The 414,948-nt window shown below is 43.8% G+C and overlaps 3 protein-coding genes and 2 long non-coding RNA genes across 11 annotated transcripts; 3 read left to right on the plus strand and 2 right to left on the minus strand.

The window, feature by feature from the left end:
- The first annotated feature begins 95,589 nt into the window (after positions 1–95,589).
- Positions 95,590–197,226, plus strand: PTPN1 (protein tyrosine phosphatase non-receptor type 1). The gene is made up of 9 exons (XM_084854148.1): positions 95,590–98,449; positions 166,097–166,187; positions 169,765–169,865; positions 172,991–173,089; positions 178,467–178,604; positions 183,760–183,969; positions 185,964–186,125; positions 186,704–186,930; positions 189,047–197,226. Exons 1-9 carry the CDS (start codon positions 98,279–98,281, stop codon positions 189,234–189,236), a joined length of 1,389 nt encoding a protein of 462 aa, XP_084710274.1. The 5' UTR covers positions 95,590–98,278; the 3' UTR covers positions 189,237–197,226.
- On the minus strand, positions 195,173–334,202 carry RIPOR3 (RIPOR family member 3). Of its 4 annotated transcripts, XM_084854143.1 has the most exons (24): positions 333,837–334,201; positions 287,837–287,943; positions 286,616–286,762; positions 266,972–267,099; positions 256,354–256,500; positions 250,790–250,868; positions 248,776–248,799; positions 247,855–247,908; positions 244,152–244,301; positions 242,854–242,917; positions 240,163–240,206; positions 237,893–238,018; positions 233,287–233,432; positions 221,957–222,086; positions 220,291–220,908; positions 216,845–216,984; positions 215,945–216,083; positions 210,881–211,016; positions 209,568–209,729; positions 206,360–206,518; positions 205,616–205,818; positions 200,963–201,046; positions 200,032–200,122; positions 195,173–197,259 (listed from the first exon to the last, which is right to left on the minus strand). In XM_084854143.1, the coding sequence occupies exons 4-24, from the start codon at positions 267,070–267,072 to the stop codon at positions 197,159–197,161; spliced, it is 2,898 nt and encodes a 965-aa protein (XP_084710269.1). In that variant the 5' UTR covers positions 267,073–267,099; positions 286,616–286,762; positions 287,837–287,943; positions 333,837–334,201; the 3' UTR covers positions 195,173–197,158. The 4 variants fall into 4 exon arrangements, with proteins under 4 accessions (XP_084710269.1, XP_084710270.1, XP_084710268.1 ...); XM_084854144.1 differs by lacking the exon at positions 286,616–286,762 and having other exon boundaries at positions 220,297–220,908; positions 333,837–334,200; XM_084854142.1 differs by lacking the exon at positions 286,616–286,762 and having other exon boundaries at positions 333,837–334,200.
- LOC146348843 (uncharacterized) lies at positions 333,992–353,833 on the plus strand. Of its 4 annotated transcripts, none has more exons than XR_014790732.1 (2): positions 333,992–342,721; positions 347,905–353,833. It is a non-coding gene; the product is annotated as an uncharacterized LOC146348843 (long non-coding RNA). The 4 variants fall into 4 exon arrangements; XR_014790734.1 differs by having other exon boundaries at positions 348,138–353,833; XR_014790733.1 differs by having other exon boundaries at positions 333,992–342,704.
- LOC146348844 (uncharacterized) lies at positions 338,795–359,053 on the minus strand. Its single transcript, XR_014790736.1, has 2 exons — positions 353,239–359,053; positions 338,795–348,257 (listed from the first exon to the last, which is right to left on the minus strand). It is a non-coding gene; the product is annotated as an uncharacterized LOC146348844 (long non-coding RNA).
- Positions 359,054–359,250: 197 nt separating this feature from the next.
- On the plus strand, positions 359,251–391,921 carry PARD6B (par-6 family cell polarity regulator beta). Its single transcript, XM_084854150.1, has 3 exons — positions 359,251–359,409; positions 371,623–371,845; positions 387,447–391,921. Exons 1-3 carry the CDS (start codon positions 359,338–359,340, stop codon positions 388,277–388,279), a joined length of 1,128 nt encoding a protein of 375 aa, XP_084710276.1. The 5' UTR covers positions 359,251–359,337; the 3' UTR covers positions 388,280–391,921.
- Positions 391,922–414,948: the final 23,027 nt, after the last annotated feature.

Here is a 414,948-nt window from a genome sequence, read left to right on the forward strand (position 1 = left end):
AAACAGGAAGTATTTTATAGTGCTTCCTGTCCAGGTGGGCCCAATGGCCAGCCTGGATGGGTGGGGCCAGACCGGAGCCTGAGAGAACTTCAATGCCAGGAGGATGCTCTAAGCTGCAGTTCTGATAGCTCACCACATGGGGCATCAGCACACAGAATCATACATTCTCAAGTCTACCAAGGAACATAGAAAGCTGCCTTATAGTACCTGCCCTAAACTGGGGACAGGGCGGGTGCAAGCATACACACCCCGCCCCCAAGCATCTTATGAGCCCAGCTAGCTCAGAGACCTTCATGCACTGAGCATGAAGGTCTACAAATGGACCCATAAGCACATTTGGCCGAATGCACTTACACAGTTCCCATGCTCAGGAACTCTGGTAAAGCTTGCAGAGCATTGGTCCATCTAGCCCAGTATTGTCGTCACTGACTGACAGGGGCTCTCCAGGGTTCCAGGCAGGATTCTTCCCTAGCCCTATCTGGAAATGTCAGGGATTGAACCGAGGACCTTCTACATCCAAAGCAGGTGCTCTACCACTGAGCTATGGTCCCTTCCCTACCCTGGCAGTTCCTGACGCTGATGAAATAGTAATGCATCAAGAGGGAGTAGCATAGGGAATGCCTTGGGTTTTCTGAAAGCACCATTCACATTTTTTTAAATCTATTCTACAGTCTGCTGTGTTACTGGCTTCTATAGCTTGCACCAACTTTCGCCAACCTGGCACCTTTCCAGATGTGTTGGACTATAGCTCTTATCATCCTCAGCCAGCACGGGGTGACACAACTATGACAAATATAACTGGAAGTTGTGTTTCTGGCTTTGAACTCAGCTCAGCTTTGCCAGTTTTGTCAAGGACACTGGGCTTTACTAGGTCTGATTTCCTTGGAGAGTTTGAAAGGTTTAACTGGTTAGGAAACTTGCACATGGTGTTAGCCAACAATTTGCCCTTTGCCATTATGGCATCACTCTGGAGAATGGCTCAGCAAGGCAGCAGGGTTTAAACAAACTTCACCTCTTGCACAATGCAGGACACCCAAAGGTGACAAAGCCTTCTGCAAATTGATATGGGAGGACAACTGGGAAAGCGGTTGGTGGAGCTGAGCCTTCAGTTGCATGGCTTTCCTATCACTTCATCACCCTTCTTTTGGGTATTGATTTTACTGCTTTGTATATTGGGTCGAAACACCCAAGAAAGCAAGATGCATCAGGCTATACTCTTTTCTCAGTCCATATTGGCCCATGTTAATTACTTAGTCAGCTGATACAGAGATCTCTTTGAGACCAGAGGCTAAGAAGAAAACAGTATGCCTATTTGGATAGATCTCCAGGTTGACACAACAGTTCCATTGGCTCTGCTGAAAGACTTGCTCCCCTGAGTGCCTCTGTATACCAGTCTATCATTTGGCAGCCATTATTCCACCAGGCTGCAGCAGAGAGAAGAATGGGAAGCAGGGCTACATCATCAGTTCTGCTAAGAGACCAGCTCCATCTGGCACCTTCTTTCTCTGAACTGTTTCTGTCCAGCCGGCCATTATAAGAACTGCTATGTAACTCTAAGAATGGGTGCCTGAGTCTGCTTGTTTTCGTCTTCTCTCCTCATCCCTTTTTCCTTCTGTGTCATGTTTTTAGATTGTAAACCTGCAGGAAGGGAGCGTCCTGTTTTTATTGATCTTATGTCAACTGCTCCACGAGCTTTTTAGAGCAGGGTAAAAATGCTTAAAACAACCGAACACAAAAAAGAGCCACTTGTACATAAAATTTTCTGCGTGAATATATAGCTGAAGATCAAGCTAGTGATATATATCACTATATATATATAGCCGAAGATCAAGCCTGGAACCAAAGGGTGTCCAAGATGAGTCTTATTAGTTGGCAATGGAGAACCCTCTAGTGCAGTTGCTGTTTTTCAGTTAAGAATGCATTATGAAAACTGACATAACTTGTAGAGAGCACGATTAGGTCCAGGACTGGTACATTAATCCGTCCTTCTGTGTGTCTAAGATTCCAACAGTTCTTGGTTCTAAAATGGCAAGCTGCCCTGCAGTTATCACTAATAGAGAGAACTTCCATCACAACATCTGAACTGCGCAACAGCTGAACCCCACACTGCAGTGTTTTAAGCTGAGCCTGGCAAACTCTGAGTAATTTGACACAACTGTGACCATTGTTTTTCTTTCTGTTCATAAGCATCCATATGGGATCTGTTAACCGCACAGCAGTCACACACTCTACTAAATAATATGAAGAGGTTGCTCTCACAAAGTTTCCTGTGCAGCTGAGTATTTTCAGCTGTTTGCTGCTGGTATTGAATGAGACACAACAATGACAAAAAAAGGAAGAGTCTGTGAGGACACTGACTGATGTGAGGAGAATCATCTGAGAATGGGGACGCAACACGAGGCAATCCAGGGCACACAGCATACACTGCCCGGGCTGGCCCTACCATCAGGCAGAGTGAGGCAGATCTTGGGAATTCAATGCTCTAAAAGGTGCTCTAAAAGCAACTCACCTATGAGGAAAAATTACAATTCTGGGGCTTAGAAAAAAGACAAGTAAGGGGGGACATGATAGAGGTATATACAAGTATACATGGTGTGGTGATACTAGAACCTGGGCTCACCCAGTGAAGCTGAAGGGTGGGAGATTCAGGACAGAAGGAAATACTTCTTCACACAGCTCACAGTTAGATGGGATTCACTACCACAAAATGTAGTGATGGTCACCAACTTGGACAGCTTTAATGTGGGATTAGACAAATTCATTGAGGAGAAGGCTGTCACTCAGTGACAATTAGTCATGATGGCTACATATTACCTCCAGTATCAGAGGCAGTATGCCTCTGTACACCAGTTGCTGGGGAAAACAAGCAAGAGGGTGCTGTTGCATTCATGTTCTACTTGTGGGCTTTCCAGGGGCATCTGGTTGGCCACTGTGGGAACAGAATGTTGGACTACATAGGGCCTTGGTCTGATTCAGCATGATAGAGCCTTTCTTATGTTCTAATGTATATTACTACAACTAAAAGTGGTTATACGCCACATATCTTAAGATACAATGTGTGTGTCTCTGCTCTGTGTCTCTGCTCCTTCTCTCCTTTGTTGTAATGTCTAAAACAGTGGTGGGGAACGTGTGACCCTACGAATACTGTTGGACTGCAACTCCCATCAGCCTAATCAGCATTGTCAGTGGTAAGGAATGATGGGAGTTGCAGTCAAACAGCAACATGTTCCCCATCGCTGGTCTAAAACAGGCAACATGGGACAAGACATGACATCATTGTTCCTTTTCAGAAGATCCCATGTTCACATGATTTTTGTTCATGTTCAAGGTCTGACCAAGGCCTTACATTAAAGAAAAAACCCACAGTCCTCCCATTGTGGAGCCTTTCCACATTTACAGCAGGTTCCCAGACGACCACATGACTGCTGAGAGGAGAAGGTTTTAATTTTCAATGTTCCATAGAACTCAATGAAACAGCACCATCTACTGACAGTTTTAATAGTGCAACAATCCAACTTAATTTGATACTTCATTATTTCCAGACCTTTTAAACATGGAATAACAAGGAAATACCTCTGGATGTGCCCTGGAGGTTGACAATGTCAGGAAAAGGACCTACAGACTTCTATGAGTGAGCAATCTCAATGTGTGAAGAAGCCCCAAATGTCAACGCTGGAATTAAGAAAGAATTTTCTGCAGATTAAAGAAACTAGCAAACGTATGGTGATATTGCCTTCCTTTGAATCTTGGCTTGTTTGCTTAATGCCACCTGGAATGGTTGTACTATAGATAATTTTCTCTGATGTAAGTGCTCTCTGATCATTCCACTATTAACTATATTGAGGGTTGGATGTTGGGACTGTCCCAGACTGTGCATATGGAGCAAGGACTGTCCCAGATAGCTTTTTGATCCTTTTGATCCATTGCACTTCTGTGATTCCATGTGTTTTTGCAGTGTTTAAAGAGTGAGGAGAGGAACTACACACTTGGCACTAACACTTGAATCCAGATGTTTTTGTTGGACACAATACTCCATTTTTCATACTGTTTGATCAGGATGTTGCTTGTTGCCTTGGAATTCAAACAGATGTAACTATTCTGGAAAAAAGAAAGCCTTAAGCATTTTCACCTTGTTCTTTGCCATATACGTTTTCTTCATCTCAGCATCATAATAGGTCCAAGTCTGCCAGCATTTCCATTTTGAGGGCTCGAAAAAAAATCAAGTGACAAAATTCATTCTTGGCTTCTGAGGCCTGAGCCCATTGGAAAGCTTTTATCCACGCTTCCCTTTACCCCCCTTCCAAGTTAATTTTGGCTCCATGTAAATGCTTATAAAATGTATCAATTTAAAATAAATGCAGATTTTCAAATTACATTAACACAGGATTCAAGTTGGGCTTGTATAGATTTCCCATTTCCAAAACCTTTAAAAGGTTATACTAGAAATCTAGGCATTGGACTAAAAATATAAAGATAAGGGAATGTGAAACTGCTTTATATCAAAGTAGAGTTGAAATGAAACTTTAGAAATATGAAGTTCTACAAATGCTCAAAAGATGGCTTTTGGTGGCAGATTTTATTGTGAAATTTATTGTGAAATTCTGATTTTGGGGAACTGAAATTGGTTGGCAGATTCCAAACCTTTAAAAATGAAAGGAAAATCAAGGTGGGTGAATAAATGAGTTTTAGTTCTAAAGTGAATCAGAATCAAAGCACGGGTAACTAAGGGAGCAATCCTATGGCCGCTAGACAGCAGCTAGATGGCTCAGAGCCTGCGCTCCAAGGTCCGTTCCCAGAGAACTGAACTCCCCCCACTTCTGCGCTGCCTCGGAGGCAGCGCGGAACAGCCCCATCCTCCACGCTTGCAAGAGGAGCACAGAGCGACCAAAAAGGGGCATGTCTGGGGGCGTTCCAGGGTGGGGACGGCGGAACTGTCTGTACAACACATCCAATGTGTCATCTGGCAGCCTCTTCCCCCGCTCGCTCCCCCTCTATGGTTAGACAGCCAAAATCAGCTGTCTGGCTGAAAATGCAGGGCAGGAGAAGCGTGGAGGGAACAATCTCCTCCATTCTTCTCCTGCCCTGCATTGGATAGGCAGTAATCTCTGAGTTCGGAGGTGGCTGCCTCTCTGGATAGGATTGCACCTTTAACTATTTAAGGGAAGACAGGTCCCAAAAGGCCCAAGGAAGCTAAGGAATGGGAGCCCTACAGGTGAGAAATAGAACAGCTTGAGCAGCGGTCCCCATCCTGGTGCCCTCAAGATGTGTTGTACTACAACCCTCCCTCATTCCCATTGGCCATGCTGGCTGGGGATGATGGGACTTATATGGCAGTATCCATCTGCGTCATTCCAGTAGCGCTAATGCCATTGCACCAGCAGAAACTAGGTTCCAAACTATGTGCAAGAAGAAAATCCAACTAAAGTTACATTTGCACAAGCACTTGCTCAACCCACACTAAACACCATTGCCTATAAGTATTCAAAACTAAATACCACTGACCATCAACTATCAAATATTGTCAAAGCAATAAAGGAATAAAATATCATTGGATTTAAAATAATTATAGCAAATATATTTTGACTATTGAACAAATATCCAGTGAAGCTTTGGCATCAAAATTAATTTTGGAAAGGAAAATTTAAAGAAGAACTTTTGAGAACAAATGTGCCTTAGTTCTCCTGTAGTTGGTAATCTGTTAGATAGAAACCATTCTCTTCTGTGCAGGGTCTATCCCACAGCTGTTCCTGAATGCATCTAGAAGTAATAAAATGGGCAATCTTAACATTCAGTTCCTGAAGGCCTCCCGGCTCAATGCAGTACGTGCCTGGAAAAGTAAGGAACACAATATAGCCAGCCAGAGTCGATTCCAACATGTCCCATGATTGAATGATTTTTGTAGCACTCGCTGAGGATGTTGACAATGTTCAAGAACCATTCATCTTACTTTTACTAGCGTGGTGTGCTCATTCACTGGGCTGAATTCCTGCAAAGTAATTATATTACATGCATAGCAGACTCTTTGGAAGAGCAGATTTATTATTCCACGGTTTCTCTTTTTGACCAAACAGTTCCTAAGTGTACTCTTGTGGTGGTACAATCCAGACAGTAAGAAGTCAGTTTACCCCCTCTGTTGTTCGTATTCTTCCTAATGGACCATCAGCTAATGATCTTTGGCTGGTTCATAAAAAGAGACCATTTCTATCTTCTGTACTTTAGACTGACCACATGGTGCATAGTATACAATAATATAGGAAAGAAAATTAGTTGTAATATATTTGTCTTTAATAATAAAATACTGCAAGTACATTTGGAGCATGGTGGGGAGGTGGGGGGAGTTGGCTTTGTTTTTTCTTGGCCAAGTTCTCTTTCAGAAGAAAAGGCAAATATTACCCCCCAAAAAGTCCATCTGGTTAAACCGGTGACTAACACTGTCCCTGGTAATAGCAGTGTCTGGATCGAGGGGCAGATCTAACCCCCTCTCAACTGTGGTTGCTTCCACAGTAGCCCTTTTCTCTGGAATTACATAGCATCCACATGACAGCATTGTAAGTGTGTTGCATTCCAGTATTTTCTGAATAATCATCACATTTTCTTTCAGACCAGATTTGTGACAATTTGCCCAGGGGCAGGGGGTGGGGGGGGGATGCACAAATGCAGCACCAACCTGTTCAGTGTGGGCAGGCAAAGTGCCATTGAGATTTTTCAGGGCTCTTGTGTCTTTAAATGGAACCCTTCTCCTTTACAAGTTCAACCTGTTAATCCCCCCCCCCAGCCCAAATCAAAAAGAAGTAATGATACAGGCTGAAGGTGCAAACAGGACAGAGGCTTTCAATTAACATTAGCAAGGACTTTTCCTGAACAGAAGTTACTTACAAGTAGTAGACAGACATTATAGAAGGAACCCAGTCATAGATGAGGGCACTGATGGATAATATAGCAATATATTAAAATATTGGAACTTCTGTTTTAATTCCACTTCCAGCTAATTTTGTTTTTTATGTATTTTATTGCTGTAAGACGGTTTGGGATGGCTTCTGCCCTGAAAGGTGGCCAAGAAACGTTATTAATTAATTAATTAATTAATTAATTAATTGCAGAAAAGCAGTGCTCAGTTGTGCTAAAGGGCTGCAACATGGAACCAAAGTGTGTCTCAAATTGCAGCCCATTTACTTTGTGCCATAGATTTTAATGGGAGCTATTGAGAAGTGAGCCTTCTCCTTAACTCTTCAAATAGATAACTATCCTCTGTAAAGTAGGACACATGAACATTCTAGCCATGGGAGCTAGGAAGCTGCTAGGAAGCTCACCAGGGAGGCCCACTGATATGGTGGCTATGTGCCTTACTTTACAGAGAGCAATCCTCTGTTTGAAGGCATCCTCTTTGAAGAGCTGACCAGCCCAAGTCTGGTTTAAATGTAAGGGACCATATGAAGCGACAGTACAGGCCCCGACAGTACAGTACATGGCTGGGGCATGCTAGGAGTTGTAGGCCTTTTCTCTGTCTAAACATGCACAGGATTGTGCCCTAAATTATACTTATTATTTCTAAATGTGCATCTACACCTATAAGTTAGCATATGCAAATGTTATCCAAAAGGATATTGTTTTTTGTCTTCTTTTGGGGGGGGGGGTGATGCATTTTCTCTTTTTTTGGTAATGCATAAGTGGCCACCTTACGCCACTTTACCATATGGGGGCCCTTACGCCTGCAGCTGGCCCTGTCTCACCTCTTGGGTGCTGTATCAGGCTTACTAAAAAATATGTAGCTACCAAGAAGGCTTGGTGGAACAGTTTATGCCCCATATATGCCAAAAACAATCATTTTTTTATTTTTCTTTTAAATCAACTGTTGTACTTATTCCAAAATTATGCTGTGCCCTGCTAAATTCATTGAGTGAAGAAGATAATAATTTTGGATGAGAAGTTGGATTCTTTCTTCATCCTCCCAAATGGAAATGTTGAGATAAGGGAACGGCTTTGATTTTATTCAGAAACATTGCTTCCCCTTTCGCGTTCATTTATGAGCTGTGGAGGAGACGTTCCTGTCCAGGCATTGTATGATAATTTAATTGCCATTTCCTCCATACGGCTATAAATTATGCCCCAAATGTTAATGCAGAGGCTCTCAATATGCAGAGGCTCCGGCTATGTATCCAGCTGTAGCATGACCTGTTTCTCCAGCAGGATTGCCAAATATGCTCTATGGAGTTCACAACAGAATGCTAAATTAGCTTTGCTTGAAATTAGACTAAACAGAAAAGAACAGAAAAAGCCAATCTAATTTTCCTGTACTCTTGATCAGGGGTATAGCAGTGGGAAGGTTTCCAGATGTCTTAAAGATGTCTTTGGTTTTTATTTACCAATTATGTTTTTATTCCACCCTTCCTCCAAGGAGATCAGGGCTGTGTACATGGTTCAACCTCCTGTGAGGTAGGTGAAAGATAATGACTGAACCTCATGGGTGAATGAGGATTTGAACCAGAGTGTTCCCAGTCAAAGGCAAAGACTCTCTAACCCCTATACCACACTGGCTTTTTGCACATGGCAAATGCAAAAAAACTAATTTGGACCTAGCATGCTTCCAGACTGAGGGCTCCTAGAACTACCAATCCAAAGGCATTGTGCAGCTATTCCATATTTTATTCCATAGCTTGGGGGGGGGGGGTATTTCTGGTTAAAAAAGGAAGACGCAATGGGAAAACATAGGAAAGTTAGAAACTGAAGATGGTATCATCTGGATCCATTGTAAAATTCCATGAATGAGACAAGGCAATTGAACAATAAAAGCCTCACCTAGAAGCACCGAAAATGCCAGATGTTACGGTTTCTGAACAAATGTTTTGAGGCTTTTGCCTCAGGGTCTTTCAAACTGTCAGGGTAAGGAGCCAGAAACCAGTAGGCAAGCTAGTTTTCATAGGGATCTTCAACTTTCTTCCAGTTCTTAACAGCTGCTGCAGAGAGACCATTTACAGAGGTGAAGGGAGTCATGGAAAGAACTGAGGGTTTCAGTTGTGGGTGGCAAGATGTTGTCTGGACACCAGTGCTACCCAATGAGAAACAACAGAGGGGTAGACCTGGTATACAAATTTCTCAGAGGCTCAGTCTACCTATCTTGGTAGACCTGGTGCCCAGGCCTTATCACTGCGCAGTCACCAGATCGATCAGAAACGTTAGGCCTGTTCCCTGATGCTATTAGGGCTTTTTAAAATGTGCAACCATACACAAAATGTACAGTTTAAGGAAAAGCGTGTAATTCCAAAAGCACTTTGCTGTAGTTCAAAATTCAAGCCATGCAAAAGTTGTATTGCGAGCTGATGTAAAAAGTGGCCAATAACAATGTAAAAAGTAAAGTGCTCCTCTAGAACCCTAACAGCTGGGCAAGCAGACTCATTTCTTTTCCCACTGCTACAGACTCCACTGCTACTCTCTCAAGCTGCCTTCCCCAACCTGGTGCCCTTCGGATGTTTTGGACTTCAACTCCAATCAGCCCCGATCAGCATGGCCAATGGTCTGGAATGCTGGGAATTGTAGTGCAAAACATCTGGAGAGCACAAGATTGGGGAAGACTGTTCTAGAGAGTGTTCACCAATGTTTCCAAGATGAAGGAAATCATTTTAGGATGAGTTGTATGAAGCTGTCAGTGTTATGATAAGGCCAGGGATGCCGTAAAATATACCTTATGATATTCTTAAGACAGCTGTACTGTGTGCATCTGGCGGGTTTTCCCCTCTTGTACCTATGTGTGTGTGTGTCGGGGGGGGCGTTATGTCTCACTCCAAATAAAGTTTTGTTGGCGTTCATGATCTTCTTGAATATAACAGTCTTCTGCGTTAGTGCTGTTCAGTTCCTAGGATCTTCTACTACTCCGTGTAGGCTTCCAAATGTCATGGAATGTGATGCTAAGTAAAAAAAGAGCAGACACGAGGAAAGTGCACAGGTGTGTTGTAGCAGCGCATGCTATAAAGGTGAATTACAACTACAAATTGCTGTGAAGCTTGCTTCCCCCACCCCGCCCTCGGAAAATTCCAGCAGTACCCATAGATGGGGAGGGTGGAGTCCTGGGACCAGCAAAGATGCCCCACGTTGTCCTGGTCCTGTATTGCCTTATGAAGCATCTGAGCATTACTCTATTGTGACAGAAAGGAGGCCAACCTAGCCTCCCTCAGCAGGAAGTTCCAGAGCCTGGCAGCGGCCACAAAGAAGGCACCCATGATGCACCACGCAAGCCCCCTGCTCCGTACCTGGACCCTCAGGATGCGTGCCATCCGCCTCTTCAAGGGAGTCACCATTTTGGCAACTTCCTCTATTTCTGGAAATTGAATCCTATGCAAATGGCATCTGGAAGGCCATCATGTACGCAGCACTACAGGCGTTTATGCTTGTAACACTGCTAGCACGACGGCCTTCTGGCCGCCACTTGCACAGGACTCAATTTCTGGAAATAGAGGAAGTCACAGTGGCGACTCCCTTGAAGAGGCCGATGGCTGCTGGCACGCGTCTCACAGGTCCAGGTATGGAGCACGGGGCTCATGTGGCTGGGGGGCAAGCAGCTGGGTGGCTGGGCTTCCAGAACGTGCCAAAGTTCACTGAAGCACCTTGAAGCAACCCGGCTTGCTTCGGGTTGCTTTGGGCCGATCCCAACCCACTTCGGCTCCCGCTTCACCTCAGAATTCACAGCTCTACTTGATAGTCCCTGCCCTCAGGCTTACAAACTTAATTTAAGACATGACACACAAGGAATAAGGGAGAGGGAGGGAGGGAGGGAGGGAGGGAGGGAGGGAGGGAGGGAGGATATATTTAAACATTGCTTTTAAAAGCCTATTTGAAGAAAATGTTACATATATGATTGCATAAATGCGCATAGGGTATAGTGAAAGGGCGTAGTGAATATTCATAAGTTCAGCTGCCTGATTAGTCACTACCCATGTCAAAGCCACATGTATTAGTGCTAAGGACACTGGTGTGCATGGAACATACTGTGACGATGATGAATTTGCAGATGACACAAAATTGGGCGGGATAGCTAATACTTTGGAAGAGAGAAACAAAATTCAAAGTGATCTTGATAGGCTGGAGCGCTGGGCAGAAAACAGAATGAAATTTAATAGGGATAAATGCCAAGTTCTGCACCTAGGAAAAAGAAACCAAATGCACAGTTACAAGATGGGGGATACGTGGCTCAACAACACTACAAGCGAGGAGGATCTTGGCATTGTTGTAGATCTCAAGCTGAATACGAGCCAATGATATGATATGGCTACAAAAACAGCAAATGCTCTTTTGGGCTGCATTAATAGAAATCCCAGGACGTACTAGTTCCCCTCTACTCAGCACTGGTTAGGCCTCATCTGGAATACTGTGTCCAGTTCTGGGCACCGCACTTGACTTTAAAAAGGATGCAGACAAGCTGGAGAGGGTTCAGAGGAGGGCAACAAAGATGATCAAGTGACTGGAAACAAACAAAGCCCTATGAAGAGAGACTAAAAGAACTGGGCATGTTTAGCCTTGAGAAGAGAAGACTGAGGGGAGATATGATAGCTTCGGCTATTGGGCGGTATAGAAATGAAATAAATAAATAAATAAATAAATAAATAAATAAATGATAGCACTCTTCAAGTACTTGAAAGGTTGTCACAGAGAGGAAGGCCAGGATCTCTTCTCGATCATCCCAGAGTACAGGACATGGAGTAATGGGCTCAAGTCACAGGAAGCCAGATTCCAGCTGAACATCAGGAGAAGCTTCCTGATAGAGCAATACAACAATGGAACCAATTACCTAGGGAGGCGGTGGGCTCTCCCACACTGGAGGCATTCAAGACGAGGCTGGACAGCCATCTGTCGAGGATGCTCTGACCTGGATTCCTGCATTGGGCAGGGGGTTGGACTCAATGGTCTTGTAGGCCCCTTCCAACCCTACTATTCTATGATTCTATGATACTATGATTCTATGATTCTATGTACACACTGAAATGCACAATACCCTCCAATAGTGTGGAAAATCAATTGCAACAGTTGGACTTCAGCGCTAATGGGCCTCTGTGTATTTGCGCTATTCTGCTATACCAACTATGCCCTTATCTGGACAGAGATAGCCCAGCCACAGTTATCCATGCTCTGATAGCCTCTCATCTGGATTACTGCAATGCGTCATACATGGGACTGCCTTTGAAAACAGCCTGGAAACTTCAGCTGGTCCAAAACAAGGCAGCAAGATTGTTAACAAGGACTGGCCAACGAGATCATATTAGGCCAGTACTTTTCAGCTGCACTGACTGCCTGTCCATTTGCGGACCCGATTGAAAGTGGTATTAATATTTAAAGCCCTAAACAGCTTGGGGCAGGGTATCTGAAAGATCATCTCCTCCCATATGTACCTGCCTGGACCCTAAGATCATCTGCAAGGGTCCTTCTCCGGGACCCCTGCCAAAGGAAGTGAAGTGGGTGGCTACCAGGAAGAAGGTAGTTGTGGCACCCTGGTTGTGGGATGAGCTCCTTACAGAGGCTCGCTTGATGCTTTCATTGTTCTCTTTCCAGCGCCAGGGGAAGACCTTTTTATTTCCCCAGTCTTAGCCTTCCAGTCTTTTAGCTCTGCTGTTTTTAATTTGTTACTGTATCTTAAATCTCTGCATTGCTGCTAGGTTTTATGCTAGTTGTACTTTTATACTGTAGTTTTAATGCTTTCATATTTTATATTGTTTTTATGCTGCACTTGCGGTTTTAATTTTTGTGAACCGCCCAGAGAGCTTCAGCTATTGGGCAGTATAGAAAAGTGAAAAGCTCTTCATGTGGTGCCCAGATTTCAATTCTTCAATAAAACTGAAGGTAGATACAGAGGGTTAACAGCCTATTAACAGCCTCATGTAGAAAAACTCTGAAAGAGGGCAGGTAAACAGGTAGCAACAGCAGGAGAAGCAGGAACAGGATGCTCTGGAGGCTGGGAGGGAGCCCCTTGTGGAGGTGTGGACCTCAGCAGGTGGCCAATGATGTTGACCTCTGATGACAGCTCTAAACTAGGGGTGGGCAAACTCACCCTAGTCCAGGTCACGCATCGGTCTCTGGACCCCCACTGGCTGGCTGCCTCTGCTTGCACGATCCCCAATCGGCCTTTTTCGTAAAGGCCCATTTCTGCAAATGGCGGCCATAAAGCAGCCATTCACGCAAAATTACAGGCATAAACGCTCCATTTACACCTGTAATCTTGCATAAATGGCCGCTTTCCGGCCGCCATTTGTGCACATGGGCACACATTTATGAAAAATGGCGGCTCAGCAAGGGATTGGGGATCCCTGCGGTTGCCTGACTCAGCAGACTGGAGTTCGGGGGCTGAGTGGAGAGATGTCTGCTGGACTCCACCCCCTTCCTGGACTCCTGCGACAACCCTACTCTAAACATGGTCTCAAAATAGATAGCTTGCTTTTTAAAAAAATCTTTTTTAAAAAATTTAAAAACTTTTTGGGAACTTGACAATGTGAAGAGTACAGCTGCTTCTGCTCTGGGGTTTCCCCTCCATCACTCTTCATGATGTTTGTACTGGGAAAATGCTGCAGACTCAATAATGGTTTCAATATAACAATTCTACTTCCTTTCATTAGAGATACAATCTAAGCAACACTTCACTCGACAGTTCCAACAGAAGGGAAAATTAGTCTACCCTTATCAAATGACTAACAGTAATCTCACAGTAAACATTATCAGGTACTTTTTGTCCAGATCTTTTGTTCCAGGTTCTCAGAGGGCTTTGTATCTGACAGATAACTCATTTCACCTTTGTGTAATTATTTTTAATCGAACAGGTAAGGCATAAACAGGAACTGTGCTAACATATTAAAAAAAATGCAAATTGCTGCCACAATGCCAAGTGATAGCCTCCGGAACAAATAACTTCTTTTTAGGCTTTGCAGCAAGCCTGCTGCACTGCACAGATGCTCTGAGTTTTCCCCATGAATACAGTTCATACACTTGCAATTAACCATGTTTGGTGTTAGATCCAGAATCTCCCTTCTATGAAAGGGAGGTACCTTCCGTGAGAGTAGGGGCTCTGTTCGCAAAATGTTCTTCCACCAGATTTTTGAGGATCTTTCCTCCTCCCCACACCAAAGCTCACCCCATTCAGCGGGGTCTCTTGATTCTCTGGGGGACATTTTCAGGGGGCTGGAGGGGCTGCTGTGGGAAGGAGGGGGCAAGGAAGTCCACTTCTGTTAGTGCAATTGATCCAAAGTAAATCTGGATTCAACTCCAGCAAAGAAAGTAATATACTTAATAGAAAATAATGATTCATGTCACCCTAAAATATTTTATTTCTGTACTTAGACATAGATTAGAGTGAGATAAAGAGCTTTTCTACAAAGGCTTTTATTGCACACTCATGATTCCTTACTCACAGTTTTTTACAGGTTCTTTAGACAACGATGCTTCTGTTTTTTCAACGCCCTTTCCCGAGGGTGGGGGTGTTGAACAGGGAAAAGGTGGTGTTTTGGAAAGCGCTGCTTTTCCTTGTGTGTTTGCACTATTCCACTGTAGCACAGCCCCACCTAGAGGTTATGTACTGGAAAAGCAGGAAAGGAAAAGTACTTTGTGTAGAACTCGTGTCTCCATTCTGCAAAAAAAACCCAAAAGTAAATACAGCGATTAACAGCCTCGTGTAGAAAAGCTCAGAGAGACAGAGAGAGAGACAGACAGATACCATTGCAGGGCCACAGATGAGGGATGGATAAATGGTGGAGGAATTCTGGATGGTATTAGTTTGGGACCAGTATAGGCAGGCTATGGAAGAGGTAGTATATTAAGGATAAGAATCCGGCTTCTCTTTTCACCAAACATTGCTCTCTGTTTGGGAAGCACTCACACTTCTGTAGCAATAGGAGAGCAAAGTTCAGCGGCCAGCCACCTCCCCATCATGGTTGGATACAGCTCCAGCAGAGAACCCCCTCCCTCCTGCTACCAACTGTTGCTGCTGAGGCCATCAGAGGGAGAGGAAGCAGCAGCCCTTCCCTTGTGTCCCTGACCTGCGGAACTTTGCAACTAAGAATCAGGTGCCTGAATTTGCTTTTTTCCTCCTTCCTTCCAATCCCCTTTCCTTTTGTGTCGTGCCCGTTAGACTGTAAGCCAGCAGGCAGGGACAGTCTTATTTCTTATCTTTGTAAGCTGCCTTGTCGGTCTTTTTTGCCTGAAGGGTTGGGATGAAAATGCTACAAAGAAATAAATTGGAAAACAAATAATTCATCTCAAATTTCCAGCATCTCTGGGTAAAAGATCCAAAACAACATGAGAGGTTAATTTCATGACTGCAATTGACAGGCATAGAATCATAGAATAGTAGGGTTGGAAGGGGCCTACAAGACCATCGAGTCCAGCCCCCTGCTCAGTGCAGGAAGCCTAATTCACAAGCAGTCTCCCATCCAAGTACTAGCCAGGGCTGACCCTGCTTAGCTTCATGTTTTTGTTAAGTAAATAGCAGCTGCAGGGGAGCCTGAGCAGTACTGGGGCCAGGGTGAGTGGAGAGGGAGGATTTCAGACTTTCCTCCATTCCACGGGTGCAATACAAAAACAAAAAAACATGTGCCTGAAGCTGCTATTTGAACTGGGAGAGAAGCCTCCATTGATGCCAGTGGAGACCTCTCCTGCTGCAAAGAGCAGCTGGGAAGACTATTTTCATCAGGACCACAGCAGAGAAGGAAAGGTTACCCTCCCACTCTGCACCTCCTGTGACCCCAGCTGCTATTTTCATAACAAAAACAGGTACATGTTAACAGGTGCACTCGCACAATGAATGTCCCCTCTAGCTTGTCCCTCAGGTTGCATGGCTGAGGAAAGCCTTTGTCTGGGACCCTGGAGAACTGCTTCCAGACAGAGCAGACTATAGTTCAGGGAAGGACAACCTCCAGCCTGCAGACCTAATCCAGCCCACAGTTGGGCACCCTCCACAGGCCCTGCCCCCTCGCTCCCCACTCCTTTCCCCCTGGCCTGGGGAGAGGAATCCCCTTGTTCTCTCTGATCAGAGATAGCAAAGGGGAATCCCTTTGTTATCCCCAGTCAGAGACTGGAGATAACATGAGGATGCGTGGCACTTGCAGGAGCAACATTTCCACATTTGTGGAAATAGCGCACAAAAAGGCCAATATTAAGGGAAAGCGCTTGCAGGAAAGGCTTATATTAGGGGAAATTGCATATAAAAATGCACAATTTGGGGGGTAGACTTTAAAAAAAAATTACACCTTGTAGAAACAGGACCTTCCTGCCCTGCTCATGACTCAGCTGAGACGTGAGCAGGGCAGGAAGGAGCCGCTCGACTTGGCCAGTGCTTCCAGAAGCCGGCTCCTGCAAGCACTAGCCAAGTCGCTCTCTGTGCAGAGAAAGGCACAGAGCTCCTTGCCTCTTTCTGTATGGGGAAAAGAGTGGGTGTGGTGCCACCGATGATGTCACAGGAGGGGGAGAGGCTTTGTGGTGGGGCCCCACCCCCTTGACATCATCCAGCCTGCAGAGCTTGGTCTGAGGGGCAATCTGGACCACGGACCAAAAGAGGTCACCCCCACCGCTGTAGTTGATGGGCCAATAATAAGGTGGTTTCTTATACGAAGGAAAGAAGTATCCAGATTTGGCCATAAGTAGGGATGGACGAAAGTCCCTTGCCTGGTCCCGCAGCTTGCTTCACGGTGGGGGAGAGGCGCTCTGTTTCTCCCCCCAAAATTCTTGGTGGGTGGGGAGGTGCCCCATCCCTCCCCGCCAAAATTCTGGCCGGGGGGGAGCGCCCTGCCTCTCCGGCCGCGAAAGTTCTTCTGCCGGGAAGGTAAAAAAAAAAAAAAAGTGATAGGCTACGTAAAGATTTACGTAGCCTATCACGGCTAGATTTTCAAAAAACACCGTGATAGGCTACGTAAATGTTTACGTAGCCTATCACGGCTGACTTTGAAAAAAAACAAAAAAAGCGCATACGCAACGCTATTTGCATTTCCCTTATTTTCGCCGTAGTCTACGTAAATCTTTACGTAGACTACCCGTGCCAAAATAAGGAACGCAAATGGCGGTGCCCATGGGCGTCGCCATTTGCGTACGCGCTTTTTTTTTTTTCCAAAGTCAGCTGTGATAGGCTACGTAAACATTTACGTAGCCTATCATGGTGTTTTTTGAAAATCTAGCCTTGATAGGCTAACGTAAATCTTTACGTAGCCTATCACGTTTTTTTTTTTTTACTTGGAAATGGTGGCGGCGGCAGCCAGTCGGAAGACCAGCCGCCGAGCCGCCACCAGGACCTGCCGCCGCGAGGGACATTCGCATGAGGTAAGTCCCATCCCGGGGCGGGGGGTGTCGGAGAATTTCTCCACCAATTCTGGGGGGCCGAATGCGTTGGCATTCAGCCTCCCGGAGATTCGTGGAGAAATTCTCCGACATCCCTAGCCATAAGCAGATGCAATATAGTGGACCTTGTGTATAGGGATAGAGGTGAAATTCATTTGGTTCACATTTTAAGACAAACTGACCTAAAGTGCACTTCCCAAGCTAATATGCCAACTGGAACGGAATTATCCTTTGGGTTTCGCACTTCTCTGAATTTTGCAGTGAAGTTCTCCGCTCAATGCATACATTTGTGGAAATAGCACACAAAAGGGCCTATATTAGGGGAAAGTGTTTGCAGGAAAAAGCTTATATTAGGGGAAATTGCATATAAAAATGCACATGATTTTTTTAGTAGACTTTAAAAGAAAAATCACACCCTGATGTGGAAACAGGGCTAAACAAATTTGTGCTTGATAAAATGAAAATGTTACAGAAAGTGAAACTGGCAGATTTGTCCATCTCTCCTGGTGCAGAGGGTGCAATCAGGGTTTATTTTAGCAATTAAGTACAGGTCATAGTGTGTGTGTGTGTGTGTGTATGTGGGTGAGTATCCCTGAATCCCTGCCCTGTCATATCATAACTTCTTTGCTGCTAAATTGGGGGTGGAGGTTGGCTCAATATTTAAGCATATTTGTGTTGATAAGGCAACTCCTGGTGGCAGGAGTAATATTACAGATTAATTTTTGTTACACAAAATAACCCCATGGCAATTGACGAATGGGATTACTATCCTCCTTGGAAACATCTTTTGCTTGTTGTTCATTCACAGATCTACCTACTCCAAAAAGTTAGGCTCATTATCATCCCTTCTGGTTAAACATTTTCTCTCCTGCCTCCAAATTCTTCCTCTCCCCCACCATTTTTCTTCCTTCCAAGCCACTGACCACACACTTGCAGAGTAGACCGAGGTAAACAGGCAGCGTTAGCATGTCAGGAGAGTCTAGAGTACAGAATGTACGGCATCTTCCAGACTGGTCTGTGCAAGGTAGTTCTTCAACTGCACATGCCTGCTGATTAAAGCAACAACAAAAGCACTATGTCCTGAACAATTCTTGGTCTCATCGTGAAGCACCTGGCTGGAATGACTCGTCTCGTCATAATTCTATAGGTCCCATCTATAGGCCTAAAACTAGTGGAGGCCGGTGGCTCCGATTTCAGTGGGGCTGTACATCCATTCTGGGTTTTAGTCAGAACCAGCTTGAACTCTAAAGGAGTTCTCCAAGGTGCCACACCAAAATCAGAGTCACCAGTCTTCACCACCTAAAACTACTCAGCAGCAGCTTCTATGATGCATTCGGTAACAAATGTCCAATAGTCCTACAGTGGAGATATCTGTGGTTGAGACCACCCATAGAAACATAGAAAGCTGCCTTATCGAAGGGACCTTATAGAACCTAGAAGGGACCTTATAGAACCTAGAGCCTTATAGAACCTAGAACCTTACAGAAACTTATAGAACCTAGAACCTTACAGAACCTAAAAGGGACCTTATAGAAGGGATATCTGGGATTGGGACCACCCATAGAAACATAGAAAGCTGCCTTATACTGAGCCAGACCATAGTGAAATATTGTCCTAGTCCAGCCCTCTGGGATGCCCCAAAGGGCCATGCCTCTTTAATAAAACCCATATATAACTAGCCAAGAGCAATGATGTCTTTGTGCTATGGCTATTGTGAAATATCTAATCTAATTTAGGGAGCAATCCTATGCATGTTTAGACAGGAAAAAAGTCCTACAAGTCCCAGCATCCCTCCAGACAACCATGCTTTGGAATCCACAGATTAAAGTCACAGACATCCAAACTCATTTGAATCCATTGCAGATTTCTCCAACATCCCTACACTAGGCTACATGATTGGAAGCTGCCATGAGTTCAACTGCAGAACGGCAGTCTAGAGAGACTGTAAAATAAAATGAGGGTGCAATCCTATGTATGTTTAGATAGAAAAACAAAGTCCTACAATTCCCAGTCTGCCCAGCCAGCATGGCTGACTGGAGGGATGCTGGGAGCTGTAGGATTTTTTCTGTCTAAACAGGCATAAGATTGTGCCCTAGATTAACTAATTGCACTGAACAGCCCTAAATTGGCAGGAGGCAGAGAGGAAGGAAGAATCAGATTTGAGTGGGAAGCTTACCCACTCTGCACCACCAGTGTCTCACCCCATCCTATGACCTCTCCACCTCCCCACCAACCAGTGGAGGCTGGTGGCTCTGATTTAGGTGCGGCTGTGATTCCGTTCTGGGTTTTGGTCAGAACCAGCCAGGATTTTAGTCAGGACCAGCCAGAACTCTAAAGGAGCTATCCAAGGTACAGAACCCATTTTGGGGATAGGTTTCAGACCTCTGATAGCTCCTTTAGAGTTCTGGCAGGTTCTAGCTGAAACCCAGAAAAGCATCACTGCCCCACCGAAATTGGAGCCACCAGGCTCCACTGGCACCAACCAATTTTCTCCTAGCTGGGTGCTGGAGACTGGAAATGAGCCCATCTGGGACTTACTCTCTAGTAGGGATGTGTGAGCACACCCCAGCTTGGGTTCTCCAGGCGCCTGCTGAAGCACCTCCCCCATTCATCCCCCACCCCCCCAACCTGCGCTCACACCCACTCGTACCCTCCCGGACTCACTGTGATCCTGTTCAACGAGTGCTCACCATTTTCGCGCCTTATTTTTCTGCACAAAAAAGGGGGTTTTGAAAATGCGCAGGTTTAAATATGCGCAGTTTGGGGGCTGGGAAAGCTTAATAGGTGCGATATTAGAGGCATTATCTGCACGTTTTCAAAACTCCTTTTTTTGCACAGGAAAAAAGGAAAATGGTGGGCGCTCACCGGACAGGATCGCGGTGAGTCTGGGAGGGCATGTGCCAGAGCAAGCGGGTGCAAGTGAGGGGCCAGAGAGGACAGCAGCTCAGCGGGGGCAATCCAGGGGTTGCGGGCGGGGGATGATGGCCTCCCGGACCCAGTCAGGTGCCCACAACATCCCTACTCCCTAGCAAGTAGGCGTAAGATTGTGTAGCATTGCCCAGAGTAAAATTTGTGGTAAGGGCCCACTCAAGTAGTTCAGTTCAGAATCTGCTGTTTGCTTATTTTGCTGAATGTGTTGCAGGTGGGGGAACCAAACCCACACGTGTGATTGCAAATGCAAATTCCTCTAGGCCGAAGTGACCAACCAGGAGAGAGATCTTGGGGTTGTGGTAGACAGCTCAATGAAGATGTCAACCCAGTGTGCGGCCGCTGTAGAAAAGGCAAACTCCATGCTAGGCATAATTAGAAAAGGAATAGAGAATAAAACTGCCGATATCAAACTGCCCTTATACAAATCTACGGTGCAGCCACACTTGGAGTACTGTGTACGGTTCTGGTCACCACACCTAAAAAACGGTATTGTAGAGCTGGAAAATGTGCAGAAAAGGGCAACTAAAATGATCAAGGGGCTGGAGCATCTCCCCTTTGAGAGAAGGTTACAACAGCTGGGAATGTTTACCTTGGAAAAAGGGAGGGTAAGGGGAGACATGCTAGAAATCTACAAAATTATGCATGACTGTGGAGAATGTGGATAGGGAGACGTTTTTCTCCCACTCTCAAAATACTAGAATCTGGGGTCATATGAAGCTGATTGGTGGGAGATTCAGGACAGATAAAAGGAAGGACTCTTCACACAGTTCATAGTTAAACTATGGAACTTGCTACCACAGGATGTAGTGATGGCCACCTATTTGGATGGCTTTCAAAGGGGGGCACCACAGTTCAAAAGCATCTATATATGTTGACTATTTAGTTTTGTAGTGTTTTCCTGTGCCTGTCTGCTGTATTCCATTCCCCTCCTTTTGGTTTTATTTTGTAATTTTATTAGAATGTACACCTTCGTGGCAGGGATTTCCTGTTTTATTGTTTTATTCTGTACAGTGTCATGTGCATTGATGGCACTATATGAAATAATAATAATAATAATAATAATGTAGATTTCCAGTACTTCTAGGTATAGATTCCATCAATGTGTCCATTTCTGCTATAGCCAAACATTTAATCAGCCACTCATGAGTTGAAGGTGATACTTCATTCTTCCAGTGTGTGGACCATACAATTTTGGCTGCTTGTTGTTGTTCAGTCGTTCAGTCGTGTCTGACTCTTCATGACCCCATGGACCATACCACACCAGGCCTTCCTGTCCTAATTTTGGCTGCAGTTGATCAGTAATTTATGTGTATAAGCAATATACAAATCAGTAAAGTTAAATAATACCAACAAAGGAGATTGTTTGTACCAACAACCTCAGAAATAATACAAAGAATGTTCTACCAATAATTCCAGGCAAAGTGACAATCCCACCACATTTGATAAAGATCAGCACGTAATGCCTTGCATTTCCAACCTATTCTCAGAATATATCCCATTCAATGTTACTGGTGTTAAGTACCATTGGAAGAGTAGTTTATACTCTATTTCTCTGATAGCCTCAGTGGCGGCTGGTGGCTCCTATTTCAGTGGGGCAGTGAATCCACTCTGGGTTTCAGTCAGAACTCTAAAGGGACTATTCAAAGTGTTGACCCCATCCCCAAAATGGGTTCAGCACCTTGGGCAACTCCTTTAGAGTTCTGAAGGGTTCTGACTGAAACCCAGAATGGATTTACCACTCCACTGAAATAGGAGCCACCAGCCTCCTCTGGATAGGCTTAAAGAGACTGACTTTATAAGTTGGATAATGTAATGTCCAGTTAATCTTCAGTTAATACCATCCCCAGTCTTCTGTTTGAAGGGATCTTCTATTTGAGGGCTGTGCAGTCCACGTTCGGTTTTATGATAGTGAGAGGAGCAGAGCAATTGTTTTGCACGCAGGAGATCCCAGGTTCAATCCCCAGCAGTGCCAGGTAGTGCTGGAAAAGAACCCTGCCTGAAACCCTGGAGAGCCGCAGCCAGTCAGTGTTGGCAATACTGGGCTAGATGGACCAAAGGTCTGACTCAGTCTAAGGCAGCTTCCTATCTTCCTAACGGTAAGACGGGAGAACAGGGGCCACGAAGTTGGACAGCAGACTGAGCAGGCACCCAGGTTGCCTGGTAACCATCTTCCCACTGTGGTGAAATGTGTTTCTATTTAAATTAGAGTGATTATTTCTAATTGTGCATCTACACCTATAAACTGATCTATGCAAATCTGTGTCCTCTTTTGTCCTGTGTTGTGGTGATGCATTTTCTCTCTTTTGGTGATGCATCAGTGGCCACCCTAAATGGAATGGATCACAAGCAACATTTCAGACAGCCAAGCTTTTTTGTGGCTGACAAAGCCCAGGGCTAGCTGTTGGCATTTGACCATCCTAGGCAGAACACACACCCCCTTTTTTTTTTCTTTCTTCACTGTACATTCCCTCTCTTCCTCCCTCTTTCCCTGACAGTGGGGAACCAGGGACAGAATGTACAGGCTCAGTTTCCTTTGGAGACATATAGTGTCTGCTTAATAATCTGTTTATTTACAAGAGCACAGGCTGGGCTCAGAAACCAGCATTCCAGCAGGCAGCGCTAGTCCCATGAGCAACATCAGCACCCTGGAATCCCAAAACCACTTTTTTTAATTTCCTACTTAGAAATGCTTTTTACTTCCAGACCCTGGCCTCAGACCCTTAAGCATATACATGCACAACTACAGACACATTCCCCATTGCACATAATCACACAGACTCTTCCCTCTAAACACACTTTTGCCACATCACATGTAAAGCAGAAGGTGAGGTGTGATTTAACAAGACACAAGAGTGGGCAGGCAGGGTGCAGGAACCCGCACCACTCTTACCTTGTAGTCCTTTCTCCTACTCATTCTTCCTAGCCAGGCTGTGATAGCAAAAGTGAGCCCAGCTTAGAGAAAACTAACCAGTGGGAGAGGGCAACGAAGATGATCAGGGGACTGGAAACAATGCCCTATGAGGAGACTGGAAGAACTGGGCATGTTTAACCTTGAGAAGAGAAGACTGCGGGGAGATTTATTTTATTTATTTATTATTAAATTTATTAATCGCCCATCTGGCCGGTCACCCAGCCACTCTGGGTGATGTACAACATACAATAAAAACAGTTTATAACAATAAAATTCTACAATAAAAACATTTTCTAAAATACCCTAACCCACCCCAAATGCCTGCCTGAACAACAACGTTTTTAATGCATGACGGAAGCTCATTAAAGAGGGGGCATGACGGAGTTCCCTAGGGAGGGAGTTTCACAGAGTGGGGGCCACCACAGAAAAGGCCCTCTCCCTCGTCCCCACCAGTCTAGCTGTCCTGGCTGATGGGACAGAGAGAAGGCCATCCGAGGCTGATCTTGTTAAGCGGTCTGTCTGGTGCTGCTGGAGGCGCTCCTTAAGATAGGCTGGGCCGGAAACATATAGGGTTTTAAAGGTCAAAACCAACACCTTGAATTTGGCCCGGAAAACAACTGGTAACCAGTGCAACTCCTTCAGCACTGGAGTGATGTGATCTCGCCAGCGGCTGCCTTTAATCAGGTGAGCCGCCACGTTCTGTACCAGCTGCAGTTTCCGAACCGTCTTCAAGGGTAACCCCATGTAGAGCGCATTACAGTAGTCTAAATGAGAGGAGACCAGGGCATGCACTACTGATGGGAGCAGATGGTCGGGAAGGAAGGGGTGCAGCCGCCATATCAGATGGAGTTGATACAGCGCTGTCCGGCTCACAGCTGATACCTGAGCCTCCATGGACAGCTGGGAGTCCAAAATGACCCCCAGGCTACAGACCTGGTCTTTCAAGGGTAGCCGTACCCCATTCAACACCAGGTCAACATCCCCCAGCCTCCTCTTGTCTCCCACCAAAAGTACCTCGGTCTTGTCAGGGTTCAGCTTCAGCCTATTCCTCCCCATCCAGCCACTCACCGTCTCCAGACATTTGGAGAGGGATTCTACGGCCAACCTTGGTGAAGATTTAAACGAGAGGTAGAGCTGTGTGTCATCCGCATATTGATGACACTGCACCCCAAACCTCCTGATGATAGCCCCCAGCGGCTTCACATAGATGTTAAATATCATCGGGAGAGGATGGAACCCTGTGGCACCCCACAAGTAAGTGGCCACGGGTCCGAAACCTCCTCTTCCAGTGCTATCCTCTGGTACCTGCCGGAGAGGAAGGACCGGAACCACCGCAATACGGTGTCCCCAATGCCCAACCCCTCCAGGCGGTCCAGGAGGATACCGTGGTCAACGGTATCGAAAGCCGCTGAGAGGTCGAGGAGAACAAGGAAGGAGCATTCACCCCTATCCAGAGCCCTCCTCATATCATCTACCAAGGCGACCAAGGCCGTTTCTGTCCCATGCCCAGGCCTGAAGCCCGACTGAAATGGGTCTTCCTAGCCAGATATGATAGTGCTCTTCAAGTACTTGAAAGTAGGGATGTACGAAAGTCACTTACCTTTTCGAAGGGTGACATTCGTGGGGGGGGAGGCGCTCCATCCCTCCCCCCGAAATTCTGGCCGGGGGGGGGGAGGCGCTCCATCCCTCCCCCCCGAATCCTGGCAGGCCAGCTCCGCTCTGCAGGGATTCTGCGGAGCCGCCAGCCGGCTCCGCCAGTGGCCGGACATCCGGCCGCTGGCTAGCAGGGACGCAAATGGCGGTGGCCATAGCCACCGCCGTTTGCGTCCCTGCAGTCAGCCATGATAGGCTACATAAATGTTTACGTAGCCTATCACGGCTGATTTAAAAGGAAAAAAACCCGCGCGTACGCAAATGGCGGCGCCCATGGGCACCGCCATTTGCGTTCCTTATTTTGGCACGTCTTAGTCTACGTAAACATTTACGTAGACTAAAACGGTGAAAATAAGGGGAATGCAAATAGTGTAGACACTACACTATTTGCGTTCCCCTTATTTTCGCCGTCTTAGTCTACGTAAATGTTTACGTAGACTAAGACGTGCCAAAATAAGGAATGCAAATGGCGGCGCCCATGGGCGCCGCCATTTGCATACGCGCGTTTGTTTGTTTTTTCTTTTAAATCAGCGGTGATAGGCTACATAAACATTTACGTAGCCTATCATGGTGTTTTTTAAAAATCTAGCCATGATAGGCTACGTAAATCTTTACGTAGCCTATCACTTTTTTTGTTTTTTGTTTTTTTTTTAACTGGAAATGGCGGCGGCGGCAGCCGGTCGGAAGACCGGCAGCTGCTGCCACCAAACCGCCGGCAGAGCCGCCGCCAGGAAGATCCGCCCAAGGTAAGTCCCATCCTGGGGGAGGGGCAGACCGTTCCGCCACCGATTTCAGGGGGCCGAATGCGCTGGCATTCGGCCTCCCCGAGATCCGTGGCGGAATTCTCTGACATCCCTACTTGAAAGGCTGTCGCAGAGAGGGAGGCCAAGATCTCTTCTCAATCATCCCACAGTGCAGGACACAGAACACTGGGCTCAAGTTACAGGAAGCCAGATTCCGGCTGAAGATCAGAAAAAACTTCCTGACTGTTAGAGCAATGCGACAATGGAACCAATTACCTAGGGAGGTAGTGGGCTGTCCCACACTGGAGGCATTCAAGATGAGGCTAGACAGCCATCTGTCAGGGATGCTTTGACTTGGATTCTTGCACTGAGCAGGGGGTTGGACTCAATGGTCTTATAGGCCCCTTCCGACCCTATTATTCTATGATTCTATATGTGCCCATTAAAGATGTGGATCTGCAGACATCACATGTAGTTAGGACTCAGGCTAGGTAGAAGTTTCCAGGAATCATAGAGTTCCAGAATTGTGAGATACCTTTGAGATCATTTAGGGCAAGCATGGGGAAACTATATTCAAAGTGAGAGGCACGCTGCATTTGCTGCAGTGGGAAAGCAGATAGTGGGGCTCTCCAGAGCGGCAGCACAGGGCCCTCCCATGGGGGACATAATTCACCACCCCTCCTGCTCTGCCACCTGAGGTGGAGGATTTGCCTCACCTCACCTCATGGCAGGGCCATCCCTGCACCAGTCATGATGGCTATATGTCACCTCTAGTTTCTGAGGCAGTATACAGTGAGTTCTGAATTACCCATTGCTCAGGAACTCCTGGTGATGGCAAAAGGCCAGTCTGTGGACTTTCCACTGTGTGAAACAGGATGCTGGATTAGATAGGCCTTTGGTCTGATCCAGCAGGGCTCTTCTTGTATTCAAATATGTAAAAGCAAATTTGGCAAATGCACAAGTGGCATGCATACCTGCATATTGAGCTTCCAGTACAATACCCGAAAAGGAAAGTCTGGAACTTTTCCCTTCAGCGTGGGTGTAAGTAAACATTACATGCCAACATGTTTAATAAAAGCCTGACATCCTATTTCATTGCCAAGCTATATGGCAAGGGGGCAGATGGAAGCTGAAAAGCAACCAAAAGTGCTTAACCTGAGGGATGAGCTGAAATGTGTGTGTGTGTGTGGGGGGGGGGATTTCATGAAAAACCTTGCCCACTTGAAACACCCCCTTCATTTCACTGACCATTCAAAGAGCCTGCAGAACAGGGGAAAGCAATGTAAGGAAGCATTGCTTTCACTCTGATTTGGCTCATGGCATCATGCAGTCAACTCTTGACTAGCTACATGCCAAGTAAGGTACATGGTCACCCTGTGCCACTTTAATGGCATCATGCTCTCTAGCTGGATCCTTCTTCTTCTTTTAAAAATGCCTAGAAGGAAAGTCAGCGAGAGTGAACCAGGGCATAAAGCTCAGATTTGGAAAGACTTTTAGAGAGGATTTGGGGAGGCCCCAACGTCCTTGTTTTTGTGCCAAAAAATGTTCAGCCACAAAAATTCAGCTCAGTTCTACTTAACCCTTCCCCCTCCTGCTGCTTTTCCTCTCCACTCTCTGCCAGGTCTCCAACCTTGTTGGCAAGAGAGTGGCTGGAAGGGAAGGTGAAAGAGACAGGAGCAGGCAGGGAGAAGGTACCACCCTCCCCTCCCCGGCATCACCTCCCTATTCTAAATCACTGCCTCCCACAGTAATTTGCATCAAAGCAGCAGAAAGCAAAAAGAGGAGGCAACCCTAAAATCTTCATCTGGGGCAACAACCCTAAATTCTTCTGTGGGAAAAAAAGGGTACTTCCAAAGTATTTAAGTTAACACATGTCTTACAAAGAAAGAAATCGTCAGGTTTTATTATTATACACATTTGTGTGTAAAGTTCAGTTAGATCCTGAGATGTGTGGGCTGTATCGGCCCTTTTGCCCATGTCTTTCATCATGGGGAGATTTACATATTCCCCAATGAATGTGAGTGAGGCTGGAAGGGTTGCCTAAGTCACTAGCACATCCATGTTTGCCTAGAGTGGTGATGTGTCCTGCTTTACAGAGGACAGTACTCTACTTGAAGAGCTGTCAGAGGACAGTTCTCTGTTTGAAAGGCTGTCTGGTCCAAGCCCAGTTTAAAGGTAAAGAAAGAACCCTAAGAGCTTTTCTACACAAGGCTGTAAATTGGCTGTTAATCTGCTATATCTACTTTCAATTTTATCACAATTTTATTGAAATCCAAGCACTACACAAAGAGCATTCCTTTCCTGCTTTTCTGCCATATAACCTCTAGGTGGCACTGTGGTTTAGTGGAATAGCACAAATACACACGTGCACAAGAGGAAATCTCACTTTCCTTTGCGTTCAAAATTAAATGCCCCATTTTCCCTGCTTAAAAAAAAAACTCGCCAAAAGTGCTGGTTAGACACAGAAGTGAAACTGGAGTGTCACGACATCATCTACAGAAGCCGTAAACAACTGTGAGCAGGGAATGATGAATGCAATTCCTCATGTAGAAAAGCCCTAAGAAGGGAGAGCAGGGGCCCTGAAATTGCCCATCAACACTTAATACCTGGACAGAAGACTGAGCAACCACACATAGGATCACATGGTCACAGTCTTCCCCCACTATGGTATGTATTGTATTTCTATAGGGCCGCGGTGGCTTAGTGGTTAAGACGCTGAACTGCAGACCGGAAGGTCAGCAGGACAGCAGTTCGAGACCCGAGTGCTGCGTGACGGAGTGAGCTCCCGTCTTCAGTCCCAGCTTCTGCCAACCTAGCAGTTCAAAAGCAAGAAATTGCAAGTAGATAAATAGGTACCGCCTCGGCAGGAAAGGTAACAGCGTTCCGTGCACCTCGGTGTTCAGTCATGCCGGCCACATGACCACAGAAGGGTCTTCAGACAGCGCTGGCTCTTCGGCTTAGAAACAGGGATGAGCACCGCACCCTAGAGTCGGACACGACTGGTTGGGGACACCTTTACCTTTACCTTTTTTATTGTATTTCTAATTAAATTATAATAATTATTTATTAATTTGCATCTATACATATAAATTAGCCTATGCAAATCTCTGTCCTCTTTTGGCAATGTATTTTCTCTTTTTTGGTGACGCATAAGTGACCACCTTACAGTAGCTATGCTTTCTGAAGCCTTATTAGCAATTACAAGGAGAAAGCCTTTCTCAGTTGTTGAACTCATCATGGGAAACTCCTACCCTATGAGACGTGGTGTAAGTTTAACTTCTTTGCATTTTAGAAGGATACCAAATACCTTTTCATTCCACAGAACACTTGGAGGTGGTTAGTTTATGATTAACTGGGCTGTCAGGCCTCTCTTTTCTAAGTGTCTTATTTCACATCTTTTCACATACAAGGGTGTCCTCCCCTGATGATATCATCTATCTCTCTTTCTGAACAAGAGGACCTTTTCTACTACTGTTAAGGACTGTCAGTAGATTTTATCTGTTGCTCTTGGTATTATTACTGCTACTTCTTGGCAGCTGCTTATATCACTGATGTTTTTGTGTTTTGTTTTTCTTAGGGTGGAGTTGGTTTTAATAGTTTTTCTCATATTTATTTTGTGAAAAGGGTAATATCTAACAGGGGCACGACGTGCCTCTTCCGGAAACAAGCATTTTCGCACGTGTCGGTGCTTGCCCCCGCAAGCGTGACATCATGGCCATGCACAGCCTGAGCTGGCAGAGTTGTGTGCATGGGGACCAGGGACCAGCAGGCCTGGGCACATGCACACAGCCCCTATTGGATACTACCCAAGAAGTCCTACTAAAGCAGAAATGTGGTAATTCAATGAAAAATATATACACAGCATTTACAAATTCTGTATGTGCAATGTCTAAAAGTGTTCATATTTCCCCCACAGAAAGGTGAAAAATGATATGGTAGGTGAGAGCAAACAGAGAACAAAAGAGTATATTTACTGCCTGGATACACACAGAGTATGTGAAGATACACAATTTGTTCTGGAGTAGAATTTTGACATTTCTTTTTCTTTAGCAGCCCTCTTTGCTTCAAGACAGTAAATAAGACAAAGAAAAAAGCCTTTTCATGCAAATGTTTTGCAGTGCTGGAGGCTATGTACATTGGATGCTGCCTGCAGCTGGTTTCACTTAGAAATGAGCGGAGCTGAACCGAGAGCTGCTCTCTGAACCATTGCCCACAAAAAACAAAACACACACACACACACAACACAACAGGACACAACAGAGGAACCTTTAGGGAGGTCCATTTAATTTCTTCCATTATCTTCTTCCCACTCTACATATCTAAAGTCCTGGCACCAGCTAAAAGAAAACATGCCAGAGGGACAAAGCTCTCATGATACGTTCCTTGCTTAGCTTTGCAGATTGCAGACTTGGGGTAACCCAAATCCCTTCTTCCCTAGTTCAAATATTATTTGGCTGTTCTAAGGGAGAGCTCCAAAGCTGTGATGTGGAAGTGGGCCCTGCAGCATGGAAGCAACACAACTGGCAGGTGATTCTGAGGGTCAGGAGGAATTGACCACTGGCATTGGGACCCAGGGGAAGCCAGCTGAATGATGCGCCTTTGGCACACCTGGGGATAGGAAGCAGGAGATTAAACAGGGCCAAACGCAATGGGAGGGAATAGGCAAAGGGACAACAGGGATGCTGGAGAAATTCAAGATGGACTAAAATGAACTCAGATTTCTAAGAATCCAACCTGTGGAATCTGCTGTGGGCCACCTTCTTCAGGCTGCATGGGGTCCGTGGACTTTCAGATTTTTTTTTAACTTTCCTGAAATTTAAGCAAATTTATTCGTAGGAAAATATGCAAGTTTCTCCTGAGACTGGCAAATATATGCAGGAAAAAGTTGAATAGAATGGAGGACAATACACTAAATGTAATGTACTAACATAAATTATGTAAATTGTTGTGAACCCTCTTACAGAATTATTTGTGTATTTTTCCACATAACGGGGGGAGGGGTGTGTAGAAAGATCGAGAGGCCTTCCTTGAGTGACCAGCCATGGTTTATCAAATTCGGCCTTATTGGAACTTGCTTTTTAAAAATGTTTAAACTGTTTTAACATGGTGTTTTATTCTTTGATCTTTGCTGTTCACTGCTCCAAAATCTTTTGATGTGGAGTGGTATATAAATATTGTAAATAAATAAATAAATAAATAAATAAAATCTGTCTGTGAACAGACCCCAGAATGAATGACACCGCATAATCCATGAAACACAGATGGGACAGATTTCACAAAATCCAGACATGCCTAAGAGGCAGTGATGCGAGTAAGGAAAGAAGTCAGGAGAAGGGCCAAGAATGAGAAGGACACTCTCTTTGCTAGCTGTCAGGAGTGGTCAATGTTAAACGGCCCTCGGCTCATGTTTTGCATGCAAAAGGTCCCAGGTTCAATCCCCGGCTGGGAAAGACTCCTGTTTGCTACCCCGGAAAGTTACCACCAGTAGTTGTACTGAGCTAAATGGACCAATGATCTGACTCAGTATAAGGCAGCTTTTGATGTTTCTAAAGGAAGTTAAAAAGGTGCTATGTACTTGCCTCTGGAAAGCTCCCCCCCCACCTGTTGCTTGCTTCTGGAAAGCTCCCCCCACCATTGTTGTGTCTGCTTGACCTGCATAGGGTGCTTCCAGTGGGGGGGGGGGTAGTTGTAGCACTAACAATCACAAGGCATTGTGCAGCTATTCCATCTTTTCTCCCTTAACAGATTTTTTTTTTCTGGTAAGAAGAAAGATGGAAGAAGTGGTGGGAATACATGGGAGGGCTAAGAATGGAAGATGGCAATCTCTAGGACATCACCACCCCCATTCAATTATACTAGGGAAGGCTGCACACAGGTGACCTGTGACACTCAGGTGACCTGAGTCACTCAAGTAATCTGTGACACCTGCTCAGTCTGCTGTCCAGTGCTAACTGTTGATGGGAAACCTCAAGGCACACAGGTCACCTGAGTGCAGCCTTCCCATCTTATGGTTCTTGATCTTTGGACTGGACAGCTCTTCAAATAGAGGACTGTTCTAAGTCACTGAGTGCCCTCTCTGGAAAAGTGTACACACGCTTAGGAATACCCATTGAGGGATCTTTTAACATTGGCAGGAGCACATCTTGGCAAAAGTAACCCAATGATACAGACAGAGAGATTTCTTTGAAAATGGGGTGGCAGGGAAGGGATTTTATTAAGCACACAAGAATAAAACATATATACACAATGATTTCTCTGGGGGAATTAGCCGGTTGGCAAAAGGGACTTATATAAACTCTAAGATGGAATCAATTAGTTCCTAGATTACAAACAAAAATAGGCAGAACAAGCAAATGTACAAAAATATGAACTGGGGAGTGTAAATATCCATGCACCAGGTTCGAATGGTGGGGAAATTAGCTTTAGAAAAAGAAAGGTTTGGGGACAAGACTGTGAGAATGGGGAAGAGAAAAGAATTTAAGGAGCCTTGTCTTTGGCAGCAGCTGGTGGGCCAAGGCTATTCCTTTGGCACAGTCACTGTGACAAAAGGGGAGGGTAGGACTGGGATTATCTATACCTAATTCACACACTCATTCCAATTTCTGGTGTCTTGTGTGCAGTTCCTCGTTTCTTCTTTCAGCTCTTTATCAGGAGGCACTGGACACAATATTATATTCATTCATTCATTCATTCTATTTCTATACCATCCCATAGCCGAAGCTCTCTGGGTGGTTCACAAAATAATGCATCTTCAAAGAAACTAGCTTGGATGACAATGAAATGAAGACGGAACCAGGGAGGCACTCAGATTAAGAAACCTGGCCATGACTCTTCCTACTAGATGACCTGGGCCAGGCTCCACTAAAGCAGCTGGTTCCAAAAATAGATTGAATTATAATGCATTCATACACACACATTCATATTTTGTTCTATTCAAAGTCACTCTCTTCTGGATTTTGTGGTGCTAAGATTAGGGCCTAACAAGACATTATGGGAGATGCATGCTTCAGGCAACAACCCACATTTCATTGATAACATGTAGTAAAGGAGATACATGACATGTCATGCTATGTTCAGTTTTCACATGCACCTGTGTCATGGTCAAAGTAGAGATGCCTGTCACTGTGAAATCCAGCCCTTTTTGAGCTCAGTAGACTCCTGCTGCCCACCCAACTCAGTTCGCATTTGTGAGCCAAGCCACAGTTTTTCCCTGAAATCTGGGATCTTTTTCCACATGTTTTTATTTGCCCAGAGATTTGTATACATTACAGCTGCGATTTGCATAATTTGCGCAAATCTCTATTTGCGCAAATAAAGAAAAATACGGAAAATCTGCTAGCTGACCCAACTCACTGCAGACCAAGTCAGACCAGCTAGCAGAAGATGCATCAAAGTCTGGAGGGCCAAGCCAACAAAAGCTCGGCAAGCTCCACCCCCAAACCGGATTTCTACAACATCCCTAGGACAAGGACCCTGAACCCCTTGTCATCAGAGGAAGAGGCTCCAGAGTTAATGATTCAGGGAGAGGACTTGGCTACAGAAAGATGTCATGAAGCTTCCATCTCCCCATGACCCAAAAAGACCCCGGGACTAGCTGCCCTGCATCCAGAGGAAGTTGCATTACCATTCCCAAACTCTGAGGACTCAGGCTGTGAGGAAGCTAGCATGCCACAGCTACTCCTACATCATCATAGACTGAGATTGCTAAACCAGGCCAGGCCTCTTTAAGAGACAAAGTCTCAGTCAGCACAGAGGTGGGGCCAACCAGCTAATCCCAGAAACACTTCTGTTTAAACCTCAGTCTTGCTCTGATCTCTGTTGGAGCAACGTAGAGACAACCCTTCTAGATTGGAGGCTTGTGTGGCGCTGACTGCCTTTTGTCTTGCTTCCTGAGAAACCTGACCCCTGCTCTAGATTTGATCCATAGCAGAACTCTGCAACCCAAGCCATATCTCACAGCATCATCAGAACCCACAGCCTGAAAATGGTAAATCCTGCAAGCCAATGGCAGCCAATAAATTTGATCCAGGGCAAGTAGGGAAACACTGAACACAATGAAATAACATCACACATTTCTTTACGAGACAGCGTCAGAGAGATTTGTAGGGGAGTCATGACTTGGAAGCAGTCACTGTACACCATAGTTTATTGTCTAGTCATTTATTTAGAAGATTTTATACCACCCTTGATCAAAAGATCTCAGGGCAGTTTATAATAATTAAAACAATAAAATAAAATACATGATCAAAATAAATACAGGCCCAAATCTTCACACCCCCTTGGATTTCTTGGGGCCAAACCAGATGTGATACTAAAAGCATAATCCTATGCATGTTAAGGCAGAAAAAAGTCCAACAACTCTTGGACTTTTTTCTGTCTAAACATGCATAGGATTGTACCCACTTCACCCCTAAATGTGGCACTTGTTGCTGCATCTTTTTAAAAATAACTTATTTAGCAGGCGTGTGGAAGGGGAGTGATTTTCATTTGGATTTTGGCACACAGAAGGAGTTTAAACTTTCCCTCCCCAGCATGGTCCCAACTCCCCTTGCTGTGGCTGCTATTACCCCAGAGGGAAACTCCCACTGGCACAAATTAGAGTGTCCCTTCCAGGGCTAATAGCAGCTGTGTGGGAGGGAGGATTTTCTTCAGGACCACAGTGGAGATGAAAGGGTTAACCCCCCCCCCATACACTGTGGTCCAGATGGAAATTAGAGGACACACAACTACTATTAATATTTTTTTATTTTAAAAGAGTCGGCAACAAGTGATGCATTTAGCATCACTTCTAGTTTGGCCTTTAGAGCTAATCTGAACAGAATGTGCTACTGTAACATGCAGGTGAAACCTGCAACAAAATGTTGCCATGTACCCTCCCCCCTAAAAGGAATACTCCTGTTCAGGTCAGTCAGTCAGTCATTCCTTCGAAACAGGGCATTCTACTTCTCCTACCACTATGCTCCAGATTGTCACTCTGTGACTACTGAGCATGCTCAGTGCTCATTGGGCTGTTTTGAACTATTGCCACCTTAGTTTTTTTAAAAGATTTTTTTGTATGTATGCAAGCCATGCCTCCCATCCTTCCAGGCATGCCTATACCCCCATCTTGTTTCTCAGTGACATCATTTTGACTCCAATCTTATTGGCACTCACTACCTGAGTTTGATATTAGGAGTGATACTGCTTTAAATGTGTACATTCCTTTCCACTTCACCCAAAAACTATTCAACTAGGACGTATCGCCCATTGATTTCAACAGAGTTTGCTTAGACTAGTATGAGGAGGTCCTTTTCATTAGTAGCACACATCTTCTGGAATTCCCTGCTAAAGGATATCCATTTTCCTCCTACACTGGGTATCTTCTGCTGCAAGCTGAAAACTTCAGGCCTTTGTGTTGGTGCGGATTGTTGACTCCTCTTGTTTTCAAAGACAATACTGCTATTCTTAATTTTGTTTTCTATGTACAGTCTGTGCCTTGTCATTTTAATTGTGGGCTTTGTATGCCGCATTGAGTATTTTTGCCATACAAATGTGACTCCCGAATTTTATAAACAGAATAAATGAATAAAATGCCTTCTTTTAACCAGGCCACACTTGAGCTGTGGATTTTCAAAACTGATAGCTCAGCTCTTTCAGCAAGACAGCCGGTTATCTTAAAGGCAACGGATAAAGTATCATTTTTCAAGCAGTTTATTTCCCAACTTCTGCTAGAGCCAATTTAAGGAAACTTACCAGGAGTACTCTAGCGTTTCATACGTGCATGTCAATGTGCCAGGTCATCTTAGGTTTTGTACAGCAAATCCTGAACATGAATCACATTTAGTACAGAGTAGTACCTGAGAAAACCATTTTTCCTGGAAAATCCCCACACCCACCCCTCATCACCTGGCTTGAACCACTTCTTAATCCCTGGCAGGTGAAATAAGGTAAATGGGAGACCGAGCTTCAGTCCTTGGTGCTAGACCAGGAATCAGTCACCTAAACTTGCTTGGCCCTTACTCCTAACCCTCCATTGGTGCCAATGGGAGGGATTTTTCAACTTTAATTTCCATAGAAGGGGATGATTTCTGGGGGAATTGCAGTGAGGGAAGGTCTGTGTTTTTTGCAGCATTTGTGTTTTTTCAAGACAGGGTCATTTCTGTCTCTTCTCTACGCATACCAAGGGTGACCACTTACAAATCACCAAAAAGGGAGGAAATGCATCGCTAAGAGAGAGAACAAAATAGGTCACGAGTTTGCAAAAAATGAGCATGTGCTAATTGATATGTATAGATACACATTTAGAAATAATAACCATAATTTTAATAAAAATACAATTCATCTCACCATGGTGGGAAAGACTGACCAGGTAACCAGCATGCCTGCTCAGTCTGCTGTCCAGAGGCCAAGTGTTGATGGGCAAGTCCAAAGCTCCTGCTTCCCCATCTTACAGTTCTTTATCTTCAAGCCGGACTTGGACTGGACAGCCCTTCAAAGAGATGATGCCTTCAGACAGAGCGCACTCTGACAGTCCTTCAAACAGAGGACTGCCCTCTGGAAAGTAGGACACATGGCTATCCTAGATACAGTATTCATAATTTTTGAAGTCTCTATTTCTCTGTCAATTCTTTTCTTTTCCTAAAGCAAAAAATAAATTCCTACTTCTTAATAGGGCTGTGCAGGGACCCCCCGATCCAACTTGGAAGCCACAAAGCGGCTTCCGAGACGGGCCTGATCCAGCTCAGGCAGTTTCGGGGGGGCCCTGGCCTGCCTCAGCCCCTCACCTGAAGTGGAAGAAAAGAAATGGAGGAAAGAAATGGTGGTTCAGCTATTAAATAAGGATGGCAAAATGATAACAGATGACAACGAAAAGGCAGAGGTGCTCAGTTCCTACTTTGGCTCAGTCTTCTCCCAAAAGAGGGTCTATGACCCCCCTGGCAAAGGCGAAGTACAGGCTGAAGGGGCGGGATTGCAGCTTGAGATCGACAGGCATATGGTCAAGGAACACCAAATTATTTTGAATGAGTTCAAATCTCCAGGGCCAGATGAACTGCATCCTAGAGTCATAAAGGAACTGGCAGAAGAACTCTCAGAACCGCTGTCTATTCTCTTTGAGAAATCATGGAGGACCGGGGAAGTGCCAGATGACTGGAGGAGGGCTAATCTTACCCTATCTTCAAAAAGGGTAAGAAGGAGGAACCTGGGAACTACAGACCAGTCAGTCTGACATCAATCCCTGGGAAAATTCTGGAGCAGATGATAAAGCAATCAGTCTGTAAGCACCTTGAAAATAATGCAGTGATTACTCAAAGCCAACATGGATTTATCAAGAACAAGTCCTGCCAGACAAATCTGACCTCATTTTTTGATCAGGTCACCTCCTTTGTGGACTGTGGGAATGCTGTGGACATAATATACCTCGACTTCAGCAAAGCTTTTGACAAAGTGCCCCATGATATCCTGATGAGTAAACTAGCTCAAAGTGGGCTACATGAAACAATGATCCGGTGGATCCACAGTTGGCTACAGAATCGGAATCAAAGAGTGCTTATCAATGGGATTCCCCTTTGCATCCCCTTCTCAAACTGGGGAGAGGTAACGAGTGGGTACCGCAGGGCTCAGTCCTGGGCCCAGTGCTCTTCAACATTTTTATTAATGACTTGGAGGAGGAGGTGCAGGGAATGCTGATCAGATTTGCAGATGACACAACATTGGGCAGGATAGCTAATGCCTTGGAAGACTGAAACAAAATTCAAAGTGATCTTGATAGACTGGAGTGCTGGGCAGAAAACAACAGACTGACATTTAATAGGGATAAATGCCAAGTTCTGCACCTAGGAAAAAGAAACCAAATGCACAGTTACAAGATGGGCGATACTTGGCTCAACAACACTACAAGCGAGAAGGATCTTGGAATTGTTGTCGATCACAAGCTGAATAGGAGCCAACAATGTGATGTGGCTGCAAAAAAGGCCAATGCTCTTTTGGGCTGCATTCATAGAAGCATCGCTTCCAAATCCCGGGAAGTACTCATTCCCCTCTACTCAGCACTGGTTAGGCCTCATCTGGAGTACTGTGTCCAGTTCTGTGCATCGCACTTTAAGAAGGATGCAGACAAGCTGGAGAGGGTTCAGAGGAGGGCAACAAAGATGATCAGGGGACTGGAAACAAAGCCCTATGAGGAGAGACTGAAAGAACTGGGCATGTTTAGCCTTGAGAAGACAAGACTGAGGGGAGATATGATAGCTCTCTTCAAGTACTTGAAAGGTTGTCACAGAGAGGAAGGCCAGGATCTCTTCTCGATCATCCCAGAGTGTAAGACATGGAATAATGGGCTCAAGTGACAGGAAGCCAGATTCTGGCTGAACATCGGGGAAAACTTCCTGACTCTTAGAGCAATACAACAATGGAACCAATGACCTAGGGAGGTGGTGGGCTCTCCCACACTGGAGGCATTCAAGACGAAGCTGGACAGCCACCTGTCAGGGATGCTCTGACTTGGATTCCTGCATTGAGCAGGGGGTTGGACTCGATGGTCTTATAGGCCCCTCCTATAAGGGCAGACCCCCTTACCTTGCCACCACCGCCTCCTCCACTGTTGTCGTCCTTGCTGCCACTGCCGCCCTCACTGCCATCCTTACCGCTATCACCACCATCCTCGCCGCTGCCAACTGCTGAGGCCTGAACGCGCGTGGTGACTCTTCCTGGAACTTTGTGGAGGTTGCCATTTTAAAAATGGCGACTCCCTGGAGTAAGAATTGCCACGCGCGTCCAGTCCTCAGCAGTTGGCAGCAGCAGAGAAGGCGGCGAAGACAGCAGTGGCGCAGTGGTGAGGAGGACAGCGGCGGCGGTGGTGAGGGCAGTGGCAGTGGATGCAGCTCAGGTAAGGACCTGGAGGCACCAGGGGAGCTGGGCCACGGGGGATGAAGCTCCGAAGCGCACCAAGTGCTTCGGAGAGCCCCTGACCTGCTCCGGGTCGCTTTTTGCCCCCTCCACTTTGCCTTGGAAGGGGCACAAAGTGACGTGAAGCAGCCCGCTTCAACTTGGGTTTCAGGCCTTGGTCCGAAGCAGTGCACAGCCCTACTTCTTAAGCCTTAGCTACACTTGAGGCAGCTTAAAGTTATTTAAAAAAATTAATTAATAGATGCTCCACCACAGGTTGCATCATGGCCTTGCTTGTTCAGCTGAGAGCATTGCTTTTGACTTTTCCGCTCTTCATTCACAGCCTTCAAGAGAGCGTCCACTCTTATATGCTGTTATTAGATTAACCATCGCCATGGAACACAATTCAAACCCCAATCCCCAGTTGGCTGAATATTTAAAAGATGAAGATGCTCTGGCTCATGAAAGAGTATGCTAGCATCTGAACTAAAAATCTTATTCATTCATGCTTTCTTTCGCAGAAACATTCCTTGGCTGGGAGCCAGATACCATTTGACGTCACAGCACTAACCAAGAACATAATGTACTGGTGCTGGGACAAGGTTTTACTTTGGGGCAGGGGGAGGCATAGCAACAAGTTGAAACATATCGAAGAAATTAATAGAGAGGTGGCAGAGGAAGGAAAGGGGATGCTAGAGGAGCAAACTGAAAATGCTATGAATAGAATTTGCTGTGAAGCATAAAAACCTGTTTCTATTTTGCTCTGCTTTCACTTTGAACACTTAGGAAATCCATACATGCTCAAAAGCCATTGTACTTTTGATTGAGTACTAGGACTGTAATACAAGAACAAACAGACACAACAATACCATTGCTTACTTAAAGGCCTTTTGCTAGTTCCTTTTTCCAGTATTTATTACGTTTAGCTATTAAGAAACCTCTTTAAATCTAACACACACACACACAAAAGCAAATATGTCATGAAGGTTCTTTGCCAGTTGCTGTCCTTTGAACAGTGTAGTATTTGAATAGTGTAATAATGGTCCGTCTCAGTGGTTAAATATTGAATGATCTCATAAAAGGTAACTTGAAAATCCAGTATTAGAATGAAATGTGAGTGTTCCAGGCCTTAGTCAAGCCATTCTTTGCAGCCTAGGAATCCTAGGTCTGTGGGTTGTGGGAATCTTGTGGGTTTGGCAAGACTGGCAAGAGTGGGCATATTAGTGTACTACAAATGGCTAAGATGCAATGGGTGACTACACACTTTATAAGCCTTTCTACATGAGACATTGTGCACTCAGGATTCCTCATTCACGGTAGTTTGTGGGTGCTTTACATGATGTCATCCTCCTCCAAGGCCTCTCCTCTGCTTTGCAACCATTGTAGCGTGTGTCTGTTTTTTTCTAATGAGGAAAGTCTGGTATTTCTGTGAATCGTGGCATGAAACCCTGGTGTATTTGTGCAATTCTGCTCTGCATCACCTAGTGGTTGTGTAATGGAACATGCAGAAAGGCAGAGAGAGAGAAAAACGGGAAAAAAGGAGCCCATCTTAAACCCACAAGAAGCTGGAAGCAGAAGCCACGGCAAAGTGGCAGGTTAAAACCTTCATGTAGAAAAGCCCACTGTGTGTTCCACGCTTTACTCTACAAACGCTACAGTCATATTTGCTCCGTTTACACCAGTAGTTCCCATGACAAACATGTGACAGATGTGCAACTTTAAACACCTCCATACCTTCATGTGTATGTGCATCGGAGCACCATTTGGACTGGGATCCAAAGCACATATTCAAGGGTGTTTAAGGAAGCATGTCTGCTCACACATCACATCTTTACTGTGGGAAACACCAGAGAATCCATGGCAAACATGACTAATTCATGTGTAGCTGCCATTATGTGTGTTCGTGTGTAACTTTAACTTAGTAACAGCACTGACGACTGTTGTTTCCCAACTGAGATACTATCCTCAGTCCTAGCTTATCTTAGGGGAGGGTGCAAAAACTCAGGCGCAGGGGCCAAATCCAGCTCTCCAGGAGTTCTGATTCAGCCCTTCAGGGTTCCCCAGAAGGCCAGACTCCTTTTCCTGGCCCCACCCCTTTCCCCCCAACCACCTAGCGTTTAGTGTTTTCACGGTGTTTGTGCACTGTTTTCCCCATTCTAAAAGGTTGAAATGGTTGGGATAATAGGAACAACTCCACATGTTTCCAGACCCTATGGGGCGACAGAGAATGTTCTGTAGCTTAATCAGTTCCTATTTCCTGCTCCCTCCCCATCCTCTTCCTTCTTCCTCTGCCTCTGCAAAGAGCAGCAAGTGCCATGCTGCTCTCTCCAGAAAGGAAGCAAGTAACCCTATCTCCTGCCTTCGCTCACTAACGCTCACACAGCTTTAGGGGGTGCTTGTAGTTAAGTAGTGTTAGATGACAATGTGTGTAAAAGCACTCTGACAACATGTATAAAAGAACTAATAAAGAACGGGCAGAATCCTGTTGCGATAGTCAGCAGCCTCTGAAGTCGGAGGCTGCCAAGTGCCCGGTGCAGGGCAGCCGTAGAACGGAGGCGATCCTCGCCTCCGTGTTCCAGCCGCCCTGCATTTCTGGCTAGATGGCCGATTTTGTCTGTCAAGCCCCTTCACGGAAGGGGAGTGAAGGAAGCTGTGTGGCGCATAGGAAGCTGTGTAAAGCGGCTTCCACTGTGTCCTGCCTTCCCCATCCCCAGGACTGCCCCTTTTCCCCGTCTCCACACTCCATTTCCGAGTGCGGAGATGTAACCCACGCAGAGAGAACTGCCCCGGCCATGAAGGGCCAGGGGAGGGGGGAGGGAAGCACAGTTTCTGGGAACTGCATTCAGAGCCCTGGCTCTGATCTCCGTTCTCAGAAACCGAAAAATCCTATGGCCCTCTAGACAGTGTCTAGTGGCCATAGGATTGCTCCCTAAGTTGATCCAGACTTCTTCTAAACTGGCTGTATCCTGCATTTTTTGCTTCTTATACTAAGTGGTGTGTTGCCACACTTTCTCTGTATAAAGCAAATCTGCTGTAAGTCACACCAGACTTTCCAACAGAAATGCCTTTCTAAAGGCTTAGTTACTGCCAGTAAGAGTTTTAAGCTAAAACATGCTGGTATTTTTGGTGTGTTGGCCCTGTCCCCAACAGGCCTGCCCACCACTGGAATGCAGCTCCCAAGAGCTTCTCTCAAATGGGATTAGGCTCTTTGGCTGAAAGATGTTTTGCACTCAGACCTTAGGGCAAAGGCTGACTGTATCTGAAAAGAGAACTCAAAACACATCCCTATGCTGCAGAACCAGCATTGTTTCCACCTGGTTTCACAACTTCAAATGACAGACATATATACTTTGGTCCAGCTGCCAGTTTTGCCCCTCTCCACTTCAAGCTTTTAAAAATGCTGCATTAAACGTTCATTTGTTCATTAATAAAATGTATTGTATTCATTCAGTCATTTATCACTTGATTCATTTTTAAAGGTAAAGGGGTTGTTGTTTTTAATTGCATAGCTGATCTGCAGACTGAGGGGCAAGTACTTTGGTGACATCATGGAGAGCCAGCCAATCAGCACACTGCACTGGAAGCTTCTTTTCTCAAACTTGCACAACCCCGTCTCTTCTGAGTTTGGAGGTATGTTTAGACTGAACACAGTGAGGGCCCTTCCAAACCAGGACCGATGTCATGGCTCTAAAACCATTTTGTCTGTCTTCACCCATACTCTGCACAATTGTCATGAACAGCATGTTGTAATCTTGACTTTCATGGTTTCATATCCAAGAAAAGTGTATTCCAACATTCCATCCCAATTGGAACATTCTTCCCATGGAGCTATAAATTCAGAGAGCTGAAGCATGAAGGGGTTAAGCCAAAGGTGGATTTTAAAGAGAGACAGAGTTGGAGTTCATTATATGGATTGCCAAGTGGATGATACTGATCCGCTGGGTGGTGAATCATACCTGCTCCAGGTATAACAGGTAGAAAATACATGAGCAATGCTCCTGTTAATGGTAAGTATACCTCTGTGTTATGGCCAGGGCTGGAATAATTTGCCTCAGGGAGACCATTTTTGAAGGCCTCCCCATGGCAACCCATAATGTTTTTGTGATCCAGCATTTAATCAAGCTTTTTAATAAAGTGAGTGTGGATTGTTCCTTTCTCCCACATCTCCACTGTGACCTCTAACAGAAAAGCAGCCTCACACACACATACAACTACTGTGGAAGGGGTTTTACCCTTGAAAGGAGGCCATGTTGGGGAAGGCCACTCTAAAGTCTCTCTGAGGTTATTCTCACTCACACCAGGGCCTGTCCTAGCCTATAAATCCCAGGGATGCTTTCTGAAACAAGAAGTTTGTTTGTTTGTTTGTTTGTTTGTTTTATTTACAGATTTACAGCGCATATTTGGGAGGGGGGATTCTCATGAGGTTTCCAACTTCGTATTTTCCTCATAGCGCTACTGTGGGGTGGGGCACTGGCAGGGACAAATTGGCAGGTGAGCAAGACTGCTTAATCCTTCCTTCGCTTGCCAACTCATCTTCCGCAAGCTGTTTTTTCAAACTAGCTCTAAGACCGGAATTAAACCTGGCTGGGGGAACAAAAGGCCTGCAGGTAGAAGTTGGATGGGGAAATGGGCAGATCGGGAAAGGCTTAAACAACCCCTTCCTGCCTGCTCATGCCCTTTTGCAAATGCTTCCTGCCTCCCATATTACCATTAATTGGCAAACCCGCGTTTGTCTGAACTTGTAACATGCAGTTCCGCACTTTTCTGTTGCCTTCAGTGATGAACAATTATGGCATGGCCAGGTGACCTATTTTACAGAGAGCGGTCCTCTATTTTTGAGAGCTGTCAGAGGACAATCCTCTATTTGATGGGCTGTCCAGTCCAAGTCTGGTTCAAAGTCAAAAGTCAAAGAACCATAAGGAGGTTGCTGGCAGGGGCCTTGAAGTTGCTGAGCAGCAGATATAGGTCAGCTGGTCAGTCTTCTTGACTATGGTGAGATGTTTTGGTTTTGTAATTATAGTGTGCATAAACAAATGCAAATTGGTATCCTCTTGCTTCTTCTTTTTGGAGGTGAAATTCCTCTTTTTTAGCAATGTGAAAGTGGCCATGCTATAATTAAATGCTTACACTTCAACCCTTGATCATCCATGAATACATGGCAAAGACCAATGCATGGACATATATAGGGCCAACCAGAGGTTTATAGGGCCTGGATAGGTGTGTGGGCCCTTGTCACAGCATCTACCCTACAAGGGCCCATGTGTGTGTGCAAAGCTGGAGGACCACATATGAGAATTATAGCATGCAGCTCCTCCTTGCCCTGCCGGGGAGAAGCAGACAAGGAGAGCTAAGCAGGGAGAGTTTTCTTCAAACAAAATGCCATGGGTTGGATCCAGATTTATGCTGAACCAACTGCCCTGGTAAAAGCAGCACTCCCTGCCTCCTCCCTGCACAGCAGCCCCTCCAACCCCCTGAAAATACTACACAGAGAGTCAGGAACCTGCTGAATGGGGTGAGGTGTGATGTAGGGGAAAGGAGGGATCCCCCAAACTTGGGCAGGGGGATCTTCCGTGAGCAGAGCCCTTCCTCTCATGGAAGGCAGATCCTGGATCCAACCCCGTGAATTCTGGTGAGCAAAATGTGGCAGGTCTGGGGCAAGAGCTGAGGCAGAGGGCCCCATGATTTGCAGGGGCCTGGGACAAAATACCCCAGGTGGCCCCACCCAGGGCAGCTCTGGGCATACGGTGACTGTGTGTACTACTTTATAGATGACAGCCCTCTATGTGTCCTGTATTTAAAGGGCTGTCTGGTCCAAGTCCTGTTTATAGATAAAGAATCATAAAAAGCCAGGAGAGCAGGATCCTTGAAGTTGTCCATCAACAAGTAAGAACATAAGAACATAAGAAGAGCCCTGCTGGGTCAGACCAAGGGTCCATCTAGTCCAGCATTCTGTTCACACAGTGGCCAACCAGCTGTCGACCAGGGACCCACAAGTGGACATGCGCACAACAGCACCCTCCCACCCATGTTCCCCAGCAACTGGTGTACACAGGCTCACTGCCTCTGGTTCTGGAGGTAGCAGCTAACCACCAAGACTAGTAACCACCTGGACTGGTGCAGACTGAGCAGAGACACAGGTCATCCAGTCATGATATTCCCCACTATTGTGAACAATATTATATTTATATTTGCAATAAGTTATAGCAATTATTTCTAAATTTGTGCCTATTCATATCAATTGGCATATGTCCTCTTTTGTCCTCTTTTTTTGGAGATGCATATGTGGCGACACTAGCAAGTAGTGCAGGGGTAGGCAATGTGGGGCCCACTGGCACCAAAGATGAGCACAAGGCAGAGGTGGGGGTTGAGCCCCAGCACACTAAACAACTCCTTTGAACCCACAGTTTTCAGCACCAATGGAAACCTATTTCACAGCAATCCCAGCGGCTGGTAAGAAAATGAATAATAATAATAATAATAATAATAATAATAATAATAATAATAAAAACAGTGAGGAGAGGGCACCTTGGTGGGTGCCAAGAAAGCTGTCTTTCTTGGCACCCACCAAGGTGCCCTCTCCTCACTGTTTTTATTATTATTATTATTATTATTATACATTTTCTTACCAGCCGCTGGGATTGCTGTGAAATAGGTTTCCATTGGTGCTGAAAACTGTGGGTTCAAAGGAGTTGTTTAGTGTGTTGGGGCTCAACCCCCACCTCTGCCTTGTGCTCATCTTTTGGTTAGGTTACTTTGCCACAGCTGCCACTTTGTGGTGGTGCCCAGAGCACTATCTCAAATTGCCAATGTCCCCATAGTCCAAAATGTTTGCTTAGTGTGTTCCAAAGCAATTGGCCACCACTGAGAAGACCCTCTCCCGTGTGCCCACCAGCTTAGTTGTTCTCAGGAACAGGCACATGAATAGGGCCTCAGCAGATTACCTCAGTATGAGCAGGCTGATAAAATCCACATAGAGATTTTATTATATTAAGTGGTATATAAGTATGACTCATACATACATACATACATACATACATACATACATACATACGGGTGAAGGCAGTCCTTCAAGTTACTTGGTCCCAGACCATTTTAGGCTAAGTTAATTAGGCTGTGCCTAATTAATCCTGAGCCTGAGCCTGAGAAGATCCATCATTTTGGTTAGGATTTCACCCAAAGTTCCAAGAATTGTTTTTAAATCATACATTTGAAAGTGAGTTGAGTGGTATATTTTTAAATCATTTATCTTTTCCCATTCTATATTTAAAGGATTTTCCTTCACACCCAGGGGAAAAAACCCAGCCTTCATTTGTATCTGAGGTTCCTGGTATTTTTCACAGTACATTTTTCTACATTTGGGTGTGTGCAGCCTCACCTGTTCGAACCAGTTTTATAATGTCAAGATGTCACAACATCCCATGATATTGACAACAACTCACAATTTCAGCAAGATACAGTTGGAATGCATTGTGGGGTGGGACTGGGCAGCACTAAGCATTAGGTTAGCCATTTATACATCAGCAAAAAGGAAGACAAACTAGGGCATCAATTTGCATAAAAATTGCATTTGCTAGCTGAGATGTATAGACACAACTTTAGAAAGAATTACTCTAATTTCAATCTCTGGCTCTGCTCCTCCCAAACTGCATTTTGGCTAGACAGGCTTTTTTGCCCATCTAGCTGTGACTCTGCGGATTGAGAGGGAAGGAGGCCTGGGGATATATTGTAAGCCGGCCTCCCCAGTCCCCTCCATTCCATGCCCACCAGCACACACTCTTTTCCTCCTCTCCATGGTTGTTTTTGCGAGCTCGGAGAGGCAGCCAGTGTGATTCTCTCCATGCTGGCTGCAAGGGGGAGAGGGAGGGGAGTTTGAATTCCTGGCTCCGAGGTCGGAGCGCTGACTCCAACCTCAGAGCCAGGAATCCGAACTATCCTACGGTCCCCCAGACTCTGTCTAGGCACCAGAGGATTGCTCCCTTAAATATATTTCTTGATAGTGGGGAAGACTGTGACCAGGTGACCTGTGTGATGGGCAACTTCAAGCCCCCTACTCTCCCTTCTTATAGTTCTGTATTTTTAACTGGCCTTGGACTTGATGGCTCTTCAAACAGAGGACACCTTCAAATACAGAACTGTCTTCCGATAGCCTTCAAATACAGGGCTGTCTTCTGTAAAGTAGGACACATGGCTACCCTACCAAGCAGGGAACACCAGGGCCAACCCAAACCATTTTGCTGCATGAGCTGGACAAGATGCCTCCCTGCACTCCACCTGCAGAAGCCAACTGAGCTGTCATTTGAACCATTCCACAACACTGGGCACAGGAAAGTGTCCTCCAATGCACCTCGGGGTAGTAGGATAGTTTAGGGAGTGCAGGATAGGCCACATGGCATACACAAGCCTTCCGCAGCCTGGTGCCTTCCAGATGGGTTGGACTACAACTCCAAGAATCCCCCAGCCAGCTACTGGCTGGAGGATTCTGGAAGTTGTAGTCCAACCCATCTGGAGGGCACCAGGTTGAAGAAGGCTGGCATACACAACTTTGTCTTCCAACAGAGGGGAGCAGCTGGGGGGTTCAAAAAGAACAGCCAGAAGGCTGCCACCGAAGGCTGTCACCTCACATTGCCTAATGGTAGAGCTGGCCCTGGCACAGGATGTTTGGCCTCAGGCAAAGGAAAGGGAGTTAAACAGCCCCCAGCTAGGGAAGTTAGAGAATTCCTCCATGGATCCCAGGGGGCCGAATTCCAGTGAATTCGGCCCCCTGGAATCCATGGCGGAACAGAGCCCCCCGCCCCTCCACCCCGCGAAAGCCCCACGAAACGGAGCCTACCTGGCTGCGGCTCCGGCTGCGGCTCCGCCGGCGGCAGCACTGGCTCTGACTGTTACCGGGCTGCTGCGGACGCAAATGGCGTCCTGAGTAGGGGATGCCATTTGCGTCCCTATGGTAGCCCGTGATAGGTTACGTAAATATTTACGTATCCCCTGCGCCATTTGCCTTCCCGTTTTCTCCGTGATAGGCTACGTAAATATTTACATAGCCTATGACGGCTAAAGCGGGGACGCAAATGGCGTAGGGGACGCCATTTGTGTCCCTGCTTTAGCCGTGATAGGCTACATAAATATTTACGTAGCCTATCACGGGCTACCATAGGGACGCAAATGGCATCCCCTACTCAGGACGCCATTTGCATCCGCAGCAGCCCAGCAGCAGCTGGAGACCCCGCTGCGGGTTGGCCTGGCCGGCGGCTCCGCAGCCTGGCCGCAGAGTGGAGCCGGCCAGGCAGGATTCCGGTGGGGAGGAACGGATCACCTCCCCCCCCCGTTGAGGATTTCGGGGGGAGGGATGGAGCGCCTCCCCCCCACCGCAGATGTCCCTAGGGATGGCAGAGAATTTCTCCACGAATCTCCGGGAGGCCGAATGCCAACGCATTCAGCCCCCCGAAATTGGTGGGGAAATTCTCCAACACCCCCTCGCCCCTCCCAGGATGGGACTTACCTCGTGCGAATGTCCCTCTCGGCGGTGGGTCCCGGCGGCGTTTTGGCAGCATTTCGGCGGGGGCGGGGGCGGCGGCCAGTGTTCCGACCGGCTGCCGCCGCCATTTCCCCGTAAAAAAAAAAAAATGTGATAGGCTATGTAAAGATTTACGTAGCCTATCACGGCTGACTTTGGGGGAAAAAAAGCGTGTATGCAAATGGCGACGCCCATGGGCGCCGCCATTTGCGTTCCTTATTTTGGCACGGGTAGTCTACATAAAGATTTACGTAGACTATGGCAAAAATAAGGGCAACGCAAATAGCGTTGCCCTTATTTTCGCCGTAGTCTATGTAAATCTTTACATAGACTACCTGTGCCCAAATACCCGTGCCCATGGGCGCCGCCATTTGCGTACGCGCTTTTTTTTTTTCCCAAAGTCAGCCGTGATAGGCTATGTAAATCGTTACGTAGCCTATCACTTTTTTTTTCCCAATTTACTTTTTTATTTCGCGGCCGGGGAGACGAGGCGCTCCCCCCCAGCTAGAATTTTGGCGGGGAGGGATGGGGCACCTCCCCCCCAGCCTGAATTTCGGCTGGGAGGGGCGGGGCGCCTCTCCCCCCGCCAAGAATTTTTGGGGGAGAAACGGAGCGCCTCCCCCCCCACCGAAAACAGCTGCAGGACCAGGTAAGGGACTTTCGTCCATCCTTAGATGTCCCTGGACGAAACCAGGTAAGTGTTTCATACATCCCTACCCCCAGCTTTCCTTCTCCATCTCCTGATCTCAACTTCCAGGCACCCAGCCAAACTCTGAAGGGATCCTCTCCTGGCTGGCTATCTCTAGCCCTAAAATGCTAGACCACACACACAGTTAGGGTGGCCAGGTGTCCTACTTTACAGAGGACAGTCCTCTACTTGAAGAACTGTCAGAAGATTGTCCTTTCTTTGGAGGTGTCTTCTATTTGAAGCGCTGCCTGGTCCGGGTTAAAGATAGAGAACTAAGAAAGGAGAACAGGGGCCTCAAATGTGCCCATCAGCAGTTACCTAGGGTGGCCATATGTCCTGCTTACAGAGGACAGCCCTCTACTTGAAGGGCTGTCTACCCCTAATGTTGCCCTTGAGTCACAGAGTTCGAGGGTTTAAGTGGCTTAAGTAATGGAACATTACATTTGCCATCTCCTTATTGTACTAGTAAACACATTTGTAAGATACAGGACATAAACAGGTCTGCACTTCTAATGCAGTCTGGAGCCTCAGAAATCAATTTGGTTTAATCCCTTGAAGTCCATGAAACAGTGCCAGTTTTTCTCAGCCAGAGTAACCAATTTGATCCTGTAATGCCACGGCATTGCACAAGTTTCTCTCAATGAGAAGTTAGGTGTCTCAAATCTGACAACAGTCTTTGTCTTACCCTAGGGGTGGGCTGAAGGTAGGTCTCCAGATGTTTGGGCCTTCAACTCTCAGAAGCCCCTGCAATCATGACCAATAGTTAGGAATGCTGGGAGTTGAAGTCCCAAACGTCTGGCGATCCACTTTCTACCCACCCCGTCTTACACCACTATGTAGAATGAGTTCTGTGACATCTTAAGATCATAATGTATAAACGTCCAAATGGGGTTTTGGCTTAGATTAGTCATAAAATGTAATGTCAGCACCAGTTAGCCTTCTTTGGGGAGGGTATTCCAGAATTGGGGCACCACCACAGATGTGGACCTCTCCTTAGTGGATACATCATGCACCTCTATAGAGGAAGGCTCATGGAGAACAGCCTCAAATGAAGATCCCACGGCAGGGGTGGGCAACTGCAGGTGCTCTGGGGCCATTCCCTGCCCCCCATGGTCCACATTCCCCCTTTCCCTGCAGGTCTCTAAAAAAAATAATGGCATCTGTAAGGGATACGGAGCACCAAAAGGGTCAAAATGAGCTTGTTTGCAATCTAATTTTGACCCTTTTGCTGCTCTGTAGCCACTACTGATGCCATTCTTTTAATGGGAATTTCTTTTAAGGATTTTGGGTGCAGTAGGGGCTGCATGTGGTCCATAGGCCATGTGTTGTCCACCCCTGTCCAAAGGAAGTGTATTTTGGTCCCAAACCATTAGGGAAAGGGTAGACAACCTGGTTCCATCCAGATTTATTTTAGACTACAACTCCCATAATCCCCCACAAATAGCCACACTGGCTGGGGCTTCTGGGAGTTGTAGTCCAAAACCCCTGGAGGCCACCCAGTTGCCTACCCCTGCATTAGGGCTTTGAAGTGCCAGCTCTAAAGAACGCCTCATCTGTTACTGAGTCAGGAAGTGGGTAGATGCAATGACAACGTGCAGGTCAATGTAATGTAGCAGCTGGAACATGAAATGTTTACAACAGGACCTGACATGCAGAAAAACCACAAATGGTAGATAATTAACGGATAGCTTCTTTTTGTATGACAGACTTGCTGGTTCTTCATTAACAGATTTCTATATTTGGCACTGGAAGCCAGCCCAAGAATTATCTATTGTAGAGGTGGGGTTTGCATTCTTTGCCCTTAAACAAGAGACATTTCAGTTGTCTCAGTAACCTACCCTTGTTGAAGACAAGCCTATTAGATGTTAAATTTCTTGAGCTGGCAACAATTTAGGTAGACACATTACACTCTACAGAGTGTGACAGGCAACACCACACCAACAACAGATATGTGTACAGTTGCAGACAGTCCTGAGACTTTTACCACAAAAGGCCTGAAATCCAGATCACCTTTATGTCCCTCATTCAAAAATCAGCAAACCTCAAAAACCGCACACATTCAGACATCATCCCAAACCCTGGTTTGTAAAGCATTACGTCTTAATCTATGTCAGCTTACAAACCATGGTTTACAAAGGGCTGCCAAATCAGGGTGTCAAACCATAGTTTGAAGCTGGTTTGCAAACCACAGTTACTGCTAATGATGGATTGCTGTTATGTTTGAATTCAAACCAACACCACTGCTCCTCAAGACGCTGAAGCACCACAAAGACCGGAGTGAACTTATTATGAAGCTGAGTGCTGAGCAGCCAGGAAATTAAAGCAAAGAAGCAGTTGTAAACCATGATTTGCCTGCTATACACCTGCAAACTCAAACCATGGTATGGGTTCTTAACAATGATTACAGCCATCCAATGCAGAATTGGAGGAGCAGTGGAGGCGAACTTCTCCACAGCATTCGTCCTGCTTTGAATTGCAGCTAGATGGGCTTTTTCGCCCATCTAGCTGGGGCTCTGTAGAGCAGGAGGGAAAGAGGCTGAGGAGGCATGGGGATACTGCATAAGCCGGCTTCCCCAGTCCCCTCCCTGCCCCCCAGCATGCCCCTTTTCCCTCCACCCCAAGGTCACTTTTGCAACCTTGGAGAGGCAGCCAGCATGGTTCTCTCTGCACCAGCTGCAAGTGGCTGGGGAGCTTAGATTCCAGACTTCGAGGTCAGAACGCTGTCGCCAAACTTGGATCCAGGAATCTGAACTCTCCTATAATGCCTGCCCCCCCCCACTCTGTCTAGGTGCCATAGGATTGCTCCCCCACTAACATACCAATGCCTAGGTATGTGACTGGCATTGTCCATAACTAGGAATGGGTGAGAATTGCATTTGGTTCATTTTTTGCTAAGAACTGAACAAAATTTGCAAATTGCTTCATGAAGAGGATGAAAAAAACTTGAGATTTTTTTTAAAAAAATCAAATGTGGGATTGATACATTCATGCATCGAGGCAGAGGGCTTTGAGTCTGTATCACTTAAAGGTCAGTGTTTGAATTCAGCCACGTTTGTGGTGCTACGTTAGGGTTGTTGTCACCTCCTTTTCTAACAGGCTTCTAATTTTTAACAGTTCATGGCAGGCAGATACAACAAAGTTTTCTCCATGCTGGGAATAGGGATGTCGGAGAAATCTGCTATGGAATCAAATGAGTTTGGGTTTCTATGAATCTGACCCATGGATTCTTCAGCAGGCCAGCTTTTCCCAGGTCACATGGATTCTGCAGACTTGTGGACTGTTTTTTTCTTTTAACTTTCTGGAATTTTATGCAAATTTAGTCGTAGAAAAATACGTAAAATAAAAAACACTGGCCGAAAATGTGCATTTCCCCATAGGCTAAGGCATGAAAATGTCCATGGCGGTGGGGGGGGGGGTCACAAGTGTGAATTTGTGCAAGTGAGAATTTGCACAAATTTGGGAAATTAGAAAAAAAAACTGATCTGCCAATGAGCAGACAATGGAACGAAAGGCACCTGATAATCCACAAAACACAGATGTAACAGATTTTACAAAATCCATACATCCTTAGCTGGGAATAGCTGTACCTATTGAATTTGGCTAGTACAGGTGGGTCAGAATTCCTTTGCGGGGGGGGGGGGTTAATAAGAATTTGCAAATTCCTTCACAAATGGGACAAAAAGAACTTGAGATCTGAAAAATTGGAATGTGTGAAAAAGCAAAACTGACAGATTTGTCCATCCCTATGTGTAACCATGTGATCTACCCAAACCACATGGAAGGAAGGAAGTTGCAAACATTATTGGGAAGCACCAGAAGGTGGTGACAGTCATACCATGGAGGGTAATGTAAGAAGCAGAAATAGAAGTGGCTTGTTTCCACATTGGCCGGGTGCAACAAACATACGCGCAAGTTCAAAAACAAAGCAGTAGAGCAGGAATGTTGAACCTCTTTCTACCCAACGGCCAAATTCCATTTTGGAGAAACTCTCGGGGGCTGCATTCCACTTTGCCTTTGGGGACCAAAGGCAAAAGGGTCAGAGTTGAAATACCAGTGTATTTTTCCATTAAAGCTCTCACTGCCAGTAACTAAGCCTTTTAGAATGGGAAAAAACCTGCACAAAAGCTGGGAAAGCACCAAAGGATAAGTAGTCTAGGGAAAGGGGGTGTGGCCACCTGGGCAACCCCAGAGGCAAGATTGGGACTCCAGGCAGGCTAGATTTGGCTCCCAAGCCAGATGTTCTGCACCCCACCAGCAGAGGCTAAAATATGTATTCTTAATGCCATCTGACAGTAAGTTTCCTCACATGAGCAAAGGCTTCTCAAGTTTTTTTTTTAAGGTGCACATGCTAACTGACTGTTCATTTTAACTGTCATGCAGCCCAGCTCTTTAAAAGGTCATTCTGACTTGCACAACAGTTTTCATTCTACTAGGAATGAACCGTCCTGGCATTTTGTCAGGAATTTTGTTTGGAACATGTAACGTTTTTAGCAGTCCAAGCAGATCTATATAACTAAATTGCCTCCCACTTTATCTAGCCATTGCTATTTCCACTGCGGACCTCCAATATTAATTTTGGTTCTTTCTTTCTTCTCTTGTAATGTTATGCCCTACCTGCATTCCTATAATCCCTCTGTGCTAGGGCCAGTCCTCATTTCATCCCACCTGCCCCCGGTAAATAACTATCACTACTTTGTTCCTTTTTTCCTCTGGGGAAGATCTTACAGGGCTAGTGCTCCCTGCTTCATTCCTGTTTTTCTATGGGGAAGTTCTTACTGGGCTGGCCCTACCAGAGTGGCCCTACCAGGTCAGCAGATGCTGGGGGCAGGAAGCAACTGCAAAGTGTTAGATGACAGAGCTGGGTGGCCGCTTAAACATTGCCAAGAAAGAGGACAAAAGAGCACAGAGACTGGCATATGCTAATAGATAGGTATAGGTGCAAATTTAGAAAGAATTATTATACTTAAATAGAAATGCAATAAATAGTGGGTGATTTGGGGTTTGATGAAAAGCCAGCAAATTTTTAGTTATTTAGGGCACAATCCTACACTTGTTTAGACAGAAAAAAGTCCTACAGCTCCCAGCATTCCTCAGCCAGCAGTGGGGAATGCTAGGAATTGTAGGATATATATTTTTCTGCCTAAACACGAATAGGATTATGCCTTTAATGTATTATTATTGCTGTGTTTTTACTTCCAAGGAGAGGTGCCTGTGGGATTTTCTAGCCTTAGCTGCCCAGATAACTTGGCCAGTACTGGGTACTGTGCACCTTGATGGGGAGGTATGGTGGCAGGGGGAGAGATTTGCTATTCTCCCTCAGACAGTGAAAAGTTTTGGACCAGCGCTTCCTGAGAGCAAAACGAATGCCTGGGTAACCAATTGCCTATCCCTGCAAGATGGAGACAGTTGCCAAATCCAGTGGCGAGGGGGCTAGTACAGTAAACAGAAGAAAAAAAATAACTTAGAAACTCAAACCCTTAGGGCGCAATCCTATGCATGCTTAGACAGAGAAAAGGCCTACAACTCCCAGCATGCCCCAGCCAGCATGCTGGCTGGGGCATGCTGGGAGTTTTAGGCCTTTTCTCTGTCTAAACATGCATAGAATTGCGCTCTTAGTCTCATATTTGTGTCACATCAGTGCCAGCTCCAGGTTTCTAAGGGCCCTTCCATGGGCCTCCTCACTCAGTGACTCTATCATCTCACCACCAGTCACCAAATCCTATTGCTCCTCATCCTCTTCCTCATCATTGCTACCACGTGCTCGCTTGACAGGCAGAGAGCCAGTGAGCAAGTAGGCAGCGGCATCTACTGCTCTTCCTTCTCAGCACCACCACTGGGCCAGAGCGAGAGGCAGGTGAACAAACAGGTTGCGAGCGTGTAGAGGAGGAGCAACTCCAGGGGGCACTTGTCAGTGGGCCCCTGCTGGGGTCTGGGTCCTTGGCAGGTGCCCGACCATGCCTATGCTTGACGCCAGACCTGGATTACATGGTCTGAACTTTGCACAGATCTTACGTCTGAGACTGCCCTTGTGAGACAGAAGGGAAACAAACAGATAAGGTGGTATCTTTTATTAGACAAACTTCCCAGCAAGTAGGACAGAGTCTGCTGGCTTCTGAGTTGCAGAGGACTCTTTCGTCAGGCAGAACAAACCCGTCACACAATACGCAACAGCAACCATCTGTATCCTGTATACTTGAAGGGGAAAAACACACACATCGTTAAAACAGCTTTTCCAACCACAACAAAAAGCTAAACATGATCAGAAAGTAGGAAACAAAGGCACATCATTCAAAGAAGGAAGAAGCACTATTTTTATGTGCAAAGGGATGCTCTGTCCCAAGCTAATGTCTAGCAACCTCTGGGAATATAGCAAAGGACCACAAGCCTGCCTCTTGCCCAGCCCCACACTTCTCTTTTCAGTGCTAGATTCTCAAGTTGTTGTCGTTGTTTAAAAAAAAACACATACATACAGGAGGGGTGCCAGCGTCAGCACCTGTGTGCCCCATTGTGCTGGTTCCTGACACTAGGCCTGTCAGAGTAGAGGGCTAAACTCCTAGAGCGGCCAGGTAGCCTACTTTACAGAGGACACTGACTCCTCTATTTGAAGAACTGTCAAGAGTCCCAGCATGAACCTATCCATACATAACACTCATCATCTAAGGTCCCTCTTCCTTAGAGGGAGGCTCGGAAGGTGGCAACAAGGCAGAGAGCCTTCTTGGTGGTGGCCCCCGATTATGGAACCATTTCCCCAGCAAGGCCTGCCTGGGCCAAAATTGTTACCTTTTCAGTGCCAGGTTAAGACATTTCTCTGTTCTCAGGCATTTGGCAGCATATGATAAGGTTTTTAATCAGGCGATGGGATATCTATTGTTTATTGTTAACATTGTTTGAATATATGTGTGTGTTGTGTGTGCGTGTGTGCGCGCGCACTGTCTGTTTATATGTTTGTAGGTTTTTATAGTATGTATATATTGTATTATTATGGTTTTTAATCTTTGTAAACCATCCAGAGAGCTTTAGCTATTGGGTGGTATAGAATGTAATAAATGAAATTATCATCATCATCATCTTTTATATACCGCGTTATCTGCTAAAAAGCCATCACAGCAGTGTACAACAGTTTAAAACAATAAAACTCTGCAACTGTTGTTGCAGGTTTAAAGGTTTAAAAATATAGAACCACAAGAACTGTTGTCCATCAACAGTTAGCACGTGGGCAGCAGACTCGGGTGATCTGGTCACTGTCTTCCGCAGTATGGTGAGATATTCTGTATTTCTATTTAAATTATTATTATCATCATCATCAGAACTGATGCCCATCAACACTTAGCAACTTGGCAGCAGATTGAACAAGCAGGCACACAGGTCACTTGATCACAGTCTTCCACAGTATGACATATTCTGTATTTCTATTTAAATCATTGTTGTTGTTATTTCTGAATTTGCATCTACACATATGAATTAGCATATGCACATTTTATGCAAATTGTTGTCCTCTTTTTTGGTGATGCATTTCCTCTTTGGGGGCAATGCGTAAGTGGCCACCTTATAAACTCCACCGCAGTGTCCCCAAATGCAGTGTGTTTTCCAATAGCAGCCATTTGGCAGAAAGTAAAAGGGTGCCCTCAGAAACGTCATTGGAGTGATAGCTAAACTTAGGGCCAAATTAGAGGAGTTTAATGGTTCCCTTCCCTGCCATGGTCTTGATGAAATCCTCCCCACACCCCCATGGAAGCTGCTATTAGTCCTTGGTGGGAAGGTGCCGTTGGTTCTTACTTCCTGCACTGCCCCTGGTGAATGCTGGATCTCTGTTGCGTAGCATGTATAATTGCCAGGACAGAAACTCACTGTAGTGCTTAATTTGCCCAGGGAATCGCCAGGGCTCAGCCCTTGAACCCGCCAAATATCAGCCCTGGAACAAATGGAACAACAAGTGCCCCCCTGAGCATGTGTGAAGTGGCTTTCTACCAAGGAAACACAACTGGTCTCCAAGAAGGAACAATATCCTAGATCAGACGGTGTAACTTTCAGGCGGATTTGAGTACCATCTGTTTTAGAGATGCAGCACTTGACAAATTCCTTCCTAACCCAGCCAACACCCAGTGGGTTTTTGTTCGTGGCCTGACTGGGGGCCAATCTACACTTACTTTTTTTCTGCTTCCAATAAGGTTTCACCCTGGTCTTTTACACTACGCAGGACCTGCCTCGAATTGGGACCGGAATTTCCCACTCCTGTGCTTCCATTTTCAATACCCTGATATCCCGGTATTTCCCCTAATGTGCTCTGCTCTTCTGTGTTCATTGCCTTATAAGGTCGTAGTCCCCTCCCACGCCTGTCCATATACGGCGGTGTTTGTATTTCCCTCCTGTCCAATAACAGCTCTAGATTCCCCCATCTGGTCTTCCAGCTACTGATAGCATAGGTTCCTTAGCAGAGGAGATTTTATCACCAACCAGCAGAGGGTCTGATCTGGGAAGCTCAGCTGGGTCAGCCCTGGTCAGAATTTTGGATGGGAGGCCTCAAGGAAATCAGGCTTCAGGGGGTTGTTCTCTCCCTTCAATGACACTAACTTTTACCTCCTTCTATCCCCTGCTTTGGCTTTAAAAAAAAAATTAAGGATCACAATTGAGTGCCTTTACACACCCTTCCCCACCCACCACCATTCTAGCTTAACTGGTGCTGTAATGTTTTCTTGCGGCCCCAAACCTGGCCACTCACCTACTCGGCAGTAAGCCACATTGAACTCAATGGAACTTACTACTGAGTAGACATAAGATCACCCTGTAAGTGATCTTTCTTTTCTTGTTTTTAATTAAGGCATTAACTTTGAATTTTCAAATCTTCAGATCTTCAAATCTTCAAAGAATAGGCCTTCTCCAGCCTGATTTCCCCGCACACAAGCATAAATTTCTTCACTGAGCAGTCTTCGAAGATGCAAGCAGCCCCCCCCCCCAACCTGAGCGTCTCCTGCCTCTGCATTTCTCAATCGGAGGGAGCAGAGGGTAAAATACCTCCCTGCAATTAAGGGAGACACCTCTGATCCCCCACCCCACCAAGCTCAGAAGCAATGTCTTTTTTTGTTCCAGAGCACCCTATGGGGCTCAATGGGGCTTACTCGAGGCTTGCAGACTTACAGGGCGATCTTATGTCTACTCAGTAGTAAGTTCCACTGAGTTCAATGTGGCTCACTCCTGATTAAGTAAGTACCCAGGATTGGGGCCACAAGAAAACATTACAGCACCAGTTAAGCTAGAATGGGGGGAAGGGTGTGTGCAGGCACTCAGTTGTGATCCTTAATTAAAAAAAAAAAAGCCAAAGCAGAGGATAGAAGGAGGTTAAAGTTAGCATAATTTGAAGGGAGAGAACAACCCCCTGCTCGGTGCAGGAAGCCTGATTCCCTTGCTGTCTTTCATCCAAAATTCTGACCAGAGCCGACCCTGCTGAGCTTCACAGACCAGACAACAGCAGGCGCCTCCAGCCATTTCCTTGCTTTGAGTACTGAGGAACCTATGCAATGTCATCTCACAGTCTTCGAAGCTTTGAAGAGGCTAGCAGCCCCCCCAAAATGTGAGTGCTGGGTGCCATCGCCACTGCCCCTCTTCCTCGCACTGGTTGTAAAGGGCTGGTGTGGGGAAAAGAGCATCAGCAGACATCCCCCAGCCTCTCACCCTGGCCTCTACAGCGGCAACAGCAAGGGACAAGCTCTCACCAGGAAACCCCAACAGGATGCTCGCACCATCCCTACACACACACACAGGGATAGAGGAAGAGAGGGATAGTGGATGGGGAATCAACAGAAACAGGGAGAGTTTCTTCTCCTCCAAAGAGAGACGCCATCTTTAAGAGCAGGAAAACAGCACAGCTCTCGAGTGTGAACCAAGTAGGGATGTACGAATCCCTTAACCTGCCATCCGCAGGGGGTCCGCGGGGGTGGGCGATCCATTCCTCCCCCTGGAATCCTCAATGAGGGGGAGGCGATCCATTCCTCACCCCCAGAATCCGTCCAGGCCAGCTTTGTGTCGAACCTGCAGAGCCGGCCGCCAGCTCCGCAGGGCTGGAGAAAGTCGATACGGCCAGCAGCCATTGCCATGCCGTAACTCTGTCTAAGCCAGTCTCCCGGATGCCATGGCATAGTGGGTGCCATTTGCGGCCATAAAGCTGGTCAATTAGCCTAAATGCTGCCGTAAATGGAATCCGGCCTCATTAGAGTCCGTGGCGGAATTCTCCGCCTTCACTAGAACTGAGCTCACGCATTCGATCAAGAACCACAATGGGGAAAATGGATGAGTGTGGATAATCACGTTTTAATGCAAGTGCATTTAACCCGACAGGACCCCGACTTTGTTGCAATGGCGGGTGCAATTTAGATCGGCCCTGGGTGAGAGGGTGTTACAACAACTTACATTCCTGGCCAGATATATACATATGGATTATATGGATAGTGTTGGGAGCCAATGAAGTAATGTTTTATTTGTAATTTTCTTTCTGATATATGTGATTGATCCTTTGATGTCATCTATCAGTGTGATCACCTTTCAGTATCACAAAAGCATTTTGCCTGTTGGGCCCAAATTCTTCCTCTTTCATTTCTAATGTCATCACCTTGGGTTGTTTAATTATCAGCTGATGACTCCAGTACTGCTTTGAAGTCCATGGAGCATCAAGACACTCCTCCTGTCCACTGGCAAATAATACCCACTCCCTCAAGGACAGCACCCCTTCCTCCCACCCATGACTCCTCCCTTCTGCCTTTGAGAGTTTTTTTAAATTATTATTTAAATGCCTTGAGCGGAAATTACTTTGGCTTCTTTGACAGGCCTCTGAATAAAGTAACCGAGGTCATAACAGCAAGGATGACTAACTGTTAGGTGTAGCACATTATCATAGTGTGTGGGATGTGACAATCAATGGAGGAGTCAAGTGAGGCCTGTGATGTCCTTGCCCTTCAGTTCCTTTTCTCTCAGGGCTTTTCTACATGAGGCTTTTAACTAACACCTTTACTGAGGCTTCTGCTTCTGGATTCTTTGTGGGATTAAGCTCGGCTCCTTTACATGTCATTTTTCCAGGGGGTTTCTTTCTCTGCTTTTCTGAATGTTCCATTACACAGCCACTAGGTGGTGCTGTGGTATAGGGGAATTGTGCAACTACACCAGGGGTTCATGCCACCATTCAGAGATATACCAGACTTTTCTTGTTAGAAAAAAAACACAAAACCCTAAAATGGTGGCAAAGCACTGGAGAGGCCCTGTAGGATGACAACAGTGTGTAAAGGACCTGCAAGCATTACCCTACGCCAAACTATGCATGATGTTAAGTCCACTTTTTAGAAAGTGTGATTAACACTGGTGCTTTCTGGTTCAGGAAAAAAGCAGCCATGCAAGACTACAACCCAGATTGTGAGAGGAAAGATTTCACTCTTTCCTGGCTGATATTTTCCCATTAAGGTGCCATTTATTATCTGCACAAACTCCAGTACGGTGAGAAAAAGAGATCTGAAAATCCCAGGGCACAGTCTGAAGGCACACTATGAAGCCATCTTCCGGAAGTTAAGCAGGTTTGGGTCTGGTCAGTGCCTGGATAGGGGAACCCCCTGGGAACTCCATGAAAGGTAGGCTATAATGTACTAAACAATAAAACAAATAAAATAGAGGTTCATTTTGCATGGGCCTCCTAGGGTTGCCACTTACTCATTGCCAAAAAAGAGGTCAGAAGAGGACACAGATTTCTATACAATTTGCATATGGTAATCTGTAAGTATAGATGCAAATTTGGAAAATTAATATAATTTAAATAGAAATACATTTCACCATAATGGGAAAGGTTATGACCAGTTAACCTGTGTGCTTGCTCGGTTTGCTGTTGTTACTAAGTGTGAGTGGGAAACTACAAGGCGCCTGCTGCTCTCCTTTTGTATGATTTTTGGAGCATTTCTACACTAAGCTAAAATCCTGCAACTTTACTGCGGCTTCTGCTTCCAGATTCCCTGCGAGATTATGATCAGCTCCTTTCCACATGGTTTTTCCCTTCCCTCCCTCTTTCTTAGCAAGTTCATTATAAAGCCACTAGATGGCTTTGTAGTATTATTTGCGATAAAGCGCCATTTTATCAGTACACCATAGATTTACCAAGGTTCACAGCAGGAGGAGGGAAAATGCCAGACTTTCGTTGTCATGAAAAACAACACGATAAAGGTTGCAAAGAGCGGGAGATACCCTGGAGGATGACGTCGTGTATAGGACCTAAGAACCTCCGTGATTGACCAATCACGAGTGCGTGATAAATGTCTTGTGTAGAAACAGCCTTGATCTTTTAAACCAGACTTGCACTGGACAGCCTTTCAAAAAGAGGGCACCTCTAAATAGAGGACTGCCTTCTGAAAAGTAGGTCACATGGCCACCCTATGGTCCACATGCTTGCCCAGCCTGGCCTTATGAACCTCATGGTGTCTGTGATGTGAAGTAGACACCCATCCACCCCTACACACATACTTTTACGACAGGCATAAAGTTGAAGTGTGATTCAGGTGTTCCACATGGAGGCTCTCTGTGGGTGTCGCTTCCCCCGCAAAAAAAGGGGGGAAAGATGCTGGAAAATCAGGCCTCTGAGTAGAATGATTGTATCAGGGGCCAATTCAAAACCGTATCTGCTCCACAAATCCTTTTCTCATTTTTGGAGGAACAGGCAGACATGCCCTCTCCACATGCTGATGCTAGGTTGAATGGAGCCCTGGGCAAAGTGCCCTGGCACTCCCCTGCACACAAACACCCTCCCCTTACAGCTCCCCCAGCTGTAACCATATTGGCTAGTGCTGGGGTAGCTCACAGCAAAACTCACTGGGAGTTGCAGTGGCCTGCAGTAGCAATTAAAAAAACACTTTAGGGTCTGGTGATAAAAAGAGAAGTGCTAGTCCAGATGGCTGCAGCACCATCTTTATTCCTGCCAATTTGAACATGCCTCTGGGTCCTAAAGTAGCTTTGCTGCATTGAAGGTGGGCCCAGTAGTATAAGGGGAAATAGATACTGGTTGCATAAGTTATAACATATACACTCAGAGACACACAGAGATGATGCTAGCATCAGCACCAGCAGACATGCTGGGGTGTGTGGACCCCAGCATTTTCCCACACTCTATAGGGTGGCCATGTGTCCTCTTATACAGAGGACAGTCCGCTATTTGGAGAGCTTCCTGAGGACTGTCATCTATTTTGAAGGTGTCCTCTTTTGGAAGGGCTGTCCAGTCCAAGTCCACTTTTAAGATAAAGGGCTTCTCCACATGGGGCTTACATCGTGTGATCAAGATTGGTTATTCATGGAAGTTTGCGGGTCCGTTACACAATGCCGTCAACTTCCAGGGCCCCTCTTGAGGTTCATGACCATTATCCCGCCATTGTGAAACACAGGGAAGGCCCTATTTTTCTCTAGAAAGTGCTATGAAAGCGCTTTACTTTCTGGGTGTACGTCTGTAATGGCACCATCTAGTGGCTGTAAAATGAAACATATAGAATTTGCTGACAAATTAAAACAGCATGTATCAGCCTATGTAAAGGAGCCAATCTTAATCCCACAAAGAATCCAGAAGCAGAAGCCCCAGTAAGTATATGGGATTTTAGCCTCATGTGGTGAAGCCCAAAGAGCCAAGAGAAGAGAGAGGAGGACCCTGAAGTTGCCCATCAACTGCAGACTGACCAAGGCACACAAGTCACCCGGGCACAGTCTTCCACACTATGGTGAGATGTACTGTATTTCTATTTCAGTTATAATAATCAATTATAAATGGGCAACTCTACATATAAATTAGTATATGCAAATTTCATGCAAACCAGCATCCCCTTTTGTTCTTTTTTTATGCATTTCCTCTTTTTTTGGTGATTCATAAGTGGGTGTTTAACCCACCATGCCAGGTGCTGGGTGCCAGGCCAGCCCCTCTACCATGAACATAATGTAGCATGTAACGTGGACACTGTGTAGAGGCTCGTATAGACATTGGCCTAATTTGCATGATCTCCCCACCACCAGCCCCAGGCACTCCATCCTCCCCATCTAGATCTAGGCCTAAAAGACCCAGGAAAAGTGTGGGTGCATGGTGGGTAAGTTGTTGTTGTTGTTGTTCAGTTGTTCAGTCGTGTCCGACTCTTCGTGACCCCATGGACCATAGCACGCCAGGCCTTCCTGTCCTGCGCACTCTTCCAGAGCGTGCTCAAGTTCATATTCATTGCATCGGTGATGCTATCTAGCCATCTCATCCTCTGCCGTCCCCTTCTCCTTTTGCCTTCAGTCTTTCCCAGCATCAGGGTCTTTTCCAGAGAGTTTTCTCTTCGCATTAGGTGGCCAAAATATTGGAGCTTCAGCTTCAGTATCTGTCCTTCCAATGAGCACTCAGGGTTGATTTCCTTTAGGATTGACTGATTTGACCTCCTTGCAGTCCAGGGGACTCGTAAGAGTCTTCTCCAGCACCACAGTTCAAAAGCATCAATTCTTCGGCGCTCAGCCTTCCTTATAGTCCAGCTCTCACAGCCATACATTACTACTGGGAAAACCATAGCTTTGATTAGACGGACCTTTGTTGGCAAGGTGATGTCTCTGCTTCTTACTATGCTGTCTAGGTTTGCCATAGCTTTCCTCCCAAGGAGCAAGCGTCTTTTAATTTCATGGCTACAGTCACCATCTGCGGTGATCTTGGAGCCCAAGAAAGTAAAATCTGTCACTGCTTCCATTTCTTCCCCTTCTATATGCCAGGAAGTGATAGGGCCAGATGCCATGATCTTCGTTTTTTGAATGTTGAGTTTCAAACCAGCTTTTGCACTCTCCTCTTTCACCCTCAACAAGAGGCTCTTTAGATCCTCTTCGCTTTCTGCCATTAGGGTGGTATCATCTGCATATCGGAGGTTGTTGATCATTCTCCCAGCAATCTTAATTCCGACCTGTGATTCATCCAACCCAGCATTTCTCATGATGTACTCTGCATATAAGTTAAATAAGCAGGGTGACAATATGCAGCCTTGTCGTACTCCTTTCCCAATTTTGAACCACTCGGTTGTTCCATGTCTGGTTCTTACTGTTGCTTCTTGACCCTCGTACAGGTTTCTCCGGAGACAGGTAAGGTGGTCTGGTACTCCCATCACTTTAAGAATTTGCCACAGTTTGTTGTGATCCACACAATCAAAGGCTTTAGCGTAGTCAATGAAGCAGAAATAGACATTTTTCTGGAATTCTCTTACTTTCTCCATGATGCAGCGAATGTTGGCGATTTGATCTCTAGTTCCTCTGCCTCTTCGAAACCCAGCTTGTACTTCCGGTAGTTCTTGGTTCGCATACTGCTGAAGCCTAGCTTGTAGGATTTTGAGCATCACCTTGCTGGCATGTGAAATGAGCGCAATTGTGCGGTAGTTTGAACACTCTTTGGCGTTGCCCTTCTTTGGAATTGGAATGTAAACTGACCTTTTCCAGTCTTGCGGCCATTGTTGAGTGTTCCAAATTTGTTGGCATATTGAGTGCAGCACTTTAACAGCATCATCTTTTAGGATTTTCAATAGCTCAGCTGGAATACTGTCATCTCCGCTAGCTTTGTTGTTACTAATGCTTCCTACGGCCCACTTGACTTCACTCTCTAGGATGTCCAGCTCAAGTTCAGTGACCGCACTAACATGGCTATCAAGGACATTACTATCATGGCTATCAAGGACATTCAGATCTTTCCTGTATAGTTCTTCTGTGTATTCTTGCCACCTCTTCTTAGTCTCATCTGCTTCTGTGAGGTCCCTGCCTTCTTCGTCCTTTATCATGCCCATCTTTGCACAAAACGTTCCCTTGAGATCTCCGATTTTCTTGAAGAGATCTCTAGTCTTTCCCATTCTGTTGTTTTCCTCGATTTCCTTGCATTGTTCATTTAAGAAGGCCTTCTTGTCTCTCCTTGCTATTCTCTGGAACTCTGCATTCAGTTGGATATATCTTCCCCTTTTTCCCTTGCTTTTCACTTCCCTTCTTTTGTCAGCTACTTGTAAAGCCTCATCAGACAGCCACTTGGCTTTCTTGCATTTCTTTTTCTTTGGGATGGATTTCGTTGCTGCCTCCTGAACAACGTTATGGACCTCCGTCCATAGTTCCTCAGGCACTCTGTCTATCAGGTCTAATCCCTGAAATCTATTCCTCACCTCCACTGTATATTCATAAGGGATATGATTTAGGTCATACCTGAATAGTTTAGTGGTTTTCCCTGAGTTCTTCAATTTAAGCCGAAATTTTGCAAGAAGCAGCTCATGATCTGAGCCACAGTCAGCTCCAGGTCTTGTTTTTACTGACTGTATGGAGCTTCTCCATCTTTGGCTGCAAAGGATATAATCAATCTGATTTCGATATTGACCATCTGGTGATGTCCATGTGTAGAGTCGTCTCTTGTGCTGTTGGAAAAGAGTGTTTGCTATGATCAGCATGTTCTCTTGGCAAAACTCTATTAGCCTTTGTCCTGCTTCATTTTGTACACCAAGGCCATGCCTACCTGTTATCCCGGTGATTTCTTGACTTCCTACTTTAGCATTCCAGTCCCCTATGATGAAGAGGACATCTTTTTTTGGTGTTAGTTCTAGAAGGTGTTGTAGGTCTTCATAGAACCGATCAACCTCAGCTTCTTTGGCATCAGTGGTTGGGGCATAGACTTGAATTACTGTGATGTTGAATGGTTTGCTTTGGATTCGTACTGAGATCATTCTATCATTTTTAAGATTGTACCCCAGTACTGCTTTTCCCACCCTTTTGTTGACTATGAGTGCTACTCCATTTCTTCTCAGGGATTCTTGCCCACAATAGTAGATATGATGGTCACCTGAATTAAATTCGCCCATGCCTGTCCATTTGAGTTCGCTGATTCCCAAGATGTCGATGTTCAATCTTGCCATCTCATGTTTGACCACCTCCAGCTTACCTTGATTCATTGATCTGACATTCCAGGTTCCTAAACAATATTGTTCTTTACAGCATCGGATTTTCTTTTCACCACCAGACACATCCACAGCTGAGTGTCCTTTCGGCTTTGGCCCAGCCGCTTCACTCTTTCTGGCGCTACTTGGAAATACCCTCTGCTCTTCCCCAGTAGTATATTGGACACCTTCCGACCTGAGGGGCTCATCTTCCGGCGTCATCTCTTTTAGCCTTGTGATACGTTCCATGGGGTTTTCTTGGCAAGAATACTGGAGTGGGTTGCCATTTCCTTCTCCAATGGACCACATTTTGTCAGAACTCTCTGCCATGACCTGTCCGTCTTGGGTGGCCCTGCACGGCATAGCTTATGGCTTCACTGAGTTACGCAAGCCCCTTCGCCACAACAAGGCAGTGATCCATGAAGGGGTAAGTTGTAAGCAAGCACAATTTGTGCCACTGCACATCATCATCACTGATCATGGGGCATGTCTGTTAAGGCTGAGGGTTATAGTTTCCTACAGTTCCTGCCTTAGGTTCCAGTTTCCTTGCTTTGTGGGGCTTGAGCCAACATGAGATAGTTTTAACTTTGGTCTTAAACTGGCAGGTTTTTAATCACTGAATTTCCCTGCATTTTTTTTAAAGGAAATGTTATCATTACCAAGTTCTGGGAGGCTGACCACACACAAAATGTGTGAAATGAATAGATATATCCCTCTATGTTCTGAAAGGCTTACTTCTGAGTAGGCCTGCACAGGATTTCAGAATACCTTTTTTGTTTCAGAATACCTTTTCCACCCCTCTTTTCATCAGTGATCTGTCTGTGAGGCAGAATTGCTTTCTCAGCCCTCAAAATTACCTCACTCTCACTCTTGTCTCAATTGACAGTCTCCTGCTACCCCTTTCCCACTGTCTGAAGACTTCTAACAGGAGAATAGCACTGGGTATACTTGACTTATGTGATAAGAAGATCCCATTGACTTTGATCGACTGGGCCACTTAATTAAAAAAAATTGCATTAATTTCAATGAAATTTAGCCTATTTACTGGCTCTTCACAAAATACAATTTATCTAACCATTCCCAGCTCTCTAACCTCTCTTCTAACCCCTAGACCACAGAAGAAGAAGAAGAAGAAGAAGAAGAAGAAGAAGAAGAAGAAGAAGAAGAAGAAGAAGCAGCAGCTTAGTATTTACAAGGGAAAAAACTCCTACACCAGTAGAAGGTGTAATTGGCTGACTCTCTAGCTATGTACACACAAACTGATTTTACCGGCTCCCTGTCAGAACACTGGGGAACTTCACAAGGCGTGCTCAACTTACAGAAGTACTTATGAACAAGTAATTATAAGCAAGGGATGAAAACAAATGCACCAAGTATCCACACATGAAATCATTAAAAATTACATTTTTATCCCACCTTTCTTCCTTAAGGAAACTACTCATGATTCTCATCTTCATCCTGTTTATCTTCACAACAACCCAGTAGAAACAGAGAGGATGAGAGAACAGTTTGACAACAACATGTGGAAGGTACCAGGTTGGAAAAGGCTGTCATACACCATTGTAGAAATGCCACCAATATCTTGGCACAGGGTAACCCATAGCTGGAATGCAAAATCTTTACGTAGCCTATCACTTTTTTTTTTTTTTTTACCTTCCCGGCAGAAGAACTTTCACGGCCGGAGAGGCAGGGCGCTCCCCCCAGGCCAGAGTTTCAGCAGGGAGGGATGGGGCACCTCCCCACCCGCCAAGAATTTCGGGGGGAGAAACAGAGCGCCTCCCCCCCACCGCGAAGCAAGCTGCGGGACCAGGTAAGGGACTTTCGTCCATCCCTACAAAAAGCAGGACAAATGTTTGGGGCAGCACTGTGTTTAAATCTCTCTGTTCCCAAAACAGACTGGGAGTCCATTTGATGCCCTTATGTAATAGGGAGACCCTAAATCTACGCCCCATAGCTAACAGTTGGTTGTGGAGGATTTTATAGAATTAATTAGGGCTCAATCCTAAAGAGATAGATGGGCACCTCTGACCTCCGCTGAAGTCGGAGAGGATTCCTTCCGTGCTGCAGCCACCCTGCACTTTGCCTTAGACACGTTTTCACACATCTAAGTGTGGCTTCAAGGAGCAGGCAGGAACGGGGCTGGAGACCACATAGGAAGCTGTCCAAAACAGCTTCCATGGTCTCCTCCCATCCCCGCCCCGCAGGAACACCCCGGTTTCACCCCTCCGTAGTCCGTGTTATGAGCATGGAGACGGCGGGGGTGCGGTTCTTTCTGCTCAAGCTACGAGGGGGAGGGAAGCATGGTTTCCTGGCTGGGAGCTGGGAAACCGAAAAATCCTATCTAGGACATAGGATTGCTCTCTAAAAGGTTTTCAATATGTAAAATTAAAGGCCTGGCCTGGCCTGCCCATACCCCAGAATACGTTTTCTTCCAGCTTTTTACTGATGAGCCCAATCACACCACGTGAGTATTTTCCCCCCATGTGATATAGGTTGCTTCCAAATGAGGCTTTTATTGTGAAATTGCCCTATCTCATTCATGGAATTTTACGCAGGTCCAGACATTGGCATCTTCCATTTGTAACTCTCCACTTGTAGCTTTCCCACTGCTTCTTCTGTCTTTATACTTTCCTCTAAAATTTTGTGAAGGGCGGAATAGTGGCCCCATGTCTTTTGAGTGGTACTGCTAGGAGCTGTCTGTCTGAAGCACTCATCATCTCAGGCTAGTAATAAAAGCCTTTAGGGGAGTAAAAGCCTTCAGCTTGTTCTAGGGATGGGAGAACCAGGGATATCTGAGCTTGCCAAATACTCCGAACCTCACTTCAAAGCTTGGTTCAGCTCATTCCTGTTTTCGTTTGCAACATGTTTTTCAGGGGGGGGGGGGTTAGCAAGAAAAGTGTGCATTTTTGTGCACATTTTTCAAAAGTGCACACACACACACACACACACACACACCTTAACTATAGTGTGGAAATGGTTTTTTTAAGTGCATTTCAAAAAAATGTGATTGCAAGTTTGGGAATGTACACTTTTTTTTTTTTAAGTGCTCCTGTTTGCATTTGGGGTTGCGAGCAGGGCAAGTCTGGATACTTGTGAACTGAACTGAAATTCTCCTACATTCCTAGATATAGTAATGTGGACTGTAGTGTCACCTACTGGCACAATATTGTTTTGCACCTCTGCTTTCCCCCAGAAATACTAGACTGTCAGCTACAATCTAATTAAGAATACATCTGCCTAGCCGATTTTCAGGGAACATCTAGGGGTGCCATTTAGGAATGGCAAAGGGACTAGACACCCCCTTCCTTGTTCTTCAGATGACATAAGTACTCCATAGGTGCTTATATTTCTTGACAAGTCATTGGCTCTAGACATTTAGGGCCAAACCAGACAGTGCCTAGTTAACCTATGGAATTTAGTATGTCTTCTCCAATTGTCAGGTAAGCTTCAATATGAGGCCATGCATTCTTTTTAGGAACAGGGCATTTTAAAAAAGAGATCAGATGCACTCATTTAGACCATGCTGATCCCCTGACTGTTTATACTGTAGATCAGGGTTGGGCAGATTTCAGGCTTCTATGATCTACTTTGTTTTTTTACTAGAACCCCAAAATCCACCAACCAGAGCCAGGTGCAAAAGATATCACTTAGATTTAAAGAACGGAATGCATTTGAACACATCCTGGGTTTGTTTTCAGTACCAGAACTGAAGTGAGCTCACAGTCCCTTCACACAAAAGTTCACTCCTGGTTATCCCAGGCTCTCTTCATTTCAACAGCCTAATTTAGGTGGGAAAAGTCATTTTGTTGTTGCTATTATTAAATAATTGGGAATTTTAAGAAGAGGCACAATGAGGAGGAACAAACAAATGAACAGGCCAAAGCATGTGAGGTAAGAACATAAGAAGAGTCCTGCTGGATCAGACCCAGGGTCCATCTGGTCCAGCATTCTGTTCACACAGTGGCCAACCAGCTTGCCCACGGCCACAGAAAACCCACAAACAGGATATGAGGGCAACAGCTCAAGTTCCCCAGCAACTGGTATACATAAGCATACTGCCTCTGATACTGGGGCAAGCATACAGAACGTCTCCACATGGAGGCCTTATGTCCCACGATTTTACCAGGGCCTTGGCTTCCAGGATAAAGATAAGCCCTTCACCCTCCCTTTCCCTCCTTTATCCTCAAGTTTTATATGTTTCATTTCTACAGCCACTAGATGGAGCTGTGGCCTAGTTCCTCTTCTTGCAGGATTTCCTCTTTATCTGTAGAAATGGAAAACGGAGCTATTTGTTACTAGTAAATTTCCATTTCAAATTAATCTGCAGAAATGCTTGGAAAACACAAGAGGGGTGCTGGTGGTTGAGGACATTGTGTAATTGACCTACTAATTTCCATGAGTGGTCAGTCACGAGCGTGCAGTAAATCGCTCATGTAAAGACCCCCACACTCATCATAATTAGTAGCCATTGATAGCCTGATCCTCCATGAATTTGTTTTATGCTTCTGCTTTGCTTTGAAATGCTGTTATGAACTAGTAACTATAAGCTGACTTGTTTTATGATTGGTTTCTTTGATCTTATGCTTAGTTATGTTTTGATGAATGACTATGTAAAATTTTGCTATTTATGTACTTTCTTAGGAATTGTACTGAAATATTATAGCCTAATTGTTTCCATGTTTTTATTATTGATGTGCTTTTACCAGTTTCATATAAACTGCTTTGAAAGTAATTCATGGCATTGACATTGTTGTGTTATTAATACAATCAAACTTGACGGGGGCAGTCTTTTGATTTAAAAATTAATCTATGCATACTAGTGTATACTGATGGGATTTAGGCTATAACTTTACAACAGATCACAGGAAATAAAATGAATAATCACATGTAGTTCTAATATTGTATTCCAGTATTAGAAATTATCAATTCACCTAGACTGTAATGACGAACTTCCCTAATTCCAACCAGCAGTGGAGGAGGCAGAAGGGCCCAATTCCCCTAGATTGTAATGCACTAAGGCTGCAATCCTATACACACTTTGGGAGTAAGTCTCATTGATTTCAACAGGGCTTATGGCTGAGTAAGCCTTCATAGGACTGGAGGGTTAGTGACTCGAAGGTGCTGATGAGGCCTTTGGCAATGATTGGTTGAATATCCCTAATGTCAACCAGTGGCAGTGGAGGCAGAAGGATCTTGGTTTGCCATTGGCTAGGGACAAATTACACATAGCATTAATCATATGGTTTTAGAATGGCCAACTACACATCACCAAAACAGAAGACAAAAGAGGGCTCTGATTTGCATAAAAATTTCATTTGCTAATTTACATGTATACAGGCAAATTTGGAAATAATTTAAATAGAAATAGAACACATCTTACCATATTGGGGAAGACTATGACCAGGGGGGAATCTTCACAGAAATGCACTGAGAATTGCTTTCAGCTTTTCTCTGCTTTTTCTTGAAATCGACTTTGGTCCATCAGCAGCACACTAAGCCGTAAAAAGCAGACTATATCCCTCCCAAACCAATGGCTTTCACAAATCACGCTGCACTGTACTGCATCTTACTTTGGGGTGGGGTGAGCGGAGTCAACCATGTATGAGAGGCTTGGTCCCCGCCCCCCTCTTTCCCCTGCTCAGGGACAGGAAATGTATTAGATGTCGGGCATCCAGAGAAAAGGCACAGAGCCTTTTCTCTGGAAGTTTCCCTACATCCCACCAACAAGTGTGCTTGCCAGAAACAAGAGTCCCATATCGCTAAAGCGTTAAACCCTTAAAGAGTTCAAGCAGTGAATCTTTAACATATCCCAATGCTGGATGAGAGTCTCTGTAAAGGCCTCCTCCTGTGCATGTTTACTCAGAAGTAAGAAATCTTCCTTTTCCGCAGTGAATCTTTTTAACGTATCCCAATGCTGGATGAGAGTCTCTATGAAGCCCCGCCCTTTTCCCACCCTGCCCTTCTGTGCATGTTTACTCAGAAGTAAGAAATAAAACTTGCTCCCCTGCAGTGAATCTTTAACATATCCTAATGCATGTGGAGCCATGGTATACCTCTAAAGCGTTAAAAGGTTAAAGCACTGAAGCACTTAGCTCTTAAAATGTTTCAGCACTTCAACCCTTTAATGTGAAGATTGGCCCCCAGGTAAGCTGTGTGCCTGCTCAGTCTGCTGTCCAGGTGCTGGTAACTCTTGATGGGCAACTTCAAGGCCTCCCCTGCTCTCCCTTCTTCTTATGGTTCTTTATTTTTAAGCCAGATAGGACAGCCCTTCAAATAGAGGATGCCTTCAAACAGGGGACTGCCCTCTGTAAAGGAGGACACCTGGACAGCCTAGGACCAGGAAAAGAAGCAGCATAGAAGACCAAAGGCGGACTATATCCCGCCCAAAAACAGTGGGGAAGCAGTGGGGAAGAAAGAAGGCTGGAAACAGGAATAATCCAAAGGATTAGGAGACGTTCCCTGGAAAGGAAAAATGGGGAAAATGGGCAGACAGGAGATGTGCAAGAGCTACAGAGGTAAGGAAGGCTGCAGTTCATATATAGATCTGAAACAAAACTTTAACTGGAAGCCTCTAGTAGGACTGTATTATGATCATCCAAACTGACTTTCTCCTCAACAAAAGGAAGTAATGTTTATTGCACTGCTTTCAACGTTTTCAAAGAGTGACATCAAGTGATTAAATCTAGCATTGCCTTTTTCTGCTCTGCACTGTCCAACTGTATCTATCCATTACTAATACTATATATATATATATATATATATATCCCCTTCATGGATCACTGCCTTGTTGTGGCGAAGGGGCTTGCGTAACTCAGTGAAGCCATAAGCTATGCCGTGCAGGGCCACCCATGACGGACAGGTCATGGCAGAGAGTTCTGACAAAATGTGGTCCATTGGAGAAGGAAATGGCAACCCACTCCAGTATTCTTGCCAAGAAAACCCCATGGAACATATCACAAGACTAAAAGATATGACACCGGAAGATGAGACCCTCAGGTCGGAAGGTGTCCAATATACTACTGGGGAAGAGCAGAGGGTATTTCCAAGTAGCGCCAGAAAGAGTGAAGCGGCTGGGCCAAAGCTGAAAGGACACTCAGCTGTGGATGTGTCTGGTGGTGAAAAGAAAATCCGATGCTGTAAAGAACAATATTGTTTAGGAACCTGGAATGTCAGATCAATGAATCAAGGTAAGCTGGAGGTGGTCAAACATGAGATGGCAAGATTGAACATCGACATCTTGGGAATCAGCGAACTCAAATGGACAGGCATGGGCGAATTTAATTCAGGTGACCATCATATCTACTATTGTGGGCAAGAATCCCTGAGAAGAAATGGAGTAGCACTCATAGTCAACAAAAGGGTGGGAAAAGCAGTACTGGGGTACAATCTCAAAAATGATAGAATGATCTCAGTATGAATCCAAGGCAAACCATTCAGCATCACAGTAATTCAAGTCTATGCCCCAACCACTGATGCCAAAGAAGCTGAGGTTGATCGGTTCTATGAAGACCTACAACACCTTCTAGAACTAACACCAAAAAAAGATGTCCTCTTCATCATAGGGGATTGGAACGCTAAAGTAGGAAGTCAAGAAATCACCGGGATAACAGGCAGGCATGGCCTTGGTGTATAAAATGAAGCAGGACAAAGGCTAATAGAGTTTTGCCAAGAGAACATGCTGATCATAGCAAACACTCTTTTCCAACAGCACAAGAGACGACTCTACACATGGACATCACCGGATGGTCAATATCGAAATCAGATTGGTTATGTCCTTTGCAGCCAAAGATGGAGAAGCTCCATACAGTCAGTAAAAACAAGACCTGGAGCTGACTGTGGCTCAGATCATGAGCTGCTTCTTGCAAAATTTCGGCTTAAATTGAAGAACGTAGGGAAAGCCACTAAACCATTCAGGTATGACCTAAATCATATCCCTGATGAATATACAGTGGAGGTGAGGAATAGATTTCAGGGATTAGACCTGATAGACAGAGTGCCTGAGGAACTATGGACGGAGGTCCATAACGTTGTTCAGGAGGCAGCAACGAAATCCATCCCAAAGAAAAAGAAATGCAAGAAAGCCAAGTGGCTGTCTGATGAGGCTTTACAAGTAGCTGACAAAAGAAGGGAAGTGAAAAGCAAGGGAAAAAGGGGAAGATATATCCAACTGAATGCAGAGTTCCAGAGAATAGCAAGGAGAGACAAGAAGGCCTTCTTAAATGAACAATGCAAAGAAATTGAGGAAAACAACAGAATGGGAAAGACTAGAGATCTCTTCAAGAAAATCGGAGATCTCAAGGGAACGTTTTGTGCAAAGACGGGCATGATAAAGGACAAAGAAGGCAGGGACCTAACAGAAGCAGATGAGATTAAGAAGAGGTGGCAAGAATACACAGAAGAACTATACAGGAAAGATCTGAATGTCCCTGATAGCCATGATAGTGCGGTCACTGAACTTGAGCTGGACATCCTAGAGAGTGAAGTCAAGTGGGCCTTAGGAAGCATTACTAACAACAAAGCTAGCGGAGATGACAGTATTCCAGCTGAGCTATTGAAAATCCTAAAAGATGATGCTGTTAAAGTGCTGCACTCAATATGCCAACAAATTTGGAACACTCAACAATGGCCGCAAGACTGGAAAAGGTCAGTTTACGTTCCAATTCCAAAGAAGGGCAATGCCAAAGAGTGTTCAAACTACCGCACAATTGCGCTCATTTCACATGCCAGCAAGGTGATGCTCAAAATCCTACAAGCTAGGCTTCAGCAGTATGTGAACCGAGAACTACCGGAAGTACAAGCTGGGTTTCGAAGAGGCAGAGGAACTAGAGATCAAATCACCAACATTCGCTGCATCATGGAGAAAGTAAGAGAATTCCAGAAAAACGTCTATTTCTGCTTCATTGACTACGCTAAAGCCTTTGATTGTGTGGATCACAACAAACTGTGGCAAATTCTTAAAGTGATGGGAGTACCAGACCACCTTACCTGTCTCCTGAGAAACCTGTACGAGGGTCAAGAAGCAACAGTCAGAACCAGACATGGAACAACCGAGTGGTTCAAAATTGGGAAAGGAGCACGACAAGGCTGCATATCGTCACCCTGCTTATTTAACTTATATGCAGAGTACATCATGAGAAATGCTGGGTTGGATGAATCAGAGGTCGGAATTAAGATTGCTGGGAGAATTATCAACAACCTCCGATATGCAGACGATACCACCCTAATGGCAGAAAGCGAAGAGGATCTAAAGAGCCTCTTGTTGAGGGTGAAAGAGGAGAGTGCAAAAGCTGGTTTGAAACTCAACATTCAAAAAACGAAGATCATGGCATCTGGCCCTATCACTTCCTGGCATATAGAAGGGGAAGAAATGGAAGCAGTGACAGATTTTACTTTCTTGGGCTCCAAGATCACTGCAGACGGTGACTGTAGCTATGAAATTAAAAGACGCTTGCTCCTTGGGAGGAAAGCTATGGCAAACCTAGACAGCATAGTAAGAAGCAGAGACATCACCTTGCCGGCAAAGGTCTGTCTAATCAAAGCTATGGTTTTCCCAGTAGTAATGTATGGCTGTGGACTATAAGGAAGGCTGAGCACCGAAGAATTGATGCTTTCGAACTGTGGTGCTGGAGAAGACTCTTACGAGTCCCCTGGACTGCAAGAAGGTCAAATCAGTCCATCCTAAAGGAAATCAACCCTGAGTGCTCATTGGAAGGACAGATACTAAAGCTGAAGCTCAAATATTTTGGTCACCTAATGCGAAGAGAAAACTCTCTGGAAAAGACCCTGATGCTGGGAAAGACTGAAGGCAAAAGGAGAAGGGGACGGCAGAGGATGAGATGGCTAGATAGCCTGGCAGTCTGCCTGGCAGACTGCCAGTCCCTGCCGGACCAGGCCCCCAGGTACCGAGCCAGCTGTGCTGCTCCACCTCCCCCTCCCTGGAGGGGCTACATAAGCTGGCTGGCTGAGGTGGCCTGGGAGAGCCAGGGCCTGCAGGGGAAGCCACCACCACCGGGGAAGAGGCGCGCCTGCTGCTGCTGCCGCCACCGCCACCACCACCAGGCCTTCCCTGTGGACTTCTGCCTGGCAGACTGCCAGTCCCTGCCGGACCAGGCCCACAGGTACCGAGCCAGCTGTGCTGCTCCACCTGCCCCTCCCTGGAGGGGCTACATAAGCTGGCTGGCTGAGGTGGCCTGGGAGAGCCAGGGCCTGCAGGAGAAGCCACCACCACCACCACCACCGGGGAAGAGGCGCGCCTGCTGCTGCTGCTGCTGCTGCTGCTGCTGCCGCCGCCGCTGCCGCCGCCGCCGCCACCACCACCACCACCACCACCACCAGGCCTTCCCTGTGGACTCCAGCCTGGCATTATTTTTAAGGGGATTTTAATTTTTTTTTGGTGTGTGTGTGTGTGTTTCTGGGGGATTTTGTTGTGTTTTTAGGGGTGGGTAGCCTGCCTGATAGCGGGAGCGAGGGGGCATGTGTCCACCTGATGGAGGCAGTGGGGGGAGTGTTGGGGGCCAGAAGATACCGAGGCTGGGCGGCAGGTGCTGGCGGAGCGCTAGGGGCAGGCCATGCCAGGTAAGGGGAACAAGGGAGAGATGTGTAGTATCTGTCCCCTGCTCCGGGCCTGTCCAGAGCCAAAGGATGGCTGGGGGAGGCGTGACCCCATCTTCTGGCCTTCGTTTGCTGCTCTGCAATGCCAGGTCTGTTACCCAGAACACCTCCCTCATCCATGACATGATCCTGGATGAGGGTGCAGACCTGGCATGTATTACGGAGACCTGGCTGGCCGAGGCTGCTGCTCCAACCCTTGCAGCCATGTGTCCAGCCGGATTTTCGTATGCACAGCAGCCAAGGGCTGGGGATCGGGGAGGGGGAGTGGCTGTTATCTAACAAGAGTCCTTGGTCTTCACCAGACCCCCTCTCCGGGAGACCAAGGTTGCTGAGTGCATGTACTGGAGGTTGGGCCTGAAGGGCAGTCTGGGGATTCTGCTCGTGTACCGTCCACCCCGCTGCACGACTGACTCCCTGGCCGAGGTGCTTGAGGTGGTCTCTGATGTGCGTGTACAGTCCCCTAACTTACTGGTGTTGGGGGACTTCAACGTACGTTCGGAGGCCATCCTCACAGGAGCACCTCGGGACTTCATGGAGACCATGGCCTCCTGGGAGCTGCACCATATTCTAACTGGGCCCACCCATGTAGCCGGTCATACACTAGACCTTGTGTTTGTTTCTGGAGAAGTGGGGAGTGATCTGGAAGTCAGGGGTATATCCACCCCCCCCTTGTCATGGTCAGATCACTATCTGGTGACGTTGGACTTCTCGGTTCCACAACCCCTCCGCAGGGGTGGAGGGCCCATTAAAATGGTCCGCCCCAGGCGTCTTATGGATCCAAATGGATTCCTGAACGCGCTTGGGGATTCTCTGGGGCATGCCAACAGCCACTCGGTCGAGACCCTGGTGGGTGGCTGGAATGCCGCAATCACTGGGGCGTTAGATCAGGTGGCTCCGAAACGCCCTCTCCCCCTGAACAGGGCTCGGACTGCACCATGGTTCAATCCACGGTTACGAGCTCTGAAACAGGAGGTGAGACGGCTAGAGCGCCGGTGGCGGACGTCTCGCTCCAAAGACGATCAGACACGGGCTAGAGCTGTATCTTCAGCCTATCACGTGGCTGTGAAGGCAGCAAAAAAGGAATATTATGCTGCCTCCATCGCATCTGCAGAGTGCTGTCCCAGGAGGCTGTTCCAAGTGGTCCGGAGCCTGGTCGGTCCTGTGGCTCCGGAACCACTGGAGCATTCTAAGGCCTCCTTTGAGGCCTTGGCAAGGCACTTTACAGATAAAATTGTTCAGATTAGGTGTGTTACTCTACACACTGTGGATACAGTTAGTGAGCAAGAGGCGGGCTGTGGCAAACCGGTTTTGTGGGATCGGTTCCAGCTTCTTCCTCCTGATGAAGTGGACAAGGTGTTTTCATCTGTACGGCCGACCACCTGCTTACTTGATCCTTGCCCATCTTGGCTCATTATGAGCTGCAGAGAGAGACTGGGTGAGGGGATCAAGGCGGTGGTGAACGCCTCCCTTGAGGAGGGAGTGATGCCATCAGCCCTCAAGGAGGCAGTGATAAGACCGCTCTTAAAGAAGCCCTCCTTGGATCCTCAAGTTCTGAACAACTTTCGCCCAGTCTCAAATCTGCCATTTTTGGGCAAGGTGATTGAGCGGGTGGTGGCGGTGCAGTTGAAGGCACACTTGGAAGAAACTGATTATCTAGACCCATTTCAGTTGGGCTTCAGGCCTGGCCATGGGACAGAAACGGCCTTGGTAGATATGAGGAGGGCTCTGGATAGGGGTGAATGCTCCTTCCTTGTTCTCCTCGACCTCTCAGCAGCTTTCGATACCGTTGACCACGGTATCCTCCCGGACCGCCTGGAGGGGTTGGGCATTGGGGACACTGTATTGCGGTGGTTCCGGTCCTTCCTCTCCGGCAGGTACCAGAGGGTAGCACTGGGAGAGGAGGTTTCGGACCCGTGGCCACTTACTTGTGGGGTGCCACAGGGTTCCATCCTCTCCCCGATGCTATTTAACATCTATGTGAAGCCGCTGGGGGCTATCATCAGGAGGTTTGGGGTGCAGTGTCATCAATATGCGGATGACACGCAGCTCTACCTCTCGTTCAAATCTTCACCAAGGTTGGCCGTAGAATCCCTGTCCAAATGTCTGGAGACGGTGAGTGGCTGGATGGGGAGGAATAAGCTGAAGCTGAACCCTGACAAGACCGAGGTACTTTTGGTGGGAGACAAGAGGAGGCTGGGGGATGTTGACCTGGTGTTGAATGGGGTACGGCTACCCTTGAAAGACCAGGTCCGCAGCCTGGGGGTCATTTTGGACTCCCAGCTGTCCATGGAGGCTCAGGTGTCAGCTGTGAGCCGGACAGCGCTGTATCAACTCCATCTGATACGGCAGCTGTGCCCCTTCCTTCCCGACCATCTGCTCCCATTGGTAGTGCATGCCCTGGTCTCCTCTCATTTAGACTACTGGAATGCGCTCTACGTGGGGTTACCCTTGAAGACGGTTCGGAAACTGCAGCTGGTACAGAACTTGGCGGCTCGCCTGATTAAAGGCAGCCACCGGCGAGATCACATCACTCCAGTGCTGAAGGAGTTGCACTGGTTACCAGTTGTTTTCCGGGCCAAATTCAAGGTGTTGGTTTTGACCTTTAAAACCCTATATGTTTCCGGCCCAGCCTATCTTAAGGAGTGCCTCCAGCAGCACCAGATGGGCCGCTTAACAAGATCAGCCTCGGATGGCCTTCTCTCTGTCCCATCAGCCAGGACAGCTAGACTGGTGGGGACGAGGGAGAGGGCCTTTTCTGTGGTGGCCCCCACTCTGTGGAACTCCCTCCCTAGGGAACTCCGTCATGCCCCCTCTTTAATGAGCTTCCGTCATGCATTAAAAACGTGGTTGTTCAGGCAGGCATTTGGGGTGGGTTAGGGTATTTTAGGAAATGTTTTTATTGTAGAATTTTATTGTTTTAAACTGTTTTATTGTATGTTGTACATCACCCAGAGTGGCTGGGTGACCAGCCAGATGGGCGATTAATAAATTTAATAATAAATAAATAAATAAATAGCATCACCAATGCAATGAATATGAACTTGAGCACGCTCCGGGAGAGAGCGCAGGACAGGAAGGCCTGGCGTGCTATGGTCCATGGGGTCACGAAGAGTCGGACACGACTAAGCGACTGAACAACAACATATATATATATATATATATATATATATATATATATATATACACACACACACACACACACACACACACACACCCCAAGTTGAATTGCTAGGTTCTGAAAAGTGGTTAAAATAGTACCATAATTTAGGAAGAGCCAGGAAGCACTTATAGACTATCAAGCTTAATATCCACTTTTTGGACGCAAAACATTCAGAGTCACTTTGTGGTATTCCAGAGTCGTGCTTCTGAACCCCAGATCTTCATTAGGTGCCGAAATGATCCATGGACACCGACTGCACTGTAACCACACAAGCATCAGTTAAACCACAACCATATGGCAGCAGCAATACAATTTTAACTCCAAAATTGTGCGTGTCAACTAACGTGATTTACTTACCCTTTCAGTTCAAAAGACTGGGCGAAATATTTGCAACCAAATTCTCTTTTGCAAGTAATTCTACTTTTTCCAGTGGGGGAGTACAGTTTAATTTTTCATTTCTTTCGTTGCATACACTGCGATCCTATACATGTTTATTCAGAAGTAAGCCCAATTGAGTTTAGTGGGACTTACTTCCAGGTCAGTATGTATAAAATAGCAGTCGTAAAGTGTTTTTTTTTTTTATGTGAATGTTCTCTTTGCCCTTCATTCATAATAGGACTGGTGTGTTCACATGAATGTTCACACAGCAAACAGTATTAGCACTGCACTGATTTTTAAATTTTTTTTGCATACATTTAACTTTTAACTGAATTGCCATAGACTACGTATAGGCAGACTTCAGGTCTGCTGGATCTGCTTTGCTTTTTACTAAAACCCCAAGATCTATCAACTGGAGTCTGGTGCAAAATACATACTGTATGTTTAGAATTAAAGACCAGGAACTTGTTTTTTTCTACATATATTTTCATTTAATTTTCAAAATATATACATACAGCAAGAACAGAAAACTTGTAACATATAACAAAAAAAATTCACTGCCTATTGGATGTGCATCCTAGAAAAGTCAAAGATAAGCTGTTATACTATTGCTATGCCAAAAGGATTATGCACTTGGAGATGTGGCATGAAATGTTAATGTGTCTTTCCAGAGCAACACTTGAGTTATGGGTTGTCTAGGATTCAAGCAGCTTTACTGATGAGAGAAATGAATGAGCACCACAGGACTAGAGGCCCAACTTGCTTGGTTATCTCTAGGTAACAAACTTTCCTGCAGGAGCATCCCACACAAAAATCCATGTTTGATTACCCTTTCTTCATTTCAGCAGTATAATTTAGAATGTGTGTATGTGGGGGGGGGGGTGCATTTTGTTGCTGCTATTGTAAAATAACTGAAAATCAGAAATGCTTGCCAATCTACCACAAATCACTCAGAAATCTATCAGTAGACCCAGATTAACCTTCTGCCCACCCGTGCCATAGGGCGTTTTCTACACAAGGCATTTATTGTGCTCTCATCATTCCCTATTCCTTGTTTTGTTAACATTCCTTGTTTACGGGTTCTTTAGACAACATGACCCTCCAGTTGCACTTCTGTGTCTAACTAGCACTTTCAGCAAGGTTTTCTGGGTTTTTTTCTAAAGCAGGGAAAGTGCGGCATAGTGAAAGAGAAAGAAAGCAGGTTTTTTTCTTGGTATTTGCACTATTCCCTTATACCACAATGCCACCTAGAGGTTATGTAGTGGAAAAGCAGGAAAGGAAATGCTCCTCATGTAGTGCTTGGGTCTGAATTCTATGACAAAATCTAAAGGAGATACAGTGGATTAACAGCCAATTAACAGTCTCATGCAGAAAAGCTCATAGATTATAAATCCATGAAAGTTTATGCCATAATCAATTTGTTATTCTTTAAGTTGCCTCAAAACTCTTTATTGTTTAAGCTGCAATAGGCATTTCTGTACTGGGTTATCCAGAAGAGTGTGCCTTACTTCTTTAAGGTTCATACAATCCTTAAGAAAGGGATATATAACATTGTTTCCTGCAGGAGAATTGCTGGGAAAGTTCCATATGATTTCACCAACCACGGATGATCATTGTCAATGAAGTCATATGAAACTATCCCAGCAATTCCTCTCATTTCTTGCCCTGCAAAACATTCTGGCAAGGGAGGAATTGGGCCTTGTTCCTGTAATGTTTATATGACCAAACAATGCAGGAGTCCATATGTCAATGTTACACAGAAGCATAGGAAGGAACCTTATACTTCATCAAGACCATAGGTCCTTCTAGCCCAGTATTGTCAAGACTGACTGGAAGCAGCTCTGCAGGGTTTCAGGTAGGATTTTTTCCTAGTCCTACCTGGAGAAGCCAAGAATTGACTTTCTGAATGCAAAGCAGGTGCTCTACCACTGAGGTGCAGGCCCTCAATTATGTCCATGCAGTCGTCACCAAGTATGCCTTGTTTCAGGAGAACGTCTCATATAACATGGGTTCTCTGTGCCACTGGTTGTGTGTATCCCTGTAGAATGGGAACTGGACACAGGAGACCACAATGTAAATCTTGCAGATTTAAATAATATAGTTTGGAGACAAAAAGCTGAACTTTTGCTGTTACTGAGTATAAGGTGCGGGGGGACAGATCTTGAACCAGGGCCCCCAGATCCTTAACTCCTGTGCCACCAGTGTGCTGGTCCCTCAGCCATCTGTCCAGACTAGGCGTGGTCGATCAAGGGTGCCCTCTAAGCTTCAGTACTGATCTGAGTGTCATCACCTGAAGACAAGTCACAAACTGATGGAGACATGCCAGACTTAACCTCCAGGTCCTCCATGACTATTTGTCCTGCCTCTGACCCTAGGCCTTTCTTTGCCTGACCCACAGGCCATCTGTGACCATAGCTCCTGCTATTGGCCCATATGACCATTGCCTGTCTTCCACAAAGCTAGGCTCCAGGCCTAACAGTATACTCTGTGTATAAACACCACCAGCCTTGTCTCTGTTGGAGCCTCCAGAATGAGAGACAGGAGCATGGTGAGTTCTGCCTTGGGGAAATTGAAAACACCTGGTTTCCAGAGTGGCTGAGGTCTGCCTGGTGACAACACTGACATCTTTTTGGTGCCAGGTTAAAACTGTCCTCTATTCCCAGGCATTTGATAGCATATGATGGGGCATTTATGTCAGCTGTTTCCTAATTGTAAATGTTGTAGCTGTTGAAATTGTTTTAAAGATTGTATGTTAGAGATTTTATATTATGTTTTTAACTGTGATGTGTATTTTTTGTGAACCACCCAGAGAGCTTTGGCTATTGGGCAGTATAGAAATGAAAATAATAATAATAATAATAATAATAATAATAATAATAATAATAATATAATAATAATAATAGCAGGCACCACGAGTCCTCCAGAAGTAGCAGAGTCAAATACCACCACTACTACCCTTCTCTCTGTTGGAGCTTTAAGAACTGCACCAGAATGAGAGAATGGAGCATGGGAGAGATCAGCTGTTGAAGGCTGTAAGAAATCTGGTTACTATTTTCTGCACTTAGTACTCCTGGGGTAGCTGTTTGCAGGTTGTATTGTTTGTTAATTCATCAGTGCATTGGAAAGGTTTGGCTTATTTGGCTGTGGCTTACATTCTACTGATAAATAATTGATGTTGTGTTGTAATGGTTGATACTGCCTATTTTGAAATTAATTCGAAATATTATAATATTAGTATTAGTGAAATGAACTGTTTGGGTTGCTTATTATTCTAATAGTGTACTATTGCAGTTGATGTATGGGTATGCATTCTTGTTTTTGTATTGTTGTGTTGTGAGCTGCTTTGGACACATTTTGTAGGAAAGCGGCATACAAATATGATGATGATTATATTAGAACTCTCATTTGGCTGGGGCCAAATTTAGCTTAGCAGTTATAGATATTTATATTAGGAACTAAGTGGTGATGACTGGACAAACGGTTACCTTCTGCCTTTTCAACAACATGCTTTGTTAAATCCCCCCACCTCCAATTTTGCCAGCCATCCTGACCTTTGTCTCCAAGAATTTGGTCATATCAGGCGAAACAACATGATCCCTCTTTCGTCAGGTTGTGTACCTGCATATTTATTGAATGATTGCATTTATATCCTGCCTTTTTTCCTCTTGCAAGGAACTCAAGGCGGCTTACATAATCCTCCTCCTCTCCATTTTATCCTCACAACAATAAACCTGTGAGGTAAGTTGGGCTGAGAGTCTATGACTGGCCCAAAGTCACCCAGCGAGCTTCTATGGCTGAGTGGGGACTAGAACCTGGATCTCCCAGCTCCCAGTCCAACACTCGAACCACTACACTACACCAGCTTTTTTGCCGAGTTCTGAGTTTTGCTGATCGATCTTTGTTGATTCATTGTTTGCTTTCTGAATAAGATTTGTGCTTGCGTGTGTGCGTTAACAGTTTATTTTAGAGTTCTGTCCTCTTCCTGGTATGTGATTGTTTATCTTTCTTTTCCTCAGGAAGAGCAAAGACAGCACACAGCTTGGATGAAAAAGGAAATAGATTTTCTACAGCACATGCGTGATGAACAAGTTTCTACTACAACAAAAAGTGTATAATAAATAGTTTGGAACAGATTAGTTTGGAAGGGATTCTTTAAAAAAATGAATTAAAGCAGCCTTCTCCAACCTCCAATGGCCTTCAGCCAATGACCATGCTGATTGGGGCTGACAGGAGTTGTAGTCCAACACATCTGGAGGGCACCGGGGTTGGGAAAGGCTGAATTAAAGTATACCAGAGTATCGTATTTGTATATTTAAAGTTTTCTTTACAAAAAATTCTAAGTCATTTTAAACAAGTGATATGATGTGATCAGTCCTCCAGGGAACAAGAGCTGGGGGGCAAGGGTCTACATCCTCACTAGTACAGTATATCCATGTTGCTTTTAATGACCGGGGGAATGTCCAAAGGATTTAATTAATTACATGTATGGATCACCAGAAGTTTAAAATGGCAGTACATTGACACGAACACACGAATTCAAATGATTTGGAGATCTGGCTGAGGTTAAGAACATAGGAAGAGAAGCCCAGCCAGATCAGACCAAAGATCCGTCTACTTCAGCATTCTGTTCCCAAGAATGGCCATCTAGATGCATCTAGGAAGCCAACAAGCAGGTCATAAAGGAAATAGCCCCTCCTCAGTTATCATACACACCCCCCTGCCTCTGAACATGGAGGTACCATTTACATTTATCTATCATGGCTAATAACCCTTGATCATATCTCTCCATGAATTAATCCAAATTATGGAGCCACCACTTTGCCTTTGATTTCTGCCCACACCCTACCCAAAGTGAACCACACTGTTCTGAAGAATTCTGGCAAGCTATAACTTGGCCATAGAGTGGCCAGGTGTCCCACTTCACAGAGGACAGTTTGAAGGGCTGTCTGAAGCCCGTCCTCTGTTTGAAAGTGCTTTCTATTTGAAGGGCTGTCTGGTCCAAGTCAAATTTAAAGATAAGGAATGACAAGAATAGAAAACAGGGGCCTAGAAGGCACCCATCAACAGTTAGTACCTGGGCAGCAGACTGAGCAGGCACACAGGTCACCTGGCAACAGCTTTCCTCCCTATGGTGAGATGAATTCTATTTCTATTATAGTAATGATTTCTAAATGTTCATCTAGGCATATGAATTAGCATATGCAAATGTTGTGCAAATTTGTGTCCTCTTTTGGGGATGGGTGATGCATGTCCTCTTTTTTGACAATGAGTACATAGCCACCCTAGTAATTTCCAAACTGGTGCTGGAATTCTAGTATGTGACAAGGCAGATATTAATTAAATCATCAGAGGTTCCTGCAAGCCTAAAATAGCCAACAACAGAGTACACAGTGCCTGCTGTATGTCTCCATTAATCCATGCTCTCTGGGCCTTTGCCAGGGAGTGTAATGTTGGCACATCTTGCTTCAGGTATGATTGGATAGTTCAAGGGCTTTTAGTATGGAAACAGAATAAAATTACCTGCTCTCATACACATTGAGAACAATTACTTGCAGAAACGTAATGGGGGGGGGGCTCCTAAATCTTTTGGTGTGGACGAGTAGAACACACTTTCAGCTTTAATTTATTTACAGCATCCTTCCCCAACCTGGTGTCCTACAGACATTTTGGGCTGCAACTCCCATCACCCCCAGCCAGCATGGCCACTGCTGGGGGTGACAGGAGTTGTAGTCCAAAAACCCTGGAAGGCACCAGGCTAGGGAAAGCTGAATTGTAGATTGTACCTTAAATTTGGGAAATTCAGGCCTGGCTGGCCCTTATTTTAATACTTTGGCCATAAAAGCTTTCTTGGAAATGCTAGTGTAGATGAATGAATGACTGAATCATGTTGGCTCTGAAAGCTTAAATTACCATCAACAGCAAGACAGAAAATAAGGAACATGCTTGCGGCTCTCAGTACTGTAAGGACATTCCAAGAGCTGCCAGCAAGTATCAGCCTTGTTTAATAGAAGACTATCTTCCCGTTAAATAAAACAGAGATGTTAATGTGGAATAATGGAGCAATTATGTACAATCTGATAGCAAGAAGCATGCTGAATGGGAATGACAACCTTGCCATTTGTAAATGGAGACCCTCCGGTCTGCTGCTGGAACTGTTGCTTGTTAGTCGAATGTAATTATAGTGTTGCATTCACAATATCAGAGAGCAGGAACATTGTGGATCCCATTTACAGACATATTTACACACATTTAACATGCTAATAACTAGGTCAGCATCTTCAAACCTGGAATACACCAACCACAGGTGAAATACTGTTTAGTTGAAAATGAATCTCTTGGTAAGAACCCTGCAGAACCTCATTACGTGGATTTCAAAATGACAAAAAATATTACTATTATTCTTATTACTTTATTTTATTTTCATTTCTATACCGCCCCATAGGTGAAGCTGTCTGGACAGTTTACAACAAAATAGATCTGTATAGTTATTGTATTTTACAATTTGCACATATGTGTTCTGTTTTGGTTTTGACTTCTAAACCTAGAACAAAACCGGGGTGTTTTTTTTTTGCAGGAAATCAGTACTCTAGATACAGTTAATACACATGCTATTGGAAGGTTGTGCACTGGCTAGAGTGTTTGACTTAGATATTGAAATCTTGGATTCAAATTCCCATTCACCTATGAAACTCAGGACTGCTTCACATGTTTTTAGGTGTACCCGTAAGATGTTTTAAATATATACACTTTAAAAAATTAAGTTTTTTAAATTGATAAATAAGCATCTGCAAATAGATGTATCACACAAGTAACACCCATCAGGGGAGCAGTGATTAGCTGTGGTTCCCTGTTGAACGAATACTCAGTGGCAAACCTGGTGGGCAACTTGTCGCCCTCCAGATGTTTTGGCCTACAGTTCCCATCAGCCCCAGCACCCTAGCCAAAGGTGTGGGATGATGGAAGTTGTAGGCTACAAGTTGCCCACCAGAGCCGGCTCCAGGTTTTTGAGCCCCCTCCCTCAGTGAGTCTATTTTGTCACCGGCTCCTGTTGCTCCTGATGCTCTTTCTCATCATTGCCACCGCTTGCTTGCCAGGCAGAGAGCCAGTGAACAGGTAAGCACTGGCATCAACTGCTCCTCCTCCTCCTCACCATCACTATTGTCTGGTCTGCAGCATGAGGCAGGTTGCAATGGTGAAGAGAAGCAGCTCTAGTTAGCGGGCCCTTGCTGGGGTGTGGATCCTCAGCAGTAGGTTCTCAACTAGGGATGTACGAAACACTTAACTGGTTCCGCTGGGGCCATCTGCGGTGGCGGGGGATTCCCCCACGGAATCCTCCCCAGTCGGCTCCGCAGCAACTCTACGGAGCCGCTGGCCAGGGCTGGCTGCAGCCAGAATTCCGGCCACTGTCGGGCTGCTGCGGCCGCAGATGGCGGCTGCTAGGCCAGCAGCCATTTGTGTGGCTGCGTTTTTTGTGATTGGCTACGTAAATACTTATGTAGCCCATCAGGGCAAAGAGCAGGGGTGCAAATGGCATAGAGGCCGCCATTTGCGCCCCTGCTCTTTGCCATGATAGGTTATGTAAGTATTTACGTAGCCTATCACGCTAAAGCAGCTACGCAAGTGGCGGCCGCTATGACAGCCGCCATTTGCAGCCACAGCAGCCTGGCAGTGGCCGGGAGACCAACCGGAGGAGCCGGAGTCACCGGAGCCGCATCTGCCGCCAGGTAAGCTCCATCCCGGGGGGATTCCGCGGGGTGGCGGTGGGGAGGCCATTCCGCCACAGATTCCGGGGGAGGGCAGATTCTAAAGAATCCAGCCTCACTGGAGTCGGTGGCGGAATTCTCTGACATCCCTATTCTCAACCATGCCTACCCTTGACACCAGCCCTGTTGTCCACCCGCGGCATAATGGAACAATGCTCAGGCTCATTTACACAAAAGCAAACCCAGGGTTGCTATCAAATTTACACTCAACAGAGAGCAGCTGCCAACCATAGCTTCACTTCCTGACAAGTGTACATGTATGATACATGTGTTTACAAACATCTTTTTGGCACATGTTCGGGTTAAACGTAAAACTACTTAGGTATGTTCTTGGAAATGTGACACATGGATTTACCATCACCAGGAGACCTAAGGGGAGCAGGTTACTGTCACTCAGTTTCTTACCTACCTCACAGAGTTAAGAGGCTAAGGGTACAATCCTATGCATGTTTAGACAGAAAAAAGTCCTACAACTCCTAGCATTCCCCAGCTAGCATGGGGAATGCTGGGAGTTGTAGGACTTTTTTCTGTCTAAACATGCATAGGATTGGTCCCGAAAATACTGTTCTGAGCAACTTGGGTGAAGACAAATGTAACACCTCATAGAGGAAATATGCACATGCTGAAGACCTCGTTCCATGTGGTTCCCTTCCATTTCCGGAGTTCTATCAGCTGGCGTCTATACACTGCTGTACCAGCCAAGTAGCACATGGGATTAAAGCGCTGGGGTTTTGATACAATGCCATTGTTATGACACAAGCACACAGAAGGGAGGGGTTGTTGAGTCATAGTAGGTTTCCCAGAAGGGTGGTTGTTGGGGAGCCAGAAGCAGATTAAATGCAACTATGGATTCAGCAAGGGGTGGGTTGGAGCAAGATGGTCAATTGAAACAGCACCTGAAAATAATATGTAGGTCTTCATCTCAGTCTGTGTATTACTGTGGGGAAGAAGAAGAAAGGTGACTGGAACCAGAGCTGCTTGGGACAATGCTAAGTAGGCAGCAACTGAACAAGGAATATAGAGCCAGCAACATAAAACACTGAAGAAAGCAGACAGGGGAACCGCTCTGTTGTTCAGGCAAGGCCTGATTGCATATCCAACAGCACTTATTCTGGGCTTGTCTGCTGCAGGTTTCCTTTAATACAGGGGTGGGCACTTTGTGGCTCTCCAGATGGAGAGCCAGGGCCTGCAGGAGAGGCCACCACCACCACCACCGGGGAAGAGGCGGGCCTGCTGCTGCTGGGCCTGCTGCTGCCGCCGCTGCCACCACCACCAGGCCTTCCCTGGAGACTTCTGCCTGGCAGACCGCCAGTCCCTGCAGGACCAGGCCCCCAGGTACCGAGCCAGCTGTGCTGCTCCACCTGCCCTCCCTAGAGGGGCTACATAAGCTGGCTGGCTGAAGTGGCCTGGGAGAGCCAGGGCCTGCAGGAGAGGCCACCACCATCACCAGGGAAGAGGCGCGCCTGCTGCTGCTGCTGCTGCCGCCGCCGCCGCCGCCGCCGCCGCCGCCACCACCACCTGGCCTTCCCTGTGGACTTCAGCCTGGCATTATTTTTAAGGGGATTTTTAATTGTTTTGTGTGTGTGTGTTTTCTTTTTCCTGGGGGATTTTGTTGTGGTTTTAGGGGTGGGTAGCCTGCCTGATAGGCGGGAGCGAGGGGGCATGTGTCCACCTGATGGAGGCAGTGGGGGGAGTGTTGGGGGCCAGAAGATACCGAGGCTGGGCGGCAGGTGCTGGCAGAGCGCTAGGGGCAGGCCATGCCAGGTAAGGGGAACAAGGGAGAGATGTGTAGTATCTGTCCCCTGCTCCGGGCCTGTCCAGAGCCAAAGGATGGCTGGGGGAGGCGTGACCCCATCTTCTGGCCTTCGTTTGCTGCTCTGCAATGCCAGGTCTGTTACCCAGAACACCTCCCTCATCCATGACATGATCCTGGATGAGGGTACAGACCTGGCATGTATTACGGAGACCTGGCTGGCCGAGGCTGCTGCTCCAACCCTTGCAGCCATGTGTCCAGCTGGATTTTCGTATGCACAACAGCCGAGGGCTGGGGATCGGGGAGGGGGAGTGGCTGTTATCTACCAAGAGTCCTTGGTCTTCACCAGACCCCCTCTCCGGGAGACCAAGGTTGCTGAGTGCATGTACTGGAGGTTGGGCCTGAAGGGCAGTCTGGGGATTCTGCTCGTGTACCGTCCACCCCGCTGCACGACTGACTCCCTGGCCGAGGTGCTTGAGGTGGTCTCTGATGTGCGTGTACAGTCCCCTAACTTACTGGTGTTGGGGGACTTCAACGTACATTCGGAGGCCATCCTCACAGGAGCACCTCGGGACTTCATGGAGACCATGGCCTCCTGGGAGCTGCACCATATTCTAACTGGGCCCACCCATGTAGCCGGTCATACACTAGACCTTGTGTTTGTTTCTGGAGAAGTGGGGAGTGATCTGGAAGTCGGGGGTATATCCACCCCCCCCCTTGTCATGGTCAGATCACTATCTGGTGACGTTGGACTTCTCGGTTCCACAACCCCTCCGCAGGGGTGGAGGGCCCATTAAAATGGTCCGCCCCAGGCGTCTTATGGATCCAAATGAATTCCTGAACGCGTTTGGGGATTCTCTGGGGCATGCCAACGGCCACTCGGTCGAGACCCTGGTGGGTGGCTGGAATGCCGCAATCACTGGGGCATTAGATCAGGTGGCTCCGAAACACCCTCTCCCCCTGAACAGGGCTCGGACTGCACCATGGTTCAATCCGCGGTTACGAGCTCTGAAACAGGAGGTGAGACGGCTAGAGAGCCGGTGGCGGACGTCTCGCTCCAAAGACGATCAGACATGGGCTAGAGCTGTATCTTCAGCCTATCACGTGGTGGTGAAGGCAGCAAAAAAGGAATATTATGCTGCCTCCATCGCGTCTGCAGAGTGCTGTCCCAGGAGGCTGTTCCAAGTGGTCCGAAGCCTGGTCGGTCCTGTGGCTCCGGAACCACTGGAGCATTCTAAGCCCTCCTGTGAGGCCTTGGCAAGGCACTTTGCAGATAAAATTGATCAGATTAGGTGTGTTACTCTGCACACTGTGGATACAGTTAGTGAGCAAGAGGCAGGCTGTGGCAAACCGGTTTTGTGGGATCGGTTCCAGCTTCTTCCTCCTGATGAAGTGGACAAGGTGCTCTCATCTGTACGGCCGACCACCTGCTTACTTGATCCTTGCCCATCTTGGCTCATTATGAGCTGCAGAGAGAGACTGGGTGAGGGGATCAAGGCAGTGGTGAACGCCTCCCTTGAGGAGGGAGTGATGCCATCAGCCCTCAAGGAGGCAGTGATAAGACCGCTCTTAAAGAAGCCCTCCTTGGATCCTCAAGTTCTGAACAACTTTCGCCCAGTCTCAAATCTGCCATTTTTGGGCAAGGTGATTGAGCGGGTGGTGGCGGTGCAGTTGAAGGCACACTTGGAAGAAACTGATTATCTAGACCCATTTCAGTCGGGCTTCAGGCCTGGCCATGGGACAGAAACGGCCTTGGTCGCCTTGGTAGATATGAGGAGGGCTCTGGATAGGGGTGAATGCTCCTTCCTTGTTCTCCTCGACCTCTCAGCGGCTTTTGATACCGTTGACCACGGTATCCTCCTGGACCGCCTGGAGGGGTTGGGCATTGGGGACACCGTATTGCGGTGGTTCCGGTCCTTCCTCTCTGGCAGGTACCAGAGGGTAGCACTGGGAGAGGAGGTTTCGGACCCGTGGCCACTTACTTGTGGGGTACCACAGGGTTCCATCCTCTCCCCGATGCTATTTAACATCTATGTGAAGCCGCTGGGGGCTATCATAAGGAGGTTTGGGGTGCAGTGTCATCAATATGCGGATGACACGCAGCTCTACCTCTCGTTTAAATCTTCACCAAGGTTGGCCGTAGAATCCCTGTCCAAATGACTGGAGATGGTGAGTGGCTGGATGGGGAGGAACAGGCTGAAGCTGAACCCTGACAAGACCGAGGTACTTTTGGTGGGAGACAAAGAGGAGGCTGGGGGATGTTGACCTGGTGTTGAATGGGGTACGGCTACCCTTGAAAGACCAGGTCTGCAGCCTGGGGGTCATTTTGGACTCCCAGCTGTCCATGGAGGCTCAGGTGTCAGCTGTGAGCCGGACAGCGCTGTATCAACTCCATCTGATATGGCGGCTGCGCCCCTTCCTTCCCGACCATCTGCTCCCATCGGTAGTACATGCCCTGGTCTCCTCTCGTTTAGACTACTGTAATGCGCTCTACGTGGGGTTACCCTTGAAGATGGTTCGGAAACTGCAGCTGGTACAGAATGCGGCGGCTCGCCTGATTAAAGGCAGCCGCCGGCGAGATCACATCACTCCAGTGCTGAAGGAATTGCACTGGTTACCAGTTGTTTTCCGGGCCAAATTCAAGGTGTTGGTTTTGACCTTTAAAACCCTATATGGTTCCGGCCCAGCCTATCTTAAGGAGCGCCTCCAGCAGCACCAGACAGGCCGCTTAACAAGATCAGCCTCGGATGGCCTTCTCTCTGTCCCATCAGCCAGGACAGCTAGACTGGTGGGGACGAGGGAGAGGGCCTTTTCTGTGGTGGCCCCCACTCTGTGGAACTCCCTCCCTAGGGAACTCCGTCATGCCCCCTCTTTAATGAGCTTCCGTCATGCATTAAAAACGTTGTTGTTCAGGCAGGCATTTGGGGTGGGTTAGGGTATTTTAGAAAATGTTTTTATTATAGAATTTTATTGCTTTAAACTGTTTTTATTGTATGTTGTACATCGCCCAGAGTGGCTGGGTGACCAGCCAGATGGGCGATTAATAAATTTAATAATAAATAAATAAATAAATGTGCTGACCTACAACTCCCATCAGCCCTCACCATTGGCTATGATAGCTAGGGCTGATGGGAGTTTTAGGCCAAAAATCTGGAGGGCCACAAGTTTCCTACCCCTACTCCTTTATTACCTTGAGGTCCTCAGATCCTGACAGTCAAACCTTGGAGCACTACACATGGACTGGAATGTGACACCACTCTCCTCAGTCTATGCCAGTGGCTGCTGCCTATAAATGGCTCCTTTATGTAGTTTCTTATGGGCCTTTTGAACCTCCTGCAGTGCTCAACCAAGTGCAATCCTAAATCGGCTTCAGGATATACTAAATACTTTCGGAGAAAGAACTAAGAAATAACATCCAGAACAGCACATGCAGGATTCAGTAGTATCATACCGTAAATTTTAGGAACACCCCTGAAAATATTTTTCATGTCCATTTCGATGAACTTTTATACTCCTACTCTTCAACAGTTTTTCCTAGGCCTAAATTTAGGTTACACCATTATCCTCACTTGCTATCACTTGTAATATAAAACCCTCTTAGCCATGTTGTAAACAGCAGTTCCTGGAAATAGGGGGAAAACAATTTAGATGGTTCCCTGATTAGAATGTGTTTTGAATATATTTTTCAGGCCAGCCCAGGTGGCATAACTACATAAATTTGCATGGTTATGATTATCTTTATTATGAAGAGATACCAGTAAATTCCCTGGGTGTGGGCAACTTATGGATCTCCAGGTATTTTGACTTCTGACTCCCCTCACCATTGGCTGAGCTGACTAGACTTGATGGGATTTGTAGGCCAAAATGTCTGGAGGGCCACAAGTGGACCATCCGTGCCCTAGAGTCATATAATACAGGTAATTTCTAGGTTCCTTCTGTCTGTTGTAGAGTTTAGTAGGAAGATGTGATGGATTTCCTTTTCAGAACTTATCTATCAGTTCAGAGGGGGAGAGTTTAGCTTTCCTTCCATTCCTGCCTTTGCTAAGATCTGAGGGGATCTAGAATCTCTGGGCAGTAACCAATGGTAGTCCTATGTAAACTAGGTCCATTCATTTCAGTGGGTCTACTCTGTGTAGGAGTACTTTTAGATACTGCCCTATATGTTCCCAGAGCTGAAATCAGTGCTCCCTCTAATAGCAAACACAGGTAATGAGTGCCAAGAGAAAGACAGCCAAAATAGGGGGATTGAGAAACAAGAGGGTGGTATTAGCATGCCTGGAGGAATTCCAGGCTTTGCAGAAGCACAAAAAATATTCAGCCCTTAAAGCATCAAATTGCCTGGGTCCAGGAGACCTTAGAAAGTACCTTCTTCTGTATGTACTACACACTCCAATGCCATGACTTAAATTCAACAAATGAGAACCATCTGGGTGTCCCCACCATCATAAGCATATACCAGGAACAGAGATTTGTTTATTTGTTTCTCCTTTCTGTGGAACTCTCTCCCCAACTCATTTCACCAGAATTATGAAACCAGCAAAACACCTTTCAAGGGAGGACGTGTGGCTCAGTAGCAGAACATCCCTGGCATCTCCAGATAGGGCAGGAAAAACTCCTGCCTGAAACCCTGGAGAGCCATTGCTGGAACTCAGTGTCAACGATACTGGGCTAGATGGACGAATGGTTTGACTTAGTATAAGGTAGCTTCCTATGTTTTCCATTAGCCTTTTGAAAGTTTAGAAACCAGTTAAGTGTCTTATAGGATTGGCCAGTTTAATCCTTCTGTTCTTAGTTGTGTTCAAATTAATGCTTTAAATGTGCCACTGTAATTCTTTAAAATTATGTCTTTTTTTATTGTTATATTACCACAGAAGCCACACTGGAAATCCCTAGCAGGCTGAAGGGTGTAGTATAGATTTCCAAATAAAGACACAACTGTTGTATCCTCTCCCCCGCTGTGGCCCCCAAACTCTATATCTGCCTTTCTCAACTTGGTGCCCTCCAGATCTGTTGGGCCACAACTTGCAGGTAGGTAGCTACAAGAGAGATGGCCTTCTCAATGGTGGCACCTAGCTTACAGAATAAAAATTCCCCAAAGAGGTTCGCCTGGCACCTACGTTGTTATCTTTTCAGTGCCAGGCAAAGACCTTTATTTTCTCCCAGGCATTTTAGAGACCTAGTTCTAGATTCTTATGGCTGTTTTATTGATTCCTGTGCTGTTTCTTGTTTTGCATTATATTCTATTTTATTCTTTTAAATATTTGTATTGTATTTTATATTTTTAACCATTTGTGGTGTTTTAATTTTTTAACTGTTTGTAATCCATCCAGAGAACATTAGTTATTGGGCAGATTAGAAATGTAATAAATAAATAAAACTCCCAGCATCCCCCAGCCACTATGGTGGTGCTACATTATAGTCCAACACAACTGGAGGGACCAGGTTGGAGAAGGCTGCTTTATATCATGTCTGTATGCTGGTTCTGAAATGGCTGATGTCAAAATCATGCTTCTTTGCCTACCTTAATCAAGGTTTCCAGTTGTCCTCCTTTTTAAATCTGGTATAGCATAATGGCCAAGTTATGAATCGGGCATCAAATCTTGCCTATGCCATGCGCACAGTAAGGGTGTAATCCTATGCCTGTTTAGACAGAAAAAAGTCCTACAACTCCCAGCATTCCCCAGGCAGCATGGCTGATTGCGGAATGCTGGGAGTTGTAGGGCTTTTTCTGTCTAAACATGCATAGGATTACACTCTAAGCATCTTAGCCCTTCCTCAAGCACAGCATTTCACAGGAAGTCCAGATACCATTTGTAAACCTCCCAGAATCATCCCAGAATGCAGGGCATGGAATAATGGGCTCAAGTTACAGGAAGCTAGATTCCAGCTGAACATCAGGAAAAACTTCCTGACTCTTAGAGCAATACGACAGTGGAACCAATGACCTAGGGAGGTAGTGGGCTCTCCCACACTGGAGGTATTCAAGATGAGGCTGGACAGCCATCTGTCAGGGATGCTCTGACTTGGAATCCTGTATTGAGCAGGGGGTTGGACTCGATGGTCTTATAGGCCCCTTCCAACTATTCTATGATTCTATGTTTTTCCATTATTTCTTCTGTTATTTTCTTACCACAAAAAAAGAAGAAAAATCCATTAAGGAGGGAAAGACAAAAGAGCTCCACAATGCCTTTTGACTGGTAAGTGCTAGGAGCTGTCCATCTGGAAGCACCCTCTCTCTCCATCTCCATCCTCCCATCTAAAATATATGAGATGACTTACTTTACACAGGGTTATTGTAAGGGTTACACATAGATAATGCATGTGAAGTGTTTTGAACACTTGAAGCACTATACAAATGTTAAATATCAATAGTAGTATTAGTAGTAATTATTGTTGGTAGTGACTTGTTCCTTATTCAAATGCATTACTGGTTTATTGTAAAAAAAAACAACCATACGTATGAATGTGAAGAGAGGCAAATAATACCTGACATACAGACCCTCTCAGTTTTCAGGACTAACTCAACTGGGCAGCAAATCAATATTTACCCCTAATATTCTGGGTGCCATGAAAGGGCAGCAAATGGTCAGTTTGTTTTTTACAACCAAGTGTTAGAAAGTGATTTTTATTTATGTGCCATATTGCGCTGTGTTCTGCAAAGTGTAACAATGTTTAGTTGCAAGACTGATTTCTGTGATGTGAAGGTCAGGTGATGGAAAGAGAGCAGAGAGCATAAACAAATGATTACCAATTTGCTTTCTCAGCAACATATGGACTTCTGTGCACCTAGTTGTGATTGCATTTGACATGGGAGGGAGCATTTCGACTGGGCACTCAGGTGCCAAAATGACTTGGCCCAGCCCTGCCTAGTCTTGTCCCTGTTTACTCATAATGTTTCAGCCTTTGTGCAGTGTCAGTTGCTCAGTTTTCCTTTTCCTTCCAGGAATAGGACCCTGTTCCTAAATCCCCCTGACCTCAGCCAGCTTACCTTGAGATGTAAGTTTGTTATATCTCCAGTAAGTCTGTTCCTAACCCACCACTCGAGTGTGTTTTGACTACATCTGTGACTACTGACGGGGGGCTGATTCAGACTTTAGTTTATTCCCCTAGTGAGTGTAGTTATGCTTATAGCCTTGTCAGGCAATTCTACTTCTCTATTCAGAAGTAAGCACCATTATGTTCAATGGGATTTACTCCCAAATAAGTGTGTATAGGATTGCAGCCTTAAAGGAGTTATGGGTCACCAAGGACTAAGTTCTATTTATTTTAAGGGGGCATTACTTCACTGGTTGCAATGGCTCTTCATAAATAATAATAATAATAATATAGTTTATGTTGCTTGAATTAAAAAGGACTAACCTTTTTAGTCCACACTGGAGGCATTCAAGATGAAACTGAACAGCCATTTGTCAGGGATGCTTTGACTTGGATTCCTGCATTGAGCAGGGGTTTGGACTCGATGGTCTTATAGGCCCCTTCCAACCCTACTATTCTATGATTCTCAAACAAGCTCTCAAGCTGAAAGAAACCATGCCTCAGTTTCCACACCCACTTTCCTAACAAACTAGGCATCTGTCCCTTCCCTGTCTCACAGAAAACATATGAAGTAAAACAAACATCTCCCACCTCTGCAAATGGAAGTCCTAGCACAGGAGTGCAGAACCGCGAGCCTGGGGTCTCAGTGTGGCCCACCTGAGGTTCCAATCTAGCCCTCTGGGGTTCACACTTTCTCTCAACCACAGATCATCTGGTGGTTTCCTGGCTTTTGTGCAGTTTTTCCCCCTGTACTAAAATGCTGAAATGCCCCTCTTAAAGCTTAATTACTGACAGTTAAGAGCTTTAAGATAACATGTGCTGGTATTCTTGCCCCTGCCCCTGAATTCCCCCCAACCAGGTTCTAGGAAATGGAAGTCAGAGAGGTTCTGCACCCGTATCCTAGCAGCTCCATGCTGGGGTGGGCACCAGTTGCCCACGCAGACACGAAGAGAGAAGCTGATCGGTCATGTGAAGGTTCAGAGAGAAAGGCCCGTTTCTCGGCAGGAAGAGGAAGCGACTGCTTTCTTTCCCCGCATTTAAATTCTAAAGCCAGCAACACCGCCCTCGACAGCCAGTCCTCGTAATCCGAGGGATTAGGCCAGGAGCGGGCAACTTCTGGCCCTCCAGATGTTTTGGCCTACAGCTCCCATGATGCCTCACCATTGGCTATGCTGGCTAAGCCTGCGGGGAGTTGTTGTTGTTATTGTTGTTCAGTCGTGTCCGACTCTTCGTGACCCCATGGACTATAGCACGCCAGGCCTTCCTGTCCTGCGCACTCTCCCGGAGCGTGCTCAAGTTCATATTCATTGCATCGGTGATGCTATCTAGCCATCTCATCCTCCGCCGTCCCCTTCTCCTTTTGCCTTCAGTCTTTCCCAGCATCAGGGTCTTTTCCAGAGAGTTTTCTCTTCGCATTAGGTGGCAGGAATATTGGAGCTTCAGCTTCAGTACCTGCCCTTCCAATGCGCACTCAGGGTTGATTTCCTTTAGGATGGACTGATTTGACCTCCTTGCAGTCCAGGGGACTCGTAAGAGTCTTCTCCAGCACCACAGTTTGAAAGCATCAATTCTTCGGCGCTCAGCCTTCCTTATAGTCCAGCTCTCACAGCCACACGTTACTACTGGGAAAACCATAGCTTTGATTAGACGGAACTGGAGGGCCACAAATTGCCCAACCCTGCGACGTGGAAAAACTGTGTTGCCGTTACCGGGACCACGTGGGGGGGGAGGGAGGGGGGGAGAGAGAGAGAGACTCTGCACATGCCCAGAGGCGCTCTCGTAATTCCTACGTTGCTTGCCCGCCCACGCCTATCGGCTGCGCATCGCCACTGAGCGCAGGGCGCGCGCTACTTTTCCGGGGAGAACCCCGCTTCCAACTGAGCCCTGCCCTCAGCCCTTCCTCCTCCGCCGCCTCCTGTTACGGAGGCTGGGCTTCCCTTCGCCGCCGCCTCTGCTCGGGGAGGGCCGTCCCGGAAGGCTCGTGGGCCTGGCCGCTTGCGTAGTTCCCGCGGGCTGGGGAAGGAGAGAGACGGAAGGGGCAAGGCAAAGGGGAAGGGGAGGTGCTGCCCATGCAGAGCAGGCTGCAAGAGCCGCGGCAGCGGCGGCGCTCCGGGGAGCAGCAACAGCCGGAGGAGGAGGAGGAGGAAGGGACCGTCCAGGCCTGGGCCCCCCGCAGCATGGAGATAGAGAAGGAGTTCCACCAGCTCGACCAGGCCGACAGCTGGGCGGCCATCTACCAGGTGAGCCGGGGCTGCGGGGCAAAGCTAGGCGAAGCGGCGGGCCCTGCACTGCCCCTCGAGGCGCGGGGCCCAGGAGTGCAAGCGGGCGAGCGTCGGTCCTCCTCCTGCGTCGCCCCATTGTCCGCGCGTTGTCCCCTTCTGCTGCCCTCCCTGCACACTCGCCCCTGGCCTCGGGCTCCTCGGGCAGAGCTTTCCTCGCCTCTCCTCATAACCTGGATTTTGCTGGGGTGAGAGGCAGGCCTGACCTTGGCTCTCCCTTCCTCCCCTTGTTTCCACTTATTCCTCAGCCTCAAATTTGGTGTGTGTATGGAGTCACCCCCCCCCCCAATACGCACCCTTTAAGCAAGGTTGGTTCCCCCCTTGCCTGTATCTAAGGTTGCCTGGCAAGCATAGATGATGTTGCCTTGTACACGGCCGTAGACGTGTAGAAGGTTCCTTATTATTTCTCTTAAGAGGGAGGAGTATTTCAAGGATGGTGGGAGAAGCCTGTGAAGTCTGTAATACTAAAGATGTATTTGTTTTCTGAGCAGTCCTGTGTGCCACCCCGCTGGGCAGCAAGAGAGAAGCTATTATTATTATTATTATTATTATTATTATTATTAAATGTATTAATTATTATTATTAAATTTATTAATCGCCCATCTGGCTGGTCACCCAGCCAGTCTGGGCGATGTACAACATACAATAAAACAGTTTAAAACAATAAAATTCTACAATAAAAGCATTTTCTAAAATACCCGAACCCACCCCCTCTGCAGTTTCATTTTTCTCTAAGCAATTCCCCCCCCCGTCCTCCAGAATTGCCCCCCTCCCTGTACAGCGTTCCCAGGCGCAAATGACTCTTGCACATATACTTATGTGCAATATGCTTGGGGTAGCTCCTTCACCGTTGGTGTGTCCCTAATTAACAGCTTTCTGTACAGTGCCCTGGAGCAGATATATTAATGGTCAATATAGTCATCTCCTTGCTCTGCTGTGGGAAAAAATAACCTTAGTAATCCCTTTCTCTACCCCACCCCCTTGTCAAGAAGAGTGTGGTCTCCAATTGTCCTCCAGTTCTCCTAGATTTAGGGTAAAATTACTCTTTCTGTGTCTGATTCTTCATCCTTCCATAACTGCTAAGGCAATCTGTGCATTTGGGGTAGCTTGTTTCTGAGCATTTGAATTCCACTAACATCTTTTTGCTTTATCTTCATACGTTGATATATATTCTTGTGCCATTTGTCTAGGGCAGCCTTCCCCAAACGGGTGCCCTCCAGATATTTGGGTTTACAACCCCCAGCATTTCTGACCATTGGCCATGCTGGTTCGGGCTCATGGGAGTTGTAGTTCAGAACATCTGGGAGGCACCAGGTTGGGGGAAACTGGTTTAAGGGGTTTGGAAACTGCAACCTACCTGGCACCGGAATAATCTTAATATTTTGGAAAATAGTATTTTGTGATATGTTTGTATATCATCTTGAGATTGTTTTTTTTATTTTTGGTAGTGCTTTTGTCAGTCTTTGTAACGTTGACATTAATTTTGAAAACCTTACGCAAAGATGTAAATCACGTAGTGTTGGTCTGAAGCTTGGAAAGGGTGAAGTTTTGCTGGTGCTTTTAATTAATTTCTCAAACGGTGGTCTTGAACATGTGAATAAGTTGCATGTGGTAGCAGATAGTGTGTAAGAATACTCCAGTTCACACATGTATCTTCTGTTATGCACTGAGATTAGGTAGCATTATTATAAGAAATAATTTTATATCTTTTTCATATTAGAATTCTGGCTTGTACCAATATTTTGCTGCTTCGGAGTTTTTGGTGAATAGAGAGTGGGGTGGGATTCTTCCCAGTCCTCTAACGGGTATCTCTTCTTGGCTTAAGAGTTTTGTAAGATCCGTTTTAATGGATACTGATGGTGTTTTAGTTCATATGCTGCCAGGCCAAATCAATATGTGAGATTGGGCTTTGCTACTATTCTTTCTGTAGGGGAATCTTGCCATGGGGATTTTGCAGAGTGCAAAAGTTGTGAAATCAATTTCTTCCCCTCCAGTCATGTTATGAAAGGTTGAAGAAAAGATCTTTTGCAAAATGTGATGAAACAAGGATGTTTACATCATCAAAATTACAACTGCAGCCCTGTTTAGAGCTAGGCCTGTTGATTTCAATGGGTTTTGATACACCTAACTCAAATTGGGATCAGGCTATGCAAGTAGAGATTTGACACTTCGTGTGTCTTTTGTGGTGTGTGTGTGTGTGGGGGGCTCTTGTGTGACTTTCACTTTCTTCAGTATGTTACGCATTGTTGTATATCAGAATAATAGGTTTGTTAATTCCCCCACCACCACCACCACTAATCTGTACTTGAAGTGCTAGTTATTGTGCAGACACAGTACTTGGAAAGTGACTTTGCAAAATATATTAGACTGGTGTAGCTGTTACTCTTGCTTTAATTTAATTTTGCCCTCTCAACATAGCTGTACTAAATCGTAGTGTTTGGATAGTGAATTATGCCAGCAAAAGTAAGGAAATTAGGTCAAGGTGGCTGTTCCGCTCTTGGTATTCTTACACCATGTGCTTTGCATAATATCACTCCTTAATATGCTAACACTCTACAACATTTGTGAACAGTTTGCTACTAAAAGCACAGTAGGACTACGTAGGAAAATGTTGTAGAATTTACTAATCTTTCAAAATGTGTATATTTGTTTCACAGTTGCAGACTGGAGTTCAGTTCAGGTCAATAGGTGTCTTTTGGCCTTGGAGAAGTACGTCTAGATATTTTATCTCTGTAGTGCACTTGTCACTGAAGAACACTTTAATTCTCACCTGTGCCAGGCTCAGTAGAGCTGTCAAGTACTAAGTGTACCATGGAGCTAAACTGTTTTGACTCTCAATGTAATCTTTTCTCTCCCCCCAGCCCACACCCCCTGGTATCTCACCCAGAGTTATGCAGTTTTTGGATAAACATCACAGAAAGCTGAAATATTTAGATTCAGTTGAGCTGTGGGAAGGTTGCACTTATATTGATATTTAGTTACAAAGCTACTATGCTTGAGATCTCTGCCCCCCCCCCATTTCTTCCATCAAGCCAAAACTCTTCCCCGTTAAATTGTTTCTTAAGAACTGCTTCTTTTGCCAAGCCACCCTCATCTTTTCTGCATCCTTTGCTACAATAGCATTCTCATTTTTTATCAAGCCATATCCTCTCCCTTCATCGTTACACTGCCTGTCTTAGGGTGCTTCCAGATTGACATTTCTGAGTATTCCGTGAACTGTCTTACTTGTTTGACATCTATAGAACAGGGCTGTGCTCCCTAAGGGCACAATCCTATCCGGATGCCTGACAGCTTCCGAACTCAGAGGCTGACGGGCATCCTATGCAGAGCAGGAAGAGCGCAGAGGCAACTGTTACCTCTTTGTCGCATTTTTTCTAGATGGGCATTTGTGCCCATCTAGCTTGGGCTCTGCGGAGGGGGAGGGCTGAGGATTACTCGTATCCCTTCTTCCCCAGAATTCACTACCACAGGATGTAGTGAGGGCCACCAAGTTGGATGGCTTTTAAAGGGGGTTGGCCAAATTCATGGAGGAGAAGGCTATCGATGGCTACTAGTCCTGAAGGCTATGTGCTACCTCCAGAACCAGAGGCAGTGAGCCTATTTACACCGGTTGCTGGGGAACATGGGTGGAAGGGTCTGTTGCGCTCATGCCCTGTTTGTGGGTTCCTGATTGACAGCTGGTTGGCCAGTGGGTGAACAGAATGCTGGACTAGATGGACCCTTGGTTTGATCCAGCATGGCTCTTCTCACATTCTTATGTTCTTTCCGTCCTCCCCAAGGTTGCTTTTGCGAGCTCGGAGAGGCAGCTGGCATGGTTCTCTCTGCACCAGCTGGGAGGGGAACTTGGACTCCTTGGTCCAGGGTTGGATTGCTGGGTCTGGGGTTGGATCCAGGAATCCGAACTATCATATCCTCCCCCCCCCCCCCGATGCTGTCTAGGGGCCATAGGATTGCTCTCTAAGTGGCAGAGTAGAACCAGCAGGACTGACAGAAGTCAGCTACTTTTCCAGAATCCTGCATTGATAGTTGGTACCTCTTTCTCTCCATTTCTGGTTTATCAATAAAACACAAAACCAGCTCTGGAAGTAGCTGCTGTTTCAACAAGATTTTTTTTGCCCAACCAGTAAACCCTCTTGCCAGGTATTGGTTGTTTTTTGTACAGAATCTAGCTTGCTCTTCACACTACCTAAATGAATAAACTCATTTTCTAGTATAACTTACGTGAAGATCAACAGGTTGTTGTTGGTACAGCTTTTCTTTCCATAGTCGTAAGAGTAGATTAAAGTAATATTTATTTCTTTATTATTTTTAATCCACCCAACAAGATGTGCTCTCTGGGCAGATTACAAAAAGCTAAAGGAATAAAAAATACAATACAAAACAGCAAAGGAATAAATACCTTAAAGCCATAAAACCTAAACTCAACTCTAAATATGCCATCATTGAACAGCGCCTTGCCTTTATATACATACAATTTTAATCAAAACCTGCTCTATCCTTAGAGCTATGTAGACTACTTGGAATTCCAGATTACATGTAAAATGTTATTTTTCTGATATTTTATTCTCCCAGTTGCAAACAATTAAAGAATTATCACTGGTTTCCAGGGTCTAAGAGTAATAAAAATAATTGTTGCATAGCTGTCATGGAGTTGTTACCATTTTGCAGTATCTTTAATTGAGCTTTGCCATGGTTTGCTAATGGAGTCATTGGTGAAGGTACAACAGCACAAACTGTTTCATGTAAAAGAATAGTTGTGAGCACTTGTGAGTAAGCCCACAAACATTTCAAGCCCACAAAAAGCTTTACTTGCCCACTTTTCCACACATACCTGTGTGACTATTAGTTATTTGTGTGTGTGAGTCCAGTGGGGGGATGGCGAGGGCAGAGCTGGAAAAAGAAAAAAATAACAAATTGTCTTCTAGTTCACAAAAGCTTCTCTGCCTGTTGGTGATTCTTATTTGCCTCAAATACCAGCTGAGTGACTATTTATGAGCCAGCAGTAAATGCAGGTTGTAATCATCTGTGGAGGTGTCTGGCATGCCCACTTCCTTATTTTTGGTTTGCAAATGTAAAGCTGGGTTTCTTTTCTTTACACATTAAAAAGATTGCATCCAGTGCAGCATGAACACAAGGACTTTCTTATACAAGTGGCATTCCCAGTCCCCTGAATCCTTTGAAATCCTCTCCTAAGGGTTGGGGACCCTCGGGCAAGGCCTAGGGTGTGAAGAGGGGACTGCACCAGGAAGTTGGGAGCCAGGGAAAATTGGGTGGAGGCAGCTTGTTTGATGACTTATTGGAAGTACTTGATTGAATTGTTTTTCCTAATCAGACATTGCAGTTCAACTACTTTGGGCTACTGGGAAAAACTTTGGAGAGATTTATATAGCATGAAAAATTGATATGACATACTTTCTTAGCTTACTAAGTATAAGTCTAATAGGCATACTAATATCCCAGTCTATTTAGGGCATTGGGAATCTTTCCAGATTTTTTTTTTCAAATCCAAAAACTTTGGGAAAATCCACATCACTGCCAATAAGTCACCCCTGCAAAGCCACATTATAACTTGATGTCAAAAAGAACTTAAAGATGGGGCTAGGTAGGCTTCTTGTGGCGGTCATTCCATAATTTTGGTGCCATAACTGAAAAGGCCATGCCCCATGTACTCTCACCCACCACATCTCTCATTGGGAGAATACAGAGGACCTCTGATGTTGAATGGGGAATGCAGTAGGGGAACACATAGAGCTAATCCTGAAGACATCATGCTCCTACCTAGAGATGTATGTTCTGGCAGAGATGACACAACATTCAATGCAATAACATACAATTGTATTTATTTACTATATCTATATTCCACCTCTTCTTTTTTTGTCCTTATCATGTGATAGTTGGAGCCATGTAATAATTTTTGAGGTTTTATCCATTCCTCTTCCTGAGCAGGGTGAGCTGCTTCACTGAGACCATGGTAATCCAATGAAAATTTTGAGGAACGATTTTTTTAAAAAGAGAGGGAGAGAGACTTTTTTTCTAAAAAGAATAAAATATTAATTATGTGTTCGCATTTCATTGTGACAAGAATGAATATGACATAGAGTTCTCAGTGGAAGTACTTTGGCATTTGGGTGCCAGATGGTTTGCCACAAATTCTTCAGGGCATAAGAGTTTGGGAAGGATGCCCAGGACAAAGGCAAAGAATCCAATCTGTTTTTCAGTCTGGACCAGTGTCTCAGAAAATAGTCAGAAGAGCTCACCACTGCTGTGGAAGCATTTAGGTCTGGTTCTCAGAAGCAGCAGATGATGTAATAAACCTGTGTCTCGACCGTACTGCTTCAAACTGCAGATGATGCAGTCCCTAGGTAGGAGCTTGATGTTTTCAGGATTAGCTCTCGAGATGAAATGCTCCCTGATTTTGGGGTGGTGGTGGTGATTCTTTAAATAGAAAACTGGCATGCCAGGGAGATGGTGAAGCTAGAACCATCTTCCCTGACATCTAGCTTTCTGTATCAGGGATTCTTTGTAGGAAGGAAGGAACATTCCATCATGTCAGATCTGATGTACACCTGCAGTAGAATGAGATGGTAGAACGGACTTCAAGTTTACTTCAGAGTTCAAGTGGTGAAATATATTTATGTATTCTGTTTATAAGACTCCTATAAAACAACTTCTCTAGGTGTCGCACAATTAAAGATAAAACAGTAATACAGTACAAAGATCCAAAAACGCAACAGTGAACCCGACATGAGAAAAATACAGAAGCAAATACAAAAGCTGATGTGATTAAAAAAAACACAAAAACAACAACAACCCAAAAAGCTAGTCGCATTTCATTTGGATGCTCCCTATTTTAAAAACTCCCTGTAAGAGGAAAACTAGCTAAAGAAGGAAGAGTTGATCTAGAGCCTTTCTCCCTGTTGTGCAGGTGTTTGATGTGCAGGGAATGTTTCTTACATATGGAAGCATTCAGAAGTGATATCTCCTACTTGCAGTCTGAAGTAGCACACCCCATTCTACCATCTCATCCTCCTGCATTTGGCCTGGTCCATGAATGCAAGCAATATGAGTGTTTTAAAAAATGTAAATAGCCACAAAAGAGCCTGAGCAGTAAAAGGATTGCAGAAGATGTGGAGGGAAAGTCCACCCCCCACCCCCGAAGCTGGTGGCCCTGAAAAGAATCACCCCCAAACTGCTATTTGCATGGGGGGGGGGAGTTTCCAACTGATGCTCTTCTAAGAGCCGGGGGGTTATTTTAATCGGGACTGGGCATGAAGAGTTAAACATCCCCTCTCCAACCTCTGCAGTCTAGGTGCTGCTCAGACTCCAGTAAGTCTGCTATTTACACAACAAAAACATACAAATTAATTGCATTCACACAGTTAACATCACATCTACTTTGGTCTGGAGTCTCCACCTTAAGTAGCACACATTTATCACCTCATTTCCTGTTTGATGGCTGTGCAAGGCCTACTTCTCCCAATCTGTCAAGTTGTACAAATGTGACTTAGGGTTTAATTCTATGTGTGTTTAGACAGAAAAAAATGCATGGGGTTGGAGCATGCATCAAAAAAAGACTTAGCTGTAAGGGTGAACAGCAAATTAAATGGGAGGTCTGGCATGTCATGTTCTTGCAAACAAAGGTAATGGTATGGAATATAGACATCTCAGCGGTGGGCAAATGATGCATTCAGCACATAAATATCTCTGGTGTATCAATGGGAATTAAGAGAATTCACTCTCAAGGTGGAGGGATATTGAGCCATAGCTGGCAGCTAGGGAAAGCAAATTTTGGACAAATCTTCGGAAGCAGGATGGTATATGAAGAGAATTCCCAGCGGTAGAGGCAATTATTACTGATGTTCCTAAGAATAGGAATTATATGGATATAATGTATAAAGGGGGCCGCGATGGCTTAGTGGTTAAGACACTGAACAGCAGACTGGAAGGTCGGCAGGACAGCAGTTCGAGACCTGAGTGCTGCGTGACGGAGTGAGCTCCCATCTTCAGTCCCAGCTTCTGCCAACCTAGCAGTTCGAAAGCAAGAAATTGCAAGTAGATAAATAGGGACCGCTTCGGCCGGAAAGGTAACAGCGCTCCGTGCACCTCGGTGTTCAGTCATGCCATCCACATGACCACGGAAGCGTCTTCAGACAGCGCTGGCTCTTTGGCTTAGAAATGGAGATGAGCACCACACCCTAGAGTCGGACACGACTGGTTGGGGACACCTTTACCTTTTTTTAATGTATAAAGGCAGTCAACTTGTGGGCTCTCTGTGTTATAACCTGCAAGGTGCTTTGTTTACAGCCTGTGGGCTCTTAAAATCTTGAGCATCTGAGCAACATTTTGCCATCTGTAAGTTCTTAAGCCTCATGGTTGCAAAGGCGGTTTTGAATAAAACAAACAAAAAAGGCTTTTAAAAAAGTGTAATGAGTTTCCTAGCAAATAGGAGTTTACAAATATTGTCTGGTATAATCAAAGCCAAAAATTTTTTTTTTAAAAAATAAACTGTACAAGATGTAATCTAAGGTAGTGCTCAGACGTAAAAAGCAAGCCTGCCAACACTAAATGTGCCAGACATAATTAAGATTTTTAAAAAATGCTGACGGATTCTGTTCTAACTAGTTCTTGATGCCAGTGATCTAATATACCAAACCTCATTAAAGTTTTGGATAAAACATTCTAATGAGAAGGATGTTGAATCTTATACTATGGATGTAGTTTTGGGCATTCCTGCATGAGTTACAAATTCACAGAAAGATATTTAATGGTAGGCACTGGCCTTTTTTGAAAAGAAGCTTGGATTCTGCAGAAGATTAAAGACCTACAAATTGTACTACTGTAATTTTGTTTCTCATGGTCAGAATTTTTTACTGGTCTTGTTGGGTACTGGAATGGATGTATTTTTCAATTGGAAGCCAGCATTTTATGGAATGTGTTCTTTGGAAACTTTCATTATTTCAAAATCTTAGTGAGAATCTAGTGAAGGAAAGGGAGGTTTGGGACCTATTAATTTTGAAAGCAACCCTTTAATCTGCCTGTAACTTTTCCAGTGTGTTAATTTTAATAGGTTCTTATTTTTAAAATGAATTCAACATTTTTGCTCAAAGCTAGGGTGATTCATCCTCTCCAGACTGAAATGCCACATGCAAATTTGTTCCTAAATATTACAAAATGTGGATAAGTGTATAAACCCTGTATTATGGCCAATTCTTTTGGGGATGACAGAAATTCTTCCAGACCTACATAAAAATGGTGGCTGTGTTCATGACTGGGATCACCGACAGTCACTATAGGATAGAATAGACACTTTAGAACACCAGGTACATTTTGTCTAGATTGTCTTCTATTAAATATTGTAATTCAAATCCAGATTTGGATTCTTTAATCAAGCTTGTGAAATGCTCAGCCTTAACTCCTCTATTTAGGCTGTATTTAAATCAAATAATCAAGTAAAAGAGCAGGAATTCCTGTTCATTATCATTCAAGCTGATAGGGGCCTCTAATGTGATGGCCCTGTATCATTTAAAAATATATAAAAGCCTTTCTAGATCACACCAAAGGTCCATTTAGTCCCACATTCTGTTTAGAACTATGGCAACTGAATACATCTGGGTAGCTTACAAGGAGAGCATAATAGCAAGAACTGTCCCAAGTTGTCTCTCCCCAGCCTCTAGTATTTAGAGGTGTACAAGTGGGACCTACAACAAAAAGTTGCATTGTATCCTCCTCTCTCCTAAAAGAAGTGCACCTATTCAGGGTTCCAGCCAAGCAGGGTTCCCCCTCTACTCCCCATGTTTGTTTGTTTTTCTTTTCTAACCATCCTTCTACCTACCATGACTATTGAGCATGCTAGAGTCTTGTTGGGCAGTTTGGGGGTGTGGGGAGGGTTGCACCATAGTTTTTCTTTAAAAATAAAATTAAAAAATCTTCTAACATCCCAGGGTTCTTCTAAGCAGCTGACACCTCCTTCTTGTTTCTCAGTGGATCTGTTTTGACTCCGGTTGGTACTCACCTCTTGAGTTTCTACCTGGGAGGAGGAATAAACTAGGATTCCATTTCACTTCACTTTGCTTGTTGTGAACCAGGAATTGTAATTTAAAATAAAGTTAGTTTGTTAAACAAGCTACCAAAACAATCAAGGGTTTGCAGTTGGCTTGTTTAATAATTGACTAAAGTTTATTTTAAACCATGATTCCTGGTTCACATGTAACCACAAGGCAGGAATCTGTTAAAGTGAAACTGAATCCTGGTTGCCTCTCTGCCCAGCCACATGGGAGGGGAGCCCATGAATCTTGCACATTACTCAGGTTCCTTTGTGCTTGTACACATAGGGCTAAAATATGGTGTATTGTTACATGCAAACGTTACCAGTAACTGGCTTGGGATTTTAACCTGAGTCTCTCTTGTCCTGCTCTAACATTCTACCAATTACATTGGATGGGCTTGTGAACTTGACTACTGCAGTATGTATATGTTCAGGTGCACATTCCTTGCTGTTTGCCTTGGCTCTTTTTGCAGTATCTTTTTTATGTGTATTTATTTTTATCCAAGGCTTACTGTAATTAGCACTGAATAAGCTGAAGGTTGCTGTTTATTATCAAGTTAATTTCATCGCAAATGGTCCAATATGGTAGGAAGCAGCATCACAGGTCTTCTTGCATTAGTTGACCTCAGCCTGGACTGGGGAGGAGAAGGAGAGAAGTTCTTCTGGTCCATCAAATCTTTACTTCTAGTAGAATATGCTACTCAGTCGCAGAGCTCATTCCATCTTTGGGACTGCCACCGTCTCCTGTGATGAATTGTAGATGTTTCGTGGCCTTGTTGAATGCTAAGATTCTATTACTATTTTCTGCACTGGTTCTACTTTTTACAATATACTCAAATATACCCTATTAGTTGCAAAGGAAACTCCTAGGTAGCCAGGCCCTTCAGCCCAGGAATACTTCAAAAGATACATAACTAATAATGCCATTAGCATGCAGCAAGTGGTGGGGATTTCAACCAGAAGCAGAACTACAGTCTATAAGCTATTGCTATCTACGTGAAAAGGTTACCCATTCCCATGACATAAATAGCTGCCCATGATTAGATTGTACATTGCAAACGGAATCCGGTTCATTGACATGACTAAATGCTGCTGGTGATAATCCCTTATCTCCTGTGGTATTGGATGGCTTGTGCAGGGCCTTAAGAGTTGTCACTACAAATGGTTGTGATAATGTTGGTATGACATGATACTTAATTTTGAGAGGGAAACTAATTTATGTGTGTGTTCCAAGGTAGCCATAATCGGGCAATAATTTGATGTAGTTGCCCACCTTTTAAAAAGCATTTCTAGTGCAGAAATCCTTTCCGTCCGAAGGCCAAGTTCCATTTTGAAGAAGCTATTGGGGGCTGTATTCCCGTGTTGGGCGGGGCCAAAAATACCAGCATTTTTTTTTTTTTACGTAAAGCTCTTACTTCTAGTAACTAGCCTTTAGGAGGGGCATTTCAACTTTATAGAATGGGGGCAAAGCTTCACGAAAGCCAGAGAACCACCAAACAATCAGTGCTTGCTGGAAAGAGGGTGGAGCATGGGGCCATGTGGGGAAACTGGGAGGGCTGGATTTGGCCCCAGGGAGAGCTGGATTTGGCCTCAGGAAGGGCTGGATTTGGCTCCAAGGAGGGCTGGATTTGCGGGACTGCCCCCCTGTTCAGGTGGCTACATTCAGGCTGAATTTTTTCTGCCCTTTTGCCATGCAAGCATAGGATCTTGTATGGGTGACAGAAGTTAGTATCCTGAAAAATCATAGTTTTTTTTTTCCCTGTCAAAAAGCAAGTTTTAGATCCTAGGCTGCAAAGATGTGTCTTCAAGTGTGTGGGCGATGCTTGATTAAAATCTCAGAAATGGGGGTGTCTCTGAGCAGGATGTCAAGTCGGTATCGAGTGAGGCTTTGATGTTATGCGTAGCAGCTTTCCCTTCTCTATGGTTAGCAGTATGGAACCAATGTGATATAATGAATCAAATGTCAAACTTGGAACAGGGAGACCTGGACTTAACCTCAACTTAACTTCCTCCCCCAGCTGTGGCGCTCTCTGGATAACTTTCAGTCAGTCACACTCTCAGATTAGCCTGTATCACAGGGTTCTTGTGAGAATGATATAAGTGTAAAAGTTAATTATTACACTGCTATAGACCTCCTGATAATTTTACGCAAAATATATGCAGATTGAATAAATGAGCATGAACTCTACATGTCAATGGACTTCACCTTCTCTAGGCACAAATTTGGAGTACCAGCGCAGAATTTTGATGGGTTTTTCCTTTTAGCACACAGACTACATAGCTGTGGCTATGTCAAGCCTTTAAGTTGTATTGAGCTATATTCTTTGTCCCATCAGCCTCCTGTTTTAAAACAGTTGTCCAGCATTTGTGGCTGTAATTAAAATACACAGGGATTTAGCAGTAGGATATACACAACAGGTGCATAGTAATACGTATTAAAATAAGGAAAATAGATTCCCCCCCTTAGAGATGCACAAAGCTACATTGCTGCAAACGATCTGATTTGCTTTTTAAAAAATACTGAGACATTTCAAATCTTGTTTGGTTTTTCTCTCTGTTGGCTTAGTAGACTTTCATTTAGGATTTCCTATTATTCGTATTTCATTTTGGTCCTTACTTTTAGGATGCCATAAGGACTTACATCCAGTGGAGAAACTGACTCTGCAAAAGAGCCCCATACTAAAACTGTGCTCAAAGAAATATTGTATGCCATTCAGTTGTAGGAACTCCTGGTGTGCAGTAATAAGACTGCATTTGCATGCAATAAAGCTATGCTCCTCTCCTTATTCAGTGTAGCCACAAGTTTGGAAGCTTTCACTTTCAACTAACCGTGGTTACTTATATCCAAACCTGGACAAATTACTTAGTGTGAAATATAGTTTAATGAAACAAGCCAATTTTCAACCAGGGTTAATCCTGGCTTGTTTCATTAAACCATAATTAACACTATCTACAGTTCCTGGTTCATAGATAATAACTGTGGTTAGTTGAAAACCTAAGCAAAAACTTACAATCTCCTCCTTGTGGCCCCACTGGAGGAGGCGAGCATGGAGTGTGCAAACCTGAAACTCACGCACATAACACTAACTATAATTTAGTGTTAGATGTGAATCAGGCCATAGGGAAAATTTAGTCCTGACATCTGTGTTGGTGTGTATGTTTTCCTAGGTTGCTCTCAAAGACATAAGTGAAGCATACCAGTTCTCAATTTTGAGCTGAAATCTTAAACTTTCCGGGGAGTAAGTGTCATTGAACTCAGTGGGATTTACAGTGGGACTTACTTCTGAGCAGACATGCATAGGATTGTACTGTTAAACTCATAGGCATTTAAAAAGAAAATATGAATGTTAATATAGCTCTAGAATGGAATCTGTAGGTAGGCTCCAGATCACTCCTGCCATGTTAATTGACACTAGGGGCAATAGGCAAAGAGTAATTCATGTGGCTTTCTGCTTGTTTAGAGAACTTGTTGAAGTTCATAGAACTAGTGGCTCTATCCTCTGCTTTGTATACTTCTGAAATGGGGATTATAGTCAACAATTAGTTTTATGGTGATTATAATGTAAATGATGATATGGAGGCCTAGTGATATTTATTTTTTTCCCATGCAAGGGATTAAAGTAATATTTTGCTAGACTTTCTGGGAAAATACATTGATTGTTGTTGTTGTTGTTGTTTATTCGTTCAATCACTTCCGACTCTTCGTGACTTCATGGACCAGCCCACGCCAGAGCTTCCTGTCGGCCGTCGCCATCCCCAGCTCCCTCAAGGTCGAGTCCGTCACCTCCAGAATATCATCCATCCACCTTGCCCTTGGTCGGCCCTCTTCCTTTTGCCTTCCACTTTCCCTAGCATCAGCATCTTCTCCAGGGTGTCTTGTCTTCTCATGATGTGGCCAAAGTACTTCAGTTTTGCCTTTAATATCCTTTCCTCAAGTGAGCAGTCTGGCTTTATTTCCTGGAGTATGGATTGGTTTGATCTTCTTGCAGTCCAAGGCACTCTCAGAATTTTCCTCCAGTACCACAGTTCAAAAGCGTCTATCTTCCTTCGCTCAGCCTTCCTTATGGTCCAGCTCGCGCAGCCATAGGTTACTACGGGGAATACCATTGCTTTAACTATGCGGACCTTTGTTGTCAGAGTGATGTCTCTGCTCTTAACTATTTTATCAAGATTTGTCATTGCTCTCCTCCCAAGAAGTAAACATCTTCTGATTTCCTGGCTGCAGTCAGCGTCTGCAGTAATCTTTGCGCCTAGAAAGACAAAGTCTGTCACTGCTTCCACGTTTTCTCCCTCTATTTGCCAGTTATCAATCAAGCTGGTTGCCATAATCTCGTTTTTTTTTTAGGTTTAACTGCAACCCAGCTTTCGCACTTTCTTCTTTCACCTTCGTCATGAGGTTCCTCAGCTCCTCCTCGCTTTCAGCCATCAAAGTGGTATCATCTGCATATCGGAGATTGTTAATGTTTCTTCCAGCGATTTTAACTCCAGCCTTGGCTTCATCAAGCCCAGCACATCACATGATGTGTTCTGCGTACAGGTTGAATAGGTAGGGTGAGAGTATACAACCCTGCTGTGCTCCTTTCCCAATCTTAAACCAGTCCGTTGATCCGTGGTCTGTTCTTACCGTTGCTACTTGGTCGTTATACTGATTCCTCAGGAGGAAGACAAGATGACTTGGTATCCCCATACCACCAAGAACTTGCCACAATTTGTTATGATCCACACAGTCAAAGGCTTTAGAATAGTCAATAAAACAGAAATAGAAGTTTTTCTGAAACTCCCTGGCTTTCTCCATTATCCAGCAGATATTGGCAATTTGGTCTCTAGTTCCTCTGCCTTTTCTAAACCCAGCATGGACATCTGGCAATTCTTGTTGCATGAATTGCTGGAGTCTACCTTGCAAGATCTTGAGCATTACCTTACTGGCATGTGAAATAAGTGCCACTGTTCGATAGTTTGAACATTCTTTGGTGCTTCCCTTTTTTGGTATGGGGATATAAGTTGATCTTTTCCAATCTGGTGGCCATTCTTGTGTTTTCCAAATTTGCTGGCATATGGCATGCATCACCTTGACAGCATCATCTTGCAAGATTTTAAACAGTTCAGCTGGGATACCATCGTCTCCTGCTGCCTTGTTATTAGCAATGCTTCTTAAGGCCCTTTCAACCTCACTCTTCAGGATGTCTGGCTCTAGCTCACTGACCACACCATCGAATCTATCCCCGATATTATTATCCTTCCTATACAGATCTTCCGTATATTCTTGCCACCTTTTCTTGATCTCTTCTGCTTCTGTTAGGTCCTTGCCATCTTTGTTTTTGATCATACCCATTTTTGCCTGGAATTTACCTCCGATGTTTCTAATTTTCTGGAAGAGGTCTCTTGTCCTTCCTCTTCTATTATCTTCTTCCGCTTCTGCGCATTGCTTGTTTAAAAATAATTCCTTATCTCTTCTGGCTAACCTCTGGAATTTTGCATTTAACTGGGCATATCTCCCCCTATCACTGTTGCCTTTTGCTTTCCTTCTTTCTTGGGCTGCTTCCAGTGTCTCAGCAGACAGCCATCTTCCCCTCTTGGTTTTCTTTTTCTTTGGGACGTTTTTTGTTGCCGCCTCCTGAACAGTGTTGCGAACTTCTGTCCATAGTTCTTCCGGGACCCTATCTACTAAATCTAGTCCCTTAAATCTATTCTTCACCTCCACTGCATATTCATGAGGAATATTAGTGAGCTCATATCTAACTGATCTGTGGGTCTTCCCTATTCTCTTTAGTCTGATTCTAAATTGTTCAATAAGAAGTTCGTGATCTGAACTACAATCAGCTCCAGGTCTTGTTTTTACCAACTGCATAGATGTCCGCCCCCTTTGGCTACAAAGGATGTAGTCAATCTGATTTCAGTGTCGACCGTCTGGTGAAGTCCATGTATAAAGTCGTCTCTTAGGTTGTTGGAAGAGAGTGTTTGTTATGCACAGTGAGTTGTCTTGGCAAAATTCTATCAGCCTATGTCCTGCTTCATTTTGTTCTCCCAGACCATGCTTGCCTGTAATTCCAGGTGTCGTTTGACTACCCACCTTAGCATTCCAGTCTCCTGTAATGAAAATAACATCTTTGTTTGGCATACTATCCAGTAGGTGCTGCAGATCCTCTTAGAACTGATCTACTTCTGCTTCTTCAGCATCTGTGGTTGGGGCGTATATTTGGATCACTGTGATGTTAAATGGCTTACCCTGAATTCGAATTGAGATCATTCTGTCATGTTTTGGATTGTATCCAAGCACTGCTTTAGCCACTTTATTATTAATTATGAAGGCTACTCCATTTCTTCTGTGGTCCTCTTGTCCACTGTAGTAGATCTGGTGGTCATTTGATGTGAAGTGGCCCATTCCTGTCCATTTCAGTTCACTGACACCCAAAATGTCTATATTTAATCTTGACATCTCCCCAATAACCACATCCAATTTGTCCTGGCTCATAGATCTTACATTCCAGGTTCCTATAGTGTGTTGATCTTTAGAACATCGGATTCGTCGTTCACATGTATTTCCCCCTCACATCTTGAAAAATATTACTTTAGCATGCCTATTGTACAAGTAATACATTTTTCGAGCAACCAGAAAAGAAGCAGTTAGTCAAGTACTTCCGCGTAACGCTCCTGAAGCCAAATGTTGTGCTAAGCTGGTAATGCAGTGCTGGCAACACCATACTAGGTGTGTGGTTTTTCCTGTGACCCTGTTTTCACAAAAGTATTTTCAGCAAACAGAGACCAAAGAAGGTATTATCTTACTTCCATACTATCATGTAGGAAGGTAAGATAATAATATGCGTACTGTTACATTCGTGTAATAATAATGACAGTAGATTAGCCTCGGAGAATGAAATTGACAAGTACTGCAGCACAAAACTAATAAAAATAATGAGTTGGATACAGTGGTGTCTTTCTACTGACAAAACTGTTTCTGTCAGAGGAACCAGAGGGAATGATGTCCCCTTTCCCTTGCATGCTCTCAAAATCTGCTCCAGAGGGCTAGGAGACTGCCTGAAACAGATTTTTGGGTGGTGCAGGGAGGAAGGAGAGAGGAATAAGGTCATAGAATCATAGAACAGTAGGGCTGGAAGGGGCCTATAAGACCATAGAGTCCAACCCCCTGCTCATAATCCTGTTGCACTAGCAGATTTTTCTAGCATGATGTTGGATTAAACTCAAGGTGTTTATATAGATCTTTACTATACAAGGTGCAAAGTGCTGTATAGAAATGTGAAGGCCTGGGAAAGAATCCAGGCAAAAGGGGGAGGGGGAAATATTCAGATTTTCCTCCATTTTTCTCCATTTTTTGGAAAATTGGGGGAACTATATTTTCTTTTTTTTCCTGATTTTTTCCCAAGTCTTCGTATATCTAGTGCTATACAGTCTTTATTGTGTGCTAACTACACAAATCAGGAAGGTAGGTAAGAACAGATGGAGATGAGGGAGAGAGAATGAACTTAACTAATGAACTTGCACAAGATAAACCAGCAAGTTCATGGCTGTTCATGAACAAAAGAAACAAATATTTGGTCTAGAAGTTACCTGTTATCAAGTTTTGTTTATGCTAAAACACTTCATGTTAAAATATTAATTTGCTGTATTTCAGTTGCTGAGAAGTGGGCATGCTTAACAGCTGCTTTAAAAACTTCCTGGCACCTCCTTCATACTGTTGATGGAAAACTTAATTATTTTTTTGAATACTTTGCACATGCTATGCATATAAATGATGAGAAGTGCAATATAATATCATCCATCACTTGCAGGAATCAAATGCTGAGTAATTAGCCTAAACATTTATGGCGGTGGGGGGGATCACTTATCGAGATTAGAAGATGAAAACAGTGCTGGATAAATCTATGCTTGCCTTTAAACATAAAAAAGATGTAATGGTCAATTGCCCTGATATAGCAAGAACAATCCATTCTGGTATTGAATATGGCTGCTTTGCACTACGCTCGTACTGTCAGATGGATAGTTCAGTGGTAGACAGCACATGCTTTTCATACAAAAGGTTCCAGTTTCTATTCCTGGACTCTTCAGGTAGGACTGGCAAAGTCACCTGTCTGAAAACCTGGAAAGCCGCTGTCTGACAGTAAGTAGACAATATGGAGTAAGATTGGCCAGTGGTCTGACTTGGTATAAGCCAGCTTCCTATGTTCCAATCAGTGGATCAGGGCTGTATTCCTTCATCTTTAACAGTGAAAATTGTAGTGACTTTTCTCACAAGGTGTGAGAAAATCAGAAAATTAATGTAAAGTGCCTGAGCTAGTATGGTAAAACTGTCTAGGGAAAACTATCAGTATCGACCTTGCACAAAAATGCTGAGAAAAACCTTTTTCACTCTTTCTCACTTACACTTTTTTCCGGTTGCTATGATTTATACAGAAATTAAATGTTCCCTACTGACAGTCCGGTTAGGGCTTTCATTTTACTGTTGCAACTGTAAGCTGAAATAAAGGAGTGATTCTGGGCTCTGAAAAGCGTTAGGTACCAAACGTATTACAGAAAATCTGATTCTACACTGTTAGCACCAGCTTGCCTGAATGCTGCATTCTTTCCCTCTGCAATTAGGTGGCTGATGATAGTACGAAGGGCCTTCTCAATAGTGGTGCTCCATATTTGGAATTTGCTTCGCCGGAAGGTTTTTCTGGCAGGGCCCAAGTACACTTCACTAGGTTCCAGTGATCCAGGAGGGTGCGACCCAGTCTACAGCCCCATTACCATGAGGGGGAAAACTGCGGCTAAATTGTAGATCGTGCTTGAGGATATTTACGGAAACTTGTTTCCCTATATCTGTGTATCATCTGGAACTTGTGAAAATTGCTGGAGCCAAATCAGAGGAAGAGTAGAACAAGCAGCATTCTGAGCAGTGAGATGCTGGCTTAGGGGCTTCTCTAGAACAGTGTTTCTGTGCTTAGCAGTTAAACTTGGACTTGTATTTTGAGAGACAGAAAGATTTGTGCTTCTTTATGAGACATGCTGTCTCAAGAACAACCAATCCCAGAGTTCCTTATGCATAAGCAGGCAAGAGAGACAGCTGGTGGGAGAGACAAAGCACTATAATTGGGAACATTTATCCCAGGGACAATGGGAGCTAGTTGTACTGGTAGTATTTACAGGATCAAAAGATATGTCAGTATGGGTGCAATCCTATACATGTTTAAACAGAAAAAGGTCCTACAAGTCCCAGCATGGCATTGCCAGCTTTCTGTATGAAATGTTTTTATTTTCTTCTGTATGATCCTTTTTATTGTGATGTATGTGTGCAGTACTTTGGGAGGGTTAAACTGAAGGGTGGTTTATAAATATTTGAGATAAATTACTACTGCACCCACAGGTTCAAACGTCACACAGAACAACCGAGAGACTGAATGTCTCTGGGTTGTTTAGAGCACCAGAAGCAAGCAAGCAGTCAGGAGCAGTACACTCGCTCACTCCCAAACAACCATGGTTAACAAACTGTGGATTGTTCCTTCGTGTGTACTGGGTCACTGAGTTGGCAGGAGCGTTCTAGTTGGAGTGCCATGCCTCCAGCAATGGAAGTTTGGGGCAATGCAGCACAAGGAGCTAAAGCTATTTTGGGTCAGGAATGGAGTATGACAGACTGATTGCAAACAAAAATCAAGCTTCTGTTTGGTGACTGATTCTTTCAATTGAGGAAAGGCTGAGGAGTCACTGCTGACTTGCTCCAGCATGAGCCGAGAGCTTTTAAACTCTGTTTCCCTCCAGTGTGAACAACACCGGAGACCTCTGCTGAGGCATCAGTTGCTGGTGTCCTGGCTTATAAATTGGAGCTAGCAGTTGAGGTTAAAAGAAGAGCCTCTGCTGCTGATTGTACTAAGAAATACAGTTCAAGCCCTTTCCCTGTATCTTGGCTTGGGTTAATTGGCTGGGTTACAAACAATGCAGGCAGGACTTGGCAGAAGTTTTCTGTTTTAAACTACCCAGTAACTATAGCTCTGTGTCGCTGTTCACATTGGAGATGATAAAAGTTAGAGCTCTTTGATTGTGATGGCTTACTTGGCAGAAAAAGCTGAAGAGCACAATGGGATTGGGATAGGGGCTATACTGAGAGTCAGTTAAGCAACCCATAGTCAAGGTCTTCCTGTTTGTACAGTAAGTGCACAGACATGCCTTTTCTTCTTTCAACGAGTTAGACTAGCAAGTTGGTTGGTGCTATGATGAATAACATCTTCCACATTGATTCATCAGCTTATTTCCATATTAATCCAGTTAAAAAGCCCATGGCTGCAATTCTGCTGATGGAAGCCGTTCCACCAGATGTGGGAGGGAGTAATTTTCCCTCCTCCCTCACCCCCCCAAAAAAAATCTGCTCCGGAAGGCTGCGAAACCCAATGGAGCAGATTTTCTGGAGGTATGCAGGGCTTCCGCCAGTGCAATGTTGAATCTAAGCCAGTATATCTGCTTACATTGATTAGATTGCTCAGAATATGGCGTTCCTTTCGGACTGTATTGTGATGGTAATCACATAACAACAAAATACAGATATTAATGCTCCTGTAGTAGAACGAAGTTGTTTCTCTTTCTTCAGAAAGCATCAGGTGAAGTTTTAATTTAATTTTTCTTTCAAGCCCATGTCATTCTGTTGGCAATTGAAGCAAAAGCTGGGATGGAGTGTGTTGTGCCAGTTCCATATGGAATGTGTGCAGATGTCAAATTATTTGCTAGGTGAGAGATTCACTGACCAGTGGTGTAGGTTTTCCAGAAGGTTTTCTGGAACAGTTCCCCTATGGCAAATCTTTCCATAATGTAATTTGCATTGGAAAATTTGCAGTTTGCGTCAGAAAATTATCTGATGCCCTAGAGAGTGTTCTGATTTAATCTGTTTACTTGCATTTAGTAAACAGCAATGATAAAAAAAGTACCCAATATTATTTTTTTGTCCCAATTCACCATAGATATTTGAGCTGAAATATCTGAGGAGAAAAGTAAGGCACACTTAATGTGATTTAAATATTATGTAGAATTTTTATTGGAATACTTGTAAGACAATAGCATGTACTTCCCTTACATTGTTTAAATTTAAGGAAAACAGCGAAGTTACTGAAAACTGTTGGCATGCTAATAAATTTTAGCAATCCAAAGAACTGTGAATGATATGCTGACAACCACTCATCTACAACTTTGAAACTGCCAAGGTTGCCTAATAACTGTATTTGCATTAGGCATCCATTCATTCTTATTTATAGAACAGAAATTTTTCCACGAGAAAAATAAAGCACTAAAGAACTTGCTGTCTTGAAAAATTGTTTGCCTCACATAACTGTCACTGAGTTTGGCATGCTGGTAGTACTTAGAAGGAGCAATCCTGTGGCCCCTAGACAGAGTCTAGGATAATTTGGATTCTTGGATCTGAGGTCGGAGAGGAGGGAAAGGGGGCATGCCAGTGGGTGGGGAGGAGACTGGAGAGGTCGGCCGAAGTCTCCCCAGCCTCCTTCAGTCCACAGAGCCACAGCTAGATGGGTGAAAAAGCCCATCTAGCCAAAACTTAGAGCAGGAGGGACATTCCTCCTGCTCTCCATTGGATGGCTGTAAGCCTCTGAGTTTGGAGGCTTACAGCCATTCTGATAGAATCATGCCCTAAGAAAAAAATTGTGCTTACCCCAGGATTTCAAACTTGTTAATTCCTGCAGAACACTTCTAAAAGTGACAGTTCTATGTATATTCTGTACCCATAATTATGCAAGCAGGCAAAAATTCACGTAAGGAATTGGTGTGTAAACTGTTCAGGTTTATATTTAAAGCCTTTTTTTCATGAGGGGCAAAGAACTATGGAATGGAAGGAGGGGGTAGGAAATGACACTGGGGTGGTGGAAATTGACTTAAAATTCATATCTGTATGCAGGACTGTGCTTGACATTTTTGAATGAAGAAAAGTTAATTTTTGTCGCTCTCCAAGCTGCTTTTTTAAATGGCTGATGAGAAAGCTTGGTAAATAAAAAAATTCATTTGGCTTCTGTCCTCAAATCTGCTCACATCTGATGCAGATGTAGTCAAATGCAAGGCAGTTTGCACTTTATGTATTGAAAGCCCAGATGCCAGCACACAGGCTGTATTCTCTCTTATGTATCAGTCAGCATTTTCCAGCAGGCGTTATCTTGGCCTTTCACAGTTGCTTCCTTCTTAGCCACACCATGCGGTTGAGCCTTTCTAACCCACCATTTTGAGGTTTACTTGTTGTTTGTCCTTGCTGCCCTCTTCTTCTGTCTCCTCCTTTTCCTCACTGCCACCATCTTATCTTGAAGAAGAGTCTTTAAAAATGCAAATTACTAGGAAGTAAGGTCCGTTGATCTCTTCACTGGAAGAAGCATGCTGCTGGTAGTAGCTGTTTTGTCTCCTCTCTTCTGTAACATGGGTGTTGTGCTGCTTCCGTTCTTGCAACTGCTGTTGCTGTATCAGCTGACTCAGCTGTCCTGTCTTGTGTGGGCTTTATAGCCACCAGACAAACACTTTGATGCTGAGAAGCTCAAGCTGGTTTATCTTATTCAAATTGTAAGATCTTGGAAGTCTCCAAATTATGTTTGCTGCTTTCATGTGACGCACTGAGTTCATCAGAAAAATTCGTATTTAGAGCTAATATATAAAAAGGGCTTGTTTCTTTACTATTTCAGAAATGTAGAACAGGGGCAAGTCACCTGCGTGTAGAGAAATACTTTAATATCCATCTTCCCCAAGGGTATTGAAGTGTCCCACAGCCACAAGCTACAGCATCAAAAGCAGCATGACCTTTTAGTGGGAGGAGGTGGAAGATAAACAATCTGTTTTGAACATGAATCTTTGAAGAAGATTTAGCTTCCTGTTTTGTGTCAGGAGGAACTGGCTTTGCTGCTGAAATCCTATTCCACTGTATTCAACTAGGAAAAAACAATAACACTCTAATTTACAGGTGCAGTTCAGTGAGTTCAGAGCAGAAAGTGACCATAGAAGGCATGCAGATATAGAGAAAAAGAGAGAGGTGAGCGTTCTCGGAAGTACTAACGTTAGACCTTGAGGGAGGGAAATGAGTATATGCTAGGGTTGGAATACCAGCTCTACAGGAACAAAAATAAGTCTGAAATATTTGTCTTTATTCCTAAAAGACCACATGTGCAATTGGGATGACTTTGTTTTCAACTTCCAAGGCCACAAATACCAAAATGTGATTTTGGCAAGAAGAGAAACTAGAACAATCTTCTACAAGGAACTACTTAGATTGTGCCACTGTGTAAGTTGAGAAGATCATTGTAGAAGCTGTTCTTGTTTTCCATGTTTGTACCCAAACTTTAAGAACACAGTAACAATTCCAATTGTTTCTTGAGTAGATTTATATTTTGTAGATAGTTATCAATGCTGGTCTTTTGTGTTTAATTCTCTCCAGCTGGAATTAAAATCAAGCATGTTGATGACTAAGACAAGATGTACAGTTTTAGCAGTGCCATCCTTTTTCTCCCTTGGTGTATTCTACCGATTTACTCAAATAGTGAGTAACTTTTAGTAGTAAACCAGATTAATCCCTATTTTTCTTAGTGAAGAGCACCAAGACAGCAGATCTGAATGAAGAATTAAAATTTTAACGATGGGCTAGAGAACTACCTAAAGACTTTCTCTTTAGCAGTAGTTGTAACTGTTGTATCCCAGTTCAACAATCCTCAGGTCTGTCGTTTTTCTTTTCAGGGGTCCCCACCCTTTGGGGGCTGGTGGGCACATTTGGAATTTTGATGGAGTGTTGTGGGCAGCATGCCGGCCTCTGCAGCATCCTGGCCTCCCAGTTAATTTTTTTTTATTACAAAACATCTTTTAAAATAAAATAAAAATCAGAAGAGACATGGAGCCTGCTGGGTGCCAAGAGAGGTGTCTGTGAACACATTGGTATCCACAGGCACCACATTGGAGGCTCCAGGTGTTCAAGAGTAGGTTTGATCAAGTGAAAACCTGCAAAGGTCCAGGTGTATTTTGTAGCAAGTAGGGCTGAAGTCCAGTTAAAGAAATTTTAATTTATTGGTCATATGTTTTAGTCAATTTTAATTTATTTGCATAGGTCCATGCAGGTGAAGAAGAAACAAGCTTATTGCAGAATACAGTGGTAAGGGTGTCTCAGCATGGTCTGGATGGCTAAAGCAGCATAGAGGAATCTTATAGGTGCTGTATGATCATCCAGAGAGGATTTTTTTATATTAGAGGTACAAGTTCTTGCTAGTTGCTTGGCTCTGCAAATAGGGTTGGAGTTTTTAGATAAACACATCGTTATTTCATAAGCCTACTAACTGTCCTGTGTAACTCGTTTTACCCACAAGCCTTAGTTTTGTTGGTATGAGAAAAACAAGCCTAGTTTGTCTTCTGTGTTTTAATGCATTTGTGTAAATGTGTATTTTAATGTATTTTGTGTAAATGATACAGTGGCAGCAGGGCAGGCTTTACTGCAGGGCAAACCAAGGCTACTAACTAAGGCATGATTTGCTTTGTCAGTCCACTAAAGGGGTGCTCCCTTCAAAGGGAAATGGGGGTGGAGGGTGCAACTGTAAGAAAGGAAGTCCTCTAAGTAATAGGCAAGAGATACGATGGAAGAATTGGGTAGACAACAGTTCTGTGGAACTGGCTTTGAGGTACTATACAAGTATGATTTCCTAATTAAAATTTCTGGCCACCAAAGGCATTTGAGACAGTTTACAAAAATCAGCAATGGATCCACAGCTTACACATGAATGGGTATAATCTCACACACATGTGCATACATAGACACACATATTGTGAAATGCAGTGATGAAGGAGGCACCATTGAAGGTACAGTCAATATGGCTAGGCAGGGTTGTTGTGGGTGGGTGCCTTGCCAAGGGCTCTGGCCTTGTTCTTGGTTAGGTGTCTGGTTATCTTCTTCCATTGTGGTGGGAGTGGGGAGGAAAGCTGGCTAACGATTTTAATACTTATAATCATGCAGGTAAGTAATATTTAATATTGTATAAGATGTTCCTGGTCCAAACTATAGCCTTCTCAGTATCAAAATCGTATTCTGCAAACCAACATGCAGCAGCAATTTAAATAAACCAATGGAAAATCTTGATGATATAACCATAGGTAACTTTGTCTGAATTAGTCGCTGGAAAACTTTCTGTTTTGTGAGTATGACTGTTGAGAGGTGAGTTTTGGACAAGGTAAGCACTGGTGGTTCTGAGCCCTTCTCCTGTATTTTCTTCATCCAACCTTGCCTTGCTCCAAACTTGATTTGTGGGTGAGGTTAACCTGAAGTTGAGACAAGTCCAGAGGCCTATTCTGAGCATATATTTGTATCCCTGATTTAATATTTTATTTGGGTGTCTGGTCTGGAACAGTCCTTCACAAGTATGCAGCCTGGCAAGGATCTTGTTGAAGTATTCTTCGGATCAGTTAACACTACCTATACTGTTCTCTTCTATAAAATAAATTACTGTTGTTTTTTGCACATAGTGCCAAGGCTGCATGAGCTCTGTTCCTTCCTAATCAAAAGTGAAAGGGGTTGGAATTAATGTCAGTTTGAGGCATTGCTTCTCACTACGTCAGGAACTTTTCTAATGTCTAAAAATGTCTTTTCATTCTATACCGGGGTGGGCAACTTGTAGCCCTCCAGATGTTTTGGCCTACAAAATCGCTCACCGTTGGCCATGCTGGTTAGGGCTGATGGCATCTGTGGCTCTCCAGATGTTTTGGCCTACAAGTTGCCCACCCCTGCAATCCTGTGCACAGAAATAAGTCCCACTGTGTTCAGTAGGGATTTCTCCCAAGTAAGTGATTGCAACCTTTCAGGGCAAGGTGGCTTCCAACAATAAAATTCATATAATAAAAATGGTAATAAAAGAGCAAACAGTCATAAGAATGGCAGACACTAGCATAATAAACTAGAACACAATTGGAGCTACAACCTACAACAGTCTGATAAAACATAATCAGGGGTTTGCTTTTCCTTATTTATTAAAATTTCTGGCCACCAAAGGCATTCAATACAATTTACAAACATCAGTAATATCCCGATAGTAACGCATTCCAGAGGTGTGAGACCACTGCAGAAAAAACCTTGTCTTGTATACTTGCCAGCCTAACTGTCCTCAAAGGTGGGCAGGTGAGAAGGGCCTCTGTTGCTGATCTTAAAGTGCAGTCAGGCTGATATGGGTGAAGGTGGTCCTTCAAGTAATTTGGTCCCAAACCATTTAAAGCTTTAAAAGTCAAAATCAGCACTTTAAATTGGAAGCTCACCGGTTATAGGTGTTGCATGATCTGCCTGCATCGCCTCCACCAACACCTCATTCTGAACCTGCTGAAGTTTCTGAACCATCTTCAAAGTCAGCTCCATGTACAACGGTACAATTGTGTTATTGTACAGTACAATAGTCCAGCCTGGATGTCACTACTGGATGGATAACCGAGGTCCATCCTCTCCATATAGGGCCACAGCTGGCATACCAGCCTAAGCTGGAAAAATATACTCCTAGATACCACAACCACCTGGGCTTTCCCAGTTAGTGCACAGTTTGGTGGTTAACTACTACTGCAAGTTATTAATGGCAATGAATTAATTCATAATGAAGTGTAGTGCCCTTAGTTCTTTTGCCAGCTAGTATATTATTGTTTCCCTCTTTTAATGCATTCTGTAATCATTGGGATGTAACATTTTGCAACTCCCCCTTCGTATTTTTTCTGTTTTGCTGACTTCTCTGTATCCTTTAGTATTTTCCCCTACAGATACTAGCAGTGCCACATATATTTTCCTGAATCGCTGTCCTTTTTCTACCTAACTGTAAAATGTATTTAGTCATCATTTTTCAATAACTGTATCAGGCATTTGTCTTGGGGCCACTTGTTACTTTATACCTGAGAACCTTGGGCTGTTTTGGAGATTTAAAAAAGTACTGGTATTCCATAGCACGGCTTTTGTTCCTATCCAAAGAAAAATGATTGATTTTTCTTAGAACTGTTTACTATGTTATGTGTAAATAAACATCTGGTTTGAACTGGTAGTGCACCCAATTTACTCAATTCTTTTATAATACCGTAATGTGGTGTAAAACAGATCTACATAGGTACTAATGGGAAGGTGTGGTAAGTCAAGCTTCCTATTAAAAATCTATTTCAGTTTTACTCAGACATGATAGTATGACCTGCATAGAGATTTTGGCAAGGGAGAAAGAAATCCTACTAAGCTATTCAACCTAGTTTCTTCTAAACAATTTAATTCCTATGAGAGAAGTGCAGTGTGTGATTGAACAGATTGTAGTGTGCAAAAGATAGAGAACAGGTTAGACCAAAACATCTTAAGTAGCATGTGAGGCAAGGAATAAGTTTAACAGACTATGCGCAGATGATTCAAAGATGTGAGCTATGAAATCTGCAAACAGGTACAACCGAAATAAAAGGTGTTGTTTAAGTAACCAGCCGTTATTACCTTGTGGTGAGAAATTCCTTCTGAATGTGGTAATCTGGCTTGGGCAACTTGTATATTTGCCATCAAATATACAAATGTATTTCCAGCCGTCATTATTCTTGATATTCTTACAGGTTTCTTATATCAAATGAAAGCTGGAACTTCAGGAGTCCAGAACTGAGCCTTCCATGTCTTGGGCAGCCTGCAAATTGCCTACACCTGAATTAAACACCTTTGCTAAATTTGACTGAAGTTTGTTTGTTTATTACATTTCTATACCATCCAATAGCCAAAGCTCTCTGGGCAGTACAAAACAGGTTGCTTGGAGGTTTAAGCTAAAATCTCCATTACCATCCTAGGTCCTTGCAGACCTCCACTTCCAAATAGTTGGCAATGAGAAGCTTGTACAGGGCCATGGTTTTCTACCTGTGAAATAAGCCCTCTTTAGAGAGCTACTTGTCCCTGTTAGCCAGCTTCAGTTCAGCTGTTTTTGAGGTGGCGGGGGAAGATTCCTTCTTGACTTCTATGGGTTACTATTTATGCATCAAGTTTAAAATCACCATAGCTTTTCTAATGTTCAGCCTTAAAATAATGACATTTTGGAAACTGCTGAAGTATGCAGTCTGTAGAAAACAACATGTAGTTTGTGTATTATGCAAATCATATATGTATATGAAAGGGAGAGAGAGCTTGTAAAACATCTCCAGTGGATTGGGGCATGAAATGATATATCTTGTAAAAGGCAATTTGCTGTTCACAATTCTATTTTTAGAAACTCTGCAACTTCCTATCCTGTATATTTTAATATTTCTTCTGTAGAACATAACTTAATATGAATAGAAGATGAATTTGTACCTTAGACTACCACTGTGGAGAAGAGTTCCTGAGAACTCATACAACATGTAGAGGTGCTGTCATTACTATACCACCTGGAATGCACATGAGAGGAGATGCTGGCTTGGATGTGCTCTCACATCAGAATCTCTCTTATCATGACACTTGAGCTTTCTGTGTGGTTGGACAACCCCTAGATCTTGACGTTGAGGAAAGTAGCTCTTAATAGCATGAAGCTTCAAATGTAGCCACCTTGAATTTATACAAAGAAAAGCGAGATATAGACCTGGGTTGCACATAACGATAACCCATTGGCTGCTGGGGCTGTGCACAAGCACCCTCTCAGCTGCTGCTTCTGCTTTGCATCATGCCTGGATTGTTTGCTGCAGTGTCTGAACCCAGCACTCTAAACTCTGGGTTGTTTCTCCCTCAACAGCTCAGAGTGCTGGTTCCCATGTCATGTTGAACAACCGAGTGCTAACATTGCTAAACCAGATGCCACACTGAAGCAGCGAGTAGGCGGAAAGCAGCACACTCGTATGTAGCTCCGACTAATCATGGTTGGTCATAATGTGCGAACTGGGTCATAGTTTTGGTGGTGATATTTTTATAAATGATTAAAGAGAGGTCACATTGTAAACTGATACATACTCAGATCTTAGTGTCGCAATCCAAGTCCAACATCACAAACCATGCACCTCCTCAGCTTACCGTCAAACTAGGCTTATGCTGGTGTTATCTGAGTATTAAGTTAATCAACAGAAGCCCTCTTTGGACCTATTCACGTGTGAAAGGGGGAACGGTGGTTAGGGTACGGAGTGGGGAGGGTTAGGCTAACCACAATACACATACGTGTCACATGACTGCGAACCATGAGGCATGCCCTGGTTTACTTAGCCACCCCTGCTCTGTGGTTACTGCGTTGCCCTGCCACCACTTGTCCCAGCGGCTGTCGCTCTGGGAAATGGTGTGTGCAATCTGCTCCAGTCGTTGCTATGTAGCGGTGATCATAGAGTCCAGCCATGCTGCCTAGAGCATTGCCAGAAGTGGTGGACACTCTGGGCTGCTGTCTGGTCGCCACTTTTTTACGTGGAGCAGCCATTTTTAACGGAGATCCCATTACATGGCACAAAAAAAAACCCGGCCCCCTTAACCCCACTGCAGGGGGTGGTTAGCTGGGGTGGCTTCGTAGCCATTGCAGTCGGGATTTTGACCCCACACATGACACACTAAGCCATCGTGGTTCACTCAAAAATGTGAACCACACTGGCTTAGCATGATGTCAGAACAGGCCCTTTATGTGTTTCAAACCACGATTGACTGCAACCAGAGAGAGGGCCTTTTCAGTGGCTGCACCCAGACTCTGAAATTCTTTGCCTACAGAGATCCACCTCGCCCCTTTCCTAATAGTCTTCTGCCACAGTGTGGAGGCATTTCTTTTTAGGAAGGCCATCAGTTGTTAGAGATTGGGCAGAGCAATCCTACGGGTGGGTGGGAAGATCAAAAGGCGGAAGAGCTGCCTTATGCAAAGCCTTGGTTGGGCTTACAGAGCAGAAAGGTGGGAAGAGTGGTGTTTTTCTTTTCTTTTTTGTCTTTTTTTTTGTTTTCTTTTGGTTACAATGGGAGTGAAGTTATGTATTCCTCGGACGTGTTGGGGAATGGAAAGCCTATAGTTCCAACGCTTCCCCAGTTTTCCTCAACATACCCACAGAACATTTCCCTTTTGCCTCTCCTGACATAGGAGTGCTGATGTCCAAGACTCAATGGCTGTCAAAGTTTCTGGTGGCTGGGGCTAGGTCTGTGCAGTTGCATCTTCCCCTCTCCAAGGTTGGGCCTCTCTATCCTCCCTTGGAGGAGAAGATCTGAAACATCCTATGGCCCTTGCGATGCCCTCATGGGGACCATAGGATTGCAGCCTTGGTGAAGTTTGGTTGATGAGCTTTTATTACTATGTTTTGATCTTTCTGGGTTTTGCTGCTGGTTTCTTCTTTTCATTTTATTGTTTTATTGTATCTTGATTGTAGTTTTATTGTATTTTTATCAGTATATATTTTATTTCTTTGTTAGCTGCCTTGAATATTTTGGAAAGATGGGATATAAATGTGTTAAAAAAATAAATCCTCCATTATCTGATGATGTAAGTGCTAACAAATCCTTACCCTTTTCTTTTTGTATGAATCTTTTATTATTGGATAATTCAAACCAGAGTGCCACAGGAGTTTCGATTACACAGAACCTACGGATGAGTTGTGCATTGAAAATAAACTCTGAAGTAAACTATCAGGGTCTTTTGAGCAGGACAGAGCATTTTGAACTTCTTCTCTGGCCAAATGAGGGCTGTCTCTCTTGCTCCAGTTGTTTTGCTACATTCCTGCCTATGATCTGTATCATCATTGTTGTACAGTACTCTGCATGGTTTGTGGTGGAAGTAGGTAGAGAGAAATACAGGATGGGGTACAGCCATGCATGTGTTTGGGTTGGTGAAAAGCTTTACACATACTCAAGTTAGGCAAAATTTTCTTCAGCATGTTTACAGGAAGGCACTTCCTCTTCTTCCTTATCATTGCAACAATCATGTGAAATAGGTCACTAACAGCTTGTCCAAGGCCAACTAAATCATTAGTAGCTTGATCCAAATCCAGGAAATCTGAAACTCTCAGAAAGAATCCATCCCAGTTCCATTCTGCATGGAGCACTTACTGGAAATGTTATAGCTTTGCCAATGTAGGAAGGAAAATGCTGCTTCACTCCTCATTCACCTGAGCAGGTTAGATAATTTTTTTATATAATCAAAACATTTCTCAAAGTTATAATGGGTCGGATCAGACTTAGGATCAACAATCAGTTGGGCTATGCAACATCAAAATAACTGAATTTCACAAACACTTTACTAATTCATATAATACATTTTATAGCCACAAAAAACTAAAAGCAACCAGCTTAATGTATCTCTAGAGTAAATAAAACATGAAATTCTTCATATATAGCAAACACCATGGGTATGATGGTGGCTTTTAAGTGGTGAGTTTATTTTTGATTCTGATTATTTTAAGTGTTTTATTTTCATTTTCAGTTCTAATTATTAATGCCCATTTAAACCACTTAATTTACATGTGACACCACTTGTTTCACTTTTGGGGGGCAGATTGGCTAAGATACAGGGTACTGTTTATCCATCTATTTATGTGATAGCACTAGACTACCGAAGAAGACCAATTCATGGTCGAAACATAGTTATTTGTTATATATATATATATATATATATATATATATGAGGGATTTCATTTTTACTCTAAAAGATGCATCAAGCTGCTTGCTTTTCATTTTTATGGCTATGAAATTTATTATATGAATTTGTAAAGCACTGGTGAAATTTTATTTGTTTATTTTGATGCTGTGTATCCCAGCTTGCTCAATTGATCATTGTTAATTTTGTTGGGTTTGATTTCCTCTTGTTTTTCCTTTTGGTCCAGACTTGGACTGCAGTCCTATACCTACTTATTGGTCATAAACCCCACTGAACTCAGTGGTATTTACTTGTTAGTAGACATGTATGGGCCGCGGTGGCTTAGTGGTTAAGACGCTGAATTGCAGACCAGAAGGTCAGCAGGACAGCAGTTCAAGACCCGAGTGCCGCGTGATGGAGTGAGCACCCTTCTTCAGTCCCAGCTTCTGCCAACCTAGCAGTTCAAAAGCAAGAAATTGCAAGTAGATAAATAGGTAGCACTTCAGCGGGAAAGGTAACAGCGTTCCGTGCACCTCAGTGTTCAGTCATGCCAGCCACATGACCACGGAAGCGTCTTCGGACAGCGCTGGCTCTTTGGCTTAGAAATGGAGATGAGCACCACACCCTAGAGTCGGACACGACTGGTTGGGGACACCTTTACCTTTTTACCTTTTTAGACATGTATAGCATTACACTGTTAGTCATGCTTAGAGTAGACCAACTGAAATCAATGGGACTTGGTCATGACTAACTTGTCACATTGATTTCAGTTGGCTAAATACTAAACATGACCAAGTCTGAATTCAGTCCACTGTAAACTTCTCAATAGATACAACTGACTTTAAAATATAGAAGGAATAAAACAAATGAAATGCAGGCAAGAGAACATTACCACCTAAGATAATGTTCAGAATCTCACTAAGCAACCCAAGATGTGGGCAGCAATATAATAAGTACTTTTGCATCTTTTTATTAACTAAATATTACGAAATAGTTTTCCAAGTAGTTCTTAGAAGAGCCATTTCTTCCCTTCCCCTCTTCATTTTTAAAAATTGTCAACATGATGCCAGAGTATTTTATGTCCATGAACTAGTGCCACATCAAGCACCTCTCACATGAAATAGTGAGAGGAGCTTAAAGTGGCAACTTAGCAAAGACCGTAAGTGACAGTGGATTAATTGTGTACTTCAAAGTGTGGTGGAAATAATTGAAACGGGGATTTGCTGCTTTCTGGGGCATTTGTTTTCAGAACAAAGAATGTGTGTTCAGACTATTTCCACCACACTTTTTAAATACCTGTCTGTCTTCAGGCAAAGCTTTTATTGATGCCCCATTGCAGAAACAGGATTACTGCATCTTTATGTTTAGATCCAGATATAGGGTCAATAAAGATCAATCTTTACTGGAAGGGTAGATCATTTTTAGGTTCTTCCTCTTGCCAAAAAGCGAACTTAAAAGGAAATGCATTATTTCCAGTCCTGATTCCCAGACATCCTTTTTATTTGTTGCTCTGGATTAAAGCCACAATGGCAAATAATCCTGTTTAACTTTAATAGTCAGAAAAAAAGTAAGTATAAGTCTACAACTTTGTTGTTTGTTCTTTCCCAAAGGACTTCTGAAGACAAAAGATATTTTGGGGAGACACAGGACTTTTTTTTTTTTTTTTTTACTGTTCTGCTCAGTAGAAGGAAATGAGCATATAATCAGTCTGACAGTGACCATTAACCAAAAGAATTCATACCACAGTAGTCTGAAACCTAAAATGATGCATAACAAATTGCACATTTCTGGTGATATAGCTTGATAATAACCAAGCACACTGGAGATCATAGGACTGTAATTTTCTACTTGTTGGAAACTCAGTAAATCCCCCCCTCCCCAACTTTAAATTTTAATGGTTTTAAAGCAGAGGATAATCTGGCTGTGCAGCTACTACCTCCATTATTGTATTTTTGGCAATTCATTTCTGCATTGGCACTAACTATTGGAGAGCACACAATTGATGGCATCTTTATATTGGGTTTAGGTCTTACAACTACCCTTCATGTCCCCATAATGTTTCAGTACACACTTTAGAGGACTATCAGAGGTAGGCAACCTGGTCCCCTCCAGGTGTTTTGAACTACAGCTTCCATACTCCTTGGCCATGCTGACCAGGGCTTATGGGAATTGTAATCCAAAACATCTGTAGTGCACCAGGTTACCTTCCCCTGGACAATCCTTTTAGGATTATGGCACTGTTCCATTGTTTTTCCCAGGATTGTACCTAGGACATATTAGGAAGTGGGCTTTGGGCTTGCTTGTCCCTCTCCTGTCACTGTGGGATAGGGGTGGGGAACTTCTGGCCCTCCAGATGTTGTTGACTACAACTCCCAACATCCATGACCATTGACCATGCTGGCTAGGGCTGATGGGAGTTGGAGTCCAATAACATTGCTGTGGCTACTTTTAATATTGTTGGTTTTATTGTTGACTTTTATTGTTTTTATATTTTTATCACTTTTAATGTTTTAATTGTTTTTATGTATTTTATTGTTGTAAGCTGCCTTGGGAGGGCTTCTGTCCTGAAAGGCAGTCAGGAAATATTTTAAATAAATAAATCCAGAAAGCTACACACACCCCACCCTTGCCATGGGAAGATGGAGCATGTGAAGCCATTGCTGATCTCCACTGTCATTGGGAGGGGGAATAATGGCAACAGAAGTGCTTGAACTGAAAGTCAGATGCTGCACAATGTTGTTTTGTGTTGTAATTATGTTGAGACTTTAACAGTGCAGTCCTATGTATAATCTAAATCTCTGACTCAAGGAAAAATTGGTAGCTTTTGCTACCAAGTCACTGTGCCTTCCTAATAATAAGTAATGTACACATAGCTTATTCTGATAATAGAACAAAATATATTGTCAGTCTTAACTGTACACGTCTGTGTTTTTAAACACAAGTACCTAGATTGATGTGCAAAGCATCTTCTCTTGGCATGAAAATATCAATGAAGTGTGCACAACAAAAATGGCCCAGCTAGATTCAGTCAGTTACAGACAGGTTTTAGCATGCAGTTCTTTCGAATAACATTTTTGTAGTATGAAGCAGTGTATTTCAAAAGTCAACATTGTCTGAAAGCACTAATATCAATAAACAAGTTGATAGACTAGTCAGAATGCATCAGACCTAGCTTACATTAACTGATACTAATGAGTGAATATGTTACACATTTTCTTCTTTATGACTTCTGTTTACCCTCCTATTTACATCTCCTATGTTTGCTAAAATGACATTGAAAGACATAAGGTCTCTGCCTGTCTTTATTCCCTGTTACTGTCTTGATCCCTTTTGTTTATATGCCATTTATAGCCTGGTATAACCCCAAAAGTGGAGTTTGAAACTGGAAATTAAAAATACCATAAAACAGTAAAAAAACAAAAAGCAAACAATAAACAAGGGGCCAGGTTAAAGCCAAAGAGCCAACACTTTTCATAAAACAGCAACTGACTGTAAAAAGCCTGTATAAAATGAATATATGTGTTGATTTTCATGATGGATTTTGATAAGCTCTTTGGTCCCCACTGCCCCCTCTTTGGACAGTATTGCAAAAGGACCACTTTTGACCAGGATCTACATATTGCCCTTGTCACTTGCTTGTTATTAGGAATATCAACTGTAGTACCAACATTATGCTTGTAGTAGTTACTGCTGATGAAATGCTTGCATGGGAAGAGCGTCACCAATACAAGGGGAAGGCTGGGTGAAGTAAGAAGGAGGAGTGGAAATTTAATTTGAATCCTGTGCTTGCTCACAACTTAGCCATGCCTCTGGTAAGAGTTTAATATTGCACTTGCAAAAGAGTTGCTGTTGCAAGTTAAAAATGCTCTCATCAGAAGTTGATAGAGACCCCAAAACAACTGTTTCACTCCTCCCTCAGACACAATGGAAGGTAGGATTCTGACTAACTCTGTAGCCAGTCATAGAGAAATGCAACATGGGGTTACATTACTCTGCTCCCATATCTAGAGAATATGAGCACACAGATTGTGAGGGGGCAAAGGAGTGTTTAGTTGTTTGTGCAAACGGCCAACAGCCAAGGAGAGAAATGAAGGGCAAGTGAATGACATTTGTCTTCTCAGAACCCTTACACGTACCTTGCCTTGGGACAAACGCCTGTTGGTAACCTCAACTGCATTGTTGCAACTGGGCCTGCAAGAAAAAGGCACCCACAGCAGGTAAGCAAGGCAGGCCTACTCACTAGGGAAAGGTGGTGGAGATATAATGTTTCAAAGTGCAGGATGTGTACCTCCTACCTCCTAGGTCACCAAAGTAAAAAGAGAGAGGTGTACAGAACACTCAGTCTCCCATGGCCACAGAGTGCCTTCCACCCCCTCCATGCAATTTGTGTTAACTGTGAACTGGAGTAAGGGAAAGTCCTTTATGAACAAGTGATAGCAGTGTTGTGTGTACAGTGTGCTGAAAGGTGTCCTTCCTGACCCTAAACCCTCCAAATGCAGATAGGTTCCTACCATGTATCACTTACCATGCTTAACTACCTTTGCTGGAGAGCATCAAGTAGTGGTAGTACCACTTATGACACGTTTTTCCTGAGACACATGGTGTCGGGTGTTTCTGAGCGCAGGGAGTGGGATAGCAGTTCATATTCTGAAGGAGAACCATCAGACATGGGGGAGGTGTTTTCTCAGGCTAGTCCAGATATGAGTAGACCTGCTTCTCGGGTTACAAACGTACAGATGGCTGAGATTGAGGGTCCCTCCTCACCCCCCCGACCCCGTGAGAGGCAACAAACAGGAGGTTAACCTAATAGATGCCAGGCACAGAGCAAAGAGAGAGAGAAGGTGGGGCGAAACTTAGACAGTCTACCCGATTGGCCTTGCGTGAAAAGCTGCGCTTAGAGGCCTCACGACAAGAGGGGGAACTCCCCCCCTTAAGTTAGGCTAGTGAGACCACCCCCCTCTTCAAATGGTGGGCGACTCTCGTAAATTCCATTTGGATCCTCTGAAGGCATTCCTTGTAGATGGAGAGTTCTCTGAGAATTTGCATCTGTATGACCCTGTGAAGTAATGGATTAAAAGCTGTGTATGTTTGGGCATTGAAGTGAAGTGGGGGCTAAGGGAATCCTGACACATGGAGCACAACAACTGTAAAGTGCACACAGAGTTCCAGTGCAATACGTTACACCGGATGATCATGTTATCGCCCTTAACAGGTGAACCCTCCAAGCAGGTGAACTCTGTCCAGAGGCATTGGAGTACTACCAGTGGGAGTGTGGAGAGCTAGGCCAAGGCAATGGAAAAGCACCTAAGTAGCAACCCTCTTTCTTACTTACCAACACTAAATGGGTGACTAAAATTTGTTTCAGCTGCTGCCCATTACTCATTTCCATCCCCATGTTTGCCACATCTCTTTACAGGCAACCAGGCATCCATTTAACACTCACAAAGACCAAGATATTCCCCACCATCCCAATGCCATGCAGCTCATATGCAAGACCTACAGCAGCAGTATTGACCACGGGGGAAACCAGCTGTTCCTCTCTGGGATTGCCAGCTTTTTCTTCAAGCTGGGTTCCTGTGCCTTTCCAGGATGCATGGGGGACTGAAATGTGACAGATGTAGCATTGCCCAGCATAGATGAGAGCAGCTGGGTTTCAAAGGCACAGGAGCCCCTACATGAATAAAGAGCTGGGAACCCCTCTCATCTGAGTTGCTTTCATAACTCATTCCACAACAGATGATGTTCAATAAAATCTATGACTTCCAGCTGTTTGTTCTCATGGTGGTTTTCAGATAGGGAACCACAACTGTTCCTTGTTACTCACTTTGAATGTTTTCATGATAGGGCAGTGGGCTTTCCACCATCACACCCCATCAAGGCTGAGCAAAAAACTTACTATAAGGACACCCCCCACCCCAAATGAGCTGTGCTTTGAAGAGGCCACACTGCATTTCCCCAAGGTGGGACTCGAGCGCATATCTCTGGTTTACATTGCAGTGCCTTTCCCAGTTTGGTATCAGGCAGATTGTAGCTCCAGACAGCTTGCTCTTATAATTTCCATTCTTCCTGATCAGTATGGCATCCCTCCTTCTCCCTTGGGGGTGAGGGGAAAAGAACATGTTCTTCCACAGAATATGTTTTTTTGTGCAGTGTTCTTAGCTTTGAACGTGTAGGATCGTTTCACCCAGTAGGACTGAAATACTTTTCCTGAGTATACTTGAGGGTCTATATGCACGCTACTTGAACGCTGTGTCATGGTATGCCTGTGATGGTGTATGTGCAGAATGTGGGGCAGGGGCGGATATGTACTGGGTAGGGGAACAGCATTGTGACATTCTCACTGGCACCATGTGTTGACTGGTACCATTTCTGGCTGGTAATGGTCAGGTGGGTAGGGGAGGTTGTTAATGAACAGTGCCATGATCAGGTAGTGGCAGGGTTTCTGGGGACACTGTAAGAATGTCTATCAGTTTTGACACATTAGCTGTTTTGACAGCTATTTTTATTATTACCTTTATATCCCATCTTCTTTCCCAAGGAACCCAAGGCAGCTTACATGGTCCTCCCCCTCTCCATTAAACAAAGACTCGATCTCTAAGTCAGTAGGCTTTTTAATGCGAAACAGTCTTTCAGCAATTCAGATTCTAGTTTCTTGCCTAAAAGTCCCTAACCCTAACTAGCTTACTTTAAAGATCTCTCTGATAGATGCACTACAGTAGGATGGATTGATATTATGGTTTATATTGTTGTCTTTTAAAATTTTGATATTTTATATAATTTTATTATTATTGATGGTTTAATTATATTTTTAACTTTTATAAATTTCTGTTTATGTTTTAACTGTACAAATTTTTAATGTTGTAAAGCCGCCTTGAGCCCCAAAAAAGGCAGGATATAAATAAATATAATAATAATAATACGGTAGAAAGTTGTTGCAAATCTAACCTTACGCTACAGCACAGAACTTGAAAGGCTTTCTTAGTCCCACTCTCAGGGAGGATCTTCTCCTAAAGACCTGTGATGGGCCAACCTGGTAGACCGCCTTAATTCCTTCATTTGCTCCGCCTGCTGAGATTGACATCTGGTCTGTGCATCTGCTATGCTCTCCCCCTGCCCTTCTGCAAGTTGCTGAGCTTCCACAAAAGAAGTATCTGCCTGGCTGTAACTGATGAGCTTGCCTTTGAGAAGATTCTTCTCTATCTCCTGAAGCCCTTTGAGTAATTTCCGCCGATTGGCCCATCTCATCTTCTGCAGGCTCTGCCGGGAGTTTGGGCCCAATCCTGACACAGTCCAACACTTAACCATTACACCACACTGACACTTTTCTGTTGACCCTACTCCTGCTTACCACGCACAACCATGTTACAACCATTGGATTGCCCTACCAGAGACTCAGTTTATCATCTGTGTGTTCCTTAATCTAAAATTATGGAGAATTCTTCATCATTCACTAGCTCCACTGCGAAAGATTTAGATTGGTGTCAGTGTCCTGAAGTTTTGCCTTAGTTGGCTTCTACGGTTTTTTTCTGCTGCTGTGGAAAACCATGATTTTCTGTTTGGCTCTATCTTTTCCTTGTCTCTCTGTGGGCTGGTGTCTAAGAATACCATCTCCCATGTGATTATCGCCTAATTAGAAGCATTTTCAAACTTCTACAGTGATTCTCTCAAAGTATACAAGATGAGGAGGGGAACAGGAATTGGTTCATAAAGTTTGCTCTTTCCCAGGCTCTGGGCTGGCAGATCATCAGACAAGGTAATGCCGAGAGCCCCATGTGTCCATGTTGCACTTCCAGTCTCATTTTTCCTTTAGCAGTGGCTCACACCTCTGCGAGGATACTTGGCTCATGTTTTCAAACCCCTGTTCTGAAATCATTCACAAATGGTTTATATGCTTTCTGTGTTTCCACTAGCTCCAACCCACTCACTGCATTCCTCAGGTTTTGACCTTGTGTCTTGTTCTCATGACTTCCAACCATTGCTTGTACTATGTGCTTAAAACTGGATCTCTCAACTACAGAAGCCTCATTATACTTTGCATGTCTATGCACTTGTGACAGAGAAACCTGGACAAAACAGCACATGCATTTGGTAGGGTTGTAAGAGTGTTGGGGTAGGAGACAAGCAGATGCCTGGACTGAAGGGAAGGAGGAAACCTGGAGTGGACTTGTGGGTGTGGAGCTGGGTTCAGCGCTGATACTAAAAATAGATTGCTGGACTGAGCCATGGCACGATACAGTCCTGAGTGGGGGCAAAGAATGGAGAATTTGCCTGGTGACAGCGGAGAATTTGGAAGTGGGGGATGAGAGGCATTTTTGTGAGGAACTACTAGGAAAGGGGGTTGGAGAAAAGCTAAGAGGATTTTTGGAAAGAAGGATGGTCCTCTGCACTTGTATTGATTTATTGAATTTATACCCCAACTTCCCACCAAAAAAGAGGTACTTAATGTGGTCAAAGAAGTGGAGGAATTTATTTATTTGCAGGATTCATATACCTTTCTCTAACAAGACTCTAGAGCAGTGAACAATAAAAGAAAGAAAGAAAAAGAATCAAAATACAGAATTAAAATATTTAAAATCAGAATATGTCAATAAAAACTTGGCTGGTCAATCGGGGAAGGTTTGTTTAAATATAAATGTTTTCAGCAGGCCCAGAAAACAAAACGATGACGCCATCTGAATCAGCCCACCGCACCTATTGCAAGTAAAAAGGGGCAGGGGGAGACATAGCTGCTAGACACAGATTTAAAGTAATGTCTGTTTTGGCCCTCAGTTTTCCTCATTGTTGCTATCAGCATTCCCTCTCCCTGTTCTTTCCTCTTTTCTCCCCCCACCCGCTGCACTCAATTTTATATTTATATAAGGATTTATATCCCACCTTTCTAGTGCTTACACACTGCTCAAGGCAGCTTAAAAAATTTAAGCTAATTATAAAATATAATCCATAGAAATAACAATATGACAAAACAGAGACAGGTTCAGCAAATAACAAAGACATGGGATCAGAAATTATCCTGTATCTCAAAGGCCTGCCATAATAAAAATGTCTCCACCATTCGGCAGAGAGGGGCCAGCCAAGTGTCACATGGCAAAGAATTCCATAATCTGGGCATAACTGAGAAGGTGTTTTCTCTCGCCCACATTACATGAGCCTCCGTCACATATCTAGTATTGTAGCTGAAAGACTAATACCATTTGATTTAGCTCTGTTATTGATATAAAGTTTTCTTCAATTATCTGACTAGAAATGGGCTACGTTTATGTGGCGCCAGTCCAAAATCAAAGCCCCAAATGCTGCATTACTGAATGCAAGCTGTTCAAACACTAGAGATCTATGTTTGCTTTGCTTTCATGAAGTCCTGGAACTGCTGCTTTTTTTTCTCTCTTTTTTTTAAGGCTGTCGTAGTTCTTGTGTAAATGGTACTTGAGTGAAATATCAGCAATTTTTGGCTATTATGTGGTTAAAATGCTGTTGCTACTTGTTGATTAAAAGCCAAGCATACTTTTTAGGAGAGAGGTGAAAGGACACACATCGCACAAACAAGTTTCATTTGCTGTTTTCCGAACTCCAGGCAAGTATTCCAGTAAGGGTCAGGTTTTTGCTGAGCCTTGAAAAGCAGTGACTCGCTTGTTCTGTTTTATCTAACTCCAGGTTACATGCTTAAAATGAGTACATTTTCAGAAGACCAGATAAGTTTTGTGGACTTCACAGATCTTAATGCCCCAGGACATTTTTTGAATTTTGGTTTCTTTTTGTTGCATGAGATTTGAAGGTTTGTATGTTCATCTGTCACTTGTTAAAAAAGCACTGAAACTATTGTCAGTATTCTTAAAGCACTGGTAAACCCATTTGGTGGAAACTTTCATCCTTGGAAACTCTCTCCACTTGGCACGCTATTCCAATTACAAACCGAAGGAAGGAATATGCCTGTTGTTCAATTGGGAAGCTTTTGAACACATATATACAGAACAAATCTGCCACATCCAAATCAGATGAGGGAAATGAAACTTCTCTTGGCAGTCTTTTTTGGATTAAGATCTCTCTGTCTCTCTCTTCCAGCAGTCTCGAGTGGCTGCATTACAAGAGTCTTCAACTGCTAACATTTTTTGAACAGAGAGGGGTTTTTTTATAGCTCTGGCAACATATATAGTAAAAGAGTATACCTTTAAATAAAATGGTGCATGTAGTAGGGTGGACAGGATACAATCTCTGAAGTGTTTTCATGCACATTTTGAAGCACTTCTTCAAATTGTGAGTTCCTTGTGGTTGCAGAGAAAGATTAGGAGATACAATGGCAAAAATGCTTACGGATTTGAAACAAGGAAGCCTTGTCTGAATTCAGTACATTTCAACCAATGGCTGACTTAAGTTTAAACAGCTGAAAATTAGTAATTTCAAAAGAAAATAGTACGATAAGCCTACTGTGTCCACCAGTGGTAGCTTGCTGTCTGCTGTTTAAACATTGTGGAAAGAACACATTACCGAAATCTGCAGCTGCAGTCTTCAGGCTCTTGATGCTAAGCAAGTTGAGTTCTGTTGTATAGTAAAAGCAAAAAGTGGAAAACATGAAAAAAGGTGGAAAACATCTAAGTGCAGCCAGCAGGTGTGAGTGTGTGTAAAAAAACACAAAAGTCTTTAACATTATAAAGCCAAAACAGCAGCAAGTCCTTCCCCCATGTACAGTGAGGGAGTGTGCCGCAGGACCCAGGCCAAATGCAGCATGTCAGGTGCATGCTGCTTCTCACCAGCCAAGTTCCCCCTTTGCAAATGAAATGAAAGCATGCCCCAGGGACCTGTCACTCTTTGTAGGCCAAATCGCATGTGCTTTTGACCTGGGCGTTAAGAAAGAGTGAAGCGGCTGGGCCAAAGCCAAAAGGACACTCAGCTGTGGATGTGTCTGGTGGTGAAAAGAAAATCCAATGCTGTAAAGAACAATATTGTTTAGGAACCTGGAATATAAGATCAATGAATCAAGGTAAGCTGGAGCTGATCAAACATGAGATGGCAAGATTGAACATCGACATCTTGGGAATGAGTGAACTAAAATGGATAGGCATGGGCGAATTTAATTCAGGTGACCATCATATCTACTACTGTGGGCAAGAATCCCTTAGAAGAAATGGAGTAGCACTCATAGTCAACAAAAGGGTGGGAAAAGCATTAAAGGTAAAGGTGTCCCCAACCAGTCGTGTCCGACTCTAGGGTGTGGTGCTCATCCCCGTTTCTAAGCCGAAGAGCCAGCGCTGTCCGAAGACGCTTCCGTGGTCATGTGGCTGGCATGACTGAACACCGAGGTGCACGGAACGCTGTTACCTTTCCCACCGAGGCGGTACCTATTTATCTACTTGCAATTTCTTGCTTTCGAACTGCTAGGCAGGAAAAGCAGTACTGGGGTACAATCTTAAAAACGATAGAATGATCGCAGTACGAATCCAAGGCAAACCATTCAACATCACAGTAATTCAGGCCTATGCCCCAACCACTGAGGCCGAAGAAGCTGAGGTTGATCGGTTCTATGAAGACCAACAACACCTTCTAGAACTAACACCAAAAAAAGATGTCCTCTTCATCATAGGGGATTGGAATGCTAAAGTAGGAAGTCAAGAAATCACCAGGATAACAGGCAGGCATGGCCTCGGTGTACAAAATGAAGCAGGACAAAAGCTAATAGAGTTTTGCCAAGAGAACACGCTGATCATAGCAAACACTCTTTTCCAACAGCACAAGAGGCGACTCTACACATGGACATCACCAGATGGTCAATATCGAAATCAGATTGATTATGTCCTTTGCAGCCAAAGATGGAGAAGCTCTATACAGTCAGTTAAAACAAGACCTGGAACTGACTGTGGCTCAGATCATGAGCTTCTTTGTCATGATTTGTCAAAAACAAGTCCTGCCAGACAAATCTGATCTCATTTTTTGATCAAGTCACCTCCCTTGTAGACCGTGGGAATGCTGTAGACATCATATACCTCGACTTCAGCAAAGCTTTCGACAAAGTGCCCCATGATATCCTGATGAGCAAACTAGCTCGAAGTGGGCTAGATGAAACAACGATCCAGTGGATCCACAGTTGGCTACAGAATCGGACTCAAAGAGTGCTTATCAATGGGATCTTCTCAAGCTGGGGAGAGGTAACGAGTGGGGTACCGCAGGGCTCAGTCCTGGGCCCAGTGCTCTTCAATATTTTTATTAATGACTTGGAGGAGGAGGTGCAGGGAATGCTGATCAAATTTGCAGATGACACAAAATTGGGAGGGATAGCTAATACTTTGGAAGACAGAAACAAAATTCAAAGTGATCTGGATAGACTGGAGTGCTGGGCAGAAAACAACAGAATGGCATTTAATAGGGACAAATGCCAAGTTCTGCACCTAGGAAAAAGAAACCAAATGCACAGTTACAAGATGGGGGATACATGGCTCAACCACACTACGAGCGAGAAGGATCTTGGAATTGTCGTCGATCACAAGCTGAATATGAGCCAACAATGTGATGTGGCTGCAAAAAAGGCAAATGCTATTTTGGGCTGCATTCATAGAAGCATCGCTTCCAAATCCCGGGAAGTACTAGTTCCCCTCTACTCAGCACTGGTTAGGCCTCATCTGGAGTACTGTGTCCAGTTCTGGGCACCACACTTTAAGAAGGATGCAGACAAGCTGGAGAGGGTTCAAAGGAGGGCAACAAAGATGATCAGGGGACTGGAAACAAAGCCCTATGAAGAGAGACTGAAAGAACTGGGCATGTTTAGCCTTGAGAAGAGAAGACTGAGGGGAGATATGATAGCGCTCTTCAAGTACTTGAAAGGTTGTCACAGAGAAGAAGGCCAGGATCTCTTCTTGATCATCCCAGAGTGCAGGACACGGAATAATGGGCTCAAGTTACAGGAAGCCAGATTCCGACTGAACATCAGGAAAAACTTCCTGAGTGTCAGAGCAATACGGCAATGGAACCAATTACCTGGGGAGGTGGTGGGCTCTCCCACACTGGAGGCCTTCAAGACGAGGCTGGACAGCCATTTGTCAGGGATGCTCTGACTTGGATTCCTGCATTGAGCAGGGGGTTGGACTCGATGGCCTTGTAGGCCCCTTCCAACCCTACTATTCTATGATTCTATGATTCTATGATTCTTGTTGCAAAATTTCGGCTTAAATTGAAGAACGTAGGCAAAACCACTAAACCATTCAGGTATGACCTAAATCATATCCCTTATGAATATACAGTGGAGGTGACGAATAGATTTCAGGGATTGGACCTGATAGACAGAGTGCCTGAGGAACTATGGACGGAGGTCCGTAACATTGTTCAGGAGGCAACAATTCAATCCATCCCAAAGAAAAATAAATGCAAGAAAGCCAAGTGGCTGTCTGAGGAGGCTTTACAAGTAGCTGAGGAAAGAAGGGAAGCGAAAAGCAAGGGAGAAAGGGGAAGATATATCCAACTGAATGCAGAGTTCCAGAGAATAGCAAGGGGAGACAAGAAGGCCTTCTTAAATGAACAATGCAAAGAAATCGAGGAAAACAACAGAATGGGAAAGACTAGAGATCTCTTCAAGAAAATCGGAGATCTCAAGGGAACGTTTTGTGCAAAGACGGGCATGATAAAGGACAAAGAAGGCAGGGACCTAACAGAAGCAGATGAGATTAAGAAGAGGTGGAAAGAATACACAGAAGAACTATACAGGAAAGATCTGAATGTCCCTGATAGCCATGATAGTGCGCTCACTGAACTTGAGCCGGACATCCTAGAGAGTGAAGTCAAGTGGGCCTTAGTAACAACAAAGCTAGCGGAGATGACAGTATTCCAGCTGAGATATTGAAAATCCTAAAAGATGATGCTGTTAAAGTGCTGCACTCAATATGCCAACAAATTTGGAACACTCAACAGTGGCTACAAGACTGGAAAAGGTCAGTTTACATTCCAATTCCAAAGAAGGGCAACGCCAAAGAGTGTTCAAACTACCGCACAATTGCGCTCATTTCACATGCCAGCAAGGTGATGCTCAAAATCCTACAAGCTAGGCTTCAGCAGTATGTGAACCAAGAACTACCGGAAGTACAAGCTGGGTTTCGAAGAGGCAGAGGAACTAGAGATCAAATCGCCAACATTCGCTGCATCATGGAGAAAGCAAGAGAATTCCAGAAAAACGTCTATTTCTGCTTCATTGACTACGCTAAAGCCTTTGATTGTGTGGATCACAACAAACTGTGGCAAATTCTGAAAGAGATGGGAGTACCAGACCACCTTACCTGTCTCCTGAGAAACCTGTACGAGGGTCAAGAAGCAGCAGTAAGAACCAGACATGGAACAACCGAGTGGTTCAAAATTAGGAAAGGAGTACGACAAGGCTGCATATTGTCACCCTGCTTATTTAACTTATATGCAGAGTACATCATGAGAAATGCTGGGTTGGATGAATCAGAGGTCGGAATTAAGATTGCTGGGAGAATGATCAACAACCTCCGATATGCAGACGATGCCACCCTAATGGCAGAAAGCGAAGAGGATCTCAAGAGCCTCTTGTTGAGGGTGAAAGAGGTGAGTGCAAACGCTGGTTTGAAACTCAACATTAAAAAAACGAAGATCATGGCATCTGGCCCCATCACTTCCTGGCATATGGAAGGGGAAGAAATGGAAGCAGTGACAGATTTTACTTTCTTGGGCTCCAAGATCACCGCAGACGGTGACTGTAGCCATGAAATTAAAAGACGCTTGCTCCTTGGGAGGAAAGCTATGGCAAACCTAGACAGCATAGTAAGAAGCAGAGACATCACCTTGCCGACAAAGGTCCGTCTAATCAAAGCTATGGTTTTCCCAGTAGTAATGTATGGCTGTGAGAGCTGGACTATAAGGAAGGCTGAGCACCGAAGAATTGATGCTTTCGAACTGTGGTGCTGGAGAAGACTCTTACGAGTCCCCTGGACTGCAAGGAGGTCAAATCAGTCCATCCTAAAGGAAATCAACCCTGAGTGCTCATTGGAAGGACAGATACTGAAGCTGAAGCTCCAATATTTTGGCCACCTAATGCAAAGAGAAAACTCTCTGGAAAAGACCCTGATGCTGGGAAAGACTGAAGGCAAAAGGAGAAGGGGACGGCAAAGGATGAGATGGCTAGATAGCATCACCGATGCAATGAATATGAACTTGAGCACGCTCCGGGAGAGAGCGCAGGACAGGAAGGCCTGGCGTGCTATGGTCCATGGAGTCACGAAGAGTCGGACACGACTGAATGACTGAACAACAACAACCTCCAAGCATCTTCGTTCTAAGACAGGAGCAGGCAACCTTTTCCAGTGTGTAGGCATATTTGTCTCGCAATCATTTGGGCCTGCAGACATCTAAGAATCGAAGGCATACAGCTTATGTGTTTTAAGAAACTGATCTTTCTTGGGTTAATCAACTGTATCCTTTAGAAAGTTAATTAATTTTTGGATTGGGTTAATCATTTGTATTATTTGGAAAGTTGTGATTTTAAAATTTTTGAAGGGACCTTACAAAACTGAAGAGCTAGCTCTATAACTTGCCAGAAAAAAGGATGCATTTTGAAAAGAAAATACTGCAGGATAAATAAGTTCATAGGTTTTAAAGACAAGGACTAAGCTGGAGTGGCAGCAACATTTTTAGAGCATTTCTTTATGAGGAGGAGCTGTTGTCAATCGTACCCTGTTGTTGCTATAATAGGGAACGTTTAGTAGGGAACATGACAGGAAATAAGGAACATGCTAATTATACTTTCATGAAACAAGATATCCCAAGTATCACATCTCTACAAGTGAAGATGGTAAGTAAGTGAAATAATTCCACATGCACGTACGCAAGAGTAATGAAAAATTCCCAAATAATTTCTCACAAAACACATCACTTTTAGTCTTACCCTAATGTAATCCATACGTGGTCACTTATGTTAACTGTACGTAAAGGGGGGCGGGGACTAAAAGAATTAACTCCTCTAGACCAGGGATAAGCAACTCCGTGCCTCTTCCTTCTCTGGGCTCTGCAACCCAAAAGAGAGTATTATCCTTTTAGGCTATGCTATGATACTAACAATGAGGAGTCTTTCGATACCTTAAAAACTTAAGGGGCACACTGTAGCATAAGGTTTTGTGGAAGAGAGTATTTCATCGGATGTATTTGATCGGATATTCCAGTCCTCAAATGTTCATGCTACAATAAGTCTTCAATGTGCCACAGGACTCTTTGTTGTGTTTGCTACAACAGACAAACACAACTACCCCTCTGAAAGTTGTAATACTGATAGTGTAGTCCTATGCATGTCTACTCAGAAGTAAGCACCACTGAGTTCACTAGGGCTTCCCCCAGGTAAGTGTGTATACAACTGCAGTGTACCTTTCTTCTGTCTTGTCCTATGTCCTCCAGATTGCCTGAGTTTAACATAGCAAACCACAGGTTTGTTGTTGCAAATAATTATATTGACTGATCTGTTTGACATCAACTCAAGAGTCAGCCTTACTTATTTTGTGGATTTTGATTTCTTTCTCAAGCCAGGGCTTTTCTCAAGCACGTATTTTGTTTCCACTCATCAGACCTTGTTAAATCGTGGATTTGGTACATGTAGAAAGGGCTCTATATAATAGTTTGGAGTCAGCAGTGGCTCTAATTTTTACATACTGTCAATGTGTAGTACACAGAGCACTCACTAACTACAAACTACTTATATCTACAATACAGGGATAACAATACTGACCTGCCTTGCAAGGCTTCTAACAGATGAAGTATGTGTAATTCTTTGAATACTCCATAAGGCACTATAACTGCTAAATATTAGTAATAATAATTACACACACTGTTCACAGAATATGAATGTTATATATGCCCACAAATAAACCTGTATAAGGGGGTTGAACATAAGATGTGAGCATGGCAGATAAACAACAAGGTCTTACTAGACATCATAAAGATTTGTTTCTGCCACAAATGAATGAACTGTTTAGTCACTCACTAAAGCTAAAACTGAGCGAGTGCCTTACATTCAAATAACTAAGCTTGAAGCTTATCTGTAACATAAATGTACTATATTTGTGCATAAATTTGTGGGTTAAATCCCTTGACAATCCCATACAGACTATTCCTGTTTGTAATCTTTCAGTGGAAAGGAATCTTGAGTGTTGGGACAACATATTGGCATGTTAAGGCCACGTGTAGTTGAGGCCACTGGTGTATCATTATGAAATCGTCATGTACTATTTGTTCCAGTATTGCAGATAAATATAACAACATTTCTAGCCCACCCAGATGTATAGATGTGTCATAGGATGACTTAATTAGTGGAACTGGTTTTGGTAAATTCATAGCATGTTATTGTTTTATTTTAAATAGAGCTGTTGGCAGCAAGTACACTAATTTGATGTGAACAGAGACCACAGTCTTTGGGGGGTGAAAACTTACAGAAGAAATATAATTCCTTCTAGTTACTGAAGCAGAAAAGGGCCTTCCTGAGCATGCTTGCAGGGAAGAAAGTGCCAGTGAACTGAAAAGGGCTTCCTTCCAAGGACATGTTGTTTGCGAAGAATTTGCTGAAGTCCATGCTTTGTTCACAAGTGGGAGAATAAGCGCAATAAATTGTACAATGTCACTGACCCCATTAGGCAGCCTTCCCCAACCTGGTACCCTCCATATGTGTTGGGCTTCATCTCCCAGCTTGGCTGGCTGGGGGATGCTGGGAGTTGTAGTCCAGCACATCCAGAGGGCACCAGATTGGAGAAGGCTGCAATTAAGCATCTCTGCCAGCTGCTTAACACTGTTTGTTTGTTTATTTATTTTACAAGATTTATATACTGCTCTACATCCAATAGAATTCCCAAGTAGGCGATAATAAAAGAAGAAAAAGAATCAAATACAGAGATAAAATCTTTAAAATCAAGTTATGCTAATAAAACTCCAGCTGGTTAGTCAGGGAAGGTTTGTTTAAATAAAAATGTTTCTTGGTGGCGCTGCTGTTACTGAACAGCTTCCCAAGGGAGACTGGCTATGTGACCACCTCCTTGCTTGACTTCAGGCATATAATTAAAAGTGTTTTTTTTTATTTACTCAGCTGCATTTAAAAAAAAATAATTTTGATTAAACTCAGTTTAGTTTTAATGGATGGTGTCAGGTTTGTACCTCCCCAGCTGTTCATCCTATTTTACTTATTTTTATTACACACTACCTTGTGTGTGTTTGTTCCAGAAAGATGATTTTTAAAAGAAATTTGTAAACAGTTTTGGTTCTGGATGAACATTATCCCCCTTTATTTGTTATGTTGTCATGTGTGAACTCCAAATTGTGGTTAGTCTTAACTATTGTTTAGGCAAATAAGTTAGGATCAGAAACCATGCTTGTTTTGGTTTCTCTAAACCACAGTTAAAATTAAACACAGTTTGTCTGTGTTTGGACATAATAACAAATCATGGAAGTAGAATTTTCCAGTCTTCTCCTTGCAGCCTTGGTGGGAGAGGTGGGAAGAATGTCCAAGGCTCATTCATATAATGCAAGTATCAGGTGAGTACACATATCACGCTAAGCCATGCTGAGAATAAACCATGGTGGGTTGCTCATTACTCCCTACAGATGATCAGGCACTCTGCAGCTTGCTGTGGCTTGTTTCCCCCTCAGTCGTCCCGCCTGCTCCTGGCATGCATTCCAGGTGCCTTTGCCCTGCTGGTTTCAGACATTACAAGTCACCCTGAGAACAAGCCACCCTAAACAACCCTACTACATGCCATGGGTTCTCGTGACGGAAAAAATGCTCAGAGTTCGGACATCATGCTAAGCCACCCTGCAACCTGCTAAGCCACTTTGCAACCACCCACTATAACACATTGTGGCTTAGCATGACATGAACCAGGTCAACAACAAGTCATGGGTTGTTAGGGTGTCTTGTTCATAGAAAACAACCCACAATGAAAAAACTGCTCTGGGTTCAGATGTCACGAAAATCTACCCTGAAACAACCCACTGGGAGCGTTTGCATGGCACGCTAACCCACGATGGGTGACAAGCTATGTACTGTAGGTTGTTTTGCGAACTATTCACAGTGTGTAGCTTGTCCCCCCCCTTTTCCCCCTTAGTCCTCCAGCCAGCTCCACCTGGCATTCCAGGGGACTTGGCGGCAGAACCCGTTTTGTCTGCTGCGAAGTCCTCTGTCGTGGCTCCAATCGCAGTTGGAACCCCTTATTTTTTATTTTTCCCAGCCCTGTTTTTGTGCAAAAATGGGGCTGGGGAAAAAATTGCACTTCCCTGTGCCCGGGGAATATGTGCTAATGTCCCCCTAATTGGGGGAGGGGATTTTTTCCCCTTTGGTTTAGATGCCCACCCCATTTTTTACGAAGATCACTGAAGCAGCTTCTAGTTTGACAGCTGTCAAACAAGCTCTCAGAGTGGTGAGAGTGATCTTCAGAGATAAGCAGGGTGTCTAGTTCCATATGAAGCAGCACAGAGGCGAGCGTGGGTAGGGCTGAGCTAGCTGGGGGGGCCCACCAAGGGTGTAGTTCATCCTTAAAAGCATGGGCAGCCCATTGGGAAATGGGTAATTTTAAACATCCCCCCCCCCCCGGGATGACACACCAACCCATTGTGGGTAAAGCAACACCTACAACAGACCGTGGGTTATCAGGGTGGGTTGTTTAGGAAACATCATGTCAGGCAAACCAGGTCATTGTCTTTTAAAAACAGAGAAGGGATGTTTAAAAAGATTTTAAAGGCTCAAAAGAGGGGGTTGTCAGTGATCTATAGTCCTCCATTATTTGTAGTCTCTTTGTAGTTTTGTATATGTGTAGGGATGGACGGACTTTCCCGCATCTGCCCTACCACCTGTCCGCCAACCTCCGACCACCTGCCACCCCTGCTTGCCATGGTGCATGGTCCATGGGCACCCAGCAGCCATCCGTCCCCTCAGCATGGCAGCTCAGGTCTTTCCATAAATGTAATGTTGCGTAAATGGCTCCTTTATGGCCGCCATTTATGTAACGTTACATTTATGGAAAAAAACAAGCCACCATTTTGGCAAAATGGCGGCTTGCTGAGGGAACGGGCAGCCGCTGGGTGCTTGCGGACTCCACTGGGGCTTGGCCAGTGGGTCCAGGATGCTGAGCCAGGCGGAGTCCATCGGATTCCACCCCCCCCCCCCGACTCCTGTGACATCCCTACATATGAGAAAATATGCAAGTCAGGTTCCTCTACAAAGCTCTAGAAGTGAGAAAGTTCCTTCCAGCCTCTCTCTCATTCCCCTAAAGCCCTATTGGCACTTATAGTACCAGGCAAGGGTTAGGGCCAATGATCTCCCCACTTCTTCCTGGCTGTTGCAAGAGTAGCAGCAACAAGGTACCTTTGCCCCAGTTCTGTGAGGAAAGTGCTTTGTTCTGCTTTTAGTCATTACATTCTTTTTGGCTTCCTTAGTTAATTAACTTACCACTCCATTTGATGATAAGGAGTGGGTTATCAGTTCCCTTGCATGAAAAGGACCAGGAAACTTCCCATTCTTGAATGGCTCGCAGGGCTGGCTTAAATGGCATTGCTGTTAGGATAAGGGTAAATTCTCAGAAACACCCTACCATGATCTCTCTCTCTCTCTCTCTCTCTCTCTCTCTCTCTCTCATTTTCCCTCTCATTCTCCCTCATGCCTAAAGGAGGGTCACCAAAAAAGCGCCCTCTCTAGAGACAAATGAGCACATCAGGAATTCACCAAATATCCTGAGGGAGACTTGAACCTACAGACTTCAATCCATTATGTAACAAAAAGCCTTGCTGGGCAACATTAAGTTTGTCAAAGCAGAAGATTCTTCCAAATCACTGAGAAAAGTCATTAGGTCTTCCCCAACCTTTAATGGAAAGAGATGCTTGATTCTCAACCCCAACATGCTCATGGACTCACTTCTTCTTCCCCAATCAAGCTAAAACAAGGGACAGATAAATGCACGCACTTGCAGCCTGTCTTTGTTTTCTCTTAATGAGAAAAAGGGCCTACAACAGTTGTAGGCCTTTTTTTCCTGTCTAAACATGCATAGGATTGCACCTTAAGAGAACCATGCCTGGGTTTTCTGCACTGGCCTGGTGATTTAGGTAAATGTGTAAGGAAAGGTGCAAAAGAAGCAAAAATAACAGAAAACATGACCCATGCTGCTATTTACTACCTTTAGCAAAGGAAGAATTGTATAGGAGGATATTTATGTAGCACTGTCTGTCTGGATTATTCCCTCTGTGTTATTCAAACTATCTGCAAGCCTTGTGGCATGTTTCTATCCCTTTATGTGTTGCTGGTTCCAGCCTGCCCCTAAGCCTGTCTGGGATATTGCTAGATCCCTGGCCTTGTTGCAATGGTGTCTACTTGAGTCCCTGTGGAGAAAGCTCATGTACAGATCTGTGCTGCACTAAACTTGCTGCAATTGGGAAATTTCTGTGAAATCTGCCTCCATGTTTAATGGGGTTTGTTTATTTAATGGATCTTTAGATTGCCATTCAGGATTAATTATCCTCCATGGAAGTGTGATGATGGGCCTCCTCAAAGCAATGTTTCTTCCGTCCCCAGTTGTGTACTTTTATTCTGTACACTGTAATGAGAGATAGAGATAACTGATTGCAAGGGAAAAAGAAAATGTAGTGCGTGCTTCTCTCTCTCCCTGCTCAGCTATTTGAAGAGCTTCATGAAGAAGAAATGGATGGAGGAAGTGTTAGCAGTGATTCACAGTCTTAAACTGAATACCATCTTGATTTTGTTTTATGAATATACCAGGAGATTAAATTATGTTTGCAATTTGCTCATACTTAAAGGAATACATTACAAAATGGTGAAACTCTACAGCAAGCATTAACTTTTGTTTCACAGGGCAAGGAGCTGCTAGATCTTAACTATTTTTCAACTGTGCAATATTAACTCCAAACATACCAGCTGTTCTCGGTGTGAAACAGGCAGCATTCCTTGTACACAGATACTCTTCATTCTAAAAGCTTATTCTGACTGATGAAAGAATATGGCCTGTGGAAAACAGACAATTGTCCCGTTCTCAACTTACAAATGGAGCACAACTTTCATAGACTCCTTTGTTAATGGACAGTTGCAGTTCAGCTGCCATAGCTTCTATAGACACTCATTAATCTCTGTTTGACATGCCCCACAGCTCATGGTCCTGCCAAATTGTCTGAAAAGCTCAGCAATACTTTAAATGCTTCATGCAGGTATAACAATGATGGTTTGTTTTCCTTAACTACAGCTAAGTGTTATGTCTGAATGTTTAAACCATGGTTAAAGATTGGCCACAAACCATTATGTGAAATTATTGTTTAATTAGCTGTGGTTAACTGTTACATCTACACCAAGAAAACTATGGTTAAGGCGTCTGCTTGCAGGTCTTGCTGGATGTCCCCATATGTGTGGGGGGAAAGGGAGAGAGCCTCCAGATACAAAGCAACATGTTTATTGAGGCCAGTGCATGCACCTAGAGGCTTCCTCTTCTTTCTTTTGCATTTGGTGCCTTCCCATATCTTTCATCTTCATATATATACCCTAGAACGCTAGGACAGATCATGTCTCTACAAGCTGAACCATGGTAGTTTGTGGTGATCCTTCAGAGCTCTAGCCAAGGACCTGGCACACTCACCCCTTGCCTCACAGAGATTTTTGGTGATCCGCACATGCCTCAAGGGGTGGGTTGAGCACCTTCATGTTCTGTTCTTTGACCTCCACAACAGCAGCAGCTCAAGGAACTTGGGTGCAGTTTCTCTTTATATCTTTTTATTATTTTGTAAATTCTAGTTGAGTGGGGCAATGCCCTGCACCATTTGTCTGAAAGGGAAGGGTGTATGCAAAGCATGTGCTGTACCACAGCCCCTCCCCATGATCTTAATGATGGTGGTGGAAAATACTTCATTGCATTCATGTAATGCGTTGAGCTTTTGAAGGTCGGTTACATGAAGGAGGAAATTGGTTCTCTGTTGCTTCAGAGAGGATGACCTCAAACCAACAGGTTCATATCGCCTTTTAATACTTTTGTGGCACTGACTGCACAAATAAAACTCTTAATACAATTACTTGTTACTCCCTGCCACCCTTCCATTTCAAATGGATTTTATTATATTTAGCGGTATATAAATATTCTATTTATATAAATAAATATATAAATAAATAAACAAGTGCTGTGTCCTTTCATGGACAACAATTTTATAAAAAAAATAAACAGGGCTTTTAAAATTTGAATGTAACATGATTCAGTATACATTAATCATTCAGGATCCTTTGTAGATGCTTTTTTTTCCCTTTCAGTTTATATAAATGTAAAAGTCTGTGTGTGTGTGTGTGTGTGTGTGAGAGAGAGAGAGAGAAGAATGCAAAAGCCTATATCGGTTTTTGGAAACTTAACCTGTTTTCCTTCTAAATTCTATAATACTGTTTTCTGCTTTTATCACATCACAGAATTATGTGACATTTGGAGCTTTTCTTTCAATGTTATAGTGTCCTGTCAGGATTCAGTCTTTCAAATAAGTGAGAGAAGTATGTGTATTTCATGCTGGAAAAGGAAGAAGCATCAGTCCGAGAGATTAATCCCCTAGAAGAGACATGGAATGAAATCAACAATATTTACCTTCTAAAATAAAATTTATTGTGGCCTAAGTTTTTGTCAGGCAGAGTCTCCTGTTTCTTATGCATGAAGTGTTGTTGTGAATGGATGTTGTGATGGCATCTGATGAAGTGGGCTCTGGCCCACAAAAGTTTATGCCACAATACATTTGTTAATCCTTGGCCAGAGCAATCCTATGGCCTCTAGACAGCATCCGGGGTGCCATAGGATGCTGCAGATCTCCTTTGCACCCATAGACAGAGCTATGGGCGCAGGAGATCCAATTGTGAATCTCCACAATGTGCACCCTGGCAGGTGCCACAGAAAGCTCTGTGGCGGCTGAGTAGGACAAGGAGGGTGGAAAGCGAGCATGCTGGTTGGCGTAGAGGGAAGGGAGGAGGAGACTCCAGGATCCTAAAGTGTCTCTGTTCCTACCCACAGGAAGGTAAGCAAATTAGATGGACTCAGAGGCCCATCTAGCTAAAAATATTTTTAAAGGAGGAATGGGAGTGAAAATGCTTCTATTGTGTTTCCCGCCCTACCTGGCTCTTGCAGGCAGGGCTTAGGATAGATGGAGGACTCTGATCTCCCTCTCTCTACAGAGTGGCAATTTGATAGAATTGCACTCTTAAGTTGCTATACTCTTTCTTGTGTTTCCTGCAGCAAATTAACACAGCTTCCTCCCTGGAATTTGTCTCTAGAGAAAGAGAAGATCTAGAGTTCAGGAAGATGAAATTGTTTTTAAAACTATATGCCCAGAAAAAAAAAAAGATTTGCTCCCGCACCTTAATCTGAAACTTGTGCAGACTTGCCCGTGGCTATTTGAATTTTGGCACACTTTTCCCAAGGATGTATTTCTTGACACTAAAGAAACCAAATAGACAGGGTTCTCAAATACGCACTAGAATTGGGCTGCAACCACAGTCATAGATTTGAACAGACAGTTTTAGCTCTGGCTCTGGCCTCTATTAGTATATCTGGATCTGAATTGAATAGTTGAATTAGTGATTTAATCTTGATACTATAACAAGCTGATTTCTTTTACTGGCATGGATTCTTGCTTGATGTTGCAAATAGCAACGCATACAGTTTTCATTTGCAAAAATATTTTAGTCTCTTCTCTGTGATACTCTGGCATTTTAGTTGCATTGGCTTTACATTTCTTATGTGCTCTCCTCTTCTCTCTCTCCCCCCATCCCCCAGCTTTCTGAACTCCAGTTTTGGAAGCATTGCGAGTAAAGTAGCAGGGTAGTAAAAGTTAGTGGTATGTGTATTTATATATATATGTTTCCCTTTAAAAGGCTGGTGTGTGTGTATATTAAATGAACTGAATTTAATACAGGTGTATTAAACCTACCGACAACATTTAATCCATTGTCCTCTGTCAAACAAATACGTTCATTGCAGCTTTTCCCTGTAAATGAAGAATAATGTGGCATGCATCTGCCTCTATAAGCTCGTTATGCACAGGACAGGTGCATAGCTCTTGGGAAAGGGCAGTTCCATTAAACTGAGGGAGGACCATGGAGGCCTGTGGATAATGAAGGAAGCTGAGTACATGCTTCTCAATGTTGTCATGGCTACACTGATAGATGGAGGGTGGACTGCCCAGTCCTTTTAGGAACATTGAATGCGGCCTAATACCCGGTCAGACTATTTGTCCATCTAGCTCAGTAGTTTTTTCTGGTGAGAGAGGAACAGGGTATCCACTAATGGTTTCATGGATAAATTACTTAAGGAGAACATGTTTTGCTGTGTTCATAGTCTTATCTATAGATTCTGGAATTTTGAATTTCTAAATTCCAGTCCACCATCTAACGGGGATCCCCAATCTTTGGGGTTGGTGGACACATTTGGAATTTTGAGAGAGTGTTGTGGGTGCTCTCACAGAATGGTTGCCATGAAGGAGACTTCCCTATTCACAAAATGGCTGCCATGGTGGGTGTGGCTGGTAACAAAACACCCATTCCCCAGAAGGTGAACTCGTGAGACTAAAAGTAAAGTAACTTTCCCCAGAACCTAAGTACGAGGCAGAGATGGGGGCTGAGCTCAAAAACACAAAACCATTTTTGAACCCATGGTTTTCTGTTTCAACACCCACTTGACAGAAGACAAACTGATGGGGCTCAGATAAAAGTAACTTGCCCAAGGAATTGAGTACAAGGCAGAAGGGGGATTTGAGCTCCAAATGCGAAATCACATATTTGCCCCCACAAAGCACAACAAAATACCTGTTTTATAGAAAGCAAACTGGTGATGCTCGGAGAAACACAAACTTCCCCACTACACACACGCACACACAACTACACACAACAAACAAATCAGTTAATACACACAGCACAGGCAAAACACCCTCATTTCCCATCCCACTCTAGCCCCCCAGGATGCTCCCTAACACCACACAGCTTACCTTTTTCTTTTTTCTGAGCATTTGGGCACACTGAACCCATGTGGAGTCCAGAGGCATTCTTGGAAATAAAGATTGCAGTGGAGGCCAGCACTTCATTTTGCAGCATGCAAGCTTCCCAGTTAACTTTTTTTTTTTAATTAAAAAAGCCCTTTGAGAATAAAATAAAAATCAGGAAGGAGAAAAGAATTTGGTGAGCACCAAAAAAGGTGTTTGTGGGCACACTGATGCCCATGGGCACCACATTGGAGATTCCAGATCTATCTGATATTAAGATGTATTAGTTTGAAATGAAATTGTTTAATGTGATTGCGCTAATTTAAGGGGTGTGTAATCTGTATCCTTACAAAGCTGTCTTCCGTTGAGTCGGGCATTAGTCCATGTAGCTAGGAGCAAATATCCAAGGTCTCTTTTCCAGTCCCATTACATGATATCCTTTTAGCTGTAGATCTCAGGAACTGAACCTGGGACTTTGCATGTGTGCAAAGCACATGCCGTGTCACTGAGCAGTGCCCTCTGTTTGATGCCCTATACCAATCTAAGGGAGTAGATTTCTTCTCCAGCTTGCAACTCAAATTAGGTATTGCGATAGCTTTTGTTAGATAAGTTACATCATGTTTCTGTGCTTTTACAGACAGCTTTTGTGTCTGCCTTTTGTTTCTTGTATCATGATTGCACAGTAGGGAAGCTATTGTGACCACCTGGGTATTTTGCAACAGTCTATCAAATGAAGCATAAGAAAATGTGCTAGGTGTGGGAAGGATAAAAGCAGGCTATGTAGTCATGGCTGTTTAGTTAGGATCTGAATCAGAAGTTGTAAGTGTTGCAGAAGGAATTGCGTGTATGTGCACAGATGTTTGTAAGGGTTCATTAGTGTGTGCTTGCTAATTGTGTACATTATCTTATATCTGTAAGGGCTGGTCTGCTAGGTTCAGAATATTTGAAACCTTGTTTTCATATTCATTTTGGTTTGTAACCTGCCCCACCCCAGTAGCTGGAGAGTTGGTAACCTTATATTGAAACAAACACATTGCTTATAATGCCTTATTTTATTAAACACAAACCTCCTATCACCTTATTGCCAGCCTTCTAAAGCTAGCCAAAATAAGATTTGTGAGGCTTCCAGACAATGTTCAGATGGCTTTGGCAAGTTTCCAGTAGAAGGCTATTACAGAATAGAAGGGCAGATGCCGACAACCCATCTGTGTGCCCTTGCTGTCCTAACTTGGGCACAGATGGTAGACTTTGGGCAGAACAACACTCACTTGTCCAGTGTCAACATGGTGTGATGAACAGAAGGGAATAAGACTTCTGTACAAGCCCTTTTCCAAGTGCTGACATGATTTAACAGTTCTGCCTAGTTTGCATACTGATGGCTGTGTATTTCAGCACCCTGGCTTATTGCCTGTAGTCACGAATTGCTGCTTATGTTGCTTCATTACAACGTGTCAAATTACTTCTGTAGTACTGAATCAGCAAGGGGCTTTCTAGGAAAGCCACATTATAAGGGTACTCATATAGAGGTACGATTACAGTTGCTTATTTACTTCCCCACCATATTAAAAGGCAATACTCAGTAGCCGAGCTAGTTAAAATGTACAAGAATCAAAACTCTTTGCTATCCATTCCTCATTGTAAGATTTTATCTCTCCCCAAAGAACTTCACACAAAGCTTTATCTGATCAAAAGTGTTAGTATCATGTGCTTGTGTGGAAGGGGGTGGTGGTAACTGGCTGCTTCACTTACATGCCAAATAATGCTTTCATTCTGTCTGCTAGGTTTTAAGAATATAGTTTGATTTTTTTTCCACCTGCATTTTTGCCACTTTAGATTGATGCTTTACCTGAACACATGTAGTTCCTAGTACTGCAATTTCAGTATCTTGAATTCATCTATATTTTTCTTGTGGCCGGGTCTTTGCTAGACTTTCTATCTAACTTTGCCATTGTAGTGTTTGTGATTCTACTTAACAAACTGTTATGCACTGGGTATCATATTGATTTTTGAAATTATTCTCTTATTGATTTGATGATTTATCCATTTTTGTAATGAGTTTAATTGTTATGTTTATATCTATTGCAAACCCACTTTAAATGCAGTAATTGCAGAAAAGGGGGATATAAAATAAATTGGACTTGACTTCTTTACAGTGCGTCATGATTATTGTAGTGTCATCTTAAAATTTTTGCCACTTTAGGGCAAACGACTGAATCAATATGAAGTCAGCCAGCATAAAGAATGTCTGCTTAATGTGAAGCCTTTAACAACTTCACTAATATGAATGGCAAATACTGATTCTTTAAAATCAACTTTCAGATTGGACATAGCATGGGATTTTGTTTTATTTTCCAAGAAGAAGATAAGAACATAAGATATTAGTAAACTGTAGCACAGGGATGCAGGAACCTTTTCAGCCCATGGAAAACCTTCTGGGGATGTATACCAGCCATGGGCAGGGGCCAGATGTAGGCAGAGCCAGTGCTACCCATTCATTCCTCCCTCACATGTGAGATGGACTTGACGGAAAGCACTCCTGGACATGGTAGGAAAAAAGAGGGCTCTGGGATCACTGCCAGGGGCAAGAGTACTTCCAGCTATACTGCCAGGGCAATATCATCAGTAACGAGCACCCAAACCATCAACCCTTCCATCCTGTTGGCATTCGCTTGTCCTCTACACCAGCTGTTCCAGTGGCTTCATGTTTAAGAATAGGGGAGATGAAACTGAACACTGCAAGATACTAAGGAATTGCACCTATGAGGAGTACAGGCAGTTTCCCAAACTGACAGACCCTTTTAGATCTGTCACTTGAATTTGTACCATACTTTTACACCAGCAGTTCACGAGCATTTGGCAGTCCACTCTGATGCATCTGGAAGCTCTAGCAAGAGAATGATGGGTGACCGTATGCCTCTTTCTGCTCTCTTCATTCTCAGTCTAAAGATCCCTGATGTGTATCTTTAAGCAGACTTCTTGCTCATGAAGGAAACGAGAAGCTATTCAATTTAGATTTACTAGAAAGATACCAGGGGTGGGGAAGAGCAATCTGTCACCTCTCAGCTGCTTCTTCCTCCCAATTCACAAGCTTCTTTCCTATGCACAAGCTACCATAGCTATCTTTCCTAAATGATTCAAGCACATGAGATTATTGGTGTCCTATTACTCATGCTGAAAATGCACAAGTATTTTAACATTGGAAAATTTCGGTTGCTTCTCTTTCAAGTTTTCTGCTACTTGACATTATGTTGAAAAAGCCACCTTTTTCTTGGAATAATGGGCTGTTTGTAACGGGGGTATGTGGTAAATTTATGCCTGGGCTGTACAACTTGCAAATGTAGGTGGGGGCCTTGTAGAATTTGGATGCTCCTCTAAAACAAATAAACATCATCCAACAGAGAAAGTTAGGCTAAGTTAGGCTAGAATTCCTTTCCCTAGCATCTCGTTTCCTATATGGAGGATTTTATTTTATTTTGTATGAGAGAACATTCAGTCATAGGAACATAAGAAGCTGCCTTACACCAAGTCAAGCCCTTGGCCCATCTAGCCCTGTATTGCTGACACTGACTGGTAGAGGCTCTCCATGGTTTCAGACAGGATTTTTTCCAGCCCTTACCTGGAAAAGTAGGGGATCAAACCTGGGAACTTCTGCATACAAAACATGTGTTCCTACCACTGAGCCACAGCCCCTCTACTTTCATGTGAGCCCCACCAGCAGTCTTGGAAGGGATCTATCCCACGCACCAAACTGCCACTTCATTGGCCTTATTTTCACTTCTTGTAATTCATCGGTATTCAGTGGAAGTAGTTCTCAGTATAACAGATCTCTTTTATTATAATTCTGTGCTTTGACCATCATAAACCTATGATAGAGTTGAAGACACTGCCTAATTAGAGAGAAGGATAGGGAGCAACAAATTATAAAGGGGGTTGTCGGTACGATATAAAAAAATAAAAATCTGCTCCTTAGAATAATCTAGGCCAGGGATAGCTAGACAGGCCTGTCGGTCACATCCAACCTCTGAAGCAATTTTAACTGGTTTTCAGTGTTGTTGTTGTTGTTCAGTCATTCAGTCGTGTCCGACTCTTCGTGACTCCATGGATCATAGCATGCCAGGCCTTCCTGTCCTGCGCTCTCTCCCGGAGTGTGCTCAAGTCCATATTCATTGCATCAGTGATGCTATCTAGCCATCTCATCCTCTGCCGTCCCCTTCTCCTTTTGCCTTCAGTCTTTCCCAGCATCAGGGTCTTTTCCAGAGAGTTTTCTCTTTGCATTAGGTGGCCAAAATATTGGAGCTTCAGCTTCAGTATCTGTCCTTCCAGTGAGCACTCAGGGTTGATTTCCTTTAGGATGGACTGATTTGACCTCCTTGCAGTCCAGGGGACTCGTAACAGTCTTCTCCAGCACCACAGTTCGAAGGCATCAATTCTTCGGCGCTCAACCTTCCTTATAGTCCAGCTCTCACAGCCATATGTTACTACTGGGAAAACCATAACTTTGATTAGATGGACCTTTGTCGGCAAGGTGATGTCTCTACTTCTTACTATGCTGTCTAGGTTTGCCATAGCTTTCCTCCCAAGGAGCAAGCGTCTTTTAATTTCATGGCTACAGTCACCGTCTGCGGTGATCTTGGAGCCCAAGAAAATAAAATCTTCACTGCTTCCATTTCTTCCCCTTCCATATGCCAGGAAGTGATGGGGCCAGATGCCATGATCTTCGTTTTTTTAACGTTGAGTTTCAAACCAGCGTTTGCACTCTCCTCTTTCACCCTCAACAAGAGGCTCTTGAGATCCTCTTCGCTTTCTGCCATTAGGGTGCTATCGTCTGCGTATCTGAGGTTGTTGATAATTCTCCTGGTACCCCATCTCTTTAAGAATTTGCCACAGTTTGTTGTGATCCACACAATCAAAGGCCTTAGCATAGTCAATGAAGCAGAAATAAACGTTTTTCTGGAATTCTCTTGCTTTCTCCATGATCCAGCGAAAGTTGGCGATTTGATCTCTAGTTCCTCTGCCTCTTCAAAACCCAGCTTGTACTTCCGGTAGTTCTTGGTTCGCATACTGCTGAAGCCTAGCTTGCAGGATTTAGAGCATAACCTTGCTGGCATGTGAAATGAGCGCACTTGAACAGCAGTTTGAACACTCTTTGGCGTTGCCCTTCTTTGGAATTGGAATGTAAACTGACCTTTTCCAGTCTTGTGGCCACTGTTGAGTGTTCCAAATTTGTTGGCATATTGAGTGCAGCACTTTAACAGCATCATCTTTTAGGATTTTCAATAGCTCAGCTGGAATACTGTCATCTCCACTAGCTTTGCTGTTAGTAATGCTTCCTAAGGCCCACTTGACTTCACTCTCTAGGATGTCCGGCTCAAGTTCAGTGAGCGCACTATCATGGCTATCAGGGACATTCAGATCTTTCCTGTATAGTTCTTCTGTGTATTCTTTCTACCTCTTCTTAATCTCATCTGCTTCTGTTAGGTCCCTACCTTCTTTGTCCTTTGTCATGCCCATCTTTGCAGAAAACGTTCCCTTGAGATCTCCGATTTTCTTGAGGAGATCTCTAGTCTTTCCCATTCTGTTGTTTTCCTCAATTTCTTTGCATTGTTCATTTAAGAAGGCCTTCTTGTCTCCCCTTGCTATTCTCTGGAACTCTGCATTCAGTTGGATATATCTTCCCCTTTCTCCCTTGCTTTTCGCTTCCCTTCTTTCCTCAGCTACTTGTAAAGCCTCATCAGACAGCCACTTGGCTTTCTTGCATTTCTTTTTCTTTGGGATGGATTGAGTTGCTGCCTCCTGAACAATGTTACGGACCTCCATCCATAGTTCCTCAGCCACTCTGCCTATCAGGTCTAATCCCTGAAATCTATTCATCACCTCCAATGTATATTCATAAGGGATATGATTTAGGTCATACCTGAATGGTTTAGTGGTTTTGCCTACGTTCTTCAATTTAAGCCGAAATTTTGCAACAAGAAGCTCATGATCTGAGCCACAGTCAGCTCCAGGTCTTGTTTTGACTGACTGTATAGAGCTTCTCCATCTTTGGCTGCAAAAGACATAATCAATCTGATTTCGATATTGACCATCTGGTGATGTCCCTGTGTAGAGTCACCTCTTGTGCTGTTGGAAAAGAGTGTTTGCTATGATCAGCGTGTTCTCTTGGCAAAACTCTATTAGCCTTTGTCCTGCTTCATTTTGTACACCAAGGCCATGCTTGCCTGTTATCCCGGTGATTTCTTGACTTCCTACTTTAGCATTCCAATCCCCTATGATGAAGAGGACATCTTTTTTTGGTGTTAGTTCTAGAAGGTGTTGTAGGTCTTCATAGAACCGATCAACCTCAGCTTCTTCGGCCTCAGTGGTTGGGGCATAGACTTGAATTACTGTGATGTTGAATGGTTTGCCTTGGATTCGTACTGAGATCATTCTATCATTTTTGAGATTGTACCCCACTACTGCTTTTCCCACCCTTTTGTTGACTATGAGTGCTACTCCATTTCTTCTCAGGGATTCTTGCCCACAGTAATAGATATGATGGTAGGCTGAATTAAATTCGCCCATGCTTGTCCATTTTAGTTCACTCATTCCCAAGATGTCGATGTTCAATCTTGCCATCTCATGTTTGACCACCTCCAGCTTACCTTGATTCATTGATCTGACATTCCAGGTTCCTAAACAATATTGTTCTTCACAGCATCGGATTTTCTTTTCACCACCAGACACATCCACAGCTGAGTGTCCTTTCGGCTTTGGCCCAGCCGCTTCACTCTTTCTGGGCTACTTGGAAATACCCTCTGCTCTTCCCCAGTGGTATATTGGACACCTTCCGACCTGACGGGCTCATCTTCCGGCGTCATCTCTTTTAGCCTTGTGATATGTTCCATGGGGTTTTCTTGGCAAGAATACTGGCGTGGGTTGCCATTTCCTTCTCCAGTGGACCACATTTTGTCAAAACTCTCTGCCATGACCTGTCCGTCTTGGGTGGCCCTGCACGGCATAGCTTATGGCTTCACTGAGTTACGCAAGCCCCTTCGCCACAACAAGGCAGTGATCCATGGAGGGATTCAGTGTTGTTCAGTGTGATGCCCTAATCAAGAAGGTCTTTTTTTCACAGTAGAATTGTGACAAAAAGAAGCAATGACTCTTCAGTCACGAGTGTCTTCTATAAATGTGGGTTCATGCTCATCCTTGGAAAGATATGGACTGATGCCAATCTTTCTCTTGAGAAGATCTTTCAGAAATTGCATTTGTTCCTCGACTTCCATTGTTGACACCCTTTTGCCAGAGTTCACGTGTTCCATACTTGTGAAGCCTTTACTGCCAAGACTTTATTTTGGACTCTGACTTTGTGCGTGGAAGGAGGGGGTGTCCAGCCCTCCAGGCCGCAGAGGCTACTAGTGTCTGCATTGGTAGATCACTGAGCATCCCCCATAGGAAGCTGCCTTATACCAAGTCAGACTATTGCTTCATCTAGCCTGGTATTGTTGTCACTGACTGGCAGCGGCTCTCCAGGATCTCAAGCAGGATTCCTTCCAAGCCCTACCTCGAGAAGGCGGGGATTGAACCTAGACCTTCCGCATGCAAAGCATATGCTCTACCATTAAGCTAAGCCACCCCTCACCCTCAGTCTGTGATCCTTTAGGAGGAGTGCAGCGCCTCTAGAGTAGGCTAAGCACCACTTAGCTGGGGAGATGAATCACTTACCAACTGTACCTCATTTTATCGGTATTGAGCTTCAATGTATTGTCTGTTAGCCAGCCAGGCACTGATTCAATACTCTGACTACCTTACTGCATTAAATGAAAAGGAGAATTATAGTTAGGTGTCATCTACATAGTGATGACATTTCATTCCTTGTCTCCAGAATACCTCACACAGTGGCCAGTTTTGTACGATTACCGGAGCCAGCCCAATGGGTTGTGGTGTGTGCCAGCCAGCAGGCAGTCGTGAGAACTGTGAAAACTTTCTGTGTCATGAGAACCTGGCAAGGATGGCTTATGTGAAGGTTAAACAATCCTTGCGTAACCCTAAAACACCCCAAAGGCTATGCGACGGTTGTTTAACCCTCACATAAGTCACCCTTGTCAGGTGGCACCCTTGCCAAATGGCACGACCCAATAAGCCATGGAGACCAACTGCTTTGGCTTCAATATTCAAAATGGCCACCAGCATGCACTGCAACCCAGCGTGACTAAAATAAGCCATGGTGGGCTGAGGTGATTGTGTGAACCAGCCCAGCAATTACATGTAGATGTTAAAAATCAGGGGGATAAAATAGAACCCCAAAGCATAAATGCCAAGAACTTTAGTAGAAATATCCCAGCACCAAATGTCTGGAATTGGCCATCCATGTATGGGTGGGCCCTCTGAGAAGCAGTACCCCAATGCCCAACCTGAAAACCTCTCCAGTAGTCCAGGAGAACCAACAGGATTGAACTCCCCAATGTCTCTCCCAGCAAAGGTCATTCTATTGTGCAACCAAGGCAGTTTCCATCCCAAAACCAGGCCTGAAACTGAGTTGAAATGGATCTGGAAAATTAGTCTCATCTGAGAGTGCTTGGAGTTGGCCAGTAAGCTCCTGCTTGAGCACCTTGCCTAGGAAGGAAATGTTAGCCACTGACCAGTAGTTGTTCACATCTTCTTTCAGTAGTGGTCATTTCACAGCCTCCTTAAGTGGTACTCTAACACTGGAGAACTAATTTTACCATACTTGAGAAATGTTATAGAAGTGTATCTGTAAGAGAATTTGCTAGACCAAAGGTGGGCAGAAAGTAGCTCTCCAGAAGTTCTGGACTTCAACTTCCAGCATTCCTGACCATTGGCCATAGTGGCCTGGGAATTGAAGCCCAAAACATCTGGAGATCTGTCTTCTGCCCACCCCTATGCTAGATCACTTGTAATTCCAGTACTTGACAGAGCTGTCTGTAGTCTGCCACAGTATGTGTGTTCTGGGAGGGGGATGGGGGCGGATACGACTCCAGTCTGGCACTAAATCTTCATTATGTCTAAAGACAAAGGAAAACAAAGTGAACTTGTGTGGCATTCATGAAGTTGCCTTACATTTATTTAGTTAACAAAATAAATCAAAAATGGCTTCACTCCAAGCCTAGTGGAAAATGATGCAGTTTGGCCCAGCATTTTGTTTAATTTTCTTGGATGGCCTTTTAAATCTGAGCTTTACAGTTCATTTTGTACATACATGATCCCCATCCTGGGATTTCTTAAGTTTCCTTATACCCGCTAGGGTTTTTGTTTTGTTTTTTGTTAATGCCTCAAGTGAAAATCATGCAACTTCTCTCTCTTTCTGCTTCGTAATCTGCACAATGTCTGCTGTATTTATTTACTTTTTACGCTGTGTACTTTCTGCATGAAGCTCCTGTCATATGTCACACGGATTTGATTTATATTGAGGTGGCACAAAAAGCTTCCATTTTGTTACTTCCAGGGAGTGTTGAATTATTTGTGAGATGCAAAAGAGACAAGCAGCTGCTGGAGACGTTGGGTGGCTCTGTCTGTGATATATCTGGAACTGTGGGGTTGCCTTGATGCACAGAACGCATTGAGTACAAAGGGGTTTTGACATCTGCAGCTCCAGCACAGCTTGCTGATGATTCGAGAAAACTTGTGTTCTTATCTCAACTAAACATTTGCAGCCTTTAGCTATTAATACGTATTTATGAAATGGTGGCTTATAGGATACTGAAGGACAAGAGTGTATTTACAGATATCCCTGTTTAACTGCTCTGCTTACTTTACTGAGTTATTTGCAGTTAAATGAGGCCCACTCCGGTGTATTTTGTTTTGGCAGTGAAATCATTTTTAGTGTTGTATATCACATAAAACATAGTCCATTCTAATCGTCCAAAGCCTTTTTTGGTGACCATGTATAACCATACTGACAGCCTGTAATATGAGCTTGAATCCTCCCAAGAAACATTCTTACTACCTTTAATCTGAAACCTTGAAATATTTGCCGTGCAAATTCTCCAAGCAGAATCAAGTACTGTGATAAGTCAACAGGTTTCAGTGGTTTTTCTGAACCAGCAAAACCAAAGCAAAGAAATGATACAGATTGAACTATGACTCCTCCTTGTAAACTGGTAGCATGTACAAATAACTAAATTTATTTCCTTCCAGGACATAAGACATGAAGCTAGTGACTTTCCATGCAAAGTGGCCAAACTTTCCAGAAACAAAAATCGCAACAGGTACAGAGATGTCAGCCCCTGTAAGTATCATGTCCCTTTAAATTCATTTAAGTAGGTTGATTACCTCTTACAGGTTACTGTTTTTATAAAAGGAGTAGGGATGTATGGACTGTGTAAAATCTGCTCCATCTGTGTTTCATGGATCGTCAGGCGCCTTTTGTTCTGTTGTCCACTCACAGATGGACGCGTTTTTTTTTCGTCATGCAGAAAAATACGCAAATAATTACATAAGAGATTTTGTAACAGCCTACATAATCTAACTTAATATGGAACATTTAGCATGCTGTCTCCCATTCCGTTCAACTTTTCCTCAGCAGAAACTTACATATTTTCCTACAAATAAATATGCGTAAATTTCATGAAAGTTAAAAAGAACATGCAAAAGTCCATGGGCTCCATGCAGCGGATTCCGCAAGTCAGATTCTGAGAAATCTGAGCTCATTTTAGTCTGTCTTGAATTTCTCCAGCATCCCTAAAAAGGAGTCTTTAAAAACTAATGGAGCTGTTCAGATATAATGCCAAACCATTATGTGGAGGAATTTGGCTGGACCTTTCGACTCATGTCCCCAATCCTCCCTTTCTCCAAGGAAGGATTGGGGACATGAGTCGAAAGCTCCAGCCAAGTTCCTGCCTCCTCTCCCGGTTTGAGGCAAACCATATGTTGCTGGTTTAGTCCAAACTGGCAAACTATAGTTAGTGCTTAGCCTGGAAACTCAGATTGTAAACCAGGGTTTGATCCCAAATTTCCATGGATTAGTGATGTTATTTTTGCATGTGCATTACACATGAAATAATTTTGTTCTATGTTGGAGGTAGGAGAAGGATAGTATGTAGAAAAGATTATGTAGATGAGTTAAGCTTATCTAAGGCAGAAGTGCTTGCAAGCATGGACCAATGCCATTTGCTATCTTTCACTATCTATTTTGTGCCTGTTTTCCTGGGTCTCCAGAACACTCATTTATTCTGTCAAGCAATTCAAGCTAAAACTTTATTGTTTCCAATATACATAGCTTTTTAAAAAATCTGGTGCTTTAAATAGCATTTCCAAAATTGATGCTTCTGGTATATTTTGATAATGTACCAAAATATCCCTGCTGGGTTGTCAGGTAGCCATTACTTGTCATTAAACAGAGATGCGCAAAGCAGAGAAATTCACAAGTGGCGCAAACAGCGTTGTTCACGGACAAAGGTAGATAAATCCGATTTGTTCAAAGTTATGGACAACTTGCAGTATACCCATTCCCCTCCTCTTCTCAACTCTCTCCAGACCACCAGCTTTCATGTCATGCAAATGTTTCGTGCCAAGGATGAGACATTTGTGCCTTGGATATCAGGCCCAGTGATGTCGGTTTTATGGAAATGTTGAATTGGAAAATCTTCCTGTACGAATCAGGGTAATTTGCATAGGAAAAAAATCAGTTTTCAGTGGATTTTTTTTTTAACGCCCTAGAGAGAAAATCAAGTTTGGCATATTTATTTCACTTGTATTTAGTAAACATCAGAGCTATAAAAAAAGTACCGCATGTTAATTTTTTGCCCCACTATATCACAAGTATTTTATATGAAATATTTGAGGGGGGAAATTAACGCACACAGTGAGTCGGTTCACACGATCATGCGTGCCGTTGTGAATATTCAAGCTGCTTCAGGCAGTCGCTGCAGCTTCTCGTGATGTGTGAACCCAAGCCACCATGCCCAGGTTTTCATGTCACGATAAGCCGCGGTGCCTGCCTGACACAGCTGAAACATTCACAATAATGACAGGCATGCACCGCAACCCACTATGACTTACTTAAGCCAGTTCAATGTGATTTCAATGTTATTATATGTAGAAATGTGTATTGGAATACTTGAAAAAATATAAAGGCAATACCATGTACTTTCCTTAGAATGTAAGGCTGATGTTGTTCAAATTTTTAAAAAAACAAAGGTGCTGAAAACAGCTGAAACACTAATAAATGTTAGCAACTGAAAGGAACGGTGTGAGATATGTTGACAACAACCTGATACTGCAACTTGCTTAGTACTGTATTTGCAGTTGGCATGTATTCATTGTTGGTAATGAACTTATGAAATTGAATGTTTGCATGGAAAAAGAAAGCATTGGAAAATTTTCTGCCCCATATTGCTGCATCCTGGTATGTTGGCAGTGCTGATAATACAGAAAAGTGTATCTGAGCATGTGTAGGTTGCCTGTCTTTCACCACTGAGTAAGCTCAGCCTATCCCCATGCACTGAGCAATGCTTCCAGATGGGATTGCATGGTTTTCAAGGCAAGCATGAGCACCGACACTTTGGTTTTTTAGAAGTTAAGCAAAGATCTAGGTTGCTTGATCTGCTAGATCAGCCCCCAAAGCCTATCGAGTCCAGCATTGCGTTTTCCAGACTGGTCAACCAGATGTCTCCAGAAAGCCCACAAGCAGGGTACCAAATCAAGAACCGTCTCCTGCTGTTCTGCTCCAGCAGCTGGTATTCAGAGGGATGCTGCCTATGAATATGTAGGTAGCATATAGCCATTGATAGTGTTAGCCTCCATGAATGTTTCTGACTCCCTTTTAAAGCCATGGAACTAGTAGCCGTCACCACTTCTTGTGGCAGTGAGTTCTATTTGTATTCCACCCCTCCTCCAGGAAACTTAGAGCAGCATATATGGGGCTATCTCATTTTATCATAACAACCCTAGGCTGAGAGATGATGAGTAGGGATTTGAAACAAAGTCGTAATGCAATTTTGTAGCTGCTCAGCTCCAAATGCATAGTAATGACCATCTACATCTCATGAAAACTTTTTTTTATTGTCATGTAAACTACAGTCACCCATCTCCTATTTACATTGAAGTTGAAGATACAGTATGTTCATGTACTAGAAAACCTCCACAATCACTTAATAGACTAAAAATCTGTTGAGTCTTCCAGGAAAACTCAATAGAAGCTATAATGTTGCACGTAATTTTGCTTACTGATCAGTTCTAGGAGTTCTTTTTGTGGTAACCACCATTGATTTTGTTTGTTTTAGAAGATATGACTTCCAGTCAGTTTGGTTTTCCTGTAAAATGTGGGGATTCTTCTATATCTGTGTAAGCTAAATAGAGCAAACTTCAGATCTTTAAAAATGGAGTGCAGTTACTGTCAAAGTGGTTTGGATATTGATAATAGCTGGGTGGGTTAGGAGAAACATTAACTGAATAAAAGATATATAACAATGCAGGACAAGAGAAGATTAAGTTTTTCAATTGAGATTCTGATTCCTTCTGAGAATATAAGCAATGACTTGATTTTTTAAAAGCTTATAAAATCGTGCAACTTCAGTATGGTATAGATCTGCCTATTACTATCTAGACTGAAACTGAAATTGTGATTATTACAGCTCTATTGGTAGTATAATACCTTGTTAATCATCAGCTACTCTTCCCCTCCTCCCCCCTTGTTTCTTTTTCAAAAGAATTCTTGAGAACCCAATATAATGGTGTTTTGTGCTTTACTGTCTGGAAATGACAGATGTTCAGCCCTGCTCTTAAATAAGCTGCTTAGCATAAAATGAATAATCCACAGGTATTCCAACTGTGTTTTTTTTCTTCTTCTTCTGTTCATTCTATAGTTGACCACAGTCGAATTAAGCTGCAGCAGGGTGATAATGATTATATCAATGCTAGTTTGATAACAATGGAAGAGGCACACAGGAGCTACATCCTCACACAGGTAAGTGTTTTGGAGAGTAAGAGGGAGACAGAAAACATTTAATAGTCTTTTTTCCTGTTCCCCAGTCTTTGAAGCTCATGAGCCCATATCTTGTATGTAGCATGGTAAAGCAGGTGGAATTCATTAGTTTTCTTTATTAAATTATGAGATATAGGAACTAGGAGAAGTCAGTTGAATAGTGGGGGACCTAGCTAGAAAAGAGGTCCTGAAAGTGATCTATTATGCTGGATCCCGGGATAACTTCTGATGTGAAATATGAATTCCAAAGACTTAGGAATCCCTTCAGAACAGTGTATTTATAAGCCCTGTTTCTGTTAGTTTAGTATATGACTTTCTTAAGTGGAATAAGACTGAAAAAGTATATACAATCTTATACATGAAAGGATTTTTTTTCTTTTTGTCATCTGAATACCTAGAATTACAAATTATGGAATGATTTAAGCATTCCAATATCTTCTGTGCTCAGATACCTCTACTCAAGAGCACTAGTGCTAGGGAGTTGCTTTTTCTTCACATCTTACTAGAGAGTACTTTCATGCTTTTGTGGCATAAGTAATTTAGAAGTGCAGTCTTGTCCTCCTTTTCCCTAGTTAAATAATTGGTCATGTATCAGAAGTAGTGGGGATTTTAATCCTTCCTCAATAGCTCTCAGAAACTGACCTTGTTAGGGGAGACATGAACAATTTCCAGGTGAAGTATAAGCACCTCCGTGACTCCTCCCAGCATATGTCTTTTTTTTTTTGTTGAACCAGGATCAAATCATCTACTCCCCAAAAGCACAATACAGGAAGCTGTGCGCCCCACCCTTCCTGTTGATAGTTGATGATGTGATCAATCGTGTAATTTTCTCTTTCCGAAGCTGTTTCCTTTGATAGAATCTTCTCCCCTCAGGTACTTTAAATTACTCATGTGTTCATATGGACCTGCTCCAATCCCTTTCCTTTCATTGGTTTGAGCCTGAGCTGCTAAGAGATCTAACATTGTTTTTTGTTTTTGTTTTACTCAGCTGCATATGAGGAGTCTTGAGAAATGTTAATACTGATTTGGGGAATGTCAATATGCACAAGTTGAGGGAGCCTTTCCTATGCTTTAAGTTTTATTAAAAATAAGGGCAGTAGCAGTAAACTAGAAACATCAGTAAGAAAAGTATGTGGTCACACACATGGCATGGATTGTATTGATGTCTGGCTCAACTGAAAGGTGATTGGCACAGTATTAGATCTTCAGGGGCCTATATTATGCCTCGAGAGCAGGATTTTAAATGATTTAGAAAGGCTTCTCATGAATGTGTCCTAAGTAAATGATGCTTTTGCAATACTACTCCCCAGCATGAAAATTGAGGGCAGAGTTTTTACCATATTGAAAATGGCTGTGTGAAGTCCACAGGACTCAGGATTTTGTACCAAAATAGTTATCCACCAAAAGCAAAATTCAGTTGGAGTTCCTTTCATAAATGCCGTTACGAAGTGCTACTCTAAATGTAATGAATATTTGCAGACACTGCTAATTTCTGAGATTGCGTGAACACTGTATCAATGAGTCTGGAAGGCATAACATTTGTTGAAAGGGTAGTTCTGTGGTCAGAGTCTGGGCATGAAAGTGCATCAAGAATAAGATAGTAAGGAAGGTGGCAGGCAAGGATATAAGAGGAGTGCAGACAACGCAGATGTCCCAGGGATGGGAATTTCATGTGGTGCAACCAATAGTGAAGCAGCCCTTCACTGTTTGAGCATTTTCCCAGAAGCTTTGTAAGGTTGGAAGTCATGGGTCCGTGCTCAGCCAATCAGGAGTAAAGGAACTAAGGGCACAATCCCAACTAGATAGGCAGCCGCCTCCAACCTCAGAGGCGACCACCGCAGGAGAGGCACAGGGGGATCGTTCCCTCCGCGCCTCTCCTGCCTTGCTATTTTCCTCTAGACAGCTGTTTTCAGCTGTCTAGCAGTGGGGGGGGGGCCAACCGGGAGAGGAATGTGTCATACATTGGATGTGTCATACACGCAGCTCTGCTCTCCCGGCCCCGGAACACCCCCAGCCCCACCCCTTTTCAGTTGCTCTGCGCTCCTCTTACGAGCCCGGAGGACAGGGCTTCTCCACACTGCCTCTGAGGCAGCGCAGACAAGGGGGGCAGTCAGTTTCCAGGAACCAACCTCGGTGCATGGGCTCCGAGGTCAGTTCCCAGAAATGAGCATGTCCTATGGCCCTCTAGACAGTGTCTAGTGGCCATAGGATTGCTCTCTCCGAAGCTTTTGTGGCTGATCTCCTGAGCTTGGATAGACCTAGCAGTTCCAAAATCTCTCTGGCTCCAAAATCCTAGCAATATTATTTATATTAATTCCTACAGGATACAGTGTACATTTGGTTGATATTGAGTGTCAGTTGTGGACTAATGGAACTGATGTTTAGCCACTTAACAGTCCGTCCTGTATTTTCAAGGGTCATGTCACTGCATTTGCAAGCCTTGTGGGAGCAAGTCCCATCTTTTGGTTGTTTCTTTTTTGTTGCAGCTTAAATCCTGAAAAGCTGTCTTGAAATTATAATTTAATACATCAAGACAGTGTGGATTGATCTCTAAGACACTGGTGGGAAAAGAAGAACCTTTGACCTAAAAGAGAGGTTGCATTGTAAGTGGTTAATGTAAACAGCTAGCAGGAATAGTAAACTTTTCCTGACCTTCTTTGTCAGTGCTGTGCCGAGACTTTTCATGAAATGTTAAAGACAGCTGAACTTCCTAGCAGTTAGCTTTTATTGTCCCCAGTCTCTGCAAATCATAAGTCCCATTGATTGGACAAACATCTTATATTCATCCTATGGAGTAGCATATTTGTCTTCCTTCTCGGCAAGCTGTCTTAGAACTGTTCTTTCCCATTTCGCTTCTGGCGAATAGGGAGATTGATTGCCTTGTATTTGCATAGAAACTTGTGTATGTTTAAATATTAATATTTGGCAACTTCACAATAAGAAGGGGAGGGTAGAATCACTTAAAATAATGATGCATTTTATATATCTAAAAACACAAGCCATGCACTGTCAGATTAGAACTGCTAGATAACTGTTGCTTGGCTACAGTACTCTGAACTCATACCACGTGAATATTGCTCATTCTTAAAAGTTCTGTATCTTCGCAGGGTCCTCTGCCAAATACTTGTGGTCACTTTTGGGAGATGATTTGGGAACAGAAAAGCCGTGGTGTTGTCATGCTTAACAGAGTGATGGAGAAGGGATCAGTAAGTAAATAAAAAAATTTAAAAAAAAATTCTGTTTGTTTTGGGATCATGGGCACATCATGCATGCAAATTTTAAAAATCTGGCAAAAATGTTTTTCTATTAAAAACATTTATAGAAAATTATCGAATGATGTGTATGCCTAGAGTGAAGAAAAATAGGTCTTGGTTGAGCAAAGTGGAAATATGATGGAATCTTCCAAGTTGAGAAAGTAAGTTTGCAATATGAGTGCGGTATGACTGTGCTGCAACTGAGCTCAAGGAAATTATTTCCTTAGCTTCTCTGCTGTCTCAGCATTTAGGTATAGTGAGAACAGAACATATTTATTTATTTGGATTTTATTCCACTCTTTCCTGATTTCTAGTTAGTTCATGGAGAGGTAGTAGCGAGTGTAAGGCAGAAAAGCTAATACTGAGATGAGGGACGCAAGTTACATGAACATTTTAACACTTCTAAAAATGCACCTATCATTTTTGGTGGTTTATGTTGTGCCACTTGAAAAGTTGTGAAAATATTCATGGAAGATAGATCAGTTTATGCGCATCAGCACACAAAAATAATACAGCAGCTCTGTTTGCCCTCATCATGTAGCCAGTGAGATCTGTATATTTGGGCAAGTGATTATAACATTGGCTGGGATCACACAGCAAAGAAGCCCCTTCAGGTATTTAAAAGAATGCCTCTGAAGTACCAGCATATTGAGGACCAGTGATTGCAAACAGGTGTGAAAAATGCTGGAAGGCAGAGAGAATTTGCAGACATGTTTGCACCCTTTGACATAGCCACTGTCATATTGAAAATCAAACATTGTGAACATTTAGTACAGCACTAATAGGTGTTTGAACTCCTAACAACTTGAAGTGAAACCTTTAGTGACCAAAGTTTCAGCAGTTGTCTTTTCAACCCTTTTCCTGTATGCAAAAGAAAAGCAAACTGTGTCAGTACCTGGATACATTTTTATGTGCCATGTTGTGTAAACAGACCTAAGTATTGTTATTTTCTTCAGTAAAGAGGCATTTGATCCAATTCATTTTCACAATAAGGCATCATTTATACTTTTCTGGGAATTTAAAACACATTGGTTTTTGCTTTGAGGTCCTACACTAGAAGTGGGAAACTTGTGGCCCTCCAGATGTTTTGGCCTACAACCTGCATCAGCCCTAGCCAGCATAGGCAGTGGTGTGGAATGCTGGGAGTTATCCACAAGTTGGACAACTAGAGGTCCACAAGTTGCCCACCCCAATCCTACACAGTTGAGGGGTGTAAACAGGATGCTACAAATTGAAAGTAAACCATTGACATGCTTTTTTATGATTACTTCCTATATATTAAAGACTAGAATTCTGCAGGGATTAGAGAGAATACATTTGACTTCATTCGCCCTCATGCAAGTGCTTCTGAAAAGCATGTATTTTAATGTTTATAGCAGTTGTGCCCAGAAGCACCAATCATGGTGAAGGGAAGTCTTATAGCCAGGAATGTTCATCTTCTATATGGAAGCATGGAAGCCAGTATTTCTCATATACTCTGTTCTGCTTGGCACTGACACCTGGGAATTCTCAGCAACATATGGTTTTGAAAAACAGATTTTCAGCCCTTGAGTTGGTTCAGGCAAAAGGCTCCACTTAATTCCAAGGAACCCTGGAGTTCTTCAAAAGCAAGAACATCAGTAATGGCAGGCAAGCTTTGCAGAAGGGGGCTGTAGCTCAGTGGTAGAGTACATTATTTGCATGCAAAAAGACTTGGGTTCAATCCCTGGCATCTGCAGATAGGACTGGGAGAAACTCCTGCCTGAAACCCTAGAGAGTCACTGGCAGTCAGTGTAGTAGACAATACTGAGATAAATGGGCCAATGGCTTGACTTGGTATAAGACATCTTGTCTTCCATTTTTGAGCCTCTTTCTGCACTATACAGCCCCAAGAATGTGATGACAGTGTTCTAGTTGGACTCAGTACACAGGGCAACAGTGAGACCCAGCAGGCCTGGCTATATCAGCATGCCCCATATGAACGTGCACCCAAAAACATGCCTCAGAACCACCTGCAATGTACTGGGTTTCTATGGCAAGTGTACAAGCAATCCTTGGCAGATAAGTCAATGTGGAAAGTGCTCCCTCAAGGCAGAATGTTTGAAAGTCACAGGTTCAGAAGGTTGGAGTCTCTTTGCCCTGCATAGCTTATGATAATTCATTCTCGTAATTTCCTTTCATATTCCTCTCCTTATACTTTCCTTTTGGCTATCACTTGCCCATATTTTTCTTCCTGAAACCATACTGCTCATTTAAAAACACTTTTCAGTGAAGTAGTTCAGCAAAATAAGAACAGTTTATATGCATAGTATTTATTTGCATAATTTATTTTTGATCTCATCATAAACAGTTATGGGGAGGAGGGCTGGAGTACAGCTTGTAAACTCAGATTAAATCACTTCCTAAAAAGTTAGAAAATTCTTGCCCAGTTACCTTAGGGAAAAGACAGACAACGGCCCCATTGATTTATAAAGATCAATTTGGAAGTGCTTTTGCCCCAAACATACCTATTCCTCTCCAGAGTGGAGCTCTGGAAAAAAAACAGTTCTGTATATAATAGGAAAAGCATTGATGGAGCTGATTGGCTGGTCTCCCATGATGTCATCAAAAAGTGCACCCCCAAATCCTGAGAGCAGTTTTGCATTTAAAAGAAATATGGTGACAAATGAACATATAAACACATGAATGTTCATATAGCACATTTAAAAAACATTAAAAGCATGGCAGGGGGTAGAAAAGGCAAGTTTGACTGCTGAAACTGGCATACAGTTAAGCTGCAATCCCATACACAGTTACCAGGGAGTAAGTCTCATTTAGCATAGTGGGACTTATGTCTGAGTAAATATGTATAAAATTGCACTGTTAGTTGGTATGCATGGCACTCATACTCACCCAACAATTAAGTGATGCACTGTGAGCTCTCTTCTTCTGTGAAGGTCTCTCTTCACTCTTAAATGTATTGCCAAGCTTGCCTGCCCTTGTTTCTCCTTCCAAATAACAGTCAGTTGACTACTTCCAATAAATGACATATCTGGAGTTCTTAAAAAAGACCTGGTCACTGGTCCTTGAAATAGGGGATGGATCATTATGGGTTGTAGAGAAGAATTGTTTCCACCTGGAGAAATCTTCTGCACCTCTATCTTGCTAAGTGGAGGTTTCCAGTTCTACAGTAATATGAGTAATGAAACAAATCTAAAAAAGAGAGAAGTGCCTTAACCGCATGCTCAACCATTCCTCCCTCTCCCATCCACCCCCACTTGCTCTTTCTCCACTGCCAGTAAGCTTGAACAAAGAACAGAATTATTGAGATCCCTTGAGGGCAGGCTGCTAATGCTTTTCAACAAACTGTTGTGGGGGGATACTCAGTGGGAACTTGGCAAAAATGTTATTTGCCAACCACGTGGTACAAAAATTGTACAGGGAGTGAATTCACTTGCAAGCTGTAATTAAAAATGTACAGAAGATTATAATTTCTTGCTACATCCAACTGAGCCATATTGTTCAGGAGTTGGAGGAAGAAAGACATTGGTACCTCCTACAATGGACTAACCTATATGGCATTCCTTCATTTCCTCTGCATAAAATGCTTTGTGGGTTGGTAAACTATTGCCTGAAGCTCTTCTTTTGTGAATCACAGTGGTTTCTGTTCAATAAAAGTTCTCCAGTATTACCATCCCATGTTCAATTACTTTTTATCAGTAGTTAAAGTGTGTAATAATTTCTCTGTCCAATAGTAGAAAAAGCAGAAAGAAAGAGTAAGGATAATATACTGAAAATGGAACACCAAAAATCCATGATACTTTTTCAAGTGTCACTGATGTATAATCCTAGCCAGAGCAACTGTTTTAAATTCTGCAGGACAGTATTGTCAACAAGCACATGTTCCTGGTGAACACAATTGTAGATTTAATAATTATGTCTATTAGCTCTAGAATTCTTTAGGAAGGTTCCTCACTTCCAAGCATTGGACACTTTCAAGTTTGTAGTATGTAAACATTCGAATCATGCTGAACTTGGATTTCCTGGAATATTTTTATTGAGAAAATTACTATGATTAGGCATCAGTTTAGGTAACTGAAATGCTCAGACTTCATTTTCAGTGAGAATAAACCATTGTAACCTTTAAGCTATCCCATATGTCATCATAATGATCTCATAAGACTGGGATTTTTTTGAGGAGAACTGGACAACTCAGTTGTAATTCTGTCTCTTGATTTCAAATTAAAGCCTTACAGTTTTGTGCATGTAGCTTTCTACGTATTCTCTAAAAAGTGTCCCATAAATTATTAGGGTAATTTTGTTCTCTTGTCTGTTGTCAGTTTTGTCTAAATGAGGTTTTCTTTGTTGCCATGTTCTGTACTCTCAGAACAGTTCTGGAAACCAGTACCTAATGCCAGTTCATGGTATCAAAATATATTTTGTTCACTGAGTGGCTTAAGGAGTGGGATTTCTAGTGATGTTATGGGTTATGAATTACATCCTAAATTCTTATGCATGGACACAGACCCCTCATGTGCGCATGTACATGAAGCTACAGTATATTGATAGTACATTCAACGCTATGCTTGCATGCATAGAAAGCTGCAGTATATTGAAAGTACTTTCAACGCTATGCTGATGTGCATTCAAAACTGCAGTACATTGAAAATACATTCAATGCCATGCACGCTTGCATACCAAGCTGCGGTATATTGAAAGTACATTCAACGCCATGCACACATGCGTGCGAAACTGCAATATATTGAAAGTACAGTCTACTGCAGTTGACAGCAGCTCTTCAAGGTCTCGAGCAGAGTTATTTCCCCCTAATCCTGCCACCTGAGATCCTTTAAGTAGAGATGCTGCATACTGGACTAAAGCTCTTCTCCATACAAAATATGTGCTCTACTACTGAGCCACTTTCCACCCCACAGTGCACAGAGTGCATGTTCCATCACTGCCTTTTATAAACGATCTCCCTGACACCTGCCATGCTCCATCATCTCCAAGAAGTGACTTAGTTGTTTGCTCAGGATTGCTCAGCACTGACTTCTCAGGTTGCTCAGGACTTGCTCAGCATGACTTGCTCGTGATTTCCTTCCTCTCTCCTGTTTCCTTGTTTCTCATGTTTCTTCTTACAGAAGAAGCAACAACCTGTGGGAAGCAATGACCCTTTTTTCATTTCTGTAAGTCTGCTTTTAGGTGTTTAATAAATTATGCTCACCCAGCAGGAGAAAAGGGAGAGGGCTGTTAATTTTTTGCCTGTGAAATGAGATGTATGCTAATTATGTGGTATAACTTAAAAATTCTGTGTTTCTCCTTGTTAAACAATTTGTGCACAAGTCTTGCTTGCTTTCCTCTCCTCCCTTAGATAAAATGTGCACAGTACTGGCCACAAAAAGAGGAGAAAGAAATGTTCTTTGAGGATACAAACTTCACGTTAACCTTGATATCAGAAGATATAAAATCCTATTATACAGTACGATGGTTAGAATTGGAAAACCTCACAGTAAGTATGGAAAAGTATATGCCATGAACTGGTGTAATTTCCCCATTTTCCTCCCACCCCCAGTTCAGTAAACTCTATTTTGCTACATTGGTCTTCTGTATCAGCAGGCTGTGGGATTATGGGAGTTGTAGTCCCACACTTCTGGAGGTCACCATGTTGGGGAAGGATACTCGATATTAAGACCATAGATGTTTGGTGATCCTTCCATCAGTGCTTCAATAGTTTTCAAATACTCACATAACAGAATTCCCACTGCATTGATTTTGGAGAGCAATACATTCTAGTATTTAAGCAGTTGCCGCACAGGTTGAAGGATCACGGACGCAACCATTCTCTAGTCATAGCATATCTAATATCGAAGCAGTTAGAGGTGTAGAAATATGCCACTAAATCCAAAGGTGCCCTTCTGTTTGCCAGTAGTCTTTGCAGCCCCCAGCACTGCCTTCCATAAAGTTCAGGACAGTTCCCCAATTCACCAGAGCAAATGGGTGGGCTGCAGGGGCAAGGGAGATTCGAAGTCCAGTTGTATTCTGCTCAATGAGCCTCGTGTGGCACAGAGTGGTAGGCGGCAGTATTGCAACCGAAACTCTCCCCACGACCTGAGTTTGATCCCAGCAGAAGCTGGGTCCTGGGTAGTGGGCTCAGGTCCACTCAGCCTTCCATCCTTCCGAGGTTGGTAAAATGAGTACCCAGCTTGCTGGGGGAAAGGTAGTCACGACTGGGGAAGGCAATGGCAAACCACCCCGCTATAGTCTGCCATGAAAACGCCAGCGAAAGCGGCGTCCCTCTAGGAGTCAGCAATGACTCGGTGCTTGCACAGGAGGAACCTTTCCTTTCCTGTATTCTGCTCATAGAACTCTTAATCCAACCCATAATTTTGCTTTATCTTAAATAAAAAAAAAACTTTATTGTATGAATGAGATGATAATATGGGCATAATGGAAAATCATGCATTGTGGGCATTTAAGGAAAGAAATTCTATGCATAGCTCTAAAAGTTTGCTCTCCAATATTTCAGGGTCCCTCAGGTCTGCCATGCCAGCCTTCCTCCCCCACCCCTAAAGCTGGAACTGTTGGCCAATGGTTCTGTGAATGCATCATTTGGTTGACTTCTTAGTTCATATCTCCAAGGTTCTATTGAAGAAGTAAACCATTGTGTAGCACTATAAACCATTACAAGAAGATTTTATAATGCTCCACCACAGCCACTACCCTGGCAGTTTTGAATAGTGTGTAGTGTCTTGTTAGGCTCCTGAAAATGCTTGCTGATCCTTTGAAGGTAAAATGTACACATTTAAAGGAGGAAATAGGATGTCGGTGTATTCCAACAAATGCCATTCCCAATGCAGAATACAGTAGAATAATGCTTGTAATTGAGACCGTTCGTTCAGTAGAAGCAGAGACTGGAGGCATACAAAACAGACAGCGCCAGATGACTCCAACAAACAAGCCAAGGAATAAGACTTTGTGAGGAGGCAAACACCAGGACTATTACATATTAAATATGACCTTTGTAGCTACAGATATGACAATTTGTTAGACTCTGAGCATGTAGCAGACCCCATCAAAATCCCACAAAGGAAAACCTGTTGGGATGCAGTCATCCTATTCCTGTATCTAGTTCTGGTAATCCCTGAACCTGCAAAAGAGGGGTGGAACCAGCTTGACCCTTCTGATTTACAACAGTGTATTGTCATGTTATTTTTACTTATTTCATCCTCTGTCTGATGAATGGGGCCTCCAGTTCCTAGGGCAGCTGCTCGCTGGGGCTGAGTGTTCTTCCCAGCAGAAAGAGGGCAGCAAATTCCTTGCAGCTCTGGCTGACAGATGATGCCCAGTCTATCTCCCATTTCCATGGTGTTCTTCCTGTGAGGCAGGGAGTGCCACCTTTCAGCATCCCTTGGCCCTTGGTGGATGGCAGAGGCCCGGGTATTCTCCCCTTCAGTTCTGCAGTCCCAAGGCAAATGCCTTGCAGAAATTAAACGGACTTAAAGTTATAGTACTTAGAATGATTATAAACATGACCCTTGAAGCTTTTCCTGTCTCCACCCTTAGTATGGGGCTAAATCTGAGCTGAGAGGCATTGCTGACAGCATGACAGCAACCTTAAGGTTCATGGGGCAGCAACATCACCTAAGGTACAAGTAGAGTTTGTTATGGCTGCTCTAGGGAATTTCATCCAATGTTCTGAGAGAGTTCGAAGTCAGTTCGTAGTGCCATCTCTCCATCTGGCACTTCAATTTTAATTTCATATCCTTGAAAGTATATCCTCATAGGATCATAGAATAGTAGGGTTGGACGGGGCCTACAAGGCCGTAGAGTCCAACCCCTGCCTAATGCAGGAATCCAAGTCAGAGCATCCCTGACAGGTGGCTGTCCAGCCTCGTCTTGAATGCCTCCAGTGTGGGAGAGCCCACCACCTCCCTAGGTATTGATTGATTGATTGATTGCATTTATACCCCGCCTTTTTTCCTCGTGCAAGGAACCCAAGGCAGCTTACATTCTCCTCCTCTTCTCCATTTTATCCTCACAACAACAACCCTGTGAGGTAGGTTGGGCTGAGAGTCTGTGACTGGCCCAAAATCACCCAGTGAGCTTCCATGGCCGAGTGGGGACTAGAACCCGGATCTCCTGGCTCCCAGTCCAGCACTCTCACCACTACACCACACTGGCTGTCTAGGTAATTGGTTCCATTGTCATATTGCTGTAACAGTCAGGAAGTTTTTTCTGATGTTCAGCCGGAATCTGGCTTCCAGTAACTTGAGCCCATTATTCTGTGTCCTGCATTCTGGGATGATCTAAAAACCTACTGGTTTTTAAGAGATCTTACCTCCAGGTAAGCATTTTTAGGATTGTAGTTTTTTGTAGAGGTGTGCACCAACCAACCACAAGGTTCAGCTTGGCCCCTGATTTAGTGCTTCAGGAAGTGGATCGATTCTACTCAGACTGATTCAGAGGCCATCCACTTTTGACTTGGGTACCAAACGAGTCAAGATTTGGAAAACCAAGGCTTCATGCCTCCCATTGACTATCACGCATAATGGAAAAATGGTGATAACTTTTTTTTTATTAGAAGTGGATGAAATGTACATGTCTAATATCCCCTTAGGAGGAGATTATGCCTGCCAAATGTCAGGAAAAAAATTGCAGTCGTTTTTGTGCTACACACCTTTATATTTTGATTTGTTTTTTAAGGGAACTGGATGAAATTTGCAAGGATAGTTGCCCCTTCTGAGGGGATAAAGCTTGCCAAGTGTCAGATGAATAGGTGCAAGGATTTTTGTATGCAAAAAAAGACACACTTATCCACTTATATTCCTTGTGGACCATTCTTCTGAAAATGACAGACAGCATAGAGGTAGACCTAAGTAAGAAAACGGCAAAGCTTCAGAAGGATATGTGCAGTAGTTTAAAGTGTGCGTGAGAGAGAGAGAGAGTCATTTCCCCTTCCCTCCCCCTGTGGATTTTTGGGCAATTTGTGTGAAAATGGCACATATCGTAGAGGTGTCTCCAGGAAAAAACCTGCAAAGTATCAGAGGTGCAGGGCCGTTGACTTATATTCTTATATAAGTCTTATATTCTCAAACACCTTCACAGTCTTGAGGGCTAGAAACATCGTTGGATATCTCCAGCCTCTTCATATGAATCCTGGCAGCTTAATGGAAGCTGCTGACCATTATTACTGTCAGAGTAAGTTTTTTAAAATCCTATTCCTGGTCACTTTTTGCATGATGAGGAGAGCTTATAATATATGTCACTTTGTTTCCATGTCCCTTTATTTTAGAGATGGAGAATATAGTAAGTTGCCCATATTTCCCCACTGCCACCTTTCCTTTTCAATGAAAGACCTTTGCCTCACACCCCGCATGAAGAACCGCTTTCAACCTGAGAGTCAAATTCCATGTTGGGGAAGCTCTTGGGGGCTGCATTCCAGCAATGGGCGGGGCCAAAGGCAAAAGGGCTGTGGCCAAAAATACCAGCTTAAGAACATAAGAAAAGCCCTGCTGGATCAGACCAAGGGTCCATCTAGTCCAGCATTCTGTTCACACAGTGGCCAACCAGCTGTTGACCAGGAACTTACAAACAGGGCATGAGTGCAACAGCATCCTCCTACCTATGTTCCCCAGCAACTGGTGTACATAGGCTCACTGCCTCTGGAACTGGAGGTAGCACATAGCCATCAAGACTAGTAGCCACTGATAGCCTTCTCTTCCATGAATGTGTCTAACCCCCTTTTAAAACCATCCAAATTGGTGGCCATCACTACATCCTGTGGTAGCAAGTTCCGTAGTTTAACTATGAACTGTGTGAAGAAGGGCTTCTTTTTATCTGTCCTGAATCTCCCACCAATCAGCTTAACTTAAAGCTCTTATTGCTAGTAGCTACGCCTTAGGAGAGTTATTTCAACCTTTTAGGTTTGGGGAAAAAACTGCACAAAAGCTGGGAAACCACCCCAATGATCAGTTGTCAGGAGAAAGGTGGTGGGGCCAGGGGAATGGGGCATGACCTTTTTGGGAACCCAGAGGGTGGATTTGGGACCCCAGGAGGGCTGGATAAGAACATAAGAAGAGCCAAAGAGGATCAGACCAAGGGTCCATCTGGTCCAGCGTTCTGTTCACACAGTGGCCAACCAGCTGCCCACGGGAAACCCATGAAGCAGGACATGAGTGCTGCAGCTCCCTCTCATCCATGTTCCCCAGTAACTGGTGTACACAGGCAAACTGCCTCCGATACTGGAGGTAGCATACAGCCATCAGGACTAGTAGCCATCGGAATTTGGGTCTTGGGGCTGAGGTTCTAGACCCCTGCCCTAGAACATTGTAAATTACAATGGAAGTTGCCACAATAGAGTTTAACATGCTCTGTGGGACTCCCAGCTTTGGAACATGTGCAAGCAGACCTGTAGCCCTTCCTGCAGTAAATGCCTGATCACACGCAGCCTCAAAATAAGCCTTAAAAAGTTATTTGAAAACCAATCAATCAACGTAATATTGTGTAAGTATGGAGTTTTTAACAAGGATTATGGAAGGAAATATACTGAATGTCGGTTTTCTAATCACTGAAGTATTATTGCAGACAGTAACCAGAATTGCAAATGCATTTTCATCCTCAAGAAACCCCAAGTGAAAACATTTTTCTTCCCTTGTAATTTACAGACACACGAAACTCGAGAAATCCTTCACTTTCACTATACAACGTGGCCGGACTTTGGAGTCCCCGAGTCTCCAGCCTCATTCCTCAACTTCCTGTTCAAAGTGAGAGAGTCAGGGTCGCTGAGCCCTGAACATGGGCCCATTGTTGTGCATTGCAGTGCGGGAATTGGAAGATCAGGAACTTTCTGTCTGGTTGATACTTGTCTCCTCTTGGTAAGAACAGCTTGTAGGAGGTGTTGGCAAACATGTTTAGCATAATAACAGCACTGGCTCAGCTGGAGCAGAGCAGAATATCTTCCGGAGACTTTGGCAAGCCATTTACATAATGACATATTTGGACATCTCTCTGAATTCTTTTAGCATAACCCCACATGGTGGGTTGGCAACAGTCTTTGTGCCATGGAAGAGCATGGCACACCCCCCCTCACCTCCACCAGACACTCAAACTGATGTGTGGTATGGGCAGTCCACATGGAGTCCCATATAAATTACTGTCCAATTCTTGTGAAACGTCACCTAAAAACGGGGGGGGGGGGGGAGCACCAAAAGCAACAACACACAAACGATTGTTGTTTAATCCTGTTGAAATAAATCTTTTGAGATCTGCAGAAAATCTCATCCTTTGGTACCACATTTCCACTTCAAAGCTTATAACAAAGCTAACTGCTAGTGAGGTCTGTCTTCTGTTAGTAGCTACCACCCACTCTTTCACCACCCTTGCTCTGTCTTGTTTCAATAAACGTGTTCTTGTTATTGGCAGTAGAACTATGAAAATGCTTAGTTTTATCCTCTTAATTCTAAATACTTGTTGCCTTAATTTTCAGACTTATTGCAATAACTTTTGAGCATCTATCAAAAAACTCATGGCCCTGTTCGAAGTTCCTCACTACCACAGCTAGAAGCCTGGGGGAGAATCCCAGTCTGTTCTCCTCCCTCTCACATTCCAGTCCAAAGTGCATTTACTTGTAAATGGGTCCCAGTGCTTTCAAGAAAAACCTGCATGCAAGTACACGAGCAGAGGATTACAGCTGTACAGCACAATCCTGTGCACGTTTACTTGAAAGTAATTCCCACTGTGTTCAGTGGGGCTTACTCCATAGTAAGTGTGTTTGGGACTGCAGCCTTCATTTTATTTTAGGAGAGTGATGTTGGTTGGCCAATGTGTATCTTGTGTATTCCACATTTCCAAGTCTGCATCACTAAAAGCATGGGATTTGGAGCTCTTAATCATAGAAAGCTTAAGGTACCTCCCTCCTTCTCTCCCTCCCTCCTTCTCTCCTAGTCCTTCTGGCTATGAAGTTGAGGTTGAGATTGTGAAATCTCAACAGAATGTTAAGGGTCAGGCCTTCTACATAGCTATAGGAAGTGGGAAAAGAGTTATCAGAAGCAGAATGAATGATGTAAAATAGCAAATATGTGCAGATTTATTCATGCTGTAGAGTTCTGCTTTGCTTTTTCCAAAGTTAGGTTGCTTTGGAACAGCACTGAATCTTAAACAAAAAACATATAGTATACAGAGCCCTGGCCTCTGAATGTTGTTCATTCTGTGCAACCAGGTGATAAGTTATTTATACCTTTCAGGATGCAAATTGTCTAGCTCTAGTGGCTTGAGGAGAGAAGACCCAGCGATGGCTGAGACTCTAAAATAGTGGAACTACGAGTTATACATTTTTTATTGCAGAACAAGTAATAGAAGTGTTGGCCATTTAGGTGACTTGGATACCTTGATACAGCTGTCTTCCAGTTGTTCTGCAACAAACTGTTGCTTTGTAGTTCGTTAAACCTTGTTTAATGCTGTGTCTCTATGACTGCCGTTCTCAGAAGTTGTTTTTATTTCTCCTGTCTGATACGTTAATACTCTTTTCTTGCAATATCTGCCTTTATGAGTTTGGGTTATATATGTTTTAAAATATTGTATGATGTGTCATTCTGCAATGACCACTGGTGTGATGGGAAGCTAGCGCTTCCTAGAGCAACCCCAGAAACTAGCATTTACAGAACGGGACAGCGGAGCTCCTTTCTGCAAGCTGACCTGTCCCGTAAATGCTAGTTTTAGGTTGTTTCCAGCTGCTGTATCTTCTAGAGCACTAGCTTCTCATTGCACCGGTGGTCATTCTCACTAGTCTAAGGGAAGCTTTGGATACTGCCCACAATTTTGAAATAAAACAAATTAGAGCACAAACTGAGTGTCACATTTCTCTGTTCAGATGGACAAAAGGAAAGATCCTTCTTCTGTCGACATTAAGCAGGTTCTTTTAGAAATGAGAAAATACCGGATGGGGCTCATACAGACTGCAGACCAACTTCGTTTCTCTTACTTGGCTGTTATAGAGGGAGCAAAATTTATTATGGGAGACTCATCTGTGCAGGTGAGTGTTACTAGCAGTGTATTGAATGTCATAGTTTGTTTTCAATTTTAAAAATCGGGTGTGCCCAGAAGATCGATATGCAGAACCATAGGACTCGAAGGGATCCAGAGGTGATAAGATGTGCTAAAATATAATGATCCACAAATTGCCCTGCGGCAGACACACAAGCATAAGCCTGGTTATAGGATGCCACATGTGTGGCTGCCATACCTGACCCAGAAGCAATTCGTGTTGTTTTACAACTCTGGGGCAGCAAGAGGTTATGTGGAATAGCAACTCCTGCCCTGATGCTGCAGTGGCTCATTGCCCTGGCCACTTCCTCCTTTATCTTGTAGCACAAGGAAGACTAGAGGGGGAAGTGTGTCTGTTGGGTAGCATGCAGTTGCTTCAGGTAGTCTCTACCATGGCCACCTAACCCTTGCTTGCAGTAGGCGCAACAAACTGCAGTAACTCTTCACTGAAAATGTTAATAACTTAATGGTCCAGTAAATTCCTAATCGCTGGATTCCAGCAAAACGTGTGGTTTTTGTTCTGCTTGTCATTTGAAGGAGGTTAATAAGTCTCTGTTTCTGTTGAAGGAGCAATGGAAAGAGCTCTCTAAAGAGGACTTGGACCCACCACCAGAATATACTCCCCCACCACCCAGGCCACCCAAACGAACCTCAAATGAATTGAATAATGGAAAGGTGCACGATCACATAGAATTTTCCCCAAAGCATCGGGTGACTGAGGAGGAAGTCAGCACTCTGGAGGCTAAGGTTCCTGATGGCAGGCATTGCCCCCCTGAGCAACTAGATATGGAGAGGTAATGACAACAAGGATTATTTTGGAACACCTGTAGCAGACTTTCAGCAGCCGTGCAGCCAGCAAGCTGTCCTAGATCACAGCGTTCCTAAACCACATCAAATGCCTCTTGTTCCTTTCCCAGTGCTTTTACCAAACTACACTAGACATGCTGCATGTCAGTGCAGAAAGAATAGAGATGTGAAGGTTGAGTAGGATGAAAACGTTTGGGAAAGTTCCCCTTTCTGTGCGTTTTTCTTCTCTACTAGCAGAAACATTTGCCAGGAGGGAGAGAGAGCTGACTTCAAAGAAACAGTTAAAATAATTTGGGGTGGATAAAGCAGTAGCATTACTTCTAAGCTTCAGCTGATCCACAGGAATCTTGGCTTAATTATGTTATAATTATGATTCTTAAAGAACTCAAAGAATCATTCTGAAAGCAGCTGAACCTGTTTTTTACATGCCTTCAAAATCTTCTGAAAATGGAAAATGCTAAAATTAGGAAACTAGATCCATTCATGTAAGATGTTGAAGGGCGGCTGCCTTGTCTTGCAATTAAAATGTGCTTCTTTTAAAGTGCCTATTTAATCTGCACTAGCTGAGAATGAAAGGAGTCACTTACTTAGCAGTCTCCCTTTCCCAGTGGAACTGAAACATTCTTACTGGAACTGAAACATTGTCAGGGTGGAACTACAAATTAGATGTAGTTCTGTGATCCTTTATAGAGGAGAAATAGTCTCTAAAAATAATTATGGAACTAACCATAACATGTAGTTCCACCCTCAGTTGCTCAAAGTATGTTGCAAAATATCAGAGAAGTGGTTGGTCTCTTTGAAGAGAATTGAGAGATGATGAAAGGCTTTCCACTCCTCTAGAAGATGCTAAAGGTCAACATGGATTTTATCTCTTCATTGGAGGGCTTGTTACCTGTCAGTCCAAACAGCAGTAACTTAAAAGCTCCAGAAACAGAACACATTACTTACCAAAAGCATGGGAGATAAACAAGGTGCACTTCTGAACACTAGGTGTCACTGCTGCTTCATGAGTGATAGTATCAATTTTAAATGAATGTCGGAATTAGAGTAGACCTATTTTTATCTACGACAACCCATGCAGTGCTGAAAACCCAAACAATTGTTTGGCATGGTCATGAGCACATTCCATCGGAACCTCTTTGGTATGCATATGCCTGTGTCAGGGCTGAGAATCTTGTAATGTGTGGGTACCACATGAGTGCCCTTCTGGGTTCTTGTATGGCTTTCACATATAACAGCTATTGAATACTTGTGTGGGAAACATTAATGCTTGAAACAGCCAAAGGAATAAAAATAACGCAGTTCCACCCAGTTAAATGGAACAGAAGGTTAAGAGAAGTTTTAATTTGTCTTGTGGTGATGGTTAGATGTAATGGAATTTTCATTACATCTAATGTAATGGGGAAAAAAAACTTTTTTAAATTCTCAGTATTTATCGTTTAATGAGCCAGGCTTTTCAGAGCCCATATTCTCACCTCGCAACACAAACCAGATAAAGTAGTTATTTGCTATCACACAAAGGGCACCGAGATGTGTGGAAATGGGAAATGACTTTCCCAGGACCACACTGATGGACAGTGAAGGAGGGCTAATGGCTTGCTGTTCTTATCCCACTGTTCTTTTCTTGACTCCAGTATAGATCTTCACTTTTTCACCTTCTGATAAAATTTAGGATGTAGTCCTCACTCACTGATTATCCTTCAAGCCTCTCCCCATACCTTCAGTGCTGTTCTGGGCAGCTCTGCGATCAAACAATGGACGCCAAGGTATAGCGTTCCATTTGAGTCAGATGAACTATTTTATCATATGGCTATAAAAGTAAGAATGCTGGAGTAAAATTTAGCCTGCCAAAAGCAAGCTTACATAAATGTATGTGTTAACAGTTTGAACGAATGGCTGTTCATCATTTATGTGCAGTGAATCCCCTCTGTCCTTCTCCCAGCATAGCCCCTTGTCCTTCTGCCATGCTGCCTGCTATTCTCATCTCCTTTTCAGTCTTACCATCTACCTCACCAAATAAGCATGTGCCAATATGCTTGTAGTTCCTTTTCTCAGGCAACAAGGAAACCTTCTGATCAGAATATATTTACTCTTGTTCCTCAGAGGTAATCAAGACACTGAGCTTAGGAAGAGAACTGTTGATGCTTCACCACACAGTGAAGAGGTGGTGAAGCCAGAAGAAGAGGATGACGAGAACATGATGTCAACTTGGAAACCGTTTCTGATCAACATCTGTATGTTCACTGTCCTGACAGCAGGAACATACCTCTTTTATAGGGCATGTTTTCATTGATGGACATGCCGGCGATCCTACCGAAACGCCAGTAACGTCACCAGTGTTTATCTTCTTTCTATAAAAGAAAGCTGAAGGGGGCAACCAAGTCTTGTCCCAGTGGAAGATTATATCTTAAGTTTGAGAAGCTGGAACTTTGGTTAGGGCTTAAAGAGAAAGTTGATGCACTAGCGTTTAATGTTAGCCCTATGGTCCCAAGAACATAATATTCTAATCTCAGGGCCTTAAGATATTCAGGAGTAAGCAGAGAATATGCCAAATAAGTCTTGTGTTTTTCATTATTTTTCCTTATTTTTTAAAATGGAATAATAAGAGTTTACAACACATTGTTGTTTTTTAGTCTTTTAAAGCCAGTTTTTGTTCTTTTGGTGTTGTTGGATTTTTTTTTTCAAAAAAAGAAACTAGGCACAAGTGAAAACTGCTTGTATTCTCCAAGTGTTTGTAACCAAATACATGATTGGGTTCCTTAAAACACCACTATACACCCACATATACACACCCCTGAAGAATGTACAGCTTTTTTGAGAGGGGACAGCTCTTTACTGCATGCCTTTTAATTCTGAAGGCTCAGGCTCTAAAGAACCACTTCTGCATAACCTCTATTAATAAATTGGCTGTTGCTCAGGAGCTCCAGTGAAGAAATAGAGATTATGTAGTACCACCACCACCACCCTGAAGTTGGACTGTACCTTGAGATTTTTTGGGCAGTGCAGGTAATATGGGATATATTTTATCATTCTCAAATAGATTCTTGCTTTCATTACACGTTTATTATAATGGGCACTTGCGCTCAGGGCGTCTCGACAGGTCAACGCTACTATTTTCTCCCCCACCCCCTTTTAGACAAAAGGAACTGTATTTCTCTCTACCTACCACCACACATTGCAAGTCTTCTGTTACACTCTATTTGTGCGCATATGCCAATTGCATTGCACCATCAACTATATATATATATATATAGCGAAATGCAACCAAAATATGTGCACTAGCATTAAAAATGGTTTCAGATACTTGCTTTAGAAAGGACCAGTTTTTAAGCTGCTTTATTATTTGGAATGTAAAATGCAATTTCACTCTAGACTTGCCATGTGAAGAATGTGCTTTGTGTTCAAAACAGAACCAGAAGAGTTTAAAAGTAATAATAATAATAAATCTCCTTATTACAGAGAGCCATTGGTAGTGTTTCTTAATAGTTCCTGAGTAGCTAATGCTGGGGGCAGCTTCCTTTTGGAGAAAAGGTGAGCAGACCTGGCTCTCCAGATCTGCTAGTCATTCACAAGATGCAAGCCACTATATTGGTGGTTTTTAGTTTTGTTGGCTTTTTTTTGTTAGAAAATTTTCAGGATTGGCTTTTATTTGGTTTAAGATCATGCTGTTTAGTAACCAGGCATAAAGCTTCAGTCCTATATTCACTTACCTGAAATTGAGCCCCATTGAACTCAGTGGGGCTTAGTTCTAAGCAGACGTGTAGGGTTGCGCTGTAAGTGTCTGAACCTTCTGCCTCTGCAGAACAGGGAGTAATCATCCTAACTCAGAACAAATCCATTGGGTTGTATCCAGATTTATTGATATAGAGAGTAAACATATTGAAATAAATGGGACTTGAGTTACTCATGACTAACTTAATTCCCATTGATTTCAGTGGGTCTACTCTAAGTAAGACAAAGTCAGGATCCAACCCAAGGATTTCTTGTTCCATCTGAAGATTAAAATTTAAGAGGGGTTTTGTTTTTGGTATACGCTAGCTTAACTTGACCATAGCTGCTAAGAGGAGGACAAAAATTTGACCAATTATGTATTTTGTTTTTGCTGATTGGGTTAGTAAGCTGACTTTGTCAACCCCTCTTTTTGTGAGCACCAAAAAAAATAGCACAGGGGAATCCTTTGTCCATGATGCAGAGAACAAGATAAATTCATTCATGGATGTTGTAGCAGTTTCAAAGTAAAACCAGGACAACTGATCCTCAGTATGACTAATCACTGCTTTGAAAATTCTACTTATATAGCACTTACACTCCATCCCCTTAAAAAAAAAATCTATAGCATAATAGACTTTTCACTCCATATTTATTTTTGTTCTCCACAAGTCTTGCAAAGTTTAGCTCTTTTTTCTCCCTTGAACCAATGAGATGTTAATTAACGGAAGGAAGGAAGAGGTTGGATTTTTTTTTAAAAGTTTAAAAGCTAAGCTTGCATCAAGGGCTTTTCAAAAGTACAATAATACATCCTCAGGTAGTACTGGGAATCTTACAAAGAAGTTACCTGCGAGATTATTGTTTAGACCAGAATTTGACAGGAGGAATATTGTTAAGTGGTCAATATTAAATAGTAATATTGGAAACATGAAAAATATTGATATGAGTATAGAAAATGGTATAATATATAATGGCTCATCTGTGTACTTTACTATACAGTATGTGATTGCTTTGTCCCCATTACTCTCATTCAGTGGGATATTGTTCAAAAGCGGCGCTTGTATCCCATTTTTATTCAAATGCATGTATAACGTCTCCTAAAAGTGTCCTGATCAAAATCCATGTGCTTGAAAAGTGAAAATATATATTTTTTAATATTTCTGCTTTCTGATGTGCCCAAATTATACTTGCATGATCTGATCATTTAAATGGCTGTGGATCCAAGGGTGTTGCTGAAGTATCTTCATTCAGCCAATAGATTGGTAGGTGTGTGTTCTCTTTAAAAAAACAAACAAAACAGGTAGCCTGTATCTTGCCTAATCTTCGGCATGACTTTCTATTCGGTTTTCTACATATGCCATGTAACCCAGTTGTATACCACTCGTTTCAGCCAAGTAAGTATAGTACAAACATTCCAGAGTGTGTATAAAGCCATATTCACACCTCTCTCGTGCACACACAGTAGTTTTCTGCAGCAAATAGCTGAAACACGAGGTGCCCAGATACACTGAGCTGTCTTCTCTGATTTTCCAAGGGAGAAGCTTTTTGCAAAGGCCACTAGAACCAAAGTGAGATTTAAAGTTTGTGCTTTTTTGTTTTCTAGAGAACAAGTTTTTGTTGCTTTTTTAAAAAGAAGAATCAAAGCTCTTGAAAATAACAGTGGGTGATAAATTGTAATATTCTTCCTCCCAAGAGGAAGTAGTTGAATTCAGAATGTCTTTCCTTAGAATCCACAGTGTGACTTGATTGTATAATACTTGCATCCCTTTAGTCAGGGAGAACTAAAGATCTTTCTTGCTATCCAGAGAAAAGGAGTGGGGGGACTCAGCTGTAGCTACCATGTCCCTTTAGGCCTGCTGGCATCACTATTTGCCTTTTACCCATTTCAACTCAAGAAAGATTTGTACTGTAGTGAAGACATACAGTAGAATGCCCTAGTCAAGCCCAGTGAGGTGTGTATAAGGCTTATAATGCTGAACTGTAAGCATTTTGTTTTGATGTCCTGTATATGTACGTAGTAGTTTTGGGTGTGTATATACAGTAGCGTTTCAAAGTGGATGTATTGGTTAACCTATTCTTGGGGGGGAAATGGAAAAAAAATCCATGTTTAAACTTGTTAGAAAGTTAGTGAGCTGCTCTGCTATATGCCTTAAGCAAATATTTACTCATCAGGTCTTTCTTTTTTACAGATTGCCATAGAAAACGTTTTTTAAAAAAATAAATAAAAACAAACAAACAAGCTAAATGTTTTGGTATAATACATTTTCAGGTATATTGTCTTTTGTGTAAGGCGCTGCAGTGACCTCACAGTTTCAGTAAAACTGTACAGTTTTTCAATTTCCCATACAGATTTTGAGTTCTCATTTTAGCTGCAACAATAAAATTCTTTTGTAAAGAAGTACATGTCTCCACTTCCTTTTTTTTTTTTTAAATCGCAGCTGCAAAGGCTCTGCATTCAACCATTCAAACCATGTGCTTTGGGGCCAAACTGTATGTGATTTTTATCCTGTAGTTCTACTCCTGAAGTGCAGGTTTTTCACAACTTGCCAGTATGCCAGGGTGGGGGGAATCCATATCGAGACCGTAGCATGGAGCATAGGGTTAAAGCCCTCCTACACCCCATGCTTGGTCCTAATCCAGAGCCCATGCTGGCAATTTGTGAAAAATAACCCTGCAATCAAAGGCAGAACTACATGATGAAAGTCACTTCCAGCTTGATCCTTGGGCTAGTTGAACTAGTGCTGAACTTTGGCTCAGCTCAGATGTAATTCTAAACCATAGTTTAGTGCTACATAAACAAGACTCAGCAGGCCTCAGGCTTGCGCGCTCTGTCCCACCCCACTCCATCCTTTGGCAGAGTTGTGAGGAGAAGATTGGTAACATCCACTTCCACTTTCAAACTAATGAGAGTTCCTTGTAACGTCTAAACTTGATGATCTCTGAGTCGTTTAAACGATTTGGCAGCCAGGTTCATCAACCATGATTCGACCCTAACTTCTTTAACTAGAGTTCCTCAAGTTTGGACATAACAAGGAAGTTGGCTTTAAAGTGGAAACAGATGCTTCCTATCTCCCAAAAGTCCCAGAGGGGGAGGGGGGAGTAGCTCAGCCCAAGGCTCATTCGCATAGTGCTTTAACTATGGTTTAGTGTTGCATATCGGGGGCGGAGGCATGTTAAATACACAGCTAGCGCCAAAATCACCAAACGTTTTTAATCACTTCTCTTCCCTTCCCTAACATCTAGGACAATGTCTAGGATCTTGTCATGATGTTGTCATTTTCTTTACCACATCAGCAAAAATGGTGGGGTTAAGGGGAAAGGGTTAAGGAGAGGAAGAAATTAATCATGCTGCTACTATTGTTACCATCCATTGAGTACAATGGGATTTGCTATGGAGAAATAATGCATATGACTGGGTGTGCACACTGAATTTTGAGAGAGGTAGGATACAGCAAGAAACATCTGTATGAAACAGCATGGCATGGCCACATATATGGAGTTAGGCCAATGCTACTGGCTGGGGGATTCTGGGAGTTATAGTCCAATATACCTGGAGGGCACCAGGTTGGGGAAGGCTGACATATATAGAGAGTGCTATATGGAGTGCTGAGTGGAACAGACAATTCTTGTCTCTGTACCAGATGGGGAGATAAGTGCAACAGAATATTATTGGTTCTGAATTGTTACACTGTATAACAACTAGAGAAATCTATTCTGGGCTGTTTGATAAAAACAATATTAATAGAAATCATAAATTCACCCCATTTGCAAGCCAACTTGTTTTCAATTAACATCACACCCAGCAGCTGGAGTTGGTATTTTTGGTCAGGACTGTGCTTCTGATTCTAGGTGCTATAACAAGCGCCAGACACAAGATTATTGTTGGGAACTTCATTCTTCATACTTTAAGTGCAACCTTGCTGGATCAGATGAAAGGGCCATTTAGTTCTGGATCCTGTGGTCAAGCTGGATGGCTCTGGAAAACCCACCAAGTAAGCCACAAAGGGAACAGCCCTCTATATGCTCCTGGCGTCTGGTATTCAGAGGTATACTACTGAACATGGAGGTATCATTTAGCTATCACAGTTGCTGATTAACCTACTAGTTATCTAATAGCCGTCTAGTTCTTTTTTTAAAAGACATGTGAGGGAATTTGCTATGTTGCTTTAGAACATTTGTATGCAAACCGTTTCTGATCTCGCAGAAAGATGTGTGGGTCTGGAGATGATGGGCAGTATCCAATGCGAATTACGTTTCCCTAGCATGAACGACCACTTATATTAGAGGTTGTTTACACTAGGATGGGGCAGAGAAGACCCCCCTCTGGGGTCCCAATCTGTGCACCCCCCCGAGTCCCCACATGCCCTGGCTCTACCCCCTTTCCCCCAACCACCGTTTTGTGCTTTTGTAGAGTTTTCCCCCTTTTAAAAAGGTTGAAATGCCTCTCCTAAGGCGCTTTAAGCTAAAACATGCTTGTATTTTTATTTTTTGTATTTTTGACCCTGACCCTTTTGGCCTCAGCCCCACCCAACACTGGAGCATGGCCCCCGAGAACTTCTCCAGAATTGAATTTGGACCCAAAGCTGAAAAGAGGTTCCCCACCTGGGCAATGTAATGTACATTAGCAGTAGTGTCACATTGGATACTGCCTAATTTGAGTGCTAGGCTACCATTTTCCCAATATCTTCTAAAAAATGTATGCAGTTTGGTAGGGAGCCTATGCAGTTCACTAACTGCAAACACCCCACAGCATACATGCTTTGCAGCTATTGTGGTTGTGTCCTGCTTGGGGGCATCCCATAGTCATCTGGTTGGGCGCTGTGGGAACAGAACTAGATGGCCCTTTGGTCTGATCCAGCAGGGCTGACCACCAACCCAGAAACAGCACCAATTTACCCTCTTCTGCTATCAGATCCAAATAGCTGTGTCCCCCACAAGCATCTCCCCTAACTCTGGATCCACTGTTTTGTATTTTATGTAAGCGATAACTTGAAGAACAATGAAATGCCATTTCAAATGTTTTAATAAAACTTTTTCAAAGAACAGAATATGTAAACTAATCCGAGCAATAAATACTGAAAAGTACAAACACCATATACTGTATAAAATGTGTACATTAAAGCGAAGGGCCATGCTCTAATGATGGGAGCCTGCACAAACACACCCAGAGTGTTTCTCAGTATCAACTGAGAAAAGCACCCCATACAATCAGAACCCTAGTGTGTTTTCAGAGTACGTCTCACTAAGTTCAGTAAAACCTTTATGTAAATGTTTAGTATTACAGCCATATAGACCACTTAAAAATAGTTGTTTGTTCTGACCTAAACAAGTGACATAAACCCAGAATTAGGCACTCAAATGGGAAGAGCTAGTTTCTAAGTTCTTTCTTATCATCTGGCACTAGATACTGGTGTGTTTACTTTACCCTTCAGGGACAAAAACAAAATTGACATAAATGGGGGTGGGGGCTTTTACTACCCTAAACCACATTCACATGTATCTTGGGACGGCAAAATGTCACCAAAACAAAGCCACTTCTTCTGTGCTTATAGAAGAAGTGCACTCACCAACAATTTGGTGGGTTTTTTAGGGGATGTGGGGAATGACATTTTTTATCCTAGGTGCTTTTTGTGTATAGAAAGAAAGCTAAATGGTAAGTGGCTGAAATTTGCGACACTGTTTACTACCATGCTGGTGACAATCCCCTAGGACTACTTTGTACATTTACTTCTGTGTAAATTTTGCAATTAAAAAATGCACCTGGGGTAGAATTTGCCCTGTGATATTGGATGAAGGTTAGGATGTGTGGAGGCTGTCAGAAGTGAATAAGGAAGTCACAAGTCTTCACCAAGTTTTAGTTTTTGCCACAGTAAGGTGACCCAGAGAAGACTGCAGGTTAACTTGCTGTAGCTAGTTCATGATTTTTGAAATCTGTTGTTGAAAGTCTTGGTCCACAAGATTAAATGAATAAATATACGCTGTATTCTGTCTCCTCCTGTACTTAGAGAAGGGTGTATGTTCATCTTGATTTGAAGGTGTAGAGGGCAGTCTCTTCTTCAATGCTGTTCACTCACTGAAGTCCCAGACTGATCCCTCTCCTGCTTGAACGCCATGAACCTCTTGAGATATTTATGAGAAATCACTTAACAGTTTTAAAAGCAGCAGCTTGATCTTTCCTCACTGAGAACAGAGTAAAGAGAACTTCAGTGCATTATGCCTTCTTAATCCAAATACACTGCAGGCTTAACATTTGTTATACTGAAGATGGGGAAATTTGGATACTTAATAGTTTAGAGTACCTACTGATTATGAGACCAGAGTCACCAAGTCTTTTTACACCTGCCAGCTGTGTTAAAACTCAGAAAACTTCTTTCTCTAAGGTTTCTGATATTAAAATACAGCTAAGACAGATTTACTTTTTTTTATGCTTTGGCCTGTGCTCTAGGAATTTATATGCTAACAAAAGCAAACCCAGGATGAACAGCTGGCATCACTTGACGATACTGTTCAAAATACTGTAATTTCGATTTCAGCTTCTTGATACATGGTATCCCTCAGTTCACAACAGATTTTGTCCATTTTTTCAAAAGCCAGTCTTCCTTTTTCACCTGCATACAAAGAGACAGACGCCTGGGGGTTAGATGCCAATGTTTGCTAAGCAAAGTCTCCCTTCTACATAACGCTTCCTTTTTCGGGTGCTTATCACTTCTGCAAAGTTGACCAGTTTACACAACCACATGGGAAATATTTATTGTGGAAAGTAGGTTCCAGACGTGCCTAATGGCCTCTAGTAATAATCCAAAGTCAAGCCAGATATAATACCTGGAGCATTTTACAGAGCTGCCTAGGGGTTGGATGGTTTTTAAAGGAATTTAATAAAAGTACTTTGGGCTGCCATCCAAAGCAATTCTTCTGGAAAAAGCCCCTTAAATAGTTCCATAGATTTTAACATGATTTCAATTACTATTCCATTGCTGGAGTACAGAATAGATAGTTTGCATTATAACCTACCTACCTTTACACATTTCTTATCGGGGGGGAGCGTGTCTGTACTTAAATGTCCCTTTCTGAGAGACGCATCCTGGTTTGTTTATAGCCTGTACTAGTTTAATGTATATAATAGATAAAATGCATATAACTAGGGAACATAAGATTGTTTGCAACTCGGATTTAGGTACATTTGCCCTCCAATTGCTTGATCAGCATGACTTGTGCTCTGCACACTGCAACATACTGAGAACTGATCTATGCATTATGCAGGACAAGGTGGTAGAATTCTGGACTGTCAGACTGCTGGTGGAGGGAGGTCATATTTTTTAATCCACCCCCACATTAATAGTTTACATCAGCAACTAACACTTTGGTATGAATGTCAAGTGTGTGTATGTGGCGGAAGATTTAAAAAATGACACTTCCACACACATACACCTGTAGACTGCTGTCACAGTCCAGAATTCTACTACCTCATTCTGCATGGAGTGTATAATAGCATTGCGGCTATTACAGAGGGGGTTGAGTAATATTACAGAGGGGAATGAGTAACTCTGCTTGCTGCGTAATGTCTACAACAAGAACCATGCATCTCCCTGGCAGAACTGGTTATATTATTATACACAGCTGGGGAAGGGGTGGAGGAATAAGATACCTTTGTAATCTTATACAGTAAGATACTGTAACTAGAATACTAGGCAGTTCTTCAGGTGTCCCTGATATCTGAGGTACAGCAGGTGGCTAGGGGGAAAGGGCCTACTCAGTGGCAGCACCCAACTGTGTAATGCTGTCCCTAGAGAGACTTGCCTGGCACCTACCTTAATATCATTTCGGTACAAAGCAAACAGGCAATCCCCTTTTTATTTTTCCAGGCTTTTTAATTATCTGTGATGCTGCATGTGTTTGTTTTTATTTCTGCTCATGGCTTCTTTTCTTGCTCTTTTATATCGTGTTTTAATTTGTTTTATTGTAATTTCAAATTCCTGTAAGCTGCCCTGAGAACCTGTTGAATGGTGGGGTGTAAACCCCCTAAATAAATAAGTTTGTCTGGTGGGATTGGACAAAGCTTTCCCCCACTATGCACCTCTCATGACACCTTCACAACTGCTGGAGCGTTTAAATGCTGCGTTATCTAAACCTCCCTCATGCAAGACATCTTGCCATTCTTATAATGATAAATTGGGTGGGACAACTGACACTGTTGCAGCAGGTAGGAATGGTGACCCTTGCCTGGCAGCAAAACCTCAATCCTGTGTCTGTGAAGGCAGCAGAGTCAGTTGAGGCTGCAGATAGCAGCTGCTGGTTCAGAGCATAGAGCTGGGGTGGGGGACCCGGGCCCCCTTCAGATGTTTGTTCATTTATTTTTATTTGAAATATTTCTTGGCCACCTTTCAGGGCTTACAGCAATAAAATACATAAAAACAGTTAAAATATTAAAAGTGATAAAAAAAAATAAAAGCCAACAATCAAACCAGCAACAATGTTAACAGCAGTAACAGCAGTCATATCAAGAGAAGGCCAAGGTAAAATAATACGTTTTCAAGACCTTCTTAAAAGTCTGCAATGACAGAGCATGGCGGACCTCTGATAGCAGCTTGTTCAAAAGGTGTGGGGCCGCTGCAGAGAAGGCCCTCTCATGTGTGATCACCCACCTGACTGCTCTCATGGGTGGGCAAATGAGAAGGGTCTCTCTCTCTGATCTTAAAGGGCAGGCAGGCTGATATGGATGAAGGTGGTCCTTCAAGTAACTTGGTTCCGAACTGTTTAAGGCTTTAAAGGTCAAAACCAGCACTTTGAAATGGGCTCAGAAACAACCAGTGCAGCTGGCGTACCAGCCTAAGCTGGTAAAAAGCACTCCTGTACACCGCAGTCACCTGGGCCTCCCCAGTTAGCTCAAAGTCCAGGAGGACTCCCAGACTGCGCACTTGGTCTTTCAGGGGAGTGCAACCCCATCCACAACTCCAGTCACCACCAACCATTGGCCATGCTGGCTGGGGCTGATGGGAGTTGAAACCCAACAACAACTGGAGGGCTACAGGTTCTCCATCCTGGCACAGAGGGTTACAGAAATGGGATGTGACGGACAGAAGCCACAGTTTCTGATAGTGTGCACTTCTCTTGGGAGCACCATTCTTACAGCGCATCTGCTCAGCAAACATGTTAGAACAGTGCCAAGAAGTCTCCCCCGGCCCGCACTGGCCAAAGAAATTGCATGACCCTAAGGGGGTTTAATCCAAAAGGCAGGAAGGAGGACAATTCTTTAGGGCAAGCAGTACTGCAACTCAGTGCAAAACTCCTAAGAAAAGCAACTCTGAACCTTCTGCTCTTTAACTTGCTACTTGCGTGCATGCAATATCCATAAGCAAAGCATCATTACTCAAAGCATTTACCAAATGAAAGAGTTGTTTCTCTGGCAACGTTCCGCACTTCCTCTGTTTCTGATAGACACAGTCTGGAAATTTGCTCTATACTTTCAATGCCCTGTTTTGGAAAAGAAACAGTGCAGCACAGCTGTTTAAGCATTTCAGACTGTTCCTCACTCTTAGCATCAGTGCTAATTCATGGATGGCTAACCTGTGGCACAGTTAATGGAGACTGTTGGCACTCTTTGGGAAGAGAAGAACAATCCACAGACTATGGCAGTGCCGGCCCTCCCATGAGGCAGGGTGAGTGGACTGGGAAGGGTCGTGGATCCCACACACCTGATCACCAGGAGGGCCATGGGCCGGGGCGTTGCTAGGTTCTTAAAAGATCCAGGGCACAGGCCCATAACTCAAATTTGCATGCATATGCATATGCATCTGCGAAGACACACACATATACACGAGTCTAAGCACACCTCTAATATGTGTGTGTGTGGTATGTGCATGTGGTGTGCTTGCATGTGTGTATAGATTACATATATACATACATACATAAGTGTACACTGACCCCCCACCCCACTTCAACTCAGACCCCGATTCAGCATTTTGGAAAACATCCTGCTTCTGCTCTGGCCAATTTGTAGTCAGACCACTTCAGCTCAGCACCAAACCTGAGCCAATGTTCGGAAAGGGTTAAACCCCATTGTGATACAGTTCTGACCCTGATTTCTGCCCCTGCCCCCATGTTGTATGCATATCAAAACTCAGATACATTATGTATCATGCATCATCTGTTTTGATCCAGGGACACCGCATTTTGTCTTATTGCGGGTTTTAAAATACTATCACTGTGTTCCAAATACAACTTTTGCTCCCTCTGCTGGCTGCCTGTGAAGTAAATGTGACTGCACGGTCACTTCTCTTAACGATTCACCAAAAAGGATGTAAAAACACTCACTCTGAGGTTTTTGAGGGCCAGGCATGCGGCTTGCTGTAATTTTACATCATCGTTGCTTAACATATCTGTGTAAAAAAGAAGAGCCTGGAAAATACAACAGAACATTCAATTACACTGTTAACATTTCTTATTTCAAAATGCCCTGGCATAGATGTTCTGAAAAATTGCCAATTAACATCCCTCATTTATGGAACATAGGAAACAGCCTTATACCAGGTCAGACTACTTTCCCATCTAATAGGGGTGTGTACCGGGGGGGGGGGGTGTCATATTTTTCCCTTTTATTTTATGGATTTAAAATTGTTTTTGTAATTTCTTTCTTTTGTAAAATGCTATTTTATATATAGCCTTTAGTCATTTTGTATTTAAAATTTCAGTTCCTATTTGAAAACTTATTTCAATAGAACTCCATCTCCATTTATTTGCATGGAAGAAAAAAAAGGCTCCAGCCCCAAAATCAGCTGGTTCTGGGGGGGAGGTTTCCCCCTCCACCCCCAGCAAGGACCCTGTTGCCCCAAGGGTCTTTGGTGAGGGGTAGGTTTCCACCATCCTCCAGCCATCTTTCAGTAGGGTAGGTTTTCTCCACTCCTATTAAAGTAAATGGAGAACTTTTGCAACACTGTTTCTTTCCCCAGCTTTCAAGAAGTAGTTCAATGCAAACCCGCCCCCCGCTAAAGTTGGGCCAAATAAATCCAAATGGAAATAAATATGAAACAGAAACTCAAAATCATATTTAAAAATTATATTTAGTTAATAGTTAAGGTTAATTCAGAATTATTAAATGTAAGTTAAATACGAATGGGGCTCTTTCGTATTTATTTTTTTCCTTCTGACTTCTGAATGTACCTCCCTACCATCTATCTTCCCCTTCATGGATCACTGCCTTGTTGTGGCGAAGGGGCTTGCGTAACTCAGTGAAGCCATAAGCTATGCCGTGCAGGGCCACCCAAGACGGACAGGTCATGGCAGAGAGTTCTGACAAAATGTGGTCCACTGGAGAAGGAAATGGCAACCCACTCCAGTATTCTTGCCAAGAAAACCCCATGGAACGTATCACAAGGCTAAAAGATACGACGCCGGAAGATGAGACCCTCAGGTCAGAAGGTGTCCAATATACTACTGGGGAAGAACAGAGGATATTTCCAAGTAGCGCCAGAAAGAGTGAATCGGCTGGGCCAAACCCGAAAGGACGCTCAGCTGTGGATGTGTCTGGTGGTGAAAAGAAAATCCGATGCTGTGAAGAACAATATTGTTTAGGAACCTGAAATGTCAGACCAATGAATCAAGGTAAGCTGGAGGTGGTCAAACATGAGATGGCAAGATTGAACATCGACATCTTGGGAATCAGCGAACTAAAATGGACAAGCATGGGCAAATTTAATTCAGGTGACCATCATATCTACTACTGTGGGCAAGAATCCCTGAGAAGAAATGGAGTAGCACTCATAGTCAACAAAAGGGTGGGAAAAGCAGTAGTGGGGTACAATCTTAAAAACGATAGAATGATCTCAGTATGAATCCAAGGCAAACCATTCAACATCACAGTAATTCAAGTCTATGCCCGAACCACTGATGCCGAAGAAGCTGAGGTTGATCGGTCTCTATGAAGACCTACAACACCTTTTAGAACTAACACCAAAAAAAGATGTCCTCTTCATCATAGGGGATTGGAATGCTAAAGTAGGAAGTCAAGAAATCACCGGGATAACAGGCAGGCATGGCCTTGGTGTACAAAATGAAGCAGGACAAAAGCTAATAGAGTTTTGCCAAGAGAACACGCTGATCATAGCAAACACTCTTTTCCAACAGCACAAGAGACGACTCTACACATGGCCATCACCAGATGGTCAATATCGAAATCAGATTGATTATGTCCTTTGCAGCCAAAGATGGAGAAGCTCTTTACAGTCAGTCAAAACAAGACCTGGAGCTGACTGTGGCTCAGATCATGAGCTTCTTGTTGCAAAATTTTGGCTTAAATTGAAGAACGTAGGCAAAACCACTAAACCATTCAGGTATGACCTAAATCATATCCCTTATGAATATACAGTGGAAGTGAGGAATAGATTTAAGGGATTACACCTGATAGACAGAGTGCCTGAGGAACTATGGACGGAGGTCCGTAACATTGTTCAGGAGGCAGCAACAAAATCCATCCCAAAGAAAAAGAAGTGCAAGAAAGCCAAGTGGCTGTCTGATGAGGCTTTACAAGTAGCTGAGGAAAGAAGGGAAGCAAAAAGCAAAGGAGAAAGGGGAAGATATATCCAACTGAATGCAGAGTTCCAGAGAATAGCAAGGAGAGACAAGAAGGCCTTCTTAAATGAACAATGCAAAGAAATCGAGGAAAACAACAGAATGGGAAAGACTAGAGATCTCTTCAAGAAAATTGGAGATCTCAAGGGAACGTTTTGTGCAAAGACGGGCGTGATAAAGGACAAAGAAGGCAGGGACCTAACAGAAGCAGATGAGATTAAGAAGAGGTGGAAAGAATACACAGAAGAACTATACAGGAAAGATCTGAATGTCCCTGATAGCCATGATAGTGCGCTCACTGAACTTGAGCCAGACATCCTAGAGAGTGGAGTCAAGTGGGCCTTAGGAAGCATTAGTAACAACAAAGCTAGCGGAGATGACAGTATTCCAGCTGAGCTATTTAAAATCCTAAAAGACGATGCTGTTAAAGTACTGCATTCAATATGCCAACAAATTTGGAACACTCAACAATGGCCACAAGACTGGAAAAGGTCAGTTTACATTCCAATTTCAAAGAAGGGCAACGCCAAAGAGTGTTCAAACTGCTGTTCAAGTGCGCTCATTTCACATGCCAGCAAGGTGATGCTCAAAATCCTACAAGCTAGGCTTCAGCAGTATGTGAACCGAGAACTACTGGAAGTACAGGCGGGGTTTCGAAGAGGCAGAGGAACTAGAGATCAAATCGCCAACATTCGCTGCATCATGGAGAAAGCAAGAGAATTCCAGAAAAACGTCTATTTCTGCTTCATTGACTACGCTAAAGCCTTTGATTGTGTGGATCACAACAAACTGTGGCAAATTCTTAAAGTGATGGGAGTACCAGACCACCTTACCTGTCTCCTGAGAAACCTGTACGAGGGTCAAGAAGCAACAGTCAGAACCAGACATGGAACAACCGAGTGGTTCAAAATTGGAAAAGGAGTACGACAAGGCTGCATATTGTCACCCTCCTTATTTAACTTATATGCAGAGTACATCATGAGAAACGCCGGGTTGGATGAATCACAGGTCGGAATTAAGATTGCTGGGAGAATTATCAACAACCTCCGATATGCAGACGATACCACCCCAATGGCAGAAAGCGAAGAGGATCTAAAGAGCCTCTTGTTGAGGGTGAAAGAGGAGAGTGCAAAAGCTGGTTTGAAACTCAACATTAAAAAAACTAAGATCATGGCATCTGGCCCCATCACTTCCTGGCATATAGAAGGGGAAGAAATGGAAGCAGTGACAGATTTTACTTTCTTGGGCTCCAAGATCACAGCAGATGGTGACTGTAGCCATGAAATTAAAAGACGCTTGCTCCTTGGGAGGAAAGCTATGGCAAACCTAGACAGCATAGTAAGAGGCAGAGACATCACCTTGCCCACAAAGGTCCATCTAATCAAAGCTATGGTTTTCCCAGTAGTAATGTATGACTGTGAGAGCTGGACTATAAGGAAGGCTGAGCGCCGAAGGATTGATGCTTTTGAACTGTGGTGCTGGAGAAGACTGTTACGAGTCCCCTGGACTGCAAGGAGTTCAAATCAGTCCATCCTAAAGGAAATTAACCCTGAGTGCTCATTGGAAGGACAGAAACTGAAGCTGAAGCTCAAATATTTTGGCCACCTAATGCGAAGAGAAACCTCTCTGGAAAAGACCCTGATGCTGGGAAAGATTGAAGGCAAAAGGAGAAGGGGACAGCAGAGGATGAGATGGCTAGATAGTATCACTGATGCAATGAATATGAACTTGAGCACAAGGAAGGCCTGGCGTGCTATGGTCCATGGGGTCAAGAAGAGTCGGACACGACTGAACGACTGAGCAACAACCATCTATCTTGGTAGTATTGACTACACTGCCTGGCATCAGCTGTCTAGGATATCAGGTAGAAATTGTTTCCATCATCCACTATCTGATCTTTTTAACTCTGACCAGGTTCGCATGATCACAGAGGGAAAATAAGCTACGGTGGCTTATTTTCCTTCTCTGAGCATGCTATAATTACCATCGCTGGGCACGGGTTGTCATGATGTCTGAACCTGATGGAAGTGGGTGGCTGGGCTGGTTTACAAACCACCGTGAAACCCATGGCTTGTTCGCGTGTTGCTGGGTGGTTTGTAAACCACCCCAGCCACCCACCCTCATGGGTTCGGACATCACGACAGCCCATGCCCAGTAAGGGTAATTATGCTAATTAGACTGCTCGCAACCAGCACTTGCAGGGAGGGAAATAAACCACCGTAGCTTATTTTCCCTTTGTGATGGTGTGAACCTGCCCAAACTGAACCCAAGGATTGAGCCTGGGACATTCTGCAAAGCAGATGTGCTCCCATTGAGCTATGGCCCCTCCCCATATCTCTGGATATATGCTCTGGGTGCTGTAAATAAGTAAAAATGCCAGCGGAAGGGGGAAGCAAGTACCTTTTCCCTGAAATTCCTATTGGCTGCTGCACGAGAAAGACATGCTGTGGCCGCTTTGCCTACACGGTGATTTTCATCGAACTGCAGGACCGCAAGGAGCTTTAAGGTCTGTGGCAGGGGCTGGAGCTGGTTCAGCTGCTTCCCTTTCAATTTCTTTATTTTCTTCATTCTCCCAGGACGCTGCAGGTCTTCAATTAATATCACTGAAGAGGGAAGAATTCAACCATAAATTGGGAGGTGTCTGCTGCTGAAGACCTGAGCTCCGCCTGGTGCTAATCAGAGTGCGGGGGGGGATTAAGGGGGGATTATAGGGGGGGTTCTGGCACAGGCATCAGCAGAGGGACCTTCAGGCTGCTGGGTGTCCCCAGCAGCTGCCCCAGCAGCCATCCAAGGGTGCTGCATGCTAGCTGTGGGTCTGCTCACCTTGAGTAGATTTTTTTTCTGTAGAAAGATTGCCAACAAATTCAGTAATAAGAGGAAGGATGACAACTAGAAATAGGCAATGAATCTCAAAAATAGTTTTTCTAGAAACTTTTAGTTTTGTACTTCAGTAAAATGAGGTAACTTAAGATCCTAGCAAAACTGGCAGCAGGCATCATCAAAATTGCCATGGAATGTCTATATTGATCTCTCATTTCAACACAAGGGCCCATGGCGTGCTTGGGAGGCACCTACAGTCATAATTGCCTGCCAGGCCCCTGAATAAATCTTCATTGGGCTCTCCCTCTTCAGCCACCCATTTACCTTCTTTAGCGAATCTGGCTAAATATTTTTCCAAGTTGTTCACGTGGTGCTTCTCCAGGTAGCTGTAAAATTGGAATAATGTCACCGATTCAGCTGGGAGATCAGCTGGGAGATATAATAGGCTGCCTCCAACTATCTGCTCCAGGAACATCTGCAAAACTGAAGAGGAATGTAGAGAAACAAGGAGTGGGACATTTCTCACAAGTGCTGTTTCTTGAGTTGGGGGGGGGCGGTGTTAAACCAAAATTATTGATTGAGTGCCTAATTTATAGATTGCCTTTCAGGGTTACCCCTCTCAAGGCAGCTCCCCACATATTAAAACAATATATAACAATCATATACTAAAACACATCAACACATTTAAAACTATTATAGCAACAGCTGAGAAAAATAGCAGCAGGGTAAAACAATATAAACTGGCAACAAATATAATAAGTTGCTAAAAAAAATACTAGCATCAACAGTTAAAATAGTAATGGAGGGAGAAATCCTATCAAGATCGACGGTCACCTCCAAACTCAGGGGCGACCACCTATCCAGTGCAGGGCGGGAGGAGTGGTGAGGAGCGGATCTCTTCCTCGCTCCCCTCGCCCTGCTTTCACAGGACCTCGGAGCATGGGAAGCAGTGGCCAGCAACACATAGGATGTGTTGTACTGGATTTCCAACTTCCTCACCCCTGGGAACGCCCCATTTTTGCTGCTCCACGCTGCTCTTATGAGCATGGAGTGCCGGGCTGATCCACACTGCCTACGAAGCGGCACGGGAGGGGGTTGGGGGCGGTTCTCCGGGAACTGACCTATCCTATGGCCATCTAGCCACTGACTAGGAGCCACAGGATTGCGCCCGAAATCAATTTAATAAATATCAGTCAGAGGCAGCTTGGAATAAATGTCTTCAAAGCCCGTTAAAAAGACATCAGCGTAGCGGCCATGGGTATGTATCTAGGAAGGGAATTCCAAAGGTATGGGGGCACCCCTGAAATGGCCTTGTCTCTATTGCCCACCAATCGAACATTTCATGGAGGCTGATTCATACAGGTGCAGGCAATCCTTCAAATAATTTGGTCCCAAATAATTTAGGGCCTTACAATTAACGCCACATACTTTAATTTGGGTCTGGAAACAAACTGGCAACTAATGCAGCTGTTTCAAAATAGGTGTAACATGAACTTTCAATTGAAGCTTCCAAACTGTCTTCAAAGACAGCCCCACATACAGTGCATTACAGTAGTCTAGTCGTGATGTAACTAGGGATGTACAAAAGTCACTTACCTTATGACGAAATTGATTCGCGGTGGGGGGGAGGCGCTCCGTCCCTCCCCCCGAAATTCTGGCCGGGGGGGAGGTGCCCCGTCCCTCCCCCTCAAAATTCTGGCTGGAGGGGAGGCGCCCCGTCCCTCCCGCCGCGAATCCTGGCCGGCCGGGAATGCAAATGGCGGCGGCCATAGCTGCCGCCATTTGCGTCCCTGCAGTCAGCCGTGATAGGCTACATAAATGTTTACGTAGCCTATCACGGCTGAGTAAAAACAAAAACAAAAAAAACCTGTGCATACACAAATGGCGGCACCCATGGGCGCCGCCATTTGCATTCCTTATTTTGGCACGTCTAGTCTACGTAAACATTTACGTTGACTATGGCAAAAATAAGGGGAACGCAAATAGCGTAGCGTCTACGCTATTTGCGTTCCCTTATTTTCACCGTAGTCTACATAAATGTTTACGTAGACTAGACGTGCCAAAATAAGGAGCGCAAATGGTGGAGCCGATGGCCGCCATTTGCGTAAGCGCGGTTTTTTGTGTTTTTTTTACTCAGCCGTGATAGGCTATGTAAACATTTACGTAGCCTATCACGGTTTTTTTTAAAAATCTAGCCGTGATAGGCTACGTAAATCTTTACGTAGCCTATCACGTTTTTTTGTTTTTTTTGTTTTTTTACTAGAAATGGCGGCGGCGGCAGCCGGTCGGAAGACCGACCGCCGCCGCCGCCGCCACACCACCGCCAGAACCACCGCCGCCAGGGAGATTCGCCCAAGTTAAGTCTCTTCCCGGGGGGGGGGGGGGCGGCAGACCGTTTCGCCAACGATTTTGGGGGGCCGAATGCGCTGGCATTCTGCTTCCCCAAGATTCGTGGCGAAATTCTCTGACATCCCTAGATGTAACCAGCACATGTATGACTGTGGCAAGATCTGCTTTCTCTAGACAGGGTCTCAGCTGCTGAATCAGGCTGAGCTGATGAAAGGCACCCCTAGCCACCCATGCCGTCTGCACCGCTATCAACAGCATCGGGTCCAGGAGAGACATGGTCTTTCCAGAGCAGGTTACACACCTCCATCCAGATCCATTGATTTCCTCACCCACAGGACCCCCATCTTATCTAGATTAAGTTTCAGCATGAATTTGTCCTCATCCAAATGAATGTAAGGCAAGCAGTTCTGTCTAAATTAAAGAAGTTCCTTTGGCTGGGTACTGAAATGGGTACTCCTCAATACAGAAGAGTCTGCCGTAGAATGAATCAGAGCACTGGCTCAGTGTTGTCTTCTCTGAGCACCAAACGAGACACCAACCATGCAGTTAGCAATTGCTAATTGTATTTTACTGTTTAAAGTTAACGTATACTGGTTTTTTTAAAGTAAACTGCAGGCACAAACCCCCGATTTGGGTTAGGACCCCGGCATAGACGATAGGAGGCTTTAATCCTTTGCTCCAGACTGCAGTCCCAGTCTGGATTGCCCCTCCCTCATGCCTGCAACTTGCATTGAGGGAAAAGGTCCCACTTGCTCTCAAGGCCCACACCCCAGCAGGAGGCCGTTGCTCCTCCTCTCCACCACGGCAACCTGCTTGTTCACCTGCCTCTCGCTCTGGCCCAGACAACAGTGGTGGTGAGATGGGGAGCAGCAGATGCCACAGTCTACTTGCTCTCTGGCTCTCTGCCTTTCCTACAAGCAAGTGGGAGCAATGATGAGAAAAAGGATGAGGAGGAGCAGGATCTGGTGACTGGTGGTGAGAAGACAGACTCAGTGATGGAGGGGGCCCATTGAGGGCATCCTGCCCAAGGCCCTCAAAACTGTGGTGCCAGCACTGCTACACAGCACCCTTTGATTGGGAGCACTACGAGCCCTCCTTCTGGAAGCAGCCTTAGGCATAAACAGGGGACCATGTCAATCCAAAAAGCAACCCCGCATCCTATGTGCCCGGTAAAGAAAACTACCTTTTTCTAGATGTCGTTGATATTTCGCTTTCGTTTTGAACATCAATATATATTTCAAAGGGTTCCAAAATCTCTCCGCCGGACAGAATAAAATGCTTCCCTGTTCAGTGCACTCACTCCAGATCTTCAGGCAACGCTTCTGTTTTTTAGCTTTTTGAATAACTGCAAAGGGTAGATTTTGAATGTCAGAAAGGAGCTGGAACTCATTTTCAGCTGAAAGTGAAATGCCAGATGGCGTGCCTGAGATGAGTCAATGCAATTCTGGACACATGCAAATGCACACAGATAGACAGGAGTGTATAGATGGATGTATACATTACCAAATTATGCCACTAACATTTTACTCATCTCAGTAAAAGCCTGATCCAAGACCCCTGGATCAATCTCTGCCTTCTTGTGAGACAGAGACTGAAATGATTGTATGACAAGGGAAGAAGGGAAACATTCTTCAGGAGTTTTGCCAGACAATAGGAAAACCAGCCAACACACCCCTCCCCAAATCTGCTCATTATGAAAATGTCTGTGATTGCAAAAGCCACATGGTCCTTGAATGCAAGCTAGCTTCAGGCACTGCAGAACTCAAATACTTTTTCTACATGTGGTAGCACAGAGTACAAGCTAAAACAATGAATTTAGCTGCTGAGATTGTCCTAAGTAGCCCTGCCTGACTCTTACAAATGGATCTCCCATTGGTAATAGCCTCCCAGCTTTCACTTGTGTGCAAACCAAAAAAAGGAAGTCATGGATAGTCCTCATTAGACATATCGCTTTCCCATGTACATGTTTGCTTGTCATATAACCACTGGAGACTCCGGGGCTGTTCACACAACATGCTAATCCACACTCAGTGATTTTGAACCGTGGGTTGTTTCTTGAACCAGGGGTTAGCGTATTGTCTGAACACAGCCAGGGTAGTTTGTTAATCATGCAGTGTGGCTTGTTAACCACCCTGAACAACCCAATAACAAACCATGGGTTCTCAAGGTGGCTTGTTTGAGAAAATAAGCCACACTGGATGGTTAACAAGACACCCTGGCTGCATTCAGACAACATGATAACCTATGTTTCAACAAACAACCCACGGTTCAAAACAACCCACACTCAACCACTGAGTGTGGGTTAGCGTGTTGTGTGAACAGCCCCTCTGACTCACAGAAAGGCAGAGATTGATCCAGGGACTTCTTTTTCTGGCACTCCATAATTGGATGAGGGGATCACTCTGTATGGAATTGAGGCAGGGGATTCTAGGGAGTGGACCAAATAGCCTTTAGGGTCTGTTCCACATCTCTGATTTCGGATGTCACATAACTTACTTTCTTCAACAGAAGTTAAGTTCCGCGGCACAGGAGCAGCCAGAGCAGAGATTATTTCCAGAACGTGTTTCTGTTGTGACACCTCTTCCAAAAGGTTCTCCTGGACAATTGGAGCCAAGTTTGGCATGACAAGTTTCTGGAAACAAAGCAGGGGGAAGAACACTGCTGTTCAGTGTCTTAGATTAAGCAATCCACCAGCCAAATTCAGCTGGACATGATCCAAAAGTTATCCGGGGCCATCAGGGAGAACACCTGCCTCCCATCTCTCGGATGGGACACACATTGTCAAATTCAACCCAGCAGCTGTGGGCTAACTGCACTCTGCTGACCCTGAATAAGAATAAAGCCACTTCCTTCCTTTTGAAATGGCTATGTTGTATTACATGCTGATAAGCAGCTGCAAGCATTATGGACCACAGAGAGACATGCACAAAGGTGACTCTTACGATAAAGGTAAAGGTGTCCCCAGCCAGTCGTGTCCGACTCTAGGGTGTGGTGCTCATCTCCATTTCTAAGCCGAAGAGCCAGCACTGTCCGAAGACGCTTCCGTGGTCATGTGGCCGGCATGACTGAACACCAAGGTGCACGGAGCACTGTTACCTTTCCCGCCGAAGCGGTCCCTATTTATCTACTTGCAATTTCTTGCTTTCGAACTGCTAGGTTGGCAGAAGCTGGGAATGAAGATGGGAGCTCACTCCGTCACGCAGCACTCGGGTTTTGAACTGCTGTCCTGCCGACCTTCCGGTCTGCAGTTCAGCGTCTTAACCACTAAGCCACTGCGGCCCCTAGGGGACTCTTACGATACAGCTGCTCTTACATTGCACTCCAAGGCAGGTTCAAACATGATGGTCCCCATGTGAACGCTACACTGTTATCTTTTTGGCACCAGGTTAAGACCTTTCTCTTCTCCCAGGCATTTGGCAGCATGTGATAAGTTTTAATCCATTCTGGATTGTCTTATGGTTCTTTGATTGAGATTGCTTGTTTGAAGTTGTTTTAGATATATGTTCTCTTGTGTATATTGTCTGTTCGTTTTTTTATGTAAATGGATTTTAATCTCTGTATACTGCATTTTTAATGTTTTTAATCTCTGTAAACTGCCCAGAGAGCTTTGGCTATTGGGTGGTATAGAAATGTTAATGATGGTGATGATGATACCAAAAAGGGCTTATGTGCAGCATCAACTCACATAGAATCCGTAAACTGGTAACAGGGTTTTTTTTGGCAAATGTGCACACTATAAAGACGCACTCGCCAAAGATTGGCTGCAGCTCCCAAGCAAGTCTACACTAGCGATAAAATGGGTTAGCCATTGTAGCTGTATTTGGGCATCCCACATGATTAACAATCCTAGTAGAGCAATCACCCCACTACCTCAGCCCCCGCCATCATGGTCCTGCCCCCAATTCCATGCTTTGGGGGCGCATGTGTAAAAGGGAGCCTGTTCTAAATGCGTAGGCTCTGCCCGAGTAATGGAACATTTCATGATTAAAGTTCCACATCAGGAAGAGGGCGTTTATGCCCATAGGGCAGGTTCCCCTCTACAAATGTGCCCTCAAACGCCTGGGTGGTGGAACCTGTGGGGTTGCAACAGCAGTGATGGGGCCAGCTCCAGTGTCCCCCTCACAGAACTGTTAGTCATATTTATCTATTTATTCATTTTAAAAGCCATTTACCCTGCACTTCCAGTGTGCAGGACAGCTTGCAACAATTAAAAACAAATGAAACAGAAATAAAACAACAGCATAAAAATGGAAAGAGGTTCAACTTTCTAAAGCGAGGGTGTACCACATAAACATCATCTGCCCAACAAAACAAATGCTTGAAGGACAGAAAAATTTTAACCAGTCAGTGGAAAATAGTATGAGGTTGAATGACTCTAAGAGGGCTAACGTGTGAATCACTGTCTACAGCAGCCTTCTCCAACCTGGTGCCCCCCAGATGTGTTGAACTACAACTCCCAGCATCCCCATCCAGCATGCTGAGAGTTGTAGTCCAACACACCTGGAGAGCAGCAGGTTGGGAAAGGGTGGTCTAAATTTAAGGTGCTAGTTTTGCTCTTTAAAACCCTAAACCAGGGGTAGATAGTGTTCTCCATGATCAGGGATTATGGGAGTTGTAGTCCAGAACATCTGGAGGGGGCCATGTTGCCTACCCCTGCCCTAAATAATCCGTGTCCAGAATATCTCAGGAAGCAGCTTATTCTATATGACAACTATGCATAAGAATATAGGGAGCTGCTTACAGGTCAGACTATTTGTCCAACTAGTCCAGTATTGTCTGCTCTGACTGGCAACAACTCTCCAGGGTCTCAGGCTAAGGTCTCTCCCATTACCTGCTAACAAGCCCCAAACGATGCAGTCTTTCCCCATAGGGGAGTTGCTCAGTCCTTTTGATCAGTTTGGTTGCCCTTTTCTTTTCCCAGCTCTACAATATCCTTTTTAAGGTGCAGAGACCAGAACTGTACACAGGATTCCAAGTGTGGCTGCAGCACAGATGTGCATAAAGGGCAAGGCATCGCGATGATCGGAAGCCTTATCTTCAGTTCCCTTCCTAATAACCCCGAACTTGGAACGCGTGTTTGTCACAGCAGCCATACACTGGGTCAATGTTTTCATCAAGCCGTCCATCACAACCCCAAGATCTGTGTCAGTTACTGCTAGCTGAGATGCCATCTGTGTGTGTATATGTGAAGCTAGGATATTTGCTCCAATGTGCATCACCTTATACTTGCTTACATTGAACCGTGTTTGCCATTTTAACATCTCTTTCCCCAGTTTGGAGAGATCCTTTTGGACTCTTTGCTGTCCCTTTTTGTTTCAACTACCTACAATAGTTTGGTCTATTAGCAAACTCGACCACCTCAGTGGTCAACTCTAATCCCTTCCCTCTAACCAGTCAATTTATGAACAAGTTAAAAGCACCAACCTAATACAGATCCTTAGGAGATGCCACTATTTACAAGCCTCCATCGTGAGAACTATCCATTGATGCCCTACTCTCTTCTTTAACCAGTTACCCATCTATAAGAGGTAACCAATCCAAAAGAGGTAACTTCTCCTCTTGTCCCATGAACTGCTAAGTTTGCTCAGGAATCTACATGAACATACTGAAAATATGCTGACTGGGAAGGGCTCAGGGGATCTGCTCCTGAATAAGCATGAATAATGGCATGATGTTTAGACATCTTCCAGAAATTGGTCTCTCATGGAGACTGTGGTGCTTCTGCGGGGAACCAGCATGCTGACTCAGCATTCTGGCCTCCCACCCGAGCAGTGGTCTTCCTATTGTGGCCTTCCCATTGCTGATTGCTCCTATTGTACAAGCAGAATTGGCATGAAGAAAGGAGCAAGAAATGGTCAAGATCGCAGATACAGTACTGAATGTAATCAATGGGACTGTCGAAGGAAGAGGAACTTGCTGGGATATATAACCTGAGTTGACAGGCAGCAGGAAAGAATGAAGTGGAAGAACTACCTAGGCCTAGACCAGCCTTCCCCAACCTGGTGCCCTCCAGATGTGTTGGACTACAATTCCTAGCATGCCCCAGCTGGAGCATGCTGGGAGTTGTAGCCCAACACATCTGTAGGACACCCGGTTGGGGAAGGCTAGCCTAGGCAGTTACAGTTGTTGAACATGTTTTAGTTTTGAAAATGAAACTTTTTGGAAATTAAATTTATCTCAATTACCTTTCTGATGAAGTGAACAGTGTCCACGAAAGCTTTTGCCAGAATAAATAAATGTGTTAGTCTTTAAGGTGCCACAAAACTCTTTGTTGGTTTTGATGCTTACAGACTAACACGGCTACCCTTCTGGAAATAATCAAAACCAGTTACTTCAATTCCCTTAGTTAACAGGTATCTTTCCTTTGTGGTACTTCCTTTTTTACTTCTGTATTTGACACTCACATCCCTAGAGAAACCAACTTCTGGAAGTGCCCTTAAAGACTTCCTGACTTTGAGAAGTCATGCTGGCAAATATAGCTTTCTAATTTGAAAAATCTGATGGACATCTATTATGAAAACAGTTTTAAAAGAAGATCAGCAACTGTCATTTTTTTCCACCAGAACACAAAATAAAAGTTGGGCCCGCTTCCTGGGAGCATAGCTTCTCTGGCATGAGAAAATGGGAAGAGTGACCTAATTTAAGACTGAGAAAGCTTTTAAGATGTGAATATGTAAGTCACTATGGCACTATCACAAGAAAAGAGAGGGGGCATCCATAGCTCAGTGGAAGAGCACATGCACTGCATGCTGGGGGTCCCAGGTTCAATCCCCAGAACCCCCAAATCAACCTTTCCTAACCTGGTGCTCTCCAGATGTTTTGGACTACAATTCCTATTAGCTCCAGCCAGCATGACCTGTGATTAGGAAGGACGTGGACTGTAGTCCAAAACATCTGGAAGGAACCGGGATGGGGAAGACTGCACTAGTTAATAGGATCAGGTAGCAGGTGTCCCAAACCTTGAAGAGCTGCTGCCCAATCAGATTGATCAGTGGTGTGATTACAGCACCTTCATATGTTCAAAAGAGGAAGGGGTAGAGCTTCCAGCCCGCCTGAAAAATACTGTTCCAGTGTGCTTTGGGGGTGTCTGGTCCCATCATTGCCAGATGAGGGAGGGGAAAGTCAGTTTTCCAGTTAATTTATTTCTAAAAAAACGTTGTGCGTGCATGAATGGTGCCCCCATGCATAATAGAAGCATCATGTGTGTACCAGGCAAGCAGCACACACAAAAAATAGATTGCCAAGGCAAGCTGGGGAAGGTTAATGTTCTCATGTTCTGCTTTTCAGCTTCCCAGAGGCATCTGGTTGACTACTGTGGGACACAGGATATTGGGCTACTTAGGTCTAATCTAGCAAGGCTCTTCTTATATTCTTATGTACTTACTCAAGACAAAGAACCTGGTATGATTCAAATGTTTGAAGAATGGGCTTACTGAACCACTAGAATCTCCCCAACAAAGAGCGTGATTTTAATCTGTGCTGGGTCTTTCATTTTGTGGGACTAAACATGGTAATAAGACTACAATCTGCTAAAAAGGTCATTCAAACACAATTTCCCACCTGTAGAAGAACTCTGCAGAACTGCAGATGAACTTCCAGAAGTGTATCTAGGTCATCACTGCCTGTGGTTAACTCTTTCTTTTCTGCTTTGGTTTCATAGCACAGGGATGGAAGTGTGGCATCATTGTAGGTGCTGGCGCTAATGACAATGGGGGGAAAAGCAAATAATTAATAGAATAAAAGCAAAGCAGGGTGGGGTGCGGGGATTAAATTTCCCTTGTGGTCTCCAATAGGGAATACGGTCCCTGCTCCCCTTGTATTTCGATGGGGGGTCAGGTTTAATGTGCCTGGCTCAGGAAATTTAAAGGAAACCAATACAAGGAGCATCAGACGGGAAGATCAGAAGAGCCATGCTGGATCAGACCAAAGGCCCGTCTAATCCAGCATCCGGTTTGCTGCAGTGGCCAACCAGATGCTTCCAAGAAACCCACAAGCAGGGCTTGAAGGCAAAAGCTCCCTCCTGCTGTTGCTGCCCAATAAATGGTATTCAGCAGCATACCTCCTCTGAAGGTGGAATCCTATATAGTTATTGTGGCTAAGGGCTGCTGATAGACCAATCCTCCATGAATCTGTCTAACCCCTTTCTAAAGCCATATAAGCTAGAAGCCGCCACCACACCTTGGGGAAATCCATGCATTCCAGCAGAATGGTCAGGCAGCGTTGGTTGGAAGACTCTTGGGTAAAGGCACCAGAGCTAGAGCTTCATTGGACAGGGGCATAATTATTAATCCAGTCCTGTTGGATCACCATTCTTCTCTCACCTAGTCCTCCAGCTTCCTATTGTCAGCGCTGTGTGTATCCTGCAATTCTGCAGGAGTGCACGGGAGGCGGGGGGCAGGGCGTGGACACTGTTGTATTACTGTCGGCAGGCAATCCACCAGTTTATACGGGAGCGCCTACCTGATACTGTGGGTCCTTACACTCCCAAAGGACGAGAGTTCGTCAGCACTGCAGTCAGCATTGAGGAAGGCAAAACTTTCCAGCACCGTCTCCACCATCAAGCTCTCCACAGAGGAATGTTTTGGATGGTACTTTTGGGGCTGTCAGTAACACAAAGTAAGCCATGTTTCCTTGTAAATAGAAACTCATTTTACCCAGAAGGATATCGTGCTATCAAAAGCATTTATATCACCACACATTTCAGAAGTGGGGAAAAAGTTATACTGTTTTCTCTTGAACTCAAAATCAGGATGTAAAAGTACTATCCTATGGCCATGCTTTGTTCTGTGGTCACTGCAGTGCTATGTCACACACACCAATTAGCACCAGGGTCCAGGTCACATGTCACACTGCAATTCCTGCCTTGTTTAACACAGGGATGAATTGCTGGGATGAGTGAAGTGATGAGCACACTAACTCCCACGTGCTCAGCATTTCCACTTTCAATTACATGGGCAATTGTTGGGCTAACTCCAGGTTGTTTAACTCATGAACAATGCAGAGTTTCCAAGTTCATGAACAGAGCGTTTCTGGGTTGTTAACTGAAAGTGGAAACAATGAGTGCATAGAGGCAGGACGCTTGTCCCTTCACTTGTCCCCAGCAATTCCTGGGTTAAACAACCCAGGGTTAAACAACCCAGGAATTGCAGCGTGATGTGTGAACCAGGTCAGTGTTGCAGTCTAATGTCCCTAACTGCACCTGAGATGGACCTGAAGATGTGTTCCTTATGCTTGTTCATGGACTGAGGCCTACATATCTCATATGAATTAGTCCAAACCAGTGAGATCATCTTAATGAGAGGCCAAAATGAGAGGTGATGTGGGAGAGCCATTCATTGGATCTCCCACGGTTTTTCAAAGATTAATAGGCACATGGGGTGTGTGACTTGGATCAGGACTGCAGTACCCAGGGAAGAAGGGTTTAACCTATTTCCTCCGTTTGCTTCAATTTAGTGCTTGCACGCTGCTTTTCCAACAACAAAGGTGAGCTCAAAACAGCTCACAACAAAATGTTTTTTTTAAATATAAATAACATTTCAGTCCTTATGCACATCAACATAATATAAAAAACAATAAAACATATCTGTAATGTAATAAGCAATTCAAAAAGCAATAAATACAGTTCAAAACAAACACTGTAATTCAAACATAATCAGAAAAAAGCAATAATATAAACATTAAAGAAGACATTTTAAAAGTCAGCAACAACATAATAAAAATATAAGAAACGCTGTACTGGATCAGACCAAAGGCCTAGGTAGACCAGCATTTGGTTCCCACAGTGGCCAGCCAGATGCCCCAATAGGAAGCTCACAAGCAGGACATGGAAGCCTTGGGAGGGCTTTTGCCCTGAAAGTTTTCTAGAAATATTTTAATTAATTAAATAAATAGCATAACACCTTCCTTCTCATGTCCCCCAGCAGCTGGTATTGAGAGACATACTGTCTCTAATACTGGAGGGAATATACAGCCATTATGACTAGTAGCTATTGATAGCATCCATAAAGCTGTCTAATCCCCTTTTAAAGCTGGGTCAGACTAGATGATCTCTGATTTACCTTCCAACCCCATGATTCTATCTTAAAGACTAACTTATCTATTGCAGGAGGAGCTTTGATAGACAAGAGCAGATGCATAAAGTTTTCAGTGAAGACATTGGCCTGTATGTGTGTGAGGAGGAAGATCATGTAAGCCACCTTGGGTTCAGACTTCCATGTTCCAGAATTCAAAATTCTGGAGCAGATGATAAAGCAATCCATCTGTAAGCGCCTTGAAAACCATGCAGTGATTACTCAAAGCCAACATGGATTTGTCAAGAACAAATCCTGCCAGACAAATCTGATCTCATTTTTTGATCAAGTAACCTCCCTTGTAGACCATGGGAATGCTGTAGACATCATATACCTCGACTTCAGCAAAGCTTTCAACAAAGTCCCCCATGATCTCCTGATGAGCAAACTAGCTCAAAGTGGGCTAGATGAAACAACAATCCGGTGGATCCACAGTTGGCTACAGAATCGGACTCAAAGAGTGCTTATCAATGGGCCCTTCTCAAACTGGGGAGAGGTAACGAGTGGGGTACCGCAGGGCTCAGTCCTGGGCCCAGTGCTCTTCAACATTTTTATTAATGACTTGGAGGAGGAGGTGCAGGGAATGCTGATCAAATCTGCAGATGACACAACATTGGGCTAGATAGCTAATACTTTGGAAGACAGAAACAAAATTCAAAGTGATCTTGATAGACTGGAGCGCTGGGCAGAAAACAACAGAATGACATTTACTAGGGATAAATGCCAAATTCTGCACCTAGGAAAAAGAAACCAAATGCACAGTTACAAGATGGGGGATACATGGCTCAACCACACTACAAGCGAGAAGGATCTTGGAATTGTTGTCGATCACAAGCTGAATATGAGCCAACAATGTGATGTGGCTGCAAAAAAGGCAAATGCTCTTTTGGGCTGCATCCATAGAAGCATAGCTTCCAAATCCTGGGAAGTACTCGTTCCCCTCTACTCAGCACTGGTTAGGCCTCATCTGGAGTACTGTGTCCAGTTCTGGGCACCACACTTTAAGAAGGATGCAGACTAACTGGAGAGGGTTCAGAGGAGGGCAACAAAAGATGATCAGGGGACTGGAAACAAAGCCCTATGAGAAGAGACTGAAAGAACTGGTGATGTTTAGCCTTGAGAAGAGAAGACTGAGGGGAGATAGGATAGTGCTCTTCAAGTACTTGAAAGGTTGTCACAGAGAGGAAGGCCAGGATCTCTTCTTGATCATCCCAGAGTGCAGGACACGGAATAATGGGCTCAAGTTACAGGAAGCCAGATTCTGGCTGAACATCAGGAAAAACTTCCTGACTGTTAGAGCAATACGACAATGAAACCAATTACCTAGGGAGGTGGTGGGCTTTCCCACACTGGAGGCATTCAAGGCTGGACAGCCATCTGTCAGGGATGCTCTGACTTTGATTCCTGCATTGAGCAGGGGGTTGGACTCAATGGCCTTGTAGGCCCCTTCCAACCCTACTATTCTATGATTCTATGATTCCCTTGTGAGTGAATCTCGATTTCTTCAGCAGGTCCTTATTTCAGTATGCATTCACTCATTTGCAACCTAATTTTGCATAACAATATTTTCTCCCACCGGACCCATTTGTATGGGTGTGTATACACACATACACATTCAATGCCCACTTTATGCAACTGATGAAGTTGGTGCTTGCCTATGAAAGCTCATGCCGCTATAAATTAGTTGGCCATTAAAGGTGTATTTCCCCATGGACCTTTCCACCCCCTATGTCTGAGCGTATCCCATATGTCTGTTAAAACATGCTTGAAGTCTTCGACCCTCGGGAACCTAGGAAGGAAAACTAGGAGAAGCAAGAACTGAAGGTGGCAACAAACCTGTACCTTTAAGTTTCCCCGGATACAGAAAACCTGGTATTCTAATTCCTCCAGTCGGGTGGGACTTGGATGCTGGGATTTCAGTAAATGTAACACTTCTTGCAGGATTGTCTCAATCGATCTGGTATTTCCACCAGGTTTGGCATCAGCTTCATCTTTCCAGCCTCTCTGACCAGCAGAAAGGGCTTTTCTTCCCTGTGCTGAAGGGTGGCTCCAGTCCCGGGTGATGGATTTGCTCTGGCCTTTCTCCTGATCCAATGGACATGATGGGATAGTTACAGCAGTGTCAGCATGGGGTGTCTCTTGCAGGATGTCAAGAGTTCTGCGGCTGAGAGGCTGGCAGAGCAAATGGTCTCCTTTCGGCTCTCCATCCACACAACCATTCTGCAGGATAGCCAATGGCACCATCCTTTGATTTGAAGGCGGAGTCACATTTCTGCTTTCTGCCCCCTTCTGATCCTCAGAACTGAATGAGCTGCCTTCTGTTGTCTCAGTAAGGCTGTGGCTTGTGCTCCTCAGACTCATGTTAAAATCACAGTCGGCCAAGTAGCTCAGGATGCAGGGATCTTGGGCCTCATCCCGGATATCTGCTTGTTTTTTCCCTTGCTGAAAGACAGACTGAGGCAAACACAGATAGGTAGAAAAGGAAGTGCAGTATTTATTTGGGTAATGCCTTTCATAGCATATAAGTTCAAGTCCTAAATTACAATATAGAGCTTTTTTACATGGGGCATTTATTGTGGGCTTGTAAAGATTCCTTATTCACGATTGTTTATGGGATCTTTAGATGACGACGTGATCCTCCAGTTTCTCTTCTGTTTTTTCAGAGCACTTTGGGTCTTACTTCCTGTGCAAAAATTTGCTTATTTAAAATTTTAAACTAATATAAATGTTTGATCCAGAGCCAGACGTGGATGGGGTCACCCCTTCTCTCTCTCTCTCTCTCTCTCTCTGCCATCCCCTTTTCTCTCTCCCTCCCTGCTGTGGGAAGGACTGAGAACTCTTACCAGAGGTCTGATCACCTACACAGTGCTTTTGAATTAGGCCACAGGGTGCATGAAATTAAGCGAAGGACCTCATGTGGTCCTAGGGCTGCAGGTTGCCCACCACTGCAAGAGCAGATCTCCTTTGTTAGGAGAAGAGTCCAGCTGTTTTGTATTCCATGTGATAGACTCAGCTGCTTGCATTTCCTTCATTGAGAAATTTTGATCCAACAATGCAGCACTAACATGAACTGGCAGCAAACTTCAGTCTTCCCCAACTTGGCGCCCTGGTAGTTGTGGTCCAACACACTGAAGCCAGGTTGGGGAAGGCTGATGTACTTCAAATTTCGGTTTCAGTAACATCCATTTCACAACAGACCATACAAGAATCTGACTGGATTCAGAAAATGCAATAACCCACACTCAAGGCTTGAGTATGGGTTGAGTGTGGGTTGTCCTTGAACTGAGGGTAGTTGTTGAAATGTGGGTTATCATGTTCTCTGGACCCAGCCATGGTAACAAACCATGGTTTGTTAACCACAAACAACCCACAATTCATAACCCAACAACAAACCATGGGTTCTCTTCATGGGTTGTTTGTGTGGGTTATCGTGTTGTCTGAACCCAGCCTCTGTAAATTAGGGCTTGGGCAGAGAAGTATTTCCCATCCCAATCATACTTACAAGGTAATATTTTTCTCGGAAGCTGGGAGTGTTTGGCGGAGTCCAACTGTATATAGAGTTTTTTCTGCTCCCCACAGAAAACTTGGTGGTGGATCCAGGAGAGAAAATGAGGTTCTCGGTGTCAAAAGGGCTATAGATAAGAAGTATAATTCACTCAGAATTCAAAGTCGAAGATTCAAATACCAACATATGTGTATGAGTATGACATAGCCCTGAAGAATGGTCATACATCTGTAAAAACAAAAACTGGCCTTTCCAAGGTATGCTCCCCTGCACCATCCTGCAATAAATATGCAGTTGTTACTCCTCTGCTGCAGAGGATGGAGAGATCTTCCTGCAAGGTATCAATTGATTTTTAAGCGTTTCATTAACAGAATGAAACCACTATTACTAAAGAATATACTGAACATACTGGTCTTTATATTGAAAAAATCCAGGCGAAAAAGGAAACTTATTTGGCTTTACCTGGCTCCAAGGCAACATTATCACCCTTCCTTGTGACTCCTGTTTGCATCCAAGGCTCTGTGATGCATTCAGAGCTGTTAATTAGGTTTGCACCCTCAGTGACCCTTGCTATTGCATCTAAGAACTGCTTTAAGAACAAATTAACCCCTAGTTTGCACCTTTACTTGGTGTGATCCCCTGCCAATGATATTCCAACAAACATATTATCTAACAGGAGTTCATTACACTCACACAACTATGTTCCATACTCACAATTCTAACAGATGCCTTAGCTGGGTGAATCAACTGCATTTTTTCCAGTGATAAATATTGGGGTGTGTGTGGGGGGGTCCCAGCTGAGGAAATGAGATATCTTGCAACCACTAGAGGTTGGTGGGTCTGATTTCAGTGGGGCTGTAATTCCATTCTGGGTTTTAGTCATAACCAGCCAGAACTCTAAAGGAGCTATCCAAGGTGCTGAATCCTATCCCCAAAATTCATTTAGCACAGTGGTTTTCAAACTTTCTATCTTGAAGCAGCCCTTTCCATGTTGGTTGTCCACGAGGAACGCCTGCAGCCCCAGCATCAACATGCAGCATGGTGAGGAAAACGCTGAAGCCCACGGGCTTGAGAAAGCCCACTGTAGCTCTTGGCAGCCTCCCTTAAAAAAAAAATATAGCCCAGTGCTGTGAACCAGTGTATGGGGTGGGGCCCAGAAGCTTTCGGGATAACCCAGATGGTGTCTTCAGCTGCTTCACTCAGCCCTCCTCTCCTCTCCATGCTGGGCTGAGGAAGTACCAGGTGGCTGGAGTTGCACTGCTTTCAGCAGCAGCCCCCATCCCCATGTAAGTTTGGAGGGGACACCAGGGTGACACTGGGGATGACATTTCTGCCATCAAAGCCCTGTGACTTCTGGGGCCATGTTTTATCTTGGTTGTTCATTTTGAGGGCTTTTGAGATGAGAGTGTGACCTAGAAAACATCCAGCACTCCCTTGTGGCTGACTGCGCATGACACAGAAACATCAGTATCGGGAGAACAGCAGGCTGTTCCCAGAGGTTCCTGGAGGAAAAAGCTATCCATGGCTACTAGTCTTGATGGCTATGTGCTACCTCCAGTACCAGAGGCAGCGAGCTTATGTACACCAGTTACTGGGGAACATTGGTTGGAGGGTGCCGTTGCGCTCATGCCCTGCTTGTGGGTTCCTGGTCAACAGCTAGTTGGCTACTGTGTGACCAGAACGCTGAACTAGATGGAGCCTTGGTCTGATCCAGCAGGGCTCTTCTTACGTTCTTAAGCTGGTATTTTTGGCCACAGCCCTTTTGCCTTTGGCCCCGCCCATTTCTGGAATGCAGCCCCCAAGAGCTTCCCCAACACGGACAGGGGAAGTACTGCCATACCACATCCAGAATTTATGAACTTCATGCCAAAATAATTCAAATTCTGTTTCAAAGTAACTCATAGTTCCTGTTAAATTATACATTGACATTCTTTTCTTTTGTGCTAATTTCCAGCTGCCTATTGTGGTTTGCCTCTTTTATTGATTTTATTGTATTTGCTTTTTTATCTGTAAGCTACTCTGAGAGGCAGGGCTGAACAGCAGCCTATCTTTCAGTGACAGACAGACAGACAGACAGATGTTAGCCTAAATCTGTGGCTTGAATAAATTACACATCAAACAACTTTACATATATTTGCTTAATTTGTACAATTGTGTCTTTTTAGGATTTTTAGGATATGATGGGAGTTATTCTCCTATGACCAGTCAGAGGGATGGATAAGATGTTTGTACTGGAGTCAAAGCCCCCAACTTTCCCTGCAGATCCAACTGACAGTAGCTGCCCTACACTCAATGGCCCACCACTCACCCAACCCATGAAATTGGCAGTGGCTGCTCCATTCTCTTACTCGCCATCCCATTTGGCCCAGAGGAGAGTAAGCAGACAACAACCAGGAGAACTTTGGAACAGCAGCAGCAGCAGCAGACAGTACCGGGGGGGGGGGGGGGCTGCCTAGCACAAGGGCAACCCATTGCAGGTTTTTGCCCACAAAAACCAAGAAATACAGATGTTGCTTTTTACATGCCATGAGAACTAGAAACTTTCTCATTGTCATTGTTGTGAGATGTGTCAGGCTATTGCGTTGTCTGCTTAGACTCCAAACTGGATATCATATTCAAGGAAGACAGAATTCAATGGAGAATGCAGATGTAAAGGTCCCATGTTCAAACTAAGCTTAAGTGTCTGGCAGTTAATTGCAAGCCATGAATATGGCCATTGGTAACCAGTTTGCCAAGTCCTGATTAAAAGGGAACCTTGTTAACATTAATGGCATTTAAGACTGGCGCAGATATACCCCTTAACCATGACTAAGGCTATCAGGAGAAGGGTAGGAAGAATCCATATGCAAGAGGGGAGAAAACACTCACACCTGCAGCCTACTCCCACTTTCTTAGCTATAGTTTGAGACCAGGACTATCCCATCTGCAGCAGACCACAGCCTGGCCTAAATCTTTATCCTCTACATTAAAAGGAATGTCTCCTTGGGGCAGCTAAGCTTCTTTTCTGCACCCCAACCAATTTTTGTTCAAAGATCAGCACAAAGGCATTGCAGAGAAGAGCATCTTGCAATACATGTTGGCATTTATTTAATACATTTTTATTCTACCCTTCCTCCAGGGTGCTCAAAACAGGTCTGTGAGGAAGGTTGGGATGAGATGTGATTCACCCAGGGGCACTTAGTGGGCTTCTTGGAAGAATTGAGTTTTAAACCCAAGTCTCCTTAGTCTTAGCCCAGTATGCTAATTCCTAAACCACACTAACTGAAATGATTGAAAATATGGCAAAGGTAATTACTTAGATGACTAGCATCTGGCATTGTACTGTTATGTATGTTTGCAATCAGAAGGGGGTGTCTTCTGACAGCAGGCATAAATTCAGAACCATCATGGTCTTGTACAGTACTCTGTACAATGGATCTTGAAATGTGCATTTTGTTTTTAGATGTATATGGCGTTTTTCCACGTAAAAGATGTTCAAAGCAGTCTTTAAAGCAAGGGTGCAGAACCTCAGGCCTAGGGACCTAATCCAGCCCTCCTGGGGTCCCAATCCAGCCCTCCTGGGGTCCCTACCCACTGATCATTTGGCAATTTCCTAGATGTTGTGCAATTCCCCTGCTCCAATTGTAAATGGTTGAAATACCTCTCCTAAGACTTATTTCCTGGCAGTAAGAACTTTAAGCTAAAACGTGCTGGTATTTTGGGTTTTTCGGACCCGCCCCTTTACCTTCGGCACCTCTCACCACTGGAATTCAGCCCTCGGGCTGAAAGAGGTTCTGCACCCCTGATCTAAAGACATGTCCAAAACTAATGGGCACCGAATGAATTAGAATCTTGGGAGGGTAAACCCACAATCTATATACTATCAAGGGCCAATTACAACAGAGTTTTCAACAAGATGTATTTTACTCTTAACTCCCATTCATTTCATTTGGATTTACTTCTGCATATGGAACCTCTAGCTCGGTCTGAAGGCAGCCTAAACACAGACAACCCTCAGCAGCGTTCCTCACTCTGAAGGTGCTGCTGTGATGACCGCCACGGAGGCAACGCTTCCACAGGTTAATTGGCTATGTGAGACAGTGTCACGCAGCTGGGGATCGTCAAAGTAAGCCAATGCCACACAGGCAGATTAGCAGCCCATCTGTTTTTTATCACTTTGTAGCAATTTAGCACAAGATCTCTAAATGACAGAGAAGCTTCCATCCAGAGCAGTTACATATAAGATAATAAAACTGCAGTGATAGTACCAAATCCCTACACTTTATTTTGCTACTAATATGCAACCAATTGATAAATATATTTTCACTATGCAAAGCATGGCCAGCCCAAGACATTTTGCTGCCTGAGGTGGAGAACAAGATGGCACCCCCTCCCAGGCCATGTACAAAAGCTACCTGGACTGGCGGATTACTCTGTCTTCAGCACTCATGATGAGGCAGCTTCCTCCCCTGCATCTGAAGGCAGCAGGCCAATTTAGGGGGAACGGAACAGGCTGCACGGCACACAGGTCTCTCCTTCAACACCTTGCTGCCACTTGCCAGCATCTGCCATCTGAGGCAACTACTTCATGGCTGAGCAGCTTTCCCCAATCTAGTGCCTTCCAGAGGTGTTGGACTGCAGCTAATTTCCAGCCAGCATGGGAATTATGGGAGTTGTAGTCCAACACTTCGGGAAGGCAGCAGGTTGAGGAAAGCCATTGTCCATGCTGGCTGGGAATGATGGGAGTTGCAGTCTAGCAACACATCTGAAGGGCATCAGGTTGGGGAAGGCTAGCATAGAGGGACAGACCCACAACTGCTGGTCCAGCCCCCATCATCCCTGTGTATTCCAGGCATTGCCCTTTTGCTCCCAACCTCCCCACATTGAGCAGTAAGGTTTGAGGACTTCTACTTAGGTTTGCTTGAACACTTGAACTAGATATCTCCATATGATCAGGGAATCCACTTTATCAGGGTCCTCAGTCACAGGGAGAGCTCTACTCATGTTCAAGCAAACAAAAATAGAACTTCATTTCATACCTCCCTACTCAATGAGGAGCGGGGAGGGCTCAGGGATGTGGGGGAAGGGGATGTGGGGGAAGGGGATGAGCAGCATGCCTAGTCCCATCCCTCTACAAACTTTTAGCCCTCATGAATTCAGGTGAATGCCTCTACAGGGCTTTAATCAGCCACATGTGCAAGGGAGACAGAGCTAGGGTAGCCACTGACACATTGCCCCAAAAAGAGGACAAAGGCAGGACACCAGGTTGGGGAAGGCTGGAGTAGAGACTGCAACCCTGCTTTTGTGTGTGTGCACACACACCCATCCCATGGGTTTTATCAAGGCATGTGGTCACAAATGGACAATTCCACCCTTTAGTTGGCGAAAACACAATTGCTGTCCATGCACCAGCATTTCTTACAGCAAAGGCTTAAAGCATGGATGGTATACATATAACTTTAAACATTTATGTGCACACTTCAACACTAGGAACCCTGAATAAGCAAGGCTTCCAGGGGTTTGGTGGAAGGATACCATGATTGATTTGGAATGGGCACTGTCTGCTTCTTGCTTGCTTCTTCAGTAATAATACATCTTCAGGTCAGGGGTGCAGAACGTCAGGTCTGTGGGCCAAATATGGTCCTTCGGGGGTCCCAATCCAGCCCTCCTTGGTTATCTAGAAGGCCATGCCCCCTTTCCCTGGCCCCACCCCTTTCCCCCCAACTACTGATTATTTGGTGATTTCCCAGCTTTAGTGCAGTGTTTTCCCCATTCTAAGCCCCTCCTAGGGCTTAGTTGCTGGCAGGAAGAGCTATAAACTGAAATATGCTGGTAGTTTTGCTATTTGTGCCCTGCCCCTTTTGCCTTTGGTGCCGTTCACCACTGGACTGTGGCCCCCAAGAGCTTCTTTGAAATGGAATTTGGCCCTCAGGCTAAAAGAGGTAGGGCGCCCCCGATAGCAGTTGACCAGTCAACAAAGATCTTAAGGGAAAAAGAGAGCAGTTAAGACCATCCCAAATTCCCAATCACAAGGAAGGAAACACAAAACACCAGTAAAGTTAGCTTACTACTGGCAACTCCATACTTGTTTTCTGTTTTGCAAATAGCAGCTGTGGCAGAGATCCAGACCGGGACTGCAGTGCCCCCCCGCCCCGGCAGCTGCTCTTCGCTAAAACAAAAAACAAGCAACAAACTGTCAAATTTTGTCAAATCTACTTTGGTCCTTGGTCTGTGATGGCAAATACCAAAAGAGACTGAAACATGTTCCAAGACAAACAGATTTATTGTGTTGAAAGCCTCAAGGAGGATACTGTAGAGTTCGAAATGATGAGGAAGAGTGCAACAGAAATGATCAAGGGACTGGAGCAACTCCCCTATAAGGAAATGTTACAACATCTGGGACTGTTTAGCTTAGAAAAAAATAAAAGACATGTAAGGGGGGACATGATAGAGGTGTACAAAATCATGCATGGTGTGGAGAAAGTGGACAAGGAGATGGTTTTATTTATTAAATCTATATATCACCCAATTGACAAATACCCTCAGGGTGGCTTAAAATAATCTCCTTATAGTACGAGAACCTGGGGTCATCCCATGAAGCTGAATGGTGAGAGATTCAGGACAGATAAAAGGAAGTATTTTTGTGAACTGCCCAGAGAGCTTTGGCTATGGGGCAGTATAGAAATTGAATGAATGAATGAATGAATGAATGAATGAATGAACTCTTTTACATGGCACACAGTTAACTACTGAATTTGCTACAAGACGTAGCAATGGCCACCAACTTGGACAGCTTTAAAAGGGGATTAGCCAAATTCATGCAAGATGCTATTAATGACAACCAGTCATGATGATTATATACTACCTCCAGTATCAGAGGCAGTATGCCTCTGGGCATCAGTTGCTGGGGAACATGAGCAGGAGGGAGCTATTGCACTCATGTCCTGCTTGTGAGGTATCCACAAGCCATTCATCGTCCGCTGTATAAACAGAATGATGGACTAGATAGACCTGTAGTCTGATCCACCAGGACTCTTCTTATGTTCTTTAAAAAAAACCCACACAGACAGCAGTAGCTGGTTTATAAGTAAGGGATTTTATATTGAAAAGGTATCTACTGAAAACAAAAGACAACCTTGTCTTATCAGACTAAAACATTTCAATGGGTAAGAGCAGCAAAGAAGCAAACAGTCTGCCAGGAAAAAAAGGAACGCATTGGGGGATTTTTGCACAAGGCCTCTTGAGAATCCATTTGGGCAACATATTGAGCAAAAACATTACAAAACGGTTTTAGATTTCCTATGGAGGATTAAGTCACAATATAAAACATGCTACCAATTAAAGGGTTTCTCAGAAAACATGTTTGCTGCCTTAAAATGTTTTCCCCCTGGAGGAAAATATAAATAAGAATAAAAAGTTCCCATCATAAATGACATGGTTGGAATTCTTCTGGTGTTTTCATTTATGACAGATCCAATATATCATCTGAATATATTTTCACACACACAGTTTACCTAGGACAGAAGTTTGGCCAAATGGTTTGTAGTTTTCTGCAACCCCAAGACACACATGACAAAAGAACTACAATTCCCAGTGGTCCTTAGAGGGAGGAAAAGTGCCTCTCAGAATCACAGAAAGGTAACTGAAAACAATAATTTTACCCTAGTCCTCAAGGGAGAGGAGCAAACCTGCCTTAAGAATGAAAAGAACTTACTTTCAATGTTTTTTTTCCCCTTGCTGTTCATCTTTTCTGTTTTATTGTATAATTTGTAACTGATGCTTATTGTTTCAATATTATTATGTAAACCTCTATGTGAGAATATGGGTCAAAACAATGCTTGGATGGAAGCTTTTTAGAAATCTTATTCAAGCCTCTCCAAATGAAAAACAACATGAAAATAGATAAATGAAAAATGACAAGCAAATAAATAAAACTACAAGAAAAAAACTAAGGAACTGTGGTCATAAAGTTGAGGTGGGCAAGTACTACTCGCAGCTCCTTTTTCCTGTTGTCAACTAGAGGTGCTTCCAGATGGAGGGCTCCTAGCACTATCATGTGCAGCTATTCTGCCTTTTCCTGGATGGTTTGTGAAAAGAAAAAGAAAAAAAGACAGAAGCAGCTGTGGGGATATATAGGAGGGTTACAAATGGAAGATGTCATTGTATGGACACCAGAACCCTAACATTCTGTGAATTAAGCAGGGCAATTGCATGATAAAAGCCTTGTCTGGAAACACCACAGGTTTCTGTCAACCTTTTTTTCCCCCTTGCAGCTGCTTCATCTTGGTTTTGTTGCAACACAGCTCACACAACTTTAGAAACTGCAGAGACTGGCAAAAATGCAAAAGCTGTGGCTTGCCCCATTGCTTCGAGAAGCTGTAGCTGGACAGATAATTGGTACATTGGTTGCGGCGGCGGCCAGATCATTCTAAACATACAAGCAGAAGGCAGAGCAAAGAGAGAGAATTGGCTTATTGGCTGTTGCAGTCACAGTAGCCCTTAATTCTGCCCCAAGTGAGCTTTTTCCATACTGCCTTTCCTAGGAAGATGGAGCCTTTGAGAGGGCTGTCACAGCTGGAAAAGGCCACGAGTGCCCTAAATACAATCTTTCACTCCCTTCTCAACTTTCTGTAGTACCTCTCCTGGCAGCTGCAGTTAAGGAGGTAGGCAGGTTCCCAGATGATATCACAGACATCTGGGACATCATCACAGATTATAAATGCCAACTCATTCTTCCCCTCATCCCCAAGTGACTTCTAAATGTGCATTTGCTTCATATGCACCTGAATAGATCCACGTACAAAGGGATTGCCAAAGTCACCACAAGATGGCCCCACTTAAACTCAGACTGGAAACATTTCCTCCTAAGGGTGGAAAAGAATCCAGAGCCATAGGAGAGCTGGCACATACTCTTCTGGATTTAAAGAGCTAACAGCAGGGAAGGACTGGCAAGCACCAAGCGAACCAGGAATTGCTGCAAAGAGCGCTGCGGAAACTTTTGGCACAAAGATGGGAGCACTGGAATCAATTAAAACGTTCTCTGCTCTTGGATACCCACATCGCTCTCTCTGCATAGTGCTCCTGCCAGCAGAGAAGAGGTGTGCTGCACCACAGGTTTACGACATTCCCAAACTGATGCTGATTTATCCAGTAACTGACATTCAAGATGCATACTGAAGATATCCAAGATAGTGCCTGAATTACAGGGAGACAGAGGGGGGACATTCCCCTTACCTTTTATGGTGTGTGCGCGCACGCACACACACACACACACACACCCTTTGCCAGCTACTTTTAGAAAGCTGTGATTTGGCTAAAATTAGAGGGAGTCCAAAGATGGCACTTGTGGATTTCATTAAGGACCCCTCTATAGTTTCTCCCAGAATTCAAGCAGCAATCTGAGGACCTGTCTAGGTGTTCCCTCATATTTACTCTGCACTGTATTTACTCTGCACTGAAGAGAAACCAACATCCCATTGTAAACATCCAGGAAGGTAAAGAGTGGGGAGGCAGATACCCAGCAGAGTTTATATTGCAGCTTCTGGATGTACAATACGTAAGATAAAAAGTCATTTTAACCAACACTGGAAAGGAGACATCAGAACACATCCAAGAACTCTTTCTTCCCAAAGCAGGTTTTCAAATATATATATAATTTCAGGCCATCTTTCTATTCAGGAAGCTCTCTTTTCCTGTGGGGGAAAATGTATCCTCATGTGTCTGACACAGTAGTGATCATAAGACAACTTCAGAATTTCAAGCCTGTTTTTAATAGCAAACCATTTACTACAAACATTTTACAAAAAAGAAAAAATCTTAAAAAGGTTCAAAGTGAGGCAGCTAGTCACAGTCTCTGTCAGTGAACTTTGGAAGTGGAAGACAAGGGATTACACTGGAATGGTTGAGTAGGAGCTTGACAAAACCGTGCACAACACATGTAGGGTCATTGTATTACGATTCACTGAAAGCTGATGAACATAAATAAGCAGTTTGTTTCACGTGGTGTTCTTCCCTTCCTTTATTATGGATGCCAGCCAAATGCTTATTATGCTGTTTTAAAAGCTTTTGTTTCATCTTCAGAGTCCATTCTTCATTATTTGTATGGACATGACCAGAGAGCAGGGAAGTGAGCATCAATTCCACCCCGAGCAGTTCATTTTAAAATGGAGGCCAGAGTTACCACCAACGGTGTGGATCAGAATTTTAAAAAGAGAAATGAAAAAAGCAACATGGCTGGGACTCTAGATTCGCCTGCCAAACATCCATTCTTCCAGAGGGGGAATTTATAAAGCTGAGGGATAATGGGAGGGCAGCTGCCATTACCTAAGCTGACCTTGGTCTGTAGATAAGAAGAGAGGCCTGTAGTATTATTGAATACTGCTAATATAAGTTGACCTCCCCGACTCCATTGCCAGAGCACTAGATCCACCATACAACAGAGATGGCCACCTTATGTGAGCTTAAGGGCTGCTGTGTCTGTAGCGCAGACACACAGACATATATACACCATGAACAGTCATTCTATAATCCAGGGCTGCAGAACCCTCCCAGCCAGCCCACGGGCTTCATCTGGCTTGCTGGACTCCTCTATCTGGCCCACAGAGTTTTCACAGGTCACCACCATCAATTCCTGATGTCACCCGGTTGCCATGCCAACTTGCCTTTGATCACAGTTGGATTGTCCATCAGGATTACAGTATAATCCAAGTCATGCTGGGACATAACAAACAAAATGACCCCAGGAGAAGTAACATTAAAGTTCGCACTGACACACAATCTCTCTCTCCCTCTGTGTGTGTGTGTGTGTGTGTGTGTGTGAGCGCGCATGTACGCATGCCTCATTCTGGGCCAAATTAAACATTTTTCTAATCACGCATAGTGGAGCTATGTGTGATTGATTTCTTTACTCCAGTGTATGTGTAGGATCAGGACCATAATGTTGAGGAGGGGTTAAACTCCCCCCCCCCCCGCCGCCACCATTTCCATTCCAAAATTCCATCTGCTTGGAGGTGGGGGTTTAAAAAACAAAAAAAAGCCTCCATTAACTCCAATGGAGACTTTTTCTTTTTTTAACACCTCCATGCAGGAAGGGGAATTTCAGGACAAAAACATAGGGGAGGGGAGGTTTAAGCCCCCTCCCACAGTGTCAGAGTCCCAATTTAGTTTGGCCCTCACATAAACTTTAAAAATGCTTTTCTTTTCCTTAACAAGTGAAACGGTGGGCATTTTGACGCAATTTTGATATTATCACCAAGGGCTAACTAAAATTTATTTTGGTACTGCCCGTTGGCCATTTTATGCAAAACATTTTGTGACCTGGAAACTGACACGCCAATCAGTGTACTTACTTCCAGAGGACTTCCAGTTGTAGTTTGATGGTACCTAGTTCGGTTATATCCACAATTATGGTTTGAGGCCTAGTCGCGACGAAATCTATGCAGTTACATGTCACCATGCCAACCAAGAGGGTACTCAGTCCCCGCAGTTCTGTGACCTGCAAAAGTATATGATGGTATCAGCCAAGACAGCCACCTCAAGGGCAGGTATTCACATATAACCACCCCAAATATTTGGCTGAGAAAATAGGTACAACATGAATTATGTTATACAAACATGGCTTCTAGAATATGATGGTGATCTAGAGGATGTTCTGCCCAAGATATTTTGAAGTATTAAGATGCTTTTCATGCACATGCAGGGCCACACCCCCTGACATGACATTACCACTCCCCCTTATTTTCTCTGTCTGTGCTGGAAGAGGCATTAAGTTTCTTGCCTGCTCCCAGCACAGAGAAGGAACTCGACCAGCACCAGGGGGAAGCAGATACTCCTCCTGGCTTCAGCAGAGTCCCTGCCTTCGCACAGCAGCCAGCACCACCGTAAAGTCCAGGCACTGTGCAAATCTATTCGGGCTGTGCTAGGAAGAGCAGCCACTCTTCCCAGTGCAGGCCACGTCCCTACCATCCGTATCCCCCCTGTTATCTCTGACCCAGGATCAGAGATAACAGTGGGGATGCCCTCTGGTGGGATTCCTCCAGGCAAGCCCCGCCCCCTGGAGGAAACCTGGGCTGGAGGTTGCACCCCTGATGTAGAGTACATATACACTACAAATTTAAAACTAGTCACTTCCTCTCCCCAGGAATTCCTGGGAATTGTAGTTTCTTCAGAGGAGCTAGGGACAGTTTTCAACATTTTCACCAAACTACAAGATTCAGAGCTCATTTGGGCAAAACTAGGAGAAATAAAACTGGTACAGGAGTTTTTAATGTAAATATATGGTTTGTTGCCATATCCCATACAGATGGAGATGTTTGACATCTGTCTTAGTGCAAACAGAACAAGCCGTGTTGTATTTTATTGCAAACTTTCCAACAGTAAACATTTCAGGTACTGTACTCAAGCACAGTGCAATGAGATGTTATGTGCTTCCCCCCACAACACGAGCATTCAGTGCTGAATTGTGTGGACCTGAAAATTGTCAGGTATCCCTGAGCGTGACATTAAAACACACAAATATAAGCGCCAAGGTTAAGAATTATGGGGAAGAAATTATGAGCTGGCTTTCATGGAGGATAAGGCTATCAGTGGCTACTAGTTATGATGGCTATACATTACCTCTAGTATCAGAGGCAGTATGCCCTCCGAATACCATTTGCTGGGGGAACACAAGTGGGATGGTGATATTGCACTCATGTCCTGCTTGTGGGCTTTTCACAGGCAGCTGGCTGGCCAGCCACTGTTGGGTACAGCACGTTGGACTAGACAGCCCTTTGGTCTGATTCAGCATGGCTCTTCTTATGTTCACTGTGGCAGACAGTGATCTCTTCCTTATACTGCAAAGCATCACTCTAATTGACCACTTCTTGCATAGGTTATGGCAAAGCAGCATCTATTCCTCAGTGGGGCCCTAAATGTGTGTGTGGGGGTAGGGTACAGTAAGAAAGGGTGTCTTCCAACAGTGAAGTTGTCTACCCTTGCAGAAAAATAGCAAGAGGGTTTCGAAAAATAAGAACAGCCATGCTGGATCCAGACCAAGCATCCATCTAGTCCAGCATTCTGTTCACACTGTGGCCAACCAGCTTCCCACTGGAAACCCCAAAATGCGGTCAGAAAGCACCACCCTCAAACCAACTTTGGTGCGCGCCCCTGGATCGGCAGGACAGGCAGGGCAGAGCAATTTAACAGCACACACAATGTCACGAACAAGAGCCACAGTACAGAGCAACACTACAACTAGGTACATTAATTTATGTTTACCCTCATGGGTAAACAGCACAATGTTGGATATGCAACTCAGCTAACCCCAATATTTATTTATTTATTTATTGCATTTATATCCCGCCTTTTTTCCTCTTGCAAGGAACCCAAGGCGGCTTACATTATCCTCCTCTCCGTTTTATCCTTACAACAACAACAACCCTGTGATGTAGGTTGGGCTGAGAGTCTGTGACTGGCCCAAAGTCAACCAGTGAGCTTCCATGGCCAAGTGGGGACTAGAACCCGGACTTCTCACAGCTCATTTTTGAGCTTCCAGTTGCCTGTGACTTTTGACCACATGGATTAGCTAGCTTTGTGTTGCATTCATTTCATGCTTTAGTAGCAGGGATTTGGAAGGAGTGCACAGAAAGTGACATAGAAGGAAGTACATGATTGTATGGACTCAGATCTGGGACTTACATATTGGGTTTGAATAGTTCACTTGAGTTTTTTCACATTGTATATAGAAAATGTATCCCCACCTAACAATGAGGTGATAAAGTCCCCGTGTGCTAATTTACTTTCCCCATAATTTTAAAAGCTAACATGCAAGTTGGTCCTTGGGGCTGCTTCACATATGCTCTTACATTGCTCAAAGACATTCTACAGATTTAACAGGCATCCTCCTAACAAAAGTTGTGTTTGAGTCAATATGAAATCTCTATTTATGATGGCCATTTCAAACACGCAAGTCATCACTTAATGCTATGGTCTTTAACTGATGAGAATGCACATCTGAACTCATCCCAATATGATTAAAAGCAGAGAGTCTAACATGTGGGATTTAGGAGTGCCAACAGCACAAAAGCCAATTATACTGCTTCTTCCTTAAATTTGGAGGAGATGACTCATCTTCATTGGCATAATGCAAGGCTTGCATGTTTTCTCACAATATTTGTACAGTGCATCTCAATTAACCTCTCACCATGTAGTGATGGGGAGTGGAGGTGAATAAAGGAACATTTTAAGCACATTTCCAAAATATCTGCTGGATAGGGATCAGGAATTCTTTCCAGTGTAGACCTGCCTACCCCTAACACACACGCACTGCCAGAAAGTAAGGAGTGTTGCAACAGTTGCTTACGGAGTCTGAAAGCTCCAGGCAGACTATCATTTCATAGATCGGTGCATGTCAGCAAGAGCCAATTCACACAACCTTTTGCAGCAGGGTAGGTGGGCAGGGGAGCATGTTTCAAAACAATTTGGCTTGGTCAATTGTACACTCAGTTTGAATGGCACATACTGACTCATCATTCAGATAAATTCACTGCATGCTGGATTGTCAGCTTGCTCATCAATAGACATGTACAAAATGATAGCAGTTGCCTGACTTTTGCACTCAGCTTCCAACAAACTTGCTAATATTCCAGGCAGGCGATAAGATTGCTTTGCACCACTGGCCACTGCTCACCAGTGGACTGAGGCTGAATCTACACATAGCAGTTATACCGTTATCATAACTATTGGTACACATGGCACCAATGGGCACCAATATTTATGATAATGGTATGATAATGGTATAACTGCTATGTGTAGATTCAGCCTTAATCTAGATTGAAGATCTGCCATATCATTTGTTTTGGTACAAAACAAAGCCAAAGTGTCATGCAACTGGTTTTATGTAATTGATGGACCCAACACTGCAGTCACTTAGAGCTGGTTCATGTATTTGTGCTCATTAACTGATGAATACAGGAACAAGTCATGACTTGCATGTATGAATGAGTCATCGCTAACCTAACACCACAGGCAGAACTTTTGTATTATCCCACATCACTTCAAGTACAATGTTTTTCCAATGGGAACAGTTCACACATTCGGTCAGCAAGCATAAAGAAATCAAATGATTGTAGGCATGTGTGAAGTCAACATCGAGTCCAGTCTGGGAAAACTTAATGGATAATGGTTCCTGTGTTTGGTTACCCCAAAGAGAACAAATTCCTAAAAGCACATCCACTCTAGCTTTTTTTCCACAGGATGTTTCCTGGGAATACCAGGAGCTAATTTCATCCCTAAGTAAGGCTTTGCTTCTAGGCTTGTTTGCTAGGGACATGAATGCTGCATTAAGGAGGTAGTCACTTCCCCTGCAACATTCCTCATCCTGGCTAGGCAGAAAAAGTGCTTAATTGCAAGTAGTATCTGTGCTGCTCTTTGTGCATATGGAGAACACAGATGCACAGCACAGAAAATACTGGGGTAGAGCTTCGTTCCTCCTTCTTCTGGGAGAAAGTCAGCTGATTAGGATATAATCCTCAGCAGCGTCCACAGGATTTACTTCACTCAGGTCTACATGTTTCTGCAAAATATACAGTTCATTATTTAATGCAAAAAACCCAAAAAACCAACACCATGAAAATCTAAACTTCCATCATATTAAAGATGTGCTTCTGGACCTCATGGTCACTGTTACTATGCTCCCAATTCTGCTAAAAGTTTCTTAGCTAGAAATACTTTGTGAGTTACAACTTGCCAAAATATAGGATAGAATATTAGAGTTTCAAGATATAATCTCTAGCCAATTCTTGATCACTATGCACCACAATTTGATAAAATGTCAAGAAAAGGCAAGTAGAGGAATCTATAGATGGTACAACGAGTTAAACTTTAAGACCATTTGCACATAGCTAATGGGAGAAACATGCAGCAAGCAACTGGCTGTGCCAACAAGAAAGGCCTCCAATCAACACATGTTACTACCTTGATTTCAAACTTCTCATGGAGGTTGGGTATGAAAACCTTTTCCTCTTCATCCCATGTCTGACTGTCATCTGTCAGAATCTTGCCTTTCAATTTCCACTTCTGGCGTCCCAGCCGTATAAACACCTAAAGAAATAAACAATGGGAGAATGACTACTACAAATGCATATCAGAGTTTATGCTGGGTTTCAGGGGGAGGGGTACTTATTTCTGTTTGATTTGCGGAAGCCTTAAAAAATCCACTTAAAAAAGTGGATTTTGGGGCCCAGCATACTATCGAAGCTGTGCTGTAATGGCAGCTTCCCTCCTGGGCCAAACAGCAGCATTGTTGTGTGTGTGTGTATTGTCACCAGGACTACATAGTCCTGATAAACAAATCATGGCTTCTATTTGTGGTTTGTAGCTGGTTAACAAACCATGGTTTGCTTTGGGGATGGGTTCAAACACAATGACAATCCAGATTTCAACAAAACACAACAAGGCTTAGTGTTATTTGTGAACCAGGGTATTAAATGCATGCACACTAGATGGTATTAGACATACCATCTAGTTTGGCCCACAAATCAGACTGGCCACAGGCAGTACAAAGGCGATATTTCTAACTAGGGGGGTGTCTCTATGAGCAATTTACTCTGAGCTGGCTGTGTTTGGTGGTCGTTAGGGATAGATGACATTGTGGCCATCCAGCAGCCACCCTGGAGGTTATTATGGAAAAAATGGATTTCCTGAGACTGCTTAAAGTCCAATTCTTTTCCTTAAGTCAAGTTCTCTCCAGTATAGTTGTTATGTGCCCCAATGCCCGCATTGACCTCAACTATGCTAGCCCTGCCCAGGGGTGTGCCTTTCACCGTGACCCCAGTCAAGGGGTGTTTCCTGTCCATGTGTTTCCCGTCCATGTGTTTCCTAGCACAAATCTATTAATGTCTACTCAGAAGTAACATCCATTGTGGTCAATTAGGTTTGAATGTTTCCCCTGAACATGCACTTCAGAATTTACAGAGATCCCCCTCAATCAAAATAGCACATTTTAAAGCACTAATTCCGTAAAGGCTGTAAAGCACTTTCCCAAAGCTGCAATTCTCCATTGTTTGGTTTATTGCTTTCGGAAGTAACTAATTCACACCTTTGTTTCTGCACAGCATCGGGTTAGAAAGCGGGCTGGTTTCCCATCTGTTTCCCCCCACCCCATCATTCCCAGCACAAACATATGTGTCTACTCAGGACTAAATCCCATTGTGATCAATGAAGCTTGTTCCCGAAATGCGCTCTCCCGAGATTCCCCTAAATCGAAATAACGCATTTAGACAGCCTTAATGTCAAAGCTTCGAAGCTTCTATTGATCGCAGCAGGGCAGCGAGAACACTGTGTTCTTTTCATGATTGTCAGGGGCAGGGGGAAGAAAGAGAGAGAAAAAGAGTTATTTCTGTGGATACAGGGGAGGAAACCGCACAAGATTTTATTAAAGAAGAATGGGGGGAGAACCTGGATGGGGGGGAAGATTCTGTTATTGGTTAAGCAGCCCCTGCCGGTCTGATTACATTCACTCCAACACCACCACCCCACCTAGAAGTATGTTCTGTGAAGCAACTGTGATACACTTGCTTGCGGAGCCCTGTGCAGAGCAAAGCTGGATCCTTGAAAAATCCGGGTAAGCCACAATTGGCTTCTCTTTCTGTCTCCTTCCATGTCATGGAGAAACCCCCCAAGTGAGATGTGGGGCTTAACTAGCAGGCTGAATAATAAACAATGTTAAGTAGTATTATATACAAACCGGCTATGGCCATGGTTTGTTTGGCATGTCTTCTCTCTTCTTACCCATGAGGAGCAACAACTGGATTCAGATTTCTAAATGCTAATGTTTTAACAGAATCCTGTGTTTGCATTTCTCTTTATAGGAACATAGGAAGCTGCCTTATACTGAATCAGGCCATGGGTCCATCTGGGTCAGTATTGTCTACACCAGACTCCTCCAATCTAGTGTCCTCTGGATGAGTTGTACTACAACTCCCACCACCCCATCCAGCATGTCCATTGGCCATGCTTGCTGGGGTTGGTGGGAACTATAGTACCACACATCTGGAGGACACCAGGTTGCAGAAGACTGGTCTACACTGACTGGAAGCAGCTTTCCAAGTTTTTAGACAGAAGTCTTTCCCAGCCTATCTGGAGATGCTGGGGATTGAACCTGGGACCTTTTGTACCACTGAGCTACTGCCAGTCCCCCCTCTTCAGGCAACTTCTTCTTGCAGTAAGGTTGCTAAATACTATACCTCATACTGGTCTCCAGGGCAGAGACGTGCATAACCCACTAACCCTAAAAACAACACAAAACAAAGAAAGAATTTGTAACATTCATAGACTTTGAGAAAAGAAACCATTCAATAAATTGTTGGAGCTCTCAGAATAGTTCTGGTTACCACCATGTCAAGTAAATGCCATGAGGAAGATTTATGGGCAAACAAATAATTTGGGATGGGGTGGTGGTGGCAAGGTTTGCTTTTAAATAAACCTTCTCTAGTAAATAAATGTTCCAGAGCCCAGCACAGATCAACTACTTTCTTAGGCAAAATAACTTTCCAAGATATAGCACAGCATTTTAGAAGACTGAGCCTGTCTGAGGCTACAAGCACCGAACTAGACATTGTAGACAGTTCCACATAACTTTCCCTGACTTTTTTTAAATGGAAAGCAGCCACTGTAGGCTTCACACAGGAGCAGAAGGAGGGCAGGTGGGGAGTGTGTACTTAATCCTTTCCCTGCCAGCCTTTTGACTCTTGAAAATTGCTCCGCCTTCCCAAGAAGGGGACAAGCACTTTGGGGGAGTGATTTTTGAACACCCCCTCCTGACCTAGCCTTCTCTTCCTCCTGATTGGCTACTTTTCTCCACTGGCTGCTTTTCATAAAAAAAAAAAAAAAGTCAGGGGAAGTTACATGGATCTCTCTGGTCTTTGGCCTTCACTTGGTAGTGTTCAGCAACCCACTTCCAGTTTTACCGCCACCCCAGTCCCATCCGCAACAGGGCTTCTTTGAACACCACAATATTTATTTATTTATTGCATTTATTTATTGCATTTATACCCCACCTTTTTCCCTCTTGCAAGGAACCCAAGGCGGCTTACATTATCCTCCTCCTCTCCATTTTATCCTCACAACAACAACCCTGTGAGGTGGGTTGGGCTGAGAGTCTGTGACTGGCCCAAAGTCACCCAGTGAGCTTCCATGGCCAAGTGGGGACTAGAACCCAGATCTCCCAGCTCCTATTCCAACACTCTTGCCACTACACATGAAGCATTATTATGTGGTAGCATTTTGTTCTGGAGCCACCAAAATAGAGCTTTCCCCTTGTCTCGAAGTAGTCTGGTACTATAAAACCACCGCTAGAAGATCCAGCAGGAGTTCTAAGGATTGGAGAATAATGGTAGCTCCACAGACAGTTTGATAGTAGAGAGCAAGGCAACCTGTGCATTGTTTTCCATGTATTCACAGGGCCGAAAAACAACAAAGACTCTTGTGGCCGCTTAAAGACTAGCACGTTTATTCTGGCATGAGCTTTTGTGGACTACAGCCAACTTCATCAGATGCATGGAATGCCATCTGGAGTTGACATATATGTGCAGACACACACACACATACATGTCTGTGTGTATGTAGGGAGAAGAAAAAAAGTTACCAGTGAGGCCAGAGTGGAATACAAATAGTTATTAAATATAAATTATGTTAAAGCTTAGATGTTTGTAAAATAATTACAGTGACCATTCAGCAAAGTCACCAAAAAGTCTTCTGGCACCTTAAAGACCAACAATTTTCACAGAATCATAGGGTTGGAAGGGGCCTACAAGACCATCGAGTCTAACCCTCTGCTCAATGCAGGAAGCCTGATTCCCAGGCGGTCTCCCATCCAAGTACTAACCAGGGCTGCCCCTGCTTAGCTGCCAAGATCAGGCAAGGTTATTCTGGCATGTTTTCATGGACAATGGCCCACTTCATCAGATGCATAAAGTGGACATCTGATGAAGTGGACAGTGTCCACGAAAGTTTATGCCAGAATAAGGATGCAATCCTATGCATGTTTAGACAGAAAAAAGTCCTACAGCTCCCTGCTGGGGAATGCTGGGAGTTATAGGACTATTTCTGTCTAAACATGCATAGGATTGCGCCCTAAAAGTATTAGTCTTTAAGGTGCCAGAAGACTTTCAGTCTTTTGCAGCAAAAACAATGCATGCAGTTATCCCTCTGGAAATCATTCAGCAAAGTGATGCTGATGAAGAGGCCCGTTTCCACAAGTGTGAATCTCCTGGGTTGCCCCCAAACTATGGAAGAGACTCCCACAAGAACTATGATTGGCCCCTACTCACTTGGCCTTTAGAAAGGGTGTGAAGATGCATCTTTTTGATTTAGCTTTTCAAAATGTGTAGTTTTAATGCTTTTTTAAAACTGTGGTTAATGTTCTTGCTTTTATTATTTTAGGCTTTTATTGTTTAAAATTGTGGTACACCGCCTTGATGGCTTTTTAGCAGATAAGGTGATATATAAATGTAAATAAACCAACCAACATACATACATCCTGGCATTGATAAGTTAACACCTGTCATATGATTAAAGAAACCATAATCTAAATTCAAGCCACAGGTGACAGAATTAAACTGCTTGTTAAATGTTATTTCAAGAGCTTCAGCATTCAAGAACATATCACTGAGCTGCACAGAGAAAGGAGGGAAAGATGTGAAATCAGGAGAGCACTAGATGGGGAAATGGGATGGGTGGAGGGCAGAGAAAGCTACTAAGCATAATTTTCAGGCAGATCTGTAGTGAACATTGAAGTCTTATCTGAGAACCACTGTTTTATTCTTTTGAGGTCAGGTGGACAAGGCAATTCTGTTTCTGAATTCAGGATTTATTCTTCATGCCTACGGATTACATGTACACCCCCCCCCCAGTCTTTCTAGAAAAGTTCCCCTTACCTTTCATCTTCAAGTGAAACTCTCCCAAATGAACTTCAAGTGTCCCCTCAATCAGACACATATCCTGAAAGATAGGTATGAAGCAGTAGCACTGAACACGCCATGGCATTAAAATGGCCAACATGCACTGGCTTCATTATTTCTCAACATGATTTGTGTGACTCACCCCCAGCACAAATATGGAAAAGCTAATGGCTGGCAGATTTACAATCTAAAAAATAAGCTTGCAAAGAAACCCTCCTTCCTGGAAGTAGTTCAGCAACTCATTGCCATTTCACATACCACACAGGAAGCCATGCAAAATGCAGTTGTTAAAAAAAAATCTGGAAGTTTTAAAAGAGAAGTTCTTCAGGTAGCCCTGCAACTCTTTTGCTACTGCTCCCCTTTAACAGCTACAGAAATCCTTCCTGTATTTCATGCTTATGACAGACAGGAATTGGGAAGGAGTCCCAAACCCCATCTAAGAACAGATCCTCATCACAAATTCAGACTTGTTAAATAGTAACTCAGGGCTTCTCCACATGGGGCTTTTATCCTGCGATTGAGATTGGTTACTCACAGACGTTTGCGGGTCCTTTACACGATGGCATCAAGCTCCAAGACCTTCCCCGTGCTTTCTCCCTTTATCCCTTTTTTTAAAGATTGCACATAATGAGTTGTTTAAATATCACAAGTTGATTTTCTCCATGAGAAGAGGAAGTGGCACTATAACACAGAGCCATCTAGTGACTGTATAATGAAACATATAGAGCCTGCAGATGAAGAAACTCCCCAGGGGAAAATGCAAAAAAGGGGTGATCATAATCCTGCAAAGAATACGGGAGCAGAAGCCTAGGTAAAGTTGCAGGATAAAGAGCATGGTGTGGAGAAGCCTTCTGTCTCCCAAGGGAACACTGGGAACTATAGTTCTGTAAAGGGGAGAGACTAGGGATCTCTAACACAATTGCTAGCAGCTTTACCAAAATACAATTCTGTGGGGAAAGCCATGGTGGTTAGAGCAGTGTGAAATCAGGACAAATGTGCAAGTCAGACATGCCCCAAACATCTACATTTTTAATTCTCCTTACCCAGATTAACGCTGAACACACTGCAAACCCACTGGTATTAAAGCAATATGAGTGATCCAAGCACGCATTTCAGAGCATACATTTCATTACGTGGTACAGAATATAAATGTAACCGTTATTATCCAGGCAGATTCCACAGGAACAACATTTAGCAACAGCCCATGTCAACCTTCTCTTTTTCTTTAATTGTAAATTTAAAAAATCAGAACTTAGATGCAAAAGCAAATGTACCTCTGTGCATTCTTGGAGATTCTTATATAGTTCTACCAGGCTCTCTCTTGAGGCTTTAGTGGAAGGGGACACGGAAAATGCATGTTTCATATTTGAAGCACCATCTCGCAGTCTGCACTGGATGCTATAAGCTTCATATAATTCTTCTACCTTAAAAAAGAAAAGACAGAAAGAAAAAAGCTACAAAGTTAGATTATGTTCCAATTAAAAAATGCTATTGATTTCAAGAACGGTCAGCTCTGTACAATGTAAATTGTAAATCTGTGCAATTTAAATCAATGGGTGTTAAGATCAATGGATCTTGTTTTCTTTGTTTATGTTTTCTACCAGTATTAATGTGCACAATCCCGCAAAACCTTAATTACAATTGCAGGAATTAAGCATGTGCTCTCTTTTTTTACTGAAAGTATTGGGAATTGGAAGCACTTACCTTACCTTTGACTGGCTCATGCCCAGTCAAAGGGGTGTTTCAGCTTGAAAAAAGCTGAAAACAAGGTTAGGCATTCTTTGAACTGAACTATCATATCCACCTAAGAGAGAAACCTCTTTACGAAGCTGGCCTAAGGAATTTTGCTGCCTGAGGCAGAACAGCAAATGGTGCTCCCTCACTCAAGTCAAAGGGGATAGTACCGAAGGCCAACCAAGCTATTTTGTCACCTGGGGCAGGAAATCCTACAAGCACCCCTCCCTTGTAGCAAACAACAACAGCCATTTGCTACACTTTCACAACATATAAAATCAGCTGCCTCAATATTTCTAATGATAGGGCCAACCCTGCCTCTTCAATCAGGGCACAATTACTGTGGACATCACTGATGTTTTATCAGCAGTAAACACATCAGGTGTGGAAATATTATATGTCTGAACATACATCTGGGAAACCAGGCCCAATCAGATCATGACAGTCACCCATAAAACTTGCATCGGTCCACCCCGCACTGTATAAACAAATAAACCTACCTTCAACAGAGTCAGAACATTGGTCCATCGAGGTCAGTAGTATTTAGTTTAGGGGTGGGGAACCCTGTGGCCCTCCAGATGTTGCTTGACTAACCATTGGCCGTGCTGGTTGGGACCGATAAGGGATACAGTCCAACAATATCTGGATAGTCAGAGGTTCCTCACCCTAGTCTACTCTACCTAGCAGTTCCACTAAGGTCTTAGGATGCCAGGGATTGCATCTGGTACATTATGTACACAAAGCATGTGATCTACCACAAAACCGTGAGACTTCTGTAATGTGCCCACCCCTTTTTTTGTGGTGGAACATATCCACAAAGACCTCAGTTCATGGTATCCATGCCACATGTAACTGGGAGCACACATGTCCAAGACTCACTCCTGCATCCTACCACATGTACAGGAGGACACTACAAGACAGGACACAGCATGAACTAGCCCTTGATCTCGCAGCAGTCCTGGGAGTTTGGCTGGATGGAGAGATGGTAACTTGCCCAAAGCAAGCAATCCAGCACATGCCCATACCCAGATCCAATACAGGCACGCACAAGCAAAAACCTAATTCAGAGATGATAGCAGTAAAGAAGGGTTGATGCAACTGGAGGCTCCACTCACTGTAAAATTCAGTATACATACATTAATAACATTAATGGTTATACCACAAGGAACAACTGTACCATTGTAACATGTGGTCTTTAAACACAGTTCACCTTAATTTTAAGGCCAACAAATCCATAAACCCTTAATGAAAGCTTATTTCCTATTCGTGCCAACAAAAGCTACCTTCCCTATATGTTGTTCTGGGGGTGGGGTGGGCGGGGAACAATCCTATATTTGGCTTTCTAAAGAAGTCAGTCAACACAGCCATTATTCAACATATTGGGCCCATCTCTACAAGTTGTTGTTGTTGTTGTTCAGTCATTAAGTCGTGTCTGACTCTTTGTGACCCCATGGACCATAGCACGCCAGGCCTTCCTGTCCTCCGCTCTCTCCCGGAGTGTGCTCAAGTTCTCTACAACTTAAGCACATTTATATCCCACTGATATCAGGCACAATCCTGCTCATCCAACACTAGGTTCTTTGCACAAGGACAGGTAAACTTGACATTATGTCATGTGGCTTTGTGCCCATTCTCAAGTATATGTAGTCTCAACTGGGCCAAGCAGAAGCAGTAAAGCGCTGAAAGGTGTAATGGCCAACACAGCCATTGAAAGGGACAGCAGCCCTATGCAGGCATTTCAGAGAACATGTGTGGGTGGGGACATGCATGCTAGCTCTACCCTCATGTCCCCAACCCTGCCAGCAACACCCTGACCTTCCTGTGTTGACCAGAAAGGTCTGAAGGGGGTTACTATGCCCGTGTGGCTTCAAATCAGTCCCATGATCAGTCCCTAAGAACACAGGGTTCCTAACCTCAGGAAGAATTCTAAGCATGTTCGGCCACGTGTACTTAGAACTGCCTTTCAGATCTTTCTTTCATTCTTAAATGCATGCCCCATCTTTTCTCCAAAAATGGCACTCAAGGCAGCTAACAAAAATAAACTATAGATAACAACAGAATCTTAAGAACCATCCACCTAGTCCAGCATTCTGTTCACACACTGACCAACAAGCTGTTGACGGAAAACCTACAAGCAGGACATGAGTGCAACAGCACCCTTGATTAAAACACAAAAACAAATAATTAAAAGACAATTAAAAACACAGCCATAAAAAGAAATAAAAGGCACCCAACCAGTTAAAAAAAAAAAAAACTTCATCAACAAAGCGGTTTACCTGCCTGAATAAAAACATCTCTGCCTGCTGGCAGAAGGACAAAACAAGAGGGAGATCACTTATTCTCCCTTAGCAGGGAGTTCCAGAGACTGGGAGCACCCACTAAGAAGGCCCTTTCTCGCATCTCCACCAAATGTGCCTCTGATGGTGGCGAGACCAAAAGAAGGGCCTCCCCCGAAGGACCTAATACTCAGACAGGCTGGTATGGGAGAAAGTGGTCTTTCAAATAGCCTGGGAATTTGTGGGAGGAACCAGCACATGTGAGAACACTGGAGGTAGGGCTGGCATACCCTTGCACCCATTCCATGCTTTATATGCACTTGTGCTCTTTGAATGCCTATATAGCGCTCTTCCCTTTCTCAAATTACTTCACCAGAGCCAAAATACTATACTATATTTACATGAAATGGGAATAAAATAGTTCAGATAGAGGATTCACTGGAGATTGTTTCTGGTATTAACTGAATAGTGAAGGATGATACCATACAATGTTATCAATTTATTATGGGCTGGATGCAGTAGGAAAGGATCCATCTCTTGAATTAGATTGGTCCTTGCAGACACAGATCCAGCCCTATATACAGAAAAGTTATTTCTGTACTCCTGGAATCTTCAGGCACCAGAGAGATGGGCATGTGGTTTGCTACCTTCTTTTAGCTGTCACAGTGCTAGTTGCAGCTTCTTCCTTCCCTTCTCTCTTACCACAAGCAGCTTTCCCCCCCTTCCAAATATGCTGTCAGGGCATAAAAACTGGTTCTACAGGCTGCATTTCAGCTGTGTTCAGTAATCACTCTGAATGGAGTCATTGAAAAAAAAAGTCTCCTCCTTTTGCAAAGAAAGTGATGGTAGCTTTTGGAAAGCACCTATTACAATTTCCCTTCAAACAAGCTATGGTGAAAAATGTTCTATGTTGAGATTTGTTTATACCACAGCATGAACCTGACAGGTAGAGAATATAACCCCTTACCTTGCTTATATGGAATTCCAGTTTCCTGATATACCTTTCGACAGAGCGGATTTGCTTTTAAGGGGGAGAAAAAGATGTACAAGAAGTCATTTATACAGCTCCAAGCAAGACAGTATAGAATTTGTTACCGTCATACATTTGCCTAAATATGAGTTATTGTTTTAAGAGGTCCATTATCTACTAGTGTTGACATATCCACATCTATGTTCACATTTACAGCCACTACACTGGCATATACCAAGTGAGATTATTATTTTTAAAAACCTACATCACCTTTCCACCATATTGGCCTTCATGGAAACCAACATCTCAATTTAACAACTAGAGTAATAAAACTTAAAAACCAGAGCATGATATAAAAAAAAATTGCCAGCAGATCAGTAGTATTTACTAACAAAATACCTGAGAGAACAGGACAGTTTTAACCTATTGCCTAAAGAATAGCAGACAAGCTAACATGTCTAGGGAAAGAATTCCACAATCAGGGGGCCACCACTACCAAGGGTCCATCTCTAGTAACCACACATCTAACTTCCAGACTAGAGGCATCCAGAGCAGGTCCTGAGATGATCTCAGGACACAGGGAAGTTCAGAAGAAGGTGGTATATTAGATACTTTAATCCCAAGCTTTTTGGTTGGTTGCAAAGAAGAGGGCACAATTCTGCATTCACCAAAGGTCAAATGTCTTCCTCCCCAGTTTTGGTAAGAGAATGAATACAACCAGATCCATAGCCATCCACAACTGTGCCCACTCTTATACTCAATGTTACTGCACAAAGTAACTGTGGCAAGGTGTGTGGAGGACCACACACTTCCAGTAACAGTAGCAAATGCCAACTACCACCAATGACTGAAAATCAACATGGCTACAGTCATGCTATATATCACAAAATACAGCATGGAATCCTGGTAATTTCTTACCTTGTCCAAATCATAGTAGAAAGCCTGAAATGAAAGTGTGCTAAATTAGTACATCCCTCAAATGCATATAATCTAGTATATACCAACTGCTCATGGACATATTTATGAAAGAGAGTTATACTGTTTCAATATTTCGGGAAGTATCCCATGCTGCCTGCACACCGGCAGAACCTATTGGAGAGTTAGCGCTTCATAAAGGAACCCTGGAAAATAGCTGAAATGCTTGTCTCCAAAATGGGGCAGGTCAGCAGCGCTTGCAGAAGGGAGCTCTGCTGACCTGTCCTGATCTGGAAACCAGCATTTCCAGGGTTCCTCTACAAAGTGCTAACTCACCGTTGTGCTGGCAGTGGGTCCCACTGGTGCAACAAAATGAGTGGGAGCACAGCAACAGCATTTTATTTATTTATTTATTTCTATACTGCCCGATAGCTGAAGCTCTCTGGGCGGTTCACAAAAATTAAAACCAAACAGCACACAATATGCTGTTCCACAGTATGGAGTACTGCCCACTGCTTTTCTGTTTAAAAAAAAAAGGAAGACCAATAGTAATCCAAATGCTACTGTTTGGTTCTGTGCCAAATGCTTTGCATTGTTCAGCTTGTAGATGTTGCAGATACTGCATATAGCGCTGGTTCGGGGCGGGGGGACAGGGAGGAGAGAAAGAAATCCAGGTATGCATTCCTCGTGGACTTGAGATGCTGAGAACTCTAATACACAACTGTAACGGAGCTCCTGTGCTTTTATTAGCAGTGATATGGTGGGCTTGAATTACAACTTTGCCACCACACCAATGAAAAACCTTGGGCCTAGACAACATCCAACCCGAAGTCCACAGGGCTCATCATTGTGGTCTGAAAGCCAGAGAACCCTGCCTTTGCAGCCTGCCTGAGCTCAGAGGTTCCTTTGTAGTGAACAGAGAAGAGCAGTTGTGTATTAAGTGTCCAAAGGCCTGTCAAGTTTTCTGAAGGCATGATTACACATGCTCTGTAATACAAGAAGCTGTGTTTACTAGTGGTTGGGGGAGGGTGACTGGGCTCTGCAGAAGCACATTTTGTCCTGTGGTTTAGGACTAAACTGGATGGGACAACGGCAGACCCATTTTGATTAAATCTAGGTCTGCCCCAATAAAGTAGAAGGTGGCGGTTCTGTTTTTGGAGCAAATGGTACATGCCAGTCAGGGACACTTGGCCTTCCTCAAACCCACAAACAGAACACGTCTGACACTGTCACATCTCGTTTGGCCCTTGAAGTTCAGATTTTGCACCATTGGCACCCACTGACTCTCTAAAGCTGTGCCAGTGCTAACTATGGTTCTCTCTGGAACTGGTTTGTAAACCCTGATTAAAAGGTAGTCAGAGTCAAGTTTCACCTCTGAAGTGCTGAGCTACAGTAGGGGTGCAGAGAAGTTAGATTTGGATTCACCGGTAGACCTCTTGATGATTTGCAGTATATCAGCAAGGGCTCCGACTCTCAATTGTTTATCAACAGCAGCAACAAAACGACTTTCTAAATTTTATTGCTGAAATTAGGAAAGCTTGGGGTAAGGAGGAATGGATTTTTTTGTGTGGAAGGACCAAGAGCTCCATTCAGTTCTGGTACTCACAACAAATTCCTGGGCTCAGAATTCTTTAATTCAAAATGCATGGCTTTCACACCAGGCTCCAGTTAGTGGATTTGGGGGGTTCTAGCGAAAACCAAAGTAGAGCTTGCAAGCTTGGAGTCTTCCCACCCCTGAGCTACAGGAGCATTATGGGGAGTTCTGAATACTGAAGCCAAATTAGCATAAAGTATGCTTAGCCAAAGTACAACACTGAAGCCCAATTGATTTCCCCACAAGACGTTTCTTCACTGAACTCAATGGGACTTTAAAGTCACAATCCTATGCATGTTTAGACAGAAAAAAGGCATGCATAGGATTGCACCTTAAATATGCTTAACTTCATACTGTGCCCTTGGTTTGCAGCAATGACCAGCTATTTATTAGAATGGGTTAGAGAAAGTGAAACGTTCTTACCAGCCGGGAATTCCTTCTTGTATCTTTATGGCACTCGGACAGATAATCCAGCTCTGCCTGATGCATTTCCAGATATTCACTAAAAGGAAGAAATGAATTTGATGGGAGTGTCCGGCCATATCTCAGGACAGATTTCTAGCACCATCATAAGCATGTATACTCACAAGGAGGGCTCACTAATTTAAAACGGGACACATCCAGGGAAGTGTGCCTAGGGTAAACAAACCCAGCTGACCAGTTCATGAACCATAGAAAGCAAGGGAATATGACAATAGTGCTAAGCACATTTACATGAAACTTACTTTCTAGGTATTTGTATTTGTGCGTTTGTGATGGAAGAGTAAGTAATTTTGGCTCCTGGGAGGAACAGGTAGGTTTTGAATGCAGTGCATCTCTGAGGGTGGAATTACGCATTATATTCATTTGTTTTATATAAAACACACATTTCTAAACCCATACTTGTCCAGATAACAGGAACATGATGTCCACTTCTCTCCCGCATCTCCCCTTCCCCAAGAAAGATCCCCCCTTAGGCATATGCAGATGGTGGTGGTAGAATGGAATGGAATGCACCATTTCAGACTGCAGTTGGTAAATCATATTTTTAAATGTTCCCCTACATTAAAACCTCCGTGCAAATAGAAAACTAGCATAACAGACAAATGGCTGGGTTAGATTCTCTCTCCCTGGAAGGCTTGTTTTCTATTTGCAGACTATATATGATATGATATGATATATGATATATGATATGATATTGGGGAGCATTCGGAAGTGGTGTCCCCTGACCTGTACTCCCAAGTGGTACAGTCCATTCCACCCCCTCACTTTTTTACCACTTTTATTACCACCTCATTGGTGGTAATACATATGGAAAGACCCAGCCTCAGCTCAGGCGTAGCTCCCACACTACTTTCCCCTTAGCTGGGGAGGGGGGGTGGGAAGGGCTATGAAGTGCCTGTGGTGGACAGTTGCAGGATGGGGGAAGGGTTAAGCACCCCCTTCTGCCTGCAAGGTGCCCCACATCAGTATTACAAGACAAAGATAAGGTTGCCTCATAACATGAAGCTCTGACTTTAGAGGAGGAGTTTCTTGGCATTTTATAAAGAGCATGGCCTTAAGAGCGGCTAGGTGAGGCAAGCTCATAATGTTTCCATGTATCTCATTCTACCCTTGGGGATGGACAAATTGTAGTTTGGAGAACATAGTGTTGCCAGATTTTCTGTTTGGGCCAGTGGAGGCTGGTGTTTGGGCCAGTGTTTGGGCCAGTGGAGGCTCTGATGTCAGTGGGGTGATGAATCCACTCCAGGTTTCAGTCAGAACTGATCAGAACTCTAAAGGAGCTTTCCAAGGTGTGGAGCATCATCAGAGCCACCAGTCTCCACTGATCATAAGCCATTTCTGCCTCAGGTCAGGATAGTGCTTGGAGAAATATAGGTTCCATGTGGCACAGTCATTTCCCCTGGTCACCCCTCAAGCAGCAGCAAGCCCTAGCATATCAGTTGCTCTTCACATCTAACCTATTTTAATGAAGTGTAGGGTCCCCCTCCACACACACACACACACACACACACACACACACACACACCCTCTCTGCTCTCATGGAAAATCCCAAACACTTAAATTTCCCCCTTTCAACCTCCCAGAGGCACCGTCAGTAGAGAGAAGCAGCCCATGGTCCACCAAATGAAACAGAGAGAGGGAGAGAGAGAGAAAGAAAGAAAGAACGAACGAACGAACGAACACCTCCATCACCTCTCCCCACCCTTTGCTGCTCTAGATGCTGATACAAGCAAGGAGGGGATACACAATCAGAACTTCCCTTTGCACACAGCAAGTGATTTCTGCTTGGGGCGATAACAGCAGTAAAGCATTGAACATCTGCTCTCTCCCCAGCCATCTAGCAAAGTCTGTTGCCTGGAATTTGCTGGCCACACTAGGAACTAATACTATGCAGCCCAGGTCAGCCCTGCACTGAATGCAGAAAGAGTCCCCCTGCCCCCAGTTCTCGCACATGTATGAGACTTTTTGCACATTTGGCAGCTATGATAGAGCTGGGAAAAATCTATCCAGACATTAGGCAGCACTGTAAACCAGCAACAGAACCAAGTGGTAAAGCTTTTGTGCACTGCAGGAAAATATTTCACATCTGATTCTGCAAATTGCATAGAGAGGCTCTAACTTTGCAGAGCTCAGATTGCTTTGGAGCAAAGCACTTCTGGACTATAGCAGCTAAAGCCCCGATTCTACCCTGTATTTCAAACACTCCAAAAAAATGCTCTAACATTTGATGTTCTAATGTTCTTGCGCCACCGAAATAACATCTGGTTATTACTATGCAATGTTGCTTTTTCGACAACATTTACAGGCAGTGTCTTCAACCATCTTGGGAGAACTTGATAGAACCTTTCTTAAGCCCCAGCCGATGGAACCTTCATTTAGACCCCTAGACATTCTCCCTGCCCCATACAAACATTCGTACTAATTCAGCTTTGGGAATCAGCCACTTCTGGCTACCTCCATCCTCACACATACGCAGTGTTGGCTCAAAAGAACCTACAACCAGTGAACCACATGGCAATACACACTGCTGTTTTTGGCCATACTGACAAGCAGCGATGGGACAGGGGGTGTGGACCACCTCTGTGCAACAGCAAGCAAGAAGGAAAAAGGGATTGCCCAGTGATGCTTGCATCTACTCAAGGTGAGAAGATTACATCACTGGCCTGCGTGGGCTGCTGGTCCTCCATGCAGCCACAGCAGTGAATCCTTTCCTGCCCCCTTTTTGGCTGCTGCTCAATTGGGGCAGCCAGGAATAACAACATGCAACCTACATACATCTTCCTCTGCATTTTTAGGGGTCAATGGAAGGGGGGAGAGGAGAAAATGACTATTCTATCAACGCTTCTGCTGAACAAAATGGAGTGTCTCAACTCAACAGAAGAACTTCACCCACGTTCTGAAAAGGAAGACTTGCCTGGGGGTGGGGAGGGATCTGCCTCCCCCCTACTTTGTAGTGGGGCCTTACCCTGCAAGATTCTGGCCTCTTTGCGCCTACTGGGTCCAGTGGGACCCCCAAAAAGAGAGTAAGTCATAGCTGCAGACTGAAACTCCATGTTAGCTCCCAGGGGGCAAATCTCCTCAGCTCACATTCCTCTAAGTTTGTGAGTTAATTCAGACCAGACATGAATAACTCAGTTTTCTCCCTTTGTATTTAAAAAATGATGCAGTCAGTGCTGCTTTACAAGATGCAGAACCTAAACAGGTCAATGTGTTTATGTTACGTGGCCTGTGCCTTTTCCAACTTACGTGGGGGGGGGGCGGTCCTCTAACCATTGCAAAGACAGTCCCACCCATCCATCGGAGACACACAGTTTCCCCCCCAAATTCAACCATTTGATCACTTGCCAGTAACACAGTACAGTAGTCTCCAAGGCTAGTTTAAATATTTCTGCACCCAAATCTCTAAAATGCAGCTGCCTGAAAACTTACTGAACTAAAAGGTTTGCTCGCTCTTAGTGCCATAAATTCCCATGCCAAATAAAGACAACTCAAAGAAGTAGCTACCTGGATCCAGATAATTTATTAGCCCAGGATGCTATTCAAGAGACCAAAAAATCTACTAGTGGTTTATTTAGGATTGTGGGAGATCTTGGCCTATATTTGAGGGTCAACTTTTGCAACAGTGCAAGACATAGGAAACTCTGGATCAGGGCAGCACTAACTTTATTAGAACTAAAGATGTTTCCTCAGTGGTTATTGGTGGTTAGAAGATTCTTGCTTAAGCAGATATTGGTGGATGATGGCTACTACCTGTTCAACATGCTTTATATGGTTGAATAGAAGTCGTCGTAAGCGCGTTTTTCAGTTACACAGAACTCCTCAAGGCACTTTATTTCCAGCAAAAAGCCTAAACTTTGTCTCCACTGCTGATGATCTCAACTGCAAATGGTTTCTCTCCAGACCCTATGTGAAATGTGGTCAGTAGCTAGTACACACCAGCCATCAACGCCTATTTAAGCAAGCATCTTCCAGCCATCAATGCTGGTTGAGGAAACGTCTTTAACAATTAGCTAAACAAAAGTCTGAAGAAAAGGTTATCTCTTTTACTTGATGTTCATAAGAATAGCCAACCACCAAAGGTCTATCTGGTTCAGCATTCTGCTCCCAACATGTCTTTGGGAAGCTCAAAAGCAAGACATGAGTGCAATAGCACCATTATGCTTGTGTTCCCCAGCAACTGGTATACAGAGACATATGTTCTTCAATACTGAAGATGAAATATAGCCACCATGACTAGTAGCCATTGATAGCCATATCCTCCATTAATTTGTTTCATCCTTGCTTTTAAAGCAAGTTGGCAGACATCACTACAACTTGTGGCAGCAAATCCACAGTTCAAATATGCGCTGTGTGAAGAATTGTTTTGTTTTATCCATACTGCTTCATGGGATGACCCTGGGTTCTAATATTGTGAGAGAGGGAGAAAAAACTTCTGTCCTTTTCCTCTACACCATGCATAATTTTATACATTTCTATCATCCCCCTCCTTACTTGCCTTTTTCCCCCAAGTGGAAAAGACCCAAATCAAACCTTTCTTTATAAGGCATTTGCTCCAGTCCTTTGATAATTTTGGCTGCCCATTTCTATACCTTCTCCAGCTCTACAATATCCTTTTTCAGCTGTAGTGACCAGAACTGTTTTAATTGTTTTAATTATGGGGTTTTATTCTTTTATCATGTTGTTCCCAGCTCTGAAATCTTTGTTGTGGAGTGGTATATAAATGTTGTAAATAAATAAAATAATTATAAATAATTATACACAGCTTTCCAAACACAGCTGCACCATAGATTTGAATGAAGGCATTCTGATATTGGCAGTTTTATTTTTTATTCCTTTCCTAATGAAAGGAATCATCATGGAATTTGCCTTTTTTCACAGCAGCTGTGCACTGGGTCAATGCTTTCATCAAGCTATCTACCATAACCCCAAGATCCCTTTCCTGGGGAGTCACCACGAGCTCAGACCTCTTCAGAACAATACATGTAAATCCTTTGAGCACAGGCTGAATTATTTCCTTATTGTCTACAACAGGGGTACAGAACCTTAAAGCTGGGGGCCAAATTAGCCCTTCTGGGGGACCCAATCTGGCCCTCTAGGGTTCCCCAGGTGGCCACACCCCTTCCCCTGGCTCCACCCCCTTTCCCCCAACCACCAATCGTTTGGTGGTTTCCTGGCTTGTGTAGTTTTTTCCTCTCATTCTAAAAGACTGAAATGCTCTCCTAAGCCTTAGTTGCTGGCGGTACGAGCTTTGAGCTAAAATATAATGGTATTGTGGGCAATTTTGGCCCCTGCCCTATTGCCTTTGTTCCTGCCCACCCCTGAAATGCACCCCCCCCCCAAAACGTCTCCAAAATGGAATTTGGCCCTCAGGCTGAAAAAGGTTTTGGACCCCTTCTCTACAGTACTAAGCACACTACTGGAGCTAAATAAATGTTAATCCATAAGATACAGTGCAACGTCCAACATACTGATGTGTTGTATGCCAGGGTGGGTGGGATCCTTACTTAAGTCCTTTCTTCAAGGCTTCAAAAACTTTCTTCACTTGTTGTGGCTTGGGATCCCAGACGGCTGCCCCTTTCTGGAGAGAGGCATACATCTTGGCAGATTTCACTGACATTTTGGACCTCGTAGAACCTTTGCTGAGAGACTTTCTGTAAGAAGGGCAATAAAAAAGAGCCACAATAAAGCTAACCGAGAACATCAATTGTTTTGGCTTCACCACCCATGGATGCAACAGATTGTGAATTGTATCCAGTGTCAGTCTAACTAAAAAAAACCCTCATTTCAATGGGTCTACTCTCAAATGAATCAAATTCCAAAAACTGATCCTCTGCATGTTTACTCAGAAATTAAGTCCCCCCAAATGCAACGGAGCTTTCTTGCAAGTAAACATTTATTGGATTGCATTCTAAAGGTGGAACTACTTACTACCTTTGCAGAAGTAGAGTTACACTCATCCCACTTCTCCAAGAAGTGAGATGTTCCACAGGAACAGCAATTACCCAGGTTTGGTTTTCTTTGGACGGAGGCCACTGGAGATGTACTGGCATTTTGCAATATTTGCATTTACTTACAAATATCCAGGCTGACCATAGGTGGAGGAACAGGTTAAATACTCAAAGAGACACCCCCCAAATCCACTACTTCCACATCAGAGCTCCAGGAAAACAGTATTAGTCTTGTAAGATTGTCTCACACTCTTAATCATCCTTATTTCAAAGTCAAATGAATTCAATAGGACTTCTTAGTCAATATGATTAGAAACAGACTGTTATTCACAAATAAGCACCCATAGGACTAGAGGGGTGTTACTAGGGTAACCAGACTGATGCTACAGCCATTTTAATTCCCCCACAATGCCTCTGGGGCTACAGCATAGCCCCAGAGGCATTGTGGAAGAATTAAAATGGTAGGCACCCTCCACAATCACCCACCAAGGCTATAGTGCTGCACAAAGGAATAGAAATTAAACATCTATGCATTATTTAACAGGATGGTAAGGAGGAATAAAGGCTTCTGAATCCAGACATGCACCTGCAGAAGTCAACTACAACCCTATGCAAACTTACTTGGGAGCAAGCCCCAATGGGATTAACTTTTGAATAAATATGCTTAGGATCTTTCTTAAGATGTCACTGAAATGCTACCTCACGGGTAGAAGTGTCTAGGATGACAGCATTACCCTCCCTGATATTTGCATAATTCAGCCACAGCCCTGATATCGTAAATACTTCTGCACACAAGACAAACTCCCTACAGGTATGAAGGCTTGGAACTTTATACACACCATGCAACAGTAAAAAAAGAAAAGAAAAAAGAGCTGTTGCCAAAAACGGCAGTATCAGATTAGCATATAGGGAGCATATTAGTCGTTACTGTCAAGTCACTTACACCAGAGTGGCCATGAAATTCAGTGGGATTATCCAGAGTAAGCGGTCTTAGATATGCTACTGCAGACTACTTTTAAATACAGCACCCACAAGTTTCAGAAATACTATTATCATTTCTATACCATTTATGGAACATGATCCTAAGCATGTCTACTTGGATGCAAGTCCTACTGAGTTTATTGTTCCTTATTCCCTATTAAGGGCATTCAAGTAAACAAAGTTCTTTGCTGTTCTTATAACGTATAATTTATGAAGCTGCCTCTCTCATACTGAATCATCTAGCCCAATATTACGTACTCTCACTGGCAGCAACTCTCCAGGGTCCTGGGAAGAGAAAGAGGTCTTTCCCAAACTTGTTACTCATGATCCTTTACAACTGGGGATGCAAGAATTGAATCCGGGACCTTCTGTATACAGATCAGTTACTCTACCATTGAGGTACATTCCTCCCCTTCTTCCTTAACCCTATGCGACAAGACATTAGTTCTCCATTTTTTTTGCAAGTGTGGAAAGAGACGGGAAAAGAATGGATCACTCAAGGCCATCCACCAAGTTCATGGGTTAGTAGAGAAGCTAAACTTCAGTTTTCTATCCACTGTCCATAAAACTAGCTCTCGCACCCTGAAAAGGATCACAACCTTAAGGGGTCAATTCGAAGCATATTCATGAGCACAGGCATTTGTTCATATTGAGATTTACTTTTGAGTAAATGCATTCCTGACCCAGGACTAAGGCTACCCAAATCTAGTGCAGTGGCTCAGAGACTGAGATGTAAGCAAAGCAGACCCTGGCTCAAAGTCCCATCTTTACCATGAGCTCACTTGCTGGCTTTAGGCAAGCCATTACTGGCCAGTGCCCAGCAGCTACAGTATGTGTCTAATAATACTAACCTGCTTTGCAATGTTGCACAGATTATGCAGATAATGCATGTGAAGCACATACTATTAATGCACACTTTCTGTGGAGTAAGCCCCAGTGAAGACAGTAAGACCTTCCTCCAATTAAGGATCGTAGTATTAAACAATGCAGTATGTTTAGAAGAATCACTTCTTTCTTAAATATATAAATCTTTCTTAATGGCCTAGGGATTTCCCTCTCTTTATAAAACTTTTTTTTAAAAGAAGTAGTCAGTTCCTTTCTTCCTCTCATTCTCTGTTTAAACACTCTGTCATCTTCCACCTTTATATGAATTTTTTTTTTTAAACTAGCTCTTTAAACTTTTGCTCTCCCTACTAAACCAATTTATTCCTGTTTGAAACACAGGACAGAACAAGTTGCATTGATGTAAAAGCTATTCTGAAGTCCCATTTGGAAGAGAAAAAATCCAGTAAGTATCCTTCACAGCACAGTACTCACTGTGTAAATATAAACAACAATTGCACCACTGAGTATTGCTCACCTATCTAAGATGAGTAAAGACAACCCAGGGAAGTCTTTACAATTTCTGTCAGAAGTTGTAGGCTATACTAAACTCCACTCCCCCAATTATTTGTACCTAACTTTTACTATCTCCCTTCTTTAACTATGTATTTACTTATCTATCTAGGTAAATTCTCCCTTCTTAAAGGCAATGAGTTCTTTATTGTGATCAAGTGGATTTCCATCCCACCTGATCATAAAGAAACAAATGTTACAGTAGACACACCTGGAAGCTGTTGCAAGAGTGGGGCCTCATTGCCCAATCCAAGCCACACTTACTCAGAAGTAAGTCCCACTACCAAGGAAGTAGGTTTAGGATTGCAGCCTCAGTTGTATCAGGCAATTGAAGTGTACATACAATTTGCCATCTCCAGGATGGAATGTTTAAAGGTTGTTTGGTGAAAGAATTAGGGGCTTTGATAAATAAGGCTGCAGTTATATTATATGCATGGTTACTTAAGAGGGTGCAATCCTAGGCATGTTTAGGCAGAAAAAAGTCCTGCAATTTCCAGCATGACCCTCACCCAGCCAACCTGGCTGGCTAGAGGGATGTTAAGAACATAAGAAGAGCCACCATGATGGATCAGACCAAGGGTCCATCTAGTCCAGCATTCTGTTCCCACAGTGGCCAACCAGCTGATGACTAGGAAACCACAAGCAGGATACGAGTGCAACAGCACCCTCCCACCAACTGGTGTACATAGGCATACTGCCTCCGAGAGAGCTGTAGGACTTTTTCTGTCCAAACATGCACAGGATTTTGCCCTAAGGTTACTTAACCTTAAGACTTAAGGTTACTGAACTCAGTGAAACATGCTGCGATAACAGCTGTGCATTCCTCTGCATGCAAAACATAGACAGTGATAATTCAATTCAAGCTCAAATGTATGCCAGATAAGCAAAGAGACCAATAGGTGATAACACAATCAACTCAGCAGTGCCGACTTGATTAAATGCTGTAGTGGGGCAGGAAACCATTGTCTCTGTTCAGATCCAAATGAACAGACTTGATGAATTGTGATTCAGTGTTTTCACAAATTCCTTTGTTTAAGGATGGCCAGTAGCAAGGGTGGGTTGCTGAGTAATATTGCCATTTCTGATGTTAGATTTACATCCATTGATTCTTTCCATAGGGATTGGCCTGTTTGTTCTATGTAGAGTATAGAAGGGTATTGCTGGCAGATTATAGCATACATCACATTAGAGGATCACCAGGAAAATGAACCCTTGATGCTGTAGCTAATATTATTCCGCCTTGTAATAGCAGTGCCTGAGGGCAGAGGAGGCTGGTGGCTCTGAGGTCAGTGGGCAGTGAATCAGCTCTGGGTTTCCGCTAGAACCAGTCAGAATTCTAATGGAGCTATCTGAGGTGCTTGATACCTTGGATAGCTCTTTTAGAGTTCTGACTGAAATCCAGAGAGGATTATCCACCCCACTGACCTCAGAGCCAACAGCCTCCACTGCCTGAGGGCAAAGCCACACATTACACAGCGTAGCACGTAGTTACATCTGTTGTTTTACTTACATTAATTACAGCTGTGAAAAGGCAGTCATTAGCAGGGCCACATCATGTGGGAAGGGGCTTATCCCTTCCCTCTGTAGCCATAACCCACCTGCAAATCCTCCCACCCTGCATGCCTCTGGCACTTAACTGAAAAGTTGTCATTGGTGCCGATGGGATTTTTTTTGTTTTATTAAGCCTTGCAGCTGCATGGGGAAGGTCAACTAACTTAAGTCCCATTAAGTCCAACTTAGAATTCAACAACAGAATTCTAAATCCATCTTTAACCTTACTATAAGGGCAGCAAAGCAGATCCCTACATGGAAGTATCTGGATGCTTACATGCATCAGCATCGCAATGCTCAGCCTGGCTCACTGAACCAGCTACTTGCTGATGGAGGTGTTCATTACCTTTTGGTGTTCAGCTTAAGCTGGATCAAACTCCATGTATTTTAAGCTCTTCATATGAGGGCAATTAATCCAAGAAATAAAAAGACCATGGCCACAATCTAACGCAACATTAAGCATGCTTAAGCTTACTGATTTCAGTTGGGTTATGCTGGTTTAATGCTATGTTATATTGTGATCTGTATCTCTTGCAAGAAGTTCAAGCTCAAAACCCCTGGAATCTGACATGCTTATAATAAACACTGCCTAAAAGTGATATACAAATCATAACAGCATCTATTTTCTAGAAGTACTGAAGCCCTAATCCTAGTGCAAACCAAGCTACTTTCGTAGTTAAATGGTACGTAAATTTTGCAATCTCTCCACCCCCTGAAAAGTAATAAAGACCTGATTGTTGTTTTTTAAATGCTTTACAGCTGAAAGTAACTGAGTAACCTTCAGGGAAATGTAAACTCACTTCTTTCAGAGCATTCTTACCCTACTGGAGGTGCTCTGGTCCTAGAAACAGCTGTTTGACTCCTTTCCCTGGTCCTGTCTTTCCTTGTAAGAACTCCCACTATGTACTTAATACTCCAATCTGTTTATTCAATTGACTGCTTGATTTCTTTTTTCCCTGCCTTTCAGAGTTAAGTCTATCAACACATCACTTAAATGTCTTTCTGGCAGTTGGCTAGCTGGATATTGTTTAGGTCTGCTAACGGATGTGGAAATCCACATACATTCATAGATGTGTTTTGGGGTGTGTGGGACCCAGGAGACTGCCTTCTCCCACATGAACCTGCCCAAGAGTTGAGATCAGCTTCATAGGCCCTATTCTGTGCTTCCCACCATGAGAAGTAAGGTGGGCAGTGACCACAGACAGGGCCTTTTCATTTGTAGCCCCACCGCCGATTATGGAACTTCTTCCTCAGAGAGATTTGCTTAGTGCCTTCTTTATTTTCTTTAGGATCCCAGATGAAAACTTCTTAATTTGAGAAACTGCTGTGGGTGCCACCATAAAATGGTTCCCATGGAGGATGTAGCTACTCCCATAATGGCTGCCATGGGAGCCTGGCTAGTCAAAAGTGAGCTAAAGATTTGCAGGAGGGAGAAATAGTGTGGCTAAAGCTGGGAGGGAGGGGGAAATAGCAAGGCAAAGGAACAGAGGGGAGAGAGAGAACAAGGGTATATGCTAGAAAGAAAGAGAAAGAAGGCTGCCCTAACATTGTCCAAGGTTTTTCTTTAACAAATTGTTTCTGAAGGGGGCAGGGAGGGGAGAGTTTCGTGGGTGCCATTGGATGTCCCTGTGGGCACCATGGTGCCTCTTTATGCCACAGTGGGGACCCCAATTCTGGTCACCAGCCCATGGCAGGTCATTCACTTCTTTAATTGACACTTTAAAAATATTATGGTTATTAATGAGGTTAGTGTGTTAAGGCTGAAATTCTCATATTTATTACATTGTTTATCTTTGCCTTCCGCCAGAGCACATACATAGATTAAAACGATAGGTCATTGCCTCAAGAAGCTTACAGTCTACACGTTGACAGTACAGGAAGATGGCAGAGGAAGGCAGGAAAGGGAGAGGTAAAAGTTACAGGTAGCACATGGGCGATGTCAGCCTCATGTGCTCAGGGTCGAGTACTGTAAAGCCAAAGGTTTCATAGAAGACATGCAGGAGTTCTGGATGGACATGAAAGGTGGAGCTGTTTACAGGGACAGGAGACTTCAAGATGGTAGAGCTAGAAGTTGGCAGAACTGGATATGCAATGGTCATGGGATGGGATGTAATGCAAAATAAACATATTTATCTTAGATAATGTACTTATTTTTAACTCTGTCCAGTTAAGTCCTAGCAAGGCAAAGCTCACAGACAAGTCAGGAAGATGCATGTCTGACAAGAAGTCTGAGGGAGGGGGTAGGCAAGAAATGGACAGGCGGAAGTCAGTCCTGCATCAAGATTTCCAGAAAACCAGGGCAGTTGGAGGCAGGACTTTCAGAACCCAACAAGTCTAGACCCAGTCCTTTTATACTTCCTGCCCTGCTCAGGCTCTGCCCCCTTGCTAAGGAGTGCACAGCCTTAAAGGGGCAGCTCTCTGGCATGGAGTCTGGCAGTCTACTGCCTCTCCATGATTTCATGGTGTATTGGTGAGTGGGTTCAGTGGAGCATGAGGCACTTAGCAGTGGCGCTGCTGGCTTCTCAAAGGCATTGGACTCAAGCGGTGCCATTGCTGGGGGGCCAGGCTAAAGGGCCTTGGGCTCAAGGGGTACCTAGTGTTTGGAGTCTGGTTCAATGTTGGGATGCTAACCCAGTCTGTCCCTCATCCTCTGTGCCTGGGTCACTGCTAGATGTTGACGCCATGACATCTCATATATTCAAGGCTGGTAACAAGCAAAGCTGAATTCAAGATAACAGCTTCCTGGAGACCCAGGGGCAGTTTTGCAGAGATCATAGAATCATAGAATAGTAGGGTTGGAAGGGGCCTACAAGGCCATTGAGTCCAACCCCCTGCTCAATGCAGGAATCCAAGTCAGAGCATCCCTGACAGATGGCTGTCCAGCCTTGTTCTGAATGCCTCTAGTGTGGGAAAGCCCACCACCTCCCTAGGTAATTGGTTCTATTGTCGTATTGTTCTAACAGTCAGGAAGTTTTTCCTGATGTTCAGCCGGAATCTGGCTTCCTGTAACTTGAGCCCATTATTCCGTGTCCTGCACTCTGGGATGATCAAGAAGAGATCCTGGCCTTCTTCTCTGTGACAACCTTTCAAGTACTTGAAGAGTGCTATCATATCTCCCCTCAGCCTTCTCTTCTCAAGGCTAAACATGCCCAGTTCTTTCAGTCTCTCTTCATAGGGCTTTGTTTCCAGTCCCCTGATCATCTTTGTTGCCCTCCTCTGAACCCTCTCCAGTTTGTCTGCATCCTTCTTAAAGTGTGGTGCCCAGAACTGGACACAGTACTCCAGATGAGGCCTAACCAGTGCTGAGTAGAGGGGAACGAGTACTTCCCGGGATTTGGAAGCTATGCTTCTATTAATGCAGCCCAAAAGAGCATTTGCCTTTTTTGCAGCCACATCACATGCCATACACATGTTCATGATTTGTGCATCTTGACATAAAATCTCGCAAAATTGGCTTAACAGGTTTTTGTGGTATGTCAAGCAGTAGGATCCTGAAAATCCAAAGCAGCCCCCAAGCATGTTGACAGCTGCTAAAATAGGTGTGTATGTTTTCATGCCACCATCCAGGGAGCCTATTATATGGTTCCCATGATGAGTAACACACTTCTTCTCCCCTCTCCACCCAACTGGTCAGAGCGGTTTTTAAAGGGTTGTCTTTAAATTAAAGGTTGTCATTTTTTAGTACGTGAGAAGATAGGTGAGTATCTGCATAAGCGCTCAGGCAGGTGTGAGCGGGGGGAGTCACAAAGTTTCTCTGAAGATCTGTGCTGTGATTTTCACAAGGGACTTGGGGCCAATCCTATGGAGAGAGTCAGCAGCCTCCAAAGTCAGAGGCTGCTGAGTATCCAATGCAGGGCGGCCAGAGCACAGAGGCAAGCCTTGCCTCCATGCTCCAGCTGCTCTGCATTTTTGGTGAGATGGGCGATTTTGCCTGTCTAGCCATGGCTTTGGGGAGGGGGAGGGAAGGAGGCCAGGACACACACAGGAAGCTGCGTAACGCAGCTTCCGCAGTCTCCTCCCCAGCCCGGGGACTGCCCCCTTTTCCCCGTCTCCGCGCTCCTTTCCATTTCCAAGCAAGGAAATGTAGCCAGCACGGACAGAGCCATGCTGGCTATGAGGGGACGGGGAGCGTGGTTTCTGGGCTCCGAGCTCGGAGCCCTCGTTCTGACCTCGGATCCCAGAAACTGAAACATCCTATGGCCCTGTAGACAGTGTCTAGTGGCCATAGGATTGCTCTCTTAATGAAGTGGGGGAAGGTAATTGTTCAGGGGGGGGGTTAACCCCAGAGGGCCACACCCCCTTCCCCTGGCCTCATGCCCTTCCGTTGACCACGGATCGTTTGGTGGTTTCCTGGCTGTTTTTCCCCCATTCTGAAAGGTAGATATGCCTCTCCTATGGCATAACTACTGGCAATAAAAGCTGTAAACTACAATAGGCCGATGTTTTTGCTCCACTCCTTTTGCCCTTGGTCCCACCCACCCCTGGAGTGAGGCCCCCAAGTACTTCTCCAAAATGGAATTTTGTCCTCGGAGTGAAAGAGCTTCTCCACCCCTTGGGTACATGCAGTTTTGCATCCCAAGAGCTTAAGGGCACAATCCTATGGGGATAGGTGGCCCCCTCTGAACTCGGAGGCGACTGCCTATCCAATGCAGGGCAGGAGATGCGCAGAGGGGATCATCCCCTCCACACTTCAGCTGCCCTACATTGGCAGCTAGACAGACTCCCTGTCTAGCCGCAGGGAGGTGGAGCAGGGGAAGTAGCTGCCAGATGACACATAGGATGTGTCATACCAGCATTTCCGCCTTCCTTGCCCTGGAACACCCCCAGGAATGCCCCATTTTCGCTGCTCCATGCTCCTCTCCCAAGTGGGAACAGCGCGGGGCAGTTCTGAGCTGCCTGCGAGGCAGCGCAGGGGCGGAGGGAAGGTCGGTTCTCCGGGAACTGACCTCGGAGCACAGGCTCCAAGGTCGGTTCCCAGAAACCAACGTATCCTATGACCGTCTAACCACTGACTAGCAGCCATAGGATTGCTCTCTTACAGACTGAGGCTACAATCCTATGCGTACTTTCCTGTAAATGTCCTATTGGACCAACATCCGAGTAATCCTGCATAGGATGGGGCTGTGTATCTAAAACTTGGAAACCATTTATTTCAGACCAGTTTTGATGCTTATAATGTTACATTTGCTTCCATCAGAACAAGAAGTAATGGAAGACAGGGGGCTGCTGCCAAAAGCAGGAGCCTTGTGTCTCCACCTCTTTCCAGTTGGTAACTTCCAGTACTACATGTGATGTCATCATTCTGCGAGTTTCATACCACTACAAGCGTCAGCAAATGAAGTGGGGGAAGGAACAGGGGAAACACTAAGAGCAATAATGGTACATCTCAGGTTTTGAAGTACTAAATGTACAGAAGAGGAATCTCAGGACTCATGTTTGTGGCAGCAGGAACTGGTCTCCTGTCCTGCCTAACTCCTGCCTTAGCCTAGGTACTAAGGGCTCCTTCACACGGAGCTTTTATCCTGCTATTGAGATTGCTCACTCACAGAATTTTGCGGGTCCTTTCCACCTCCAAGGCACATCCATAGGTACTTCATGGTTATTCCATCTCAAAAAGTTCTGGAACTAATGAACTATCTTTTTAAGTCGGAATGTTACACGATTAAAACAACCACTAGATGGTGCTGTTTCATTGAGTTCTATGGAACCTTGAAAGTTAAAAGCTTCCCCTCACAGCAATCACATGGGCACTGTCTGGGAGCCGCTGTAAATGCAGAAAGGCTCCACGGGGAGGAATGCGGGTTTTTTCTTCAATGTAAAGACAGCCTAAGTTCGTATACCTATATGTTTTCCCTACCTAAGAGGAAAATAGCTTTTGAGGGGGGAATTCACATCAGGAAAATGGCACAGGGGAAAAGAATTAAACCCCCTCTCCCAGGGCTCCCAATCCAAATCAGGGGGTGGGGGATGACTAGCAGCTACTGTTTGTTTAAAAGATTAATGGTACAGTCCTATGCATATTTAGATAGGAAAAAAGTCCTACAACTCCCAGCATTCCCCAGCCAGGCATGCTGGCTGGGGAATGCTGGGAGTTGTAGGATGGGGGGAGGTTGTATAGATTGTGTCCTAAATGACTGGGAGATCAGATCATGGATCTGCAATGCCTCATCCAGGCATAGCATGGAACGCATATGGTGACAGAGCTGATGTTGGAAAAGAACTTGTTGCTTGTAACTGTGCAACTTACGCTAACTTTCGGCTGTGTGCGCTGCTGAATCCGGCGAAGGAGCAGCTCCGGCTAATTCTTCCCCCATCAGCAGGGGAGACGAATGTTAGCTTCACTGACATGATTCCTGGTTAACAGGTCTGTTACCTCTAGAAATTAAAGGAAAAACAGATACATTAAAGGATCACACAGGAAGCAGAAAAAGCACTCGATTATATATCCAGAACCAGGCCCCCTGAATACGTAAGGGCGCCATCCTATGCATGTTTTGACAGAAAAAAAAAGGCCTACAATTTCCAGCATGCCCCAGCCAGCTGTGCTGGGAGTTGTAGGCCTTTTCTCTGTCTAAATATGCATAGGATTGTGCCTTGAAACTATCTTTCCAAACCAGGCCACTGGCCCATCCAGCTCAGCTGTCTATTCTGACCTCTTCAAGGTCCCTGGCAGGGCCTTTCCCAGCACTTGTTACCTGAGATTATTTCATCAGCAGATGCCAGGGACTACAAAGCATCCCTGCCTGCCAAGCATGTACTCTACGATTGAGTTGCCGAGCCCCCTACACAGTCATTTTATTATCTGGGGGGGGGGGGAGTCTCCTTTTGTGGCACACAGTTTCTCTCGAGTTGTTGAATTTCCCAACCAAAATTTTGTATCTTGAAAAATGCATCTCCCAGGGGCCCCATCTGTGGCCGCTGTGATTGCTGTGGGGAATGTGTTTACACAAATATTACAGGTTCCAACTGGATATTTTGGTAACAATGATATTGAGAAATACACCCAGACCCACCTTTCTGCAAACTTTTAAAAGGGCTTTAAAAAACACTGAATGGAGACTGTGTTCTCCCTTTCGGTACATCACCAGAGTGTAAATGCTCATATAGACATATGTTTAAATGGCAAAAATCAACAACATTATCCCTCCCTCAAAATCCCTTACTATTTTATTAAGATCTTGTCAGGGGAGGACTGTTTAAGCTCTTTAGAGGCTGTGCACTCTATCTCCCCTGGGCTGGTGCAGACAGAGGCAAGTATTTTTTGAAGGGGAAGTAGTAGCAGGGCTGTTACCCACTACGCTAAAGCTACTCTTCTCCCCACTGTGTACACAGAGGACATATCATGCTGCTGTCACTAAAAAGGGACATGCAGGAGTATTGTGCAAAGGTTGGGGGCAGGCTTTGATTCGTGCATCAATTGTACTCCCTCCAGGTTTTCCATAGTTCTCCTATAGGAAGAGAGCTGTCTGCTAAATATATTTTTTGCAACACTGGCTTCCCCCAGAACAAATAACTAATTGAAACATCCTCCATTTTATCAGTGGTTTCGTTGGCTAATCTCTTTTGCAAGCTGTAATTGTACTGTTCCTACTCTGCCCCCCAAGGAAACTCTGGTGCTGTATGTGCGAACTTAATTAAGCCAACAGTCATATGCCAAGGAGCAGATTTATTTATTTAGTTTATTTATTACATTTTTAGCCCACCCTTCCTCTCCCCCTGCATTTTATATGCACAACTCTGTGATGTAGACAAGGCTGATGGATAGTGACTGGCTTGTGGGCATCCAGGGAACTCTGGGCTGAGTGGAGATTGAAACCTGTGTCTCCTTGGGACTGTTTAAGCTTAGGAAAAAGGTGAGTAAGGGGAGACATGATAGAGGTGCTCAGAATTAGCCATGGTGTGGAGAAAGTGCAGAGAGAGAGATTTTTCTCACTCTCTCATAATACTAGAACCCAATGGGGTCATCCCATGAAGCTGATTGATGGGAGATTCAGGACAGATAACAGGAACTCCTTCTTCACACTCTGTATAGTTGAGCTATGGAATTTGCTACCCCAAGACATAGTAATGGCCACCCATTTGGATGGCTTTAAAAGGCAACTGGACAAATTCATGGAGGATAAGGCTATCAATGGCTACTAGTCCTGATGGCTATATGCTCCCTCCAATAGAGGCAGTTTGCCTATGTACACCAGTTGCTGGAGAACATGGGTGGGAAGGTGCTGTTGCTCTCATGTCCTGCTTGTGGGTTTCTCGTGGACAGCTGACTGGCCACTGTGTGAACAGAATGCTGGATTAGATGAACCCTTGGTCTGATCCAGCGTGGGTCTTATGTTCTTATACAACAAAACTTAAAACCATGAAACATAGCAAAAGAAGAAAAATAATGATAAATTGCACTCCAGTTCTATCTGGAGTTCTACTTAACACTGAGAGTATAAGCTAGCCAAGGGTACAATCCTTCAAGACAGCAACATTCAAGTTGTGATTATTATTGCTTGTTATGAAGGATGCAGAGGAGAGCAACAACGATGACAAAGGATCTAAAAGCCAAATTCTATGGAGAAAAATAAAGGGACTGGAGACATGTAGCCTTGATTAAGGGGATTTAGGAGGTCTACAGAGAACGTTGCAGCCATCGATGGAAGCTGCTGATGCTGCTCCCCTTACGGCAGCTGGAAATGTAGAGTGTGATTCACCCCATGGATTGCCCCTATTGAGTAGAGCAGGAGTAGGCAACCTGGAGCTCTCCAGATGTTCTGGACTACAGTTCCTACAATCCCTGACCATTGACCATACTGGCTGGGGCTGATGAGAGCTATAGTCCACAACATCTGGAAGGCACCAGGTTGTCTATCCCTGGTGTAGAGTTTCAATGCCACTGCCAGTCAGCAGCAGGAATGCCTGGTGCTGGTGTACAAAGAAGCTGCTTTATATGAGGTGAGAAGCAGTGAAACTTTTGTTAAATTGACCATGTGAATCAAGGAGAAGCAGTTTCATGAAACAGACTCTCCGATAACATTGTTTCTCTGGATAATTGTATTTATGTATGTATTTATTTATTTATTACATTTCTATCCTACCTTTCGTCCAAGGAGCTTAAAGTGGTGCACGTAATCCTGCCTCCATCATTTTGGACACTGATTTGCATAAAACTTGCATATCCTAATTTATATGCATATGTGCAAATTTAGAAATAACTATGATGATTTAAATAGAGGTACAGCACATCTCACTGTAGCATGGAAGACACTGACCAGGTTCACACAATTGCCACGGCTCATCGGGGCTTATTTAACCATTAGAAGGAAGAGCTGGGCCTTGAAGGTGCCCATCAACAGCAAGATGGAGCAAGGCACACAGGCAGAGGGCCTGTTCGCATGATCAGTCAGCCCACCATGGCTTATTTAAGCCGTGCTGGGCTGCAGCATGTGCAGGCAGCCATTCTGAATTTTCAAGGCATAACTGCAGCTTGTCATGTCATCCAGACCCGCTGAGGGTGGGTTGTGCAAGGGTTAAACAACCTTTGCTTAACCCTAAAACAGGCCATGGGTTCTGTGAGGGTTGTTTAACCCTCCCACAACCCACCCCACTGGGTCCGGATGCCCCAACAAGTCACAGTCGCTTGTAACATGTTTCCTTGTAACAACACACCACTATGCTTCTAATACTGCTACCAAAACAGTCACACACACATGCACACAGACCAGTCCTGGAGCTCCTCTCATTTCTGGGCAAATGTTCAGCTGCTATAGGCTCGCATCCCTAGCTAAGCAGAAGTGCCTGCCTCTTTTATACTTTTTAATCAATGGTCTAGCTGTTAAGGGAAGAAAGAGATGAAGTCAGACTATTCATCCTCCTCCCACCCTCCATCAACGCTTTGCATAATTCTGTAACTGGATCCGCACAAATTGGCTTGTACAGACTGCCACTAAAGTTACACAAGACTCTTGTTTATTTTTCCAGAATTTGCCCAATATATAGCTTTACCACACCAGGATCCAGAACTTGGTCACTGGCAGCATCTCGCTCCAAAAGCATAACATTGTCTCTCATTAATAACTCAGGTCATGCCGGCTTCCTCCAACTCACTCAATTTCCTTTGGCTCCATTCTCTGTTTCCTATCATCACTCAGGCCCTTTTGTTCCTTGGGGGAATTTGCTTTCCCAAAGCTGTGTGTGCACAGAATTTAGACCAGAGGGCTACCATCTCACAAAACGCAACAGACATATACATTCAATCCAAACAGTGAATGGGAGGCAACGAATAATCCTCCCACACACACAGAGGCAAGCAGCACTAATGTAAATGCCAGATCTAGACATTTGTCTTTTTTTTTTTTAAATGAAGCGGCAGCCAGATCTTGCCACTCATTCATGCAAAACTCCCACTCGTATCCATACAAAGCATCTCTCTAAATTTCAGACAAAAGACAGCATATACCGCCTAGGGTGGCCACTTATCCATTGCCAAAAAAGAGGACAAGAGAGGACACCCATTTGCATAACATTTGCATAGCCTAATTTATATGTATAATGGCAATTTTTGAAAGAATTATTATAATTTACCTAGACATACAATACAACCCCCATAGTCACACTCACACACTGTGGTGAAGACTGAGCAGGGGAGCTGCGTGCCCTGCTCCGCCTGCTGCCCAGGTGCGAACGGTTGATGGCCAACTTCTAGGCTCTCCCTTCTTATGGTGCTTTATCCTTCACCTGGACTTGGACTGGATAACCTTCTTGAATCCAAAGAGAGGGCACCTTTAAATAGAGGACAGGCCTCTGATAGCCCTTCAGATAAAGGACTGTCCTCTGTAAAATAGGACACATGGCCACCCTACTACCTTCCTTCCTATATCCAAACTAGATGTGACACCATCCATGCAATTAGCAATTGTGTAAGGGAGCAATCCTATGCCCACTTAGATACTGTCTAGATAGCCATAGGATTCTTGGGTTTCTGGGAATCAAGGTCAGAGACAGGGCTATGAATGCAGTTCCCAGAAACCGTGCTCCCTACCCCCTACCCCCCCCTGTTGTAGCCAGCGCAGCTCTCTTGAAAATGGAGCATGGGGTTGGGGAAAAGTTGACAGTCCTGGGGGTGGGGAGGAGAGGAGATGGCAGAGGCTGCATTACGCAGCTTCTTATGCTCTGCGTGGCCTCCTTCCCTCCCCCTCACTGAAGCTACAGCTAGACAGCTGAAATCGGCCATCAAGCCAAATGTTCAGGGCGGCCAGAGCACAGAGGTGAGGATTGCATTGGATATTTGACAGCCTCCGATTTCAGAGGCTGCCAACTATTTCAATAGGATTGCACCCTTAGGGCGCAATCCTATGCATGTTTAGACAGAGAAAAGGCCTGTGACTCCCAGCATGCCCCAGCCAGCCATGCTGGGAGTCATAGGCCTTTTCTCTGTCTAAACATGCATAGGATTGCACCCTAAATGGTTTTTTTAGAGTAAATAGCTGGTGCAGGGAGCTCAATCCAGGTCTTGATTCTGCCAAAGGAGTAAAGGGATTTAACCACCAACACACCACCACCACCACACACACACACACACACCAGTCCAACCTTCATTTGCTATTTGAATCGGGAGGAAAGCTCCCATTGCTGCCAGCAAATTTACTCTTTAGAAGAACATGCATGCAATTGCCAAGAGCGACATGAGCAGCTGGAATAAGAAGCTGAAGCTCTAAACCCCCAAATAAGCTTTGTTCTACTCTACACCACACATCTCTATGACTGGAAGACTGTTGCCTTTGAGATGCACCAGCATGCTCTATAGTCGAAGAGTTGTTTTTGCACAATGTAATAGAACACACGATGCCCCCAGGCCACACTTACAAATAACGGAATGAAGATTGGTCACCGCCGCAATAAGATTTGGGCTTAGCAAATGATTTGGGCTTAGCAAATTGCTGCTGATCAAATATAAAGCAGAGAATAGGAACAAATTTCTGGTAAGAAGAGTAGGAAGGAGCACTGAACTCTTCCCCCAGCCCCAGCCCCAGCCCCAGCCCCAAACACACACACACATACACTGCAAGCACTGCCACAAGGTCCCAGGCTCCGTGACCAGGGTCAAACTACACATAGTTCTGCCCTTGAGTGATTGGAGGTCTCACACCTGTAATTTGAATTGCAAAAACGGTCCCATTGACACAACCCTGCTGCAGGGGTGGGGGACATTTTTTTCTGTCAAGGGCTACATTCCCTCAGGGGTAATCTTGTCATTTAAAAAAAGAAAAAGAAAACAGATGCATTATTTCAAAGCCAAGGAGAAAAGGATCTATATGGGTTCATGGACATGCATATGCATTATGAGAGAAAAAGAAACAAGTTTCAAGTCGTCTGGGAAACTTTCTGCAAAATTTCCAGGTGGTGGGGCTTATACACATCGCACTGTTCCTTATAGCTGTTTTTATTCAACAACTGTCTAGCTCCTCGCTCTCAACAGAAAGTGATTGTGTTGAGCTATGGAGATCTTGCCCATTGTTCCCATTATACAGGTTTACAAACTGACTGCTCTTGGGTGGAGCCTACACGTTACATACAAAACCACTGGCATTTTAAAAGATTATTTTTATTTCTCCATTTCTGGTTTGGTGCCATAGCAGCAAACAGGGAAAACAGAATATTCCTCTGAGGATGTGGCCAGACAGTCAATGTAAGGGATGGAACACACATTATATGCAAATATGTGCACAAAGTTCTGACAGGTTGGTCTTAAAGAAAAGCAGCCTCCAGAGGCTACATATTTTATAGAAACATTGATAGCAGGAACAAGTGTTCAACAATCAAAATTGCCTCTCCCAGCTATTTTTTTGAGGGGAGAAAAGCAGGTTGAGGCAAGCAATTTTGATCAGAGGGGAAAGGGCTAAGCATGCCTTCACACTGCCACACCTCTGATCAGATTCACAGCCTCCCAAGGCTGCTTTTCATTAAACTTTGTTTTTTAACTGTTTGTGCTTTGTTACGTACATTTGTGCATAATGTGTAGTCTGCCCCAGTAGCACTCAGTTGCTTCATCTCTGTAATGGGGGAAAATGGTAATGCTCTTGTAACGTATGCCTATTATATTACTGTATGTGTTTTCATTGTTAAATTTAACCCACGTAAGATAGGGTTAAAAGTATGCCTGAGAATGAGTGAAAGGTGGGAGGGGCCTGAGTGTGTGTGAGGATTCTGAGGTTATATAAGGAATGAATTGAGAGTTAGAAGTCACATAGGGCCTTAGGGATTGTGGAGGCAACATCTGGTAGGGGGTTGTATGTGGGGGATTTTAGGAGGGTAGAGTAGGCAAGGAAGTTAGGAAGAATAATTGATTACTATTACATAATTTATTACTATTGCATAACTTATAACTTTCCATATTTTAAATAAATCTTTATTTGTTGTTAAAATCCAAATTCCCAGATGTTGTTTGATTTTACGCTACATTTATCGTATCTATTTCTTGGTTACTTCTCCTGTAGGGGGTTGAGAGAACCTATTGAGTTTCTCTGGAACTCAGAGAGGGTAAAAGGGCTGAAGCTTGTGGGACGGTGGGTACAGCTGTCCCAAAGTGAAAGCAGGCGTTTCCTGAGGGGTTTGGTTCTCAGTTTCTGAGAAGGAGGCTAGGAGAAAGGTGGAAGCTTGGGCGGGAAAGCCAGCCACAGCTCTCTCTAGCTCAGCCTGATCTACAGATCATGGAACCAGTGGCCCGCTGATCTGACCCGGCTAGCAGGACGTTCCCATGGGGCCTGCAACACAGCTTGGTGCAACATGGTGAAAAACCATTCCATCATGCTCATTAGAGCTGAAGTAAACAAACCACTTAATAAAAAAAATGGTCCTCGCATAACAAGCAATTAAAATAAGAAATAATAAAAGGCATGGCCTTGTGGTTATTGCTCCCATGACTCCAGATGTGTGGAGAACTGACGAATTCCCGAGGCCTCTCTTTTATTCTCTGGCCTGGAAATGTTAATAAAAATATTGAAGAAAACATTAGGAAGTTGCTATGGTGTGTGTCCTGCCTCTGCAAGAGTGCAGAGGAAGGAAAAGAGGGGCATTACCCTCTTGCTGATGCACAAAATAATTGTTTCAAGCCACTTCTGGTGCACCCAGAAAATCAGCGCACATCCACACAGGATCACCATGCGCTGCTGATTGTAAGTTTCAGCACCAGACAGAAGCAGCCCACTGAAGGTCCACTGGACAGGCTGGAAACAGACCGTAGTTGGTTGATTGGTTGGTTTATAGAGTTGAAGGTGGTTTGAAACAGGGATCTGCTTGTATTGTGTACACTCATCCCACTCTTACCTCTGGTAAAAAGATTTGGCAGGTTTTGTATTGCTTCAAAACTGCAGCGCCAGAGGCAAAAGTGGGAGAAAATAAATGTGTGTGTACACCCTGGGTAGCGATGAGTCTCCCAGACCACTTTTGACACTTTTAAAAAATGTAGTCTACCTTCAGCTTTACACACTGCTAGCTCAGTCCTCCAGGCTGGCTAGCATGGGTGTCCTAGCGCTAGTATTGCATGGATGATGTCGGCAGCAGGGCAGGGACTATACAGCAGATCCCCTGATCTTTTTTTGTGTGCTAAACATTGACATAAGGCACTTGCAGAGGTAGGCAAAGAAATATTTGCTGCAGCTAGGGATGTCGGAGAAATTCACAACAGAATCAAATGAGTTTGGATTTCCATGAATCTGACCTCCACATTCTGCAGTGGACCGGCTTTTCAAGAGTTGCACAGATTCCATGGACTTACAGACCAGTTGTTGTTGTTTTTTTACTTTCTGGAATTTTAGGCAAATTTAGTTGTAGAAAAATACATAAAATAAAAAAACACCAGTCGAAATGCACATTTCCGCCACAGGCTAAGGCATGAAAATGCACACGTTGGGGGATTTGCGCATTTTTAGAAGTGCAAATTTGCACAACTTTGTAAAGTTGGAAAAAATCCAATTCCATCAATGATCATGGAACAAAAGGCACCTGACAATCTGTGAAACTCAGACGGAACGGATTTTACAAAATCTGTACATCCCTGGCTGCAGCCCATGGAAGTAATCAACATTGCCTCCTCCACCATAAGCTTCAAGACCATTCCACTGATCTTTTAACAAAAAAAGGATCCCACACATTTGCAGGCTTCTCTGCCATTCTTTCCCTTATGCTGTTCTCCCATTGCTAGCCTAGAAAATTTATGCTAGTGCAGAGAGTGGGAAATTGGCGCTGGACCTATACAGTTCTGAGGATCCCAGCTGGGGCTACTTTTGGCATGTGTATGTTTGCGCACAGTTGTGGAACATGTGAGCATTACCATGATGCTCTAATTCAGGCCTGTTTGAGGGGATCGGATTCCCCTTCCCCAAAGAAATGCAGAAACATATTACAACTGCTCCTAATTAAATAAGAATCTGGCCTCCATTCAACTGCATTTCTCCCTCCCAGGGAGAAGTGCAGAAGAAGACCTCCAACGACGCATTGCTGAAATCCATCTGCAAAGTTCACTTGGCCTGAGCAGGTTGAACTCAGATCTCAAAGTATTATCTTCTCCAGTCATTGCCTTCCACCAGGGGCATGAAGTCATTTCAGAACAAATGAAAAACTGAACTGAATGGGGGATATTCAGTTCAATTTTCATTTATTCCAGAATGGATACATAGAGAAACATTTAGGGCCCCCATTCATGCTCATTTAGAGGTGAGAGCAGGCTTACTCCTCTCCAGTGGTGGCAGCAGACCTGTCTTGGCAGGTATTCCTGGCAGTCACCATGAAGTGTAGAGGAGAAGTGACAGGAGCCACAGCAAATGGCGGTCCTTACTGCTGGCCATTATTTGCCCCCACAATGTCCCCAAACAATGCAACAACCAGGACACTGTGGGTAAATAACATGGTGGCCACCAGAAGCACCCACCAAAACCCCTCAGCTCTGCTCCTGTTACCACCACAAGCAGCAAGAAAGTGAATATTAAAGGATGAAACACACAACAGTACTATGAATAATGAAATGAATACAGTTCTGACAAATAGATATATTTCAATGAAGGAATTATGAACCAAATGAGGGTTTTTACAACAAAAATGGAGTAATAAAATGGGGGAACAGCTTGCACACCCCTGGAAGTGTTGGAGAATAACAGTACGAAAACAAACAAACAAACGTATAAACTATCAATGGAGCAAATTTGCTGGACCTCTTAAGGAACCCAAAGTCAGAATGGGCAAGCAGAGCTTTCAGACCAACTGTCCATATATAGCAAACCACCACATTCAGTATCTGCCCACAGTTTAAGTGGGAAAGACAGTAGCTCAGTGGTAGAGCACATGCTTTGCATGCAGAAGACCTCAGGTTCGATCCCTAGCATCTCCAGGTAGGACTGGAAAAAAATCTTGCCCAGACTCCTGGACAGCTGTTGCCAGTCAGTGTAGACAATACTGGGCTAGATGGATCAATGGTTTGACCAAGTATAAGACAGCTTCTTATGTTCCCCCTTGCTGAATGAGAGGAGAAAGGTTTTTAGAAGTTCAGATGCCACATCAGATGCCCACATCTTCCCATATTAAATTCATGCACACAGAATAATAGAAGACGAGACATGCTGCTTGTGATGTCCTAGAAAGCATAGCCTGGAGGATGCAAAGTATCTTCCCTTTTTTTCCCCAGGAGGTCAAAGGTACCTCCTTTGACAAGGAGGTACCTTTGACCTCCTTGTCAAATACAAACTCTAGTATTTCTAGCATACAGCGTTCCACAACCTGTGAGAAGAAAAAACTGTAGTTCTGTTCAGGCTACAGCCATTAAGATAGGCCTCCCTCTGAGTGTTCAAGAATGTTGCCATATAAAGGAATGTGTGTAAGTAGAAAAGAAGAGTGTACTGGAAACTTTTTGTTTTCTGTGTGTACGTGCTTTAACTGTAGTAACCTCTGTAAGTGTGTTAGTATCTGATTGGCTGAGCACTGTGGCGCAGCAAGAAATTGCAAAGTATATAAGCTACTGCTTATCTGTACCAGGCTGTGGTCCTACCGTGTGTGCGATTCACCCATACTAATATGCTCTGCTTAAAAACTGCTTAATAAAGGCTTATAGTGTCAGAAGACCCCCAGCCTGCTGTGGTTCTTGGGAAGGTCTGAAAACTTTCCTCATCACCTGGTGCCCCCCAAGTTGTGTTGGACTGCAACTCGTATCATTACCAGCCAGTATGTGTCAGGGTGGACACTGAGCCCATAGAATCCCAGAGTAGTTCTGATTCTGAGGAAGAGCAGTCGCTCCTGGGAGAGGAGCGCACTCCTTTTTCCCAGGGCCAACAGCTGATGGAGATTCCTCCCACCAGCATTCCTAGCTTAGATAGCAGTCCTGGGAGTGACACAGCGCAGGAAGCAGACTTGATGGACACGCGATGCCGACGCAGAGAGCAGCGCCAAATGGAGGGCGGAGAAAGGAGGCGTAGTGCCCGATTGGCGCGCAAACAACGGCTGCGCCCAGAGGATCCAAGGGAAAAGGGGAGGGACTCTCCCTAGTCCTTAAGTTCAGGGGTCTGCCAGTAATTCCCTTTCAAACGGGGACCAACTGTTCCAACTTAGGGCATAGGTATTCTGCTGCTCATATCTAGTTGCTAATGGTAGAGTTGTTAAGTTGTAAAAGAGGAATAAAGCTTTGAAAAGAATCCCTTTGTCTGTGTCTGGACTTGGCTACTGGATTAGACTGAGAGAGGCCTCCAAGGAGCCCTTGACAGTATGGTTGTAGTCCAACACATATGGAGGATACCAGTTGGGGAAGGCTGATCTGGTTCATTTAGGCTGTCCTAAATCATCCCTGGCCACCAGTTTGGGGAAGATAGCCCTACTATAACCAACCCTAAGTTAGGGATGTCAGAGAAATCCGCAACAGAATCAAACAAGTTTGGATTTCTATTAATCCAGCCCGTGGATTCCACAGTGGACCAGCTTTTCCCAAGTTCCCAAAATGGATTCCGTGGACTTGCAGATCTTTTTTTTTTACTTTCCGGAATATTATGCAAATTTAGTCATACAAAAACAAGTAAAATTAAAAAAACACAGTCCGAAAATGCGGAAATTGGAAAAAAAAACACCAATTCTGCCAATGAGTAGAGGACAGAACGAAAGGCACCTGACAATCCGAAAACGCAGAGGGAAAGGATTTCACAACATCGGTACATCCCTACCCTAAGTACATGTAACTGAAATAAATGTATATTCTTCCTTCCCCCCCCCCCGCGTCAAATTTATATCATAAGCCCTTCAGAACCATGTAAGACAGCCACTGCCACAATAATAATGACAACAGCAATGTATAACTTCCCCTCTAGTTGCTGTTTATGTTTATGCTGACTTTTCCCCAACACTAGTCATTTAATTAGTTATTTCTGGGCTCCATCAGTTCAAAAGTTTTTATAAGGGAAAAGATGACGCACTTGCCTTCCCCCTCATTTTAGGTGCTGTTTTTCTTTCAGTTATGGGCTCAAATAATATTTACTTAAGTTCAGTAAACTACCTCTGTGCAGGAAAAATATTAACGCGTTCCCCAAAGGTGCTAGGATTGCCAGATGTCCAGGCCTGACCTGGGCAGAACAGGAACTACTTTGTCCAGAGCTGAGGATAGCCTTCATCCTCAGTCTGGCAGCAGCAAATCAATGCACAGTTATGCCTGCTTGCATTCATTGATTTCACTGGGGCCTAAGTGCTTGTAACTCATCCCTGGATTGCAGCCATCTATAGTAGCAGGCGTTGCCTTAGGGGAGCAGGTAGCCTTCCTCTCAATCTCTCTTTTTCTCTTTCTCTTTTTAAAGAACCACATATGCATTCATTTAAGTCTGTGTATTAATCTTGTACCTTACTCAATATTGAATATGCTCTCTGTGTGGGGCTCCTCTTGAGGCTGGTTTGAAAGATGCAGCTAGTGCAAAATGCTGCTGCAAGGCTTTTGAGTGCCAGGCCACGTGCACATCACACCTGTGCTGAAACAGCTGCACTGGCTGCCAGTTTGCTACCGAGCCAGGTTCAAGGTATTATTATTGACATACAAAGCCGTAAACGACTTAGGACTAGATTACTTGAAAGATCGCCTCCCCCTACATAGACACATGAGATCACCATGATCCTCAAGGGAGGCCTTGCTGTCCATGCAGAGTCTCATCTGGCAGCAACACAGCAATGGGCCTTCTCTGTGGTGGCCCCCTCCCTCTGGAATGACTTCCCCTCTGTGATACATCAGGCACCAATGATCGTGTGCTTTCAACCATTTTTAAAAACATACTTGTTTACCCTGGCTTTCCCCAACCATTAAGTAGTTTGAATGTTGTGTTATTATAATGATGTATTGTTTTATAATTTGTTGTAAACTGCTTCAGGGAGTTTTAAAATGGGAAATAGTATATAAATATTCTAAAATAAACAAATAAATCCCCATTCATCTGAATGCAGTTTGCATGGGAGAGAATTTCCTGACCAACTTCACTCATAACCTCTTCACGGCAAAGTGGTAAGAGTTAAAGCTTGTAACAAGGGATGGAAAAGACAAGCACAAAAATTCCAGAATTGTGTCGTTGTTATTATCAAAGTACCTAATACCGGGGCTAAATAGTTTCAGTTCGTAATTTTCTGTGCAGTGTTAAATCTACTGGGAAAATAAACTCTGTATTTAACCTCTGCTCTTAAGCATTCTTTAGAAAGACCATCGACCTCAGTAGCAATGTCATCTTAATAAGATATTTCACTCTATAAACATTCCAAAACTATGATATTCAGAATCAGCAACCTTAATCTGTAAGATTACCCAGTTGTTGGCACTGTAATGATTCTATTAGAGCTAAAATTAAATTGCAGTTACTTAACTATTCTTTAGAGGCCAAGATTACCCCACCACCACCACTACCACACACACACACTTTATTAATTCCAGCATTAAAAAGTCCTCCTTTGGGTTTCTTGAATGGTGGTACTTGTGTGTTTTAAATTCCATGTGAGCAACAAGCATATGGCATAGTGAATGTCTAACACTGGATGTATGTCAACGTTTACCTATGAATGCCAACAATGTCAGAAGAATATTGTGACTGCCTGAAAACAGATATATCTCTCCCACTTTGGGCACATAGACAAGTGAACATTGGCAACCATATTTAGGTGGCCGCTAACATTTGCCAGTGAGTCTCTTGAGTTTTCAGGCATTCACAACATTTATGTGGGACTGTCAGCATTCCCATGTGAATGTTGATAAGTTACCAAATTTCTGATATTCACTGTAATATATATGTGTCCATTACAAAATAAATACAAGGAATTCTGGTAATGTTTAAAAACAAGCACAGTCTTAATCTAGAAATTCATTTTGAGAAGGTGCCTCAAAAACTGGCCAACACAACAAAATGCTTGGGAACATGTGATGTATTAAAACACAGAGTCCCCAAATCGTTTCCTGGGACATATGAACATAGTCTTTCCTGAACATAAGAAGCTGTCTTCTACAGAGTCAGACCATGGGTCCATCTAGCCCAAATCTATCTACTCCAATTGGCAGTGGCTGTCCAAGATCCTTTCAACTGGAAATGCCAGGGATTGAACCTGGGACTTCCTGCTTACAAAGCATGTCCTCTACCCCTGAGTTATGGCTCCTTCCTAAGCACCAGAAGTATACCATAACATGTAAGGCACAACCCATGAGAAAATCCTTATGCATGAATCCCACCAAAATGGATGAGAGCTGCACAAGCGAAGTAGTATGGAACGTTCTGGGGAGCTACAAGTGACCATGGTTCCCTGACACATGTCCATCACATCTTTACAGACATCTATTTCCCCTCCACATTTTACAGCAGGGGTGTTAAACCTCTTTCAGCTCGAGGGCCAAATTCAATTCTGGAGGAGCTCATGGGGACTGCATTCCAATGGTGGGTGGGGCTGAAGTGAAAATAGGGTGGGGCTAAACACAATGGGGGCAAGGCCACAACAGCCAACATAGCAGCCTACTTTAGCTTAAAGCTCTTCCTCCAAGTAACTAAGCCTTAGAAGAGGCATTTCAAACTTTTAGAATGGGAGAAAAAAACTGCTCAAAAGCTGGGAAACCACCAAATGGTCAATGGTTGGGAGAAAGGGCGTGAGGCCAGAGGAAGGGAGCATGGCCATCTGGGGAGCCTTGTAGAAGATTGCTGCTGCATTGGCATTCCTGTATCTCACCCTATGTGCTTGTCAACTCCAGATATACTTTTAGCCTTCAGGGAGGCCATCCTGTGTGACCACTCTGCCATTTCCCCTTAGATGTCCTTGGAGACATGGCTGGCATCAAGGGTAGGCAGGGTTGGGCACCTGCCAAGGGCCCACACCCCAGACAAGAGCCTCTTAGAGTTGCTCCTCCTCTTCACCATTGCAACCTGCTTGTTCACCTGCCTCTCACTCTGCCCCAGACAAAGGTGGTGGTGAGAAGGAGGAGCAGCAGATGCCGCTGCCTCTTTGCTCACTGGCTTTCTGCCTGTCAAGCAAGCAAGTGGCATCAATGATGAGAAAGAGGAGGAGGAGCAATGCATATACGAAATGGCGGCTGCAGCCCCAGCCAGCATGACCAATCTCAGAGATGGTGAGAGTTGAAGTCCAACACTATCTGGAGGGTTACAGGTTCCCCTGTGGTGAATTATTTTGAGGTGAGTTATTTTTGAGTGTTATGCCTGGCCACAGCTGTCCATGGTATCAGGCAGAAGTTGTTCCCGTCAACTGCTACCTGCTCCTTTTGACTCTGTGAATCCAGGGACTGAACCTGGGAGCCTTAGCGTGCAACACACGTCCTCTACCACTGAACTACAGTGACAAAGCAGAGGGAGGCCAGCCAGGGGAGAGTTCAACTTGTCTCACCTGTTTTCCCTTTTGGTGTAGAAAGATAGTTCTGCATCATCACCTCTTTGATATGTAAACATGGTAGACATATGAATGAGCTAACATGGCTGCCCCCACTGATGGAGTTCACATGATCACAGTGGGGGAAATAAGCCATGGTGATTTTTCCTCTGCCGCATGCACCAGTCACATGCCGGCACAATCAGTTTAATTGTTCTCGCTACCATGGCTTGTCATGTCATGCGAACCCAGGTAGCATGGCTTGTTAGAATGGGCAGCAACTCTCAAACAACTCATGGGCTGTTGTTGGGTTGCTGCTCACTCCCAACAAGCCATGCCACCTGGATTCAGACAACAAAACAAGCCACAGTAAGCCGGGTGCCCGTGGGTGCCTGGCATGATGCAAAGGCACCCGGCCCACTACATCTAGTTTGGCCACGAGGGATCCACAGACTCTACAACAGCAACAAGATGTAATTGACAATGAATTGGAGTGGCTAGGGGTGGGGAGGTAGTTCTGTATTTTATGGGTTTCTTACCAGGGTTATGTTAGGACCTATCGGTGTGGGCTGGCCTGAGGCAATAGCTCTGAAGACCTGTCAAAAGACTGTTGATAACCTGTAATATCGGACGATGTGTTGCAATGGGAACTAAGATGGCCCAAGAAGGCACAGATGATGGGTGGATAGGACTCATCCTTATTTCCCTCACTAGCCAGGGTGAGAGGTGAGGCAGGTGTCTGCGTAACCCCCCCCCCCCAAAAGGACAAGGCTACAGTTTGAGTCAGAGAGGAGGAAAGAGTCAGAGAACTCAGCTGGAGTTCTGGGGCATCATAGGGTGCAGGCTGTTCCCCTGGAAGGTCTAACGTGGGAGCAGCACACTTCAGCATGTCTGTTGGAGTGTTAAAGTCTGTGAGCTTCCACTTATGCTCAACCTGTACATTTGTAAATGAGTGCAAATATTACAAAAGGCATTAAGCTTCCAGTGACCTCACTCCAAAGGGGACCAAACCCAGGTAAGCTCTGCACCCCTAGAAATTCTCACCGCTTGGAGAATTGGGTCATATGTAACTATTGCTTCATTTGTAACATTTGGGGAGGAACCAGTTTCCAAAATTTGCAACACATAGCTTTTTAATTTTTTTTATTTTTCTTTTTTGGGATAACCCTTTTTGCTCACTCAAGAGCTGAAGTATGCTAAGATGGGTTTTTTTTCCAAAGTGCTATGTGCCAAGGTCAGTGCTGAGGACTCTGGAAAATCCTATCCATGATCTTTATCTTAAAGGCTGCCAAGACTAGTGGTCTTTTTCCTTTAAAGCTTCAGCACTGAAAATTGTGAACATCTGTGGTCTTGTTAGTATATGCAAGAGGTAAAGAAATGAAGAAGAATTGGCTTCTTCTTACTAGTGATCTCAAGTAAATGCATGCCATCTTTTGCATCATACGGTCAAAAGAGATGTGATGCAGGGAATCCATGACTGGGGGTGGAATCTATGCTAGAGTTCCTTTTGTTCACGAGGCACCGCTGTGCTGGTATTTTTTCAAAATGCAATCATTGCTCTGAGGACAGAGTGTTTATAATGTGCCACACACCACTGCATAGTGTTCTAATTGCAGGAGAAATAGGAGGAGTTTGAAAGGTCACACGTGTTCTATTGTTTGTGTTTCAACGGATATGTAGGCGATGTGATGCATGTGATACAGCACTCCAAACAAAACACATGACCACCAGTAGTGCATCCCGTTTATAAATGGATAGAGCAATCCTATGGCCCCTAGACAGAATCTGGGGGGCCATAGGATAGTTCGGATTCCTGGATCTGGGGCTGGAGCAAGTGCCCCGACCTTGGAGCCAGGAATCTGACCTCCCCACCTCCTTCCCTTCGCAGACGGTGCAGAGAGAACCACAGCAGCGACCCCAGAGAGGAGGTAAAGGGGGTATGCTTGTGAGCAGGAGGGGAGGGAACTGGGGAGGAAACTAAATAATATGGCTTACACCATATCCCAGCACCTCACTCCCACCAGCCTAGTTCCCTGCTGCTCCAATGCACCCCAGTTAGATGAGCGAAAAAGCCCGTCGATCTAAAATACAGAGCGGGAGGAGCGCAGAGACAAAAACTGCCTCTGCCGCTCCTCCTACTCTGCATTGGATAGGATTGCACCCTTCTGCATTAAAAAATTTAGAATTTATAGATTTAAACATTTTAAATATATAAACAGATTTTAAACTCAGTCACTGAAGCTGGTGTTTTATACTGAAACATTTCACGTTTTAAAATCTGTTTATATATTTAAAATGTTTAAATCTATAAATTTTACATTTTTAAATCTATAAATTTTACATTTTTAAATCTATAAATTTTACATTTTTAAATCTATAAATTTATAAACTGGACATGCTACTGGTGATCATTTGTTTTGTTTTGGAGTGTTTGTGTTTGTAGCACAAACAAACACACACATACACCAAGCATACACACAATTTCTGACCATTTTGCATCTCTTGCCCATTTTAAAAGTTTTACCTTCAAATCATAAAGTCTAGAAAGTGCTTGTTCAAAAACATAAGTAGTAAAATTCCTAGGAATCCATATCCCTATGCCTGTAGACCACCATCAAACACAATTATAAAAAGACAGATTAGACTCATCTCCAACCATATATTAACTAGAAGAGTGTTTTACTGTACAATAAAAGTCCAGCTGTTATTCATTGGTTGTGAGGGATCTGGATGTATTTTCCCAGATTGCTTCAGTTGTGAGGAAATCATATTTTGCCCAGCAATGAAATTGCAGTACTTTGGTCACTGGGGAAATGCCATTTATTTCACCCCAGCAATTGCAGTTTGGGGGGGCTTTGTGTCACTGGCACCTTCTGGCTAGTGCCTGTGACATCACAGGGGACAAAAGAAATGCTCCTGTTTTAGAACATGTGTGAGGGACTTCTTTAGAAACATGAATATTTGCAACTATGGAGCTCTAGCATGGGCGAACTCTTGCTCAGAATTAAGTTTTGTTTTGTTTTTAATTAACTTGGCAAACAACAAGAATACTGCCCACCTCATGTGTGGTAATGCTCTCCCATTTTGTGAATCCTTATTATGTAATTCCCTCCTCAGTGCTGGAGCATATATCTGACCCATTACTGTATTTTAAATGGAAAACAAGCTACACTCCAGCAGAAAGTCTGTCCTGTCCCCGTCTACCAATACTCCATCCATTGCATGCTCACCTACTTATACTATTTTGGTACATGCTAACAGAGTGCTAAAAAGTCTTATTTTTTGCCATCTAGAAAGGTGACTTGATACTCCCTCATACTATTTAGCTGTAAAGATTGTTATATTTTACAGCTCTGGAAATGAATACTGGGGTGGCCAGGGGACACATCACATAAGAAAACAGAAATAACAGTAAAAACAACTACGATTCTTACGGCATCCTAATGATTAACAAATTTATTGTGGCATAACCTTTTGTGGACTGTAGTCCATTTCATCCGATGCATAAAGTATTATGGAGAGTTTCAGCTTTTTTATACAGTACTGTACATACAGTACATGTGGGACTGGGGTAGGGAAAGAACTGTAAACAGTGAGGTCAGAAGGAAATTCAATGCAGAAAGTTCAGATGGTGACAATCACATTATTAACAGTGGTCATTTACAGTGAAGCTGTTGCTTATAACAAACATCCTGACATTAAGTAAGCCAATTAACGCATTTAGACCCAGTTCACACATAACAGTGGCAAACTGTGTGCTAATTTACCTGCAATTAGTAACTAGGTTAACTGTGATTTGTTTAACCCACAATTAACCTATCGTGTCTGGGTTTGGATGTCAAGTAGCAAGCCCTGAAATACTCAAAATGGCCACAGAATACATCCGGCATGCACCGCAGCAAATCGTGGCTTAATTAACCCATGATTTGCAGCAGTTACATCCGAACAGCCCCATAGTGTATGAAAACCTGTTATCCTGATTTAAGCTTGTGTATTAGGTTAAATAGAATTAAACCTGTTGATGAATGCTAATTCAGCAGTCTCTTACTCTAATCTTCCTCTGAAGTTCCTTTAAGGTAAGTGATATATTGTCCTGGGAGGCTGAAGTGTTCCCCCACTGGTTTCCAAATATTGCCATTTCTGATGCCAGATTTGTGTTCATTTATTCTTCTCCATAGAGATTGATCTGTTTGTCCTATGTAGATTGCAGAAAGGCATGGCTGAAAGAAGATGGCATTTTCTGCTGCGTTAGAATTCATCAATAGGTTTAATCCTATCACCAGAGGTAATTGTCACCATCTGTACTTTCTGCATTTAATTTCCCTCTGACCTCACTGTATACAATTCTCCCTCCTCCCCCACCCCCCAGTGATACATACACACACACACACACACACACACACCATATGTACTATATATAAAAAAATACTCCATGCATCTGATGAACCGGACTCTAGTTCACAAAAGCTTATGCTAGAACAACTTTGTTAGTCTTTAAGATGCCTCAAGACTCTTTGTTGTTTTGGCTGCAATAGACTAACATACGTGTGTGTGTGTGTGTGTGTGTGTGTGTGAGAGAGAGAGAGAGAGAGAGAGAGTCTATTGCAGCAGTACACACACACATATCTATACACACTCTAGATTATTTATGTATTTATCTATACGTATATGAGACAGAGAGAGAGAGAGAATACTTTTCTACATGAAGCTTTTAACCTGCCACTTTCTGAGGCTTCTGCTTCTGGATTCTTTGTGAAACCTTTACACATATTTTTTTCTGGGGGGTTTCTTTCTCTGCCTTCCTATATGTTCCATTACACAACCATTAGGTGGCACTGTAGTATAGTGGAATTGCACAAATACACCAGGGTTTCATGCCTCCATTCACAGAAATAGGAGACTTTCCACATTGGGGGGTGGGGGGAGCGATAATCATTGCAACTACAGGAGAGGCCCTGGTGGATGATGTTGGGTAAAGCACCTGAAAACTACCATGAGTGAGGAATCACCAGTGCACAATAAATGCCTCATTTAGAAAGGCTCAGAGAAAGAGAGAGACCACACAGGTACTGAGTTATGAGAGCTATGCAGCCAAAAGGAGGCTACTGAGAAAAAAAGAGGGTGGTATCAGCATGCTTGGGGAAACCAAGAAGGGGGAAAATATTTAAAAATAACTAAGCAGGAAACCCTCCAAAAAACAATGAGGAATGAGCATGCTCTCTCTCTCTCTCTCTCTCATATATCTATCTACACACACACACTCACGCACCTTGCCAAACAGATAGCTTCCTTGGCATAGATCTAGCGACTAGCCCACCAACTGGACATGTTATGCGGCTTGTTCAAGTTTTCAGCCTGAGAAGGGTGGTGCCATCACTGCAGAGAGAAAGAACAAACGATTAAAAATGCACAACAAAAACTGACTGACACAATCGAAAGCCTACATTAAAAAAAAAAAGACCACCTCCTCCCGCTCCAAACTCAGACTCAGACTCTATGCCTCACCCACAAAATTCAATTATAGCATCAGCCAGCAGTCACACAGCAAACCAGGCTGCAGCACAGCTAGCAAGTTATATATAAACCGAGCAGTGTCCACTCTACAATGTATGGTTTCAAGTCTTCTAAATTCTTTAATGTGCCTTCTTGGCTGTACGGAAATTTGTACAGTAAAGTTAATATTCCAAAATTTATTTGGCAGAGTTTGCCACAGGCTTACACGCATGAGTGGCTTGCACACATATTTGGCTTGGTCACTGTAATATGGGTTCCAGCCTGAAGATATGCAGAACCTTGGGGGTGTGCATGAGGCTGCCATGTGAGCAACTGACCCACACTTACTAATGTCATGGAAAGGATACTGGCAAGTACACAACTGCCTCTGCCACTGAAGGGAAGAGGGAAGCCCTGTGCTTGCTGGAGTATGCATGGGACTTCACTGAATAACAGTATAAATAGTGAACAACATAATTTACCAGTGAACAAGGTAATTACAAGGTTGTTCTAAAGACCCTTATGAAGTATCCTTAGGAGGGGGCCTTCTCAGTGGTGGCCCCCCAATTATGGAATTATCTCTCTAACAGTATTTTCTTTTCGGGCCCAGGTTAAAATTTCCCTCTTCTCTCAGGCATTTGGCAGCATATAGTGAGTTTTTAACCATAGAATCATAGAATAGTAGGGTTGGAAGGGGCCTACAAGGCCATCGAGTCCAACCCCCTGCTCAATGCAGGAATCCAAGTCAGAGCATCCCTGACAGATGGCTGTCCAGCCTCGTCTTGAATGCCTCCAGTGTGAGAGGGCCCACCACCTCCCTAGGTAATTGGTTCCATTGTCGTATTGCTCTAATGGTCAGGACGTTTTTCCTGATGTTCAGTCGGAATCTGGCTTCCTGTAACTTGAGCCCATTATTCCGTGTCCTGCACTCTGGGGTGATCGAGAAGAGATCCTGGCCTTCTTCTCTGTGACAACCTTTCAAGTACTTGAAGAGTGCTATTATATCTCCCCTCAGTCTTCTCTTCTCAAGGCTAAACATGCCCAGTTCTTTCAGTCTCTCTTCACAGGGCTTTGTTTCCAGTCCCCTGATCATCTTTGTTGCCCTCCTCTGAACCCTCTCCAGTTTGTCTGCATCCTTCTTAAAGTGTGGTGCCCAGAACTGGACACAGTACTCCAGATGAGGCCTAACCAGTGCTGAGTAGAGGGGAACAAGTACTTCCCGGGATTTGGAAGCTATGCTAACCACCCACTATGCTAACCACCCACCACCCACAGGTAAGAGCCCACTATCGAGCCTACTCTGTGGCGGTGAGGGTGGCAAAGAGGCAGTTCTTTTCCACCAGCATTGCATCTTCTCAGTGTCGTCCGGCGGAGCTTTTCTGAGTGGTTCGCGGCCTGTTACATTCTGGGCCAGGGAGAGAGACGGTGGAACCCTCGGTAGCACGCTGTGACGGGTTTGCGCAGCACTTTGAGGATAAAGTCGCTCAGATTCGTCATGAATTGGACACCACGATTAATGCAGTTCCATTGGTAGAGGCGTTCAGAGCACCGTCTGGTCCAGTTTTATTGGATGAGTTTCAGTTACTGAGGCCTGAGGATGCGGACAAGGTGCTTGGCCAAGTCCGATCGACCACTTGTGTGCTTGACCCTTGCCCTTCATGGCTTATTAAATCAAACAAGGAGGGGTTGTCCGGCTGGGTCCAGGAGGTTGTAAATTCCTCCTTGAGAGAGGGAGTGGTGCCTGCTGCTTTAAAAGAGGCAGTAATGAGACCACTCCTGAAAAAGCCTAACCTGGACCCAGAGGATGTTAACAATTATAGGCCAGTGGCCAACATCCCCTTCCTGGGCAAGGTGCTTGAGCGGGTGGTTGTAGGACAGCTCCAGGCACTCTTGAATGAAATGGATTATCTAGATCCATTTCAATCGGGCTTCAGGCCTGGTTTTGGAACGGAAACTGCCTTGGTCGCCCTGTGGGATGACCTCTGCCGGGAGAGGGACAGGGGGAGTGCGACCCTGTTGATTCTCCTGGACCTCTCAGCGGCTTTCGATACCATCGACCATGGTATCCTTCTGGATAGGTTGTCTGGGTTGGGAGTTGGAGGCACTGCACTACAGTGGTTCCGCTCCTACTTGGATGGCCGATTCCAGAAGGTGGTGCTGGGGGATTATTGCTCTGTGCCATGGCAATTGTGCCATGGGGTTCCACAGGGCTCTATTCTATCCCCCATGCTGTTTAACATCTACATGAAACCGCTGGGGGAGGTTATCCGGAGGTGTGGGCTGAGGTGCCATCAATATGCGGATGACACCCAGCTCTACCTCTCTTTCTCATCAAAACCAGGTGAGGCAGTGGCTGTTCTGAACCAGTGCCTGGGCACGGTAATGGACTGGATGAGGGCCAATAAACTGAAACTCAATCCAGACAAGACGGAGGTACTGTTAGTGGGTGGTTCGTCTGCCCGGCTAGGTGATAATCAACCTGTTCTGGAGGGGGTTGCACTCCCCCTAAAGGATCAGGTTCGTAGTTTGGGGGTGCTCTTGGATCCAGAACTGTCACTTGAGGCACAGGTGAACTCAGTGGCACGGAGCACTTTTTATCAGCTTAGGCTGGTATACCAACTACGCCCTTATCTGGACAGAGATAGCCTTGCTACAGTTATCCATGCTCTGATAACTTCTCGTCTGGATTACTGCAATGCGTTATACGTGGGGCTGCCTTTGAAAACGGTCCGGAAACTTCAGCTGGTCCAAAATAGGGCAGCAAGATTGTTAACAGGGACTGGCCTGCGAGCTCATATTACGCCAGTACTTTTCCAGCTGCACTGGCTGCCAGTCCATTTCCGGGCCTGATTCAAAGTGCTGGTGTTAACATTCAAAGCTCTTAACGGCTTGGGGCCAGGTTACCTGAAGGATCGCCTCCTCCCATATGTGCCTGCCTGGACCTTAACATCATCAGCAGCGGCCCTTCTCCGTGAGCCCCTGCCAAAGGAAGTGAGGCGGGTGGCTACTAGGAGGAGGGCTTTTTCTGTTGTGGCACCCCGGCTCTGGAATGAGCTCCCTAGTGAGGTTCGCCTGGCGCCTACATTGTACTCCTTTCGGCGCCAGGTGAAGACCTTTTTATTTTCCCAGGCATTTTAGCTTTCTAAATTTTTATCTTTGCTGTTTTAAATCTGTATTTTAAACTCCTGTACTGCTGCTAGGTTTTATTGTGGTTGTATTGTTATATTGTGGTTTTAATGTTCTATATATTTTAAATTGTTTTATTGTGCGTTGTTTGGTTTTAGTTTTTGTGAACCGCCCAGAGAGCTTCGGCTATTGGGCGGTATAGAAATGAAATAAATAAAATAAAATAAAATAAAATTCTGTTGTTTTCTGCCCAGCACTCCAGTCTATCCAGATCACTTTGAATTTTGTTTCTGTCTTCAAAGTATTAGCTATCCCGCCCAATTTTGTGTCATCTGCAAATTTGATCAGCATTCCCTGCACCTCCTCCTCCAGGTCATTAATAAAAATGAGCTTCTCCATCTTTGGCTGCAAAGGACATAATCAATCTGATTTCGATATTGACCATCTGGTGATGTCCATGTGTAGAGTCGCCTCTTGTGCTGTTGGAAACGAGTGTTTGCTATGATCAACGTGTTCTCTTGGCAAAACTCTATTAGCCTTTGTCCTGCTTCATTTTGTACACCAAGGCCATGCTTGCCTGTTATCCCAGTTATTTCTTGACTTCCTACTTTAGCATTCCAATCCCCTATGATGAAGAGGACATCTTTTTTTGGTGTTAGTTCTAGAAGGTGTTGTAGGTCTTCATAGAACCGATCAACCTCAGCTTCTTCGGCCTCAGTGGTTGGGGCATAGACTTGAATTACTGTGATGTTGAATGGTTTGCCTTGGATTCGTACTGAGATCATTCTGTCGTTTTTGAGATTGTACCCCACTAATGCTTTTCCCACCCTTTTATTGACTACGAGTGCTACTCCATTTCTTCTAAGGGATTCTTGCCCACAGTAGTAGATATAATGGTGACCTGAATTAAATTCGCCCATGCTTGTCCATTGTAGTTCGCTGATTCCCAAGATGTCGATGTTCAATCTTGCCATCTCATGTTTGACCACCTCCAGCTTACCTTGATTCATTGATCTGACATTCCAGGTTCCTAAACAATATTGTTCTTTACAGCACCGGATTTTCTTTTCACCACCAGACACATCCACAGCTGAGTGTCCTTTCGGGTTTGGCCCAGCCGCTTCACTCTTTCTGGCGCTACTTGGAAATACCCTCTGCTCTTCCCCAGTAGTATATTGGACACCTTCCGACCTGAGGGGCTCATCTTCCGGCGTCATATCTTTTAGCCTTGTGATCCATACGTTCCATGGGGTTTTCTTGGAAAGAATATTGGAGTGGGTTGCCATTTCCTTCTCCAGTGGACCACATTTTGTCAGAACTCTCTGCCATGACCTGTCCGTCTTGGGTGGCCCTGCACGGCATAGCTTATGGCTTCACTGAGTTACGCAAGCCCCTTCGCCACAACAAGGCAGTGATCCATGAAGAGGATGCTTCTATTAATGCAGCCCAAATGAGCATTGGCCTTTTTTGCAGCCACATCACATTGTTGGCTCATATTCAGCTTGTGATCGACAACAATTCCAAGATCCTTCTCGCTTGTAGTGTTGTTGAGCCACGTATCCCCCATCTTGTAACTTGCATTTGGTTTCTTTTTCCTAGGTGCAGAACTTGGCATTTATCCCTATTAAATGTCATTCTGTTTGTTTTCTGCCCAGCGCTCCAGTCTATCCAGATCACTTTGAAGTTTGTTTCTGTCTTCCAAAGTATTAGCTATCCTGCCCAATTTTGTGTCATCTGCAAATTTGATCAGCATTCCCTCCACCTCCTCCTCCAAGTCATTAATAAAAACGTTGAAGAGCACTGGGCCCAGGACTGAGCCCTGCGGTACCCCACTCGTTACCTCTCCCCAGTTTGAGAAGGGCCCGTTGATAAGCACTCTTTGAGTCCGATTCTGTAGCCAACTGTGGATCCACCGGATCGTTGTTTCATCTAGCCCACTTTGAGCTAGTTTGCTCATCAGGAGATCATGGGGCACTTTGTCGAAAGCTTTGCTGAAGTCGAGGTATATGATGTCTACAGCATTCCCACGGTCTACAAGGGAGGTTACTTGATCAAAAAATGAGATCAGATTTGTCTGGCAGGACTTGTTTTTGACAAATCCATGTTGGCTTCGAGTAATCACGGCATTGTTGTCAAGGTGCTTCCAGATGGATTGCTTTATCATCTGCTCCGGAATTTTCCCTGGGATTGATGTCAGACTGACTGGTCTCTAGTTCCCAGGTTCCTCCTTCTTACCCTTTTTGAAGATAGGGTAAGATTAGCCCTCCTCCAGTCATCTGGCACTTCCCCCGTCCTCCATGATTTCTCAAAGAGAATAGACAGCGGTTCTGAGAGTTCTTCTGCCAGTTCCTTTATTACTCTAGGATGCAGTTCATCTGGCCCTGGAGATTTGAACTCATTCGAAGTAATTAGGTGTTCCTTGACCATATGCCTATCGATCTCAAGCTGCAATCCCGCCCCTTCAGCCTGCACTTCGCCCTTGCCAGGGGGGTCATAGACCCTTCCCCGGGAGAAGACCGAGCCAAAGTAGGAATTGAGCACCTCTGCCTTTTCTTTGTCATCTTTTATCGTTTTGCCATCCTTATTTAATAGATGAACAACCATTTCTTTCCTCTGCCTTTTACTATGCACGTAGCTGAAGTAAGCCTTTTTGTTGTTTTTAGTATCCCTCGCTAACCTCAGCTCGTTCTCAGCTTTAGCCTTCCTGACGCCATCCCTGCAATTCTGTGCTACCTGCCTGTACTCTTCCTTTGTTACTTGGCCTTCTTTCCACTTCCTATATGTGTCCTTTTTTGTTTTCAGGTTATCCCTAAGCTTTTTGTGAAGCCACATTGGCTTCTTCTGTTGTCTTCCACCTTTTAATCAGGTCCTGGATTGTCTTTGGTTGATTGTTTAAAATTGTTTTTAGATATATGTTGTCTGTGTGTGTGCTGTCTGTTCATATGCTTTAATGTAAATGGTTTTGAACTTTGTAGAACATATTTTTAATGGTTTTTAATCTTTGTGAACTGCCCAGAGTGCTTCAGCTATGGGGCAGTATAGGAATGAATGAATGAATGAATGAATGTTGTTTCTAGGCCAGAGCTGTATATCCACAAGTAGTAGGCAGTGAAACAGCCTCCAGTGGATACTGGTCTTCCAGCTTCCAGGGGATCCCTAACAGAGGTACCCCTCTGGAAGCTTCCTGTGAACGCTTCCTGTGGTCGCCCTGTGGGATGACCTCTGCTGGGAGAGGGACAGGGGGAGTGCGACCCTGTTGATTCTTCTGGACCTCTCAGCGGCTTTCGATACCATCGACCATGGTATCCTTCTGGATAGGTTGTCTGGGTTGGGAGTTGGAGGCAGTGCATTACAGTGGTTCCGCTCCTACTTGGATGGCCGATTCCAGAAGGTGGTGCTGGGGGATTATTGCTCTGTGCCATGGCAATTGTGCCATGGGGTTCCACAGGGCTCTATTTTATCCCCTATGCTGTTTAACATCTATATGAAACCGCTGGGGGAGGTTATCCGGAGGTGTGGGCTGAGGTGCCATCAATATGCAGATGACACCCAGCTATACCTCTCTTTCTCATCAAATCCAGGTGAGGCAGTGGCTGTTCTGAATCAGTGCCTGGGCATGGTAATGGACTGGATGAGGGCCAATAAACTGAAACTCAATCCAGACAAGATGGAGGTACTGTTAGTGGGTGGTTCGTCTGCCCGGCTAGGTGATATTCAACCTGTTCTGGAAGGGGTTGCACTCCCCCTAAAGGATCAGGTTCGTAGTTTGGGGGTGCTCTTGGATCCAGAACTGTCACTTGAGGCACAGGTGAACTCAGTGGCACAGAGCACTTTTTATCAGCTTAGGCTGGTATACCAACTACGCCCTTATCTGGACAGAGATAGCCTTGCTACAGTTATCCATGCTCTGATAACTTCTTGTCTGGATTACTGCAATGCGTTATACATGGGGCTGCCTTTGAAAACGGTCCGGAAACTTCAGCTGGTCCAAAATAGGGCAGCAAGATTGTTAACAGGGACTGGCCTGTGAGCTCATATTACGCCAGTACTTTTCCAGCTGCACTGGCTGCCAGTCCATTTCCGGGCCCGATTCAAAGTGCTGGTATTAACATTTAAAGCCCTTAACAGCTTGGGGCCAGGTTATCTGAAGGATTGCCTCCTCCCATATGTGCCTGCCCGGATCTTAAGATCATCATCAGCGGCCCTCCTCCGTGAGCCCTTGCCAAAGGAAGTGAGGCGGGTGGCTACTAGGAGGAGGGCTTTTTCTGCTGTGGCACCCCAGCTCTGGAATAAGCTTCCTAGCGAGGTTCGCCTGGCACCTACATTGTATTCCTTTCGGTGCCAGGTGAAGACCTTTTTATTCTCCCAGGCATTTTAGCATTTTAGCTTTCTGAACTTTTAGCTTTGCTGTTTTAAATCTGTATTTTAAACTCCTGTACTGCTGCTAGGTTTTATTGTGGTTGCATTGTTATATTGTGGCTTTAATGTTCTATATATTTTAAATTGTTTTATTGTGTGCTGTTTGGTTTTAATTTTTGTGAACCGCCCAGAGAGCTTTGCCTATTGGGCGGTATAGAAATGAAATCAATCAATCAATCAATCAATCAATGGTCTAAGACGAGCAACTGGAATGGACAGCTCATATACCTTCTGGCTAGCTACTCTAACTAAGGGAAGATCTACACTGGAGCTCCCTTTCATTTGTGAGGCAATGGAGGACAGACCCCTACTTCCTCTCCACAGAGCTACTCCCCCACCCCCGAAAAAGTGAAAGGCGAAGGCCGTAAGAAAGGTTGCAGAACTAGTTCGGTAGGGCTGAAGCCTCTCCCAACTGGATAAGTTTCAATACCACAAAATTTCAATACACACACCCAAATTTATACCCCGTGGAAATGGTATACTGGCCTGGTTTACACATAACGACAACCCAGAATAGGGGTTGAGTATGGGTTGTCATTGAATCATGGGTTGTTGTTGACTATCATTATGTGAGAACCCTGTACTATGATTTAACTATGGGCTGTTAAGCATGAACAACCCAGAATTCACAACCCAAATACAAACAACTACATGACGCGCTGTTGCGCTCGAGTCCTGCTTGTGGGTTCCTGGTCGACAGCTCGTTGGCCACTGTGTGAACAGAATGCTGGACTAGATGGACCCTTGGTCTGATCCAGCATAGCTCTTCTTATGTTCTTAAACCATGGCTTCTCTTCCTGGGTTGTTCGTGGTTAACAATCCATAGTTAAACTATAATGCACAGTTTGCATGTAACCACAACCCGTGATTCAACAACAACCCATATTCGACCCATACTTTGGGTTGCCATTACATGTGAACTAGGCCATACTCTACCCATACTAATTATGTGAGAACCAGGCTGCTATCTTATTTCCTACTTAAAAGGACCAAAGAAATCTGGGCCGCAGCTAGAGCACATACTTTGCATGCAGAAGGTCCAGGTTCAATTCCCAACATCTCCAGGTTGGTCTGGAAAAACTCCAGCCTGAATAGCTGGGGAGCTACTGCCAGTCAGTGTCAACATTCCTGAGCTAGACGGACCAAGGGCCTGATGCAGTACAAGGCAGATTCCTATGTTCCTATGCTTTATACTGGGTCGAAACACTGATCTATCCAGCTCAACCTTGTCTGCCCTGACTAGTCGCAACTTTCCAGGGGTTTCCACACTGGGGACTTTCCCAGCCCTACCTGGAGATGCCAGGGATAAAACCTGGGACCTTGGTGCACACAAAGCATGTTCTCTGAGCTATGCCCCTTCTCCTTAGCCCAAGGCATGGTTTGTGTACCCACAAGATGAGGCATTTTGTGCAAAATGGGGGTTGCTCCACACTTCCCTGGAGCTGCACTCTTGTCATGAGCATGCCAGTGTCTTGTCACTGCTCCAAAGGCACTGATGGGATATGCCAAAGGACCCTGCTGCAGGATTTTCTTTCCACTTAATTTAAAGGCCCAGAACAAGACACTCCATTGAAGGCTGATTTACAAGTTCCAAGAGCCCCTCTGGTTGCTCCTCTGGTTTCAATTTCAAACTGATGACAAATTCAAATGCCTGAATCACAGATTCTGGAATGTAGCAGGATCTAGCTGGACATGTAGTCTGCTTACTCTTGGCAAGAACCAGAACTGCACTTGGCTGAATTCGAATAAGCCCTTTAAAAGTAAGGGCATAATTTCAGAAGAAGAGTGAGGGAGGGGGAAAGCTTATGGAAGAACAAGGCAGGACAACATATAGCTTGCAGATTGCAAGTAGCTCTTGCTGTTGGTACACACGCACAAGGGGCAATCCAATTCAGTGTATTTATTTGTTTGTTTATCTACCAACATTCAGCCAAATGGCTCGTATGAAGGTTCACAGTTAAATGCAAACAATAAAATGGATTGCAATCAAATCAATACAAAGCAAAACAAATCAATCATAATAAAATCGGCAATAAAGCAGCAGTTCAAATAAGTTAAGAAATGGAACTGAAAAAGCCTGATCTGTACTGCTGAAGAAAAAAATAGTGGGCAGACGAATGTGCGCTATTGTGAGCTTGCAAACAACAGATTTATTTTTTTTTAAAGAGGAACCCATTTGTGTACTTTCGAAGCACTGAAAAATCATTTTTTTAAAAGGTCACGAATGGAAAAATTGTGCTGAAAGGGGTAGCAATTGGAGCAGGGAAGGAAGCCAGAAAAGTTTCCCTCAGTAGGGATGAGAATACAAGAAGGGTTGTGCGGCAAAGTACCATGGGTTATGTGCAGTCAGCAGGATGGAGAACTAAGGGGGAAAGAAGCCCCCTTAGCTGCAGAATTCTTCGCTGCAGAATGCCTGATCATCTTTTGGGAGTAACAAGGGTTAGCGAGTGAACAATCAACTCACTGTGGCTTATTTTCACGGAGGCTTATCTATCTTGCCATGTGAACCAGCCCACTGAGTAGGTGCCAAGCAAGCCTAGTTGGGGAGAGAATTCCACAAGTGGGATACTGTTGGATGGCAAGGAATCACACCAAATAATGGTGCAAGCTAAGGGTTAATTTGTTGTTGGGGTCTTTTAAGCACTCAGTGACAAAACTTATGCACTGTGCAGACCTAATTAACAGCTCTGGATGCATCAGAGAGCCTTAGGTACAAACAGCATTCATGGGCGGGGTGGGGGAGTTAACTAGCAGTCAGGTGGCACAAATAAGTTTCCTTTTAGCCTGTTTTGGGGTGTATAAAAAGACTAGGGGTGTGTTTCCACACTATCGGCTTCACTTTGTTTGCCATTTTGTTGCGATGTTGCCCCAATCGCAGCTTCTCCTTTTCCAGTTTCCACAGTGCTTAAAGTCCCAGCTGATCATTGCTGTTGCATGGGGGCTCTGTGCGGTTTCCACTGAGCTCTAATCATATTATTTTCTTGATGTCTGAGTGGAGTCTGGGTTGGGTCTGATTACCTCATCCGTGTTCCTGCCTCCTCGGCCGTGTTTCTAGGACAACAGAAGGACAGGCTAATGGAGGAGAACCGGATTTTTTAAAAGGAATCAGCTTTGCTGTGAAGAGAGGCTTCCCCCCCTCTCCCCCCCTTTCTCCTTTCCCCTGAAAGTCCAGATGCACCTGCATTTCAGGAGCAAGCCTCATTGAGCACAATGGGAGTTACTTCTGAGTAGACACACATATGCTTGTGCTGGGAAAGGCGGGGGAAGAACACAAAGAGGGAAACTAGCTCCCATTTTAACCCAGAGGACCTCATTGACAACAGTGGGAGTTACTTTTGAGGAGACAGTAATGGGTTTATTGTGGGAAAGATCTCTTTATGGGCGTCCTAAGGCGATGGACTGAAGCCTCGAGATCGTGCTTAATCGCATTTAAGGAATTGGGCTTTGATATGTGCCCTGTCAATTGAGGGAATTTCTGTGGTCATTGGGACAGCAAACCTCATTCAGCACAATGAGAGAAAAAAAACCCTGACTGGGGTCATGGGCTGTGTTATAGTGCTTATTTTCAATGATGTTTTAAAAGTTGGTCCCCTGGCATCCTGCTCCAAAATGGCAATGAAACTTCCGGAAAACAGGGAGGGAAAGGATTGGGTCACTGAGGTCAGAGCTACATGCCCACAAAGGCTGGGCTATACGTCCCATGGGCAGGACTATGATACCAGACCCAGTGTAATTGTGGAAACAGGTCAGTAATGGAGCTGACATAAACGGGAAAAGTTGGACTATAAGCAGTCTCAGAAGAAGCGGTTTTTCAGTGATAAAATGCGGCACTGGAGCTGAATGGCCACAATGTCATGGAAACACATAGACCTCGCAGCGCAGCCAGGCTGGAGTAAATCGCTGGGGAAACACAGCCTTTTATGTTCACTATGTTTTGTAGTAGTAGTGGTTTCATTCTGTTAGAGTAAACCAATGTTTGGATTGAACATGGTGTTTTTAAAGCACCCTCTTTTAAATGCTTATTTAAATGATTATGTACTTTGCAGCCAAAGATGGAGAAGCTCCATACAGTCAGTAAAAACAAGACCTGGAGCCCACTGTGGCTCAGATCATGAGCTTCTTGTTGCAAAATTTTGGCTTAAATTGAAGAACGTAGGGAAAGCCACTAAACCATTCAGGTATGACCTAAATCATATCCCTTACGAATATACATTGGAGGTGAGGAATAGATTTCAGGGATTACACCTGATAGACAGAGTGCCTGAGGAACTATGGACGGAGGTCCGTAACATTGTTCAGGAGGCAGCAATGAAATCCATCCCAAAGAAAAATAAATGCAAGAAAGCCAAGTGGCTGTCTGAGGAGGCTTTACAAGTAGCTGACAAAAGAAGGGAAGCGAAAAGCAAGGGAGAAAGGGGAAGATATATCCAACTGAATGCAGAGTTCCAGAGAATAGCAAGGAGAGACAAGAAGGCCTTCTTAAATGAACAATGCAAAGAAATCGAGGAAAACAACAGAATGGGAAAGACTAGAGATCTCTTCAAGAAAATTGGAGATCTCAAGGGAACGTTTTGTGCAAAGACGGGCATGATAAAGGACAAAGAAGGCAGGGACCTAACAGAAGCAGATGAGATTAAGAAGAGGTGGAAAGAATACACAGAAGAACTATACAGTAAAGATCTGAATGTCCCTGATAGCCATGATAGTGCGGTCACTGAACTTGAGCCAGACATACTAGAGAGTGAAGTCAAGTGGGCCTTAGGAAGCATTAGTGACAACAAAGCTAGCGAATATGACAGTATTCCAGCTGAGCTATTTAAAATCCTAAAAGATGATGCTGTTAAAGTGCTGCACTCAATATGCCAACAAAATTGGAACACTCAACAATGGCCGCAAGACTGGAAAAGGTCAGTTTACATTCCAATTCCAAAGAAGGGCAACGCCAAAGAATGTTCAAACTACCGCACAATTGCGCTCATTTCACATGCCAGCAAGGTGATGCTCAAAATCCTACAAGCTAGGCTTCAGCAGTATGCAAACTGAGAACTACCGGAAGTACAAGCTGGGTTTCGAAGAGGAAGAAGAACTAGAGATCAAATCGCCAACATTCGCTGCATCATGGAGAAAGCAAGAGAATTCCAGAAAAACGTCTATTTCTGCTTCATTGACTACGCTAAAGCCTTTGATTGTGTGGATCACAACAAACTGTGGCAAATTCTTAAAGTGATGGGAGTACCAGACCACCTTACCTGTCTCCTGAGAAACCTGTACGAGGGTCAAGAAGCAACAGTCAGAACCAGACATGGAACAACCGAGTGGTTCAAAATTGGGAAAGGAGTACGACAAGGCTGCATATTGTCACCCTGCTTATTTAACTTATATGCAGAGTACATCATGAGAAACGCTGGGTTGGATGAATCACAGGTCGGAATTAAGATTGCCGGGAGAATTATCAACAACCTCCGATATGCAGACGATACCACCCTAATGGCAGAAAGCGAAGAGGATCTCAAGAGCCTCTTGTTGAGGGTGAAAGAGGAGAGTGCAAAAGCTGGTTTGAAACTCAACATTAAAAAAACTAAGATCATGGCATCTGGCCCCATCACTTTCTGGCATATAGAAGGGGAAGAAATGGAAGCAGTGACAGATTTTACTTTCTTGGGCTCCAAGATCACCGCAGACGGTGACTGTAGCCATGAAATTAAAAGACGCTTGCTCCTTGGGAGGAAAGCTATGGCCAACCTAGACAGCATAGTAAGAAGCAGAGACATCACCTTGCCGACAAAGGTCCGTCTAATCAAAGCTATGGTTTTCCCAGTAGTAATGTATGGCTGTGAGAGCTGGATTATAAGGAAGGCTGAGCGCCGAAGGATTGATGCTTTCGAACTGTGGTGCTGGAGAAGACTCTTACGAGTCCCCTGGACTGCAAGGAGGTCAAATCAGTCCATCCTAAAGGAAATCAACCCTGAGTGCTCATTGGAAGGACAGATAATGAAGCTGAAGCTCAAATATTTTGGCCACCTAATGCGAAGAGAAAACTCTCTGGAAAAGACCCTGATGCTGGGAAAGACTGAAGGCAAAAGGAGAAGGGGACGGCAGAGGATGAGATGGCTAGATAGCATCACAGATGCAATGAATATGAACTTGAGCACGCTCCGGGAGAGAGCGCAGGACAGGAAGGCCTGGCGTGCTATGGTCCATGGGGTCACGAAGAGTCGGACACGACTGAACGACTGAACAACAACAACTTTTAAATGCTATGTCTTTCTTTGGCCTCACAGCAGCTTTTATCCCACATTTGCAGGTTTGGAGCTAAATGAATGGGTATCTATCTAGTATGGAGGGTTATTTAATTATTATATAAATATGAGTCACAAAAAAACAGATAAATTCAGTTGCTTGTTTTCCCAATTATCCCTTTCAGCCTGGGTCAACTTAACCTGGACCTGTAACACATTGTGTTGTACTGTGGCCAAAACATACAGCTACTGCATTAAAAACAGTACAGTGGTTACTACATCAACATTCAATAAATATCTTCCCAGCTTTAAGTGTGATGCATTGCAGCATAGCTTATGCTCATCCAGAATGAGTACAGCTTATGTAAATGCACCTTATACATGCACTGAGGCGGTTTGTGTCTCCAGCACAATGGAGGGGAAAACTGTTGCTGCAAACACAGCGATAGGAATGGCACCATTCCTTCTTCTGGCCTAATCCTGATCCCAACAAATGCACTGGGAATTTTGCCATAGTTTCGGAGGGAGGAGAAGCAAAACTTCTGTACTCATGATTTGGCTTGAATGATGGAAAAATGCATTAGTTATGGTCTTCTATAGGAAGGCTACGTCAGAATTTTTCCTATTTTCAAGGTTTCATTTTTACTGACCTGTTCTTTGTTATTACTTCTATTATGGCCTTATAGCACAGTGAGAAATACCATCTGCTCCTTTACAGCATAAGAACCAGAGAGTTCAGCACTTGGTTCTTTAAAAACAAGCCGTAGGGATGGAAAAGAAATCATGTAGAAGACAATAATCAGGTCTTACTTCTCGGCCTAAGCCTCAGGACTGATTTGCGTGTACTCTTGGCTACCCTTCCCTCCCATACAATTACGCAGCAAGCTAAGCACGTTTATCATAAACTAGTGAGACACCCACCCAATAGTGGAATGTGTGTGCAAATGTGGCCATACGTACAAGTATTTATTGACAATAGGGACCTGCAACGAAATGTTGCAGGGCAGATTGCTCCTATTCAGGGTTCTGGCTAGCCAGCGATGTGCTTTCCCAGGATACTCCATTCAATTCCACTCCTGCTCCCTTCCCCAGTTTTTTGTCCCCCCACCCCCCCTGACTGTGTTCTGTGGCCACTGAGCATGCTTAGCCCCCATTGAGCTGTTTCTTCCTCTTCCCCCCACCTTTTGGCTTTTCCCCCCTAAAACATTTGTACTTTTGCCACACACAGAAACCGTAGACAGAAGTGCAAACCACACATTTAATTTAACATGTAGTTTGTCTCTAAACAACCCCTCAAGCTAGGATATTGGCCTTAACAAATTAATAGTGCCATCGTAAGCATTCAGAAGTCTCATTGAATCGGATGGGGCTTACTCTCTAGTAAGTGCTCTTCAAAGTGCAGCTTTTCTAGAATGAATAATCAGCTTATGCCTTAAGCATAGAGAGGATTGCCAAACTGACCAGAAAAAATAACCTAACTTGCTCCTGTTCCTTTAACATCAACTTAATCTGTCGAAACCAGAAGGTAAAGCATTACAGCAGTTTAGAGATAAGCATTAATGGCAGCAGACTAATCTGCTGTTAAAAGCATGAGAGCAGGGGCTTGTAAAAATGTGGTCAGTCCAAAATAGAGATTACCATTTACTCCTCGATTTATTGGTGCAGCAAACAGCAAGCAAAGATTTTGGGAGGGGCTCTCTCCAGCAGTCCCTCGCTCAGGCCACATACTGATGGGCCTTGAACCTGGTTTATCTTATAGACATTCTGGCTCTGGTGTGTTACCTTAATAAAGAATATGTTGTATGCCTGAATCTCACTGAAAAGGAAATATTAAAGGTGTGTCCTTCACTGAGATTTTGCAATATGTAAATATAATCAGGTGAATACATTTAATCATCTAAACACCAACCTATTAAAAATGTTTGAAATGTGCTGGGTTTCCCTTAAACAAAGCAAGGGGAATTTAAGTGCCAAACTAGGGGTAAATTAGTAGATTCTAAACTGGCTGACTGAGTTGCTAGAAGATGTTTTATTTAAACCATCTGGCAAATAACAGCAACTTAACTTAGTCCTATTGAATTAAGAGAAACAGAGATGAAATTTCAGAGGGTCTTTACCAGTGTCGGGAGGAAATGGGATCAAGAGCATATAATCGTGACACATGTGACAGTAAGTACTGACTGTAGTCCTTAACAGCGCTTAAAAAAAAAACACCTGGCAGGAGTATGCTGCAGAAACAGACAATAAATTCACAGAAGTTGTGCACTTTTCTACTTATTTATGAGCACAAATCACGGATGACACCAGTTAAGTAAAGAATGTAAACACAAGAGATGGATGAATGGAAAGTGAATTGCCCAGAGAGCTTGGGTTAGGGTTTGGGGCGGTATAGAAATTAAATAAATAAATAAATAAATAAATAAGTGCAAGGGTAGTTTGGCTAGTGCCTGTATAGATGGGTCAGTACATGTAGTTCCTGAAGTTGTATCAGGGACCATGCATGCAGCACCTCACAGCTAGAGATGGAAACTGCATGCAGAGATGCATCCAATTCAATGCAGTGATCTCCATTTGTGCTGCAAAGTGTACGAAAAGCACCTTGGGGGCAATCCTATGGTGATGGCTGTAAACCCCCGAAATCGGAGGCTTATGGCCATCCAATGCAGAGCAGGAGGAGCAGCAGAGACAGTCTTCGCCTCTCCGCTCTGCCCACTCCGCATTTTAGCTAGACAGGCATTTTTGGCCATCTAGCTGAGGCTGGAGAAGGCTGGGGATAGCTTGTACCCCTGCTTCCCCAGTCCCTGCCCCACTCACAGGAACGCCCCATTTCTGTCGTCTCCAAGGTCGCCTTTGCGTCCTTGGAGAGGCAACCAGCACGGTTTTCTCTGCACCAGCTGCAAGGGAGGAGGGGACTCCTGGGTCCAAGATCAGAGCACTGTCCCTGACCTTGAGTCCAGGAATTGGAAGTATTCTGTGGCCCCCAGACTCTTGTCTAAGGGCCATGGGATTGCTCTCCCTGAATCCATCTTCTAAGGAGGATCGTTCATCTCAATCTAGCCTCACAAGTCATGGTTAGAATCACATGTGTTCCTAGCAAAGTGCAGTAGCTTCTTGGATCAGGGATGCCCCTGGATCAGGGTCACTGCTTGCATCCACCAGTCATGAAAAAGAGGGAAGCCTCAGGCTGGTATTGAGTTGGAAAGTTTATCCTTATGGAAAGAGACCAAGTTAATGCTTGTGGAAGGATACCAAGAGAATTCTCTTTGAAGGAAAAGAACATCACTAGATCTATGGTGCCCAAGGAAGACTGTAAATCAAACATATTGGGCTTCTCATGGCTTTTATTCCACGAGAATAAATTTACCCTTCAGGACCAGTTTGAAGCTGGTATCTTTTTACCTGGTAGTTGCCTCTCCCTTTTCCCCTCCACCCCAACTTTTTCACACCAAATAATCCATCCCGATCTAAACACCTCAAATGGTGATGTCAAAACTAACACAATTTAAATCTGAATATCTACTGAATAAAAGGATAGCCAGCACATAATATGTACAAAGGGAGGATCCAGTCCACTCAGGCTGGGAGCTCTGTCAAGTTGAAAGGCTCAAGCTGCAAACAAAGATATTCACAGGACAGTAATCTGTTTGGTATTTTGTTTGTATTAGCTTCTTAAAAGATCTATTATTGTTAGGGGTGTGATCCAAACCAGTAGGTAGATTGGAAAAAGGTGTGTTGCATCTGTCAAATTAATCCAGAAATCTATCCTCTCCATGCATTACAAAAAGGAGAATTACTGGTCTATTTATTATGCAATCCGGTTTGGTTTGGGTTGTTATTTGATCACCACCAGAGCCAGGGTAACATGTCTTAGGGCACAATTCTATGCATGTTTAGACAGAAATAAGTCCTACACCTCCCAGCATTCCCCAGCTAGCTATACTGGCTGGAGAATGCTGGGAGGTATAGGGCTTTTTTTCTGTCTAAATATGCATAAGATTGTGCCCTTAGTTTCGTGGTTTGCAAACTTTGTTCGCTTAAACCAGCCTTCCCCAACCTGGCACCCTCCAGATGTATTGGACTACAACTCCCATCATCCCCAGCCAGCACAGTCCAACCCATCAGTGGGGCACCCAGGCTGGGGAAAGCTGCCTAGGAAGCTTGCCTAAAAGACAGCTTGCCCATCACAATCTTCTTCTGCACTGCAGAGCATCAGAAGAGCACTGGGTGTGTTGTACAGCATAATCTCACTCAAGCCCAGCATCAGCATTCAGCATCCTCAAGCAGCTGCCAGGACCACAGAGCCTGCCCTCACCCCACACCCTGCTACGGCGAGGACTGAGAGCCAGCAGTCGCTGTTCTGCCGGCAGCCGCCATTTCGTTTTCCTCACAATGCCCCAGTTGTTGTTTGAGTCTCGGACGCATGAAAGAACATTTCTGTTTTAAGTATGAATTTATATTTTCTACATTTCTGAAACTATATTAGGGTGCAGACCTGGGCTTTTCTACTGTGCCCCAACTATGGTAGTATAACATGTGTGTTCTTCTGTGTATGTGTGCATGCGCATGTGCTTCCATGTGTGAACCAGAGATCCTCACGTATACTTGGGGTTTGTAAATCCTACCAGCAGCATTGGTTCCCACAGCCCTGGAAACTAACATAACTCTGGGCATCTCTACACCAGCCTAAAATCCTGAATTTAAAATGGGGCTTTCTGCTTCTGTTTTAAATGCAAGATCACAACGACTTCCTTTTTCATCTGCTTCCTTTCCCCCCTCCTTCTCCCCATATCTGAGTCTTCCATTATCTTTCATTGATCTCACTCCTCTTCTTGTCGCTTTTCTTCTTTTCACAAAGAACTCAAGCAGAACACAATTTGATAGCTCATTATATTGATAGGGTAATTTGATAGCTCATTATCTGCGATCTATTTAAAAATGGAACAAAGGGCACTTAGTGCAGGAGATGCCTTGGAGGTTCACAGCATCATGTAAAGAGCCCGCAAACTTCCGTGAAGGAGCAATCTGAAATCGCAGGATAAAAGCCCTGAAGAAAGCCTCCACCCCTCTGGAAATTGTCATGATGGATGCATACCAGATTTAGCCAAATGGAGTAGAAATCCATCAGTCTCATGCCTGCCAACTGAGGATTGCACTTAATGCATCCGCTGAAGTGGACTCTAGTCCACAAAAGTTTATGCCATATATATTTGTTAGTCTTTAAGGTGCTGCAAGACTCTTTGTTGTTATTTTTGCTGCAAGTGAATAACACAGCGACCCCTCTGAAACCTGGTTGCTGTACTGTTTTTTTCCTTCCCACCAGCTGTCACTCGCTCCTGCCAACGGACAAGAAGCTCTGGAACTGGTAGTTCTTGATAGAACATATCATGTAGAAAAGCACAATCTGTCTTTCAAACTACAAATCCTAGTTTTGACTACACAAAAACACTCTCTCTGTTCTAGAGAAGGGCCTGAGCCAGCAACTGACTGACTGTTCAGAACGGTGCTTCTTTTGAATGGTGCTTCTGATGGACTCCAGCAAATCTCACAAGATCTGGACTACAGATATGTAGATACAAGGAAATAAGTTTACAGAAGTATCCTCAAGCATAATCTACAATTTAGCCTCCATTTTTTCTTCTTCATGATAATGAGATCGCCACCTGGGCTTCCACGTGTGAACCCTTGGATTTCAGGGCCCTGGTAAAGTGTACCCCACTATGCTTGCGGTCGTCATGCATGCACAGACACACACAAACACACTTTGGTGCCTTACAGCCAGAGGCAGGAGTTCCTCAGCAAATACACTTATGTAGAAGGTGGTCCAGAAAGTGTGAAGGTTTGGAAGAAAATGGACTAGACTAACTTTTGATACATCCCAGCATTCACTGCTTGGGCCTAGAAGAAAGGCCATTAAGGATTAGGGATGGCGGAGAATTCCGCCACGGACTTCAATGAGGCTAAATGCACTGGCATTCGGCCCCCCAAAATCCGTGGCGGAATGGCCTGCTCCCCCTGCTCCCCCGCGGATTCCCCCCAGGACGAGGCTTACCTGGGGCGAATGTTCTGGATGGTGGTGGCTCCGGCGGCGGTGGCAGCTGGTCTTTCGACCGGCTGCCACAGCCGCCATTTCCATCCTGGTCTTTGCCGTGATAGGCTACGTAAGTCTTTACGTACTTACGAAAGATAAAGACTTATGTAGCCTATCACTGCAAGCCAAGCAAAAAAAAAAAACAGCGTACGCAAATGGCAGCGGCTACGGCGGCTGCCATTTGCATTCCCTATTTTTCGCCGTTTTAGCCTACGTAAATATTTACGTAAGCTAAAACGGCGGGAAAAAAAGGAACGCAATTAGCGCCCACTACGCTATTTGCGTTCCCCTTTTTTTCGCCGTAATAGCCTACGTAACTATTTACGTAAGCTAAAACGGCGAAAAATACGGAACGCAAATGGCAGCCGCCGTAGCCGCCGCCATTTGCGTACGCTGTGTTTTTTTTGCCCAGCCGTGATAGGCTACGTAAATACTTACGTAGCCTATCCCGGCTGCCTGGCTGGACGCAAATGGTGGTTGCTACGGCGGCCGCCATTTGGGTCCGCAGCAGCCCGTCCATGGCCAGAACTCTGGCTGTGGACGGGCCTGGCCGGCTGTGGAGCGGAGCCGGCCAAGCAGGATTCCAAGGGGGAGGACTGGATCACCTCCCCCCCCGTCGAGGATTCCGGGGGGAGGGACGGAGCGCCTCCCCCCCCACGAACACAATCCATGAAAAGGTAAGTGAGTTTCGTTCATCCCTATTAAGGATGCAATCCTATGCATGTTTAGACAACAAAAAGTCCTGCTACTCCCTGCATTCCTGAGCCAGCCATGCTGGGAGTTGTAGGATTCTGGGGAGTAATAGAACTTTTTTTTTTTGTCTAAACATGCATAGGATTGCCACCTAATTAGATCTGGCCATATTCTGAAGGACAACGCTCTAGAGGACTTCAGTTCGGTGATAGCCATAGGGTCTCCAACCTGGAAATTTTCTATTCTTCAAGGAGGCATCTATCTGTTCATTATGGCTGCCTTCATGTAAACAGAAACTGAAAAGAGAATCTTAGCTGCATTGTTTTGAACTCTCATATTTTAAAGACAACACAGCATTTAAGAACCCATATGAATCTGCATTTACTAAATCAGGGCATTGGTCCCCCTAGACTGGAATTGCCTGACTAGCAGTGGGCCTCCAGGACCACAGCAGGAGCCAGGGATCTTTCCCATTCCTTGTACCTGTGACAGGGATGCTGGAGAAATCCACAATGGAACCAAATGAGTTTGAATTTTTATTAATTTGACCAGTGGATTCCACAGTGGAGTAGCTTTCCCAACTGTCGGGTGGATTCCATGGACTTGCAGACTTTGGGAATTTTGTGCAAATCTCATCGTAGAAAAATGTGCAAAAATAAAAAACCCGGCCAAAAATGTGCATTTCCCCCACAGGCTAAAGCATGAAAGTGCGCATTTGGGGGGAATTTGCACATTTTTGCACGTGCAAATTTACACAAATTCGGAAACTTTAAAAAATCCAATTCTGTTGATGGGCAGACAATGGAACAAAAGGATTGCCTGACAATCCACGAAACACAGAAGGAATGGATTTTATACAGTCTGTACATCCCTAACATGTGATACTTGAGAATGCCAGAGACCAAATCAAGGACTTTCTGCATACAAAGCATGTGCTCTACCACTGAGATGCTACTCTGTTATGACTTTACCCAGGCAAGCAAGCAAGCTCTCCATCTGCTTTCTCAAGGATATGTAAAACATTTTAAAATCAATATTACTCACTTCTGTGCTCTTAGAAATGGCATGCCCACCATTTATTCCTTGGTGTGAAAGAGACCCAAATCATGCCACCACCAAAACATTGTTTCCCTGTGTTGATCTGTAAGCAGTTATACACATCTGTAAATCTACATCTGTTCCTAAGAACAAGAAAATGCAACCAGATCCTTCAAACTGAAAAGCCATGTTTCGAAGGATTATTCAAATTAAAAATAGCAGTCTCCCTCAACACGTTCTGTACATTCATACGTTTACAAAGTAGTTGTACAGCTTGTACAGAGAAGAACCTTTCTGTCACTACTGCTGTAAAACAACAAGGGATAACTGCCCCAGACACAACCTGGGGGATGTTTCCACCAGCGATTTACTCTGAGCTGGCTGTATGTTGAAGTCGTTAGGGATAGATGACGTTGTGACCATCCAGCAGCCACCCCGGAGCTTATCAGGGACAAACCGGATTTCCTGAGACTGCTTAAAGTCCGATTCTTTTCCTTAAGCCAGGTTCTCGGCGGTATAGTTGTTGTATGCCCCAACCCCTGCATTCAGCTCGGGTATGCTAGCCCTGCCCAGGGGTGCGCCTTTCACACTGACCCTGGTAAAGGGGTGTTTCTTGTCTCCTGCCCCTGTGTTTCTCAGCACAAACCAAATAGTGTGTACTGAGAAGTAACACCCAGTGTGTTCAATGAGGCTTGGGACTCGTTGGGAGGCTTGTCTTACAAACCTGAACATCAGGGGGTGTTTCTTTCGCCCCTCCATTACCGCGATGAAGCGTAGCAACAGGCTACAAAGCGGGCTCCTTGGGAGACTTGTGTCACAAACATGCACAAGGGGAAGTAGCTATTTTGCACTTTCCTTATGGAGCCTGGAGGGGGGGGAAGCCTCTCTTATTGGTTGAGCACCCCTGCCACTCAGATGACATTCACTCCAACCCTGCCCCCTGCACCAAGATGTAAGTTATGTGAAGATTGGTGCAATGTACTCCCTCGTGGAGCCCTGCCCGGACCAAAAGCAGCTCCCACAAAAATGCGGGTGAGCCACTCCTCCCTTCTTCCCTTGTTGTGGAAACAGGGCCCTGGAACAGATGCAAAATAGGTATCAAAGGTCATATAATATAGTGCTAGTTATTAAGGGTGCAATCCTATGCATGTTTAGATAAATAAAGTCCTACAATTCCCAGCATTCCCCAGCCAGCTGTTGTAGGACTTTTTTCTGTCTAAACTTCGCATAGATAGGATTGCACCCTAAAATTACATTATGATGTATTTCTTTTCGGCTTGAAATACTTAGACATGCTTTCAAAGAGAAAGGTAGAAAGTCAGGTATCAGCTTGCTCAGGGGCTTAGTGATAGCAACTAGCCGGGCAGAGTGACACAGAGTGACAAAGAGTTTTTAAGTTCCCCCCAAGCCTAACACAGTAAAGCACATTCAACCACAGACTACTGTGACTGGAGCAGGATAAATTAAAGCTGAAGTCATATGACTCTACCTAGATTTTACCAACCATGTTCCAAAGGAGTCGCTCCAGGGGTACCTTCTCAGTGGAGGGGGATAAAATTAGGAGCTGCGCTGGCCATATGAAGGACTAGTTAGTAGTTACAGCCCTGTTTTACTAAGGAAACATAACAGACTCTTGCACATTGGGGAGAAGATATTTCAGGGCTGAGGGCCTGATTTCACAACAGTTGGAGCAACAACAGTTTCCATTTTAGGAATTTAGCACCTGGCAGTAGTCACAATGACATAGCCCACTATTTATGTTCCAAATGGACAGAAATAGTTGCTCCTTGGCACAGAGTTCACATGGTGATTTTGCACCAATTTTAAATTAGATGAAAAACAAGCAACATCTTTTTCTGCTGCTGCTGCTGCTACTACTACTACTAAGAATTTAGGTTGCAATCCCAAACACACTTATTGGGGTGGAAGCTCTATTGATCTCAGTGGGACTTACTTTTGAGTAAATACAGAGGGTGTTCAAAACACTTCACATACACTGCAGACATAACATTCCCAATCTCCTGACCACAGCCAGGAAAGCGGGAGTGTGTTATGGCCTTATGTTTCCTTATCTTCCCCTCTCATGCATGAATTCCCTTCTATAACCATGGTATAGCATTTCTGCTGAATTGGCACTAGCCATGGTTAACACTAATTAGGTTTGCCTCATAACCATCGATTGCAAACCCACTTCAAATCATGGCAGACATAAAGTTACTCCATGGTTAACACCGGCCTTCCACAACATGGAACCTGGTGTTTAAACCTCTGGTGTTTAAAATCTGTATTTTGAATCTCTGCATTGCTGCTAAGATTTATTCCGGTTGTACTGTTATATTATGGTTTTAAGCTTTCATATTTTATATTGTTGTGTGCTGCAGTCTGTGTTTTAATTTTTGTAAGCCTCCCAGAGAATTTCAGCTATTGGGTGGTATAGAAATAAACAAACAAACAAACTTATCATAGAATAGTAGGATTGGAAGGGGCCTACAAGGCCATCCAAAACTTGTGGTTGTTTTGGATGTCAGCTCCTATAAGCACCAGTCAGAACAGTCAGGAATTCTTGGAGTTGTAGTCCAAAACATCCGGGGGGCACCAAAATCAGTAAAGCTCGGTAAGGCCAAGGAGATGCCTTGGGGGGTGTCTCCATGAGCGATTTACTGCAAGGTTGCTGTGTTCGGAGGTCATTCGGAGCACATGACGTCATGGCCATCTCGCAGCCACCCCAGACTTTCACACCGAAAAAACAGTTCTTCTGAGACTACTTTTAGTCCGATTGTTTTGCTTAATTTGGTTTCTCTGCGCTTCTGTTGTGGTGTGCACCACCCTCTGCATTTACTCCAGCAGGATATCCCTTCCCAGCAGTGTGTCTTTCACCTGGCCGTGACCTCACTGACCCAGTCAAGGTGTGTTTCCTCAATGTTTTCCCTGCCGGTGTTTCCGCCATTTCACGGTTGGCCATCAGAGTTCTGAGCTACCTCATGGCATTTATTTCACCTTGCCTACCACTAAACTATGGTGGTCATCCTCGCAAAGTAAAGGTGTGCTCCAAGCAGCCTCTACCTTTTTTAAAAAAGTAAAGAATTAAAACGAGATAGCACTTTTCTCGGCAGTAACTACACCTCCTATCTCACTGTCACACATTTGCCAGCAATTCCTATACCCCCTAACTCACTATCTCACTAGTTCACTATCTCACATTAGTGTGATAGTGAGATAGGGGGTATAGGAATTGCTGGCAAATGCGAGATAGTGAGATGGGGTAGTGCTTGCTACTGTGATTTTAAAGAGTGACTGATTGATTGATTGATTGATTGCATTTATACCCTGCCTTTTTTCCTCTTGCAAGGAACCCAAGGTGGCTTACATTATCCTCCTCCTCTCCATTTTATCCTAAATAAAAAATAGACAGCATTGGGCAGAGGCTGGGGAAGCAGGTGTCTCCTCAGAACTCCCATTCTGGTCAATGAGGCTTGTTCCCTAAATATTGATGCTGCATTTCTTAGCTGCTTGTGTCATTGCTGTAAGGAAGTAATTAATGTTACTGGAGCTTCAGAGGAAGGAGACAGGGGCATAGAGCCTGGACAGGGGGGCGGGGAGCCTCTCTTATTGGTTGAGCAGCCCCTACCAGTCTGATGATCACTCCAACCTCCCCCCCCCAACCCAACCCAGAAGTATGTTCCTGTGAAGTGACTTAGAATGGTGTGGTGCACTCGTTCATGGAACGCTGCGTGGACCAAAGCCAGTTCCCTGAAAAATCTGGGTAAGCCACCATTTGCTGCTCCTTCCATTGTCATGGGGACACCCTCCAGATTATTTGCACAGGAAGAGGGGAGGAAATGCACGAGCCTGCAGTACACTTCCAGTCTCCTAACCATGGCTCAGTACTCCTTACAACAGCCCTGTCCATGAGGTTTGTATTATTATCCTTATATTTCAGATGGAAGGCTGAGGGGTAGTGGCACAGCTAGGCCATAGATTGCCACTATCTAGATCAGGGATGGCAACTGCAGGGGGTCCAAAGTCCATTCCCTCTCCTCCCCAGGGCTGCACTCTGTTGGTGTACTACAGAGTGCAACCACTGGTTTGCCAGTGAAATTCAGCAGCAAACCACTCCATAGCACTACAGTGGTTACATTTAGCTTGTTTTCAAGCTAAATTTAACCCATTTGGCACTGCATTGCAGCTACAGACACCATTTTTATGGTTTTTTAAAATTGGGGGCAGTGGGGTGGAGGGGGCCGCACCGGAGGGCCGTGGAGGCAGCTTGCAGCTCATGGGCCATGTGTTGCCCATCCCTGATCTAGATCATCACAAAGGTGAAATCTGAATTGTGGGTTTCCTAATTCATAGCTCAGTCTCTTAGGGTGCAATCCTATGCATGTTTAGACAGGAAAAGAACTGTTTTTTTCTGTCTAAACATGCATAGGATTGCACTTTTAACATATTTAACATTATCACGGACCACTGGAATAGACTGTGGCTACAATACTACTGGAGGGATATTTACAATGGAAGATGCTTTCAAAAACATAGAAATTTCTAGTAAAAATGCTGCTGCAGGAGTCTGTTATATAACTAGGTAAAGATTATTTGTATTGTGTTTCTCCTGCAGGGCTGAAAATGCAAACAGCATCATGCAAACACAAACATTATAAGCATAAATTCTTTAGCACCACGGAACTTCCCAGCTAACCTCCTGTCTCTTAGTCCCTTCTGTCCAGGCTAGAAGGAGTATGTGTGAGATTGTGAAGTGTACAATGATTCAAACAATAAATCAAAAAGGTTATATGAGTACAAAAAGAAATATGTGTGTCTGTGTGTGGGGGGAATGATACATGAAAACATGCATCTAAATGCACTCGAATACTCCAAAAATAGCATAGCGGGCTGTTTAAACTTTCCAAAAATGTTTAACTTTTCAGTTGACACCAAGCCCAGGACATTTTTAGCAATAAAGTGTTGGGGACATGGAGTTTGCACAGGGCAATTTCAGAATGAAAACATTTTCCTCATCCTTGAGGAATATCTGGGAAATTTGGTAAGAGTCAGTCCACAATCAGTTCACATTAAAGGATGTAATTCTAACGACAGTGCCACGAAGTTCCATTCTATGGTATGGAACATAAACAGAAAACACGCTTGGAACAATGTCCAGTTGATAGTTTTCCAACTGTTTAACACTCTTATTTTTAACCAGTCTGATCTCTTGCTTTTCTCAGTCTTTTAAAATTTGAATCCTCTTCTAAAACCAGTGTCTGGAACAGAGGCCTGGGCCAGCATCATGGGTCAGCACTGTTGGGTCCTTTCCAAGGCCCATATCCTTACAGGGGACCCACTGCTGCCCCATATCCTGAGTTTCCTGGCCCTGCTGTTCCTCCTCCTTGCTATTACAGCCCATTTCTCTGCCCTTTCTGAGCATGCAAGCAATGAAAAGAGTCAGGAGATACAGCAGCATCCTCCACTTGCCTTGCGTTTCCTACTAGGTGGTTGTGCAAATTGCATCAAGCAGTGACAAGGAGGGGTGGGTCTACTCAAAGAGCCCACCACCACCGAGGGCAACTTGTCCAAATGTCTCTAAAACTTGGAGCTGGCACTGAGCGGAGGGCAGGTATGGCCACCCATACAAACTATGTCCCTGAGAACAACCCTTTTACTTAATTCCACAGAAGTAAGTGACCAGAGCCGGCCCTGCCATTAGGCAAAGTGGGGCAGTTGCCTCAGACAGCAGATGTTGGGAGGTGGCAGCAAGGTGTTGGAGAAGAGAGCTGTAGGCCATATGGCCTGCCCTGCACCCCCTAAGCTAGCCTGCTTCCTTCAGATGGAGTAGAAGATGGTATCCTATTGCCAGTGTTGAATAAAGATTCACCCTCCAGACTAGTTCACTTTTGTACATGATATAGGAGGGGACACTCTCTTGTTCTTTGCCTCAGGCAGAAAAATGTGTTGGACTGGCCCTGCAAGTGACAACCATTCAGTTCTGTGGGAGAAAGCACAGCACTATGCTCAGGGGCATTATTGGGATGAGGAGCAAAGGTGGTGATACCAGTGTCAAGGCCCAGGGGGTAATTTTTGCCACTTGAAGCAATGTCTCCCAAGTGTAGCTATCTTCCATCTAGGGTTCGATGCAGACAATCCTCCAAACCACAGACAACAAATGGTTAGCACACATGCCATCCAAACTATAATTGGAAACCCTCTCCAAACCGTGGTTTCAGATTCTTGTTTTGCCAATCCAGATGTCATGGCAAATCATGGTTTGCACTGAAGTGCAAACTGAAAGTAAAGCTGCACATGAGAGGGAAAGAGAATAGGGATGTGTAAGCCCACATGTCTCATTTTCAATCCTCTAAACCATGGAGACATTTTGGCCTCCAGATGCTTTGGCCTACAACTCCCATCAGCCCTAGCCAGCATAGCCTATGATGAGGTATGATAGGAGCTGAAGGTCAAAACACAAGTTGCCCACCCTTGGTCTAAACTGAGCCTTAGACTGCGATGAAATGGCAGGTTTTGCTCCCGCTTTAGCAATGTCCCAACTGCAGCATATCCTACCGTCTTCTAGAAATGTCAGTGGCTTCCATAGACTTCAATGGGAGAAACTAGTTGCAGTCCATCATATGGACTCTGCTCATGGAGGAGCAAGCCTGCGTTTTGCACCATTAATTCTTCGACAGGGCGAAACACAATGCCAGCAGCAACACTACTGACGTTGTGGCCTTTAGTAGGAAACAAGATGATGACCCTTGGGTCATTCCATTTCCTTTCTATTTTACAAGGAGTTGGAAAACCAGGTTTTTAGGTGTTCTGCTCAGATCTACCAAGAAAGTCTGCTAAAAAAGTTTTTTTTCAGAAATCTAATTCTATTTATTTATTGGCTTTGGGGAGGGGAAATTTCCTGGATGTCTTGAGCACCAGCTTGGAGGGGAAGCTGTATAACAACTACTACAACCTGAAAATAACCACTAACATTCCCACGGAGATTTATTCTACTGCTGATGTTTTCCAGTCAAGTCCAGCCTCCTGCATAGGGAGTAGTTTCAAGTCAGGGCTAAGGTTCTAACAAAAGAAGTAAGAATGGGCAGAGAGGGGAAGTTAAGAAGAAACTCCATGTATTTCCATACATTTAGGGAAATATTAATGGCAGTGACTTTGTTAGTTTGCTAATGTTGATATAATATTTGATATATTTATTATTCTATATGTATTTGTTGTACTTATATATTGATTTGTTTACTTTTCTTGTGAGCCGCTTTGAGCATAATTTGGGAAAGCGGCATACAAATAAATATGCTGATGGTAGCGGTGATCAGGAAAGGGACTAAAAATAAAACAGGCAGCATAATATTTGTTGTTGTTCAGTCGTTCAGTCGTGTCCGACTCTTCGTGACCCCATGGACCATAGCACGCCAGGCCTTCCTGTCCTGCGCTCTTTCCCGGAGCGTGCTCAAGTTCATATTCATTGCATCCGTGATGCTATCTAGCCATCTCATCCTCTGCCGTCCCCTTCTCCTTTTGCCTTCAGTCTTTCCCAGCATCAGGGTCTTTTCCAGGGAGTTTTCTCTTCGCATTAGGTGGCCAAAATATTGGAGCTTCAGCTTCATTATCTGTCCTTCCAATGAGCACTCAGGGTTGATTTCCTTTAGGATGGACCGATTTGACCTCCTTGCAGTCCAGGGGACTCGTAAGAGTCTTCTCCAGCACCACAGTTCGAAAGCATCAATTCTTCGGCGCTCAGCCTTCCTTATAGTCCAGCTCTCACAGCCATACATTACTACTGGGAAAACCATAGCTTTGATTAGACGGACCTTTGTCGGCAAGGTGATGTCTCTGCTTCTTACTATGCTGTCTAGGTTTGCCATAGCTTTCCTCCCAAGGAGCAAGCGTCTTTTAATTTCATGGCTACAGTCACCATCTGCGGTGATCTTGGAGCCCAAGAAAGTAAAATCTGTCACTGCTTCCATTTCTTCCCCTTCTATATGCCAGGAAGTGATAGGGCCAGATGACATGATCTTAGTTTTTTTAATGTTGAGTTTCAAACCAGCTTTTGCACTCTCCTCTTTCACCCTCAACAAGAGGCTCTTGAGATCCTCTTCGCTTTCTGCCATTAGGGTGGTATCGTCTGCATATTGGAGGTTGTTGATCATTCTCCCGGCAATCTTAATTCCGACCTCTGATTCATCCAACCCGGCATTTCTCATGATGTACTCTGCATATAAGTTAAATAAGCAGGGTGACAATATGCAGCCTTGTCGTACTCCTTTCCCAATTTTGAACCACTCGGTTGTTCCATGTCTGGTTCTGACTGTTGCTTCTTGACCCTCGTACAGGTTTCTCAGGAGACAGGTAAGGTGGTCTGGTACTCCCATCACTTTAAGAATTTGCCACAGTTTGTTGTGATCCACACAATCAAAGGCTTTAGCGTAGTCAATGAAGCAGAAATAGACGTTTTTCTGGAATTCTCTTGCTTTCTCCATGATGCAGCGAATGTTGGCGATTTGATCTCTAGTTCCTCTGCCTCTTCGAAACCCAGCTTGTACTTCCGGTAGTTCTCGGTTCGCATATTGCTGAAGCCTAGCTTGTAGGATTTTGAGCATCACCTTGCTGGCATGTGAAATGAGCGCAATTGTGCGGTAGTTTGAACACTCTTTGGCGTTGCCCTTCTTTGGAATTGGAATGTAAACTGACCTTTTCCAGTCTTGTGGCCACTGTTGAGTGTTCCAGATTTGTTGGCATATTGAATGCAGCACTTTAACAGCATCATCTTTTAGGATTTTAAATAGCTCGGCTGGAATACTGTCATCTCCACTAGCTTTGTTGTTACTAATGCTTCCTAAGGCCCACTTGACTTCACTCTCCAGGATGTCCGGCTCAAGTTCAGTGACCGCACTATCATGGCTATCAGGGACATTCAGATCTTTCCTGTATAGTTCTTCTGTGTATTCTTGCCACCTCTTCTTAATCTCATCTACTTCTGTTAGGTCCCTGCCTTCTTGGTCCTTTATCATGCCCGTCTTTGCACAAAACGTTCCCTTGAGATCTCCAATTTTCTTGAAGAGATCTCTAGTCTTTCCCATTCTGTTGTTTTCCTCGATTTCTTTGCATTGTTCATTTAAGAAGGCCTTCTTGTCTCTCCTTGCTATTCTCTGGAACTCTGCATTCAGTTGGGTATATCTTCCCCTTTCTCCCTTGCTTTTCGCTTCCCTTCTTTCGTGAGCTACTTGTAAAGCCTCATCAGACAGCCACTTGGCTTTCTTGCATTTCTTTTTCTTTGGGACGGATTTCGTTGCTGCCTCCTGAACAATGTTACGGACCTCTGTCCATAGTTCCTCAGGCACTCTGTCTATCAGGTCTAATCCCTGAAATCTATTCCTCACCTCCACTGTATATTCATCAGGGATATGATTTAGGTCATACCTGAACGGTTTAGTGGTTTTCCCGACGTTCTTCAATTTAAGCCGAAATTTTGCAAGAAGCAGCTCATGATCTGAGCCACAGTGGGCTCCAGGTCTTGTTTTTACTGACTGTATGGAGCTTCTCCATCTTTGGCTGCAAAGGACATAATCAATCTGATTTCGATATTGACCATCTGGTGACGTCCATGTGTAGAGTCGCCTCTTGTGCTGTTGGAAAAGAGTGTTTGCTATGATCAGCATGTTCTCTTGGCAAAACTCTATTAGCTTTTGTCCTGCTTCATTTTGTACACCAAGGCCATGCCTGCCTGTTATCCCGGTGATTTCTTGACTTCCTACTTTAGCATTCCAATCCCCTATGATGAAGAGGACATCTTTTTTTGGTGTTAGTTCTAGAAGGTGTTGTAGGTCTTCATAGAACCGATCAACCTCAGCTTCTTCGGCCTCAGTGGTTGGGGCATAGACTTGAATTACTGTGATGTTGAATGGTTTGCCTTGGATTCGTACTGAGATCATTCTATCATTTTTAAGATTGTACCCCAGTACTGCTTTTCCCACCCTTTTGTTGACTATGAGTGCTACTCCATTTCTTCTAAGGGATTCTTGGCCACAATAGTAGATATGATGGTCACCTGAATTAAATTCGCCCATGCCTGTCCATTTTAGTTCGCTGATTCCCAAGATGTCGATGTTCAATCTTGCCATCTCATGTTTGACCACCTCCAGCTTACCTTGATTCATTGATCTGACATTCCAGGTTCCTAAACAGTATTGTTCTTTACAGCATCGGATTTTCTTTTCACCGCCAGACACATCCACAGCTGAGTGTCCTTTCGGGTTTGGCCCAGCCGCTTCACTCTTTCTGGAGCTACTTGGAAATACCCTCTGCTCTTCCCCAGTAGCATATTGGACACCTTCCGACCTGAGGGGCTCACCTTCCGGCGTCATCTCTTTTAGCCTTGTGATACGTTCCATGGGGTTTTCTTGGCAAGAATACTGGCGTGGGTTGCCATTTCCTTCTCCAGTGGACCACATTTTGTCAGAACTCTCCGCCATGACCTGTCCGTCTTGGGTGACCCTGCACGGCATAGCTTATGGCTTCACTGAGTTACGCAAGCCCCTTCGCCACAACAAGGCAGTGATCCATGAAGGGGAGCATAATATTGCCCCTATATAAATCCATGGTATGCCCACATCTAGAATAATGTGTGACGTTCACCCCCTCAAAGGGGACACCGTAGAGCTGGAAAAGATATCGAAAAGGGCAGCCGAAATTATTAAGGGGGCTCTTGTCAGGTCGCTTCTCTGGGGTGTGGGCCCTTGACAGGTGCCCAACCCTGCCTACCCTTGATTCAGGCCCTGCTGGATGACCCCGGGGTTCTAGTATTATGAGAGAGGGAGGAAAAACTTATCTCTGCATAGTTTGCCTAAGGCCCCCACTTCAGTGAGTTCATATATAAAGTGAGATTTGAACTTGTGGCTTCTCAGCTATCAGCTAACATTCTTACTCATTACGCCTCGTAAGTCCTGTAACCTAATGCTACATACTATTTTATTTCTCCATGCCTTATGTCCACCATGAATACTAACATGCCAGAAAGGACAGATAACATTACCACAAAGAAGAGAAGTTGTTATTTGTTAGTGATTCTTTGTAGTCACCAGACTCAGGGTCAACCTACATGACACGTTAAATATGTAGCATGCAGCTGACCCTCTCTTAGGTTTTTCCTCACAAGTAACCTATATGGGCCCCCAATCTGGACTAGAACCACTGCATATGGGGAGGGGAGGTTTGAACCTCCCCCCACCAGCCACTTGTTCTTTGAAATTCATACCCACACACACACAGGGGCGAAAGAAAACCTCCACTGGTTCCCTGTAAGACCATTAAAGGTGCAATCCTATGCATGTTGAGACAGAAAAATGTCCTACAACTCCCAGTATTCTCCAGCCAGCATGGCTAGCTGGGGAACACTGAGAGGTGTAGGACTTTTTCCTGTCTAAACATGCATAGGATTGCTCCCTAAGTCTGGTATCTAAGGATGCTTCCAGACAGAGGGCTCCTAGCATAGGTGTAGAAGACATTCTGCACCTATTCCATCTTTTTCACCTGAATGGATTTTCTGTGGTAAGAAAAAGGAAGAGGTGGGAAAACTTGGGACAGTTATGAGTAAAAGATGACAACTTCTGGCTGTCTCCTTGTAGGCTTTTGTGACTGAGGCAGGGCGCAATAAAAGCCTCATCTGGAAATAACCTAAAATTATCTAACTGCAGCACTGTTTACAGTAGAGAACCAATAAGTGGGACAGAGAGGTGCTTAACCCTTCCCCTACATACCAATTCATCAGTTTAAATGGGAAAAATCTGCTGGGATGGAGGTGAATCTGCAGACAAGAATGGACAGGAAGGATTAAGCACACCTCACAGCAAATCACATTCCACCACCTCCTTTCAGTCTGCGTCTCTACATTGACAGTGACTGATCCAATCACACCCAAGGAAAAGAAGTGGCACTGTTAGCCACTTTCAATGGAAGCTGATTAGAAGGCATCAAGGACAAAACAATCAATCATACAAAGAATCAACAGGCACTTTGGGGGTGGCCACTTCGGGGTCACCAGAGTCCGCAGGGCCTTAGCGCATGATATTTGTTTGTTTGTTTAATTGTATACCACTCCACATCAAAGATTTTGGAGCGGTGAACACAAGATAAAGAATAGAACCCCATAATGAAATCTTTAAATCTTTAAAAGAACAGATTCTGAACTTAATCAACCACAGCTGGTCACTCAAGGAAGGCCTCTCGAAATAGCACTGTCTTCAGGAGGCTCCGAAAACACGCTGAAGGCCCTTTTCCTAGTGGACTCCAACTGGGCCATAGGCCCATGTGGAACCACCAGGAGCAAGCCCTCCGATGACCTCAGTGACCTGGCAGGTTGATAAAGAAGAAGACGCTCTCTCAGGTATCCTGGTCCCAAGCTGTTTAGGGCTTTGTACACTAGTACTAATACCTTAAACCTGGCCCAGTAGTGAATAGGCAGCCAGTGCCGTTCCCTCAGCAGAGGAGTTACATGCTGAAAAGGGGCAGCTCCCGACAACAGCCAAGCTGCTACATTCTGCACTAGTTCCAGCTTCCAGATCAGCCTCAAGGGCAGCCCCACATAGAGCGCGTTGCAGTAATCTAGTCTTGAGGTTACTAATGCCTGTACCACTGTGGCCAAGCTATCCCTGTCCAGGAGATGCTGTAGTTGGCGAACTACTTTCAAGCGCAGAGTACGGGGCCAATCCATGCTACCTACAAGGCAGCACGGGAGGGGGTGGGGGGCCAGTTCTCCAGGAACTGACCTCAGAGCGCGGGCTCCGAGGTCAGTTCCCGGGAACCAACCTATCCTATGACCATCTAGCTGCTGACTAGCGGCGATAGGATTGTGCTCTGTATGTACTAAATAAATAATAACACATGCATTAAAAAATATTAATACATTTAATGATGGGCAGTGCAGTCCTATGCATGTTTACTACGGGCTTACTCCCACTAGGGGCTTACTCCCAATAAGTGTGTTTAGGATTGCAACATCAATTTATTTATCCTTGTGCAAACAGCAGTTTCTCCCATAACAAACTAGTATGTCCAAGAATGGAAATTACAGAGTTTAAAAAAAAGATTTCCCTCTCCCCAGGATAATTTCACTTCCTTTTACAAATAAGTTAATATTTGTCAACATCAGAATCTGTCACAGTTCAGAGAAGTCAAATATGTTTTCTTGCTTTCAAAGAAACAACCATTCCCTGCATTTGCCAGTAAGCTTGTTGTGAGTTGGAATAAATCAGCTGTTAAGAAATGCACAACTCTTTAGGAAAAAAAATGTTTCAAAAACCTCCTCAGGATTTAATAAAACTGTCTCTGAGGCACATAAATCATGTCCCTAATACAGTATATTTCAATTTCCAGTCCTGTATGGGAACCTTAAAATGTTAACAGATGTAGGAAAGTACAATCCTCCTACTCTCTCTCTCTCTCTCTCATTCACCCCCCCCACACACACACACACGCAACTCTGAAACATGAATGCAACATTTCTATTCACTAATATGGGGGATGGTGGGGGGAGATTGGAAAAAGTACTTTTCTTTTTAGTTTGTTTCTGTAGTAACACATCTGGTCATGTAATTCTGGGCAATCTCTCTCTTGGAAGATAGCAAATCATGTTGTTGTTGACATTGTCAGCAAGAAAAATGTGAACTACAGAATGGAGATACAGTTGTAGATATGTCTGATCAGACAGAACTCCTCTACCCAGTACACGCTACTGCCAACACAATGCTAAACCACACAGAATATGTCTTTTGATTCTCTTGTTTAGATGTAAAATTAAAAATTAAAAACAGCCTTTGGGATTTTTAAACTTTGTTCAGTTTATAAACTTGGTTGTCATTATTGCTACTAAAATAATGACAGAAATGCTTGTATTGCGAAATGAAAAAGGGACACCTGGATCTTTTCTTGATCGCATGATATACACAGCCCCCCAAGCCCCCAACCAGCCAGCAATCACACTTGTCTTTCTGAAAAGTCTGTGTAAATATTTATACTGCAAACATAGTAAGAGATAGGTTTGTTTTATAACTAAATGCAGAAAGTACTGACATAAAGGAGATTTGGCTGCCAATATACACTCCTTGGCCCACCTCTCCCACCAAGGAGCCAATAAAAGACCCTTCTCTTGGGGCCTTTACACTCAATCAGATTGCTGTGCAATTCATGTTCATTTATTTCTTACTAGTGAACGGACCCAGCTTTCCACAATTTGGAATAGCCCTTATTTTGATACGGTACAGCTTTCAAGCAAACTTACACATCCATCAGAGATGGATGCATTGTGCCCACCCCGTCTGAGTGAAGCCATGCCCATTTGCACCACTAAGCACGGTCCCTGCCATAGTGTAGCCCTATCACCCTTTGAGGGAGAGGTCTGTCCACTCCATTCCCCTGAGGGGGCAGCCCCACAGCAGAGCAGAGGGCGCTGAAGTATAACTGCTAATATCCCCTGGCTTCAAACTGTATGGATGGTAAAGCTATGTGTTGGTTCGAGACGTCTGCACCCTAGCAGCTGAAGATGTTACTGTAGGGTGCAACCACAGGGACACATTTAAATTAATTAACATTAATTAAATGCATTGGAAAAACAAAATAAACCTGACATGTACACCCCCAGTGTCCCCTTAGTATGCATGCCAAGTTTCAGGTGTCTAGGTTTCACAGTCTTAGTGATATGGCGCTGACAGATGGACAGGCAGATGCACATCTTCCTTTATTATTATAGATTTGTTGTGCAACTTCTCACAACTTCTGCCAGAAGCGCACTTCTGTTGCAGGGATATTGCCTTTTCCACAGTTCTCAAACCACGCTATGTTGTACATGGTGTGAAGGGAGGGTCAGTCTCCATGGTCATACGCCCTTGTGCTCCTTGACACTGTCCTGTCCATGGGGGAGGGGGGAGGCTACTTTGGACAGCCCTAAAGGGGCCAAGATATAGCAATGCTGATCATATGGGGTTTTCCAAGCCAAGCAAGAAAAAAAGAGTTTTCTCCTGGCTTAGACAGGTCACAAACTTCGGAGAGGAATAAAAATCAATGAAACTGGCCCTCTGGGTAGTAAAGCCATCAGTATTCTGCTAGAAAGGCCAAGTAGGACAGTACCATTTCCTCAAGCTAGAATCACCAGGGCAATGGCTGGAAAGCAGAAATGCTTTCCTAGCTCTACCTGGAGATACCAAGGATTGAACCAGGGACCTCCTGCATGCAAAGCAGAAGCTCTACCACTGCACTACAGCCCCTCCTGTAACTATGGCCCCTCCAATAGGCTTCTTGATGTGGCCTTTGTCTCAGGATCAAAACCTCCTTCCTTTGCGCTACAGCAGACTTTCCCAACCTGGTGCCCTCCAGAAATGTTGGATTACAACTCCCATCACCCCCGCCATAATAGCTAGTAGGTGGGGATGTGGGAGTTGTAGTCCAACACATCTGGAGGGCTCCCGATTAGGGAAGGCTGCCATACAGTATTTAAAAGACCCAGGGGCTACACCCTTCATGAACTTGTAATGCATCAATATGCTGTAAGGCAGGGACAGCTTGTTCTCTATGGCTTCTTGCAGTGGGTAGTCCCACATTTTTTTCAAGCATCAGGATAAGTGCAGGGTGCCTACCCTCTGCTGTCTTGACCCTGCTCCTACCCACAGAGTGAGGGCAGTGTTGGCAGGAGACCATGTCTCCTTGGCTAACTCACTCTCGGGTAAAGGCTCTGCCAAGGCGTTGTGTAGGATTCAAGGAAATCGCTACCAGAACTACTGTAGTATTTTGTGTGTGACAGAGAGGACATGGCAGCTGCCCAAGCAACCCCCCAGGTGTATAAATGGGAACCCAGTTTCCTATCAATAGGAGACTGCTAGACTCTGTGGGTGCTTCCAGATAGAGGAGTCCAAGCACCAACAATCAGAAAGTATTGTACAGCTCTTCCATCTTTCCTTTCTTAACGGATTTTCTTCAGCAAGAAAAAAAGATGGGAGAAGCAAAATCATGGGAGGACTGCAAGTGGAAGACGACATCATCTGGGCACACACACACACCCTAAAATTCTGTGAATGAGGCAGAGCGATGCCACAAGAAAAACCTCATCTGGAAGCACCTGTGTCCTCGTCACGCCAATACAAAATATACTTAGGGTGCGATCCTATGCATGTTTAGACAGAAAAAAGTCCTACAATTCCTGGCTAGGGCATGCTGGGAATTGTAGGACTTTTTTCCTGTCTAAACATGCATAAGATTGCGCCCTTACTGCTTCTATCTGCCTTCAGATGGAAGGACTTCAAAATTATGGAAAAGGATCCCTATATTGCGTTACCAGTTTTTAAAAATTGTATCTTCTTCATTATATATAAAAAGAAAAAGCTAGAGACCACTTCGCATGGTCTCTATCATGCTGTGCTGAGATCTTTTGAGTTTTTATAGTATTTCCCATTGAAGTATCAAAACCCAAACTATTTGTCTTTTGTTGTCCCTCACTAAACTCAACCGTCAATGGCTGATTGAGCTGAATGTCTTCTCTTTTTCATTGTTTCCACAGAAATTATGACTGTAGGCCGTCTGTCTCTGAAGCCACACTAAAAGTTTCCAAAACAGAAAACCCCGCTTGCAGAGAGTTAGTTGGCAACAGAAATGAATTTGGAAAAATGGCACATCAGAAATGGATTTGCCTGTCCTTGTGCTACTTGGGTCTCCAAGCATAATCCAATCCCACTGAAAAGAACAGGAGATCAGCAAATTGCCCGCTTGCCTGACTCCCCATTCATTTCAACTGGGCATGGGAGAAGAAATGCCCAATGGACTGTGCCCACCATCTCCAGAAATAGATTAAAAGTAAGATCCTTGTGCCCTGTACTTGCTAGCCAGAAAGATGCTTATTACAAGAGTTGTTCCCTATGGAATATTTGGCTGTCACCATCAGCTACTTTTCATTCCAAAGTTTGGTACAGGCCAAATTACAGCTTGATTAGTTACATTCTGCCAGCTCACTTCCTCTTGGCCTTTGGCTAAAATCACATTTGTAATACATTAAACAGATATTGCACACATATTATGTCTATATACATAGTATATACAACTCTATATGCAGGTCTTCTTCCATTCCTTCCTATATGCCATTCCTCCAAAAGGAACACCTGATTAATTGCCTTCAAAGGGTCATTTTTCTGTTCTTGATTCCTTGCCTAATATCAGCCCTTGAAGAATTGGCAAAGGTATGATCCCCCAAGGAAGCAAACAATGAGTGTTCTGGCAGGGGATTTTCAGAGCCAGAGATCATTATGTCTGAAACCCACATCATCTCACAGTCTACTCCCAGCATTTCCATCCATCCATCCATCCATCCCTCCCCTTTTTAAAAATGAACAATCTTTCAGTCCCTGTCTCCTCGGCCCAGCTGCTGGCCTGCGGCACTTTACTTTTCCCCATAGACATGAATGGCAGTCATTCCCCTATACAGAAGGAAGTAAATTGCTGCATTCTGGGATACCATTGGCACAGCCCTCCTGCTCGTGGGGGTCTGATTTAGAATCAAGCCCACTCCTTCTCCACACAGCCCCATTCCACAGTGTCTAAAGTAGCACACAGTTGTAACTGTTTTATTGTTTTAGATTTTGATTAGTATTAGCTTGTTTAATGGTTTGATATGTTTTCGGCTGTTTACATTATTTATTGTTTTATGCTGTTTAAATTGATTTTATCTATACGCTGCCCTGAGATCTTAACGATATAGGTCAGGATACAAATACTTTAAATGAATGAATGAATGAATGAATGAATGAATGAATGAATGAATGAATATTCCCTGGGGCTACTAGTAGAACCAGGACTTGGTGGTGTATTTTAACACACAACATATCCCTTCACAGGAGTCAAGCCCTACAATATGGTTGCAGAACCCCAGGCCTGGGGGCTACCTCCAGCTCTCCTGGGGTCCCTACGGAACCCTCCGGGGTTCCCCAGATGGTCACACACCCTTTCCCCTGACCCCACTCCCTTTCCCCCAGCCACCAATCGTTTGGTGGTTTCCTGGCTCTTGTGCAGTTTCTCCCCCCGCCCCCATTTTAAGAGGTTGAAATTCCTCTCCCAAGGCTTTGTTATGGGCAGTAAGAGCTTTAAGCTAAAACATGCTGGTATTTTTAATATTTTGGCCTCACCCCTTTTGCCTTTGGCCCCGCCCCCACTGGAATGAGGCCCCTGAATGCTTCTCTGAACTGGAATTCAGCCCTTAGGCTGAAAGAGGGTCAACACCCCTCCCCTTCAATAAAGTTGGTGGTGCCCAGTGGTAAGGGTTTTGTGGTTATGGACCACGTAGGCACATTTAATATGACACCATTCATATGGGTAAGACTGAGGATTGAATTCGGACGTAACAATGGCATCTGGCAGCAATTCTTGGGTTAATTAACCCACAAATTGTTTGTTCTTGGGTTAACATGGTTAGTTCTTTGGTTAACTTGGGGTTGTTTAACCCACAAACAACACCAAGTGCCCCTGGGTTCAAATGTCAGGAAACAACCTACAAATGTCACATTTGTAGGTTGTTCCTGGAAATTGGAAGTGGCTTGTGCATAGCGTATGTCCCCACAATTCATGCATTAATGAATTAACCCATGATATCACTGCCAGATTGTTGCCAATTGTTGCCAGATATCACTGTTACGTCCGAACAGGGTCAATGTGTGTTTTCTAAAGGAATCCCACAAGGGGCCAATGGGGCCCTGGGCTTCTTCCTTTCAGGAACATACATGAAACATCAATGTCATTGCAAACAAACTCAGAAGAGAAATGGGAAACCAACATGTGTGATGGCCATCCATCTCAAATTTTGAAAACATTGTTTTCCTTGTGAATGATACCGTGGGCAGTTTGGCCACGCCTTGATTAAAACGTGTCAGATAATACAATTGGTTCATGGATTGGATGTAGCCTGAAAAGTAGCAGTTGGTCTGTTTCCACCAGAGATACATTGCCAGTCCTTTCTGGGAAGCCTCCTGGGGAGAGCATTGCACAACAGCTTCTTCTAGTTAGGAAGCTCTTCCTAACATTTAACGTCATTCTATTTCTTCAGTAATTTAAAACATTGTTTCATGTCCTAATATCCTCAGGACTAGAAGGAATGAAACAGCTGCAGAGCAAGGCTTTCAGTGGAAAACTGGCTTCCTTAGCTACTGCAAGTGATGGGCATACTCCCTACCAGCTCATTGGAATAGGCTCAGCAAACCGATTTATTTCACCCACCCACCAAAAGTAAGAAGATCCTTTTGTTTATTCCAGTCCAAATTCAGATCCTGCTACACACCAGATGACAGCATCAGAAGCACAATGGGGCCCAAACACACACACACACTCCAAGCACTTTCTGCTCCACCATCCCATTAAGGTAGCCATGTGTCCTACTTTCCAGAACCATATTTGAAGGGCTGCCCCGTCCAAGTCTAGTTTAAAGATAAAGAACCATAAGAAGCCAGGAGAGCACTTAGAATCTAGACAGCAGACTGAGCAGGCACACATAAACCGGGTTCACACGACATGACAACCCACAGTAGTTTGTCGGCCTTGTTTGTTTCAGAGTGCTTTGTGTTACTCCGGTCACTTTTTGAGTTCAAGTGCTGGGAACTGAGGGCTTATAAAGAAGACATGGAATGGAATGAGTGAAACTTTGGTTCACAAGCAGGTATGTCTTAAGGGCAGAAAGTTTTTGCTTCCTCAAGTCTAAGATGGAGACAGTCATGCTGACACAGCTGTGGTCAAGTTGGAACAATGGACCAGTATGAGAAGAAGTTACAATGATTGTTACTCCTCACAGCTAACAGCTCCATGAACCCGGAATGCTCCTGCATACCCTTAAAAGGCCCAAGGTAACATCTGCTGCCTAAAACTATAGAAAAAGACTGTTCTCAGTCAATGGCTGGGCAGAAGCCAACAGTCTTTTTCCATAGTTTTAGGCAGCTGATGCTGACCATAGGCACCATGGGTTGTTTGTGGTTAAAAAACTACAGTTTGTTAGCACAGTTGGGTTCAAACAACACGATAACCCACAGTTCAGTGACAACCCACACTCAGCCCTTGTTTTCAGCATGGCTTCTTGTGATGTGCAAACAGGCCCATATAGTCATGATGGCTATATACTAACTCCACTATTGGAGGCAGTATGCTTATGTATACCAGTTGTTGGGGAACATGAGCAGGAGGATGCTTTTGCACTCATATTCTACCTGTGGGTTTCCCACAAGCAGCTGGTTCGCAACCATGTGAACAAAATGCTGGACTAGATTAGACAGTCTGATTCAACATAGCTCTTCTTATGTTCTTATATTCATACAGGTCACCTGGTTATAGTCTTCCCCACTATGGTGAGATGTACTGCATTTCTATTAAAATGCTAGTAATTAATTCTGAGGCACGCTGGGAGTTGTAGGCCTTTTTTCTGCCTAAACATGCATAGGATTGCACCTTAATTCTATCAGTTTTACACCTCAGTCCTATGCATGAGAAAACTCCCTGGAAAAGACCCTGATGCTGGGAAAGACTGAAGGCAAAAGGAGAAGGGGACGGCAGAGGATGAGATGGCTTGGTAGCATCACCGATGCAATGAATATGAACTTGAGCACACTCCGGGAGAGAGCGCAGGACAGGAAGGCATGGCGTGCTATGGTCCATGCGGTCACGAAGAGTCGGACATGACTGAACGACTGAACAACAACCTATGCATGTCCACCAGAACTAAGTCTCATTAAGTTCAATGGGACTTACCCCCAGGTAAGTGTACTCCCCAACCTTGGGTCCCCAGATTTTGTTAGACTACAACTCCCATAATCTATCACAATTGGGTGTGCTGGTTGGGGATGATAGTCATTGTAGTCCAGCGATATCTGGGGGGCCAAGGTTGGTGAAAGGCTGACTATAGGACTGCAGACTTAACCGCTTATATCAGCATAAATTTAATTTTGAATTTAAAAAGATACGTTGAAGAAAAAAATGCTTTCTTTGTTTTTATAAGATGCATTTTATATGATGGGGGGATTCTGTGACTGGCTCACCTGCCATAATTTTTTTATAAAACCAGCTAAGCTGGGATTTCAGTCGAGGAGGTGACATGCGGAGGTGGGTCTAACTATTTTCTCTACCATGCCATGGGAGTCCCAGATCCAAATCCACACACCCCTCCATTCCACTACCCGCCTCAGAGGAGAAAAAAACACAGGTTCCTATATTGTGCTTGCATGTTTTCCCTCTGCAGGTAATAGCAGCTCGTGGTGGTGGTGGTGGGGGGGTCTGGATGAGGGCTGAAATCTGGAGGCAAACAGTTAAACCTCCCCTGCATCTCCCACAACTGCTTTTGTAAGAATAATATTACACTGGGAGATCCATTTCACACTAGGGTTTCCACCCATTGTGGGACAGTAAAAAAAAAAAAAAGACATTCCATAAAAAAATGACCATAAGAAAATGTACATGTCTCAGAACGTTATCAGTAACTTTATTAAAATACACTGTCCTTGCAATGTATTATATTAACCTGTGAACTTATTTATAAGAAACAAGGAACAGATGGCAAGCTTAATTCACCGATCTCCCTTGAAAAGTCTACTCAGAACACTAAATGCTCTATTCTAGTCCTCCTTTCCAATATAACCTGTGGTCCAGTCCTTAAATTTCATCCCCCAAACCAGCCAGCCAGGGAAGAGGTCAGGAGGAGGAGCTGGTGTTGCTGTGGTCAGGAACTCCCATATCTTTCCTGCCTCTTCGAGGACTTCCATGTGACTTCCATGCTTAGCATATCAGTTTGGGAGGCTGCTACGCTAAACATCTGTTCCTGTAGGGTAATTTTCTGCTTCTGCCTGTGGAAGGATCTCTTCCTGGTCCCTGAAAGTTCAGGTCTCCCCCTTCAGGTGATTTGTGCCCAGCCCTCAGAGGACCTTCCCCACAGTTCAAGAACTACTGGTATGGATGCTATCATTATGCACTTCGACCTGTACATCCGCCATTCTTGGTGCTTCCTTTCCACCCCTTTTTCCTTTTCCTTTTCTTGTACAGGGACCTGTCTGTATAAGAAACAGGGTACAGAAGTCTTCTCCAACCTGGTTCCCTCCAGATGTGTTGGGCTACAATTTCCTTCATTCCCATTCACCATGATGGCTGTGGATGATGGGGGCTGTTGCATCGCTTCTGTATTACAGTGTCCACCCAGGCATTCCAGTTAAGTCAGTCATGGATGTTGGATTATGGTGGGAGGCCTCTGCTTTCTAAGAGGAAGCTAAACTAGATGATCATCAGGTATATTTCATTGCATGGAACCCTGGTCTTTCCAAGTTGTACAGACAACTAGGTTGGAATAAGTACTGTGCCAAAAAATTATTCCATTTTCGACCATTCTCATTCAATTTGATAGAAAAGAAATGCAAAGAAAGGAAATTTCAGAGGAAGTCTCATGGATGGGATTTGAGCTTAACTTGTGCTTATCTTACTTATGAAATGGCTGAGAGGAGTGTGTGTGAGTGTCCTGTCTTTCATTGTACAATCATCTCTCCAGTAGCCTGCAGTATCCCCAATTTCCCAAAATTCAATTAAAGCCCAGGGGAAGAACATCATGAGGTAACACCTCCTCCGTGAGCATGTGGGAAGCCAAGCATGTGGGAAGCCAAGGAGGCGGCAGAGCGATGGAGAGATGTGTAATAGAATGAAAAAAGATACATAGCACCACCTCGCAGTGGTATGGTAGCTCAAAAACACCACCAAAACAAATGCTAAAGAAATTCTGAAGTGCCCTGAGAATGAAGCAGAAAAACAAAAGCTTCTTTCATGGTGTAAGAAAACTTTTGGGAAATTGGAAGACAGATTTTGGCACAGTACTAGCTCTGCCTCTTCTCCAGAGCTGGACATAATACACACTCCAGATACACACCTGCTACAGGGCTTTCAGGGAAAGAAGAGTATTATAAGCATCTGCATGAGAGGTATTTTTCTGAGAAAAGGTCTGAGATTTTTTTTTAACCCCCCCACCCCCTAGAAATAGAACACCACATTGCTACCTTTTCTCAAAATATTCTGCACCATTTTATTCATTTTTTTTGTATTGGCCACCTCCCCGGCCCCTGCCCCCCCACACACATATGCACACGCCAAACGCCCGAGAATGACACTAGATATGGGGCATTGTGGAGGATGCAAAATGGGAGCCAGGCTGCCAACAAAGCTGCTACGGTTGCCACTTGCAGCAGCACAGCAAAAAACAAAAACCCTTAGGGGAAAAAAGAGAGAGAAGTTGTGCTACCATGGCTAGAGAAACTGATGAAGAATTTCTCCACTCCCTGGAGAAATTTGGTGAAACAGTCTCTCAAATTTCTCTGCCCACAAATAGGGTGGAGAATTTCGAGAGGCCATTTGCACACAGCTCTAGTTGAAATCCCTACAGTACTACTGACCCGCGATATGCCCTTGGGCAGCTCCCTTAGCTCCCTTTCAACATCCATTCACCAACTTAAAAATCGGAGAATGATCATTTAACCAACCTGGCAGGATTGTGCTGAGGTCAAACAGGATAAAAATTATAAAGTGCTCTGCATATTTTAAGCATAAAAGCAATAATAATTATGATTGTTGTTATGTTTTCCCGGAATCCGTACATTCCCCTTCACGCCTGGAAGTCAACACACCTTCAGCTAACCCTGGGGAGAGGGGACCAGAAACGAGTAGCGCAATCCCATGCGCGTGTACTGGGAAGTAACTTATACTCGCAGTGTTCACATCAGGCCAGGGCGTGCGGATTAGGGTATGTTTTGAAGGCTCTGTTGCAGGGAGAGCCAGAAAACAGGCAAGAAGGCTTTTGCCTGACGAAGTGCAAACTTTCGAGTCACACGGGACTCTTAATCGGGCAGAAAAACAATCCTTACAGCACGCCTGGGAAGCCCGTAAAAAATCAGAATGCGTTTCGGCTCCTTGCATTGCAATTCCTTTAAACGAATTGCTATAGATGCGTCTAGAGCTCCGGGGTCTGCTGCACCTTTCTCCGTGTAGGCGTCTATTCGACTCTCCCCCAGGTCAGAGGCCGGCTCCGGCGGGTCTTAAACTCCCCCCTCACTTGCCTCGCTCCTCAGATGCCCACTTCTTCTGCCCAAGTTCGCGTTCCTCTTCCCGTGCCCGCCTCCCATCCCCATCCTTCCACCACGTACCTTGACTACATCTCCTCCAGAAGTCGCACCTGGGGAGGGCGGGGGGCGTCTCTCCCGCCGCGGGGTCCGTCAACCCCCCCCCCCCCCCGCCCGGGCAGCAGAGCCGTCGAACTCCTGATCCGCCTCCGGCGCGGCTAGAGGGAGCCGAGGTCTCTTACGCCTCCTTCGCCGCCTGCCTCCTTCCCGGCTCCGGGGATGCGTCCGCTGCTCGCCTCCCCGGCGGCTCGTCCTCGGCGGCGGCGGCGGCTGCCTGCAGCGTCTCGATAGGGGCCGCCTTATCGCCGCTGCCGCCTGTCACCCAAACTGGGCGCCTCTTCCAGGAAGACGCGTGCGGCCGCTGCCTCGGCGGAGGAGAATCGCTCCCCTCCCCTCCACGCCCGCCCGCCCGCCTCCCTCTCTCGTCCCGCGTTCCCTTCCCCGTTGCTGCTACTGCTTCTCCTTCCTTCCGTCCCTCCCTCCCTCTCTCCTTCCACCGCCACCCCCCTCCCGTGCCTGCTGGGGGGCTTGGGGAGGGAAGCTCCAGGACGTGCCGAGCCTTTCTGCGCTCACGGGCCCGGCCCTTCTATTAGTCCTCGGGGAGCATCTCCAAGCGTTGTCGGGCCCCTCGCCAGCGCATCTCCCGGTACGAGCGACTTAACACGGCAGGCGCACCTTTGCAGGGTTGGGGCTGGAGGTGAGGGCCCTGAGCGGGGCGGGAGGTGAGGGGGGCAAGGTAAGGAAAAAGATCGGGGACGCGAGGGGATGCGTCCACTCGCCTGGGTTCACACGCGCATGCAGGAAAGAAGTGCCCTTTCATCTGTGGTGGCAGTTTTTCACACCAGGGCAAGCCTTCCTTGGATGTTGCAGCCATCGCTTTGTGGGCGCGCGCGCGCGCACTCACCCTTCTGCTTTCTTTTATTTATTACTTATTTATTAGTAATACTTGTATCCCGCTTCATACGATAACATCTCTAAGCGGTTCACATATAAATTTGAAAAATCACATTTAAATACGCTATTCAAAACAGTTTCCGCTGCAGTAAGAATACAAATCACACTCACCCAATGTCAGCTCCAGGTTTTGGGAGGAGTGTGAGTGTGTGTCGTGGGCAAGATAGGGCGGTGGGGTGGGGGGAGCTCTCTGGACCCTGACTAGCTCCATTGCCTCCTAATCACTGTTACAAGCTGCCCATTTTTGCTTGGCCTGTGCCTCTGGGCCCAAAAACTCCTTTGAAGCCACAGTTTTCAGCATCAACAGAAATATATTTCACAGCAATCCCAGCTGCCTGTAAAAAAAAAAAATGTGTTGAAGAAAAAGTGGGAAGGGTAGGACACCTTGACAGGCTCCAAAAAAGGTGTTCAGGGGTGCATTGGGCTTTACAGGGTCCACTTTGACTAACCCTGACCTAAAGGCAGATGGCAAGGTGAGTGGCAGCTGCTGGCCAGTTTCCTTGCTCCAGTCACTGGTCACACATTTGGGAAGGGCAGGTAAATAGGCAGCGGCAGCAAGGAGTAACAAGGTCAGGGGGCTCAAGGTTGGCAGTGGGCAGCCTGTTGTTGGGATGTGAGGCCTCAGCACATGCTTAGTGGTGCCAACCCTCTGCTTCCCGCATTGTCACCTCCTTTAGCTCCAGTATCCCATTTCCCCCACTGCTTTAAGAGATACAGGCTGCCTGGCTTGGTGAGACCCAGTGGCCATGCAGTTCAGCTAGTTCCCAACACTGGGAAGGTTGTGAAAGGCAGGAAGATCGACCTTTGGTGAGCATGCTATGCTATCACTAATTGCATATGATTGCATAATTCGGGACTTTCACCGGATTTGTTCAGGGCTGACATTGTCCCCTTGTGATTTCTGCTTTACAATCTTAGCATTTTGGATATTCAATTATATCAGACAAACATATCTTTAACCCCAATTAGATGATGATGATGATGATGATGATGAATGTACTAAGTTGTTTAACATAAATGTTTATTCATATAGAAATGTCATGTTTTGGAGGATGGGTCAGTGCCTGTTTGGGAATCATCTTAACTATAAGTCAACTGACTCCCTCCCCACTTCTCTTCCCCTTTTCCCCCGTTTTACTGCAAACTTTCTTCTCTTTTAAACCATTTACTCTCCATTCATAATTGCTCCTCCCCCCATGGCCTTTCTAGGCTTCCTTTATGTCAATACCACCTAAACATCTCACATTTTGATCTTTTTAAAGGAGTTTTTCCCTAAGTGTACAAACCATTTGTTGCTTCAATGGAACCCATTACTGCCACCCATTGGCAGCAATATGTAATTATATTTTTATTAGTAGGTAGTAAACACAATATTTAGGATCAACCAAAATGTATAATGTAGTGCACTTTCAAGTTACACAGGATGTGAACGTTTTCAAAAGTGGTGGGAAAAAGAAAAATTTCCAAGGTTTGGGTGTTAAAAACTGTTTCAGCCTTAAGATTATAACAGACAAAGCCCTGTGCAGACTAATTAGGTTTGACCTATTTGTTGTTGTTCAGTCATTCAGTCGTGTTCATGGACCCCATGGACCATAGCACACCAGGCCTTCCTGTCCTGCACTCTCTCCTGGAGTGTGCTCAAGACCATATTCATTGCATCGGTGATGCTATCTAGCCATCTCATCCTCTGCCATCCCCTTCTCCTTTTACCTTCAATCTTTCCCAGCATCAGGGTCTTTTCCAGGGAGTTTTCTCTTCGCATTAGGTGGCCAAAATATTTCAGCTTCAGCTTCAGTATCTGTCCTTCCAATAAGCAGTCAGGGTTGATTTCCTTTAGGATTGACTGATTTGACCTCCTTGCAGTCCAGGGGACTCGTGTCTTCTCCAGCACCACAGTTTGAAAGCATCAATTCTTCGGCTCTCAACCTTCCTTATAGTCCAGCTCTCACAGCCATACATTACTACTGGGAAACAAAAATCTTAGGTTTTACAGAGGTATGCTGGGACAGAATAGGAATGGAGGCCCCCACTTTGAAAATACCCCCCCCCCAGCATTTATCACAATCTTCCTCTGACACAAATTGATCTAACCTACTTAGTTTGCAGAAGGCAACCTCCATTACCTTCCTGCTGAGGTCTTCCTCCATCAGAAGGTGCAGTTATTTATTGTTTTGTATAGAGCGTTGCTAACTTTTTATTAGGCCCTTGCCCTGATTCTTTAACAGTGACATGACTAGGGAAGCATAGTGGTCATGCTTATCTCCATGCAGTGAAAATCTTCACTGGATGGTTTCTGCAGATCAAGCTGTTATGAAATGCCCAAATGCACACCAGGCCATTTTTTCCAGGTCAGTGGGCAACCCTGTTTGTATGTGTGCTGCTTGGTGCAGTTCATCGAATTACATTTCATGTGATGTGAGAGCAGGAAATGTGCAGAGGATGTGCAGCACACCAGTTCTTAGTCTGGAATTGGCATGCATTAGTCTTAGGGCTGCTCCACATGGAGCATTTTATCCACCTATTGAGATTGGTTACTCACGGCAGTTTGCGGGCCCTTTAGATGACATCGTCCGCACTAAATGACCTTTATTCCATTTTTTTAAAGATCGGGATAATGAGCTGTCAAATTATGAAGCGCTTGAGTTCCACTTGAGTTCCTCCTGAAAAAAACCACAATAAGAGGAGCTAGACCACAGCACCATTTAGTGAGCAAACCTACTGGGATAGGCTGCCGCCTCCAAACTCGGAGGAAACCTCCTATCCAATGCAGGGCAGGAGAGGTGCAGAGGAGATCGTCCCCTTGCGCTTCAGCCACCCTGCATTTGTGGCTAGAGAGCCGATTTCAGCTACCTAGCCGCAGGAAGTCAAGAGTGTTGGAAGCAGCGGCCAGACAACACGTTGGATGTGTCATACCGGATTCCTGACTTCCCCATCCCGGAACGCCCCCAAGAATGCCCCGTTTTCACCACTCTGTGCTTCTTTTCTGAGCGTGGGGCCGTTCCGTGCTGCCTGTGAGGCAGCTTGGAAGGGGGTGAAGGTCGGTTCTCAGAGTGCGTGCTCTGAGGTCAGTTCCCAGAAACCAACCTATCCTATGGCCGCCTAGCTGCTGACTAGCGGCAATAGGATTGCACCCTTAGTGGCTGTATAATGAAACATATAGAAGACAGAGCATCTCTACAACAGCCTAAAATCCTGCATTTAAAATGGGGCTTTCTTCTTCCATTTTAAATGCAGAATCACAACGGACTCCCTTCACATGTGCTTCATTCCTCCACACTCCTTTCCCCCTTCTTCTCCCCCTTATCTGAGTCTTCCATATGTTTCATTGGTCTAGCTCCTCTTCTTGTGGCTTTTCCTTTTTCACGGGGGGGAACTCAAGTGGAACACAAGTGGGGTAATTTGATAGCTCATTATCTCTGATTTATTTAAAAAATGGAATAACAGTCATTTAGTGCAGGAGACGCCCTCAAGGTTCACGACATCATCTAAAGGGCCTGCAAACTTCCGTGAGTAAGCAATCTCAATAGTAGGATAAAAGCTCTGTGTGAAAAAGCCCTCAGATAAGGGGGGAAAGGAGGCACATGTAAAGAGAGCCCGTTGTGATCCTGCATTTAAAACGGAAGCAGAAAGCCCCATTTTAAATGCAGGATTGCTGGGGTAGAGATGCTCTTAGTCTAATTGTGCAGAGGGCACTCGAACTGTGCACCCTAAATGTTTAGAGGATGTGCAGCCCACCAATTCTTAATCTGGAATTGACATGCATTATTCTTAGTCTTGTTTGACATGCATGTGGCATGTCAAACAAGAAAGCTTCTGCATCTTGACCTTAAAAAAAAAAAAGTAATTACAATACAGAGAGGGTAAAACAGATCTTATGTACTATACCCAAAGTGTGCCTACTGGTCCCTTTCCTATACTGCTGGACAGGAATGGCAGACCAACTAGGGACCTGCAATTTAGATCTGGTCCCCAGCTGTGGAATACCCACCCTCTCTTTGATATGTATGTATCAAAGATATGTATGCCCCCCCCATTTGTTGAATCAAGCATAGGCTTCCACAATTTTATTTATTTATTTATTTATTTATTTCCTTTCTATACCACCCAATAGCCGAAGCTCTCTGGGCGGTTCACAAAAATTAAAACCAAACAGCACACAATAAAACAATTAAAAATATATAGAACATTAAAACCACAATATAACAATACAACCACAATAAAACCTAGCAGCAGTGCAGGAGTTTAAAATACAGATTTAAAACAGCAAAGCTAAAAATTTAGAAAGCTAAAATGCTAAAATGCCTGGGAAAATAAAAAGGTCTTCACCTGGCGCCAAAAGGAATACAATGTAGGTGCCAGGCGAACCTCACTAGGGAGCTCATTCCAGAGCCGGGGTGCCACAGCAGAAAAAGCCCTCCTCCTAGTAGCCACCCACCTCACTTCCTTTGGTAGGGGCTCACGGAGAAGGGCTGCTGCTGCTGATGTTAAGGTCCGGGCAGGCATATATGGGAGGAGGCGATCCTTCAGATAACCTGGCCCCAAGCCGTTAAGGGCTTTAAATGTTAACACCAGCACTTTGAATCGGGCCCGGAAATGGACTGGCAGCCAGTGCACAATTCAGACACTCAACACGTGGAGGTTGGGAAGCGGGTCTGGGCAAGCTACGTGCATCTCATGAAGTGGTAGAAAGGCCACAAAAGCTTATACCAGTCTTCCCCAACCTGATGCCCTCCAAATGTTTAAACAACAGCTCCCAACATTCCTGACCATTGGCCATGCTGGCTGGGGCTGATGGGAGTTAAAGTCCAAAACATCTGGAGAGCACTGGGTTGGGGAAGGATGGCTTATGCCATAATAAATCTATTAATCTTTAAGGTGCCACAAGACTCTGAGCTTTTGTACACGAGGCTGTTAATCGCTGTATCTTCTTTTGGTTTCATTGCAGAATTGAGATCAGAGCTCTACAGAAAGAGCTTTTCCGTTCCTGCTTTTCTGCGAAATAACCTCTAGGTGGAGCTGCACTATAGCAGAATAGCACAAATACACAAGAAGCTGTACTTTCAGAAATAATACCCCATTTTCCCTATTCTAAAAAAAGGGCGGGGGGAGAAGTGCTCTGAAAAAAACAGAAGCTGAAGGATCACAATAAGGAATCATGAGTGCACAATAAATGCCTTGTATAGTAAAGCTCTCTGTTGTTTTTGCTCCTTTCCTTACCTGTGCTCTGTAGCTTTAAGCATTTTTCTCCCTGCCCAGCTAATTTCTAATATTAGAACCAGTCTGTGGAAAGTTACTAAAAAGCAGTAGAGCTCAGTGTTGTTAGGAAGGGGGGCTTCATTTTGCTTTCCACTTCGGCATGTCTTTTTATGCAAAAAAAGACATTTTTTTGTCTCTCACTCACCCCTGCTTTAAATGTGAAAAGAACAAACACACGGTTAACATACATGTGGTTGCCCCACGCATCTATTTGGCCTTATATTGGGCCATTTTCTGCCCTTAGTAAACAAAAGGAACTATCAATACTTTTCCCCATAATATGTGTCTGGGTTCTCAGAACCTGTAGAATAGAACGTCCTATTCCTGATGGTTAGAAACTGGCCTTGTATGGTGTTCTTGCACTCGGCAAAACGTATCTTTTTATGATGTATGACTTGGCGCTGTATCTTACTTTGGCATACTTGTGATGCCTGTTATTGGTTTTCATTATTTTAATGGCCTCCCTGCATTATTTGTTGGTGGGTGGGAGAGGGTGTGTTCATGCTCCTCCCCACAAACTCTAATAACCTGCTCAGCCATAAATCATCCAGATTCACGCTGTTGTTCAGATCACTTAATTAGGTGCTCAGAGGGCATTTGAAAGGAATTCCATGAACCAGTGGATGTTCTGGAAAAGAAAAGGACGTGAGGCTGCAATTTATTGTTCCTGGCTGATTTTGCCTATTTGGAATCTGCTTTTAAAAAGCTGCGTATGTTTAGTTTTATTGGTTATGAACAAGCACTGAACACTTCATCCATGAGACTTCTTTTTAAGAACTGTTAAGATTCTTACTCTGAAAAGAAATATCTTAATCCTGACATATATCAGGATACACTTGCAAACTCTCTATAAAGTTTATTCGTTTAACTCTCTCAAAGAGCTTCACCAAAATTCACCCACTTTTGCAAGAAAACACAAGCAGCTATTAGGTTATAGGCTGTGCCTGCAATCCAGCAGGTGAATGGTACACATGCAAGTCACACAGGCTCTGTAACCACCACTGCACTACACAGAATTATGTCAACCTGCAGAGCAGACATGGGTTGTATGACCCACTGGTGTTTATGTACCAGGTCCCTAGGCACACCTGGGCCAGGATCAACCAAGCGCTGAGTGCAAGACACTCCATGTGTATGGGATCTTTTCAGCCTCTTTCTAGTGACATTCCCCAGTAACGCCACCACTGAAGAACTACACCCAAAGGTCAGGGGGTCCTCCAGAGTGTCATTTCATATGCCATATGTGGCTGCTACACAAGGGAAGATTAGCAACCTTTCTGAGTACACAGAAGCACTTAGCATGTGCCCATGATCCTTTGGTTCCCAGTCTTGGTTTTGTTTTGTGGTCTGAAGAAAAAAGAAGGAAGGAAGAAAGCCTCCTGTAAGATTAAAGCATATAAATATAAAGGAGGCTTTCTGCTGCATCTCTGTATGATTAAGAGTTCTGGATTGCCTCCTTCCAATCAGCTTCTGCTGGGGTTTTTAAGGCGCTATCAACTTGCCTTGTTTGTGGAATTTTGGGGGGCTGCCCAAAAACATTGTTAGTCTCCTGCAGTCACCCTGCATCATCCCATGTCTCTCTCCCTCCCTCCACCCCTCCGCTTCTCTAATATTTTCTCACACTGGGGAAAATCCATTAATTATTTTCAGGTGCACCATGATCAGCAAAAAAACAACAACAATGGTGTGGCTGCCTGATTTCAGGAGCTTGCGGTGTTTTGTCTGGGGTGACGTGTGATGTTGCTGGGAATGTGTTTTCATGGCATCAGGCTGGCCAGACAACTGTGTTTCCCCCTCACCCAGGAAGCTGATTGCACCTCTCCCAACTGCTGCTGCTCTTTCCTTCGCCCACCACAACACACCCAATGAGCTCCCATTTTAACAACGAAATAAAGAGTGGTATGAGGCAACTAGTAATATTTGTACTGAGGTGTTTTTTTTCTTTTCTTTTTCTGTTTTCTCCTCTGGAAATGTGCAGGTCTGAAAGTCCAAAGGTTTACTGCTGCACTTTTACTCCTGCGTAAGCACACATGGCCCTGATTTGGATCAATACCATGGTATTCTGGGACAAGAGGGATAAAACTCCCCACACACACACCACCACCACCAGTTTTTCCCCTGAAACCGCATCTCCAAGGGTTTTTTTTAAAGAAGGTGAATGAATACTTTCTTTTTTAAAAACCCCACCCCATCTCACAGAGTACATGTGGAATGTTGCAGGAAAATCCCATCAGTAAACTGTTGGACTTCCAGAATTGCACAATTCTGGAGAAGAAGAAACCAAAACCAAATAAACCCTCAATGCCCACCCATTTCTATATAGAGCGGCCTTCCAGAAGTGGTTGGGACTCCAACTCCCATCATCCCTAAATGGCTGTGAATGATGGGAATTGGAACACATCATCATCCGCAGGGCCACAGCTTTCCTACCCCAGATTTAAGCACTAGCCTAGTACTCATAGAAGGAATTTCATGCAGGTGAATACATGGAATTCTATGCACAGAAGTGAATGGGCTGGTGGAGGAAGGATGGAGTGCTTTGATCATTGATCCTACTCTGCACCCAGCCAGGATAGAAACCAACTAGAAGCATCCTCCTCCATGGCGGACATAGAAATGCAGCAGACTACTGCAGGAGGGACAAAGCTCTTTGTTCCTGTTCTGCCAGCCCTCCGCAATTTGGTACGTTTTTTCTGCAGGTTAGTAATTTCTGACTGTAGGCTTATTTACAAGGCTGAGGTAGAGGACAAAATAAGTAATAGATTGAAGAGCCAGTGAGCCCTCCAGTACTCTCTTGTGGTTCACCATTTATAAGAAAGATGGGAACAACAGAGATAATCATATTTGTGATGTAGGAAGTATATTTTTGTGGAGTTTGTATGGGTTCTTTTTTTTCCATAAATGGGTACATACAAACAGCAAGCATAAAGTGTCTATTCCATGAAAAAGCTCCAGTACTACTCAAGTAATCTGCCTGAACAAAGTAATTTCCAAATGTCCATGGCATCCAAGCAAGGATTAAGTGGTTAAAATTTGTTAAACACTGCTCATGGATCTTGGAATTCAAATCCAAGCCAACTTGGCAAGCGATGCATCATTATCACCATATATTAGAATAACAATAATAATAAATGTATGTAGAATGGAATGGATTTGGACAGACTGAAAACCTACCATGAATAAGTTAGGACAATACTTGAAGTTTTTTGTTGCTGTTTTTAAAAATGCTTGTGCCTTAATGTTTGACAGTCCTTTTTGGAAAGTGGTGGGTGTAACCCATTGCTGTCTCTTTATAAAATGCAGTAAGACATAATCTCTCCCCCAAGTAATAAATTTGAACCATGAGAGTATTAACTTGCATTGGGTTTTTTTTACGTAAACTTGAAAATTTATTGTCTTCTGCTTTAAATAGCAGCAGGCTTTATACAACAATTAATGAATGTACTATGAGATTTGTAAGTTCCATGTAGATTAATGTTATTATTGCAGAGGAAATGGGTGACGTTCAACATCTGGCACAATAACTACCCATGTAATCCAGAATTATTTAAGATTCATGCTGAATTTATTGCTTGAATGATTTCATCCTGGTAAATCTGTTTTAAAATTCAGAAGCCTTGTTTAAAATATGTAGCACCCTCTGCTGGATGTTTGCTTTAATTTTCTATGTTGTTTTGTACTATGGTTAAAACAAATGCCTGCCAAGTTTCATCTGTAGCAAGGAATCCAAACTTTGCATTAAATCTCAAGGTAGGTTTTGAAGCAGAGTGATTCTTTCCAGAAAGTTTTGGCTTTGGATCTCTGGGAGGCATTTAAAATTGCAAGCCTGTGGCTGACACGAGACAAAACGCATTCCATCTTTAATCGCCTGTAGAAGCTCGTATCAGGTATATACTAGCTCAGGCACAGAAGAGTTCAATTAAGGAGAGACAGCTATATTTTAATCTTAGCTGCACCGCTGGGTAACCAGAGCACATGCACAAAAGGGACATGGAGGAGCACCTGAAATTTAATCCATTGTGAGCTGGGTGCAGGCCTGGTATCAGCAGACAGCACCTTTGGATACCTGCCAGGATGCCAGCAACCTAGCAGGGTGCCCATTATTTATTTTTAATTAAACCAGTTTTTAAACCAATTTATTTCTGGCATGCAGCTGGTTGAATGCTGTTTAAATTTCCTACAATGTCCCAACATTCTGCTGCTCCAGGGAATCATGGTAAATTAAAATGACAGTTCTGTCTGTGTGCTATTGCTGCCTGCTGCTGCCGCCGCCACTAGGTAAGACTGCCAGGGAAGGTCTACTGAGTTAGAAGGAGCCCCAAAACCAAGAGCCCTCTTAAACATGGGAATAGCCCTGGCTGGGTGCATGCTAAGGCAATCAAATGACCTCTTTCCTGTAAAGATGTTAGATATGCAGTGTATACCTTAAACTCTGCATGGCCTGTAGGATCACAGATTTGCACTGAAAGGCTATCTATAGCTCAATCCACTGCTGCGAGACCCGAACCAGGGTCTTCCTAGGTTAACTACTAGGCTACACCATCACCAGTTCTCACACATGGTTCTGAACAGTTCAAGAGCCACAAAAGCAGGTTAACAGAAATGCTGAAAGGCATGTGGAAAGGAATGAAAAGGCATTCCTTGTGTATGAGCGCCAGTGAGCAGAGACCTGGTCTCTTTCTCTTCACCTAGCAACGTAATAGGAGCCCAGATGTATCTGGATAACTTAGTGGTGACAACAGCACAATCCTGACATACCCAAAGCTGGGGCCTGGTAAATTATGGGCTGAGTAGGGAGATAGATGGAAGGAATCGTAGTTTGGCTTCAGGCTAGGGAAGCAGAGGCTGTGGGAATAGTCTGGCAATCAAAAGCAGACTTTGGCTCTTAACATTGCAGAGAGTGGTGCATAATAGCTTATAGCAGTTTCAATATATTTTGACTTAAGTTCAAAATTCCCATAATCAGATCTCAATATTGGGTCATCAGCAATGAAGAATGAAGCCATTGGCCTGGTTTGCATGTAGTGACAAGTGACAACCGAGAGTATTGGTTGACTATGGGTTGTCACTGAATTGTGGGTAGTAATTGACAACCCAGGAAGAGAACCTACAGTTTGTTTTTGGGTTGTGAACTCTCGGTTGTTCATGGTTAACAACAACTCATGGTTAAACCATAGTGCAGGGTTTGCATGTAACCACAACCCATGATTCAATGACAACCCATACTCAACCTGCACTCTGGGTTGTCATTACATGGAAACCAGGTCATTGTGCCATGCCTTCTACTTTGGTAGGTTGTGATTCCATTCCATCCCTCTATGGCAGGGCCAGCCCTATCATGACACAGTCTGATGCAGGCGCATCAGGCGGTGGAATGGGAAGAGCGGCAAATTGCTCCATCCTCCCCCTTCAAAGAGGGAGCAGCTCTCCCTGGCCGCTGCCAGCCACCTGCTTGGCCACCCAGGTGGCCGCTCGTGCCTTCCTGCCCCCCTGCCAAGCCACCGCACGCCCCTGCCCAGCTGCTCTTCTCACCTTGTGCCAAGCTGCAGGGCTCCTGGGAGAGGTCAGCTGAACTATCGCGAGAGGTCCCGCCTCTCTCATGATAGTTTGGGACCTCTCTTGATAGGTTGGCCGACCTCTCCCAGGAGCGCCATGGCTTGGGCACAAGGCGGGAGCGGTGGCTTGGCAGGCAGGAAGAAGCAAGCAAGCAGGTTGGGTGCATGGGAGGTGGCAGACCAAGCGGGGAGGGGGAAGCAGCAGCACAGCCACCACCACTGCCAAAAGTAGAAGAAGCAGAGTGGCAGTGGTGGTGGGAGTGGCTCACTTGAGGCAGCAAGATGCCTTGGGCTGGGCCTGCTCTATGATACTGGAAAACTGATAGTTGTCAAAGTACTAAAGGTCTGAAACCTTTTAGCATTGGGAAAATTAATGCCAGTATGACAGATATTATTGGTGAAGCTACTGCATTTGCTACTGAAGCAAAGTCAAGACCAATATGTCTGAAGTAAAGTATGCTGTATGGCTGACCAAAAGCAGGAGATGTCGGGCGCTGCTGGGGCTCAAACTGGGAGCCATTGGGTTTAATATGCAGTTGCCCTGTGTGGTGAGCCACTGAACATTGTATTGCAGCATCTTCTTAGGTAGAGTCAAGGAAACCCTCCAGGTTATCCCACCTATGCCCTCAAATGTGAAAAGATCATGTAGATTTTCAGCTACTGATCCCTTTTTTAACGCTTTGAGACTTGGATATATGGAACTCCCTGCTACAATGTTGAGACCTTTTACCCACCTGTCAAGTGCTCGACATTACCCACTTAGCAAGGGGATCCCCAGGATTTAAAGAGTTGCTTTGACCCTTGTGGGTGCCCTTTTCCTAGTCTACCCCTCCCCATCTGTTAAACTAGATGCAGTTACTATGTTTTGGAGTGAAAAGGGGGGTGGCGTACAGTTTTCTATGAAAACCTGTTGCTCGGGAGTTGGGCTAGTGGAGATTCGAAGCAGAGCACCCCCAAGGTTCAGGGCAACCCTTTGAACCCTGGGGATCCCCTTGCTAAAGGGGTGATCTACAGCTCGTTTCCCCACCTGTCAATTGTCAAAGGCTGTCAATCTAGCCTATGTTACCAGTGTAGCCTTGACTATTACCTTATATGTTTGACAGCTCAAACAGACAAGGCTCCATGAAAGGCAAGCCTGTATATTTTGGACAGTTGGAGTTGCACAAGTGCGCAACTCGGAGTTGCACCAGCGTGGTGTAGTGGCGAGAGTGTTGGACTGGGAGCTGGGAGATCTGGGTTCCAGTCCCCACTCAGCCATGGAAGCTCACTGGGTGACTTTGGGCCAGTCACAGACTCTCAGCCCAACCTCCCTCACAGGGTTGTTGTTGTGAGGATAAAATGGAGAGGAGGAGGATAATGTAAGCTGCCTTGGGTTCCTTGCAAGAGGAAAAAAAGGCGGGATATAAATGCAATAAAGAAAGAAAGAACTCCAAAAACTCACTTAAAAAAAAAAGATTAAGGTCTTTTGCACACATTCCCCAAGGCCAGGAAATGCAGGAAACAAAATTTCCAGCCCTGTTTTTGTGTAAAAAAACAAAAGGAGAGACAGAGAGAGAGAGAACTAGGGTCATGATTGGAATGGGGACGGGTGGCTTGGTGGGAGCCAGGGGAAGTGAGTGACAGCCCCTCCAAAGTGCTGTCACTGGAAAGGGACACTAGAAGTGGCTTGGCTGCAATTTCGAAGAGTCATTGAAGCTACCCTCGGGAGAAGCAGCAGGGGTTCCTGTCGCTCTTGCCGAGCAGCTCCCTGGCCAATGCTCACTACCCACAGTGGGTTGGCCATGCTGGGTTCAGATGACAGGCCAACCCATCAAAGGTTAACAACCCCTAGAACAAGCCATGGATTGTTAGGGTGGTTTATTGCCCATGCACAAGCTACCCTGAGGGAATTGGTCTGGGTTTGGACAGCACAACAACCCACCATGGCTTGTCACCCACAATGGGTTGTCATGTCATGCAAACCCAGTCAACAGCTCCAACTGTCCTGTCACCAACGGACTCTAACTGTCCCTAGCTGTCTCTGACTGTTTTTCAAATCTTCTGAACAATTATATTATTTATGGAACTCCTAACTGCCAATCACCTTTGTTGACCCACTTGACCAGTCCAAAGGATATCATCTCCTCCTAGATATTGTAAACTCAGCCTGAAGCCTCTCTTCATAAGCTACTGCAAGTAAAGGCAACCACAAGTGTTTTAGGCCAAATATACAGTACAAAGCTAGGTCTCTGGCCTACTCAGTCACATTATAACATCACGGAGGTCACACAAAGTATATAAACTTAACAAAATGTAAGCAAAGAGGTGAAAACTGTGTTTCTTCACAGGCAGTTTAGTGTACCCAGGCCCTGGACTGACTCCATCTCCCCAGGCTGGCCAATGGATCCCTCTGGACAGGAAGGACTATAACAGCCCTTCCTGTTTCAGTTAAGCCCTGATTGAACAAACAACATTGTCCTGGTGTGTTCCTGTATCCTTTGGTCCTGGTTTCTGGCTTGTCTGTCGGTCCTGATCCATTCTTCAGTCCTAATTTCTGGTTTGCTCCTGCCTTGCTCTTCAGTACTGGCTACTGGCATCATCCCATGGCTCCTGGGATCTGGCTCCTGGCTCACCTCAGACCACTGGCCTTGGCAGTGAAGCACCAAAACTGTCATCTTTCTCGCCAGCTTCATTTGCCTTCCTGGAAAATGTTAAAAGGGCATCCATTCAATAATGCATTCCAAGAGGAGCATTGAACCAAGATCCTCCTGGATTTTACTTGCTTTGGATGGGCGGAGGTGGGGTGTGGGGACAAACAAAATCCCTCATCTCATTTTGATACCACCAAGAACTGAAGCAGCACCCAATGAAGTTGTACCTGTGTACCTGAACAGCTGTAGCTGACTGGCAGATGTTGCTGTGGTGTATCTCAGTTAGCCTGCTTTCCCCCCCCTCAGATGTTTCTCCTGGTCTTCTTATACTGGTTGCTTTGTCCCACCAATTGTGTGTATTTGCCAACACCTACTTTGTTGTCAGTGTATGCTTATTAAATATTTTACCACATTACAGCATAATATTTAATCATACCTTTTGCAAACTATACTTCATTCTGGTTTAATGAGTTACTCCATATTTTGGGAGGTTTCAGAGATGGACTCCTTGTGCCCCCAAACCTACAATTACAGACACAATTATTGTCCTAGATCCTGTAGGAGCTAAAACTATGTTGATGTTCCTGTTCCAACAGATGCCATGAATGTCATCTTGAAAATACACAATTCCCCAACAGTAAAAATATGAAATCCTCTAGCAGTGATTCAGAACCAGTCTGGTCAAAATACATAAGAACTGCTGAAAAGCACAGTATACCAGAAAGTGCTAGGTCCTCCTAAAAACCGCTGGACTAGAAGAGCAATTGGAGGAGAGAGAAGAACCTGGGGATTATTGGAACAGGGGGGTGGAGGCAGTGACTGCTGAAAAATGTCCATGACAGCATCTCCTACGTCCAGTTTAGCATTTTCTCACCAAAGGATTTTCAGGATATGTCCTTTAAAAGAGAGAGAGAGAGAGAGCGAGAGAGAGAGAAGAAGAGAAGAGAAGAGAAGAGAAGAGAAAAAAAGAAAAGAAAAGAAAAGAAAAGAAGTGAAGACAGTATTGTCCAAAAACAAAGTGCAGGTCACAAGCAAAATACAGGAGTGAAAAAGAACACTGCAAGGAGGTATCTTCCAGGAAAGACCAGTTTCATACATCAATTCAGATGACAGACACATATGAACATAAGAAGACCCTTGCTAGGTTAGGCCAAAGGCCTCTAATCTATTATTCTGCTTGTGCTTACAAGGAGCACAGAAGCAGGACATAAATGCAATAGCATCCTCCCACTTGTATTCCCAGCAACCGTATTGAGAGGCATACTGTCTCTAATACTGGAGGTAGTAGGTAGCCGTCATGACTAGTAGCCCTTGATAGCTTTATCCTCCATGAATTTGTCTAATCTTTTAAAGCTGTCCAAGTTGGTGACCTTCACTACATCCTGTGGTACTGAATTCCATAGTTTGACTATGCATTGTGAGAAAAAGTACTTCCTTTTGTCTGTCCTGAACCAAACCAAAAGGAAACAAAATCCTTGTGGCATTGCTAGCAAATCTGACCAAGGAAAACATTTCTTCTTTCCAACTTTAAAAAAGTTGAACAGAAGCAAAAGCCATCCACCAAGCAAAATATTCTCCAAATTCCTTCCAAAATAACAAGTTTACTCTTCCTTACATTACTCCACAAATGATGGTTTTCTCATCTAACTCCTCAGATTAAAAAGAAAAAACCTAGATCTGAAAAACCTTCTGATAACAAATGGGACCAAGACTCAATTCAATTCACAGTTGGGGATATAAACATAAGAAGAGCCATGCTGGATCAGACCAAGGGTCCATCTAGTCCAGCATTCTGTTCACACAGTGGCCAACCAGCTGTCAACCGGGAACCCACAAGCAGGACACAAGTGCCACAGCACCTTCCTGCCCATGTTCCCCAGCAACTGGTGCACATAGGCACACTGCTTGTGGTACTGCAGGTAGCACATAGCCATCAGGACTAGTAGCTATTGATACACTTCTCCTCCAGGAATTTGTCTAACCCCCTTTTAAAGCCATCCAAATTGGTGGCCATCACTACATCTTGTGGCAGCAAATTCCATGTAGCTTTCTAAAACTACAGGGTAGTTTTAGAAAATTCTGCACATACCAACTTTATCCCTTTGGCCAGTCAATCATTCACACACGCTACTGCAAGCAAGCTTCAGCTTCCAAGTCATGTTGGCAAAATGGCATTTACGGTGGCATGCCAATTCCTGAATTCCGCTTGTGAGAGGTGCACATGACTGATTGGCAACAGACTTGGAGCTGGCATGCACAGGATTGTCAACAGAGCCTGCCCAAGGCATTTTGCTGCCTGTGTCAGAACAGTGATGGCATCTCCTCCTCCAAGTCGAGGTGTATCACACCTAAGTCTGGCTTGGCCATTTTAATACATGAAGTGGAAAATCCCACAAGCACCTCTTCACCTCCCTGGGAGTAAAATGCAACAATAATAAATTAAATAACTAAGGATTTTTTGCCTTCTTGTGACATCCAAAAAACAGCTGCCTGAGGTAGCCACCAGACCCTTTCACAGCCAGATCCTTTCACAGCCAGTCACCCAACGATTGTGTGAATTGGCCTCCAGGAGCTGATGTGGCTGAATGGTGTGCTGAGAATGTTAGAATTAATTATATGCAGAGTTTTACATGTGTTGGATGTAATTGCTCTTTAACACATGCCCATATTGCAATGCAATCACTATTTAATGCATAACAACCACAAAGCTACCAAAAGTGGGTGGAAGCCTATTGTGATGAATATGGGTTGATTTGCAAGCTGGTTGCATGCCAGAACAATCAAACTATCTCTTTGCCATGTGTTTAAACTTTGTATGCATCCACTCAGCTTGGCCATAAGTAGTGTTCTGTTGTGACTCTGAGAGGAATGAAACTCCAGTGAAAAAGATGAACTACAGCTGAGGTACACGCCTACAAATGAAATGGCCGGTACCAGGAGGAAAAGGGCTTATAAGTAAATAGCCTTAAACTCTCTGTTTCTCTAACATTCAGGATAATAATACTGTGAGGTTTAATGTAACAGTTGCTGCAAAGCACTTTGAGGATGGAAAGTGTTAAATACTCTGTTGTCTGTAATCGTGCTGTATTATTTCTTCAAACTAATTCAGCAATAAAATACTATGCCTGAGAAAGATAAGGCTAGTTGAGACATAAACAAGGGCTGTAGGAGGCAGGGGTGTGATAAGAAATGCTTTGAGAAGTTGATTGCTTCAATTTTCAAGAGTTGTCTAATGTCAATAAGGGTGGGCCCAAACCAAGGGGGGGAGGGGGGGTGTTTTAAAAGGCTTAGCCTGGAAAATTTAGCTGCAACACCCTGTGCCTTTCAAATAAATAAAATGGAAAAATCCCCTCCGCCCTAAGCTGGTGCCATCTAAATGGTGGGTTAGGACCCACATGGGAGAATTCTGGCTGGCTCTCTGGATAGTACTGACATTTGTTCTTCCATGACAAAAGGAAATATAAATACAAAGGAACAATTTTTTACTGAACCAAGAGCTGTTGGGATATCCAAATGTAGGTTCCATAGAACTATGAATTAGGCAGAATGGAAAGCTAGGAAATTTTCAGAGCAAAGTGTACAAATATAATCTGCCATTCAACTGAGACAGAAACTGCTTTTAAGAACATAGAACATAAGAAGAGCCATGCTGGACCAGGCCAAGGGTCCATCTAGCCCAGCATTCTGTTCACACAGTCGCCAACCAGCTATCGACCAGGAACCCACAAGCAGGACACGAGCGCAACAGCACCCTCCCGCCCATGTTCCCCAGCAACTGGTGTGCATAGGCTCACTGCCTCTGGTATTGGAGGTAGCACATAGCCATCAAGACTAGTAACCATTGATAGCCTTTTCCTCCAGGAATTTGTCTAACCCCCTTCTAAAGCCATCCAAATTGGTGGCCATCACTACATCCTGTGGTAGCAAATTCCATAGTTTACCTATGCGCTGGGTGAAGAAGTACTTCCTTTATTTGTATTCATTCTGACTCTTCCCGAATGGTTGCGAGGCATAACCATTAGTGATATTATTTGTACATTACTTTCCTCTCAGGAGCTCAAATTAGTTTTTGTTCTTGTTTTGGTCCTACAGCAATCCTGTGAGGTAGGTTGGGTTGACAGTGACCCAAATCAATCAGTGACCCGGTTTGCACAATTAAACAACCCACGGTTTGTTAACCATGGGGCTATTCGGGAGCAAACAAGTGTGCTGGCTCCTGACTGTTCACCTGCTTCCAGTATGCTAAACAACTGAGGGATAACCCAAGAACAAACCTTAGGTTATAACTCTGGGTTGTTTCTCCCTGATCAACCCAGAATTCCAGCAGACATCCCCAAGAACAACGTTTTGTTATTTCAAGCACATGTCTTAAACCACCAAAGGATTGGGTATAATTGGCAAGGCTTGAGCACAAAAACATATTTTTTTAAAAAATACACTGATGGCATACAACGCTGGACAGAATCCAAAGGTGCAACTTGTTCTATATCTCCAGCCAACTTTGGGCTTGCGTTTCTTAAACAGCAACCCACACCCTACAGTGGTGTACAACGAAGACCCATTGAAACCGAGGGGCATTTCAAAAGCAGCCTGTGGTGGGCTGGTGTACAAAGGAAATAAATAAATACTCATGGAAATCTTTGAATGGACCTAACAAGCTCTTTGGATCATGGCCACTATCTCCAGATCCAGCGATGTGCCATAGATAGATTTCCCTGGTATATAATGAAACAACATTGTTTTAGGTTTCCTGAAGAGTAATACTTGGGCTTTTGGAGTGAACCCAAAACATTGGGGGAGGAGTAAATATTGGAATCACTTCGACAGCAGTACAGCTGCCTAGCTTAGCCTTCCTTTCATCAATATCAGTGAATTATGTACTGTCTCTGGAAGCAGAGCCCAGACTCCAGACTCCCCACTTTATCCCTTTCTTCCCTTGGCCTAGGTCAAACCTTTCTGCAGGAATGTATTAAGAGCCCTGCCAAGGAGCAGTATAAAGCCTAGTTAGGCTGCAATCCTATGCATACATACCTGTGTGGGGACATCCAGAGGACTGCAGTCTTAAAAAATGTGTTGAATCTGAATTTTGGAGCCAAAGTTCGCTTCATGGTGTCAGCAGTAGGATGGCTTCCACACAGATTGACTGCGAAAACTGTGCCTCATTTTTGGAAAACTGGAAATATTGCAGAGAACTGGACTAGACAGAAGGAGTTGATTTTTGTAGGACTGGAGTCAGATAAGTAGTCTTCAGAACCCAAAGCTGAAGCCAATTTCTAATATACATTATTCCAAAAGGCAGGACTAGTACATCTCTCCAGTGGAAAGATTATAAAAACCTACCTAGATTAAACAGAGAGGAGGGGTATTTTAAAAAAATGCAATGAAGCAGTCCAATCCTCAAAGACCTTGGCTGGACCAACCTCTTAAGGCTGTAATCCAGAATCTGTTTATCTCTGTACTTATTTCAATGCTGCACTGGTAGGAATTTCTGTATTATAGCCTAACATGCCAAACATATTCAGTTTTATAGCTCTTCATGTTGAAATATCGGAAACATCATTGCAAAGAAATGAAGAGTATTCATATGGTTATGCAAGAGAGACTACATTTTTCACATTTATGAATACTTGTCATAATAAAACAAACTGCTTCTCTCTCTCACTGATCTCTGAGAACAAGTGATTTACAGGAGGTTCCTAGAAATCTGCAATTAGCTCAATGTATACATTTTTATTGCCTTTTCATACTGCCCTTTCAGAGCAGTGCATAGCTTAACTTATAAGAGGAAAAGAGCTATAAGTGTGTGTGTGTGTTTCACCAATTTCACCAACTTTTAACAATTATTAAAGCATACTAGAAAGCCTATTGGTGAGATCAGAAGCCACTTGAACAATTTGCACTGAAACTGTTTTTACTGAGTCTATAACCCCTGCCCGGGCCTTCTTATAACTGTGGGACTCGCTTTCGCACACGTGCACACACACACACGCTATATTTCTATACTGCCCTTCATCATAAGATTCTAGGACAGCTTACAGTAACTAAACAAAAACATCAATGCAAAACACTGGAAAAGCAGTTAAAAACCCCCCCAACAGAGTAACAGTTCAATCCTATGCGTGCCTACTCAGAACTAAGGTCCTATTGAGTTCAATGGAACCTACTTCCAGGAAAGTCTGTATAGGATTGCAGCCTTAACATGTGCACAATAACTATAGAGATCATTCGTAAAAGCAGCATATGGTGAAATACGCAATTTTGTTTTTAAATTTTATTTATTAAATTCATTATAGAACAAAATCCAGCACAAAACTATCAAATCCTATCCAAACAGCAAAAGAGCATAGCAAGCATCCTACCTAATTATATCAGGAACAGGGTTCTGTCAGGATTTATATGGCCACAGTGACTATTCCAGTAAAGAATAAAACTATTCTATTTATCTGCAGTATTACTGACATTTGAATTTCTCACAGTTCTGTGTACAGACTCTGTTAACTTATTCTCCATTTCTGCAATATCCAAACATTTAATCAACCATTCCTGGATTGAGGGGGACACAATATTCTTCCAGTATTTAGCCCAGATATTTTTTGTAGCAAATAATAAATTTATAATCAATAATTTCTGTATGAAAGTTATATCAAGATCAATAACATTAAACAAAACTAACAAAGGGGACAAACCCAGATTTCTGCCCACAATCTGGGAAATACGCCTAAAATTTGCTGCCAATGATAACACAATAATTTTAGCATGGCTGAATAAATTAATACCTGTAGTGAGGCAGGAAACCACTGCCTCTATAGGGAAGGGCTGGAATGTAATGTCAGAGCTAAAGTCCCAAGTTCAATGCATCTCCAGGTAGGGCTGGAAAAAGTCTCTGTCTGAAACCTTAGAGAACCACTGCCTGTCAGTGAAGATACTGAGCTAGATAAACCAGTGGTCTGACTCAGTGACTGGGATCACACAACATGATAACCCACTCTCAAGGGCTGAATATGGGTTGAGTATGGGTTGTCATTGAACCATGGGTTATTGTGTTGTCTGAACCCAGCCACAATAACAAACTATGGTTTGCTAACCACAAACAACCCACACAGTTCACAACCCAACAACAAAGCATGGGTTCTCTTCATGGGTTGTTTATGGTTAACAAACCATGGTTTGTTACCACGGCTGAGTTCAGACAATACAACAACCCACATTTCAACAACCCACAATTATTCCATACTCAACTCTTGAGCGTGGGTTATCATGTTGTATGAACCCAGTCATTATAAGACAGATTCCTATGTTATACTAGCTTCCTTTTCAGATCCAAACAAATAGAATCAAACTTTGTTTTTAATTCCAATTCAACTATTTCATGCTGGAGTCTCCCTTTGAAATTCTTTGTTGGACTGATTAATGCACCTGACACAAGCTTATATGGTATGAGAAATCTTTAAAGATGGGCCTACAACACTCTGTGTTGTCTTTGTTGCAACAGACCAACATGGCTACCTCTCCCTCTGGAAGCTGATGAAGATAGTGGCTCACCACTGCAAACACTCAACTGGCATTTTCAGCAGTGGCATGCAAACAACTTAATCTTGCATATAGTGATAACCTCATACAACAAGGAGGTCACGATGGTGAGGTGGCACATGCTACCTGGCCAGCCATTTGGGCTTTAACATTCCACGCACCCAAATGGCTGTCCATGAGTAAGCAAGCCAGCCTGTCTAGGATTTTCTCAGTACCTAAAATATTACTTTCTATGTTATGAAAGCAAAGGCTGCAATCCTATACTCACTTTCCTGGGGTCAATACTATTGAAATCAGTGGGGCTTACTTCTGAGTAGACATGTATAGGACTGCACTGTAAGAATCAAAACTGTTCATGTACTGAAATTTACAGCGCAATCCTACACAGGATTGCACTGCAGAAATTTACAGCACAATTCTTACTCAGAAGTAAGTCCCATCAAATTTAATGGGACTTATTTCCAGGGAAGTGTTGTAGGATTGCAGTCTTCTTGAGGGAATATTCATATTGTGTAACAGGAATACAACAGAAATTATTTTTAAACATCACCATGGTAAATTGTAGCATTAGGAGTAAAAAGCAAACCTCCCCATCTGACTCTGAACAGGTTGGTGGAAATAGAACATTCCTTTCTTTGGGGGCAGTGAAGAAAAAAAAACCACTTTGAGTAAGTCTGACTCATGCATTTTGCAGAGCTTGTGACTAAAATAGCTCCCTAATCCTGTGCTTTCCTCAAGATGAGGAGACCTGCCCGTTTCTTTACTATTTGAATGTGCTTTCCTTCCTTAGTTGGCTACCAAGTGTTTTGTGAGACACAAGCCAACCAGTGATTAATACTTTCTGACTAGGTAGGTTGGTTCCAGTGATTTCACATGATAAATGTACCTTGCTGACTTCAAGAAACCTTTTGGACACACCCTCCTTATCTGGAACTCCAACGATTCTAGGAATGCAAGGGGAGAAATAAACTTCCTTCATAGAAACCTAATAAATCTGTAGTGATAAAACCATCCACATGATGGGTTTAAGCACCCAGAGCTCGGCTGCCCAGCTTTTGCATCTCAGAAGCAAGTCAGTTCAATTGACATACAAATCCTCCCCATGGGGCCTGTGATCGCCTTCATTTTCCTTCCCCCCTCCCCTTTTGCACCATCCAGCAGACGCTACTGGGAAAATGGGAAAAGAAAAGCTGAATCTGCCTGGCTGCTCCTTACAGATTCTGATAATCCAAAAATGAATGGAATCAGAGCTCTGATTTCTTGCTTCCTAAACTCTCCAACATTTGATAGATTTAATGGCTTCTTACGATTTGCTTGAAACGACATTGGCCAACCTACAAACTAGTTAAGCCAAAATATTTAGATTGTAAAGACATTGACAGGAGTCTTATGCAAGTTTACCCTCAAGTAAGTTCCACTGAGTTCCCTGGGGCTTACTCACAAGTTAGTGCACATAGGATTGCAGCCCTAGAATGCTTATAATCATACTCTTCAACTCTTGTCCAATAAAATTATTTTTAAAGGTATTTTTACCCCACCCTTCAAAGAAGTTTCCTGTAAATTCACGTGTTTTGCTTCATATGGTGGAGCAACGTTTAAAGTGGAATAGTTTTTAAGCCATGTGAAAAAGCTGTTTCTGAACAGTCCAACAGAAATTTCACCGATCTTAATTTCCAATCTCGACTTCATGCATCTGATAAAGTGGGATCCGTCCACAAAAGCTTAGGCCACAATAAATTTGTAATCAGTAAGGTGGTACAAGACTCTTTCAGACAGATAGACATATGTTAGTCTGTTGCAGAAAAAACAACAAAGAGTCATCTGGCACCTTAAAGACTAGCACAAGCTTTCCTAAACTAGAGTGTTATGGTTACCTTTAAGCTAATCTACCAGCTTTATGGCCGCAAATGGCGCTCACTCTGGAGGCTCACTTACCCTACCCCAGCGATGTGGCAATGGCGGCCGGCTATATTGCCAGTGGAGCGTTGCCAGCGGCCAGCTCCGCAGGATTGCCACAATGAGGGAGCTGACCCACACAGATTCCAGGGGGAGCCAGAGGTGACTGCTCCGTTCCGCCATGGGCCCCAATGGGGCCGGATTCTTAGAACCCAGCCTCACTGGGGTCTGTGGCGGAATTCTCCCCTATCCCTAGTGCCTCCTGAAAACCAGTTCTATTCCAGGAAGCGTTCCTTAAATTATATTATTATTATATTAATATCCAGTCTTTCCCCTAAAACTGGGACTGAAGGCAGCTTTACAACATTAAATGACCAGCCACGGATTTTATTAGCATTCAGTTCTTAATAATTTTAATGTAATGTTTTAATATTTTGTCTAACTATTGTACCTCTTATGTTCACCACTCCAGAATCTGTTTTAGATGGCGAGCAGTTACTAAATGTTGTAAATAAATAAGCAACCCTCCTTTCTCTCTCTCTCTGCTACCCCCTTTTCTCTCTTTACGAGCCCCTTTCTTTCACTGCCATCCCCCTTTCTCTCCCTATACTCCCAGTCTTTTGTAAGTACAAACCCTATTAGATCTATGCTTTCAAAGCACTTTGCTCTCCTTCCTGAGGTGGGAACTATGATGCCACAAGCAGCATGAAACTTGGCATGCACCACAGCAACCCCACCCCTGTTAAGAGTATTGGGCTAAGCTCAGAGAAACCTGGTTTCCAATCCCAGCTCAGCCATACACCTCACTGGCTCACCCTGGGCCAATCAGTTCAGCCTAACCTACTTTGCAGGGTTGTTGTGAGGAAAAAAACGGGATAAAAAGAACCTCGTGCTCCTTGAAGGAAAGGAAGGCTATAAACGGAATAGATAAACACGAGATATTTCTTATTCGGATACACCCAGCAACCCTGTTAGTTCCGGGGTGGTGGTGGTGGTATTTCTTGTACTTTCACAAGCTCCTTGTGCTTTTGAGAGGGAGGAATGACGCCTCTTTCTCTTCTCCTGCTTCACCACCTCCACCCCCCACTCTACGTGGTGCTTCCCCCTTCCTCGGCGCCCGGCTCCCTGAGGAGTTTCACAGCCAACTTCCCCACCCCACCGTGGGGCGCCCGTCTGTTATTTAAATAAAAACACGCGCGCGAGCGAGCAACGCCAGGCGCGCATGCGTCCTCCTCCCCCTTTCCTTTGGAATCCCGCTCAACAGGTATTGCATGTCCCGCGCCACCTCCCCTTGCGCGCAAGCGCATTCACGAGCCACCATCCCTCCTGCGACAGCAGGTGCCGTCTCTCCTTCCCCCTTCCCCCCCCGCCCCGAGCAACAGGTGCGCATGCGCGCTCGGGCTCGCAGGTGCGGCGGGGCTTTCCCTCCTTCTCGTCTCTCCCCCCCCCGCGCGCATGCGTGCCGTGCGTGGCGCTTTTCCTCTCCCCCGCCTCTTTCCTTCCTCCTCTCTGGAGCCGCAGGTGCCAGGAGGAGGCGGGCGCTGCTGCTGCTGCTGCTGCGGGGCGGCCCCTCCCCTCCCGATTCCGTGAGGTCGGGCTCGCGACGGCTCCTCAGGCGGAGACGGGAGGCGGCAGGCTGCGCGGAGGGGCGGCCGCGCTCGGAGCTGCGCCTTTCCCATCGGCGAGCGGGCTCCCCCCCGAGGCATGAACCGGGTCCCACGCGGAGGCGGCGGAGGGGGAAGCCGCGGCCTCGGCACCATGGAAGTGAAGAGCAAGGTGGGTGTCGTCCGAAAAGCTCCTTTGCCAGCACTGGGGCGGTTCTGAGGTGAAAACGGGAGGCTGGGCAGGATATTCGCGTCCGTGCCGAGGCTCCGAGGTATTACGAGGCTGGAGGGGCTTCGACTTGAACGGGGGAAGAGGCGCAGACGGAGAGGCAACTGACGCCCCCTGCCCGGTCGGTCTTGTTTTCCTTGGGCGCGGGGCGGGGGAGAAGGTTGCCAAGGAAGCGGGCATTTGCGCTTGGGGGTGTGGGCAGGGCTTCGGTACCTGCTCCCGGGCGCGAAATTATTAAGTGGGGCGAAAATGCATCTGAGCATGTGCAGAGGGCCTTTCCGTCAGCACTGAGCAACCGCAGCCGCCCCCACCACCATACACCTGCATTCGAGCGTAGGGAGGTAGTTTGGGTCGGGATAGAGGCCGCAGCTCGCAGGCAGCCCTAAGCCCCAGCACTCTTCTCGTTTTAGAAGTGAAGTGTAGAGGTGGGTGCTCCTTACATACTAAGGAGGAGGGTCACTGTTCTGCACAGTCTGCTGCCTTGGGGGCGGCGGGGGTGGGGGAGCTGGTACAGGAAATCGTCCACAGGATTGTATTTTTCCCTCCTGAACAATCTCAGCCATCGTGTAATCGCCGTATTTTTTCTTCTGTGTTCCTAATAGCATGTTAGGCGCTATTTATTTGGGATTTAATGTTGGAAGGAAGGTATGTTTAAGGGCAAGGCGTTAATTTTGTTCCTTGGATAATGTTTTGTAATAGGGGTGAGTAAAGTGAGTCGTTGCAAAAAAATGCACCTACGGGGAGCCACTAGTAGAAGATGACTTAATGCCCATGAGTTACCTATTAACAATGTTGCTGTGCGTACAGTTGTGATTAAAAATCAGTAAAGTATCGCATTCTCCCCTTTGTCACCTCAAAGTGTGAGCATGTGTATAATGGTAGCTCTATTCTGAGTGTGTTTGATTACGGAATTGGGGTGTGTGTGAAAGGTAAGTTATTCATGATTAGCATTAATAGATAGGGTATGATCCTAGGTAGGTTTTGTGATGGGTTGTGTTGGCTCTTGCCCCCTCCCAATGTCATACCACTTTTCCTCCTTTGCTCCTTGTGTTCATGATATCTGCTTTTACCCAAGCATACAAATCTCATATGGCCTACTAGGGATTTGTGGTTCTGACGGTACTTGAGAAATGTGGCTCTAACTACTCCTTCAGAGAGTCTTATCCTATGTTTGTACATAGTCTGAAAAAGTGGTCTTGGGACTGATTTATATGAAGTACCTGGGTGTTTAGGGAGTGTTCCAATGCATCCCTTTCCAGGCATAACTTCAGTGCTATTCTTATCCATTTATACACAAGTTCTGCAGCATACAACACAATTGTTACTTGATGCAACACTTTATCTGTGTGTGTGGGGGAATTATATGCTACAATATTCAAAAGCTGCCATCAACTGCCAGCACTTTGGGGGGGGGGGGTTCAGTCTGTGCATTTTTAACTTGATTTCAAATCAGAGCATTTTTAAAGCACTTGCTGAAAATCTTTTGTGGAGAAGGGGTATTGGAGATGCCATTTTGATAAAATGAAATGGCCTTTTGTTTCCTTTAGCCCTTGAATTGTTCAGCCATGTAAATTTAGCTCTAGCTCTGGCACTGATCACCAGGGCAGCGTGAGGACTTCCCAGACTGTGAACACCTTCCTGGTAAGAGTGGAAAAGCAGATACCTGAGTATAGATGGAGATACAGAAATTGTATTAGGGGTAAGGGAATCATAGGCTGTCCTCCACATTAGACACTTTTGGAATGTTCAGAGTGCCTCTAATTTGGCATAAGAAAAACTATAGGCTAGTTGTGGTCATACTAAATGCTTATCCTGGAGTGATTTCAGTGAACACACCCTATACTTTGTTATAGATTAAAGTGCTATTTTATTATTTGTATAGCCACATGCCACAAATTAAATAGGTGAGCTATGCTACACCATGGCCTCCTGAGTTACAGGATGTGTCTTACTATAGGCTGTGGCTGTAATAAACCGTTTTATCACCCATTTACTACTTGCTAATTATCAGTGGGAATGTTTCCATGTACTGCTTTGGCCTTGTGGCTTGCTATAGTTTTGATTACTAGTTATGTATGGGAGGAATTGCCATGCATTATATTTAAACTCTTTCTATTGAAGATGGCTAACATTTTTGATATGCAAAAACATTTCCTTCCTTATTCTTAGATAAGGGGGCCTTAAAACACATTACTCATGATGAATTGGTGTTTTAGATTTATTGTAAAATAAATACAGTTTCCTTATCTTTCCTGTTCCTCTCTTAAGTGAAATCCCCCACTTCATTCCTCTAAGGCAGCCTTCCCCAACTTGGTTCCTTCCAGGTTTTGGACTACAGTTACCAGCATTCTTGGCTATTGAACATGCTGGCTGGGGCTGATGGGAGTTGATGTCCAAAAAAATCTAGAAGGTACCAGGTTAAGGAAGATATCTCTTAAAGCACTAATCCATCCCTAGCCCAGCTTGTTTATATCTCCCAAACTCCCCAGTTAGTTCAGTACTCCTTACAAAGGTTATAAAGCTGACCCCCCCCCAACATACGTTGCTTATCACCACAAGCCCATAAATTCTAGTAAAATATTAAATCACATACCTAAGATTACACCCTTGCATTCCACATGGACTTTTATTTATTATTTTACTGCATTTCTATACTACTCAAGACCTAAAGCTCTTTGGGAATTGTAGAATAGTAGGATTCCAAGTTTTGTACTACAGTCAACTAATATGGATGAGAATTGCCACTATAATGGAAAACTCCAATCTCTGGAAGTTCTGACATACTTTAATAACTCTGATAACTAGCACAGCAGGGAGTAATTAATCTACAGTATAAACTTGGGTATATACCTTCGAACAATCTGTAATAAAGCCTGGTGACACTGGATGGGGAAAATGTACATTACCAAAATGAAGTAAACTTCAAGTAAAGAACTGGTGCACAATGACCTGGTTGGCATGTAATAACAGCCCAGACGATGGGTTGAGTGTGAGTTATTGAAACCTGGGTGGTTGTTGTGTTATGTGCAAACCCTTAAATATGGGTTGTTAACCATCAACAACCCAGAAAGAAAACCCATGATTTGTTGTTGGGTTGACTTAACTCTGGGTTGTCATTACGTGCAAACCCAGAACCATGGGTTAACTTCCACAGGCTAGAGAGGCAGCAGGAGAGAGTAGTAAAACAAAACAACCCCCCCCCCCACCACCTGGCCACTAAAGTGCTGCAAAGGCATTTGGGATACAGGGAGGGAGCTGGCAAAGAAGGAGGGAATCAGACAACCTAGGAGTTTGAAAAACAACCTGTGCTTTGCATGATTGTCTGGCACACAAATCATAGGTAAACTCTGAGTAAGGCAACAACCCAACAACATGCAAACCAAGTCACTGCATACATATGTTGAATTCTGGCCTAGAAACTACATTATTCTAAGACTTCTGAAATATTGCTAGCAGTTTCAGCAACTGATGATTTTGTGTGTTTGGGTTAGAATAAACCAACACTCACCACACAGCTCCAAGTTTCACAGAATTACCTTGACACTGTGACCAGGTTTGCATGATTATGGCGGGGGAAAGTAGCCATGGTGGCTTATTTCCCCTGCTGTGTGTGCCAGGGAGATTTGTACAGGGAGATACGCCTTGCGATTGTGGCTTGCTCTGTTATGCAAACCCAGTGAGGGTGGCTTGTTGGAATGTTTGCTCTTCTGCTTTCTCCGGTATTTAGAATTACAACCAAGCATCTACACCTAGTGGTTATAGTACTTCTTTTCTCATGTATATCTTGATGAGATCCATCCACATCCAAGCAGCAGCTGTAATTAATTATTTCTTAAAGCTGTGCCCCATCCCTGCTTTTTCCCAACGTTAGTGGTACTCATGTACATCCCCTCTCCTTTCAGCAGAGAGGAGATCTAGAACTACAGATGTTTTAAGCCTTGTAACATTACCTTTTAGGTGTTGCATATATGCCTTTCTGAAATTGAACAGATCTGGAAAGTGTGGAGCAGGCTTAGTAAAATTTCTGTTGCCATATATGGAGGTGGGTGTTGGTAAGAATCGCAACCGCCCTGCATTCTGCACCATCCCTCTTCCCCGTCTGCCACCCAGTTCAGTAATTTTGGCATGATCTTGTTGTCAATGATAAATCAGGTTGTCAGTGCTTTAGTGGGTATTTTAATCATTTCCTGAACTTACTTCCTCCTCCCCACCTTCCCCCAATGTTGTTAAATCCTCTTCCACAACTGAGCCCACTCTGCTTCCTGTTCCATCCCCTCCTGCTCGCAGCATATCATGCACTGGATGGGGCTCACTTTGTCCATTCTGTTCAATACAGCCAAATAGGGTAGGGAGAGTGATCTTAGCAGAACACAAAACGTGGGGGAGGGAGGAGAAGGAATGGGTTTCTAAGTCCAACATTCAGATAACTTTTGTCAGTTTCACTCCCCCACCCCTTTCCCATCAAAATGAACAAGAAAATCCAGAAGAAGTTTAATGCTCTCCCTTCTCCCCACTGGTGCTTGAGGCAGCTAAAAGGAGAAAGGCTTAACTGTTTTTAGCTTCATTATTTAGCTCAGTACCTGGGGAGGAGGGAGGGCAAGGGGTGTTCAGTCATTCAATCTGCTTTTCCCCTTGGGTTTGAGAGATGCACATCCAATCGAAGGTGTATGATCCAGGTCACTGGGGTGGGGGAAGAAGTGTGTGTGGGGGATAGGTGCACATATGCAGATGCATGTGTGGCTGTGGTGGAAGTGTGGCTACACCTGCAAAGGTAGTGCTGCTCTTCCATTCTTTAAAAGTCAGATTTTCTGTGTTATGGGAAAAGATGGAAGAATCGTTGAGAGAACACAAGAGGGCCACAATTGGATGCCTGTGTCATGTGGATGCCCAGAAAAAATGACTGAACACAAGCATGGGTATTGCAGATTAAAAGCATGTCTGGAAGGAGCCTATAATTCCTTTCTCTTAATGTGAAGGACGCATATTTTAAATTAACTTTGTGATGCAGAGGTATGACAAAACAGAATGATTCATATGTTCTGCCTCATTGCTATATAACGTATGCTTAATCAAACATACAGAGAAAACAACTATTTGTGTTGAATTCTTTATATTTAAATGCCTTTAGGCCAAGGTGGAATATGGTGGCTGATATTCTCTTCTTTTGTTGTATTAACGATATGTGAATAACTGTGGTGGTAGTGATCAAAAGGTAGTATACTTTGGTTTTTAGTAGCCAAAGTATTAGGCAGCAATTCCATGTTCTTGCAAATTGTTGTTGTTCAGTCGTTCAGTCGTGTCCGACTCTTCGTGACCCCATGGACCATAGCACGCCAGGCCTTCCTGTCCTGCGCTCTCTCCCGGAGCGTGCTCAAGTTCATATTCATTGCATCCGTGATGCTATCTAGCCATCTCATCCTCTGCCGTCCCCTTCTCCTTTTGCCTTCAGTCTTTCCCAGCATCAGGGTCTTTTCCAGGGAGTTTTCTCTTCGCATTAGGTGGCCAAAATATTGGAGCTTCAGCTTCATTATCTGTCCTTCCAATGAGCACTCAGGGTTGATTTCCTTTAGGATGGACTGATTTGACCTCCTTGCAGTCCAGGGGACTCGTAAGAGTCTTCTCCAGCACCACAGTTCGAAAGCATCAATTCTTCGGCGCTCAGCCTTCCTTATAGTCCAGCTCTCACAGCCATACATTACTACTGGGAAAACCATAGCTTTGATTAGACGGACCTTTGTCGGCAAGGTGATGTCTCTGCTTCTGACTATGCTGTCTAGGTTGGCCATAGCTTTCCTCCCAAGGAGCAAGCGTCTTTTAATTTCATGGCTACAGTCACCGTCTGCGGTGATCTTGGAGCCCAAGAAAGTAAAATCTGTCACTGCTTCCATTTCTTCCCCTTCTATATGCCAGGAAGTGATAGGGCCAGATGACATGATCTTAGTTTTTTTAATGTTGAGTTTCAAACCAGCTTTTGCACTCTCCTCTTTCACCCTCAACAAGAGGCTCTTGAGATCCTCTTCGCTTTCTGCCATTAGGGTGGTATCGTCTGCGTATCTGAGGTTGTTGATAATTCTCCCGGCAATCTTAATTCCGACCTCTGATTCATCCAACCCGGCATTTCTCATGATGTACTCTGCATATAAGTTAAATAAGCAGGGTGACAATATGCAGCCTTGTCGTACTCCTTTCCCAATTTTGAACCAATTGGTTGTTCCATGTCTGGTTCTTACTGTTGCTTCTTGACCCTCGTACAGGTTTCTCAGGAGACGGGTAAGGTGGTCTGGTACTCCCATCACTTTCAGAATTTGCCACAGTTTGTTGTGATCCACACAATCAAAGGCTTTAGCGTAGTCAATGAAGCAGAAATAGACGTTTTTCTGGAATTCTCTTGCTTTCTCCATGATGCAGCGAATGTTGGCGATTTGATCTCTAGTTCCTCTGCCTCTTCGAAACCCAGCTTGTACTTCCGGTAGTTCTCGGTTCGCATACTGCTGAAGCCTAGCTTGTAGGATTTTGAGCATCACCTTGCTGGCATGTGAAATGAGCGCAATTGTGCGGTAGTTTGAACACTCTTTGGCGTTGCCCTTCTTTGGAATTGGAATGTAAACTGACCTTTTCCAGTCTTGTGGCCACTGTTGAGTGTTCCAGATTTGTTGGCATATTGAATGCAGCACTTTAACAGCATCATCTTTTAGGATTTTAAATAGCTCGGCTGGAATACTGTCATCTCCGCTAGCTTTGTTGTTACTAATGCTTCCTAAGGCCCACTTGACTTCACTCTCGAGGATGTCCGGCTCAAGTTCAGTGACCGCACTATCATGGCTATCAGGGACATTCAGATCTTTCCTGTATAGTTCTTCTGTGTATTCTTGCCACCTCTTCTTAATCTCATCTGCTTCTGTTAGGTCCCTGCCTTCTTTGTCCTTGATCATGCCCGTCTTTGCACAAAACGTTCCCTTGAGATCTCCAATTTTCTTGAAGAGATCTCTAGTCTTTCCCATTCTGTTGTTTTCCTCGATTTCTTTGCATTGTTCATTGAAGAAGGCCTTCTTGTCTCTCCTTGCTATTCTCTGGAACTCTGCATTCAGTTGGGTATATCTTCCCCTTTCTCCCTTGCTTTTCGCTTCCCTTCTTTCATGAGCTACTTGTAAAGCCTCATCAGACAGCCACTTGGCTTTCTTGCATTTCTTTTTCTTTGGGACGGATTTTGTTGCTGCCTCCTGAACAATGTTACGGACCTCCGTCCATAGTTCCTCAGGCACTCTGTCTATCAGGTCTAATCCCTGAAATCTATTCCTCACCTCCACTGTATATTCAGAAGGGATATGACTGAGGTCATACCTGAACGGTTTAGTGGTTTTCCCTACGTTCTTCAATTTAAGCCGAAATTTTGCAAGAAGCAGCTCATGATCTGAGCCACAGTCAGCTCCAGGTCTTGTTTTTACTGACTGTATGGAGCTCCTCCATCTTTGGCTGCAAAGGACATAATCAATCTGATTTCGATATTGACCATCTGGTGACGTCCATGTGTAGAGTCGCCTCTTATGCTGTTGGAAAAGAGTGTTTGCTATGATCAGCATGTTCTCTTGGCAAAACTCTATTAGCTTTTGTCCTGCTTCATTTGGTACTCCAAGGCCATGCTTGCCTGTTATCCCGGTGATTTCTTGACTTCCTACTTTAGCATTCCAATCCCCTATGATGAAGAGGACATCTTTTTTTGGTGTTAGTTCTAGAAGGTGTTGTAGGTCTTCATAGAACCGATCAACCTCAGCTTCTTCGGCCTCAGTGGTTGGGGCATAGACTTGAATTACTGTGATGTTGAATGGTTTGCCTTGGATTCGTACTGAGATCATTCTACCATTTTTAAGATTGTACCCCAGTACTGCTTTTCCCACCCTTTTGTTGACTATGAGTGCTACTCCATTTCTTCTAAGGGATTCTTGCCCACAATAGTAGATATGATGGTCACCTGAATTAAATTCGCCCATGCCTGTCCATTTTAGTTCGCTGATTCCCAAGATGTCGATGTTCAATCTTGCCATCTCATGTTTGACCACCTCCAGCTTACCTTGATTCATTGATCTGACATTCCAGGTTCCTATACAATATTGTTCTTTACAGCATCGGATTTTCTTTTCACCGCCATACACATCCACAGCTGAGTGTCCTTTCGGGTTTGGCCCAGCCGCTTCACTCTTTCTGGCGCTACTTGGAAATACCCTCTGCTCTTCCCCAGTAGCATATTGGACACCTTCCGACCTGAGGGGCTCATCTTCCGGCGTCATATCTTTTAGCCTTGTGATACGTTCCATGGGGTTTTCTTGGCAAGAATACTGGAGTGGGTTGCCATTTCCTTCTCCAGTGGACCACATTTTGTCAGAACCCTCTGCCATGACCTGTCCGTCTTGGGTGGCCCTGCACGGCATAGCTTATGGCTTCACTGAGTTACGCAAGCCCCTTCGCCACAACAAGGCAGTGATCCATGAAGGGGTCTTGCAAATTAGAAACAGGCAAAATAGGAGATGAACGTATATTGTAGTTTGTGGGTTATTTATGCAAGGCCAGTGACTTCATGGGAGTTACTTTCTGTTTCTTTGATCATTTCATCAATATGTTATGGATGTTTTCTCAAACTGGTCCTACAGCTTCAGTCTTAAGTCACAAAACTTTCTCATAGTATTGACTCTGAACAATGTGCAAGTGAAGCACCTTAATTCTAAGATTTGTATCAACTAAGTTTTAACCTGAATCACTTCTAATTTCTATCAAGTGTTTATGTTCATTAAATAATTGTGGTAAAATTGCCCACTGAAGTAAATGCTAATGCCCATTTCCTAAGCTCCCAGTTACTACTTTGTAACACCAATTGTATTATATTTTATGTCAGGACTAGGCAGTGTTTTAAGTGGAAAGCCGAGAAGGGCTTATTTCGGAATTTGAGCACATAGATATAGGAGCTTTTGGATGCATCAGCTTATCTTAGCTAATCAGCAACAATTTAAACATACTTTTCTACACATTTGTCATCTTAGCTTTGTTAGGATATTTGAAATCCATGCATATTTGGACTTCAATTAAAACAATTCTCTATTATAGTTTGTGGGTTTCACTTACATAGGTGCTTTCCTACCACTTTAATGCTATTCTTGCTACTTTTGATCATTAGTAACTTTTTTGTATCTAAGTTTTTTGTGCTAGGTTTTCTTGGGGAAAATTCCAAATTCCATGACACCATAATATCCTCTGTTGCACCAACTCAAAGGTCCTAAAACACTATGCAAGTTTTTAAGTTCCTCAAAACTCTTCATCAGGCAAGGTGGTAACCAAAGCAAGGGTGAGGGGAAGAAAGAAAAAGTGGCTCATGTTCAAGCCAGGGGGTTGGATCCAATTTCCATTTTGTGCCTGTGGAAGAGATACAGCTGGCAGATGGAGACTTCTCTCTTCTCCTCCCTGCAGCCACCTGCATATTCTCCAGATCTCTTCCAGAGGGTCCCCAACCCGCTGGGGCAGATTTGCATGATGCACAGAGGATGCAGGAGGAAGAGAGGAAGCAGAAGTCCCCATCTCCCAGCAGTATCTGTTCTGCAGGCACAGTAATGAAGTCAGATCCAGCCTGTAGAATTGGCTGGTCTGCATTTGGTAGAAGGGTGGTCAGGTGATTATGCTGGTGAAGGGGTTTTGGCAGGCACACAGCAGTGGCATGTGGGAAAAAGTATGGAACTAATGTAAGACCAGTGGATAATAACATAGGTGCTGGGATGCAAATCTGTCTTTAAGCTGTATCATGTGACCTGGAAGATTTGCCCACTAATCGTATATGTGTGGAAGTAGGCTTAGTGATGAAAGGCATTCTCTGCATATACTCAGACACACTTTTAGTTATCATCATATGGTTCAGAGGTCCAGCAGTAAAAACAGGGTCCTGAGCAGAATTCTTCACAAATTCTATGACTATGCGCTGTGTGAAGTACTTCATTTTATCTGTCCTGAATCTCCCACCAATCAGCTTCATGGGGTGACCCCCATTGGGTTCTAGTATTATGAGAGAAGGAGAAAAATGTCTCCCTATCCACATTTCCACACCATGCTCTATAATATCTCCCCTCAGTTGCCTTTTCTCTAAGCTAAACAGTCCCAGATGTAACCTTTCTGCACTTTTTCCAAATCTTAAATATCCTTTTTTAGGTTTTTTAATAGCTCTTTTTATAGCTGTCTTTTGGGGCTGGATATTTGTTTGTGGCTGGGTGCATAAAAATCGATAAAATTAAATCAGATTTAAAATAATTGTTTTAAAAATCATAACATATTAATTTTCTCATTTAAAAATAACATAGTTACCATTAAGTTGGCTATACAATTAATCTTTAAACCCAGTGAGTGCCTCTACCAGATAAATTGAGTTAAAGGAGGCTTTTCTATGGAAATGAAGAACCAATCTGATCTTTCCTCAAATACGACTATTGAGACTTTACATATCAAACATAGGCATTTCATTTTCTCCTGATGAAAATAAACTGTTCTAGTCTGCCTAGCAACTATCAAACCTTGCATAGACCTGTTCATTTTTAGACCAAATTGCCCAGTGTATCTGCCTGTAGTCCAATACTTAGGCTGCAGTCCCATAACCACGTGCCTGGGAGTAAGCCCCATTGAACTCAGTGGAATTTATTTTTGAGTAGACATGTGTAGGATTGTGCTGTTACCTCAAACTGTCATGGGTGTTGGTCATAAGAAAGACCTTGTATGGGAATATTTTAAAGACATTCCCTCTGTAGATTAAAAAAAAAGGAAAGCATGCAACAATTGAATACAGTGAAACAAAAGCATGCAAAAAATATAAAGAGGGAATCAAGGAGATGCAAAGCCTGCTTGCAAGAATGAAACAGTGGAAATAATACTCTAAATTAAGATTGTTTAGTGGTTAGATTTGCTGCATTGCTCAGGAAATGTCTGAAAATGTTTCATTGGGAAACTTGATTTAAATATTTAAATCAACCTTTTTTCTTGCTGATTTAAGTAAATGATTTAAATACTCTTGATGTAAATCAATCACCCCTAGTTTGTGGGTGGGTGCACTTATTTCACTGTTTGTGGCATGAAATCGTGTTGGGTGCCATCTGGAATTTTGATTGCTGCTTGAAACACTTGGCCTGTTCACACATCACAACAAGCCACCATGGGTTAATTAACCCACAGGGCTTTGTGATGTGTACCAGCAGCCATTCTGAGTATGTAAGCCGCGGCGGGTGTACACTGTGGCTTGTGTCATGTGAACCTAGGCATCATGGGTGATGTAAGGGTTAAACATGGGTTGTTCTAGGGTTGTCCAAGGGTTATTTAACCCTCACATAACCCATGACATCATAGTGGGCTGCTGTGATTGTGCAAACCAGGTCACTATCTACTTTATTGTGTATTGTGGCATAGATGCTGCTGTGCGATACAGTTTCTTGCCTGCCTAGCTGGGGGTTGAGGTAAATGTGTATTTATTCCCCGTGGGTTGGTGGCTGGCTTTCCATGGAGAGGGGAACAATTTTCATTTGGCAAGTGTCTTGTGTGTGTGCACATGTTCTGCACATCTCAACTTTGATGGATGTTTGGAGAGTGGGCAACAGTACATTCTTGGATGCATTGCTACTTATAAAAAAATATGTACCTGGAGTCGAATTTTATTTATGGATATATTCCACCTTTTATCCATTGAGTTCAAGCTGGCATCCATAGTTCCTCTCCCTTATTTTATCCTCACAACAACTTGTGGGGTAGGCTAAACTGAGAGATGACTGGCCCAAGGTTACCCAGTGAATTTCATAGATAAGTGGGAACCTGAACCTGTGTTTTCCAAGTCCTGTTCTGATGCTTACCTGGTTTGCACGGGCCTCCATTTGCTCCTCACTTCTGCTTTTACTCAACAATCTATGATCGGCCAGGTTTTGAGTGTGACATGTGAGCCCAGAGCGCTGGGTTGATTAGTGAGTAAACAACCCAGCAGTTAACCCATCGTTAACCCAGGATTTGCAATTACATGCGAACAGCATACACCACACTTGACAACTTGTCAAATGTAAGTGGATGTTATGTTTTTGATAGAAAAGGAAATAAAAGTGAATTTTCTATTGTCTATTTCATTTTTTTTTTGGTTTTTTCCCCCTGTAGTTTGGTGCAGAATTCCGGCGATTTTCTTTGGAAAGATCCAAACCTGGCAAATTTGAGGAATTCTATGGATTACTGCAGCATGTTCACAAAATTCCCAATGTTGATGTCTTAGTTGGATATATAGACATTCATGGAGATCTCTTGCCTATTAACAATGATGACAATTATCACAAAGCAGTTTCTACTGCTAATCCTTTGCTTAGAATTTTTATTCAAAGAAAAGGTAAGTGTACATGTTTATATTCTCATTATTCCTTTTTTCTGTTCTTTGCTGGAACTGCACTTAATACTGGCTTGAGAGAAGATGTAGCATTATGTGTATTTCCACTGGTTAATTCTTTCTGTGCCTTTTTCTTTCTCGTGAAAGTATATCCTACAGTTGCGTAGTGTGTGGTGGGCTCCATCCAATTGCATTTCCTTTTAATGTATAGAAATAAATTAGAAAGCTAAGAGATGTGCCATTTAGGGATGGCAGTTGCATTTCCATCCCTCTTGTCAGACCACATGTGATTATTCCTCTTCAACACCTACGTTAAAAAAAATCTTGAATATGATCATGACTTTTAACTAGTGATGCCAGTGAAATGCAAAATTAGGGTGCACATAAATTGAATTTGCAATATTTCTAATGCTTGTATATGTGTATGGAACTTGGATGGCAATCCCAAAACTTCGATTACGAGTGCCTGCACAGTCTGCATGACTTTTTTCCTCAGTACTTTCAGCCAAAAAGGAGATTTTCTAAAGTGCTTACTACTTTAGGAAACCCCCTTTCATGCTTGTAACAGCACAGTTGTCTTCAGCGATAGCGTTTCAGCCCAACAGGCACTTCCTGCAATCGTCATGTGACCATTCCAGAACTCATCAAATGGAATGGTCACATGGGTGTTCCAAGAAAGTGCCAAGATAGTGTTCCAAGGAAACGCTATCTCTAAAGACAGCCGTGCTTGCCACGAGCATGCCTACATGGCATTTCAAGGAAGAGGAGGTTGGGAGGCGAATGATACCACCTTGGGTGGGTGGGTGGCGGGCAAGTAGGAATCTGCGCAATGGAGAACTTCCATCCTAGATGGGACAGAGGAATTCAGACCATGGCAAGCAAATTACAATTACTGCTGAGGTAAGTTCACCCATCACTACTTTTAATGTTGCTGTGAATCTTTCCTCCCCTTTTGAAATATTGTTGCCTAGCTTTATCATGAAGAGATATAGAATACGGTGGTACTGAGATTCAGGTTCCTTAATAAAAACACACACATCAACATTTGCATGAAAAAAGCATTGAGAAATAGAATTGTAGTTTTACTTTAAAGTCTTCACAAATTATGCTGTGAATAATAATGCAATTATTATGTTCTCAGTTGATGAAAAAAATTAACTACTGTTTAGCACTATCAACTACCACTCATTGTTCCAAAAAAAATAATATAACTTCATTGAAAAGCATCTTATAGAATAACATGCCACACATCTGTGATTCTGGCCTGGTTCAGATGAAATAATCCCAGTCCAGTAAACCATGGTTGGACCAAGAACGAGCCTTGTGCCCACATGCTCCCTCCTCTTGTGTGCTTGGCTTCAGATATTGTGGTTTACCAAACAACAGTTTCCTGTGATGTCTAATGTGGGAACCCGTTGTTTAAGTGCTGCTTATGAACCAGGATTGATACTGATGTGCAGAGGGGAAAGGGGGGACAAGGAGACAAGTTGAGGGCACAAGGCTCATTCTTGGTCTGATAAATAATGCTGTATTGGACTGAAATGTAGTGGGAAGGGAAGTAGCTATGTTTGGAGAACCTGCCATCAGCAGGGAGAGAATACCCCAAATACACTTTCCATCCCCAAGAACTGTGTAGCAGAATAGTACTTCTTTGCCTTATGCTAACTATAGGAAATGGTAGCAACTGTCCTGCTTAACAGGTGTGGAAGCAAGGGATCAAGGAAAACATGGGCATGCCGAGTTTAGTAGCACAAGTGCTGTCTGGAAGTACAAATGAGTGGCAGTGTATGTCCTGAAGGACGAGGAACAGAGGCAAGAATCACAAGGGAGGGAGGAAGAAAGCAAAGGCCATGGAAAAATAAAGATGAGACAGATCCAGCTGTGAGGAAAACTTTGGGCTGGTACTTATCCAGCACTGAGCTACAGTCCTTTTTATAGTCATATTTCTATACACAATCCCAACATTTGTTTGGACCTCTTGTAGTTTTTGTACAAATAGAAATGATATAGAGAATAAATGGAAATCAACAGTAGAACCCTAGAAAGCACTTTGAGAATAATAAATCTATCTGTCCCTTTTAAAAACTGAGGAATTAAGAGCAAAGGTGGAGGTCTAAAGTAAAAGAGTTTGCCCTGTGAGCCTCTGACTCAGCAACTCTAGGCCTTGTCAAATACTAATTTATATTTACAGAATTTCCATTCTGCCTTTTACAGTAAGTGTCCTCGAGGCAATTTACAAATAATAGTAAAAACAATAATGCCATATAAAAAATGAAACATCACAAAAACCGCAAGATAAAGGCAGCAAGCTGGTAAAAACAGCATACTGGCAGTAGTGACTAGGCAAACATGCTGGGGGTAGCGTGAGAGTTCCACAAGTTGGGCATCATCACTGAGAAGGCCTCTCCTCCAGTGATCACTGCTTAACCTCTGATGGCAGGGACAAACAGAAGTGCCTCAAACAATTATCTCAACTGACATGTAGATTTTTATTTTTATTTATTTATTGCATTTCTATACTGCCCCATATTCAAAGCACTCTGGGCGGTTCACAGAAGTTAAAACATTAAATATATAAAAAGTTTAAAAGCCATTTACAAAAAAGCGCACATCAATATACACAAACAACATATAACTAAAAACAACATTGGACTATCAGTCATAACTAAAGACACATCCAGGACAGATTAAAACTTTAAGTTTTACTTAGGAGAAGGCGGTCCTTAAGATGTCCTAAGACCAGACCTAAAAATGTAAACTCTATGCATAATGTGAAATGGTGCATGTATGGGTATGTGAAGGAGAAGGAAATAAATACAATTTTAAAAACCGCTGGTACTGAGAGCCAAGATTGTCTGTGGCTCCACTGTTCAGCATGTACTTCGTGGCAAGCTCATTTGGCTGCTATCAAATGGTGGGCTCCCCAAACTGTGAATAGTGGCTAATAAACAGTAGAAGAGCTGGTCTCAAGTATGTCCAGGGCCTTAAGTCATTGTACTGCAACCTGAAATCTAAATCACCAGGGAACACCTAGACAGAGTCCGGGTTTGGATGATTAGGGGGGTAAAAGAAGCCATTGTGGCTTCTCTCCGCATGTGTGCTGTGTGCGTGCCTGTAATTTGCATAATCTGCCCTGCAGCACAGGTTGCTGTGTCGTTCGAACCCAGCCAGTGGCGCAGGAGGGTTGGCTTTGTAACTACCCTATAGCCCACAACATGTAGTAGGGGTTGTACGGTGGATATGAAGTTACCCCCGTCATGCTGTGCACCGTGTTTGGACAACACGGCAACTTACGCTACAGCACAGGTAATTATGCAAATTGTGGGTGCAGGCATAGCAACAGGAGAAGCCGCAATAGCTTCTTTTACCCACGTGATCATCCGAACACCCTCAGTGTTTGTTCCTGGGTTTTCCAGTAACATGAATTCTGGTTCTGAGGGAAGACAGCAGCCCATCTGCCACTGCCAAAATCTCCCTCATACTGCTGCAACTCATACTTGCTGAATCCAGGGAAACATATTCCTTTACCAGTGTTTTACATAACATTATATTAAGGCTGCAATCCTAACACACTTACCAGGAAGTAAACCCCAGTGGGCACAGTGGGACCTTCTTCCAACCTAAAATTGTGCTGTGTAGCACTTTCTGCTATTATATACTTTGCTGCTTCTTTGCTACCATTTTTACCTCTTCCCCAAACCCTTATGTTTTTTAGTATTCATAAAAAAAAAAAGATATAAGGTGGGTCTCTTTAAGTAGATGGACTGATTCATAAGGTCAGATTCAGCAGTTCTGCTAATCTCTTTCAGTTGCCATATGACTAGAGCAGATAAACCACTCTGTTGGGCTGGGATTATTACTTACATTTTAACACCATATGTGTGTGCTTGTATGAGTTATTTACTTAACAATTAGCACATGGTGCATTCACATCTACAATTAGTTCTTTAAAGACAGTTTCACAGTTCTGTAGATTGTCCAATTTATCTTAATCAGAGCAATTAATAATAAGTAGTAAGTTCTCCGGTAAGAAATGCCCCTTGCTTTTCTTCTGTTCCAAAGAGATTGGAGTCTTCCCTCAGCTTAGGTTTTATATAATATATAAATCCCTGAGTGACAACCTGCATCTTGTAGTGGACACCTTCAACGGCTTAAATCACAAACTTTGTCATGACTAAAATATGAATACATTTCTTAAGCTTGTATGTGGCAAAAATAGTCTTTAGTTATTGGCCTATGGTGTTTAATTTTTAAAGGGGTTATGGTAAACCTCTTGTTTTTTCAAATCTATACCTATGGAAGCACTTCTGAATCAGTTAGAGAAGCTGAAAATCAGTCTCTGACAAATTCCACTGCACAAGGCAGAATATGGATGAGGGAAAAGGCGTGTTATTGGGATATGCCTCATTTAGGTTTATTTTCAAAAGAAAACTGCCCTTGATATTATATCTAGAAAACTGTCCTTGATATTATATACTATACATAGTACATGTATAGTATATAGATAAAATACAAAATGTGGACTAGAGAGTGTATACAGAAACATTTAAGCTATTTTTCAGTTTAATGCAGTTCTTTGGCTAAACTGGATTTTTTGGGAGCAAGTCAGCATGAGTATTGGGTGGGTATGGAAGCAGTAAAAAGGAATCTAATGGCCAGGCTTCTGCAATTTAAATTTAATCCAGATGTATGGGAATTGGTCTTTCTGCAGAAGAAATCTGACATGATATAAAACAGTATTTCTGAAACAAAATGTCCACGCAGGGTTGTCTTGCCCTTTGATACTATGCAAGAAGAGATGCTTGATGAAATGTTAAAACTGAATGAACAAGCTAGTATAATTTGTATAATACCCAAGCTGAGAAACACTCTACCATTTAAAGATTTTACAAAAGAAGTCTGTAATTTTGCAAGTTAGCATTCTGTGATGATGCCACCCAAATTTCCAGGGCCTTGCATAAGTATACACCCCTCTTTGACTTTTCCACATTTCGCTGTGTTACAACCTGGAATTAAAATGGATTTAATTGGCCTTTTTAGCATTTGATTTGAACAACATACTTAACAGTTTGAAGGTACAATTTTTTTTCTGTGACACAAAAGTTAAACAACAACAAATTGGCATTTGTTGGTTGCACAAGTATTGACACAAACACACACACACACACCCCAGTCAGTACTTGGTAGAAGCACCTTTGGCAGCAATTAAAGCTGTGAGTAACTTTGGCAGTGTGTTTAGGGTCTTTGTCCTGCTGGAAGGTGAACCTCCATCTTAGTTCCAGGTCCTCTGCAGACTGAAATAGGTTTTTGTCTAGAATTGCCCTGTATTTGGCACCATCCATCTTGCCCTCCATCCCAACCAGTCCCTACTGATGAAAAGCATAAGGATTGATGCTGCCCACACCATGCCTCACCGTGGGGATGGTGTTCTCAGGGCAATGAGCACTGTTGGCTGTGTGCCACACAGAGGGTTTTGCAGTAAGGCCAAAAGGTTCAATTTTGATCTCATCAAACCAGAGAACCTTGTTCCACATACTTGTTGTGTCTCCCGCATCCCCTTTGGCAAAATCCAAATGGAAGTTGATTTTTTTTTTAGCAGTGGCTGTCTTCTCACCACTCTTCCATAAAGCCCAGCTTTGTGGAGTATCCGGGTGATAGTTGTCCCATGGACGATTTCTCCCATCTTGGCTGCGGATCTCTCCAGCTCCTTCAGAGTTACCATTGGCCTCTTGGTTGCTTCTCTGACTAATGCCCTCCTTAACTGGTCACTGAGTTTTAGTGGATGGCTTTCTCTAGGTAGAATCATGGTTGTGCCATATTCTTTTCATTTTGTAATGATGGATGTAACAGTGCACTGTGGGATGTTCATAGTTTGGGATATTTTTTATAACCCAGTGCTGATTAATGCTTCTCCGGAACTTTATGCCATACTTGTTTTGATAGCTCCTTGGTCTTCATGATGCTGTATGTTTAAATATGCTCTCCAGCAAATTCTGGGGCCTTCCAGAAACAGGTGTGTTTAATCTGAGATCATGTGACACTTGAATTAGACACAGGTGGATTCCATTAAACTAATTATGTGACTTCTGAAGGCAGTTGGTTGCACCAGATCTTATTTAGGGGTGTCACAGCAAAGGTGGTCAATATGTATGCAGTCCAGACTTTTCAGTTTTTTATTTGTAAATTATTTTGTAAAATATGTAGATTTTTCCCCACTTTGACGTTATGGGCTATTTTGTGTAGATCAGTGACAAGATCCTAATTAAATCCATTTTAATTCTAGGTTGTAACACAACAAAATGTGGAAGAGTCAAAGGGGGGTGAATACGTATAGCCTTTTCTAGTCAGTTTGCAAAATGCAGCATTCTCCTGGCAGGCTCAGGATGCTTTTGACAGGAGCATCTGGAAGAGAAGGCTATATTACTAGGTATTGTAGAGTACACGTACAAGGGAAGGTAAAAGGAAACACTGGGAAGGGACAAAAGTCCGCATTTAGTGTAGAATTTGTTTCCCCTGACAGGGTACTCTGTCTGGGTCTGTTTTTTTTTAATAAGAGAAAGTCTGTACCTTCTCAAGAATTTGTTCCACAAGCAAGAGACCTAGAAATGTGTTAACTAAAACAAACACACAACCCCTGGGCTTCTCAAACTGCATATACTAGCACTAGATGGCTAGATTCTGTGCATTGTAATCAGTCATGCAGAATATTAAACTATTATTAGTGTTACAGTATAGAAGTATTTCCACAAAGACAGCAATATACTTTTAACAAATGCAAATAGTATTTGTGCTTCACAGCATAGGGTCATATCCAATGCTACCCTAGTGGAAAAAGAGGTGACGGTGGTCTGCTTGTGCAACCACTAGCACAGGAGTAGGCAGTGTAGTGCCCACAGGCACCAGTATGCCCACAGGCACCTTTCTTGGTCCCCACCAAGGTATCCTACCCCTCCCACTTAAAAACAAACAAACCAAAACACGTTTCTTATTTTTCTGGGATGGCTGTGAAATATGTTTCTGTTGATGTTGAAAACTGTGGGTTCAAAGGTGTTTAGTGTGTTGGAGCTCAGACTTCACCTTTGCCTGATACTCAATCTTTTGGGAAGGTTATGTTTCCTTAGCCATGCCTCCCATGGCACCCATTTTGTGGTGGTGCCAGGACAGTTTCTCAAATAGCCAAATGTGCACAGGACGTGACAGGTTTACCTATCCCTCCAATAGCAGAACTACTAGCACAACTAGTGGAAGCAACACCTAGCTTAATGAAATCTTATGGTTTCTGAAGCAGTTTGTAGAACCGCTTGTGGAAACCAAATCAAATTCATACTTGCACAAGGATGAAAACATGTTTCTGCAAGCAGTAGAAGCTTTGCACTAGTGGAGTGACACCGCTGGACAGAGATGTTAAACAACAGTTCACAAAGTAAATGATTGCATACATAACCACATTCAATCTATAGAGTTCTGAAAGCAATTTTTTAAAATGTGTGATAGTTATAATTGTATCTTTTTGATTAGTCTATTCTCTCAGAGGAGATGAGTAAGTGGCAACTAAGCATAGACAACACAGCATAATTCTATTTTTGCTGCAAATATCTGTCTGATAAAGGCTTTTGTGTGGTTTAGGTCACTAGAGTTTGTCCAATAAAAACTTTGGGTAATGTCTCATTCTTTGTGTCCAGCATAGTAACAGGCAGACCTGGTTTCACATCAGTAAGTATGCTTATTAAAAAGCCGTTCACCTCTGTGCCATATAGGTATTCACCTTATTTATGGTAACACTTTTTTACTTTTGGTTTCTTGCCAAAAGGTTTTCACTGCAGTTGCAAACTGGTTAGTTGATGTCAGAACAATGGTGCCTTTGTACTGAAGGATATTGCTTAAAATAATTTATTCAAGGGTTATTGAGAGGCTAAACAGTCATGCTGGTTGGCTGAGTTTATGAAGATTTTGTTTATGACCAGACTGTACATATTATTTCCAAATATTGTGCATATATTTGTGGCACAATCTCAAAATTAAATGTTTGGTGCAATATGACATGTCTGCTGCCATGCCAGAAAATCCTTACTACATCTACGTAGCCAAAACAAATTATAATGCTGTGCCGTACATACATAGCTTTATTGCAAGTTATGCTGAATTCCTATTTAGAAGTGTGTTATGATATATTGCTGAGTGGTAGATGTTAAAAAATCAGACACATTGATTTGAAGGATGTATTTATAATGCAAAATGTGGCTTCTGAGAAGCAGCAGCTGAGAAATTATTCTATTTTCATGAGAGGTGGGAAGTTCTACCTATTTACTATAGGTAAATAAGTTTTTCTTCTTGTTCAAGTTTACCAAATATTTATTTAAGAGATTTTTAACCTGCCTTTCAGAGGGCACTACCCTCTTAATATTACAAAAAACATAAATGTACCATTACACTTACACTTACACACACATCAGTAGCAGAAGTAGGACATGATTTTAAAGCACCAAATGCAGTGGAATAAATGAGTCTTCAGGGTTTTTTTTTTTTAAGTCAGCAGGGATGAAGCCCTGCATATCTCTCTGGGGAGAGAGTTCCAAAAGTCTGGGGCCACCACTGAGAAGGCCCTATACCTAGGACGTATCAGCTTAATTTGTGGGTGGACCAGAGAGTAGGGCCTCTGACACTGATTGTAATGCTTGGGGAGTCTCATATTGGGGGAGGTGGTCCTGCAGATAACATGGCCGTAAATGATTTGGCACTTTAAAGGCCCAAACAAGTACCTTGAATTGAGCCCAGAAATTAACGGGCAGCCAGTGTAAATGATACAGAGTAAGAGTAATATGATCCAAACACCTAGCTCCCACAAGTGTTCTAGTTGCCACATTCTGTACCATTTGCAGTTTGCAAATAGTCTTCAAGAGCAGCCCCAGATAGAGTACATTGCAGTAATCTAATCTACATGTAACCAAGGCATGTATCACTAAGGTTAGGTCAGTTTTCTCTCCACAGGGCTGGAGCTGCTGAACTAGCCTAAGCTGGAGAAAAACACACCTGGCAGATGATATCACTTGCACCTTCATAGAAAGCATGGAGTCCAGGAACACTCCCAGACTGCGTACCTGGTCCTTCAGGGGAAGTGTAACCCCCATCCAGAGTTAGATCTAAAATTCCATGCAGATTAGCAGATTTCTGAACCCACAGTACTTCCGTTTTATCTGGATTAAGTTCAGCTATGTAGCCCTCAGACATTCCACTACCGCCCCCAGACAGTTTGGGGGTTTCAGCTGCCTCCCTAGAATGAGATAGCGAGAAAGAGAGGTAGACCTATGTGTCATATACATATTGATAACATCTCAGCCCAAACCACCAGATGACCTAACCCAGAGGTTTCATATAGATGTTGAAAAGCATGGGGGCCAAGACAGAACCTTGAAGCGCCCCAAATGTCAATGGCTAAGGGGTGGAACAGAAGTCCCCCAGCACCACTTTCTAGGTCTGTCACCCAGGAAGGGCTGTATTGTTTATAACAACAGTAGCCTTCCTTGAGCTGTGTAATCACTGCATTGCTGTCATTTTGTTTAGAAGCATGGAATATACCCAGAGAAAACACATGACTTTGGTAACTTGGTCTTTGTTCCTAGTGCTGCACTGCATTTTTAAATTTGTTTCCTGATAAGTGTGTTTTCTACACTCCAAAACAAAATACCTCATGTATATTTTTGATAATATGAAAGTCTCTCATAAATGAGCTATTTTAAAAACACACACTAAAAGCTGAATTAAATCAAGAATTAAGTCACTAGGTTTGACTTTATCCCAATTTAACTTTTTAGTAATCTTTCTTTTGAAGGGAGAACTGCTGCTTATAAAGGCAAGCAGTTGGTGAATTTTCAACCTGGGGTGAAGTTTAACACTGGCGAAATTGGCTTTATAACACAAGATTTAACTTTAAACTGGGTTAAAAATTGTCTTACCTGATGCTATCTTGGAATAGCTTTCAAAGCAGTTTGCATGTCATTCAGTAATTTGTGTTCATACATATGTACCATTTATTCCTTAAGATTGGACTTGATGGTCTTGTAGGCCCCTTCCAACCCTATGGTTCTATGGTCTATGATATATAGTGCTCTGTGGGTTAAGTATCAAAATGCTTAAAATGAAATATTGAAATCACTTTTGGCTTCAGTGGATATCCAAAATGTATTTTAAATTATACTGGGAGAATCATGGGAGTGTAAACATCACAAAATGTTGTGCCCCCGGTTTGTTGATAGGTATAATTCATTTCTATTCTTTCAGCTGAACTAATACAGTACTCGGGAATACTTTCTAATGAACATAAGGAATGGCATAATATTTCATTTCTAGATTAATTTTAGTTACTATTTTATTCCCATACTTGTTTAATCTTCATGAAGTCACAGAAAAAAACAATGTTTGTTGCTTAGTGGGAGTAACCTGAGACCCCAGGTAGATTTTGTATTTACAGATGAATCTCCAAGGAAATTGTATTTGACAACAGGAGTGTACCAAAACGCATTGTTCCCCACAATGTCCTGCAAATTCTTTGTACCCCATATATACATTGAGTAACTAATGACAGCTGCATTTCTTTTGTTAAAGTATTGGCTTTATGGAAAACAGAATAAGCAACTTTAGCTATGTTTCAAAATACTTCAGGTTTCTAAATAGTTTCTAGTACTTATGAAGATTTGAAAGATACTAAAACATTTCCAAAAAGATTTCAGCAGGTTCTCTTGACAAATACCAGTTTTGAGATAGTTCCACCCTTAAAGGTACCCTAAAATAATTTTAGATAAAAGCTTTTGTACAGGAGCATAGAGGGGTGAAGATCTCATTACAAACCCTTTGATTTCAACTCTTGCACTGCCTGCAGCATTTGCAATCTTTTGATTGCAGGCAATGTGAGCAGTGGCCACTTATTGCTGGCTCTGACAGTTTGGGGTGATGGCAGCTTGTAGTGGAGGGCAAAGAAAGCTGATGTGATGAACTGGATGAGAGGATGGCCATCCTTCTCCTTTTTATTTGTCTATCAATCATTTGAGCAAGACTGGCCAGGAACAGGTGCTTCTTATTTTCGTACTCTTCATTCCATCTTCCATCATGGGACAGTCAAATAATGCAAGTGGAAGTGGCATCAACATCTTAATATGTTTGCAGATAGTGCCATTGGCCAGCAATTTACTTTGTGTTTATAGGTGTATAAGTGGACCCAATGGACCAGGGTATCCATCCTGCCCTTGGTAGAATTGTATCTGCCACCACCATCTCATGGTATGTGGTGGAAAGAAGAATTAAAAGTGTTGCCTTTCTTGGGTCCATAGGACACAAGGGAACATGGGCCAATTAAACCAAAAATGTTTATGAAAGGTTCCCTGTCACAATGTGGCTACATCTCAGTAGGTCTATCTGGCTTGTTTTTATGGAATGCCCTGATATAAGTCATGTCCTTGTCCAGAAGAATTTTAGCCAGTTCAGGGTTGCTGAAAAAGTAGTTACCACATTTCACCCAGGCTTACACTATGGATCAACTAGGACCTGAAACATGTGCTTACCCTCCTGGGCCTCCTGTGGAGCACCTGGATGTCTGCTAAGGTGAACTTTACCATTTCAGGGGAACAGTGTCTTTGCATCACAGCACCATTTTCTGGGGTAATTTTGTACCCTAGGTTTATTATAGGAGGGAAGTTGTGAAGATTAACTCACTTTCCTTTCATTATACCGTGCACTATACTGCAAGTGACAGTGTCCTAATTTGGCAAAGTGATAGAACCACTAACTTTTCAGTTTTTGCAACAAAAGTATATCTGGGGTAGGAAAGTTCACCACAAGTCCTGGGAAACATTAAAAGTTATAGTTTAGGAATCTGTCATGTTGCAGGAGCTGACTCCACTAAATATTGTATCATTTCACCCTTCTACTACAGCCCCCTACCTCACATTCTAGGCCTTTCCTAAATTACCCAGATCTTCAGGGGAGACTGTTTGGGCAACGTAGGCAGCTGCAGTAGGGTAGTTATCTAGTTATCTGAAGTGGGGGTGTCACTAACTGACTAGCTAGGAATTGTGAAAGGGAGGCAAAAAGCAGAGAGCCAAGAACATGAATGAATACATTTATCATTTATTGGTGGTTGGTGGGGTGGATTGATTCTAAATCAATTATTTAAAACTGTTTTGAATCATGAATTTAAATTACCCAGATAAAAGGCCAATTTTAAATCACATTTCCCATTACTACTTCATATATATTTCCTAAACAAAGAATATCGCAGCACAGGGAATATCAGTCTGGTCCTAGCCATTAGCCAGAGACAGAGCAGCTGCAAGTTCCTTGCTTGATTCCCTCCTTACTGCCAGAAAGAACCGTCTGCTCCAACTGCCAGTTGCCCTGGGGCTACAAAAGATAAGGGAAGCACACTGAGCCCTTTCCATTGGCCACAGAACTAAGACCACTGGATATGATATAATAATTATTAAAGCAGGTAATTCCCAATTAAATACAGTATTTACACAGTATTATATTAAATGCTGTATAAATATTTCATCAGGTGTTAAATGTATTTTACTAGCTTTACAAAATGTCACACAATGCATTATTTATTTGATGGATAGTTTTGTTTAGAAACAACAAAGTCGTGTGTCACCTTAAAGATGAGCAAATTTATTATGGCATAAGCTTTCATGGACTGTAGCCCACTTCATCCCCTATGAGATTTGTTCATTAGGGATGTTAACTAGAAGTAAATCTGTCTGTCTCTCTCTCACGCTCACACACGCACGTGCGTGCATGCACGCGTACACTCACACACACTTTTATTTAACTAAAAACTTTAAAGGTTTAATAAATGTTTTATGCTTACAGCAATCTCTGAGTCCTGTAGGTTGACCTTACAACTTTTAATACTAGCAGATCTCATTAATTCATTCGTTCGTTCTCTCTCCCCCCCCCCCCCCCAGCCGGGTCATTTTTATTCATAGACTGGAACAGAATAAAAGTTCTGCTTAGGGACAACTAAGGGCCTGGAATGTTCCAGCGCCAACGGATGGTAGTTACTGGGCAGAGCCTTTTTATAAAATGAAAAGGAATGTGCATGTTTATTTAAAAATAATAATAATTGGAGAACTGAGCAAATTGCAAGTCTCAGGTAGTTAAAGATAAAAAATAGAAGTATACAGGTTTATCCAGGTGCACAGTGGATAATCCTCTTAGTAATATATAGGATGGCATCGCCTAGACTTTGTGCAAGGGTTTAGATTCCAGTGCCTATGATGGCTTGCCAGTCCCTCAGTATCAAGCCCATAATAATGGTATAATACATGATCTATTGAGCCATATTTATAATGCTTGATCGCATAATTTCTCCAAATGTTTATGTACAAACAAAGCCTTTAATTTAATGTGTTCTGTAGAGGGTGACTTATTGACCCGGTTCCTGTGATGAAACAACTATAGGTTGTTTTTAATAAATAAACAATGGGTTGTTTGTGAGCACAAGCAAGCTGACTTCTGCTTTTGGAAACAGGATTCCTGTTCCTGGGTTGCTGTCGTGATGTGTGAACCTAGCACTCTGGGTTATTTAGGGTTAAGCAAAGAGAATTTTAACCCATGGTTTGTTGTTGTGTTAAAACTCTGTGTTGTTTAACCCTCAACAGCCCAGAGTGCCAGGTTTGCATGACACAAAAAACAGCCTTATCAGTGGTCCTTATGAATATGGATCCTAGATTCGAACATAATCCAGAATTCTCCATGGCACACAGAGGCTGTGTGCCATTGAGACAAATGGTAGAAAGAGTTCCCTGAAGGATGCAATATTGATTGGACTTCTGTGTTGAAAATCACTCAGCTAATTCACATGATTACATTTGCAGGATTTTTTTTAACTTCATGCATATATTTTTGCTCAGATACAGGGTGGCAAGCAGGATGTCGAATGTTCCTCATCAATTTGCTATGAGTAGAAATTGCTGGCATACGTACTGTTGGCCTGTGGCAAATGAAGAAGGACTTTAACCATGGGGGCAAAAATATATACATAACCAGACTGATAATGAGCCCAAAGTAGTTATGTGGCTTTACTCTAGCAAAAGATGTTCAGTAATCTTATGTTTCTTCAGTGTCTTGCAAACTCTTCTAGGCATCTGTAGATAATTTCTCCCTACAATTATGAAAACCTTTTTTCAAAGTGGAATTAGACATTCTGGAGATCACTGTACTCCAGATGAGAACTAGCACTTTGTACCATTGTGTACCAGTTACGTCAGCTATAAAATTTGCAGTCATTGGATGAAGTGTTCAGTTGGTCTTGAAGGGTTGTATTCTAAGCAATTAAATAGGTGTTTGTACTCTTAAAATGTGAGGAATTATAATTTGTAGTTCTCTAAATATTGATATGTAAATTACATGCAATGGATTTAAATAAGGCTTTTCAACTGTCTCTTTGAAGCATCTTTAACAAGGCTTTTCCTGTAATAACTGAATAAAATCAGCTGAGGAACATTTTTCAGCTTGAGCTCTAGGACAGGAGTATTTGCGGCTAAACCACTTGTTAGAAGTATCTTCCAGTATTTAAATATGTTACTTATTTAGTCTGATGCCAGTCATTTTACCTACTCTGAATGAGGGGCAGGGAAGGGAGCTTGTGGAATGGTATTTGTTTTCAGGAGACTAAAACCAGGTCATTTGGCTACCATCCAGATATTTGGCAGCAGTAGGTTCGCTGGCTGTTTGCCCTTCCTTATCCTAATATACTGAAACTTCAGAAGGAAAGAACTATCATAGAATTACACTTCAACTAAAGAATTTTAAGTACATACTTTATAAACCATTGTCAGTTCTTTTAAATGTTTTGGGTTGTGCTCTTCCAGTACTAACTTCTGTGCTAAATATCTGAGAGCAAGGGCATTTTGGCTAAGAGCCATGTGTCAGGTTGAGTGGGGTGCACAAAATAAAATACTGGCATGAGAAAGTCCTAACACGCTTGCATAAACTATAAAAAAGAATATATACCTCTTGAACAGGCAGTGGTGGGGTAGTTGATGATAAAAAAAAAGCCTCTGCTCTTCTAGAGCAGGCAAAAATATCTCAAGAAGCCTGCAACAATAGGAGCAGCTTTAGCTGTAGGAGATCTTGGCAGATCTCTGGACAGCCATTGAGGCAAATCCAGGAATTCTGGGGTTCTTTCAAAAACTCCAGACTTTTGTGGCTACATTTCCTCTGGAAAGCTTGATGAGGCCAAGTTGTGCCTTTTAGGAAATTCATCCCTGAGTGACATACTCCTCAGAGAGGGTGCTGGAGCCAGATCAAGAACCAATATGGAGCCAGATGAAAATGGGCTACAGTCTTGATGGTACATGTGGTTCTCCACTACTGACCTACCATCTCTTTGCTACCTTGCTCTCTTCTTGTTTATCTTTTTTTCTTAGAATAGGCTGGCCTGCTTATAAAGTGGCTATTAAAAAGACTGGGAGAAAAATAATACAGCATGCCAAAAAGTACATGCTGCATGTTCTTGGTGGGCAGTACAATATAAGTTGACTGGACTCTATTTGCACTGTGGAAATTACTAATGTGGCTTGTTTCCCTCCCTCTTTCTTTATTTTTGTAGAAGATGCAGACTACAGTGCCTTTGGGACAGATACCATGACAAGGAAGAAAAATGTCTTATCAAACGTCTTGCGTCCAGATAACCACAGAAAAAAGCCACATATTGTCATTAGTATGCCGCAAGACTTTAGACCAGTATCTTCTATTATAGATGTAGACATACTTCCAGAAACCCATCGCAGAGTGCGGCTTTATAAATATGGAATTGACAAGCCTTTAGGATTTTATATACGAGATGGCTCTAGTGTCAGAGTAACACCCCATGGGCTAGAGAAAGTACCAGGGATTTTCATATCCAGGCTTGTTCCTGGAGGCCTGGCTTACAGCACAGGCTTACTGGCTGTCAATGATGAAGTTCTTGAAGTGAATGGTATAGAGGTTTCAGGGAAAAGTCTTGACCAGGTTACAGACATGATGATAGCTAACAGTCGTAACTTGATAATTACTGTGAGACCAGCGAACCAGAGAAATAATGTTGTTAGGAATAGCCGGACTTCTGGTAGCTCAGGACAGTCTACAGATACCAGCCTTCCAAGTTACACTCCGCATACTGTGACGATCTATAACCCTGAAGAAGAGGAAGACAGTGATGAAGATGATATCATTATTGAAGATAATGGTGAGCCACAGCAAATTCCAAAAGCTGCTCCTTCCAGTGAAAGCCTGGAGCCACTGACACAAACTGAAACCAGTCAAGAATCAATGCAAAATGGCTTAATTTCTTCCAGAAAAGTAAACTTGTATTGTTCAACAGGCAGCATTAACATGGAATATGAAATCCAGGACTCAGACCGAAAGACTTTAGAAGAAGATGGGACAATCATAACATTGTGAAACTATATCATTTTATTCCCTTCTTGAAATTAAGAGGCCATAACAAGGTTTTTATTTGGCTGTTCTTATGCAATGTATACCTCTCAATTACCATATTTCAGAGGCTTTTCATGTCTGTAAAATGGAGCTCTGATTCACATCAGTTGTTCCATTTTGGTACCTAGCTGGGTAATTAGTATTTTTGAAACATGGGCTGGTTCTTGTGTTATGATTTCAAGACAGGACAGCATACCTATGACTAAAAAGTTGTGCAGATGTATTGTTCCAAATGTCAGTGTACATAACTCATTTGAGACTCAAGAAGGAACACCACAGTTCATGATTCTTGTCTTGTGATTTGGCTGCACGTGTGATCATTTGTGGAACATATTTTCACTTCATTGTAGACTTCAGTGCAATTTTGTCTTGAAACCATATGAGAACCAGCCCAAAGAGCACCTTGTTTCACCACAGCAATGTTGGTGAAATACAATAACTGCACATGAACTACAGCCATTTTAGCTCTTCCTGTTCCAATCGTTTATTAAAAGATTATGGAATGGTTAATGATGATAGATTGATTTCAATTGTTATAACATTTAATTAATGATTTACAAAACTAGAAGGGAGAACCTATCGAATGTATTGATGCACTGGATAGTTGAGAGGTATACCTGTTTTACTTTTTTCTTATTAATCTTTGACTGTATTGTGATCTACTACTGGGTATTAGAGGGATAAATCTGCATTGTGGATTAGATAACTCATTATAAGGAATTAAGGGTGCAATCCTATGCATGTTTAGACAGAAAAAAGTCCTACATCTCCCAGCATCCCTTCATGCTGGTTGGGGTATGCTGGGAATTGTAGGACTTTTTTCTGTCTAAACATGCATAGGATTGCGCCTTAAGTTGCTTGTCTGGTCTTACCATGCATGGCTACATGCATTATCCTAAAATCAGAGAAACTGTGATCTTCAAATGTTATGATACAATCCAGGTCCATTAAAATCAGTGGGATTTTATATCGATTCTAGTAGGAGTTGCAGGGCCAGCATCAGGACCTGGCATCTTGGGCAGCTGCCAGGGCCCTGGCAGGGCGTACTGCTGGTGCCTGTCCACCCCACCCATTTAGCTCTCTGGTCCAGCACTCTGAGCACTGCCCGGTGGCTGGATCTAGTCACTCTTTTAATTTCCCACAATGCCCCCAAGCTACCATTGCTTTGGGTCATTGTGGTAAATTAAAAGCATAGCTAAATCTATCTACCCCATGTGGCTAGAAGCGCTGCCACCACAGCCAGGTAAGCCAACCAAGGCCCATTGACAGAGGAGGGGGCCCACCAGAGGACACTTAGTCCATGGCACCCACAGACCTGGAACTGGTCCTGTGGAATTTTATTGTACCCATAATGTGAATTTTATTGTACCATAATGCTTAAAATATTATTTCTTTTGTACTTTAACTGGTCCCCTCGTTTATGTAGGTGGTACTGCTGCATATGTTATGGAATGAATTACAAATGGCAGTATTGCTAAATCCAAATGCAAGTTCTATTGATATATTTGGCTGTTGGGTATGTTATAATTCTTTTTTTAAGATATGAAGGATCTTCTGTAGTAGAAGAGTTCCTTAAAGAAGGCAAATTCCATTAAGGAAGAGTTCCTTAAAAAAAGGCAGAACCTCAGGCCCTTGGGCCAAATGTGGCTTTCCAGGGTTCCCCAGAAGGCCATGCTTCCTTCCCTGGTCCCACATCCTTTCTTAAGCCACTGATCATTTGGTGGCTTCCTGGCTTTTGTGCAGTTTCCTTCCATTGTAAAAGGCTGACATACCTCTCCTAAGGCTTAGTTACTGATAGTAAGAGTTTTAAGCTAAAATAGGCTGGGTGTTTTTTTTGGTGTTTTGGCCCTGCCCCCTTTGCCTTCAGCCCTGTCCACCACTGAAATGCGGCTCCTGAGAGCTTCTCCAAAATGGAATTTGGCCCTCATGCTGAAAGAGGTTTTGCACCCCAGTTTATGTTCATAAAGAAACCAATCTGGATATTTTGTTTGCATCACTTTCCCTTCGACAAAAGGCTTTTATAAAGCTTTTTATTTAGCAAAAGACATCCTTATATTTATCGTTCGGACTTGTGCTTATACTTTTTTTTCACATAATGATTGAGGTACAGTCCACTTGGTTACAAAGGAGTGGTTCAGCAGAGATGACTACCTGGTTGCACACCTTTTCATCATGAGTGTATTATGTTTGGTACTACTATGGATCTAACATAGTAGATTGTACTGTAGATGAGATGTAAAATGGACTTAACTTATACAGAAGCACGGAAATCAAAACATTACTGAAAGTTGGATGTTAATTTATTGCGGAAACATAATAGGGTTAATGTTCTGCTTAACTCATTAACTCTGATTTTTCCTACTTGTACTACAATCATATGCATGATCATCTTGGATATATTGCACTGCAGTTACAAACTTACAAAAATGTTTTATTAAACTGTACTTAAATTTAATTCCTTACGATACTAGCCTCAATCAGGTAGCTTGTATTATGAGGTGGAATGTGTTTATAAAATATAGATATATGCACATATTTGTAAAGCATTAAAAAAACTTGGTTTGAAGTCATTTAATTACGCTTAATAAAATTAAACTGAGCATTTGACAAAATCAGTGAACGCTAGAGAAAGAGGATAAGCAAAAGGCTCCATGCATTTTGCTATAAAACTGACAGGCTGCACTGCATACAATTGCAAAGTAATGCAGTTGCCATGATGACAGAACTGTAGACAGTTTATCACTACTGTGTTTTTACTAAATCTTATAAAATCAAGTTGTTGAAACAATATAGTAAATTTTAATTTTTATATATAAAACGGTACTGGGCTTCAGTATAACTTAAACTCTGATGTAGACTTTCATATACTACCTCTTAAACTTTTACAGTTAGCATCTTGTGGGGGGGTGGGGTGGGCTGTCTCCTGCTGGAGGAATACATGAAGGCTTGATGTATGTACAACTTTTACCTGTAAAACCCCAAACTGACAGTAAGAACTTAGACTTCATTGCAAGTTCTAATGTTCTCTCTCTCTCTCTCTCTCTCTGTGTGTGTGTGTGTGTGTGTGTATACATACATTCTCAATTTTTGATTGAAGCTTACATTGATATGTATGAACCAGTAATTTGAATTGTTTCATCAGATCAAAATTCTTTAGATGTTTGTACTCGTTTGCAACAATGAGAAGAATTTCAACTCCCTCTCATCAGTTTGAAGATAGATTATCCTTTTAAGTGCACCTTATCTGAAAGAGAGCAAAATATGGCTACAATAGTACACTTTTTTGGAACTGTTAATATTCCCAGATGAAGTCAAGCTGAACTGTGAAAACATTGTTCTTCCACAGCTATGTTTAGGATGGTGTTGTCATGAACTTTTGTGACTTATGTATTTTCTAATTAAAATCATTATGCAACATGATTTTTACATGAACATGTATAATATGGCAAATGTCAGTATTTTTCTTACCACTTTAATGTATGATGTACATTGGTACCACTAAATGAACTTTGATGTTGCAAAAATCAAATTGAGACTAGTTGTATGTTAGTCATATTTTTACAGACTTGATAATTAAAAAAAACTATGACTATTGCTAATTTTAAACTTGAAAGCCTTCAAACATGTTTTATTATATAGGAGAAAGATTCTCAGTGTTACATGCTGATGCTCCCCAGGTCAAGATATAATTGCATTGGAGCTATCCCAGATATAGCTAAAGCAAACGTGGTTTGCAGAACTTACTGCACAGAACTTGTCCATTCACAGCAAGGCTGATCACTAGAAAAAGGAAGGAACAGGATCACACACTTTCCTGGAGAATTATGAAGAAGGGACCTCTAGAAAAGAGCTGGGAACCCTAAATCAAAAAGGCCACCACAGTTTCAGTGGGAGAAGAAATTACTTGAACTTTAGTCTTTTTCTTACATGCATATCCCACCATTGTTCTATGATAGAACCTGATATGTACGGTTCTCAGATGGTCTCCCATCAGACTTAACCAAACCCAGACCTGCTTAGTTTCAGTAGGATTATTATATCATGTGCCTTCAGATCATGTCTTGGAACCATTTGACTATCCCCTTCCCTGTTATAGGATGGGGTGTGTGTGTTCATGTAATTACTGGTAGTTTTGGTAACTGTTTTCCAAAGAGAAGTCTAGTAGCAGCTTCTGCTCCTGCGTAGCCTTTCTGTCAGCCAGAGAATCCTGAACTTCTGATTTACAGCCTATCCTATCTAAGGGAGTCAGGGAGTTTTACAATAGTTCATCGAAAGAAATGGATCTCTGAAGAAGAACGGCTTTCAGCTTCTGCAGATCACCATGAAGAATCCGGGAGATAATGAATTCAGAATGCACTAAGGTGAACCAGAAAAAGGAGCCTGTCCCTGTGCTCTATTGTGTGGTCTTCCATATTAAAAAAAATCTAGTTTTCCAACCACTGTGTTCCTTTTCCCCCTCATAAGTGCCCAACCTTCCTTTCTGTGTGCAAGAGCTAGATTTCTAATATCCTTTATTCATGAATTTCCTGAGACTACTTAATACTCAATTTCCTCTTTTGACCCTTCTCCCCATCCTAGCCTCCCAGAGCTTTAGAACTTGGATTCTCCCCCCCCCCCCCGCATCCTAGATGGACTTTGCTGAACACTTAATTTCCTTTTAAATTCCTTTTCTACTCTTGCCCCACATCACCACCAAATGAAGCTTTTGTGTCAGTCAAAAGCCCCCATTCTCACAGTGCTTTCCTAGGGTGAGGGACTTGATCATTTACCTTGGCGTTAATTTTTCTAGCATTTGTTTTCAACATGAAAGAACATGAACAGATGAACATGGTTTTAGGTTTTTTTTATATCTCGTATCTAGAGAAAGGAAGAGCAGGAGAGGGAGGTTTGAGAAGGTCAGACAATTGCAATGGAGATGCGATTTATGCTATTTTGTATTAACATAATGGTGCTTTATAGACCTCTGTGAGTCTCTATGATGTATTTACTTTAATTAGAAAGTTCAATTAAAGTAATGTACATGTTTGGACGCTGCAGCTTAAGGTAGTGACTTGCAGCTTCTGAAACATGGCCCTACACAGTGTGAGAAGGACAATGACTCTTGTTCCTCTTTCTCTCCTTTTTTCTTGACAGGATTGGTGCATATGTACCTTTGCAACTTATGTGCTAGAACAGTGGCCTCCAAAGTGGAGTGTGCAAGACGCGAGCCGCCTTCCACGGCCCCTTCGAGCTGCCATTGTGTGCAATGATGGCAGCAGGATGAGACAGGAGCTGAGAGGGAAGCTCCATGGCATTTCTGTCTCGGCTCCAGTCCTATCCTGCCTCTGCCATGGCTACCAAGAGGAACTGCTCCAGTCTCTGCCAGGCATAGCAAAGGAAGGTGCAGTTGCTTGCTCTGCCATGGCACCAGAGCAGCTGCCATCCTGCTGAAGGAGAGCGGGAAGCAGATTAACCCTTCCCACTCTCCTTTGGCAGAATGAAGCTGAGAAGAAAGTGCGTGCTTTCCTCTCAGCTGCCATCCTGCCAAAGGAGAGAAGGAAGGGTTACTGAAAAGGGTTAACAGCCCAGGCCAAGCCACCAGTCACCCAAGGAGCTGCGGCTGTCATACTTGTCCAAATCTGTGCAGGGCACACAGCCAGCAACTGGGACTCCTGGCTCCGGCACAGGCAGAAGCCCAGCCAAGCGTGTCTCTCCTCTCCTTGCAAGGAGACCTTTCCCCTCCTTGCAAGTTGACAGTGATGCACTCACTTGATTGTTTGCTTCAGCGTATTGTGGCGGTGTGTGCCCATTTAAGTGGATTTGCGGATTATATTCTCCAATATTAACCAACCAACACAAAATGGGCAATATTTTTTTAATGGGAGCAAAAAGGTTTTTTGTACCATTAATAAAATACAATTATTTTTAAAATATTTATTGCATCTTTCTCATCCTTTTAAAACGTCTATTGTGTATGTTTTATAATATACATAATATATTAGTAGAGTAGTACGTATAAATTTATAAAAAAATAAATATACATATATTGGAGGTGTATGCTACTAAAAATTTACTGAAAAGGAGTGCGCGATCAAAAAAGTTGGAGCACTGTGCTAGAAGACCCATAGGATGCTATGCAAAAGAGCAGAAGGGAACCCCAGTCAGACTTGCATCATGGTAGTGGAACAGAACAGACTGTGCTGCTCTATACTAAGCTTGGATGGAAATGATGACATAGTAGCTCCAAAAGCAGCTGCCCCTGGAGATGTATCTGTAGTACAATCATGAGGTTAACTGCCATGGCTTCCCTGAAAGATAGGACCAGACCAGAATTTGCTGTCCTTCCATGATTCCCCCAAACACCTCCCTGAGGTGGCTTCCACAGTGTAGGACCAGCCCTGCTGAATGAAACCTGGGAATTACTGTTTTGTGAGGGTGTGAAAATTCTTTACTAGCATCACCTAGTGTTGTTTATCATCACCAATTATTGCTATGGTGAATGGCGCATTCACTCTAGTTTTATGTAAAATAGTCACAAGCTGTACTGCTTCATGCATTTGATGACGTGGGCTCCACAAAAGCTTAAGGTACAATAAATCTGTTAAGTCTTTCGGGTGCTACAGGACTCTCAGCCACATTTTAAACTAAGCCTCTGAGGAATTTAAGATGGCTACATTACATCAAGAATGTTCTCCTTAGTGCCCAGTGTTTGTATGTAAATCTGTTTGTCTTGGCATGGCTTCCTTCTAGCAGGAAGCTGCCAACCCAGTGATCAAATTAAATAGCAAACCTGTCTTAGAAAACTCTTAAACTGTATCAATAATGTGGGCAGTATCACATAAGCAGCAAAGTGCAATTTATTATGGTGGGTATAGGGAGGGCTGTGGATTCTCCGTTGTCACAATGGGGCATGGGCAAGGAAGAAGTGAGATCAAGTTTTCTTGGGCAAGATTGCACTCAGTCATCCCTCTTGCTCTGCAGTGGTCCTCAGACAAAAGGCACTGCTGTGTGCGAAGTACACAGAGATGCAAGTCCCCCCCCCCGTTTGTCAGAAGATTTTGGCCCCTTCCTTTCTCTGATAGGTCTCTGTATTCCTTGTTGTGTCTAATTTGCCTCCTCATTCAATTTTTAGTTGCTAATTCTGTGCAGTATCCAGTGGAGCCACTCCGCCTCCACTGGTTCTGTTGCATTCATGGGACCCAATGGGACCCACTGGGACTTTTGTGCTTCTAAAAATAGCTCTGAAACAAGCTGAAACACTCGTTTCCAGATCAGGACAGGTCAGCGGAGCTCTCTTTTTGCAAGCTCCACTGACCTGCCCCGCCCCGTTCCAGAAATTAGCATTTCTGCTAGTTTCAGCTTATTTTTAGAACTGCAAAAGCCCTATTGTATACACAGTGGGTCCTGCTTATACAAATACATTTGTATTTGTATAGTGTACTGTCATTGTTATAATATCTGAAACAATAAGGGATCCAAAGAATCCATCATAAAATTTTAATTAAAAAAGAATAAAAGGTAAAATTAAAAGGAATGTCTTGAATCCCTTTCTAAAAGCATGAGGAAGAGTCAGCCAGAAGACAAACCTCTTTTAGGAAGGAGTTCCCCAGAGACAGCACAACAACAGAGAAGGTGTGGGCTCTGGGTGCACCGAACTTCAGGTGATGGGGGAACCTGCAACAGAGTCTCTCTCATGAATTAAGGGCATGGAGCAGGGGAGTATGCTGTTTTAGTAATCTAGTAAAACTGGGTCAGAAATATTAGTTATACAACATAACCACCTGATATTGCTAGTGTTACGATGGCAATGTTGCCTTGGATGCCTGCAACCATATATAAACTGCTGTCTGTTTCTTTGGTAACTAAAGTCTGGAGCAGGTTCCGCATGATAGACAGTTGCGTACACAACTTATGTAACCATGGGTGTGTACTTTGCACCCATTGCTTATTTTTTCACATGTGAGCAGGTTGGCCTTTCACCTGCACTGCACAATGACGTGATTCTCAGGTTTTCTTTTCATAGTCAAGAAGGGAGCTGCTCTTTTGCAATTCATGCTGTGTTTACATATGTGGTCTTATTCACAGCTGAAATTCCTGAAGCACTGGAAGAGGAAAATATGCTGGAATACCATGATATTGGAGGGTGCGGTGGGATATGTGAATGAGTGGGGAGAGGAGGAAGTTGTCATACTGAAACCATTGTGGCACACCTTAAATTCACTGATGAAACCATGGAAGTTTTCACATAGTAGGAATTACTTAGTTGTTCCTCTTCCACTGACAAAGTAGCTTCCCCCAATACTAATATTGGTGGTGCTGCTTTTTAAATCATGATTTTAGCTGTGTGTTTTGTTTTATATTATCATAGTGATTTCTTGTACAGTATTTTCTTTTTTCTTTTAGTTAAAAAAGGATTGACATTTATTTCTATAAAACAAAGCAAATAAGCAAATTGCACTAAATTTGTTGCTCAGGTGCTATCAAAAAGATATCTTTGCTGAGACCCTTTTCAGGTAAGGCCGATTTTAACAAGAAGTAAACTAGCAGTGCAGCATAGTGTAAAACAGGAGCAAGAGTAAATGGGGAAATTATGAAAATGAGAGCAATAGTCAGAACCCCTCAAATTCTGCACCAGAACATCCCAGATTTCTAGGACATATTTATGAATTAAGACATCTGTTTTCTGGGGGAATAATAGGAGGCTATTCAGTTCTCCTGTATAGCCTAGGCTGAAGCATATCCATTTCTTAATATACTCTGCATATATTAGAAGTGCCTAACTTCTGCCTCTGCCAGTACAAAGGAATCTACTGTTAAGTGCTTAGTGAAATATGAACTGAGAACCACGAGCTTGCCCTGTAGATTTCTTCCAAGGAATACTAGAACTCTGCACAAATGACTTCTCGAAATTCTACACCCTATTTATGAGTGGAGAAATGGGTGGGGTGGGGAGGAGAATTTTTCCAACAGTTTCTCAGAGGTAGGGCTAACCATTACGGATGCAGTAGCACAGCTTCTTTGTTTTGCTTTGTTGCTGCTGCAAGTGTTGGCAGCTTGGCCAACACTCTCCAGATAGCCCCAGACCATCATTCCAGGGGAGAAAATGTGGCTGACAAAAAAAATGGTGAAGAATATTGAGAAGAAAACTATCTTCTAATAAATTCCACTACAGTTCTAAGACTGCTTCTCCCACAATGCTATGGCAGTAGTTGCTGTTTCTACTTTAACTTCTGCCTGTAGAGGCTTGGCTTCACACTTGGCTTCCATTCTCTGGCCTGCTTTCTCATACATTGACCATTGGTATGTGTAAACTAGTGCTTAGTTTTAGAAAGTAGATTATGGTGCTCAAACAGCATATCCTTAAACACAAAAATTCTTATTTCAGCCTAATCTTAGATGTATGGGGAAGGTTGCAGATTCCCTATGGAGAGAGAAACCGCAACCTCTTTGACTACATCTCTGCCTATTTTGCTTGTTTTAGACAGAGCCGATATCAAGGGTAGGCATGGTTGGACACCTGCCGAGGGCCCACACTCTAGCAGGGGCCCACTGCAACAGCCCCCTGGACTTGCTCCTCCTCTTTTCCTTTGCAACCTGCTTGTTCACCTGCTCTCGCTCTGGCACAGACAATGGTGGTGGAAAGAAGGAGCAGTAGATGCCACTAACTAGTTGCTCACTGGATCTCTGCCTGTCAACCAAGCAAGTGGTAGCAATAATGAGGAGCAATAGCAACTGGTGAAAATGGTGATGAGAAGGTAGACTCACTGAGGGAGGGGCCCGTGGAGGGCTTGTCCAAGGGCACTTCAAAACCTGGAGCTGGAACCAGTTCTAGAGTTGGGTTTCTACATCCAAACCAGATACCAACTGAGCTGTTATGAGTACTGTTTCAAACTGAATTTCTGGCATGGTGAGAATGTGTTGACACAATCTGGTAAAAAATTTAGAAAGGAAGTGAGAAGGGAAAAGGTACTAGTTCCTGTCCCTCCCTGAATCCTGATAAACATGCCATCTCCTCCCACTGTTCCATGCATTGCAACCATCCATCCCATCCATCCATCTCAGCTCCTTTAAAGAATACTGAATGAAAACAATAGCAGTTTATGAGCCAAAATAACCTTAAGCTAATACATACTAAATGGTGGTGACTGGAAATTTTTTTTCTTTTAAAAAAGTGTTATTACTATAACACTTAGTCATTTAAGCAATATTTTTCTAATATTTTAAAAATAGCCAGAAAAGTATGTTTGTTTATTTATTTATTTATTAAATTTATTAATGTTAGCACTAATTCAAAGACTGATTTAAAAAATCAATGAGTTCTAAAATTGTGCCAGCCACAAAGGTTATATAAGGTGGTATCGAGCTACTGGTCTTCCACTGATAGAACGGCATCCTTCAGTGCTCTGGATTTCCCCTCCCTCTTGCAACCCCAAAATTTGTTTCTCTGGAGCAGATTTGGCAGGGAGTGCCAGGGTGAAGAGAGGAAGGGAAAGTTCTATTGCATGAGCCGAAGTCCATTCACATAACATTGGATATGACTGACTGAGCCAGTCTGCATGTCACAACAACCCACGGTTTAAATCATGAGCTCTTATGAACGAAGCTGGATTGAGCAAATATGCTGGTTCGTGCCACTTGATTGCTCCTGCTGCAGCCGGCTGCCCCTGGGTTGTTGTCTGTAATGTGAGAACCGGGTTCCAACTTTGGGTTGTCCCTCTGCCAGTGATCTATAATACCTGGTTCACATGTCATAGACATCAACTCAGGTCCTGAGTTGTTTAACTCCACCCAGCTGCAGCCGGAGTTAACGAATAGTGAGAACCAGCATGCTCGCTTGCTCCTGTTTCGTTCACAACAACCCATAGTTTAAACAAATCGCGGGTTGTTGTGATGTATGAACCAAGTCCATGTGAATGTGTGGTATGTTCACCTGCCTGATACTCCATTGCACATGTTAAAACCATGCCTCTAAGGACATCTGCACCAATGGAGGTTATGCTTCTTTTCCATCCTTCTCAAAAAGTCAGACTTCCTGCAGTAAGAAAAAAGGCAGAGAAAGTACTGGTAAAACACAGGAGTGAGACAAATGGATGATGGCATTGGGTGGACCCCACGTAAAATGTGAGTGAACAAGTCATGATGATTCCACACTAAACACTGAGTGTGGAAGCAACTAAGCTGCTAAAGTGTGTGGGAACAACATCCCAAGTACTCTATTTTGGGGCTGCTGGCAAGCAAAATGAGGATACAACCAGGGATCCAGACTTCTCACCCTCTGCTTTAACAAGTAGCTCATTCTCTTCCCTAGAGAAAGATAAATACGCAGGGTGGAGTAACTCCTATGTTCAATTGTCATTTAAGTTATAATGCCAATTAGGTTGGCCAACTTGTCATGGCCTGCAGGGAGCATTAATGTCTGAGAAAATAATTTATGAAAGCCACAATTAAAATTGGAAGAAAGGATAATAACTGGAGCTGGTTAATCAGAATGTGCCTTCGTGCTATTTTGCATTTGCCATATTTCATGTTTGCACTTAAACAAACCTAGAAAGTCAACAACCAGCAAAATCTCATCCAGAATAGCCTTCAGGCATAAATGTGGCTAGTAGTGTTTCTTCTGAATTAAAACAGAATTATGTATCATATTAAGCCAAATTCTACACCAAGAAAAGTAATCTCTGTTATGAACTATGCGACACTGCATAGATTTGTTCAAATCTCCAAATTCTGTTAGTTGTGGAGACAGGCCAGGAGCTATGATACCCTGCCCACGCCGCCGTTAGCTGCTCCCTCCACTGGCTTGGAGGGGGAGGCGGCATCTCCAAGCTGATGCCAAGCATCTGGATTGCATCCAGGTTTCCTAGAGTGGTCCACCTAGAGTGGCAACAAATATACTCATTCTATTTTTCCCCTCCCCCAAATTATAAAATGCATGTATTTTAAATGGCCAAGTCCACACAGACAATTGTGAATGGTCAACACACACACACATTTAAATGGTTTTATTCGTGGTGACTGGGAAAGGATCAGGACCATACTTAAGTATATTTCAGGGAAACCCAGCCATTTAAATGCATGCATGCATGCCACTGACAATTTGATAATACTACATACATAGTATTTATCAGCTTAGGCTGATAAACCAACTACACCTTTATCTGGACAGAGATAGCCTAGCTACAGTTATCCATGCTCTGATAACCTCTCATCTGGATTACTACAATGTGTTATACGTGGGGGTGCCTTTGAAAACGGTCCAGAAACTTAAGCTGTTCCAAAACAGGGCGGCAAGATTGTTAACAGGGGCAGGCCAATGAGATCACATTACGCCAGTACTTTTCCAGCTGCGCTGGCTGCCAGTCCAATTCTGGGCCCAATTCAACGTACTGGTGTTAACATTCACAGCCCTAAATGGTGTGGGGCCAGGTTATCTGAAGGATCGTCTCCTCCCATACGTGCCTGCCCAGACCCTAAGATCATGCTCAGGGGTTCTTCTCTGGGAGCCCTCACCAAAGGAAGTGAGGTGGGTGGTTACCAGGAAGAGGGCCTTTTCTGCTGTGGCCCCCTGGCTGTGGAATGAGCTCTCTAGAGAGGTTTGCCTGACGCTACATTGTTCTCCTTCCGGCACCAGGTGAATCTCTTTTTATTCTCCCAGTATTTTAGCAGTTTAGTTTCCTAATCTTTTAGCTCTGGTGTTTTAAATCTGTATTTTCAATCTCTGCATTACTGCTAGGGTTTATTCTAGTTGTACTGTTATACTGTGGTTTTAAGCGTTCATATTTTATATTGTTTTACGCTGCACTCTGTGGTTTTAATTTTTGTGAACTGCCGAGAGAGCTTCGGCTATTGAGCGGTATAGAAATAAATAAATAAATAAAAAATTAATATACGTATGTATGACAGACCCCCTTCATGGATCACTGCCTTGTTGTGGTGAAGGGGCTTGCGTAACTCAGTGAAGCCATAAGTTATGCCATGCAGGGCCACCCAAGATGGACAGGTCATGGTGGAGAGTTCTGACAAAATGTGGTCCACTGGAGAAGGAAATGGCAACCCACTCCAGTATTCTTGCCAAGAAAACCCCATGGAACGTATCATAAGGCTAAAAGAGATGACGCCGGAAGATGAGCCCCTCAGGTTGGAAGGTGTCCAATATACTACTGGGGAAGAGCAGCGGGTATTTCCAAGTAGCGCCAGAAAGAGTGAAGTGGCTGGGCCAAACCCGAAAGGACACTCAGCTGTGGATGTGTCTGGTGGTGAAAAGAAAATCCAATGCTGTAAAGAACAATATTGTTTAGGAACCTGGAATGTCAGATCAATGAATCAAGGTAAGCTGGAGGTGGTCAAACATGAGATGGCAAGATTGAACATCGACATCTTGGGAATCAGCGAACTACAATGGACAAGCGTGGGCGAATTTAATTCAGGTGACCATCATATCTACTACTGTGGGCAAGAATCCCTGAGAAGAAATGGAGTAGCACTCATAGTCAATAAAAGGGTGGGAAAAGCAGTACTGGGGTACAATCTCAAAAACGACAGAATGATCTCAGTACGAATTCAAGGCAAACCATTCAACATCACAGTAATTCAAGTCTATGCCCCAACCACTGAGGCCGAAGAAGCTGAGGTTGATCAGTTCTATGAAGACCTACAACACCTTCTAGAACTAACACCAAAAAAAGATGTCCTTTTCATCATAGGGGATTGGAATGCTAAAGTAGGAAGTCAAGAAATCACCGGGATAACAGGCAAGCATGGCCTTGGTGTACAAAATGAAGCAGGACAAAGGCTAATAGAGTTTTGCCAAGAGAACACGCTAATCATAGCAAACACTCTTTTCCAACAGCACAAGAGGCGACTCTACACATGGACATCACCAGATGGTCAATATCGAAATCAGATTGATTATGTACTTTGCAGCCAAAGATGGAGAAGCTCTATACAGTCAGTAAAAACAAGACCTGGAGCTGACTGTGGCTCAGATCATGAGTTTCTTGTTGCAAAATTTCGGCTTAAATTGAAGAACATAGGGAAAACCACTAAACCATTCAGGTATGACCTAAATCATATCCCTGATGAATATGCAGTGGAGGTGAGGAATAGATTTAAGGGATTAGACCTGATAGACAGAGTGCCTGAGGAACTATGGACAGAGGTCCGTAACATTGTTCAGGAGGCAGCAATTAAATCCATCCCAAAGAAAAAGAAATGCAAGAAAGCAAAGTGGCTGTCTGATGAGGCTTTACAAGCAGCTGAAGAAAGAAGGCAAGTGAAAAGCAAAGGAGAAAGGGGAAGATATATCCAATTGAATGCAGAGTTCCAGAGAATAGCAAGGAGAGACAAGAAGGCCTTCTTAAATGAACAATGCAAAGAAATTGAGGAAAACAATAGAATGGGAAAGACTAGAGATCTCTTCAAGAAAATCGGAGATCTCAAGGGAACATTTTGTGCAAAGACGGGCATGATAAAGGACCAAGAAGGCAGGGACATAACAGAAGCAGATGAGATTAAGAAGAGGTGGAAAGAATACACAAAAGAACTATACAGGAAAGATCTTAATGTCCCTGATAGCTATGATAGTGCGGTCACTGAACTTGAGCTGGACATACTAGAGAGTGAAGTCAAGTGGGACTTAGGAAGCATTACTAACAACAAAGCTAGCGGAGATGACAGTATTCCAGCTGAGCTATTGAAAATCCTAAAAGATGATGCTGTTAAAGTGCTGCACTCAATATGCCAACACATTTGGAACACTCAACAGTGGCCACAAGACTGGAAAAGGTCAGTTTACATTCCAATTCCAAAGAAGGGCAATGCCAAAGAGTGTTCAAACTACCGTACAATTGAGCTCATTTCACATGCCAGCAAGGTTATGCTCAAAATCCTACAAGCTAGGCTTCAGCAGTATGTGAACCGAGAACTACAGGAAGTACAATCTGGGTTTCGAAGAGGCAGAGGAACTTGAAATCAAATCGCCAACATTCGCTGCATCATGGAGAAAGCAAGAGAATTCCAGAAAAATGTCTATTTCTGCTTCATTGACTACGCTAAAGCCTTTGATTGTGTGGATCACAACAAACTGTGGCAAATTCTGAAAGAGATGGGAGTACCAGACCACCTTACCTGTCTCCTGAGAAACCTGTACGAGGGTCAAGAAGCAACAGTAAGAACCAGACATGGAACAACCAATTGGTTCCAAATTGGGAAAGGAGTACAACAAGGCTGCATGTTGTCGCCCTGCTTATTTAACTAATATGCAGAGTACATCATGAGAAATGCCGGGTTGGATGAATCACAGGTCGGAATTAAGATTGCCAGGAGAATTATCAACAACCTCAGATAACGCAGACGATACCACTCTAATGGCAGAAAGCAAAGAGGATCTAAAGAGCCTCTTGTTGAGGGTGAAAGTGGAGAGTGCAAAAGCTGGTTTGAAACTCAACATTAAAAAAACTAAGAACATGGCATCTGGCCCCATCACTTCCTGGCATATAGAAGGGGAAGAAATGGAAGCAGTGACAGATTTTATTTTCTTGGGCTCCAAGATCACCGCAGATGGTGACTGTAGCCATGACATTAAAAGACACTTGCTCCTTGGGAGGAAAGCTATGGCAAACCTAGACAGCATAGTAAGAAGCAGAGATATCACCTTGCCGACAAAGGTTCGTATAATCAAAGCTATGGTTTTCCCATTAGCAACATATGGCTGTGAGAGCTGGACTATATGGAAGGCTGAGCGCCGAAGAATGGATGCTTTCGAACTGTGGTGCTGGAGAAGACTCTTACGAGTCCCCCGGACTGCAAGGAGGTCAAATCAGTCCATCCTAAAGGAAATCAACCCTGACTGCTCATTGGAAGGACAGATACTGAAGCTGAAGCTGAAATATTTTGGCCACCAAATGCGAAGAGAAAAGTCACTGGAAAAGACCCTGATGCTGGGAAGGACTGAAGGCAAAAGGAGAAGGGGACGGCAGAGGATGAGATGGCTAGATAGCATCACCGATGCAATGAATATGAACTTGAGGACACTCCGGGAGAGAGCAGGGGACAGGAAGGCCTGGCGTGCTATGGTCCATGGGATCATGAAGAGTCAGACACGACTGAACGACTGAACAACAAATGACTGACAGCCAGTGTGGTGTAGCAGTTAGTGTGTTGAACTGAGACTGGGGAGACCCAGGTCCAAGTCCCCATTTGGCCATGGAGCTCACTAGATGATTTTGAGTTAGTCACTGATTCTCAGCCTAACCTACCTCACAGGATTGTTGTGAGGATAAAATGGAGAGGAGGAGGATCATGTAAACTGCTTTGGGCTCCTCAGAGGAAAAGGTGGGATATGAATGTAACAAAAAAAAAATATTTGCCAGGAATCAAAAGTAGGTTTTGAACCCAAGATTAAAATGTAAAGTATTAATCGGTTCCATTTATATAGCTGGGAAGCATAGTTTGTTTTTGTTGTCATCAATAGTAAGCCACAAAATGGGGGGTGGATCCTGCCGTTGATCCAAGATGGCCACATAAAATCTTCACTCCCATTGCTACTGCTGTTTAGACACTCTTAGTGCCCCGTAATGTGGCACTAACAGCTTTTCTTTCTTTACTGAGGAAGAGAAACAGTATGAAACGGACCCTTGAGCTGTCTTCATAAAGGGATCTCACTTCTCCCATTGGGAAGCCCCTAATCTCTTGGGCCTGGCTGTGGCAGTTCCAATGAGCCAGACATGGCACCAGGCCTTCCTTGAGACTTAAGCTGCTCTCAGAAGCCCACAAAACTTATTTTGACCAAACCCCTCTGAAGAAGAAATCAGGACTGTAATGAAAAATCTGAAATTACGTAAGTCACCTGGAATAAATGGGTATACAAGCGAACTCCATAAAAAGTTCTGTGAGGATCTTATGCCCCATCTTAAAAAAACTTCTGAACAGCATATTAATGGACAAGGAGATTCCAGAAATATGGAGACTTGCCAGTTATCCACACACCTGGTAAAGACTCTCAGTTGGTAGGCTCCAATTGGCCATTTTGCTCCTCAATCAAGATGCAATGCTGTTCATGGCTATTATGGCCAGGTGACTAAACACTTGCATAATTTCATACATAGATGAAGACCAAATGGGCTTCATCCTTGGGAGGCAGATGGCGTCCCCTATTTGTAGGACCTAATATCATCCACCACAGCATTCAAGATAATAAAGCTTCGCCTATTGGGTGGTATAGAAATGAAATAAATAAACAACCTGTGATACTCCTGTCACTCGATGCCTTCAAGGCATTTGATTGTTTGGAATGGCCCTTTATTCTGGAACTCCTTAGAAGAAGTGGTTATGGGGAACACTTTTTGACAGGAGTGGGATGACTATACCGGGTTTCAGAAGCGCTAGTCCACTCAAATGGTCTAGACTCTCCGCTGATAAAATTATGCACAGGAACTAGATGGGGTTGTCCCCTGTCCCTGCCCTGTTTGCTGTAGCTACAGAACCATTAGCCCACATGATCCAAACAGATGTAGGATTAAAGGGGTTCATATCCGAGGTCAAGAACATCTCATAACTTTATTTGCTGATTACATTTTGTTATTCCTATCAAATCCAGCAGAGTGCTGCCAGCATTAAAGGAAATTTTGGCTAAATTCCAGAGTGCCTTGGGTCTGCAAATCAAGTTTGGTAAGTTGATTATGCTTGTATGTTACCCCCCTGAACACCCAATGTGCCCTTCAGAGAATGCCTTTAAAAGACTGCAGCATTCATGTCTGAGATACTTGGGTGTCTTAGGGAGCAATCCCATGGCTGCTAGTCAGTGGCTAGAAGGCCATAGAATATCTGGTTTTCCGGGAACCGACTCCCCCTTTCTCACTGCCTCACAGGCAGCATGGAACAGCCCTGTGCTCAGCACTTGGAAGAGGAGTGTAGAGCAGCCAAAACAGGGCGTTCTGGGGTGGGGAAGGCAGAAATGCTGGTACAACACATCCCACGTATCATCCAGCAGCCTCCTCTTGTTCTGACCTTGGAGAAGCAGCCGGAACGGTTAATTCTGTGCTGGCTGGGAGGGAGAGGGGTCTGGGGTTGGATCTCTGACTCTCCTTCTGAAGTCAGAGTAGTATCTCTGACCTCAGAATGGTTTCCTGAGTCATCCTATGGTCCCTGGGATGCTCGCTCAGGGACCATAGGATTGCTCTCTCCACTGCTTTTCAGATCTGCCAACTTATTCCCATTATACAGGCAGATACAGGCATCTATGGAGCCCCCTCAGAACATACTGAATTATGAGGCTCTCCCATTCTTGAAGCTCATACACTGCTCTCTTGTATAGAGAATCCATTTTATGCAGCCAGCCATGCTCTGTGTGTGGAGGCCTTCAGCCAAAGTGTTAGCACCTCCCCTCTGTGCAGGTGTACACATTTTTGACATATAATGCTACACCCCTCCTTTTCTGTTGCATCTATTCTTTTTAAACAAGTTATATCCTTCAGTTGATTCATTCCAATTAACGGAGTCATCCCACCAAGTTTCAGTTATACCTACTTCCAGGTAAGTGTGCCTAGGACTTCAGCCTTAATCTTGGTGATTACTATAGCAATTAGCTACTACAGTCATTTGGCTCTTTTTCTTCCTGCTGTTGTTGGGATGACCTGGAAATCCAGAGCATAAGATACAAACAAAGGAGGTTGATATTTATTAGATTTATTAGCCGCCCATCTGACTGGCTACCCGGCCACTTAGTGTCACATAGCATTTTTTGTATAGCTACAGTCCTACAGAAGAGGAGTATCTATGGTTCGCTAAATCACATTTGAAGCTCGGGAATACCCACTAGATGGAGCTGCATGAAGTCAACATTCTGACACACGTTACTATTTTTGCAGGCATATTTTTTCTAACCCTATTGGCAACTGAGTTACCAAGCTATAACGGAGTTATCATCTAGATGGTGCAATTTCAAAAAGCATGAGAAGGTAATTTTCATGTAAGGGGCACGCCCAGGAAGAGGGGGAAAAGAAAAACTGCCCAGCAGTTAAGTGCTTCAAGTCCTTAAGCACAGCTAGCAGATGCTGCCTCCCAGCCCCCTGCTTTGGCCAGAAATTTCACTCCGGTTGAAGACAGCTAGTGAACCTGCTGGTACCGAATTGAGCAACTGAAACTACATTCACCTGTAAAGTAGAACAAACAAGTCCCTCTTCCGTAAAGGCAGCACTTACTAGAACTTGACCCGTGACATTTAAAGAATTCTCTCACACCTGTGGTGTTTAAAATCGGCAGAAGATAAACAGATGCCTTTTGGTGTAACACAGATACAAAGTTCAAGAAATCTTCAGTTTGCTTTTGATGGATGTTGTGTTGTCTTCGTCCTAAGTTATTTCATCTTTCTAGAATCAGGATGCTTTCAAACCAGGGTAGGCATCAGGGGTCAGTACAGTCAGGCGCCTACTAAGGCCCACCCATCCAGTAGGCGGCCCACTGCCAACATCCGAAGGCTCCTGCCCCTGCTGCTTCTTTCTGTCACTGCCTGCCCTCTCTGAGCATGCAAGCAATGTCAAGAGGAAGTAGCAGTATCAAGAGAGCGGAGAAGGAGCAGCATTTTCCACTTGCCTTCCACTCTCCCTCTGGGCAGTTGTGTGGATTGAGACCGGAAGGGCAAGTTAATGGACTGGGCGGGGGGGCAAAGAGGAGGGGGACACTGAGGTCATCTTGCCCAAGCCCTCCCCCAAACTTTAAGCTAGCACTGTTTCAGATATCATTTTAACTTTATTGAAAATAAGCAACATAGGATTTGGTGCTGTAGTAATGCTGGGCTGCGTAATTTGGGATTTACCAAGCCAAACACAGTCCACTAGCCAAGTAGTGTGATGCCTACTGTTTACATCCCCCCCTGTATTTGCAGTCCCCAGTCAGGCAGCAAAAACAGGATGTTTAACAGGCATTGTGGTGCCTGTTAAACCTCTAGTAAGCTGTCTTTGAGGATCAGGGATAGATTACAAATTTAAATTGATCACCAACCACCCATTTACACTTAGATCACCCTTACATTTAACTCCTCACATGGTGGCCATATGCAAGCAAGACAATGTAGGCAAGTGAGCAGACTGGCAGAAGGGCAGATGGCATCATCCCTCCTCTGCCAGCCTGTTTGGTTTCTGTGCTGGCCATGGAGAAAGAAAAGGTTCCATGACTATCACAGAAATGCAGCAGACTAGTGGAGTAGGGACAGATTGCTCCATCCCTCCTCCAGCTGTCTGCTTGGTAGAAGAACATTTTTTTGCTGGCCTGCTAAGAGGCTTGTGTTTCCATGCTATTAGCAGAGGAGGATGGGGTTTCTAGCCTTGTAGCAAGCTAGGAAAAAGAAACTGTAGGCTAGTGACTTTTGTTAGCTTATTTACAAGGCTGGATTAGATCATTTGTTGTTGTTGTTGTTGTTCAGTCATGGTTCCCCATTAAAAAAACTTTTAGGCCAGTGAACATGTTGGCATTGTTAGACTGTAGGTGATTCTCTGATAGATTAGAAAGTTACTTTGTGTATCCTTTGCTTGGAAGCAGTTCAGCAAGATAATGTGCCAACTTCTGTTAATCCCCAAGACTGTAATTATTTTGAAGTAAGCAGTTTAAATCTTATCACAAGATGTCTCCTTTGTGATGCCCAATTATATTTCTGATTACCAGTAACTAATTTGCTGGACCAGGCTATAAGTAAGCAGTCAGATTCCCTTCTCCTTGCAGATCATGAGCGTGTTATTGACATGAGTGAACATTGCCAGTCATCTTCGGTTTCCAAGAGAAGTCAAATAATCATAACAGAGAGAGGGGGAAAACATTAGTCCTTTCAGGAAAGGAATCCATATTCCAGCAAAGGTATAGCCATCTAAATTGAAAGACAAAAACTGCAAGCAGACATGTTGGTCCATTAAGGAAAAAATCCAAATGGCAACAGTAGCAGAATATCTTTATCAGGACTGACTAAAAAGCCACAAAGAAGTGACCAAGCTTTTAAGTTTATCAAAATTCTTCATCAGGTAGGATGAAAACACAACAACAAATGTGTTGCTGGGCATTACGAAGAGCTGAAGTCTTCAGTTTGTAATAACTGAAAATGAAATACAGCAGGTGTTACACAAGTGGTGGGGAACCTATGGCCCTCCGGATGTTGGGCTTCAACCGCCACTAGCCCCAGCTAGCATGGACAATGATCACGGATAATAGGATTTGTAGTCTAACAACATCTGATGGGACACAGGGTCTCCATACCTGTATTACACAGACTTAATTAAGTTAGGCCATTTGTTGTTGTTGTTCAGTCATTAAGTCGTGTCCAACTCTTCGTGACCCAATGGACCACAGCACGCCAGGCCTTCCTGTCCTGCGCTCTCTCCCGGAGTGTGCTCAAGTTCGTATTCATTGCATCGGTGATGCTATCTAGCCATCTCATCCTCTGCCGTCCCCTTCTCCTTTTGCCTTCAGTCCTTCCCAGCATCAGGGTCTTTTCCAGTGACTTTTCTCTTCGCATTTGGTGGCCAAAATATTTCAGCTTCAGCTTCAGTATCTGTCCTTCCAATGAGCAGTCAGGGTTGATTTCCTTTAGGATGGACTGATTTGACCTCCTTGCAGTCCGGGGGACTCGTAAGAGTCTTCTCCAGCACCACAGTTCGAAAGCATCAATTCTTCGGCGCTCAGCCTTCCTTATAGTCCAGCTCTCACAGCCATACATTACTACTGGGAAAACCATAGCTTTGATTAGATGAACCTTTGTCGGCAAGGTGATATCTCTGTTTCTTACTATGCTGTCTAGGTTTGCAATAGCTTTCCTCCCAAGGAGCAAGCGTCTTTTAATTTCATGGCTACAGTCACCGTCTGCAGTGATCTTGGAGCCCAAGAAAACAAAATCTGTCACTGCTTCCATTTCTGCCCCTTCTATATGCCAGGAAGTGATGGGGCCAGATGCCATGATCTTAGTTTTTTTAATGTTGAATTTCAAACCAGCTTTTGCATTCTCCACTTTCACCCTCAACAAGAGGCTCTTTAGATCCTCTTCGCAAAAAAAAAAAAAAAAAAAAAAGTAATCTCAGGTTTCACCAAACATTACTGAAAAGATAAAAGCCAACAGAGACAAACCTAGAGGTACCTTTCCTGTGCTGCTGTAAGTTATGATTTAGTTGGCTCCGGCTTCATTTAAAGCCATTTTAAGCCAGTGTGATGTAGTGGCAAGAATATTGGACTGGGAGCTGGGAGATCTGGGTTCTAGTCCCCACTCGGCCATGGAAGCTCACTGGGTGACTTTGGGGCAGTCACACACTCTCAGCCCAACCTACCTCACAGGGTTGTTGTGAGGGTAAAATGGAGAGGAGGAGGAGAATGTAAGCAGCCTTGGGTTCCTCGCAAGAGGAAAAAAGGCGGGATATAAATGCAATAAATAAATAAATAAATAAAAACTTGTATTGTTATAAGTAGGGGTGGGGTGGGGAGGTTTGGACTGCATGGCCTCCAGGGTCCCTTCCAACTTATATATTCAAAGTATTTTTATGTCAGCCCTCAGCCAAAAAGGCTCCCAGAGCAGCTTATATATATAATAATTTAAACAAGACAGTCCCCTGCAGGCTTACAATCTAAAAAGACATGTCACACAAAGAAAAGGAAATGGGGAAGGGAGAAAAAGTAATCTATTTCAGCAGGACTGGTGGAAAAGCCCTACTTTTCCTCTCATCTCCATCAGCTCAGCCTGCTAAACTGGCTGCTGATGGTAAGAGCTGAGGGAGGAGGAGCCTTCATGAAGGGGGTCTTCAGGGAGGAAAGGTCCTCCCCTCCCTCTCATCTCCAACTTGGCAATTCTATAATTCTGAGATTGGTATTTAGACAGGAGATTATCTGAATAGTCCTGGCCAAGGTTGGCAAGTATCTCCTTTTTGTTAGGAAAATTAAAAGCAATATGTTGCTAAGGAAACCAAGTAGCTGGCTGTTTGCTTTCAATAGCCAGCCCTCTGGATGGCCAGCAAATATCTGAAAGCCTCCAGAGAGCATTTGCTTCTAAACAAGGTTCATGGGCACAGTGTGAATGTAAGTATGGGTGATCTCTGCAACAAAGCTACATTCTCATCCATTATGTGCAGAAGGAGGATATATTCTTGCTGGTGCTGGACTGGTCAAGCATGAATGTTACAGTAAGTGAAAAATATACTTTTTAAAATTATCTGTGAAAGCCTTCATGCGCTTTCAATTTCTGCTATCCACATAAAGTGGCATCTTGGGTTCAGCAAGTTGTTTTTGCTTATCATGTAGGCAGTTTCCAATGCTGCTGTTTTAATGCACATAGTGTAAAACCTACATCTTCAAACATGTACAAATATCACCTAGGCTGCAATCCTATACCCACTTACCTGAGAGTAAGGGAATTGTCTCTGAATAAGCATGCATAAGATTGTGTTGAATGGAAGGGCTGCATTCTGATTTTTCTAACAAGTGTGTGACACTAGGTGAATGCTGAAGAAGGGAAAGCTGCACCTGTTGTGTTTCTGTCTGTCATGTAATTGGCAAAGAAATGGAATCTCTCTGTGTTAACCCCCCCCACCCCAAACTGACAACCCTAGGACAAACATCAGGAGGAGACAATAGGAGAAGACTAGACAACTTCATACACTCAGCTCCTGAAGAGACCATCAAGAAACACTCTGCTATAAAAAATGGGGGGTAGGTAATGTTTATTTTTTCTTTTTAGTATTTCAAATTCTCAACCACTTTGGGTACCTTTGCATTTACATACCACCTTTCTGCCATCGATCAATCAAATATATAATTACTTTGCCCATAGAAAATAAAGAATGAAATATTAAATAGGCATGGGTCAATTCACAGGCGGATTTCTCTAGCACAGGATTTGGCAACTTGTGGCCCATATGCAAACCATAAAGAGTGGCCCAGCATGTCGCATGATGTGTTCTGCATATGGGGTGAATAGGTAGGGTGAGAGTATACAACCCTGCTGTACTCCTTTCCCAATCTTAAACCAGTCCATTGTTCCGTGGTCTGTTCTTACCGTTGCTACTTGGTCGTTATACAGATTCCTCAGGAGGCAGACAAGATGACTTGGTATCCCCATACCACCAAGAACTTGCCACAATTTGTTATGATCCACACAGTCAAAGGCTTTAGAATAGTCAATAAAACAGAAATAGATGTTTTTCTGAAACTCCCTGGCTTTCTCCATTATCCAGCGGATATTGGCAATTTGGTCTCGAGTTCCTCTGCCTTTTCTAAACCCAGCTTGTACATCTGGCAATTCTCATTCCATGAATTGTTGGAGTCTACCTTGCAAGATCTTGAGCATTACCTTACTGGCATGTGAAATAAGTGCCACTGTTCGATAGTTTGAACATTCTTTATTGTTTCCCTTTTTTGGTATGGGGATATCAGTTTATTTTTTCCAATCTGGTGGCCATTCTTGTGTTTTCCAAATTTGCTGGCATATGGCATGCATCACCTTGACAGCATCATCTTGCAAGATTTTAAACAGTTCAGCTGGGATACCGTCATCTCCTGCTGCCTTGTTATTACCAATGCTTCTTAAGGCCCATTCAACCTCACTCTTCAGGATGTCTAACTCACTGACCACACCGTCAAATCTATCCCCGATATTATTATCCTTCCTATACAGATCTTCCGTATATTCTTGCGACCTTTTCTTGATCTCTTCTGCTTCTGTTAGGTCCTTGCCATCTTTGTTTTTTGATCATACCCATTTTTGCCTGGAATTTACCTCCGATGTTTCTAATTTTCTGGAAGAGGTCTCTTGTCCGTCCTATTCTATTATCTTCTTCCACTTCCGCACGTTGCTTGTTTAAAAATAATTCCTTATCTCTTCTGGCTAACCTCTGGAATTTTGCATTTAATTGGGCATATCTCCCCCTTTCACTGTTGCCTTTTGCTTTCCTTCTTTCTTGGGCTGCTTCCAGTGTCTCAGCAGACAGCCATCTTGCCTTCTTGGTTTTCTTTTTCTTTGGGACGTTTTTTGTTGCCGCCTCCTGAACAATGTTGTGAACTTCTGTCCATAGTTCTTCCGGGACACTATCTACTAAATCTAGTCCTTTAAATGTATTCTTCACCTTCACTGCATATTCATTAGGAATATTAGTGAGCTCATATGTAACTGATCTGTGTGTCTTCCCTATTCTCTTTAGTCTGATTCTAAATTGTGCAATAAGAAGTTCATGATCTGAACTACTGTCAGCTCCAGGTCTTGTTTTTACTGACTGTATAGATGTCCACCCCCTTTGGCTACAAAGGATGTAGTCAATCTGATTTTGGTGTCGACCATCTGGTGAAGTCCATGTATAAAGTCGTCTTTTAGGTTGTTGGAAGAGAGAGTTTGTTATGTACAGTGAGTTGTCTTGACAAAATTCTATCAGCCTATGTCCCACTTCATTTTGTTCCATTTTTTTTTTTTACATTTTCCCATTGATTTGCATTGGAAAACAGAAACGGCCTAACTTTTTTCTTTTAAATGATAAAAATACATGACATTTGGAGACCTGGTAGCCCCCATGAAGCTGATTGAACCTGCCCATTTTCAGGCAGTTAGATCCAGTGGCTTTATGCTAGTCACAGGTAAAATTTGCTATTTTCAAGAAAATATGTCAAAGCAAAGAGCTGTATTTTTTTTGTGCACATGCATGGAATTTGGGGACCTGGCAGCCCCTATGGAGCTGACTGAACCTGCCAAGTTTCGGACAGTTAGGTCCAGTGGCTTTTGTGCTAGCCATGTGTAAATTTTCCTTTTCTCAAAGGTCTTCCCTATTCTCTTTAGTCTGATTCTAAATTGTGCAATAAGAAGTTCATGATCTGAACTACTGTCAGCTCCAGGTCTTGTTTTTACTGACTGTATAGATGTCCGCCCCCTTTGGCTACAAAGGATGTAGTCAATCTGATTTCGGTGTCGACCGTCTGGTGAAGTCCATGTATAAAGTCATCTTTTAGGTTGTTGGAAGAGAGTGTTTGTTATGCACAGTGAGTTGTCTTGGCAAAATTCTATCAGCCTATGTCCCGCTTCATTTTGTTCTCCCAGACCATGCTTGCCTGTAATTCCAGGTGTTGTTTGACTACCCACCTTAGCATTCCAGTCTCCTGTAATGAAAATAACATCTCTTTTTGCATATTATCCAGTAGGTGCTGCAGATCCTCATAGAACTGATCTACTTCTGCTTCTTCAGCATCTGTGGTTGGGGCGTATATTTGGATCACTGTGATGTTAAATGGCTTACTCTGAATTCGAATTGAGATTATTCTATCGTTTTTTGGATTGTATCCAAGCACTGCTTTAGCCACTTTATTATTAATTATGAAGGCTACTCCATTTCTTCTGTGGTCCTCTTGTCCACAGTAGTAGATCAGGTGGTCATCTGATGTGAAGTGGCCCATTCCCATCCATTTCAGTTCACTGACACCAAAAATGTCTATATTTAATCTTGACATCTCCCCAGTAACCACATCCAATTTGCCCTGGCTCATAGATCTTACACTCCAGGTTCCTATGGTGTGTTGATCTTTAGAACATCGAACTTTCAGCTTTGAGCTAGCTGCGCCATCACATCTGGGGCTAGTTGAACTTATCTTCTGTTCCTCCCCAGTAGCATATTGACCGTCTTTCAACCTGGGAGTCCCATCTTCCGATCGTA

Source organism: Heloderma suspectum, chromosome 4 (assembly GCF_057233095.1).
Source record: "Heloderma suspectum isolate Gila_16-S chromosome 4, 16-S_ref, whole genome shotgun sequence".
Lineage (NCBI taxonomy): Eukaryota > Metazoa > Chordata > Lepidosauria > Squamata > Helodermatidae > Heloderma > Heloderma suspectum.

Coding starts and splice junctions, on each gene's coding strand:
- PTPN1 (XM_084854148.1), top strand. CDS start 98,279: ATGCAGAGCAGGCTGCAAGAGCCGCGGCAGCGGCGGCGCTCCGGGGAG. Junction 98,450..166,096: donor GCTGGGCGGCCATCTACCAG/GTGAGCCGGGGC, acceptor ATTTCCTTCCAG/GACATAAGACATGAAGCTAG. Junction 186,931..189,046: donor GAGCAACTAGATATGGAGAG/GTAATGACAACA, acceptor CTTGTTCCTCAG/AGGTAATCAAGACACTGAGC.
- RIPOR3 (XM_084854143.1), bottom strand. CDS start 267,072: ATGTCAGTGAAGCTAACATTCGTCTCCCCTGCTGATGGGGGAAGAATT. Junction 205,819..206,359: donor AGCCAGATTCGCTAAAGAAG/GTAAATGGGTGG, acceptor TTCCCTCTTCAG/TGATATTAATTGAAGACCTG. Junction 200,123..200,962: donor TGGCCCTCAAAAACCTCAGA/GTGAGTGTTTTT, acceptor TTTCCAAAACAG/GGCATTGAAAGTATAGAGCA.
- PARD6B (XM_084854150.1), top strand. CDS start 359,338: ATGAACCGGGTCCCACGCGGAGGCGGCGGAGGGGGAAGCCGCGGCCTC. Junction 359,410..371,622: donor CCATGGAAGTGAAGAGCAAG/GTGGGTGTCGTC, acceptor TTCCCCCTGTAG/TTTGGTGCAGAATTCCGGCG. Junction 371,846..387,446: donor AATTTTTATTCAAAGAAAAG/GTAAGTGTACAT, acceptor TTATTTTTGTAG/AAGATGCAGACTACAGTGCC.